The 429,647-nt window shown below is 61.2% G+C and overlaps 36 protein-coding genes, 1 long non-coding RNA gene and 2 other non-coding genes across 72 annotated transcripts; 26 read left to right on the top strand and 13 right to left on the bottom strand.

Annotated features, from left to right (window-relative positions):
- Positions 1-12,411: 12,411 nt before the first annotated feature.
- On the bottom strand, positions 12,412-14,036 carry LOC136372721 (inhibin beta E chain-like). The gene is given in 7 exon segments (XM_066337461.1): positions 12,412-12,437; positions 12,440-12,542; positions 12,544-12,623; positions 12,626-12,646; positions 12,649-12,749; positions 12,751-13,159; positions 13,733-14,036. Coding segments are annotated over 7 exon segments (1,044 nt in total).
- A 5,578-nt stretch (positions 14,037-19,614) lies between these two features.
- On the bottom strand, positions 19,615-22,577 carry LOC136372730 (inhibin beta C chain-like). Its single transcript, XM_066337470.1, is given in 5 exon segments — positions 19,615-20,695; positions 21,922-21,988; positions 21,990-22,271; positions 22,273-22,359; positions 22,362-22,577. Coding segments are annotated over 5 exon segments (1,395 nt in total). The 3' UTR covers positions 19,615-19,952.
- Positions 22,578-23,672: 1,095 nt separating this feature from the next.
- Positions 23,673-62,785, top strand: R3HDM2 (R3H domain containing 2). 5 transcript variants are annotated; one of them, XM_066337439.1, is made up of 24 exons: positions 23,673-23,771; positions 41,551-41,749; positions 42,530-42,571; positions 43,015-43,101; positions 43,324-43,450; positions 44,896-44,974; positions 45,632-45,691; positions 45,855-45,995; positions 46,911-47,019; positions 48,083-48,160; positions 49,057-49,088; positions 50,971-51,203; positions 53,949-54,118; positions 55,990-56,079; positions 56,653-56,895; positions 57,459-57,585; positions 58,015-58,250; positions 58,580-58,734; positions 59,130-59,230; positions 59,919-60,088; positions 60,223-60,367; positions 60,457-60,557; positions 60,660-60,744; positions 62,322-62,785. In XM_066337439.1, exons 2-24 carry the CDS (start codon positions 41,582-41,584, stop codon positions 62,669-62,671), a joined length of 3,129 nt encoding a protein of 1,042 aa, XP_066193536.1. In that variant the 5' UTR covers positions 23,673-23,771; positions 41,551-41,581; the 3' UTR covers positions 62,672-62,785. The 5 variants fall into 5 exon arrangements, with proteins under 5 accessions (XP_066193536.1, XP_066193538.1, XP_066193534.1 ...); XM_066337441.1 differs by having other exon boundaries at positions 48,065-48,160; positions 56,653-56,856; XM_066337437.1 differs by having other exon boundaries at positions 48,065-48,160.
- A 1,268-nt stretch (positions 62,786-64,053) lies between these two features.
- On the top strand, positions 64,054-67,829 carry STAC3 (SH3 and cysteine rich domain 3). The gene is made up of 12 exons (XM_066337460.1): positions 64,054-64,177; positions 64,895-64,961; positions 65,332-65,590; positions 65,731-65,828; positions 66,015-66,089; positions 66,203-66,295; positions 66,398-66,464; positions 66,671-66,720; positions 66,838-66,932; positions 67,174-67,225; positions 67,391-67,528; positions 67,704-67,829. Exons 2-12 carry the CDS (start codon positions 64,896-64,898, stop codon positions 67,800-67,802), a joined length of 1,092 nt encoding a protein of 363 aa, XP_066193557.1. The 5' UTR covers positions 64,054-64,177; position 64,895; the 3' UTR covers positions 67,803-67,829.
- A 14,220-nt stretch (positions 67,830-82,049) lies between these two features.
- On the top strand, positions 82,050-86,641 carry NDUFA4L2 (NDUFA4 mitochondrial complex associated like 2). Its single transcript, XM_066337466.1, has 4 exons — positions 82,050-82,188; positions 84,991-85,079; positions 86,248-86,308; positions 86,553-86,641. Exons 1-4 carry the CDS (start codon positions 82,132-82,134, stop codon positions 86,607-86,609), a joined length of 264 nt encoding a protein of 87 aa, XP_066193563.1. The 5' UTR covers positions 82,050-82,131; the 3' UTR covers positions 86,610-86,641.
- A 663-nt stretch (positions 86,642-87,304) lies between these two features.
- SHMT2 (serine hydroxymethyltransferase 2) lies at positions 87,305-92,821 on the bottom strand. Of its 3 annotated transcripts, XM_066337448.1 has the most exons (12): positions 92,695-92,821; positions 91,388-91,588; positions 91,225-91,304; positions 90,900-91,100; positions 90,738-90,819; positions 89,276-89,398; positions 89,067-89,206; positions 88,797-88,962; positions 88,620-88,719; positions 88,265-88,420; positions 87,879-87,986; positions 87,305-87,708 (listed from the first exon to the last, which is right to left on the bottom strand). In XM_066337448.1, exons 1-12 carry the CDS (start codon positions 92,716-92,718, stop codon positions 87,581-87,583), a joined length of 1,509 nt encoding a protein of 502 aa, XP_066193545.1. In that variant the 5' UTR covers positions 92,719-92,821; the 3' UTR covers positions 87,305-87,580. The 3 variants fall into 3 exon arrangements, with proteins under 3 accessions (XP_066193545.1, XP_066193547.1, XP_066193546.1); XM_066337450.1 differs by lacking the exon at positions 90,900-91,100; XM_066337449.1 differs by lacking the exon at positions 91,388-91,588 and having other exon boundaries at positions 92,695-92,782.
- Positions 92,822-94,926: 2,105 nt separating this feature from the next.
- On the bottom strand, positions 94,927-107,295 carry NXPH4 (neurexophilin 4). The gene is made up of 2 exons (XM_066337417.1): positions 107,245-107,295; positions 94,927-95,706 (listed from the first exon to the last, which is right to left on the bottom strand). Exons 1-2 carry the CDS (start codon positions 107,293-107,295, stop codon positions 94,933-94,935), a joined length of 825 nt encoding a protein of 274 aa, XP_066193514.1. The 3' UTR covers positions 94,927-94,932.
- A 3,740-nt stretch (positions 107,296-111,035) lies between these two features.
- LRP1 (LDL receptor related protein 1) lies at positions 111,036-189,832 on the bottom strand. Its single transcript, XM_066337468.1, has 89 exons — positions 189,728-189,832; positions 173,609-173,731; positions 168,904-169,041; positions 167,309-167,428; positions 166,324-166,452; positions 165,918-166,181; positions 154,058-154,220; positions 152,949-153,171; positions 152,488-152,677; positions 151,341-151,484; positions 150,957-151,193; positions 150,626-150,806; positions 150,287-150,509; positions 149,594-149,783; positions 148,744-148,869; positions 148,505-148,645; positions 148,105-148,230; positions 147,839-147,955; positions 147,633-147,713; positions 145,239-145,406; positions 144,790-144,972; positions 144,188-144,388; positions 143,861-144,106; positions 143,469-143,666; positions 142,739-142,943; positions 142,468-142,632; positions 141,949-142,193; positions 141,580-141,711; positions 141,270-141,497; positions 140,960-141,134; positions 140,469-140,563; positions 140,101-140,250; positions 139,835-139,975; positions 139,464-139,592; positions 138,532-138,663; positions 138,168-138,302; positions 137,959-138,088; positions 137,390-137,516; positions 137,049-137,200; positions 136,810-136,934; positions 136,243-136,614; positions 135,020-135,209; positions 134,448-134,652; positions 133,731-133,923; positions 132,637-132,762; positions 132,423-132,551; positions 131,532-131,651; positions 130,798-130,911; positions 130,288-130,437; positions 129,908-130,042; positions 129,314-129,430; positions 128,997-129,125; positions 128,798-128,920; positions 128,149-128,289; positions 127,884-128,071; positions 127,210-127,393; positions 126,930-127,015; positions 126,555-126,674; positions 125,843-126,030; positions 125,225-125,430; positions 124,850-125,038; positions 124,533-124,681; positions 124,024-124,117; positions 123,641-123,757; positions 123,431-123,550; positions 122,864-122,986; positions 122,205-122,330; positions 121,101-121,217; positions 119,392-119,498; positions 119,120-119,252; positions 118,720-118,839; positions 118,168-118,290; positions 117,771-117,914; positions 117,549-117,683; positions 117,259-117,378; positions 116,659-116,930; positions 116,389-116,567; positions 116,058-116,164; positions 115,749-115,865; positions 115,490-115,666; positions 115,005-115,145; positions 114,730-114,903; positions 114,497-114,658; positions 113,824-113,998; positions 113,400-113,504; positions 113,150-113,214; positions 112,883-112,970; positions 112,623-112,767; positions 111,036-111,979 (listed from the first exon to the last, which is right to left on the bottom strand). Exons 1-89 carry the CDS (start codon positions 189,798-189,800, stop codon positions 111,842-111,844), a joined length of 13,629 nt encoding a protein of 4,542 aa, XP_066193565.1. The 5' UTR covers positions 189,801-189,832; the 3' UTR covers positions 111,036-111,841.
- Positions 189,833-192,605: 2,773 nt separating this feature from the next.
- STAT6 (signal transducer and activator of transcription 6) lies at positions 192,606-202,620 on the top strand. Of its 2 annotated transcripts, none has more exons than XM_066337444.1 (20): positions 192,606-192,684; positions 195,908-196,037; positions 196,142-196,280; positions 197,838-197,921; positions 198,007-198,311; positions 198,426-198,557; positions 198,657-198,845; positions 198,917-199,004; positions 199,102-199,224; positions 199,351-199,443; positions 199,589-199,795; positions 199,878-199,972; positions 200,070-200,206; positions 200,306-200,452; positions 200,635-200,704; positions 200,977-201,102; positions 201,186-201,287; positions 201,387-201,452; positions 201,676-201,822; positions 201,897-202,620. In XM_066337444.1, exons 2-20 carry the CDS (start codon positions 195,922-195,924, stop codon positions 202,078-202,080), a joined length of 2,550 nt encoding a protein of 849 aa, XP_066193541.1. In that variant the 5' UTR covers positions 192,606-192,684; positions 195,908-195,921; the 3' UTR covers positions 202,081-202,620. The 2 variants fall into 2 exon arrangements, with proteins under 2 accessions (XP_066193541.1, XP_066193540.1); XM_066337443.1 differs by lacking the exon at positions 192,606-192,684 and adding an exon at positions 194,906-195,129.
- NAB2 (NGFI-A binding protein 2) lies at positions 202,556-207,077 on the bottom strand. 3 transcript variants are annotated; one of them, XM_066337451.1, is made up of 7 exons: positions 206,877-207,077; positions 205,080-205,881; positions 204,727-204,860; positions 204,209-204,260; positions 203,914-204,046; positions 203,626-203,826; positions 202,556-203,513 (listed from the first exon to the last, which is right to left on the bottom strand). In XM_066337451.1, exons 2-7 carry the CDS (start codon positions 205,872-205,874, stop codon positions 203,419-203,421), a joined length of 1,410 nt encoding a protein of 469 aa, XP_066193548.1. In that variant the 5' UTR covers positions 205,875-205,881; positions 206,877-207,077; the 3' UTR covers positions 202,556-203,418. The 3 variants fall into 3 exon arrangements, with proteins under 3 accessions (XP_066193548.1, XP_066193549.1, XP_066193550.1); XM_066337452.1 differs by lacking the exon at positions 203,626-203,826 and having other exon boundaries at positions 206,877-207,076; XM_066337453.1 differs by lacking the exon at positions 206,877-207,077 and having other exon boundaries at positions 205,080-206,098.
- Positions 207,078-208,748: 1,671 nt separating this feature from the next.
- Positions 208,749-213,378, top strand: NEMP1 (nuclear envelope integral membrane protein 1). Its single transcript, XM_066337455.1, has 10 exons — positions 208,749-208,952; positions 209,524-209,645; positions 209,730-209,940; positions 210,164-210,236; positions 210,365-210,458; positions 210,602-210,716; positions 210,899-211,124; positions 211,597-211,770; positions 211,992-212,206; positions 212,651-213,378. Exons 1-9 carry the CDS (start codon positions 208,832-208,834, stop codon positions 212,203-212,205), a joined length of 1,350 nt encoding a protein of 449 aa, XP_066193552.1. The 5' UTR covers positions 208,749-208,831; the 3' UTR covers position 212,206; positions 212,651-213,378.
- Positions 213,379-214,831: 1,453 nt separating this feature from the next.
- Positions 214,832-223,544, top strand: MYO1A (myosin IA). The gene is made up of 28 exons (XM_066337469.1): positions 214,832-214,954; positions 216,231-216,346; positions 216,538-216,632; positions 216,747-216,851; positions 216,953-216,999; positions 217,145-217,208; positions 217,280-217,378; positions 217,473-217,576; positions 217,658-217,805; positions 217,893-218,011; positions 218,095-218,181; positions 218,265-218,330; positions 218,443-218,547; positions 218,803-218,865; positions 218,973-219,173; positions 219,956-220,182; positions 220,263-220,463; positions 220,543-220,636; positions 220,758-220,907; positions 221,007-221,075; positions 221,330-221,416; positions 221,705-221,779; positions 221,886-222,020; positions 222,122-222,228; positions 222,297-222,429; positions 222,520-222,672; positions 222,743-222,870; positions 223,277-223,544. The coding sequence occupies exons 1-28, from the start codon at positions 214,832-214,834 to the stop codon at positions 223,398-223,400; spliced, it is 3,225 nt and encodes a 1,074-aa protein (XP_066193566.1). The 3' UTR covers positions 223,401-223,544.
- Positions 223,545-225,599: 2,055 nt separating this feature from the next.
- TAC3 (tachykinin precursor 3) lies at positions 225,600-227,080 on the top strand. Its single transcript, XM_066337471.1, has 5 exons — positions 225,600-225,718; positions 226,305-226,515; positions 226,610-226,706; positions 226,783-226,806; positions 226,879-227,080. The coding sequence occupies exons 2-5, from the start codon at positions 226,420-226,422 to the stop codon at positions 227,022-227,024; spliced, it is 363 nt and encodes a 120-aa protein (XP_066193568.1). The 5' UTR covers positions 225,600-225,718; positions 226,305-226,419; the 3' UTR covers positions 227,025-227,080.
- Positions 227,081-228,169: 1,089 nt separating this feature from the next.
- On the top strand, positions 228,170-232,198 carry ZBTB39 (zinc finger and BTB domain containing 39). 2 transcript variants are annotated; one of them, XM_066337445.1, is made up of 2 exons: positions 228,170-228,237; positions 229,537-232,198. In XM_066337445.1, the coding sequence occupies exon 2, from the start codon at positions 229,629-229,631 to the stop codon at positions 231,756-231,758; it is 2,130 nt and encodes a 709-aa protein (XP_066193542.1). In that variant the 5' UTR covers positions 228,170-228,237; positions 229,537-229,628; the 3' UTR covers positions 231,759-232,198. The 2 variants fall into 2 exon arrangements, with proteins under 2 accessions (XP_066193542.1, XP_066193543.1); XM_066337446.1 differs by lacking the exon at positions 228,170-228,237 and adding an exon at positions 228,830-228,888.
- A 3,740-nt stretch (positions 232,199-235,938) lies between these two features.
- GPR182 (G protein-coupled receptor 182) lies at positions 235,939-239,674 on the bottom strand. Its single transcript, XM_066337457.1, has 2 exons — positions 239,600-239,674; positions 235,939-238,571 (listed from the first exon to the last, which is right to left on the bottom strand). The coding sequence occupies exon 2, from the start codon at positions 238,561-238,563 to the stop codon at positions 237,469-237,471; it is 1,095 nt and encodes a 364-aa protein (XP_066193554.1). The 5' UTR covers positions 238,564-238,571; positions 239,600-239,674; the 3' UTR covers positions 235,939-237,468.
- Positions 239,675-241,717: 2,043 nt separating this feature from the next.
- Positions 241,718-243,935, bottom strand: LOC136372722 (retinol dehydrogenase 16-like). The gene is made up of 4 exons (XM_066337462.1): positions 243,124-243,935; positions 242,724-242,982; positions 242,047-242,210; positions 241,718-241,966 (listed from the first exon to the last, which is right to left on the bottom strand). The coding sequence occupies exons 1-4, from the start codon at positions 243,482-243,484 to the stop codon at positions 241,746-241,748; spliced, it is 1,005 nt and encodes a 334-aa protein (XP_066193559.1). The 5' UTR covers positions 243,485-243,935; the 3' UTR covers positions 241,718-241,745.
- Positions 243,936-244,031: 96 nt separating this feature from the next.
- On the bottom strand, positions 244,032-246,077 carry LOC136372723 (retinol dehydrogenase 16-like). Its single transcript, XM_066337463.1, has 4 exons — positions 245,565-246,077; positions 245,162-245,420; positions 244,594-244,757; positions 244,032-244,429 (listed from the first exon to the last, which is right to left on the bottom strand). Exons 1-4 carry the CDS (start codon positions 245,878-245,880, stop codon positions 244,212-244,214), a joined length of 957 nt encoding a protein of 318 aa, XP_066193560.1. The 5' UTR covers positions 245,881-246,077; the 3' UTR covers positions 244,032-244,211.
- Positions 246,078-246,831: 754 nt separating this feature from the next.
- Positions 246,832-254,642, top strand: PRIM1 (DNA primase subunit 1). The gene is made up of 12 exons (XM_066337456.1): positions 246,832-246,945; positions 247,434-247,591; positions 247,667-247,773; positions 247,853-247,926; positions 248,201-248,337; positions 249,177-249,235; positions 249,305-249,419; positions 250,199-250,430; positions 253,143-253,212; positions 253,291-253,376; positions 254,089-254,187; positions 254,444-254,642. Exons 1-12 carry the CDS (start codon positions 246,843-246,845, stop codon positions 254,461-254,463), a joined length of 1,260 nt encoding a protein of 419 aa, XP_066193553.1. The 5' UTR covers positions 246,832-246,842; the 3' UTR covers positions 254,464-254,642.
- A 1,011-nt stretch (positions 254,643-255,653) lies between these two features.
- NACA (nascent polypeptide associated complex subunit alpha) lies at positions 255,654-265,149 on the top strand. Its single transcript, XM_066337464.1, has 8 exons — positions 255,654-255,791; positions 256,172-256,243; positions 263,709-263,794; positions 263,891-263,968; positions 264,184-264,330; positions 264,460-264,588; positions 264,810-264,932; positions 265,021-265,149. The coding sequence occupies exons 2-8, from the start codon at positions 256,174-256,176 to the stop codon at positions 265,033-265,035; spliced, it is 648 nt and encodes a 215-aa protein (XP_066193561.1). The 5' UTR covers positions 255,654-255,791; positions 256,172-256,173; the 3' UTR covers positions 265,036-265,149.
- LOC136372713 (proteoglycan 4-like) lies at positions 260,358-262,576 on the top strand. Its single transcript, XM_066337447.1, has 2 exons — positions 260,358-261,529; positions 261,635-262,576. The coding sequence occupies exons 1-2, from the start codon at positions 260,358-260,360 to the stop codon at positions 262,452-262,454; spliced, it is 1,992 nt and encodes a 663-aa protein (XP_066193544.1). The 3' UTR covers positions 262,455-262,576.
- A 1,129-nt stretch (positions 265,150-266,278) lies between the features above and the next one.
- PTGES3 (prostaglandin E synthase 3) lies at positions 266,279-274,315 on the top strand. Of its 2 annotated transcripts, none has more exons than XM_066337498.1 (8): positions 266,279-266,551; positions 271,256-271,369; positions 271,463-271,532; positions 271,943-272,041; positions 272,247-272,336; positions 272,536-272,598; positions 272,970-272,994; positions 273,443-274,315. In XM_066337498.1, coding segments are annotated over exons 1-8 (483 nt in total). In that variant the 5' UTR covers positions 266,279-266,549; the 3' UTR covers positions 273,463-274,315. The 2 variants fall into 2 exon arrangements, with proteins under 2 accessions (XP_066193595.1, XP_066193594.1); XM_066337497.1 differs by lacking the exon at positions 266,279-266,551 and adding an exon at positions 266,820-266,947.
- LOC136372752 (uncharacterized) lies at positions 269,893-270,568 on the bottom strand. Its single transcript, XR_010745527.1, has 2 exons — positions 270,284-270,568; positions 269,893-270,198 (listed from the first exon to the last, which is right to left on the bottom strand). It is a non-coding gene; the product is annotated as an uncharacterized lncRNA (long non-coding RNA).
- An 859-nt stretch (positions 274,316-275,174) lies between the features above and the next one.
- ATP5F1B (ATP synthase F1 subunit beta) lies at positions 275,175-278,613 on the top strand. Its single transcript, XM_066337496.1, has 10 exons — positions 275,175-275,332; positions 275,915-276,097; positions 276,407-276,581; positions 276,735-276,856; positions 277,102-277,286; positions 277,398-277,556; positions 277,642-277,764; positions 277,851-278,063; positions 278,151-278,352; positions 278,430-278,613. Exons 1-10 carry the CDS (start codon positions 275,191-275,193, stop codon positions 278,525-278,527), a joined length of 1,602 nt encoding a protein of 533 aa, XP_066193593.1. The 5' UTR covers positions 275,175-275,190; the 3' UTR covers positions 278,528-278,613.
- LOC136372863 (small nucleolar RNA SNORD59) lies at positions 276,140-276,213 on the top strand. The gene has a single exon (XR_010745536.1). It is a non-coding gene; the product is annotated as a small nucleolar RNA SNORD59 (small nucleolar RNA).
- LOC136372862 (small nucleolar RNA SNORD59) lies at positions 276,950-277,024 on the top strand. Its single transcript, XR_010745535.1, has one exon. It is a non-coding gene; the product is annotated as a small nucleolar RNA SNORD59 (small nucleolar RNA).
- Positions 278,614-279,367: 754 nt separating the features above from the next.
- Positions 279,368-297,484, top strand: BAZ2A (bromodomain adjacent to zinc finger domain 2A). 4 transcript variants are annotated; one of them, XM_066337600.1, is made up of 29 exons: positions 279,368-279,513; positions 283,103-283,240; positions 284,272-284,856; positions 285,157-285,342; positions 285,815-286,000; positions 286,189-286,422; positions 286,508-286,568; positions 286,918-287,026; positions 287,157-287,258; positions 287,340-287,550; positions 287,664-287,725; positions 287,817-287,882; positions 287,987-288,178; positions 288,264-288,518; positions 289,365-289,579; positions 289,688-289,762; positions 289,887-290,049; positions 290,136-290,195; positions 290,274-290,409; positions 290,501-291,078; positions 291,493-291,718; positions 291,802-291,957; positions 293,037-293,197; positions 293,278-293,561; positions 294,309-294,441; positions 294,523-294,669; positions 295,266-295,495; positions 295,587-295,730; positions 296,987-297,484. In XM_066337600.1, the coding sequence occupies exons 2-29, from the start codon at positions 283,105-283,107 to the stop codon at positions 297,153-297,155; spliced, it is 5,262 nt and encodes a 1,753-aa protein (XP_066193697.1). In that variant the 5' UTR covers positions 279,368-279,513; positions 283,103-283,104; the 3' UTR covers positions 297,156-297,484. The 4 variants fall into 4 exon arrangements, with proteins under 4 accessions (XP_066193697.1, XP_066193696.1, XP_066193699.1 ...); XM_066337599.1 differs by having other exon boundaries at positions 290,498-291,078; XM_066337602.1 differs by lacking the exon at positions 279,368-279,513 and adding an exon at positions 280,381-280,537 and having other exon boundaries at positions 290,498-291,078.
- Positions 297,485-303,709: 6,225 nt separating this feature from the next.
- On the bottom strand, positions 303,710-310,376 carry RBMS2 (RNA binding motif single stranded interacting protein 2). 3 transcript variants are annotated; one of them, XM_066337408.1, is made up of 13 exons: positions 310,206-310,365; positions 309,013-309,161; positions 308,850-308,908; positions 308,675-308,766; positions 308,444-308,601; positions 306,784-306,863; positions 306,599-306,708; positions 305,917-305,963; positions 305,745-305,838; positions 305,593-305,640; positions 304,146-304,253; positions 303,986-304,063; positions 303,713-303,895 (listed from the first exon to the last, which is right to left on the bottom strand). In XM_066337408.1, the coding sequence occupies exons 1-13, from the start codon at positions 310,269-310,271 to the stop codon at positions 303,815-303,817; spliced, it is 1,170 nt and encodes a 389-aa protein (XP_066193505.1). In that variant the 5' UTR covers positions 310,272-310,365; the 3' UTR covers positions 303,713-303,814. The 3 variants fall into 3 exon arrangements, with proteins under 3 accessions (XP_066193504.1, XP_066193503.1, XP_066193505.1); XM_066337407.1 differs by having other exon boundaries at positions 303,710-303,895; positions 306,599-306,863; positions 309,013-309,158; positions 310,206-310,376; XM_066337406.1 differs by having other exon boundaries at positions 303,712-303,895; positions 306,599-306,863; positions 310,206-310,371.
- A 3,475-nt stretch (positions 310,377-313,851) lies between these two features.
- LOC136372799 (aquaporin-2-like) lies at positions 313,852-315,808 on the top strand. Its single transcript, XM_066337604.1, is given in 6 exon segments — positions 313,852-313,918; positions 314,532-314,633; positions 314,636-314,857; positions 314,928-315,080; positions 315,156-315,236; positions 315,607-315,808. Coding segments are annotated over 6 exon segments (774 nt in total). The 5' UTR covers positions 313,852-313,903; the 3' UTR covers position 315,808.
- A 925-nt stretch (positions 315,809-316,733) lies between these two features.
- On the top strand, positions 316,734-318,566 carry MIP (major intrinsic protein of lens fiber). Its single transcript, XM_066337693.1, has 4 exons — positions 316,734-317,093; positions 317,591-317,755; positions 317,854-317,934; positions 318,303-318,566. The coding sequence occupies exons 1-4, from the start codon at positions 316,734-316,736 to the stop codon at positions 318,513-318,515; spliced, it is 819 nt and encodes a 272-aa protein (XP_066193790.1). The 3' UTR covers positions 318,516-318,566.
- A 1,166-nt stretch (positions 318,567-319,732) lies between these two features.
- TIMELESS (timeless circadian regulator) lies at positions 319,733-330,006 on the top strand. 4 transcript variants are annotated; one of them, XM_066337399.1, is made up of 29 exons: positions 319,733-320,008; positions 320,081-320,234; positions 320,316-320,430; positions 320,507-320,569; positions 320,889-320,990; positions 321,084-321,239; positions 321,313-321,446; positions 321,527-321,614; positions 322,468-322,644; positions 322,719-322,936; positions 323,306-323,409; positions 323,487-323,656; positions 323,733-323,855; positions 323,933-324,084; positions 324,159-324,256; positions 324,337-324,451; positions 324,521-324,722; positions 325,631-325,782; positions 325,853-325,938; positions 326,020-326,143; positions 326,489-326,571; positions 326,643-326,791; positions 326,907-327,078; positions 327,177-327,245; positions 327,858-327,976; positions 328,860-328,998; positions 329,077-329,113; positions 329,245-329,348; positions 329,478-330,006. In XM_066337399.1, exons 1-29 carry the CDS (start codon positions 319,912-319,914, stop codon positions 329,594-329,596), a joined length of 3,621 nt encoding a protein of 1,206 aa, XP_066193496.1. In that variant the 5' UTR covers positions 319,733-319,911; the 3' UTR covers positions 329,597-330,006. The 4 variants fall into 4 exon arrangements, with proteins under 4 accessions (XP_066193496.1, XP_066193494.1, XP_066193495.1 ...); XM_066337397.1 differs by having other exon boundaries at positions 329,074-329,113; XM_066337398.1 differs by having other exon boundaries at positions 321,081-321,239.
- An 88-nt stretch (positions 330,007-330,094) lies between these two features.
- Positions 330,095-331,190, top strand: APOF (apolipoprotein F). The gene is made up of 2 exons (XM_066337400.1): positions 330,095-330,189; positions 330,271-331,190. The coding sequence occupies exons 1-2, from the start codon at positions 330,096-330,098 to the stop codon at positions 331,164-331,166; spliced, it is 990 nt and encodes a 329-aa protein (XP_066193497.1). The 5' UTR covers position 330,095; the 3' UTR covers positions 331,167-331,190.
- Positions 331,191-332,904: 1,714 nt separating this feature from the next.
- Positions 332,905-348,981, top strand: STAT2 (signal transducer and activator of transcription 2). Of its 12 annotated transcripts, none has more exons than XM_066337560.1 (25): positions 332,905-333,139; positions 333,236-333,367; positions 333,454-333,604; positions 333,689-333,787; positions 334,615-334,707; positions 334,786-334,864; positions 334,947-335,032; positions 335,122-335,270; positions 335,344-335,502; positions 337,704-337,856; positions 337,938-337,958; positions 338,948-339,041; positions 339,130-339,186; positions 339,263-339,346; positions 339,428-339,526; positions 340,664-340,799; positions 341,737-341,786; positions 343,125-343,213; positions 343,281-343,417; positions 344,447-344,635; positions 344,742-344,799; positions 346,806-346,977; positions 347,008-347,037; positions 347,068-348,094; positions 348,724-348,981. In XM_066337560.1, exons 2-25 carry the CDS (start codon positions 333,237-333,239, stop codon positions 348,855-348,857), a joined length of 3,477 nt encoding a protein of 1,158 aa, XP_066193657.1. In that variant the 5' UTR covers positions 332,905-333,139; position 333,236; the 3' UTR covers positions 348,858-348,981. The 12 variants fall into 12 exon arrangements, with proteins under 12 accessions (XP_066193657.1, XP_066193658.1, XP_066193654.1 ...); XM_066337561.1 differs by having other exon boundaries at positions 347,008-347,067; positions 347,098-348,094; XM_066337557.1 differs by having other exon boundaries at positions 347,008-348,094.
- Positions 348,982-349,045: 64 nt separating this feature from the next.
- IL23A (interleukin 23 subunit alpha) lies at positions 349,046-351,135 on the bottom strand. The gene is made up of 4 exons (XM_066337550.1): positions 350,664-351,135; positions 350,062-350,157; positions 349,298-349,423; positions 349,046-349,200 (listed from the first exon to the last, which is right to left on the bottom strand). Exons 1-4 carry the CDS (start codon positions 350,841-350,843, stop codon positions 349,060-349,062), a joined length of 543 nt encoding a protein of 180 aa, XP_066193647.1. The 5' UTR covers positions 350,844-351,135; the 3' UTR covers positions 349,046-349,059.
- A 1,153-nt stretch (positions 351,136-352,288) lies between these two features.
- Positions 352,289-368,551, top strand: PAN2 (poly(A) specific ribonuclease subunit PAN2). Of its 2 annotated transcripts, none has more exons than XM_066337662.1 (26): positions 352,289-352,405; positions 353,828-354,113; positions 356,041-356,210; positions 356,286-356,406; positions 356,866-356,943; positions 357,048-357,315; positions 358,828-359,170; positions 360,825-360,921; positions 361,385-361,504; positions 361,585-361,704; positions 361,783-361,911; positions 362,028-362,227; positions 362,561-362,700; positions 362,963-363,069; positions 363,431-363,529; positions 363,937-364,013; positions 364,521-364,662; positions 364,840-364,977; positions 365,549-365,608; positions 365,689-365,779; positions 365,869-366,026; positions 366,112-366,255; positions 367,018-367,197; positions 367,312-367,405; positions 367,486-367,683; positions 368,299-368,551. In XM_066337662.1, the coding sequence occupies exons 2-26, from the start codon at positions 353,841-353,843 to the stop codon at positions 368,331-368,333; spliced, it is 3,582 nt and encodes a 1,193-aa protein (XP_066193759.1). In that variant the 5' UTR covers positions 352,289-352,405; positions 353,828-353,840; the 3' UTR covers positions 368,334-368,551. The 2 variants fall into 2 exon arrangements, with proteins under 2 accessions (XP_066193759.1, XP_066193758.1); XM_066337661.1 differs by having other exon boundaries at positions 362,558-362,700.
- Positions 368,552-369,696: 1,145 nt separating this feature from the next.
- On the top strand, positions 369,697-373,924 carry CNPY2 (canopy FGF signaling regulator 2). 2 transcript variants are annotated; one of them, XM_066337477.1, is made up of 6 exons: positions 369,697-369,978; positions 371,185-371,343; positions 371,769-371,884; positions 371,961-372,158; positions 372,269-372,365; positions 373,538-373,924. In XM_066337477.1, the coding sequence occupies exons 2-6, from the start codon at positions 371,205-371,207 to the stop codon at positions 373,579-373,581; spliced, it is 594 nt and encodes a 197-aa protein (XP_066193574.1). In that variant the 5' UTR covers positions 369,697-369,978; positions 371,185-371,204; the 3' UTR covers positions 373,582-373,924. The 2 variants fall into 2 exon arrangements, with proteins under 2 accessions (XP_066193574.1, XP_066193575.1); XM_066337478.1 differs by having other exon boundaries at positions 369,916-369,936.
- An 863-nt stretch (positions 373,925-374,787) lies between these two features.
- CS (citrate synthase) lies at positions 374,788-383,384 on the top strand. Of its 2 annotated transcripts, XM_066337682.1 has the most exons (11): positions 374,788-374,986; positions 376,759-376,806; positions 377,303-377,410; positions 377,577-377,642; positions 378,245-378,376; positions 378,462-378,650; positions 378,748-378,947; positions 379,210-379,339; positions 380,625-380,726; positions 381,961-382,170; positions 383,210-383,384. In XM_066337682.1, exons 1-11 carry the CDS (start codon positions 374,933-374,935, stop codon positions 383,378-383,380), a joined length of 1,410 nt encoding a protein of 469 aa, XP_066193779.1. In that variant the 5' UTR covers positions 374,788-374,932; the 3' UTR covers positions 383,381-383,384. The 2 variants fall into 2 exon arrangements, with proteins under 2 accessions (XP_066193779.1, XP_066193780.1); XM_066337683.1 differs by lacking the exon at positions 376,759-376,806.
- Positions 383,385-384,849: 1,465 nt separating this feature from the next.
- On the bottom strand, positions 384,850-389,964 carry COQ10A (coenzyme Q10A). Its single transcript, XM_066337565.1, has 5 exons — positions 389,815-389,964; positions 388,083-388,223; positions 386,185-386,377; positions 385,159-385,260; positions 384,850-385,071 (listed from the first exon to the last, which is right to left on the bottom strand). The coding sequence occupies exons 1-5, from the start codon at positions 389,892-389,894 to the stop codon at positions 384,904-384,906; spliced, it is 684 nt and encodes a 227-aa protein (XP_066193662.1). The 5' UTR covers positions 389,895-389,964; the 3' UTR covers positions 384,850-384,903.
- A 1,824-nt stretch (positions 389,965-391,788) lies between these two features.
- LOC136372780 (serine/threonine-protein phosphatase 6 regulatory ankyrin repeat subunit C) lies at positions 391,789-416,180 on the top strand. The gene is made up of 10 exons (XM_066337564.1): positions 391,789-391,889; positions 395,591-395,674; positions 397,999-398,077; positions 400,173-400,243; positions 403,503-403,703; positions 405,686-405,773; positions 407,402-407,544; positions 408,980-409,192; positions 415,062-415,140; positions 416,062-416,180. The coding sequence occupies exons 1-10, from the start codon at positions 391,863-391,865 to the stop codon at positions 416,178-416,180; spliced, it is 1,104 nt and encodes a 367-aa protein (XP_066193661.1). The 5' UTR covers positions 391,789-391,862.
- Positions 416,181-416,907: 727 nt separating this feature from the next.
- Positions 416,908-427,890, top strand: ANKRD52 (ankyrin repeat domain 52; the record flags this gene model as incomplete). The annotated part of the gene is made up of 9 exons (XM_066337416.1): positions 416,908-416,974; positions 417,708-417,825; positions 418,275-418,313; positions 419,397-419,465; positions 421,062-421,202; positions 422,494-422,562; positions 423,570-423,681; positions 425,733-425,804; positions 427,689-427,890. Coding segments are annotated over exons 1-9 (889 nt in total), but the record flags the coding sequence as incomplete, so codon positions are not given.
- Positions 427,891-429,647: the final 1,757 nt, after the last annotated feature.

Here is a 429,647-nt window from a genome sequence, read left to right as displayed (position 1 = left end):
GGACCAGAGCTGGCTCCCTACTCCTCCCTTCCCAGGGATTCTCCAGCATCTGCAGGTCCCACCCAGCCCTGCCTTGCCCGTGGGTCCCCACCCTGCCCGCGGGTCCCCACCCTGCCCTGTCCCACCCACGCATCGCGCCCCTGCCACGGGGCTCGGCCCAGCCCACCGTCGATCCCTGCCTGTGGGGTCCTGCCCTGAGCCTGATCCCGCCCCCATCCAGGGCCACCATTCTGCCCCGAATGTACCCCAACCCCCATGTCACCATCCTGTCCCCCCACTCACGGTCCTTGTCCTGCCCCCCAACTCCATCTCCATCCAGAGCCACCATTCTGCGCCCACCCATTCCCACCCCCCTGGTCCTTGTCCTGCCCCGAGACCCCCGAGCGCTGACGTGAAGGACACGAGCAGGAGAAGCCACCACAGGACGAGGCAGATGTGGGTGGCGCTGGGAACAAGGGCTCCTGCCCCCTCAGCTTGCCCCTTTGAGACGCGGGGAATCGCCCCAAACAAGGGGTCTGGGGGAGTGGGAGCCCCTCACCCTGCTGGGAAAAGCGCTGGGTTGCCTTTGGAGCCGGGGGGGCGAGGGGGGCAGCAATTCTTCCGCATGAGTTGCCCCTTTGAAAGCTCGTCTAGGGGCTTTGTGAGAGTGTCAGGCAGGAAGAATGGAGGGGGGGGACAGAGGGGCAGGCAGAGGGGACAGGGCTGCCCAGGAAGGTGGTGGAACTGGGGGGGAAAGGGGGAAAGGGATGAGGAGGAAACAGGGGGCAGAGAAGGAGGCTCTCACCTGAGCCCTGGGCTCTCACCTGAGCCCTGGGCCTTGCAGGAGAGTTTGGGGATTAACCCCGGTGAAACCTCCCACCTGCCCTCACCCTGCCAGGGCTAACCATGTTTTCAAGCCCCCTCCCTTAAAGTTTGTGGGGTTATGGGATGACCCCAGCCCCCTGTGCACGCTGCTGCTCAGGTGTGTGCACACACAGGGATCCATGGCGCCACTCACCTGAGAGCTGCGTGTGCACCTGGGAGGTGAGGGGGGGTTGGGGCTCAGCAAACCTCCCCCTCCCCACAACCATCCACCTGAGAGCCCTGGTGACCATCAGCCCTGTCCTCCTGGAGCACAGGGTCACACACCTGCACAGCGACCACCTCGTGCAGCACCTGTGTGACACCAGCACAGGTACAGCCAAAGGAACACACACGGAGCTCTGCATGCACAGGTAAACACACTGAACACACGGAGAATCACAGGATGGGCTGGGAGAGCTGAAAGCTCATCCTGTTCCACCACCAGGGACACCTTCCACCAGCCCAAGGTGCTCCAAGCCCCGTCTAAAGTGGCCTGGAACATTTCCAGGCTTCCACACATGTGCCCAGCGTGTCACTGCACATGGGGAACACACAGGTACAGCACAGGTCACAGTGTCCCCACCTTGGCACCCCCGTGGTTTTCAGCCCACCGCCCCGTGTTCCAGCTCTGGGGGGCTCTGGCCCCCAGCTCCACCGAGGTGCAGCAGGTCCTGCTGTGCTGACCAGGGCTGGGTACAGCTGGGGAGGGCTTCCATGAGCAGAGCCCGCCTGGCAAAGTGGGCGCCAGGTGAGTGCCAGGTGAGTGCCAGGTGAGTGCCAGGTGGCATTTCCCCAATCCCCCCACATCCTTCTGAGCACCAGCACGCGCCAAGGAGCGACTACACAACACCAAAACCACCCCAAAACCACCGGTCCCAGCCACAGGATGCTCCCCCTTCCAACCCACGGGGTCCACAGCGGCTCCCCAGACCCCGGCGGCCCCCGGAGCCCGGGAGGCTGGATGGGGCCGGCGACGCTGGGAGCCAATGGGAAGCAACGGGAAGCGAAGGGAAGCAATGGGAACCATCCGGCGGCTCGCCCACCGCCGCGCTCGCCTCCCCCGCCGGCCGCACACCGCCGCGGCCCACCCAAGTCGCAGCCTTTGGGCATAAATTTGAGAGCCAGGCGCAGGCGGGATGAGGGGAATCTTCCCTCGCTCTCCTCCTGCCAAGAAACTCAAACTGAAACACATTCCTGCTTCTCTCTGCCAAGAAAACCAGGAGCGCAGCCAGCGGCGGGAGCTCTCGGAGCAGGGCTGGCTCCAGACGCCGAAAGGCGGCGCGGGAGGGGGGTCAGGGCTGGGCGCCCCCCTTCCCCCCCAGCTCCTCGCCTTTTATTTCCTGCAAACACATCTAAAATCTGTCATCTGGCTCCAGTTTCCTGAGGACACTGGGGAACGGGGCCGGGGGGAAGAGGGAAGGAGATGGAGGGGAAAGGCAGAGAGAGAAAGGGGACCGAGGGGAGTTTATGGGGGTAGGACGTCGGGATGGTGACACCGAGGAGTGGTGGGGGCAGAGAGGCCCAGCACCCATGGGTGCTGGGGCAGAGATGGTGGGAAAAGGTGGGAGACAGACGTGAGCCCTGACGGCTCCAGGAGACCAGAAGAGGAAGAGAAGGCGGCTGTAATTCCCCCCTTCAGCACCCCACGATGGGGCAGACCCCCACCGCACCTTGGAGGGGACAGACCCCCACCGCAGCACCCCAAAAGGGCGCAGACCCCCACTCCTGCTCCCCCGTTCCCCCCAGCCCGCGGCGGTGGGTGCAGCAGGGCGGCTCCCACCCAGCGCAGCCCCTGGGGGTGACAGGGGGGGTCTCTGTCCCCCCAGCCCCGGCAGGGTTAACCGGCCCGGAGCCCCACTGCGGAGGAATGCGATGTCAGGGCTGGATTAGCCCCCGCCATCCCTCGGGCCGGCCGCTCTGAGCTGTGTGTGGCACAATCCATCACCCGCCGGCACAGCCCCCGGCGTGGGGGGCCGGGGGGGTCGGGGAGGGGGGCTGCGTGCGTTGGGCAGCCGCGCTGCTGTGAACACACGTGTTTCCTGCGTGTTCGCGTGTGTGCGTGGGGATTTGGGGTTTATGTGGGAGTGGTTCTTTTGGGGAAGACGTCAGGCTGGTGACACCGGTGGGTGCTGGGAGCAGGGACATCCCAAAATCGAGGAGTGGTGGGAGCAGAGACACCCCAAAAGTGGTGGATGGTGGAGCTAGGATGGTGGGAAGGAGGGAGAGAGGCAGATGTGGGGCCACAGGGATGTGTGTCCGTGTGCTCGTGTCTGCACAAGTGTGGGATGTGCACAACGTGGCGAGCTACAACACCTGATGGGGGCCCGGGCATCCCAAATCCTCCCTCAGGGAGGAGCGAGGGAGGGCCAGAGCAGGGAGAGCAAGCAGAGGGAAGGGTGGGGTGACGGGGGCCGTGGTGGGGACACACCCCAGAAGAGAGCCAGGGTCTGTGTTGGGGCAGACAAACCCCTGAGCCCACCCCAACAGCCCCAAACCCACCCAACCTTAACCCCGACCCTAAACCAACCTGCTGGCTGGCCTAGATCTGCCAGGGGCCAATGCTCCCGTGTGCCACCAACAGTCGGGGACCACGGGGACATATCCCAGCTGCTGGCCGGGACAAGGAGGATGGCAGGGTCACTCCGATCCTCCCCTGTGCTGCACACACCTGGAGATTCCCCACGGAACAAAGCACCCGGAGATTCCCCATGGAACAAACACGTTTTCCCTGCCCTAGGAGCTCAGCCCGAGCTGGGAGCTGCTTCCCCCGACCCCACATCTTTCTGGACTCTGCCTGCAGCAGAAGGGACGTGCAGAAGGCCGCCTGCCGGCCCCGAGCCCTCCGTCAGGCCGGGCTTTAGGACCAGCCTCAGCCCCTCGGCATGGGGCAGCTAATCTGCCCAGGACCGCGGCTCCACAAAGCGCATCGCTTCAGGTTCAGGGGGTCTGAAAGGGGACGACTCAGGGTCATGATCCCGTGCTGGTGGGGGCTGCCAAGCTCGTTCCAAGGTGGTCCCCGGCCTGGAAAAGCTGAGGAAAGGAAAGAACCGGTTTAACGCTGGGGACAGGGGACGTTTATGCTGGTGTGGAGGGAAAGGTGCAGACACAACACTGCCAAGACAGATTTGGGACATCCCAGCCTCCATCTTCCCTCTCCCAGGCCTGTCACGCATCGTCATTCCTCAGCCAATCCCCAAACCCTTCTCGGCCATTTGCACCACTCCCGGGGAGGATCAGAAATCCCTCCGAGCCCCCCCACGCCTCCAGGTGTCCCCTAGCACCCCAGTGCCGCCATCTCAGGGGGCAAAGCCATCTACCCCTCTCTCCACGTGCACTCACACCCACCCAGGGCCGTGCACTGACACGTCTCTGGACATGTTAACACACGCTGACACACGTGTGCTCCGGGGAAGGGAAGGCAGGCAGCCGGGTCCCACGTACCCAGAGCAGGGATAACCCACAGCAAGGGGCTGCAGACTCCCTGAGAAGAAGGGATTCCCAGCCCTCCACCACAGCAGCGCTGCTCAGGAAGCTGTGGCAGGCCAGGCAGGGGCGGGGGGGCTCCATAGGTGGTCCCCAGGCAGGCGGGCGACCCTCGCTGTGCCTTGTTTGCTTTGGCCCCCAGCACATGCTACCCCCCAAATCACTCCCCTGAAGCCACTTCCCCGGGCTGTACCTTCACCAGGCTGGAGGCGGGGTGGGGGGCAAGGTTTTGGGGTGGAGGTGTGAGAGGGGGGGCATGGGAGCAGCTGGTGTAAGGAATTTTTATGCTTCCCTCTTCCTCCCTGGCGCTGGAGGGAAGCAACAACATGGAACATGTGGGACCCATAAAAGCCCAGCTCTGAGTCACTGCTGTGGGGGCCCCTGGCAGGCACCACTCCCTCCCATGGCATCAAGCATCGTCCCATGCCACCATGGGGCGGGCTGGGGACATCCTGGATGTGCTGCCATCCCGAGGGATCAAAGGTCAGAGATGGCAAATGGCAAAACCCACCCTCTCGCCACAGTCAGGGGACTGACACTGAGCCTGTTCCCACCCCAACAACTCCATCCTTCAGGATTCCTCTGAGGGTGGCAGCAGGAGGATGTGTAGGACACAGAAGGGGCTCTGGCACTCGCTGAAGGATGGGATATACAACAGGAATCCTGTTAATCTGTGGAATTGCCTTCGGCTTGACGTGCTGAGCACGGAGCACCCTTGGGGATTTAGGGAGCTTCCTGGGGCACGAGACCCCTCTGTCTGCTGAGAGGTGGAGGTGTGAGTGTCCTCAGGCTGTTCCCAAAATCCCCAGCAGTGCTTTCCCTGCTGGGATACATTTGTCTCTCCTGGAGTATCTGCCGCCAGTGGTGGTGGTGGCGTGTTCCTTCACTGGAGACTTGCTCTGTCCCCACACAGCAACTCCATCCGCCCTAGGACATGCTCTGCCACCCCAGGGCCACCAGCCACAGCTCTGCTCCCCTAAATACTGGCCAGGAGTTGGACAGTAGGGTTCTAACATCTGAAAACATCCCCCCAACCTCACTCTGGATGCAGTGGAGCTGAAACCCGACTCTGTTTTGCCACTTGTTCCCACTCCGAGACAGCTCTTTCATTTTATTTTATCAGCTGTTCACCTTGCTGTCCTGTGGCTTCCCGAGGGTTTGGATGTGCCAAAAGGATTGGGGTGAGCTCACTGTGCTCCTGTGGGAACTCTCAGCCTCATCACGGACCAGGCCATCAAACCCCTGGCCCAGAACAGGGGACAACCAAAATCCCACCTGGAATTTGTTGGGATCCCACCCAACAAAAATCCTGCCTGGGAGTGGCATCCAAACACTTCTTGAAGCGTTCACACTTGAACAACGTGCCCAGTGTGTACAGGAGGGGTACCTGTGCAGGTGTGAGGACACGTGTGCAGCAGCTTGGAAGGGTGGGAAGAGCACTGCTGCCCCAGGATGATGGGCTGGCACCGTGGCTGGAGCTCTGGGATGTCCCCAACAGCATCCCAGGGGCACTGGGTGAAAGGCAGGATGTCCCCAACAGCATCCCAGGGGCACTGGGTGAAAGGTCCTCACGTCTTCCAGCCCACCCACCCTTGGAATCATGGAATCATTTGGGTTGGAAAAGCTCTCCAAGATCCTCAAACCCGACCATTAACCCAGCTTTGACACAGCAACCACTAACCCACATCCCCAAGCGCCACATCCACGTGAGTTTTGAACAATTCCAGGGATGGTCACTCCACCACTGCTTTGGGCAGCCTCTGCCAGTGCGTGATCATCCTTCCAGTGAAGGAATTTTCCTTAATCTCCGTTCTAAACCTGCCGTAGTGCAGTTTCTCAGGTTGTGGACAGCGAGGCACGGCTCCCACCCGGAGCCTGCGCTCCACGCCCGCCTCTCCACAGCGTGTCCCGCCCGGGCCGCGCGTCACAAGGTGTCCGTGCTGACTCACTCCGGGATGGAAACTTCCCTACTCCAGGGAGATCCTCGCAGCTCAGCCAGCTCCAGCACGGAGTTTATTCCACCAGACCAGCCCTGGGGGCCCGGAGACGCTCGGCTCCCAACCTGCCCTTGGTTTTGTCATAGTAAAGAACTTGGAATAAGAGGGAGACGAGGATCTCCCCTTCAAGCAATCATACCCTGTCCCGTGCAGAGGCAGCCTCTGCCTCAGCTGGACGCAGCAGGAAAATTGGAAAGCTTTCCTAAGGTCTGAATTTCTCAAGGAGAAATTTCATCCAGCTCCTTCCTTTTCCCTTCCCCCAAAACTCAGTGCCCACCCGCATCCATCAGCTCAGGTTTGGCACATGCAGGAGAGTGGGAGGAAACTCATGGAATCAGGGTGTTCAGCAGCATCTGCCAGGTCCCCAAATCGCTTCCAGGGCGGGAGCAGGACCCCAGCTGTGGCTGGAGTATCCAGTAGTTTCCCAGTCCCCAAACATAACATTGGAATGCCACAGCCATTCCTCAGCCGCCTTCTCTCTGTCTTCACCATCTTCCCAGGAGAGGCTGGAGCCCTCAGACCGCCAGCACACTGCTGAGAGTCCCCCAAATTCCACAGCCATCGCTCAGCTCCCGTCCTCTCCATCCTCTCCAACCCCATCCTCTCGGGAGAGGCGCAGCCCCCACGCCGTTACCGCAGCGCCGAGTGCCATCACACGGCCTTGGCAGGACATCAGGGGGCTGGGAGCACCCATTATCCCCGCGCCAAGCCCTCGGAGCCGTGCCAGGGCCCCGGGACACAGCGGGTGCTGCCCGTGGGGTCCCTCCGGCCGCTCCGGCCCTGCCGAAGCTCCTGGGTGCGGAGGCCCACGAGGCCGGGTGCTGGAGCGCTGTGGCCGGTGGGATACGAGGCTCAGGGTGGCCAGGGGCTGGCAGGGTGGGTGGCACAGCTGGCACAGCCCCCCGGGACCGTCCTGCGGCTGCTGCGTCACCGCGGCCGGGACAGCAACTTTCGCTTGGTTGCTGCTCCCAGTCCCAACATCCCCGGTCCAGGCAGAGCCGGCAGCACTGGGCAGAACCCAGGAGCACCAGGAGCACCAGTAGCACCCAGTAGGACCCAGTAGGACCAGGTAGCACTGAGCAGTCCTCAGTAGCCCCCAGCCCCGAATCAGCCGCCTTCCCGCGGGCTGCGAGCGGCTCCACCGGCCCGGAGCGGCCGTCCCAGCCCACCCACACACCGACCCGATCTCCCACCCACCGGGCGCTCAAAGCGCGGCGGGAGCGTGCGGACGTGGGCGGGAGCACGAGGGGACGTGACGGGGCACGCGTGGGGCCGATCCCCTCTGCCCGCCCCGCGTGGCCGGTCCCCCCACGCCGGGAGTCCCGGTGGAAGTGGCGGTCCCCCCGCGGAGCCCACGGGACGGCCCGCACAGGGATCGGCGCCATCCCGGGAGCGAGGATCCCGCGGCCCGGACCCGCCCGACGGCTCCTACCTCCGGGGGGGACTCCGAGCGGCCCCGCGTGGGCCGGCGGCTCCGGCGGCTCCGTGTCCCCCGTTCCCCCGGCGGCGGCCGCGGCAGTCGGCTCCGGGAGAGAAGCGGAACATCCAAGGGGGGGGACGGCGGCGGCCGGGATGGGGCGGGACGGGACGGGACGGGACGGCGCCCCCCGCACTCCCCCGGCCCGCCCCGGGCGCTCGGAGTAAGTTCCCGGAGCCCCGCGGGGGCGGCGGATCCCGGCGGGTCCCGTTCCGCCGACTGCGGCGGCGGCGGCGCCGATCGCGCTCGGGACGGAGACCCCGGCCGGGAGCGGCGGCGCCGAAAACCCGGGCTGGATCCGGGACACGCACGGCCCCGCGCCCGCGCGCACCCCCCACGCGCGCACCGCTGCCTCTCGCTCACGGCCGGCAGAGCCCCACGCGTGTCCGTGGGGTGTCCGCCGCGTCCCGCGCGCTCGGGCGGCCGCGCGTGTCCGCGCACAGCCGCGGGTCCCGCACGCCGCGCGTTGCGTGGGCACACGGCGGCACACACGCACAGAGGTGGGGACACGCGTGGCCTCCCGCGCGCGGCGACACGGGGAGCAGGCAGCGGGTGCGTGTGTGGGGACCCCCGTGCGCACGCAGCGGTGCCCACTCGTGTGAGGGGTCACGCGTGCGCTTGTGAGCGCGCACACCGTGCACACGCGTGTGCAAACGTGGGCAGAGCCCTCGCACACCTACATGCGGGGGACACAGCCCACGCGCACATGGGGGTGACATTCTCCAGCCCACACACACGCACGCACAAGGGGCACAGCCCACGGACACGCGGGGGGACACAGCCACCAGCCTGTGCACACGCCGGGGACACAGCCCGGTGACACGCACACGTGGTGGGCACAGCCCACACACACACACGGACACGCGGGGGACATGGCCGCCACCCCACGCACAGGCAAGGGCTCCAGCACACGCCCACGGGGAGCACAGCCCACCCACAGGTGGGGTCACAGCGTCCAGCCCACGCACACGCGGGTGCCACAGGCGGTTTGCACGCCCAAACAGAGGACACAGCCCACACACGAACACACGCGGGTGGCAGAGCCCACGAACCAGTGGGGAGGACACTCCGCAGCCCACGGACACGCACACGCAGGAGACACTGCCCGTGTGCACACAGGGGAGACAACAACAATCCCACACAAACTCAAGGGCCAAAGACCACACACCCGCCGGGTGACACATCCCACGCCCACGCGGAGGGACACAACCCACGAACACGCGGGGTCACACTCCCAGCCCCTAACCCCAACCCTGACCTTGACCCCAAAATTATAACTATCTATTTGAAATAAGTATCGCCCGTTTTGTTCCGCACACGGGGGGAGCGCAGCACACACTCTCAGGGGGCACAGACACGTACCGGGGGGTGGTGGTTTTCACCCTCCAACCCACGCACGGTCGTGGACACATCCCACACCGGGGGGTCCCGGTCGGTCCCGTGCGGGGTCGGGGCTGGACCGGGGGGAGCGCACGGTGGGACAGCGCCCCCTGGTGGCGGCGGGTGGCGCCCGGTGCCGGTGCCGCCGTGACCGGGGAGAGCCCCGAAGGCGACGGGGACCGCGGAGCCGCTTACCGGGATTACCCCGCCAGGAACTCCGGTGTCCCCGGCATTAACCTGTCCCCTGTGCCCTGTCCCCTGGTGCCATCGCGCACCGGGGGCGGCTTCACATCTTGGCGGTGTCACAGCTCCGGGACCCCCGGGGCAGAGACGCGACACGGGGACAGCAATGACAGGATTTCAGGACTCCTCAGCTCCCAGACGTGGCCTGTAGAATCCATTCCCAGCCTCAGTTTCCCTCCCGAAATTATCCTCATCTGAGATCAGCTCCTTCCCTACCGCCCCTCTCACCACAGTGGCGGTGAGGAGGGTCTCTGCTGTCCCGGGAGCCCCCAGCACACAACGCACATGACAACGCCTGCAGGGTCAACCCCTTCCTCTGACAGGAGCGAGGAACAGCCAGCGGGGTGCTGGGGTGCCCCCAAACTCTGTCATGGATCGAGGCCCCCCACAGCAGCCCCAAAGCAGGGCCGAGGGGGTGGGCGCAGGTGAGGGGTGGTGCAGGTGAGGGACTGCCTCCATCCCTGTTTTGTAACAGCCGTAAGCGGCTCAGCGGCTTTACCCCTGGGATGAGTGTGACCCTGGATAAGCTGCTTGGGGTCCAGGGAGTTGTCCCAAGCCCACCCACCTCACGGAACCATCTTCATGGTGAGACTCTCCCAGGTCCCTTTGCCACCAGCCCCCAGCCCCTGGGTGTAACCAACACCTCGGAGCGGCTCTCAACCCTCACACCCCGACGCTGTCAGATCCCCCACCTCACCAATAATCCCGGTCTCCTCTTTGGGAAAGTCAAAGCAGCTCAGAGCAGGGCCAGATGATCCCCCAGATTAGGGATTTAGCGGTGCCATGATGGCCAGCTCAGCACCTCGGTGTGGGGGCAGCGTGTCAGTGTGTCAGTGAGTCAGCACATCGCTCACACGCGCGTGGACAGCCACCTCCACACGGGAACACACAGCCACGGGGATAACAAAGAAAAAAACTTCCCGTTGCTGGTAACAAAAAAACCTCATTTCTGCTCCACGTGGCTGGATGCATTCTGTACCGGAATGCTGATTCGGGAGGGGAACAAGGCGGCTCTGCAGACACCACACACATCCCCGTGCGCTCCCCGGACATCCAGCTCCCAGCGTGTGCACAGCAGCACGTGCCCCCAGGACACGGACTGGGGCTGTTGGGAGCGCCCAGGAGGCTGAGGCATCCTGCAGGTGCTGTTGGCTTTTGCTCGCAGCGGGGATATTTTGGGAGCGAGGTGATGGCCGCAGTGCCCTGGGTGCCGGGGGTTGCCCGCTGCACCGGCTGATGAAAGCTGCCCTTTGGTCGCTGGCAGGGCCGAGCTGGGAAATCAAGGAGGTTTGTCCCCAGATAAAAGAGCCCCAAACTGAGCTTTGAGCGGGTGCTTGCGCAACGGGACCCAGGCCAGCGTGTGGGATCTCAGCGGGATGAGAAGGGGGCATTGCCTCCTGCTCCAGGAGCATCCCACCCCAAATCCTGCAAGAGACTCGCCGTCGCCCACCAGACCCTCTGTCTGTGATGGGCCTGTGACTGGGGCCACCGGGTTGTGTTTAGGGGACAACAAGAGGGGGACTGGGGAGGTGGGACATGGTCAGGGGCTGTGCAGTGGGGCCCAGGATTTGGGGATGGGCTGTGGCTCAGCATTTGAAATCACCCCCCCGGAGCCAGAGTGATCAGAGCTCCATTTGGGATTCTGCAGGTGGAGAACAGCCCGTTGGGTGATACCTCCCAGCACCTGCCCTGCTGGGACACGGCTGTGATGCTCCCACTGCAGACCACTCCTCCCCAGTCCCCAGGGAGGTGGTAACTGGTTCTCAGCCCCTGTTTGATTCCTGGAAGCCCCATTTGCAGCAGGACCTCCCTGCAGAGGCTTTATGAGCACACCAGGAGCCCCTCAAACCCCACAGCTCCCCACATCTTCCAGTATGGCAGCGCTGTGCAGCTCCTGTGTTACTCCAGCCCCAGTGCCTGAGGGATCTGGGCCCTTCTGGCCGAGCAGGACCCATCTCCCACACCCCAACTGTGTGGGTGCTCCCAGGAAAAAGCAGCCGGAGCCTGGATCTTGCATTTCCACCCATTTATTTGGGAAGCCGCACCAAAATATTGTATAATAAATTAAAGCAGAGGCCACGTGGGTGCATGAGGGAGGGGAAGGCAGAGTAGGATCTTTGGTAGAGAGGATGGAGCACCGGGAGAGTCCCAACGGCTGCAGGAACTGAGGAACTAGGAGTAGCTGCAAAACCAGTGGCACAGACCAAATCTGTGCCTTGAACGTGGTCTTGAAGGCAAAGTTTGAGTGAGACCTCCCCTTCTGGAGGCACCAGGCTGGAGGGGACCTGGCTGGTGGATGGGAGCAGGGGAGGAAAGCACAAACCCAGGGAAAGGGGAGGCACACAGGACCTGTTTGGTCCTTACAGCTCCGTGCCCTCCAGGGAGCAAAGAGCTTTGTCCAGTCACTGCTTTTTCGGGGTTCTTGAGGAAGTTGTACCCTTCATCCTCCTCTCCCAGGCCTTTCATTTGTGCCCCATTCCATTGGTCCCCAATCCAGGCCTGACTTGGATGCAGGAAGGTTTGTTCCAGAAGGGAAACAACTGGGACTTGTTTCGCCTTGTCCTCCTGATTCCCGTGTGGAGGAAACAGCTCCGTTTCTGCATCCCACTCTGCCCCCAAGGAAGCCACGTCCCAGCCCCACTGTCGGACACTGAATGGGAACCAAACAGGGCCCCCACACCACCAGGAATGTGGGATCAGCTTGGGAACAAAGCCGGCAGGGATGTCCAGAGTCATCAACACCCGCAGCCCAGGTCTGGGCAGCGCAATGTGCCCTTGGCTCTGTCCCATATGTCCCCAGAGCCCCCTGCTCCAGGCGCTCTCTGGGATTCCCTGCTCCCCCTGACCGAGACCCTCTCCCTCCCAACCTCTCCAAAGGGGTCCATTGCACCGAGGGCTGACTCCATCCAGCTCATGGAGCTCTCCAGCTCCTCCTCTCCACCAGAGGGACTGTCCTGGAGAAGGGGATCCCAGCACAGCTCCCCAGCCCTAACTACAGCCGCAAGCATCAACATCATGTCGGGAATGTCAGTCTTGACAATATTGCTGTTGCGATCGAAGTAGAGGATGGAGAGCGGGCGGCGCCGCGTGGGCACGCAGCAGGAATGCCCACGACGCCTGCACGTTGTTGGCTTTGACGAGGTTGAAGACGGCTGTGTGGAAGGAAGAGGCCATGCCAGGGCTGCCTGCCACGTGCAGAGGCACTGGCCCATGCAGTAGTTATTTGGTAGCCCTCGGGCTTGATGATCCAGTCGTTCCACCCGATGTCACGGAAGTCCACGTAGTAATCCTTGCGGCAGCAGAGGTTGGAGTTCTGGCTCAGCGGAGGCTGCGCTTGCCACGTGGTGTTCAGGCTCCTTCACCTTCACTTTGGCCACCAGGAAGGGCTGGTGGGACCGGCTGGCATTGACCTGGGCCGTGACATCCCTCCCATCCCCGCGGCTCTCCAGTTCCAGCTGCAGGGTCCGGCTCTGCCCCCCGAGGAAGCTCTGTGGGGCGGACAGGAGGGAGAAGGAGCGCCAGCCGCTGCCCGTCGTGCTCAGCCGCCTCTCCCCCAGCAGCGTGCGGTTGCCCCCCGCCACTGCCCCGCCTTCACCGGCCAGGAACATCCTCAGGGTGAGGTTGGCCCGGGGCACTCGCAGGTAGAGCCAAAGCTGAGCCTGCAGGATGCGAATGTCCTGGTCCTGCGCTTGGCTGAACTGGAATTGCAGCCCCAGACTGGAGGGAGATGTGAGATCTGAGGGGAGAAAGGGATGAGGAGGTGAGCACTGAGGGATGCTCCCCGGGCATCCAGGGAATCAAAACTTCCAGCTTCTTCTGTCCTCCACCCTTCCCTGGGAATGCAGCCTCCGAAATGGGGGGCTGTCCCACGCTGCCTGGCAGAAGGAGTGCAGAAGAGGAGCTTGTTCTCACCTGGCTCTTTTTCACGGGATGAGGCTGGAAAATGTTTCCAGCCCCCTAAGCTAATCTTGCAGCTCCCAACTCTAAATACTCGGCAGTTCCAGGCCCCCTGGGGAGCCTCACGTTTTGGAGGGATGGAGGATCGGGATTGCAGCTCCTCGGGTGCTGGGTCTCCACAGGGAGGAGCGGGAGAGGGACCACCTCCCCCTTCCAGGCTGAGCCCTGGCGCAGCAGCGGCACCGGGATGTCACTGATGCGCGACAAGGTGCGGTGACTCCCGAGCTCCCCACGGCCCGAGGGGCTCCGGGTCCCCGCACCCCGCGGGGTCCCCAGGGCGCAGGACACCGACCCCTCGCCGCGGGGCTCCCGTCGTGAGCCTCGTGGACGCCCACGGGGATCGCTCACCCACCTGTCTCCGCGAAACTGATGATCTCGTAGCCTTGCTCCTCCTCCTCCTCCCCGGTCACACCGGGGCTCCGGTGAGCACCTCCCGCCTGCAGCCGCCGCAGGGCGCGGGCCACGGCGGCGCGGGGCACGGCGTGGGCGAGCCGCGGTCGATCGCGGAGCCGCAGTTTTTCCAGCAGCTGCTTCTTGGCCACCTCCTCCAGCAGCCGCCGCTCGGCGCCCGCCGGGCACGACGGACAGCGCGGCTCGGCCGCCGCGCACAGAACCATGGCCAGCAGCAGCCACGGGCCCGAGCCGCGCGCCGCCATCCGCGCCCACCGGACGGGACGGGAGGAGCACCGGCAGCGGCACTGACGGGGCGGGAGCGGCACCGGCACGGAGGGACCGGCACCGACAGGACGGGAGCGGCGTGACGGGACGGAGTAGACGGGACGGGAGCGGCACCGGGAGCAGAGCCGACGGGACGGGAGCGGCACCGGGAGCGGTGCGGCGTGGCCGGCTTTGGGCACCTGCGGCCGGGGGCGGTCCCGCCGCCCCCCCGCCCCCCGCCATTGGCCGCCGCACCTGCCTGGCCCGTCCCGTCGGGGATTACGGGGATTAGCACCCCACCCCCGCCTCCCCGCGGGGGGGTCGGGCCGCAGCCCCCCGTCCTCCCCCCGACCGTCGGGTCTCTGCGGGAGGAGTCCCGCGGGGGGTCGAGCACCGGCCCCCGCCGTGCCCGCGTGGGTTGAACACGAGTGAGGGGTCGTACAGAGAGAGGGAGGTGCATAGGGCTGCGGGCAAACAGTGGGATGTGCAGGGTTGTGTGGGCAAGGGGCTCCGTGTGCGCTGGGCTCTAACTGGCATTGCCCACGGGGAGGAAAAATCCTGGCCAGACCCCCAGATCGGGCAGCGGGATCCTCAAAAACCTTCAGGGAGTGAGGGCTGGGGCAAATCCCGGCTGGCGGAGGAGCCCCAGCACCGGAGCAGCCAGCCGGAGGGGTCCCAGCTCAGCTGCCCATCCATGGGTCCCACAGACCTGTCCCCAGCCTGGGCACTGCCCCCCGGCCACCCTCGAGCAGTGACAGTCCCGTTGGGTGCTGACAGAGGACCCAGCAGGGATCAAGGGGCTCCTGGGCTGACCCCGCAGCTCCTGGGGACTGTCACATCTCTGGGCTTTTGTCACTCCCAGCAGGTTTTGGGGTTTGGGGGTCTGAGCCCACCCCTTGGACCACCCGGTCCATCCTCAGCCTGAGGCAGAGCTGAGAAGGACCAGTGAATGCGTGCACCATGTTCCCTCCTCCTCAGATCATAAAAAGGGGATTCGTGAGTCCTGAGGACTTTAGGAGGTGACAGCCAGCATCATAAAAAGGGGATTTGTGAGTCCTGAGGACTTTAGGAGGTGACAGCCAGCATCGCATCAACCTGAAGATGTTTCACGGACTCTTTGGAGAGGGATGTGCAGGCTGAGGCAGGGCAGGGGCTGGCAGAAACCTCAAGGTGGTGATGCAAGATGCCACAGTGTCGGGGGATTGGCAGAGCCCAGCTGGAGCAGGAAGCCCAGGGAACTTGAAGCCCTGCCAGGCCAGTGCTCCGGCATGTCCTGTGCCCACCGTGCCGTGCACCGACTCCAAGGTCTTGACCACATGGAGCCCCTGGCCCTGGCCAAGCCAGAGGTGCCATGTAAACAGAGTCTGGGAAAAAGCACCCACCGGAGGTGATGCAACCACGGAGCAAGGGGCAAAGGGCTCAGCTGGCTGGGCCTGCTGGCAGCTCCCAGAATAGCCCAGGAATGTCAACAGAGAGGAAGGAGTGGGCACAGGCTGGCCTGGGAGCACGGATCCCACAGGGCTTGGGAGCCCTGGCTGCAGGCAGGAGCAGGATGGAGCAGGTGGCACTTCCAGCTGGGTTCAGGGCACACGTGCTCACGGGCAAAGCTGCTCCCACATGGAGGACGACTCCTTAAACCACCTGGAGTGACACCTGGGCGATGTCTTCCCACTGAGAGAGGACAGAGTTAGACGGGATGTGGGGAAGCAATTCCTCACTGTGAGGTTGGTGAGGCACTGGTGAAGATTGCTCAGAGAAGCCTCACCCCTGAAGTGTTCAAGGCCACGTTGGAGAGGGTTTGGAGCAGCCTGGGAGGGTGGAAGGTGTCCCTGCCCATGGCAAGGGCTGGAACTGGATGAGCTTTAAGGTCCCTTCCAACCCAAACCAGCCCGGATTCTATGATGCACACTCACATAGGTTCAGGCCCCCTCCCAGATATCTGGATACCTGCTCCATTTTGGACACCCTCCTTGTGCCCCACACACCCATTGCCCCATCCCTGCCAGATCCCAGAGCCACGGCTGGGGCTGTGGCACAGCAGGAAACAGGAGACAAAGACCAGCAAAATGGATGAGGCACTCTCCCCAACACCCACCCTCCATTCCAGGCTGGGAGCAGAGTGTCCCCAACAGGATTAACCCTGTCAAACCTGCCCAGATCCCTCAGCATGGGGCAGCATCCCATGAAGCTCCAGCTTTAGCAAGAGCATCCCATCCCCAGCCCCTCACACCGTATGCCCCCCAGCACGCTCCAGGCCCTGGATGTAGGGCAGGGGTCAGCGCGGAGCCGCGGCGGCTCTTGCACCCATTGCATAATGGTGTTGTTGATTAAACGGTTCCCAGAAAGCAAAGCCCAGGGACTGACCTGACCAAAATACCCCCCCAAGGTCCCCCTGGGCCCAGCATCTGGTGCAACATGGCTCCGGGGCCTTTGACCCCATGGCCGTTGGGGCGAACGTGGCACCTGGTGACCTGACCTGGAGGTGACAACCGGCTGGGCTGAGCCGGGACCCCCCAGGAGCTCGTGCAGCAGCACCTGAGCATGGCTCATGGAATCATGGTTCATGGCTCATGGAATCATGGAATCAATCATGGAACCATGGAATCAATCATGGAATCATGGAATCACGGAATCAATCATGGAACCATGGAATCAATCATGGAATCATGGCTCATGGACCATGGAATCATGGAACCAATCATGGAACCATGGAATCAATCATGGAATCATGGAATCATGGAATCAATCATGGAATCAATCATGGAATCATGGAATCATGGAATTGTGGAATCATTAAAGTTGGAAAAGCCTGCGCCATTGAGCCCAACCATTAACCCAGCACAGCCAAGGCCACCACTAAATCATGTCCCCAGCTGCCACATCCATACGTTTTTGAACACTTCCAGGGATGGTGACTCTGCCACTGCCCTTGGCAACCCATTCCAGGGCTTGGACACCCTTTCCATGAAGAATTTTTCCTTGATCTCCCATCTAAACCTCTCCTGACAGAACTTGAGGCCGTTTCCTCTTGCCCTGCTGCTCGTTCCTTGGGAGAAAAGCACCAGTCACCACAGCGGTGGCACTGGCTGGGAACGGGCCATGAGACTGGGAATTAAACATTAACTCTTTTCAAGGCAAGGGAAGGGACTGTCAGAAATTCTCACCCCCCTGGGAGCTGGACTTGCCCAGAGGGCATTTGGCACAATGTGCTTGGACCTTTGCTTCAGAAGCTGTTGATTCTGGCAGAGGGTCCTTCCAGCACATCTGTGCCCTCCTGGAGCGGAGACCAAGCACGTCTGTGCCCATCTGTGTCACATCTGCATCTGGGACTGATTCCTTGGATGCTGTGTCCCCGTGGCATGGATGTGCTGGGGGCTGCAGGGTGGGCTCCCCAGTGGCCTTACTGGTCCCAACAGGACGATCTCCCAGTACTGAGCCTGAGCAACCCCTTCCAAAGCCTCCTGAGAGAGCAGGGGACACCAGCAGAGTGCAGTGTCATGGCAGGGAGGAAGGATCCCTGGCTCTTGGAGGTCACTCTTCCCTGACTGGAACTTCCTCACCCTGCATGGGAAGTGCACTTTGGAATTCCTGAGCCTTGGCCACCCTGTGCTGTGGGTGAGGAAGGGGCTGTCAGCTGCATCCTGGGGCCTCTTTCTCCTGGGGGTGGGACAAGCTCAGCTCAGCATCTCAGGGTTGAGGGGTCTGTAGGGCCACAGGACCAGCCAACAGCTCTCTTGCCCGTTCCCTGGTCCCTGCATACCCACAGCTGCTGCATCCCAGGAAGCTTGGCACTGGCTCCAGGGAAGTTGTTTGTTCAATAAATATAGACAGTGAAATGAGGCGTTGGAAAAAGAAGGGAGAAAACAAACACCAAATCCTCTTTGGGTTTGCGCAAGTGGCCTTGGATCCCAGACAGGATCAATCCCTGAGCCTTCCTCCCTTCCTGTGTGGCAGGAACTCTTTGGGCCCAAGGCATCTGGACACCGGGGGCTGGGGAGATGGGGGGTCCCTGCTCCATCAGGGCTGATGGGAGGATGTGTGGGCTCTGTCACATGCCTGTGGCCTTTCCACCCCTTCTCCAGGTGTCACCGGTCCTCCAGGACAATGCATCCCTGCTCCAGCCAGAGCTGCTCATGGCTTGTGGCTTGCTAATCCTGGAGCAGGTAGAGGGTCTGAGAGCATCTCCTCACTCTTCTGACCCTTTCCCCACCTGGATCAGTTCTGTCCCAGCCTCTGGGGTTGGTTATCAACGTGTCCAGGTGGATCACAGGGCTGAGGTCACCCAGCTGGGGACGTGGGGCCCCTGTTCCCTTGGGGCTTCATAAGAGCACCTACTACAGGGTGTGCGCATGTGGCCAAGCACTGTCACCTGCTCTTGGCTCTTCTGTTTTTCGTTCTCCACACGGGACAATGTGCATCTGGCTCCAGGCAGAGCTGCTCATGCCTCATCATCCCAGAGTGGGCAGTGGACCCAAAGCAGGGTGGGGAGAGGGTCTGACACCATCTCCTCCCTCTGCTGACCCTCTCCTCACCTGGCCAGCTCTGCCCTGGCCTCTGTGCTTGGTTGTCAGCACTTGCAGGGTGGACCCTAAAGCTGGAGTCACCTCTCAGGGATCACAGCAGGACCCCCTCCCAAATGTCGCACCCCAGCACCTTCTCCCCTCTTTCCCAGTCCTTGCACATGGGGGACACGTGGGGAGCTGTGGAGAAACCCAAAGGCGCCGTTACGTAACGGGGCAGACGTGTCGGAGCCGCCCTTTGCCCCCCGCTCTCACGGCCCTGGCATGTCCCACTTTGCTGTCACCAGGCTGGCGAGGGACAGTGGGCCAGGGATGAGCCCAGGGGATGCTCTGCAGTGAGGAAGCTGGGGAAAAGGGGAGCTGGGGGAATCCTGGGTGCTGAGATTTCCTCAAAGTCCGTAAGCTTCAAAAGGCGGAAGAGTTTCTCAGTTCTCTCCTGATTTGGGCCAAATGCAGGTGGTTTTGGTGGAATGGGGAATTTGGCCCAAGAAAAGAATGGCACCTTACAGACCACCTGTGTCCAGGGGGTTCCCATGCTATGCCCTGGTTCTGGCTGGGATGAATTTGGGGTTTTGCATCCCCCTGGGAAAGGCAGCTGAGGGGCAGAGAGCACAGGAGGTTTGGGAGCAGTGTGGAGACGCCCAGTGCCACTGCCTGTGTTTTCAATGGCAGAATGGGTCTGTCCCGTGCCATCCCAGAGCTGCCCGTGCCAGGAGCACTGGAAGATGTGTTAGTGAATGACAGGGCTGCTTTGGTTTAGATAGAGACAGGTATTTGTTACGGAAGATTGGAGTTTCCCTCGGAATGCAAGCCTTTCTTTTCATTTTTTCTAAATTATTATAACTTTGCAATTAAAAGGCTGTCAGGCAAGATTGTTTTTTGGTTACAAAACCCAAGACAAGGGCACGCACCACGGCTGGGAGGCTTTATTGAACACCAGCTAGGATGCTTGGAGAGGGAGATAGATTTCCCTTTCCTCTCCCTGCTCAGCCGTGTGTCCAGCTCAGTGGGACCATGGGGATGACACCTCTGTCCTCTCCAGCCCCAGCAGCTCAGGGTGGGAATTGCTGGGTCCTGTCCTGATGTAGCTGCACCCAGGGTACACCAGGATGTGGCAGTGGGGCTGTCCTGATCCAGGCTCTGTAGCATCCAGCAGGAGAAAGCTCTGGAATCCATCAGGAGCCGGTCTGAGGGGCTGTGAGAGGAATCCATGGGCAGATCCAAAGGGGGGAAAGAGCCGTGTGGGAGGTGAGAGAGGAGGAGACTTGCACATTCAGCATCACCCTTGATGCTTCACCCACAGGAGGATAAACCCCTTCTGCAGAGCTCCTGCCTCCCAGCCAGGAGCAAGGAACAGGGAGCCCTGGGGAGCCCTCCCACCCTCTCCTGCACCGCTCAGGTGCAGCCGCAGGAGTCCACGATCATGTCGGGAATGTCGGTCTTGACGATGTTGCTGTCCCGGTCGTAGTAGAGCAGGGAGAGGGGCCGGCGCTGGGTGGGAATGCAGCAGGAGTCCACGGCCGCCGCCGCGCTCGCCGCCTTGATGCGGTTGAGGACGGCGGTGTGGAAGGAGGCGGCGAGGCCGGGAACGCCGGCCATGTGCAGCGGGCACAGCCCCGTGCAGTAGTTCATGTGGTACCCCTCAGGCTGGATGATCCAATCCTCCCAGCCGATCTCCTTGAAGTCCACAAAGAATTCCTGGCGGCAGCACATCCGCGAGTCCGCGCCGCAATCGACGCCGCGACGGTGGACGCGGTGAGGTTTCCTGGCCTGGGCTTGGGCCACCACAAATGGCCAGTGGGAATCACTGTGGTTGGATGGGAGAGGGGATCCCCAGTCCTCTGACACCTCCAGTTCCACTGTAAGCCGCGGGGTGTCTTGTGTGAAGAGGCTCCGGACAGCTGCTCCAACGTCCAGTGTGGTCCAGCCGGATCTCCGCACCTCCAGCCGTGTCTCGCTGGCCACCGTCGTGTTCGGTCCCACCGGGTCTGGCTGCAGGAGCCTGATGGTGACAGGCTGTGCCCCGTGCCCAGGGGCTGCCCAGAACAGGTAGAGGGTGGCCTGCAGGATCTCAGTGCTCCCAGCCACCTCCTGGGAGAAGCGAAAATGCAGATGGACGCTGTGGGGAGTGGAGGATCCTGCACACAGAACCAAGAGCAGGGTCAGGAGTGAAGCAAAGAGTGGACTCGTCTCCTCTCACTCCTTGCTGTGAGCAGGGACACCTTCCACTATCCCAGGTTGCTCCAAGCCTCATCCAGCCTGGCCTTGGACACTTCCAGGGACGGGGCAACTTCTCTGGCCAATCTGTGCCCACCCTTACAGGGAAGAATTTTTTTCCCCAAATCCCAACTAAATCTCCTCTTTTCAATGTGAAGCCGTTCCCCCTTGTCCTGGCACTCCAAGACCTTATCCAAAGTCTTTCTCCAGCTCTCTTGGAGCCCGATGTAGGTACTGGAAGGAGGTCTGAGGTCTCCCAAGAGCCTTCCCCTGTTCCCTGGCTGCGGAGCTGCTGCTCCTGCTGGCTGGGAAAGGGCTGGTGGGGCCACGAGAGCACTCGGGGCTCCTGGCACAGCTCTGCCCATGAGGACACAACCCCCTCCCCGTGCTCCAAGCCTGGGTTCACCCCCCGGCTCGATTCCAGCCAACGCTCCACCAAGCCAGGAGACAACTCCCCATTGTCCTGGCTGGAGTGTGGGAACACGATGTGCCACGGAGCAGCATTGTCCCTGGAGGGCTTTGAGGACACGGCGCCTGCGAGGGGAGCAGAGTCCCCCCCTCACCTCACCACGAGGAATTTGGTCTGGGATAGTGAGGGTGCAGGATGCTCTGGGGAAAGGCGTGGTGAGTCTCTCCGAGGGAAGTTTTCTGTGAGAAGTGGGATATTCTTTTTCCAGTGGTACTTTTCAGGAGCCCTGAGTGTGTTTTGGGGAGTTCTCTTCCTCCCAGAAGCAGCAGATTCTGGAGTGGAATAAGGCACCCACTGTTTTGGGTGGGATGTGGGGGCACAGTGGGCTGTGGGGCTCCATCCACACACTATGGGCTGGCAGGAAATCGAAGCTAAAAATCCTATTTTGGAAAACATGGCCATGTGACCCTTCACCTCCAGCTCAAGGGGGAGGGTTCAGCCAAAGTGGGCAACAGGTGACACGATAGAGCAGCACATCTGCACTCTGTGCCACCCTCTCACCCCTGCACATCCCATGTGTCCGTGATACACTTGGGATCCGTTTGAGAGGTTCAGGAGCCTCTCACGTCTTCCAGCAGCAGTGTTCCCTCCATCCCGATGCACCTCCTTGCTCCTTTCCTTCCCTCCCCTCCTTTCCCTCCATGCCCCCCACTCTCAGGATCGCGGATCCGTACGCACCTGCCTCAGCAAAGCTCAGGATCTCGTATTCCTGCAGCCCCATCCCGGGCCGGGGGGGGGACGCGGCCGTCCCGGAGCATCCCCGGGAAGGCGGCGGCCGTGTCGGAGCGCTGCGCCCGCATCCTGCGGAGCGCGGTCAGCAGAGCCCCTCGGGACGGCGGCTGCGGGACGCTGGGTCTGGCTGGCAAGCGGAGTTTGGCCAGGATGTTCTGCTTGGCCAGCGCCAGGAGCGCGTCCCGCTGCGTCCCGGGGGCCAGCGCGGCCACTCCGCACGCCGGGCACCTCGAGCCCTTGGCAGCCGCCATCCGTAGGAGGCTCAGGAGCAGGAGAACCACGGTGACCGTCATCTCCGGTGGCGAGAGGTGACAGCGTGGGAATTCCAGTGGCAGTGTCCGAGAAGCCGAGTGGGATGAGCCAGCGGCAGCGCCGGGGCCAGAGAGCGGAGCAGGGTGGCACAACTGGAGTAAGAGGGAGCACGGAGCGAGGATGGGCTCGTTCTCCTGACGTGGCCACAAATATTGGCTGATCCCGGGCGAGATAAACGCCCCTGCGCTCCCCCGGAGCCGCCCGGGCGCGGGCAGCGCGGCGCCGCCGCTCCGGTTAAGGTGGAGCCGCGCCGATGGTGCTGCTGCTCGGGGGGCGCAGAGAGGGGACATCGAGGTCACCCCGGTGCCACCTCGGTGCCACCTCGGCCGTGCTCGGGCAGAGACGTGGTGGGGACTCCCAGGGACATGGCAGAGGCCCCCGGTGCGGTGTGGGGACCGCGGAGGTGGGGGATCCCCGGGGGATGTGGGATCCCCGAGCGCGGGGGGATCTCTGGAGGTCGGAGATCCTCAGGGAAAGGGGATTCTGGGGGTCGAGGGGCCGTTGGAGATGGGCGATACCTGGTGATGGGAGATCCTGACCAATGAGGGATCCCCGGGGGATGGAGGATCCCGGGATACGGGGGATCCTCAGAGAAAGGGAATCCCACTTGGGTGGGGATTCCCGGCGGGATGAGGGACCTTTGGGGATAGGGGATGCATGAGAGATGAGAGATCCCTGGGAATGAGGGATCTCCAGAGATGTGGGATTCCCGGGGATGGAGAATCCCTGGGGAACTTGGGATCCCCGTGGAGATGTGGGACTCCTGGGGAATTTGGGGTCCCCGAAGACAGAGGATCTTGGAGACTGTGGGATCCCTGGTGATGTGGGATCCCCGAGGAGATGCGGGATCCCTGGGAAATTTAGGATCCCCAGAGGGCTGTGGGACCCCCGGAGATATGCGGGCTCCCTGGGGAAATCAGGATAACCGGGAACGGAGGATCCTGGGGGTTATGGGCTCCCTGGCGATGTAGGACCCCGGGAGAGATGTGGGAACCCTGGGGAATTTGAGATCACCGGGGACAGACGATCCCGGGACATGCGGGACCCCCGAAGGGGCCGAGCCGGAGCCTCGCGCGGGGGGCGGAGTCACGGCGAATGGGCGGAGCCTGTGTTAACCCCGCCCCTTTCCCCAAAAGGCGCCTCCGCCGCGCCAGGGGGCGCCTCACGCCCCCTCACCTTCCCCGGCGCGCGGCGTTCCTCCGGTTGCCGTAGCAACGCGGGCGCGCGGGCGCGGAATGATGACGCAACGCGCACGGCGCGTTGACGCAGCGCGCACGCCGCGGGGGAGGGGCCGCCTCCTCTTTCCTTTTTTTTTTTTCCCCCGTTTCTTTCCCCATTTTTCCCCGTTCCGGTCACCCTCCCCTTCCCCCCCCGTCCTGTCCCCCCCGCCGCCCCGCCCGGGCGGCCTGCGCTGGCCCAGGCCCGGCCCGGCCCGGGGTGGCGGCGGCGGCCCCGCGGCGCAGGGCCCGGCCCGGCGCGGCCCGGTAAGTGCGGCGGGGGCGGCCGGGGAGCAGAGCTGGGGGGAACGAGGCGATCGCGGTACACCGGGCACGGCTTCGGGGAGCCTCTCACTGTGTCCCCGGCTCCTTCCCCCGCGGGGGTGGCTCGGCCCGGGGCTGCTCCCTCCGGGGCGATCCCGGCGGCGGTTCCCGGCCCGGGGCTGCCGCTCTCGGGGCTCGGTTCTGGGGTCGCTCCTTGCGGTTCCCGGGCTGCTCCTCTCGGGGAGCGCTCGGTGCGGGCTCCTGCGCTGCCCCTCTCGGGGTCCGGCTCTGGCTTTGCCCTTCTCGGGGCTCTGTCGGTGCGGCTCCCGGAGGAGTCTCCGGGCCTGGCGGTGCCGCTGCTCGGGGCGGTCTCATGGGGCCGCTTCCCCGGGCACGTTGGCGGAGCACGTGGAGCTCCGGGCACCGGGGACACGGGACATCCCGCGGAGAGGCGGCAGTGCCCGGCCTCGGCTCGCAGGGAGCTGAGCAGAGCCACAGGTGGGAGAGGAGCCCCGGGAGCTTCAGGGGCTGGGAAGCGCCGTGCCATGTTCTGCTGTCCTCATGGACAAATGTCTTTGCTTTGAAAATGCTTTTCCTGGAAATGATTCCCGGTTCTGGGATCTCTCAACAGGTGGGAAGGTGCTGGTTTGCAGGGATCCAGAGGGTTTGTGCTGATGGGATACATGGAAAGTTGGCTTTGTTTGGTTTGGTTTTTTTCTGTTTTTCCAGCCCTGGAACTTTAAATCCTCCCAGGGATTTTGGTTTTGGTACCTTTAGGAATTTGGGCTGAGGGTCAGAGTTTCTTCTGTCCTCTGGCAGGAGGTGTCATGGGTGAGTTAAAGTTCATTAAAGTGTTAATTAAAACATTCTCAGGTCTGTTTGAAATGTGCTGGTAGAAGTTTATAATTCTGAGCTTCTGCTGGAGCTGGTGGCTTGTGGGAAGGAACATCACCAGAATCCTCTTTGCTCATTCCTGAATGCTTCAGCTCTTGAAAACTTTAAAATCCCTGGCTTCCAGTTTAGTGTCCTGCCTCAAACCTGACGTGGGCTCCACTTCTCTCCCCTCATCCAAGATCTCCCTGTGGTGGTTCCTAATCCTGGGAGCTGCTTTACCTCTGCCTAATCCCACTGACCTGTTGCTGTAGGCATCCTCTTAATGCCAGCGTGGATCAGCTCAGGGACACAGGAGCTTTTCCATGAGCTCTGTTCCTGGAATACTTTGGTGATTCTGCAGTGTGGACAAAAAGGTGTTGGGAAGAACAAGGTGGATTTTTGACCAGTGTGCAGCAGGTCCAGAGTGGGAATTCCACACAGCTGTAATCCCTGGGAAACTGGGGACTAAGGATTTGGGATTTTGCTGATTTCTGAGGTGGGGAGTGCTCAGTCTCACAGGAATTGTTTGTTCCTGGTGGTTGCCCTGGCTGGAAGAGGGATTGGAAGAAATTCCAGCTCCCTGAAAGTGGCCAAGGCCAGGTTGGACAGACCTTGGAGCTGGAATGGTGGAAGGTGGAACTGAATAAACTTTAAAATCCCTTCCAACCCAAACCATTCCAGGATTCCCTGACTGGAGGGGTCTGCTGAACTGACCTGAATGGGAAAGAAACTGCTTTTCATGATGAATGAATTCCCCAGGGAGAAGCAGCCCCTCAGGCTCGTGCTGCCTGGGAACAGTGGAGAATACCCACGTCCAATCCTCCTTCCAGCTGTTCCCCAGGACCCCTGGTGCTGCCTGTGACACCGGATCCCCCGTTGGAATCGAGTTCCCCTTTTAGCAGCGCTGCCATTTGTGTTGCTAAATTTAAGGTCGTGGCAGTGCTGCTATTCCAAACCCCTGGTTTTTTGGGGGGGAAGGTGCCTAAATCACCCCTTTGAGGTGCCTAAATCACTGCTCCCAGCCCAGCTCTCTGTCCACCTGTGCATTTAATATTCAATTAGAGTCAGATCAGCGCTCATTTGAATAATTTGATTGATTTTTAATTGTTTTCAACGGGGAGGTGGCTGCCTCAGGTGCACCATAGAGGGATCTGTGTCCAGACTTTCAGAGCAGCTTTGGGAGCTCTTCTCCCGCCTCAGTCACTCCAGTGCAGCAGGTTTGGGTCACTCAGTGACCCTAATTATTATTAATAATAATAATTATTAATTATTATTCCCTAATAATTTGGGGCAGGAGGTGCAGCCAGAGGCAGGGAACACAGCTTGGCACCTTGAAGCTTTTTCAAAGGGCTTTTTTTTTTTTTTTTTTTTGGCTAAAGAGAAACTTAATAAACTGATCTTGCCAATATTTGGTGGTGCTTCCCCCTGCATTCCTGTGCCAAAGTGCTTTTCTTGCCTTAAAATCTTCCCAAATATCCATTTGTGGCTGGATCCAAAGGCTCCAGCAGAGGTTGAAAGCCGTGTTAAAATGCTTTAATGGCTGTTGGGATGATCCTGAGCCTCTCACCGCGGCTGCAGAGGCAGAGCTCACAGCAGACTCATTGCCCAAGGGAATGAACAGCAGGAGATGGTGTCTGTGGTTGTGGCAGCCCTGGCAGGGAGGGGGATATTGGGAGGAAACAAACGTGTGGGACAGATGGATTCAGCTCCTACCTTGATCTGAATCCTTTAAGGATGGATTTTGGAAGTGCCTGTTGGTGTTTGGTGAAGACTTAGAGAGGTCAGAGGCCTCCAGGAGCGTATCTGGAGAAGGACACTGGAGCCTGGGAAGGGCTGGAGCAGCAGGAAGAGGCTCTGGAGAACTTCAGAGGGCTCAGCCTGGAAAAAAGGAGGCTCAGGGGGGATCTTCTGCCTGTCCACAACTCCCTGACAGGAGGGGAGAGCCAGGTGGGGCCTGGCTCTGCTCCAGGTCACAAGGACAGGACAAGGGGAAACAGCCTCAAGTTGCACCAGGGGAGGTTTGTGTTAGACATCAGGAGGAAGTTTTCCATGGAAAGGGTGGTCAGATATGGGAAGGGGCTGCCCAGGGGGGTTTGGAGTCCCCATCCCTGGAGGTGTCTAAGGAAGGATTGACGTGGTGCTCAGGTGGGAATTTGGCACAGCTCGGACTCGATGGGCTTTGCCAACATCAGTGATTCCAAGATTGTGTGCAACAAGTGACAGACCTGATGGTGCTTGACAACCTGAGGAGGCTTAACCACTCTTTGCATGAACAAATCCCTGCTGATGTCCATCCTGCACCTCCCCTGGCACAGCTTTAGGCTGTTTCCTCTTGTTCTGGTATTCCCTGGGAGCAGAGCCCGACCCCACCCGGCTCCACTCTCCCGTCAGGGAGTTGGGGGGTGAAAAGGTCCCTCCTGAGGCTCCTTTTCTCCAGGCTGAGCCCCTTTCCCAGCTCCCTCAGGACTCCTCCAGACCCTTCTCCTGCTGCTCCAGCCCTGCCCCAGCTCTGGCCACGCTCCAGCCCCTCTGTGACCCCTCAATGTCTCAGCACTGCACCCAGCACTGGAGGGGCCTCAGCAGTGCCAGCACAGGGGGACAATCCCTGTCCCCATGGCTGGGACAGCCCAGGTGCCACCTGGGCACATCTGGCCACACCTGGACTCACATCCAGCTGCTGGCATCAGCACCCTCAGGGCCTTTCCCAGTTTTCCAGCCCCTCTTCCCCCAACCTAGAGTGTTCCAGGGTGTTTTTGGGACCCAAATGCAGGACCCCAACACTTGGCCTGTTGAACTCAAGGACCTGAGTGAATCTGAGTGAATTTTCCACCCCTCCAACCCTCCTCCATCTTCCCTCGCATCCCACGAGCTGGGAGCCATCCCTGCCTGGGCTGCAGTTCAGGTGAGGGATGTGGGCACAGGTTGAGGCCTCCCTCGTGCCTGTCAGCCCTGGGATTCCCCGAGGTTGTGGATCCAGGGCTTCCTGGGAAGGGCAGCTCCATCCCAGGCCGGGAGCACGAGCTGTCTGTGTGCCGCAGGCTGAGTCACCGCCGCTTCCCGGAGAATTTCGGGGATGATTGAGTGTGGGCAGGCCCAGCCCACTCTGACAGCAGCTCTCCCTGAAGGTTTCCTAACCAAGTTTTTCAATTTTTGCTCTTGCTTTGACATGGTTTTTCTTTGAGGAATTAATTTCTGCCGAGCTGAGTTTAGACACAAAATCCGCTTCGTTTGGGAAGGTGTTATCCTGGAGGCTGCCCTCTCTTGGGGAGGCTTCAGGCAGGAAATTCCATGAGCAAATGGCATCTTGTGCTGCCTGCTTCCCTGTGTTTGAAGGACCAGGAGCTTTGAGCCCAATCCTGTTGTTTTGACCCTGGATGAGGAAAAAGTGGGGAGCATTGAAAAGGAAGATCCAGAGTGTGGGGAATGCTGAGGTGTTTGTGTCCTGCCTCTGGGACTGGCTTGGTTTCTCCAGCCTCAGCCTGCTGCCTCCATTTAAATATGTCTGTAGCCCAGATTTTGGGGGTTTTCTTTTCCCAGCTCTCCCCCAGGTTGGCTTCAGACAGGATTTGTGGAGGCACTTTTTCCCTTTGGCACTGCCTGGATGGACAGGAACCCCTCACGCTGAGGGTGTTCAAGGCATGCACAGAGCTTCCCAGAACAAGCAAAAATCCTAAATTCCCCCTGGGATGTGACTGGGAGGGTTTTTGCTGGGCTCATGAGAGAAACTCCCTTTTACCAGGGAATTTTGGAATCCTGGGATGTTTTGGCTTGGGAGGAACCTTAAAGCTCATCTCATTCCAACCCCTGTCATCCTTATGGATATTCCTGGCTTCTGAGCAGTCTGGGGATGGATTCTGGGTGGATTCTGAGTTGCAGGAGTCTTGTCTTGCCACTAGTGGGAGCGTTGGGAGCTTCTCCTCAATCTCCTCACTGACCAGCAGCTTTTTGGGGACTTTTAGTGTCCTGTCAGAGTCTCCTCACAGCAGCTGCTGCCACGTCCTCCCTGTATTTATTTTCATGTTTGTTGGCAAAACTCAAAAATATTTATGGAAAGCCTCTAAGTCCAGAGTTATTAGGTTTTTTAATTACCTAACCATGGTACAATTTTATTTTTCATTATAAAAACTCACTCTGTGTCTTCTTATTAGTGGCAGTTTCCCATCTCACGAGCCCTTGGGAAGTCAGGACCGTTGCTCACGAGGAAGCAGGAAAAATCCGTGTCTTTCTGGAGCTATTTTTGAAGCTGAGAGAGGAGGGGAGAAGGCAGCCATCTGGCAAAGTATTCCTGCAAAACCTGGAAAGCCCATTTTTTTTCCTTCAGAGCATCCCAGTGGCAAACTGGGATAAAGGGGCTGTGCTTTTGACCGAGGCTAATTAATAATTAAGAGAGAATGAGAAATGTTTGGTACAGGTGGAAGGAGCTGGTAATGATCTTCCCACATCCTTTCTGTGATCTAATTCCCACCCTGAAAATACAGGTGACACCTACACTGCTCAGAGAGTCGGGTATTTTAGGGTAGCACAAAGTTGGGTTGGTTTGGGGTTTTTTTTTAGGATGCAGGAAGGATGATGGAATCCTGAGACAAGAGTTTTCCGCCTGTTGCCTGACTGGGAGTGTGTTTGTGTGATGCTATTTGAATGGTTTTGATAGCTATATTGTCTCTTTATAGATTTTTGTACATTCTCTATATTTAGATATAATTTGGGCTGGAAGTGTTGGGACACATGGGTGATGAATGGGAGTGCCTGCCTTACTGGCAGCTGGGTTTGGGGTGGTACCCACCTCCATCCTTCCTCCTGCTGGGGCTCATTTTTTTGGGACTCTGCCTCCTTGCAGGGCTCCAATCCAGGGCAGGATCCAGCCAGGAATTCTGCTGCTGTGTTAACAATAATTAGCTTAAATTTCCAGTTAAAAGGGAATGTGAACACCTGTGTTGGGGTTGGGGTGTGGAGCAATCCCAAGCTGCTGGCACCCCTCTCCTTCCCTCCGTGCCTCTGGAGCGGCGCATGGTCTATTTTTAAATCTTGCTGGGCTCTGTATTGCGGCATTTCTCTTCCTGAATTATTTATCAGGGATTGGAGCTGAATGGAGCGTGCTACGTTCTCCCTGCTCACTGCTGCCCACGTGTCTGTCTTGAGCCATTGACAGATTTGGTTCATGTCAAACCACAGCAGGTCTGCCTTGGAGAGGGGCTGGAGGGGTCAAGGGGGTCTCAGGCCAGACCTGGACCCTCTGGACCTGCAGGGGTTTGATGTTGGGACAGACAGGGAGGGAGTGGTTGCCATGCTAATGAATCCACAGCTGAGCCAGGTTTGAATGGAAAGGCCCTTTTTTTAAAATAGAAAGTGGAATTAAAATCCTTTGTGCTGCCTGGAGAGCGGTTCCAGGGAAGTGTCACCTCGGTGCACGTGCCGAGGAAAACACAAAATCAGAGTGTGGGTGTGGAGGACTTGGGAAGGTCCTTGACTCTCTGTGTGGCTCTGTGGTGTCTGTCCTGGCTGGTACCTGGCAGCACCTGACGTTGAGTCACACCAGGCAGCCTCTCCAGCTCCTCCCTGCGTGCTCCTCGTGTCCTTGGAAGCAGATGCTGTCTGGAGCGTGGTTCTACCTGTGCATCCCAGTGATTACTGCTGGCAATGGCAGCTGCTGGGTCCTGAGCCAAGGTCAGGTCCATCCCAAAGAATATGTGACATCCAGCTCCTTGAGGATTTTCCTCTCCCTCGTCCCCGTGGTGCTGTGGGGGCTCAGACGTGAGGCTGTCCCAGATTTGGGGCTTTCTCCCTTTTCAAGGGGACAGGGAATTCTCTGCTCTGGGTGGGTCCATGGATGCATGGAATTCCTTTGGCAAAGCTCTTCTCCCTTTCCAGCCACTGTGTGTCTGTGGGAGATCCCAATCCTGGCTGCTGCTGGGGACTTGCACCAGTGCCACCCCCCTGGTTTAGTGTCACTGGTTTAGTGTCACTGGTTTAGTGTCACGAGTCCCGACTTTTCCCTCTTCCAATGGAATTTATCCACTTCCTAATTGCCACATTTCCTCTCCGTGGGAGCTGGGCTGGCAGACAGAGCCTGGGCACATCCATATGTGTCTGCCAGGGAAGGAGGGAATGTCTCCTTGCCTTTTCCCTTTGTTTCCTCCTGGCTGGGACTGTTGGGCACCGGCAGCACCTGGAACTGCTGCAGCTTCCCCGTCCTCGCATTCCCTGACCCAGTTTCACCGTGTGGCTGCAATTCCAGAGCTGAAGGCTCTCAATCTGAGAGGCAGGAACTGCTCCATGGGGTTTTCTCCACATTGCTGGGGCTGATTCACTCTTCATCCTCATCCTCCTCCTGCCCAGGATTTGCTGTCTCCCGTGCAGGAGAGGGATGCAGCTCAGGAAATCCTCTCGCACACACTGTGCTCCGTGGGGATGAAACTGCCAGCTCAGTGATGGACATGGATTTTTGGGAAGAGCTGGATGAGCCTGCAGGAGGCTGCACCTGTGCTGTCTGGGGCAGGTGCTCCTCATGTCCTAGAGGCTTTCACATTCCAAAATCTGCTGCTCCACCTGCCCAAAAGCCAGAGATCAGGTCTGCAGACTTTCACTAAGCTTCTCTTCCTCCTTTCACTGCAGACAGTGGGGCTTCCACAGAGGGTCTGAAGCTGATGCTTCTTTGAAAACAGGGAGATCTGGAAGAAGAGGAGGGCAGCATTCTGAGTTTTCTCCTTGTACAGCCACTGCAGGACTCCAGCACCCATCCTTAATGATCCTGAGGCTGCCTCTGACCACAGGATGCTCCTTAGCAAAATAAAACTGCGGCTTCACTGGGTTTGGGTCAGTTTGAAGGCTCTGTGTGGAGCAGTGATCCTTGTCCTGGGAATGCTTCCTCTGCCTGTCACTTCTTCACTTGAAAAATATCTCCTGGAGCTGCTTCAGAGCTCAGGTTTAACACTCCTGGGTGCCAGGAATAACCAACCCCCAAAGAGATGGATTAAGAAGGGGGTAAAAGCTGGTGCTGAACTGCTGGGCTGCCACAGGGAGCCACTCTGAGCACGCAGTGCCAGCCATGGCTCCAGCCCAGCTCCTGCTGAGCAACCCCAGGGCTGCTGCAGCCGCAGCCACTGCCTCTGGAGCTCCTGTGCAGCAGCAGAACCTGAGCTCAATTGAAGCCCCTCATCCTCCTTAGACTGAGCTCAGATGAAACCCTTCATCCACCTCCCCTTGAGCTCAGCTGAGGCTCTTCTTCCTCCTTAGACTGAGCCCAATTGAAGCCCTCCTCCTCCTCACCCTGCTCAGACTCTGGTGCCTATTTCTCAAAGAGCCTGTGAGGCCATGGTTTGGTTTTCTTGTCCAGGTACCTTCAAGTTCTTTGCAGAATTGGTAAAAAAAAGTTCTTTGCAGAATTGAAAGGAAAAAACTTGAAGTGGCAGACATAAAAGGAACTTGGGTCCTTTGGATCTGTCTTTCTTGCACCTTTTGATTGGAAAATCTTGTATAACATCCCTGAAGCCTTTGCATTCTAAGGTGGGGATTAGTCGAGACCTTTGACAGCACTGCAATAGCATTTTTGTCTTCTTATCCCTCGTAATTCCTTTCTTTCCCATTTTCCATCCATGGGATGTGGAGAGGAGACTTCATTATGGTCTCTGTGCCTGCAGAATCACCAGGTCTGGGGTGGAAAACCCCTTTCTGGGGAAAATTTAAACAAGTGAAAGGTTTCAAACTTCTCTGGGGCCATTTGCATTTCTTGTTTTCTGTCTCTCCGTGTTTAATCGCCAATAAATGAGCAAGAAAAAGAAATAACTGACTCGAAATGAAACCATTAACAAAGCAGCCCCTCAGAAAAGTTATGGCAGCAGTGACAGGAGTGGAGCAAGGCTGGCTGTGACCTACCCAGGCAGGTGTGAGGTGTTTTCCGTGTGTGTGGATCCTTCTGGAAGCCGCTGATGCCTTGGGCAGTATTTGCTGTCCTTTTTTATTTTTATGGACTCATGGAATATTCTGAGTTGGAAGGGATCCTGGAGGATCATTGATCCCAACTCCTGCCCCTGCACAGACACCCCAATAATCCTTTCCTGGGAGCAGTGTCCAAAGGCTCCTGGAGCTGTGGCAGCCTCAGGGCTGTGCCAGTTCCCTGGGGCAGTGCCTGAACCCTCTGGGGGAAGAACCTTTTTCCTGATATCCAACCTGACACGGCTCTGGGGTCCTGTTCCTGGTCCCAGGGAGCAGAAATTGGAGCTGCCCCTCATGTGAAGCTACAGCCCCTGAGGAGTCTCCCCTGTGTCTCCTCCAGCTGAACAAGCCAAGTGCCTTCAACTGCTCCTTGTGTGACTCCTCCAGACCTTTCCCCACTGCGGTGTCCCCGCTTTGAACGCTCTCCACTGCCTTTAGACCTTTCTCACGTTGTGCTGCCCAGACTGGAGCAGAGTGGGACAATCCCCTCCCTCACTGGCCAGGGATGATTCCCCCAGGAGCTGGTGACCCTCCTGGCTGCAGGACACGCTGCTGGCTCACCCCCAGCTCCCCATCCAGCAGCACCTCGTGTCCCTCCCGGGGCTGGCAGGGGCCGGATGCTGCGTCTTTAACGGGCTGCGCGGAGGCAGCTCCATTGAAGATTTGCAGGAGAAGCAGCAGGGGGGTGTGGATGTGGCTATTGGCAGAGCTGTGCTGACATCCCTGGGAACAGCTGGGAGCTGCTCCGCTGCCGAGGCGCTTGTCAGAGCCCCTGAGCTCACCAGAGCAGCCGCAAAGATCTCGAGCTTTTTTTTTTTTTTTTTAATTTAATTTGTCATTCGGGAGAACTGGCGGGGGCTTCCCGGGAGCGAGATTATCCTGGCACAATTCCTCTGGAGCTGGTCATGGCCATGGAGTCTCCGTTGAAATCGGGGAACAGCTGACGTGCTCAGAACCACCACGGTGAGTTTATTTTTAGAATGAGCTTGTAATTATTTGAGAAAAGAAAGATTGAGCAGAGTTTTCTTTTCCCCTTCCCCGGTGCGAAATGCAGCGTAAATGCGGGCGAATGTTTCAGGGCTGGGGACCTGGCAGTGTCCCTCTCCCGTTGGGAAATGCCAGGATTTCTACTGCTGGATGGGGGTTAATTGAAAATGGAGCTGGATTAAATGAATAGATGTAGCTCTGAGATCTCAGTCAGGACTTGGGAGTGTGAGATGAGCTCTCCTCTTCCTCTTTTTGTGCTGCTGGGGCTGCACCTACGGAGAGGAGAGAGGGAATCCCCGGTCGGCATCCTGTGCTCTGCCATGTCATTAAGGAGTTCCCCTGACAGCATCATGGAATCTCCTTGTGCTCCAAGCGTCTGCAGCTTGCTCCTGGGTAGTTCCCGTTGTTCAGCCAAGGCAGAGCCTTCCCAGCTCTTTTGTTGGGTTATATTTTAATGGATTTACCTGGTTGGAGCTGGTTAGTTCATAGGGAATGTTGGCTGCTCAGCTGGCTTCGTGCCATGAGATGTTTTTGAGGTGGCTTACGCAATTTGGTGCTCTGTAGGATGGTGCTTGTGTTCACTGATACATTAACCCGGTTTTTAAAGGAATTTAAACCCCTCGCTGAGGTTGGTTTAGTGGAATCAGGAGGTTGGATTGACTTTTCGCCCTCCTCACACATGTCCGTGGTCCAGTTTTGCCCAACAGCCAGGAAGTTATGCTCTCTTCATTCCAGATTTAGTGCTGGGAGCTGGTTTTTGGGGGGATTGAGATGTGATTATTGTACTTTGAGATCTCCTCAGGCTTCACACTCAATCCCAACTTCTGCTGGCAGCCAGCAAATAAAGTTGAGTGTTTTCTTCAAATCATTATTCCCCCCCCCCCCCTTTTATTTTTTTTCTATGTTCAAATATATTTCTGGCTCCCACCTGGAGAGCACCCAGTGTCTGCCATGTGATGAGGGGCTCTATGTCATGGGGAAAAGCAGGAGCAGCACCTGGAGAGCAGGAGGAAGGATAATGTTCCTTCCTTGTGCCTTCCTCCCGTGGAGTTTTTTTGGGAGTTGGGATGCTTTTGGGCTGATAAACAAAGTTTAGGGATGTGCTTTGCCAGGTCAGCTCGGGAAGGTGAGGGAATTCCTCGTTCCTTCATCCACATTTTTAATGCTGCTGCTCCTGCCTGCCACAGGCTCAGCACCAGGAGCAGGTGCCAGCAGGAGAAGAGTTTTTCCATGTTCTCCTGGTTGGTACCTCTGGTGCAGGTGCCTCCTTATGGATGAGCTCAGGGGAAAGGAATTCAGCTCAGGGTTCTCCAAAAAAAGAAAAAAAAAAAAAAAAATCAGGAGCTGTCCCAGGGATTTCTGCTGAACCAATGGAGGGGTTAACAGAAATCCCTGCTCAGTGCTGTCCTATTGCATCCTGACACTGTGGAAAGTAGGTGGATAATTCCTTGCTCGCTTTTCAGGAAACCCCTGTGGTGGACAGCCCTCATTAATTGTTGCTGGGAAACTGCTTTGACGTCACCGGAGCAGTTCCCTGCTCTTGGGATGAATACAGGAATAGCTCGTGATGAGGCAGTGGGAAGTGGTGTGAAATGGAGCAGGGAGCTCTGACAGGGGATTCTCATCCTGCATTTCTTGCCTCTCTCTCATAGTTCTGCTCAGGAGCCCTCAGGAACTGTCCACAAACCTTCAGTGCTGCATTGGGAGCGGCATTTCCTTCTCCAGGAAACCCTTTCGTTCTCCAGGGCTGTGGCACTGATGATCCTTCACTTTTTAATGGAGTTTTAGAGGTCTTTGGGTGCTGGGTTTGATGTTTTTTTCCTCCCCCAGATTTTAGAAAAGAGGGGTGAGAAGGTTATTGCTCAGCCTAAAGCAGCTCCCAAAAATCAAAGGAAAAGGGAGCAGCAGGATCACTGATTCCTTTCTTTCTAATATCAAATCAGTGATGTCCCTTTTCCTACCTGAGGGCCCCTTGATGCTGGGAGCTCCAGGTTCAGACAACTTGAAATTAAAACTGTTGAATCCCACTTTCCTTAGGGAAATATTCCTTAGGACCATTTAACTCTTTGGGTTTTGTGCACTTGGTTCCTTTCTCCCAGTGTTAACCTCTCAGTGTAACTGCAGCAGGAATTCTCTGTTTGCTTTTCCACACATGGAAATTAGATTTAAGCAAAGTTTTCTCATCCAGGTCAGAGTATTTAAGAGATTTTTTTGTACCCAGAAGTGCTGAAGAGCAGCAGAGAACAGCTGAGGCTGTGGCTCAGGTGAGACCAGGTGAGACCAGACAGGGCTTGAAAGGGGAGGAAAGTGAAAGAAAGGATCTGAGTATGGAATCCTGGAATGGTTTGAGTGGGAAAAGGACCTTAAAGCTCATCTCATTCCACCTTCTTGCCATAGAGGGAAACTCCCACTAAACCAGGCTGCTCCAGCCTGGCCTTGGACACTTCCAAGGATCCAGGGGCAGCCCCAGTTTCTGTGGGCCTCCCCACCCTCACAGCGAGGAATTTCTTCCTAAAAGAAGATACACTGATGTTTATTAAACTTTTATCCACCTCTGTGTGATTCCTGGGTATCACATGGAAATTATTTTGGCAGTCCTGGTCACACTCCTGGAACAGGCTGAGAACAAGTTGATGCCTCTCCTGAGTTAATCCTTGATGATGATGAGGGAAGTAACAAGATATAAGAATATTTTATTCCTCTTGAAATGATGTTGTGCTTTGAGATGTTTTCCACCAGAAAACCTCCGGATTCTCCAGAATCCACTTCAGCTCACCTGCATTTCCTGTCTCCTTGTTCATTAAAGGTTATCTCCCCCCTTTTCACCTGGAGTCAAACCCTTCCATCTGCATCATAATTTCCGAATTTGATGTCATGTGGGGGTGGAGATTAGGATTTAAAGCAGTGACTAAGCAGGGGACTGTGCGGGCAGAGACGTCCGGCCTCCTGTGGGGACTCCTGCTGGGTTTTGTAAGAGCTGTAAGGGAGGGAGGAATTCAATCCTTCTCCAACTGATAACAAGGCATAAGGAGAGAATTCAGGAGAGGTGGTTTTGAAGTTGATGAGTGTTTCTGGTTTGGGGGTTTCTCACTGAACCAGGTGCTTGTCCTAGTGGGAGCTGGTACCTAACTGGGAGCAGGATGGAAGGAGAGTGAGCTCCAAAGGTTCTTTACCTGTTGGAATTCCAGCCCAAGGTGCTAGAGCTGCCCCAGGCAGTGCAGTGATATTCTGCCTGAGCAGAGCTCAGGATGAAGCTGTTTCAGGAGCTTTTGTCCTATTAACAAATCCTTCCATCGCAGCCTCTTGTTGCACCAGGATTGTCCCAGCCGCTCTCCCCCGGCCGAGGAGGGGTCTCTGGGACAACCCCTGGGCACAAAGAGAGCCCGGGCAGAGCCCGAGGGGTTTCGTGGCTGGAATGGCAGCCCCTTCCCCACCCCACCGCCTCCACTTTCCCCTGTGCCGAGCCTTTTCCGCAGGGAGGGGGACCTGAGTCACCCCCGCCCCGTTGCTCCTGGCGACAGGAGCTCCCGTTGCCATGGAGCTCGGCTCCCCATTGGCTGCCGGGCAGCCAATCAGCGGACGGCTCGCCAGAGCATCACTGGTACCCGGCGGGAGGGCGGCGATGGGTGGTGGGCGGTGGGTGCTGCTGCCCCCCGGCACGGCAGAGGGGAGCGCTGGGGTGGGATTTGGGCTGGGAGGGGTGATAAAGGCCGTTCTGTGCCACCCCCGCCGGGGACGTGGCCCTGTCACATGCCCCTGTCACATGTCCCTGTTGGATGTCCCATGGAGTGATCTGGGAAAGCCAAGCCAGAGCTGGTTGATAACCAAGGGAGATGGATGGAAGGGAGGCAGGAGTCTTGTCTTGGTGGGAATGCTGCAGCACTGACACTGCTTCCCGTGGCCATGGCTTTGGGCAGGTGCTGGGAAGGTGAAGCCCACCTGGAGTCCTGGAATATCCTGATTTGCAAGGGATCCCAGGGATCACTGAGTCCCAGCCCTGCACAGGACACCCCAACAATCCCACTCTGTCCCTGGGAGTGGTGTCCAAATACTTCCTGGAGCTCTGGCAGCCTCAGAGCCATGCCCATTCCCTGGGGAACCTGGTCAGTGCCCCACCACCCTCCAGGGGAAAACCTTTTTCTGATATCCAACCTAAACCTCCCTTGACACAGATCCAGCCTTTCCCTCGAGTCCTGGGTCACCAGAGAGCAGAAATTGGTGCTCATGAGGAAGCTGCAGATTGGGATGAACAGGTCAGGTGTCCTCAGCTCCTCCTTCCAGACCCTTCTCTATCTCCATGTCCTCCTTTTGGATGCTCTCCAATAGCTTTAGATCCTCTTGTACTGTGGCACCCAAAACTGCCCCCATAGGACTGGAGGTAAGGCTGTGCCAGAGCAGAGCAGGACAATCCCCTCCTTCAGCACCTGTTTCCTTAGGCCTGAAACCTGAAAGGAAGAGGCTGAGGCACCCCAGACCCCTCTATCCCCACCCCAGACCCCTCCATCTCCACCCCAGACCCCTCCATCCCCACCTCAGACCCCTCCATCCCCACCTCAGACCCCTCCATCCCCACCTCAGACCCCTCCATCCCCACCTCAGACCCCTCCATCCCTACCCCAGACCCCTCCATCCCCACCCTAGACCCCTCCATCCCTACCCCAGACCCCTCCATCCCTACCCCAGACCCCTCCATCCCCACCTCAGACCCCTCCATCCCTACCCCAGACCCCTCCATCCCCACCTCAGACCCCTCCATCCCCACCCCAGACCCCTCCATCCCCACCTCAGACCCCTCCATCCCCACCTCAGACCCCTCCATCCCCACCCCAGATCCCTCCATCCCTCTGCAGCACCCGAGCCGTGTGTGGGCAGCTGCACCCAGCAGCCATATGTCTCCTTTGCATCCTCATTTAGCTCAGGAGCAGGTCTGTTCCCTGAGAAACAAGGCCAGGAAGAGAGTTTATTTAGCAGGAGCTTCCTGCCTTTTCCAGATCTGCTGCTGGCTCCATCTGAACTGGAAATGCAGAACTTTCTTGCCTTTATTCCCTCTCCAACCACGAGCTGCTGCTGCATTTCTGGGGCTCGGCAGCTGCAAACTGCAGGTGGCAAAGAGGCAGCAGAGGTGGAATTCCATGTTCCTTTCTGGAGTGAGGAGGAGGATTTCAATGTGTCCCGACTCCCTGGCCCTTGGCCAGCATTCCCAGTGTGCCCAGTCACTGCTGTCACTGACCCAGTTGCTTTGCCAATCCCCATCCCCAAACCAAAACAGGAACAACACCTCTCCCACCTCCTCCCTTCCACCTTCTCCCACCTTTTGCTCCAATCCTCTTCCCTGACACAGATTTTCTGTTGCATCCGTGGTAATTTTTTTAATTTTTTTTTTTCTCTCTCTGCCAAGGCCCAGCTCAATCCCACCCACCCCCCCTGAGTCCCCTGAACTTGCACACTCTCTGCAAAGCCCCGTCTGTCACCGTCACTGGTGTCTGCCACCCCCTCTCTGCGTCCCACGGCTGCCCCAGGGAGCGGCGCTGATTCATTCATCCCCCAAGGAATCCTCCTCTGGAATAAGCAGCAGTGCCCAGACCTTCCCCGGCTTCTGCAGGCAGGGAAATGTCCTGGAGGCTGCCTGGCGGGGATGGAAGCTGTGACAGGAGGGGGGCAGCTGATAAATGTCACTTGTGTGGCTCTGAGTTGTCTTTTCTGGGAAATCTGATCGTAATCCCCGTGTGATGCTGAAGTTACATCGCAGCACGATGGGAAAAGATCCTGTTATCCTTCTTAAATTTGGCCGAGGTGTTTGGCTTGGGGGGAGAAGCTTGTTTTAGAGGGTGGGTGGTGCAAAGGGAATGAGCTGTACAAAACCTGCTCCTTTAGTTGAGTGTCGTGTGTGCAGTTCCGGTGCTGCCTCCTCCCTCCCTTCCCGAAATCTGCTCCAGATCCTCTTGGAATGTTTAAACCCCTGACCTGGGCATGAGCCTGGAGCAGTTTCCTACAGTGTGGAGTGTTTTGGGGTGGGGAGAGGCAGAATTTACCACCTTCACCCCCTGCATAATCCTCCCACGAAGGAGGCACACCAGGCAAAGTGTTCCCTTTTCCCTTCCTGACCTAATTCCTGTCAGAACAGCGTGGGATTCCCTCGTGTGGGGCTCGTCACACTGTGCAGCAGCTTTGGGAACACCACTGCTGGAGCTCAGCCTGCTGAGGACAGGCCCCTGCAGCTGGAGGGTGGATTCTATCCCTGCACCTTTTTCCCACGGAGTTTTGGGGATAATTCCCACCCACTTATGGTGCTGCTTTAGCCTTGAATTCAGTAACTTTTCCCTTTCCTGGCTGTCCCGTGGGTGGCTCTGGACTGGCAGCAGCCTCACTCGTGGCCAGCTTGGAGCAGGGGGTGATGGAATACAGGAAGCTGCCTCCTTGTGTCAGTCCTGTCCCACTGTCCCACTGGATCTGGTGTTTCCCAGCCACCCCAGGGCACCTGCCTTCCATGTCTTAACAAATTTGTTAAAACTCCTGTAAGAATCCATGGAATGGAGGCAGTTCACTCAATTCCCCTCCTTTCTGTGTCTGGAACCAATTCCAGTAACTGCATAAATGTCAAATGCACGTTTTGTGTTCAACAGCTCCACAAATGAAAGGGGAATAGTCCAGGAATATCCACTGTTCCAGTGCAGAGTCAGGAATCAATAAATCTCCCTGAGTTCTGACTCTGTTTCAGCCACATTCTGCCAAAGGAATTGAAAAGGAGTTGTTAAACAGATGTGTTTTCTGGTACAAGGAGTTTTTGTTGAGCCTCGTTCTGATTTAGGCTCCCCTTTCCTGTTTGGAAATTTGTCTCTCCAAAGGTGTTTCCTGGTGCCACATCCCTCCACGGCCACGTGGAGCTGGTTGAGTCCCTGCTCAGACTCTGAGCGACTGGAATCATAAAATCATGGAGTGGTTTGGGTTGGGAGGGACCTTAAAACTCATCCCATTCCACCCCTGCCATGAGCAGGGACAGTTCCCACTCTCCCAGGCTGCTCCAAGCCCTGTCCAGCCTGGCTTTGGACACTTCCAGGGATCCAGGGGCAGCCACAGCTTCTCTGGGAAATCCATTCCAGGCCCTCAGCATCCTCACAGGGAAGAATTCCTTCCCAACATCCCACCTCTCCCTGCCCCCTGGCAGTGGGAAGCCATTCCCTGTGTCCTGGCACTCCAGTCTCCTGAGGAGCTGCAGGGGCAGGGTTGATGTTTTCATCGCAGATGTTCAATTTGGAATTAACACTTAATTTGATGAGCAGGTCCTGGTTGAGGCTCTCAGCACACCAAAGCACAGACACTGCCCTGTCCAGGCCCCACTCTAATCCAGAGGTGCTTTCAGGGGCTGCCTGCTTCTTGCTGATCAAAGGGAAGCATTTAAATGCAACTTTATCAGGAATTTTTGTCTTAATGTGTAATTTGAGTCCCTCTTGTCCTGAAGTATCTGACCAGAAGGAGATATCAGGGTTACCTTATCTCACAGAGCATGTCTGGAGCACAAGGCTATTTTCTCACTCAAGATTTGACTGATGACAAAAAGAACTGGGCTGGGATTTGGGGAAATGCAGATTTTTGGGGGTGGTTTGCCCTGGGGCAGAACACAGCTTTGGTTGCTGGGATTTATTTCACCCGTGTGATGTTTGCTGGTTTAGAGCTGCCTTCAGTCTCTCTTTCTCCATCACTCACCTGCCTTAGGATCTCTGTTCTACCTCAGGGACTTTTTTCCAGCCCTGGTGGCTCCAAAATCCTGGTGAGAACCACGGAGCTCCAGGTTCTGCTCAAGTTGGGGCTGCACCCAGGGCTTCAGTGGGTGGCCTTGATTCGAGTGCTTGGTTTGAGATCTGTGCACGAGGTGGATTCCAAGAAACTTCCAACACCTCTGTGTGTGTGTGTGTGCAAGAGTTTGTGTCCAGAGAGAATCTCTGTGCACCCCTGACCTGTCCTGTCCCCTGTCCTGTCCCCTGTCCTGCAGGTGCCCCTCGCTGCATCGGAGGGCTCTGAAGATGTCCAACAGCAACACGGCACAAGAGTCCCTAGAAATTATGAAGGAATCAGAAAAGAAGGTGGTCGAGGAATCTGTGAACAAAACCAAATATGTCTCCAGGTCACCGAGCAAGGAGGAGGTGGAGAAAGATGGTGGGGAGGAGGTCAGTGTGCGCCAGGAATCTCAGGTGAGTGTGGACAGGGAGAGCTGGGCCCTCATCTGCAGCTTGCTGTCCCTGCCCAAAGGATCCAGTGCCTGTGTCTCCTTTTCCACCACACTCTGCAGGCTGCTCCCTTCCTCTTTAGCTGAACCTGTCCTGGCCAGAGTGATTGAAATATGATTGAAATATTCCCTGTGCCTGGGAGTGGAATAACTGGAATATTCCCTGGGGGACACTCGTGCTCCGTCCCCAGGTTCTGGTGCCAGGGCTGTCACCTCCCTCTTACTCCTTTCTTTGATCTAAGGATGAGTTAATGACTTCATGTCAAGTGAAGGCATCCAGGGAGAGCTTGGTTTCAGGAATGCTGCTTGCCTATTGCTTCGCTTCAGTTAAAAATAGGATGGGAATGTTTTGGGATTTCATTTCGATAAATGAAGAAAAGCTCAGTGCAAGCATCATTTGTGGGTGCTGGGGGACTCATTCCTGCTGCTCTGCTCTCCTGCCACCTGTGCTTGTGGCTCCTGCTGGAGCTTGAAGCAATTCCCACCCTCAGCTGCCTGCTGGATGCTGCTGCCATTCCAGCTGTGGGCTGGCACATCTGCCAGATGTGCTCACAGCTGCACAGGCAGACCCAGAGCTGTGCAGGGAGAGCCTGACTTGGAACTTTGGAATGGAGTGGGGGAGATTTCTGAGCTTGGTGGCTCTCCAGAGAGAGCAGCAGCATCTCTGTCCTGATCCCCTTTTGTGTCCCAGGAATGGCAGAAAACTTCCAGGTTAAACTCTTCCCTTTTCTCTCTCTCTCCACAGAAGCGAACGTCAGGTCATGGACACGCCAGGAAAAGAGCCAAGGTAGGAGCTCTGCTGCCATCCCAATTCCCTTTGGGCTGATCCCAGCCTTAGGGTGCTGCCCCTGAGCCTTTCCTGTCCCTGGAAGCCACATGCAGCAGATGATGGTTCAGGACAGGGATTTCCATGTGCTGGAGCACCAGGAAAACTGGTTTATCTAACAGGATAAAAGCTGGAATTGCTCTGACTGGCAGTGAGGGAAGGCAGGAATTAAGGCAGGGAATTTCCCACCTGAAATTTGGTTCAAAGGCCGAAGGAAATTAAATAATTCATTGTTCAGGGATTCCAGGTCATTGTACATCTCTGTATATGAGGGGAATATCCCTTTATTGAGCAGTTTAATTGGGAATGGCTGCATAAGTGCCTTGGGAATGCAGCTGCAGGAATTCAAGTGTGAGTTTTGGCTGAGGTGTTGTAACCACACCTTTTTTTTTAACCTTTTTCAGTCTAACTCAAAGCTTAAACTGGTCAGGAGCTTGGCTGTGTGTGAGGAATCCTCTGGCCCCTTCGTGGATGGGCTGCTGGAGTCTCAGGTAGGTCCAGAATGAGACAAATTTGGGGGTGTGGAAGCCCAGGAAATCCATGTTTTGCTAGAAATGATCCATGTCTTGCTCTCCTGTGCCTTGGGGAGCCAACAAAATTCCCACAAAGGCTGGCTGAGACCTTCCTGTGGTGCTTTTCTCAGCCACTGGCATCTCCAGCCATGGCTCAGGAAATGTCTGAGGGACTCCATCCTCCTTTTTGTTTCACCCCAGGACATCATCCAGCTGCACGTGAGCTGCCCCTCTGACAAGGAAGAGGAGAAATCCACCAAAGATGGGGTGGAAAAAGAAGAAAAAGACAAGAATAAAGAGAAAACACCGAGGAAGATGCTCTCTCGAGGTCAGGTGCTGGTTTGAACTGGTCAGGTGCTGCTCACCTGCTCTGGGAACCCTGTGGAAGTGGGGCAGGTGTTGAGCAGGTGGTTGGGTTGTCTCTGGTGCTGCTGTGCAGGACTGTGGTGTGGATAACATCAGGGAATCTTGGAATGGTTTGAGTGGGAAGTGAGCTTAAAGCTTATCCCATGCCATCCCACTCTCCCAGGCTGCTCCAAGCCCTGTCCAGCCTGGCTTTGGACACTTCCAGGGATCCAGGGGCAGCCACAGCTTCTCTGGGAAATCCATTCCAGGCCCTCATCACCCTCACAGGGAGGAATTCCTTCCCAACATCCCACCTCTCCCTGCCCCCTGGCAGTGGGAAGCCATTCCCTGTGTCCTGGCACTCCCGTCTCCTGAGGAGCTGCAGGGGCAGGGCTGATGTTTTCATTGCAGATGATCAAATTGGAATTAACACTTAATTTAATGAGCAGGTCCTGGTTCTCTGGGCACCCTGTGCCTGGGCCTCCCCACCCTCACAGGGAGGAATTTCTCTCCAGTCTCCCATCCATCCCTGTCCTCTGGCAGTGGGAAGCCATTCCCTGTGTTCTGTCCCTCCATCCCTTGTCCCAAGTCTCTCTCCAGCTCTCTTGGAGCCCTGTTAGGCACTGGAGGGGTCTCCAAGGTCTCCCTGGATTCTTCTCTTCTCCAGGGTGACCCACCCTCATCCCCCTGCCAGGGGCAGGGACACCTTCCACTCTCCCAGGCTGCTCCAAGCCCTGTGCAGCATGGCCTTGGACACTCCCAGGGATGGTTCATCCACCTCCTTCCAGAGCAGAGCATGGAGAAAGGGAGGGATTCTCCAGGCTGACACATTCCCAACAGCCTGACTGGTTCCTGGGGTATAAAAATGGCTACAAGAGACACATTGGATCTGAGGAATAAATTCCACCCCAAATCCCTGTAGGGCAGCTACTCACCAGTGCTGATTTGGTTTCATTGGTATATTCTGCAATTATTTCTAAATTAAAAAGACTGTGGGAAGAGGGGAAACACATACCAGCAGAGGTTCCCAGAGCCTGCAGGTTGTAAGGATTGTAAGGCAGAAATGGTTTGTATGGAATATACACCTTCAAAGACCTGCTGTGACAGCAGGGAGTGTCCAGAGTCCAAGGAGTGGTCTTGGCACCAAGGTGTCCTTCCACAAACCCATCCCACCTCCCTCTCTCTGTCATCCTCCTCACATGGCCTTGGAGTGCCTTGTACTGGCTGTGCTGGTCCTGCTGTCCTGGGAAAAGGAGGATCAACCCCTGGGTTAGACTGGGAAATGTGGGAACATCATCCTCATGCACACAGACACACATTGGAGGCCTCAACTCTCCCCTCCTCTCCCCTCCCCTCCCCTCTCCCCTCACCTTCCCTTTCCTGTCTCAGTGGTTTATTAATTTGTTCTGCTGCTGTTGTTTTTTTCAGATTCCAGCCAGGAATATACAGACTCCACTGGAATAGATTTGCATGAATTTTTAGTAAATACACTGAAAAAAAACCCACGGTAGGTTTTGGTCAGTAAAACAACTCCCTGAGGGGTCTGTGTGTCCCTTTCTGGGCATTCCTGTATCCTGGAGGATTGCAGCAGCCCAGACAGTATCTGCAATTATTTTTGTGTTTTCCTCTTTGGAATTCCAAGACTTACCAGAGCTGGGACAATGTAGAAACTAAAAGCATAACTGTAATTTTATATCCTGCTTAATTCCAAATGTGGAATTGTGTGTGATGAAGAGAGAGAAGGACAAATAGTTTGTTTGCATGCAAAGAAATAATTTTGATTGCTTTAAACCCTTTTCTATAAATGGTTGCCAAATGTCAGCCTGTAAAGGAGCTGCTGTGGGAATAATCAGTGGGATTGAGGGAAAGACTGGCAAGGGTATAGCAAAGTTGGAGTCTCCAGCAGTGGAGCTTCCAGCAGAGCAGGGATTCAGGCTTTCCAAAGCCAAGCACTGTTAGCAAAACAACCTTAAACTGGAAAAAATCTGGTGTTCAATTGAATACCTTTGAAAAGCAGGGAGTTCTTTAGCCCATTCTGTTAACGTGTAAAATCAGGTGTCACCTGCTCCTGTGACTTTTTCTGCTGCCAGAGAGGGGTTGGGAGCAGGGAAAGCTGTTCCACTGTCCCTAAAATGGCCTTTTTCTTTCTTTTTTTTCCTGACAGGGATAGAATGATGCTGCTCAAGTTGGAACAGGAGATTCTGGAGTTCATTAGTGATAACAAGTAAGTGACCGTCGAGTTTGTGTCGAGCAAAAGATGTTTGTAATGGAGAGTTTAAGAACTTGGGCTCCAAGGGGAGAAGGGAGACACTGGTGAGGAGATGTTCTCTTGTACCTCCTGACATGACCAGCTGCTTGGAATTCCAACCCTGTCTCCCTCTTCCCAGCAATCAGTTCAAGAAGTTCCCCCAGATGACCTCGTACCATCGGATGCTGCTCCACCGAGTCGCGGCCTATTTCGGGATGGATCACAACGTGGATCAGACTGGGAAGGCTGTGATCATCAACAAGACCAGTAACACACGAATGTGAGCTCCCTTCCCTTCCCAAACCTTCCCTTCCCTTCCCTTCCCTTCCCTTCCCTTCCCTTCCCTTCCCTTCCCTTCCCTTCCCTTCCCTTCCCTTCCCTTCCTTCCCTTCCCTTCCCTTCCCTTCCCTTCCCTTCCCTTCCCTTCCCTTCCCTTCCCTTCCCTTCCCTTCCCTTCCCTTCCCTTCCCTTCCCTTCCCTTCCCTTCCCTTCCCTTCCCTTCCCAAACCTTCCCTTCCCTTCCCTTCCCTTCCCTTCCCTTCCCTTCCCTTCCCTTCCCTTCCCTTCCCTTCCCTTCCCTTCCCTTCCCTTCCCTTCCCAAACCTTCCCTTCCCTTCCCTTCCCTTCCCTTCCCAAACCTTCCCTTCCCAAACCTTCCCTTCCCTTCCCAAACCTTCCCTTCCCTAACCTTCCCAAACCTTCCCTTCCCAAACCTTCCCAAACCTTCCCAAACCTTCCCTTTCCAAACCTTCCCTTCCCAAACCTTCCCTTCCCAAACCTTCCCTTCCCAAACCTTCCCTTCCCAAACCTTCCCTTCCCAAACCTTCCCTTCCCAAACCTTCCCTAACCTTCCCCTTTTTTCCCCCCTTTTTTTTTCCTCTTTTTCCCTTCTCTGTTTTTTTTTTTCCCCTTTCCCACAGCCCAGGAATGCTCTGTAGCAGGGGGTGGGTTCCAATCACATTTTATTTTTTGCCTCATGAGAAAGGGAAATCCCTTTCTAGCAGAGTCAGAGTCACCAAATGAAGGAATAGGGAAGAATCTTTTCCTTCCAGCCCTGCCCAGCTCTCCACAGTTCCTGGAGAAGGGACAGGAGCTGTTGTTGCCATCACCCAGAGCTGAAATTTCACACAACAAACATCTTGGCATGTTCTGGGCCTGTTTTTCCCCCTCCTAACAGGGTCTGGTTTTCTTGCAGCCCTGAGCAGAGGTTCTCTGAGCACATCAAGGATGAGAAGAACGCAGAGTTCCCACAGAGGTTTATCCTGAAAAGGGATGACACCAGCATGGATCGGGATGATAACCAGGTGAGGGGTGGCAGTAGGGCATCTGCAGCCTTTGGGAAAGTCAGGTGTGACTGGTCACAAGACAAGGACAGCTCTAAAATTCTCTTGGGTTTCTTGAAGTAACATTGAATAGAAGCTCCCACCCCACCCAAGCAGCAGCATCTGAATTACATAAAAACTTATCCAAATATTACGGAAATGGAGGAAAAATTGGTGTGGGATCTATAGGTGTACTTCTCCATACCCTAAAATCAGCTGGGGGTTAGGCCAGGTTTTAAGGTGAGCTTTTTGCCAAGGTTTCTTTGGAAGTAGCCCTCAGCTGAGTGTTGCTTTCCCCTCTATTCCCAGGGCTTGCAGCTAGTCACGCCCTTCCCCAGGGATCTCTGGGTCTTGCAGCTCCCATCTTCATAGAAACATGGAATGGTTTGGGTTCAAAAAGACCTTAAAGCTCATCCCATTCCACCCCCTGCCATGGGCAGGGACACCTTCCACTCTCCCAGGCTGCTCCAAGCTCCAATGTCCAGCCTGGCTTTGGACACTTCCAGGGGCAGTCACAGCTGCTCTGGGCACCCTGTGCCAGGGCCTGCCCACCCTCACAGGCAGGAATTTTTTCCCATCTAAACCCAGAGTCACATCACCCCAGTGCTGTCCTGTGCTGTGGGACCTGTTCCTGGGTTTAAGTCAGGATGAGAAGCTGATCACTGCAGTTCAGTTTGTGGTTTCCCTGTGCTGGCACTCGGGTGCATACGGAGCACAGGATCCACGAGGGAGCAGGAGCATTGGCACATGCTCCAAAGAGTGACCTTTAGCTTCTCCCCCTGGGTGACTGGTGGTGATATTCCTGATCTCAGGCAGGGTGGTTGTGCTGGGGAATGTCCAAGGATGAACATCCTGGCACCTCTGGGATGTTCATCCCTGGACTCAGGTGTCCCGAAGGCAGGTTCAAAAGGCAGAGGCTGGATCACTGCATCCAGACACCACATAATCCACATCCTCCCCAAAATTCCCAGCAGCTGACTGCTCCCGCTGGCAACTGCTGACCCCTGAGCTGTGTTTGTCCCTTCAGATCAGACTCCCCTTGCAGGATGGGAGAAGGAGCAAATCCATAGAAGAGCGAGAGGAGGAGTATCAGCGGGTCAGGGAGCGGATATTTGCACGAGAGGTAAGTTTGGATCCTTCACCTGCCAGGATCCTCCTGGAGCTTTGGGGCAGAAGGTGGCTTTGAATATGCCAAGAGGTCAGATCTCCTCGTTGCTTTTTCTACCAATTCCCCAGAATTTTGGGGATTTGCCAGTGAATTCCAGCTCCCAATAAAGATGTCTGAGCTGCTGGAGTGGAGGAGCCACATGTGCACCCTCCAATCTGCTCCTTCCTAAAATTTCAGGGAGGAATGGATGCAGTCCTGTTCCTTGCTGCACAAAAGATTAAAAGTTTCTGCAGTGGCATTTTTGGGGTGATCAGAAAACCATCTCCTGCCCCAAAGGGAGCAGCAGCTGCGTCTCCTAGTTTCTTCCCAGTGCTGCAGCTTCCACCTTCTGACCCAGCAGAGCTCTGCCTTTCCAGGAGGAATTTAGGCCTTCTTAGGAGGAATTTGAGCATTCCCAGGAGGAACTGGGCAGAGTGTTTATTGTCTGGCCCATCAAGTGTCCAACCTGGTTATTGCTTCCTGCAATCCCTGCTCTGTGCTTGGAGCAGTGCCCCACGCTCACATCTGGCTCAGAGGTGGCTCCAGGGGCACTGAGTCAGCTCCAAATGCTGCATTTAGGACATAAAACCCCTTTGTATGCCTGGCCTTGATTGTCACATGAGCCAAGATACCATCAAAGCTGCCCCAATGGAGGAGGGAGCTGAGGACTCAGATTTGAGCGATCTCAGGGTTGCAGGGATCAGGAAGGAGCCTGGAATGAGATCCACAGGGAGCTGGTGTGCAGGAGGCTCAACACCACACCTCAACACTCTGTGTCCCAGCCCCACCCTTTGGAATCACCTGCCTTTGTTCTTTCAGAGTTACTAAGTGTCTCTTTTCTCTCCTCCCCATCTCCATGTTCCTGCTCCCAGTCTGGCCAGAACGGATACCTCACGGAGAGCAGGTGAGTGCTGCCCTGCAGCCCCTGGAGGGGTCTCCAGAGCCCTGCATGACTCTAAAATGATGCTTTTCCCTCATCAGACTCTCCACAGAATGCTTTGCTTGTAGCTCTCACAGACAGAGGCAGATTTGTAGGGATCTCTGTGTGATTTATTTTATGCCATGTCCTGCTGAATCCCCCCGTGCACAGTTGCTCGTGGAATTACTGGAGGTGTTTTCTTTGCAACATCAATTTTTAGACCTTTTTTGGCTGATTCATCAATTAAAAAGGAGGGTGGGAAGGGTAGGGAAGAATTCCAGCAGTTTTCAAACCTCTTGTTCCCCAAAGGGATAGGAAATCCCTGCCCTTACAGGATAACAGTAGGATCAGGCAGGGTTGTCCCTAATCCCTGATTATCCAGGATGACTTAATGGTGACAGTGAAGTGTCTCAGGCTCCATCTCAGCCCCAGGAGCTGCTGAGGGCACAGGGAGCACGTTTGAGCAGCATTTTCTCCTTAAGCAGTTTTCTCATGGATGAAAGGGCTGGAGTGAGGCTGATGAGTCACCTGGCACAGCCTCAGCTGCCGAGGTGTGGGGACAAAAAAAAGGGATGAAAAAGGACAGAGCCTCATCCCTGCTGTGCTCTGCTCTTCCAGCCAAAGCTCTGGAGATGGGGCAGCTCTGTGTGGGACAGGACAGGAGGATCTGAGCCAGGCAGGAGCAGCTTTGTCCCTCTCCTTGGCCCATCACCTGCCTCCCCAGGCTGTCTTGGACAATGCAGTGTCCTCAGCACAGTCACGGGGGCTGTGTCCTGGGGTCTGCCTGTGTCACTCAGGGCTGGTCAGGACAGCAAGGACAGTTCTCACATCTATGGGGTTGGAGTAAAACTCATGCAGAATGGAGCAAAAACCCTGCTGCTGATGCAGCTGCAGGTTTGGGAGCTGAGCTGCAGCCAGGGCTGTGCCAAGGCTGTGGTGCCCAGGCCCTGAGGAACTCTGTTCATCTGCTTTGGGGCTCCCCTGGATGAGAGAGGGGAGAGGGCCTCAGGACCATTTTGAGCTCTCTAGGGACATAACCATTGTTCTGCTTTCCAAGAGATGCATTTTTGGCTCTCACATGCTCCCAGCATCCCAGGACATCACCTCAGGAGTTCCTTCCAAGCCTCTTTTTTTCTGAGCCAGACTCTTCCTCACCATCCCTCCCCAGGGAAAGCCCGGGTGCCCATTCCCAGCTGGGCTGATGGACCAGGCTCACTCCCTGGGGTGATGTGCTGATACCCCACCAAGTCCTGCTGTGGCCACAGCTGGCCTGGGCTAAGGGAGGGTGGTCAGTGAGGGCACAGTTCTGGGGATGGTCATAGCCCAGAATCCTGGAATGGTTTGGGTTGCAAGAGACTTTAAAACTCATCCTTTTCCACCTCCCTGCCTTGAGCAGAGACACCTTGAGCTATCCCAGATTGCTCCAAGCCCCATCCAACCTGGCCTTGGACACTTCCAGGGATGGGGCAGCTTTGGGCAGACAGGCCCAGCTGAGCAGAAATCCTCAGGAGGGCTGGATTGGGAGGTGGTCTCCATGATCTCCATGAGCCTTGTCTCCAGGCCTTTAAAAGCTCCCTGTTCTGAAACAGGGAGTTCTTTAGCACAGGATCTTTTTTTAACCCTGTTGAGGTCTCTTCCTGGCTGGGGAAGGGGCCAGGAGCTGCCTGTCACCACATCTGTCACCACAGATCAGCACAAAAAGCTGCTGTGCCTTAGGAAGGTTTTTGCCATCAGACTCTCCCAAAAAGGATCTAAACCCAGCTGCTGCCTGTCCCCACCACCCTGCACTGGCTGTACTGGTGCAGCACCAGCAGCTCTGCCCCTGTCCTTTCACTGGAGCCCAGTTTGACTCCTCTGCTCTCTGCAGGGGCACCCGGGACGGGCTGAGCCGGGCCTCGGGCAGCCGCCAGAGCAGCACCGAGAGCGAGATCAAATCCCTGGAGCCGCGGCCCTGGAGCAGCACGGACTCAGACGGCTCCATCCGCAGCCTGCGGCCACCCGTCACCAAAGCCAGCAGCTTCAGTGGCATCTCCATCCTGACCCGGGGGGACAGCATCGGGAGCAGCAAGGGCAGCACTGCCAGCAGGACGTCACGGGCAGGTACGGTGCTGCTGCTGCCAGGAGCCAAAAGGACATTGGGCTGGCTGGTTTGGGGCTGAGGAACCTTTTTTCCCTGCCTTATGGGCACCTGGGGGATTTTGGGTTAAAGAGCTGGAGCTCCTTCCCTGTCAAAGGGCACCTGATAGATTTTGGGCTAAAGAACTGGAGCTCTTTCCCTGCTAAAGGGTACCTGGTAAAAAGATTTTGGGCTAAAGAACTGGAGCTTTTTCCCTGCCAAAGGGCACCTGGTAAAAAGATTTCAGGCTAAAGAACTGCAGCTTTTTCCCTGCTAAAGGGCACCTGCCAGATTTTGGGCTAAAGAACTGGAGCTTTTTTCCTGCCAAAGGGCACCTGGTAAAAAGATTTCAGGCTAAAGAACTGCAGCTTTTTCCCTGCTAAAGGGCACCTGGCAGATTTTGGACTAAAGAACTGCAGCTTTTTCCCTACCAAAGGGCACCTGGCAGATTTTTGGGCTGAAGAACTGCAGCTTTTTCCCTGCCAAAGGGCACTGGTAGACAGGTTTTGGGTTGGGGAACTGATGCTCTGATTAAAACAGGACATGGGTGGCACCAGGATATCCTGGCATGGATGTGCCATCTGGTTGTGGTACCTGGTTGTGCCACTCTGGTTCTTCACCCACTTCATCAGAACTCACCATCACCTCTCCCATCCCTTCAGCAGAATTACCTGGGGTAAAGGACAGAGTTTGCTCCCAGCCCCTGCAGCTCAAACTCCCAGTTAGTGTTGTTTTCTCTCCTCTGCTGTTGTGTTGTTGTTCCCTTCTGCTCCCAAAATCTCCCAACCCTCAGGATCCACAGGATGAACCTCCTGGCACTCTGTCTTGCTTTCCGAGGAGGAGGGCCAGGAAAAGTGTCACCCATTAGTCTCATCAGACACGCAGTTACCTTGTCAAGGACTCTGTAATTGTGATCTGCCCACGGTGTTCTCTCTCAGCGATTCACTGAACTCCTCCTGAACTTAAACTCCAGGCTGGAGCTGCAGAGCTGCTGGGAGCCAAGGGGAATTTGGCTGAAGCCAAAGGGATTTAGGATCCCAAGTGTTTCTGCTGCTTCAGCTCAGCCCTTCTCCATCCAGGTCCCAGAGCACAGCCCATGCGTGGGGGATGTTCCTTTGGGGTGTCACAGGTGGCCTGTTCTGGCAGCAGCTTCCCAAGGGATGTGTGTGCTGGTTGGGCATGTCCAGGACACCTCCCCTCAGTCAGGGAGGAGCAGAATCCTTTCTTTTCAACCAGCTGCTTGGTTGAAACACCTGAAAGGTGTTTGTGGAGGAGGCAGCCCAGGTTTTGCTCCCATTTAATCCCGGGGCAGCTGAGGAGCCATGGGGTAGTTGTGTGGTGTCAGTGAGCAGAACCTGGTGTTATCCCACTTTCCTCTGTTCCCACTGGTCAGCAGCAGGTCCCAAACCTTTGGGACCATTATTTTTGTGGTCAGGAGATGCAGATTGGTGCTTGTAGGCAATAACAAGAATCCTTTCAGCACCCAGCCTGGCTTTGAAACCACATCTTCATCTCCCAGTTTAGAGGTGCCCACGGTGCCTCCCAGGATCCTGTTCCCATCCCCAGCCCTGTGCTCACTCTGGGAGCTGCAGCCACCTCCAGGACTGATTCATGGAGTGTTGGGAGCACTTGAAGATCTGTCCCAGCGTGTGCTGAGCAGAGTGAGAGAGAAGCTGCTTTTTGGCTCTTCCTGTAATTTTCCCTCCAGGTCCCCCCAGGGATCAGAACAGTTGCTTTTCAGGCTTTATGTAATGGCAAGTGATTAGAAACATCTTGGGAGAAAGGGGAAAAAAATGCTAAGGAGTTGTCACTTGAGGGGAAAAAACACCAAACCCACCTTCTTCCATATCCTCATGTTTATTCCATGGGGGTGGAAGTGCTTGGGACTCAGGGACTCTTTTCCCATCCAGTCCTTGAGCAGCTGGCAGTGGAATATTCCCTCCTTTGCAGCATGTGGCTGCTGACAGAGCTCCTCAGCAGAATCCCTGGAGATCTGCTGTGGAAATGTGGGAGATCAGAGGCAGAATTGGTTAAACAGCAGCTACTGGGCATTGAGCAATACTTGCACAACCCTTTTATTTCTGCAAGTAAGACTGGAATACTGAGACACTTCACAGCTGGGTGCCAGCAGTGTGCATCTTGCTCTTTCCCAGCTTTTTCTGGGAAAGGATTGCTTTCAGCCTGCCATTTCCCAGCCTTTTCCTGGGAGAAGAGGGGCTCTGTGAGGCTGTGGAATAGGATCCTGCCATTCCCCTGTGTTCCAGGCAGGTCATGACAGTGTTGGTGTCCAGGTGGGGCCGTGCCCAGACCTGAGCTGGGACTGGGAACAGCTCTGCAGCTCCTTCCCACAGACTGAGCTGAGTCAGGTGTACCTGGCAGCTCCCTGGTTTTGGGATCCCTGGTGAAGAGCCCCCCATTTGGCAGATGCTGCTGTTGGCAGCCAGATTCCTCTTTCCCTGTGTGTGGGGCAGAGGAGACCCAGGATCAGCTTTGAAGTTCGGAGCCAGGAGCTGCAGAGGGATTTGGATGCCACTGGGCAGGACAATGTGTGCACCTGGCCATGGAGAGGAGGGAGGTACAACCCACTGGAGTGTCTGCACCTTGCTTTGCTCTGAGCAGAGCCCAAACTGTGCCTGTTTATCACCATGGAAGTTCCAGTGGGGACAGGATCCCACCGTGCCTTCCCCTTTCCTCCTGGATCCATGCCTCCGTGCCTCTCTCTGTTGCAGGTTTGGTGCTAGGTGCCCCTGAGGCCTGCAGCCAGTCCCCATCCTCGCAGCCCAGCCGTGGCCTCCTGCCCTGCACAGCCCCACAGCCGCCCCCACAGCCGCCCCCACAGGCCCCTGGCCTCCCCCCAGCCCAGCAGCAGCCGGCCATGAGCAGCCCCATGATGTCCCAGGTGAGTCCCACGGGGCACACAGGTCGGGGGGGAGGCAGGGCCAGAGGAATCTGGGCTCACATCTGGGTTTGGGGGTCCCCACACTCATTGTCCCACCGTGGCAGAGCAGGAGAAGTTGGGCTTTGCTGTGCCTGGATGATTCTGGGAGATTCCTGCCTTGGCAGCTCTGCTGGGCCAGCAGCCCTCCTGGAAAAGGGTCCACTTGGATGAGTGGCAAACTGGAACCAGTTCCCAACAGGATCATCCCGAATGGGTGTTGGGTTTGAGCTCCCCAGGACTGGTCTTCTGAAGTCCTGGAGCAAGTCTGGGTGTGTTCTCCAGACCATCCCTCTCTGAGTTAAAGCCAAGGGAAGTTCCGTGTCCCACAACCTGCTGGGCTGTTTCCAGGGCTGGCACCCTCCAGGAGGCACCCATGGGTGACATTCCTGTGTACTTATTGTGCTCCTGAGGCTGTGACCAACCACAGCCCAGCCCTGTCCTGCTGCAGGAGTGGGGATGGGGTGAGAACCATCCCAGTACAGGGTTTAGGGGAGCAAATTCATGTGGTGTGGGGGTATCCATGGCACCTTCCTGTCCCATGTTGGTGCTGGATCTCAACCTGCTCCATAGGGATCCTTTAGCATCACCTTGGACTCACTCTACAGCAAAGAGCTACTGGAGTTACACTGGAAGGGCTCAAGATGCAACAGGGCAGGGAGATTGCTGGATAATCACACCAAGGCTCCCTTTCCCTTGAAAAGTTGGACCAGGTGTTTTTCTGAGGTCCCTTCCAACCTGGGCTGTTCCAGGATTCTCAGTGTTTTCACTGGACTGGACTGACAGGAGGGAAGAACCTCCTGGTCAAGCTTTTATTGCAGGTAACAGGAGCAGCTCCTTGCTGGCTCTTCCCAGCTGTAGGAGAGGAGGCAGCTGGTAGTTCTTGGGCCCTGGAGTGACTCCAGGGTTGTGGATCTGTTTGTGGACCCCCAAGGAATGAGCTGTCTCCCTGGAGCTGGAATAGCAGAGTCCCTGAGTGGGATCTCATGCAGGATCACTGGATTGTGCTGAGGTTTCAGTTTGTATCTTCTATTGTCTCATCCAAGGATTAAGATCCTGGAAAAAAACTGATTTCAGGTGTTTGACTGTTGGTGAAGGGTCTGGAAATGCACCATCCCTATGTCCATGTCCCTCTTTGTCACCAAATCAAAGGATCAACCCCCATCCAGCTCTGACCATCACTGGGTCAGTGCCCAAAGCACCGTGTGTGGGTTTTAGTGAGGGGTTGTCATAAAGCAGCTGCTGCAGGTGACAAACTGTGGGTCCCTGTGGAAGGTGAGTGTACTGGAATGGCCAAGGAACACTGTAGGGAATGCTGGGAACAGGAGAGACACGAGGGTTGTGCTGGGACACGTGGCTCTCCTGCTGCTGCTGGCCCTGGTGAACTCATGTCACTCCTCCTGCCAGGCAAGAGCTGCTTTGGGGCAGGTCACCCCTCCTCAGCTCCGCAGAGCCTCCGGCTGGGCTGTGTCTGATGGGATGGATGATGCCCTGGAATGGTTTCTGTGCTTCCCAACCCCCTGCAATGCCCCTCTGTGTTTGCAGTTGGCTCACTTGACTAACCTTGTTGTTCCTTCTTTCTCTCCTTTCCTTCCTTTTTCCTTCCTTTTTCCTTCCTTTTTCCTTCCTTTTTCCTTCCTTTTTCCTTCCTTTTTCCTTCCTTTTTCCTTCCTTTTTCCTTCCTTTTCCCTTCCTTTTCCCTTCCTTTTCCCTTCCTTTTCCCTTCCTTTTCCCTTCCTTTCCTTCCTTTTTCCTTCCTTTTTCCTTCTTTCCCTCCTTTCCCTCCTTTCCCTCCCCTCCCAATCTCTCTCCATTCCCTTCTCTGCTGGTCGTAGCCGGTCCCGGCGCTGCAGCCTGTTCCGTACTCTCCAAGCTCCTGCCCCCAAGTCCTCTTGCCAGTCTCTCCACCCCAGCAGTACAACCTGGTATAAACCCCAGTTCCTCTTCTGCACTGTCTGTTGTGCTCTGTGCTGTGTTTGTGTTGTGTGAGCTTTGTGCTGATCAGGTATGTCCCGGACACCGACCCCCTGGGGTTGGGATTCACGGAGCTCTGCGATGCCCGAGGCCACGAGACCACCGCTGCTGGAGTTGGTGGTCTTGGAAAGAGTTTGGGAAGAGCAAATTCCCAGCCCAGAGCTCCCCAGCGATGCTTGTGCTCAGTGCTGGGGTCTGGGGGCCGTGGCTCAGCCAAGCCCCAATGTTGTCTCCACGGGGATCTTTTGGGAACAGTGTCCCCCATGGGATGTGGCTGCTGGGCTGGAGTCACCCCTGCCTGCATGGGACCCCACGTGTCCCCAACATCCTGCTGAGCATTTGGCCCCCTCAGCTCGCATGTCCCCCCGTCCTGCTCTGGGTCTGTGGCTCATGTGTGGGGGCCTTTTTGGGGCAGCTTCTCTCAGAACAGGGAGAAGGGGTCTGCATTCACCAGCAGAGCTGTGTCCTACCTGCTCTTGTCCCACGTGCCATCCTCCTCCATCCTTGCCCTTATCCCCCTCCAGGCCGACGAGCTCAGCAGCCCCTTTGGGCAGATCAGCCTCAGCCGACAGGGCTCCACGGAAGCCCCGGATCCTTCCTCGGCGATGTTCCAGTCATCCCTCATCTCCCAGCACCCTCAGCAGACAGGATTCATCATGGCAACCCCTGGGCAGCCCATTCCCACCTCCAGCTACTCGGCCTCGGGGCACACGGCCCCCACTCAGCAGGTGCTGCAGCCCCAGGGCTACATTCAGCCTCCCCAGCAAGTAAGGACACAAGGGGACATCCTCCGAGCTGGCAGGCCAGGGGCTGCTGGGGAATGGGTCCCTCTTTTTTCTGCTGCTAGTTGGTGATGGATACATCCACAGGGGTCCAGGCTCCGGGTCTCACTCTCCCCTGTTAGGCACAGGATGATCCCCGTGTCCCTCTGAGCCCACGAGGCTCTTTCCTGGGATCCCCCCAGGCCACTCCTGGCTCTCAGCAGTGGGGGAGGGACAGTGGCCGGACTCAGGGCTGACACCTCTAAGCTCTCTTTGGGGTCCTGCAGGGCTTTATGACCTCTAGGATTGTCCCCTGAGCTGTGAGGAGAGTTGTGCCTACTGTGCTCTTGCACTACTGTGCTGGGAAAGGCTTGGATGAGGAGGCTGGGAGGCGCGGGAAGGGGCTGCGGTTCCCCGAGGAGCCATCAGCTGGCCAGAGCCAAAGCCCTGGGTGGTTCCCTTCGGCAGAAGCCAGGCCAGGTGAGAGAGAAAACTGGTCCTGGGGGACCAGCTTTCTTGGTCTTGCTCCCTCCTGTGTCCTCACCACTGTGTTTTCTTGCTCCTGATAGATTCAGGTTTCTTACTACCCCCCCGGGCAGTACCCCAACTCCAGCCAGCAATACCGACCCCTCAGTCACCCAGTGGCCTACAGCTCCCAGCGCCCGCAGCAGCTCCCCCAGCAGTCCCAGCAGCCAGGTAAGGGGCTGTAAAGGGGGGGAAGGGGGCAGCTTTCCCTTTCCTGCTGCTTTTGTTGGCTCCAAAGATCTCCCATGCGCTGTCTGGGGCCGGATTGCTCTTCCCCGTCTCCCACTCTTTGCTGGACCTGCTTCTTGGCTGGGAAGTTGGGATGCCTCTATCTGCTGAGGCTGTGGTGTCCTTCCCTCTCCTCTGAGCTTGCTGGGGGAGGGGATGAGGTGGATTTAAGCCTCACTGAAGGGCCACCAGGAGAATTTAAAGCCAGCAGCGTCCCTTGGGTGTGTTTACATCTGCTCCAAGGGAAGCCCTTGCCCCACTCTTTAGCAGAAAGTGGTGGCAGAGGCAGGATTTATTTCCCTAAATCCTAAATCTGGGGCTGTTTCCTGTGTCCAGCTGGGAAGCTGCTCCATTGAAACCCTGTTCTGGCAGGTTTACAGCCAATGATGTCCAACCAGCAGCAAACATACCAAGGTGTGGTGGGGGTACAGCAGGCGCAGCCCCCCGGGCTCCTCAACAGCCAGAGGAACAACATGGGGGGCCAGATGCAGAGCGTGATGGGGGTGCAGCAGGCACAGCCCCCCGGGCTCCTCAGCAGCCAGAGGAGTGGGATGGGCAACCAGATGCAAGGTCTGATGGTCCAGTACACGCCGCTGCCTTCGTACCAGGTGAGCATCTGCTGCTCCCCAGGGCGGGGTGCTGGGAGGGGGCCCTGGCTGGGCAGGATGTGCCCTGTGCCTGAGGGATGCAGCCAAAGGCAGGGATTTGCTCACAGGGCATGCCTGGAATCTTAGGGAGGGCACATCCATGTGGAGATCTGTGGGGGACATCTCGAGGAGGAGGACTAGGGGGATGTCTGGGAGGGGCTCTCTGTGCCTGGGTGGGGTTGCTCTGGGCTGTAAGAAAAAAACATGAATCTCTTCACCCTGCTGGCGTGTCCTTGGGCCAGTTCCCTCTGCTCTGTTACCTGTCACCTGCTGCTTTCCTCCCTGCCCAGGTTCCCATGGCCAGTGAGTCCCAGAACGTGGTCCAGCAGCCCTTCCAGCAGCCAGTGCTTGTGCCAGCCAGCCAGTCTGTGCAGGGGGGGCTCCAGGCTGGAGGGGTCCCCATCTACTACAGTGTCATCCCCACTGCCCAGCAGAATGGCACCAGGTAAAGCTCTGGCCTCCCTGGGGGAGAAAGGGGTGCTGTGCCCACAGTGGGGGTTTTGGGGGGTGTCCTACCAGGCCACGAGTCAGCCTTGATGATCCTTGTGGGTCCTTTCCAACTCGGGAGATTCCATGATTCTGTTTGGTGGTTCCATGATGATCCTGCTGTGAGCACGGAGCACATGCTCCTGGGGCTGGAGGTGGGTGGGTACCACAAATGCTGCTCCTCCCTGAGCTGGTCCATTCCTGGCCACCAGCATGTCAAGCTCCTGTGTGCCCAGCCCTCTCCAGAGGCTCCTGTGTGTTCAGCCATCCCAGTAAAGAGGGAACTGGGAATAACCTGTGCAGATGCCCTGGCTCTTGCTCCCCATCCTCACCTGAGCCCCCCCTGCTCCACAGCCCATCCGTGGGGTTCCTGCAGCCTCCTGGCTCTGAGCAGTACCAGATGCCACAGTCCCCGGCGCCCTGCAGCCCTCCCCAGATGCAGCAGCAGTATTCAGGTACGAGGGGCCACGGGCAGGGCTGGCATCCACTCCACAGGTGGGATCAGCCTTTGGGTCATGGGCTGCAGAGCTGCCACTTCACAGCCAAGTCTGGCACCTTCTGTGCAAGGGGATTCCTTAGTCTGGGAATGCCACAGGGAATGAGCAGGATGTGGCACTGGTTCTTGCCTGGCATCTGCCTGCCCTGGTGGGCAGTGGGGTGCAGGAAGCTGGGTGGGCTGGTGAGAGTGGGAAGAACTGCAGATGAGGAGGCTCTGGATTCCTGCTGCATGTCACAGCTACTGAGGGTGAGCTGGTGCAGAAGCTGAACTGGGATGATGGAGGTCTGGACCTGGTGAGCTGCAGGATCTGAGCCAAGATGCTGGAGTTCTGCACCTGGATTTATGCTTGGAGCCTTTGCCTGGAGTGTTGTGGAGATGCTCAGAGCGGTCACTGTGCTGCCATCCGTCAGCTTGGCCCCTGTGCTCCCATTTCTCCTGGATTAAACATCACCCCCAGGAGTAACCTTTGCTCTTAGAGAGGAATCCCCAGAGGGTCCTGGTGGGGTTTTACCTGCCCGAGAAAGTCATGAGTGGCAGAGGAGAGAGTGTGGAGTGGGGAAAGGTGTGCAGTGGCGTGGACAGGCAGGGGCTCTGTGTCCCACAGCAGCAGAGCCTGGGCCATACGCGCCTGTGTCTGTCCCCAGGGGTGTCCCCGTCAGGCCCTGGTGTGGTGGTGATGCAGCTGAATGTCCCCAACGGCCCCCAGGCACCCCAAAACCCCCCTGTGGTGCAGTGGAGCCACTGTAAGTACTACAGCCTGGAGCAGCGGGGGCAGAAGCCAGGAGACCTCTACAACCCCGACACCAGTGCCCAGGTACTGGGGGGACTGGGAGAGACAGGGAGGAGGCAGCTCAGCCTTTGGGGTGGGCTGGGTGATGGGTGGGGGGTCGAGGTGGGTGTAGGAGCAGTCACAAGCACTGGAGGTGTGTGACACTGTCCCTTCTCCAGGCCAGCACCCAGCTGAACAGCCCCATCACGTCCCCAACCCAGTCCCCGACGCCGTCGCCCGTCACCAACCTCAACAGTGTGTGCACGGGGCTGAGCCCCCTCCCCGTCCTCACACAGTTCCCCCGGCCCATGGGCCCAGCACAAGGTAAGGGGAAGGAGTGTGGGGACAGCAGAGGGCTGGGAATGCTGTGGGGTTTTCCCTGGGATCCCCACAAACTCGGGCTCCTTGTGCAGGTGATGGGAGGTACTCGCTGCTGGGCCAACCCCTGCAGTACAACCTGTCCCTGTGTCCCCCGCCACTGCTCCACAACCAGCCCAGCTACACAGGACACCAGGTACAGCCGGGCCCTGTGTCCCTTCCCTGGCCCCTCTGTGGGCACCGTGAAGCCACAATGCCCCCTGAGGTGACACAGTGCCTGCCCTTTTTCTCCTTCAAGGGGCAGACTGGAATGAAGCACGGAAACCGGAGCAAGAGACAGGCCCTTAAATCAGCGTCCACTGACCTGGGGACGAGTGACGTAGGCAAGTGACCCCCTCGAGCCCCTTTGCCCCACAAAGGGCTGTTGGAGACTCCAGGTGCCATCCCTGCCCACACCAGCATCCCACAGAACCCCGTGCTGGTTTTGGAGAGTGGTTCCTGCCAGTGCCTCCTCCCCACACCCACAAACACCCCCCAGCCCAGGTGAGTCCAGGCTGGGGGTGCAGCAGATCCAGCCCACTGTGCCCTCAGGGACATGGGTGAACAGGGAGTAAAAACCTCTGAGAAGGACTCCTGGATGCTGTTCCTGCCTCCCAGAGGGTGGAAATGTAGGAGCAGGTGGAGCTGGCAGAACTGGGATTTTATTCCTTGATCAGGAGAAAGTGAGTGTCCAGACTCTGAGATCTTATTCCCACCACTGCTTGCCCAAGTCACTCTTCCCACCCATGTTTCCCTTTCCCCTGGGGCCTGCAGCTTCAGAGCCTCATCTTTGAGATTTGGGAATCTCCCAGGGTGGCTGTGAGGGCTGAGGGTTCCAGTGAATCATTTCTCTCCACCCTTGTCCAGCGTTTCTCCACTGGGTCCTTGGCAAGGGAGGGACCCACAACTTGGATGGAGCAGCCCTCACTGACCCTCTGGAGACCTCAGGCTTGTCCCCCATGTCACCTCAGTGCCACCACCAGCAGCTGGTTGCAGGGGCCCTTTAAGAGCTGCCTCCCCCCCTCCTGCCCCTGGCACGGTCCCTACGTGCCACGTTAATATTAGCAAAGAATCCCTCCAGCAGCTCTGCTAAGCCCAGAGCCAGGGCTGGAGCCAGGAGCTGCAGCGGGATTCGGGTACCACAGGGCAGGGGCAGAGGTCAGAGCCAGGAGCTGCAGAGGGATTGGGAGACCACTGGGCTGGAACTGGAGCTGCAGAGGGATTTGGGGACCACTGGGCAAAGGCTGGAGCTGGGAGCTGCAGAGGGGTTTGAGGACCGCTGGGCAGGGACAAAAGCTGGAGCCAGGAGCTGCAGAAAGATTTGGGGGCTACAGGGCAGGGATAGAGGAGAGAGCCAGGAGCTGCAGAGGAGTTTGAGGACCACTGAGCAGGGACAAAGGTCAGAGCCAGGAGCTGCAGAAGGATTTGGGGACCACTGGGCTGGAACTGGAGCCAGGAGCTGCAGACAGATTTGGGTAGCACCAGGCAGGACACACCCAGTGCCACCATCCTCCATGGGTGCAGCCATTCTCCCTCCCGGGGCCAGGGTGGGAGCACGGGGTTGGCTCCCAGTACTGGTACCTGAGGTTTGGGGTGGGAAAACAGGGCAGAGCCCCTGGGAAAGCCTGAACTGCCCAGCTCTCCAAAGGAGGACTTGGTGAGACACTGGGAAATAACCCACGTTGCCTCCTGAAGCCAAACCAGCACTGTGGGCACAGAAAGGGATTGAGATGGGGTACTCCAGGGAGCATCTAGGGGTGCTTTGGAGGGCGAGTGTGTGGCTTAAAAGAATAAATTCCTGCTGTGGGGGCAGCTGCACGGTGTTCCTGTGCCCAGGAGAGGTGGGTGTTCCAACCCAGAGCCAGGGTGGCTCCTGGGGACACCGGGACCTGGCCGGTGACACTCGGCTCCTTCCCTGCAGTGCTGGGCCGGGTGCTGGAGGTGACAGACCTGCCCGAGGGCATCACACGGACAGAGGCCGACAAACTCTTCACGCAGCTCGCCATGGCCGGTGCCAAAATCCAGTGGCTCAAAGAGACTCAGGGGCGCCGCGGGGACGGAGGCGGCGGCGGCGGGGATAACAGCGGGACTCCGGAGAACGGCAGGCACAGTGACCTCGCTGCCTTATACACCATCGTGGCCGTGTTCCCCAGCCCGCTGGCTGCCCAAAACGCCTCCCTCCGCCTCAACAACTCCCTCAGCCGCTTCAAACTGCGCGTGGCCAAAAAGAACTACGACCTGCGGGTGCTGGAGCGGGCCAGCTCCCAGTAGGGCTCCCGTGGGCACCGGGCACTCCCCTGGGCCTCTTCTCCTCCTGCCCTCCCTTCCTCTCGCCCTCCTTCCTTGATATATTTATATGAACATAATTAAGAGACAAGAAGTTGATTTTTTTTTTCTTTTTTTGTTTTTTTTTTTTAATTATTATTTTTTGGAGTGATGCCCGTGCCCGCCCCCCTCTCCCCTGTGTCTATGGTTTTGTTTAAGCACTGTGTTGGACCGCACATACAGGTGTTGATTGGTATGTTCACTGCACATTTTATTTAATCGGATTATTATTTTGCGGGGGGAGGGAGGGGGGGGAGGAATTTTTGGTTTTATTTTATTTGGGGAGGGTTGTTTTTAAATAAAAAAAAAAAAAAAAAAAAGGAAAATTGTTCAGCACTTGAATGGAACTTCTAGTTCTCTGCCAGTGCCAGGGCTGGGGGCTCTGTGCTGCCTCAGTGGGGTGAGGGGACAGCACAAGGGACACTGGCAGGGGGAAAATCCTGCCCAGTCCTGCCCACAAGCTTGGCATATCCAAGGGCTGCAAGCCCATGGTGTGCCAAAGTGGGGAGCCCAGGCTGGGATCAGAGCATTTGGACTGGGGCTGGACTCCCCTGACAGATGTTCAGATTCTCCCAGGTGCTGGCCCCATCCAGCTGTGGAATTCCAAGGTAGGAATGAGGGTGTGGAGTGGCCCCAGCTGGATGCTCTGCCAGGAACCATCATATTCCTGCTGACAGGAGCAGCACCTGGAGCTGGCAGGTGCAACTGGGGACAGGATTTGGGGTGGCACAGCCAGAGCCTCTGGCTGTAGCAGGATGCTCCCTCCTGAGCAGGTGCAGCTGGACAGGTAAGAGCTGCCAGGAAGGAGAGATCCAACCCCAGGCTGGTGCCAACACCCACCTCACTGCCACCACAGCCAGGCAGGGACCTAAGGGACACCTGGGTGCCCATTAACTCCAGGGCCGTGTCCCTGGGCGCAGGCAGATCCCAGCTCCCGCCATCCCAGCAGAGCCTGCACCAGCAGGATTTGGTTCCAGCGTTTGATGCAGCCACTCCACCCCATGAGAGACCCCAGTGCTGCCCCTCTGCCCACCGAACCCGCAGCAGCCTCCAGTGCACAATCCACTGAAGCTGGAGCCTTTGGCGTGCCCAGCTCCAGGAACGCTCAGTGTGCCCAATTCCTGGAGCTCTCGCTGTGCCCGGTTCCTTCTTTGTCCCGGGCCAGGCTGGGGGGGCCCCTGGCACGCCCAGCAACCCACCAACGCAAATAGCCGGTGGCTCCTCCACCCGCTCCCTCCCGGCGCACGCTGGGGCTCCAATTTCCCGGCGTCAGCCCCCGCCACCGCTCAGCTGTCGTCCCCCTGTGCCCTGTCACTCCGCTGGCCACGGCACCGGGCCGGCTGCCGCCCTCCCCTCGCACCGGCCACGGAGGGCTGGGGGCTCTGCACCGGCCCCGGCACCGGCTGCCCTTCGGGGGCTTCTTCAGCGCACGACGAGACCTCCAAGCGCAGGGTAAGTGTCCCGTGTGTGCCCCCCTTGCAGTGGCTGTGCCCACCCTGAGCCCCCCCGGAGCTGCAGGGCCTCGGGGTGCCCCATTCCTGCAGCGCCCCTCACCCCAGCGCTCCCCGCTCCCCATCGCTGCTTCCTGCTGCTTTTCCTGGCTGGTTTTGGGCTGGAGGGGCTTTGGGGGGTGGGTATCACCCAAAATAGCGAGCTCTGGGTGGAAGCGCGGGCAGGGCTTTGTGCGGGATGGTTTGGGGGATGCGGGAGCAGCTCCTGTCCCGGTGGCAGCCGAAAGCCGGATGATGTGTGGCCCGTGTGCTCACCTGAGGGTGGCACCGTCTGCAGTTTCTCGGGGAGATGGAGATGTCCAGGCTGAGGTGGGCACGTGCAGATAGCCCAGGGGCTGGCTCGCAGCACTTGGCACCGCGTCCCTGAGTCAGCGGATGTGCCGCGCTCTGAGCTGGGCACCGACCTCCTCCGGCCTGGCCCCGGGGCTCTCGGACACAGAACCAGCCCTGGCTGGAGCAGGGGCTGCGAGATGGGCGGTGGGAGTGACCCCGGGGCTCCCCTGGCAGAACCAGCCCTCGCCAGGCCAGGAGCTGCAGGATGGGCAGGGGAAGGAGAGGCGCTGCCCACCCAGCAGAGTTCTGACCACTTCAGCCCTCGCTGGGCTCCTGCAGCTGGAACTGCCCCAGCCAAAGCCATCTCTGTCTCTTCCCCTTGCAGCATGACGGAGAAGGAAGTGCCAGAGCCACCAGCTTCACCTGCTTCAGGTGGGAAACCTAAGAGCCGGGTAAGTGGGTGCCCACAGGGCAGTCTGGGTGGGTGGGGGAAGCCCCCTCTCTATCACCATCCTGCCGCAGCCCCGGGAGGCTTTGGGAGGCCTGGGGGGACCCTGATCCAGCCGGGTGTTGGGTGGGCATTTCCCAGCTTGGCATTTCCCTGGAGCACCCACATCCATGAGGTGCTCAGGAAGCACAGCTTCCTCTTTTGTGGAGACTTCACGGGACTGGGAGGAGGGTCCTCATCTTCGGAGCGTTCCTGGAGTCTCCTCCCGCTTGTGGAGGGGCTCTGTGGGTCGAGGCACTGGGGCAAGGAGCCGGGAACAGGGGCTCTGCTCTCCTGTGTCCCTCACACACCATCCGTCCTCTCTCGCCCAGCAGCTGCAGAAGCTGAAGCAACTTTTCCAGCGGAAACCCAAGGAGGAGCCGGCGCCGGAGCCACAGCCCAACGGGGAGCTGGTCAGCCCCTCGGGGGGACCCATCTTCTACATCTATGAGGATGACGAAGAGGAGGAAGAGGAAGAGGAGCCCGAGCCACCTCCCGAACCCGAGAAACTTGTTAATGACAAACCTCACAAGTTCAAAGATCATTACTTCAAAAAGCCCAAATTCTGTGACGTTTGTGCCCGCATGATCGTCCGTGAGTCCGGAGGGGGCTGGGGGCCGTGGGCAGGGCTGGGGACCACGGGTTCGGCTGGGGCTGGGGGCCAGGGCTCTGTCCCGCCTGTTTCACAGCTGCAGTGTCACATTCCCTCTCCTTTCCACCCTCCCCACTGCCAGTCAACAACAAATTTGGCCTGAGGTGCAAGAACTGCAAAACCAACATCCACCACCACTGCCAGACCTACGTGGAGATGCAGCGTTGCTTCGGCAAGATCGTGAGTGCCACCTCCAGCCCTCCTCACCTCCGGGAGTGGCCACAACGAAGTTGTCACCACCTTTGTCATTTCTTGGCTCTGAGGAGGACCTCGGAATTCCCTTCTCGGGGTGCCCCCAGCTCTGAGAGGTGGCCCGTGGGTTCGGGGGGTGGCTGATGCTCTGACCCCCGTTCTGTCTCCTCCCAGCCGCCCGGGTTCCGCCGAGCGTACAGCTCTCCCCTCTACAGTGACCAGCAGTACGCCGGCACCAAGGACCAGCTCCTTGGTAAGTCCCCGCACTGGGGCGCCCTGTCCCCTTGGTCCCCACCCCGGGGTGTCCCAACCCCTCGTGTCCCATCCTCGACCCCCCTTCTCATCATCCCCCTGCCCCAGCAGCAAACAGGAGCGACCCCGTGTTCGAGACGCTGCGGACGGGCGTCATCATGGCCAACAAGGAGCGCAAAAAGGGGCAGGACGACAAGAAGAACGTGAGTGTGGGGTCGGGCTCTCACCAAATTCCTGCCGGTGCGGTGCCAACACCCCACCAAACCCCTACTCTGCACCCTCTGAGAGGTCTCTCTGCCCTCCAGCCCTTGGCGGCGATGATGGACGAGGAGCCAGAGGCCACGAAGCCGGTGGGGAGCAAAGCTGAGGGTGGTGAGCGCGGGGCTGAGGGTTGGGGGGCTGAGCCCATGGGGCAGGGAGGGAGCCCCTGGCTGTGTCTGGGGGGGTCACCCGGGTGGGTTTGCCCTGCAGAAATAGGGCCCCCAGGTCTTTGGGGCTCTCACTGCATCTCCACGTTGGCTGAGGAGACCCTCGAGAGGCACCACCGGGAGAGGTGTGACCCCTCCTCCCGTTCCCAGGTGCCTCTGAAGGGGACAAGAAGGCTGAGAAGAGCCCAACAGACGACAAGGTACCCCTCACCCTCACCCTGCACCCCAAAGCCTTGAGCAGAGCGTGTGGGATCTCCCTGCTGGGATCCCCAGGGCTGTCTGCCGCCTGCGGGACTGCAAACTCCGTGTCTCCTCAGAGCAAGAAGCCGCAGCCGGGGGGGTTCCTGCAGTCTCACTATTTCGTGGCACTTTATCGCTTCAAAGCCCTGGAGAAGGACGACCTGGACTTCCCGTGAGTTCCCAGCCTTGTCCTGGGCTCTTTCCCCAAGGCTTTCGGGGTTTGGATTGAGGCGGTTCCGTGGATTTCCCTGCTCTGTGCAGGACCTGCCTCCCCCTGAGCCCACGGGCTGCGCGTGTCCCGTGCCAGATGGAGGGTTCCAGGGGCTGATTCTGAAGGAAAAGAGATTTTCCTTGGGGTCTCCCGTGGCTGGGGGTCCTGCCCCTCACTCAGAGATCCCTTCCTTCCCTTGCAGACCGGGGGAGAAGATCACGGTGGTCGATGACTCCAATGAGGAGTGGTGGCGGGTAAGGGCAGAGGGCGGCAGGAGGGAGAGCTCGGCTGGGAAAGTTTGTGGCACTGCAAGAGGGGTACCCAAACCTCCTACCAACACCCAGCCTGGCACGGGCGGGATGTGGGACCCCCAGATCGGCTCCAATCCCTCCTTGCACTCCCCCACTGCCTCCTTCCAGGGGAAAATCGGTGAGAAAATCGGGTATTTCCCTCCCAACTTCATCATCCGGGTGCGGGCAGGAGAGCGGGTGCATAAAGTGACACGTTCCTTCGTGGGCAACCGGGAGATCGGGCAGATCACGCTCAAGAAGGATCAGGTGAGACGGGACCCCCCCCAAATCACCACCCAGCCCCCCAAATCACCATCCCCCACTCCCCACCTCCCCCAGCCCCTTGGATGAGACCTGCTCTGCCCCGACCCCTCCACACTTGGGGTTCCCCCTGCTCTGGGGGGGTCCCGGGGGGTCTCACCCCGTCCCCTCTCGCCCGCAGATCGTGGTGCAGAAAGGGGAGGAGGTGAACGGTTATGTCAAAGTCTTCACCGGCCGCAAAGTGGGGCTCTTCCCTGTGGACTTCCTGGAGGAGATCTGAGGGGGGCTGCGGGGGGGGGACCCCCGGGATGGGGCGGAGAGACTCTGGCTGCGGGGTGGGGATGGGGACAGGGACAGAGAGAACGGCTGCAGGGCAGGGATGGGGACAGGGACACCCACGGGATGGGGACAGGGGACCCTCGGGATGGGGAATGGAAGGACCCCGGGATGGGGATGGCGGGGCCCTGGCTGCAGGACAGGTATGGGGTCAGGGAAGGGCACGCCCATTCCTGCTGCCTGCAGCAATGGGATCCCTGGGGTGTCCCTGGGGGACTGTTGTCCCCCCCCAGGACCGGGGCAGGACGGGGGGACAGGAGGTGCTCCAAGGGCTCTTCCCCCGTGGGAGGTTTTGGTGCCTCCAGACACACTGGATGCAAGCAGGGGGCACCCCCAGACTCGCTGTGGAGCCCCCCCCGACCGAGTGGGGGGACACCGGGTGCCACGGGGAGGGTCAGGGGGGGTCCTGCCCCGCTGCTCCCGGTGCTCCCGGGTTTTGGCAATACACGGCTGTGCCCAGCCCCGCTCTCCGGTGTGGATTTTCTGGGGTGGGGCGCTCTGGGGGTGCCGCTGGTCCCCGCTTTGGGGGGTCACTGTGGGGGGGGCATCGATGGCTCCTTGGGAGGTGCCAGTGTTGGGGGGCCGGTGCCCGCCGCTGGGGGGGCCACTGGGAGGGTGGCAGTGGGGGGGTTGTCAGTGGTCACTGTGGGGGGACCGGTGGCCCCCGATAGAGGGGGTGGGTCACTGGTCACTGTGGGGGTGCCGGTGGTCCCCGATGGAGAGGTCACTGATAACTGTGACAGTGGCGGTGGCCCCATTGTGGGGGAAGGTGTCACTGGTCACTGTGGGTGCCGTTGCCCCCATTGTGGGGGGAGATTGCCACTGGTCACTGTGGGGGGGCCAGTAGCCCTATTGTGGAGGGGGGATTGTCACTGGTCACTGTGGGGGTGCCGGTGGCCCCCGATGGAGGTGTCTCTGGTCACTGTGGGGGTGCTGCTGGCCCCATTGTGTGGGGGGATTGTCACTGGTCACTGTGGGGGTGCTGGTGGCCCCCGATAGAGGGGGTGGGTCAATGGTCACTGTGGCAGTGGCCCCATTGTGGGGGGGGGGATTGTCACTGGTCACTGTGGGGGTGCCGGTGGCCCCCGATGGACGGCTCTCTGGTCACTGTGACAGTGGCGGTGGCCCCATTTTTGGGGGGAGAATGTCACTGGTCACTGTGGGGGTGCCGGTGGCCCCATTGCGGGGGAAGGTGTCACTGGTCACTGTGGGGGTGCCGGTGGCCCCATTGCGGGGGAAGGTGTCACTGGTCACTGTGGGGGTGCTGGTGGCCCCCGATAGAGCGGGTGGGTCACTGGTCACTGTGGCAGTGGCCCCATTGTGTGGGGGGATTGTCACTGGTCACTGTGGGGGTGCCGGTGGCCCCCGATGGAGGTGTCACTGGTCACTGTGGGGGTGCCGGTGGCCCCCGGTGGGTTTCACCGGCCACGGGCGGTGGGAGGCGATGGGGCGGGGCCAGGACCCCCCCGGGCCGGCCCTCGGGGGGGCGGCGCTGGCGCGGGGCCCGGCGAGGCCCCAAAAGGGGCGACGGGCGACAGGTGACAGCGCCGGGGACAGGACGAGACCTTGGAGCGCGGCGGGGGCGGGCGCCGAGCCAGGAACAGGTGCCTGTGCCCCGTGACGTCACGCCCCCGTGACGTCAGCGGTAACCACGGCGACGGACGGGGCGGGGTGGGCGGGGCTTTGCGAGGTGGGTGTGGCCCGGCTTCTCCCGCTCCGCCGCCAGGGGGCGCTGCTGACCCGCCGCGCGCCAGCGCCGTATGCAAATATATGCAAAAATATGCAAATTAGGAGAGGAGGCGGCGGCGCCCCCTGGCGGACGGCTTTTGTGGCGGCCCCCACCCCGATACCGGCACCGGGACCGGAATTGGGGGGACGGGGAACCGGGGGCAGTGCGGAGGGGTCCCCGTGTTCTCCTCCACTGCGTATGCCCGAGCCGGGGCTGCTGAGGGGGTTTTGGGGGTACAGGGAACCCCCGGGGGGTGTCACCCCCACACTGGGGTCTCCCCCCATTCCCAGCAGCCCAAAGACTTCGATGCTGCTCCGGGAATGATGGAAAATGAGGGGGTGAGAAGTGGGGGTGAGGGAGGGGCAGTTTTCGGGACTGACCTTCCTCCTCCTCCTCCTCCTCCTCCTCCCCTCCTGTCACACAGCTTTAAATGCCGAACCATTAAAATTTTCCAGCTCATTTGCGGCTCCTCACACGGTTAATTTTCCCGGGATTGTCTATTTATTTATTTGCGGAGCCCTGCGGGAGGGGGGAGAGGCGGAGAGGGGGGGAGCAGCTGATTTGCTGCATCTGGGCGCTGAGGAGGGAAAGGGGGGGAACCACCCAGGGAAAGGGGGGGGCAGAGCTCCGGCTAATTTAACAGCTGAAGAGAACAACTTAATTAGAGTCAGCTGGAAAATTGGGTAAAACACCTTCTATCAGCCTCCCACCCCCCAGCCCCTTTCCCTGCCGCCTCCTGGTGGGATGCCAGGGTGCGATGCTGTTTGGGATGCGGTTTGGGATGTGTTTTGGGATGTGTTTTGGGAGGGAGACAGAGCTGGCCCCAGCCAAGCAGCTGCCCTTCATTAGAGCCAGGAGCTAATTGGATTGATCAGCAGTTAATAGGGAATTAAAAGGTGCATCCCCCCTCCTCACATCGCAGCTCCCGCTGCTTCCCGGATGGATGTGAGGGGTACGCAGAGGTGGATGAGGAGAGGAGAGGGATGGGATTTTCCACCCCCCATATTATGGCTGCTGAGCACTTTAGGGTTTGTGGTTTTTTTCCTGTTTTCCCGTGGTTTTCCCGTTCCTGGCGCTCCCAGCCTGCTGTGACCTGGCTGTCCCCTCCCGGCGTGGGGACACTCGGCATCTCCCCGCTCCTCCTTAGGCCAAGGGGTTGCTCCCCACTCACCCCACCCTATGGAACACACAAGGATTCAGCTGGAGGAGCCCCCCCTGACCTCCAGATTAATCACCTCCATTTCTCTCGGCATCCCATGAAAGGTCAGGAGTCTGCGAGGCCCAGGAATTAATTGAAATCCCACCGGTCTCGTGCCAGATCCATACATCATCCCAGGGTAGCGGCTCCGGGATGCGAGGGTGGGGGCACCCCCTCCTGCACCCCCTTTCTGGGGCGCACGGAGGCCAGGGAGCAGCAGATGCAGCGCTTGGAGCTTGTTCTCCATCTCCAGGCAGGGAAATAAATGGATTAAAGTAAACTAAAGCGTCTGCGCTCCCCACCTTCCCCCCTCCCGGCCATAAATCAGCATAAATGCAATTTCCATATTCATGGTATTTATCCAATAAGTGTCCTGGCCCAGATTAAAAGCGCCCCGGGGAGCACCGGGGCTCCTTATCTGTGCTCGGAGCTCCCGGGGAGGGGCGGCTCTGCCCAGGGGCTGGGGCGAGGGGGAGGTTCTGCTCCTCATCCTCTTCCCGAGGGACTGGAGAGGGGTGCGATCCTCTCCTCATCCTCTTCCCGAGGGACTGGAGGGGGTTTTGTCCCTCATCCTCCTCCACCGGGTCCTGGGAAAGGAGCTCAGAGCCCAACGCTCCTGTCCCGCTCCTTTTCCCTTTTTTCCCCTGTATTTTTTATTCCTTCCTCCCCTCTCCTTCCTCTTCCCCTCCTCCAGGTGCCTCGGGATCCCCGCAGACCCCCGGTGTCCCCCAACGCGGGCAGGGAGAGGGTCCCATGGTGCTCCGGCCCCCGGTGGGGACCCCCCCATCCACCTCCGAGGGCGGGGGTCGGGGGCCAGGTGTCCCTCCCTGGGGTCCCCACTGCCTGTGCCGTGGCTGGGGACACACACACGCCACGTCTCCCACTGTGACAGCTCCTTGTCAGCCCTAATGACCCGAGTCCGGCAGGGCCCCGGGGCTCGGAGCTCGTTAGGGGGGATTTAATGAGGGCAGGAGCAGCCACCGCCGCTGGCTGTTTGCCACCGGGCTCGCGGGGACCACGGGCTGTCCCCTCCCTGGCACGGCAACGAGGCCCTCCGAAAAGTGCTACAGCTCTCCTCAGAGCCCCTCACAACCCCCTGAAACCCCTCACCGTCCCCACAATCCCCCCCAGAGCCCCTTCCCTCTGCCCCCGGCTGGTTTCGGGAGATGGGGCAGTGCCCCTCTCAGGCTGCCCCGGTGCCTGGGGGGGAGGCAGAGGACTTTGGGGGCTCTTGGGCGGTGGGTTAGGGGTGAGGAGCACCAAGAAAGGCAAATTTGGGGGGGGGGGGGGTGACATCCAGAGCCGAGGGGGGGGGGTTCTGGGGTCCCCCACCAGGCACAGCCCCTCAGGACCCCCCCTCAGCGCTGAGGGGTGCCGGTGTTGGGTCTGGCCGTACCCCAAATCCTCTGGAGGGTCTCAGCCGCGGGGAGGCTCCAGCTGCGCCAGCTGGGTTTATTTTTTTGGGGGGGGTCCAGTTCTGAGCCTGGGGGGTCCCGTCTGCGCCTCTGCGCTGAGGCAGCCGCGTCCTTCTTGGCTCCACAACAACCTGCGCAAGCAGCAGCCTGCGGGCAGCGGGGATTAGTTAAATATTTGGCAAAGGAGGAGGCGAAAGCAGAATCTGAAAGAACCGGGGGGGGGGGGGGGGGGAAATGCGCTGTCACCCCACCCCGCTGCAGAGAGGGGCACACCCACCCCGGGCACCCAGGGGTGCTGGCCTCCTGGCGGGACCCCCGCGGAGGGCAGCACAGACCCCAGCCCTGCATTCCAGGAGCTCCCGAGGACCCCCGGTCCCTGCTGCGCTTCCAGCGGAGCAAAGCAGCCCCGGATTCCTGATCCCGAGGTTTTTGGGTGGTGAGACCCACCCCTTGGTCTCGCTGGTACCTCTCTGTGCCTGCAGTGGGCCGGTGACACCCCCTGGGGCACTCATCGAGGCGGGGACGAGCTTTGGGGCAGCTCTGGGCTCCTGGGGTGCGGGGAGAAGACCTGGGACGGTCCTGGGGATGGACAGAGCATCTGGATTAATCCTTGCCTTCCTGCTGTCCCCCCAGTGACTCCTGGGGACCAGGGAGAAGACCTGCAGGGTTTTGGGGGAGCACAGAGCATCTGCATCAATCCCTGCCCTCCTGCTGCCCCCGCTCCTGGCTCTTGACCCCCCCCAAATCTATCGGGAGCCATCCTCCCAAATCCTTGACGGAGGATGAACCCCCCCCAAAGCCTGGCTGGGGCGCACGGCCGCCGCAGCCTCTGTCCCCACAGCCCCTGTGAGGTGAACTAAATCCATCCTAATTAGCGCTGATTTGCATGGGGAAATGAAAATTAATCTAGCTTGGCTTTATTGGAATTAGTGATTCCAGTTGGGCACATCAGGCAGCGGCAGACGTCTGGAGGCGCTGCCTCCCCCTCCTCTCTGGCTTGGGGTCCCTCGGTGGTGACACGAGGATGCTGAGGAGCCTCCATGGGGTGGGCTCAGGGCACCCCACACCCCCTCCCTGTACCCCCAGTTGTGCCAAAAGGCCCCTTTTCTCCCAGATGTCCCATCCCACAGGTGGCTCTGGGGGGTGGGAGAAGAGCCAAGAGCAGGGATGACACCCGTGTGGGCGCTGCTGGGGTGGGGGGGACACTGCAGGGACACGAAGTGTCACATTTAGGGTGGGGGGTGTCACGTTGATCCCTGGATTTCCACACCTGTACATCTCTGCCCTATCCCTGAGCATCCCCACGGGTGTGTTGGCACGCGTGTGCCCACTCAGTGCCCTGTGCCCGCCGTGGAGCAGCACATTCCCGTTCCCGTTCCCGTTCCGGGGGTGGTGGCCGCAGCGGGGGGAGCCCCGGCCGTGCCCCTTTCGGAGCCCTCGGGCCCCGGGGGTGGCCCCGCTGCTCATTGTGACGGGCTCATGATGAGGCGGCGTGCGGAATTCTCATCCCGCTCATCAAAAATTAACTAGGAGAAAACAGCTCGGTCCGCCGGGGGGGTGGAGGTGACACGGGGTGACAGATTGAGGGGGGGACATGGGGTGGGGTTCTGTGTGCCTGGGTGTGCACAGATCGCCCCGGGTGTGGCCCGCCAGCCCCAAACCGGCCACGTCCCGCTGGGATGGGGGCTCCACACCGCAGGAGGACCCCAGTCCTTGGGCAGGTTGTCCCCATGCCCCACCACCACCTCAGGGGGACATCTGGGTTTGTCCCCGTGCCCCATCACCACCTCAGGGGGACATCTGGGTGTGTCCCCGTGCCCCACCTTCACATCAGGAGCACATCTGGGCGTGTGTCTGTCCCCCACCACCACCTCAGGGGGACATCTGAGTGTGTGCCTGTCCCCCATCCCCACCTCCGGGGGACATCTGGCTGTGTCCCCGTGCTCCACCTTCACATCAGGGGCACATCTGGCTGTGTCCCCATGCCCCGTCACCACCTCGGGGCGACATCTGGGCACGTCCCCGTGCCCCATCACCACCTCGGGGACGCCTCCGCCCGCCTGACCCCCCGAGCCGCCCCTCGGGATTTCATCTCGGCTGACAGGAGCGAGACCTGCAGCTCCTGCGGCTGCATTTGCAAGTCAACCAGGAGCTGAAGGACCGCTGGCAGCGCTGGCAGGGGCCACCTGTCCTGTCCACCGGGGGACAGGGACGGGGACAGCCAGGGGAGGGGTACGAGGATGAGGCCAGCCCCGATGTGGGGGGATGGGGCTATTTTTCCCCCCCCAATGTTTTCCCAGCCTGAGGAGGAGGGGTTTGCTTGTCTGGGGGGCTGTTTCCCCCATCGGCGCAGGCTGTAAACACTCAATTAAACGAGAGCCTCGGTCCTGCCTTCCCTGTCGCTGCGGGTAATTATGTCGGTTTTTCGGTGTCAGGCGCGGCGGGGAAGCACGATTCCAGCTAATTGGAGCAGCAATCCCAGCCCAGACCGCTGGTGCTGCCGCTTGACAGCGGCCCGAGGCCCCCCCGGATCGGCGCCCGGAGGATGCGTGGAGCCACCGGGCCCCCGGATCCAACCCCGGATCCAACCCTCGGATCCAACCCCCGGATCCAACCCCCGGATCCGACCCTCGCCCTGCTTTCCACGTGTTCCCTGGATCCCATCTTCCCGGTGGGTCCCACTTGTACCCCCGGATCCAACCCATCCCCTGGATCCCACCCGGGGCCTGGATTCCACCCACCTCCTGGAGCCCAGCTGGATCTCACCCTTCCCTGGGATCCACTTGTCCCTTGGATTCCCTCGAGCCCACTCTCCCCCCTTCCGTGGCTGAAATACCTGCTGGGCGCTGTCCTCTGCTCCGCTCCGTGGTGGGTTTGGATCCCCTTCCCCAGGAGGGTTTTTCAGGGATCCTTTTGGGTTCCCCCCCTCCCCGATACCGCTGGGGGCTGAAGGCGCCTGGCAGCTGAGGTGTGCAGGACTGGAGAGCCTTTGGGATCCAGGGAAGGATCTGCGGGGAGAAGGGGGCTGCCGTCAGGGTGGGCCCTGCCACAACTGGGGGGCTGTGGGGGAACCCGGGGTTCGGGGGTGGGGGAGGACCCGCTGCCGCCCATCCCGGGGGAGCCGCACCGGGAGCTCAGCGTCTGCCATTGATTTCTTATTATGGAGTTCAGGAAGAAAAATGAGGCGCTGGGGCTGCGGAGCCGCCACTGTGATTTGTTGCCTTCTTGGCGTGTCCTGGCGGGGATGGGAATTGATTTTGGAGGCTCTGGAATCAGTCAGCAGGGCTGAAATGGGGGGGGCTGGAGAGGGGACAGGGGTTGGGGACTCAGCACGGCCCCCAAAATGTGCGAGACGGGACCTCCCGGACCTGCTGGTGGTGGTCCCCACTCTGTGCTGGGGTGACAGCTCCCTAACTGGTCCCTTTGTTGTGGGGGTCCCTGCCCCGGTCCTGGGGGTCCTGGGGCTGCTCTGGGACCAGAATGGTTCATGGAGGGGCTGAAGCTGCAGGAAGTTTCCTCTCCCGGCGCCAGCTGCGGGAGCAGGAGGAGAATAAAAAGAAGGACTGAAGGAGATGGAGCAGCAGGAGAATGAGAAGGAGCAGAAGGGAAAAAAGGAGAAGGAGAAGGAGAAGGAGAAGGAGAAGGAGAAGGAGAAGGAGAAGGAGAAGGAGAAGGAGAAGGAGAAGGAGAAGGAGAAGGAGAAGGAGAAGGAAAGAAGACATGTCCCACGCTGCCAAGTGCCCCTCAGCCCCTTCCCGGGCCCTGTCCGGTGCCGGTGCCCCGGGGCCGAGCCCCGCCGCCGCCACCAGAGGGCACCACAGGCCTCCCGCAGGCACCGGGCGGCACCGGGCCGAGACCCCGCGGGAGCGGCCCCGCCCCGTGCACGGCTGTCCCCTCCGTGTGTGTGTCCCCTCCGTGTGTGTGTCACCACGGTGCGTGTGTCTCCTCCGTGTGTGTGTCCCCTCCGTGCCTGTGTCCCCTCCGTGTGTGTGTCCCCGCGGTACGTGTGTCCCCTCCGTGCGTGTGTCCCCGCCGTGTGTGTGTCCCCTCCGTGCGTGTGTCCCCGCGGTACGTGTGTCCCCTCCGTGCGTGTGTCCCCTCCGTGTGTGTGTCCCCGCGGTGCGTGTGTCCCCGCCGTGTGTGTGTCTCCTCCGTGTGTGTGTCCCCTCCGCGCGTGTGTCCCCTCCGTGCGTGTGTCCCCTCCGTGTGTGTGTCCCCTCCGTGCCTGTGTCCCCTCCGTGCCTGTGTCCCCTCCGTGCGTGTGTCCCCTCCGTGTGTGTGTCCCCTCCGTGCGTGTGTCCCCGCCGTGTGTGTGTCCCCGCGGTACGTGTGTCCCCTCCGTGTGTGTGTCCCCTCCGTGCGTGTGTCCCCGCGGTGCGTGTGTCCCCTCCGTGCGTGTGTGTGTCTGAGGCAGGTGTGCGTGTCCCCGCCTGTGCACGCATGTCTCAACGTGTGCACGTGCCTGACCTCTGTGCAGGTGTGTCTGGTGTGTTCACGCGTGTCCCAGGTGTGTGTGCGTGTCCCAGGTGTGTGTGCGTGTCCCAGGTGTGTGCGTGTCCCATCCCTGTGTGTCCGTGTCTGTTGCGTGTTCATGTCCCAGCTGTTCGTGTTCAGTGTGTGTGTGTGTGTCCCAGCCATGTGTGTGTGTCCCAGCCATGTGTCCGTGTCCCAGCCGTGTGAGTCTGTGCCCCAGCCATGTCCTTGCTGCTGTATGTCCATGTCTCATCCATGTGTCCATATCCCTGCTGTGTGTCCATGTCTGTGTCCCTGCCATGTGTGTCCATGTCCCAGCTATGTATCCATATCCCTGTTCTGTGTCCATGTCCCTGCCACGTGTCTCCATGTCCCAGCCATGTGTCCATGTCCCTGCCGTGTGTCCATATCCCTGCCGTGTGTCCATTTCTGTGTCCCTGCCATGTGTGTCCATGTCCCTGCTGTGTCCGTGTCCCTGCTGTGTGTCCATATCCCTGCCATGTGTATCCGTATTCCTGCTCTGTGTCCATGTCCCTGCCATATGTGTCCCCATGTCTCTGCCATGTATCCACATGTGTGTCCACGTCTGTGTCCCTGCCGTGTGTATCCATATCCCTGCGGTGTGTCCATATCCATTTGTGTGTCCATGTCCCTGCTGTGTGTCCATTTCTGTGTCCCTGCCATGTGTGTCCCCATGTCCCTGCCATGTGTGTCCATATCCCTGTTGTGTCTCCAGGTCTATGTCCCTGCCATGTGTGTCCCCATGTCCCAGCCATGTGAGTCCGTGCCCCAGCCGTGTCCCAGCCATGTGCAGCCGTGTGCTGCTCCGCGGCCCCACCGGTGTCTTTGTCACGATGAAGGACGAGGCCATTCTGTTTATTAAATTGTAGCGCGGCGCGGCGCAGCCCTCGGAGCCGCTGACCCCGGTTATTTATAACGCGGGCGGGGAAATCGTAGCTCCGGGCTGGGGCTTTTCTGTGGAGAATTATGGAGGAGAGAATCGATAGTGCAGCCTGGGGCCGAGGTGGTGGGGAATCGGGGGGTCAGTTCCAGGAATCGTTTCGCTGCCACAGCTGAGCTGGACAGCTCGTGGCTCCCCAGGACCAGCCCCAGCTGCCCGGGTTCTCCCCCAAAAACCCCCTCGGCAGCTGGGGAGAGGCTTTTGCAGCAACGCTGGGGGATGTCACTGGGGTCTGGGGGTGTCAAGGGTCTGGGGGTGTTAAGGGTTTGGGGGAACAATGGTCTGTGCATGTCAGGGGTATCAAAGGCTGGGGGAGTGTCAGGATCTGGGGGTGTTGCTGCTTGGGGGTATCAAGATCCGGGGAAGACAAAGTCTGAGGGTTTCAGGGTCTGGGGGTTTCAGGGTCTGGAGGTGTTTGGGTTTGGGGGTATCAAGGTTTGGAAGAGGGAAAGTCTGAGGATTTCAGGGTCTGGGGGTGTCCGGATCTGGAAGTGTTGGGATTTGGGGGTATCAAGGTGTGGGGGAAGCAAAGTGTGAGGGTTTCAGGGTCTGGGGTTGTTGGTGTTTGGGGGTATCAAGGTCTGGAGGAGGCAAAGTCTGAGGGTTTCAGGGTCTGGGGGTGTCCGGATCTGGGGGTGTTGGGGTTTGGGGGTATCAAGGTCCGGGGGAGGCAAAGTCTGAGGGTTTCAGGGTCTGGAGGGGTCCGGATCTGGGGGTGATCCTCGCACCCCATCGCGGCCGCGGGTCGGAGCTGGGCTCTGCCGGTGCTCCTCCTGCCGGCTCCCGTGATTAATGTGGGGAATTAGGTCGATAATGGCTCTTAAATGACGGTGCCAGTTGCAGGCGCCGCGCCCCGATGGGTGATGGATGGTGCCGGGCCCTGGGTGGGCGCAGTCAGGGTGGGAGCTGTGGAGGGGGCTGTGATGTCATGGGGATCGCTGACGTCACGGGGCAGGTGTGACATCACAGCGCCGCCAACTCCAGGCACGCGGGTCTGGCAGGGCCGGGGCTGCTCCTCCCCCCACTATCGGGCTGTGCAAATCATCACGACATGTCGCGATAGCGCTGCTGTGTGACGCCCGTTCGTGTCCCCTCGGGGCTCCCAGGAAGCAGCGTGGGATGGCCGAGATCCAGCCCCTGCTCCAGGGCTGATCCCAGAGAGCAGCTCGGTTATGGAATGGGGTTATGGACTCCATCCCCTTAATTCTCCATTTAATTACCGGCTGTTTGTTTATTGTTTGTTTGCTTTACTCGGGATGAATTTTTTATGCCGGTTTCCATCGCGCCAAGCCAAAATCCCGTGGGATCGATGGCTCGGGAGGGAGTGGAACCAGATCAAGGGAAAGGGCCCGTGAGAGGCGAGTGTCACCCTGTGTCACATGGGGACTCCTCCAAAGGTTGGGGGTACAACCACTGGGTACCACTGGGGGGGCTGGGGATTGTCCCCAGGGGGTTTAGGGATTGGGAGAGGTCTGGGATATTTGTGACCTTGTCCCATGGGATGTGTGGGGCTGGGATAGGGACAGGAGGGGCTTGGACTCGTTCCGTGTGGCTCAGGAGGGATCTGGAAGGGCAGGAACTTGACCCGAGGATTGGATGGGATCTTGACTGTGTGGATTGGGAGGAATCTGGGAGAGCTGGAACTTCACCCGAGGGTTGTGTGGCTCAGGAAGGGTCCGGGGCGGCTGTGACCCTGTCCCATGGGGAGCTGGGATGGGAACAGGGCGGCTGTGGATTTATCCCATGGGATGTGCGGATCAGGAAGGGTCTGGGAGAGCTCTGTGAACTTCATCCATGGATTGTGCCTGGGAGGGGTTTAGGGAGAGGCTGCGGATTTCGTGTGATCCATGAAACGTGTGGATCGGGGTCCGGGTCTGGTGGGGCTGTGGATTTGATCCGTGAAATGTGCCGATCAGGAGCGGTCTGGTGGAGCTTTGGATTTGATCCATGAAATGTGCGGATTGGGAGGGGTCTGGGGAGGGCTGTGAGCTTTTCCCATTGGATGTGTGGATCTGGAGGGAGCCGGGGGGGGGCTCCGTGGGCCGGTGGGAAGCTCAGCAGCGAGGCCGGGAGCCGAAGGAAGCGTGTGCTCAGGTGCAGGCACGTTCATCCCGAGCCGCAGCATCTCCCATTAATGAAGCACTTCATCACAGCGCCGTGCCAGGGGGGGCACCCAATTCCAGGTGATAAATTCCCGGCGACGGCCCTCGCTCGCTCGCAGCAGCCGTGATTCTCCTTCATCTTGAATAATATTTTTGGAGCGGTTGTAAAATAACCCAACGCAGCAGCTGCCAGCGGAGCCGCGGGCTCCAAACCCCTCCACCCCCAGCCCCTCCTCGGACCCCCCCCTGGCCCCCCCCAGTCCTGCAGTGGCGTTCGTGCGATGTCACCTCCGTGTGTGTCTCACGTGTGCGACCATATGGACGCCGAGCAGGTGTGTCTGTGGCCGTGCACGTGTGTGTGTGTGCAGGGCCGTGGCCGTGCACGTGTGTGTGTGTGCAGCTGCACTGCAGGGCCCCGGGGTGCCCCCCACCCCACACACCCCACCCCAGGCTCCTGCTTGCTCCCTGGATCCCTGGGCTCCTTTGTCTCACCCAGATCTCTTGAGTCCTCCCGTGAGTCTCTGAATTTTGAGGTGAGGAGCCCCCCAGACCTTTGGGTGCTTTGCTGGATCCTTGAATTTTGTAGTGAAAGTCTGCCCAGAACCCTAGATCCTCTCCTGAACTCCTGAATTTGGGGCTGAGGGTCCCACCCACAGCCCTGTGTGCCCCATCCCGGACAGCTGGGTTCCCTTGGACCCCAGAATTTTGGGGTAAGGCTCATCCCCAGACCCCTGGGCCTACCTTAGGACAACGGTGTGCCCCCATCCCGGACACCTGAGTTCCTCCCAGACCACGGAATTTCGGGGTGAGGGTTCTCTCCCGGACCCCTGGGTGCCCTGGTTGGGTTCCCTTGCATTGGAAGGGTGGACCAGAGCTCCCTGATGTGGGTGGTGGAGCTGCCCAGATGTGCACATCTGTATAGCACACACATGTTCCCACATGTTCCCACGTCCCAGGCTTGGCTGCTGTGATTCCTTTCTTTCTGGGAAGGATTTGTGTGTTCTTCGCCCAAAATGCTGACCCCCAACTCCACGTGTGACAGGCTGGAGCAGCTCTGGTGGCACCTCTGTGCTGGTGGTGATGGAGTCACCCTCGGGGGTGGGACCCACCTTGGAGCCCCCCCAGCTCCTCCTCACGGCTGCTCCCGAAGGCTCCTGACATCCCAACGGAACAGGGAAGCACGGCACGGAATTAAACTCTTAATTACAGTCATTAATGAGCGTGGAGGCAGCTGGGCTCCGTGGGCAGGGAATCCCATAGCGTGTCAGGGGAGCTCCTGCAGGGAATGTCCCAAAACTAGGGGTGCAGGGGTCCCAAAACAGAGCTGGGGGTGACGGGACCGGGCTTCCCCAGACCCTCCGGACCCGGTGCTGGGTCATCCCACCACTTACACGTGTTCCATGGATCCCTCATGCCCCCACCTCTCTGTGCCCACCCCATGCCCCTCTGGCCGCCCCGGGCAGAGGAAGGTGATGAAGGACTCATGGGCCGTGCCCAGGGCAGGATGCTCCATCTCGGGGAGTGGCATTTAATCGATCAGATCTCAAATCTCTTAATTGTATCACCCCGGGGCCTTGGATGTGCCTCAACCTTCTCCTGTATCCATGGACTCCCGAGAAATCCCTCCCCTTTGTCCCTTAGGCTTGGCTGGGAGTGGAAAGGATGGGTGGGCACCGTGGTGGGGGGGACCCCACGCGTGGGGAACATTCCAAGGACCCCCAAAGTGGGGGCTCACGGGCATGGCTGTGCTGGCACTCTGCTGCCACAGCGTGACCAGCGCCGCCCTCCCCGAGGCTGTGGGTGCCCATCCCTGCCGGGTCCATCCCTCTCGCCGTCCTTTGTTGGGTACTAATAGCCGGTTTCCATATGCACGGCAGCATCTGTTCCTGCCAGGGAGATTTGCATCGCTAAATGTAAATTGGGTGTTCTATCATTTATCATAAACGGGAGGGCGGAGGGGGTGCGGAGGGGGGGGAGCGGCGAACCCGGGCCAAGTTGTCATGGGGAATCACACGGCTCATCCTTCGCCCCGGCACCGAAGTGCGGAGCCACTTGTGATGGGGCTGCGCGTGGAGGGACGGGGCTGGTCCCGCGTGGGGAAGGACCCCGAGGCAGTGCGGGGACATCGGGGTCAGCACCCAGCGCTCCCCAGTCCCCCAGACATCAGGGTCGCCCCTGAGGTGAGGCTGGAAGGAGCAGAGGACACCAGGGCTGAGGATCTGGTCTCCAGCCTCCCTCTCCTTCCCCCCCGGTCATGTCCCCGGGCCGGGATGTCCCGACCCGCCCCGTCCCTCCCAGCCCGGCCGCAGACACCTCCCTCGCCTCCTGCCCACCCCTCCATCCTCGGTCGGACCTCGGAACCCGCCGCCACCGCCGGACCGATCCCACCCTGGCCATGAAGGGTGCTCTGCGTGGAGGAATGTTCTCCCGGCATGTCAAACGGCACCCCGGAGTGAGTCACTCAGCCCCCCCTTCCTCCAGGGACCCCCCCCAACCCTCCCCTGCCCTCTCCCCCTCCTCACAGGGTCCCCGCGCAGCCCCATCCCTCAGGCTTGTCCTTGCCCATCTCTCACCACTTGCCTGGAGCCCCTTTGACTTCCTCACATCCTTCTCCCTCCATCCCATCATCCCGCTCCCCATTCCTCCTGGTCTGTGTCCTTCATCATCCTCCTCTTCCTCCCCCTCCCCAAAACCCTTCTCAGCCCCCCCCAGCCCTGCGTTATTCTGGCTTCTCCTTCCCGCTGTCGTCCCGCTCTCACAGCACCCTCTGGGTGAGCCTTCACCGAGGGAAGGTGGGACCACCCTGTGCTTCCCAGCCCACCCCCTCCATCCATCGAGGGGCCGGAGCTCCTTCACCGAGCCTGGCTGGGGCACCTCAACTCTTACCCACACCCCAAGAGGCACCCAGTGTCCTCCTGTCTGGGGACATCTTTGTCAGGGCGGGTGGAAACGAAGCCCCAGCCCCAGTGACCTCAGCAGCCCCAGATCTGTCCCTGTCACCCCTCAAAATGTCAAGCTGAGGGATTTGGGTAAAAAAAATGCCTCCACCCCGCGGCTGGGCACTGCCAGGGGGATGCCAGCACCGTGGGCACAGGCAGTTGGGATCCCCAGGGTGCTTCCCACGTCCTTGGGTGGGCAGCACAGGCCGAGGCTCCCGCGTGATCCTCACTGCAGAATTGGGAGATTTGGGGTGTTTCTGTTCCTGCCGCGATTTCCCCAGCTGAGGAAAGAGAAACACAGAAGCCCCCAACCTGGAGGTGTAAAGGCGGGGGGTGGTCCTGGGTGCTTGAACACAGCAGGAATTGCCGCCGGCAGAGGTTGTTGGAACAATTTTTGTGGTGTCACCGTGTCCATGCAGCCAGGCTGCCAGCCCGTGCGCTCAGCCGGGCAGGTGTCGCCACGATTTCACCCGGGGATGGATCCGGCTGCCTGGCAGTGATGGATGTCCCAGGCACACCGCGGCCGTGAGGCACAGCAGCGCTGGCACGACCAGACCCCGCCGGCACGGCTCGGTGGGCACCGAGCGGGCACAGCCTGGCACGGAGCCCCCATCGCCCACGCACCCAGCGCCTGGGGGGAAACCGGCCTCCACCTCTGGCACCTGCGCCTTGGCAGCCTTCTCCTGCCCCTAATTCTTCCCAGCCATTAATTACCCAGACGGTGTCGGCAGCAGATGGTGAGACGGCCTCGCTGCCCCCAAATCCTCTCCAGCAGCCACAGCAATTCCCGGCGCTGCGGCGGGTTCTTGATTCGCCAGCGTTTGGGCAGCGGCTGCTGCCAGCTCCTGCTGCCTCTCGGTGCCAAGGACCATCATCCGCTGATGGCCCCGACCTCCCGGATGGGCGCTGGCGTCTGCCGGCCGCTCCATCATTCCAGCCTGGCCGAGCAGGAGCTGGGCTGTACTGGGAGCACTGGGAGAGGACTGGGGGTGGATCCGGTGGGGAGCAAAGGCTGGGCAGGGGGGACACATCTGCGTTTCCCCCTTTTCCCCGTGCACGGATGTGCTTGGCAGCGAACTGGGAAAAGGGTTGGACTGACCCTTTCCATGGTATTTTCCAGTCGTTAGCCGCCGCTGCCCAGTGTCATCTCAGCGGGGAAACTGAGTCACGGAGCCCCCCCATAGTTCGGGGGCGCTTTCTCTGAGCTGCGGCTGCCGAGCAGAGCTGCTGGTGGAGCCCGGTGCTGGCGATGCAGCTCGGCGCCGATCCCGTTAATGGGCAGGACTCGGCGCCCTCCCAGGGGCACGGGTTGTCGCCGCTCTCATTACGCTCCCCGCGTCCTCCTCGGCGCGGGGGCCGCGGTAATTTGGGGGAGGTCAAAGCCGCCTCGGCTCGGCTCCGATTGAGGCCGCGTCGCTCCGGGCGCTGGGGGATTGGCAGCGAGAGCGGAGATGAGGAGATGGAGCCAAGGTGCGATGGGAGCCGCCGTGGGCACGGAGAGGGGGGTGAGGGGACACGCTCGCAGGATGGATGTGGTGAGGCTGGGGTCACTGAGTGCCCCCCCCTCCCTCCAGGAGCTGCTCTGGACCCCCCGGCTGCTCAGCACCAGTGTGTCCCAGTCAATCCCAGTAAGATGAACAGAGCCTCCTTGGCTCGTGCTCGGTCAGGAGATGGTGCAGGAGGTGGTGCGGAGCCTGGGGGGCTGTGAGGGGTCAGGGACGCTGTCTGGAATCACAGCATGGCTTGGGGACAAACCTTGCCCAGGACCTCAGGGAGGACCCATGAGCCAAGGCTCAGCCCTGAGCAGAGTCACTGGGAGCACTGGGAATGCTGGAAATGCTCAGCACCAAATCCTTCCATAAGAACCATAAGCTGAGTTTCGCTCTGACCAGGGGCACTGGGAACACTGAGAAGGCCGGGAATGGGGTGCCCAGGACCAAATCCTTCAGGGAGGAGCCCTAAACTGAGGCTCAGCCCTTAGCGGAGGCACTGGGAGCACTGGGAAATGCCGGGAATGGGGTCCCCAGCTCCTCAGCAGCGCCAGCACTGGGCAGCCACAGGCAGAGGGGAAGCGATTTCTCATTCCAAATCCAATTCCTCTCCAACACGAGCCGATTTTTCTCTCCCTCTTTTAATTCAGTCACTCAAGCTGACAGCTACACTGTGTACCGCAGCCCGGCTACAGGATTGCTCTGCCATATTCCCCCTGTAAATCTCCCGGCGTGTCAGCTCTCCCTTTCACTCTCCAGTCCGCCTGATAAATATTCATTTTATTGGGGTATTTTTCATTTCTCTCTCTCTCTCTCTCTCTGCAGCTCGTTCCCCTCATTGGCTTCATCAGTGTGGGCCTGGGCAGTGCAGTCCTGTACCTGCTGCGGCTGGCACTGTACAGCCCAGACGTCAGGTATGGCTTGAGGTGCCCTGGGGGTGCTCAGGGCTCTCCCCCCACACCCCCAGAGCACGGGGGGGCTCAGCCCGGCTGTGGTGGCAGGTGCTGGGGTGCCCAGACACACCCCTTCATGGTGAATGATGGGGGGAAATGTGGGTCCGGAGGTGCCCAGAGGACAGGAGGGAAGTTGGGGGGTTGTCTCCCCTCTCCTGGATTTGGGGGGGGATGGGAGAAGGGCCCCCTCTTAGCCAGGTAAGAGCTGAATGTGGCTGACGGGCGAGGGTGTGGGGAGGGTGGGATGGAGGGGAATGGGAAATGGTGGGAGGGATGGTTGGAGAAGGGAGAGGGACAGACAAAACCAGCAGGGAGGGATGAGCAGAGAGAGGGGTGTGAGGATGGACGGGGGTGGGATGGTCAGAGAAGGGGTGGGGAGGGAGGAACGGACAAAACCAGTGGGGAAGAATGAGCAAAGAGCGAGGTGTGAGGATGGAGGGATGGATGGATGGATGGATGGATGGATGGATGGATGGATGGATGGATGGATGGATGGATGGATGGGTGGAAGGAAAAAGGGCTGTGAAATCACAAAGGATGTACGGGCAGGACAGCTCCATGTGCTGGGGTGACCAGGCTGGTTTTCCCATGTCCCCACAGCCCCCCACTGCCCTTCACCTCATTTGTAATTGTTTGCTCCTGGTAAAACCGCTCATGGATTTAATCTGGCTCCAGACGAGCTCCACAATTAGCAGACCCAGACACCTTGGCTCGGAGGGTGGGAGTGCAGGGAGGGGGGTGTTTGGGAGGGAATAACAGCCCCCTCCAATCTCCCAACCACATAAAACAGCACCAGGGGGGTTGTGTTTACAGCACGGCCCCCCCTCCATCCCCCAGCACACACACAAACATCTTCCCAGATGGAAAATTCTGCTCTTGGCCAGCGCCAGCGGATGGAGGGGACGGAAGAAGGGGGGGACAACACGAGCTGCTCTCTCCAGGGACCCCATCCCACGGCTCCACTGGCCTCCCACAGCCCCTCCCGAGACAGGACGGGACGTGTCCAGTTTGGGAAGGCTCCAAGGAGAACTGGGGATGGTGGTGCTGGGGCTGGGGGGGTTACAGTGGGGTGGGGAGGGGTCTCTCCCCCACTCCTTACAGGTGCTGATGTCCCTGTCACCCCTCGCAGCTGGGACCGGAAGAATAATCCTGAACCCTGGAATAAGCTGAGCCCCACAGACCAGTATAAAGTGAGCACTGGGTGAACTGGGAGGGCTGGCAGCGTACGTGTGTGTGGGAGGCAGTCACATTTAGAGCAAAACACTGCGTTTTTCTCAGGGAGGGGGAAAAGGGGGGATCAGCCCTCTAGCAGAGTCCCCTAAATCCTTGTGCTTGAATTTGGGGTGGGGACACTGTGTGACACCAAGGCCAGGCTGCAGTGACACCGGACAGGGAGGCCACAACCCACCCCCCTGACCTCCATCCCTTCTCCAGTTTCTGGCAGTTTCCACTGACTACAAGAACCTCAAGAAAGACCGTCCCAGCTTCTGAGCCACTTCTGGGATGCACTGGGGTGAAGGAGGAGCACCCCCAGCCCCCTCACAGCCCCCCCAGTTCCGCCACAGCCCCACACACAGATCCCACTGCTTCCCCAGCACCCCCAAACTGCGTGGTCATGTCCCACCCCCCAATAAACCCCATCCCCGAGGGTGCCCTCACCTCGTGCCTGCATTAAACTCGTAGCACGGGAATAAATTATGGGGGACCCCCCAGCAAACTGGATTCTTTATGGTTTTTCCCATTAAAGCAGGAGATGTTATCACTCCCCCAAGGAGGACTGGGGCAGGGGGGGCTCACATCCCGCTGGATGCAGGACAAGCCCTTGGGTGCTGTGTTTCCACTCTCTCACGCTCCAGGGGCCCCTCTGGAGAGGGAAAGAGCTGGGTGGGGTGGAGGGGTCACACCCACACGTGTGAGCCACGTCCTGGCTGTGTGGGCACCCTCTGGAATACGTGACATGGGGCAGGGTCTGGCTGGTGCTGGGCATGAAGAGGGTGGGAAAGGATCCCAGGCTAAACTCCCCACGTTTTCTGCTGCTCAGCATCACCCCTGCCTTCAGAGCCCACTGGGGGAAGCACCAGGACGGGGACACTGAGGCATGAGAGGTCCTGGCATGGTGCTGAGGGGCTCCAGGGACCTGTCCCTAATGTCCCTCTGTCCCCCCCAGGCCAGCACCCACACACCTCCAGGCTTTGCCCCTACTTTTATTAGCAACCCCTCCCCATAGAAAAGTGCAAGATGAGGCTGGAAGAAGCAGTGCTCCCCCAGCCCAAGCAGGGTCTGGGGGTTCTCTGTACCCTAACACTGATAGCGAGGATGGGCGTGCGCCGCCCCCACCCCGGGGACGAAGCACCCCAAGGTGGTAACGGGGCAGAAGGGGAAGGAGGAAAGGCAGAGGGTGGGTCTCAGCCTCTCCTTGCCCCTCCCAGTGACCCCAGCCTGGCAGGAGGGGTGCCCACCCCTCAGTGGTCGCTGAAGCCGGGCATGGGGAAGGCACGAGCGAAGGTCTCGACGCGCTGGCGAAGGTCCCCCAGGCGTCGCTGAGTCTCTTGGTCCTTGAGCAGGAAGGTTTTGAAGTCCTGGAGCTTACCTGGGGGTGGGGACAGCAGGTGAGGAGGGCAGAGCCCCACGGCGGCTCCATCCCTCCTTCCCAGCTTCTTGCAGCAGGGGTTGGCACCTTGTGCGGCACCACAAGGGGAGAAGAGCTGAGGGGCACCCAGGAAGGGGAGAACATGGGGAGAGGGGTCCCCCAACGCTCACTGGTCTTGCTCTTGACGTCCAAGGCCAGCATGATGCCCTCGTCGATGAACTCCACGACCTTCTGGAAATCCTCCTCGCGGAAGTGGCGGGAGGTCAGCGCGGGGGCTCCTGTGGATGGAGCCCATCAGGGACAGGGCCACTGTGGAGGCAGCAGCCCCTCTCAAGAGGCTCCCTGGGTCCCAAGGAGCTCCTCGAGTCTCAGCCCCTCCCTGAGACTCCCCAAGTCCTGGTCCCCATGGGGTCCTGCCCCATTTCCCGGCCAAAACAAGCTCCGAATTCCCACTTGGAGACCTCAGGGAAGGGTGAAACAGAGCGGGGCTGCTGTGGGGTGAGAACCTGGGGACCCCCAGCCCAGGGATGGACCCTTGCCACGGCCTGTCCCTCACCGAGGCGCAGCCCCCCCGGTGTCAGAGCGCTCTTGTCCCCCGGGCACGTGTTCTTGTTGGCAGTGATGGAGACGAGCTCCAGCACCCGCTCTGCCCGCGCCCCGTCGATGCCCTTGGGCCGCAGGTCCACCAGCACCAGGTGGTTGTCGGTGCCACCTGGGGAAGAAAGGAGAAGGGTGAGGATCCCTGAGCACCCCCAGACTCCTCTGCTGCCCCTTTCCTGCTCTGCAGTGCTGCCCCTGTTCTGCCTCCCTCCCCTGCACACCCCACTGCTGCCCTGAGATGGAGTGATGCCACTCGTCCCCACCACAGCTCACCCCTCCCTGTCCCCACAACAGCGGGGACACAGCATTACCTGACACCAGGGTGTACCCACGCTGCAGCAGCGCCTGTGCCATGGCCTTGGCATTCCTCAGCACCTGCTGGCAGTACTCTCGGAAAGCTGGGGAGCTGGCCTGGGAAATGGGGACACCCCATCAGCACAGGGGGGACAGGCCACCCCCTGCCCCAAGCCCGCCACGCTGGCACAGACCTGTTTGAGGGCCACAGCCACGGCAGCAATGGCGTGGTTGTGGGGTCCCCCTTGCAGCGAGGGGAACACGGAGAAGTTGATCCTGTCCTCCAGGTCGTAGAGGATCTCCTTGCCCGTCTTCTTATCCACGGAGCGCACGCCCTTGCGGTAGAAGATCAATCCTGACCTGGTGGCAAGAGACACTGTCACCTCTCCTTCCCAGGGGACAATGGGACACACTGGCCATGTGTCCCCCCACGGAGACACAACCCCCATTCCAGGGGGCCTCACCTGGCGCCACGCAGGGTCTTGTGCGTGGTGCTGGTGACCACGTCCGCGTGCTCGAAGGGTGACGGGATGGCCTTGGCCGCCACCAGCCCGCTGATGTGGGCCATGTCTGCCAGCAGGTACGCCTTCACCTCCTCGCACACCTGGGGACACCGTGGTCACCTGCTGGCCCCAGACCCCCGTCCCCAGGCCCCAGGCCCCTCCCCACGTACCCTCCTGATGCGGGCGTAGTCGATGAGGCGGGCGTAGGCGCTGGTGCCCGCGATGATCAGCCGCGGACGGAAGAGCCGCGCTGTCTTCTCCAGCTGGGCGTAGTCAATCAGTCCTGTGGCGGGCTGGGAGGGACAGACAGACAGGAGGGTCAGCCCAGGGACAGACAGACAGGAGAGTCAGCCCAGGGACAGACAGACAGGAGGGTCAGCCCAGGGACAGACAGACAGGTCAGTCAGTGCAGGGACAGACAGACAGGTCAGTCAGTGCAGAGACAGACAGGAGAGTCAGCCCAGGGACAGATAGATTGGTCAGTCAGTGCAGGGATAGACAGACAGGCCGACAGGTCAATCCAGGGACAGACAGACAGACAGACAGATTGGTCGGTCAGTCCAGGGATAGACAGACAGGCAAACCACCCTAGGGACAGACAGACAGGTCAGTCAGCCCAGGAACAGACAGACAGGTCAGTCAGTGCAGGGACAGAAAGATTGGTCAGTCAGTGCAGGGACAGACAGACAGGTTGGCAGGTCAGTGCAGGGACAGACAGACAGACAGGTCAGTCAGTGCAGGGACAGACAGACAGGTTGGCAGGTCAGTGCAGGGACAGACAGACAGACAGGTCAGTCAGTGCAGGGACAGACAGGGCAGTCAGCCTAGGGACACACAGATTGATCAGTCCAGGGACAGACAGATTGGTCAGTCCAGGGACAGCCAGACAGGCAGACTGGTCAGTCAGTCTGAGGATAGACAGACAGACTCATCAGCCTAAGGACAGACAGGCAGACAGACAGCCTGGTCCGTCAGCCCAGAGTCAGACAGATGGACAGACAGCCAGCGCCATCAGCCAGCCCAGGGATGGACAGACAGACAGATCATGGTCAGTCATGGCTGCCTGTGAGGGATGGACACAGCCCAGCCAGTCAGCCCAGGAACAGAGAGAAAACCAGAGCCTGGTCAGTCAGCCCTGGGGACAGATGGCTGGACAGACAGCTCAGTCAGTCAGGCCAGGCTCAGGCAGATGGATAGACAGCCCTGTGGCCAGCTGTGAGGGATGGCTGAACAGTCAAACAGAGCTCATTCAGCCAGCCTGGGGATGGACAGACAGAGCTCTATCAGTCAGCCTGGGGATGGACAGACAGACAGATCAGTCACCCCCGGGGATGGACAGACAAGAGAGCTTGGTCAGTTAGTCCAGAAACGGACAGCCAGCTTGGTCATCCTGGGAATGGACAAACTGATGGACAGCCAGCCTGTGGAGGAACCCCTGTGCCCCCTGCCCTGAGCACAGCACATCCACCTCAGCATCTCCCTTGGCACTGAGACATGTTGGGACACAGAGAGGAGGGAGGACAAGGGTTTAACAGAGCAGCTTGGACACCTCAGGGACACCTCAGGGACACCTCAGGGCTCATCCCTCACCCACAGACCCTCCCTTCCCCCAGACCCTGCCCCTCAGCTCACATCAAGCTTGTAGGGCATCGACTCGAAGAAGATGGAGGTGGCCGAGATCCTCTTGACGTCGGTCATGTAGCCGTGCGTGAGGCTGCGGGGAGGACACGGGGTGAGGCCGGGACCCCCGGGGGGCAGCGGGCCCCACGTCCCACCCCCCAGCTCCCCACATACTGGCCCCCATCGGGCAGGTCCAGCCCCATCAGGCGGTCGTGGGGCTGCAGCAGGGCCGTGTAGGCAGCGAAGTTGGCCGGGGAGCCCGAGTAGGGCTGGACGTTGACGCCCCAACGCGCGGGGTCCAGGTCGAACGCTTCCAGCGCCCGCCGCTCGCACAGCAGCTCGATCTGATCCACCACCTCGGCCCCCCCGTAGTACCTGGGGACACAGGATGGGGTCCCCCATTGTCATCCCCCTGGGAGACTCGCTGCACTGGGGAGCATCCCTGGATGTCTCCTGCAGCTGAATCCCCAGCTGAACCCCAGCCCACTGCCCACTTTACCTCTTCCCAGGATACCCCTCCGAGTATTTGTTGTTGAGGCAGGAGCCCAGAGCTTCCAGTGCTGCCCGGCTGCAGAAATTCTGGGGGGGGAAAAGGTGGGTGAGAATCGGAACAGCCAAACCCCACCTAAGCAGGGCCAACCCTGACCCCACTCCTGCCCCACCTCAGAGGCGATGAGCTCCAGCCCCCGGCACTGCCGATCCTTCTCCTTCTGCACCAGGCTCCACATTTCGGGGTCGCTGTCAGCCAGGCTCTCCTGCCCCGTCCAGCCGGGGCTGTGCCCGGTGGCGGCGGCGGCGGCAGCGGGGCCGTGCTGTGCCCGCTGGCTGCCGGTGCCCAGCCGGCCCCCCCATCGCTGCAGGGTCTGCACAGAGAGGGGGGGACAGGCTGTGACCCCTGCAGCTCCTCAAACCCGTCCCGGGACCGGTGGGTGACGGTGGGAGGCGCAACACACCGGTGTTCTGTCTCCAGCCACCGGTGTCACCCCACAAGGTGGGCGCATGGGGACCCCAAGGACCCCACAGGGCTCATGGGGACTCCTCCAAAGAACATGGGGATCCCCTCAAGTTCCACACAAGGCACATGGGGACCCCTCCAAGGTTCCCAGAGGGGGACCCCCCAAGACACATGGGTACCCCCAAAGCTCTCCCCAGGGTACAAGGGGACCCCAGAAGCCACACGGGGATCCTCCCAAGCACGCCACAGGGTACGTGAGGACCCCCTCAAAGTCCTCACAAGGCACACAGGGACCCCCCCAAGACACTCGGGGATCCTCCCCAAGCGCCCCACAAGGCACATGGGGATTCCCCCCCCATAAGCTCTGCTGGATTCTCACCCATGGGACCCCCCCTCGTTGTACGCGGTGGTTTTGGGGGGACCCTCGCGGAGTCGCCCCCGCTGCCCCGGGCACAAGCAGAGGGGGCCCCCAGTGTCCCCCTCACTCCGGTGGCCGGTGATGTAACCGCGGCCGCCCCATTGCATCACTCGCGGGGCCGCGGGCACCGGGCAGGGGCCAAGGCCGGTGGCGGTGACTGTCCCGACCCGGGGACTTTGGGACGGACGCCAAGTCCGCGGGGGTGGGGGAGGAGCTGGACCGGGACGGCGGCGGGAACACACGACACCGGGATGGGGGGTCCCGGTGCCCAGCCGAGGGCGAGGAGAAGAAGCGGGATGGAATTGAGACCCCCGGGAGCGATGGGGGTTAGAGGATGGGGCACCGGGACACCGGGACACCGGGACACCGGGACAGGGACACCCCACTGGGGACCGGAGACCGAGACCCCTGCGCGCACCGGGGCCCCAGTGAGTGTCACCCCGCCGGGTACCGGGACTGTCCCCGCGGGGCTCCGGGACCTCTGTGCGCACCGGGGGATGCGGGAACCGGGGATCCTTACCGGGGATCCTTACCGGGGATCCTTACCGGGGACCCCCCCCCGGGCACCGGGCCCCTCTCCCAGCCCCGAGGCTCACCCTGCCCAGGCGGAGCGGCCACATCTCGGTCAGCGCTGCACGTGGGTCCCGGCCGGGTGCCGGTCCCGGTCCCGGTTCTGGTCCCCAGCTGGCCCCGCCCCCACGCGCGTGCTGCCGGGAGGGCGGAGCCACCGGAGCCGCGGGGGCCGACGGGAAACTGGAGGTCCGACACCTCCCCCCACCCCCCCCGACAGGGTTAGCCCCATCCCTGCACCCCCCATCCCCAATCCTGGGGTCCCCTAATCCTGGAGTCCTTTATCCCTGCACCCCTAATCCTGGGGTTCCCTAATCCTGGGGTTCCCTAATTCTGCGGTGTCCCATCCCTGCACCCTCCCATCCCTAATCCTGGGGTTCCCTAATCCTGCGTACCCCATCCCTAATCCTGGGGTTCCCTAATCCTGGGGTCCCCTAATCCTGGGGTTCCCTAATCCTGCGTACCCCATCCCTAATCCTGGGGTCCCCCATCCCTGAACCCCCCATCTCTAATCCTGGGGTCCCCTAATCCTGGGGTCCTCTATCCATACATCCTCCCATCCCTAATCCTGTGATCCCCCATCCCTGCATCCTCCCATCTCTAATCCTGGGGTCCCCTAATCCCTCGTACCCCATCCCTAATCCTGGGGTGTCCCATCCCTGCACCCCCCGTCCCTAATCCTGGGGTCCCCCATCCCTGATCCCCCACCTCCAGATCTTGGGTCCCCTGTCTCTGCAACCCCCTCACCTCAACCCAACGTCCCCCATTCCTCTCCCCACGCCTCAGCCTAGAGTCCCCATCCCTGCTCACCCCCAAACCGGGGTCTCTCATCCTTGCATCCCCTCCATCCCTAATTCCGCCAGCTCCCTCCTTCCTGCACCCCCCATTCCTAATCCCGGGGGTCCCGCCTCCTCGCTCTCCCCCCATCCCCGTGCGGGGCGGGATCAATACACTCTTTTTTATTTATTTTTTTTCCCAGGCTTTTCTTTATTTTCCGCTTTTTTTCCATTTTAATTTTCTTTAAAAAAAAATAAAATAAATGAAGAAGCTCCTCCCTTAGAGGAGGGGACAGCCCCCCGGGTACCCCCTTCATCGCCACCTGGAACGTCTCCACGGCGTTGGGTGGAGGGGCTGCACACCCGGGAGGGGTCTCACACGGAGGTTGGGGGGTCCAGAGGGGGCACCGGGGGCTCGGTGGGTGGGTGGGGCTCCAGAATACGCATGGGACATGTGTGTGTCACACACACACACACACACACGTGTGCACGGCTGGGAGGCTGCAGAGAGACTAAAAGCTCCCCAGAGGATGGGGTGAGGACTGAACCCCCCCTCTCCAGCACCCTGACGTGCCCCCCATGCTGTCTGTGACACCTCAGAGGTGACATCACACGGGGCTGTGCCCCCCAGTGCACCCCCACACTGGCAGCGACCCCAGCCCAGCCCCCAGTTGGGGTGGGGGGGGCGCCGTGCCTGCACCCCCCCAGCTGCAGTAGGGGGTCTCAGTGGGTGGGGGGGTCTCAGTGGGGGGGGGCGGGGGCCGGGACCCCCAGCACCAGTTGTACCTGATGTGGCACCGGGTGGGACGTGGTGGAGTTTTCAGTGGGTGAGGGGGGGTCTCAATGGGTGGGGGTCCGGGATTCCCAGCGCAGTCGGTGCTGCAGTGATGGGGTGTCAGTGGGTGAGGGGGCTGGGACCCCCAGGGACAGGGGTACCCCAGGATGGAGTACTCAGTGATGGGGTCTCAGTGGGTGGGGGTCCAGGACCCCCAGGAAGAGGTGTACCCCAGTGATGGGTCTCAGTGGGTGCAGGGGACCCCCAGGAAGAGGTGTACCCCAGTGATGGGTCTCAGTGGGTGGGGTCCAGGACCCCCAGCACCGGCTCTACCCCAGTGATGGGATGTCACTGGGGGGGAACGGGGACCCCCAGCACCAGCTCTACCTCAGTATGGGGTACTCAGTGATGGGCTCTCAGTGGGTGGGTGGGAGCCCCAGAACTGGCTGTACCCCACTGTGGTGCAGGGATGCTGCAGGGATGGGATGTCATTTTGGGGGGGGGGAACCTGCAACCCCCAGAGCCAACTGAATCCCAGGAATGGGATGTCATTGGGTGGGGCCCAGGACCCCCAGCACCGGCTGTCCCACAGCCCAGCACAGAGATGCTCCAGTGATGAAGAGGGGAGCTGGTGCAAGGGTGACAGAGGACCTCGAGTGACAACAGGGCACTGCATTCCCCCCATCCCCCACCCAACCCCTGCTCCAGTGCCGTCAGCCGAAATAAGGGTTGTCGTGCTGGAAGTTGTAGTCGGGACAGACCTTCTGCACCAGCTTGTAATCGATGCTGAGGAAGGAGATAAAGATGCAGATGACCTTGAAGGGCTTGGCGCAGAGCCAGGCCGCGTGGCTCTGCGTGTGCTCCGTGAAGCAAACCTTGGACGGGTCGTAGAGGCACGGTTTGTTCTTCCTCGCCCTGTTCGTCTTCTCGTACTCCACGTGGCAGTTGAGCGCCTTGGCCGGGCGCCCCTCGGGCAGGGTGCTCTGCTGGGGAGGAGGAGGCGGCCGTGTCAGCGATGGAGGACCAGGCACCAACACCTCGAAACCCACCGCCTTGGAAGGGGGCACGATGCTGACGGAGACGTTGCCCAGGCTGGAGGAGTTGTGTCGGAAGTAGACGCTGAAGGTGCCGTTGATGTGGTCGACGATCTTCCCCGTCACCAAGAGGCTGAACTTGAGCGTCTTGATGTTGAAGTAGAAGTCGCCCCAACCAAAAATCTTCTTGGTTCGGCTCGATTTGAGGGTGGGCTTGCGGTGGGCGCGGGGGCTCAGCAGCTCCCCGGCTGTCTGGTTCTTCTGCCAGTCCCAGGGGCTCCGTCCGGTGCCCGCCGGTGTCCCCGCGTCCCGAGGGGGCTCTGCGGGGATCAGCCGCCCGGGGTCGAGCACTGGGGACTTCAGGGTGCCATAGGGGACATCCTTGAGGAGGCCAGAGGTGCCCATCTCCAGGTAGCCCAAGGTCTTGGCGATGTGACCGCCAGCACACACCGTCTGCGGGAGAGAGGGCAGAGACTGCACGAGCTGTGCCTGTGCCGTTTCTCATCCCTTTGCCTGCACCTTCCTCGTCCTCCTACCTACTTCTCCCTCCTCATCCTCTGCCTTCTCCCCCCTCCTCATCCTCCTGCTGGCAGCAGCAGGGCCGGGACCACACCAGCCCCTTCCCGAGGTTCCCCCAGTCACCAGAGAGCAGAGCCAGATGCCAGCCCTAGCCTGGGACCCCAACTCTGACATGTCCCCTGTCCCTCATCCCCCTGCCCACCTGCCCCTTGTGCCTCCATCCCTCATCCCGTGCTCCCGGGGTGCCCGCTGTGCCCTGCCAGCTGCTCCGGCACGCGGGATGCTGCTCCAGCAGCCCTGGCCTCGTCAATCACTGTCGCCCTGAGCTGCCAGGTGCTTGGCTGCTCTGGCAGTTTCTGCTCTGGATGACCTGAATCCCGGGGGGAAGGAGAGAGGGGGAGTGGGGAGGGGGTGGTGAGCAGAGGCACCAGCTGGAGGGGTTGGGGAGAGTATGGGGGGCTGTGCTCTCATGGGAAGTTGAGGCAGGTCCAGGGAATGGCTCCTGTCATTGCTGGGGGCTCATCCTGGCATCACTCTCCCTTACAGAATGGCTGGATGCCATTTCCTGCCTGGGAGTGGTCCCCACCAGGAATGATTGGGGTCCCATGAGCACCATCAGACAGGAGTGAGCCCCCCATGCCCACTCCTCCATGGCTGAGCGGGTCTCAGTGCAGGGTCTCCCTGCAGGGATGGAGCAGCACCACGGGGGGAGCCCAGCCAGGGACCCCCCCACATCCCCTGCTGAGCCAGAGGCTCCGTCTGATCCAGCCCTGGGACCCCCCTGAGCTGTGCCGGGCTGAGCTCCTAAATCTGCTCTGGTTGTGCTGCACCAGAGACAGGAACCCTGGGCAGGGCATACAGCCCCACCGTGTCTCTGAGAAAGGGATTTGGGGTGTCGCAGCCCGTCAGAGGGGGCCAGGGTGTGCAGTGCAGAGCTGCAGCTCAGCACCCATCCCTGCACCCCCAGCCCGGCCAGCCCCCCGCTCCCCCCGGCTCCTCCCGAGCTCAGCTGCTGCCTTCGCCCTTATCTATATTTCAACGCAGCTTCAAAGCCGGGCGTCTTCGCCAGCCAGAGAGGGGGGGGGCAGGACCGGGATGGCGAGATAACGAGGGGAGAGGGAGAGGGGCACCCCCCAGCTGAGAGAGCTGCATTTTTTTGGGAGAGGAGTGGTGTCTGCATGCCAACTCCGCTCCGTCTCTCCACCCGTCAGGCCTGGGATGCCTCACGCCCCACTGTGGGGAAGTCGAGGGGCACCCCTCAGCTAGGAGCCCCCCAAATCCTTCTGCAGCCACGGCGAGGGGCTGGGGGCTGCAGCCCGCAGGGAACACGCACAGCAGCGCGTCCTGCTGAGCCCCCACCACCGGGAAGGATTTCTGGAGGTTTCTGAGCTCTGCGTTGGATTTTCATCTCAGCCAGGGCTGGGAGCCAAGGCCGGTCCCCAGCAGTGCCGCAGGTGCCTGTGCTCTCCTCCCCTGCCTCAGTTTCCCTTTCCAATCCCCTCTCGCCGTGATCCCGTGCAGCGGTGAGGGGGGTACGATGTGATTGGGTTGGAGCCGGCTGTGATGGGAATCGCTGGAGGTGGCAACGCAGGAAGGACAGGGAAGGGACAGGGATGGGCAGTGGGGAGGGGACGCAGCGGGAGCAGCCGGGGACAGACACTGCCAGCACCCGCTGAGCCACTGCGGATCCCCGGGCCAGAACGGTGCGGGACAGATCCAGGGGCTGGGGGGCACAAACCGGGCACGGACAGAGCAAACATCCCCCATCCCCGCAGGAATAAAGGTGCCCCAACCTCTGCGGGCGAGAGGCCAGATTGGCAGCCCCCCAACCCCTCCAGTCCCTCGGCAGGAGCTGCTGGGGGAGCGGGGGATGAAAGGGAATTGCAGAGCAGGGCAGAGGCTGCGATGCAGCCAGGGCGATCGATTGCGGCACCGACGCAACCCGGGAGCTCGGGGGGACCCCTGGCTGCCCGCAGCCCCCGCTGAGCCCAGGCCGGCCGGGGGGCTCGGAGCCGGGGGGCTCGGGGCAGGGATGAGCAGGGTCAGGAACGCTTCAGCCACGGCAACGCCGAGGGGAGCCAAGGTCACCCCCCTGCGCCCTGGCAGCGCTGTCGGCATTCAGGGCAGGTCCCGTACACCTCGCGTTAAATATTAATGCTCCCGCTGTGCCGTCGGGGCGCAGCCACACGCACGTGGCCCTGAACCTCGTGGACGTGCGTTGTGGGAGCACGGGGGGGTCTCAGTGCCGCCCCCTCCCACCCTGTTCTCCCCAAGACCTGTGGCCGGTGGCAGGCACGGCGTGAGGGGCTCTGCCACCACGCGCAGGTTACCTGAGATGGTCGTTTTTCACTGTCACACTCACTGCTCTATCTACACATCACTGCTGCTCCCCTCCTCATCCTCTTGCTAGTGACCCCCTCCTCATCCACCTGCCTGTGCTCCTCCTCATCTTCATCATGATCCCCACAGCATCAGCCCACGGTTCAGCCGCTCTCAAGCCCCTCGTGTGCCCTTCTGTAGCAGTGTGGGGCTGCCGCGTGTCCGCAGGCACCGTGTGCCGCCCCCCGCGAGCACACGGAGCCAGGCGAGGATGCGGGAAGGGCTGGAGGCAGCTGCAGAGGGACCGAGGAGGCTCTCGGTGCCGGCATCAATTTGGTTTGTCAGGCCCGGCAGTGATGGCCACTCACATCCCATTTGCTGTCGGGGCCAAGCGCCGTCAGCTGCTCCCCCGAGACCCACGGTCACCTTGGTGGAGGGGAGTGGAGCAGCGGGAGGGGGACAGTGGGGGACAGGGGCCTGGCAGTCCTGGTGTGGGCTGGGCTGAGCTCCATCAGCACCCCAAGAGCAGGGCTGAGAACGATGGGGTACAGGCTCAAGGCAGAACAGCCCCCCCAGCACTGAGGGGGAGCAGAGCACCACAACAGCCCCCAACAAAGGCCTCATCTCTGCCACCAGCCTGTCCCTGTCCCAGGCTTGTCCCCATCTCTACTGCCAACCTGTTTTCATTACCACAGCCAGCCGGTCCCTGTCCCCATGGCCAGTCTGTCTCCATGCCCACCATCAGCCTATTCCTGTCCCTGTCCCCATTAGTACCACCACCCTGTCCCTGTCCCCACCACCACCCTGTCCCCACTAATATCACCACCCTGTCCCTTCCACCACCCTGTCCCCATTAGTACCACCACTCTGTCCCCACCACCATCCTGCCCCTGTCGCTACCACCACCCTGTCCTCATCCCTGTGGCCAGCCTGTTCCCATCCCCACCCCCTGTCCCCATCCTGTCCCCACCCTTTGCTGGGGTCCGCCAGCAGCACGGACACTGCTCCACTGCTCGGGGGTCTCCTGCTCTCCCCATGGGCTCAGGGTCAACCCAGCCTCTCCCCTGTCACCCCGACGCCTTCGTTAGCGCCAGGAGATTAATTGGAGGTGGTGAGCGACAATCCCCGCGGGCCCGCTCCCCCCGGCACGCGCAGCCCGGGGCGCCGTGGCATTTCCAAAGGTTAGCAGCAAACAAGGTGCCTCTGACAGCTCCCATTTATCTCCCGGCGCCGCGCGGGTGCTAATGCGGTGCCGCGGTGCCGCGCCGGGCTCCGCGGGGCTGCGGGAGGGACCCGGAGTGCCCAGGCGTGTCTGAGCAGCTGCTCGTGGGCGAGAGAGCACGGAGAGCTCCGGGATGGCTGTTCCCGAGTCTCTAGGTGAGAGTGTGCACCCATGGGTGCCGCAGGTGTGCGCCCGAGGCCACCTGTGCGCCCGAGGAATGCGAGGAATGCCAGCGGGTGCTCTCGAGCCTTGCTGCACATGCACCTGGGTGTGCACAGGCACCTCCACGTGTCTCCTGCGGGGACATCCGTGTGTGCACATGCACGGTGACACACACACCGTGACACAGCGGTGACACGCACATGCATGGAGCGGGGGGCTTGGTGTGGCTGCGCGTCCCGGGTGACGCGTTCCCGTGCTCCCTGTGTGCCCGCCCCCGTCGCCGCCACCATCCTGTCCCCATCTCTGCCATGTGGGCCCGCCCCCATCCCCACTGCCAGCCTGTCCCCATCAACACCGTCAGTCTGCCCCCATCCCTACGCCCAGCCTGTCCCCATCCCCACTGCCAGCCTGTCCCCATCCCCACTGCCAGCCTGTCCCCATCCCTACCCCCAGCCTGTCCCCATCCCTACCCTCAGCCTGTCCCCATCCTCACTGCCAGCCTGTCCCCATCCCTACATCCAGCCTGTCCCCATCCTCACTGCCAGCCTGTCCCCATCCCTACATCCAGCCTGTCCCCATCCTCACTGCCAGCCTGTCCCCATCAACACCGTCAGTCTGCCCCCATCCCTACGCCCAGCCTGTCCCCATCCCCACTGCCAGCCTGTCCCCATCCTCACTGCCAGCCTGTCCCCATCCCTACCCCCAGCCTGTCCCCATCCCCACTGCCAGCCTGTCCCCATCACTACCAACAACTTGTCCCCATCCCCACTGCCAGGCTGACCCTGTCCCTACAGTCAGCCTGCCCCCATTCCTACCACAAGCCTGTCCCAATCCCTGTCCCCATCCCAGTGCCACCATGTTCCTATCCCCATCGCTATCCCCATCCTTCCAGCCAAGCTGTCCCCGTCCCTACCAGGCAGGCAGGGGATGGCCCTGAGCTGCAGATGACCACCCTGGGGAGCTCTTGGTGCCGGGGCAAAGGACTGATGTGCTGCTGGGCAGCCCTGGGCTGACAGCGGGGGACTGGGCCACCAGGGAGGTGACACCTGGTTCCTCCCAGTCGAGGATGCTGGCAAGGGATCAAGGGCAAAAGGACAGGTGAACAGGTGACACACAGGGACAAGTCAGGACACACAGGCTGGACACACATGTCCAATCACAGAGATGGCAGGATGGATCCTGCCTGGAGAGGGGCTCAGCGAGGCCACCACAGGGCTTCTTCTGTCCTTCCTCTGCCCCCTCTGTGCTGCTGCAGCCACAACCCCTGACAGGGTGGTGGGAGGTGAGCATGACACCCCCTGCACCATGATGGGCATCTCCAGCACAGGGATGGGCACCCCAACACCAGGAAGGGGCACCCCAACACTGGGATGGGCACCTCAGCATTGGGATGGGCACCCCAACACCAGGAAGGGGCACCCCAACACTGGGATGGGGACCCCCAGCATCAGGACAGGTGAATCTGACACGAGCATCTCCTCAGCCAGAGGAGAGTCTGGATGAGCTCACCAAAGCTAAACCCACCAAATCCACCGAATTCACCAAATCCAACCAAACCCACCAAACAACCCACCAAAGCCACCATCAGGTCCTTGCAGCCGTGTGCCCGTGGTCCTGCTCCCGGTGACACTGACGTGCTGCCCCAAAGGCCGGTGTCACCTCCGGCAGAACCGTGACCCGCGCAGGGCCAGAGGGATTGGCTCTGGATCAGCTGTGCCTTCATCCCCCAAACAGACACCTCGCTCCTCGCTGACAGAAAAAAATATGCAAATGCCGCAGCTTTATTAACGCGCTCGGCACGCGCTGGCTAATAAATATTTCATAGCCCGAGTAGGACTTTTTTTCTCCCTCCTCCTTCTTTCTTTCGTTTTGGTTCCTTTTCCCTGTCACTCGTTTCCTGCCTTTTCTTTCCTCAGCCGTTGTTTTATTTATTTATTACTTTTAAGGGCTTCACGGTGAGGCAGGAGCTGGGAGGTAGCTGGGGGGGAGCCGGGAAAAATGTACATCCCGAGCCTCTCCCCCCACGGGTGAAAAAGGAAAGTGCTGTTAAGAGCAAAGGAAAAAAATATAATAGAAGGGAGGAGACGGCAGCAGGCAAAGGATTCGGGGCTTGTGTGACTCATTGGGCTGGAGGAGAAAAGGGAATGAATGGGAAAACAGGAGATAAACGGAGCGGGAGGGGGAGAAGGGGTGCGGGCGGGTGGGCAGCAGCCAGCAGAGAGGGGACATGGGGGTGGCGGGGGACAGGCACATGTGGCTGTTTGGCATCTGTCACCCAGCACCTCCCTGAGCTGACCAGAGGCCAACAGGCCTGGAATCGCCTTGCCTGACTTCGGAGGGACCCAGCTCCTTGTGGGAGTCACTGAGGTGGGGGGGTTGCTCCTGGGCACCCCCAGTCACACTGTGCAGGACGTGGGGACACGGGCAGCTCACGGGGATGGGGTGTGGGGACAAGGAAGTACAGCCGGCAGGGATGGTCCCAGGTCATTCCCACACCTCCAGTGCCAGGGATGTCCCCCAGGATCCTCCCCCACCTCGGCCCTGCCTCAGTTTCCCCCCAGCAGTGGGGTTCCCTCTATGTCCCTTCCAGTTCTGCAGCAGGTGAGGGCAGAGAGGCAGCAGCTTCCCCTGAGTCCCCCCAAAATAGGGGGACCCCAGACCCTCAGCAGTGCAGCCCCCACCTTCTGCCCGGCTGCTCCCCCCCCCCCCACCCCTCGCCTCACCATTTCACTTTATTATTGCAATAAATGTAGCCATAAAAGTGGCAGGTATTGGCGCGCACGGAGATCGCTGCTCCTGAGCTATGGAAATGTAATTTCGAGTGTGCCCGGGAAATTTTATAAGATCGTATCAGGCGGGATCATAAATCCCATTCCCAGCACCCTCCCACCCCCCCTACCACCCTGGATGAGACAGGGCCAGTGCGAAGGTCACCAGAGAGGGGGTAAAAACCGGACTGTCCCCTCGGTGACACCCCACCCCTGGGGTCCCCACACTGCACATCTCCCCCCAACATTCCCGGCGCCAGCTGGGATCTGTTCCTCCCAGGAGGTGGGGGACAGCAGCAAAGACACTGCTGTCCCCACACTCCCCCGGTGGCGGACTTTGATTAGAACCCTCCAAGAGACCCCCCAGGAGCTCTGGGGACCCTCAAGGCCATCTCTGGGACCGCAGCTCCTCTGGGGTCACAAGGACCATGACCCACAGCGGTCAGGAGCTCGCTCCCACCAGGAGCAGGGGACAGCGTGTCACTGCAGCCCAGGGTCCCCTGGGACCCCCCCAGGGCTGGATTCAGCTCCTCTTTTCACCCATCACCCAGCCCAGGCTCCGGCCCCTGGCAGGTGCCAGGTGAAGCATTGCTCTGCCTGCTGCAGGCCGAGGCTCCGCTGCCCTGTTCCCGAGGGGACAACGAGAGGGTCTCCCCACTGTGACATCAGCCCAGCAGCGGGGACGGTCACGGGGGTCACACGGGATCTGCGCTCAGCGAGGTGCGGTGGGAATTGATTTGGGATTGATTCGCGTCCCTGCTCTGTTCCTCCACAATGACTTTCCTTTTGCAACAGGGAGAAAAAAAAAAAAAAAAAAAAAAAAAAAAGCGAGGGGAGCTGAAAGGGAGCGGAGAGGAGGGAGGGGGGGGCACGGGCACGGGGACGTGATTATTCCTTCAGCAGCAATCCAAGCGGCGGGAGAGGAAGCTTCATCTTTCCTGGGCCATTTACCTCCAGCGCCAGAGCGCGAAGGCTGAGCCAGGCACCGCGGCGAGGCTGGAGCTCGGCCAGGGCACGGGCTGGGGGGGCTCCAGCTGCGGGGTCTCAGCGCGGTGTCACCCCGCGCTTGGGCCACCGGCTGCAGGGACCATGAGTCCCTGAGAGGAGGAGCTGTGGATGCAGAAAGAGCGGGCAAAGTCATTAATCCAGGAGTGTTAATTGGCAAGGGTGTGATTAGCGGTGGGGGCTCAGCTTGGGGGGCTGCTGGCGCAGGGGGGAGCACCCGCCTTAGCCCCCATCCGGCTCGGCCACCTCCGCCAGTCCCCAGCGGAAAACCGGCAATTAAAAACAGGAGTGAGCGGGGGAAAAAAAAGCAATAAAACCGGACCCGGCTTGGAGCCAGAACGGCACCGGGAAGCGCAAGGGTGGGAGGGTCTGGCTGGGGGGCACCCCTGGGTGCCCCCCCTTCCCCAGCCACTGCTCCCCCTCCTCGGTGAGGCTGCGCCAGCCACGCTCCAGGCTCCAGCCTTATTGAATCTCCCAGCTTAGGGTGCAAAGGGCACCAGAGGGAAGAGTTATTAAAAAAAGGGAAATGAGTCGCTTGGAAACCTTCTTTCGGAATAACAGTGTGTGTTTGTTTGGCGATAGATTAGCTCAGCCATGCTGAGCACACAGCACCCGCCGCAACGGCGGGCGGCTTCAGGGAGCCGCAGGAACGGCACCGGGGGATGCACGGAGCCGATCCCGGCCCCGCGGGCACCGGCCGGGCACCGGCCCGCTGCAGTCGGGCCCTGGAGCTCAGCACCCCCAGGGACCTCCGGCCAGACAGGGCTGCAGGGCGGCACCACCACCCAAACCCCATATCCTCTCCTCTGGCCCCAAATAATGCACACCTCTGAGCCAAGAACCGGGTAAATTCCCCCTAAAAATGCGAGCTGGGGAGGTGGGAATTGAGGGGGTCTTTGCGTGGAAAGGGTTGGCAGCATCTGCTAAGAGCAAAGCCGTCTGTCAGCCAGCAGCCCAGGAGACAGCTCCTGGGTGACAGCGAGGCGAAGGAAGGGACGAAGTGGATGAGTTTGGCATCCTGGGCCACCAGGCTCCGGCTGGCATGGCCACCGGCAGAGGCAGGCAGCATTCTCCTGCAAAGGGTTAATCCGAGAAGGAAAACCTGCCAGCAGCACTCAGGTGCTTCACAGACAGCCGCTGTCTCGCCCGCCTGTGCCAGCAAGGAGGGAAACCGAGGCACGGGGGCAGGGGGTGTGGAGGGGGGCACGTTCTGGCAAAGGCAGCAGAGATGGAGCAGGGGGAGGGAAGACCCCGTTGTCCCTGTCCTGGTCCTGCTGCGGCACTCAGCCCACCATGGGATCATCGTGGCTTCATCCCGGTGTTCCTGCCTGTTCCAGCCTGTTCCTGTCCAATCCAGGGCCAGCATCACCCATCCCCTCCACTGCTGCATCTTGCTCGGTACTGGGTGGGGGTCACCCCATCACCAGGCCATGGGGCACCCAGGGCGAGGGTGGCATCTGCCTTTCAGGAGCCCTGGGGGATGCGGATAGAATCGCCCTTCATCCATCCCTGGCCGGCTGTGCCCACCCAAGGGTCCTGGGTGTGCCTGGGGGACTGGCTGGGACCCTCAGCACTGGGGAGCCAGGCCAGCCCCACCCGGGAGTGGTCCCCCAAGATTTAATGCTCAATGAAAAGAAAATAATGGAATGCATAAAAATAACGCAGGAGCCTGGGAAAGGCTGGGGAGGGGCGGCGGGGGGGTGTCACTTGCAATCAGAGGTGGGCTCGTCCCCCTGCCTATTCCAGCCCTGCCAGCGCAGCAAAGCTCGAGAAGCAGCAGCCACGAAGGGTAGGGGGCCGAGGAGGGTCGGTCTGCAGCCCCACGGTGGGAACAGGCACCCGCTGGGCTGGGAGAGTTTGTCCATCCCAGTAGGGATGATCCCAACACACCAGTGTCACCCATTAAACACCACCAGCAAACCCACGGCACGGGGGTGACACGCTGGGGGTCCCACACGCTGGGGGTCCCACTCTCCTGCACAGCAGGGACAAGGCTGTCACTGCTGCCCTGCGAGGTGCAGCCCCACCAGCCTCTTCTCCCAGTGCTCCCAGCGCGGTGCTGGTGGGATGCAGCACTAGGAGCTCCAGTCCAAGATGCCCACTGGAGCCGAGAGAAAACCAGTGGGACCCCCCACCCATCCAGCTGCCTCCTGACCCCCCCAAAGACACAGGGAAAGTTTATCTCCAACAGGCCCAAAGAGCCGAGGTGCAGGAATGGCTCCGTTTCCCTTCCCCACACCCGGTGGGCGCACGGCCCGGCCCCTCCTGGAGCCCTGGGTGGGGAGGAGGGTTCTGGACCCCCACGGCAGAGGGGTCGGGGCTCAGGGCATCTCCCGGGGTTATCCTTGTGCAGGAGGTTCCTGGACGCCCACCCCATGCCCCAGGCCGTGTGTGTGCCCCCCAGCTCTGATCCCCCCCGTGTTTCCCCTCAGCACCGCCGCCTGCGTGGGCAGGGTGGGGGGGCCAGGGCAGCGCCCTGCTCCGGATTTCATCAAAACAAACCCATTTGTCTTGAAGCAGCTCCAGCACCGACAGATGCTCTGCAATGGATGGACACGGGGAGGGGGGGTCACGCCGAGCCACCCCCACACGCGGGCACGCGTCTCCCCCTCCCCACGCGGGGAGCAGCAACCAGGGAGAGACAAGTTACAGGAGCCTTTGCCTTGGGGGGGTCGGGTGGTGCGGGGGGAGGGGGGTGGAAATGGGGGGTCCCTGATGTGCATCCAATTCCCGAGAGGGAATTGACTCGTTTGATTTTATTCATGAAACACAGAAAGTAAAAATGGAGTGTCAGGAAATCAGATCGGCTGGGTGATGAGCCCGGCCCCCCCGGGCTGGGCTGGGGGGGCTCCATCTCCTCCCCCCCTGCTCCTGACCACCGCGGCGTCGGATGCAGCTGTAGCACCCCGAGGGGCTGCAAGAGGAGGTGGCGGAGGGGGGACACGCGGGGGTGAGTGGCCTTGAGAAGCTTTCAGAGTATCTGGGACTGGGGGACACTGTGGGGGGGACTCTGCAGGCGGGGGGCTCTCTGCGGCTGCAGCAGCTCCCACAGACAGGAGAAGGGGGGGAAGAGGCAAAGCCCCCTGCACCTCCCAGCCCTGTCCCGGGGGTCGAGACCCCCGCGCGTCCTCCCCATGAGTGGAGACCACTCGGTGAGATGAGGATGGGGCAGGTGGGAGAAGCTCCTCGGCAGGGCTGAGCCCCCCCGTGCAGAGGCTGAGGCCGAACAGAATCGGGACAGGAATGAGGCGTCTCCTCTGCAGGTGGTTTTGGGGCTCACGCCCTTGGCAGAAGCAGGGAAAAGCTGCCCCCCCCAAGTCCTGCGTGGGCCCCCCCCTCGCTCCCCGACACGGCCGCCGTGGGGAAGTCACGCTGCTCCCCCGTCCCCAGGTGTGCTGCAGGTGCGGGACGAGGGTTCCCCCGATCCCCCCGCGGAGCCCGCAGCAGAGGGTCCGACCCACCCACGCGTGGCCGCCCCCACGCTCACGCTGGGCTCCGTCTCTCTGCTCCCCCCATCCGCACCTGCCAGACGGCGCCGGGGGGATGTCGGAGGGGCTTCACCGGCCACGGGACCCCCTGAGGCTCCCCCCGACACCACAACTCCTCCCGAGCTCCGGGACAGCCCCGTGCCCCTCCAACTTGGGGGATGGGGGCAGGACCCCCATATGCCACCCCTGTCAGCCTCCCCCCCCATACAACTCTCCGGTTCACCCCCCCTCTCCGTGTCTGCTTGACCCCCCCACAACAGTCCGCTCTTTCCGTGACTGCCACAGCCCCCCCCCCCAATGCGCGAGACCCCCCCCCCCCCGAACCACATCAGGACCCCACACCTTCTCTCCCGGATTTATCCTACGCCCCCCAAAAACTGCACGACTCCCCCTTCCTGAATGCCCCTCACCACCCCCCCGGCCCGGTAATGCCCCCCCCGTGCCCGGTAACGGCGCAGCCCCGCGGCAGCGGCGCCTCTCCCGGCCGGGCATCCCCAGTGCCCCGTACCTGCAGCAGCAGCAGCCCGGGCCCGAGCAGGGGCAGGCGGCGGCGGAGCATCGCGGGGCTCCGGGAGCGGCGGCGGCGGCGGCGGCGGCGGTGAGGGGCGGCGGGAAGAAAGTTGGAGACTTGCGGGGCCGGGCGGTGCCTCGGCGGCCCCGCCAATCCCGGTCGGCGGGGGGGCACCGGGGGGGCGGCTCCGGGGGCGCCAGGACCCCGCACCGAGCACCGGCGGTTCCGCCACACACCGGGGAGAGGGGGAGAGGGGAGAGCTCCGCACCTCGGGGTGCTTCCGAGGCTGTTCCTCCTCTCCCCACGCATTTTGGGGTGCCCCTGGTTCTAGTCTCCCTCCGCTTCTTTCAGCATCCCGCGGTGTCCCCGATCCTGCCCCTCGCCTTCTCCATCAACCCGAAGTGTCCCTGGTTCTACCCCCCCGCAACTTCCCTCCCACCCCGGGTATCCCCTGCTGTTCCCCGCTTCTTCTCCATCACCTCGGGGTGCCCCTGGTCCCGCTCCACCTCTTCCCCAGCAGCGAGGGTGCCCCGGGTCCTGCCCCCCCTTCCCTCTCCTGGAGACCGCCGCACCCCGGGACATCCCGGTCCTGCCCCTCTCCCCCGAGACCCTGCATTCCCCGGCCCTCGATCCTCCAGCACCCCGGGGTGCCCTCCCTCCTGCTCCATCTTCCTGCTCCCCCAGATGCTCCCGGATTTGTCCCCCTCGTCCCTCGGGATGCTCCCGGTCCTGCAACCCCCTCGTCCCGTCTCCCGGAGTCCCCACAGCCCGCTGGAGGCACCAGGGGGACGGTGACAGTGCTGTCCTTCCTGGGGAGGGCAGAGGGTCACCCCCCCTGCTCAGCCCCCCAAAACTTCAGCAGGAAGGGATGGGGGGCACCCTACGGAGCGTTCTGGGGGGCACCCCAGACCCTGCCACACCCGAGGGGGTCTTTTTCTCCTGCATCCCCACCCGCGTGGGGCTGGACACGCCACCTGCGTCACCTGCACGGACACGTGTGTGCACATGGACACGCGTGTGCTCAGCGCGGTGCCGGGCCCCTCTCCCAGGGGTTCTCACCCCCCGAGGGGTTGTCACCACCCACCACCTCCCCACAGCCCCCTCTGCACCCCATCAATTTATCATTATTCCTATTCTTGCCGTTACAACTGTGATTATCCTGGGAAGCCGCCGGCGGGGACTCGGAATCGGCGAGGCTGGGGACATTCGGGGGGGGACCTGGGGGAAACTCGGGGGGCCTGGGGGCACGCGGGGGTGGTGGGGACACGCGGGGGGGCACTGCGGAACCCCGCGGACATGCGGAGACGGAATGATAAAGAGTAAGGGAGAAATGGGAAAAGGGAAAGGGCGAGGAATGAGGAAGACGGAGCCGGTGAGGAGAGAGGAGAGAGCAGAGCCACCGAGAGCGGGGCGCCCAGAGGTGCTGGCATCAGCGGGGTCCCAACCAGCCCCAGGCCAGCCCCGTGGGGACCCTGGGCGTGCGGCCACCTGGCCGCTTTCTGCCCGAGGTCCTCAGCTGGGGTTCACAGGAGCCTCCCCCACTTCAGGAAGAATCCCCCAACCTCCCCTCCTTTACTGCTGCCCCAGTGGGTGTGAGACCCTCTGCTAACCCCAGAGCCCCCCGTTCCTCCCTGGCCCCCCACTTCTCGCACCGCAGGAGACTCTGGACCCCTCTCCCCTCCCAGCGGGGGTCCCCCAGCGCTGCTCCCCCCGGGGCCACATTCACCCTGCGGAGGGTTGGGACGGCTGAAGCTTGGGGAGGGGCTGTGGGGGTACAAAGACCCCTCGGGACCTCCGCTACATCGCCAAAATACTCCCCGAGTGGGTCCCCGTGTCCCTGATGGTCTCACAGGGGAGCAAACGCACCCCGGGGTCTGAGAGGGGTTCGGGGGGGGCTCTGGAAGAGTTCCCCCCCTCCCACCTTAAGAGCCCACGGGGCTGAAATGGGAGGAGGAGAAGCAAGCGGGGGAAGGGTGGGGATGAATGGGGAAGAGAGTGAAAAATAGAAAATATCGAAGGAAAAAGATAAAAAGGGTTTGGTGCGGGGGGGCCGAGGGGGGGAAGAAGAGGGGAAAGGGAGGAAAAACCTCGGGAGGAGATTTAAGGACCGATAAGTGAACAAAGAGCCGGTATTGAAATAGATCTGAGGCCGCCGGCGCCCGGCGCGGGGTTGGGGGGGCTCAAAGGCAGCGGCTGCGGGGGGCCGGGGGCTGCCGAAGCCGATGGTGATGGGGAAGGGGCGAGGGGCGACCCGCTCTGCTGAGCCACCGGCCGGGGGCCACCAGGACCTGCCATGGCCCTGGGGGGGTCCCTGACAGTCACCTGGCACGTGGCGAGGCTGCCCCGATGCCACCAAGGCTCGATGCCCTGAGGGTTCCGTGCCACGAGGGAGCCCGGCCATGAGCCCCCGCAGCACGACCCCCGCACCCCGGGGCGGCCTCTGGCGGGGTCCTGCCCATGGGCGTAAGGGGGGTGCCAAGTGAGCCCCCCACCCGCAGCACCCGGTGCTGTCCTTGTCACCCCTGTGGTTGTGGCAGGGCAGGAGGATGAGAGGGGCGGCCCCACGGGACGCGTGTCTGTGGGGGGGACACGGAGTGGGGGACACACGGGGGGTATATGAGGGGGACACACGGGAGGGGGAAAAGGGAAACTGGGGGGACGTGGAGGATGCTCAGGGGATATGAGGGACACAAGGGGGGGACATGGGGGATATGAGGGTGGGTTTAAGGGGGGGTCCATAGGGGCGTGCAGGTGGGACACACGGGGGACACGCGAGGGGACCGTGGAGCAAATACAGAAGGGATACAAGGGGGAGGCTCACGGTGGGGAGAGATACACGTGAGGGTTCCGGGGGGGACACACGGGACGATTAGGGGGGACACGGGACGGGATACGGGGGGACAGGAGGGCCACATGGGGGGACACGGGGGGGTGCCATGGAGAGGGTCACAAGGAGGGGGTCACAGGGGGGCGTTACACAGAGGGGGTCACACAGGAGGGGTCACACAGGGGGCCACAGGGGGGGGTCACACGGAGGGGAACACATGGGGGGGCGACACGGAGGGGGTGACACGGGGGGGTGACACGGGGGGGTGACACGGGGGGGGTCACGGGGGCGCGCGCGCTGCGCCCCCGCTCAGTTCTCGATGGCGGTGTCGCCACCTGGTGGCGGCTCCTGGAACTGCGGGTGCCGGTTCCCGGTGCCGGTTCCCGGTGCCGGTTCCCGGTGCCGGTTCCCGGCGGTCGATGACGGTGCCGGTACTCGGTGCCCGTGCTCGGAAATCCCTGTGCCCCCTCACCCCACCGGTGCTCCCCCCTGCACCACGCGGTGGAACGAGACCCTGGTGGGATTCTCCTGTCTTTACAGCAACCACCTGTGACCCCCCCTCCCCATGACCCCCGTACACGTGAGCCCCCCGAGGCCCCTCATCTTCCCACCCCATAAACCCACGACCTCCCCTTCTCAATCCCCGGGGCCAGGACTGGCACCTCTGGGCTTTGGGGGCATCACAGCCACGACCCCTGGTGCCCGGGCTCCCCCCAAAGCTGCCCCCACCCACTCCCACCCCTCCTCTCCAACCAGCAGCCTGCGCTTCAGTTTTTAAAAATTTTATTTATAACAATATCTGTTTTGTTTAGTTGTAAAGTAATCCAGCAAAAATTATTAAAACATTTCCCCCCAATAAAAGGATGGGGTCCCCCCCCGCCCCCCCCCACATGCGTTTATTTATTTCTACTAAAAAAGCTAGGTCATTTCCAGGGTTGGGTTTTTTTTTTTTTTTTGTGGGTTTGTTTTTTTGTTTTTTTTTTTTCTTTTTCTTTTTTCCTGTTAAAAAATGTGCATGTTGGAGAGCGGGTGAGGGGCAGGTGAGAGGTTGGAGCGGGGGGGGTTAAGGGGCTGGGGACCCCCCCGCACCGCAGCGGGGCTGGGGGCTTCATCCTGGCCCCTGTAACAGTCGGGCAGAGAATGGGGGAGAGGGAGGCACAGAGAGGGAGGGGAAAATAAGGGAAAGAGGGGAAAAGGGAAGGAGGGAGGGAGAGGGAGAATGGGGGGGAAAACAGGGGAGGAAGGGGAATGAGGGGCTGGGGGGGATTTGCAGAGGCCAAGCTGCAGGAGAAGGGGGAAGGCAGGGAGCAGCAGGGGGGAAGGAAACGGGGTCCCTGGGGAGGGGAGCTGCTGCAGTTGGAGATGGTTTGGGAGAATGTGGGACCCCCCTTCTGCCTCCCCCCGACCTGTGCCCCCCGGAGCAGTGACCCCACGTCTCCCGTCAGCCCCAGCCCCGATGTGCTCACCCCGGTACCACCACACTCCAGCCTGTCCTGGGGGCGAGAGGGGCTGAGAAAGGGAAAGGGAAAGGGGGGGGGCCCAATGTAAAGAGATTTAAAATAAACCAAAAGCCGGGTCTGGCAATGAAGACGCCGAGGCCTGGGACCGGGGAATATACAGGTAATAATACTGCTCACATAGAAAAGTAATAATCCTTCATTTGTACATTTATACAGCGGCTCGTGGCCCTCCCCCCGGCCCCCCCACCCGGCGGGGGCTGTGCCAGGCCCGGGCACCGCGGCCCCGCAGCCCCTCGTCCCCATGCCCCTATGCCAGGGGGTCTGCCAGGTCATCGTCCCCCCGTGCCAGCAGCTCCCGTTTCTCGTCCGTGCTGGCCAGGGAGTTACGGCTGTTGTGGGCGCCCATGTACAGCGTGGCATAAACCGGGTTGGTGAAGTTGGTGGGCTGCAGAGAAGGGGGAGCAGGTGAGAGGGGGCACAGACAGCCCCCCTCTGCCCAGAAGGGTCAACCCCAGGGGTGTTCTCAGCGCTGGGGTGACTCGGTGAGAGCTGCCACCAGCTGTGAGCTCCTCCTGGGACATGGGACAGTTCCACTGGCCCTGGCTGCAGCCCCCAGCCCCAAAGCCTTTGTGACCTCTCAGAGCCCTCCAAAGCCTTTGTGACCCCTCAGAGCCCCCACCCCCAAAGCCTTTGTGATCTCTCAGAGCCCTCCAAAGCCTTTGTGACCCCTCAGAGACCCCAGCCCCAAAACCTTTGTGAACCCCCATAGTCTCCACCAGCCCCAAAGCCTTTGTGACCCCTCAGAGTTCTCCTAGTCCCAAAAAGTTCGCAAACCCTTAGAGCCCACCCAGCCCCAAAGGCTTTGTGATCCCTCAAAGCCTTTGCAACCTCTCAGAGCTCCTGGAACTGAAGCCTTTGAGATCCTCAGAGCCCCATCAGCCCCAAAGCCTGTTCAGCCCTGCAGAGGCCCCCCAGGACTGCTGCACAGAGAGCCCTGACAGCCACAGCAATGTGTCCCCCACCCTGGCACGTGTCCCCCCTACACGTCCCAGTTCGGACAGGACCCTGCAGAGCTGACAGCCCCTCACCTTGTCAGGGTCCAGGGCAAAGTCGGCGTCCAGCAGCTCCCCCACGTCATCATCGGGCTCCCCCTCGTACATTTTGTAGGTGGGATTCCCGATCTCCACGTTCATGGCACCGTTTGTCATCCTCTGGTGCTGGAAGCCCTTGGCACTGAGGTGAGGGAGGCACATGGTCAGTGCCAGTGACATCCCTGGCTGTCCCCCACTCTCGAGGTTTTCACAGCCAGCAGGGGCAGGTCCTGCCCCTCCACCCCACTGGAACTCACCCTTTAATTCTCCACTTGTACCAGACAAAAGCCACCACGGTGAGGAGGATGAGGAGCAGCAGGATGGGGATGACGATGGAGGCTGTTCCTGTGGGAGTAAGGCATAGAACAGTCAGAACCTGGGGACGGGGACAGTGCTCACAGGAGGCTGGCCATGTCCCCCTTCCACCACAGAAGAGTCACACAGGGACACTGCGCAGCCCTGGATCACCAACAACCCCCCAACACCGTGGAAGGAGGGGGTCACACGCTGCTCCCCCCACTTACGGCTGCTCTGCTGCTCGCCCACGATGAAATCCTCGCAGCGTGGGCCCGTCATCCCCGTGGGACACCTGGGAGGGCAGGGAGAGCACCGGGATTAGCGGGGCAGGGCCATGCAGGGAGGGAGAGAGGGAGAGGTGGGCACAGACCTGGGGCAGGGTGGGGTGGGGGCACACAGATCGGGGTGTGTCAGTGATGTCTCGGGGGGGCAAAGAGCCCGCCTGTCCCCCCCCTCCCATGTCCCCTCCTCTCTTACAGGCATTCGGGCAGCTGTGTCTTGTCGCTGATGGAGCAGGTCCCGCCGTGGAGGCAGTAATTGTCACACGTCAGGCAGCTCGGGGCTATCTTCCCATCAGGGCAGCTGTGGGGGCACAGAGGATCAGCCCCATGGGTACCACCAGATATCCTGTGTCCTCCTGGGTGTTCTGTGCTCCCCTCCAGCCCCTCGGGACTCATCTGTTGGCTCGTCCCACCCACTCATGGTTGGGACACCAGGATGGGCTTTGGGGAGACACTGAGACACCTCCACCTCCTCCTCCCATGACGGTCAGCTCCCCTGGATTTATCTGCCCTGAATTACCGACCCAACTGTGGCTGATCCTGCCTGACCCAGGTTTCTTGGGGGTCTCTGTGCCCACCACCCCTTGTCCTCCCTCCAGCTTGACACTCCCAGCACCTACATGCAGGAGACCTCCCCGCTCTGCTTGTTGATGCTGCACTTGCCCTCCTGGCACCGGGAGCACTTGTTCTCCTGGCACTGGGCACCCTCGAATTGAGGGGGGCAGCGGCACTGCTTGGCACCACTGGCTGTCATCTGGCACACGCCGTCGTTCTCACAATAGTCAAAGCACTGCCCTGTGGGGGGACAAGGGGGTCAAGGGTGGGCAGCCCCTCTGCCACCCCTCCAGAGGGCAGCTGGTGGCCCTGGTCCCCCATGGAGCACCACCCCACATAGCATCACACCAGAGGGGGATGTGGAAATCCAATCCCACCAGTGCTGTCCCCAGGGATTCCCCCCAAAGAGGGGGACATGGGAGCCCAACCCCTGATGCTGTCCCCAGGTATTCCCACACAGCATCCCCCAAAAGAGGGTTGGGATACCAAGCCTCTGGCACTGTCCCCAGAGGTCGCCCCCAGTCATCCCCAAAAGAGGGACACCCATCCTCCCGATGTCCCCACTGCTGTCCCTAGATGAGAGACACCCACCCTCCCAATGTCCCCACTGCTGTCCCCAGGTGTGAGAGACACCCACCCTCCCGATGTCCCCACTGCTGTCCCCAGGTGTGAGGGACACCCACCCTCCCGATGTCCCCACTGCTGTCCCCACCCCGCGGCACAGCGTGTGGCACTCACGGTACTGGCAGCGGTCCCCGATGAAGGTGGGTGGGCAGCGGCAGCTGGGCTGGTTGCCCTGGTTCACCGTGCAGCTGCCGTTGTGCTGGCAGTAGTCCGTGCACACCTGCTGGTTGCACCGGGGCCCGGTGAAGCCGGTGGGGCAGCGGCAGGTCGGCATTCCTGCGGGTAAAACCCGTTAGCTCTGTGCCCACCCGTCCGTCCATCCATCCATCACCGACCCCTCGGCTCACCTGAGGGGGAGGCGGCGCAGGTGCCCCCGTTCTGGCAGTAGTCCCAGCACTGGTCGATCTGGCACTTGTCCCCGTTGTAGCGCGGCTGGCAGCGGCACTTGGCCTGTTTGCGGGCGTTCAGGAAGCAGCTGCCGCCGTTCAGGCACACCAGGTCACACGTGTCGGTGGTGGGCACTGGGAGGGAGGGATGGAGGGGATGGAAGTGAGCAGGGCTGGGCTGGCAGGACCCAACCTTCCTCCTCATCCTCCTCCTCTCCTCCTCTGGCGTCACCTACCGACAGGGGAGACGGTGGGCGAGGGAATGACCACGCAGGTGCCGTTGTCCAGGCGTTTGCCGTTGGGGCAGGTGCACACGGGGCCGCTGGGGCTGAGCAGGCAGAGCCACTCACACTTCTTGCGGTCACAAGGGTTGGTCACTGCGGGGGGAGAGGGCTCAGGTGGTGAGGACAACACGGAGAGGACAGCAGGGTGGTGACAGCATGGTGACCCACAGCTCTTCTTGCTCCACAGCACCTTTAGGACATTCCTCTCTACAGCCCAGTGCTGTCCCTCCCATGCCCTGAGGTGACCATGTGACACCACTCACCACTGCAGCTGGACTCCCCCAGTCCACCTCACCAAACCCAGACACCCCCACTTTGGGCAGGGAGCTGGGAGTCTGAGTCCCCTCTTCCCAAGCCGGCACCTCACATCAGGTATCAGTCCCTGGCACCTCCCTACTATCCCAGGAGCAGGGTGGGGGTCCCTGGCTGACACACACCCTCTGGCTGCTTGTACTGGTGGTAGAGCACGACGTCGGTGGCGTGGTTGAGCCCGGATGTCAGGTTGGTGACAGGCTTGTGCCCAAACTTGTGAATCTTGAAGATGCGGTTGTTGATGTAGGTGACGCCGTAGATGTAGTCCTCAAAGATGTCGATGCTGAACGGGTGGCTCAGCCCTGGGGAAACCAGCAGGGGACATGTGGAGGCAGGAATTTGGGGTAGGTCCAAGGCCAGGGACCCCCATGGGGCGTCCCTTACCCTTCTTGTTGTCGATGGCCACGACGGGGTCGGTGCCGTTGAGCCGGATGCTGCCGATGACAGAGAGCTTGGCGTCGGCCCAGTACAGCCTCTCGTTGTGGTAGTCCACGGCCAGGCCTGAAGGGACACAGCCCCCAGTGAGCCCCCAGTCCACCCCAAGCCCCTCCTGACCAACTGACCCACAGAGCAGTCCCCCCATTGCCCCTACTGCCACGGGGCTCCAAGCCCCCAGAACAACCCTCCCCAACACAATTGGTTGAGCATATCCCCATCATGGTTTTGTCCCCTCCTGTCACCTCTCTCTCTCACCTGTTGGCCACTGGATGTTGTCCTGCACCAGGGTCTCCCGCAGCGTCCCGTCCATGGCAGCCGTCTCGATCTTGGGGTGATTGCCCCAGTCTGACCAGTACATCGTTCTGTAAGGACACAGACAGGTCGTTCCCAGGGAACAGGGCAGCCCAATGAGCAAGGTGGAGAAACCCTCCCACACTGTCCCCATGGCATCCTGGAGTCACCAGGTAACTCTGGGGCAACTCGAGAAGACACAGAGAGTGACACTGGGACACATGGGTGGGCTTGTGGTGACGGGAGTGTAGTGAAGGCTGGGAAGAAGGATGGGATGAAGACTCAAGCCCCTCACCCCCGTAGAGGATCAACCACAATGGCATGAGGCTCATCGATCATCCCCGAAATCAGCGTCTTGCGGTTCTCGCCCTTCATCTGTGCCACTTCGATGACGTCCCGCCCCGAGTCCGTCCAGTAGATGTTCCCAGCCACCCAATCGATGGCGATTCCCCGCGGCATCTTCAGCCCTGAGATCTGCGTGGGGCAGAGCAGGGACAGGTGAGGGGGGAGGACACCGTCAGCCCATCCCCGTCGCTCCCACCGTGCCCTGGAGGAGCTCGCTCACGTTCAGGTGGGTGACGCCGCCGTCGATCTGGCGCCGGTTGCGGTTGGAGGCGGTGGAGGCGGAGGAAGAGGCGGGCAGCTCCCGGTACGAGATCCGGCCCGTGTGCCAGTTGGTCCAGTAGATCTTGTTGCCCTTGACATAGATGTCCATGGCGTCGATGCGCACGTTCTCATCACCCTGGAAGGCTGGCTCGTAGGCGGAGTTGGGGTTGAAGGGGTACATGCTCCTGATCTTGTTGTCGTCCGCAATGTAGAGGATTTGGTGCTCGGAGCCTGCAGAGGAGGAGGAGGAGGAGGAGAGGTTGGCATGGGCTGCACTGGGAACAGGGGCTCAAGCAGGAGTGGCGATTCAGCTGGGAATGGGGGCTCAGCCCAGCTCTCTGCTGGGACAGGGACAGAGTCACTGGGAGCTCGTCACTGCCTTGGGGCTCACTCTGCCAGCGATGGACAGACTGATGGCACCAGCCGTACCAGAAAGGTGGGTGGGGCAGCAGAGGGTTGGAGGGAAGAGTAAAGGATTCCCACAGGAGTGCATGGGGGGCTCCTGGCACACAAATAGAGACACACACAAAACCCGTGTGGGTCTCTGTTCCCTCCTGACCTTCCGCCTTGCACATGTTGTCTGTCTTCATGAAGTTCTTGGAGCAGCTGCAGACGTGGGAGCCCTTGGTGTTGTTGCAGAGCTGGGAGCAGGTCCCAAAGCGCAGGCACTCGTTGATGTCTGGGCAGCAGGAGATGGGATCAGACCCGGAGGGTGACCTTGCAGACCCCAACTCTGCCCCAAGGACACCATCCCTGCCACCCCAGCTGTGAAATCATCTCACTGGCAAAAAAACAATGCCAAACCCCACAGGCTGATCCCAAGCTCTCTCCAGCAGCAGCAGGAAGTACCTTGGCAATAATTCTTGTCTGGCACCTTCTGGAAGCCTCTGCGGCAGGTGCAGTATGAGGTGGACTGGGACTGGACGCACTGGGCTTCATCCCCACACATGGTGGTGTTGGTCGTGCAGTCGTATGACTTGTGCTCTGCGGTGGGACGCGTGTCATACACGTGTCACATGCGTGTCACAGCGAGTTCCCCAGCCCCCACCAAGCCCCTGGCTCCCAGCCCACCGTGGGAGCAGGATTCCTCATCGGAGCCGTCTCCGCAGTCATCGAAGAAGTTGCAGCGGAGGTTGGCACTGATGCACTTCTTGTTCCCACACAGGAACTCGTTCTTGTCCTGGCTGCAGCTCTTGGGCTTGGCCGTGGGTGACTCTGCGGGTGAGGGGCAGCAGCTGTGACCCCCATGTCCTGGGCACCCATCCCCGTGGGACCCTCTAGGGGCAGGCAGCAACTTGGGACGCTGCATCCACACCCTGATTTTGGGAGGAAAGACTGGGCAAAGCCAACCCCAACACTTGGGCTGAACCCTGGGGCTGTGGGAGGACCATCCCAAGGGCCACAGTGACCACGCAGGCACCTTTGGCCAGGCAGGCTCAGGGCTGTGCCCACGGGCAGCCCCACTCACCGCAGTCCTTCTCATCCGTGTTATCTCCACAGTTGTCAATGCCGTCGCACTGTCGACCGATCCACAGACATACCCGGTCGTTCTTGCAGCGGAACGGTCTGTTGGGGGGACACTGGAATTTCACTGCACCAGCAAACAGAAACAAACGGTGACGGTGAAAGGAGACGCCGTAGCCAGGCTGTCACACATGTCACGAGCTGCTGCTCGGCCTCTGCCCGCTCTCCAGGGAGGGCTGTCCCACGCGGGCGAGCGGGCTCCGGAGGCTGAAGCAAAGAGACTGAAGCAAAGACAATCGCCTGGCTGCTGTGAGCCCTCTCCTCGCCCAGCCCTGGCCTCCCCGAGCCCCCTCCCCACCGCCAGCCCCTCACCCCACTCAGCCCCTCAACTGGAGCCGCCTCCAGACCCTCGGCCCCACCGGCCATTCCCAAGAGGAGCTGCCAAAAGTCTCCCCCCAGACCCTCAGGTCCCCGCGGTGGTGCCTGAGCTCCAGGACTGCCACCCCATCCTGGGGTATGGGAGGGCTCAGGGCAGAGGCACGGCAGTGTCACTCACAGCACTCCTCAGGATTCTCGTCGGAGTTGTCCCCACAATCGTCCTCCCCGTCGCACTTCCAGGCCAGGGGCTTGCACAGGGTGTTGTTGCACTGGAACTCGTCCAGGGGACACGTGCGAACTGTGATGGCGCAAGAGGGGACACGTCAGCTCGTGCTGCCCTGCTGCCAAAACCCCAGCCTGGGGCTGCAATTCCAATTTCCAGCACGGACAGGGGGTCTCCGGGGCTGCAGGGTTTCCAGGGCTCGGATACGTGTCCGTGCATGCTCCAGGGCGGGGCAGAGAGGGGTGGACACACACACGGGGGAGCGCTCCTACCCACAGCAGGGACACAGGTGACACGAGGGCAGGGAAGGGGAGGGACACAACCATCCCCGGGGGACACACAGCTCTGCCATTACCCCCGGTGCCACAGTTCTCCTCATCGGAGCCATCCATGCAGTCAGCGTCGGCGTCGCAGCGCCAGCGCATGGGGATGCAGTGCCCGTTCTTGCACTTGAACTGGTCAAACTCACAGCGAGGGGTGCAGTCTTTCTGCAGGGGACAGGCGAGGGACAAGGTCAGCAGGGACAGGCCCCTGTCCTATTGCCACACCCAGGCTTTGAGCGCCAGGGCCACCGGCAGGGACAGAGGCAGGGCTGTGTCCCCCTCCCGCTGCCTCATCAGGCCGTACCTCGTCGGAGCCATCGGCACAGTCGTGGTCCCCGTCACACTTCCACCTGCCCGCGATGCAGCGGCCGTTGGCACACGAGAACTCGCTCTCAGAGCAGGGCCGAGGCGCTGGGGACAGAGAACACAGGATGTGCCCTGAGCCTGGGGACAGGCTGTGGGGGCATGGAGTGTCCCCTGCCAACAGCTGAGGGGGCACAGGCTGACACGGACACACGGCTGGTGGCACTGGGGACAAGAGGGTACAGGCAGAGCTGTGGGAGCTGCCAGAGGGGCACAGCTGGTCCCACCTCCCAGCCCCTTCCCACCCCACTCCAGGGCTCCCAGCTCCTTGTGGGGGTTTTGGGGGGCACTGTGGCCACATAGGCTGGCTGTCCCCCAGGTCACTCACTCTCCATAGGGCAGCCTCACTGCTGCCCACCCTGGCTGCTCCCCAGGAAGGAGGAACTGCAGCGGTGCCTTAGAAGAGCCTCATCCCCATCTCCCCTCACAGGGCATGGGGACAGACATCCGCTCACAGCTCAGTGGCACAGCCAGTGCCAAATCCAGGAGGACGGCACGGGGCCCAGCCACCCACCTGGGATGGCATTTGGGACCCTTCCCCTCCCCATGGCCCCAGTTGGGGTACAGGGACTCTGGTCACAGCACAGGACTGTGGGGGAACAGGGAGTGTCCAGGTGGAGCAGGGAGAGTCACGGTGGGGATGGGGTTTGGAGCCAAGTCCAAGCCATGCACGGGCTCTGCAGAGCAGCAGGGTCAGACCCTCCCTGGCTGTAGCTCCACAGAGGGAGAAGCTGGTGCTGATGCTCAGTAAATCCACCTGGATTGTCCAGTCCCGACCCCTCTGCCCTCACCTAGAAATTATTGTCTTCATTGATTTTAGAGAGACTGTACATGGAATTAAAAGATTTTGGCAGGAACCTACCTCTGAGCGCCCCATAACGACAGTGTGAAAATGGAGAAAAACATAAGATGAAGTGAAATGGCACAAACTCAAAAACACAACGGGAAATCAACAGAAAAGAAAACAAAAGCTGCACCCTAAAGAGCTGCAGGAAGACAGAGGGACCCAGTGGGCACTGCAGGGTAGGAGAGGGTCTGGCAGCAGACCCTGGTGCCGTCCCACAGGCAGCCTGAACCCCTCTGGAGGGACAGAGCCACAGTGGAGCCCTGGGAATGGCCTTGTCCTTGAGGACACTCCTGCTCCTTGGCTGCTCAGTGGAGTAGGTGCTGGCACACAAGCAGGAGCTCCTGAAGGGGCACCACTGAACTCTCTGTCCCAGCTCTGGGGATCAGCCACCTCCCCACGCACTGGCCCAGGCCTGAGGTTGTGACACGGGTCCCTCCTGACAGCTCTATGTGTCCCCACCGCCACCTCAGGTGCCACTGCCAGGCAGGGGGTGACACAGGGCGTGATGCTTGGTGGCAAAGCAGGACGAGGTGTCTCCCCTGCTGCTGCAGGGAGGATGTTGGGGTCACCCCTTCCCTGTCACCCATCACCCCTGGGGTGTCTCCTTGGCACAGCCTCCCCTCTGTGGGGCCAGGCTCTCGAGAACCCTGGAGTCAGGGGTGTCCTGGCTGGGGGACACGGTGACACTCACAGCCACCAGCCTGACACTCCCCAGCAGCAGAAGAGGGGCTGGGGAGGCCCAAACCTCTCCCCTCTCCACTGCTCCACCCCAGGGACAGCAAAGGCTCGGGGGTGGCACGTACTGCAGCTCTCCTCATCCGAGTTGTCCCCGCAGTCGTTGTCATAGTCACACTGCCAGCGGCCGGGCACACAGCGGTTGTTCTTGCAGCGGAACTGGTACGGCTCACAGGTGCGCTCGTCTGGGAGGGACAGGGGACAGGGACAACGGTCAGCAAGGCCACAAATCAGGGGAGGGATGGGACAGGGGTCAGCAGTGCCCCAAATCAGGGCATGGATGGGACAGGGGTCAGCAGTGCCCCAAATGAGGACAAGGATGGGACAGTGACAGGGGTCAATGCTGCTCTGCATGAAGGCGTGGATGGGACAGGGACAGGTGCCAGCACTGCCCCAAATCAGGGGAGGGACAGGTCAGGGACAGGGGTCAGCACTGCCCCAAATACGGTGAGGGATGTGACAGGGACAAGGGTCAGCACTGCCCCAAATACAGTGAGGGATGTGACAGGGACAGGTGTCAGCACCGCCCTACAGAAAGGGACAGGATGAGGATAGGGACAGGGGTCAGCACGGCCCCAAATGAGGCAAGAGACTGACAGAGACAGGGACAGGTGTCAGCACTGTCCTGAATGAGGGGAAATATGGGACAGGGACAAGTGAGAGCGCTCTGCTGCATGAGGGGAAGGACAGCACAGGGACAGGGAGAGGTATCAGCACTGCCCAAAACAAGGGGAAGGAAGGGACAGGGGGCACCAATGTCCCAAAGGGTTGGACAGGACAGGGCACAGAAACAGTAAGAGGGGTCAGTGCTGCCCTGCACAGTGGGAGATACGGGACAGGGATGGGATCAGCACTGCTCCAAATGAGGGAAGGAATGGGACAAGGACAGAGGTCAGCACTGCCCTGTATGATGGGAGGATGAGACAGGGACAGGTGCCAGCACTGCCCTGAACGTGAGGAGGGACAGGACAGGGTCAGAGGTTAGCACTGCTCCACACGATGGATAGGACCAGGACAAGGGTCACCACTGCCCTCTGACCCATGCTACTCAGAAAAGGAGCAGCTGGAACTCTTGGGGCACCCCAGAGGAGACAGCCAATGCCAGGCCAGCCTGTCCCTTGGGGAACAGGGACACAGGATGACACTGGCTCGTCCCCACAGCCCCTGCTCACCGCATTCCTCCTTGGGCTCATCGGATCCATCCCCACAGTCATCCTCCCCGTCACACTTCCAGCGCGCTGGGATGCACCGGCCCGAGTCCTTGCACCGGAATTCATCCACACCACAGGTCATTTGGGCTGGAGGGGACAAAGTGACACAGGGGAAGGGATCAGCACTGGTCAGGCACATGTTGTTCTCTGCAGGGCTGATGAGCAGCCTGGAGCTGGGTGAGATCCCCCTCCCTTCCAAGCAGTTCTCCAGGGAGAAGTCAGGGGGAGGAGGATCCCGGCAGGACAGATCCAGGCAGAGCCACCAACACCATCACCCACTGCCCAGAGGGACTGAGCAGAGACTGAGTGACTGGGCAGGGACTGAGGAGAGGGCGAGGTAGAACTGAGCAGAGACTGAGCAAGGACTGAGCAGGGACTGAGCAGGGATTGAGGAGGGACCGAGGTAGAACTGAGCAGGAACTGAGTGAGAACTGAGCAAGCTCAAGAGATTGAGGAGAGACCAAGGTAGAACTGAGCAGGGACTGAGCAGGGACCAAAAAAGGACTGAGCAGGGACAAAAAGGGACTGAGCAGGGACCTGCCACCCCACCAGCACACAGAGGTGCCCGGTGTGGATATTTTACCCATGGCCAGAATCCCCTCCCCACACAGGTCCCTTACTGCAGTTGGCAGGTTCATCGGAGCCATCCACGCAGTCGTTGTCACGGTCACAGACCCAGACACGGGGGATGCAGCGTTTGGTGATGGCACACTGGAACTGGTTGGGGGCACAGGTGACCTCCGCTGCAGGAGGGAGAAGGGGTGTCAGGAAGGACAGCAGGGCAGGCAGGGACCAGCCACCCCTTTCCCCAGAAAACAGCTGTGAGGTTGAGAGGTGTGTGGATGTTCCAGGGATCACAAGGGGCTGGTGTGTTGGGTGGATGGATGAGACGGAGCAGAACCACAAAAAGGCCTCAGAAGACTCCAAGCTATGGGGGGACAGGACAGAGGCCACCAGATCCCTCAGCTGGGCAACAGCCTCAGCCCAAATCACTTCAAGAGATTTAAGGATGTCATTTCCACTAGGAAACAGCAGCGTCTGCGATGGGGACAGAGGGTCTGCGGAGACCCGGGGTATGGAGAAACCCCTGAGACAACCCAAGGAGCCAAACACCCCAAGACATGGACCTGAGCCCCTCAGTCTGGCCCATGCTTGCTCCCACCCGACACCCTGAGCCCCCCACTCACGACAATCCTTCTCGTCCTCGCCGTCCCCGCAGTTGTCCTGCCCGTTGCAGCGGAAGATGCCGGGGATGCAGCGGTTGGTGTTGGTGCACTTGAACTGGCTGGGCAGGCAGACGTGGATGTCTGGGGAAGAGGTGACACAGTCAGGGGGTGACAGGCTGCAGCTCCACACTGTGGGGGCCTGGGGGTAACGAGGGGATGCAGGGAACCTACCACAGTTGGCCTCATCCGAGTTGTCCTGGCAGTCGTTGTCACCGTCGCAGATGAAGGCGGGGTTGGTGCAGATCCCTGTGGAGCACTGGAACTGCCCTGGCCTGCACTTGAACTCAGCTGTGGGGTAACACAGGGCCACAGGTTTGCTCTGAGGAACATTTCTAGGGCACACCTCAACCTCAAACCACTGCTCCACCCCTCTGCAGTCCTTTGCAGGGATCCAGCATCCAATTCTGGGCTCCATGGGACAATCCTGACACAGGGACAAGTGTGTCCCACTGCTCCCTGAACCCTGTTATTGGACTGACCCTCCCTTCCATGAGGCTGTCCCAGCAGCCCGGGGTGCTGGGACCTGGGGACCTGTGTCACCCCCTGGCACTCACGGCAATCCTCCGGCTCGTCCGACCGGTCCCCGCAGTCGTCCTCGGTGTCGCATTTCCACCAGAAAGGGATGCACTTGTCGTTCTTGCAGACAAACTGATGGAGGGAGGAGCTTGTGGGGTGGTTCAGGATGGGGAGGGGGGATCCCAAAAGATTTCATCCCCAGCAAGCTCAGCCAAGGGCATTGATCCTGTGCTGTCCCCTCCAGGTGTTCCCAAATCCTGACCCAAAGCAAAGCCTTAACCCCACCCAGGCCCTGGGGTTTGAGGAGAGGAGTTGAAGAACATTCCAGAACTGGAGGGTCTCTGGCTCCGCTGGACACCCCTAAATATAAAGTGCCACAGGAGAGAAGTGCTGCCTGCACCCACAGAATACTGTGCTACATCCCAGCACCCTTGGAGAGACCATGGCAGGAGGGACACAGGCGTGGGGAATTTCCAGGCAGGCAGGGACAGGCAGGGACAGGCAGGGACAGGCAGGGACAGGCAGGGACAGGCAGGCAGGGCCTTACCTGGCTGGCTGTGCAGTTGGACACGCAGGTTTTGCCATCGCTGCCCAGGTAGAAGTTGGTGGGACAGGCACACTTGTGCCCCCCGCCCGGCGAGAGCAGGCAGAGGTTGCTGCAGCCACCATTGTTGGTCTTGCAGGGATGGTTGGGAACTGGGGAGAGCAGGGTGACAACAGCCAGTCAGACCAAGCTGGGGACCCTCAAGGTGGAATGGGAGCACCTTGTCACCCTGCTCCTGCTCCCCCTGCCCAACCTGGTGTCCCCCCCTGTCCCTTCCCCAGGGTGGGTCCCCAGCACTGGCACCCCCAGGCCGTGCTCACCGTCAGGCTGGCGGTAGGGGTGGTAGATGTGGATGTCCATGGGCCGGTGCAAGGTGCTGATCAGCAGCGTCTTGTTGGCTCCTGTTGTCTTGTGGGCCCTGTTGATGGACTTGGTCTCCCAGTCGGTCCAGTAGATGAAATCCTCGAAGAGGGTGAGCGCGAAGATGTGTGGGATGTCCTGGCTCAGCACTGCGAGGGGAGCGGGCGCTCAGCGAGGGGCTGTGCCACCTTCCCCTCCCGCAAGGACGCAGCCACTTCCTTGGACACAGAGAACTGGGACTGGCCCCAGCAGCCCAGCCTCCCACTCCAACGCCTGACCCACAGCCTGGAGCCTCCCCAAGGCCCACTGGCACAGCAGAGCCCTGGTGCTCTCACCCGTGTGCCGGTTGGAGCCATCCAGGCTGGCAAACTCGATGTAATCCTCACGGGCATCAGCCCAGTAGATCCGGCTGTTGATGTAGTCAAGGGTGAGCCCGTTGGGCCACGTGATCTTGGTGTCCACGATGACGCTGCGGTTGGTGCCGTCCATGCCGATCTTCCCAATCAGAGAGTGGTCCCCCCAGTCTGTCCAGTAGAGGTAACTGGGGATGAAACAGAAGAGCACAGAGAGGCTGAGTTGGAAACCAGAGAAATTTCTCTCAGTGAAGGTGCTGAGACCCTGGCACAGGCTGCCCAGAAAAGCTGTGGCTGCCCCATCCCTGGACATGTCCAAGGTTGGACAGGGCTTGGAGCAACCTGGGATAGTGGAAGGTGACAGCAGTGGGGTGGAACAAGATGCTTTAAGGTCCCTTCCATCCCAAACCACCCCACGACTCGGTGACAAATGAAGCGCATGTGCACAGGGTAGGGAAAAGGTAGGGACACCACACATCCTGGAGTCCTAGAGGCCAAGAGCGAAGGCTTCATCCCATCTCCCACCCTCTGCGACTACAGCAAGGTGAGCACAGCCCCCTCCCCAGCAGGGAGGCAGGTCCTTGTCCCCCAGGCTCTCACCCATTCTGCACATCCACCACGAGCGCGCGGGGCTCGCGCAGACCCGAGTTGACCAGCACGGTGCGGTACGCGCCGTTCAGCTTCGACACTTCGATGGTGTCCCGACCCTTGTCACACCAGTACAGGTTTCCTCCCACCCAGTCCACAGCCAGCCCATCGGGGTTGCTGAGCCCCGTGCGGTGAAGGACCTGCCAGGAGGAATCAGAGGTGACAGGGCTGAGCAGAGAGAACCACAGGCTGATCTCTAAGGGGTGACAGCATTCTCCTTCCCAGCCCAGATCTTCTTCCTCATTCCTCTCTTAGGTTTAGATGGCATGTGGGGAAAAAATTCCTTCCTGTGAGGGTGGGGAGGGCACAGGTTGGGCAGAGAAGCTATGGCTGCCCCATCCCTGGAATTGTCTAAGGCCAGGTTGGATGGGGCTTGGAGCAACCTGGGATAGTGGAAGGTGTCCCTGCCCATGGCAGGGGAGTGAAACTGGATGAACTTTAAGATCTCTGCTGACCCAAATCATTCCACGACTCCATGACTCTTCCCGCAACCTTCCTTGTCACTCATTTCAGGGCACTGTGGAGCCCACCCCTGCTTGGGGTGGGGCTGCAAAACATCCCACAGCAACTGGGGCTGATTCCCAAAGCCCAGGGATGTCCCCACAGCGGGGTAGGAGGTGGGTGAGGCCTGGCTGCCTGCCCCAGGGACTGCCCCCATCCTCACCTGGACGTTGCTGCCGTTGATGTGCATGCGGCGGATCATGCTGCCCTGCGTGGTGACATCTGTCCAGTAGATCATCTGCTCCCGGTAGTCAAAATCCAGAGCCACGGCGTTGTTCAGCCCCTGGAGAGGAGGGAAGGAGAAGGGTCACAGCAGCCTCAGTGGCTGGCATGGGCTCTGGGGGGTTTTGTAGAGCCCATGGCCTCCCTGCCTGCGCCTCGCTCACAGTGACCTCCTGACATTTAGATGGAGCTACCACTCCTCTGGGAAGCCGAGAATCCAAACTCCTCAGCTGGCAGCTCCCTTCAGGGCCCACTCCATCCCCAAATCCCAGCCACACGGGGCTGGTGTCCCTCCTGCTCCCAGCTCACCCCGCACCTGCTTGAGCAGAGTGTAGTTGGAGCCATCCAGGTTGAGCTTCCTCAGATAGTAGCGGTTGGCGAAGATGAGGAAAGGCTCTTCATCTGCATGGGGAAAGAGGGGAAAAGTAGCAGGGGAGCACTGCTGGGCTGTGGGCAGAGCCCAACAGACCTGCAACCCTCTTAGTCCCACTCCCTCATGAGTTAGGGGCAGCCACTTCACCCTCCAACTCCATGACCAGCTGCATCCCATGGTCACCAGGAACACCCTGGGCTCTGTGCCCACACCTGGCTCTCACCTGTGACAGCCTTGCAGCTGGTGGGGTTGTCAGGTCTGAGCTTGTAGCCCTCCGTGCAGAGGCACTTGAAGCTGCCCAGGGTGTTGATGCATTTCTGGCTGCAGGGGTAGGTGGTGGAGCACTCGTCGATGTCGATGCACGTCTTCCCGTCGTCCTTCAGCCGGAACCCGGGACGGCATCTGCACTGCAGGAGCAACCCGGAGCTGTCAGACACCTCCAAGGCCCGCACACCAGGAGGTGGCAGGTGCTGGGAGGTGACAAGTGTCACCGTGGGACATGTGGACTCAGCAAGGACAGCTGAGATGCACAAACAGTGCCTGAAGCGCTCGTGTCAAATCCCTGGCCCAGCTGGCACAGGACAGACACAACCCTCACGTCTGCGGAGGAGGAATGGGAGGGAACAGCAGGAGCTGTGCCAAAGGAGGTTTAGGCTGGATATCAGGAAAAGGTTCTTCCCCCAGAGGGTGGTCAGGCACTGTTGGTTGGCTCAGCCCCAAGGCTAACAGAGCTCCAGGAGCATTTAGACAACACTCTCAGGCACAGGGTGGGATTGCTGAGGTCTCCTGTGCAGGGGCAGCAGTTGGACTTCAACAATCATTGTAGGTCCCTTCCAATTCAGGGCATTCTGCAATTCTATGATCTCTGCAGCCAGCCCCCACCCCGAGGCCCCCTACCTTGTATCCAATCTTGAGGTCCTCACACTCCTGGGAGCAGCCACTCAGCTTCTTGTTGAGGCACTCGTTGATGAAGCAGTTGAGCTCGTCGGAGCCGTCGGCGCAGTCGTTGTTGTTGTCGCAGAGCAGCGCCTCAGAGATGCAATTCCCGTTCTTGCAGAGGAAGAAGGAGTCGTTGCACTTGTTTTCTGCAGAGAGGAGGTGGCAGTGGTCAGTGGGGGCTCTGCTATCCCCCCCCGGACCCCACCATGACCCCAGCAGGTACCTGGGCTGCTGCAGCGCGGGTTTTTGGGCGCCTCGTCGGAGTGGTCGTGGCAGTCGAACTCCCCATCACATTCCCACTGACGGTTGGCGAGGCAGCGGCCGTTCTGACAGCGGAACTCATGGGGGCCACAGGTGGGATACTCTGAGGGAGGGTGAGGGGCTCAGCTGGCATCCCACCGTCCTGAGCCCTCCAGAGGCACCGTGGAGCCACTCAGAGAGAGAGAGGCACCATGGAGCCAAACCTTCCCGAGCTACCGGGAGTGACAGGGACACCACAGAGCAGCTGGGCTGGGACAGGGCTGCTCTGCACACACATGGATCTCTCTGTGAGTTTGGATCTCTCTGTGGGTTTGGATCTCTCTGTGAGTTTGGATCTCTCTGTGGGTTTGGATCCCCTTGTGGGTTTGGATCTCTCTGTGGGTTTGGATCTCTCTGTGAGTTTGGATCTCTCTGTGGGTTTGGATGCTGAGCTGGGGTGCTGCTCTCCACAAACAATCCCCTTCTGCTGCCTCTCTGTGTTCTCTCTCACCACACTCACACCAAACCCCTCCAGGGTGAAAAAGACCCTCCCAAAGCTCAGGAGCACCCAGCGTGGCTGCTGGGTCAGTCCCCCTGGGTCCCACAGACACCCAGGTCCCACAGACACCCACCACACTCCGGGGACTCGTCGGAGCCGTCGCCGCAGTCGTCGTCGTGGTCACAGACAAAGTGCTTGGGGATGCACTGCCGGTTCCCACACATGAACTCCCGCTCGTCACAGGTGTTGTTGTACACTGCAACGGGGCACCATCACCATTAGCCCCCCACCAGTCCCCAGCCTTCCCCAGCCCCCCAGCCTCGGGCACTCACAGCAGCCGGCAGCGAGGGTCTCATCGGCCCCGTCAGCGCAGTCCTTGTCCCCGTCACAGAGCCAGCGCTCCGGGACGCACACGTAGGTGCCTGGGCACTGGAAGGATCCTGAGCTGCACGTGGTCAGCCCTGGGGAAGGGAGGAGCAGGATGGAATCTGGTCACTCCACTGCTGGGGAGCCCCAAGACACGGAGCCCAGGAGAGTGCAAAGACCACGAGTGGGAGAAGGGATGGGGAGAGGCAGGAACACGGGTGCAGGAACATGGTGATGGAGCAGGCAGGGATTGAGATGGGGAGAAGGGCTGGAGCAGACTCACGGCAGCGACTGTCCTCATCAGAGCCATCCCCGCAGTCGTCGGCCCCATCACACACCCAGAGCTTGGAGATGCAGCGGTGATTGTTGCACTCAAACTGCACAGGGTAGCAGAACTTGTCTGGGAGAGGAGAAGAGGAGGAGATGGGGGTCAGAGCGAGGTGATAAGGGGAGGAGACACCAGCAGAGCATGGGCAGGCTGGGCCAGCTGGACTCCAGGAGCCAGGGGGATGTTGGGGGTACTGCTCGTGGTCACACAGGGCTGGTGTGGGACTCCCTGCTCCTGGACGTGGGGAAGATCCCCAGCTCCTGAGCACTGTCTGGGACTTGTTCCAGGAGGTTAGAACTAAAAATGGAACTGAAGGAAGCCATAACTGGTCCTGTTCAAAAGGGCCACAGACACTTGTGCATGTGCTGAGCAAACCAGCACACGAGGACATTTATACTGGTCACAGCTAAAAGCCCAAGAGCGTGGAGTAAAACCAGAGGGGGAAGAATCTGGGATCTGTCCTTGGCAAATGATGTCACGGAGAAAAGAGGGTCCTGCCAACCCTCCAGCACAGCCCCATGCCCCAGACCAAATCCTGAGTGTCCTCACCCTGCCGCTCACTGCACTGGGCCTCATCTTCGCCGTTCTCGCAGTCATCCTCCTTGTCACAGGTCCAGGTCATGGGGATGCACCTCCCACTCGGGCAGGCAAAGTAGTTGGATGGACATTTGGGCTTCCTCCCACCTACTTTGTGATGGAAACACCAGTGAGGATAACGGCACGGCCACGTCCTGCCTCCTCCCAGCCCAGAACTGAAGGATTCCTCCCCAAAAATCCCCCTGAGGTGCAGCATCCTAGATCCCTGCAGCACCATCTGTGCAGGAGCCACGTGGGCAGAGGACAACAGCCCCAATGGGCAAAAAAACCCCTCCACAGCCCAAGCAGACCCCAAAAGGCCCCCAGAGCCCCCTCTGCCCTCCCGCTCTCACCGGGGCAGTTGCGCTCGTCCGAGTAATCGCCGCAGTCGTTGGCGCCGTCGCACACCCAGCTGGGAGCGTAGCACAGGGACGTGTGCTCACACTTCTGGAACGTGGTGCCCTTCACCCCCAGCCTGAAGTAGCTGCTGCAGTCGGTGGCAGCTGAGAGGAATCACAGCAGGAGCCTTGGTGACACAGCAGGAACCACGGCAGAAGGCCCCTGGTCTGGCTGCACCACGTGGCACCAGCCCCTGTCCTGCTGCTGGAGCCCACCACACGCCCCCAGATGTGCCCCAGATGTGCCCCACACGTGCCATGAGCTGCAAGTATCCATTGGGTGGTGGGGTGCTGAGCATGGCACTGGTGGGGCTGCCTCATCCTGAGGCTGCAGGACAGGACCAGGACCCTCCTCCCTCCCTGATCCAGCCCAAATCCCAAAGATCCGGGTCCCTGCTGCCGGCACCGAGAGCAGGAGCATCTCCAGAGCTGAGGAGGTGCCAGGGGCAGTAGCTGAGCACTCACTGCAGTTCATTTCATCCGATGCATCCTCGCAGTCGATGAACTGGTTGCAGCGGCTGGAATTCCCGATGCAGGTCCCGTCCCGGCAGCGGAACTCGGTGGCAGCACAGCTGGTTTCTGCCAGGGGGAAGAAGCCCCCACAGTTGATGAGGCAGAGTCCACACCCACCTCATGGTACCCGCTGGTGCTGTGGAGGGGCACTCACAGCCCCACACTGCCCATGCAGCTCTGGGATGCCCAGAGTGCTCCCAGACCTGATCTCCTTCTGTCTAAGACCTGGTGCCTCCTGGCTCACACTCTGCCTGGCAGCCTGAGCCCCTCTCCCTGGCACAAGCAGACATGGACAGGACTCTGAGAAGCTCCCGACTGCCCCTGTCACTTTGAAACCCAGCAGACTCATCCTGCAGCCCTAAGGGGATGCTGCCTTTGGTAATTCCTGGGAGCCACTTAAGCCATGAGGAGCAGTAACACTACACCCCGTGCCCCTCCTGGCTGTCAAACCACTCTCACTGGGATGCTCTGGGTGCTGTGAGCCCATGCCCAGGAGTTTTTCCTCTCAGCTGTCACTCGGTAAGCTTTACAAAGCAGCACAAGCTTGACCTTGACTCTCTGTTAAGCCCTGGCTCTGCTCTGCTCCTGTCAAGCTGATGGTAACTCCCTCCTGAAGCCGCTGTCCCTGTCCCAGGCAGCTGACGGAGCTCTGGCAGGGGCTGGCTGGGTGCCAGGCAGACACTCACTGTTACAGGGCACCTCGTCCGAGTTGTCCCCACAGTTGTCCACGCCGTCACACCAGTAGCGACTGGCGACGCAGCGCCCGTTCATGCAGTGCAGGTACCCCTTCTTGCACTTGCGGCTGCCTGCCAGGGAGGAAGAGGAGGAAGAGGAAGAGGAGAAGGTGAGTAGAAGGAGGGCAAGCACCCCAGAGGGTCTCAGATCCTTGGGAACCTTTCAGTAGGGGAAGGAATCACAGAGCAGGATCAGGGAAGCCGCTCCCTCATGCAAAGGGGTGAGGGATGGTGTTTGAGGGTGCTGCAGACCCCATTGGCTCAGCTCCAGGTGTCCTGCTCTCCAGCCTGTCCCCAACACTGGGAAAGGTCTGGAGACCTTAAAGCCTGGCTGGGTGTAGCTCTGGGAGGGCAGGAGGGACTGCAAGCACCTGAGGGATGGAAGGACACCCCAGAGTCCTGGTTCTCTTTGTTGAGCAACCCTGGCAATGTCCAAGGCCAGGCTGGATGAGGTTTAGAGCAACCTGCGTTAGTGGAAGGTGTCCCTGCCCACAGCAAGGGGTGAAATGAGATGATCCCTCCCAACCCAAACAGTTCCATAATTCTGTGACCATGAACATAGAAAAAAAGATTAATTTACTGGAGCGCTGTGAATCCTGCCTTTGTCATCTTCCATTCTCTCTAAATGTTAATGGCAAATTTGAAGATGTTCTAAGACTCATTAATGAGAGACAGACCTTGCAAGGCTGTGTGGAGGTACCTGCCTCATGCGTTGGGTTGCCCCTGATTTTGGTGCCTTCCAACCCAAACCATTCCACAATTCTCTGAGTGGAGCTGGCAGCTGGGGCAGGGTGTCTGGGGGTGCTGCGTGGATGAGCAAAGCAGCAAGAGGAGGAACCTTACTGCAGTAGGACTGCTTCTCGTCCGACTTGTCCTTGCAGTGCACGACGCCATCGCAGGTGCGGCTGAAGTCGATGCAGTCGCCGTTCCCGCACTCAAACTCGTAGTGCATGTTGCAGGTGGAATTCACAGCTGGACAGAGCGAGGGAATGTCAGCTCTGCCAGGCTGACATCAGCCTCACCCTTTCCTTTCCTCAGCCCCTCCCGCCCCGCTCACCTTTGCAGGTGAGATCCTCCTGCAGGACCCGCTCCCCGCGGCAGGAGCAGTTGACGTGGCCCTTGGGGGTGAGCAGGCACAGGTCCTGGCAGCCACCATTGTTCACTCGGCACAGGGACAGCTCGCCTAGGACAGAGGGACAATGGTCACATCAGGAATGGACCCAGCAGCCCCTGCTCTTTGTCCTCCCTGCTGGGTCAAAAAGTAGGGATCCCTCCCCAGGCTCCTCCCATGGAGCTATAGAGCGTGTAGGGGGCTGGACGCACCTGGTCTCCTAGATTTTACAAGGAGATGCCCTGGGAAGAGCAGGGATAGGGAAAATCCTCTCTGACTTCAGTCTGCACTTAGTTTGGGGATGGACAACTCTGGCATGAGGGCCATGAGGGGGCAACAACAAGCTGGGAAGAACAATGGGATGATTCCCAAAGGAATAGGAATGGGGGATGAATTGGATGAATTCCCAAAGGGCCAGAATGGACAGAGAGATGGCTTCCCAAAGAGCCTTGAAAGGACAGTGGGACAGGCTCCAAAAGAGCAGGAACGACAATGGGAAGGATTCCCAAAGAACTGTCAAGGACAGAGAGATGGATTCCCAAAAGGCCAAGAAAGACAGTGGGATGGATTCCCAAAGGACCATGAAGGACGGTGGAATAGATTCCGAAACAACCATGAAGGACAGTGGGATGGATTCCCAAAGGACCATGAAGGAAAATGGGATGGATTCTCAAAAGGCCAGAAAGGACAGTGGGATGGATTCCCAAAGGACCACGAAGGACACTGGAATAGATTCCGCAAAGGACCATGATGGACAGTGGGATAATTCCCCAAAGGACCACGAAAGATGGTGGAATAGATTCTGAAACAACCATGAAGGACAGTGGGATGGATTCTCCAAAGGCCAGAAAGGAGAGTGGGATGGATCCCCAAAAGGCCCAGTAGAACGGTGGGACAGATGTCCAAAGGACCAAGATGGACAGCAGGATGGATTCCCCAAAGGCCAGGAAGGACAGTGGGATGGGCTCCCCTTCCCCACGCCTGCTGCCAGGGCGAGGGGCAGAGGCAGGGACACTGCAGTGACACCAGAGGGTCCTCACAGCTGTCGGTGTCGTTGGCCACAGCGATGATGCCCATGGGCTGCTGGGGGATGTCCACACGCAGCAGCTTCATGTCGGTGCCCACGTATTTGTTGGCACGTTGCACGGCCCGGCGCACCCAGTCCGTCCAGAAGATGTAATCGCCATACACAGCCAGGCCAAAGGGGTGCACGGGCTCTGACTTCAGGATCACCTGCCGGGCACAGAATCACGGAATGGGTTAGGTTGGAAAGGATCTTAAAACTCATCCGGTTCCCACATCCCTGCCATGGGTGGATATGCCTTCCAGGGTTGCTCTGAGCCCCATCCAATCTGTCCTTGGACAGATCAGACTTCACAGAATCCAAGATCTCCAAGATCAAGGCCAATCTGTGACCAACCCCCTCCAGAGCACTCAGTGCCAGGTCCAGCAGTTCCAGGGATGGCGACTCCACCACCAACCAGGGAAGTCCCTTCCAATGTTTAACAACCCTTTCCATAAAGGAATTCCTTCTCATGTCCAACCTGAATCTCCTCTGATGCCATGTCCTCACTTCTCAGGGACACAGCCAAACTGGAAGCTGAAGGAACCTGCTGTGGGATGCAGCTCCACAGCCTCCCAAACACAGAGTGAGGTGCCTGACCTCTGCAGCCCCAGAAACAGCTCTGCTTCCCTCTGGCCACAGTCCAGTCCCAGTTTGGACACCCTCCTCCCCATCTCCCTGGCCTCAGACCCACATGGCGATTGGAGCCGTCGTATTCGCAGCGCTCGATCTTGTCCAGGGTGGCATCAGAGAAATAAATCTTCTCAGCCTTGTGGTCAATGGCCAACCCGTTGGGGGTCCGTATGTCCTGGTCGATGATGATGAGGACGTTGGCACCGGATAGGGTGGCTCGCATGATGCTGGGGTGCTGCTCATTCCAGTTGGTCCAGAACATCAGGCTGGGAGGGGAGGGACACACAGCACCTTTGGAGCCCCAGCTCAGCCACATCCAGGCTGGCTCAGCCCATCCCTCCACGGCTGAGAGGCTTCCCGAGACTGGGGGATGCATGGGACATCATTCCCACGTAAAAACAGTGGGAAGGGGGTGAATGAGGCTGCAGCAGCCAGCCAGGGAATGTGACACCCCATGAACGAGGATGGGACGGGGGGTCTGGAGCTGCTTTGGGGTGCTGAAGGATTTGTGGGGATTTCCTCCCTGGGGGTCTAATCCTCTCTGTGCTGGGATCCAGAGCTTCCTCCCCACAATGTCCACGGGAACCATGTGGATCCCTGAGGGGACTGGCTGGACCCTCAATGGCCACTCACTTCTGGCACTCGTCCAGCACGAAGGCCCGGGGGTGGTCATCCCCTGACATGGTGATCACGGTCTCCCTCTCAAAGGCCCCAATCCGGCTCTGGTTCACGGTGTGCCGGGTGATGGTGGAGGTGGTGTAGCTCGTCCAGTACAGTGTGTCCCAGCCACGGTGGTACGCCAGCCCCTCCACCGAGCCCACGTCTGTGGGGACAGCAGAGGTCACACCCAGCCAGAACTTCTGCAAGGCTGTGGCTCACCCTGCATGGCTGGCGCTGACCCTGACACTGGGATGTTGAAGTTTGTGCTTTTAATTACAACCCAAAAATCTCTCGGAGGCTTTGGCTGCTGGGTGGGGACTCAGCAGGGCTGGGGGCTGTGCTCAGGGGGGAGCAGAGACCCCTGAGACTCTGGAGTCTCGTGGGTAGAGCTCTGTTGGAATGACCCTCCCTTGCAGAGAGGCTGAGGGATGCAAACCTACAACGCACCAAGGACTTGAATTTGGCTCTCAAACTCCACAACAGCCAGACCTCGCTCTGGGTCCACAGCAGCAGCACTGGGAAGGGGAGGGTTTCCCTCTGGCAGGGGACAGCTGAGCCCCTGAGGCACAAAGTGACAAGGCAAAGCCTGGTGGGGACAAGGGAGGCATTCCCAGCTGGGAACTTGAACTGTGCACCCATCCTCCCCCCATCATTAACGCTCGGCAAAGGGTTTAATGAGGCGGCTGTGAGAGCTGGGCCGTGCTCTCCCCTCCCAGGGATAAAGCACTACAAGCTCCACTATGAATTCCTCATTAGCAGCACGTCCAAGGCCCTGGCTCAGGGAGCTCCTGGAGCAGCAAAAGCGGTTCTTGGTTGCCAATAAACCCAACCAAGTGCAAGGTGAGGCCTGGAGGTGAGGCCAGGTCTGAGCACCCTAAGGGTCAGGGCTTAGGGCGCTGCCTCAGGAGGTGAGTGTGAGCACAGAGCCAACCTCAGCTTTGCTGCAATGCCTGTTTTTAGAGCCCAAGCCTCGTGACATGCTCTCCATGCCAGAATGAGCTCTGCAGACTGCTCTCAAGTGCCTGTGTTGACTTCCAGAGGCTCTTCAGAAACCTCACAGCTCAGCCTGTACCCACTGCCCCTCCAAAACACCTCCAAAACCCCTTGGGCAAGAACGGAGGGAGCTCAGGAGGAGGTGGGGGAGAGAGAGACGGGTCTGAGGGCAGGCACAGGCGGGAGAACCCCACGCCACTCACTCTCCACAATGGTCTTGCGCCCCGTGCCGTCGTCATTGATCTGCTGGATGTTGCCGAAGTGGATGTCGCTGTAGAAGATGCGGTTGCTGCCCTTGGAGCCGTAGCGATAATCAAAGGCCAGGGCGATGACATTCTTCATGTGCTCCGCGTCCTCGAAGGGCTTGATGGGTGCGTTGAGGTTGTTCTCATCCGAGAGGTGGATGCTCTTGAGGATGGTGCGCTCGGAGTAGAGCAGGTACCCGTCGTAGTCCCGGCAGCTCACACCATCCTCCGACAGCATCCCGTGGGCGCAGGCGCACGTCCTCTGCCCGCCGCCACGGAACAGGCACAGCTGCTGGCAGCCCCCGTTGTTCTGGGCACAGATGTTGGTGCCTGGTGGGGCGACAGGGGGACTGGGTGAGGGATTGGGCAGGATGCACCCACTCGGCCACTTTCAGCACTCAGCACTCCCGGAGGAAGGAACAGGCTCGAACCACGGCACAACACGGCTCCAATGGGGACAGAGTGATCCATTTGTTTCCATTCCTGTTCCCTACACGAGGAGCTGCTCCTCATGCTCAGACCTACCCTTCTGCCGGGCCCGGTTGAAGACTTTGATGTCCTTGAGCTGCACACCAATCCCAGTCCGCAGTGACACAGACTCGGTGGCGTTGTCCTTGTTGCCTCTTTTGATGGAGCCATTGGCATGAGTCCTGAAGGTGGACAGAGCCACTGAGTGACCAGCACAGGATCCTTCCCCACCATGCCATAGCACCCACCTGCTCCCCCCACCCTCCACACCCTCTCCAGCCCCCTTGGCACCGCACCTGTCGCTCCAGTAAATGTATTCCTCGAAGACTGACACAGAGAACATGTCCATGTTGTTGCTGGACAGGACAACCTCACGGTTCTCGCCCGTCTCCAGGTCGATCCGTTCAATCTTGTCTGTCCGGGCATCACACCAGTACAGCTTCCCATCCTGTGGGGATGGGAGAACATCCCAGTTGATGTGGGGGCAGCACTACCCTCTGCACCTCTGGCACGATGTGCTGGGGTTCAGACCACCCTGGACAATCCTCCTGAGACTCTGGAGCCCCAAGGAGGGCAACAGGGACATGGCCACAGGGACCCTTGGGACTGGTACCACTCTCCCAGGTGCCAACCGTACCTCGTAGTCCACGGAAATCCCGTTGGGCCAACTGATGCTGACGTTGACCAGCACCATCCGCTCGGTGCCGTCCAGGCGCGAGCGCTCGATGCGGGGGTACTGCCCCCACTCCGTCCAGAACAGGTACCTGAGGGGACAGCAGGGATGTCACCACAGCAACGTCACCAGAAGCAGCATTGGCCATTGGAGTGAAGGACAAACACCACTCCCTTTATCCCCCAACACTGGGGCCTCAGTCCAGACCCTGCCCACTTACAGCGTCACATCCCCCACATCTCCATCTCTCCTCAGTAGCAAATGTCTCTAAAGTCCCTGGGGCTCTGCCCACAGCTGGAGCCAGTCTGAGGAGGCTCCACATGGATTTTCTGAGATGCTGGCACCCACCAGCTCCCAGGGACTTCAGCCCATCAGTGAAAGGAGAGTTAAATCCAGGGTTTGGACTCCTTGGTGTGGCAGGAGACCTGCGAGTCCTTGCCTGCTGTATGCACACATAGCTCTGCCAGGAGGTGAGGGGGTCTCACCCTGTGCCCACCCCGCAGGTGATGGCCCTCTCTGGGGCGCTGTCTCACCCCTTCTCTGGATGGACCGTGATGGCCCGTGGCTTGTCCAGCCCCTGCGAGATGACCACGTAGCGGAAGGACCCGTTCAGCCTGGCCACCTCGATGACATCGAAGCCCTGGTCCGTCCAGTAGATGTTTCCTGCAAGAGGGGACGGTGAACCAACCCCCACACAAGCCTCATTCCCCCCGCTGCCCCCAGCCCCAGAGCCCTGTCCCACCAGCAATCCAGTCCACAGCGATGCCCTCCACACGGCCAATGCCATTGGTCACCACGTCCTCACGCCACGTCTGGTCCCGCTTGGCTCGACTGATGGTGCTCAGGCCCATGTCCACCCAGTAAATCGTGTCATTCTCTGGGAGGGACAAGGAGGCAGGAGGGGATGAGTCAGTGACCACCTCTGGTCGCTCCAGAATGGTAAAAACCCGCACCCCAGGGTCCCAAAATCCTCCCTCACCCAGCACTGCTGAGGGGGCGTTCAAGGGCAAAGCGCTGCCAAAGGGGGGGTCTGGTGATGGTCCCCTCACACTCCCTGTCCCCTGTCCTGTTCCAAGCCTCCCATCCTGCTCCCAGCCCCTCATCACCTGCATGGAAGTCGATTCCCACAGCCAGAGAGGTCCCCGACACAGGCACGAGAGCATCTGACTTGTCGTTGGGGTCCAGGGGAATGCCCCGGATCCCCTCGTGCACCGAGTACAGGAGGAAGGAGCCAACACCTGTCATACAGGTGCAGAGACAGTCAGACACAGCCCAAAACCCACAGGCTGTCCCTCCACCATGGAAAAGTGTGATGGGGAGGAGCACGGGCCTGGCAGGGTTCTGCAGGGCCAGCACAGACCTCCCTGGGGGCTGCAACCCCTGGCACAACCCGTTCCAGAGTCCTGCCCTTCTCCAGGGGGGCACAAGCAAAGCCCCTTCCCACCACCCACCACCCCCACCCCGTGCTGGCAAAGACTCCACGGCGCATCTGGGTCAGGGCAGCACTTGTTATTCAGCCCCTGCCCTGACCCAGATGGTGCAGAGCTCTGCCAACCCCCCCCAAAACCACCCGGAACACTTTGCACACAAACAGCCTTTGAGAGGCCCTGGCAGTGCCCGGGGGGACGGCAGTGAACACGGTGGGGACGGGGGATCTGCAGAGCAAGGGCTGTGCCTGGCCCTGCTCCCCGTGAGCCAAACCCACTGCCCACTCCCCACAGGGGTCCCACTGTGCTGTCCCACTCCTCTCCTCCGGTGACACCTTCGGTGGGTGGGCAGTGCCCCCACGCTCATCAGGGACAGCCCATGCAAGGGTCTTGCTGCCACCTGAGCCCACAACCCCTCCAAGCCCCACAGTGTCCCTCTGGTCACCAGCATTCCCCTGCAGTGATGCAGGACACAGAGCAGTGGGGAAGAGCCCATGTGCAGCCAGAGTGAGGGATCACCTGCTGGGGTGACCAGAGGCATGGCCAGGGTGGCCACAGGGTCTCGCTGTGCCGAGGGGTGGTTCAAGGAGGGGACAGGGACAAGCACACACCTTCACAGGACTGCTGCCCACTCTTGAGGCTGTAGCCCGCAGTGCACATGCAGGAGCGTGTGGTCTCTGAGGTGGGGAGGCACAGCTGCGAGCAGTCCCCGTTGTTCTGGCTGCAGGGGTTGGTCCCACCTGTGGCAGAGAAAAGGGGGTGAGGGGTTACAAGGGGCCAGGGTACAAGGGGCCAGGGTGCACCCACCAGGGCTAGGGCTCAGAGGCAGCACCCACATGAGATGTGGGTGGCCTGCACCAGCCAGCACAGACCAAGATCCAGGCTTGGGCCAGCTGTCAGGGATGGAGCCACCTGGCCACCAAGGAGGGGTCGAGCAGCTGCCCAGCCCCACAGGGTGTCTGCCCCAGGAGCCCACACTGGCCTTGCTGGATGCTCTCATCGTACACCTTCATGTGCATCACCAACGTGGTGCTGTTGCGGAGCACCGTCACCTCCGTCCCGTCTTTCTTGTTGCAGGTGCCCATCCTCTCGGAGGCCTGGTCAGCCCACCACAGCTTGTCCCCTGTGGGGAGAAGGCAGGAGCATGTGGCAGCATTCCCCATCCCCCCCTGCCCCAGCTGAGGTGGGCAGAAGAGTTTGGGAAGGCCCAAGAGACAGGGAGAGGTGTCCCCCTTTGGCAGCCCTCACCCATGATGGCCAGGGCGGTGGCCTTGCTCAGCTGGCTCCGCACAGACTCGATCACCTCCAGGTTGCTGCCATCCAGGTCACACCTGTTGATGGTGCCATTGCCAGAGCTGATCCAGTACAGTTTGCTCTCCGGGTAGTCGATGGCCAGGCCTGGAAAGGACGGGAATGTCACCACGCTGGTGGCACGCAGGGACCATCACAGAGCGGGAGGTGAGATGGGATGGGATGGAGAGAGTGGGTAGGTAAGGTCATGGTGACCCAGCACAGGACAGCTGCCACCCCCCCGAGGAGCCAGAGTGGGGACTTGAGGCTCTGCAGGACAGCAAGGTGAGGTGGGGGATCCTGGGGGGCCATGGAGGGGTCCATACCAACAGGTCCCTTCTGGTTGGTGAAGAGGAGCGTGCGGTTGCTGCCGTCCATGTTGGCCACACTGATGTTGTCCCCATCTGTCCAGTACAGCTTCCTGCAAGGTGAGGGGACAGTAGGTGAGTGGCCATGGTGCCAGCAGCCCCCTGCACCCTGCCAGCCTTGCAGAGCTCCTCACTGCTTGTAGCACAACCTGGGAGCCCCACAGCCCCTTGTCCCACCCCCAGGAGGCGGCTTGGGGGTTGCCAAAGCCCTGTGCACACCTGGATTGGCACACACTGGTGGGTGCACACTTACCACAGCCCGCTCCACTCTGCACACACATGTACAGATATAGAGCACACCCTTATCTCCCGTGACACTGCTCCTAGACGCTGACACACAGGGACAGCCCTCGTTCTCTCCCCCATCACATATGTGCACCGTGACACACACACACCTGTGCCTGCACACACACTTCCTTCCCATCAGCACCACGTCCCATCAGACTCACCCCCGGAGCGGGTGCACCACCAGGCAGTGGGGCTTGTCCAGCCCCTGGATCACAGCGTTCTTGAAGGAACCATCCAGCCTGGCCACGTTGATCTGCTTCTTGTTGGCGTCGTAGCTGGTCCAGAAGAGGTTTCTGGAAACCCAATCCACGGAGAGGCCATGAGCGTTAGGCAGGTCTGCAAGGGAACGGAGATGGGAGCTTGTCAGTCTGGGATAATGCTCAGATGAAGAGGAAGGGCTGATCTCAGGCAGCTGAAGGCTCTGGAGGGATGAAGGTCTCAGCTGTGGGAGCGATGATCCCTCACACTAACCTGCAGAGACGACGGTCTCCACGCCGGTGCCGTTGATGAAGGCTCTCTTGATGGTCTGGGTGCGGACATCTGACCAGTAAATGCGCTGCTCCAAAGCGTCGTAGTCCACCACAGTGACATTGTCGATGTCAGGCACGGTGAAGGAGATGATGTAGTTGTAGTAGGGGTTGTCGATGTCCACGCCCCGGATCTCCATCTGCCGCGCGTACAGCAGGAACTTCTTAAACTCTGGGAGAAGAAGAAGGGCAGCGGTGGGATCTCGGCTCCGGAGCACCTGCTCATCCTCCCGGCTCCCCAGGCAGATCCCTACCATAGCAGGTGGTGTTGTCCTTGTCCAGCTTCATGAGGTGGGGGCAGGCACAGGACAAGGTGCGGTTGTAGTTGATGAGGCACAGGTGGGAACACGGCCCTTTGCCCCCGTTGGCTTCACAGGGGTTAGGAGCTGTAAAGGGGACAGGACTCAGCGACATCCCAGCTCTTGGGGACACCCATCCAGGAGGCCCCAAGAGCTGCAGCCCCCCCAGATCCTGCCTACCCCATCAAGCATCACCCTCATCACCTTATGGGGCAAAGGAGCAGCCACAGGGATGACAGCAGAATCCACCTGCTGCTCCATGAGCCAGTGCCACCTCCTGTGGCCCCCCACCCCGTCCCCCCACCTGCACTCCCCCAGCCTCACCCAGGGGCTGCCGGGAGGGGTGATACACCTGCAGGTCAAAAGGCTGCGTGTTGGTCCTCTGCACCACGGTCACGTTGTGCCCCGTCCACTTGTTGGCCTTGGCCAAGGTGTTGGTGCGCCAGTCGGTCCAGTACACCTCCCCCCCGTACAGGGTGACAGCAAAGGGGTGGGACAGGTACTCGTGGCCCCGCAGCACCTCAATGTGCCCCGTCCCATCATACAGGGCTGAGTAGATGGCGTCCGACCTGTGCCGGGGCGAGATGAGGGTGAGGGAGGTGGGCAGGGAGATGGGGAGGGGACACCACGGGGTCTTTAACCCAACAGGGTCTAAGCAGCCGTGGGACAGCAGCTGATTTACACCAGGGGAGAAAACCCAGAGCAAGGGCTGGCACGTGTTGGAGACACAAACAGACCCCACAGCGCCAAGGCTGCTCGCTCCCAGCCCAACGCTGGAGCAAGGGGAAGATCCAGACTGGGAAGGACAAAGAGGGGAGACAGAGAGAGGTGTCCTGGCCCTACCTGGCATCGATCCAGAGGATCCGCTTCTCCAGGTAGTCGACAGTGAGCCCATTGGGCCATCCCCCCGAGCCCGTCTCCTTGTGGATGGTGCGTCGGCCCTCGCCGCTCATGGAGGCGGCCTCGATGCGGGGCAGGCTGGCGTCCCAGTCCGTCCAGAACAGGATCCTGCCAGGAGGGACTGTGAGCAAGGACAGGAGCCCGTGGCCTCGTCCCCCTGCAAGATCCCACAGGTGATGGAGTGCCCCCGTAAGTGCTGTCCCCTGTGCCTCACCCATAGCGAGGGTCCAGGGCGATGGCACGGGGGTGCTCGATGTCCCCGGCCAGCAGCGTGGTCCTCATGGTGCCATCCAGCTTGGCCACCTCGATCTGGTCCAGGTTGCTCTCCACCCAGTAGATGTTGCCAGCGATCCAGTCCACAGCCAGTCCCTCAGGGGTGGCCAGGCCGTACTGTATCACCACCTCAAAGCTGGTCAGAGCTGTGGGGCACAAGGTGAGGGCTCAGGCTGGAGCCCCTTCCCCAGGCCACCCAGCACCACCACCCCTGTATCTTCAACAGCTCCACCCAGCTCAGCTGGGGTTGATCGTGGGGAGATGGGGCCCAAAATAGGGCCTGAACCACCTCTGTCCATGGTCCCAGAGGGCTCAGCATCCCCTATTCATTTTCAGACCCCAAAGGGCTCAGCATCCATCCACGGTCAGACCACAAAGGGCTCAGCCCCCCATCCATGAGCCCCCCCATCCCTAGTCCTGGCACTGGGCTCCTGTGGGAGCAGCACTGATGGGGAGGGTGTCCTCTCTGTGCCCAGCTGCTGGGCTGCAATTACCAGCAGGGAAGCGCTGGGAATGCTAATTAACTACTGCATAATGAGAGCAGAACAGGATCACTGTCAGGGCTGTGGGCTTCAGCTGCCACATCACTGTGGGGTGCCACGGAATCACTAACCCCAGACCTGCACCCCTGCTTTCCCTCCAACCAGCCCCTCCATCCCCAGGCTCCGCACCCCCGTTCTCCAGCAGCTTTCCCCTGTAGATCTTGTCCTCCACCACATCAGTCCAGTACAGGGAGCTCTGGTTGAGGTGGAAGTCCAGGGCGATGGTGTTGCGCAGCCCGGGCACCAGGACGCTGTAGTCCCCTCGGTGCAGGTCAATGCGTCGGATCTCGTGGCGGTTGGAGAAGATGATGAACGGCTTGAAGGGGTCTGGGACAAGCAGGGCAGGGTCAGAGGGGCAGGGACAAGGCAGAGGACAGTGCACCCAGCCCCAGTTACACTGTCAGCACACAGATCCCACCAGCCCATGTCCATCAGCACAACTCCCAGCTCCACGAGAGGACAAACCCCCTTTGAGGCAGCTGGGGGGCTGCTACCAGTTCCTGATGCCCCCCAAAACACACCCAGGCTGCGGCAGCTCTCGCCATCGGGCTCCAGCATCCAGCCCTCGTAGCAGGAGCACTTGACATTGTACTTGTCCTGCTCGCACTTCTGGCTGCACTTGAGGTGCTTGGCACAGTAGCTCTGGATCTGGCAGGTCTTGTTGTCAGCACCCAGCTCCATGCCCAGGGGACAGGAGCACACGATGCCCTCGCCAGGGGCCACTGTGCAGTTGTGGCTGCAGCCGCCGTTGTTGAGGGAACACTGGTCTGTGGGGACAGGACATGCTTGTCAGCTCCTTGTCCCACTCCTGGGTCACCCCGTGTCCCCACGCCCGGCCCCACGCTCACCGCAGAGCTCGCCCTCATCGGAGCCATCACCACAGTCATCGGAGCCGTCACAGAGCTTCTCAGGGGGCAGGCAGATGGAGGTGTTGTTGGCACAGGTGTGTGAGGGGGGTTTGCACACCAGGGACTCGCAGTTCTCCTCGTCAGAGTTGTCCTCGCAGTCGCTGTCCCCGTCACAGACCCAGGCCTTGCTGATGCACCGAGCTGACCGGGAGGGGGTGGGAAGGGAGCAGAGCAGAACCAGAAAGGACCTTATTCCAGGCATTTCCAGATGTTATCCCACGCACAGGGGGTATGGGGGTGTTTGAGTAGTTCAGGGCTCCCCAAAAGTTGGACCAGAGCTGGCCCAGATGGAACAGGTCAGAGAGGGGGGAAGCACATGGGGGCAACTGGGGAATTAGAGGGTCAGCCCCAGAACTGGTGTCCCTCTACCCTTGTCCCCAACCCACCAAAGTGTGTCCCAGCCCATTCCTGAAAGAAGGGAATAAAGTCATCTGAGGATGACACCATCCATCAGGATTATGGTTCACAGGTTGGCCGCTTGTGTTTCCCCATTATCCTGGCACCGAGGACAGTCCAGCACCCTACCCTGCCCCTGCTCTCACCCGAGTCCTTGCAGCCGAATTTGACGTTGGGGTCGCAGACATGGGTGACCCCCTCGCAGTTCTTCTCGTCGCTGGAGTCCATGCAGTCGGTGTCACCGTCACAGCGCCAGCGCATGGGGATGCACAGCCCGTCCAGCCGGCACTGGAACTCGTCCGTGTGGCAGCCCCCGGGTGGGCGTGTGGCTGTGGGGAGGGCACTGCTCACTGCCTGCCCCCCACGGAGCTGGGGGGCTCCGGGATTGGGTGGGGAGCAAGGGGACAAGGCACTCAGCCAGCAGGGAAACAGCTGGAGGCACCCAGAGGTGCAGGAGCGGGATCTGGGCACCGAGTGTGGGCAGAGAAGGCTGCAGAATTCCCTGCATTGAACCAGGACGGCTCTGCCTGGGGCAGGGTTTGGCTCTTCGGGCAATGCCTGTGATTGGGAGTCCCTCCTGCATGCTGAAGCTCACCCTGGTTGGTGCAGTTGGCGTGGGTCTCATCACTGTAGTCGCCACAGTCATTATCCCCATCACAGGTCCAGTGCACGGGGATGCAGCGCCCGCTGTTGCACTTGAATTGATTGCTGGAGCAGGAGTGGCTGCAGCCAGCCTCGTCACTGTTGTCCCCGCAGTCATTGTCTGCAGAGGGAAGGGGGTGGGCAGGGGGTCAGCAGGTGCCTGGCCAGGAGGGGGCTGGCAGGAGGGAGGACAGCAGAGACCCCTCGCCGGGGGAAGAGGGGAACAACAGACCACGCCGGCAGACGGGACGTGGGGTGACAGCAGCCCCTCCGAGCCCCACCATGGGCTGCAGACCCCCGGCCCTCCCACCCCATAGCACCAGCAGCACACAGAGAAAATGAAACACAGAAACTGCATAGATCAGCCATGAACCTGGGGGGGGCCTGGGCGCCTGGCGCCACGGGGGGCTCCACTCTGGGGGGAGTGGGGCTGGGCGCTCCTTTGGGGGTGCACCTATGGGGAGATGGGTTGGGGCAGCCAATTGGGAGGGTCAGATTGCCTGGAGGAAACCCCCATGCCCGCTGTGGGTAGGGGGAGGTTTGGTCTGAGGGTGCCTGGACACTGGCAATGCAGCCCCTCTGCCTGCCTGGCACAGGGGGTCTCGCCTGGGGACCACCACAGGGCTCCACTGTGGATGCCCCACCTGAGACTGGTTAAGGGGATTCGCTTCCTGGTGCCTCGGGATGGGCATAAGGATGGTGGCACTGATGGGGATGATGGCACTGATTGGAAAGATGGCACTGATAGAGATGGTGGTACTGATGGGGACAATGGCACTGATGAGGATCATAGCACTGATGGGGATGATGGCACTGATGGAGATGGTGGTGCTGATGGGGACAATGGCACTGATGGAGATGATGGCACTGATGGGGAAGATGGCACTGATGGGGAAGATGGCACTGATAGAGACGGTGGTACTGATGGGGACAATGGCACTGATGAGGATCATAGCACTGATGGGGATGATGGCACTGCCAGCTGCCACATGGCCTCGCCAGCAGCTCAGCTCCTGCACCTGCAACCCTTGACTTCTCCAGGCTCCCGCCAAGAGGAGCCTCCCAAGTGGCTCGGTGAACTAGAGAGGAACAGTGGCTCCCTGGCACCTGGCACATCCTTCCTGCTGCTGGGGAGCGTGGGGGCCACTGCTGGAGAGCTGGGAGACACTGCCAGAGGCACAGGGGGCATTGCTGGAGAGGAGTAGGGCATCACCAGAGGCACCAGGGGCATTGCCAGAGGCACAGGGGGCATTGCCAGCATCCAGAGCAGCAGCCCCCGGGGCTCACAGCCCTCTGGAGGGGGCAGGTTTGGGGGCTCAGGGGGCCAGGTGGGGGTCTGGTGCATGTTGATCTATGCACTAACCGGTAGGCTTTGGACAGTTCTTTTCGTCAGAGCCATCCCCACAATCTTTTTCTGAAACACAGAACCACCAGACAGGAGCGTGGGCACGGTGACAAACACAACACAGCACAGTGACAAACACGGCACACGCACAGCGGGCGGCACAGAGACACCGGGACGTGGACACGGACACGGACACGGACACACAGAGGCACCAGGCAGCCTGGGAGGCGAGACCAGAAGCAGTGGAGGGTGCTGGGGGAACAGGGGGCAGCCAGGATGGGGTGGTGCTGCTGCTCCTGCCCCAGGCACCTGGCGAGGCTCAGGGCTGCACAAGGGGCTCCACGCCACAGCCTGGCTGTCACGGGGGGGGATCCCTGGAGAAGGGACCATCCCTTGGCAGGGCTGGCTCCAAGGGAGCTCAGGAAGACTCCGGGGAGAGTCCTTCACCCACAGCTCTGCTCAGCCAGGCACCAGTGTCTCGCCTGCTCCAAAGACACTAATTATTCCTAACAGGGCAGAGAGGCTCAAAGACTGATATAAACTTGTGGGAAAGGAAAGCAACCTTGGGGCAAACCCTCTGTCCCAGTTCTGGCCCTGGAAAGATCCAAGGGCAGATGGGAGCTGGCTGGGAGAGCTCTCCTGCCTTCCCTGTGGCTGCAGGACCTGGCTCAGCCCCGCCAGCAGCTCTGGCCATGACACACTTGGTTCCGGCACCAAGGCGGAGTTTGGAAACCATGCAAAGTATGCCAAGGTCTGGAATAATCCCTGCCAGGTTATTCCTGCAGCTCTCCCTGCCCCAGCACAGCCAAGGGAAATACAGGGCTGGGGGCTGCAGGACGGGCTCAGCTTTGGCTCACGCCCACTCCCCTTGGAGGCCTGGGCTCTGCCCTTCAGCACATGCTGAGAACTGGCCCAAATTGCCAAAATGAGGTCCCTGCCAGGCTGCACCCCCGCCTCGGGTCTCGCCATCCCCTCGGGAGCACCACGGGGCCGGGTCCTCACCGTTGTCACAGCGCCAGTTGATGTTGATGCAGCGCCCGTTGTTGCAGGTGAACTGCGTCAGGGGGAAGCAGGTCGGGTAGGCTGCAGAGGAGGCAGAGACACTGTCAGCACGGGGGACACGTGTGCACTCCAACCCTCACAGCCCCAGGGAGTGCTCCACGCTCCCAGTGCCCCCAGTGCCCCCAGTGCTCCCAGTCCCAGCTCACCACACGAGGCAGACTCATCAGAGCGGTCCCCGCAGTCATCATCCAGGTCACACGTCCAGGAGATGGGGATGCAGCGGCCGCTGGCACAGGAGAACTGGTTGGGGGAGCAGGTCCGGGCTGGCCAGGAGGGACAGATGGAGTGTTAATGGCCCACAGTACCTTGTTTTGCCAAGGGGAAGGTGGGAAACAACCCCCTGGGCTCCTGTGAGGCTGTCACTCAGCACTGCCTCTCCTGCAACTCCCTGGAGACAAGGCAGGGTCCTCACCTGAGCAGGTGGAGTTGGACTCGTCCTCGTTGTTCCCACAGTCGTTGTCCCCATCGCAGAGCCAGCGGTTGGGGATGCAGCGGTTGTTCTTGCACTTAAAGCGGTCCGAAGGGCAGGTGTGCTGGTCTGTGGGGGGAAACCACGCTCAAGACCTGCCCCTCACCCCACCCCAGCCCTCCTCTATGTCCAATGAAGAGAAAAACTGAGACAGAAAAGGGCTCAAAAGTAGCCTCAAACTTGGGATCAGAATCTCAATCAACATTTTCCCCCTATAGCTCCTCCTCTCCTCAAGTTGGAGAGGGGACAGAGGCGTCCTGGCTACCTGACCCTGCCCCAGCCACCACCTCCACATCTGGGGGAGCCTTGGCCCAAATCCCACCACGCAGGAGGGGTCACTCACGGCAGAGCTCGGGGGCTTCATCGCTGTTGTCCAGGCAGTCGTTGTCCCCGTCGCATTTCCAGCGCTCTTGGATGCAGCGGTTGTTCTTGCAGGCAAACTCCCCGGGCTGGCACTGCGGTGGGGGGATGTAGGATGGATTGGCTGCCAAGGGGAAAGCACAGGCAGGATTTTAACCAGGTGACCAAGTGCAGCTTCCCGTGGGGAAAGAGAGTCCCCACAAGGGTCCCAGGGCAGCCTACCCTGGCAGGTGACAGAGTCTGATCCCAGGATCTGGTCCTCGGCACAGGCACACTGACGGCCCCGGGGGGTGGCCAGGCACAGGCTGCTGCAGCCCCCGTTGTTGACACGGCATTTGTTGGAGCCCACTGTGGAGGCAAAGGGGTGAGGAGATGGCACCTAAGTGCCCAGGGACACCCGCAGACCCATGGGAGTGCTGGTGACCCCCTAGGCTCCCTCAACAGTTGGAAGTGAACTGGAGATCCCCAGGTGAGGCCACCCCTCAGGGGACACAGAGCCTGATGGAATTAGGGGGGGAAAAACAGGAGAGACTGGAAGGGCAGGGCACGAGTGTTGCCTCAAGTTTACCTGTTTTTCACTTTTTGCATTTTGTTCTCATGCAGCTTCAAGTAAACTATGTATGGTTTTTTTGTTTGGTTGGTTGGTTTTTTGTGGGGTTTTTTTGGGGTTTTTTGTGGGGTTTTTTGTTTGTTTTTTTTTTCAAGCAGGAAAGCTTCTACTTTATTTTTCTGACTCCATATATATACAAATTTACAGACAGGCCAAGATTGGCTACATAGGTAGCCACCTCCTCGACCTCGTTGGTGAACATCACCATCAATCATCCTTCTCCTCCCAGAGGAGAAGAATATAAACATGAGATTATTTTCTAAAAACATACACAGTCTACTTGAAGCTGCGTGAAAGTGAAAAACAGGTAAACTTGAAGCAACACACGAGCAACACAAAAAAACAAAACAAGGAGCACGGGGACAGCTAAAAGGAAGCAAAAAGAGGTGGGTGGCTGCTTAGGCAGCTCAGACTCACCCCCCAGCCCCATCCCTCCAAGCCCAGCACCTGGTGTCCTCGCACCTTGCTGCTGCTGAGCGTCGTACATGCGGATCTCGAAGATGGGCGGGCGCTCGTTGCGGAGCAGGCTGACGGCCTTGGAGCTCTGCTCCAGACGGTAGATGCTGCCGCTGCGGTACTCGGTCCAGAACAGAAAGTTGCTGTAGTGGCACAGCCCAAAGGCGTGGTTCAGCTCCGGGCCCTCGTACACGATCTGTGGGTGTGGGGAGGAGGAGAGGATCCATTAGCTGGGATAGAAACTCAAGGATAGGGACAGGGTGATGGAAAGGGAGAGGAGAGGAGAGGAGAGGAGAGGAGAGGAGAGGAGAGGAGAGGAGAGGAGAGGAGAGGAGGAGGAGAGGAGAGGAGAGGAGAGGAGAGGAGAGGAGAGGAGAGGAGAGGAGAGGAGAGGAGAGGAGAGGAGAGGAGAGGAGAGGAGAGGAGAGGAGAGGAGAGGAGAGGAGAGGAGAGGAGAGGAGAGGAGAGGAGAGGAGAGGAGAGGAGAGGAGAGGAGAGGAGAGGAGAGGAGAGGAGAGGAGAGGAGAGGAGAGGAGAGGAGAGGAGAGGAGAGGAGAGGAGAGGAGAGGAGAGGAGAGGAGAGGAGAGGAGAGGAGAGGAGAGGAGAGGAGAGGAGAGGAGAGGAGAGGAGAGGAGAGGAGAGGTTTCCCAGTGCTCCAGTGCTGTGGTTGATCCCAGGGCCATGGAACCCTCATTCACCTTCCGCTCAGTGCCATTGAGATAAACCATCTCGATGCGGTCATAGAAAGCATCTACCCAGTACAGGATCTTGGCCGGGATGTCTAGGCTCAGCCCGTTGGGCCACAGGACAGTCTTGGAGGTGATGAAGATGTTGCGGTTGGAACCATCCATCCAGGCTCTCTCAATCTTGCCCCTCTTGCTGTCCTTGGGATCCTCTTCCCAGTCCGTCCAGTACATCCACCTGCCACGGACACTAAGCTGAGCCCTGGCCTGGCCACCCCAGCTTGTGACAAGACCCAACCATGTCCCCATGGCCGTGGCCCTGCCAGCCAACCCTGCCCACCCAGGCACCCGCACCCATTCAGAGGGTCCACCACGATGGCACGGGGGTGTGTCATCTTCCCCTCGATCAGCGTCTTCCGTGTCTGGGCGGCCTTTTCCAGCCGTGCCACACTGATGGTCTTCTTGGGGCCGTCATCTGTCCAGTACAGGTTGTTCCCCATCCAGTCCACGGCGATCCCCTCCACATTGTGGATGCCTTTGGGGGAAAAGCGGAGTGGGTTTGTCACCAGCCAGGAGGTGAAAAGTGGAAGCAACAGCCCCAAACGGTGCCTGAGTGTGACCCAAACCAATGGGGATGATGGACACCCAGCCCCACGGGCACAGGCCAGGCCCCACGGCCACGCACCGTCCTTCAGGATGGTCTCCCTCTCCGTGCCATCAATCTTCTGGCGCCCGATGAGGTAGCTGGTGGTGTCGGCAAAGTAGATGAAGCCAGTCTCAGCATGGAAGTCCAGGGCCCGGGGGTTCATGAGGTTCTCGATGGGGATCATGTGCTCATCCGGCACCTTGGCGCCCATGTCCATCCCACGGATGATGCCAGGACGCCCCTTCCCGTACACCAGGAACAGCTCGTGCTCGGGCTCTGTGGAGAGACAGGGGCAGCCGTGGCCACCAGAATGGCAGTGCCACGAGGGTGGCACGTGGCACTGAGGCTGTTGTGGGGTCACAGAGCCCCATGGCTCCAGCCCCTCACCCCCCAGATTCCCCCAGGAATCAGGCCAGCACTCACTTTTGCAGGATTTCCCATCGCTGCCCAGGCTGAACCCGGAGCGGCACCGGCAGGTCCGGCTCTTGTGGCTGTTCCCCAGCAGGCAGATGTCCGAGCAGCCTCCCGGCTTCCCAAACTGATCTGGCTCACAGGCGTGGCTCCGAACTGCAACACAGAGCACAGCTGCAGCAGCTGGGAGCACGAGGGGACGGGGGGACAGGGACATGGGGCTGCAACAGCAAGGGACATGGGGATGTCTCATGGGTCCTCCCTGAGCTTTAGCGGGGCTTATTCCTCCCAGGAGCTCCCGGCTGGTCAGGGAAGGGCTGAGCACAGGACAGCACAGGACTTTCCCATGGAAAGGATCCTTGGGGAGAAGCCAGCATGTCCCAGCACTCCACCAAAGCCACATGGCCACACTGCCCCATCCTGCTGCACCAGCAGGACAAGCCCCGGGAGCGGGGACAGCCAGCACCACCCGGAGAGCCCCTTAATCACATTCCTTCCCTGCTCTGAAATCTCCTGATTAATTTTATATTCTGGAAAATGCCGAGCAGGCTGCCGACACTAAGAGGATTTTAAAGGAGTAAATTGATTAACTGCAGGAAGGTGCTGGGCGCGGAGTGGGCAGGCAGGGATGGATGCAGGGAGGGGCCGGCACAGCACCGAAGCCTTTCAACTCCCTGGAAATCCCTCAGTGTTTGGGAGCACCAGGGTGAACGTGCTGGCACTGGGGACAGAGAGTAAGAGAGATCATCAATATTTTAAGATGCCACATCTGCTCCCACATCTCTGTACTCTCCATGATCCATCAGCCACGTGGGGCAGCTCTCACAGGAAGAGACACAGCGCCAGCAGGAAAAGGGGGCACCCCAGGATGTTCAGCAGCCCCCAAGGGCCTGGGGAGCAGGAATCCCAGAATCCTTGAGGTCAGAAAAGACCTCCAAGATCCCTCAGTCCAACCTGTGACCAATTGTCACCTTGCCAACCCGACCAGAGAACTGAGTGCTACATCCAGTCATTTCTTGGACACCTCCAGGGATGGGGACTCCACCACCTCCCTAAGCAATGCCTGACCACCCTTTCCACGGGAAAATTCCTCCTGAAATCCCATCCAAGCCCCTGGCTGAGGAACCAGGGAGCTGTTACTCCCCGCTCAGGGTCCCACCTGTGGGCTGGCGCCGCTGGTGGTAGATGTGCAACGCTCCACCCTTGTCCACCCGTGTCACCACCTGGTACTCGGTGCTGTTGAAGCGGTTGACGCGGATGACGCTGGTTTTCTGCTGGGCGTTGGCGTTGTCCGAGTTGGTGGCGTACAGGTAGTTCTCAAAGACCGTCAGCCCGTACAGGTGCTCGATCTGGAAGGAACCAGGTGGGCGTCCACAAGAGATTTAGGAGTTGTGAGAGCCAGGCTCTGAGATGCACAAAACCCCTGATCCCACCCGATGGCTCTTGTGCATTTCTGGCCATCAGTGTGGTGTTGTTCACTGATGGCACAAGATCACCCTCATCAGGGCCATGCTCAGTGCTCAGCACATTCTTTGCTGCATTGCTCAAGTCACAACTGCAGACCAGTGGCACCCAGGACACCGAGCCCCAGTACCAACCCTCACCCCCAAACCCACTCACCAGGATGCCCTGGATGATGGTGTGCCTGTTCTTGCCCTCGTAGTCCACCACCTCGATGTAGTCCAGGTAGGCATCAGCCCAGTACACCAGGCGGTTCACCAGGTCCAAGGTGATGCCGTGAGGGAAGACAATCTTGCTGTCCACCAGCTTGGTGCGGTTCTGCCCGTCCATGTCACAGCGCTCCACCTTGGGGATCTGCCCGTAGTCGGTGAAGAACACCTTGCTGTGAGAGAAGAGCAGAGGAGGGAGCTCAGAGCCAGGATGAGCTCGGGGAGAGGGAGGACATGGATGTGTGGATCCCCACGGGGATGGTTGGGGTCCGGCACAGAGCTCCTGGGAGCTTCAAATGTGTTGGTGTCACTCAAGGAGACCCACACGCACACACGTGGGGTTCTACAGGTTAAAACACAACCTGAGGCAGCCCCTGTGCATCTCAGAGCTTCAGCAGCAGCTCCCGGCACGGCGCTTCCCAACACAGCACAGCAGAGTCAGGGCTCAGCACTGCCATCACAGAGCCCAAGGGACTTAACTCAGTCACCTGTGGGGCTTTGTCTGCACCAGCCTGGCTCGAGCCTGGAGTCTCTCTCCAGGATCCTCTGCGATATTTTTTTGTTTATATGAAATATTCCCGATTTTCTGCTCAATAACACCAGCTTTTTCCGTCCGAGCCAGGAGGGAAGTGCCCGTCAGGAAAGCAGCTGGTGAGGGGGGAATTTTCCTCTTTACTCTGCCCACTGTGGCCTTGGCTACACCAGCTCCTGGGGGCTGGCAGCTGCCGTGTGTGCCCTGAGCTGCTCCCATGATTCAGCATCCTGGCATCCAATGGCTGGACACACGGACACAAGGGAGCTGCTCCGGCCGTGCAGGAGCCACTTCAGCTCCCAAAAGATGAAGCAAAGCTGTGACCACACCGTGTGGCACGAGCTGGAAGCAGCAGCTTATCCTGAGCTGGGCCAAGTGTGTCCTGCAGGACTGAGCCCTGCACGGCTGCTGCTAGGTGGGAAGTGGTCCTGCAGAGAGAGCTCACAGAGGTACAGGAAATCTCCCACCTGAGAAGGACAGGCCACCCTTGCCAACTGCCCCCAAAGCAGAGAATTCCCAGGACTCACCCCATGGCTGGGTCCAGCGCAATTCCCTTGGGATTGTACAGCTCCAGGTCCAGCAGCGTGACACAAGTGTCCCCGTTTTTGTTACAGACAAAGATCCTGTCATCAATGTCATCCACGAAGTAGAAGTTGCCCGTGAGCCAGTCGATGGCCATCTGCTCCACATCTGGGCAGGGAGAAGGAGGGATGGGGGTGAGGCAGGGAGGGACAGAGCCAGGAGCCCCCCAGGATCACAAAAACCAACACAGCCGAGGAATGAGGCCATGGGAGACATGAAAACACCGGGACCTGTACCAAGGATCTGCCCTGGTCACCCAGCGAGGAGCCACAGGGAACCCACAGCACCCACAGCACCCATGGCCACCCATCCTCTGCTCTCCAGGGAGATGGGACCTGCTGCCCCCAGACAAGCCAGAGACATCACACACAACCAGAGAGCATCCAGGTGTGAATACTGAGAGAATCCTGCAGAAACCCTGGGAATTCATCCCGCAGAATCACTGGGAATCCATCCCACAGAAACACTGGGAATTCATCCCACAGGAGTACCAGCAGAGCAGGGGGAAGCTCTGCAAGGTGGGTGCTGGAGAAGGGAGAGGGCAGCAGGAAAGGGGCTCCAACAGCAGCATGTGACACGTGGCAGCACGGGGAGCCAAGAGCAGATCCCGCTGGGCAAGGTGGGAGCAGAGCTAATCTGGAGCTGCAGGGACACCCCGGGGCCCAGAGCAGGTGAGAGACAGCACCTGGCACGCAGCATGTGAGTATTTAATTAAACCAGTGAAAGCCTGTTAAATCGGATAAACCCAACGTGCCTGAATTCCTGCCTCACCACCAGGTCAGTGCTCAGCCCCTCCTGCACCCACCAGGCACCAGGGGCTGGGCTGAGGGGCTGCAGCTCCTGCAGATCCCGAGTGTTTCTTTGGAGGGCTGTCCTTTGGATTAGTGCCCTGTATCCCAAACACTGCAGCACCACAGCCAGCACGGACAGGGCAGAGCAGGGACAGGGGCACTGCAGCCCTGGTCAGAAGGACCCAGGAGTCAGAGGGACTCAGAGAGCCCTGGAGGAATGAGCAGGCCTGGGGCACAGCAGCCTCCCAGCCCCAGCAGCCCAAAGCCAGCAGGACCTGGACAGCTCTGGAGGAGCACGGGTGAGGCACAGTAACCTCCCAGCCCCATCATCCTGAGGCCAGCAGGATGCAGAGAACCCCGGAGGAGCACGGATGGGACACAGCAGCCCCCCAGTCCTAACACCCTGAGGTCAGAGGGACCTGGACAAGTCTTGGAGGAACAGGGATAGAGCAGGGCAGCCACCCAGCCCCAGCACTCCAAGGCCAGCAGGACCTGGACAGCTCTGGAGGAGCAGGGATGATGCACAGCAGCCCCCAGCCCCAGGACCCAAAGGTCAGTGAGACCCAGACAGCCCCAGTGGAGCAAGGCCAGACACCACTGAATTATTAACCAACGCAGGAGCTCGGGAGGGAAAACATGAATCAAGCCAGGAGGTTTTGCAATGCCCCCAGCTCCCTGCTGTCAGCAATGCCGAGTCCATCCACGCCGCCGCGCTGGGATGAGGCCACGCAGAGAGTTTGGGGTGCACAAACCCCAGCTCCCATCCATCCCTGAGTTATCCAGGCCAGCTCACTCGGCCCTTCGTGTCTCAGCTGTGGCCCTGGAGACGGGGATGGGGACATGCAGCCAGCAGTGATGCCGACAGTGACCCCCCTCCGGAAGGGTGAGGCCGCGGCGCCCGCAGCCACCACCCGGCGTGAGGCAGCTCGTAAAAACAAGTGGAAACAGCCCGAGCCAAGGAATGAGCATCAACCCCAAACCGAGGCCGGCGCAGGGCTCCCAATGAGCTGCCCAACGTGCCAGGGCTGGCACAGGGCTCTTGCTCCAGCCAGGACCCCCCACCCCAGCTCCTGGGGCACGGGGGGTTTATGACAAGCAAAAACCACCTAAAAATGTACACTGGGGTGCCAAGGGCTATGTTCTGCCCCTGAGACGACGTCCTGCTGTCACAACCAGCACCCACCGCCCTCCCCTGTTCCCCAGCCAGCATCCCTAAACCCCCCTGTGACGTGGGGAGGGGGCGGCAGGGCCCTGCCGGGGCGAGAAACACTTCAGCAAAGGGATGTGCAAGAATTCCCCAAAAAAAGCAGGTCTTGGCTGGCGCCTGCGTGGCTGAGTCAGAGTCACAGGACCGGGGGAGCAGATCCAAGCAGGGGCGGATGGGGAGCGTTGGCAGAACGGCTCAGGGGCCCTCGCCCCCCACCCACAGCTGCAGACCCCCGGATTCTCCTCCTCGAGGGGGTCCAAGCATCTCTGTCCCATCGCCGGCTCCCCCTTCCCGTCGCTCTCCCGCCGCATCCCTCTGAGCCGCAGCTGAGTCCAGCCCAACACTCCAAGAGGAATCCAAAGGGAGAACAGCCAAAATAAGCCTTTGGATTAGGCTTTCAGCCCCACACTCCCCTCACACCCATCCTGCCACAGCCTCCTCGTCCCGGGGGAGCAGAGGGTCCTGGTGCACCCGGGGGTCTCCGGACGGGCCCCAGCTCCGAGCAGGGCAGCACAGGGCCGGGGGGCTGCGGGTGACGCCAGCACTTGCTCCTCTCCCAGGCTGTATTTTTGCAGCTGGAAAGCATTACCCTCCTCAAAGGCTTTTGTTTTCCAGCTTTGCTCCTTCTCTCCCTGCTCACCATCCTCCTTTTCTCCTTCGCAGGAATCACTTTTAACTTTTTAATTATTGTCGTTATTGTTATTTTCATCATCGTCGTTATTGTTACTATTATTTTCGGGCTCTTTCTTGTAGCCTCAGCTAAACCTGGATTTCCTCTTGAACTTTTGGTGGAGGCTAATTTAGAAAATGTCTATTTTTAACCCCTGGTGTTGGCCTGCAGAAACTCTATCCCCCCTCCTTCTCAGTCTTTGGAGAGGGGAAGGGTGGGGGGCACAAAGTCCCCTCCTGCATCCCCCCAACACTGGATGCCCAGGGATGCTCCCACAGCCACCCACGGCCATGAAAACACACCCTGGACCCATCTGAGGGGACCAGCAGGGATGAACCTGTCCCCTGGAAGGGTGGTACATGATTTCCATGGAGAATTCAGAGGGCAGAGACCACCCCCTCTTCCCTCCTGCAGCCCCCCGCGGGTGCCTCTCCCACCAATTCCCATCCTGGAATCAATCCTCCTCCTTGCTCAACCTCGGCGGGGCGTTGCGGGCGATTGCGACACGCCGAGCTCATTTCCCAAGATTTATTTATTTGAGAGCGTTTGGAAGGGAGCTGGTGGGGGCAGAGAGCGGGGAATGTCGGCTTCCCAAGGCTCTTCCTGGGAGAGGCGGCCAAAAAAACCTCACAGGGACGGGGTCCAGGCCCCGCTCCGGGGGGAGGTGGCCTTGCCAGCAGGGAGGGCAGATGGAGGGAGGATGGAGGACGAGGGAGCACTGAGAACTTCATCAAAGTTGCTCAACACGGGCGGGTTGGCAACTTCAGCAAACCCCAAAACCCACCCGCACAGATGTTTCCTGGTTTCACACCCGCCAGAGCCCCAGTGATCCCAAGCGAGCTGTCCCTGATGTCCCTGCCACAAAATCCTGTGTGTCACACTGTGCCTGGATTTTCCCTTTTCATAGAATCCCGGAATGGTCTGGGTCAGAAGGGATTTAAGGATCATTTGAGTCCCACCCCCTGCCACGGGCAGGGACACCTTCCACTATCCCAGGTTGCTCCAAGCCCCATCCAGCCTGGCCTTGGACACTTCCAGGGATGGGGCAGCCTCATCTTCTCTGCACAGCCTGTGCCAGGGCCTCCCCAGCCTCACAGGCAGGAATTTTTTCACAAAATCTCACCTAACCCTGCTCTGTGTCAGTGGGAAGCCATTCCCTGTGTCCTGTCACTCCTGTCCCAAGTCCCTCTCCTGATCTCCTGGAGCCTCTTCAGGCACTGGAAGAGACTCTAAGATCTCCCTGGAGTCTTCTCAGCTCCAGGTGAACACCCCCAGCTCTCCCAGCCTGGCTCCATGGCAGAGCTGCTCCAACCCTCAGACCATCTCCGTGGCCTCCTCTGGCCACATCCTTCTTCTGCAGGGATCCCAGAGCTCCAGGTGGGACAGTCCCACTCAAAGAACTCCTCGACACAAGTGGGTCATGGATCCCACATTTCCCACTGGAGCCACAGCCCGAGGCTCTCCCTCCCTTAACTGGGGCCACCCGATTTTACCCCACTCCCAGCGAGGCACCGCAGGGCTGTGGGTTTTTTGGGGAAGGAGCTTTGCTGACCCAGCACATAACTTTGCTCTGCATGAATCAGTTGCTGTGCAGTCTGCAAACACATCAATTGTGGCCTGACAGGAGGAGGAAGGAAACACACAATCTTCCCTCGGATTAAACCAGGGATTTCGACAGTCCCCAAACAGCTGCGAGGGGGACGCAGCCACTCGGCAGCTCATCCAGACTCCTGCACAGTCCAGAGAGGAAAAGGAGAAACCCCTGTATCCACAGAGGTTCAACAAGCTCAGGAACCAACACAGCAAAAAAAAATCCCTGAATTTCAGAATCCCTAAGGTTGGAAAAACCCTCCAGGACCATCGGGTCCAACCTGTGACTGATCCCTGCCAGAGCCCTGAGTGCCACGTCCAGTTGTTCCTCGGACACCTCCAGGGATGAACACTTCACCACCTCCCTAAGCAGCCCTTTCCAATGCCTGACAACCCTTTCCATGAAGAAATTCCTTCTCAAACGTGTGGATGTGGCACTTGGGGACATGTTTCAGCGATGACCTGGCAGCACTGGTTAATGCTTGGACTCCAGGGTCTTAGAGGGCTTTTCCAGCCTTAGTAATTCCATGATTCTAGGTCTGGGAGAAACTCCACTTCCCAGCTACCCCTCAAGGGAGCACTCCCAGAACAGCAGGACAGGGATGGTGGGCAGGAGAGGTCCCAGCTCTGCTTGAAGCAGCCAGAAACGTCACTGGGCATGGAGCTCTGACACCAAATCCTCATTCCCATTCTGCTGAGGAGCATTTTCCCCCCTGCCCCAGCACATGGGACAGAGAAGAGAGATGGACCGACCCCGCTGCCAACATCTGGCTTTAAATAAAGAATACCAAAGAAACAAAGAATAAATAAAGAATCTTGATGTCTGATAAACACACATCTACGGCAACAGCCAGTTCCTGCTTCCCCAGGGTGAACCAGCCCTGACACAAACCCCAAGTGCCTCAGGAGGCACCGGGAGAACCGTGGAGTCCGTGGCTCACATCAGAGCTGCTCATCCACACCACATCTCACGGAGATCCCGCCCGGAGAGCAGCGGACACTGCTCCAGACACAACCCACCCCATGGGGCAAGCAGGGGCCATGGCCAACTTGCCACCCAGTGAGACACCAGGGCGGGCTGCCCCACGAGCCCCCGGGCGCCCGGAGCCGCCGGCACGCGGCCTCGGCGGAAAAAACATTGGAAAAGTTGCCGAATGTTTCGGCTCAGGAGCGGAGGCTCGTCAGGAATGCGGTCCCCAGGGCTGCTCAAATACATCGGTTTCCTACTTTCCTTTTTATAGGGAATGATCCGTTTGATACATTTACATAATACCATAATCTGGAGGAATTTCTGTCTCTTTCCTCCACAGACATCCTCTCCCCGGGAGAACAAGACCGTCTCTGTGACGGCACCGCGCTCCGTGGATAAACACTGCTCCTGGGGACAATTTTCCTTAATTAGAAGTATGTTAACAGGACAAGCACAAAGACAAACTCCCGCCCCGAAGGGCGCCGGACGGCCGGACAGACACCCCGTGCCCTCGAGGGTCCAGCACAAGCCCCCCCTGCTCCCAGGAACAGCCAACTCCTTGTGTCCGAGCAGGGCAGGAGGGGACGGCCACCACCACACACGGCCACAGCCGTCACGTCAGCCTCGTTCCCTCAGCAAACCAGGCTCAAAAATAAATAAATTCACCCCCCCTTTCTCTGCTAAGATGTTTCGCGGCGAGGAGGAACCGCTGGGTGGAAGCCGGTGGCCCGCGGCCAGGATGTCTGACTCGGCGCTGGGATGGATCCCTGGGGCTCTGCGCACACTCACGCCCGCCCTGCGCAAGCCAAACGTTCCTCGGGGGTGACACGGCATCCCTGGGCTGTGCAGCACCCACAGAGGGACATCCCAGCCTGGGGACAGGCTGGGGAATGGCAGATGCTGGAGCACTGCCCTTCTCCAAGGAGCCCTGGGGGAAGGATCCGGTCCATGTGCTCTCCGTGCCCTCGGACCTCCAGCGCAGCACCACGGCCGCATCTGAAGGGGAACCATGTCCAAGGGACCACCAGCACCTCTCCAGCCTCTCAGTCACACCAGCTCCCCAAGTTGGGGACACCCCAAATTTACCTCCTCTTCAAAGCCATGTTCTGCCCCAGTGCAGCACGACGGCTGCATCTGAAGGGGAACTGTGTCCAGGCAGTCACTGGCAGCTCTCCCACCCCTCACTGACACCATCTGCAGCTCCCCAGGGCGGGGACACCCCAAACTTTCACTCCTCCCCATGTCCTGGCTCAACCCCGCAGCATCCCTGCAGAGCCTGGCCGAGGCACCGGAGGTGGGAAGAGCAGGAACAGGGATGGAATGAGCTCCAGGCTGCGTGGAGGGCAGCCAAGGGACCGCTAATTACTCTGCCTTAATGAGACCATTCCATGGGCACAAATATTCCACAGAGGCCGAGGGAGGGACGGGGCACTTGGCTTCCTTCTGGGTGAGAGGAGCGAGACACAGGCTCGACAGGAACCCGGGGAGTGTCACCGGGGTGATATGGGGGGAGGGAGGGCAAGAAAGCAGAAATGGGGCCAGCCTGGGCAGGAAGGGTCCTGAGGGGCTCCTGCAGTGACCCTGGCACAAGGCAGGGCAGGAGGGACACACAGATGTGTGCTGGGACACACAGATGTGTGCTGGGACAGACACGCTCCAGCCCATGTGAAATCAAACCCATCCCTGGGCATGAGCATCCTGATGACTCAGGACATTCATGTCACCCTTTTGTCTCCAGCAACAGTGGGGATGCAGCTCATCCCTGCCACCACGGCCTAGGGGACAGGGAGGGGTGGGTCTCAGTCCCCTCAGGGGATTTATTTTTGTTCCCTATGAGGGGAAATACCAGGTAAGGGGAGTCAGAAGTGCTGGGGCAGAGCCACAGCAGGGTCCTGAGTGTCGGATCTTCGTTAACTGATTAAAATCACCATCATAATGTTGTCCCCTGCAACACAATGAGCTGGGGTGTGTGCGTGGCTCCAGACATGGCCCCCAGTCCCTGTTCCCTCCATCCTCTGCTGCCTCCAGCTCCTGCTCTCCTTCATCCCCTGCTGCCACCCAATCCCTGCTTTCCCTTTTGGTCCCTGCTCCCCCCTGTCCCCTTCTCCCATCCATTCCCTGCTCCCCCCATTCCCTGCTCTCCCCATCCCCTTCTTTCCCCCATTCCCTGCTCCCCTCCAGTTCCTGCTCTCCCCATTCCCTGCTCCATCCAACTCCTGCTCCCATCCATCCTGATCACTGCTCTCCTCTTATCCCCTGTTCCCCTCCATGTCCTGTTCCCATTTATCCTCTGCTCCCATTTATCCCCTGCTCCCATTTATCCCCTGCTCTCCCCCAGCTCCCAATTTCCTTCGTCGCTGCAACAAGAACAGCCATAAACAGTTAAAAAAAACCCAACAGAAAGGAACCACGAGATGAAGTTACCAATCATCCCGCTCTCCTGCCAAGTGAGTTCACGTCGGAGCCTCTTTCTTGGCCAGGATGAGGCAGCAAGGAAGAAAAATAGCTTTCCATGCAAAGTGGGGGAAGAAATGTACTTGGATTCCTCTGCAGAGCAACATTGCCCTGAAATCAATCTGTCCCAGCGCCCACAGCTCCTCTGCCCGCTGGCACTGGGACAGGCCATTCCCAGTGACAGGGCTGAAATGGAGTCAATGAAAACACCCTCCGAGCCGGGCCGGTTGGGATTGATGCTGCCCAGGAAGGTTATTTTAATGGTGGCCAGATTGCCAGCGTTTAAGGTTTATAATGCACTCGGGATCAAATGTCCTGATATTTCAAACCCCTTCCCGGGGGCTTGTTTTATAAAGGAAAACAACAAACCTTAAACCAAGAAATAATAAATCATGGCACCTCCGCAGCCTTTTCCCAGCAGCCTCACATAGATCCTGCTGAGCTGCAGAATTCCTGCCTGCTCTGCCTGGGAAGGAGCAGTGCTGCACTGGGAAAGAGCAGTGCTGGGACTGGGAAAACAGTACCGCACTGGGAAAACAGTGTTGGGACTGGGAAGGAGCAGTGCTGGACTGGGAAGGAGCAGTGGTGGAACTGGGAAAGCAATGCTGGGACTGGGAAGGAGCAATAATGTTGGAACTGGGAAGGAGCAGCTGGGAAGAAGCAGTGGTGGGACTGGGAGACCGGTGCTGGGACTGGGAAAGGGCAGTCCTGGACTGGGAGAGCAGTTCTGGAGTGGAAGAAGCAGCACCAGAGCTGGGATGAAGCAGTGCTGGCTCCAGGCACCTGCTAGCACAGTAAATGCATCCCCTGGCATCACCAAGCTCCCAGTTCTGACCATGGCAAAAAAGCCACAGAAAAGGGGAAAAAGAAAGCGAAAGAGCGTGAGAAGGGGAGGGGAAGGGGAAAGGGGAAGGAAAGGGAGAGGGGAGCCACCCCAAGAGCCACGGAGAAGCCCAGTGCTCTGGCTCCTGACACGTGTTCCCCAGTATTTTTCCACAGTCCAGGCAGAGGACTCCTGCCTTCCCCTGAAAGCCGAGCGTCACCCGATCACAGCGCACCGGAGGTGGGGATTTAACACCGCTGTCAACGCCGGCGTGGAGAGACCCAGGGGTGACCCGCACCATCTTGGGCTGCTGCCAGCTAAAGGTGGCCTCCTAAGGACAGTCCTGGCCTCTGTGCACGCTCTAGGGAGGTGTCCCCAGCTCCTGGCATCACCTCTAGGGGACGAGGACGTGAATTCGATGGAAGGAGGCACAAATCCCCCAGCACAGCTGCTTCCCTCGCTGTCCCAGCCCTGAGTCCATGGCTGAGCAATGAGGATTGCTCAAGGTTGTGATCCCTGACAAACGGTCCCAGGATGGAGAGACAAGGCCAGCAGGATGAACTTGGAGAGCTGGGGGAGCAGAGGGCTCCGGCTGGGACACAGGAATTGCAGCACAAGAGCCCAGCAACAGATTTTAATTATTATTTTTTACTGCTCTGTTTGGCTCTGAAATTCCTTGGAAGCCCAACTCCAAACAAACAAGGACATTGTCTGGGGAAACACGTGGAGGCTGGAATCTGGTTGAGAAAACCCACGGGATCACAAAGTCCCCGGAGGTCAAGGATCTGCCACGGAGCACAGAGGGTCCAAGAAGAGCTGTGACAGCCCTGTCCCGGTCTCCAGCTGTCCCCTGCCCCACACCAGAGGGGCTCAGGGCTGACAGGGGGTTCACAGTGAAGACCCCTGTGCCATCCTGATGCTCCAAGGGGTCGGAGCAGCCTCAGCACGGGCACGTGCCCCTGTCCTTGAGCACGAGAGGACGTGCAATGCCTCTGCCAGGATCCTCCCGGACAGGAACACTGTGGGATTGTCACACGGAGCTGAGGAGAGGGACAGCAGGATGGGAGGAAGGATAAGACAAGCTCCTCTTGTTACAATTCAGTGCTGGCAGGAAGGACAAACCCTTCCCGTGCCATCACTTGTGCCTCATCCTCATCACGGGGGTGAGCACGGAGGGACACTGCGCTCCCGGGGCTGGCAGGACAGTGCCACTTCCAATGTCCCTCTGCAGATGGGGACACACTGGACCCCTGCCCAGTGAGGGACCACATCATCCCACCTTGTCCTGGCCATTGGCACCAAGCCTCACACGTCCCCCTGAGGTGCCCAGAGCCCTCCCACCAGCCCACTCCGACTGATGGCAGAGAGAAATTATCCAATTCCAACACGAAGCAGGAATTTCTGTGAGAGAAATGAACGGAAGGTTTCAGCAGCCTCTGATTTTTAGTGTGTCCCCAGAAAAAGACCTGGGGGTAGGGAACCAGCCAGCTCAGATCAACTGAGAAAATCAGTGCCTGTGACAAATCTCCACGGGCAGCGAGGTGGGAGCCGAGGGGGCGGCGCTGCGGGAAACGCCGTGGCTCCAGAGCCTGCGGAGAGGCAAAAAGCTTTGAGAGTGTAAGGACCAGGGGAAGAGCAAAGCTCTGAGGCCAGCGGGTCGTGCCAAGGGCTGTTAACAGCCTTCATTTAACACATCTCCCACAGCACAAGTGACAGTAATCTCCGCAGGAGCCGAGCAGGACAGGGAGGCAGGGAGCGATCAGAGCCAGGCTGTGGCACTGTGCATCCCAGGTCTCCCCTGGCAGCTGGAGCTGCTGTTTTCCAGCCCCTCGGCATCAATCTCCCCCCATCAGATGCCAGCTCAAGCCCCATTAGCAGCAGGCACCAGGGAGGCCCCATTCCTGCTGGGAGCAGATAATGCCATAAAGAAGCAAATAAAGAGGGAAACCACTAATTGGATTCATGGGTCTCGCCAGTGTCCTGCCTGAGAGTGACATTATCTCTTCATCCCGACCCCCAGGACCCGACTCAGCGCAGGGGGAATTCACTCCTCCACTTCCTTTGTGCTGATGAACCAGCCTCACTCTGAGGGAGCCTTCAGAGACAGGCACTGAAAACAGAGACCCCCTTAAATCCCAGAAACCCCCCTAAATCCCAGAAACCCCCCTAAATCCCAGGAGGGGAGTGGGAAGCCGAGCCCTTGTCCTGCTCGACTCTACGCTATCGCCTGCGAGAGCAAAGGGTGAGGCCTCTCCCTAAAAATACACCCTGCCCTAAAAATACACAGAGTGAGCTTAAATTAACCGTGCACACACACCCTCGGCAGCGCCCACAGCCTGCCCAGCCCAGCCACACGCAGAGCCTGGGACCCCTGGGACCCCTGGGACCCCCAGGACCCTGCTGAATCGCTCTGAGATCCACCCAGGATCTTCTCTGCTCTCTGCTTTGCAGGGATCTGTTCATACGAGTTCATCCCGATTTGCTGGATGAGCCATTGCACAGTGGGGTGGAGGAAGGGGATCCCTCCGGCTTCAGGCCCCTCTGGAAGCATCCCCAATTTCAGGAGGCAAAAGACACTCTCGGGGGGATGACACCAGGGAAGCAAAAACCTGATAGAGACTCACTGCAAATCCCAGATCCCCTAATTCCACCCCGACTGACTGTCCAAGGATAAAAGCAGTGACAGGAATGGTGTCCCACGTCAGGGCTCTCCAGCTGTGGCACCCACATGCTTTTCCCCACCAGACCCACTCCTCTGCACAGGCAGGGAAGGTTCTGGAAGCCCACAGGGACCCCTCTTGGGCTCTCTGACTCAGAGAGCACCAAAATCCCAACCAGTAACTCTCCCTCCCATACTGACTGCAGACCTGGCACCAGCAAGCCCAAACAGGACACGGAGCTGTAACCACATTTGTTCTGGTCACAGAGCCACCAGCAGAAAGAAACCACCACCAGTCCCTCACATTGTGACTCAGTGGCACCCACAGAGGCACCTTTGGGTTGGGAGTTTGTTCTTGGTCACTTTTTGGGGTGGGACTCGGTCATTTTTTTGGGGGGTGGGACCAAAAGAAGCAAGAACATCCCAAAACCTGCTGCACAGGCAGCAGCTCCACTCCTGCCTGTATCCCTTCTCCTCATATCTGCACACCAAGAAACTACTAAACTTGATAGAAATAATAATAAAAACGAAGGGAATGACCTGCAGGAAGCTGCTTCCTTCCCACTTTCACCCAGCACGGCCTGGTGAGGGGCAGTTGCAGGGAACTGGGGATGGGGGTCCCGAGGGGAGTGGGCACTCACGGTGCAGGCTCAGGGAGATGTTGATGGACCGCTCTTCCACAAAGCCCTTCAGGTTGGGGATCTTGGCACACTTGAGGATGGTCTGGGAGGCACTGTCACCCACGTGGACCCAGCACACCGTGTCCTCCACGTAGTTGAAGTCCATGGCTGTGGTCTGCTTGGCGCTGGTGGGGGTGATGTTGGGCACGGGGGCTCCGCTCAGGTACGTGGCCAGGATGTTCTGGGAGTTGGCAATGAGCAGCACAGGAGGGCGATCCACAGGCTCTGGGGACAAAGGAGGGGACAAAGGGGTCAGGGCACACCTCATTCCTGCGGCTGTAACCTCAGGGAAAAGCCTGATGTGGAGAGCCCAGGGCAGGGCCGTGGTCTGCAGAGGTGCCCTGAAGCACCACGCTGAGGCTCTCACCGTTCTTGGCTTTGCAGGATCTGTTGTCTGGCTGCAGGAGATACCCTTCGACACAGCTGCACGTGTAGGAACCCTCTGTGTTGGTGCATGTCTGGCTGCAGGTCCCATACACAGTGCATTCATCGAAGTCTGGGAAAGACAGGAAAAACCCAAGGTTTGGACCAGAAACAACCCCCCCTTCACTGCCTGAAGAGGGAATGAAGCTCCCCAGTTTCTCCAAGGTGGAGCTGGAGAGGAGGGAATGATCCCTGAGCCAAAGGGACCCTCACATCAGCCTGCCAAGGAATCCAAGGGAGCCTCACATCAGCCTCCAGGGGAATTGAAGAGACCCTCATATTGACCTCCCAAGGAATCAAACTTTCACTTCCAAGGTCACCTCATGACTGGGCAGGCAGCCCCTGGTTCCCTGCTCCAGCTGCAGCAGAAAAACCCCTGCCTGGCCACTGAGCCTCCCCCCAGCTCTGCACCTCCATTCCCACTCCAAATCCCTCCAACCTCCAGCTCCCAAACCCTCGGCTTGGCTGCTCTTTCTTCTGGCAGATGAAAGTGCTGTATCCCCCAGAGCTCTGCACTAGAGCCAGGAATGGCTCCTTCCACCACATGAAAGGGATGGAGCCATCACCATCTCTCACATCCAGATTTGTTTCCATCACACTGATGCCATCAATCCTTGCTGTGACCCTCTCCCATCATTCCCACCCTCTCTGAGGCAGGGATGCCAGGAGCATGTGGCAGCCCCTGACTCCTTACACTGAGCCTTTTCCTTATTCCCAGTATTCCTCACTCAGACTTTTGGGAGCAGAGGGAGTTCCATCCCTCCCCTTCCCATCCCACCCCATCCCACCTGCCCTGTCTTGAGTCTGCCCAGCCCCTTCCCCACACGGCCAAGCCTCAGTGCTGCTGCCAGACGGTGGCATTGGCCACATCCCCGAGGAGCCAAGGTCACCAGCACGGAGTGAGGGCCCTGCCCAGCCCCCAGACCCACCTCTGCAGCTCCTCCTGTCCTCAGCCAGCTGGAAGGAGTGGTTGCAGTAGCAGACGGGGCCCGACAGCGTCGGTGCACAGTGGTGCTGGCAGCCCAGCGCCGAGCAGTTGGCCAGTTGTTCTGTGGGAACAGGGAAGACGGAGGAGAGAGGATGTCACCCAGGCAGGAACAGGATGGACACCAAGGACTCAAGGGTTGGGTAAGCAGGACCATCAGACACCCCACCAGGATTTGCTTGGAAGCTTTACACTGCTCCCATCTCCCCAGAGAGAAGGACTGAGCCCCTGAGCAGAGGGAGGGAGGGCATGTAGGATTCATGGCTGCTCCAGGGAAGGAGGTCTGAGCAGCCCCTGCCATCCACAGTGCTGCTCACTCCATGCCACTTCCAGTGGTGGCTGAGACCTTGTGCATGGGATGCATTTCCAGGGCATCCTGAGGGATGTGGATGCACCAGAGAGCCCAGAGCTCCCCTCCTGTCCAACCCTGGAGTGCTCAGAGATGACAATGTGAGGGTTCAGCACAGGCGCTCCACTGGCATTACAACCCCTAGGATGTCTGCAAGGTGGGGAGCAGGATGGGGGCAGCAATGCTCCAGCAGCCAGAGCAGGAACAGGGCTTGGAGTGACAATTTGGGGCGATGGCTCAAGGTGGAAGCTCAGGGTGATCACTTGGGGTGACAGCTGGAGTTTATAGCTGGAGGTGACAGCTCGAGGTGACAGCTCGGGGTGACAGCTCACCTGCCCAAGCCTGGGGCAGTGGCAGGCTGGGACTTGCAAGCAGCTGTGAGAAAATGAGGAAATGCCTCCCTGGGGCGGCACCGGCTGCAGGCAGGGGGAATTCAGCATCCGGCTCAAGCACCACCAGCGTGCCCAAACCTGTGAGTGCCAGGTGCCCAAAGCCCTGAGCACCAGGTGCCCAAAGCCCTGAGCAGCTGCCCCAACACTGCTCACGTGGCTCACGTGCTGCCCGGCCGTGAAAACTCAGATCCCACTTAAGTAACAAGAGCTCTTACTGAAATATTCATTCTGAGCTCAGGCACAGCTGCAGGAGCTGCCCCGGGCTGCTCCCATGGGATCCAGGCAGTGCAGGAGCTGGGTCCCAGCAGGGAGCCCTTTGGGGTCAGGGGTCCTGGTGGAGTGGGACAGGAGCCCCCCACCCCAGGCAGGGAAGGGTTGGGGAGCACAGAGGCCCCAGAGCTCAGGGTCAGCCCAGGACACACGTTTCTGAGCGATTAATCTGCGCAGCAGCACGCTCCTTTAGGGAGTTTTCCAGCAGGATTAGCCACGGGAACAGGCCAGGAGGGGGGACAAAGCTCCTGGAAATTAGGAAAAAACCACAGCGGTATCTCTTATCTGGACCAGAACCCCAGGCTTGGAGCTTTTAAACCCAGGAGACAATGCAGCTATTTCATGGCTGCAGGCTCAGGAATGATGGGCATTTCACTTCCAAGCGGCTCTGGATAATCTCTGGATCTGTGACTGTGCTGAGCTGAGCGTGGCGGGGCTCACACTCAACAGGAGAGACCAGGGACCTCATCACTCCTGTTCTATGGGGCAGCCCCCCCTTTCTGGGACTCTGTGTCCCCCCAAACCTACCCCGGCAGTGCGGCCCCTCGTCGGAGCCGTCGAAGCAGTCGTGGAGCCCGTTGCAGAGTTTGCTCATGTGGATGCAGAGCTCGGTGCCCAGGCAGTTGTGCTCGTTGGGTTGGCAGCGGGACACTTTGCTCTGGGGACCTGCAATGGGCACAAGGGTCAGCACAGGGATTGTGACCCCCCCCAGGTGCCAACACCCTCCTTGTCCCGAGGCCGTGGCACAGGCAGGTTCATGGGGGGCCCCTCTGAGCCCAGCACAAGGAGACTTAATCCCCATTATTAACTGGAAAAATTACAGAGGAAGCCAGGCTTTATTTTTAAGCTCCCCTGAAAAGAAGCAAGGCATGGAGACAAACAACAAACACACCATAAATCCATTAATGGCCTGAAACTCCAGGAAAAACTCCTGCGACGTCCAGCAGGGCTTCACCCCAGGCTGGAGGTGGCTGCAGGGGTGACAATGAGCCTTGGCACAGCCTCTGCAAATCCTGACCCCCTTCATGGGGTCTCCTCCTCTCCCTGCCCCAAATCCACGTTTCAGGGCTGAACACACAGCGTTCCACCAGAGCTACCAACACGTCTCTGCCCAGGGAAAACAGTAAAATCCCATTTTCCAGGGGCTGCTCATGCCTCCCCCTCCCCTCAGCAGGGCTGGCAGAAATAGCTCCGTGGATCCCCCCAGTGAGCAGTGAGAAGGGCACAGCACACACCGTGTCCAGACACGGTCCCATTTTAGCCCAGTCACCTTCACTGGAGACTCCAACAGCCGAGTTTGCCCTAAATAGGCTCCAGCTCTCCTTGGAGAGGAGTGTTACATCACACACAGAGCTCTGTGTGCTGGTACATCCTCATCTCACACAGCTCCAGACACTTCTGAGGGACACTGGATATGATCCCAGCGTGACCCTTGGGCTCCCAGGAGGGGATAAAAGGCTTTGGAAGCACATGGTGCTGTGGGAAGGGGACCACGATGCCCAGGGTTTGTGACACCCCTGACCCCAAGCACAGGAGCCCCAAACTGAGCAGAATCCTCAATCCATCACAGCCAAAACTTCCCTCTGTCCATCCTGGGCAGTGACACCCATTCCCTGCTCAAGGGATGCCTGAAAAATGGGAATCCAACAGGCTCCAGATGCCAGATCGCTCCCCTGTGTCTCAAACACATCCCAGTATGCTCCCAGTGAGCCAACTGGACTGGCACTGGGGTGATGGGATCCCCCAGGGTGCTCAGGACACCCAGCCTCTGTCACAGCCAGCAGGGATTTGAGCTTCCCTCTTTCCCAGCAGATGATTCTGGGAGAATTTTGTACCGGGTGCCACTGCACAGATTTATTTTTTGTAGAGGGTGGGCCCCCGGTAATTGCAAATTATGGGTTAATTAAGTAACATCAATATATGGACCAGAAGAATGGAGGGGCTGAAGTGAAGCGCCCAATTCATCAGTCAGAACTGCTCTGCCATGTCCATTATTCCCTGCAAAGAGCCTGGATCAAACCACTTATCCCAAACTGGGCAGGATTAATCCACAAGCCACTTTGTTTGCTTTTGACCATGTTGGCGCTAATAAATGAGCCAATTTATTACATGTGACAAGCTTGTGGTACACCCCAAGGAGCCGAATTAGATAGGAATGTTTAACCTCAAAAAACCACTCGGAAAAAAAAAAAAAAAAAAAAGGATAGAAGAAAAGCAATTCTTCCTCCTGCAGTTGATTTGGCAACAGCCCAGGGAGATGCAGATGGGAGGAACACAATGAGGGAAGAGGCTGGAGAAGCAGGGGAAGGATGGTCCCACTTGTCCCATCAGGATGGACACGGATGGCAACCCTGAGGGTCCTGGTGCTGCCTCTGGGTCACTTCTGAACTCTTCAGGACCATGCCAACAGCAGATCCAGCAAGGCAAGATGAGGGATCCCAGGCCTCCTGAGCCCTTGGATCAAAGGATGGACCAACCAGGCACCGGCCACAGCTGAGCCACGGCAAATTCCTTCCTCAGAGCTCCTCCTCTTTGATCTCCATCAGCATGGAGGCTCTTGTCCAAGTGTTTTCCTCTCAGGAAAGCTCCGTGGAGCAAAAAAACTGACTGTGCAAGAACCACGCGTGAGCCACTCGCATCAAATGAGCAGTTTGGGGACGGGAAGGGACCAGCCTGAACATCTGAGCAAAGCCAGGGAATACTCCAAAGGATTCCCCCAGAGTGGAAAACCTGGCACGTGCCTGACAGCATTTCAAGAGGCTCTGGCAGGAGAACGTCAGTGCCACGGCACCGAAGGACTCCGGAGCCTCCTCCAGCCCGGCTCAAACACGGATTAAATGAGAGTAATAAAAGTCATTCTCTCCCTGCCAGAGAGATAAGGAGGATGAGAGGCTGCTGGAAGCCCCGGTGCCGGAGTGGCGTGAGAAAAGCTGTCCTGGCAATCCTGGAGATACCGGGGGCCCGTGCTGACAGGTCAGGCTCCATGGGAACGAGCCTGGGCAGGAGCAAACAGGAGGCTCCACTCATCCCCCGGCCCATGGCAATGGCACAGATGTGCCCCAGCATCCCAATCTCCATGTCCTGGGGGGCACAGCATCCCCCTGACTTCCCTTCCAGTGTCTAGGGGTGCAAAGTGGGAACTGGGCGAGGTGGACAGAGCTACTCAGGAAGGTCCAGCCCCTCCAGGTCTCCAGAGGTTAGCTGAAAAGGGAACTGCTCCCAAGGAACTGAGAGATTACAACGTTTGGGGTCTGTGGTGATGATGGAAACACACGGACTCAGTCCCACACGTGGTGGTGAGGAGAGAGGAGATGCTTTGGTCTGTGTCTCACTTCCCCATCCTGGAAGTGCCAAGAGTGTTCCGAGGGGCACAGGAGCAGCGGGGGTCCCGTGTCCTCCAGGGATGAGCCCTCAGGGGGCTTGGAGCAGACCCAAGAATCTTCCAGCATCCATGACCTCCAGACAGAGGGACACGAGGTGCATCCACAGCACCAGAGGCTGCTCCAGGCCCCTCACCAGCCCCAGGGAAGAGAGAGGAAGAAGGTGGAGAGGGAAGAACATCCAAGGGGTCCGTGCTCTGGTCACCTGTCCACGTGGATGGAGCACAGATGCACGCAGCAAGCGGAACATGCCAATCACAACGGATTTCTTCCAGCCTCTGAGTCCTCCTGCTGTAATTTTCCAGGGCTGCTGATTGACTGGAGCCAGCCAGCCCATCCCAGCCCCCCATCCCTCCCACGGAGGGGCCATTGCATCATTTTGCCTTAAGGAATAAACAAACCCGGAGCCGAACCAGAAACTGCTCTGGAGGAGATGGTTCTGCCAAGCACAGCACGAAGTGGGAATCTGGGAGGGAGAGTTGGGACAGGAGATTCTGCTGGGCCCCGTGGTGGCTGTCCTGTGGCCCAGAATCCTGGGACATGGGGACAGGTGGTTCCTTGCTCCAGCCTGGCCAGAGCAGAGCTCGCAGCACAGGGGGACAGGCACAGCCACCACTCTCTGGTGTCACCACAGCTCTGACCCCTCTGCAGACACCCCCCACATTCCCATCCCTACTCCTCACCTAACCCATCCCAGTTCTCTGTTCCCTTCCAGAGAGATCCACCACCCCATCTGAGGTGGGAGCACCTCCAGAGCTGTGCCCACCAGTGCTGTCCAGACCAGTGAACCCAACCCAGCATCCTAATCCCAAAACACATCTGAGACAGTCGCCCTTCCAGCTGCTCCCTGGGACTGCCAGAGATCTCCTTCCCTCACTCCCCGTGCCCAGGAATGCCAAGGTGCTGGGGACAGGGGTGACACTGCTGCTGACTCTTCCTTCCTCGAGCACATCCATTTTGATGGGAACAAACACAAATGAGTGATTCCTTGTTCCCAGGAGGCTGGTTTGGAAAAATGGACAGATGGAGGGAGGGATGGAGGGATGGAGGGAAGGATGGAGGGATGGATGGACGGATGGAGGGATGGATGGATGGATGGATGGGGGATGGACGGATGGATGGAGGGATGGATGGACGGATGGAGGGATGGATGGATGGAGGGATGGATGGACGGACGGAGGGATGGAGGGACAGAGGGATGGACGGAGGGATGGATGGAGGGATGTAGGGATGGAGGGATGGAGGGAGGGATGGATGGATGGATGGATGGATGGATGGATGGATGGAGGGATGGATGGATGTAGGGATGGAGGGATGGAGGGATGGATGGATGGATGGATGGATGGATGGAGGGATGGAGGGATGGAGGGATGGATGGACGGATGGAGGGATGGATGGAGGGAAGGATGGATGGACGGAGGGATGGAGGGATGGAGGGATGGATGGAGGGATGGATGGATGGAGGGAGGGATGGATGGAGGGAGGGATGGAGGGATGGATGGATGGATGGATGGATGGATGGATGGATGGATGGATGGATGGATGGATGGATGGAGGGAGGGCAGGATGGATGGAGGGATGGAGGGATGGATGGAGGGAGGGAGGGAGGGATGGATGGAGGGAGGGATGGATGGATGGAGGGAGGGATGGAGGAATGGATGGATGGATGGACGGACAGACGGATGGACAGACGGATGGACAGAATGGACGGAATGGACACCCCCCACCCCAAGGGGCTGCAAAGGGAGCTGAGGTAGAACGTTGTGCAAAGGCCACTCGGGGCCCTGGAACGCCCGTGGAGCGATGGAGCAAACGCAGAAAAAGAGGATTAGGAAGGAAAGGCATATACATACATATCTCAGGAGATTCATCCGAGCCATCAGGACAATCCTTCTCCCCGTCACAGCGCCAGCCCTTAGATATGCACGTAATCTGATCTTTGCATGCAAACTGTTTCGGGCTACAAGTCTTCGGTGCTAGATGAGAAAAGAAATAACGATAATAAACAACATCAGTTTCTTCCCAAGGACAAGTTGTTTCAAAAGAAAAATCAAATTTCAATTAAAGGCCGACATTGGTTTGGGGGTTTTTTTTGGGGAGGGGGGATGATTTCTTTCCTATGGCTTGGCAGAAGTTCGAGCCCGGCACCGGATCCATCAAGCCTGCCCCTAAGGAAAGGAGGAAATTTAAGCTGGAGCATTAATTACACCGGGAGAAAACAGGAGTCGAGCGCTGTGATGCACTCGCAGATTTTAAAGATCATTTAACTTGGATGAATTAGCTCCTGGGAGCCAGAGGCGCTTCGTTTTCTGTGCTAGGCAAGAGAAAAACAGGAAAAAAACCCAACAAAACCCAAATGAGAACAAATTAAAAAGTAATGCTTTTTTAAATCATGAAGACAACAGTGGGATGGGGATCCACCCATCCTATGTCCAGGACCTCAGGGCAGTCCAGGGAAGGATGATCCCACATCCCTCATGGACACATGGGGAGGGAAAATGGACAGAGTGAAAACCAGCAGGAAAAGCCAAAATCCAGAGTCTGGGGAGGGAGAAAGGTTGAGAAGAGCCTCCTGCCCATGCCTTGAGGGGGGCCACTGAAATGGGAGGGGACATTGCACCCCTTCAAAAGGAGAGGCTGCAATGGGGGGTCACTGAAATGGAGGTCACTAAAATGAGGGGGTCACTGAAATGAGGGGGTCACAGCCATGGGAGGTCACTTGGAGTCCCCTCAAAACACAGGCTGCAGTGGGGGTCAGGGGGGGGTCACTGCAATGAGGAGTCACTGCAGCCCCCCCAGAGATGAGACTGCAATGGGGGCATCATTGTAATAGGGGAGTCACTTCCCTCCCCCAAACCCAGCCTGCAATGGGGGGGTCACTGCAATGGGGGTAATTGAAATGGAAGAGTCACTGAAAATGGCAGCCACTGCTCCCCCCAGAGCTGAGACTGAAATGGGGTGGGGTCACTACAATGGGGGGGTGGCTACTCCACCCCTCAAGTGGAGAGGTCACAACCATGAGGGGGTCACAGCTATGGGGGTGTCACAGCTATGGAGGGGTCACAGCTATGGGGGAACACTGCCACTGGGGGGTCACAGCTATGGGAGGACACTGCCATTGCAGGGGGGGAGTCACAGCTATGGGGGGTCACAGCCATGGAGGGGTCACAGCTATGGGGGAACACTGCCACTGGGGGGTCACAGCTATGGGGGAACACTGCCATGGAGAGGTCACAGCCATGGGGGGACACAGCCATGGAAGGGTGTCACAGCTATGGGGGGGGTCACAGCCATTGGGGGACACAGCCATGGAAGGGTCACAGCCATGGAGGGGGGTCAGAGCCATGGAGGGGGTCACAGCCATGAAGGGACACTGCCATGGGGGGACACTGCCATGGAGGGTGTCACAGCTATGGGGGTGTCACAGCCATGGAGGAGGGACACTGCTACTGGGGGGTCACAGCCATAGAGGGACACTGCCATGGGGGGGTCACAGCCATGGAGAGGTCACAGACATGGGGGGACACTGCCACTGGGGGGTCACAGCGATGGAGGGGTCACAGCCATGGGGGGGGACACTGCTACTGGGGGGTCACAGCCATGGAGGGGTGGTCACAACTATCGGGGGACACTGCCATGGGGGGGACGACACTGCCATGGGGGGGGGGACACACAGCCATCGGGGGGGTCACAGCTATGGGAGAACACTGCCATGGAGAGGTCACAGCCATGGGGGGACACTGCCACTGGGGGGTCACAGCCATGGAGGGGGGTCACAGCTACGGGGGGACACAGTCGTGGAGAGGTCACAGCCATGGGAGGACACTGCCATTGCAGGGGGGGAGTCACAGCTATGGGGGGACACAGCCATGGAGGGGTCACAGGTATGGGGGAACACTGCCATGGAGAGGTCACAGCCATGGGGGGACACAGGCATGGAAGGGTGTGACAGCTATGGGGGGGTCACAGCCATTGGGGGACACAGCCATGGAAGGGTCACAGCCATGGAGGGGGGTCACAGCTATGGGGGGGTCACAGCCATGGAGAGGTCACAGACATGGGGGGACACTGCCACTGGGGGGTCACAGCCATGGAGGGGTCACAGCCATGGAGGGGTGGTCACAACTATCGGGGGACACTGCCATGGGGAGGGGGGACACAGCCATGGAGGGGGGTCACAGCTATGGGAGAACACTGCCATGGAGAGGTCACAGCCATGGGAGGACACTGCCATTGCAGGGGGTGGGTCACAGCCATGGGGGGGACACTGCCACTGGGGAGTCACAGGCATGGAGAGGTCACAGCTATGGGGGAACACTGCCATGGAGAAATCACAGCCATGGGGGGGGTCACAGCGATGGAGGGGACACTGCCATGGGGGGACACAGCCATGGGGGGGACACTGCCATGGGGGGACGCTGCCATTTGGGGGGGAGTTACAGCCATGGGGGGACACTGCCCAGCCCCAGCGGTGGCCGGAGCTCTTGCAAACCCCACTCAGCTGTAAGCCCTTGTTCAAGCAAAGGCAGCCACACACGCAATTCCCAAAACATTCATCTCGTGGCATCCCTGCTCTGCTGCCAAATTCCCCGCTCCCAGGATCCACTTCACTTCCTGCTCAGCCCAGGAAAGGGGGGTCTCTGTCTGCATCTTCCTCCTGCCGTGGGGCTGCTCCACAGCAGGGGAGGCTGCGAGAGGAGAGCAAGGGGATGATGCCATCCCTAATCCCCATCCCTCAAAAGTGGGAGGAAAACTTCCCACCCTGTCACAACCCTGATTACTCCTCGGAGCTGCACAGGGTTTTTTGCCTGATGCTGTTTGCTCTGAAGGAAGTGCAGCTCCTCCTGCCAACCTGCTTCCCTGCCTCCCTTCCTTCCCTGCTCACGGGCAGCACAGGAGCTGCTGCTCGGCACCACGGCGGGAGCTCAGCACAGCCAAGATGGAGACTGGACGGATCAAAATGGATGGAGCATCCCTGTCCTTCCCCTCCACCTTCCCTAGGCCAGCCTGAGCCTGTCCCCTTCCTCCCACCGGGCTCAGGGACAGGATCCTCCAGGTCCAGCTCTGCTCCAAACCCAGCCCTTCCACCTCCTCTTCCCAGCAGAACTCATCTGACGCCTCCATCCCCCGGCCACAGGCACATCCAAGGCAGGACTCATTAAGAAAAACCACAGCAAAGAACTGACACTCTCTTGGATTTCCTGCTCCCCCTCATCCTCCCAGGTCTCCAGCAACCACAGCATGACCTACAGATTCACCCACAGGTTTCACTTCCCCAAGGAGCAGGCAGAGCTACAAGGAGGGCGAATCCTGGGAATCCATTCCCAAACGGCTGTTTGTGGGATGGGAAACCAGGAGCCTGTTTTGCACTGGAGACTCTAATCCTGGAGCAGAGATGCTCGAAGGAGCCACCACTCAGCACCAGCATCTCCGTGCTGAGCATTCCCAGCTCCAGGACCAGAGCAGAGCAGGAACACGTGGGATTCCCTCCAAGCATTGGAAGGACAACTGTCCTGAGGACACCTGCCCTTCCAGACAGGTGCTGACCCAAGCAGGACGATCCCAGAGAGTTCCTCATCACCACAGGGCACCCAAACCCACCCAAACCCATCCCCTTTGCCATTCCAACCGCGGGAAGAGCCAGAGGCACCGCGGCTCAGGGCAGGGAGAGGACGGAAGGCGATGACTCCACGGCGCATTCCCTGTCCTCGCACAGCGTGTTCCCGGCGGGTTCAACGCCCTCCACTCGGTGCCTCGGTGCCAGGTGGACAATTAGAGAAGGTGTCTCTGTTCATGCATCCCTCACACGGAGCCAAATTCCCTTCCCGAGCCGGGCGCTCGCCCCAGCGGCGGCGATGGCAGCGGAGCTCCGGGATCGGGAATAAAGGCGCCTTCATCGGCGCACAATGGGCGGCTCAGAGCGGGGCCGGGGCAGCTGCAGGGACACGTCCCCGCCTTGGCAGCCAGAGGAGAGACCCCGGCTCGAAAAGGGACTCAAAGGGGACAAAACTGTGCTAAAAACACGGCAGAAGTTCATCAAAATAGCCAAAAGATGCGGAGGAATTGTGGAAAAACAAACACGCCCGAAGGAGGGTCAAAAATTGGGGAAAAATGGGCAGAAGAAGGGGCACTAAAATGTGGCAAAAAAAAGAGAAAAACAATAAAAGGGATGAGAAAAGTGGTGAAATGAAAGGGCCTCAAAAAAGGCACGTAAGAAGAGGGCCCCCAAAAAGGCACAAAAAAAGAGAGGTGCCCCAAAAAAGGCCCTACCCCAATGTAAGGGCATCCGTGGATGGCAGGGACAAAGGAACTCTGCAGACCTGAGATATTCTAGAAACCCTTCCTGTCCCACCTTTCCCAACACCCCAAAAAAAGAGCATCCCAAAAATGCGATTTAAAAAGGCCAAAAAAAAGACTGTCCAAAAAAAACGGCCTCCCAGAAAGTCAGAAAAATAGAAAAGCCCAAAAAAACTAAAAGGCCCAAATCCAAAAAAGGCTCAAAACCAAAGTGGTCCAAATAAAAGGTCCAACCAAAAAAGCCATTTGGGTGCAAGAAAGGGGATTGCTCTGCAGGACAGGGTGGGAACAGAAACCCCAGTAGCATCTCTCCAGGTGGGAAGGAGACCAAGATCCTGACACCAGAATTCCAGGTATACCTGGAGGCTTTCTGTTGGAGCGTGATGGGTTTGGTTAGCAAACACAAACACCAAAAAACATCTGATATTTTGCCTAAAATAAGAAACAAACACCAAAACGAGCTGTTGGAGAGGTGGAGAAGCAGATCCTGGAGCAGAGGCCACGTGACCTTCAGTCCACGGATGAGGACAACATAAAAACCTGGACAGACTGGAAGCAAAGTAGAAAAATATGAACGAACTCCTGCCATGCTTCCTCCTCAGCCCAGCTCCTCCTCCTCTCCTCAGGAGGAGGCGTCTGGCCAGGAAACTGTGCTGGCCATAAATACGGGCTGGGACGGGCGGATTCGCAAACCAGATGTTCTGGGGGAGAAGGGAGCACAAAAGGGAGGGAATAAACCCACTCCAGAGGGAAATATTCCCACTGTGTGCTCCTCAAGGTCTCCATCCCCAGCTCATTTAGCCGCAGCATCCCCAAAACAGGGCAGGCTGTTGTGTTTTGGGGCAATTTTGGCCTTTCTTTGGCAGAGCCTGTTCCATCAGCCAGACAAACACCGCATCTTCATCCCAGCGTTCCTCCTCTTCCTCCTTCCCTGTGGATCAAGGCTGAAATTCATGGCAACTCTTCCCATTCAGAGCCGAGCCCACAGCCCCTACGGGACCCCCCAGTGCCAGCTTGGAATCTGTGACACGGAGCTGCCGGAGCCTTCGAGTCACCCAAGACACAAACTCAACCACATTCAACACACAAAAACCACCAAAACCACATCTGGTATCTGAGGCTTCATTTCTCTCCCCCACAACAGCCATCCTTTGTCCCCAACTACAGGAAAAAAACAGGATTTGTTCCTTTTTTGTGTTTTCAAAACTTCCAGTGTCCTGGAGTTTCTCTGCAGCCTCAGGACAGGCATTGGGCAGGCCAAAGCCTGGAGCCCATCCTGCTCCCTCCTCTCTGGGCTGGGGCTCAAGACTGATCCTCAAACCTTAAATCCAGTCAATTTTCCGGCTCCCAGAAGCTGAACCGGGTAATAGAGACATTTAAAATACCAAACCCTCAGGTTTGAGGCACATTTTTCCAGGGGCGAAAAGGGAAAGGAAGGCTCAGCTGTTTGTTTTGCATTTAAACCCACGATCCCAAAAACAGTTCAAATGCATTTTTGCAATTCTTCCATCCGGCCCCCCTCCGAACAGGGAAGATTCAAACCAGATCCCTGCTCCAGAGCTTCCAGGACAGACGGGGCTCCCGGCCATTCCCGCTGGAGAAGCCACAGGTATGTGGCCGGGCTGGGGGAGGGGGACGGCCCATTGCTAAGTAAATATTGACTTTAAAATACGGTTTTCCCTCCTCTTCCCTTCAAGTCAGACCATGGCATTGGAATGACGAGGCGTTCACCTTCCTCAAACAACAACAACAACAAAAAAAAGATGATTCGGAGAAGGCAAGCCTGGGTCTGCTGTGTCAGAGGTGTTGGAATGGCAGCTCCGTGTCACTCCTGGGACAGGCTCTGGGGTGGATGTGGGGGCTCAGATGGGCCCCAGAGAGGGTTCACTTCAGTTCTCCCTCTTTTTGGAACCACCCAAGAAGGCAACAACAAATCCAACCAAAACCAAACCCCACCATCACCTCAGCCCCAGCACTCTGCTGTTTCTCTGGTTTTCCATCTCTAGTTTCTACCCGTGTTTTCAGCCCTGACCAAAGGATGAGGCTGGTGGGAAGCAGCTGGAAGATCCCACCTGCCCCCAGACCCATCCTGAGGCACAGGCAGGGCTGTCACCTCCTGTGACATCCCAGAGGGACAGACAGGATGGGCCCTCTGCTCATCCATCCCCAGATCCCACCAGCACACCCCGACCCTTTTCCACTGGTCATGTTCCACACATTCTCCCATTATTGGCCACCTGGACGCTCCCCATGGCAAGGGACACCCATCCCTCCCCATGGGACATGGACTGGGAGCCACTGGATCCCTGGGTACTCCATGGGCTGGAAGATGCCATCCCAATGTCCCCCTTTGGGGTCAAGTCCAGCTCCCAGCTTACTCTGGGCAGTGACAACTCCAGGGTCCCCAGCAGCCCCCCAGTACCCCCAGCACGTGCACTGGGATGGAATCCCCAGCAGCCAGGACCTGCCTCCAAACCCAGACAAAGGAGCAGAGCGAGGGTGGGGGGGATGGAGAGGAGGAGGATGGACGGGTGAGAGCATCCCAAGAGAGGCAGGAGACAGAGGCAGGAGCTGGGAGCTGCCCACAGCGGAGGGGGAAGGGGGATAAAAAAAAAAAAATCATATTGCGGCTCCCAGGGCTGCGTCCATCCCGCAGCTCCGCGGCGTCACCTGACTTCAAACGCATCCGGGGGGGGGAGACGATTTCCATGCAAACACGCATCAGAAAATCTGCGAGGAATGCGATTTCCCCCCACCTCAATCCCGCCCAGCCCCTTCCCCTCCCGCTCCCCAGGCTCCAGCAGCTCCGCCGCCTTCAGATGAAATCCATTAAAAAGGAAAAAAAAAAAAAAAGAAAAAAAAAAAAGGGGGAATAAAGGAAAGATTTGCATTTTAAACCAAATTCAGGAGCCGGGAGAGCCGTGCTGGAGCGCGATCCCCCGCGTCCCCTCCTGCCTCCAGCCCCACGGAGAGTCCGCAGCAGAACGAGCTGAAAAATGGCAGGAGATGGAGCCAGATGAAACGAAAGCTCCGGCATTGTCAGAACGGGGGATAATAATAATAAAAGGGAAAAAAAAAAAAAAAAGAGCTGGATCATCCAGACTGTGGTGGGGAGGGGCAAAAGGGGCAGCTCCAGCCCCACAGCCGAGAGGGATTCAAGGGAGAATCCCGCTTTTTAGGTATCTTTCTTTTTGCAGCTTATCAGCAATTTAAATGGAAAAAAAAAAAAAAAAAAAAAAAGGCGGGGGGGGGGGGGGGGTGGTGGTGGTGGAGGGGAGAGGGAAAAAAAAAAGAGAAAGAAAAAAGCATTTGCAGCCAGGAGAAAGGGGCTTAAGTCCTCTGGGTGCAGTTGGATGGGCTGCAGCCGGCCCTGGCCTGTGGCCATCCCTGCCAGGGTGCCCCATGTCCCCTTTTTCCTTCCTCAGAGGAGGGATGGGGAGGGGGCAGAGGGCCTGCAGTGCCCCCCTACCTCCCCTACCTGCCCGGGTTTTATTCCCTGTATTTATCCCAGCCATAGGAGCGGGATGTTTATACCCTGGGCAGTTGAGAACCCAAACAGGATCCGGCGCTCTGCGCCGCGGTGGTTATTTATGGCCTGTGGCTGGAGCTGATAACGCTCCCTCCAGAGCCCTGCCTGCGCCGGGAATAAAGCAATTCCACAGGATAGATTAATAGGCATTTCATCCCGGCAGCTGGGAGGGAAGGAGGGGAGGCTGCCGGGGGCTCCGTGGGGCAGGAGGGTCCGTGCTTCCTCCCGCAGGGCTGGGCATCAGCTCGCCAAGGCTTTCAAAGGGCTGGAGCCCGGCCAGAACCATTGGCCTTAATTCATTAGTCAACTCAATTTCGCTGCCTCCGCAAATAAGGACTTTGTCTGGGATGGGGAAACGGAGCAGAGCAGCTATTGTGCCCTGGGAGCGGGCAGAAAGGGCCCTTTGAGAGGACACTCTGCTGGAATAAAAGTCACTTTTATCCCAGAATAATTAGCATGCTCTGAGTACACTAATTATTCCGGCATAAAGGGACTTTTATTCCTGAGCAGCGCGGCCGCGCGGGGAGTTGCTCTGGATTCGGCTCCACCTGCCCGTGTGAACGCAGCCAGGGATGATCCAGCTGGGGTTTGGGATCCTCGGGGTGGGGACACCTGTGGGTCCTCACTGGAGAGCACATGGGGGTCCCACCCCAGCCAGGGCAGGGAACTGTCACCCCCCAGGAGATGCTGGATGCTCCAAGAGGCTGGAGAGCAGCAAAAGGGGCATGAGAACATGGAAACCCACACCTGTCCCAAGCCTCCAAGTCACCTCCTGAGGTCCCCCTGGGGACCTGGGTCTCCTGGGGGACCTCAGAGCATCTCCCAGCTCTGGGGAGCACAAGGTCGTGGAGCCACTGTCACAGGGTGCAATCTCCTGTGACTTCAAGGTCTCTCTGGAGGTAAGAACCCCCAACAACACCACGGCCCTGCCCTGCTCCTGCAACAGTTTTTGGCTGTCACCAATTCCTGTCCCAGTCCCCAAAACCAAGCCCAACCAGCCTGTGGAGACACAGCTCCAGTCACCCACTGCCTCCTCAGCACAGCGAGCACGTGCTGCCGGTGAGGGCAAAGGTCTGGGGATTCCTTGACAGCATATTCTGGAAAAGCAGGTCCTGCACGGCTTCCAGGTGGCAGCTGCTCCACTGGAAAAACATCCCTGGCATGGTGAAATGTCCCATCTGTCTGTAACTGGTACAAATGTTGAAAGAGGAATTGGCACAGTCATCCCTGAGCTGATGCTGCGTCCCAGATGCCTCCTGACCCCTTGGCATCTCCACCGGATGCTCCTGTGGGTCAGGAATCCTGCTTTCACCAGTTTTAACTTCTATAAGTCGCAGGAAAAGAAAATTTAGGATTTCATGCAGCCAAAAGGGCGTAGGGCTAGGCAAAGGCCGACGGCATCAGAGCCGCTGCGGAGGAGAACACGGCGCTGGTGAGTAAGCAGCGCCGGGCTCCAAATCCTCTCCTCCCGAGGGAAAACACGCTCCAGGGCCGGCAGAGGCTGAGCAAACCCATCTGGAAGGGCCGGGGGCTGCGGCAGGAAGCGGGGCCGTGGCGTGGGCACGGACCCAGGGATGCAGAGCCAGCCCTGGGGCGGAGGCGCCGGCACAGCCTCGCTCCACGCGGCGCTGGCCCCGGTGCCCCGCAGCATCCGCCCCGGCGCTGGGAAGGCGGCTGCTGCAGCGGGAAGTATTAAACCCAAGTGCTTCCTTTTCCAAACAATAAAAAAAGCACCACGACATCCCGCCGGGAGGAAATCTTTCACAGCTTTTCCCTGCGCTAGAGGCCGGAGGGGTGCAGCTCCCAGTGCCTGGAGAGGATGGGACCACCGTAAGCACCGTGGTTTGAAGTGTCTGTGGCCCCCCAGTCAGGGACCCTCAAGTGTCATAAATCATCTGGAGCCGCTCTCCCGGCAGTGACAGAGCCAGGGACAGTCACGGGGTGTCGACATCGGCAGCAGAGGATGGGCAAGACGCGTGGCAGAGGCTCCAGCAGAGGCTGGAGTGGGTGGGTACACACTGGCAGCCCACCAGCAGCATGCCAGAGGGCAGGGTGGGCAGAGGAGCATCCTGCTGCTCCTCAGGGCCGGAGGGTTTGTGTCCCTGTGCCATCCTTTAGGCCACAACATTCTAATTGTGAGAAAATCACCAGGTGCCAGCATCAAGGGCACAGGGAAGCAGAGGGAGGGGACACCAGGAGGGACTCAGTGCTGAGGAGCCCAGTGCAGAGCCAGCGGGTGCAGACACTCCTGCACATCTATGGCCACACTGTTGGCCAGCCGTGACTTTTGGTGGCCTGAATGAGCCATGTGTGACCCAAGAACAAAGAGCTGCAGGTAAATGGGTGAGATTGATGCAATTCCGAGCTTTCAGCGCACTCCAGTTACCTGGCAGCCCCCAGTAAACTAACCCAGCCACCCCCAGAGAGGCTGGGGCATGGGGGCAGCAGCAGGATGGCTCCCAAAGCCTCCCCCAGCTGGAATCCTCCTGGATTCAGTCCCCAAGGGATGGATGGCAGAGCCCTGAGCCCAAGAGCAGTGACTCCTCTCCACCTCCTGTAACTGCAGCCCCCCTCAATTCAACAGCAACCCCCACACCTGCCCCCCACCTGCCCAGCTCTGGCACATCCAGGATGTGACCCCCAGCACCTGCCCATTCTCAGGACAGACCTCCCCAAAACCTGCCTGTCCCCAGGATGTGACCCCCAACACCTGCCCGTGGTCTCATTTGGAGAAACAGCATCTGGCACGGGGCTAATTAGTCCACTCAATTAAAGATGCAACTTCCAACTCAATTAGACTCCCTCCCAGACATCCACAATTCCCACTGCTGCCCCAGTCCATGTGTTTTGGACATCACAGACCTGCTCTCACCTTCCTGACACTCCCTGGAGCCCGGGATGCTCTTCCCATCCCTCCCCTCGGTGTCACTGCGAGCATGGTCCCACCGGAGAAGCTCAGAGCTGCCAGCAAGGTCATTATCCAACAATTCTGCTGCCAACCCCACGAGCGGTGCTGGGACTGTCTGTGATCCTGCACAGCATCTGCATGACTGCAGCTCCAGCCTACTCCGTTCCCTGGCTCAGGAAGGACACTGGAGTCTATATTTAGCCCTAGAAATGGCCGGACCACGTTGGAGAACCTCTCACGATGGAATAACATCCAGACCAGCCCTCACGGCCCACCCTGTGCTTTTTCCTTCAGAAATAAGAGTCACACAGCAAAGAAAACAACGAGTTTGAGCCGAATTAGAAAATGTTGAAAACATTTGGTGCGGCCGCAGCCGGAGTCTCTGCCCAGGAGCAGTGCGTGGAAAGGGCTGGAAAGTTAAGTCAACAGCAAAACCTGGGCTGTAAATAGCTCGAGGTGGCCTTGGATTGCAAAATCCCAAGGAGAAGGGAAAAGCATCCCCTGGAAAACAAGCTGCAGCTGGGGCAGATGCTCCTTTTGAGAGAGCCTGAGGATGGCAGAGCTGGATGCAAAACGTCCCCAGGCGCTCGGCAAGGCCACTGGCCACCAAGGCCGAGTCCCTGGGGAGGGATGTCCATGGGAACACAGCTGGACACGCTCTCTGGGAGATGATGGAGATAAAATTCATCCCAAGCACAAGGAGAGTCCTGTCTGCTTGGCAAAGGCAGGACTGTGGGAAGGAAACAGGCTGATGCATCCACTGCTCACAGTCCAAGGCAGATGCCACTCCTGGGATCAGCACCCACTCCAAGGAGCCCATTCCCAACCCTGAGGCTGCTGGATTCACCCCAGGCACTTCAGTGGAGCCCCATGGTTTGTTGGGGTGAGTTGGGAGAGGACTCTGGGCTTGGCAGGCAGCTCTCACCAGGCTGGGAAAGGATTTATCTGCACCAGGAGGGCGCTTGGATCTGGGAACTGAAATCATCCCCACGCCTGGAAGAGGAACCTCTTGCCCCATGACAAAGCTGTGGGCTCACAGTGGTGCTGACTCAGCGGGATGTGGCACATCCTGTGTGTCCCCCCCTCCCCAGGCACTCCAGAGCTCCCGAGGGCCCAGCCCTGGCTGTGATTTCGGGAAGCGCCTCCCCTCCACCCTCTTGCTGGGCAAAGGACACACGCAGAACCACGTGCTGCCTGCACTGTTCTCCATCCAAAAGACCATCCAAGGGTTTGGGAAAGCTCCCCAATGGCACAGCCAACCCCCCTGGAGTGTTGTTTGGGTCACAGACACGGGCACAGCTCCTGCTGCCTCCCAGCACAGCGAAACCCCAGTGTGGATACCATCCCCAGGGACCCCACAAGCTGTCCCATTCCTTGCAGAGCATCCCAGTGCTCACCAGATGGTGGCAAGTCCTCAGCAACAGGATCCATCTGATAGAGCAGAACCCTCCTCAGCAGTGCTGCTGCACCAGGATGAGCCTCACAGGAGGCACCAGGCAGCCACAGGGCAGGCGAGTGCTGGCACAGACCCCAGTGCCCAATGAACTCACCCTGCCACCACCATCACCTCTACAGATGCTACCAGTACGCCCAGTTTCTGCCCAAAGGGCTCCTGGTCCTCACCCTGCCCATCCTCCATCCCCCTCCCCACCTCAGTGAGCACTGGGAGGTGACCTGGACATTGTCACAACCTTGGGAGGGCAGCCAGGATCCCCAGACCCTCCTGGAGAGGGAAGGAGTCGTGGTCCTTCCCCCAGCACCCTCATCCCAGGCAGTGGGAGAATAGATTTTGGGAGCCAACCCTCCCTCCTCAAAGCTTCTCGTGCCGCCACCCCGTCCCCTTGGCCGACTCCAGGGCTGCTTTCAGGACCCCACCCAGCAGCTGGTTTACACAGCTTTTCCCTTAATTTGTCTCTGATTTTCTGCTCCAATCCTGCTGTTCCTGTGAGGAGAGGGGAATGCCTGTGCAGCAGAGCAGAGCCTGGACAGCCCCAGTGGGCATCCACAGGTCAGGCACAGGCTGGGGGCAAAGAGGAACCACAGAACACCAGCTGGAGTCAGCTCCTCCAGAGGAGGATGCTCCAGGAAGCAGGGCCTTGGAGGCACAGGCAAGACCTGGGTGGTTTTACTCCCCACCATCCTAATTGGTACCTAACACTGGAGGAAAAGCATCACCAGCTGGAGCAGCCCCCGCTCCTTCCCGGTTCTCAGGCTCCCCCGGAGCACATGGAACCAGCACGGAGAGAACACGAGGAGCGAGTGGTGGGGCTGAGACACCGAAGGCGAGGGGGCTGCCACAGCTGCTGCCACCCCCACGCCGCCCACCGCACCTCAGGAGCTTCGGAAGCGGCGAGGAGGAACGCCTCGGCTTCACCCCAAACCTGGCACCGCTGCCAGGGATGCTCCAGCGCTGCCCCATGCTCCCTACGTCAGTGCCTGTCATGGACAGGGAGCATGTGGGAGGGAGGCAGAGCCCAGCCCTCTCATCAGACACCACAGTGGCAGCAGGTACCTCTCAGGGCAGGACAATCCGCGGGGCTGCTGGGGCAACCCTAACCTAACCCAAGCATCCCGCTGGGATGCTCCATATAGCAATGCCAAACACCCATCCAGACACTGCACGGAGGAATCCTCAGCCATTGCCCAGGGGCAGCCCCTCCAGCAGCTCCTTCTCCTCCCAGCACCCCAAACCTCCACTCTTCACCTCCACTGAACCCGGCGCAGCTCCGGGCGTGTCTGTGCACGCTTCGGGAAGCGGTGTGTGCACACCCACACGTGTGCACACGCATGGGAACACCCGGAAAAACACATGGGAAAACACCTGGGAACACACAGGGAACACCCGGGAACACACATGGGAACGCAATGGGACACGGCAGACCACCAAGGTGGCAAGAGGGAAGTGCTGCATCAAAACACCCCAGCCACCCTTAACCACAAGTATTGCCAGAACAGGAACAGCGTGACCTCTGCCTGCCCTCACTCCATTCCTGGGGTTCTGCCACCACAGGGTCCAGGGATGCCCCGCACTATGCTGGGAAGTGGCAGAGGACTGGGCAGACAGGAGCTGCACACCGGTGCCCTTTGCTCCCCATGCAAGAGCTTCCTCCCACCCCACGGCTGGACTTTGTCCTCTTCTTCTCCAGGAACACGCAAAGAGCTTCCAGAGCTGCAAACAGAGGCAGTGAGTGTGAGGAATTGGCCCTCCAGACAAGGATGGGGACCTGCACCCTGCTCCCAATGACATCCTGGCCTCTCCCAGACCCCACTGTACCCAGCTGGGGCAGTGGGAGACTTTCATCAGGGAAACCAGAGCCCAGCCAGGACCGCCAGGGTTGAGGTACCAGCTCAGGTGGCACCTTGGTGGCACATTCTGCCTCCTAACCAGGCAAACCACGTGCTTACGGTGCCTCCACATCCGCCACATACCTTCACATCCTCCCACCCACAGGCTCACACAGCTCCCAGCACACTGAGGTGATGGAGCAGCACTTTGTCCCCATCACAAGCCCCAAAGGGAAGCCCTTCAAGAGGGGGACATGCACCAGGAGGAAGGGATGCCTCTGCCCCACTCCAGCTCCTGGGGTGTGGAGAAGAGGATGGAGGAACTTCCCTCCAGCTCATCATATTTCCGCAGCCTCGTTTCCAAAGGCAACGCAGCTTATGCAATGAGTGATGCCTCCCTTCCGCCCCCACCAACTTCTGGATCCGCCGGCTGCTCCGAGCCACCTCCGAGCGGGGATGATGCCTCCAAGACCTCAGATCCCTGGAGGGGTGACCCCAGAGGGCTCAGCTGCTGGCCACCTGCACTGCTGAGCTCACCGGGCGGGTGCCAGCGGCTCCATCAGCCCTGCAGGTGCCACCGAGGGGGAGCTGCAGGGTGACCTGAGCTGCTCTGCTCCTGTCACCTCCCTTGGAGGGACACAGATCAAGTGTCTGCACCCCCAGTAGGGCGAGGAGGGGTTGGAGGATGGAAACCACAGGCTCCGGCCTCCTGCAGCCCCAGACATGAATCTGGGGCAGGAATCTGGCATTTGCCCAAACCTCCTCCTCCTCCTCCATCCCTCCGACCCAGCGACGGGTCAGATGCTGCCACTGCCACGACACCAAATCCCTTCTCCCACCTTGCTCCAAGGTGGGCAAAGAAATGGGACAGAAAAACCTCCCTCAAAAAAAAAACCCCAAAAAACCCTCTGGTTCATCCATCCTTCTAGCCTCCCATTTCACCAGGCGGTTCCCATGCGGACAGAGGGGAATCCGTCACAGGAAAGCCGAGACCCTTTCATTTCCCTGCTTTTGAAGGGGAAAAAACAGCCCTGCGCGTCCATCCAAGCGTTGCGAAGAAGTTCGCCGCGGCCGCCGGTTCCCGGCTGGATCTGCTGCCAGCGCGGAGCACGGGCGCTGCCAAGAGCGGCCCCTCGCACATTCCCAGCCCGGCCATGGAGCTGACGAGCTCAAGCATTTACTGAATAGATCAATAAGAGCCGGGAACGCGACGTGCACGGCTTGGGAACGAGCGGCTGGCAAAGGAGCTGGATGAACCGATGGGGGGGAAGCTGGACAAACGGACACACGGACGGGGGGATGGACAGTCCGCTCGCTGGATAAACACATTCCCAGTGCCACCAGGCCCGGTCACAGCCAAACTCCACAGCCGGGCGCCGCGGCTTCGGGAGAAGTAGCCCCGATTATGCAAGAGCGGGAGCCTGGGGCGAGGCCGGGCTGTCACGGCCACCCCTGGGACCGGTGGGACCCCGGCGCCGGCCACCCCCGGGACACCGGGACCCCGGGCCCCGGTTCCCGCAGTGGTGCTGAGCTCCAACTTTCCTGCTTGGCTGCGGGGAAAACTTTGGATTCCAGAGGAAAATGGGATGGAGGGCGGGTGGATGAAACGGGAACGGGCAAAGAGGAGAAAACGGGGAGCGCCAGCGAGCGGCCCCCGCGGCTGCGGGGGAACGGGGCGGGGGGCGCACGGTGCGCTGCGGGGAGGACGCGCCTCCCCAGTCCGGCCCGCTGCCCCCCGCTGCCCCCCGCTGTCCCCCGGTCCCTCCGGTGCCCCCACGGCGCGGCGGGGCCGCTCTGCTTTGTCACGGAGGCGGCGGGAGGGGGGGACGCGCGGCGCCCCCCGCCCCCTCCCCGGCCCGGCCGAGCCCCGCACCCCCGACAGCGGCTGCGGCGCCTCCCCCTCCCCGCCGGTATCGCCCCGCGGGCTCCGGCCCCCGCCGCCCCCCGACTCACCTTCGAGGGCGCGGGCGGCGGGCGCGGCCAGCAGGGCCAGGAGGCTCCCGGCGAGGGCCAGCAGCGGCCCCATGCCGGCGGCTCGGCGGCGGCGGCGGCGGCGGCGGCTCCTCACGCCGTGCTGCCCGTGGGGCGGCGCGTCCCGGGCCCGCGCACCGACATCCGCGGGGGGCGGGCGGGGGCGGGCCGGCGGCCGGGCCGGGCCGGGCCGGGGGGCGGGCGGACCCTCCGGGCTGGGCGGCGGCGGCGGCGGCGGCGGCGGGGCCGGGGGGCGGCGGGGGATGGGGGGGGTCTGCGCGCGCCGCCGCCGCGGCGGAGGGAGGGCGGTGATGGGGAGGGGGGGGCGATGGAGCGCGCGCCGCCGCCCGCCTGACGTCACCGGGCTCGAGCCGCCGCCGCCGCGGACGGGAACGGGGAGGGGGGGGACACGCGCGTGGCGGTGGGGGGGGTCCTAGGCGCATGCGCGTGCGGTGCCGGGGCTGCGCCCCCCGGTGGGTGTGGGCGGGGACAGGGTCCGGGCAGGGGTCCCGTGTCGGTACCGGTATCTGTCTCGGTATGGTGCGGGCAGGGGTCCGGTGTCGGTGTCAATAATGTACAGGCAGAGGTGCGGTGTCGGTGCCGGTGTCGGTATCGGTGTCAGTATGGTACGGGCAGAGGTCCGGTGCCGGTATTGGTGTCAGTATGGTACGAGCAGGGGGCCGAGGCCGGGGCCGGTGTGGTGCCGGTACAGCGCTGCGTGTCCTGCCCCCACACCCGGTACCGGCCCGCGATGCCACTCCAGCCCCCGGCCCGCCCCTGCTGTGGTGGCCTCCGTTCCCCCCAGGTGCGGGGACGGCCCAGTTCCCCTCTACCGGCACACGGTACCGGCTGCGGGTCAGAGACGGACGAGGCAGCAGGACCCTCATCATCCCCAAGGGCAGCCCTCCTGACCCCCGCACTGGAGCTCCCATCTTCGCTGTCCCCCGGGGCAGTGAGCCCTTCACCATCCCCAAAGGCAACAGGAGCCTTCCAATTCTCCCAGGACAGCAAAAACATCACCACCCCCAAGGGCGCTGGGACCCTGACAGTTCCCCCAGGGCAGCAGGACCCCCACTATGTCCGAGGCTAGTGGGACCCTCACTGTGTCCCCAAGGCAGGGGGTCCCTCGTCACCCCCCAGGGCACGGGACACTCGCCGTCCCCGCAGCCGTCCCGTCGGGGCTATGGAAGCAGGGCTCAGGGCCGGGGGGCCAGAACAGCGGACACCCAACATTGGGGTCCCGTCATCCGCAAGGCCGGCCATCACTCACCCAACTCCGGCTTTGACTGAGAACCGTGACGTCAGAGCCAGAGTCGTGACGTCATCCACTGGCCACTCCACTGCCTGCGAGGGCCCAGGGCCGGGGCTGGGCAGCGGTGCCGGCACCGTCATCAGGCACCATGCGACCCCTCCGCGTGATGTCATATGTTTTTTTAATTATGTCACACGCCTGCTCCGCCCCACCCCGGTCAGGCAGCTGCGGGGGGGGGAGGGTGATTCAGGCTGCTGTGGCGCCAGATGTTCGGGAGAAGGTCCAGATGTTCCCGGGACGCCGCCCCTGCAGAAGCGCCGGGGTGGCAAAAAGCGCAGTGGAACCTGGTGAGCTGGAGAGGTTCTGGGGGCCGGCTCTGTACCCCCATTCCCCCAGAGCCCCCAAACGTCGCACACGACCCCGGGAGAGAGTGCGATTCTGATTCCTTCCACGCGTGGGTCCCGGTCAGCGCTCCACAGCCCCCTCCCCACTAGGTAGCACCCTAGAGGGGGGCGTGGGGAGCCGGGAAGTCCTTTCCCAGTCCCGAACTGCCCCGCCGGGTGTCCACCCCCTCGAGGTGTCCCGGTACGCAGTGAGCGAGCCGCGCTCCCGGGGCCCGCGGCCGCGTTTGATGCTTGCGTGAAATGGCAGCACGGAGAATTCACTGGCGCCACGGCGGGAAGAGCCGGGGGGAATGCGGGAACCGCGCGGCCCTACCCCAGCCCCGGTACCGCACCCCCAGCCCTGGCAGCACCGGTCCCGCATCCCCCGGTTCGCCCCGGTGGCACCGGCGGTGCGGCAGCGCCCCCTGGCGGTCCTGAGGCAGCCGTGCCCGGTGCTGCCCCTCCGCTCCGGGGACGCGGGGGTCTCAGCGGCCGAAGGAGAGTCCCGGGGCAGGGCGGGTATCCCTGTATAGCAGCAAGGACTCCCCAAGCAACGAGCACTCCTTTTCCGTGCCCCCGCTCCCGTCCTCGGCTCGGTATACCGGAGGGCGCAGGCAGAGGCGGGCACAGCCCGGGACCAGTCACGGGCTCGGACCTCAGGACAGGACCGGGGTTCAAACCGAGCGGTGAAGGAGCAGCCCAGGACCAAAGACCCGGCCCGGTACACCCGGGAATGGCGGGGCCACGGAGCCGGGGCTGCCCCGGTGCGAGAGCGCCCGCGGTAACGGGCGGGGGGCACCCACGGGGATGGGCGGGGGCCTTGGAAGGGCAACAAAGAGGGACCTGATTAAAGCAGGAGTAAGGGACAGGAGTGGGTGTCACAGATGGGGCGGAGGGGATACGCGTGGGTGCTAGCAGTGGGTGGGTGGGGGCTGAATGGGGCAGAAGTGTGGTCACGAGTGGAATATGAGGTAAAAGTGCAGTCATGATGGGAAACAGGAATGGGGAGATACGGGGCAAGAGTGGAGTCACGAGTGGGTGTGGGCTGATATGGGGCGAACGCGGAGCCGGTAGGTGCCGCAGCCCCTCGGTGGGGACGTCCGGGAGTCCCCGGTTCTGCCGAGGTTGGTCCCGTTCCCGGTGTTCTCCCATCCCTCCGCTCGCACGTCTCCTCCCCCTTCCTGCGCTCGGCGCTTCCCGGCGGAGCGGGGCCGCCGCGGGGACCGGCCGCGCCCGCCGCCGCTAGCGAGTGAACGAGGGGCCGCAGGGACCGGCCGCCCCCTGCCCGCGGCTGCTCTCGCCAGGTAACGAGGGGACGGGACCGGGGACTCTGCCGCTGCTTGACACCTCTCGCCCCGGCCGGAACTCGTGCAGGGGCACCGAGCTGGGAGCTGGGAGAGAACGGGGCTCTGCGGGGTATTCCAGGGGCGGAGGCTGCCCGGGGCCGGACGGCTGTCCATGGGCACCTCCCTGCTCCGGGGGTGGGCAGTGCGACATGTGACAGGCTGAGCGGGACCTCTGAGGGGGAGCGAAGCGACTGTCAGTCCCCTCGCTGGGGTGTTTGGGGATGGGATGGGGTGGGGAAGGGGCTCCGGGAGCGGTGGCGCCGAGGCTGCATCGGCCGCCCAGGTGGAAACGCAGCCCAGCTCGACCCGAAGTCCAGAGCACCCGCTGCTGGGTGGGTGCAGAGGATGGCACGCAGCTCTCCTGGCACCCCGCTCTCCTGGCATGGCGATGTTTGGGGATGGGGGGCGCGTGGGGCAAAGGAAGACCCCTTCCCCCGTCCAACCGGTGGACCCGGACAGCGAGTTCCTCGGGACGGGAGCGGAATCGAATCCAGCCCGGACTCCCCGAGCCGTGAGTCATCCTGGGCTGGGTCGGCTGGGAAGGCCCGCTCCTCTTCCTACGCACCGGAGGAACTTTCTCTCCCCGAGTGGTCAGCAGTGGGCATCTCCGCCTCCAGCATGTGGGTGACCTCCCCATGGCACTGTCACCAGTGTCCCACCGTGTCCTGTGTTCTGGCCTCGGCTGGAGAACGCTGGCAGCAGTGGCGTCCCCAGCACGCCGGGGAAACTGAGGCACGCTGAGGGACAGCGATGTCCCTCGGGCTCTTCGCGGCTAGGGCAGAGTCAGAGAGAAGTCCGGGTGTCCAAAGCATTTGGAAAACCTCGGAACATCTGTCATTGCGAAAGCCGCGGGGAATCTGCTGGCAGGACAGGGAAGGTGCCCCGCAGGATGAGGAGGGTGCAGAGGGACCCACCAGCGCCAGGTTAGGAGATCGCAGAGGGCAGCGGGGACATGGCCAGGGGTGGGGTCCCTCCCCGTCCCCCCGACACAGCTGCCCCGAGGGTGGGGGGCTGCGGTTAGCTGCCAGGAAGGGCTGGTAGTTAATGAGTAACATCCGTGGGATGTACGGCACCTCGGGACAGGGAAGGAGACGGGGAGTGTACAACTTGGGGACAGGGTTTCCTGTTGAGTGAGAAAGCACAAAGGCCCTACTGAGAGTGTGGGGGTCCCTGAGCCCTCTCCCGTGTCTGGGCTCCTCCTGAGCCACCTCCTCGCCCAGGACACCCCAGCCCCACAAGGGCACAAAGCCCCTCGGTTGGAGGAGGAAGTGAAAGTGGCTGTGTCAAGGGGGTTTGGGGTTGCGGAGCGGGTGCTGGGTGGTGCTCCCTCTCCCCGAGTGCCATAACCTGCCCCGTGTCCAGCCAGTTTCCCCGGCCACAACTCAGCTGCGTCCCTGCAACCTCCCGGGGTGACCTGGAGGAGGGTCCCCATGGGATGTTGATCCCAGGAGGGAACTGGGAAAAGCTCTTCTGCAGAAGGAGAAGAAGAAGGAAACATGGAAATTCGGATGGGAAGGATTCACGGCACAGCTGTGACTGATTCCAGGAGGGGACAGGCACGTCCCTGCCCCGAGCTCCTCCTGGGCTGTGGGAGGAGGGAGCAGCGCAGCTTCTCCTGCAGCTTCTCAGCAGATCCAGGCATGCCTGGCTTAAGGCTTACGCTCCAGGTTGGCGCTTCCAGCCAGCAGCTGCCTCCCAGGGCTGAGCAGAAATACAGGTTTAATAGGGCAGGAGGAAGGGAGGTATTAGCCTGGAAGGTGGCAAAAGCTGTTTTTCCTCTCCTGCCAACGTCCCACTGGGACAGTGGGGAAAAAGCCCAGCAGCATTCCCAGAACTGTCGTGTGCGTTTCGCACCGGGCATTGACCCCTCGGAACAACCTCATCCCCTTGGATCTGTTTGCTGCGGGCAGCACGAAGTCGAAAGCAAAAGCATTTCTGGAAAGCGTCAGCCTCCAGCCACCACGGTTTGGTCCTTTACAGGGGCGGCACACGGAGCTCCGTGAGGGCTGGCGAGCCCAGCGCTGGTCACCCCGCCGCCACCCCGGGGTGCTCCCGCTGCACCCAGCGCTCGGGGCAGGCCGCAGGCGTTTGTTTGCTCCGGCTGCGACGTTGCCCAGTGACGCTGGCTTCCTTCCCCTCGCAGGGTTCTCGGAGTCTCTCAGCTCCACCTCCGCCCTGCGCCTTGGGCGGCTCGGCGCGGCCCAGGCCCGTGGGGAGCGCTGCCCGCGGGGACTCGGGGCGTGAGGCGGCTCCGCGCTCCCCTGTTCGCCCTGAGGGCAGGGGCCAGGCCTGCGCCGGCCGGGGCTCCCCGCCGCTCCCCCGCTTCCCCGTGAGATCCGCCGCGGGATCCGCCGCGGGATCGGGCCTTGGCCCCGGGCGGGGCCCGGCGGAACCGGCAGCGAGGTGTGTGTGTGTGTGCCCGGGGACCCCCCTGGCCGGCCGGGCCCGCGGGGCGGCGGACGGGCCGCAGGGTGCGAGAGAACGGGAGGAAGGGCGGGAGCTGTCGGGAAGAGGTGCGGGCAACGCCGAGGGAACGGGGTGGGAATTGTCGGAGTTCCAACGCCCACCTCCGGGTGAGGTGGGGCCGTGAGGCCCCAGTCTGGGTGTACCAGGTGGAGTTGCCTGTCTGGCGCCTCATTCCAGGCCTCTTCTTGCTTTCCCTGGTCTCTGAAGCCCACCGAGTGTAAGGGGCAGGTGGGGAGGGGTCCTCCTTGCTGGGACACCTGAGGAGGTTGTGAGGGGCAGCCAGGACGCCTCACTGGGATCGCCCCGGTGGAACGGCGTCGCCAAGCTTGGAGGAGTTCACACTTCTCCCACTCGCAGAGGGTTCCACACTCTTCCTGCTCTCACAGCTCTCCTATGCCAAGTCCAGCAGCGCTTGCCCGTCCCTGCTCCCTTTGGGCAGAAGGAGCAGGGATTCTCCAGAGATGTGGGAAACTGAGGCATAAGTGGGCTGCCAGCCTGCCCAGGATTGCCCAACAGGATGATCCTGGATCACGTTTCTCACTCCTCCTCCTTCTCCTCTCCAGCAGCCACAGCCCAGTGAAGCAGGAGGTTCACACCTGGAAGGACAAGCAGCAGCTCTTACCCCGTCCCTGAGGGGCTCTCAGCTCTCAACCCCCCCAGGGCTCGGGGCTGCTTGAGTGGCCCTGCTCCTATCCCCTCTCCTTTTTGTCCACAGGTGACTGTTCCAAGATGTCCCTCTGGAACCTCGTGTCCCACATGCCACCGGAGGAGTTCAGCAGCCTCTCCACAGAGTTTCCACGGAGCCTGCGCTGTCTCCTGGCCGAGTGGCTGGAGAACCAGCCCTGGTGAGTCTCCCAGGACCCTTCCTCCCCAGAACACCTAAGGGCTGGGGGGTCACACGGGAGAGTGGGGGACCCATACCCATTCTCCCAACTTTTCTCCTCTCCAGGGAGTTCATCAATGGTTCAGACGCCTTCTGCAGCAGCGTGGCCAACGGGATGCTCTCAGCCATGCTGGAGAAACTCCGCAGCGCTGCCGGCAGCGAGGGGCAGCAGTGCCAAATCCTGCAGCAAGTCAACAGCATTGAGGTGTGCAGAGATCCCTGGGGCTGGGATTGCAGCCATCACCCAGGAAAACTTGATTATTTTATGCTGGAAGGGCTCAATGCCTTAGGATGGCCTCTGTGTGACACCCTTTTCCAGGCTTGTGAGCAATGAGTGGACTCAGCGATTGGGTTTTTGGGGTGTTCCAGAGGACAAGAGGGGATTTGTTTGCAGCCCGGGGCTGACCCGGGTTCTGCAGCCCAGTGGCCCACAGGGAGCTGCCACTTCTTCCCTGAAATGATCCTGTGGGGACCCTGCTGAGTCCCTCAGCCCCCATGGCCCCACTCGCCCCCAGCTGTTGGCACCTGAGGGCTGTCTCACCAGATGTTCCCCATTTTCTGCTCGAGTGTTTGATTTCTCCTTCCTCCAGGCCGTGTGAGGCTGCGTTTCCTCCTGCCGTGAGCTCTGGGTTTCATTTTTTGTGTGCTTTCTTTTATCAAGGCTGTTGGAATTGCTCTGTCCCTTTCCCAACCCTCTGATTTATCCCCTCTGGCCAGCAGAGCTCAGAGAACCGGAGCTGAGCAGGGCTCACTCCCAGGGCCCCATTCTGGTTGAAAACTCTGCTTTTTTGATAACAGACCTTTTTAATATGCAGCATTTGGGAAGGGATCAGCTTTAGTCACAACTTCTGGGGAGCAGGGTGACTTTCCAAAACAAGACTGTTGCTTTTTGCTGTAGGAAACAAGCAAATGTTTCAGCTTAGGGAATTTTTATTATTTAAAATGTTGAACCGGAGCAGCCCTACTGTGTTCCCTCCTCCCTCCATCCCCTCATCCCAGAACACCAAATCCTCATTTCTCCATGCCTGGCCAGGCTGTTCCCTGCTCTCAGTGCTGCTGTGGGCAGTGGGAGCCTGGTGGCCCCCAGGATGGGCAACCACAGGGCTGAGGGTGTGGGTGGGAACCAAACCTGGGCTTCTCATCCCCTGAATCCCACATTTTCCCTGGAAGAGCCCACGGGGTTCCAGTGCTGCATCCAGACCCCCACACTGGAGCTCCCACCGGCACAGAAACCCACCAAGCACGTCATCAGCCATTCCCCCCATCGTGGTTCTGCTGCTGTTTTGGGAAGTAGCTAATTTGGGAAATGCGTGAAGGCCGGAGGAGCTGGCATGGGACACGGGAGCTGGAGCCAGCAGGGGAATTCCTCTCCCTGCTTTCAGTAGAAAGCATTGATCCACCCAGGGCAGCTGGGAGAGTCTCCCCCAGGTGTCAGGCTGGAGGCTGGAGAAAATGCTCACAGGAATGGAGAATTCCTTTTGGTTTGGATTTTTTTTTTTTTCAAATGGGAGTTGATTATTCTTCTACTTTTTATACAAAAAAAGACAAGAGTTGGAGCCGATGATCCTGATGTTCCCTCCAACTCCAGATATTCCATGATTTGTGCACCATTTGAAGTGGTTTTAAAGCTGGAAATCAGGCTGTGGAACCCCTGAATTGCGTTGGCCGGGTGTTGTGGGAAGGGTCTGGGGTGGGACAGGGGCCAGGAGCAGGGAACCCGTGAACTGTCCCCCCTGACACCCCCCATTTGTGTCCCCCCCAGAACACCTTCCGTCGGGACCCGCTGCGGCTGGTAGCCGTCATCAGAGCCATCCTGGAGGGCGAGAAAGCAGCCGTGCTCAAACGGGTGGGTGCTCCCTGCCTCCCTCCCGGGCACCCCGAGGTGCAGGGCCGGCCCCAGCCCCTGCTGACCCCGCTGTGCTCTGCCCCAGGACCACCACCTGCCCCTCAGCTTCCACCGGCGGCAGGAGGAGCTGAAGTTCAGCCTGGGGCTGCAGCGGCTGCAGCACCGAGTCCGTGAGATCAAGGCGCTCCAGGAGGAGGGGCCAGGGCGGGACGGCGCCGTGCAGAGCCCCGTGGCCCCCAGGGAGCTGCCCACCCTCATCCTGGAGGCTGTGAAGGAGCTGGAGGCAGCCAAGCAGCAAGTCCTGAAGAGGATCCAGATCTGGAAGAGACAACAGCAGCTGGCAGGGAATGGGGCCATCTTTGAGGAGAATCTGGCACCGCTGCAGAAGAGGTGAGGTGGCACAAGGCAGGACTGGGGGACTCTGGGCAGCCTCCTGCTTCTCCTGCCGGCCCAAGGGGCTCTGGGTGAGTGAGGGTGCAGTACTGAGGGTCCTCCTTCCCCCAGGTGCGAGAGCCTAGTCGAGGTTTACTTCCAGCTGCAGCAGCAGGTGATGGCGGCGAGCACAGAGCTGGGGGCTGAGCTGCTGCCCCGGCTCCTGGAGCGCCTCAACGAGGTGTTGTCCAGCCTGGTCAAGAGGTAACTGTGGTGGCCAGGGGTTGAGATGGGTCTGCAGGGGCTGGTGGCAGAGCTGGCAGGGCATTGTGCCAAGTGCTGTGGTGTCCCTTTGTCCCTCAGCTCCTTCCTGGTGGAGAAGCAGCCCCCACAGGTGCTGAAGACCCAGACCAAGTTCCAGGCAAGCATCCGGTTCCTGCTGGGCCCACAGCTGCTGAAGGCAGCACCCAAGCCCTACATGGTGAGGGCTGACATGGTGACAGAGAAGCAGGCACGGGAGCTGGAGCTCAGCAACTACAGCAACACCCTCAGGTGAGCAGTGAGTGCGGGACCAGTGGGGTTTCTCCACTGCTGTTTCCACCCTGACCCTCTCCTCCACCCAGTGAGAGCACGGGGGAGATCTTGCACAACACGGTGGCCTTGGAGACCAACCCCACCAGCGGGACCTGCTGTGCCAACTTCAAGAACGTGGTAAGTGCCACCAGTGAGGGGCTGGGGGCCTGTGCTGGGGGGCTCTGTCAGGTTTTTGGGGGTCCCGAGGCAGGGATGCTCAGCTCTCCATCCCCAGCTGCTGAAGAAGATCAAGCGCTGTGAGCGGAAGGGCTCTGAGTCAGTGACAGAGGAGAAATGCGCTGTCCTGTTCAGCACTAACGTCACCCTGACCCCCAGCAACATCTCCATCCACCTCCAGGTACCAGCTCCTCTCCCATGGGATGGGGCTGGGTGTGCTGAGCCTTCCCCTGGGGGACACCCGTGCTGCACTGGGACAGTCCCAGGGCAACACCACACTTGGCTCAGGGCCACTCTCTGCCCCCAGGTCCTGTCTCTGCCCATCGTTGTCATCGTCCATGGGAACCAGGACAACAATGCCAAAGCCACTGTGCTGTGGGATAACGCCTTCTCCGACATTGTGAGTGCCACAGGCTGGAGGGAGGGAGCTGGAACCTGGGGCTGGCTGGGCTCTGGAGGTGGGGGAAACAGTGCAGGTGGGAGTGGGAGCCCAGGGGTGGGACATGGTGAGTGTCCCATCCTGATGACCCCCTGCCCGGCCACAGGAGCGGGTGCCCTTCGTGGTGGCCGAGCGAGTGCCCTGGGAAAAGATGTGTGACACCCTGAACCTGAAGTTCATGGCAGAAGTGCAGACCACCAAGGGGCTTCTCAAGGAGCATTACTTCTTCCTGGCCCAGAAGATCTTCAATGACCACAGCGCCAGCCCCGAGGACTTCCAGAACCGCCACGTCTCCTGGGCCCAGTTCAACAAGGTGACTGGGAGGGCTGGCCAGGGTGGGCAGGGGCCAGTGTGGCCATGGCCATGGGGAACCTCATGGCCTTTCTCTGCCTCAGGAGATCCTCCCTGGACGGGGATTCACCTTCTGGCAGTGGTTTGATGGAGTCCTAGACCTCACCAAGAGATGCCTCAAAAGTTACTGGTCAGACAGGTGGGTGCCCTGGCGCTGGGCTTTGGGGGTCCTGATCCCACCCTACCGCCCTGGGTAGTCCTGATCCCTGTTCCCCACCTGTCCACCTGTCCTCCAGGCTCATCATGGGCTTCATCAGCAAGCAGTATGTGTGCAAACTGCTGAGCATGCAGCCGGATGGGACCTTCCTGCTCCGCTTCAGCGACTCCGAGATCGGGGGCGTCACCATCGCTTACGTCATGTGGGGCAAGGACGGTGAGGCTGTGCAGTGCAGGGGGAATCCTCACTGCCAGCAGCTGTGGGCTGTTAGGGGAACCAGCACTGGAATCCACTGACGTGTTTCCCCTCACTCAGGCTCCAGCCAGGTGGAAAACATCCAGCCCTTTTCTGCCAAGGACCTGTCCATCCGCTCCCTCGGCGACCGGATCCGGGACCTGGTGCAGCTCCGTAACCTCTACCCCAACACCCCCAAGGACCAGGCGTTTGGGAGTCACTACAACAGTGAGTGGGGAGGGCTGGGACGGGCCCTGGGCTGCCCCTCTGTGCCCCAGCAATGCTGCAGGGGGGATCATGGGTCTGACCCAGGTGGCCCCAGGGCTTGCAGGGGCAGCTGGGGCTGGCAGAGATGGTGGGCAGGGCACAGTGGGGGTGACGGCTCATGAGTGCTTCTCCTCCCTGAGCAGAAGAGCAGACAGGCAAGGACGGCCGGGGTTACGTCTCCGCTGCCATCAAGATGACTGTGGAAAGTGAAAGGTGGGTGCGAGGCCATGTCTGTGCTGGAGGCGTGTGCACATGGGCCAGGGTTTGCACAGACCCCCGGCCAGCCTGAGCATCCCCCTGGGCAGGGAAACCCCTGACTGGGAAGGACGGAGCTGTGCTGGAGAGCAAAGAGCCCCCTGTGGGCCCCCAAGCTGCACTGGGGCACGTCTGTGCCCTTCCCCACCTGCCCCTGAGCACCCACGGGTACAAGGCCCCCTTCAGAGCCTGGACTTGGCAGTGCTGATGGAGACCATGTGCTTTTGCAGAGACCAGCAGCCTCCAAGCACCATGGGAGCCCCCCCTGAGGCCCCCCAGACATCAATGTTCAACCTGCCCATGCTGCAGCACGAGCTGCGCCCTGAGAGCCTGCAGCCACTGCTGCCCCCCGTCTGGTGAGTGCCCTGCTGTGGGGCATGGGGTGGGGGCTGTGGCCGAGCCCCCCCTCAATCTAAACCTCTCTGTGTGTGCACTGCAGCCCCACCACTCCGTTCTGCCCCCAGCCCATGCCCACGGGCTACCCCGCAGTTGAGAGCAACATGATGATGGTCCCTGAGAGGCTCACCTCCCCCTTCCACAGGTAGGAGTGGGGCAGGGTGGGGGGCACGGTGGACACCCCTCCACACCCCAACAGGTTTGGGGCTGTTCCTCCCTCTCTGAGTGCTCCTGCTCCCCACAGCCCATCACAGATGCTCTCGCCTCCCTCGCTGTCCCACTGCCAGGACCCTGCCTTCAGGCCCCCTGGGTAAGACCTGGCACACAGGTGAAAGGGGGGCACCCTGCCCTGCACCCCTTTCCCCCCCAGCCCCGGGCTGGCTGAGCTGGAGTGGCCATCCCCAGCTGACCAGTGCTCCCAGAAGGAGGAGCCCTGCACCAGCCCCCCACAAACCAAGCAGTAACCCCCCAATACCTTGGGGCTGGTGAGTGCCCTGGAGGACAGGGTCTACACCATTCTTTGTCCCTCCCAGACCCTTCATGCCCAACCAGTACATGTCTGGGGAAGTCTCGCAGCTGCTGCCCGCGGGTCCCTCTGCGGAGCCGCAGGACGAGGAGATGCCCGAGCTTCCCCCGTTCCCGGCCGTGGAGGATGCGTCGCTGCAGAGCTCCCCGCGGTGGTAAGCACGGGGAGAGGTCAGCAGGGGGAAGCCCCTCCCAGTCCCCCCGGTCACCCCGCTGCCTCTGTCCCCAGGATGTCGCCCAGCATGGAGCAGTCATCAGCCTCGGATTTGGACCAGCTCCTACAAGAGGTGCCCCTGATGCCCACCTTCGCGCCTCTCCCGCAGCCCAGCGGGTACCCCAATTCCAGCCTGGCCTCCTGGGGCGTGGGCCAGGAGGCACGGTGGGATGACAGCATCCGGCCAAGACACGCATGAGGGGGCTACTGGGGGGAGCGGCAACGGACTGGGACCCCTCCCCAATTCCTCCCAGCCTTGCCTGGGTTCATGGACTTGATACGACTCCTGCAAGGGGTGGAAAACTCCAGCTGGGAAAGGCGGGGTTGGGGGGATTTGGGGTAACCCCCGCCCCCCCCCCTTCCTCCGTGCATTGCTGCCCGCCCCCGCCGCTGCCGGGGGTCCGCGGGTGAGGGGGTGCAGGGGCCCCGTCCTGCGTGGGGGGCACCGGCAGCCGCACGCGGTGCCCCCAGCCCACGCCGCCGGGATGAGTCACCGCGGGGGCGGGAGGCGGCAGCGCGAACGGCGCCGGGGCGGAGGTGCCAGCCCGGTGCCCGGCGGGGGGAACACCGGGACCCCCGTGGAGGGGAACACGGTCCCCGTGCACCCCCGCAGTCAGCGCTTGCTTTGGGGTTTTGAGCTGTTCCCCACCGGGCTGGAGCAGGGGGCAGGAAGATAAGCCATAAAATAAAGTTTTATTCCAAAATAACAAAATAAATAATCTACTGTACACGGTACAAAGGAAGAGTCGCTAATGCTCTAAAAAGACACCACACAGTCCTAACGGGGGGGTGGGAACCCCGGGGCTGGGCACGGCTTTTAGGGATGAGGAAGGAGGAGGAACCCCGAGGATTTTGGGGCGGGGGGGGGGGGGAAAAACAGCACCTCCCCAGTGCCCGTCAAACGCCGCCTGCGTCGTGCTGGGAGGAGGTGACACCCCACGGCACGTGTGACACCCCCCGGCACAGGGACCATGCTTGAAGCACACGCAGGTATGGGGGTGCGGGCGGGGGGGGCGCGTGCGGGGGGGGTATTTACAGCCGATGCGGGGCTGGGGAGGGGTCTCAGGGTGGTGGGGGGCGCACAGTGAGCTGGCACGTGCTGCGGGGAGGGGGCTGGCGGCTGGTGCGTGGGCGCTGCGGGTGGGGGGGGGACCGTGTGCCCGGCGTGGGCGGCAGCGCTGACGTGGGAGCGCACAGTGCGACGCGTCTGTCCCCGCTCGGTGACGGGGCCGGGGGTGGGGGGATGGTCAGGACGAAGGGGGGTGGGCTGTACAGGGGGCTCCAGTCCATCGAGGGCTCCCCAGCCCCGGCGGGCGGCGGGGGAGCGGAGCCGGGCGGGATGAGGGTATTGCTGCTGCGGGGAGTCGCATCCCGCCGCGGCTGAGGTAACCAGAGCGTCGGTGTGGGACGGGAGGGGGCCGGGGGGCTGTGGCTGAGACCCTCCCCCCCCAAAAGCTCCCCGGGCCCGGAGCTCCGCCGCACCCGTCCCCCAGCACGTTATTGCTTCGTTAATGGTGGCGGGGGCGCTACAGGGGCCTCACTGCCTGCTGGTCTCCTGCTCCACCTTGATGCTGCCCCGAGGGGGGTCTGGGGGGGCCGGAGGACCCCGTTCTGCCAGCCCGTCCTCGAACTCTGCGGGGGAGAACACGGAGATAGCGTCAGGACAGGACTCCACGGGAGAAAGCAGCGGTGCCGCCCTGACCCCTGCCCACGGCAGAGCCCCCCCGGCCCCGCGGGGGCTCACCTGGTCCCGGGGGTTTCCCCGGCAGACAGGGGCTGAGCCGCCCCACGCGCTCGTGCGAGACCAGCCGGGCCAGGCGCAGCCCCTCGTCCATCAGCGTCTGCTGGAGGATGTGGCGGCTCCAGAGCCCGTGGGGCGCGAGGCCGAGGGGCACGTCCGGGGCCGCAGCGGGCGGAGGGGTCAGTCGGGGACAAGCCCCCGCCGCTGCCGAGAGAGGGGCGACAGTCAGCGCGAGGCGCCGGGGATCGGCCACCACCGGCCTCCCCGGGAAGAGGAGGGACCCCCACTCACCCTGCAAGTGGCCGTCGAGGCTCTCCCCCGAGATGCTGCCCGTATCCTCCTCCAAGCTGGCTCGGTACCCGGCCCCGGGGGGCTCCAGCCCCACGGGCAGTGCCAGGAGCTCAGGGCGGCTCTGCTCTCCCGCCTGCCAGGAGCACACAGGTGAGCAGGTCCCCTGCGCCACCCACCCCCGAACACCCACGGCCATCACCCCGGGCTGGCATGGGCAGCCCTGGGCACGTTGTGCCGTCACACCCACGCTCACAGGTGTGCACACCTGCACACGCTCTCCTGCACCTGCACCCACCTCCTGCTTGAGCCGCTTAGCCACAATGGCACCGCCGTCCTCGGGATGGGCCCTGGGGGTGGAAAGGGGCTGTGTCAGGCCCTGTGGGGGTGGCCACGGCAAAGCCCCACGCTGTGAGCCAAGCCACCAGGCAGGGCGCTGCCAGAGAAGCTGGGGTTCTGCCACACATGGAATTGGGGGTGGAAAAAGAGGGAAGCAGCTGGAAAGCAAAGGGAAAAGGCAGCCCTGGCACGGTGGGCAGGGGGCTTTGGGGATGCAGGCAAGAGATGGGGCATCCCCAGCGGCATCCCTTTGCTGCCTGGCATCCCCCCCCCACGCCTGGCATCCCCGTCATTCCCATCCTCCCCACCTCCCACGCTCCGAGGTCAGGCAGAAACCATTCACACTGGCAAAGGGGAACTGGGGGCCGCAGGGTCCTGGCCCCATCCAGAGGTGCTGGATCATGGTGCAGCTCCCAGGGTGTGACATCCAGACCCCCCCAGACCTACGAGGTGGGCATTTCCCAGGTCTGGGCTCACCTGGCGACCTTGAGTGAAGACAGGTAGGTGCTCTCCCGTGCGACCTGTCGTGACAGCGAGAAGAGCTCGACGCGCCGCAGCAGCAGCGAGTTGTCCCGCAGGCAGAACTGGGCGGCCGCCTCATTGATGATGAGCTGGGGGCAGAGATGATGCGTGAGCGGGGACAGGGATGGCAGCGCCCACGGGACAGCAGCGCCCACACGACCCTCGGCTAAGGCAACGCCACATCCAGGCTTGGCAGATGCCACCTGCGTGGGAGCAGACCTCGAATCCCAACCCATGCACACCCTCAGAGCTGCCCCGGTCCCTGTCCCAACCCAGCACATGCCAGGAACTTGAAGCACGGAGCCCACCTCGTGCAGGGTGAGCTGCTTGCCCTCACGGCGCCGAGCCTCGCCGCGGCCGTAGATCGCGCTGTGCCGGCGGATCTCCTCCTCCTTCTGCCGGTCACCATCCTCCAGCTGGAAGATGTGCCCCACAGCCTTGGCCAGCTTCTTGTTGAGCTTCATCAGCGCCCGCAGCTCGGCCTCGCCGCCCCGGGGGCAGCTCTGCAGCAGCCGCTCCACGCTCTCCACCACCGTCCGTGCCAACTCCGGCTCCAGCTCCGTGCCCACCGCCTGCTCCCCGCTGCTCCCGCCCGGGGAGAAGGGAGGAACCCCCGGCTCCTCATCCCCACCACCCTCCGACTCGGGGGTGCTCCTTCCCGGCCACGGTGGAGCCGCTGACGGTGACAGCTTCTCCCCTGGCTCCGTGGGGCTGCGGGCCGGGGGTGTCCCGGCGCTGCCACTCCCCTTGCCCGCGGCCTCGCCGGGACTGGCGTGCCCATTGCTGAGCGCCTTGCGCCCGCCGGTCTCAGAGAGCTTGAAGAGCGGGATGCTGCTGACCGGGACAGCCGAGACAGGCTGGCTGAAGAGCCCCGGGTTGGAGGCCCACTCACGCAGGGCCTTCTGGAGGCGGCGGACGTGGAGGGGCTTGGTGGCCATGCCCACCAGCGCCATGATCTCCAGGAACTCCTCCTCGCCCGCCTCGCAGAGCTGCTGCACGTCGTCCCCCCCTTGCTGGATGAAGGTCTCATAGTAGCCCAGCAGGTTGGCGCGTTGCAGCACCCGGTACAGCTGCAGCTCCCCCAGCGTGCGGGGCAGGGCCATGGCGAGCCTGGGGTGGACAGAGGACAGACGGACTCACCACCGGGATGGACGGACACGCAGGAGAAACCCCCTCCCCGCCCTGGGGCCTGGGGGTAAAGGGCAGACGGAGAACTCCCATGTGTGGGTGTTCTAGTGTCCCTAAACCCCACGGGGGCACTCAGTCCCACCCATGTGCTCCGGGCTGGGACGGTCCCTGCAGCCACAGCCCCTGGACATGACACAGACACGAGTGGGGTCACCTCCATCCCAGCCCCTACGCCCTACCCTGGGCTGTGCTCAGCCTCTGTCCACCCCTCCACACCAGGTCCTCACACGGGGCAGGACACACGTGGGGCTTCCCCCAGCCCTCCCAGCCCCAGGGATAATGTGCCAGTGCCGATCTCACCATTGGCAAACATCCCCCAGGCCCCCCGCCCTGCCGTGCCTTGTTCACCTGCGGTCCCCTGGATCCCATCACGGCCATCCTTCCCTGGTGACCCCGCCCCGCTCGGTGCCCCCATCTCCACCCCGGTCCCACCAGGGCCATCCTCCCCCAGCCTCCCTGCACCTGCTTCGTGCCCTCCAGTGCCCCGAACCCACCCTGTGCTCCATCCACCCCCTATTCCTCCCAGACCCACCAGGGTCATCCCTTCCCCGGGCTCTCTGCCCTGCCCGGTGACCCCCGGTGTCCCATCCCCCCGCCGTCCCCACGGTCCCTTTGTGCTCCCACGGTCCCATCGAGGCCATCCCCCCACGAACCCCCCTACCCCGCCCTGTACCCCCTGGTGCCGCGGTGCCCCCGGTCCCATCGGGACCATCCTCTCCCCGTGCATCTCGGCGCCCCGGACCCGCCCGGAGCCCCGTGGCCAACACCCCGTGGGCCCCCCGCCCTGCCCGGTGTCCCCCGCTGCTCCCTCCCGCTACGATCCCCCCAGTGCCACCATGGCCACGTTCCCCGGGACTCCCGCCCTGCCCGGTGCCCCCCGGTGCCCCGTCCCCTCCCGCCGTCCGCCGCTTGCTCACCGCCGCCTGGAACCGCCTCCGTCCGCTCCGCCCGCCCCGCCGGGCGGCCGGGGAGGGGCGGGGGGGCTCCGGGGCCGGCTCTAGCCGGGGGTCCGGGGGGTGCCGGGGCTCGGGGGGTCCCGCGGCCGGGGCCGGGCGCGCTCCCTCCGCCGCGCCGCGCCGCTCTGCGCGCCGCCCACACGGGCGGGACCGTGAAATAGCAGCGGCCCCGGCTGCGCCGCGCGTGGGAGGCCCCGGGGGCGGATCCCGCGGCTGCCGCCCCCGCCGAGCGCGGGGGGGGGACAGCGGCGGGGGCGGCAGCGCCGGCCCCCCTTCTTTCCCCCCCCGGTACCGGAGCAGCGGGACGGGAGCGGCGCCCCGCACAGCGGCATCGGGGGTCCTGCAGCCCCGGCAGGGACCGGGGAGGACACGCGTGGCACGGGGGAAGGGGGGTCCGTGGGAGAAGCAGAACCCCCCGAAGAGGGGACACGGTGCTCGGTGTTGGACACCCTGAATCCCGCAGGTCCCGCGGGCAGCGCTCGCAGCATCCCCCGTTTGGGTGACAACCTGACGGGGCGCGGAGATGCTCCGGGTACCGGCACCGCTGTCCCGGCAGTCCCCACCGGTGCCGGGAGCCCTTGCGAAGGGCGGGCACTTGGTGTCACCGGCACGCACACGCTGCCATCGATAGGCTTTGGGGTGAGCACCCCAGCGGCGCCCTGGAGCAGCGAGAACGGGAGCGGACGGAGGTTTCTCGGATGGGCTGGGGGGATGCTGAAGCCCCTCGCCCGCAGCACAGGGGTCCCTTCCTTGGGAGGGAGGCGGCGGGGTGTCACGGCCCACGCCCGGGTCCGGCCCTGCGTGGCTCGGCGCTATTTATACCGCGACCGGCGCCTGGCGTGGGGCCAGAGCCGCCCACGCGCGATCCTGGCCGGGGGGGCCGTGCCGGTGTCCGGGGCACATCCCCGGAGCTGCCGGGGGAACAGCCGGGGGATCCCGCACGGGCACGGTCCCCATGGCGGGGGTCCTGCCCCAGCTCTCCCGGTTCACCCCCCTCCCCACCGGCCCTGTCACGCCCCCCTCCCCCTCCACGACCAAGCGTCCGGCGCGGCGGGGCCGTTCCCAGCCCCGGCGCTGCCCCCGGCTGACGCACATCCTCCGCCCACGGCCCCGCCGCTTCCCGGCTCCGCCGCCCACGGCCCGCGGAGGGGGAGCGGGGGGGCCTCCCGAGCCCGCTCCCCGCTGCCCGCCCACGGGCGGCCACCGCCCCACGGGGAGGGACCCCCGCGGAGGGCGGCACCCACTTCCCGCGGCTGGGGGAAGGGACGGTGCCGGCAGCGGGGCGAACCGGAGCCCCCCGGCCGAGGCGAGAGGCGAACCGCTCTTTCTCCCGTGGGATGCGGACACCCGCGGCGCGCCGCGGGTCACCAGTGACCCTCGTGCCGTGTCCGCCCTGGCAGAGCCCCGGCGGGGCCGTGGGGTCGCGGAGCCCGGGACAGCTTCGGCTGCCGGGGGAGGGGCGGGGGGGGCGAGGGGCGGGAGCTGCGCGCCCCCCACGCGTGACCCATTCACACAAACAACGCGAGGCCGCGCCCTGATAGGCGGGGGCGGTTGTCAATCATATGGATACACGAGGGCGTGGAGGGTGTGGCCGGTCGGGCCTGCGCTCTGATTGGTCGAGGGGCGTGTCCGTCAGAGCTGTTACCGGAGCGGGGCGTGGCTGTTGAGTGACTGGCGGGGACGGGCATGCTGGTCACCGTGGTAACCGGGGGCGGGAATACGGCTGCTTCCTGCAAGCGCACTGTTGATAGGTTAAATCCACTGTCAATCAAAGTGGCAGGCAGCAGGGGGCGGGCGCGAGATAGGAGGGGATGTTTGATAGGGTAAATCAGCTGTCAATCAACGACAAAGCCCGGCGAGGTCCTCTCCTATTGGCTGTGGGTGCTTCTCGGCGGCCGAGCCAGACGGAAGCGGAAATGGCCGGCGCAGCCGCGGCGGGAGGGATGAAACCGGCTCCGGGGCGGCGGCGGCTCCTGGAGCAGCCCGTGCTGCTGTTGCTGTTGGTGTTTCTGTCCTTCCTTCTCCTGGAGGCTGCAGGTGCGGGGGGCAGCGGCGTCCATGGGCGGGGACCGGAGGGAGTCATGGTGGGGAGCGGGACGGCGATAGCCGCCGGGCCAACATGGCGGGAGAATGGGACCAGCGGCCTGGACCACGGGGAACTGCCCGGTGCCCGCTGAGAGGCCCCCAGAGCACCCTCGGAACCCTTCCCGGGGCCTCCACGTTCAGAGGGTCGGTGCGGCCCGGCGGGACCGCGATTTCATGTCCCGCTGTTCCGATCCCCTAGTATGATCGGGCCTCCCGTGTGATTCGGGAACCTCTTCACCTCGAGGGGCGAGTGCATGCCAGAGACACCCTCGGATTTACGTCCCTGAGGTCGGGTTTTGGAACTAGGAGTCGATCTAGAAGGGACGCAGGGATGGGCCTGTGCTGATCCCCTCAGCCCAGGGCATGGGGTTATCCCAAAAAGGAACCAGAGGGTGTTTTCCAAGGAAAACAGCAGAAGGACTGTGGGCAGTATGCCTAAGTGGAGGATCCTCAGGGAGGGAAAGGGTTTGGTAGGTGAAGCAGAGGGCAGCAGGGCTTGAATCCCTCCCTCTGTGCTTCCCAGGCATCAAGGATCCCATCATCCCGCTCCAGGACGGTCACACGTCCCACTACAAGGAATCCCAACGCTTCTGCTACACCAACACACGTGTCCCACAATGGAACGACATCTGGACCAGGACACAGGTGACAGCAGGAGGAGGACAAGGAGGAGGCAGCAGATCCTCCCTGCCCCACCCCTTCCATCCATTTCCCCCTGGCTTCCCGCAGATCCGCGTCACCAGCAGCCGGATGATCCGCGTCACCCAGGTGGACAGCGAAGAGGAGCTGGAGAAGTTCAGCGTGTGGAACGTGGTGTTCTCCTTCCTGCGGGGGAAGCTCAACGACACCAGCATCGACGTGGATCTCTACAGCAACAAAACCTGCCTCAAGGTCGAGCTGCTGGAGCCCGGCACCATCTACTCCGTCATCCTCTTCCGACGTACGTCCCCTCCCCTGTGGGGCAAAGGGGGCCTGGGGCTGCCTAGGGGACAGCAGGACGTGGCAGCTCATCATCCAAAGACCTGTTCCTTCCTCAGGAAGGGAATTTGGTCTGCAGAAGGAATTTGGGGTGCTTGGAAGTTCACCTGGATGCTGTCCCATCTCTTGTCCTTGTGACCCTGTCCCGCCGTGCCCCTCTCCACTGGGATTCGTTTTCTTTCCAGGCTTTGATCCTAAGCTGTTCCTTGTTTCCTTCCTGGGCCTGCTGTTGTTTTTCTGTGGGGACACACTGAGCAGGTGAGCCCCCTCCTTTCCCGGGGGGCTGGGGCAGGTGGGCAGTGCCCATTGGCTCCTGGGTGGGGGTGTTTGTGCACAGGTATCCATAAAACACCTGCTGGGATTGATTCCCTGTGTGATCATTGCAGGAGCCAAATCTTCTACTACTCAGCTGGGATCAGTGTTGGCTTGTTGGCCTCGCTGCTTGTCCTCGTCTACATGATGTCCAAGGTCATGCCCAAGGTAGGTGTCATGTCTTGAGGGGCTCAGAGGCCTTGTAGCCCTTTCCATACCTGGACTGGGATGGACTGGGTTTGGTACAGAGCAGCTCAGCACCTGGGGAAGGTATCCATGACCTGCCTGCAACCCGTCCTGTGCTCCCCCAGAAAAGCCCTGTGTACTTCCTGCTGGTCGGAGGTTGGTCCTTTTCCCTGTACCTGCTCCAGCTGATCTTCAAGAACCTGCAGGAGATCTGCAAGTTCTACTGGCAGTACCTGTTAGGTAGGTGGGAGCTCTGGGATTCACCACTTCGCCAGGTGAAAGTCTCCCAGCGGAGCTGGAACGTGCTGGGGAGCAATGCTGAGGCTTCCTATCCCTGCTGCTGCTCCCAGGGGATGGTATCAGCTTCTCCCTCATCCTCAAAGAGCCCTCAATTTCTGCCCCATCCCTGACCTGTCCCACAGGTTACCTGCTGTTCGTGGGCCTCCTGAGCTTCGCCGTGTGCTACAGGTACGGCCCCTTGGAGAACGAGCGGAGCATCAACCTCCTCTCCTGGGCCCTGCAGCTCCTGGGGCTGCTGATGATGTACTCGGGCATCCAGATCCACCCCATCGCCCTGGCCCTGGTGCTCATCGCTGTCTGCACCAAGAACCTGGACTACCCCCTGCAATGGGCCTTCGCTGCCTACCGGTGAGGCCTGTGGGATTCCAGCTTGCTCACACATCTCAGCTGGGTTGGGATGAGCTGCTGGATGGAGCCTGTGGCACGGAACGGGGTTGTTTTCACTGGGGTTTGGGAGTGGGATGGGTAACTCTGCCCTTTTTCCCCTGGGACTGGTGCAGGAGAGGGCCCTTGGGAGCAAGGAGCAGAGGGTAGAGGGGTGTGTTCCACTTTCCTCACTGCCAGCTGGCTCAGGAGCTGGGCCTGTCCTGGGAGCTCGGGCTGCCCTAGGGATTCATGTCTCAGAAACTGGTTCTGCCCCAGAGATTCATGTTCCAGGAGCTGGTCCTGCCCCAGATTTCCTGTTCTGGGAGGTGATCCTGCCTCAGGATCTGGTCTTGCCTTAGAGTTCCTGCTCCAGGGATCCTCCTCTGGGGTCCTGCCCTGGGAGCTGCTCCCACCCCATCCAGGCAGGCATTAACTGGTGTTGCCCCCCCTGCAGGAGGGTGCAGAGTTCCAGGTTGGGCCCGACCCCCCCTCGGCTGCTGTCAGAGGAGGAATATCGGCTCCAGGGCGAGGTGGAGACCCAAAAGGCCCTGGCAGAGCTGCGGAGCGTCTGCCAGAGCCCCGAATTCTCTGCCTGGAGCACAGTGTCCCGCATCCAGTCTCCCAAAAGGTAACATCCCTGTCAGCAAGCTTGGGGTGGCCACCCTGTGTCCCTCTGTGCTGTCACCTCTGTCCTTAGAGACAGAGACACGCATCTGTGGTGTGTGGGAGCACAGAGTGCTGTAAAAGAAGGATGGATAACACCAGGTCCCAGCACCAAAATGCTTTACCTGTGTGTGTCAGGGCCTGTCCAGAGGCCAACCCAACCTGCTGCTCCACGTCTTCTCCCAGATTTGCTGACTTTGTGGCTGGTGCTTCCCATGTCACCCCCAACGAGGTGTCAGCCCACGAGAGGGAGTTCGGCCTGGCAAGTCTCTCCATTGACGAGCAGCTCTTTGAGGAGGATGATGATGATGAAGAAGAGGAGGAGGAAAATATCAATTACTCCTATGCTGGGAATCACAGGAGTGATTCCCTGCCCCACAACCACCTGGATGTCCAGTGAGGTCAGCTGCCCTGGGGCCAAGGAGCAGAACAACAACTGGGGCTGCTCCAGTCATGGTGGGGATGGTCCTTGTGGGGATGGACCCCCTCTGACAGGGAGAAAAGGGGGTTTCACCTCCCTTCCCCTGCAGCTCCTCCCTGAGGTGTGAATGCTGTTGTCAGCACAGCTCTGGGTGTTTGGGGGGTGGGAGACATGGGAGCCCCCCAAGGCTGGGAGACCACCTGGTCCTGGATGCAGCCTGGACCCACCCCAACTTTTGCAGTGGGTGTTTGTGAGCTCCCAGGGTGGCACCCCCAGGGCAGGGACCCTCTCTTAAACCTGGGTGCTTATCCTGCTCCATCCTTCAGTGCCACAGCTGTGGGCTGCAGACAGGAGCCCCTTTCCCCTCGCTGGACACTGGACAGCCTGGGGTGGGGATGGACCTTCCCCTCCATCTCCTGTGCAGGTGCCTGAGGGTGACACACATGAGAAGAACTTTGGACTCATCCCGCTGGTACCTGTGTGCTCAGCACCTGGCTGGAGCCTTGATGAGTGAGCTGCCAGTGACCTGCTCCTCCTCCTCCTGTTACAAATAAGTTAGAGGGCTCCAGCTGGTCGGGCCACTCCTCTGCCTTGGCTTCAATCCTGTCTGGATACCAAAATCTTCAGGGCTTCCCTGATGGAGCTGTGGAGCCTCAGGGTCTGCTGGTTGTCCCTGGGTGGGATGTTGGGGTAGAGGCTGTGCTCAGCCCCCTCTCCCCATGCTGGAGCTCAGGATGAGTGTGGATGTGCTTCCTCTCTGCCTCACTGCCCTTCTGCTGTTACTCCCAGTGGGTGTGGGCAGGGACCGAGGGTGACCCCACCGATGTTCCAGCCCCCAGTGCTGGCTGGAGAGCTCTGCCAAAGCACAGAGCTGGAGGGGACATCCCAATCTATGCAATTTGCTAAGCAATAGTGCTGCCCTCACCTCCTCGCAGTGTCTCAGCTGCCCTGGGGACCCCCCAGCCCAGCCCCTACCTCACCTGGAGCTTCTGCCATCAGTTTGTCCCAATCCCAGGTCTGTCCCTTTGCTCCCCAGCCCTCACTGCACTTTCCTCCCCGCTCGTGTGTGAGCAGATTCTGTTACTCTGACCCCCCCGCCTGCAGCGTGGTGAATGACTGATTATATTTTTAATAAAGATGTATTTTTCAGGTCTTGAGCCTCATTTGTTCGTCCCGCTGTGACCCCAGGGCTCAGCCACCTGTGGGAGATCTTTCTGCTGGGGATGGTGTGTGGGGACACAACAGCCTCTGGGTGACACAATCCCTGTAGCAGGACCTACCGTGGCCTCAGGCTGGGCTGGGACCAGGTGTCCTCTTTGGGGACACATGCTTCCCTGGGGACAGGTGTCCTCCATCGAGCACCCCTGGGCAGTCCCCGTTCTCCTGCCCTGTACCTTGCCCGTTTCCCGCAGCTCAGCAGAGGAAGCTCCCTTTGTTTGCTCGGCTCCAGGATTTTCCCTCCTTGTTCCTGCTCTGAGCTGCCGGGTGGGGAAGGCACACAGCGGCCGAGCAGGGGCTGTAGCCGGCAGCACTCGGCGTCCATCCCCACCGGCTGCTCCTTCGTGCCTCAGTTTCCCCATCTGGGAGCTCTGGGGGAGGGCCCTGCGGCCCCCCGCCCCTCCGTGGGCCGGACAGGGCCAGTACTGGGGGCTGGGTTGGGCTGAGCCCCGCCGGTTCCGGGGCAGCTCCAGCTGAAGCCGCTCCAGCTGAAGCCGCTCCAGCATCTGCTGCTCTGCCACCGGGAGGTGAGTCGGGGACCCCTCTGCTTCCAGACAGCGCCTGAAGCGCCCGAGCCCCCCAGTCCTCAGCTGGATGGGGGTACCCTGTCCCCATAACCCCCATCCCAGGGCACCTGCACCCCACGGGCCATGGGGAAACGGGGTGTGGGGACCGGGGTGAGCCCAGCGCTGCCCTGGAGCTGTGGGAGGCTCGTACTGTGGCTCCCACCCATGGCTGCTGACCCTGGGGTCTCAACCCAGCAGCACGGGGGACTCAAACCCCTGAGGGTCACTGCCATCTCTACAGGCTGCATCACCTTTTTTGCCCCATCCTTCCCCACCTTCTACCCGCTCTTGAACTTTCCCCGGGGCACAGATAAGTGGGGCTGGGTTTACAGCCCTGCGCCCCAGCTGTAAAGCGGGGGTGAAGGTCACCTCCGGGAACGTGACTGTGCTGTCACAGGCAGGTGAGGGATGAGGGACAGCGGGGAGAAGCAGCACACGGGTTCCTGAGGCTGACCTGTCGAGGAGCTTGGGCTCCCTTCCCCGCCCCGGCTTCCCACTGCCAGGAAGGAGGGAGGAAGTGGAAGCTGAATTAATCCCTGCCCCAAGAATAGGATCCAGGTGTCCGCATTTCCTGGCCGGGTTCCCGCTTCCCCCCAGCGTCCTGCTGTCCCCAGCTCCACCACGGGGTCCTGGGCACCGAGATACCCTGGGAAGGAGCCCGCTGTGTGTGGCTGCCTTGTCCCCTGTCCCCAGGGTTGGGGGGAGCTGCCAAGATCCCAGAGACTGCTGAGGACCTGGTGGGGTGTTTTGGGGAAGGGGCCGTGTGTCCTTGGCTGAAGCCGCCCCTTTCTGTGTCGCAGCTGCCCCGGAGCTGCCCGGCCATGGAAGGCACCTCGTCGCCGCTGGACGCCGAGGCCGTCGCAGATCTGGTGCTGCTGGACCCGCTGACGGAGGAGTCGCTGGTCCAGACGCTGCAGGAGCGATTCCGCCGCCACGACATTTATGTGAGCAGTGGGGACAGGGAGGCTTGGGTGCGAGTGGGATATGGGGTCTGGGATGGGGAATGGGAAGGCAGCAGGGTCTGGGATGGGAATGGGATACAGGGTATGGGATGGGGAACGGGAGGGCAGCAGGGTCTGGGATGAGGAGTGGGATATGGGGTCTGGGATGGGGATTGGGAAGGCAGCAGGGTCTGGGATGGGAATGGGATACAGGGTATGGGATGGGGAACGGGAGGGCAGCAGGGTCTGGGATGGGAATGGGATATGGGGTCTGGGATGGGGATTGGGAAGGTTGCAGGCTCTGGGATGGAGAGTGGGATATGGGGTCTGGGATGGGGATTGGGAAGGTTGCAGGGTCTGGGATGAGGAGTGGGTTATGGGGTCTGGGATGGGGAACAGGATACGGGGTATGGGACGGGGAACGGGAAGGCTGCACAGTCTGGGATGGGGAGTGGGATACGGAGTCTGAGATGGGGAACGGGAGGGCAGCAGAGTCTGGGATGGGAATGGGATACAGGGTATGGGATGGGGAACGGGAAGGCTGCAGGGTCTGGGATGAGGAGTGGGTTATGGGGTCTGGGATGGGGAACAGGATACGGGGTCTGGGATGGGAATGGGAAGGCTGCAGGGTCTGGGATGGGGAGTGGGATGTGGGGTATGGGATGGGTATTGGGAAGGTTGCAGGGTCTGGGATGGGGAATGGGATACGGGGTCTGGGATGGGGATTGGGAAATCTGTAGGGTTTGGGATGGGGAATGGGGTCTGGGATGGAAAGAGGATATGAGGTCTGAGATGGGTATTGGGAAGGTTGCGGGGTCTGGGATGGGGAATGGGATACAGGGTCTGGGATGAGGATTGGGAAGGCTGCAGGGTTTGGGATGGGGAATGGGAGAGCTTCAAGGTGAGCAGGATATGGGGTCTGGGATTGGGAGCAGGAGAATTTTGGGGTCCAGGGTAGGAACAGGGTATAGGGCCTGGGATGCAAAGCAAGAGGGCTGCAAGGTCGAGGGTGAGGAATGGGATTTGGGGTCTGGGATGAGGAGAAGGATCTGAGAAGCAGGAGGGCTACAGGGTCTGGGATGGGGAGCAGAGTAGAGTTCTGGGATGGGGAGCAGTATATGAGGTCTTGGATGGGGAGTAGAAGGTCTACATTTTCTGAGATGGGGAGCAGGATCTGGCATCTGGGATGAGGTCAAGGATCTGGGATGGGGGTGGGGAGCACTGGGACGTGGTCTGAGCCCTCCCAGCCCCTCACCCCTGCTGTCCTGCTGTCCTGCAGACATACATTGGGAATGTGGTGATCTCCGTGAACCCATACCAGTCCCTGCCCATCTACACCCCAGAGAAGGTGGAGGAGTATCACAACTGCAGCTTCTTTGCTGTGAAGCCCCACATGTGAGCACGGGGAGGCTGGTGGTGCCCTTGGTCCCCTGGATTGTGCCGAGGGCATCACTCCCAGGCAATCCCAGGGTGTCAGGGTCCAAGGGAATCCACTTGAGGCAACGCCACAGCCACAAGGGGGAGGTCTTGACATTTCCCGGAGCGCCTAGATGACTCCAGCCCCTTCCAACCCCATCTGCCCCCAGCTATGCCATCGCTGATGATGCCTATCGCTCGCTGCGGGACCGGGACAGGGACCAGTGCATCCTCATCACCGGCGAGAGCGGCGCCGGCAAGACAGGTACAGCCAGGGCTGCGAGGGGGGCTCAGGGCACTGCGAGGGGCTGGTGGGGTGAGGGGCACAGCCCCAGCACCCACAGCCCCACATCAGTGACCCCCAGCCCCTCCCTGACAGAGGCCAGCAAGCTGGTGATGTCCTACGTGGCAGCCGTGAGTAGCAAAGGGGAGGAGGTGAACAAGGTGAAGGAGCAGCTCCTGCAGTCCAACCCCGTGCTGGAGGGTGAGTGTCCCACATCCTGAGCCCTGGCTCCTGCATCCCAGACCTGCCAGGGTTCAGCACCGGCCCCCTGACCGCACCATGACCTCCATCCTCTCCCGCAGCCTTTGGAAATGCCAAGACTGTCCGTAATGACAACTCTTCCCGATTCGTGAGTGACCTGCAGAGGGGGCTTGGACCCTGCTGGGGCCACGTGGGCCTTGATGGGGCTGGGAGCACAGAGGCGATGGGGATGTGGGGAGTGGAGCTGCCAGTCCCACCAGGACCCGCTTCCCTGACCCAACCCCTTCCCCCAGGGCAAATACATGGACATTGAGTTCGACTTCAAGGGGGAGCCCCTGGGAGGGGTCATCAGCAACTGTGAGTATCCACCACCCATCCCGGAGGGGTTCCACTCCACAGTCCCCGGTGACACTGACCCCTCCTCGCAGACCTGCTGGAGAAATCCCGCATTGTCCGGCACGTGAAGGGCGAGAGGAACTTCCACATCTTCTACCAGCTCCTGGCTGGGGCTTCACCACAGCTGCTCCGTAGGTCTAGACCCCACAGTGTGGGGGATTGGGAGGTGGAATAGGAGCTGGAGGGGATCATGGCTGAACTGCCGCATCTTCTCCCCTCACCCAGAGCAGCTGAAGCTCCGCCAGGACTGTGGGCACTATGGATACCTGAACCGGGAGAGCTCCAGCCTGCCTGGCATGGATGATGCTGCCAACTTCCAAGCTATGCAGGTACCCATGGGAAGACAGGACTCCCCCCAAAAAAAATCCTGGAGCCCACCCCATCCCCTGAGCTGTAGTGTCCATCCCCAGGATGCCATGAGGATCATCGGCTTCTTGCCCGCCGAGGTGACAGAGCTTCTGGAGGTGACGGCCGTGGTGCTCAAACTGGGCAACATCCAGCTGAGCAGCAGCTTCCAGGCCAGTGGGATGGAGGCCTGCAGCATCACCGAGCCCCAGGGTAGGATGGGGATAGGGATGGGTTAAGAGGGGTGTGGGGACCCCCTCAGCCCCTCCTCAGCTCTGGCATTGCCGTCTTCCCACTCAGAGCTGCGGGAGATCTGCCAGCTGATCGGGCTGGACCCCAGCACGCTGGAGCAGGCGCTGTGCTCCCGCACGGTGAAGGCACGGGATGAGACGGTGCTCACCACCCTCACTGTCCCCCAGGTGAGCAGGACCACCCTCAGCTATGGGGCTGGGGCCCAGCAGCCCCCCATGAGCCAGTCCCAGCCCCTCTCTCCTCTCCGCAGGGCTACTACGGCCGGGACGCGCTGGCCAAGAACATCTACAGCCGCCTCTTTGACTGGCTGGTGAAACGCATCAACACCAGCATCCAGGTGAGCTCCAGGGGGTCCTGGAGTCCCAGCAGGACCCTGGACCCCCACCCCACACAGGGCTCAACACCCCTTTATCTCCCCAGGTAAAGTCAGATGAGCAGAGGAAGGTGATGGGCGTCCTGGACATCTACGGCTTTGAGATCTTCCAGGTGAGGGAAGGAACCACCCGGCCCCGTTCAGGGGGTCAGGAACAGCACTTGAGACATGAGGCAGGGCTGGGGGCTCGGGAAGCACCTGCCATACAGGACCCTTCTCTCGCAGGACAACGGCTTTGAGCAGTTCATCATCAACTACTGCAACGAGAAGCTGCAGCAGATCTTCATCCTGATGACGCTGAAGGAGGAACAGGAGGAATATGTCCGAGAGGTACCTCCAGCCCCTGCCAGAGCACAGCCCCAAGGAGCTTCGGCCCCTCTGGGATGGGGAAGTGCTGGAGACGGCTCAGCCACATGCCCCTCCCCTGCCCTGCTCCCTGCCGAGAGCAGATTCAATGGCAGGAAGGGATTTGGGATCCTCATCCCCGTGGCCGGATGTCCGGTTCCTGCCCCACATCAGCTGGGGGTGTCCATGGGGCAGGATCTGGTTTGTTATCTGTGTGTCTGACCCACATCTACTCCTCAGGGCATCCAGTGGACCCCAGTGGAGTTTTTTGACAACAGCATCATCTGCAACTTGATTGAGAATGTGAGTTGCCCACCCTGTGCTGGGATCTTGGGGTTCCAGCTCCCCCCACAGCCCAAACTGGGATTCTGTGGGGCTGGTTTGGGGTGACACCATCCATCATGACACAGAGCACCAGCGGGATCCTGGCCATGCTGGATGAGGAGTGCCTGCGGCCCGGCGTGGTCAACGAGGACACCTTCCTCACCAAACTCAACCAGCTCTTGGCCACACACAAGCACTATGAGAGCAAGGAGACACAGAATGCCCGGCACGTCACCGACACCACCCTGCCAGCACGCTGCTTCCGCATCCACCACTACGCCGGCAAGGTCTGGCAGTGCCTGCTACTCTTCCCCGTGCCACGCTCCTCTTCCCACAACCCTGATCCTCTTCCCAGTGCCCCAGTCCTCTTCCCAGAACCCTGATCCTCTTCCCAGTGCCATGCTCCTCTTACCAACACTCTGATCCTGTTTCCTGCACCCTGATCCTGTTCCCTGTGCCACACCCCTCTTCCCAGAGCCCCGATCCTCTTCCCAGAGCCCCAATCCTCTTCCCAGAACCCCAATCCTTTTCACAGCACCCTAGTTCTCTTTGCAGCACTCTGGTCCTTTTCACAATGTCCCAGTTCTCCTTGCAGCATCCCAATCCTCTTCTCAGTGCCCTGGTCTTTTCCCCAGCACTCTGGTTCTCTTACCAGTATCCCAGACCTCTTCCCAGCACTTTGGTTCTTTTCCCATCACCCCAGACCTCTTTTCAGCACCCCAGGCTTCTTCCCTGAATCTCAGACCTCCTCCTAGCTCTCTGGACCTCTTCATAGCATCCTGGTCCTTCTCCCGGTGCCCTGGTCCTCTTCTCAGCACCCCAGACCTCTTGCCAGTGCCCTAATCCTCTTCCTCTGGGATGCTCTTCCCAGCATCCCAGTCCTTTTCTCAGCACACCAGTTCTCTTCCCAGCATCCTGGTCCTCCTCCCAGTGCCTCAGTTCTCTTCCCAGAGCCCTGGTTCTCTTCCCAGCTTTGCACAGGAGCTGTGGGGCTGGACTGGGAACAGGCATGGAGATGTTGAACTGTGCCCCACTCCCTGCCCCGGCGCTGACCCCACTGCCCCCTCAGGTGACCTACAACGTGACGGGCTTCATCGAGAAGAACAACGACCTGCTCTTCCGTGACCTGTCGCAGGCCATGTGGGCGGCCCGGCACGAGCTGCTGCGCTCCCTTTTCCCCGAGGGAGACCCCCAGAAAGTCTCCCTCAAGCTGCCACCCACCGCAGGCTTCCAGTTCAAGTCGTCCGTGGCAATGCTGATGAAGAATCTCTACTCCAAGAACCCCAACTACATCAGGTAGAGGCAGAGACCCCCGGCGCAGGGGGCTTTGGTGCCTGTGAGACCCGCTCCCCCCAAACCACCGCTGCGCTCTGCAGGTGCATCAAACCCAACGACACCAAGTCGGCGATGGTGTTCACGCCGGAGCTGGTGCTGGCACAGGTCCGGTACCTGGGGCTGATGGAGAACGTGCGGGTGCGGCGGGCGGGCTACGCCTTCCGCCAGCCCTACGGCCCCTTCCTGCAGCGCTACAAGATGCTCAACCGCCGCACCTGGCCTCGCTGGGATGGTGCGGACAGGTACGGGGCTGGCACGGACCGTGAGGGTCAGGGGGCTGCCAGAGGGTCTCTGACCAGCCTCGTCTCTGCCACGCTGCAGGGAGGGGACCGAGGTGCTGCTGGCAGGTCTGGCGTTCCCCGAGGAGGAGCTGGCGTTTGGCCACACCAAGGTCTTCATCCGCTCGCCACGCACTGTGAGTCTGGGAACGGGGGGGTCTCAGATTGGGGATCCAGACTCGTCCTGGGAGTTCCTGGGTGATGCTACAGCCCTTGGAGCTGCTCGGTGACCCAGCACTTGCCATGGTTGTTCCCCAGCTCTTCGACCTGGAGCGGCAGCGCCAGGAGCGCGTGGCCGAGCTCGCCACCCTCATCCAGAAGGTGTTCCGGGGCTGGCGGTGCCGGACCCAGTACCAGCTGATGCGCAAGAGCCAGATCCTCATCTCTGCCTGGTTCCGTGGCCACAGGGTGAGGACAGGGCAGGTCCTGGCCGTGCTTCCCCTGCCCATCCCTCTGCCCGTGGCTCTTCAAACCCACCCAACTCACCACCCCCTTGTTGCCCCGCAGCAAATGAACCGGTACAAGCAGATGAAGCGGTCGGCACTGATCCTGCAGGCGTATGCACGGGGCTGGAAGGTGAGGGCTGGGCACCTCCAGGGCCACCAACGGGACTGGCCTGGTGTGAGGGAGGAGGGTAGGTGGGGACAGGGGCTCTGTGTGCCCCACGGTGGCACCAGGAGCTCTGTGTGCCCCACAGTGGGACCAGATTCACCCTCATCTCCTCTCCCCGTCTTTCCTCCTTCTCTCCTGCCTCTCCCCTGCCTCTCCCTCTCTCTCCATGTCTGTGTTGGTGTCTCTCCCTCGGGCCCCCTGGGCTCTCACCCCGGCAGTCTCGCCGGCTCCTGCGGGAGCTGAAGTGCCAATGCCGACGTCATGCGGCCGCCACCACCATCGCCGCTCACTGGAGAGGGTACCAGGTAACAGGGCCACACGCCCTCAGGCCACCTCTGTCCTGCTGTCCGTGCCACCGTCTGTGGCACTGTGTCCGTGTATCCCTCCCAGTGTCCGTGTCTGTTATTGTGTCCATGTGTCCGGGCTGTCTGTCTGTCTGCCCACCCCACTCCTGCCCACCCTGTCGGGCTGGAGCCTCTGTCCTCTCCACTGGGGCCAAATAGGGATGGGGACATGTGGGGGATGAGACACCCTTGTCTTTGTGGGGCTGCTGGTGATGTCCAGTGTCCTCACCACCGGTGCTGTCCCCACAGGCACGCAGGACCTACAGGAAGTATTTCCGTTCCAGCGCCAGCATCTGCTTGGCCAACTTCATCTACCGGCGGCTGGTGAGTGGGGCTGGGGGAGAGGGGCCCACGGTGCCTTCCCAACCCCCTGCCCTGGGGCTGGATGCTCCTGTCCTCTCCTGACCCCCTGCTGCACTGTCACCCCCAGGTGCAGAAGTACCTGGTGGGGCTGGCAAAGAACCTCCCGCCGCTGTCGGTGATGGACCGGACCTGGCCCCCGGCGCCATACAGGTTCCTGAATGACACCAACCAGGAGCTGAAGAACATCTTCTACCACTGGAAGGTGGGAGCAGGGGGAGGTGGGGAGAATTCCGGTTGGGATCTTGGTGCGCCAGCTCACCCCAGAGGTCTTTGGCAGCACCAAATCGCCTCCTCCCTCGGCAGTGCAAGAAGTACCGGGACCAGCTGCCGGCGTCGCGCCGGACCCAGCTGCAGGCCAAGCTCTGCGCCAGCGAGCTCTTCAAGGACAAGAAGACCCTCTACCCCAAAAGGTGCCAGGGCAGGGGGCTGGGGGTGCAGGGGAGCTCAGAACAGCAGTGGCTAATGGCCTCGTCCCCAGCCTGCCGCAGCCCTTCCGTGGAGACTACCTGGGGCTGAAGCAGAACCCCAAGTACCAGAAGCTCAATGCCGTGGCCAAGGACAAGCTGGTAATGGCCGACACCGTGAGGAAGGTGAACAGAGCCAATGGAAAGGTGAGCTCCTGCCTCAGCACCGTGCCCTGAACAGTAGGAGGGCACACAGGGCCACTGTGACCCCCTGCCCTCGCTGACCCCCACCCACAGACAGTCCCACGCCTGCTGCTCCTCACCACCGAGCACCTGGTCCTGGCTGACCCCAAGGCCGCCCTGCCCAAGACTGTGCTCACCCTCAGTGACATCCGTGGCGTCTCAGTCACCCGTTTCTCTGACGGCTTCCTGGCCCTGCACCTCAAGGAGGTACCTGGAGAGGGGGGTCCTGGGGACTCAGGGGGTCCCCAGCAGGGCTGACCCCCCGCTTGCCCCACAGGTCTCCACAGTGGGGGCCAAGGGCGACTTCCTGCTCGTCAGTGACCACCTCATCGAGCTGGTCACTCGTCTGCACCAGACCTTCGAGGCTGCCACCGGGCAGGCCCTGCCCCTGCACATCACTGACAGGTGTGGGTGGGGCTTTGGTGGGTGTGGTTATTGGGGGTGTGGCTACACTGGGTGGAGTTGGAAGGGCAGGACTACAATAGGTGGGGCTGTGTGAATGGGGGCACAGAGGGCGTGGCTTCTGTAGGTGGGGCCAGGAGGGTGGGTGTGGGCACTGGAGGGTGGGGCTACAGTGGGTGGGGTTATTGTGGGTGGGACAGGGCGGTGCCCAGGGTGGGGTTGAGATGGGGGTGGAGCCTCCAAGGACAGGGCACCATGTGAGTGCCCTGATTGGCTGCAGCGGAAAAACGCTGAGGAGTGTAGCCAAGGCAGCTCACTGGGCAATGAGGGGATGGGGCGTGTCCCCTTCCCACCTCTCCATCCTGACCCCTCTCCATCCAAACCCCTCCCCTCCATCCTGCCACCACAGGTTCTCCACCCACTTCCCAAAGGGCGACGTGTCCGTCACTGTGGTGGAGTCACCCAAGGCCAGCACTAACGGCCCTGTCTGCAAGAAAAGGGGCAGCAACAAGATGGAGGTCCTGGTGCAATGAGTGGCCCCTCACCCATCACCAGGACCCCCACCTTCACACTGGCACCCCTGACCCCCCCTTGTGTCATCCTTCACCCCTGTGGGTGCTGGCAGCACCCAGGAATCGCTCCAAACCCATTAAAAGGATGCTGAGGTGTCGGTACCAGGGCGGTGTCACCCTGTTACAGGTGGGGTGGGACCTCAGGACACAGCGCCCAAGCTGGGGGGCACAGCCCAGCCCGGTGATCCTGGCCCCTCATCCTGGCCTCCCGCTTTTCCTGACTTTTCCTGGTGCCTGATTGCAGCCAGCGCTCAGCTTGCGGTGATTGGAAAGGCTCCAAATTGTGGCCACTTTTCTCATCAAAGTGGCTCCGAGCTCATGCTGCTACAGAGGCAATTTCTTGGTGGCCGTGGGTGGATCCATGGGAGGTCCCTGTCATCCTTCTGCCTGCACTGGATGTCCTTGTCCCCCTACCCAGGGTCCTCCCACCCTGCTGCAGGATACACATGCAGGGGCTCCTTGCCCGGGCTGGTGCTGCAGCTGCACTTAGGGACAAAGGACACAGAAAATGGGATAGAGGGAAGTCGCTGCACAGCCCCAGTGACACTGCTGCAGCCCAGGACCAGCGGGAGCTCCATCAATCCTGCACCCCCCAGGTGCTTCAGGACCTCCATCAGTCCTACAGTGCCCAGGACTCGGTGGGATGCTGCCAGTCCTCCAGCCCCAAGAATCCTCAGGACCACCATCAGCCCTGCACCCCGCAGGTCCTTCAGGAACTCCATCAGTCCTTCAACCCACAGGGATCCATGGGACCCCTGCCAGACCTGCAGAACCCCTACCAGTCCCCCACAGCCCCCCAGCCCCCTGAACCCTCAGGACTCCCACCAGTCCTGCAGCCTCCACGACCCCACAGCTGCCATGACAGGGTCTCCCCCCTTTTGCTGCCTTTCCCCCCTGCACTCATCGAGCTCTTGGAGAGGGTTTTTATCCTGTCCCCACACATCACTCGCATTACCCTCTGGAGCTGCCAACTCTCCGTCACGTCACCATCAGCACCAGCTCCCAGGTGGGCCCCGGAGCGCAGTTCCTCGTGCGGGGGGAGCGTGTGCGGGCAGCTCCCGCACGTGGGGGGAGCACGTGCGTGTGCACGGTGGCACTTTGGTGGCCTGGCCACGTCTCAGCACCGAGGGCTCCCCGCTCTCCGCCGCGGACTCCGCCACGTCCCACCCATTGCAGGGACCTTCCCCCAGCGAGGGGCGAGAGCCATAAACAAGCCCGGGGCACCGGGGCTCTTCACAGCTGCGTCGCACTTGGCATTGCACAAGTAGGTGTTATTAATTAATTAGACCGTCTCTGGCCAGGCTCCGATTTAATTAACGTTCCCGGCACTGCAGATGCTGCCCTGCCCCGGGCTGTGTTGCCACGTGAGCCGCCGCTGCCGGCCGCCTTCCCGAGGGGCTGCTGCAGCCAGCGGAGCAGTCACCACCGCCTGTTGCTTGGGATGGAGTGGCTGGCTCTCATTTGTTGGCCCAGTCGTTCCCTTTTTCCTTGTGTCCCTCTGCTTTGCCCCAAATTTTCCTCCCCGTCTTCCGCCTTGGCACATCCTGGCGCGGGAGCGTGCAGGCCAGGAGCGCTGCAATGGGGCAGGGTGTGAGAAATGTGTGTGTGTGTGTGTGTGGGCACACCTGGGCTCGTGTGTGCAGGTGAACCCGTGCGTGCATCGCGTGTGCACGGTGAAAGCCTGGCCGATCCCCTCTCCCCGTTGAGACCCCCCAAATCCTGGCTGCAAGAGCCCAGCATCCAGCCAAGACCATCCCTCCATGCGTGTCCCCACACGTGCCAACAGACACGTCGTGATGTCCCCACGATGAGGGGCTTGGGGGCTGCGTGGGCACAGTGCCCGTGTGCTGACCCCCCACCCCGGGTGCCTGCGTGGGCACGCGTGTGTCGCTGTGTGACTCCGCGTGTGCTGTCGGTGTCACGGTGCCTGCGTGGGCGTGAAGCTGCAGGGTGGGGGTGCCACCCTCCCGGCCCCCATTGGCAGCTCTCCTCTTGCCCACCCACGCCGTGCCATGGGCAGAGCCCCTTATTTAGCGCCGTGCAGCAGCCGCTGCCCCGGTACTTCTCCTCCCGGCTGAGCCCGGGCCGGGGGAGCTGCCCACCGCTGCTGCCCACCACCACTGCTGTCCATCATCACTGCCCACCACCGCTGCCCACTGCCGCTGACCACCACCGCTGCCGTCCATCACCAGTGCCCACCACGCCTCGAGGATTCCCTGCTCCACAGCCACCGGCGACGAGGGTCCCTCAGGCCTCGACTCCACCGGAGGGCTGGGCAGGTCTGTGTCCCTGTGTCCTACGGCCCCGGGGGCTTCTCAGGGTGCCGGGGAACTGCTGTGCCCTGTCCTCACCCTGGTTAAAGGACGGGAGAAGGAGGAAGCGGAGGTTGGGACAGCACTGGGGAGGGCACAGGCAGGAGGAGAGATGGGGTGAGGGTGTTGCTTGAGTTTGGGGAGGGTTTGGTGGGGGGCTCTGGAAGCAATTCCGGCTGTGGGCAAGCATATGCGTGCCAGGGAGTGTGTCCGAGGACACGGGTGTGCTGAGATGGGTGAAGGTGCAGGACAGAGCCTGAGCCGTGTCCGTGCCCCACACTCGTGAGTGTTTGCACGGCTCGTGTGTGAGCACACAACCGAGGCACCAGGGGCACGAGTGGGGACACGGCACCTTCGGGGCCACAGCAGGGCCGTGTCCCTCTGCACACCTCGTAACGGGCCTCCCACTCCTGTAATGCACCCCCGGGACACAGCCCCGTCCGAGGGACACCGGCAGCCCGGGAAGCGGCGCGGTCCCTCCTCCGCACAGCCGAGAGGGGGTTCCGCCGCCTCCGGCTCCCCCGGCTCCCGTCTCGCTGATTTCCCTCCCCAGAGCCCGGTTCGGTCCCAGACTCACCCCGAGCCACCTCATCGAGGGCTCGCCAGCTCGGGACAGCCCCGGGCCCCGCCGCTCCGTCGCTGATCACCGTCCTCAGCTCTCCCTGAGGATGAAGAACCGACGGGTGCTGGCGGTGCTGCTCCTCCTGGCGCTGCCGCTCGCCCTCGCTCGTCGCGTCCCCGCCGCGCCACCGGGCCCGGCACAGGTACGACCGTCGTGGGGGAAGCTGCGGGCGGATCCTGGATCCCCGGGAGCTCCTGGACCCCTTCCCACCCGGCTCATCCTCTTCGCTCCCGCAGGGGATGCCCGTCCCGGAGCCGCTGCCGTGGAGCGCCCGCGGCAGCCCCGGGGCCGCCGCCGCCGCCGCGCTGGAGCTGCTGCGGGAGGAGGGCGCCGGTGAGGGGCGGGGGGGACTCGGGTGGGAGGGTGGCTGTCCCCCCGGTCTCCGCTCACCCGCTTCGGTCTCTTCCAGGTCCCCCCGCGGCGCCGCAGAAGAGTAAGTCCCGCCCGGTACCGGCGCCGGTGCCGCCGCCGGTGCCGGTGCCGCTGACCGTCGGTCTCTCCGCAGGAGACATGCACGATTTCTTCGTGGGGCTCATGGGGAAGCGAGCAGCGGAGCCCGGGCGAGCGGCGGGGCGGGGAGGCGGCGGCTCGTCCCCTCGGTGCTCCCCGGGACCCCCGGTTCCCGGCGAGGCTCCGCTGAGGGCGGCCTGAGCCGAGGAACGAGCCCCCCACGCGCGGAGGGGCCCCGGCCGGGTTGTGCCCGGTGTCCCGGGAATGTGCCCGGCGTCCCGGGGACGGTGGGACCGACTGCGGGAACGTCCCGGGAGCCGGCGCCCACCGTGCCGTCGTGGGACCCGCCGGGGACGCGGCCGTTCTGCCCCACGCGCGCGTGTCCGTGCACCCGTGTACACCTGGACGTGCCCCGCTAAACACCCACCCGTGTCTGCGCGGGACACGCGCAAACGGCGTCTCTGTGTCTTGGCTGCGCCTCCGGGACCCGCTCGGGACAGCCCACGGGGGTGGAGCTGCGGGAAAGAGCCCACGGGGGTGGGGATGCGGGGATGAGCCCACGGGACCTGCGGGGCCGGGACTCGTGTGATCTTGGGCTACAGTGACCGTTCCCTTCCCCACAGCAGCCCCCGTAACTGGGGAAGTCCCCGTGCCCCTTCCCGTGTCCGTGTCCCTTCCCGTGTCCGTGCCCCTTCCCGTGTCCGTGTCCCTTCTTGTGTCCATGTGTCTCTGCTCGTCCCCGTGTCCGTGACCGGGTCGGTGTTTGTGCTCCTGCCCATGCCCACGTTCATGTGTCCCTTCCCGTATCTGCGTGCCCTTTTCCCTGCCCCTTCCAGCGTCCCTGTGTCCCATCCCTTGTCCCTTATTGTGTCCGTGTGTCCCGCCCCGTGTCCATGCATCTGTGTCCGTGTCCGTGTGTCCCGCCCCGTGTCTATGTGCTCGTGTCCCTGTGTCCCGCCCCATGTCCCTGTGTCCGTATGTCTGGTCCCATATCCGTGTGTCCCGACCAGTGTCTGGTCCCGAGTCCGTGTGTCCGTATGTCCTTGTGTCCGTGTCCGTGTGTCCCGACCCATGTCCGTGTTTCCATGTGTCCGTATGTCCCTGTGTCCATGTGTCCATGTGTCCCACCCCGTGTCCGTGTGTCCGTGTGTCCATGTGTCCATGTGTCCCACCCCGTGTCCGTGTGTCCCTGTGTCCATGTGTCCATGTGTCCGTGTGTCCATGTGTCCATGTGTCCCTGTGTCCCCGTGTCCGTGTGTCCGGCCCCGGGCCGGTGCCCCCGCTCTGGGTCCTCCACGCCGCTTGGGGGCGCTGCGGGCGGCGGGTCCCGGAAGGCGGCGCGGGCCGGGGCGGGCGCGGGGCGGGTCGGCGCCTTTGTGTGAGCCGGGCCGGGATGGTGCGGGGCGCCGGGCGGGTAAGGAGCGACCCCCGCCCGCGACCCCCGGCCCCCGCAGGGCCCCCGCGCCGCGCCCCCGCCGCCAGCCCCGCGCCGACCTTCTCCTACCTCCCCCCGGGGCGTCCCGCCGCCTTTCGTGGCTGCCCCGGGGCCCGTTCCTGCCCCCCCTCCCCGGGCCCCACGGGGGGACCCCGCCGTTCCCCCGTATCTCCTCCCGTTTCTCCCGGAGCAGCTTCGGGACCCCGCGTCCTCCGGCGGCGCGGAGCCTCCTGCCCGCCCGCGCCCCCCATTCCCGGTGCCCCCCCGGTCCCCCATCCTCTCTGCCGCTCTTTTCCCTCCTGCCCCATCCCCTCCACAGGATCCCCACCCCGCAGGAATTGCCCAGGTGCTTTTCGGGTTGGGGAGCGTTTGCCTTCCAGAGCTTTCCCCGCGGCGTCTCCGTGCTCCACCTCGCCCTCCCCAGCCGCCGGTGGTGTTTCCCCCATCCCTCCGCATCCCGGGGCAGAACAGCCCGTCCTTTGGTTGTCCCCAAAGCCCCGGGGCAGGGGCAGCTCCAGCCTCCTCCAAACTCCCGCTCTTTGCTGCCTTCTTCTGGGCTCGCTCTTCCCTGCCTCAAGGAGGGAAAGGCAGTGAATTAGGAATAGGGGAATTAAGGATAGAGCTCCCTGGGTAAGTTCGTGAAATCCCAAGAACTTTTGGGGCATCCGTGAGCAGGACAGGGGGACAAAGGCAGTGGGACAAGCTGGGAGGACACTGGGGGGAATGGCCAGTGCTGAGGGACAAGTGTGGTGGCAGCTAGGGAATCTGAGAGGTGCCATGGGCTCCATTAGAGCAAACAAGAAATCCCAGGGGAATCCACAAGGCTGGAATGCAGAGAATCCCACCTGGGAGCCTGAAGTCTCCTTGTGGGTACAGGTGGAACCTGAAGCAAAGGAATGAAGTGGCTGCAGCTGGAAGAGACCTAGAGGCGAATTCAACTGGCATGTCCAGCCTGAGTGACATCTCTTTGGAGAGGAGCCTCATCCCCAGCTCAGGAAGAAGGCAGATGTCTGGAACAGGCTCCGGTTGGGTTTCAGAGTCAGCAGGATCTCTGTCCATGCCCCAATAGCAGTGGGACCTTCAGGTTGCCTCTGAGAGTCAGCATCTTTTTGTTTCGACTTTGCTGCTTCGCAAAAGTCGGTCTGTGAGGTGACAAGACAGGTTTAGTCCATCTCCAGCTGAGCTGCTGCTCCATGGCTCCTGAAAAAGGTGGAAAATGACCAGAAATGGTGTTGCTTTGGTGGTTAAATAATATTTTTTTGCGTTTCCCCTCTGCAGAGCCCCTTGCCCTGCCAGTTCCTGCTCCCGCCGCGGATGAAAGCGTGAAGGCCGAGCTGACCAGGAGAAGGGACTCTTAAGCAGCTGCTAAGATGGGCATGAGGATCAAGCTGCACAGCACCAACCACCCCAACAACCTGCTGAAGGAACTCAACAAGTGCCGGCTGTCCGAGACCATGTGTGACGTCACCATCCTGGTGGGCTCCCGCTCCTTTGCCGCGCACAAGGCCGTGCTGGCCTGTGCTGCTGGCTACTTCCAGAACCTCTTCCTCAACACGGGGCTGGACGCTGCCAGGACCTACGTGGTGGATTTCATCACGCCGGCCAACTTCGAGAAGATCCTGAGCTTCGTGTACACCTCGGAGCTCTTCACTGACCTCATCAACGTGGGTGTCATCTACGAGGTGGCGGAGCGGCTGGGCATGGAGGATCTGCTGCAGGCCTGTCACTCCACCTTCCCCGACCTGGAGAGCTCGGCCATCACTAAGCAGCCTGCCCTGTCTGTGGGGGAAGGCCGGGCTGGGCCGCTGAGCAGCGCCTCCTCGGAGCAGAGCCACTCTTTGGGGGACATCCGGAGCGGCGCGGAGCACTTCGGTCCCGAGCGGAATTACCTCCTGCACGGGGACGTGGCGGGCAGCTACAAAGAGGATGACAGGAATCCCGTGGGTGAGGTCAGCCAGGCTCTTCCCCTGATGCACCCACAGCAGCCTCCCAAGACAGAGCAGGAGTCGGATCCGGGGCAGTTCGCTCCAGTCACGGGTTTGGGGGCCCAGCCCGGTGGGAATGTCATGGCACAGACCACCGGCAACTCCTGCCCTCAGTACAAGGCCCAGAGCAATGGTGATTACAGCAAGGGTGGCTTCTTCCCCACTGACCCCTCCCTGGATGTCTCCACGGGGAGCAATTCCTGCCCCAGCAACAGCGACCACTCCAAAGAGCAGGGATTCGAGCAGATGGATGAGCTCCAGCTGGAGGATTTGGGAGAGGCCGAGCTGCATTTTGAGGATGCTGGAGAAGAGTTGGTCCCATCCGAGGAAGTGATTGAGCTCAGCGATGACAGCGAGGAGGAACTGGCCTTTGAGAGTGACAGCCGGGACAGCAAAGCCATGCCCTGCCAGGTGTGCAAGAAGGTGCTGGAGCCCAACATCCAGCTGATCCGCCAGCATGCCAGGGACCATGTCGACCTGCTCACCGGGAACTGCAAAGTCTGCGAGACCCACTTCCAGGACCGCAACTCCAGGGTCACTCACGTGCTGTCCCACATCGGCATCTTCCTCTTCTCCTGCGACATGTGCGAGACCAAGTTCTTCACCCAGTGGCAGCTGACTCTGCACCGGCGGGACGGTGTCTTCGACAACAATGTCATTGTCCACCCCAGTGACCCCCTGCCGGGGAAAGTGGCCGTGTTTGGGGGAGGGCCCGGCCCCGAGCTGGCCTGTGCCGCCTGCGGGAAACCTTTGGCCAAAGATTTCCACACGGTCCGGAACCACCTGCTGGAGCACGTGAACCTGAAGAGCCAGACGTGCGGCGTGTGCGACCAGCGGCACCTGAGCCTCTGCAGCCTGATGTGGCACACCCTGTCCCACCTGGGCATCTCCGTCTTCTCCTGCTCCGTGTGCGCCAGCAGCTTCGTGGACCGGCAGCTCCTGGAGAAGCACCTGGCCGTGCACCAGCACGTGGAGGAGGCTCTTTTCCAGTGCCACTTCTGCAGCCAGAGCTTCAAGCTGGAAGCCGCCTATCGCTACCACGTCAGCCAGCACAAATGCGGGGGCAGCCTGGACATCCGGGCGGGATTTGGGGAGCGCCTGCAGCCTCAGGGGCTGCCCAAGAGGAAGCTGCCCGAGGAGTTCCTGAGCGAAGAGCTGGCTCTGCAGAACCAACCGGGCAACAGCAAGTACAGCTGCAAGGTGTGCGGCAAGAGGTTCGCCCACACCAGCGAGTTCAACTACCACCGGCGCATCCACACCGGGGAGAAGCCGTACCAGTGCAAGGTGTGCCACAAGTTCTTCCGCGGGCGCTCCACCATCAAGTGCCACCTGCGGACGCACTCGGGGGCCCTGATGTACCGCTGCACGGTGTGCGGCCACTACAGCTCCACGCTCAACCTCATGAGCAAGCACATAGGGGTGCACAAGGGCAGCCTGCCGCCGGACTTCACCATCGAACAGACTTTCATGTACATCATCCATTCCAAAGAGGCCGAGAAAAACACGGATAGCTGATGGGGCACGGGCCGGCGGAGGAGGGAGCGAGTGTTAGTGGCGGAAGCCGTGGAGGGAAAGGAAAAAAAGAAAAAAAAAAAAGAAGAAGAAAAAAGAAGTTGTTTCGTTTTATTTAATGGTCAGGCATCATGGATGGAGTTCTTTTTTTTTGGTTTTGGTTTAATTTGGTTTGGTTTTTTTGGGTTTTTTTTGAGGAAGCCTTGCTAGGGCTTTTTAGATTGGTGGCGTTGTACAAATTAACAGCACGTGAGGTACATCACTGTTTCAAGGAGTCTGTCGTGTTTACTTACCTCTGGTCCTGTTAGAGGCCATCGAGTTCTGTGCTTTTAGCATTTCTCACTAGTTTTTGAGTCTAGATTCTATTTTATTTTGTTTTGTACCTTTTAGCCCACTTGACCAGGCTAACCCTGAGCTTGTCCACAAACTGATGCTGCTAAGATTTTCACACCTGACCTCAGTGGAGAGGGACAGAGCCAGAGCAGGTGCTGGACTCGAAGGAAAGGAAGCAAAAAGGAAAAAAAAAAAAGAAAAAAGACATTCTGGGCATCCCTGGTGTCCTGCTGCTACTGCCAGGAGATGGGCAAAGTGCGCTCTGGGATTGGCCATTGCTGTGTTGCTGAGGAGAGGAGCAGGAAGCACCTGAGTGTGTAAACAAGGAGGAATCCCAGCAGGAAACCAGGAGCAGGGGATTCACAGATTCCCAGGTCGTGTTTTCTCTGCTGTGGCTGGGACTCGCTCATGCCCTGAGACCTGGAGGAGGAGATGAAGAAAGAGCCACACGACCTCCCTGCAGAGCCTGTGGCCGTGTGAGCACAGAGATCTCCAGTAGCGGACTGGAGAGGGAGGGGAGGCAGGTCCATGCTCCCTGGGAGGTGATTTGTGGTGGCCACGGAGAGCCTGGAGTCTCCTGGCTCTGCTCTGCCCCAGCCTCACGCTGTGCCCCAGGCAGACGAGTCAGGAGGAAGCTTTTGCCTTAACTCCCTGGAAGGAGGAGGGACCTTTCTCCTGCCGAAGGGATCCCCCTTCCCACACCTGGATCGCCACATCCCGGACACGTTCCGGTGGCAAATGTGTGTGTGGTTGGAGTGATGGGAGTTTGTTCATGGAGTGAGAGCCACGGTGATGGTTTGGCCTCTCTGGCTGCGTGCTGGGCACTTCTGACCACTCCCCTGGGTGTGGGGGACCCTCCTGGGCACGGGTGGCTCTCCCCCTCTATGTTTCGGTGCCCCTTGGTGCAGGAGGCTCTTCTGGGCATGGGGAATTCTCCTGGACACGTGTTGGGCTCTCCTTGGCACAGGGAGCTCTCCTGGGCACAGGAAGGTCTCTTGACCCTGTGTCAGGTCCACCTCAGCATGGGGGACTCTCCTGGTCACTCCTGGGGGTCTCTCCTGGCCACCCCAGGCCAGGTCAGCTGGTGCCAACAGCATTAACACTGGGAAAGGCACGGATAAGCTTCTCCCCATGTTACCCTGCTGTGGGGCAAGAGGTGGGGAGGAACAGCCATTTCCAAGCTGGGACTGCCCTCGGGTAACTCATTCTACCTCACAAACATGGAAGTGCCCGGGGCTCTCCAGCCTCGGTGGTCGTGGATCGGCTCCTGCGCTTCTGTCAAGTTTTACTGTTACTAAAACTAAACTAAACTAAACTTAAACTAGTGATTTGCAAACCCTGGAAATTCACCCCGCTGCCCCCTCCCTGCGAAGGGACACCCAGGAAGGGACCCCCCACCCAGGAAGGGACACCCAGGAAGGGCCATCCTGCAGTGGGGGCTGGATTTGGAGTGCTCAGAGTGCTCGTGGGTCTCTCTTCTGGCTCCGTCGTGGCCTTGGGCAAGTCGCTTCACCTCTTTGCCTCAGTTTCCTCATCTGTAAAATGAGGGTGGTACCTCCCGTGGTACCGACCTACCTCCAGGAGCAGGGAGAGTGTCTGGAGCCTGGCTTTGGAGGAGGGGAGGCACCAGAGCCAAGGTCAGCTCTGGGTTGGCCTGGCTGCTGCATCTCTGAGTTCTGAACCTTGTGGCCTCGTGGTCCTGAGATCACTGTGGAGCTGTGTCGAGCCGTGTTAGGTTTTACAAGAGCAAGGGTGATTTTGGGAATGGTGTGGTGCTCTGGGAAGTGTGGGAGCTTCTCTGTGGGCTCCTCTGAGCTGCTCTCTGTGTTCCGAGGTTTCTGTCGTGGAATCGTGGGATGGATGAGGCTGGAAGGGACCATCAGGGGTCACCCAGTCCCACCCTCTGCTCGTGCAGGGTCCCCTCGAGTGCAGAACTCAGGGCTGTGCCCAGCTGATGACAGGTTGGGGCCAGGGCTAGGGATGGACACGACCTGCACTGCTCTGGAGGTGGCTGTGAAGGGGGTGAGGGATAGACAAGGCTAGGAGAGCCTTGAGACCCTCCTGGAATGTTGCAGAAGCTGTGGTGAGCTTCAGGGAGGGTCTGCAGCCCTGGATCTCGCTAAGCTGAAAAGCAAAAGCCTTTTGTGCGCATGAACCAAAAAAGAGAAGCTTTTACACCGAAACACCAACAAGGCTCAGCCAGCCCTTGCTCCTGGCCCTGGGAGGGGGAAAGCAGGAGCCCTCTGCTTGCTGCTGGCTCTGATCCAGGGAATTTCTGTTTGCCTGAGTTTAAATGGATCATTCCCACATGGAACATCCCTAAATCAGCAGTGGAGGGGCTGCAGGGATGGGTCTGAACCTGCTGCTGCTAACTCCTGGGGGATGTTTCCCAGAGCGTCAGAGACCTGAGTGCTCCCCCCAGGAGGGTCCTGGGTGTTCCCGAGCCTTCAGGAGTTGGCAAGGTCATCATCCCTGTCCCTGTGTCTGGACAACCTGGCTGGGAGCTCCAGTTCAGCACTGGGAGAGTCAGAGCAGTGGCTCCATACTGGATTTCGTTCCTTCTCTACCACAGTGGGCAAACCTGGCTCTCTCCTGTCCCCACTGCTCTTGGTGACTGTGGGGACACCCACCTACCTCTCCTGGGGCAGCCTGAGGTGTTTGCAAAGTGCTTTGGGATCCTGGGGTAGGAGAGGGAGTTGCAGAGGGGAAATTCTGGCAGTGTCCAGGTCACGGAGCCTCCTGGGGAGCCCGGACAGGGAATTCCCTCTGAGGGCTGTGCTTCGAGCCCAGGCTCACTCCCATCCCCAACACAAAATTCACTTCCCCTGTTCTCAGTGGATCCAGGTCTCTCATCAGAGTAACTGATCAGAAGAAGAAAGAACAAGAGTTGAACTTGCTGTCTAACCTTTTTGTTAAGTTAATCGTAGGTACTGACCTCCTGCTATTTAAGTGTTTACTATCTATTTGCTGTAAAGTTTTGTATATTTTGTAAACTTTTTTTCCCCCTCTCCCCTCCAAATGGTAGATGTCTAAAATCGTTGTACATCGGGTTCTTTTCTACTCCATTGTTCAGCACAAAGTGTGTTTTTTATTTAGAATAATAAAATGGAAAACATTGCCCTCTTGTAGCTGCTTCTTTATGAAACACCTTTGTCCCAGGAACGCCTGGGAAGCAGGTGAGGCCATCCCTGTGTCATGCTGGATTTGTGGTGTGGCCCCAGGATTGGGAATGGCTCAGAGGAACAGGGTGGGACATTCCTGTGGGATACAGGAACAGGAGAGAGCGAGAGGTGCAGCAGCAGGGTGGGAGCAGAGCCCATCCGTTGGGGAATCCCAGGGTTTGTGTGCCTGGATGAGCTTTTCCTGTGCTGCCAGCGCTGTGTTTGCCAGGAACTGGAGCTCCACGGGCTGGGAACTGAGTTCAGCAAAGACAAAGATTTACTGGAGCAGGTCCAGCAGAGGCCAGGCTGGTGTTGAGAGGTCTGAAGTATCTCAGTGATGAGAGACTGTGGGAGCTGCGCTTGATTAGTCTGGAGGAGACAGAGGAGATTCTATCAGTCCATAAAAATATCTCAGTTATCAATATAAATGTCTCATTTGAGAGAGGGGAGTCTCATCAATCCATAATAATACCTCAAAGAGGACTTTTCCTCTTGTGTGACAGGACAAGGAGCAATAAATGGCCATAAATAAAACCACAAGGAGTTCCACCCAGACACGAGGAAGAACTTCCCATAGAGGTGGCAGAACAGAAAAAAAGGGTACCCCAGCCCAGGTCACCTCATGGGTGACAGTTTATTTGAGGCCACTCTGGCCCTGATGTGCATGGACAGAAGTGCAGAGAAATTAAGACAATTAAAAATTAGGTTTATTAGGTGAAATACCAAATTTTACATGATTAAGGATCTTGAATATATTTTTGCCCTGGTGAGTGACTGGTTGTGTATTTATCATCCATTTCTTCACTGGAAATGGGAGGGAATTAGCAAAGGGAAGCTCGGGGAGGATTTGGGATCAGGGAATGAAGGTAGTGGGGTCCTGTGGGTGCAGATCTCAGCCCGGGGGTCTCACAGCCCCTGGGGTTCTGCACTCACAAGTGTGAGGAACAGAGGAAGGGGAACAGCTGAAAAGGGAATTCTGGTGGGGGGGCTGGAGCCTTGCCAGAGTTTCTGTGTAGGATGTGGATTTGGATTGTTCCCTCAGTGCTGTGTCCCGAGATATAGAGGAACGTCCCTGCAGAAGGAACTCTGAGGTATTTAGGGTTTTACCCCATCAAGGACCCCTGGCACTTTCCCAGCCAGCCCCATGATAACCCCGTATCCCTCTTAACCTCTGCTCATGGGTTTCTCCCGAGACATCCTGCTCCCACCCCTTCTGACAGCATCCTGTCCCCAGAACTGCTTATGCTTTGCTTTTCTCACGACGTGCTCCTCGAGCAGCTCAAGGCCTCTGGTAGATTTATGGGCTCCGGTCGCTCTGTCACCTTCGCCCAGCGAGGGCTCGACCTGCTGAGATCAGCATCCAGACAAGGATGGACTTTCTCCGGATGCTGCAGTTCCTTGCACAGCACAAGCCCAGCCCGTGCTCCAGCTGTGAGGTTTTCCACACGTGCCCGTGCTCCCACAGGGACTTTGGTGGAAGGGGAAGGGCTTTTGGAGCCTGATGGAGTTGAGAAATGCACCCAGTGGCCATAAAAACCTGGAGTTAACGGGACGGGGGACCCAAAGTCAGTCTGGATCTGTCCTTCCTGGTCAAACCCAGTTTAGCCACTGCTAATTTACCACTGGGTTTGCAAAATTGCTCTGATCAAATCCAAATGATTCCTCCCCTCAGATCTGTGCCCTGCTCAGCCCCTTGGGCTGCTTTGCCTTCATCTCTCAGAAATCAGGCTGTGGACATGGTGAGGGGAGGTTTGTGTTCCGAAGGGATGATTCCTTCTCTCTCACTCGGGATGGGACTCTCCAGGCAGTGCCGTGCCCGGGGCTGGGGGTCAGGGGCAGTCTGGGGATACAGAAATACCCGTGATGGGGCAGATTGTGCACTCCAACCCCACAGCTTGGGGCAGGATGGGGATCTGATCTTGGGGCTGGGTTGTGTCAGACACTGAGTGGAGTAACAGGCTTTATTATTGCAAGGGTTTCGCTTGTCAAACAGGGAATAAAATTTTCTTTTTATCCTTCCTTTAGGTTGGACACAGCAGCACTTTAGAGGCAAGATGTCCGCAGCTCCCAACTCTCCTCAAACCTGGCACCTCATCCTGCCACGGGAGGTGCCCAGCCAAGAAGGGCTGTGCCCAAACAAACTGTGTCCTCAGCAACGGGAAAACCGACCCCACTGTCCCCAGGGAGCCACCACAACTGGTGGGAGAGTCCAACCCCCCTTAGACCGGGGGGCTGTTGTCCTTTGCGATGACTATGGAGTGCTGCGTGCTGGAGGAGGAGTTTCCAGCACCCTTCTGGCCACTCTGGTCCTTTGGGATGTACTTGACCACGGCCGAGATGAGTTTGCTGCGGAAGTTCTTGCTGAGGAAGTTGTAGAGGATGGGGTTGACGACGCAGTGGAGCAGCGTGAAGCAGTCTATGATGTCGTAGAAGAAGTAGAGGAAGTGGCTGAAGGTGCAGTGCAGGATGATGTGGTTGCCGTCGAGGGTGAGCAGCGTCAACACGACGTGGAAAGGCAGCCAGCTGAGCAGGAAGACGCCGATGTAGGCGTAGATGAGCAGGCAGTGCTTGCGGCTCTCCGGCTTGGTGCGCCGCACGAACCGCGCCGTCAGCACGTTGAACACCGCGAGGATGGGGAAGGGGATGAGGAAGCCCACGATGGTGGTGGCCAAGCTGACCGCCAGCGCCCACTCATCGTAGGTCTCAAAAGGAGCCATGAAGATGCAGATGGGGTCCCCGGTGTTGACCAGCTGCATGTGAGCCACCTCCAGGATGGGGATGGTGGCGGCCAGCACCCAGCTGCAGGCGCAGACCGCCCGGCGCACGCGGTGCTGGTGCCGGTGCCAGAAGTTGGAGGAGCTGGTCAAGGTCACGTAGCGATCCACGCTCAGGCAGGTGAGGAAAAAGATGCTGGCGTACATGTTGGCGAAGTAGAAGTAGTGGGTGAAGCGGCAGAGGAAGCTGCCCCAGAGCCAGGTGTAATCCAGCATCACCTCCAGCATCCAGATGGGCAGCGAGAGCAGCACCCCGAGGTCGGCGATGGCCATGTTGATGATGTAGAGGTTGACCAAGCTCTTGTGGCCCCGTGTCTGCCAGTTGACCCAGATGACGAGGAGGTTCTCCACTAAGCCCACCACGAAGATGACCAGGTAGAGGATGAAGAGAAACACCCGCTTGACGTTCTCATCCAGGCTGAACTCGCAGTAGGTGTAGGTGTGGTTCAGGAGGTAGAACAGCTCGGACAAATTGTGGTAGTCCCCAGACTCGCTCGGGACAGTGTGTGTCTCCGTGGGGACAGTGGTCACCTCAGCCATCCTGGTGGCTGCAGGGAAAGAGAGAGCACTGAGCTGAGCAGCCTGAAACACAGAGTGCTTGTGTGGGGCTCGAAAAGATCCTTCTAGGGGTTTCTAACCCGATTTTTACTCCCATGGTGACTGCCTACATCAACCCTCAAAAGATGCTGTGTCCACCCAGGCGATCCCCTCACATCCCAGGACAAATGCCAGCCACAAACAGCAGTCACATATGTGGTGGCTGTTCCCTGTCCCAGGGCCTGCGACTGGGACACACGCGGGTGCCGGTGACTGTCCCAGAGACTCAGCTCCGGCGGGAAAGGCACCGCTCCCACCGAGCCCTCGGGGTGTGGTCACTCGCCAGCCTCCCTCGCTCTGCCGGAAGCCGTCAGGACGTCCAAGTAGGTGACAAAATTACAAATATCAGGAAAATGCAGTTGACCTGAACATCCTCTTATTGCTCCAAGTGAGAGCTCGGATCCCAGCACAGCTGCGTCCACACAGCGAAGACGCTGCAGACCCCGTCCAGCCTCGTGCCGCTGGAATTATTCAGGAGCAGCCGTCCCCTTGGGAATGCTGTGGGAGTGTGCCCTTCCAGAGGGATCTTCCCGCTTCACTTGGAGCCTGGCAAGCTGGGACTGAGCCACAGCCGAGTGTCCTCCGTGAGAGTGTCATCGCTGTGGCACCCATCCAGGCTGCCACCCACCCGCCCCAAAACCAGGGAGAGGCTGGAGCTGCCACCCCCAGGGATCCTGAACCTCCCGTCCTCCCTGTGCTGCAGGTCCTGAGAGACCGCTGGGACTGAGGACAGACAGACGGAAGACGGGACAGGTGGACGGGAGGGAGGAGAGGTGGACAGGAGAAGGGACAGAGAGATGGCAGAGGGGACAGATGGATGGTAAAGGGGATAGGTGGACAGGAGAAGGGACAGGCAGACAGCACCAGGGACAGACAAACGGGAGTAAGGACAGACGGGTGGGAGAGGGGACACTGGATGGTAAAGGGAACAGAGGGACAGGAGAAGGGACACGAGGGAGGAGGGACGGCGCCGGCTCACCGGAGGGCTGCGCAGGGGCTGCTCGGGAGCGGGGGGATCCTCTCGGCTTGGCAGCTCACGCTCCTGTGGGCGCGGAGCTCGGGTGGGCTTGGTGGCCGCTCGCTGGGCAGGAAATGACCGTCATGGTGCAACATCCTGAGACAGCCCAGGGCGGGTGACATTTCACTGGATTTCCAGCCCTGGGACTTGCCTCCCGTTTGATTTTTGCCGCAGGATGGGGACGGGCACAGGGAGGGCCCGGGCAGGTGTCGGTGTGGAAGCCGCAGGTGCCTGGGGATGGATGGGTGTCCCTGAGTGTCCCCTCCACTGTCACCCCGCTGGGCTCAGAGGCTGGATCCTTCCTGGATCCTTCTGTGGGGAAAATACTTCCCGGGTCTGGGAATCCTGAGGGGTTGGGGTGGGTTATAACAAAGGTGCCCAAACTGTGCCTGATGCCACCTCGATACCAGGATGAGCTCAGGGCACTTTTCAGAGGAAAAGAGCTGAACGCTGAACTCTGCCGGGGCGGCGCTCCCACAGGAGCCGATGGCAGATGGATGTCGCCAGAGAAGCACCTCTGGCCAGGCAGCAATTAATCACAGAGCCGTGATTGCCCCGCGGTCTGGCAGGGGAAGCGAAGGGGCTCAAGCCTTGCCCTGGTGTTCGGGAGGGGGGCTGATAGGCAGAAAAATTTGCCTTGGGTTGCAAGTCCTGCGAAACAATTGCAGGAAATCTCCTTTTTTCCAGCGCAGACAAGACTGCGGGATCAACAATTGGCTCGGAAGGAAGGCATGGGGAGCGGGGAAGCACCAGGGCGCTGATAAGTCGGGGCTCACAACAAACAAGCCCAGAGCTGGTGACCCCGTGTGCAGGTACCAACCCCGGCAGGATCGGCTTCCAAACAGGAACTCGGCAGCTTCGTGCTGGCCCCCGGGCACATTTTGGATCAGCTGGGGCCTTGGGGGTGGTGAGGGGCCGCTCAGCCACTGAGGGGCTGGGCAGCTTCACCTCACCCAAGGGGGAAGCAATGCTCTGCTGGTTCTATTTAACAGGTCAGGGAATTTCCACACCGAGCTCTGGGGCTGAGCAGGATCTGGGAGCCGTCAAAAATTGTCCGGGGGCTACTGAATCTGGTGGGAATAGCGAAGTCTGGGAGCCGGTTTTATTTCCAAACCAGCTGGGTTGAGACAGACGGGGTTGGGACAGACGGCTCAGCCCATCCCTACCGCAACGCCTGGGGCGTCCCAAGGCTCTCAGCACCCCAAATGTGTGCCCAGGAGCCCCCTCAGGGTCTGGAGAGGTGGGCTCCAGGCAGAGGCAGCCCCAAGGATCTGTCGTTCTCCCACTTCTCTCCCCGGCAGCGTCATGAGCCCGATGCTGCCGGAGGGATGCGGGCACAGATGTCCCTCGGCAGGTAGAGCCAAGGCAGGAGCTCCCGGGGACTTGGCACACCGCATCCCGACCCCTGGGGGGACACGCGGGCCCCGAACGCGACCTGCGGGGGCTGCCGCCGACGTTGTGCTTTCTAAGCCAAAGAAAACACTTGGGAGAAGCCTTCCCCTTGGCTGGGGAAGCAGCTCGGCGAGCTGAAGGCAGCTTGTGCAAGGTGCCGGGTTCTCCTCACCCCTCTCGCCCTCCCCATCTCGGGGGTCCCGGTCCAGGGTGGGCTGGCCTCTGCCAGAGCTGGGGGAGAGGGACTGTGTTGGCGCTGCTCTGGTCCCGCAGGCAAACGCACAATCTGAGAAGCCTGCCCCTCAGCTACTGATCGTTAATCAGCTCTTAATTAGCTCGATGAGTGACGCAGGGATCACCGCCCACGAGGCCAGGGGATGGATAAACACCACTTGGCTTTTCCAAGCCGGTTCCCTGGCAGCTCAGCCGAGGCATCCCTGGATGCACCATGCCCAGAGGATGGATAAAACACCGCTCTGCCTTTCCCAGCTCGTTCCCTGACAGCCAAACTGGAGTATCCCGGGATAGGTGGCTGCTCTGGGCACAGGCAGCAGCCAGGATCCTGCCACAAGGACCCTGGGGTGGGACAGGTCACCAGCACCACGGCCAAATGGCCATCAGACACCTCCAAGGCCGCAGTCCCAGCATTACACCAACTTTATTGAACACATTTTCGAGGGCGTGAGACACCCACGGGCCGCTCTGGTGGCCATTGTCAGGGGATGCCGCTGGCCGGGATGGGCAGGAAGAGGCCAAAGATGGTGTCAGACAGCCAGGCCGGGCAGTAGCTGAGGGGCAGGAAGATGAGCCGGGCATCCCAGCCGGCGGCGTAGCGGCTGCGGGGACAGCGGGACAGCAGCGCGTGTGCCATGGCATCGGTGACATGCGACAGGCGGGAGCTGCTCAGGCGGTGCATCAGTGTGGTGCTCTTGGCATCTGGGTGGGCAGAAAGGGGGTCAGCCCGATGGAGGTGGGGTCACCGGGGGGGTGTTGGTGCAGTTTGGGGATGGACTCACATTTATCCAAGTAGTGGCGGCCGTAGGCAGCCTGGGCTTCTGCCGGGAGCCGCTCCCAGAGGCGGAGGAAGCTCTTCACCAGCGGTGCGGGGTCGATCATTCCCGTCCGGAAGCCTCCAGGTTCGATGATGGAGACCTGCACGCCGAAGGGACGGAGCTCCCGCCTGCAAGAGGAGGGCAGAGACCGGGAGAGGGGGAGAGGGAAGGAGGGGAGCAAGGGAGAGCTTGTGACCTCCCGAGGCATCCCATCATGGGCACAGGGAAGCTCCAGGGACTCTCTTGGATCCCAACACATCCCCGGAACTCAGCGTCCCGTGAACCCTTGGGATCCTCCTGAACCTCAGTGCTTCGGCACCACCCCAGACCCCAAAGCATTCCAGGATCCTGGGACCTCCCCAAATCTCAGTACCTCGGGACTCCCCTGAACTCCAGAACCCCAGACCCTGGGACACCCTGAGACCTACCAGACAGGTCCATCACCCCCACCCCAAGATCCCTTTAGTGCTTCGCTCCAGAGCTCCTCAAATCCCTTCCCCTGGTTGCACACCCACGGCTCCAGCCCTGCCCACACTCCCAGCCCACTTGTGGTCAGCGTTTCACAAGTTCTCTGGGGAACGGGGCAAGGCGGAGGCTGCTGGACAAGGACAGGAGAACTCCAGGAGCTGCCACAGCCATACCTGAGGCTGTCAGAGAAGGCCTCCACACCGTACTTGGAGATGCAGTACCCGCCTCCAAAACAGGACACACGGCCCATCACACTGGACACATTGACCACTCGGCCCCGCGCCCGCCGCACCAGCGGCAGGAGGCTCAGTGTCACCTCCACCATCCCCACCAGGTTGACATCCAGCACCTTGACAAAGTCTTCCTTGGTCAGCCACTCGTTGGGGGCACTGGGGGTGGCGATCCCTGCGTTGTTCACCAGTCCCCAGAGCCCTGGAGAGGAGATGGGATGAGCTGAGGCTGTTCCCCAGTCCACGTACCGGTGCCAGCCTCACCTGTGTTGAGTGAGCAAGGTGGAATAAGGGCCCATGAGGTGACAATGGGGTGACAACAGGAGGGGCCACCCCATCCTACCTTGATCACCCACACGCTCCCGGACCCAGACGGTGACATCGGCGATGCTCTTGCTGGAGGTGACGTCCAGCAGGACGGTCTGGAGCCGGTTGGAGGTGGCCGCCCGCAGCTGCGCGGCCCCGGCGTCGGTCAGGCAGGCGGCCAGCACCCGCAGCCCGTGCGCGTCCAGCTGCCGCGCCAGCAGGTTCCCGAAGCCGCTGTCACATCCTGTGATCAGCACGTGCTTCTCCGAGAGCCTCGGCACCGTCTGCCGCTCCCGGTGCCAGCGCCGCAGCAGGAACAGCCCCAGCAGCACCGCGGCCGCGTACAGCCACATCCTCGGCAGCAGGGACAGCCCGTGACAGCCGCACTCAGCCCGCATTTATAGGGCCAGGATTGCGGCAGCACCTGGGTGAATTTTGTCTCCTCTTGGTCTGTAATTTTTGCAACTCCCGGCTTTGCCTTGCACCATTCCGTGTGCCTGGGGCTCTGCTGTGCCCTTAGCAGGTGGATCCCAATGCCTCACGGAGCTGGATTTGGTGGAATCATCCAGATACAGCCAGCAGCACCAACCCTGGACCTTTCCAGACCTTTCCCTCTTACTCAGTGTTGCCAGGGGATAATGTCCCCAAATGTGGTGATGGAGCAGGACAGACCCCCACAAGCAGCTCTGCAGGAGAAGGAGGAAGCAGAGGAGGAGGATTCTATAAGAGGCTGCTTGGCTCTTTGCCTAGAGGGAAATCTGCTCAGGTTGGAACAGGTCTGAGTTTTACTTTATGTGTGTCAATACTTGGGGTGCCAGTCTGGGCAAGTCCCTCAGCAACTTGTCAGGGGCTGGATCCTGCATGCAGCAGGTGCTCAGGGGAGTAGTTAGAGCCTCTACGCACAGCCTTGGTGCCACAGCCTAAGAGTGACACCACGGTCTGCTATGAGGGGATAGGGAGTCTTTATTCAGGACAAACCCATCCGTGAGGAGGGGACAGAGGGTCAGATGTACGTGCAGTTACAAATTCAGAGACCGCAGTGTGGTCCTGGCAGCAGCTGATTCTGGATCCCACCGTGTGTCATCGGATCCCACTCTGGTCCTGGCTGGCTGCTGTATCCCCACCTTAGGCTTTCCCAACGGATTTGGGGTAGAATAAGGTGAACAGGGCGTCGGTGAGGGCTGAGGGCAGGTAGCTGATGGGGAGGTAGAGCAGCTTGGCATCCCAGCCAGCCGAGTAGCGGGTGCGGGGGTGGAGGCTGGTCAGTGCGTGCTCCATGCAGTTAGTGACCAGTGACAGGTTGGAGTTGTTGTACTTATCCATCATCTTGAGCATCTCCACAACTGCAGAGGCAGAAAATGCTGCTGAGACTCTGGAGCCGAGCAGAGCCAAGTGGCTCCATGGGGTGTTGGGGCAGTGGGATCCCCATGGGACCCTCGTGGTCCAAGGGATGTGCCTTGTGTCAGGAGAGAAAGAGGATCACACAGCCTTTGGGAGAGGTACTTACACTGCCTCAAGTAACTCTCCCCATAACTGGCTTTGATTTCCTCTGGAAGCTTCTGCCAGCTGCAATGAAAGTTCTTCTCCAGGTTATCAGTGTTGGTGATCATTGTTTTGAAGTAGCCCGGCTCGATCACACAGACCTTCACCCCAAAGTTGTGCATCTCAAGCCTGGAAGGGATTGAGTCCTGTGGGACATGGGAGCAGCACCAGAGCATCTCTCATGGGATGCAGCCTCATGCCACAGGTGTGGAGCAGAGCCTGAGCACGCCAGCGGACCCTGTGCCAGCCCGGCACACGGCCGAGACAGTGTGTCAGCAAGCATTTGCCAAATCTGGACGGGTTGGGAACAAAGCAAAGCTCAGGACAGCAGGGCCATGTCCAGGAGGATCTTGGACAGGGACAATGTCCATAGGGGAGGCTCCATGCCAGTACAGGAGCTGTTCACACTTCAGCAGAAGAGTCTGACCTGTGCTCACTCACGTTTGCATGAGGATGGAGGTTCACAACTGTGACAGACAAAGTCCAGGAAAACAAACTGGGAAATCAGGATGGAGCCAGTTGAGCAGACTTACCTGAGGCTGTCAGAGAAGGCCTCCACACCGTACTTGGAGATGCAGTACCCACCACCAAAGAAGGACACACGGCCCATCACACTGGACACATTGACCACTCGGCCCCGCGCCCGCCGCACCAGCGGCAGGAGGCTCAGTGTCACCTCCACCATCCCCACCAGGTTGACATCCAGCACCTTGACAAAGTCTTCCTTGGTCAGCCACTCGTTGGGGGCGGTGGGGATGGCGATCCCTGCGTTGTTCACCAGTCCCCAGAGCCCTGGGGGAGACGAGAAAGGATCAGCTGAGGCTGTTCCCCAGTCCACATACCTGTGCCAGCCTCACCTGTGTTGAGTGGGAAAAGTGGAAGAAAGACCCATGAGATGACAATGGGGTGACAACAGGAGGGGCCACCCCATCTTACCTTGATCACCCACACGCTCGCGGACCCAGGCGGTGACATCGGCGATGCTCTTGCTGGAGGTGACGTCCAGCAGGACGGTCTGGAGCCGGTTGGAGGTGGCCGCCCGCAGCTGCGCGGCCCCGGCGTCGGTCAGGCAGGCGGCCAGCACCCGCAGCCCACGCGTGTCCAGCTGCCGCGCCAGCAGGTTCCCGAAGCCGCTGTCACATCCTGTGATCAGCACGTGCTTCTCCGAGAGCCTCGGCACCGTCTGCCGCTCCCGGTGCCAGCGCCGCAGCAGGAACAGCCCCAGCAGCACCGCGGCCGCGTACAGCCACATCCCCGGCACCGGGATGGGGACTGGAAAACCACCAGGACCGGCTTGTCCCGACCTTGGCCTTGCTGTTAATAATTAATTAGCGGACTCCGGGACAACCACCCCGGAGATGCTGCTGGTCTTCCCGGCACTACCGGGATCTGGGATCGGCTCCGCCCCGACTTCTTACGGGACTTGTCCCGCTGCTGCCGCCTGGAGCCCGCTGGGCTGCGGGCAGTGCCCCGGGATGTGTCCCGGGGCTTTGCTCCCGCCGCTCTTGCGGGGAATAGTTAACGGGAGCGAGGCAGCGCCCGGGGGTTCCCGCACTGCTGCGCTGCCCTCCCGGGAAGCCTCCGGACTCTGCGACCACCCAGAAACGCGGGACCCCTCCGGACCTTAGCACCTCAGGGTCTACCGGACCCCGCTCCAGGGACCCGCCCGGACTCCGGGACAGTCCCAGACAGACCCTCCTGGGACCCTCTTGGGTGTCTGGACATACCCTGGACCCCCACGCCCCCGCACTTCTCCGGACCCCCGGCCACCGGGACATCCCGGGACCTCCGCGCTCCCGGACTCCCCCGGGACATTGCAGCACGCCGAAATCCCCTCTAACCTCAGCACCCCGGCTCCCACCCGCCTCGGGACCCCCTCGGATCCCGGCACATCCCCGGATCTCAGCACCCCGCAACCCTCCCGGATCCGAGAACCTCCCCGGATCCCGGGACCGCTCGGACCTCCGCGCTCCAGGACCACCCCCGGACCCCAGACCCCGGCACTCCGCACACCCCGGGGCATCTCCTCCCCTCCATCCCGGCACCGCTCCTGTGCTTTGCTCTCCTCTCACTCTCCCCGAGCCGCGCACTCCCGCTCTCGGTGCCCCCCGTTCCCCGCTGCCCGGGGCCGGACTACAACTCCCGGCGGCCCCCGGGGCCGGACTACAACTCCCGGCGGCCCCCGGGGCCCGGCACCGCCGCTCCGTTCCCGCCATGGCGCCGTTTGATCCGGCGGCGCTGCCCGAGCTGCTGCCGGTCTTCTACCGCCGCCTCTTCCCGCACGGCCCCTACGGCCGCTGGCTCACCTACGGCGGCGGTGAGCGGGCTGGGGGAACCGGTACCGGGCGGGGAGGCGCCGTCGGGGATGCGGTGATACCGGGCAGGGGCATCCCTACGGGGCGGCGGGGCTCCGGCGGTGATACCGGGGGGAGGACACCGATATCGGGCGGGAGGTGTCCATACGGGCCGGGGGACGCGGTCGGGGATGCGGTACTGGGCAGAGGCACGGCTACCGGGATGGGGACATCGATACTGGGCCGGGGGCACCATCGGGGACCACGATACCGGAGGAGAGGGACCGATGCTGGGCTGGGGGTGGCGATACCGGGCGGAGGGCACCCACACCGGACGGGAACACCGCGATCCCGGGTCCCACGTTGAGGTGCAGGGGCAGGCGGTGGGTGGATGCGCTCAGCGGGACATCGGGAGGAGCAGGGAAGGAATAGCCTGGGGTTGACTGTAACGGGGGGATTTAGGAGGGCATTGACCACCCCCGCCCTGCCCGACCCTCCCGCGTCCCTGCAGTGGTGAAGAACTACTTCCAGCAGCGGGAGTTCTCCTTCACCCTGCGGGATGATGTGTACCTGCGGTTCCAGTCCTTCGGCAGCCCCCAGGAGCTGGAGCGGGAGCTGCAGAAGATCAACCCCTACAAGATCGACATCGGCGCCGTCTATTCGCACCGGGTGAGTCCCGGCCGCCGTGACCGGGGGTCTGCAGGGGTCCCTGGCCGCGCTGAACCCATCCCATCCCTCCTGCAGCCCAACCAGCACAACACGGTGCACCTGGGAGCCTTCCAGCCTCAGGAGAAGGAGCTGGTCTTTGACATTGACATGACAGATTACGACGACGTCCGGATGTGCTGCAGGTTCCACGGGGGGCTCTGAGCTGGGAGGGGGGTTTGGGGATGTGGGGTGTCGGGCTGACACCCCTCACTCTGCCCCCAGCTCGGCCGATATCTGCTCCAAGTGCTGGACGCTGATGACCATCGCTGTCCGCATCATTGACCGCGCGCTCGTGGGTGAGGGGCTTGGGGACACCCGTGGGTCCTGGCTGTGCACGTGCAGACCACCCTCAGCCCCACAGCTGTGCCCAGACCCCAAAGAGGGGCCAGGCCAATGCTCTCACCGAGCTGGGGGACACGCTGGTGCCCGGCAGGTTTGTGGCACCATCATTTTGGGTGGTCGCCACAGCCTGTCCTGATGTGGCCCAAAACCCATCTGTGCCCCCTAAAACCCATCTGTGCCCCCCAAACCCATCTGTGCCCCCTAAAACCCATCTGTGCCTCCCCACAGAGGACCTGGGCGTGCGGCACCGCCTGTGGGTGTACTCTGGCAGGAGAGGTGTCCACTGCTGGGTGTGTGACGATGCGGTGAGGAAATGGTCCCCAGCGCTGCGGTCGGCTGCTGTGGAGTACCTGAGCCTGGTGAAGGTGGGTGCAAGGGGGGCCAGGAACCCCCTGCCCACCCCTAACCCTGATGGAGGTGGGTTTATGGGGGGTTTGGGCATTCTCTCACCCTGATGAAGGTGGGTTTACGGGGGGTTTGGGCACCCCTTGCCCACCCTGGCCCTGGAGAAGGTGGGGTTTTGGGCATCCCGTGACACTGGAGAAGGTGGGTTTATGGGGCTTTGAGTACCTCTTGAGCTAGGAGAAGATGGGCTTATGTGGGGTTAGGCACCCCCTGACCCTGGAGGAGGTGGGTTTATGGGGGTCTGGGCACCCTCTCACCCTGGTGAAGGTGGGTTTGTGGGGCTTTGGGCACCCCGTGATGCTGTGGAAGGTGGATTTATAGGGGTTTGGACACCCTGTGACACTGGTGAAGGTGAGTTTATGGGAGTTTGGGCATCCCCTTAGCCTGGAGAAGGTGGGCTAATGGGACTTAGGCACCCCTTGCCCATCCTGACCCTAGTGAAGGTGGGTGCACGTGGGTCTGGGCACCCCTGACTTTGGAGTAGATGGATTTATGGGGTGTTAGGCACCCCCTGACCCTGGAGAAGATGGATTTATGGGGGGCTAGGCACCCCATGACCCTGGAGAAGATGGATTTATGGGGGATTAGGCACCCCCTGACCCTGGAGAAGATGGATTTATGGGGGGTTAGGCACCCCCTGACCCTGGAGAAGATGGATTTATGGGGGATTAGGCACCCCCTGACCCTGGAGAAGATGGATTTATGGGAGGTTAGGCACCCCATGACCCTGCAGCAGATGAGTTCAGGTGGCCAAGCCCCCCCTGCCCACCCCCCCACACTGACCACTGCTGTCCCCCAGGGCGGTGCGGACATGGTGAAGAAGGTGACCCTCTCCCACCCCATCCACCCCTTCATCAGGTGGGTGAGGACCCTTTTTTCCATCCCCACGGGCTCCGGTGGGTGCTGAGCCCACCCTGCTCCCCACAGGCGCTCGGTTGACGTGGTGGAGAAATACTTTGAGGAGTATGCACTGGTGGGGCAGGACATCCTGGGCAGCCCCGAGAAGTGGGACAAGGTGCTGGCTCTCATCCCAGAGGATATCCTTCCTTCCCAGAGCTGCTCCGTGTCGGGAGGGAGGGCACACAAGGGGTTAAAACGTGGAGAAAAAAATTAAAAAACGTGGGGTTAAAATGGGGTTAAAACATGGTGTCAGAATTAAAACGTTGGGTTAAAAGGTGGGGTTAAAATGAGGAGTTCAAATGTAGGGTTAAAATTAAAACATTGGGTTAAAACGTGGGGTTAAAATTAAAACGTGGGGTTGAAATGGGGTTAAAATATGAGGTTAAAATTAAAACGTGGGGTTGAAATGGGGTGTAAACATGGGGTTAAAATTAAAACACTAGGTTAAAACATGGGGTTTAAATGGGATTAAAATTCGGGGTTAAGATTAAAACATGGGGTTAAAAATGGGGTTTAAATTAAAACATGGGGTTAAAGTGGGATTAAAATGGGATGAAAACATGGGGTTAAAATTAAAACATGGGGTTAAAACATGGGGTTAAAATGGGATTAAAATGTGGGGTTAAAACATGGGGCCCTGAGGGGTAAGTGGGATTCTGGAAAGGGTAAAAGTGCTCCTAGAAGGGTAAATGGGGTCCTGGAAGGATAAAAGTGCTCCTAGAAGGGTAAATGGTGTTCTGGAAGGGTAAATAAAATCCTGGAAGGTCAGGGATGGGGTTTGGAAAGGCAAGTGGGATCCTGGAAGGGGTGAATGGGGTTCTGGAAGGGTGAATGGTGTCCTGGAAGGGTAAGTGGTGCCCTGTAAAAATGAAACACGGCTAGGAGTTTGTGCTGAGCCTTGACCCAGCCCCAGCACAGCACCGGGAGGCGCTGCAGGCCGAGTTCCCCAAGAAGAAGGACTCGGTGCAGCGCTGGGAGCTGCTGAGGACCCGCATGGAGCGGAGCAGGGCGGGCGGGCGGGCGGCGACCACGGGGCCCTGCTACGCCGACTGGGAGGTGATGCTCCAGTTCTGCTTCCCTCGCCTCGACATCAACGTCAGCAAAGGCCTGGGCCACCTCCTCAAGAGCCCCTTCAGTGTCCACCCCAAGACAGGTGGGTTGTGGTTGGCTTGGTGTCAAGGGGGTTTCCTCACCCGAGATTTAGGTGGTTTAAAGTCCTTGGCCCTCTAAAAGCCCCGAGTCGCGTCGGTGAAAAAAAGCAGAGTCCTCAAGATCTGTTTTCTGGTTTCTTGTGGTGTTTATTATTTGATATCTCAGGATTTTCTCTGCTCCCAGCTGAGGTCTGGACAGCAGCTGGGACACGAGGCGACTGCCTCAGGGGATGTCCCCTAACATTTGTACAGATAACTACGTATTGGTTATTTACTATTTTGTGCCAATGCTCAGTGCCCACACTAAAAGTGACATTTCTACCTTGCTCCAATCCACTCTTAACTACTTTGTGCCATCACCACCCCAAAAGATGGAGGACGAGGAAGAAGGAGAAGTACATGAGGTACCACCCAAATTCCACCATCTTGTCCCCATTTACTTCTTTTCGATAAACTCTAAAACTACTGAATTCTGTATCGTCTACTGTACAAAACTACTATTTTCACATCCCGGTGGTTTGTAATTCCTTTTGCAGTGTTGGAAGCTTTTCCCATGGATTAAAATCAAACCCGGTGTTTTCCTGGGCTCTGTGCCAAGGTCTCCGAGCCCCTGGACCAGCTCCAAACCCCCCTGTCCAGGGCTCAAATTCCCTTCCTCGGGTCCCAGGCCATCCAAGGGGATGTCCTGGACTCTGACAGCTTGGTGTCTTGGTTTGGGGAGACAGGCTGGGAGCTGGAGCTTTGTAGGTGAATCTGGCTGGGACAAGGAATTCTGCCGACCTGTATATTGTAGAACATGTGGTTTTATTGCAAGGGTCATGGGTAAAAAGGGCCTTGCCTTCAGCCACCAGCCTGGGCTCATGGGAAGTCCCAAAGAGAAAGGGAGAGAGAACAGCAGAGTGAGAGCTGAGAGAGAAGGGAGTGAGAGAGCAAGAGAGAGCGAGAATAGGGGGAAGAGGAAGGGGAAGAGTTAAGAGTTAAGAGAAGAGGTATGAGTAAGAGTTAAGAGCTAAGAGAGCTAAGAGCAGCGAGAAGGAGAGGACGAAGAGGTAAGAGTTAGGAGAGTTAAGGGAGTTAAGAGAGCGAGGTCCTTGTTACAATCCATTGTATCTCCTTTATGTGATGAATATTCTAACTTTCAGTGACCAACCAACACAAGAGACAAAATCCTATAGAATCTACATCCAGCCTATAAGAACTACTATATCACCATACTGTGTTATATTTTAAAGTCTAAAAACTACTCTTTAGACTTCTGGTTTGCTATATTGACTTTTGGATCCCTTAGCCAGCAGAAAGGGATTGTTCAATCCAAAGGGATTCTCCTTCAGCTAGATCATTGTTTTCAGGTTATAGAGTAACTAAGACTCAGTATCCTACAACTCAGAGTCAGCTTTCATTTCTATTTCGATTATAGGTTTCATATTTTCAGAATCTTTTGCTAAGCAATCATATTTATAAGGTTTCCCTGATTCATCTTCCCCAACAGAGCTTCCCTTGGAATGGAGAAGGTAAACCCTCCTCCCTCCAAATTGTTGTAATTTTGCAGTTAAGGGGGATTTCGGGCAAAGGTATGGGAATAGGGGTAACAGCTCTTCAGTAGGAATATTAAAAATAAAAATGTAGTAGTACAAAAAAAAAAAAATCCTAGAAACACTGACAGGGTCAGAACACACCCTGTAGGTCGGGGTGTTGGTAGCAGTCTAATAAATCTTCTTGAAGTGACAGATGTGGTTCTGCTGGAGCAGAGATGATCCTGTAGAAGGTTCCAGTGGTGGTGAGATGGGTCTGGTCTTCCTCTGGGAAATCTAGTGGAAAACAGGGTGTCCTGCAGTTCTGAATTGCAGGTTTTATTGGGTAAGAACGCTTGGCTCTTCTCACTGGGTGGAGCACCTCACCATGGGATGATGTAATTTTATCAGTCTTGTGGTGAGCTTTAATGGCCCATTAACAGAAGATATCCTCCCGGTTGTAGGACAGGGAGGATGGGTCACAGAGGAGATAAAGAACACTGCTCCACCTGGCTTTAACAGCTGGCCTCTTGAGGTGTTAGCTCTAGCCAGGGCTGGACAGAAGAGCCTAGACACCATTGTATCTTGTTTATTATATCTTACCTAAGATATAATAAATAAATATAATAATAATAAATGTATCACCAGGTGTGAGCTCTGTCTTACAGGGCGAGAAAATGGCCCCTTCTAATGTGTTTCAAGGACTTTTAAACAATAAGCAAAACCAATTAAAACCCGACACCTAAGTTATTTTTATTTATTAAGATTTATTTTAATTAATATTAAAGATCACTTAGTGTCCTCAATGTGGGCTTTCACCAACCAGTTAGAAAAGATCACCCAAAGCCGAGAAGAAAAAGGAAGAAGAAAGTGAAGAAGAACTCAGGCAACACCCAAATCCCTCCATATTGTCTCTTTTATATATATATATATAACTATTCTATATCCTAAAACCCCAAACCTTAAATATTTCACCCTGTGACATTACACACTGCTGTACAACTACACACACACACACGCTCCCAGTGCCATCACTCAACTTTACTCACAGCTTTTATATTTTCAGAATCTCTTGCCAGGCAATGATATCTGTAAGCTTTTCCTGCATCACCTTTCCCAACATCCAGCTGGCCAATAGAATACACATTTTTGGTTCCATATTTTGGTTAGATAAAAACACCTGGGGACATTGTTCTGTCACAGGTCGAGTTTCGGTGCCGCTGGACCTGCAGAGACTGGACCAGTTTGACCCGTTTGCTGTCCCCACCATCAGGTATGTGAGGTGGCAGCAAAGGGAGGGGGGGTCCTGGTGGTGCCAGAGCCCCCCCAGCACGTCCCGTTTGTCTGGCAGCTCCCTGTGCCAGGAGCTGGACACGGCCGGCAGCGATGGGGAGAGGGAGGACACCGGGGAGACGGAGCCAAAGCGCCGCATGAGGGGTGAGAGGGGCTGGGGTTTGGGGGTCAGGGATGGGGTTTGGGGGTCGGGGTTTGGGGTCAGGGTTGGGGTTTGGGGGTCAGGGATGGGATCAGGGATGGACTTTGGGGGTTGGGGTTTGGGAGTCAGGGTTTGGGGGTCAGGGATGGAGTTTGGGAGTCAGGGCTGGGGTTTGGGGGTCAGGGATGGAATCAGGGATGGGGTTTGGAGGTCAAGGTTGGGGTTTAGGGGTTGAGGTTTGGGGGTCAGGGATGGGGTTTGGGGGTCGGGGTTTGGGGTCAGGGTTGTGGTTTAGGCGTCAGGGATGGGGTTTGGGGATCAGGGTTGGGGTTTGGGGGTCAGGGATGGAGTTTGGGGGTCAGGGATGGAGTTTGGGAGTCAGGGTTGGGGTTTGGGGGTCAGGGATGGGATCAGGGATGGGGTTTGGGGGCCGGGGTTTGGGGGTCAGGGTTTGGGGTTTGGGGGTCAGGGTTGGGGTTTGGGGGTCAGGGATGGGGTTTGGGGGTCGGGGATGGGGTTTGGGGGTTAAGATTGGAGTTTGAGGGACAAGGCTGGGGTTTTGGGAAGTAGGACCAGAGTTGGGGATTCGAGGACAAGGTGTGGGGGTCAAGGCTGAAATTTGGGGGTCAGGAGTGGGGTTTTGGGGGTCAAGGCTGGGGTTTTGGGGATCCCCAGCACCCACTCCTGCCCCTGTCCACTCCCCAAACCCTCCAGACTATAAGAAGACGAGCCTGGCCCCTTATGTGAGGGTCTTTGAGCAGTTCGTGGAGGGGATGGAAAATGCCCGGCGGGGAGAGAAAATCCGTCAGAGCGGTGAGTGCCCCCAAAAAGGACCCCAAGTGGGGCCTTCTGGCTCTGATAACAGATTTGGGGGTCTCCTGTTGGATTTGAGGGTCCGACCTGTTGGATTTTGGGTCTGTATCATTGGATTTTGGGTCTGTCCCATTGGATTTGGGCCCACGAGGGTTGGTGACAAAGAGGGGACACCAAGAGGGAGCTGAGTGATGGCTGTTGGCTGTGACAGCTTTCCTTTGCCTGGAAAAAAACTTCCCATTTCTCCTCTTCACAGATCTGCAAGGAGATTTCTGAGGCCTTGACGCTGAGGGACCAACTGCCAGTGTCACATCTTGTCACTGTCACCTCCCCTGGCCATGGGGGTCCCAGTGCCTTGGAGCAGCCAAACCACACGGGCTCCCTGCCCTTTCCCCAGTTTTTGTACCTTTTGTACTGTTTTCTACTCAAAGACCATTAAATGTTTCTGGTCACCCCTGTGCTGTGACCGGGATGTGCTGAGATGGGTGGGGGTCCCCTCCCTGTGGGGGGGAGTCAGGGGAGGGAGACGCTGCTCTGCACTGTGGGGTCACTGCCCCCAGTCCCCTGGACCCCTGTCCTGACCCCCTAACCCTGCCCTGACCCTCTGACCCTGCCTGGACACCCTTCTCTGATCCCCTAACCCTGCCTGGACTCCTTCTCTGAGTCCTGCTTGGACCCCCTGCCCTGACCCCCCAATCCTGCCCTGACCCCCTAACCCTGCCTGGACCCTGCCCTGACCCCCTAACCAACCCTAGACCCTCTGTTCGGACCCCCCTAATCCTGCCTAGACCCCCTGCCCTGATCCCCTAACCCTGCCTGGACCCCTGCTCTGAGCCCTGCCTGGACCCCCTGCCCTGACCCCTGCCCTGACCCCCTAACCCTGCCTGGATCTGCCCTGACACCCTAACTCTGCGTGGACCCTGCTCTGACCCCTTAACCCTGCCTGGACACCCTGCTCTGAGCCCTGCCTGAACTCCCTGCCCTGCCCCCCAGATCTTGCCTGGACCTGCCCTGACCCTCTAACCCTACACCCCCTGCACTGATCCCCTAATCCTGCCTGGATCCCTGACCCCCTAACCCTGTCTGGACCCCCTGCCCTGACCCCCTAACCCTGCCCTGACCCCCTAGCCCTGCCCTGACCCCCTAACCCTGCCTGGACCCTGCCCTGACCCCCTAACCCTGCCTGGACCCTGCCCTGACCCCCTAGCCCTGCCCTGACCCCCTAACCCTGCCTGGACCGCTGACCCCCTAACTCTTCTGGAACCCCTGCCTTTGGAGTCTCTGCCAGCCCCAGGAATCCCTGCCCCACCGGTTGAAACCAGGCTCGGCATTCACAGCATCTCATCCCTCACCCGGAGGTCTCCTCGCCACGTTCCCACGGGGGTCCCACCCCAGCCCGGGGGATCCCAACCCGCACCCCGGGGCGCCCCCCGCACCCACGGTGGGGGCCCGAACAGACCCCGGAACGCCGGAGCGCGGCCATAGTGGCCGGGCCGGACCGTGTTGCTGGACTCTCCCCCTGCCCCGGAAGTCTCGTGCTCCCGGAAGTCGCGCTGCCCTCTCGGTCTCTTTCCGCCGCCATCTTGGAACCCGCTCCCCGCACAGTGAGTCCCGCGCCGCCATCCGCTGGCATCCACCGCCATCCGCCGCTTAGGGCGCCGCTCGCCGATAGCGGGACGAGCGGGTGGCCGGGAGGACCCGGTTGAGGCCATCGATGGAGTCGTGGGCCCGCCGGGCAGGGCAGAGGGGGCGGCCCCGCGTACCGGCGGTGGGGGGGAGGAGGCGGCCTAGGCCCCTGACCGGGACCGGGACTGGACTCGAGCTCTGCCTGTGTCGTGCGGCCGAGTTGTCTTGGTAGATTTTCGCGGTAGTGGGAGGCGCGCGGTGTCCGAGCGGGGTGGGAAGGACGAGTTCTCGGTGGTCGCCCCCGGGTTGTCCTGGAGCCCCGGCGAGCCCGGGCCTGTTGGTTTGTCCATTCCCTTAGAAATGCCCGGCGAAGCCACAGAAACCGTCCCGGCCACGGAGCAGGAGCTGCCGCAGCCGCAGGCAGAGACAGGTGAGACCGAGGGGTGCTGTGGGGCGGTTTTGGGGGTGATTCCCGGGATCCCCTCACCGGGAGGGAGAGACGGGGCTCGCCCGGTGGGCCAGGACCCGGTGTCGGCGGGGGTTGTGTGACCCCGGTTCCAGTTTTGTCACCTCCGCCGCGGGGGTTTTGAGGTGTCCATTCCGTGGTTTCTCCGTGTCCTCGTGCTGTGGCCAAAACAAACCGGGCCGGTTTTGTGTTTTCCCACCCAAAACTCGCGGGCTATCCCATAGGGAACGTGACTGGAGTCATGGGAGTGGGGACGCCTCGTGTCCCGAAATCACGGGGACAGCTCAGAGACTGGTTTGGGTGGTCCCTGGTTACGGGTGGGAGTGGGAGGGAAGCAGCCATAGCCAGGCCGGGGTGTTGGATTTGGGGGTCTGTCCCGTGTGATTTTGGGGGTTTTTCCTGCTGGGTTCGGCGGTCTCCCATTGGATTTTGGGTCTGCTCCATGAGTGGATGTTGTCACCTGATCTGAGAGGGCTGGTCAGGGCACGAGGGTTGAACAGGGTTCTGCTGTTGGATTTGGGGGTCTTCCAGTAGATTGGGGGTCTGCCTTGTTGGATTTGGGGTCTGTCCCTTTGGATTTGGGGGTCTTTTACTGATTTTTGAAGGTCTGCCCTGTTAGATTGGGGGTTTCTCATTGGGTTTGAGCACTGTCCCATTGGGGGACCACGAAGGTTGGTGACAGAGAGGGGACACAAGCAGGGAGCTGAGTGATGGCTGTTGCTGTGACAGCTGCACTGATGATTCCCAGGGAGCTGCTGAGCTCCTTATCCCTCCCAGCGTAGCTGGAATTCTTGTTGGGGGCCCCTTCTCTGGAATGGCTCTTCTGTCCCTCTCAGCTGACAACTACCAAAGTTCTGCTGCTCTCAAGTCTCTGATGGTGTCACGGGATTCCTCAGGCAACTCCTTGGATTTTCCTCTTGTTCCATGGAGGTCAGCTGGTCCCTGGAAAAACCCTGGAGATGGGGCTGGTGCACGCAGATCCAGAGGGGCTTTGGGCAGGCTCTGCCACCCAGGTGGTTTGAGCATCCGTTAAAAGTCCCGTGGGTTTGGGGAATCCTTTGGCTTGGTGATGTTTGAGAAGGGACCAAGGAAAGGTGGGGCTGTGGGGGAGAAGCAACAAGCAGGAATGATTGTGTTTATCAGGAATGTGGTCAGATGGTGCCAGCGAAGGAACAGGGAGAGCAGGCAGGGATAAAGAATTGTTCTGGAGAGGGTGGCTGTGCACAGCCTGTTCTGTGACGGGCCCAGGCCCAGCGCAGCCCTTGGCAGGACTTGTTGCTCCTTTCAGAGGCACCAGGACGTTCCCTGGAGCAGGAAGTGTCCTGCCACCCGCTGGCACTGATGTCCAGCTCCAGGCCTCCCCGTGCTTCCCACAGTGCCGTGGTTCAGGATAAACCATGGCATTAAAAGCATCTTTCAGGACCTCATTCCTGGAGCAGAGACAGGGATGTCATTCCCTGCGTGACAGCGAGACCTGGGCACGAGCGTGACCCTGATCCCGGGGTGGGACAGGGACACAGCACCTGGCAGGGACAGGATCCATGGCGTGGGGCTGGATTTGGGCTCTGCAGCTCCCGGGGCTGTGCCGGGAGGTGCTGCCCAGGGGCGGCACCGCGGCCGGGCCGGTTCTGCTCTCCCATCCAGCAGCACCGGTTGGACCAGCACTGCCCTCCCTGCTCTTCCCTCAGTGCTGCCCTTGGAGCTCCAGCGAGTGCTGGGAATGATTTTGGCAATGTCAGGGCTCTCTCCAGGCTCTCAGCTCTGCCTCAGGGGCTGGAAGCTGTGTCCTCATGGTTTGTTCCCTAAATGTGTCCTCATGGTTTCTTCTTCAACCTTTGACTGGTGGTTGGCATTGGGGATTTCATTGGCAATGTCAGGGCTCTCTCCAGGCTCTCAGCTCTGCCTCAGGAGCTGGAAGCTCAGCCCTGTCATGGTCTGAGCAGTGCCCTTGGATCACCAGCTGGGCATGATGTTGGGAATGCCTTTGGGAATGGCCAGACCCTCTCCAGGCTCTCTGGACCTGGCTGGGGAGCTGGAAGCTGCTCCTGGTCAGAGGGATTTGCCTTAATAAACTGTTGTTCTCCCCGTTCAGCTCCAGCTGCCCCAGTTCCTGCTCCCATCCCTGCTCCAGGTACTCGGGACCCTCCTGTAACCCCTCGTGTGCCGCATTAACCAGCGTGTGCCATTCTGGGGGTTGCAGTTCCATTAACCCTAACAGCTTCCAGGGAAGTGGGGGGCACTGGTGGGCCTGGCCTCACCACCCCCATATTGTGCCTTCAGGGCACCTGCCCATGTCACCCATGGCTGGAGGGAGGGGACTCCTAGGGCACTCCAGGAGTAATTCCATGTGCCAGTGGGTTATATTTGACTTTTCCATCCTCTTGTCAGGTGGGTCTTTGTTCCCCCATGCTCCCAGCAGCCCTGAGGGTGACCCCAGGCCCTGGGGGTCCTGCCAGACCTCTGGGGCTCAACAGAGGTTGTGACAGCCACTTTGGTAGGGCAGAGCTGGATCTCTGGGCCTGCTGGGCCTTCCTGATGGTTCAGGGAGTGCCTCCTGCCGTTCCAGGGCTCTTGGGAAAATCTGTGTTTTAGAAGGGGATGAACGTCCTGGTCCGTGCTGACCCTGGCAGGCCAGGCAGTGCTTGCTGGGCCAGAAGCCAGGCACAGAGGCCAGGGGAAGGCCAAGGCTGGCTGCCTGTCCCCTCCCTGTCTCTCCTCCTCTCCTTTTCTCCCTCCCTCCTCTCATGGCTCACTCTGTTTCTCTCCTTTAGCTGTTCTTCATGCTGCTCATTCCCCACCTCTGACTCCATCTCCATCCGCCCAGGCTGTCCCAGCGCAGCCACCCAGCGCTGCCACGGCTCTGCCGGGGCCCCCAGGCCCCGTGTCCCCTCCCGTGGTCCCAGCTGCAGCCATCCCCGTGTTCTCTGTGCCCCCCCAGCCCCCTGCCCCGGCTTTGCCAGGCCCAGTCACCACTGCCCCTCCTGCAGCTCCGCAGGCCCCGGTGGGTTTTGCAGCCCCAGGATCTCCAGGGCCTGCCCCAGTTAGCCCAGTGTCTCCAGGATTCCCAGCTCCAGTGTCACCCGGCCTGGCTGCTGCTTCTGCTGCAGTGACAGTGGCCCCTTCTGCCTCCCCAGTGAGCCCCAGTTCTCTCCCAGCTGCTCTCACCTCTCCCATGAAAACTGCTCCTGCTGCTGCCTCTGTGGGAGCTGCACCCCTGGCCCCACTTCCCACCTCTGGAGCAGCCCCAGCCCCAGCTCCTCTCCTACCTCCCCCATCCCGTCCCCTTCTGGCATCTCCCCCACCAGTGTCTCCCAGTTTGCTGCCTGCTCCCACCGTGGCAGTGTGTCCCCAGAGCCCGGGGTCACCCCCACTTCCCACAGTCCCGGTGTCTCCTGGAATTCCTGCTTCTGTTCCAGCCTCTCCCCGAGCCCCAGCTCCAACTCCAGCCCTGGTCGGTGCCATCTCTCCCCCTGTCTTCCTGGCTGCCCCCAAAGCTCCCTTGTCACCCCCTATCCCTCTGCTGCCAGCTGGGATGTCCCCTGGGCATCCTGCTGCTGCCCCACCGTGCCCAGCCCCTGGTGCCCCAGTCTCACCACTGGTCCCAGTTGCTCCTTCTGTTTCCAAGGCCTGTCCCATGGGCCCTGCCCCGGTGGTCCCAGCTGTGGGACACCCTGTCCCTCCCTCAGTAGCCAGGACCCCTCCTGGGAGCCCAGCCCCTCGGGCAGCACCTGTGGCTGCAGCAGCCCCGGTGGCTCCTGCCTTGTCCACACCTGCACTGGGAGCTGCCATCTCTGTCCCAGGGCCTCCAGCCAGCCCTGTGTTCCCAGCAGCAACTGCTGTGCCTGTTGTCCCCTCTGCCAGCTGCCTCCCTGTCACAGCACCTGTGGCACCTCTGACCACTCCTCCTGCACCTAAAACACCTCCTGCTGCCGCTGTCACACCAGCCATGGCAGCTCCAGCCATCTCACCTGTGGCCACACCAGCCATGGCAGCTCCAGCCACCCCTCCTGTGGCCAAAGCAGCTCCTGGGAGCCCGGTCACTGCCCCAGCTGCCCCCTCTGTCCCTGTCACACCGCCCATGGCACCTCTGGCCACCCCTCCTGCACCTAAAACACCTCCTGCCTCCCCTGTCACACCGACCGTGGCAGCTCCAGCCACCCCTCCTGCAGCCAAAGCAGCTCCTGGGAGCCCTGTCACTGCCCCCTCTGTCCCTGTCACACTGCCGGTGGCAGCTCCACCCTCTCCAGCTGCCCCTCCCTCAGCCAAAGCTGCTCCCAAGGGTTCTGTTGCTGCCTCAGCTGCAGCTCCAACTCCCCCCATCCCAGCTCCAGCCACCCCACCTGCAGCCAAAACTGCTCCAAAGAGCCCTGTTGCTGCTCCCCCAGCTCCTGCCACCCCAGCTCCAGCTGCCCCCCCAGCAGCCAAAACACCCCCAAAGAGCCCTGTCAAAGCCAGCCCCACTGAGGACAAAGCACCCCCAAAAAGCCCTGTGAAAGCCAGCCCCACTGAGGACAAGGCACCCCCAAAGAGCCCTGTCAAAGCCAGCCCCACTGAGGACAAGACACCCCCAAAAAGCCCTGTCAAAGCCAGCCCCACTGAGGACAAAGCACCCCCAAAAAGCCCTGTCAAAGCCAGCCCCACTGAGGACAAGGCACCCCCAAAAAGTCCTGTCAAAGCCAGCCCCACTGAGGACAAGGCACCCCCAAAAAGTCCTGTCAAAGCCAGCCCCACTGAGGACAAGGCACCCCCAAAAGTCCTGTCAAAGCCAGCCCCACTGAGGACAAGGCACCCCCAAAAAGTCCTGTCAAAGCCAGCCCCACTGAGGACAAGGCACCCCCAAAAAGTCCTGTCAAAGCCAGCCCCACTGAGGACAAGGCACCCCCAAAAAGTCCTGTCAAAGCCAGCCCCACTGAGGACAAGGCACCCCCAAAAAGCCCTGTCAAAGCCAGCCCCACTGAGGACAAGGCACCCCCAAAAAGCCCTGTCAAAGCCAGCCCCACTGAGGACAAGGCACCCCCAAAGAGCCCTGTCAAAGCCAGCCCCACTGAGGACAAGGCACCCCCAAAGAGCCCTGTCAAAGCCAGCCCCACTGAGGACAAGGCACCCCCAAAGAGCCCTGTCAAAGCCGCCCCAGCTCCAGCTTCCCCTGGAGGAGCTAAAAAGTCTCCCAAGGGCAGCCCTGTCACCTCCCCTTCTGCTCCTGTGGCTCCAGCAGCACCTTCAGCTCCAGCTGCCCCTGCTGAGGCCAAGGCACCGCCAAAGAGCCCTGCCAAATCTACCCCAAGTCCAGCAGCCCCTGCTGAGGCTAAAGCACCCCCAAAGAGCCCTGCCAAAGCTGCCCCTGCTGAGGCCAAGGCACCCCCAAAGAGTCCTGTCAAGGCTGCTCCTGCTGAGGCCAAAGCCACCCCTGAAAGCCCTGTCAAAGCAGCCCCCCCAGTCCCTGCAGCTGAGGCCAAAACACCCCCAAAGAGCCCTGCCCAAACCACCCCAAGTCCAGCAGCCCCTGCAGAGCCCAAAGCACCCCCAAAGAGCCCTGCCAAAGCTGCCCCTGCTGAGGCCAAGGCACCCCCAAAGAGCCCTGCCAAAGCCACCCCAGCTCCAGCAGCCCCTGGTGAGGCCAAAACTCCTCTGGCTCCTGCCCAAGTGCCTCCCAAGAGCCCTGTTACAGCCACCCCAGCTCCTGGTGCCCCCTCAGCAGCCAAAACACCCCCAAAGAGCCCTGTCAAAGCCACCCCAGCTCCAGTGGCCCCTGCTGCAGCCAAAGGACCTTCAAAAAGCCCTACTGAGGCCAAGGCACCCCCAAAGAGCCCTGTTAAAGCCACCCCAGCTCCATCTACCCCTGCTGAGGCCAAGGCACCCTCAAAAAGCCCTGTCAAAGCCACTCCCTCTCCAGCCACCCCTGCTGCAGCCAAAGGACCCTCAAAAAGCCCTGCTGAGGCCAAGGCACCTCCAAAGAGCCCCGTTAAGGCCACTCCAACCCCTGCAGCTCCAGCCACAGCTCCTGCTCCAGCCACGGGTGTTTCTGGTGCCCCTCCAAAGCCCCCAACTCCTGCAAAAGCCGACACCACCCGTCCCGTCTCTGCTCCCTCTCCCAAAAAGCAGCAACCCCTCACCAATAACAAGGCGGCCAAGCCTTGCCCTCCCCAGCCCAAACCTCCCTCGAAGGCCCCGCTGAGCGCTGAGGACGAGGACCTGCCACCTCTGCTCCCCCCCGAGCCGCCCGTGCTGCTGGAGCTGTCCCCGCCCGCGGCGGTCCCGGCCCCGCTGGCGCCGCAGCCCGTCCTCAAGAATGACAAGGGTATTTGCGGCCGCGGTTTGCCGTGTGCATGGAGTGTCACTGGCTGCCCACGGGATACTAACCCCTGCCCTGGGCTCCCCTGGTGTGTGGGGATAGAGCGAGCCGAGCAGGCGGTGAGCTCGGGCCGCAGGGAGGAGGGACGGGGCTCGGCACGGTCCCCAAGTCACTAACGCGTGTCCTCGGGCACGGAGCACGGTGTGGTTTGTGGCATGGGCACTGCGAGCTGAGCTGGCTTCACACTGGAGGAGCTGCCACACGTGCCTGTCCCTGCTGTGTGTGGTGTCCACGTGGTGTCCCCGTGTCCGGTTGGCGGTGGAAGGAGGGCTGTGGGCAACGCTGGTGACAAACTGCGTTGTCCCCACACTCTGCCTGAAGTGTTGGGAACGCTGGGCACGCCCTGACACCTGCAGAGAGCTTTGCCAGGGCTCCTGTGGGCCATGGGCACAGAGGCCCTTCCCAGAGCAGGAAGCAAGAAAGAATCCAGGTAATGGCTGCACGGGAGCATCACAGTCACCTCCAGGTGACCTCCGGCCTCTGAGGTTGGGGATACCTGACTCTGCTTTGATAACTGGCATGGTCGGTGCTGTGGGTCACAAGTGGTGGTGGCATTCCAGCTGGTGGCCCTTCAGGCACCCAGAGGTGCTGTTCCCTGAGCGGGGTTCAGGATTATCCCAGATCATCCTTGTAGTGAAGCCACGGATGTGCAGCAGCCCTGAGGGCTCAGTGAGTAGGGGCTCAGTGCTGTGTGTCAGCTCTGGGTTTGAGGAGAGTCAAAAGGAGCTGTGTCACACTTGGCTGCTGCCACTTCAGCACCCTGGGAGTGCCACCTACCTCCTCCTCGAGCTAGTGCCCCAGGCTGGAGGTGCCTTGGGATTCATTCCAGAGCCTCTGAGCACCTGTGGGGCTCTGGCACCCAGCTCCCACCATGGGGAGAGGCTGAGGACCCATTGTACCACCCTGCTGATGGCATTTGGGGTACAGTGCCAGCTTCTGATGGCATTCAGAGTGCAGGGAATGCTTCATCCACCACCTAACTGGGCTGACTGGTGGCTGCACTGGGAACCAGCAGCAAAGGCTGTGTCCTCTGGACCTACCTGAGATGAGAAGAGTGAGGGGTGTGTGTCTCTGCAGGGTCTGGCACAGAGTCCGACAGCGATGAATCCGTACCAGAGCTCGAAGAGCAGGACTCCACACAGGCCACGACGCAGCAGGCACAGGTAGGGCAGGTGGCACACGCCATCCGTGGTGGATCAGAGTCCCTGTGGTGTCACCTCAGGATTGTCATGGGTCTCTCTGGTTTTCCCTCCCTGCAGCTCGCGGCAGCAGCCGAAATAGATGAAGAACCCGTCAGCAAAGCAAAACAGAGCCGGAGCGAGAAGAAAGCTCGGAAGGTGAGGCTTCACCTGTCCCTGCTGAACAGCCCCAGGGCTCAGAGTCATGCTGGGGATCTCACCAGTCCTGAGATTGGAGTGTTCCCTCCAGGTGACACCCAGGAGCGCTGCTCTGTGGCAGCAGATGAACATTTCCATGTGTATCCATGCAGCAAATGTTGGATCTGGAACTTCGGAGAGAGGAGTGGCACTGACCTTTCCCTGGTGTTTTTCAGGCAATGTCCAAACTGGGCCTTCGCCAGGTGACAGGAGTCACCAGAGTCACCATCCGGAAATCCAAGAACATCCTCTTTGTCATCACAAAGCCAGACGTGTACAAGAGCCCAGCATCAGACACCTACATCGTCTTCGGCGAGGCCAAGGTGAGCCCACCCTGGAGCCAGCAGGACACTGTGCCAGGGTTCCTTCCTGTCACCTGTGTGGCTCCTGCCAGGGAATGTGCTGGCACTGCCCAGGACTGGCCTCACTGCTCCTTTCCTTCCCTCCTGCAGATCGAAGACCTGTCCCAGCAGGCTCAGCTGGCGGCCGCCGAAAAGTTCAAAGTACAAGGAGAACCTGTTTCCAACATCCAGGAAAACACACAGACCCCCACCGTGCAGGAGGAGAGCGAGGAAGAGGAGGTAACGCCTTCCCCAGCCTCTCTGTGGGGCCGTGGTTTGGGTTAATCCCTGGATTCTTCTCCTTCATCTGCGTTTCTGCCGTGATGGCAAAGGGAGAGCACAGGGTCCTACCCTGGGGGTGTTTAGAGTGCAGACCTGGCCTCCTGGCTTCCAATCCAGACAATCCCAGCCCGTGCCAGGCCTGGAACTGGCACCAATCCCGGGCTCTGTTTCTCCTTCAGGTTGACGAAACCGGTGTGGAGGTGAAAGACATTGAGCTGGTGATGTCGCAGGCGAACGTGTCGCGGGCAAAGGCTGTGCGAGCCCTCAAGAACAACAGTAACGACATTGTAAACGCGATAATGGTGAGTGTTGGGGGGCAGCAGGTTTGGGGGGGTCCCTGGGGAGAGCTGCTAGCTCTGGGCTGCCTCCTGACTCCTGTTCTCCCCACAGGAGCTGACGATGTAGCCGCCGAAGGGAGGAGCCTTTTTTGGTGTTTCAGAGAAGAGTAAAATACAACCAAATTTAAAATTTGTACTATTTCTATCGGTTAATAAAAGTTGTGGCTTATTGTTGGTGAAACTGCTGCTCTGGTGGTGCTTTGCTGCCTGCCCTTCCCTGAGAGTCGTGGCCCCAGGGTGGAGCCTTCCTCCCAGGAAGATCCCGGCGCCGATACCCCGTCCTGGAACACCACCTGCCCGTTCCCTCCTTTCCTTCCTGTCCCAGAGCCTGGCTGGACAGGAGCCCGGGCCAGCCTCAGTCAGCCGCAGAGTCACCCCTTCATCCCCTCAGGGTCCGCTTCAGGGGGGCTCCTCACTTCCCTGCATCAGGCAGTAATGGGGAATCATGGATGAGGGAAAGGCTGTGGACTCCAGTACAGACCTTGGGACAGGTGCACTCTTTGGGGTTCAAACCTGGCTGGTGGCTGGGCCCACAGGGTGGTGGGGAACTGGGCTGTGTCCTGGTGGTGGCCACGTCAGGGACAGCCCTGTGTAATGTCTTTATCCATGATCTGGCTGAGGGGAGGATTAAAGGGTTCGTTTGTGGATGACACCAGCTTGGATGGGATATTGATCTGCTGGAAGGCACGAAGCTCTGCAGCGCCACCTGGACAGGATGGATCCATGGGCTGAGGCCAGTGGGTCAGCAAGGCACCACCAACCCCATGGAACACTCCAGCTTCAGGGAAGAGGGACTCGGAAAGACCCTGGGGTTGCTGGTGCCAGCGGCTGGACACGAGCCCAGATGTGCCCAGGATGGCACCTGGGCTGTCCCAGCCATGGGGACAGGGATTGTCCCCCTGTGCTGGCACTGCTGAGGCCCCTCCAGTGCTGGGTGCAGTGCTGAGACATTGAGGGGTCACAGAGGGGCTGGAGCGTGGCCAGAGCTGGGGCAGGGCTGGAGCAGCAGGAGCAGGGTCTGGAGGAGTCCTGAGGGAGCTGGGAAAGGGGCTCAGCCTGGAGAAAAGGAGCCTCAGGAGGGACCTTTTCACCCCCCAACTCCCTGACGGGAGAGTGGAGCCGGGTGGGGTCGGGCTCTGCTCCCAGGGAACAGCAGCACAAGGACAGTGGCGGTGGTCGCGGGGGTCCCCTTCCCTCTCCGCAGCTCCCCCAGTCACCGGGCCGCAGTGCGCATGCGCGGCGAGAAGCTGCTGGAAGGGCGGCGGGCGGGGGCGCGCGTGGGGCGGGGGCGCGCGCCGGGGGGAGCCGCGCACGCGCAGTGGCGGCGGCGGGAGGAGGCGGCGCGCGCGGGGCGCGGGGATTTTGCTGCGTCACCACGGGCCGAGCGCGCGCGGGGCATTGTGGGAGCGAGGCCGCGCCGAGCCCCGAGCCCGCCCGGAGCCACCGGAGCCTCCGCCGGAACCCCCGGAGCCCTCCCGGCACCGCCCGACCGCGACCGCGCCGCCCGCACGGCCCGCGACAACCGCCGGGAGCCCGACCCGCAGCCCGCAGGAGCGCCCGCCACAGCCGTCGCCATCCGCCATGTGAGGCCCGGGGGTGGGAGCGGCGCGGGCAGGCCCCGCCAGGCCCCGCCGGGCCGCGGGCGCTACCGCGGGAACCGCCCGGGCACCGCCGAGCGCGGCCTCCCCACGCGTGCTGACCTTGGGCGGGCCGCGCCGGTGCGCCCGGCCCCGCTTATCGGCTGAGCCCGGCCCCGGTTACCGGCTGAGGGCGGAGCGCCCCGGTTCGGCCGCCGGCCCCGGTTACTGGCTCGGCACCGCGATGCGGGCGGGATCTGCCGTGCCCGCTCCGGGCTCCGTGGAATGAATGGGGCTGCGCGGGTGGTGGGGGGTGTTGGCGGGGTGTTGCGCGTTTCTCGGTGTGTCCGTGGTCACCGGCGCCCGCCGAGGTGTGGCGGCTGAAACCGCGGAAAGCTCCCGGTAAGTAACGCGTGGAAGCATCCAGAGCGTGCAGGCGAGCGAATCTCTTTGTAAACTTCTAATTTTCCACGTAAAAATCCATCCCTGGGTTTGGCGCTGTCCCTGAAAGTGTCCAAGGCCGGGCTGGACAGGGCTCGGAACAGCCTGGTCTGGTGGAAGGTGGTGTGGAACGAGATGGACTTTAAGGTCCTTTCCAACCCAAACCATTCCAGAATCCCATGAAAAACCGAGGAATAGCGAAAAGGCCCCTCAGGAGGGGGCGGAAGCACATGGAAAGCCCCGGGGCAGCCGTGGTGCTGCTCTGCCCGGTGCAGGTGAGCTGCTGGATCTCCTCTCCACGTGCATCCCGAGCGGAATCCCGCGCTCCCAGATGCTCGGGCTGCCGTGTCAGGGAGCCCTAATTAACCTCCTTCCTTGGAATTCTCTCGGGATCGCTTCAGTGACCCGAAACCAGCTCGTGGAAGAGCTCTGCTCGACGTGAGTGTTCCCTCGTGGTGCTCAGGAAAGAAAAGCCCGAGTTTTCCGAGTGAAGGGTGATACTCAGGAGGGAAAAACTGGTTAGGAAAGAAGAAATGCACTGCCCTGGGAGCTGCAGGCAGCATTCCCACATCTCCAGTGGCAGGACAAGGGAAAATAGCTTCCAACTGCCAGAGAGAAGGGTTAAGTGGGATATTGGCGAAACAATCTCCTCCCTCTAAGGGAAGTGAGGCACTGGAATGGGTTTTCCAGGGGATGCCTCATCCCTGGAGGTGTCCAAGGCCAGGTTGGACAGGGCTTGGAGCAGCCTGGGCTAGCTGGAGGTGTCCCTGTGCATGGCAGGGGGAAGGATGAATGAGCTTCAAGGTCCCTTCCAACCCAAACCATTCCATGGTTCAGTGACCTCCACATGTCTGGCTGGAAGGACTGCAGGCAGTAGCACTTCCTGAGGTTTGGTTTTGTCAGGAATTCAGTCTGAGGACAGCATTAACCATTAGGGACTGGTGCTTTTTGGTCCCTTGCCTGTAGCCAGGCTTTTACTTTCATTCTGAAATCCTGAACAGTGCAGGTGCTTCATCTTAACGTGAGTGAAAGTGAGACAACTGTGATCAAGTTGGAGGGTTTTTTTGTGTAATTTCTGTAGATTTCATCATCCTGAAAGTGCAGCGCTGCTGCATCTGCACAGAATCACCTAAAATCTAAAATGAGGGGTTTTTTAAGGGGAAAAAAAGTACCTTTCCAGGGTGTATAAATGAAAGGAAAAGTCATTTTGTAAAACAGGTTTTATTACTGTCTGGGAGGCAAAAATCTTGTTGAGGATCTGGCTCCTGCAGCATCCTCGAGCTGTAGGAACTGTCAGGATACTTGCAGGAGACAAAGATGGGATTCCATAGGCACGGGATACAGACAGAGAACACAAGAACAGGTTTGGAAACTTCCTCAGTGCCACAAATGGGGAGATTTGAGATTCCACTGGTGAGTTCAGCGTGTCAGAAGCTGCTGCTGTGCCAGAGACCAGGATATATCCAGGGATATCCAACAGAGCCCCCGTGGATCAGGCAGAGCCTTGAGGCCTCCACGTTGCCCATCAGTGCTGCTGGGAAGCTTCTAGAACCTGTTCCACAGCGCTGGAATAACCATTTCCATCAGAATGTGGGGACTGGAAGAGCCACAGGAGCTGTGGGGGTGGCAGTGGCTGCTCAGGAAGTCCCCAAAACACAGGTGGATGGGACAGAGGAAATCCTCACCACAGTGGAGCGCATTTAAATTCCCTTTTCCAAATCCCAGGGGAGTGCTGGAGAACCAAAATGCCCTCAGCAGGAGGCTGAGCTCCCTCAGGATTTGGGTGAGCAGTTTGGAGCTGTGTAACAGGTGGTGGGTCAGTGCCTGGGAGAGGAGATTTTCCGTGGGTGTGTGGGAACACTGGGAGCACGTGCACGGCTCCCCACGGGCTGCTGCCGCCTGTGGTTGTCTCCTGGGAATCTCCGTGTGGGCAGGAGACACAAAGCAACTGCAGCTTCCGCCTCATCCCAACTCTCCGGCGGGTCCTGTGTTACTGGTTGGAACGGGTGAGTCCTGACTGAAGCTCACAGGGAGGTTTCCCTCCTCCCCCTGGGAGGTTGAGATTGGAAAAGCTGATAAAAGGAGGAGAGGCAGCTCCAGCTCAGGGTGAATTCCCGGGAAAGCAGCGCAGGTTTAGGTTCAGAAACGTGAATTATAGCCCAGTAAAACTTCTCTGGGATCTCGCTGCTCTGCAGCTCAGATGTGTGTGTGTGTGTTGCCTTGAGCTGAGTGGCGTTTCTGGGAGTGCTCTGTGTTTTGTTGGTGCCTCAAATCCTGGTGGAGATGCCGAGGTCACGGCCGACGCCTGCAGCTCCCTGGGAAGGCTGGAGATGTCTCCATTGACATTGAGAACTGGGAAGTGTTAACACCATTCAGCCCCTGCGTCATCAGGGCAGGGACACTGAGATTTCTGTTGGATAACGGGGCTGGAGCAACGTTCAGAGTGCCCCACGCTGGGGGTTTTGTCTCCCAGCACAGAGCAGGGCCTTTCTCATCCTCCTTTCCTCTTGAGAGTCTTTCATTCCCCGTTAAAAGAGGAAGTCTGTGTCCAAGAAAGGTTTAAAAATACCACAGTAAGAAAATTGCTGCTCTGCTGCTGAGCTTCACCTGAATCAGGTGAGAATTAACATTCCTTGAAATGCTGCTGTGAGGGGAAGCATCACCCCTGGAACAGCTGAAACTCAAGGCTCAATTCAGAATCCACGTGGTTTTATGCTCTTGGAAATTAAATCCTTGGACATTGATCTCTGCCCAGGTGTTGTGGCACCTACCAAAGGTGTTGAGGCTGCCCAAGGCATTGTGGCCGTTCTGCAGCTTTTCCCTGAGCTGGCACCAGAGTGTCCAGGACCTGTGGCACTGGGGGAACTCAGAGGTGGCTGGTTTGGTGTTCAGTTGGAGCTGAGCTGTGCTGTGGTTGGGTTCATGCCTAGGAAATGTGGATGGGAGCAGTAGGAGCAACAATTAGTTGATGAAAGATGAGTCAGAATCTTGATCTGGAAGTTTAGCAAAGGTCACCTTAATAAGCAGTCCGAAAAGGTTTTTTTTAATCAGATACTGGCTTAAAGAGCAGCACAAAGGGTCTCGGCTTGGTGAGGTGGCAGCTGCTGTCACAGGCCGTGTCACTCCAGCTTTCTTGGTTTAGATCCTTGTCCAGCTCAGAGCCTTCTGTCTCATCCCACTGCAGGTCCCTGGCATCAGCTGGGAAAAAATCCCTCCCTGTGAGGCTGGTGGGGCACAGGAATGGCAGAAAAAGGGGGAATGGAGAGGAGATTAAGACGGGATACTGGGGTGAAATACCTTCCTGCGAGGCTGGTGAGGCCCTGGAATGGATTTCCCAAAGGATTCCTCATCCCTGGAAGTGCCCAAGGCCAGGTTGGACAGGGTTTAGAACAACTTGAACTAGTGAAAAGTGTCCCTGCCACGGCACGAGCTGCACTTTAAAGGTCCCTCCCAACCATTCCACAATTCCCTGATGTTGGGAAGACAAACGAGTGTGAGGAACACCCGTGGCCTCTGTGCCTTAGCAACAGCCCTGCTGGGAGGCCTTTTGGTTCTCCTGGAATGCAGGCGTTCCCTGGGCTCGGCCTCAGTTGCCAGGGAAGGACTGGAAGGAGGGGAGGAGGTGTCTGAGCCCAGCCAGGTGGTTTTCCCCGCTCCAGGGAGCACGGAACGTTGCTCCAGGTGAGTTCTGCAGGGTGGAACTGCAAACACAGGGCATGGTCCAGAGCTCTGTGGCTTTTTTCCGTTGCTTCTCGAGGTGGTTGTGCAAAGGCACAAGAATTCCAAAAGTGCATGGGAGTCCCAGTGTGAATACTTGGTGGTTGTAAGGAGGTTGGAGCAGTGATTCTTCAACCTGTGCTGGCTTAACTGGGTCTTAATCATAGCAAATCCATTTTTATAGTATCCATACGCCCCAAAGAAGGGAGGTTTTGGTAGTTTTACTTCAGGTTTTAACTCTTAGCATGACAAAAACCACTCTGAAGTCTGCATTAGGAGGTGGTGGAGCCTCTGCCACAGTCTGTAGTAGCTCATCTTGAAGTTTATCAGAATTTTGATCTGCTGAAACGTTTATTTCGGTCTCAGATTTCGGTGGCTCCTCCCCACACCGAATGCATCGTTTCTTTTTATTCCTGCTCTCTCTTTTCAGCTTTAAGCACCTTTAAAGAATAACAGTAAGCTCAAAAGGCAGGTTTTAAGCACAGGAAGAAGTTCTTTTGGTTGAATTTCTGGGTGAAAATCAGTGCCCTTGTGTTCCTGCTGTGCCCACAGGCAGCCTGCCTCTGCAAAGTGGTACGACCGGAGGGACTACGTCTTTATTGAGTTCTGTGTTGAAGACAGCAAAGACGTAAATGTAAATTTTGAAAAGTCCAAACTCACGTTCAGGTGAGTATCTCAAGCCTAAGGAGGACTGAGGAGAAGCAGATTTGTTCTACGAGATGTTTTTGGGCTAAATCCTGATTTATTTTTCTCTTTCAGTTGTCTTGGAGGAAGTGATAACTTTAAACATTTAAATGAAATCGATCTTTTTAATAATATCGATCCAAATGTGAGTATATTCCTGAGTCTTCCTGAATTCTTGATGCTGATGTGGGGCTGGCACAGGTTGAGCAGAGAAATTGCAGATGTTCCATCCCTGGAAATGTTCAAGACCATGTTTGGAGCAACCTGGGCTAGTGGAAGATGTTTGGAACTTGGTTTTTAATGTCTTTTCCAACCCAAACCATCCTGTAGTTCTGTGATCCTAAAAAATACCATCTGTTCTTTAGGTTGCTCCCCAGATTTTGGGAAAATTACTCCTTAGAACATAAAAGCTCAAAGTCAGATCCACCAAAGCTTCTCTGGGTGGTATTTTCCAGGACAAGGAGTAAGGGGAAGAGGTGAAGATAAAGGAGGGGTGTCAGCAGCTCCTGGTGGAGGTCACCTTGATGGTACTAGTGGACATTTGGTCTTTTTCAGGAATCAAAGCATAAAAGAACAGACAGATCCATCTTGTGTTGTTTACGAAAAGGAGAGTCTGGTCAGGCATGGCCAAGGTTAACAAAAGAGAGGGCAAAGGTGAGTCTGGGCATCTGCTGCCTCCCCTGGCTTTTAATTTAGTGAATATTTGGGTCATGTTCAAATTCTGGAGCAGTTTTGGGTCACTTTGCTGCTCCTGATCCCACGGCAGCTCTCGTTAACCTGCCTGTTCTAACTGACAGCCAGTTACTTCCTTGTCCTTAAATAATTCCCTGTCCTTAAATAACTCCTGGTGTTGGTGCAGCTCAACTGGCTCAGTGTGGACTTCAACAACTGGAAAGACTGGGAGGATGACTCAGATGAAGACATGTCCAATTTTGATCGCTTTTCTGAGGTAGGGAGCAACGAATTCCTGGAGTTTTTTGGGAGTTGCCAGGGAATGAATCCGGGTTTTCTTTACACTGTCACCTTGTAATTCCTGCATGGGGGCAACTGATCTGTTAAAGCAAGGGGGGGCTGTTGGTTTAGGACTGTTTTGGGTGGAGAGTGGGGTTGGATTCACCCCAGAGTGTGGCTGTTCTGTCTCTGAGCAGATGATGAACAACATGGGAGGAGACGACGACGTAGACTTGCCAGAAGTAGATGGGGCAGATGATGTGAGTATGTGGGTGTAGTAAACACCTGCAGGGCTGGCTCAGAAGTCCTGCACTCACCCCTCAGCACTGAAAAAGGCTGTAATAGCCCCAACCTTTGTTTGCACAGGTGATGTCACCTGGACAAGCCAATTCCCTGTCGTTTCAGTGGTGCTGAGGGTGCTGGAGACACCAGTTTGGTGTCTGTGTCTCTCTGCAGTCACTGGGGGTCGTTGTGAGTCTGCAGTGAGGCCAAACTGAGCTCGATGAGTCCTCTGGAACCTGGAGTTCCTCAAAATCCAGATTTGGGAACTGCAGCTCTTTTCTGGTGGCGGGGTGGGGGGTGGTAGAGGACCTGTCTGCTCCACTTAAAGGTTGTTTGTTCTCCTTTCCAGGACTCACCAGACAGTGATGATGAAAGTAAGTTGTTGTTGTAGTTGTTGTTCTCCCCTCACACACCTGCTGAAGGCTCTGAGCCAGCCTCAGGCAAGGCCAGCAGATGTTCGTCCTGGCCGCCAGCTAAAGCCAGCCCTGGGAGACAAATCTAATCTGGGAAAGCCTCTCCATGCAAGCCCCAAATACCAGTTTGACCTTCCCAGGCAGCTGCAGTCCCAGGGAGGCTTTGGCTTTAGGAGCAGCACGTGCTCAGGGTGGTTCTGGCACGGCTTTCCCTTGGGAAGAGCCAGGGGGAAGGGCAGAGGCTCCAAAATGCCCCGTGACCTCCTTGGTTGGAGGCCAGGTCGTCTTGCTTGTGTCCTTTGTGACATAATAGTGCCCTGGGAGCTTTTTAAAACCATCCAAGCAAAATAGAAAACCCACAAACCAGCCCTAAACCCACTAATTCTCTTCTCTCTTTTCCCCCTTCTAGAAATGCCGGATCTGGAGTAAGGCAAACTGTCGTCTTCAGGGTTTTGGGGAAAGAAGTTCATCACAACATTTCATAATTGAGATAAGAATTCCTGAGTTGATAGCCCTAAAGGGAGATCCTGCATCCTTTTAACCCATTTTCAGTCCATTTTAAATGGCTTCACTGATGGTAGGTGTGTCCCATGGCACGGGGCGGTCTTAAAGCCAGGAGAGGCAATAACGTTATGCATGAACCGTTTTCCAGACTTCCAAAAACAACAACAACAACAAAATAAAACCCAAACCAACCCAATTGAGGTGTAGGCAATCCGTTCAGAACAGTTGCAATAAAGTTTACACAGCCTCCTTGCCTCGTAGCAGATAAAATTACAATGGGAGAACCCTGAATTAACACTGAGTGGTAAACGAGCATTTTCCCCCCCCCTCTTCCATGGCCTGAAATTGTCCATTTGTACCGGGAACAAAAACTGCTGTCATTGGCTCCCCAAATTCAGCAGGCGAGGCGCATCCCTCTGTGGTGTCTTCAGGTCTGTTCCACTAAAAGTTTGTATTGAAAAGGAAACTTCAAAAAATTCTCCTCGTTTTGATGTTGGCCCCAGAGCTCCGACCGGTGCCGGTGGCCGGAGCCTGCCCCTGGTCCCGTGTGACCCCAAACCTTTCCACCTCCTCGCCCGGGGTGCGAGTGGCTGTACATTGTTGCTTGTCAATCTGTACATTTAGACCAAATCGTATTTGCACTGTGGGTTTGGCAGCAAGTGACAGACCGTGGGGCGCGCGGGCGCCTGCGAACCGGGCTGAAAAACCTCAATTTATGTTCAGAGCAGCTGGGATTTTTTTAATGTCTGCATTCTTTCTAATAAACTGTTGAAGACTCCCTGGCTCTCCTTCGGCCTGGGCCCTGTGCATTCCTCACCTCCGCGGGGGCAGGAGGGGTTAGTGGGGTGGGATCCTCTTCTATGGGGGGGCACTTGGGGTGGGATTCCCCTCCCCTGGGGAGGTACTAGGGAGTGAAATCCCCTCCTGGGAGGGGTCAGTAGGGTGGGATTCCTTCCCGGGATGTGTGCATGGGATGTGATTCACTTCCATTAGGGACAAGAGTAGTCAGTGGGGCAGGTTCCCCTCCCCTGGGTAGGCAGGAGAGTGGGATCCCTTCCCTTGGGGAGTAGGGGAGAAATGGTGCAGTGGTCCCCAGTCCCCGTAGGGGAGTGGTGCGGTGGCGTTTTGGTCTCTGGAAGACAGCAGGAACCGGTACCGCGGGGACAGCCCAGTGCGGGGCGTTCCCTGGGGGTACTACAGTCAGACACGGGGCGTGAGGCGAACACGGTGTCTGGGCGGGGCGGTGCTGGCCCAGTGAGGGGCGGCCCCGCGGGTAGAGCGAAAACGCAAACGAGGCGGAGACGGGCCCGGTGCGGCCGACGCGGCCTCGGCCGCGGTCACGGCGCCCGCCCAAGGACAAGCGCGGGACACGTGCGCCGCCACTTCCGCTGACCTTCGCCCAGAACACGCCCCTTCCCACAACGCTGCCCTATCAGCCCGCAGCGCGTTTTGACGGATGGATCCAAAACCCAATCGCGAGGCGGTATAGAGCGAGCGCCGCATGGGTGTGACCAATGGGAGCGCGAATTCGCCCGGCGCCTCTCGGCGGAACAGCCAATGGGAGCTCGGTGCGGCGGTGACGCGCGGCTCGGCGGCCCCGCCCCGCGGGGGCCGTGAGGGGCGGGCGAGACGCGGGGCTCAGTCGGCGCCGCCATGTTGGGGCTCGCGGGTCGTTCCGCCGCCGCCGCCGCCGCCGCGGCCCGGCCGCTGCTGCCCCGCGGGGCCACCGCGGGCCGGGACCTCCTCCCGCTGCTCCTCGGCCGCGGGGCCGCCCCGGCCGTCGCCGTCGGGGCGCGTGAGTGCGGGGCGGGCCGGGGTCACCTTGGGGCCCGTGCGGGCGGAGGACGCGGGGTAGCGGTGGTCAGGCCCCGGTTACCGGGATGGGGTGGGCTGTGCCAAGCGTGCAGGGCGAGGGGATGGGCTGCGGCAGAGGAGCAGCGACCCTGGGGGATGGGCGTGGGGGGCACTGAGGCTGCAGAGACTGCGGATGTACCGGAGGAGGGGGTTCGGGGGGCCTGAGTGAGCCCAGGGAAGGGGGTTCAGAGGGTCCTGGGTGAGCCCAGGGAAGGGGGTTCGGGGGTCCTGGGTGCGCTGAGGGGGTGCAGGGGCTGCGGGTGCACCCAAAATGGGGTGCAGCGGTCCTGTGTGCATTGCGGAAGGGCCAAGGGGTGCTGGGCGCATCAAGGGTGCTCCGAGCGGGGTGTGGGGATCCAGAGTGCGCTGAGGAAGGGAGTTCAGGGGGTACACCGAAGGAGGTTCAGGGGTCTCGGGCACACCCCAAGGCCAGCAGGGGAGCCCCGTCTCCGCACCTCCAAGACCCACGGAGCTCGGAGCTGCCATGCCCCGGCCGACCTTGACTCGTCCCTCTCCCCCGCAGGACGGGACTATGCCGCCCAGGCTGCCCCTGCCGCCAAGGCCGGCTCCACCACCGGCCGCATCGTGGCCGTCATCGGGGCCGTGGTGGATGTGCAGTTCGACGAGGGGCTGCCCCCCATCCTGAACGCCCTTGAGGTGCAGGGCAGGGAGACGCGGCTGGTGTTGGAGGTGGCTCAGCACCTGGGTGAGCAGCTGGCACGGGGAAGGAGGGGACGGGGAGGGGGGTCCTCCTGTGATGATGTTTCCAATGACTTTCGTTCTCCTGAGCTTGCTGAAGCCACGGATTTCAATCTGAGGAGGAGGAAAATGGCTGCTCGAGGGCGGTGGCTTGCAGGGCTCAATTTTCCTCGGGGCTATTTTATTCCTGCTGCTACTCTCGGTCCTTCTGCCAGCAGAATGTCCCCTTGGCAGGGCCTGGGGCAGCCACCAGCAGCTGTCCCCAGAGTCACCCTGAGGACACTGTGGTGACTGTGCTGTCCTTGGGCCTCGGCAGGGGAGAACACCGTGCGCACCATTGCCATGGACGGCACAGAAGGGCTGGTGAGGGGACAGAAGGTGCTGGACTCTGGTGCTCCCATCCGCATTCCCGTGGGCCCTGAGACCCTGGGCAGAATCATGAATGTAATTGGGGAACCCATCGACGAGAGGGGCCCCATCAAGACCAAACAGTGAGTGATGAGGGGCTGGAGAACACACCAGGTGTGAGCAGGGAGGTGGCTCTGGCTCTCCTGGGTCACAGTGGGGACTGTCCCTTGCCAGGCCTTGGCCTGGGGGGGGTCAGAGCAGCTGCCCACCCCCTTCCTCTTCTCTTCCTGCTCCAGGTTTGCTGCTATCCACGCCGAGGCCCCTGAGTTTGTGGAGATGAGTGTCGAGCAGGAGATCCTGGTGACAGGGATCAAGGTCGTGGATCTGCTGGCTCCCTATGCCAAGGGGGGCAAAATCGGTATGTGACCCCCCCCCAGAGCAGGGGTGGGCCTGGGGAGTGGGCACCTGATTGTCCCTCTTGGATTTCCAAGAGTTCCTCTGGGGAATTTTTCCTTCACTGATGATTCACTCCATGACTTTCGTTCTCCTGAGCTTGCTGAAGCAACGCTTTTTGTATCTGAGGAGGAAAGAGCTGAAGGGAGACCGTGGGGGCAGCCAGGCTGGCTTGGGGCTGAGCAGAACCCTTATTTCCCCTCCTCCCAGGTTTGTTTGGAGGTGCTGGTGTCGGCAAGACTGTGCTGATCATGGAGCTGATCAACAACGTGGCCAAGGCCCATGGTGGTTACTCAGTGTTCGCCGGCGTGGGCGAGAGGACCCGTGAGGGCAACGACTTGTACCACGAGATGATTGAGTCTGGGGTCATCAACCTGAAAGATGCCACTTCCAAGGTGTGCAGAGACCTTGAGGGGGTGCTGAATCCCTTGGGGAGGTTCTGGGTCCCTTGACGTTGTGCCAGGCGTGGCAGTGACACCGTGCTCACCCCAGGGTCCCACCCGCAGGTCGCCCTGGTCTATGGGCAGATGAACGAGCCCCCGGGTGCCCGTGCCAGGGTGGCCCTGACGGGGCTGACGGTGGCCGAGTACTTCAGGGACCAGGAGGGTCAGGACGTGCTGCTCTTCATCGACAACATCTTCCGCTTCACCCAGGCCGGCTCCGAGGTCTGTGCTGGGCACGGGGGGCTGCACCTGTCCCCCACCTGCACAGCCCCTCGCGCTCTGTGCCTCACGCTCTGTCCCCTCACAGGTGTCAGCCCTGCTGGGCAGAATCCCCTCGGCTGTGGGCTACCAGCCCACGCTGGCCACTGACATGGGCACCATGCAGGAGCGCATCACCACCACACGCAAGGGCTCCATCACCTCCGTGCAGGTGAGGGCAGGACCAGTGCCAGGGTCCTGCAGGGGGGCTGTGGCACCTGCCTGGGACCGACTGTGCCCTCCCCTCTGTGTCCCCAGGCTATTTATGTGCCGGCTGATGACTTGACTGACCCTGCACCTGCCACCACCTTCGCCCACTTGGATGCCACCACGGTGTTGTCCCGTGCCATCGCTGAGCTGGGCATCTACCCGGCCGTGGACCCCCTGGACTCCACCTCCCGTATCATGGACCCCAACATCGTGGGGCCTGAGCACTACGACGTGGCTCGTGGTGTGCAGAAGATCCTGCAGGTGAGGGGGCTGGGACAGCCCCTCTCTGTGGGCTGCTGGGGTGGGGGATCAGCACTGACCACTCACCTCCTGTGTCCCCCGCCCCAGGACTACAAGTCACTGCAGGACATCATCGCCATCCTGGGTATGGATGAGTTGTCCGAGGAGGACAAACTGACCGTGGCCCGTGCCCGCAAGATCCAGCGGTTCCTGTCCCAGCCCTTCCAGGTGGCCGAGGTCTTCACTGGCCACATGGGCAAGTTGGTGCCACTCAAAGAGACCATCAAGGGCTTCAAGCAGATCCTGGCAGGTGAGGTAGCCCCCTGGGGGTCCTGGGGGAGCCCAGCTGGGCCTCCCACTGCCCCCTGACACCGTGTGTCCCCCCAGGTGAATATGACCACCTGCCTGAGCAGGCTTTCTACATGGTGGGGCCCATCGAGGAGGCAGTGGCCAAGGCAGAGAAGCTGGCAGAGGAACACGCCTGAGCCCCCCTGAACACCCCCACCCCCGGCTCCGCTGGGGCCGGACCCCCAGTATTTAACATTTCCAATAAAACATCGGTGAAAACGTTCACGGGCTTTGTGTGCTGTGCCTCATGCTCTCAGGGGGCTGGAGGGATCCAAGTCCTGTGAGCCCCCCAGCTCTTGGGGATCCCCCTGGCCCCAGGATCCCCTCCACGGGGGGATTGTGCTGGGTTCTGTCTCAGCTGCTTCAGCAGTGCAGGGACCCCCCAGCCCGGGGGCTCCCCAGGTGAGGGAAGAGTCCTGCTTTGTCCCATGGAGCCTTCAGGAGCAGGGGAGGCCCCTCCTCCCTCCCCGGAACACCGTGGGCTCTCCGCTGCCGGCGCAGCCCGGGGGCTGACAGCTGCTGTTCCTGTGTCGCTGCCCAGCCCTGTCTGTGTCCGTCTGTCTGTCCCAGCCTCTGTCGTTCCCCCCGTCCCCCCCCCCGCGCAGTTCCAGCTCCACCATTTCGCAGCACAAAGAGCCGCCCCGGCCAGGCCCCGGCAGCTGCTACTTTGTCCCCGGGGTCCCGCGGGGCCGCTCGGGCCCGGCCTCGCCCAGTGCGGGGCTGGGGGACATCCCCCGAGGGTACCGGGACCACCCCCAACTCCCGACCCCCCGCTCACTGCTCTGCCAGCGACCCCTCCGGTGACGGGCTCTGCTCAGCGCCCCGGAGGAGCGGGATCCCGGGGGTGTCCCCGCGGGGGCGGCAGCCGGGGGTCCCGCGGCGCGGCCCCGGTTTGGGGGGGTGTTCCGGTGTTCCCCGCTATCCCCCCCCCACCACGGAGGGCGGCGGTCCCTTTAAATGGCGGCGCGGCCCCGGTGGCGGAGGGGGCGGCGGCGATCGCTGACATCACGCGGGGCCGGGAGCACCTGCGCCCCGCCCGGCTCCGCCACCGGCACCGGCACCGCAGCGCACCGGGCCGGGCGGGCACCGGGGCTGGTGCGGGCCGCCCCCGCCGCCCCCCCAGGTACGCACCGCGCAGGACGGGACCCGCGGACGGGGTTACCGGGACCCACGGGGACTCCCTATGGGGATGGGATGGCTGTACAGGGACCCCCGGATCTGTACCGGGACCCCCTGAGAGCGGACTAGCTGCACCGGGACCCCCGGCTCTGTACCGGGACCTCCCCAACCCGCCGGGAGCCTCCACCGGGCGGGGAACCCCCGCACCGGGCTCCGCTGCTCCGCACCGGGAAGGGACACCCGTCCCCCCCCACCCCCCAGTTCCATTGCGGCCGCACCGGGACGAGCCCCCCGCACCGGGACCCCCTTCTCCCCCCGCCGCCCCCGGAGCCGGTGTCGCCCCCGGGCCCTGCGCAGCGCGGCCCGGCCGGTGCCGCGTGACGTCACCGGGGATCCCGGGGGCCGGGGGGAGCTGCGGGGGACCGGTGTCCCCGCGGCCGAACCGAGGAGCGCCGCTGTCCGCCGGGGTCCCGGTCCCGGTGCGCCGCCGTTCTCGGGGGTCGAGCCGGGGCTGCGGAGAGCGAGGAGAGAACGGAGCGAGCGCCGGAGCGCGGGGGGGGGAAACCGGGAGGGACGTTCCCGGGAGGTGCCGGTGCGCGGTGGGGGAGCCCCGGGGGGAGCCGAGGGGTCCCGGAGCCGGGGGTAGGGGGGCGTCCCCGCGTGGGGATTCCCCCCGCCCTGACCCCGCCGGGGGCGGGGATCCCCCTCCCACGTGGGCGCGCGCCCGCCCCCGGTGACGCCACGGCGGCGCCGCTCCCGGTGACGCCACTGCGGCCGCCGTGACGTGCGGGGGGACGGGGGGGGGGGGGGGGAAGGACGGGACGGGACGGGGGCGGTCCCGGGACCGCCCGGCGGCGCGAGGCGCTTCCTGCCGCGGCCGCGGGTTCGGCTCCGCGGCCCGGCCCGGTACCGGAGCGCATCGGAGCGGAGGGGCCCCGGGCCGGCCCGGTGCGGCGGAGGGGCCGCGCCATGCCGAGCCGCCCCCCGCCCCGCGCCGCCTGAGCCGGCCCCGCGCCGCCGCCTGCCAGGTGCGGGGTCGCGGCGGAGGAGGAGGGGGAACGGGCGGTAACGGGCCGTTAACGGCCCCGGCGGGGGGAGGGCGGCGGGGAGGTCGGTAGCGGCGGTTTGGGCCTGGCGGCGGCGGAACCCCGCTCCGCTTTGCCGACCTCGGTGAGACGCTGTCCTTTTCCCCGCTTCCCCCTGCGCATCCCGGCTCCATGACGTGACCCCCCTCCTCCTCCTCCTCCTCCTCCTCCGTTACCGGCTCCCAGCGACCCACCGGCTCGTCTCCCGGTGCAGCGGCCAAGGGCCCAGACCCGCGGGGAGCCCGAGCCCCGTTCCCGGTGCTGTTCCCCCGCACCCTTATCCCTGAGCTCGGGGGGAGCCGCTCCCGCACCGCCCGTCCGTGTCCCCCCCATCCCAACGACTCTCCGGAACCGGGACCCCCCTGCGGCGGCGGGGGGACGCGGACAGCGATCCCCGGAGACCCGGCGGGGGGGCTGCCAGAGGGGCCTGGGGGTGTCCTTGCCGCAGGAACCGGGGGGTCCCCGCCGGCTGCGGCGCTGCGGGGCCGGGGGACCCCGGTGCCGTGTCCCCCCGTGTGTCCGTCCCCGCAGGAAGTGGCCGGGAAATGGCAGCCGGTTGTTGCGTCTCGTTGTTTTTGAAACGTCCTTTTTAATCAGGTCGCGTCACGCTCCCGGGGCCTCCCGGTGATACCGGGCCGGTGGGGCCGCAGAACCGGGGGAGCCGAGCTCTGTGCCCGAGGAGCGGCACCGGCTCCCGGCACCGATAATTCCCCCCCATCCCGGAGCTCCGGCCCTCCCAGCTCAGCTCCCGGGGACAGTCCTGGCCCCAGTGTCCCCGCGGGGATCCCAGGGCCCAGTGGGTGCCGCTGCCACCGGCTTTGACACCCAGGGCAGTGTCGCTGCCACGTTGGCTGTGCCCGGGGTGACAGGAGCCGGGGTCAGCCGCGGGCTCAGAGCCCGCCGTGTCACCCACCACCGCTGAGGTCCCCGCAGTGCTGCCATCCCCAGGCTCCTGCCCCTCGCCCTCCTCACCTCGCCCGGCTCCGGTTTCTCGCCGTGGCCCAGTTTCAGCTCTGCGCTCGGTGGCTCAGGGCGGGGGGAGCGGGAGCCCCGGTGCCGGTGGGAGGTGATGGGTGACCGTGGGTGGCTGTGGATGGCCAGAGTCCACGATGCACCTGGCACTGGCTGAGCTCCCAGCGATGCCAAGGGCGGCTCTGGCCTCTGCAGGGCCTGGGGTGTCCCTGGGAGCAAGGGTGACATTCCCACCTTGCTGGCTTTTATTTCCTCCCCACCCTGGCACCTGCCCAGACCATCCCAGTCCACCTCAGCCTGCGACCTGCAGCCGCCACCTGCCCGGCTCTGGCACGTCCCTTGGCCGCCTCCTCTGACCTCCAAAGCCGGCAGCGCGTTCCTGCCGGCACATCACACACGGGCTGGGACCGGAAAAGCTTTTCCTTATCCAGCCCTGCCTCTGCCGGTGTCCCCATGTCCCCACACCCGGGGGTCCCGCCTGGGTCAGGGTAGAGGCCAGTTCACGGCTCGGGGGAGGCGGCTGCGGGTCCATCCTGGGGTGTCCGGGAGCCACACGCGTGTGGCAGCTGCGTCACCGCCCATACGGGTTTCTCCGGTGGATGAATCACCGGTGGCCCTGGCCAGGCTCAGTGGCCCCTCTGGCCCCTGCCAGGGCACCAGCTGAGGCGGGTGAGGGTGTGATGAAATCCGCGTTTCGACACGGGCCGTGCCACTGCTGAAGTGCCGAGTGCGGCAGCCCTGGCCCTTCCGGAGAGGTCGGTGCCACCCTGGCCCGTGGTGGCTTTGGCAAGCGTGGCACAACCAGGAGTTGCCAGCAGAGGAAGCTCTGCGGGGTGTCCCTGTGGGTCCCCACCAGCACTGGGGCTCCCACTTCATCTGCTGGGTTTGCAGGGCTCAGCTTCCCCGTGCCCCATCCTGGGGCTGCAGCCACCGGGGTCCTTCCTTGTGGCCTCGGGTTTGAGGGAACATTTGGGGTTCCTGGGGATGAAGGTCACCAGGCTCCTGCCCAAGCCACTGCTGGAGCTTCAGCTCCTGCTTGCTCCCAACACAAACCCTGGAGCTGTGCCTAGGGGATGGGGTGTGGGGTCCCCTCCACCTTGGGTGGATGGCAGGGACGCTGTCACCACATGGTCATTCCTGTGCCAGCAGCGTCGGGTTGTGGTGGGTCCTCATGGGGTCACAGAGCTGCTTTGGGGGGATCCATGTGGGTCCCTGGCTGGGAGCCCCCACGGTCTCACCCCGGGTTGGTGGCACACAGTGATCACACCTTGGCCGTGGCTGTCCCTGGGGATGCTGGTGACAGGCTGTGCTCAAGCAGGTGGCAACTTGTCCAGCTGGGGTGGCTGGGCCTGGGCCAGAGCGCAGCACAGGTGGCATCTCAGTCCCGGGGGACTTCACTGTCACTCTTCAGCCTCCCCAGCCCTCAAGCCCCAGGCTGGGAGAGGGAACAGGAGGGTCAGCGGTGGGTGGGTCACCACACTGGGAGCCCCAGTCCATGCCGGTGACTGACCCCGGTGCATCTTCTCCCTCACGCAGAAATGGAAACAAACAACCATTTTAACTTCACTGGCCTTTCCTCTGCACCCGCTGCCTCAGGACCGAAACCCACGCCTGCCTCAGGGGACTCCCCCTTCACCCACAGCTCCCCGCTCGGCTTCCCCCCGCAAGGGAAAAGTAAGTGACCCCGCAGGGACAGGGATGGAGGGGCTGCAGGGATGGGAGGGCCGTGGGGCCAGAGGGGACACAGGGATGGGGTGGCCATGGGGCCAGAGGGGACACAGGGATGAGGTGACCGTGGGGCCAGAGGGGTCACAGGGATGGAGGGGCTGCAGGGATGGGAGGGCCGTGGGGCCAGAGGGGACAAGGGGATGGAGGGGCTGTGGAGGCAAAGGGGACACAGGGATGGGGTGGCTGTGGGGCCAGAGGGGACACAGGGATGGAGGGGCTGCAGGGATGGGGTGGCCGTGGGGCCAGAGGGGACACAGGGATGAGGTGGCCGTGGGGCCAGAGGGGACACGGGGATGAGGTGGCCGTGGGGCCAGAGGGGACACGGGGATGAGGTGACCATGGGGCCAGAGGGGACACAGGGATGGAGGGGCTGCAGGGATGGGGTGGCCGTGGGGCCAGAGGGGACACAGGGATGAGGTGGCCGTGGGACCAGAGGGGACACAGGGATGGAGGGGCTGCAGGGACAGAGGGGACACAGGGATGGGGTGGCCGTGGGGCCAGAGGGGACACAGGGATGAGGTGGCCGTGGGACCAGAGGGGACACAGGGATGGAGGGGCTGCAGGGACAGAGGGGACACGGGGATGGAGGGGCCATGGCCGGCAGCAGCTCCAGCGCGTGGGGCCAGGGCCGGGGTCTGCACATTCCTGCCGCCGCCTTGGCCTAGAAAAGCCGCGGCGCCGGCACAGGGGCCGTGCGTGGATTTGGCCGGTCAGCTGATCCGGCACGGCCCTGCCAAGCACTCGGCTAATCCCCGGCGTCCTGCGGTGCTCGGCCCGGTGCCGGCGGAGCCCGTGGCACAGCCGGTTTGGCAAACGGGGCCCGTGCAAACCACCACCATCCCGCCTGCTTCTATCCGGAGATGGAGGGGGGACACGAGCAGGGCTTTGGCAGCTGCCCAGCCCGGTCATTGATCCATCTCAAACCCACTGGAGGGACCCCGCGGCGCTGACCTCGCCGTCCCTCCGTTCCCTCACAGGTCTGAACGGGGGCATGAATGTCAATGGCTTCTCTACTGTATCCCACCCCGGTACTTCAGGGACGTTCTCGCCCGGCTCCGCGCCCGCCGGGGCCCAGCCCCTCCGCGCCTACGACTGCCTGTGGGACTACGCGCCCTACGCGCCCGCCGGCGGCCTCAAGGACGGGGCCCCACCCGCCCTCGGACAGTTCCCCCTCAACGGCGTGGCCGGAGGGTCCCGGCCGGCGTCACCGGGACACGGCACCAACCTGCGGGCGGCCGGGCAGGAGTTCTGGGGCAATGGCACCGCCGCGCCCATGGGGCTGAACTTCGACTCGCAGGAGCTCTACGACTCCTTCCACGACCAGAGCTTTGAGCTGATGCAGAACGGACCCGACGGCTTCTACGCGGCGGGTCAGTCCTCGCCCATCCTGAGCTCGGACACGCAGCCCTTCCCGCTGGCTCCGGACGAGCCGGACCCCGGCCAGGGAGACGCTGATGGCACAGCCAAAGAGATGCCCACCACCAGCACCAGCAGCAGCAGCACCATTGCAGAGAATGGGGGTGGGCTGGTGGGCAGCCAGGAGCTGGAGGAGGCACAGCCAGGTAGGAGCCCGGGTGGGCTGGCAGAGCTCTGGGATGCGGCACTGGGGCCCTGGCAGGCGGGTGCTGGATCCTGGTCGAGTTGGGCATTGCGTTCCTTGGGAATCCCAGCTGCTCTGACCTGCCTGCCCAGTGTCCTGGATGGGGTTTGGCTGGTCACAGCTTGCAGTAGGCGTTGGGATCTCGGAAACCCAGGCTGGGCACAGCCCGAGGTGTCCCTGCCCGGTGCCGTGGAGGGCTGGGTGTCCCAGCTCTGTCACCATCACATCTCAGGGTCTGTTTTCGGTCCATTGTTCCCTTCAGACCTGAAGATCTGTAACTACAACGGGGCTGCAGCTGCCGCCACGGGCTCGCTGGGGTCGGAGGGGCCCGTCCTGACCCCCAGGGACGGCGGGTGCCTGGGGGACGCATCGCCCATCGCCCCGCGGCTGGAGGACACCCACATCCTCAGCGAGGACCCCCTGGAGCCCTTCGAGTCGCTGGCCAGAGGTAGGGGGGATGCCGGGGCTGTGGTGGGGCAGGACGCGGGTGGGGCACAATTCCCCGGCCGCGGTGCCCCGGGCAGCAGCAGCCAGCCCTTATCGGTCCCCGTGCAGAGATGCAGCGATGCAGGAGGCGGCGGCCGCGGCGTTCTCCGGGGCCAGGGGCGGGCCCGCGTCCCCGCCGCGCTGCCGGCCTTCCCTGCCTTCCTTCCCGTCCTTCCCAGCTCCGTGACGAGGCGCTTACTCAGCGCCTGAACTTCCGCGCTGCTGAGCATCGCCACGGCCATTTTGGGCTCCGCTTCCCAAAGGAGGAGGCGGGGCTGGGAATGGGGGGTGCCCAAACCCCTTTTAACCCCGCTGCTGCCGGAGCCTTTTCGGCCACTCCCCCCCCCCCCCCTCAACACTCCCCAAAACGCACTCCTCGGGGCGGAGATGTGGGTCCGTGTGCCCCCAGCCCTGGTGCTCACCCCCCTCCCCAGACCCCCGCACCGGCGACCTGTACGCCATGGACGACTCGCAGTTGGTGAGCGACAAGTCCTCCTTGGAGGAACCCCCCGACCTGGCCGCCAGCCCCCCACTCCACGCCGGCTCCTTCAGCCTGCTGCCCGCCAGCCCCTCGCCCGCCCCGCTGCTCGATGGCCCCGGCTCGCCGCCCGCCCTGCACGGTACGTGCGGCCCCGGGATGCACCGGTGTCCCCTACGCCGGGGGAGGGTCACCGCTCCTTGTTCCCCCCGAGGGATGGACCGTGTGCCAGCCCCATCTCTGGCACCCCCGAGGCCCCCGGGCAGCGCAGGGAGGGGACGCGCAGCCCCCGTGACGTGTCCGGTGACGTCCCCGACCTTGGCTCTTCAGGCGACAACGCCGAGCTGAACAGCGGCGACCACGCGGGGCTGCGGGACTCGGGGTCCCTGGAGCTCGACCCTCGGCTGGAGCCGGAGTCTCCGGCCGCGTCTGCGGAGGAGGAGGAGGAGGAGGAGGAAGAGGAAGAAGAGGAGGAGGCTGCCGACAGCTGCCCGGAGACTTCGGCCGCGCCAGAAGGAGAGGGGGAGAGCGAAGAGACCGCCCCGCTGAGTGCCTCGGGGGCAGGTATGGCCGCGACCTTACCCGGCCCGGCCTCACCCACCGGGGCCCCCGGCCGCTGAGCATCGTCCCATCTGTCCCCTTCCCGCAGGTGATGTCCCTCGGCGGCGCATCGCCACGCAAGAGGAGGTGCGCTTCCCGCTGCAGCACGGGTACGTGGGATGTCCTGGCCCTCGACCCTGTTCCCCTTAATACCGTCTTGTTTCTGGTCCCTTCCCACCGTCCCCTCCCCATCCTGCCTCAAAAACCACTGTCCCCTTCCCGCCATCGTGCTCCTGAGACTATCGCGGGGGATAGTCCTGTCGCCGTTCCCATCCCCTTCCCATGCTGCCTCCATCCCGGCTCCTCCCACCGCTCCCTCCCCGACTCCATCGCCTCCCCGCCTTGTCCCTGCTGCTGTCCCCTGTCCCCGTGCCCTCCCCGTCCCCGCCCCTGTCCCCTCCCCACCGTGCCCTGTCCCCATCCTGCCCCGCGGCCCCGGCCTGACGCTGCCGTGCCCAGGTGGAGGCGGGAGGTTCGGATCAAGAAGGGGAACCATCGGTGGCAGGGCGAGACCTGGTACTACGGGCCGTGCGGCAAGAGGATGAAGCAGTTCCCGGAGGTGATCAAGGTACGGCCCCGGGGGTTCTGCTCCACCGCAGCCCCGCAAAGCCCGCGATTGATGGAGGCTGCGGCGAACCTGGAGCGCTGAGCCCCTCTCACAGCCTTCCTCCTCCTCCTCCTCCTCGCTGTCCCCGCAGTACCTGAGCAGGAACATGGTGCAGGATGTCCGGCGGGAGCACTTCAGCTTCAGCCCCCGCATGCCCGTGGGGGACTTCTATGAGGAGCGGGACACGCCGGAGGTGAGTCTGGGGGCTGCTGAGCCTCCCTGTCCCCTCCAGCCCCGCTCTGTGCCGGGGGGTGACCCCACCTCGTGCCCCCAGGGTGTGCAGTGGGTGAAGCTGAGCCCCGAGGAGATCCCGGGGCGCATCCAGGCCATCACGGGCAAACGCGGCCGGCCCCGCAACGCCGAGAAAGTCAAGCCCAAGGAGCCCCCGGCCACCAAACGGGGCCGGGGCCGCCCGCCCAAGGTCAGGATGGTGGATTTGCTGAGCAAGACGGACGCACGGCTGCTGAAGAGGCTGGAAGCACAAGGTACCCCCCTTCGCAGCCCTGGGGTAGGGGGGCTGGAGAAGCCCCTCACAGCCTGGCCCTGGTGGGATCCCCGGCGCCTGGTTCATGTCCGCTCTCCCTCTGTGTCCCCTCAGAGGTGCTGAGCGAGGAGGATAAGTTGAAAATGAGCAAGATCAAGAAGAAAATGAGGCGGAAGGTGCGGGTATGGGGCTCGGGGGCTGCTCAGGTTTGGGTGGGGGGTTTCCCTGGTGCAGGGGGTCCCTGAGCGGGTTGTGTCCTCCCCTCAGGCCAAGAACAAGCAGAAGCAGGAGGCCAAAGCCCCCAGGGCCAAGGAGGCCAAGAAGAAATCCAAGGTGAGTCTGTGGACACAAGTAGGCCGGGGAGAGGGAGGAAATGAAAAATGAAGATGGATTCCCCCATTACCTTTTTTCCCCTACACATCGGGGCGCTGACCCAGGCCAAGGAGAAGAAGGGGAAGCCAGAGAAGGGCAAAGACAAGGCCCGGCCCAAGGAGAAGAAGGGCAAGGGGGCTCGGAAGGCAGACAAGGGGCTGCTGGCCCAGCGGCGCCTGGAGGAGCGGCAGCGGCAGCAGCTCATCCTGGAGGAGATGAAGAAGCCCACGGAGGACATGTGCCTGGGCGACCACCAGGTGGGTTGTGCTGGGGGGGCTCAGCCCACCATGGGGAGCTGCCGACCGGCTCTGACCCCTCACCTCTCTTCTCCCTGATCCACAGCCCCTTCCAGCCTTCTCCCGCATCCCTGGGCTCGTCCTGCCCAGCCGAGCCTTCTCCGACTGCCTGACGGTGGTGGAGTTCCTGCAGAGCTACGGGAAGGTGCTGGGGCTGGAGCCGGCGCGGGACGTGCCCACGCTGGGCGCGCTGCAGGAGGGGCTGCTGGGGGTGGCCCCTGGCGCGGGGCAGCTGCAGGACCTGCTGGTGCAACTGCTGCAGGCAGCGCTCTGCGACCCCGGGCTGCCGCCCTACTGCCAGGTGAGACCCCCTGTTAGGTGAGATTCCTCCCACCAGGTCAGGCAAGTCCTTCCCTTCCCTTCCCTTCCCTTCCCTTCCTTCCCTTCCCTTCCCTTCCTTCCCTTCCCTTCCCTTCCCTTCCCTTCCCTTCCCTTCCCTTCCCTTCCCTTCCCTTCCCTTCCCTTCCCTTCCCTTCCCTTCCCTTCCCTTCCCTTCCCTTCCCTTCCCTTCCTTCCCTTCCCTTCCCTTCCCTTCCCTTCCCTTCCCTTCCCTTCCCTTCCCTTCCCTTCCCTTCCCTTCCCTTCCCTTCCCTTCCCTTCCCTTCCCTTCCCTTCCCTTCCCTTCCCTTCCCTTCCCTTCCTTCCACTTTTCCGTTTCCTTCTCTCCCTTTCCCTATTCTCCTCCCCTCCCCTTTTCTTTTTTCAATTCTCTTTCCACCTTCCCCTTTCTTTTCTGTCTCTTCTTCCCCCCATTTTCTCTTCCTCCTTTCTGTTACTTCTCTTTTCTTCCCACCACCTTTTTTTTTTTTTTTAACCTCTGCTTTCACTTTCCTTCCCTCTCTTTTCCTTTTCCTCCTCTTTCTCTCCTTTTGGCTATTGTCTCCCCTTTTTCCCCTTCCGTGGCTGGGGATGTCAGTGCCTGCAGAGCTCAGGACAGGGAATCCTATATTTGGGATGTGCTGCTCTCTTTCTCTATGGCCAGCCCCCTCCTCACCCCCAGCAGCTTTTGGGATGTCCCCACATCTGTCCTTGTGCTGGGAGCACGCAGAACACCCCTGGACCACCTCTGTGCACAAACCCCCTCCTATCAAAGCCCCATGGAGGCAAAAGAGGAGACTCCCCAAATCTCTCCCTCCCTTCTGCCCAGTCCCTGAAGATCCTGGGGGAGAAAGTGTCGGAGATCAGCCTGAACCGTGACACCGTGTCCGAGGTGCTGCGCTGCTTCCTGACGGCGCACGGGGCGGGCGCGGAGCTGTGCGAGGGGCTGCGCACCAAACCCTTCCAGGCGCTGCCCCCCGAGCGCAAAGCCGCCATCCTGGTCTTCCTGGTCAACGAGCTCAACAGCAGCGCCCTCATCATCAGGTAGGGGCTGGGCTGGGGCAGGAAACCCTCTGGTTCTGGGTGGTGGAGTGGGTGCTGCTTCACTCCTGGGGCTGCCAGCTGCAGCCACCCCTGTCCTGTGTTCTGCAGCGAGATCGACAAGACCCTGGAGAACATGTCCAACTACAGGAAGAACAAGTGGATCATCGAGGGCCGACTCCGGAGGTTGGTGGAGAAGGGGCTTCACTTGCAGCCTCAGCACCTTCACCTCTGGTGCTTGAGGAGTGACCACAGGGCATGGGGTGGGCAGGGGGGCAGGTACCCAACACCTCCAACTGTGTCCTGGCAGGCTGAAGGTGGCTCTGGCCAAGAAGACGGGCCGTCCCGAGTCGGAGATCACGGGGCTGGAGGACGGGCGGCGCCGGCGCAGCTCCCGCCTGACTGAGGACACGGGGCTGGAGATGGAGGAGGAGGAGGAGACCCGGGGGCGGAAATCCCGCCGGGAGGAGGAGGTGGGTTGCTCCGGGCTCTGCTGGGGGACACGGGTGGGGGTGTCACCTCGGGGGTCTCTTCCCTGACTGATCCATCCCTTCCCCAGGCCGACACATCCGCGTCCAGCGTCCCGGAGCTGGAACGGCAGATCGAGAAGCTGGCCAAGGTGAGTGGATGCCAGAGGCCTGACGTTCAGCCCTCTGGGGGGCTGCAGCCCCCTCACCACCTCCCCCTCTCCCCACAGAGGCAGATGTTCTTCCGCAAGAAGCTGCTCCATTCCTCCCAGACCCTGCGTGCAGCCTCCCTGGGCCAGGACCGGTTCCGGCGGCGTTACTGGGTCCTGCCCCACCTGGGCGGCATCTTCGTGGAGGGCGCGGAGGGTGAGCGAGGAAGGGCCCTTTTGGGGGGGTTGTTGCAGCTCAGGGAGAGGACCCCACATCTCACCTGTTCCTCCTCCTGCTGTCGCAGCAGCCGAGCCGCTGGCTCAGGAGCCCCCGGAGGAGAAGGTGTCCCCACACGTGTCCCTGGTGAAGGAGGAGCCGGCGGCCGTGCCCGTGGCCAGCCGGACCAGCTGCCCAGCCTCGGCGTCGCGCGCCCGCGGGCGGCCCCGCAAGAGCAAAGAGGAGCTGGCACAGCACTGCGGGCCCTGCCCCACGCCGGTCAACGGGGTCCTGGAGGAGCCGGAGAGCCTGGGGCAGAGCCAGCACGACCTCAGCCAGTCGGCCTTCCTGTCCTGGCTGAGCCAGACCCAGTCGTCCCTGCTCAAAGACTCCGTCCTCACCCCGGCCAGCAGCCCCGGCAAGGGGGACACGGGGCTCCCGCCACCCGAGGCCACCTCGGACCCCATGGAGGAGGAAGAGGAGGAGGAGGAGGAGGAGAGAGCCCCGGAGGCTGTGGCAAAACGGGGGCCCTGGTTTAACCTGCTGCCCCGCACACCCTGCGACGACAGAGCCCCGCTTGCTGCCTCCTCAGCCGAGCCCTCGCCGCGAGCCCCCGCAGCCCCCCGCAGCCAGAGCCGTGGGGAGCCCCCCAAGGGCTCAGCACGGCAGGTACAGCACTGGGGGGCTGCACCCAGCGCTCGGCACCCCGACCCAAAGGGTTGTGTGGGGAGGGGGATTCTCCCTGGGCAGCTGCAGGACCCTCTGTCTGACCCTGGGGAGTGTTGGTGGCACAGGGGCCTCAGTCCTGCTACTCTTGACAGGGTGGTGAGAGGGGAAACAGCTCCAGGGGTGGGGAGGCTGTGGGTTTGAGAAGCTGTGGGAGTGGGGAACCGGAGAATTTGGGGTTGTGGGATTGGGGGGCTGAAGAATTGGGGGTTGTGGGATTAAAGGGCTGCAGGACTGGGGGAGCTGCGGAATTCAGGGTCCGGCCATCCAGGTGATCACACTTTGTGGATCCCTTCCAAATCAGAATATTTTATCATTTCCCATCTGCCTTCTCTGACATTCCCCCTGTCCTTCCAGCTGAACGGACTCCCCGCCGACGACCCCACGGCTCCCCTGCTCGCCTCCACGCCGGTGCACGCCGGCCCCAGGGCCCACGGCGCCTGCCCCCGCAGCCAGGGCAGCCTGGAAAAGCTCCAGGACGTGCCGGGACAACCCAAACGCCGAGGGAGACCCCCCACCAAATTCTTCAAGCAGATCGAGCAGAAATACCTGACGCAGCTGACGGAGCAGCCGGTGCCCACCGGTGAGAGCCGGGACCCCCGGGAGCCCCGTGGCGGTGGCACCGGTGTCCCGGCACGGGGCTGAGCTGTGGCACTGCCCTTGCAGAGATGCAGAGCGGGTGGTGGTGGCTGCGGGAGCCCGAGGAGCTGGAGGCCGTGGCGCGGGCGCTGCACCCGCGTGGCATCAGGGAGAAAGCTCTGCACAAGCACCTCACCAAGCACAAGGAGTTCCTGCGTGAGGTTTGCCTCCGTACCACCACCGGTGAGCCCACCCTGTGCCCCCAGACTCACCTTCCAGCTGGGATGGGGGGCTCTTGTCCATCCCCCTGTGAGCACCCAGGTCCTATTTTCTGCCCAAATCCCTGAGGCAGGGGATTGTTTCCTGTTCCCTCCCTGAGCCCACGCTTTACCCCGGCCAGACCTCACCTTCCACCCCTGCCCTGGGGCTCCCTGTTGGCCCCTGAGCCTCTCCTCTGGTTCCCCAGGCTGCATCTTCCAGCTGCTCTCTAGGCTGAGGGGCTGCTGCTCATGTTTGCCCTCCACACCCCACTTTCCATCCACACCACCAGCCCAGGGGGCTGCAGCCCGTCCTCTGATCCTCCCCTGTGCCCTTCCAGACCCCTCATCTTCTCCCTGCACCTCCAGATTTGGGAGCTGCTCCCTGTCCTCCGTCCCTGACCCATCTTCTCCTTCCCAGACCCCATCTTCCCCTTGTGTCCCAGATGGCGCTCTGCTGCCTGTCCCCTGTCCCTGACCTTCCGTTTTGCCCCCAGACCCCATCTTCCCTCTGTATCTGGGGATGGGGCTCTGCTGCCTGTCCCTGCTCCCTGACCCCTTTTTCTCCTTCCCAGACCCTGTCTTCCCCTTGTATCCCAGGATGGGGCTCTGCTGCCTGTCCCCTGTCCCTGACCTTCCGTTTTCCCCCCATCTTCCATCTGTATCCTGGGATGGAGCTCTGCTGCCTGTCCCCCCTCCCTTACCCCTTGTCTCCTCTCCAGACCCCATCTTCCCCCTGTGTTCTGGGATGGAGCTCTGCTGCCTGTCCCCCCTCCCTTACCCTCTTTCTCTCCTTCCCAGACCCCATCTTCCCCTTGTATCCCAGAATGGAGCTCTGGTGCCTGTTCCCCATCCCTGATTCCCTTTTCTCCCCACCAGACCCCATCTTCCCTCTGTGTCCTGGGATGTCTGTCCTGGGATGTCTGTGTCTGCTGCCTGTCCCCTGTCCCCTGACTCCCTTTTCTCCCCCCAGACCCCATCTTCCCTCTGTGTCCTGGGATGTCTGTCCTGGCATGTCTGTGTCTGCTGCCTGTCCCCTGTCCCTGACCCCTTTTCTCCCCCCAGACCCCATCTTCCACCCACGCCCGGAGTCGGCCGCGGCGGCGTCTCGGGAAGCGCTGGCGCAGTGGTCAGTGCCGGACAGAGCCTACGAGACCGACCTGGGCGTCCTGCAGTGGGTGGAGGAGCTGGAGCAGCGCGTCCTCATGGCCGACCTGCAGATCCGGGTGGGTGATCCCAGCGCTGAGTGACCCCCTCCTCACCCCCTGACCCAACTGACCAACTGACCCCACTGTCCTCCTCACAGGGCTGGACGTGCCCCAGCCCGGACTCGACGCGGGACGACCTGAGGTACTGCGAGCACAAAGTGGAGCCCCTGGAGGACATCACGGTGCGGAGCCGGCGGGACGGGCTCCCTCTGCGCCGGGAGCTCACCAACCCCCTGGACCTGGCCGTGCTGCGGCTGGCGGCGCTGGAGCAGAACCTGGAGCGTCGCTACCTGAAGGAGCCGCTGTGGCCTCTGCACGAGGTGGTGGTGGAGAAAGCCGTGCTGAGCGGCCCCGAGGAGCTGAACGTGGGCCCCACTGAGATGTGAGCATCCCACATCTCACCTGCTGGGCCTCCTCCTGTCACTGCAGCTGAGCTGGTGGCTCAGGAGTCCCCGGAGGAGATGTCCCCATATGTGTCCCCAGTGAAGGAGGAGCTGGTGGCTGTGCCTGTTGCCAGCCCCGTCCTGAGCCCTGCACTGGGTCAGGAGCCCGCCGGGAATGTGGGAGGCCAGCAGGATCTCTCCTGGGGGTGGGGGTCTCAGAGGCCATCAGGAATTCTCCCAGGGATGAGGGTCCCTTGTGGGTGACTGGTGTTCTTCCTGAGATAGGGATCTTCCCAGGAACGTGAGAATCCCTTAGAAGTCCTTGGGGGTCTCTCTTGGAGATGAGTCTTTTCTGGGGGTTCCTCATAAGAATGGGGGGACCTCGGGGTTCCTCTTGGGGATGAGAGTCTCTTCTAGGGATCAGGACCTTCCTGGGGATGTAGGTGGTCAGCAGGGTTTGTCCTGGGGGTGAGGGTCTCAGAGGCCATCATGGTCCCTCCTGGGAATGAAAGACTTTGGTGGGAATGAGGATCCCTCCCATGGGTGTGGGGCTCCTTCAGAGGCCTTTAGGGTCTTTTTGAGGGATGGGGTCTCTTCCTAGGGATGCCCAGAAGGGAGATGTGGGTTTTTCCAGGGGTTCAGCAGGGTCTGGGATCACCCTGGTGGGGTGTGTGGGGATTCCTACCTGGGAGCCTGAACCAGAGCAGGACCCCCAGCCCGGGCTGAGCCCCTCCCTGTCCCCGCAGCTCCTACGAGATCACGCCGCGGGTGCGGACGTGGCGGCAGACGCTGGAGCGGTGCCGCAGCGCGGCCCAGGTGTCTCTGTGCATCTTCCAGCTGGAGAAATCCATCGCCTGGGAGAAATCCGTCAACAGAGTGGTGAGAGCCGGCGCCGGGAGGGGACGGTGGGGTGGTGCAGGGGGTTGTGAGGCAGCTCTGAGCCCCCCCGTGCCCCCCCAGACCTGCCTGGTTTGCCGGCGAGGGGACGACGACGAGCACCTGCTGCTGTGTGACGGCTGCGACCGCGGCTGTCACCTCTACTGCCACCGGCCCCGCATGACCGAGGTGCCCGAGGGCGACTGGTTCTGCTCCATCTGCGTGGCCCGGGTAGGTTGTGGGGCAGCCCTTGTCACCAGGGTGATGCGGAGGGGATCCCAAGTGCTGCTGGGCCAGATGTCCCCAGGAGAGGTCTTGATGTCTGGAAAAAACTCTGAGTCCCAAGAGGGATCCTGATGTCCCCCAGGGGAGAGCCCCGTTCTTGGGAGAGACCCCGATGGTTCCTGAGGGACCCTCATGCCCCTGGGAGGGATCCCCTTTCCCAGAAAACTCTAAATCTCCAGGAGGGACCCTCGTGGCCTCTGAAAGACTCTCATATCTCTGGGAGAGACCCCCGTATCAGTGGGGGGAATCCCCATCCCAGGAGGAACACTGGTGACCGCAGAGAGACTCCCACCCCTGGGAGAGAGGGCTTGGTCCCCTGGTGGTGTCTGAGAGACCCCCAGCCCTGGGAGAGACCCTTCCATTGCTATGAGAGCTCCTGATTCCTGCAAGAGCCTCTCATCCCCATGAAAGCCCCAATGGCCTCTGAGGCACCAACACGCCCGGGGAGGACCCCAGGGAGTAACCTCAGGGAGTGTAGAAACAGGCACAACATCTGGAGGCACAGAGGCTGACCCCCCTTTTTCCCGTCCCTCCATCCCCAGGCAGGGCACTACCGGGACCCCGTCTCTCCCCGGCGAGGCAAGAAGCGGAAACGGGGCCGTGCTGTCCCGGGGAGCCCCGGCGAGGAGGAGCCGAGCCCGCGGCGCCGCCCGGCCCCACGGCGCCGGGAGGGGCTGCCCGTGTCCCCCCGGTACCCGCGGGAGGGGCTGGGACCCCCCCGCCGCAGGAGCTCGGCCCTGCGGGGTCAGCCCAGCGACCTGACCTACTGCGAGTGAGTGTGGGCCGTGGGGAGGGGGCTGCGGCCGTGTCACCCCCTCGCTGGGGGCTCCCCCTCATCTCCTACCCCCTCACCCTGCTCCCAGGATCATCCTGATGGAGATGGAGTCGCACGAGGACGCGTGGCCCTTCCTGGAGCCTGTGAACCCCCGGCTGGTGCCCGGCTACCGCAAGATCATCAAGAACCCCATGGACTTCGCCACCATGCGCACCAGGCTGCTGCGGGGCGGGTGAGCTGGGCTGGGGGGCCTCAGTGGGGCTGGGGGGCCTTATTGGGGCTGGGGGGCCCTCCTGAGGCTGGGGGACCCTCCTGGGGCTGACAGGGTCCCTCCTGGGGCTGGGGGTTCCTCCAGGGCTGACAGGGGCCCTCCTGGAGCTCAGGGGTCCATTCTGGGGCTGAGTGTTCCTCCTGGGGCTGAGGGTCCTTCTAGGGCTGACAGGGTCCCTCCTGGGGCTGGGGGTCCCTCCAGGACTGACAGGGTCCCTCCTGGGGCTCAGGGGTCCCTCCTGGGGCTGGGGGTCCCTCCAGGGCTGACAGGATCCCTCCTGTGTTGACAGGGTCCCTCCTGGGGCTCAGGGGTCCATCCTGGGGCTGGGGGACCCTCCTGGTTGGACAGGGGCCCTCCTGGGGCTGGGGGTCTCTCCTGGGGCTAGGGGGCCCTATTGGGACTGGGGGTCCCTCCAGGGCTGACAGGGTCCATCCTGGGACTCAGGGGTCCCTCCTGGGGCTGGGGGTTCCTCCTGGGGTTGAGGATCCCTCCTGGGGCTGGGGGTCCCTCCTGGGCTGACAGGGGCCCTCCTGGAGCTCAGGGGTCCATCCTGGGGGTGGGGGTCCCTCCTGGGGCTCAGGGGTCCATCCTGGGGTTGAGGGTCCCTCCAGGGCTGGCAGGGTCCCTATTGTGTGTTTGTGGGTCCCTCCCAGGGGCTGGATGTCCCTCCCAGAGGTCAAATGTCCCTCAAAGGAATGACTTTTACGAGTTTGGGGGTCCATGCAGAGGTGGCAGGGTCCCTCCCAGGGGCTGGATGTCCCTCCCAGAGGTCAAATGTCCCTCAAAGGAATGACTGTTATGAGTTTTGGGGGTCCATGTAGGGCTGGCAGGGTCCCTCCTGAGCGTGAGGGTCCCTCAAAGGCCATCTGGGATGGGGTTTTTTTCGGTGCTGACATGGATCCCTCCCAGGTTTGGGATCTCTGTGGGTGATCAGGTCCCTTCCCAGTGGTGAGGATTTTGTGGCCTTTTTCCTCCCAAGGCCAGGGGCATCCCGGGGATGGAGGTTTCTGTTGGGGATGGGTGTCCCTCCAGGGCTGTCAGGGTCCTTCTGGAGATCCCATCCCCTCCTGGGAATGCGCTTCCTTCGGGATGAAGTTCTCTCCTGACCATGGGAAAGGATCAGTTCCCCTCCCAAAGTCCCCGTTATGAGGATGATGTTCCTCCCAAGGATGTGGTGGTCCCAACCTCCCCTTACCCACCCCGTGCTGTCCCCTCAGGTACTCGAGCTCGGCGGAATTTGCTGCCGACGCCCTTTTGGTGTTTGACAACTGCCAGACCTTCAACGAGGACGACTCGGCCGTGGGCCGCGCCGGCCACGCCATGCGCCGCTTCTTCCAGAGCCGCTGGGAGGAATTTTATCAGGGAAAACATGCTCCAAACCCGTGAGCAGAGGGGGGCTGGTGGCCCCCTTCCCCCCCAAAAAAAAAAACCCGGGGTTAGGGGGTGTCCCCAAAGCCCCCATGAACTGCCTCCTCTGGAGCTGCTCTCGCTGCCTGCTGATCCCACACTTGGGGGGTTTTGCCTCCCACCACCCCATAAAATCTCCAGCAGCGTGAATGGGCCTTCCCCTAAAAGCCCTTCCCCAAATTTTGGCCCCTTCCCGCTGCCTGGATCACCCCCACTCCCCAAAATCCTGCCCCAGTTCCCAGCCCAAATCCCCCTCCCCCTTTTTTTTTTTTTTTTTTTTTTTTGTCCAGCACCACAAACTCACAGACTCGTGTAAGCCAAAAAAAAAACAAAAAAAAAAAACAACAAAAAAAAAAGAGGTGGGTTTTTTTTTTTTTTCTTGCTTTCTTTTTCAAATTTCATTTTCCAATTAAGAGCAGAAAAACAGCCCCCCTCCCCCTTTTCTAAACCCCACCCCCCCCTTCTCCCAAAAAAAGGGGAGGAGCTCGACACAACCCACCCCTAACCTTGGGAATATATTTAACGATAGCAATAGTTTAGTGAATGTCCGAGCACTCCTGTGCATCGTCTCATGCATTAACGGCCAGTAAAGTGGACTTAGCCCCCCCACCCCACCCCCACCCCCGCCGGGACCCTCCCCCCGCCCACACAGACACTTTACGGGGAGGGGGACCCCCGGTGTAGCCCCCCCCAAACCTCCCCCATCCCCGCCCTCGGACCCCTCCCCACCCAGCTCCGGGGACCAAACTGGGGAAGGGGCTGAGCTGGGGGGGTCCCGGCGCCCCCTTTTCCCTGCCCCCACTTCTCAGGAAGAGCCCTGCCCCTCCCCCTCCTCCCTGGCATGAGGACCCCCCCCCCTTAGAGGTGGGGGGGGGTTTTGGGGAGGGGGTCCTGGCTCCCCTCCCCCACACTGACACCCCTCAGGGATGCTACTGCAGGCCCCAGGGATGGGGGAGGGGAGGGGTCCAAGCCCCCCCCCCTTGCCCCTCCCCCACCATGGACTTGAAGCCTCAGGTGGGTGTTGCCCCCTCCCCCCACCCAAACCCCACCCTGGGGGGGGGCTGCACTGGGTGGGGAGGGGTCCTAAATGATACCCCTCCCCCACCCTGGGGTCTCCCCCTGTTGTGGGGGAGGGGCCAGGACCCCCCCTCTCGGCCCCTCCCCCCGGCCAGGATATTACGGGTACTCGCTCTGGGGGTTTACGGCCGGAGGGGCTTTTATTTTTTTTTTTTTTGGGGGGGGGTCCCGGCTCATTCTCCCCTCCCCCAGCCCCACAGAGCACTGAAAACAACTCACCTACCTGGGCACGGGGGGGTCCGGCCGTGCCCCCCCCCCCCCAAAAAAAACCCCCTCCCCCACCCCGTCTCAAAGTAGCCTTTTTCTATCAGATAAACCTCAGAAAAAAAAAAAAAAAACTTTTTATTTTATTTTATTTTTTGCTTTGAAACTTAAGAGGTGATTTGAAGTCTATTTGAACTGACTTTATATTACGCATAAATATTTATATTTTATCTAAATGACTGCGCTGTAAACGGACTTTTTTTGTGGATTTTAAGTCACGTTTTCGGATCCGTCAGGTTTTGTTTTTTTTTTGTTGTCGTTGTTGTTTTTTTCTCGGGTTGGTTTTTTTTTTTTCTTTTTTTCTTCTTTTTTTTTTTTTTTGGTTTCTAATTTTTTTGTTTGGTTTTTTTTCCGTCGTGGGAAAGTTTTTTCGGGAGTCTCTCGTTCTCGTGTTCGTTCAGTTCAAAGTTGACCCCCTCCTTTCTCCTTTTCCCTCTTTTTCCCACCCCAAGTTTGACACCCCCAAAATTCCCCTCCCCCACCCCGGCTGGCACCCACCCCCTCGGGGGGGGGAGGGGCTGAGGTGGGGGAGGGTCTCTTTTTGTCCCCCCCTCCCCATCCCCTTTTCTATAACCAGCCGTGTCGTTTTAGTGACTTTTTTGATAATTGTACAGGTTTTTTGTGAATTTAAATTTATTTCTTTCTATATTTTTAGGACCAATCTCGTTTTTAATAAGGTTTAGAGGAGGGGGGCGGTCCGTTCCTCCCCTCCCCCACCCGCCCTCCTCGCTGTTGCCTGTTGATGTCCCCCCCCCCCCAAACCCCAAACCCCCTCCCCAAAATTAAAAATAAAAAAAAAAGAGTTGTAGGACCCCGCCCCAGCCGCGTGTTGCGTTCGAGAATAAAAATCTCACGTTTGATAAACACATCGTGGGCCCAGCCTTGGTTTTGGGGAGGGGGCGTTTTGTGGGACCCCTGAGTTTGGGGTTTTATTTGTGGGACCCCTGAGTTTGGGGTGGGTTTTTTTTTGTAGGATCCCTGAAATTTGGGTGGGGTTATTTTGTATGGGACCCCTGAGTTTGGGGGTTTTTTTGTGGGACCCCTGAGTTTGGTTTTTTATTTGTGGGACCCCTGAGTTTGGGTGGGGGGGTTTTGTGGGACCCCTGAGGTTTTGTTTTTTGTTTTTTTGTGGGACCCCTGAGTTTGGGTGGGTTTTTTTTTTTGTAGGACCCCTGAATTTGGGTGGGGGAGTTTTTTGTGGGACCCCTGAGTTTGGTTTTTTATTTGTGGGACCCTTGAGTTTGGGTGACTTTTTGTGGGACCCCTGAGTTTGGTTTTTTATTTGTGGGACCCCTGAGTTTGGGTGGGGGTTTTTTTGTGGAGTTTGGGTGGGGGGGTTGTATTTGTGGGACCCCTGAGTTTGGGTGTTGTTTTTTTTTGTGGGACCCCTGAGTTTGAGGGTTTTTTTTTGTGGGACCCCTCAATTTGGGTGGGGGGATTTTTTGTGGGACCCCTGAGTTTGTTTTTTTATTTGTGGGACCCCTGAGTTTGGGTGTTGTTTTTTTTGTGGGACCCCTGAGTTTGAGGTTTTTTTTGTGGGACCCCTCAATTTGGGTGGGGGGATTTTTTGTGGGACCCCTGAGTTTGGTTTTTTATTTGTGGGACCCCTGAGTTTGGGGTTTTTTTGGGGGGGACCCCTTAGTTTGGGTGGGGGGTTTTTGTGCGACCCCTGAGGTTTTTTTTTTTTTTTTTGTGGGACCCCTGAGTTTGGGTGGGGGTTTTTTTTGTAGGACCCCTGAATTTTGGGGGGGGGGGGTGTTTTGTGGGACCCCTGAGTTTGGGGTTTTTTGGGGGGTTGACCCCTGAGTTTGGTTTTTTATTTGTGGGACCCCTGAGTTTGGGTTTTTGGGTTTTTTTTGTGGGACCCCTGAGTTTGGGTGTTGGTTTTTTTTGTGGGACCCCTGAGTTTGAGGGGTTTTTTTGTGGGACCCCTGAGTTTGGGTGGGTTTTTCTCTTTTTTGTGGGATCCCTGAGTTTGGTTGTGGGATTTTTGTGGGACCCTTGAGTTTGGGTGGGGTTTTTTTTATGGGACCCCTGAGTTTGGGGTTTTATTTGTGGGACCCCTGAGTTTGGGGTGGGGTTTTTTTTGTAGGATCCCTGAAATTTGGGTGGGTTTTTTTTTGTAGGACCCCTGAATTTGGGTGGGGTTATTTTGTATGGGACCCCTGAGTTTGGGGGTTTTTTTGTAGGACCCTTGAGTTTGGGTCGGTTTTTTTGTGGGACCCCTGAGTTTGGTTTTTTATTTGTGGGACCCCTGAGTTTGGGTGGGGGATTTTTACCCCTGAATTTGGGTGGGGGTTTTTTGTGGGACCTCTGAGTTTGGCGTTTTGGATTTTTTTTTTTCTGTGGGACCCCTGAGTTTTGGGTGGGGGATTTTTTTGTAGGACCCCTGAATTTGGGTGGGTTGTTTTTTTGTTGTTTTTTTTTTTTTTTGTGGGAACCCTGAATTTGGGTGGGGGAGTTTTTTGTGGGACCCCTGAGTTTGGGTGGGGTTTTCTCTTTTTTGTGGGACCCCTGAGTTTGGGGTTTTTTGTAGGACCCCTGAGTTTGCGTGGGGGTTTTTTTGTGGAGTTTGGGTGGGGGGTTGTATTTGTGGGACCCCTGAGTTTGGTTTTTTTGTGGGACCCCTAAGTTTGGGTGGGTTTGGTTTTCTTTTGTGGGACCCCCGAGTTTGGTTTTGTTTCTGGGACCCCTGAGTTTGGGGGAGTTTTTGTGGGACCCCTGAGTTTGGGTTGGGGGTTTTTTTTGGAACCCCTGAGTTTGGGTGGGGTTTTTTGTGTGACCCCTCAATTTGGGAGGGGGCGTTTTGTGGGACACCTGAATTTGGGGTTTTTTTTTTGTGGGACACCTGAATTTGGGTTGGTTTTGTTTTTTTTTTGTGGGATCCCTGAATTTGGGGTGGGGGGGGTGTGGGACCCCTGAGTTTGGTGGGGTTTTTTTGTGGGACACCTGAATTTGGGTGGGTGGGTTTTTTGTGGGACACCTGAATTTGGGTGGTTTTTTTTTTGTGGGACCCCTGAGTTTTGAGGTTTTTCTTTGTGGGACCCCTGAGTTAGGGTGGGTTATTTGTTGTTGGTTTGTTGTTTTTTTTTTTGTGGGACCCTTGTTTTTGGGGAGGGGGGAGTTTGTGGGACCCCTGAGTTTTGAGGGGTTTTTTTGTGGGACCCCTGAGTTTGGATTTTTATTTGTAGGACCCCTGACTTTGGGTGGGTTTTTTTTTTTATGGGACCCCTTCCCCCACCCATTTGTCACAACAGCAACATTGAAAACACTTTTTCCTTTTCTCGCCATTTTTTATTTAAAAAAAAAACCAAAACAAAAAAAAAAACAAAAAAAACCAACCTCGAAGGGGGGTGTTGGGGGAGGGGTCGCGGGGGGTGTATTTTTTTTTGGGGGGGGGTCGCGGTGGGGGGCGGGGCGGGGGCGAGCGCGGAAGCAGGAGGAAGAAAATACAAAACTAGAAACCTCTCGAGATTTTCCTTAAAAAAAAGCAACTTAAAAACCTGTACAAAATGCGCTACGTATAAATTAAAGGGGGGGGCCTGGGGGGGGGGGTGGGGGAGGGGCTAATGGGGGGAGGGGTGTCTCAACTTCTCCTTGAGCTCCCCCCCCACCCCACCCCCACCCCAAGACCGATGGGACCCCCCCCAAAAAATCTCACCCCCCCTCCAAACCAGCAGCGGGGGAGGGGCTCAGCACAGGGGGGGGGGTGTCCCAGCGCCCCTCCCCCACCCCCAAGGGGGGGTCCAGGGGGGGGGTTTCTCCCTCTTTGGTTCCTTCCTTGGGGGGGTCACAACCCCCCGACCAAAGGGGTCGTGCCGGGGGTGGGGGAGGGGCCCGGCAGTAGCAGCAACGGGGGGGGGTGGGGGAGGGGAGGTGGGTGATGGCTGGAAACCGGGGGGGGGGGCGTCACCCCTGGGGGGGGGGGGAGGGGAGGGGAGGGGGGGCACAAAGAGCTGAAGCCCCTCCCCCTCCCGACCCCCCCCCCGGAGAGGGGGCTGGGCGCCCACCCAGCTGTGGGGTGAGGTAGATGTGTGGTGGTGGGGGAGGGGAGGGGGGGTCCTGGGGACCCCTTTGGAGACCCCCCCCCTACATTGAGGTGGGGGGAGGGGCTGGAAGAACCGGGAGGCCCCTGGGCAGAGCTGGGGGGGGGGGTCGGAAGCAATTTGGGGAGGGGGATACTTGGGGGGGGGGGACACGGACGGACAGACCCCCCGGGGAGGGGGTGCCAAGCCTTATGGGGGGGGAGGGGAGGGGCTGTTCAGCTTCCCATCCCCCCCCTCCCCAGCGACCCCCCCCCCAAATCTTTGGTTGCAAGAGCCGCCCCCACGGGACCCCCTGATTGTCGCTGGGTGGGGGGGGGGGAGGGGGACAGCGAGGGGGGGGAGGGGTCCCCCGGGGGGTGGGGGGGAGGGGCGCGGGGGCTCTAAAGTGCCTGATTGACCCTCGGGGCGCCCATCGAAGCTGGGGAGGTGTTTTTTTTTTTGGGGGGGGGGGGGGGGGCGTTATTGCACTTGAGCGACCCCCCCGGGGCAGGAAGGGCTTTGGGGGGGGGAGGGGAGCACCCCCGGCCCTGCGGGGGGCTGGAGCCCGGAGATTGGGGGGAAGGGGGGGTGGGGTTCTCTATGGCCCCCCCCCCAGCACCCCGCACCCCGGGCCGGGGGCACCGGGCAGCAGAAGGCACGGGGGGCACCGGGCGGGGCCGCGGGCCCTGGAAGCACGAGGGGGGGGGAACCGGGACCCCCGGCCCCCCCCGGGGCGGCGGCAGCGGCTTTTGCCTTTTTTTTTTTTTTTTTTTTTTTTTCTTTTTTTTTCCTCCTTTTTTTTTTATCCTTTTTTTTTATCCTTTTTTTTTTTTTTTTCTCCTTTTTCTTTTTTTCGCCTTTTTTTCCTTTTTTTTCTTTTTTTTAGTATCACCTTTTTTTTTTTTTGTTTGTGGTGCCTTTTTTCGCCATTTTTTTTTTGGCCTTTTTTTTTTTCTTTTTTCCTTTTTTTTTTTTTTTTTTCTGTATGTGTCTGTATTTTTTTTTTTTATCCTTTTTTTTTTGTTCGTTTTTTTAGAAAACGCGGGAGGAAGAAAAACCCTCCGAGCGGGAGGAGGGTGAGGGGACGAGGACAGAGCAGAGGGACCCCTCCCCACCAACACAGGGACCACCCCTGAGCCCACCCCGGGCTCAGCGACCCCCGGCTGGGGCGGGCACCGGGTGGGGGGTCCCTGGGGCCGGTCGGGGGTCCCAGCGCAGCCCCTCCGGGGGGTTTGTGAGGGGAGGGGTCCCTCGGGCCGCGCCCCCCCGCCGCTACTTGGGGTAGGGGTAGGGGAAGGCGCCGGGCTCCGACGGCGACTCGATGGGGCCGTGGCTCGGGGCGGCTCCGCCGTCCTGCGGGGAGGGGGTTAATGCACCCCCAAACCCTGCACCCCCAAATCCTGACCCCCCCCCAAAGCCCCTCCAGGATCCCCCCACACTCACCTCCAGCGGGAGGGCGGGTGGCACCGGTGGGTACGGCGGGATGAAGGCTCCGGGGACGGCGGTGGCAGCGGGGACGTACTGGGGACAGCGGCAAGGGGAGGTCACTTGGGGCAGGGAAAGGGTCAGGGAGGTTTGAGGAGGGGTCTCGGGGGGTTCTTACCGTGCCAGCGCTGCTCAGAGAGAGGTGGCCGAGCTGCTGGGCCAAGGGGGCCACCACAGAAGGCTGGAGGGGGACAGCGTGGTCCACGGCGGGGGCCAGCACCGCGCCCTGCACGGCACCGTCAGCGCGGGGACACGGGGGGACACGGCAGGGACATGGCAGGGACATGGCAGGGACAGGGACTGAGGCCATGGAGACACGGCGGGGACATGGGGGGACACGGGGGAACACGGTGGGGACATGGCAGGGACAGGGACTGAGGCCATGGGGACACGGGGGGGACATGGCTGGGACACGGTAGGGACAGGGACTGAGGCCATGGGGGCACGGGGGGGACATGGGGGGACACGGCAGGGACATGGCAGGGACAGGGACTGAGGCCATGGGGACATGGTGGGGACATGGCAGGGACAGGGACTGAGGCCATGGGGACATGGTGGGGACACGTGGACCGGGGCCATGGGGACACAGAAGGACACACGGACATGGAAGGGCCATGGGGACACTGGAGGGACACAGGGACCGGGGCCATGGTGGCACGGGGGAGGTCAGAAGGGGCCACGGGGATATGAGGGGACACGGGTAGGATCAGGAGGGGCCATGGGGAGACAGCAGGGCCATGGGGACACTGGGGGGACATGGTGGGGGCACAGGGACCAGGGCCATGGGGACACTGGGGGACATGAGAGAGACACAGGGACAGGTGGGGACACACAGGGGACATGAGGGGATTGGAGTTGTGGGGACACACCAGGGATTCAGGGCTTGGGGACACAAGTGACACAGGGAGGGGGGACATGGGGCACGGGCTGTAGGGACACACAGGGGACACAAGGGGATAGGGCAGTGGCAGGGGAACAATACAGAGAAAATGGGGTCACAGGGGGAAATGGGGACACACACAGGGACATACAAAGACAGCAGCTATGGGGACACGCTGGGGACACAGGCAGGGGGGCCGTGGTGACACATGTGGGACACAGAGTGGGACAATGGGACACACAGAGGACACGAGGGTGGGGACACTGTCACCAGAGCTGTAGGGACACACGAACACGGGGAGGAGGGACATGGGGACAGAGGCCATGGGGACACAGAGGGGACACAATGGAGGAGAGCACATAGGGACAGGGGCTGTGGGGACACACAGGGCACGGGACATGGGGGACACAGGGAGGACACACGAGACAGGGACCCCCAGAGTGACACCAAAATGGGCGGAGCCTGACAGAGGTGGGTGTGGCTTTCTGGCCAAGTGGGAGGGGCTTGGTTGCAGAGGGCGGGGCAAAGGTGGGTGGGGCAAAGGTGGGTGGGGCAAAGGTGGGTGGGGCAAAGGTGGGTGGGGCTCCAGCACACCCTCCCCTATCCGGGCAGGGCAGGTGTGGGTGGGGCAGATCCCAGGCGGGTTCCCACCACCCCTCAGGGCGTGGCACCGGGCGTGGCTCACCGTGGGCTGCACGAGGTAGGACTGGTGCATCCAGGTGGGGCCGTGGACCTGTGAGGGACACCAGGTGGGAACAGGTGGGTGCTCCCCAGAACACCCCACCCCTTCCCCAGGTGGGGACCCCTCCCAGGACCCCCCCAAACCCGCTGCCATACCTGGTAGGAGGACACTGGGGAGGGCAGGTACGGGGCCAGGGCGGCGGGGGGCAGCATGCGGCCGGGGGTCAGCCCGTAGGGCGCCGGGTAGAACCTGTGGGGCGGGGGGTCAGGGCTGGGGGGGCCACGGCCGGCAGCCCCCACCCCACCGGGGGGTCCCCGGGGCACCCACCCGTTCTGCAGCGCCGTCGCGGGGTCGTAGGCCAAGGTCACGGTGCCCTGGTTGGGGGAGGGGAAAGGTCAGTGCTGCTCTGCAGCCCCCCCAAAATCCCTGTGTGTCCCCGAAATCCATGTGTGCCCCCTAAATCCCTGTGTGCCCCTAAATCCCTATCCCCCCAAATCCCTGTGTGTCCCCAAAATCCATGTGTGCCCCCTAAATCCCTGAGTGCCCCCAAATCCCTGTGTGCCCCCAAATCACTGTGTCCCCCCAAATCCCTGTGTCCCCGAATTCCTGTGTCCCCAAAATCCCTGTGTCCCCAAATCCCTGTGTCCCCCCAAATCCGTGTCTTCCCCAAATCCCTGTGTGCCCCCCAAATCCCTGTGTGCCCCTGAAATCCCTGTCCCCCCCCAAATCCCTGTGTGCCCCAAAATCCCTATCCACCCCAAATCCCTGTGTCCCCCCCAAATCCCTGTTCTCCCCCAAATCACTGTGTGCCCCCCAAATCCCTGTGTGCCCCTAAATCTGTGTCCCCCCTAAATCCCTGTGTTCCCCCCAAATCCCTGTGTTCCCCCCAAATCCCTGTCCCCCCCAAATCCCTGTGTCCGACCCCTGTCTCCCCCAAATCCCTGTGTCCCCCCCCAAATCCCTGTGTGCCCCCAAACCCCTGTGTCCCCCCAAACCCGTGTCCCCTCACCGTGTCACTGTCCCGGGCCCAGGCTCTGCCGTTGGACACGAACTTTCCTTGGCTCTGCCTCTTCTTCTGCCCCCCATCGGCGAACTTGCAGAGCAGGGGGTCTGGGGGGGCTGAGGGGGGGGTGTCAGTGCTGCCAGCAGCCCCCAGCCCCCCCAGAATCCCCTCTGGGAGCCCCCCTAACCCACCTGGGACCCCCGGGGGGGTCTTGATGAACTTCCCGTTGAAGTGGGTGATGACGGCCTCGCACTTCTCCGTGGATTCCATCCTGGGGGGAGCGGGGCTGGGCCGGGGGGCACAGGCGGGGCCCCCCCAGCTCTGTGTGCCCCTCCCCCAGCCCCACGCAGCCCCCCAATACCCTTCATCCTGTTAGGTACCCCCATGTGCCCCCCCAAATCCACAGCCCTCCAGCACTCCTCATCCTCCCAAGCCCCCCCAGCCCCGTGTAGCCCCCCAAGTTCTGTGACCCCCCACATTCTCCTGGGTCCCCCAGCCCCATGTGCCCCCCCATCCCCTGCTCTGTGCATCTCCCATCCTCCCAGGGCCCCCCCCAGCTCCACGTGTCCCCCCAGTCCCCCCATCCTCCTGAGCCCCCCAGCCCCATATATCCCCATCCCCTGCAGCCCCCCAGCTCTCTGCAGCCCCCCCAAAGTCCCTGTCCCCCCAGCTCTACCAATCCTCCTGAGCACCCCCAGCCCCTTGTACCCTCAGCCCCCCAACCTTCCCTATCCTCATAACCCCCCCCAGCCCCATTTACCCCCAGCCCCTGCCACCCCTCCCCCAGCTCCTGCAGCCCCCCCAAATCCCTGTCCCCCCAGCTCTCCTCATCCTCCTGAGCCCTCACAGCCCCATGTACCCCCCCAGCTCCTGCAGCCCCCCCAAATCCCTGTCCCCCCAGCCCTCCTCATTCTCCTGAGCCCCCCCCAGCCTCATACACCCCCATTCCCTGCAGGACCCCCAGCTCTGTGCAGCCCCCCCAAGTCGCTGTCCCCCCAACCCTCCTCATCCTCCTGAGCCCCCCACCCCATGTACCCCCCCAGCTCCTGCAGCCCCCCCAAATCCCTGTCCCCCCCAGCCCTCCTCATTCTCCTGAGCCCCCCCCAGCCTCATACACCCCCATCCCCTGCAGGACCCCCATTCTGTTCAGCCCTCCCAAGTCCCTGTCCCCCCAACCCTCCTCATTCTCCTGAGCCCCCCCCAGCCTCATACACCCCCATTCCCTGCAGGACCCCCAGCTCTGTGCAGCCCCCCCAAGTCGCTGTCCCCCCAACCCTCCTCATCCTCCTGAGCCCCCCACCCCATGTACCCCCCCAGCTCCTGCAGCCCCCCCAAATCTCTGTCCCCCCAGCCCTCCTCATCCTCCTGAGCCCTCACAGCCCCATGTACCCCCCCAAATCCTGCAGCCCCCCCAAATCCCTGTCCCCCCAGCCCTCCTCATTCTCCTGAGCACCCCCAGCCCCATACACTCCCATTCCCTGCAGGACCCCCAGTTCTGTGCAGCCCCCCAAATCCCTGTCCCCCCAGCCCTCCTCATCCTCCTGAGCCCCCCACCCCACGTACCCCCCCAGCTCCTGCAGCCCCCCCAAATCCCTGTCCCCCCAGCCCTCCTCATCCTCCTGAGCCCCCCACCCCATGTACCCCCCCAACTCCTGCAGCCCCCCCAAATCTCTGTCCCCCCAGCCCTCCTCATTCTCCTGAGCACCCCCAGCCCCATACACTCCCATTCCCTGCAGGACCCCCAGTTCTGTGCAGCCCCCCAAATCCCTGTCCCCCCAGCCCTCCCCATCCTCCTGAGCCCCCCAACCCCCCTCCCCTGCAGCCCCCCAGCTCTGTGCAGCCCCCCCGTACCGTGCGAAGCCCACCCCCCGGCTGGCTCCGTGGGGGTCCCGCAGGATGCGGGTGGAGACCACCTGCCCAAAGGGCTTCAGCAGCGCCTCCAGCTCCTGCTCGTCCACGCCCAGCGGCAGGTTCGAGATGTACAGGTTGGTGGGGTCCTGCTCCTGTTGCTGTGGGGAGGGGGTCAAAGGGCTGCCTGGGCTCTTTGGGGGGTCCCGGGGGGGGGTTTCGGGGGGTCCATACCTTGGCCATCTGCGCCTGCACCCCGCTGGCCTTCAGCGCTGTGACGGCCTTTTGAGCGGCTGTGGGGCTGTCAAAGTCCACGAATCCATAACCTGGGGAGGGGTAAGGTGTCAGGGAGACCCTCCAGAGCCCCCCCCTCCCTGGACTCCCCATTTCAACCCCGCTGCCCCCCAACCTTTGCACTTGTTGGTTGTCTTGTCCAGGATGGCTTTGGTGGAGACGATCTTCCCATAGCTGCGGGGGCAAAAAAAAAAAAAAAAAGGGGGAGTCAGAACTTAATGAGACCCCCAACCCTCGCTGAGGGGTTCTGGGGACAGCAGGAGCCCAGCCCCACTCACGGCTGGCAGAGCTTGACCAGGTCCTGGTCTGTGGTGCCGGGGTGCAGCCCCCTGATGTAGAGGTTGGTTTTGCTGAGCTGGTCCGGGGTCCCCCCGGCAGGGCTGGGGCTGGGGGGGCCCAGGGGCTGTGCGGGGGGCACATAGGGCTGCTGTTGGGGACAAGGAGGAGGTGGCAGAGGGGTCAGTACCCACCGCAGCCCCCCAAAATCCTCCCCATCTAAAACAGACAGTGAGGATGTGGGGCAGGGCTGCCAGAGCCCCCCCCAGTGGGGTTCTGCCCATCCCATCCTGGGGGGCTGCGGGGAACCCCCCCACCACTCCCAGGGACTCTGGAGGCAGCTGGAAATCTCCAGGCAAATGTGGATCACCCGTGGGCACCCTCGGGCCCCCCCAGAGCCCCGGGAACGCCGTCACCTCTCCTGGGACCCCTGGATGCCATCATTTCCCCCCGACCCCATCATCTCAGCCCTAGACCCCATTATCTCCCCCCAGACCCCCCATCATCTCCCCTGGGGGTCCCCACCCTCCTCCCCCGGGGGTCCCCACCCTCCCCTCCCCTGGGACCCTCTCCCTCTCCCCCGGGGGTCCCCATCCTCCTCCTCTGGGGGTCCCCATCCTCCTATAGCCCAGGGTTATCATCAACCCTCTCAGGGGGTCCCCATCTTTGCCCCCACCCCTGGGACGCCTCTACCCCGTCACCCCCCGCCCAGGGGCCCTGTCATCCCCCTGTCATCCCCATGCCCCTCACAGGGGTGTCCCTGTCGCCTGTCCCCCACCCCAAGTGCCACCTCGTGTCCCCAGCTCCCCATTATCCCCCCAAATCCCGCCCCTGCTGCAGCTCGGGGTGTCCCCCTGGGGGGACATGGGGACGGAGGTGACCTCCCTCCTTCCTGACCCCCCCTCCCCCAGCACCACTGACCGATGCGGGGAAACTGAGGCACGAACGGGGTGGGGGGGGCAGAGAGGGCGGCCACCCGGGACACCCCGGGAGGAGCGGCGACGAACCGGAGCTCGGGGCGCTGCCGCTCGCAGGGGTGTCCCCGAGGCGGGGGTGGCTCTCGGGAGTGTCCCCCCCATTTCCGAGAAGCCCCTCCCCCCCCCCGGGCCTGTGTCCCGCCGGGACAGCCCCGGAGCCGCCCCCGCCGGTCCTGTCCCCCCCGGTCCCCCCGGCCGCCGCCCGCCGGGGCCGGTACCTTCTTGCCGCCCTTGTTGTAGGCGAAGGCGGGGAGCCCCGAGCGCGGCGGCACCGAGAGCAGCATTTTCCCGAGCGCGAGGGGCCGGGACCGGGCGTGACGTCACACCGGGAGCCAGCCTGGAATCCGGGCGGGCCCCGCCACGCCGGGTCCTAGCGCCGATCCCCGCCCGGTGCTGCCGCGTGCTGCCCCGGTTCTTGGTTCTCACCCCCTCCGGTCGTGTCCCGGTGTCACCCACGGTGCCGCCTGGCACCCCCCGGTGTCACCCCTCGGTGTCACCCCCCCCCCCGCTCTGCCCCGTCACCCCCCCCGGTATTGCCCCGCCACCCCCCCGGTGTTGCCCCGTCACATTCCGGTGTCACCCGTCACCCCCCGGCGCTGCCCCAAACCTCCCCCCGGTGTCACCCCCGCGCTGGCGCCTGTCCCCCCCCCAATGACCCCTGTGACCCCCGTCAGCCCCTGGGGGGGGTCTCACCCCCACCCCGGAGGTTGTCCTGTGCCCCCCAACAAATAGGGCGACCCCCAGTGAGAACCCCCCCCAGACCACGCGGGACACCGGGGGAACACCGGGGCAACACGGGGGGGACACGAGGCGGGGGGGGGGAGTCCCGCACCCATCCTCTGCCACATCCGTGTCAAACCGGGGGGTCTCTCTCACGAACCCCCGGGGGGTCTGCACCCACCGAGCCCCCCCTCTCCTCCGGGGGGATGTCACAGACCCCCATCCCGGGACGGCAGGGCCCCTTTAAGAGAAGCCACACCCACCGCCGCCATTACCGCTGGGCCCCGCCTCCCCGCCCGCACCGTGGGCGCGGCCATTTTGAAGGCGCTGGTCACGTGGTTTGACACCACACCCCGCCCGCCGCCATATTGGGCGCCTTTCTCTCCGTCACGTGACTGCGACAGGCCCCGCCCTTCGCTGAGGCAGGGCTGGGGGCCGCCATCTTGGAGATGGGAAAGGGGGGATTTGGGGGGCACCTGAGGGGTCTGTGGGATGAGATTTGAGTTTCTAGCGGGCTCTGGGGCCTGCGGGACAGGATTGAGGGGTGCTGGGAGTTCTGTAGAGGAGGATGGGAGGATTCCGGCAGCACCTGGGGGGGTCTCTGGGGCATCCTGAGGGCATCTGAGTGTCTGTAGGGCAGGATTGGGGGGACCCTGAGGAGGGTCTTTGGGGCAGGTTCTGGCATCTTGGGGTCTATAGGGTGGGACTGGGGGTTCTGGGGCACCTCGGGGCAGATCTGTGAGGCAGAAGGGAGCCCCTGGGAGCTCCTGAGGGAGTGTGGGCAGGGTTGGGTTCATAGGACACCTCAGGGGACTCTGTGGGGCATTTTGGGGACACCCGAGCATCTGTAGAACAGGCCTGGGAGTCCTGGGTGGGCTGTGGGGCAGGGTGGGGCATGTGGAGGCACATGGAGGGTCTATAGGGCAGGATTGGGGAGGTCTTGGGGACACCTGGGGGGTCTGTAGGTCTTGGTGGTCCCCAGAGGGTCTGTGAGGTGACACAGAATCCCAGGAATATTCTGTCAGGGGCTGTCGCAGCCCAGCTGTGCCCACCCTGGCAGGAGCTCCGCCAGGGGGCTGGGACAGCACAGGGGGGACACAGGGTCTCCATTTCTCCCATCCTCTGCGGGGCCCCTTGTCCTGCTCAATGTCCCCCTAAATGTCCCCTCCCTGTGTCCCCCCCGTAACTGGCCACATATCCCACCACAGTGTCCCCCGGGGTGTCCCCCAGTTGTCCCCCCTCATATCCCCCCGCGTGTCCCCCACATATCCCGCCCCCGTGTTCCCCCCTCAGTGCTGTCCCCCCGGTGTCCCCCCGCGTGTCCCGGCGCTGTCCCAGCCCTTTGTGGCCGCGGATTGTTCTGGCTTTGCCGGGCTCAGCAGCGCCGGGGCCCCCCCGTGCTGAGCCAGGGCTTCGCCCGCTGACTCACCCCACGTGCGGGGCCGGTGCTGAGGCGGCAGAGCCACGGCCCGGGGGGGCACCGGGGCTGTCACCCCCCGGACCCCTCCTGCCGCCCCCACGGGGACCTGCACGGCGGGGTCAGCCCCGGCCCCGAGCTCGTCCCGGGTGTGTGACCCCCATGGGGCAGCCCTGTCCCTGAATTGTGCCAGGTGTGTGACCCCCACGGGATACCCCTGTCCCTGAATTGTGTCAGGTGTGTGACCCCCATGGGACACCCCTGTCCCCGAATTGTGTCAGCTATGTGACCCCCATGGGATACCCCTGTCCCTGAATTGTGCCAGGTGTGTGACCCCCACGGGATACCCCTGTCCCTGAATTGTGTCGGTTGTGTGACACCCCTGGATACCCTTGTCCCCATTCTTGTCCCAGGTGTGTGACCCCCATGGGATACCCTTGTCCCTGAATTGTGTCAGGTGTGACCCCCATGGGGCACCCCTGTCCCTGAATTGTCCCAGCTGTGTGACCCCCCTGGGATACCTTTGTCCCCATTCTTGTCCCATCTGTGTGACCCCTCCCCGGGACAGCCTTGTCCCTGAATTGTGCCAGATGTGTGACCCCCCAGGATACCTCTGTCCCCATTCTTGTCCCAGCTATGTGACCCCCCCTGGGTTATCCCTGTCCCTGAATTGTGCCAGATGTGTGACCCCCCTGGGGACAGCCCCATTCCCCAGCTCGTCCCAGGTGTGTGACCCTTTCAAGGACCCTGTCCCCACTCTTGTCACATGTGTGAGACCCCCTCTGCTGCTGCCCCCTCTGTGACCCGATACAGCAGGGACAGCTGTCCCCAATTCTTGACCCCCCGGGATCAGCCCTATCCCTGTTCTTGTCCCAGCTGTACAACCTGGTTCCCCTGCCAGGGACAGCCCTGTCCCCATCTCTGTCCACGTGTGTCACCCCTCCCGTTGTCCCACTAGGGACCCCGTCCCCACTCTTGTCCCATGTGTGTGACATCGCCACCCCCCCGCTAAGGGATAGCCGCATATCCCGTGCTCATCCCAGGTGTGTCACCCTGTCCCCTGTGACCCCTCTGCCCCCCCGGGACCCTGTCCCTGTGCTCATCCCAGATGTGTCACCCTGTCCCCTGTGACCCCTCTGCCCCCCCGGGACCCTGTCCCTGTGCTCATCCCAGATGTGTCACCCTGTCCCCTGTGACCCCTCTGCCCCCCCGGGACCCTGTCCCTGTGCTCATCCCAGGTGTGTCACCCTGTCCCCTGTGACCCCTCTGCCCCTCCGGGACCCTGTCCCTGTGCTCATCCCAGATGTGTCACCCTGTCCCCTGTGACCCCTCTGCCCCCCCGGGACCCTGTCCCTGTGCTCATCCCAGGTGTGTCACCTTGTCCCCTGTGACCCCTCTGCCCCCCCGGGACCCTGTCCCTGTGCTCATTTCAGGTGTTGGACCCCCCAGGGACAGCCCTGTCCCCACTCTCATCCCAGATGTGTGACACCCTCCCCCTCATCCCCCTCAGCCTTTCATCGTGGCCTTTCATCTCTGGTCGTCCTGGCAACTCCCCAAAGGGTCCCAGGGGTTGCCATGGCACCCAGGGATGCTCCAAGCCCAAGGCAAGGACCCCCACAGCCCCCTCCCAAAATCCTGCCCCAACCTCAGCACCTCAGGGGTGCCGTGTGCCAAGGGGGTGGCAGTGCTGGGGGGTGACAGGGACAGGGGTTGCAGTGCCAGGGGGTAGGAGGTGCTCCCCCCGGGTGTGCTCTGCGCTCCTTCTCCCACAGCTGCGCCATGGCCATCGGGGAGGTAAGACCCTGCGAGCGGCGCCCACCCCAAAGCCACAGCCCCGGAGCCCCTCCCTGCCGGGGGGTGGCTGAGCAGCCCCTAACTCACGGGGACATCCCCAAGCCTGTCACTTCAATGCCCAGCCCGTAGGCCTGGCACAGGGGTCTCTGTGTGCCCCTCACCACGGCCCCTGGCCCTGTCATGGCTGCTGCCCCCACCTCCATCCCTGTGACCCTCTGTGGCCCCACTGCCAGCACATCCTGTCACCATCGTGCCCAGGGTCTGAGGGGTCCCATCCCCAAGGTACCCCATCTCTGAGGTACCCCATCCCCCTGGGTACCCAAAAACTGGGGCATCCCATCACCAGGGCACCCCGTCACCAAGGGACACCCCTCCCCATTGTGGTACCCAGGTTCTGGGGGGTCCTCTCATGAAAGCACCCCATCCCCCTGGGTACCCAAAAACTGGGGCATCCTGTTGCCATGGCACCCCACCCCTGAGATACCCAACCTTGGGCATCCCACCCCTGAGATACCCCATCCCCAAGGTCCCCTGCCCCCATGTCATCCCCTCTCTGTGCCCCCCGCTCCTGGCAGTGCCTGTGGGGTGACCCCCAGCCCCGCTGTCCCCCCAGGAGCTGCGCAGCGGCCGCTTCTGGCGAGGAGTGCTGGCGGAGCTGGCGGCGACCCTCATCTTCGTGGGGGTGGTCCTGGGGGCTTCGGCAGCCCCGGGGCCAGGCCACTGGCGCCGGCGCTGGCCGGGGGCTTGGTGGCCGGGGGGCTCGTCTGCAGCCTCGGGGGGCCCCAGGCCAACCCCGCGCTGACGCTGGCCCTGCTGTGCACCCGCAAGCTGAGCACCCTGCGTGGGGCCGCGGGGGTCCTGGCCCAGTGCACGGGGGCCACGCTGGCCTCTGCTGCTGCCCGTGCAGCGCTGCCGGACGACACCGGCCTCGTCACCAGGGTGAGTGTCCCCATCCCTGTCCCCGTCCCTGTCCCCATCGCGTGGCACTGGACAGGTGTCCCTCCCGCAGGTGAGCTCCACGGGGACAGCGGGGACAGCGCTGGCATGGGAGACCTTTGCCACCTTCCAGCTGGCACTGGCCGCGTTCGCCGTCGCTGAGCACACGGCCCCGCAGGCCGGGCTGGCCCTGGGCAGCGCCGTGGCCGCCGGTGCCCTGGCCGCAGTAAGGACCCCCCCATGTTCCACCCAGCCAGGGGGTCCCCACCCGACCAGCCCCTGAGCCCCTCGTCTCCCACAGGGGCCGTTCTCGGGGGGCAGCATGAACCCTGCGCGCTCGCTGGGGCCGGCCATCGTCACCGGTGTCTGGGATGATCACTGGGTGAGCTGGGGGCACCCCCGGAGTCCCCAAGGAAGGGTGGGTCCCCCGGCTGCAGTGTGTGACCGCTGCGGTCGCATCCCCACCCTAGCACAGCAGTTCCTGGGTGCACCTTCCCTTGGGTGAGTCCCCCTGGGATAGGTCACTCTCTCACCTTGGGCGTCACGGTGTCACCATCGCAGGACAGGTGTGTGTCCCCTATTGCCATCCTTGGGACAGCTCCCATCCTTGCCATGAGCCCCCTCCCCCAAACGTGTGACACCCCCTCCTCACAGCTCCCGATCCCTGGTTCCTCCACTCAGTCCCCATCACTGGGGTGGGGTCCCCTGTCCCCCCCACCCCTGGGACCCCCCAACACTCTGTGCCCCCCCAGGTGTACTGGCTGGGGCCGGTGCTGGGCGCGGTGCTGGCCGGGCTCTCCTACGAGTTCCTCCTGGCGCCCGGAGCCTCCCGGGAGAAGCTGGGCGCCTGCCTCGCCTGCCGGGACGTGGCTCTGGTGGAGACCCCCAGCCTGTCCCCGTCCTCGGTGGCCCACGGTCCCCCGGCCGAGCAGCGGGAGCAGGGTACTGCCTGAGCCCCCCGATCCTCCCCACCGGATCCTCGCCGCCGCCAGCACCTTCCGTGGGGCACCCACAGCACGGGGGGGCTCCGTGCCCCCTCCCCTTTTACTGTCCTGTCCCCCGTGGGGGGATTAAAGGTGTGTCGGGGCAGCAGGTGGGTGCGGAGTGATGCTCTGAGGAGACTGGGGGGGGTCTCGACCACCGCCCTGAGCCCTTTGGAACGAGGTGGCACCGCGACACCGGCGCTGCGGGCGGGTGGGTGCCCCCTCCCCGCGGCCCCCCGGCGAGGGCGGGGGCCGGGACCCCCCGTCAGCCCGTCCCGTGCCGGGGAGCTGAGCGCAGCAAAGCGCTTTGTGGTGGCCTCTGCAGCCCCGGCAGATTCCGGCGGGCGCCAATGGCCGGGCCGAGCCCTAATCCCCCCGGCCGGGGACTCAACCCCCGCTAAGCCCGGCTGAATAAACCCTCCCGCAGACAACAGCACCGGGGGGGGGACACCCCGCGGCCCCCACCCAGGGCCCCTCCCGCGGGGCTGGGGGCGGCTCCCAGCGGGGGGTAGCCCCAAAGTGTCCCCAAAACATTTGGAGGGGTGGGAGGTGTGTCAGTGCTGGCCCCGAGCAAGGGGGTCCCCCAAACCTCACAGAGAGCGACAATGGGTGACACCCCCCTTCCCCTCCCCATGCACCCCCCAGGGGTGGGGGCGGCTCAGTTCTGGGGGGGTCCCCACTATCGGGGGGTGCGGAGTTGCCCCGGGGGGCTCGAGGAGGGGGGGTTCCTCACCGCGTGTCACCTGTCCCGTGCCCCGGGGCAGCGAAGCGGTTAACGGGGGGTGGCGGAGGTGCGATCCCACCCCCGGGGCCGGCCCGGGGGGGCCTTATAAAGGTGGGCTCGGGCGGCCCCCGGGGGAGGGGAGCGGGGCCGTGGAGGGCAGCGGGGTCAGGCCATGCGGGAGCTGCGCTCGTCCGCTTTCTGGAGGGCCGTCCTGGCCGAGTTCCTGGGCAGCCTCCTCTATGCCCTGCTGGGGCTGGGGGCCTCCCTGCGCTGGGCCCCGGGCCCCCCCAGCGTCGTGGGGGCCGCCCTGGCCTTCGGGCTGGCCCAGACCACCTTGGTGCAGGCTTTGGGTCATGTCAGCGGGGGCCACGTCAACCCGGCCATCACGCTGGCCTTCCTGATGGCCTCGCAGCTCTCCCTGCCCCGTGCCCTGGGCTACCTGCTGGCCCAGGTGCTGGGCATGCTGGCCGGAGCCGGGGTGCTCTATGGGGTCACCCCGGGGCCCGTCCGTGGCACCCTCGGCCTCAGCGCGGTGAGCAGGGGCACGGGGGGCATCGGGGGGCTGTGGGATGGGGGCTGTAATGAGGGTTTGGGGGCTCCAGGAGGTGTTTTGGGGGGTCTGAGGTGGTTTGGGGCTGTCATGGGGGATTGGAAGGATTGGGAGAGTCCAGGGGTTGTTCTGGGATCTGGGGTACCGTGGGGTTGTAATGGGGGGGATAAGGGCTTCAGAGAGGTTTGGGGGAATTGGGGGGTTCCAGGCGGTGTTTTGGGGTACCATGGGGCTGTAATGGGGCTTTCTGGGGTTCAGAGATGTGTTGAGGGGTGTGATGGTGAATTGGGGGGCTCCAGAAGATGTTTTGAGGTTTGGATTGACGTGGGGGCTGGGCAGCCGGGAGGAGTTTGGGGATGAGGAGGCGTTTGTGGTACAGTGCGATTTTAGGGTGTGAAAGGATAACGAGAGGTGATTTGGGGTGCTGGGAGGGAATGGGGGAGCAGCTCTGTGGGGTGCTGAGCCCTCTCCCCGCGCAGCTGCATCCCGGCGTGGGACCGGGCCAGGGCACGGTGGTGGAGCTGCTCCTGACCGCCCAGTTCATCCTCTGCGTCTTCGCCAGCTTCGACGACCGTCACGACGGGCGCCCGGCCATGGCTGCCGTGCCCGTCGGCTTCTCCCTCGCCCTCGGCCACCTCTTCGGGGTAAGGGCGGCCGCGGGGACCCCCGTGCTGGGACCCCGGGGGCTGGGAAGGGGCTGGGGGGCAGCTGTCCAGCCTCCCACTGCCCTGTCCCCCCGCAGATCCACTACACGGGCGCCAGCATGAACCCCGCTCGCTCCTTCGCCCCCGCCGTCATCACCCGCAACTTCGCCAACCACTGGGTAAGTGGGGGGGGACGGGGACCCCCAAACCCGCCCCGGGCCCCCCCAGGCCCTCCCCGCTTGTCCCTGCCCTGCCCCAGCCGCTGTGTCCCCACTGAAGGCGGGTGGCTGCCGGTATCACCACGGTGACAGCGGCACCCCAAGGTGCGGGGTATCCCCCCGCTATCCCGGGCGGCGAGAAGCGGCCGCTCACCGGGAGACGGGTCCTGCCCGCCGGTATCCCGGGGAAGGGGACACGCGGCCGCTCACCGGGAGACGGGTGGCTCTGACTGGGCCGGTTCCCGGGTATCAGCGGGGAGGGTGCCGTGCCCCGTGGGGCGGGGGGCCGGGGGTCCCCCGGTGCCGGTGCCCACGCCGCCCCCCCGCAGGTGTACTGGGCGGGCCCGCTGCTGGGCGCGGCGCTGGGCGCGGTGCTGTACGAGTTCGCGCTGTGCCCGCGGCCGCGCAGCCTGGCCGAGCGCCTGGCCGCCCTGAAGGGAGAGCCGCCCGCCCCCACCGCCGTCACCGCCGCCGCCGCCGCCGCCGAGCCGCCGCCCGAGCCGCCGGCAGAGCCGCTGGAGCTGAAGACGCAGGGGCTGTAACGGGGCCCGTCCCGGGGCGCGGCCCCGCGCCCGCCGCTGCTTTGCTGTGACGGGGCCGCCGCGGTGCGTGTGGTGCGTGTGTGTGCGGCGCGGCGCGGCGGGCGGGCGGCGGCGGGGCCCCGCTGCCGGGAACCGGCCACCGACCTGCCCGTACCGGGCCGGGGCCGCCCCGCCCCGCCGCGGCGGGACTTCTGTGTTCGGTGAATTAAACCTGCTCTTTTATTTTGGTAACCGCTCGCGGCCGTGCCCGGCGCTGGGAACCGGGAGGGACTCAGATTGGGGTGGGGGGGGACACCGGAGCCCCCTCGGGGAGGTGCCGCCCGTTCCCGCGCCCGGGGTAGGCCCCGCCCAGCCAGCGCCGGTCTTAAAAGGGCAACGCCGCCACCGCGTCCCGTCCCCACAATGAGCCCCTCTTGTCTTTCACTCCTCGGTGCCGCGGGGTGGGTGGAGAGGGCACGGGGATTTGGGGCACCCCTGGGCACCGAGCCGCCGGTTTGTGCCCGTGCTGGGCGGCCGAGGGTAATGGGGAGGGGCGGCACTATGGGGACCACCGCGCTGCTCGGTGGGAGTTGCCGCTTGAAGGATCCGGGCGGGGCGGGGCCTCGGCCCGCGGGAACTGGGGCAGTTGTATAACGCCGCCCCCGCGCCGGGACCCGGAGCGCGGCCGTGAGAGCGGCGGGGACGGGGCGGCGGTGAGCGGGCCGGGGGCCGCGATCGGGGGGTCTGGGGGCGGGGGGCACCGGGATCGGGGGGCACCGGGATCGGGGGGTCCGGGGGCGGGGAATGTCCCGGGACCGGCGGGGACCGGGGGCTGGGGGTGATCCGGGGTCACCGAAACCAGGGACGTGATCCGGGATCGGAACGGGGGGTTTGATACGGGATCGGGGGAACCGGGACCTCCGGCTGCTCCGGGCTCTGGAGGGGGTCTCGGGGAGTGCTCCGGGATCAGGGGGGCCCCACGGGGGGAACTCGGGGCGGGGTCCTGGGATCGGGTCCGGGGGGGTCGGGAATGCAACGGGAGCGAGAAAGTAGAGGGGCTCCTGGGATCGGGGCGTACCGTGATTGGGGGGATGGGTGACACAGAATCGGAGGAATCGGGGCTTGGGGTGCGCCGGTATTGGGGTGGACCGGGACCGGGAGGTGCGCTGAGATCGAGGTGGTACCGGGACCTGGGGGTTACTGTGGGATCGGTGGGCTCCGGTACCGAGAGAGACCGTGCCTGGGAGGTTCGTCGGTGTTGGGTAGACTGGGCCCGGAGGGTGCCCTGGGATCTGGGGGACCGGAACCGGCAGGTTGGCCTGAAGGGGTGACAGAACCCCAGCCCGGGGGTCCCCAGTGCTGACAGCGGCCCGCAGGTGACCCCCGGTGCCGGTCCACGTGCGCAGCCCCGCGCTGCATGGACTGGTACATGATGAACTGCGAGCTCCTGGCCACCTGCAGCGCCCTGGGCTACCTGGAGGGAGACGTGTACCACCGGGAGCCCGACTGCCTGGGTAGGTGGGCACCGGGGTGGGGGGGCGGCAGGGACGGGGGACGGCGGGGACTTGACGGCCCCGTGTCCCCAGAGAGCGTCAAGGACCTGATCCGGTACCTGCGCCACGAGGATGAGACCCGGGACGTGCGGCAGCAGCTGGGGGCTGCCCAGATCCTGCAGAACGACCTCCTGCCCATCCTGGTGCAGTACCACGAGGACAAAGTGCTCTTCGACGCTGTCATCAGGTATCGGGGGGCAGGTTTGTGGCCAGGGGTGGGGGCTCCTTGCTGAGCAGGGCTTCCTCACACCTCTCCACCCCCTCACAGGTTGATGGTGAACCTGACTCAGCCGGCCCTGCTCTGCTTTGGGAAGGTGCCAGCAGATGCCACCTCCCGGCACCACTTTCTGCAGGTGCTGTCCTACCTGCAGGCCTACAAGGAGGTGAGTCTGCCCGGGGATGTGCCACGGGCTGGGGGCTTTGCCCACATCCCCCTGCTCACGCGGGGTCTCTCTGCAGGCTTTTGCCAGTGAGAAGGTGTTTGTGGTGCTCAGTGAGAAGCTCTACAACCTCCTGCAGCTGGTGAGTCCCCTGTCCTCAGGGGGCTGGTGTCCCTGCTGGGGATCCCCAGGGAGCTGCAGGGTCTGTCCTTGCCAGGAATCCCTGGGGGCTGTGGGGGTCTGTCCTTGCTGGGGATATTTCAGGGGCTGCAGGGTTTGTCCTTGAAAGAATCTCTGGTGGGCTGCGGGGTCTGTCCCTGCCTCAGTGGCTGCAGGGTCTGTTCCTGCTGGGGATCCCTCAGGGAATGTGGGGTCTGTCCCTGTCAGGGCTCCCCAGGGGTCTCTCCTTGCCAGATGTCCCCGGTGGGCTGTGGGGGGCTCTGACAGCGCTGTCCCCCCAGGACTGGGAGCAGCGGCAGGAGGAGGACACGCTGCTGATCGAGAGGATTCTGCTGCTGGTGCGCAACGTGCTGCACGTGCCCCCGGACCCCACGGAGGAGCAGGTACCAGGACAGGGCCTTCCCCTGGCTCCCCGACAGCTCTGGGACCACAGTGGCTCCACGGGGACCTTGACGCTCTGCCACCATCCCCAGCAGGGCGTGGACGGTGACGCCAGCGTGCACGACCGGGTGCTGTGGGCGCTGCACATCAGTGGCATGGACGACCTGCTCAAATTCCTGGCCAGCGCCCAGGTGGAGCAGCAATGGGCCCTGCACGTCCTGGAGATCATCTCCCTCATGTTCCGTGACCAGGTGAGCTGGGGTGGGAGTGGCAGGGGCAGGGAGCCCCCCAGAGCCCCCGCGGTGCTGACGGAGCTGCTGGCAGAGCCCTGAGGAGCTGGCGGCGCTGGGACAGGGGACAGCAGGGGCAGAGCACGGGGAGGACACGCGGGAGCTGGAGGCCTTGCGGCAGCGGGAGCTGGCGGAGAAAAGAGCCCGGGCACTGCAGCGCCCGTCCAGGTGAGGAGGGGGGACTCCTGAGGCAGGGATGGGACCCCCGTGGTGGGCACGGCGTCGCTCAGCTCCTCTCCCCTGCCCAGGCATTCCCGCTTTGGTGGCTCCTACGTCCTGCAGGGCCTTAAATCCATCGGGGACCGGGATCTGGTGTTCCACAAAGGGCTGCACAATGTGAGTGTGGGACCGGGGAGGTGACAAGGGCACAGGGCTGGGGATGTGGCAGGGAGAATGGGGACAGGGATGCGTGTGGAACACGGTGGTGGGGATGCTGGGATGTGGCACAGGGTAGAGGGATGAGGATGTGGTGGGAAGTGTAGGAATGTGGTGAGGGGTATGGTGCTGGGGACACGGGGCTGGGGACATGGTAAAGGGTAGGGAAACAAAACTGTGGGTAGGACACAAGGGTAAAGATGTGGTGTAGGGCATGGGGTCAAGGATGGGGCAGTTGGCACTGGGATGTGGACGTGGGTGGGGGGCACACGTATGGGGACATGGTGGGAGTCACATAACTGAGGAGGTGACAGTGGGCACAGGGACAAGGACATCGTGGGGGCTGCAGGGACAGGGATGTGGTTGGGGGCAGGGGGCGGGGTAGGTGGCACAGGGACACAGTATGGGGACAAGGCCAGGGAAGTAGAAGGGGCTTTTGGGACAGGGACACAGTGTGGGGCATGGAGCCAGGTACATGGTGGGGGGCATTGGGGCGAGGATGTGGCAGAGGTCATTGAGATGGGAATGTGGGTGGGGGGCACAGGGACAGCAAACATAGGTGGGACACAGGACTGGAGGTGGGCTGTGGAGCACAGAACCAGGTATGTGATGGGGTTGCAGGAACAGGGACATGGTGTGGGACACAGGGAGGTGATGTGGGGCACCAGGACAGGGACACGGTGGGTGGCACAGAGCCAGGGAGGCAGCAGGGGGCAGTGGGACGAGATGTGGTGGGGAACACCAGAATGGGACAACACCAGGGGACACCAGGACAACACCACAGGGATAAACCTGGCCGCTCCATCCCCTGCAGCTGAAGAGCTACACCCACGACCTGGGCAAGGAGCCCCGGCGGGTGCCCCGGCACCGCCAGGCCACCCCCGAGTCCGAGCCCTGGCGCCGCTCCGCCCGCAACGTCCGCCTCTTCCTGCGCCACTTCTGCCAGGACTTCCTGGAGGGCTGCTACAACCGCCTGATGCTGCTGGTCAAGGTGAGGGCCAGGAGGGCCCAGATCCCCTCTCCAGGCTGTGGGACTCTGCTGAGACCCCCTCTGGTCGCCCCCAGGACCAGCTGGTGCGGGAGAAGGCTCAGCAGCACGATGAGACCTATTACCTGTGGGCCACTGCCTTCTTCATGGCCTTCAACCGGTGCCATGGCTTCCGCCCCGAGCTGGTGTCCGAGACCGTGGGGGTCCGAGCCTTCCACTTCATCGAGCAGAACCTCACCACCTATTACGAGATGGCACTGATGGACAAGAAGGAGGCAACGACCTGGGCCCGCAGGTGAGCACCTGGGACACCCCTTGGTGTCTGGGATTCCCATTACCTGGGATTCTCCTTTACCTGAGGCTCCCCATGGTGTCTGGGACCTTCTGGGCACCTGGGTCCCTCACAGTACCTGGGATACCCCCGGTGCCTGGGAGATCTCAGGAGTCTGGGACTCCAAAGTACCTGGGATCCCCTGGTGCCCTGGATATTTGGGACACCTCATGATGTCACCTGTGACTTCCGTAGTGCCTGGAACACCCTTTGAACCCAGGAATACACCCCTGGGACCCTCTTGGGCATTTGGGACTCTTGGAGTGGCTGGAACCCTCCCAGGTACCTGGGAACCCCCCGGGGCACCTGTGACCCCCCCACTGCCATCCCCAGGATGCACTTGGCCCTGAAGGCGTACCAGGAGCTGCTGCGGACAGTGCAGGAGATGGACCGGTCCCCGGAGCAGGCGGTGCGGGACAGCAGCCAGGTCATCAAGAGTGAGTCCTTGTGTCCCTCTGCCTGTTCCCTGGGGTGTCCCCGACCCGCCCCTTCCCACTGCCGCCCTCCTCCCTAGGCAACATCTTCTACCTGATGGAATACCGGGAGCTCTTCCTGGCGCTCTTCCGCAAGTTCGACGAGACCAAGCAGCCGCGCAGCTTCCTGCGGGACCTGGTGGAGACGGCCCACCTCTTCCTCCGCATGCTGGAGCGCTTCTGCCGCGGCCGTGCCAACCTCGTGGTGCAGGTGGGATGTCCCTGCCCTGCCCTGGGGGGTCCCTGCGGGTCGGCCAGCCCCTCCTGACCCCATCCTTGCCCCGCAGAGCAAACGTGTGCGGAGGAAGAAGAAGAAACCTCGTGTGGCCGCGGTCCCCCCTCCGCCCAGCGCCGCGGAGCTGGAGCAGCTGTGGGAAGGATTGGCCCCGCAGCTCCAGGCCTGCCTGGAGGTACCAGGGGAGGGTCCAGCCCCACGGGGGGCTCTGGGGCTGTTGGTGGGGCAGGGGGTGACTCTGTCCTGCCCCAGGGCGAGGTGCCTCTCCCCGAGGACGTGGTGCCTTTCGACGCCGCCTCGGAGACGCCGGTGGAGGAGCAGCGGGCGGAGGCTCTGCTGAGGATCCAGGAGTGCCTACGGGATTCCCACGTGCCTCAGGCTCTGCGGCTGCTCCGCTCAGCCAGGTACCTGCACCGTGACGCCCATCTCGTGCCCAGGGCGTGGGGACACAGTGACAGCCTGTCCTCACTGTCCCCAGGGAGGTGTGGCCCGAAGGGGATGTGTTTGGAGCTGCGGATGCGGGGCCGCCCGAGGAGACCCGGTTGCTGCGGGAGATCCTCGTCGCTCCCCTGCCCAGTGAGTCCCCATCTGTGACACTGGCAAGTGGGAAAATGCTGGGCCGGGGCGCTGCAGACCCTCAGCACATCCCACCACAGGGCAGGCCCCCGCCGAGCCCGAGGAGCTGGAGGAAGAGGAAGAGGAGGACGAGGAAGAGGAGCAGACCGTGCAAGTGTCGGAGAAAGAATTCAACTTCCTCGACTACCTGAAGCGGTGAGAAGGGTTTGGGCAGGGCTGGGGGTGTCCCGCTGCGGGGCAGGGGCTGACAGAGCCGCTGGACAGGTTTGCCTGTGCCCCCGTGGTGCGGGCGCTGGTGCTGCTGCTGCGAGGGTACGCGCGGAACAGCCCCCGCACCAACCACTGCGCGGCGCGCCTGCTGCACCGCCTGGCCCGCGACCTGCACATGGAGCCGCTGCTCTTCCAGCTCTCCCTCTTCGCCCTCTTCCACCGCCTGCTCAGCGACCCCGCCGCCGCCGCCCACCAGGTCAGCCAGGGGGCCCTGAGCGCCCCGGGAAGGGGCTGGCCCTGCAGCCCCCAGCCCCACTCTGCCTCTGCAGCACCCAGCCCCAATCTGGCCCTGCAGCCCCCAGCCCTGTTCTGTGCCTGCAGCCCCCAGCCCCAATCTGTCCCTGCAGCCCCCAGCCCCAATCTGTCCCTGCAGCCCTCAGCCCCTCTCAATGCAGTGCCCTGCAGCCCCCAGCCCTGTTCAGTCCCTGCAGCCCCCAGCCCCACTCTGTCCCTGCAGCCCCCAGCCCCAATCTGTCCCTGCAGCCCCCGGCCCCACTCTGTCCCTGCAGCCCCCAGCCCCACTCTGGCCCTGCAGCCCCCAGCCCTGCTCAGTGCAGTGCCCTGCAGCCCCCAGCCCTGTTCAGTCCCTGCAGCCCCCAGCCCCAATCTGTCCCTGCAGCCCCCCAGCCCCACTCTGTCCCTGCAGCCCCCAGCCCCACTCTGTCCCTGCAGCCCCCGGCCCCACTCTGTCCCTGCAGCCCCCAGCCCCAATCTGGCCCTGCAGCCCCCAGCCCCACTCTGGCCCTGCAGCCCCCAGCCCTGCTCAGTGCCCTGCAGCCCCCAGCCCCAATCTGGCCCTGCATCCCACAGCCTTACTGAGTCCCCAGCATCTCCCAGCCCCACCAAGGCCCCAGCATCTCCCAGCCCTGCTCTGCAGGCCCCAGCCCCACTCTCCAGCCCTTGTGTCTTCCAGCCCTGTTCAGTCTCTGGTGTCTCCCAGCCCCAGTCTCTGTGCCCACATCTCCCAGCCCCTCTGTCCACCCCTGGTGTCCCCAGCTTTGCTCTGTATTCCAAATTTCCCTCAGCCCCACACTCTGTCCCCAGTGTCCCCCACTCTTTGTCCTCGGTGTCCCCCAGCTCCTCTGTCCCTCCTGCTGTCCCCAGGAGCTGGTGGCCTTGGCCAAGTTCATCCTGGGCAAGTTCTTTGCGCTGGCAGCCACCAACAAAAAGGCCTTTGTGGAGCTGCTCTTCTGGAAGAGCCCGGCCGCCGTCTGTGAGATGACCAAGGGCTACAGCTCCCTGCAGGAGGGAGAGGGGTGAGTGGGGTCAGGGAGGGGGCTGCCACCCCCTCTCCCCTCCCCTCACCTCCCTTCTGCCCCTCCCCAGGACCACCCGGAGCCGGGTGCCCCCCTGGAGCCCCCAGGAGGAGCAGGAGCTGCGGGAGCTGTACTGGAAATACAAGGAGGTGGAAGGTACTGAGGGGTCTCTGGGGTGTCAGTGGGACCCCCGGGGGGTGGCAGGGGCTGTGTCCCTGCATCCTCCCTGTCCCACAGGTGGGGACATCATCGCTGCCATCCTGGCCCATCTCCCCACGGCCGGGCGCACGCGGAAGCAGGTGGTGAAGCAGCTGGTGAGGATGGGGCTGGCCAGCAGTGCCAAGGACTTCCCGCGGGAGAGGTGGGTCAGGGACCCCCGGGGACAGGGCAGGGACCCTCAGGGACAGGGCAGGGATTCACCTTCCGCCAGGACAGGGACCCTTGGGGACAGGGCAGGGACCCTTGGGGACAGGGCAGGGATTCACCTTCCACCGGGATAGGGACCCCGGGGACAGGGCAGGGACCCTTGGGGACAGGGCAGGGACTCACCTCCTCCTGGGGACAGGGCAGGGACTCCCTGGGACAGTGAAGGGGCTCACCTCCTCCCAGGGCAGGGACCCTTGGGGACAGGGCAGGGACCCCCAGGGACAGGGCAGGGACCCACCTTCCCCCAGGGCAGGGACCCACGGCTGTTTCCCACCCCCAGGAAGGGCACCCGCATCGTGCTGTGGACAGAGGAGCAGGAGGAGGAGCTGACACGGCTCTTCGAGGAGTTCCAGGACTCGGACGGTGAGCTAGACACGAGGGGTGGACCCCTAAAAACCCCCTGGAGCCCCCCACACTGATCCCCCTCCCCACAGACGTCCTGGGGAACATCATGAAGCACCTGACGGCGCGGCGCTCGCGGGCTCGGGTGGTGGAGAAGCTGCTGGGGCTGGGGCTGGTGGCCGAACGCAAGGAGCTGTACAAGAAACGCCGGAGGAAGAGCCATGGCCCCGGCCCTGGGCAGGTACCGGGGGCTGGAGGGTCCTGGGCTGTGCCCTGGGGATGCTGTCCCACCCTTGGGACCACCCAAACGTGGCCTGTCCCCATTCTGGGCACCCAAACACTGCTGGTTCCCACAGGCTGCCAAAGGTGTCCCTGCCATGCCAGCCCAAGGCAGCTCAGGAGAGGATGAGGACAGCGAGGAGGAGGAAGAGGAGGAGGAGGATGAAGCAGAGGAAGGCCCCATGGAGGAGCACTGGGTGCCCGAGGAAGGGGCTGGGCAGGAGCTGGCGCAGCGCCTGCAGCAGGAAGGTGGGCGAGGGCTCCAGACCCCCCTTGGGCTTGGCTGTGGGGCCAGATCCTGTTGTCACCTTTGCTGTCACCTTTGCTGTCACCTTTGCTGTCCCCAGGCCTGGCCGGGCCCCTGCGGTGGCTGGAGAACTGTCTGAGGAGGGTGGCAGGGGACCGTGAGGAGGACGGTGAGTGGGGTGGGGTCAGGTGGGGGGTCTGAGGTTGGGGTCAGGTGAGGGGTCTGGGGTTGGGGGCTCTGGGGCTGGGGTCAGGTGGGGACTGTGGGGTGGGGGGTTCTGGGGTTGGGGTCAGATGGGGGACTCTGGGGTTGGGGGCTCTGGGGTTGGGGGTCAGGTGAAGAGTCTAGGGCTGGGGTCAGGTGGGGGGCTCTGGGGTTGGGGTCAGGTGAGGGGTCTGGGGTTGGGGTCGGGGGGGGCTGTGGGGTGGGGGTCAGGTGGAGGGCTCTGGAGTGGGGTCAGGTGGGGGGCTCTGGGGTTGGGGGCTCTGGGGTTGGGGTCAGGTGAGGGGCTCTGGGGTCAGGTGAGGGGCTCTGGGGTTGGGGTCAGGTGAGGGGCTCTGGGGTCAGGTGAGGGGCTCTGGGGTCAGGTGAGGGGCTCTGGGGTCAGGTGGGGGGCTCTGGGGTTGGGGTCAGGTGAGGGCTCTGGGGTTGGGGTCAGGTGAAGAGTCTAGGGCTGGGGTCAGGTGAGGGCTCTGGGGTTGGGGTCAGGTGAGGGGCTCTGGGGTGGGGGTCAGGTGAGGAGTCTGGGGCTGGGGTCCCACTGACAGCACTCCCGGCCCAGGTGTGTCCCACCCGGTGCCGCTGGTGCCGCTGACGGAGGAGAACGAGGATGCCATGGAGGACCGGCGCTTCCAGACCCTGCTGAGGCAGCTGGGGCTGCGGCCCCCTGCCAGCGAGCAGGTGAGGTCCCTGTCCCCAGCCCTGTCCCCAGCCCTGTCCCCAACCCTGTCCCTGTCTGTAGGTGAATCCACAGATGGCTGGCACAAGGTACTCTGCTGACCTGAGATATTCTAGAACACGTCTATATTCTAGATATTCTGGTTTTATTGCAAGGCTCGTGGGTAAAAAGGGCCTTGCCTTCAGTCACCAGCCTGGGCTGGAGGGAAATCCCAAAGAGAGAGGGAGAGAGAACAGCAGAGTGAGAGCTGAGAGAGAAGGGAGAGAGAGAGCAAGGTGGCAGGGGTCAGAGCACAGGAGGAAGGAAGAGAGCAGGGGTAAAAGAGCAGGGATAAGAGAGCCAGAGTAGGGGGAAGAGGAAGAGTAAGAGCTAAGAGGTAAGAGTTAAGAGAAGAGTTAAGAGAGCGAGGTCCTTGTTACAATCCATTATATCTCCTTTATGTGATGAATATTCTAATTTACAGTGACCAACCAACACAAGACACAAAATCCTATAGAATCTACTTACAGCCCATAACAACTACTATATCACCATACTGTGTTATGTTTTAAAGTCTAAAAACTACTCTTTAAACTTCTGTTTTACTACATTGACTTTTGGATCCCTCAGCCAGCAGAAAGGTATTGTTCAATCAAAAGGGATTCTCCTTCAGCTAGGCCATTGTTTTCAGGTTATAGAGTAACTAAGACTCGGTATCCTACAACTCAAAGTCAGCTTTCATTCCTATTTCGATTATAGGTTTCATATTTTCAGAATCTTTTGCTAAGCGATCATATTTATAAGGTTTCCCTGATTCATCTTCCCCAACATCTGTCCCCATCCCTGTCCCTGTCCCGATGCCCCTGCCCCCAGCACAGCCCTGCAATGTCCCCTCTCCCTGCCCAGGAATCCTTCTGGCGCATCCCGGCCGCCCTCACCCCGCAGCAGCTCCGGCGTGTGGCCGCCTCCATCGCCCACCGTGGCCCCTCAGGGTCCTCCCAGGACCTGCCAGAGCCACTCAGGTGCCCCCAGGAACCGGCTCCAGGTGAGGGGTGGGGCTGGGAGTGCAGGACCCCCAGGTGTGGGGCTGGCTCTGAGCCCCTCTCCTTGTGCCCCTCAGCAGAGCCGCTGCCCGCAGGGCTGGGATCAGACTCGGAGAGGTGAGACCAGAGCTCCCTTCTCAGCCTGGGGCTCCTCTCTCCCTGGTTTGGGGGTCTTCTCCCTGCCTGGGGAGGGGATCCAGCCCCCTGCGTTCTCCCCGTGTGGGGCTGAGCTGTGCCAACCCCTGCAGCGAGGAGCCTGTCCCTGTCCCTGTGCCCAGCCCAGTGCAGCCACGCTCCAAGAGGCGCCGGGAGCTGGCCAGCGAGGATGAGGATGAGGATGGTGAGGGCTCAGGTGGGTTCAGCCCCTCTGCGAGCTCCTGGATGTCACCAGGGGCACTGCTGAGTCGGGGTTGTCCTGTCCCTGTCCCCTTTGCCACATCCCTGGGGGGCTCAGCCCTCTCCCCACTGCCTCCATCCACAGGCACTGAGGCAGCCCCTGCAGCTCCCTGCTCCGAGGAGGATGAGGAGGATGAAGATCCGCAGCTCCGGGGCAGGCGGAAGCGCGTCCGCTGCCTGGAGGAGGAGGAGGAGGAGGATTGAGTGGTTCCCCATTCCCTGCCTGGGCCCAGGCCCTGTGTTGTTTCCTGGGCTTTTTTTGCCAATTTTATTGGATTTCTGCAGGTTTTCTGCAGTTTTTTTCTGGGGTTTTTACAGGTTTTCTGGGGTTTCTGCAGATTTTCTTCTGTGGGTTTTTCATGCCGTTTTTAAATGCTGCACAAGCAACCAATTTCTCCACCTTCCCCTGTTTTACCCCAAAATCTCTTTTTCCCTCCACCATCTCCCTGTTTTACCCCAAATTCTCTTTTCCCCTCCACCATCTCCCTATTTTACCCCAAATTCTCTCTTTTTCCTCAGCTCTTAGGTTTGTTGTTTTTATTTTTTTGTTGTTTTCTGAAAACATTTTAAATCTGGACAGGGCCTAAATAAATAAAGGTGACTTTTGGCCTTCTTGAGGGTGTGTGTGTGGGTCTGCAGGGGGGCTGGAGGCCGGAGCCGCCCTGGCCTCGGGGAGTGCCCGATTCCCGTCCCCACTCCGGACATGTCGCAATTCCCTGATAACAACGGCTATAAAGCGGTCACGGGGCCGGCGGCGGCCGCAGCGGCCGGACAGGGGCAGGGACAGCGGCGAGCGGGTGAGCCAAGGCACGGGGGGATCGCGGGGGGCTTCACCCACGGGGGTCTGACAGAGCTCTGCCCTTCTCCCACCTCCACAGACCCTCCCAGAGCCGCCACCACCATGCCCCGAGTTCTGCTCTTCCTCCCGCTGCTCATCCTCAGCCGCGCCACCGCTGTGTCCATCGTCACCCCGGGGCCGGCTGCCGGTGACCGGGAGCTGCTGGTGCCTCCAGAACCCATCCCACCGCGGGCACTGGGGGTCCCGTGCCCGACCCTCCGGCCCGACACCCTGCCCGGTTTCTCCCGGTTGCCGCCGCTGCCCCGTGGGCTGGCCCGTGCCGCGCTGGCGCTGGCGCTGCGTGGGGCCGGTTGTGTCCCCCAGGCCGAAGCCGAGGCGCTGGAGCTGGCCAAGGAGCTGGGGACCCCCACGGCCACGGCGCTGCTGGAGGGGCTGGCGAGGCTCCCGGGGGCTCCGGCCCCACGGCCGCTGGCTCTGCTGCTGCTCAGCCTGGCACGGCCGAGGGGCTCCTCCTGCGTGGATCCCATCCAGCTCCGGCCCAGCGCGGAGCCCACGCCGCCTTTGGAGCAGAGGATGCGGGAATTCTCCAGGATCCGCTTCTGCCGCGGTGCCGCCCGACGCCGGCGGGAGGATGAGGATGCCTGCAGCCCGGCGGGGGAGAGGGAAGCCCACCGAGTGCTGGACTGGGTACCGGGAGTCAGCATCTTCTACAACTTGGGCACCAGCGTCTACTTCGCCTTCCAGGGCTGCGAGGCCAAGGCGTCCACGCGGGCGCTGGAGGCCGCCGAGGATTTGGGTTACGCCGGGCTGGCCGCGCTCACCGGGGGCCTGGGGGGGCCCGTGGCCATGGGGGTGCAGCTGGGGCTGCAGCCGGGGCTCAAAGCCGGCGTGCGGGCGCTCATCGGCTACTTCACCTCTGCCGGGGAGCCGTCGCCGGTGCCCACCGCCCACAGCGGCCCCGTGGTCATCGTCTGAATAAAAGGCACGTGTGACAGCTGGCGCCGGGTCCCCGTTGGGGGCGGCTGGGGACGGATCGATGCGAGGTCACCTCGCTCTGGGGCACCGCGACCTTGGCCACGTGGTGGCTTGAGCCATGTGGTGGCAGCTGGGCTGGGTTTGTCCCTGTCTGTTTGTGGCTCTGTCCTGTCCCCATGGCCTGTCCCTATAGCCCCAGCCCGGTCCCCACAGCCAGTCCATGCCAGTGGCCACACTGCCTTGTCCCTGTCGCCATGGGTCTTTCCCTCTCTCCCTCCAGCCTGTTCCTGTTCCTGTCCTCAGGGCTCTGTGTCCCTCTCCCCATGGCCCTGACCCTGTCCCCCTCCCTGCAGTTTCTCCCTGACTCCATGCCCCTGTCCCCACGGCTTGTCATTCTCCCCACAGCTTTGCCCTATCCCCATAGCTGGGTTGTCCCTGTCCCCATGGCTTGTTCCCATCCCCATGGCCTGTCCCCATAGCTCATCCTGCTGTCCCCATGGCTCTGTCCGTGTCCCCACGGCCTGTCCCTGTCCCCACGGCTCTCTTCCCTGTTCCTACAACCTGTCCCTATAGCTCTGTCCGTGTCCCCACGGCTGTCCCTGTCCCCCTGGCTCTGTCCCCCTGTCCCAATGGCTCTATCCCTGTCCTTACAGCCTGCCCTTGTCACCCTGGCCTGTCCCTGTCCCTCTGTCCCTGCCCTTGTGGCCCCGCCCATCCCGCCGCCGTTCCCTCCCCGCCTCCCACTGACCCCGCCCCCCGGCCACGCCCAGCATTAACCCCGCCCCCGTGGCCTTGCCCCTCCCCCCGTGTGACGTCAACTTGGGGAAATGAACCGAACCCGCTGAACGCCACTGCTCGCGGGGGCGTGACCTCGGCGCCGCTCTCCACCAATCACCGAGCAGAGCGGAAGAGGGGGTGTGGCATCGGCCCTGAGCTCCGCCAATCACCGCGCAGAGCGGAGCAGGGGGCGTGGCCAGCCCGCCTTCCTGCTCCGGTGGCGGCGGAGGTGGGTCCGGGGCGCCGGGGGCAGACCGGGGGTCCCGGGGAGGACGTGGGCGGTTCTGGAGCGCGGGGGGCCCCGGGGGAGGAGCGCACAGGCCGCGGATCCCGGCTGGGGTACACAAAGCGTCCCCTGGAGGGCTGTCCCGCTGGGGCGGGGGGTGTTTAGGGGGCACCCAGCCCTGCGGGAAGGACACTTGGGGTGCCCGAGGGCTTCAATGGGGGTCCGCTATCGGGACACCTCTGAGGAGGGGCTGGGGGTTCCGTGGTGGGCGTTGTGTGTGTGCGCCCCGGGCCCTGGCTCAGCCCCTGCTCCCCCCCGCAGGACGCGGCTGCCGGCCCGCGGCCACCCCAGCGGCAGCGAGGGGACCCCCGGGACCACCCAGAACCGAGCAGGAACGAGGGGACCCCCGGGAACTGCCGGGGCTGAGGCAGAGCAGAGGGACCCCCGGGACCACCCAGGACCGAGCAGGAACGAGGGGACACCCGGGACCACCCAGAACCGAGCAGGATCAAAGGGACCCCCCAGAACCGAGCAGGAACGAGGGGACCCCGGGACCACCCAGAACCGAGCAGGATCAAAGGGACCCCCCAGAACCGAGCAGGAACGAGGGGACCCCGGGACCACCCAGAACCGAGCGGGATCAAAGGGATCCCCCAGAACCGAGCAGGAGCGAGAGGACCCCCGGGACCACCCAGAACCGAGCAGGATCAAAGGGACCCCCAGGACCGGACAGAAGCAGAGGGACCCTCGGGACCACCCAGCACTGAGCAGGAACAGAAGGACCCCCGTAACCAAGCAGGAGCGAGGGGACCCCAAGCAGGAGCAGTCAGGGTTAAGCAGAAGCAGAAGGACCCCTGAGACCACCCAGGACCGAGCAGGAGCAGAGGGACCCCCGGGAGCGGAGGGACCCCCGGGAGCGGAGGGACCCCCGGGAGCAGAGGGACCCCCGGGCCGCCTGTGCTGCAGGCAGGTACGTGCGGTGCAGCGGTGCCCAGCTGCGACACGCGTGTTTTTCTCGTGCTCCTGCCGTGGCCGCGGGCCCGGCCCTGACCCGCTGTCCACGCAGCATGGCGCAGTGGCAGGAGGTGCAGAACTTGGCCAACACTTACCTGGAGCAGGTGCATCAGCTGTACGCGCGCTCGGCGCTGCCCATGGCCGTGCGCCAGTGCTTGGCCGCCTGGATCGAGGGCCAGAACTGGTAACGGGGCTGGGCTCCGGGGCTGGGGGCGGCACCGGGGGGGACACGGGCAGGGCCCTGCCGGCGCTGAAGTCCCGTTACCGCAGGCGCCAGGCGGCGGAGCCGCTCTCCTCGCACGCCCCGATGCTGTTCCACTCCTTACTGGTGCTACTGGGAGAGAGCCTGGGCAGCCTGGGCTCGGGCTACGAGGATTTCATGCTGAAGCACAACCTGCGCAAGGCTCACCGCGACCTCCAGGTGCGCCTCGGGGCTGGGGGAGCGCCGTGAGGGCTGCGGGGGGCTGCGTCTCTGCGCTCCCCTGACCCCCCGGCCCCTCTGCAGGCGGAATTCGGGAAGAAACCGGAGCGATTCGCCAACCTGGTGGCCAACCTGCTGCAGGAGGAGCGGCGGATCCTGCGCCTGGGGCAGGCGGGGGGACAGGTAAGGCAGGGCTGTGTGCCCCACCCTGCGGCACGGGGGTCCCGCTGTCACACACACACCTCTCGTGTGTCACACCCACACCTCTCGTGTGTCACACCCACACCTGCCGTGTGTCACACCCACACCTGCCGTGTGTCCCACACTCACCTGCCGTGTGTCACACCCACATCTCCCGTGTGTCACACCCACACCTGCCGTGTGTCCCCCCCACACCTCCCGTGTGTCACACCCACACCTGCCGTGTGTCACACCCACACCTCTCGTGTGTCACACTCACACCTGCCGTGTGTCACACCCTCACCTGCCGTGTGTCACACCCTCACCTGCCGTGTGTCACACCCACACCTGCCGTGTGTCCCACCCACACCTGCCGTGTGTCACACCCACACCTGCCGTGTGTCACACCCTCACCTGCCGTGTGTCCCACCCACACCTGCCGTGTGTCACACCCACACCTGCCGTGTGTCACACCCTCACCTCCCGTGTGTCACACCCACACCTCCCGTGTGTCCCACACTCACCTGCCCTGTGTCCCACACTCACCTGCCGTGTGTCACACCCACATCTCCCGTGTGTCACACCCACACCTGCCGTGTGTCACACCCACACCTGCCGTGTGTCCCCCGCACACCTCTCGTGTGTCACACCCACACCTGCCGTGTGTCACACCCACACTCACCTGCCGTGTGTCACACCCTCACCTGCCGTGTGTCACACCACACCTGCCGTGTGTCACACCCACACCTCCCGTGTGTCCCACACTCACCTGCCGTGTGTCACACCCACACCTGCCGTGTGTCCCCCCCACACCTCCCGTGTGTCCCCAGGGCGGTTCTGTCCCCCCGCCCAGCCCAGCCCCGGAGAGCAGCCGGGAGCAGCAGATCCAGCGACGTTTGGCCGAGTTCCAGACGGCTCTGCAGGTAACATCACCCCCCCGCGACCCCCGGTGAGCCCCCCGGCGGCTGCCCGGCCCCTCCTGACCCCCTCTGTGCCCGCAGGAAGCCAAACGAGCCTTCAGGCACCTGGAGGATCTGCAGGATGCTTTTGATTTCTGCTACAAGGTGCACTACCAGCCAGGTGAGCCGCACGCCGTGGGCGTGGCGGGTGACACTGCCCCCCTGAACCCCCCAAAACCCCGATCTCTCCCCGCTGCCCGCAGGTCAGGAGAGGAACAGAGACCCCGAGTACATCCAGGAGCTCCAAACCCTCCAGGCCAAACTGCAGAACCTGGACCGGCAGCGGCGGGTGAGGAGGGGTCACGGTGACCAGGGTTTGGAGAGGAGGGGTTCAGGACCACCCTGAGCACCCCGCTGAGACCCCCCATCTCCCCCCAGGGGGTGCTGGCTCAGATGCAGCAGCTCTTGGGGCGCAGCGAGACCCTGCAGGAGCTGCTGCAGCAGGAGCTGGGCGACTGGCGGCTGCGGCAGCAGCACGTGTGCCTTGGAGCCCCCGGTGACACCAACCTGCGTCACCTGGAGACCTGGTAGGGCTTGGGGGGCTCGGGGAGGAGCTGGGGGGCTGCAGCCACACCCCTCTGAGCTCCCCGTCCCCTGCAGGTTCACGGAGCTGGGGCAGGGGCTGTTCCAGCTGCGGCAGCTGCTGCGGGAGCTGAACGACCTGCGACAAAAGGTGACCTACGAGAGGGACCCGCTGGTGGCAGAGACGCCCCTGTTGGAGCAGCGGCTGCAGGAGCAGCTCACGCACCTGCTGAAGAGGTGTGGGGCGGGCTGTGGGGCTGGAGCCGTGCCGGGGGCGGGTTTGGGGTGGGGATCAGGGAAAGGTTCTTCCCCCGAGGGTTGGAGCAGCTCTGCAGGGAATTATTGTCACTCTTGATTAGGGACAGCGGTGGGGACGACACACAGGGGAGAGAAAACACTTTATTCTTCACCACTTTTTATATAGACAGTTCCACTATTGGACACTCAGAACAAACACCCTTTGGCCGTTTTTTCCAAGTGAACAAAAAGCTGGAAATCATCAGCTGCCATAGCGATTTTCACCCAAACCATTTTCCACCTTAAGGGTTTGTCGCCTCCCAAAGACGGTTTTGATTTTTCCTCCTCACAGCTTCTGAGGCCGGTGTGAGGGAATTATGTGACTTGATTTCACACAGATTTCACTCTGCCCTCGCTGCCTGACCTCTCGCTTTCAGTATCCACAGTTGGTGACATTCCCAGAGGGTTGGGACACGGCTCCCAGGCACAGGGTGTGGTTTTGGGGTGTCTGTGCACGGCCTGGGGCTGGCATCAATGATCCTGATGGGCCCTTTGCAGCTCTGGATGTTCTGTAATTCAGAGAGGTCGGGGAGGGTTCTGGCAGCGCTCTCAGGGGTTTGGGGGAAACTTTTGTGGTTCCTTGGACTTTGATCCTGATGGATCCCTTCCAGGTCTGTAATTCAAGAGGTCAGGGAGTGTTTGGACAACACTTTTGGGTGCTGGGAGATTGGGGAGGAGTTTTGGGGTGTCCATGCAGGGCCAGGAGTTGTACTTGATCCTTGTGGGTCCCTTCCAGCTCAGGATATTCCAGAATTCCAGGGGTCAGAGGCTGTTTGGACAATGTTGTCAGGTCCTCAATGATCTCAAATGTCAGGATTTGGGGACTGGGAGGACTTTTGGGGTTGTCCTTTGCCAGGAGAGGAGCTGGACTCCATGATCCTGGTGGGTCCCTTCCAACTCTGGTTATTCCATAGTTCTATAACTCAGGAACTGTTTTGGCCAACACTCTGTCTTGGTTTGGGAAGATAAATCTGCCAGGGAAAGTTGGAGCTTCCCTTGGAATGGAGAATCACCACCACCACCACCCCCCTTTTTTCCAATTATAATTTGCAGTTAAAAGCTTTTAGGCAAAAGATTTTGGAAATAGAAATAGCAGGTCTTTACTAGTACGTATAACAAAGAAAACAAAAACAAAAACAAACACCCAAAAAAAAACAAAAAAACACACAAAAAAAAAAAAAAAAACAAAAAACCCCAAAAACCTACAGCATTTATAACAAAAAACAGCACCAAGAACTTCGAGGACTTTGCTTCACAAAAACCCAGGGCAGTTTGGTCTCGGTGCCTTTGTAGGATCCTCAGAGCACCGAGCTGGGAACAGTGGAGAACTCCCCTAAACCCCACCACACTCAAAAAATCCCCCAGGGGCTGGGATTTAGGATTGGGCAGGTTTGGGAGTTAAACTCTGACTGGGCAGGAGTTAAATCTGGATAATCCTGCTGGGATCCCTCCAACTCGGGATATTCTGTGGTTTTAAGAAGTGAGGGCAGCAGAGAGAGGACAGGGGGTCTGGGGACACCAGAGAGGGGACAGGGGGGTCTGGGGACAGCAGAGAGAGGACAGGGGGGTCTGGGGACAGCACAGACAGGACAGGGGGTCTGGGGACACAAAAAAGAGAGGACAGGGAGGTCTGGGGACACCAGAGAGGGGACAGGGGGTTTGGGGACAGCACGGGGAGGACAGGGGGTCTGGGGACACAAAAAAGAGAGGACAAGGGGTCTGGGGACACCAGAGAGGGGACAGGGGATCTGGGGACAGCAGAGAGAGGACAGGTCTGGGGACAGCAGAGAGAGGACAGGGAGGTCTCGGGACAGCACAGAGAGGGGACAGGGGGTCTGGGGACAGCAGAGAGAGGACAGGTCTGGGGACAGCATAGAAAGGACAGGGAGGTCTCGGGACAGCACAGAAAGGACAGGGGGGTCTGGGGACAGCACAGAGAGGACAGGTCTGGGGACACCAGGGAGAGGACAGGGGATCTGGGGACAGCACAGGGGGGTCTGGGGACAGCACAGAGAGGGGACAGGGGGTCTGGGGACAGCAGAGAGAGGACAGGGAGGTCTCGGGGCAGCACAGGGAGGTCTCGGGGCAGCACAGAAAGGACACGGGGCTCTGGGGACAGCCCTGACCCCCCGTTTCCCCAGCGCCTTCGTGGTGGAGCAGCAGCCCAGCACCCCGAACGCCGGCCGGCGCCCGCTCGTGCTCCGCACCGGCAGCAAGTTCTCGGCCCGCGCCCGGCTGCTGGTGCGGCTGCACGACCGCAACCACCGCATGGAGGCCAAGATCCACATCGACAGGTGGGAGCCGCCCCCCAGAGACCCCCCCCCGACCGCCCGAGGGGGTCCCGCTGCCCCTCACCCCGCTTCTGTCTCTTGTAGGGACCCGCCCAACATCAAAGGGTGAGAGCGGGGAGAGCGCTGCAGGCGGAGGTGGGGCTGAGACATCACCGCGGGGGTCTCTGAGGGGTGTTCTGAAAGCCCCCTGCCATTCCTGGGGGGTCCTGACACCTCTGTTGTACCCCCCAGGGGTCTGGATCCTCCTCACAGCCCCTTTGGGGGTCCTGACACCCCCCCTGCCATCTCTGGGGGGTCCCCCACCCCTCTGTTGTACCCTCCAGGGGTCTCTATCACCCCACAGCCCCTCTGGGGGTCCCGACCCCCACACCCTGCCCTTGAGGGGTGTCCTGAACCCCCCCTGCCATCCCTGGGGGGTCCTGACACCTCTGTTGTACCCCCAAGGGGTCTGGATCCTCCTCACAGCCCCTTTGGGGGTCCCGACCCTCCACCCCCAGCTCATGAGGGAGGATCCTGAACCCCCCCTGCCATCCCCGGGGGGGGGGTCCTGACACCTCTGCTGTCCCTCCCAGGGGTCCCGATCCTCCTCACAGCCCCTCTGGGGGTCCCGACCCCCACATCCACCCCCTGAGGGGTGTCCTGAACCCCCCCTGCCATCCCTGGGGGGGTCCCCCAACCCTCTGTTGTACCCTCCAGGGGTCCCGATCCCCCTACAGCCTGTCTGGGGGTCCCGACCCCCACATCCACCCCCTGAGGGGTGTCTTGAACCCCTCCTTGCCATCCCTGGGGGGGTCCTGACACCTCTGTTGTACCCCCAAGGGGTCTTGATCCCTCCCCACAGCCCCTCTGGGGGTCCTGACCCCCCCCACCCATAGCTGGGCTATGCCCCCTCCCGGGAGGGGGGTCGTGACCCCCACCCACACCCTCCCCAGGGGTCCTGCCCCCCCACCCACACCCCCCCCAGGGGTCCTGACCCCCCACCCACACCCCCCCAGGGGTCCTGCCCCCCACCCACACCCCCCCAGGGGTCCTGTCCCCCATGTCCCCTCCCGGGGGTCCTGACCCCCATCCCACCTCCTGCCTCTGCCCCGCAGGTTCCGCAGGTTCAACATCCTCACGTCGAGCAGCAAAACGCTCCTGGCCGGGGACAGTCCCCAGGAGGGGCTGATCTGCGACTTCCAGTACCTCGTAGGGACCCCCCCAGACCCCCCAAATCCCCCCCGGGGCGGGGAGCAGGGTGGGGACCCCGCCCCGGGCTGACTCTCGGTCCCCACAGACGCTGAAGGAGCAGAAGGACAGCAGAGCTGGCAAGGGCAAAGGCGCCAGCGGCGAGGTGGGTGTGGGGTGGGGGCTCTGGGGGTCGCAGGGGGACAAGGATGGGCGGTGACAGCGGTGTCACCTCTCGGCAGGGTCCCCTGGTGGTGACAGAGGAGCTGCACCTCATCACCTTCACGCTGGCCTACGCCTACTGCGGGCTGGAGCTGGAGCTGGAGGTGAGGGCTGGGGGTTCTGGGGGGTTTTTTGGGGGGGTTGGGGACAGCCAGCCTGAGCGCTGTCCCCTGTCCCCTCCCCAGACCACCACGCTGCCCTTCGTCATCATCTCCAACAACAACCAGCTCTCCAGTGCCTGGGCCTCCATCCTCTGGTTCAACATGCTCAGCTCTGACCCCAAGGTGACCCCCCGGGGACCCCCGGCCCTGTGCCACCCCCTGCCTCGTGTCCCCCCCCTTGGGATGCTGCTTGTCCCGTCCCTGCCCTTTGACCTCTGTCCTGGTGTCCTGTCCCTGTTCCTGGTGGTCCCCCTGGTTCTGGGCCCAGCCCCTACCTCAGGGGCACATCTCTGTCCCCTTGTCCCAGTCCCCTGCTTCATGACCTTGTCTTTGGTCCCTGTCCCACCCCTGTCCCCTGCCCTGGTGCCTGTCCCCATCCCTTGGACCCCATCCTCTGTCACTTGTCCCAGCCCCTGGTCCCTGTCCTGTCCCTTGATCCCTGTCCCCTGCCCTGGTCGCTGTCCCCTGCCATGTGTCTGTGGTCCCTGCCTTGTCCCCATGTCCCCATCCTCTGGTCCCTGTCTGATCTCTGTCCCCTGCTCCAGTGCGTGTCCCTGTCCCTCCCCATGTCCCCTCCTGTCCTCTCCCAGTGTCCCTGTCCCCCCATGTCCCCCTCCCCTGCTCCAGTACGTCCCCCACCTCCCCTTGCCCTGTCCCCATTCCCTCCTCATGTCCCTGTCCCCTCCTCATGTCCCTGTCCCCACTCACCTCGTGTCCCCCGTGTCCCCCCGTGTCCTTGTCCCCACTCACCCCGTGTTCCCCTGTGTCCCCCGTGAACCTGTCCCCACTCACCCCGTGTCACTCTGTGTCCCCCATGTCCCCCCATGTCCCCCATGTTCCTGTCCCCAGTCCCCCTGTGTCCCCCCGTGTCCCTGTCCCCACTCACCCCGTGTCCCCCCGTGTCCCCCGTGTCCCAGTCCCCGCTCACCCCATGTCCCCCATGTCCCTGTTCCCACTCACCCCGTGTCCCCCGTGTCCCCCTGTGTCCCCCTGTGTCCCCCTGTGTCCCCCGTGTCCCAGTCCTCACTCACCCCGTGTCCCCCGTGTCCCCCGTGTCCCCTGTGTCCCCGGTGTCCCAGTCCCCGCTCACCCCGTGTCCCCCGTGTCCCCCGTGTCCCCCGTGTCCCAGTCCCCACTCACTCCGTGTCCCCCGTGTCCCCCGTGTCCCCGGTGTCCCTGTCCCCACTCACCCCCTGTCCCCCGTGTCCCCGGTGTCCCTGTCCCCCCTCACCCCGTGTCCCCGTGTCCCCGTGTCCCCAGGCGCAGCAGTTCTTCTCGTCCCCCCCGGCAGCGCCGTGGCCGCGGCTGGCCGAGGTGCTGAGTTGGCAGTTCCAGAGCGCGGCCGAGCGCGGCCTGAGCCGGGAAAACCTCCTGATGCTGGCCAGGAAACTGCTGGGTGAGGCCGGGGACACGGGGACACGGGGGGACACGGGGGGACACGGGAGTCATGGGGACACGGGGGACATGGGGGATACGAGGGACACAGAGGGACATGAGGGACATGGGGGGACACAGAGGGACACAGGGGGACACGGGGACATGGGGGGACACAGGGGACATGGGGGACATGGGGGACATGGGGGGACATGAGGGGACATGGGGGACATGGGGGGGACACGGGGGACACGGGGGGACATGGAGGGATATTGGGGACATGTAGAGACACAGAGGAACATGAGGGACACGGGGGACATGAGGGACACGGCGGGGTACGAGGGGACATGGGGGGACATGGGGGACATGGGGGGGACACGGGGGACACGAGGGACACGGGGGGACATGGAGGGACATTGGGGACATGTAGAGACACAGAGGAACATGAGGGACACGGGGGACATGAGGGACACGGCGGGGTACGAGGGGACATGGGGGGACATGGGGGACATGGGGGGACACGGGGGACACGAGGGACACGGGGGGACATGGAGGGACATTGGGGACATGTAGAGACACAGAGGAACATGAGGGACACGGGGGACATGAGGGACACGGCGGGGTACGAGGGGACATGGGGGGACATGGGGGGGACACGGGGGACATGAGGGACACGGGAGGGACACGGGGGACATGGGAGACACAGAGGGACACGGACACGGGGGGACACAGGGGGGAGATGGGGGGACATGAGGGACACAGGGGGGACATGGGGACACGGGGCGACATGGGGAACACGGGGGCCAGAGGGGACATGAGGGACACGGGGGGACATGGGGGGACACAGAGGGACATGGGGGGACACGGGGGCACGGAGGCACACGGGGGACACAGGGGACACAGGGGGACACGGGGGGACAAGGCTGCACTGCCCTCCCTCACTCTGCTGTCACCTCAAGGCTCGAAGCCGTCCCCGGACAGCACCGTGCCCTGGCCCAAGTTCTCAAAGGTGAGTGAGGCCTGTCCCCTCTGTCCCCTCTGTCCCCTCTGTCCCCATGCCTCCATGGCCCTGTTTCCCTTGTGGCCCTGTCCCTCTTGTCCCCTCATGGCCCTGTCCCTTCATGGCCCCATCACACCCTAGCCCTGTCCCAGCTGTTCCCCATGGCCTTGTCCCAGCTGTCCCCTCATGGCCCTGTCCCCTCACGGCCGTGTCCCTCTGTGGCCTTGTCCCCTCATGGCCGTGTCCCCCAGTCACCCTGTGCCCTGTCCTGTCACTCCCCATGTCCTTCTGTGGCTCTGTCCTGTCGTTCCCCCAGGACCCTGTCCCTCTTGTCCCTCCGTGTCCCTGTCCCTCTGTCCCTGTTGTACCTCTGTGTCCCTGTCCCTCCATGTCCCTGTCCCTCTGTGGCCCTGTCCCTCTCATCCATCCTTGGTCCTGTCCCTCTGTGTCCCTGTCACTGTTGTCCCTCTGTGTCCCTATCCCTCTGTGTCCCTGTCCCATGATGTCCCCATGATGTCCCCATGTCCCCATGTCCCCATGATGTCCCCATGATGTCCCTGTGATGTCCCCGTGATGTCCCCATGTCCCCATGATGTCCCTGTGATGTCCCCATGTCTCCATGATGTCCCCATGTCCCTATGTCCCCATGATGTCCCCATGATGTCCCCATGCTGTCCCCATGATGTCCCCATGTCTCCATGATGTCCCCATGATATCCCCATGATATTCCCATGATGTCCCCATGTCCCCATGATGTCCCCACCATGTCCTCATGTTGTCCCCATGTCCCTGTGATGTCCCCATGCTGTCCCCATGCTGTCCCCATGATGTCCCCACATCCCCATGTCCCCATGTCCCTATGATGACCCCATGTCCCCATGATGTCCTCATGATGTCCTCATGATGTCCCCATGATGTCCCTATGATGTCCCCATGTCCCCATGCTGTCCCCATGCTGTCCCCATGATGTCCCCACATCCCCATGTCCCCATGTCCCTATGATGACCCCATGTCCCCATGATGTCCTCATGATGTCCTCATGATGTCCCCATGATGTCCCTATGATGTCCCCATGTCCCCATGATGTCCCCATGATGTCCCCATGATGTCCCCATATCCCCATTATGTCCCCATGTCCCCATGATGTCCCCATGATGTCCCCACCATGTCCCCATGATGTCCCCATGTCCCCATGATGTCCCCATGATGTCCCCATGATGTCCCCATGTCCCCATGATGTCCCCATGTCCCTGTGATGTCCCCATGTCCCCATGTCCCTATGATGTCCCCATGTCCCCATGCTGTCCCCATGATGTCCCCATGATGTCCCCGTGTCCCCTCCCTCAGGACGGAGCCGCCGGTTTCTCCTTCTGGGCCTGGCTGGACGGGATCCTGTCGCTGCTGCAGGAGCACCTCAAGCAGCTGTGGAAGGACGGGTAGGAGCGGGGCTGGGGCCTGGGGAGGGTCCTGGGGGTCCCCAGGGGCTGACTCTGTCCCCCCCAGCCTCATCCTGGGCTTCGTGAGCCGCAAGCAGGAGGAGAAGCTGCTCAAGTCCAAGATGACGGGGACGTTCCTGCTGCGCTTCAGCGAGAGCGTCCTCGGCGGGGTCACCTTCACCTGGGTGGAGCACCACGAGAGGGGTGAGTGGCACCACAAAACGGCCCCAAAGCAGCCTCTAAAACAGCCCCAAAAACAGGCTCCGAAACGCCCCCCAAAACAGCCCCAAAACGCCCTCCAAAACAGCCTCTAAAAGAGCTCCCAAAATACTCCCGAAACACTCCCCAAAACAGTCCCCAAAACACCCCCAAAACAGCCCCAAAGCAGCCTCTAAAACAGCTCCCAAAATACCCTCGAAACACCCCCAAAACAGCCCCCAAAACATCCCCAAAATGCCCCCTGAAACACCCCCCAAACACCCCCAAATCACTCCCCAAACACCCTCAAAACACACCTCAAACACCCCGAAAAACGTCTCCCAAAATGCCCCCCAAAACACCACCAAAACCCCAAACACCCCCAAAACACCCTCCAAAACACCCCGAAAACACCCCCTAAAACACACCCCAAACACCCCGAAAAACGTCTCCCAAAACAGCCTACAAAACACCCCCAAAACGGCACCAAAACACACCCCAGAACACACCCCAAAACACCCCCCAAAACAGCCCACAAAACGTCCCCCAAAACACCCCCAAAACACTCCCCAAAACATCCCCAAAACACCCTCCAAAACGGCACCAAAACGCCCTCCAAAACACCTCCCAAAACAGTCCCCAAAACAACCTCCGAAACAGCCTCCAAAACACCCCCAAAACACTCCCAGAACACCCCCCAAAACAACCCCCAAACCACCCCCAAACAGCCCCCAAAACACACCCCAAAATACCCCCCAAAACATCCCCAGAACATCCCCCAAAATACCCCCAAAACGCCTCCCAAAACAGCCCCAAAACACCCTCAAAAACACCCCCAAAACACCCTCAAAAACACCCCCAAAACACTCTCTGTGCAGAGAGCTGAGTGAGGCTCAGAACTGAGTATTTCAGTATCTGCAATACAAGAAAAAAAAACCCAATAAACCCATCTGTGCAGCCCAGAACCTGAAAAACCCCAACATTTAAAAACCTAAAGCGTCACCCTCACCCCTCCTGCTGTTCCCCCCCAAACAGGATCGCCCTCTTTCCACGCCGTGGAGCCCTACAAAGCCTCGGAGCTGGTGTCACTGGCGCTGCCCGACATCATCCACAACTACCAGATGATGATGGAGGAGAACCCCCCAGAAAACCCCCTCAAGTTCCTGTACCCCAACATCCCCCGGGACGAGGCTTTCGGGCGTTACTACAGCGAGAAGCAGGAGGGTACGGCCTGGCACGGCCTGGCACGGCTTGGCACGGCTTGGCACGGCTTGGCACGGGTTGGGCTTGAGCCAGGACATCCCCCTGACCCCTCTTTTTGTCCCCTCAGGGAACCTGGATGAGTCCAAGAAATACCTGAACCGGCGCCTCATCCGCGTGTCCTCCAGGTGAGGGGCTGTGGGGACACCTGGTCGTGGGGACACCTGGCTATGGGGACACCTGGCCGTGGGGACACCTGGCCGTGGGGACACCTGGCTGTGGGGACACCTGGCCATGGGGACACCTGGCTGTGGGGACACCTGGTCATAGGGACACCTGGCCGTGGGGACACCTGGTTGTGGGGACACCTGGCCGTGGGGACACCTGGTCATGGGGACACCTGGCTGTGGGGACACCTGGTCATGGGGACACCTGGCCGTGGGGACACCTGGCCAAGGGGACACCTGGCCGTGGGGACACCTGGCCGTGGGGACACCCGGTCATAGGGACACCCGGCCGTGGGGACACCTGGCCGTGGGGACACCTGGTCATGGGACACCTGGCCGTGGGGACACCTGGCCGTGGGGTTCTGGTCTTTTGTCTGGGTTAGAGCTGGTGTTAGTCCTCAGGAGTCTCAGTTTTGTGTTCAGACTCCGTGTTTTATTATAGATATGTATAATTACATGTATATAATTGTATGTGTAATTATATATATGTAATTATATATTATATATATTTTATTATATAGATTATATATATTTTATTATATAGATGTATAATTACACATATATATAATTGTATATGTAATCATATATATGTAATTATATATATATTATATATTTTTATTATATAGATGTATAATTACATGTATATAATTATATATGTAATTATATATATTATATATGTTTATTATATATATGTTTAATTACATATATATAATTGTATCATACAATAATACAATTATAATATAATGATATATAATATCATTATATCATGATATTTCTTATCTTTATATAATATAATGATATAAATATATCATTATATCAATTTATTTATCAATTAAAGAGAAGTATAATATAATGATAATTCTTATCTGTGTTACAGCCTCACGAGTGGTGAGCTGTAACAAGGTAGAAAATGGAGGTGCCTCTAATTCTTTCCAAGGTTATTTAAGCCTAAACTCTCCAATAACGAGATGACACCTCTATGATTTATACTTTTGACCCGCTAATTAACCACCCAAGGCCCCAGTTTGGACCTTTTTCACCTAATTAGGAAAAAAAACACCCAAAATCAGGAAGAAGAAGGACTTTGGTAATGCCTCAAATCCTTTATCTTGCTCCATTTATATATTACCCTACACCAAAACCTTAAATTCTATATTTGTCACCCTGTGAGGTGAGACACCACTGTTCAGACCCCCATAACCCCGGGGCCATCACTCGGCTTTGGAAGCCGGATTTTGGAAGTCAGGTTCCAGATGAGGAATGTTCAGGTCAAAGGCAGTGCCCACTTCAGGGGCAGAGCCTTTTACAACAGAGAGCAAGAAATTCTCAGCCTCAGGGGTCCAGCACCTTGAAGGGTCCCCCTGGTGGGATCCCTGACCCCTGACCCCACACCCTGACCTTGACCCCAACCATGACCTCTGACCCAAACCCCTGGCCCCAACCCTTGATCCCAACTCCTGACCCCGCCCCCTGACCCCAATCCCGGACCCTGACCCCTGAGCCCAACCCCTGACCCCAATCCCTGACCCGACACCTGACCCCAATCCCTGACCTCTGACCCCATCCCCTGATCCCTGACCCCAACCCCTGACCCCAATCCCTGACCCCGAGCCCAATCCCTGATCCCAACTCCTGACCCCAACCCCTGACCCTGACCCTTGACCCCAACCCCTGACCCCAATCCCGGACCCCTTCCCCTGACCCCTGACCCCAACCCTTGATCCTGACCCCAACCACTGACCCCAACCCTTGATCCTGACCCCAACCCCTGACCCTGACCCCTGACCCCAACCCCTGACCTTGACCGCAACCCTGACCCTGACCCCTTGACCCCAACCCTTGATCCCAACCCTTGACCCCAATCCCTGACCCTGACCCCAACCCTTGACCCTAATACCTGACTCCGCCCCCTGACCCCAATCCGTGACCCCTGACCCTGACCCCTGTCCCGCTGTCTCTCCCTGCAGACAGCCCAAGTGGCAGACAGAAGAGGAGCTGGTGGTGGCCACGGAGAACCTGGAGATGCTGCAGCTGCAGCCCGAGGGGCAGGGGACACAGCAGCCTGGTGGCCTGCCACTGCCACCGTCCCAGGGCTCGGGGACAGCACAGGTCACCCCTGGGAACTTGGGGACACCGCAGGTCACCCCTGGGAACTTGGGGACAGCACAGGTGGTGGCCACAATCCCAGGGACAGCACAGGTCACCCCTGGGAACTTGGGGACAGCACAGGTCACCCCTGGGAACTTGGGGACAGCGCAGGTGGTGGCCACAGTCCCAGGGACAGCACAGGTCACCCCTGGGAACTTGGGGACAGCACAGGTCACGCCTGGGAACTTGGGGACAGCACAGGTGGTGGCCACAGTCCCAGGGACAGCACAGGTCACCCCTGGGAACTTGGGGACACCTCAAGGTGTGACCACGAGCCGGGGGACACTGCAAGTGATGGCCACAAGCCCAGGGACACTTCAGGTCACCCCTGGGAGCCTGGGGACCCCTCAGGGCGTGGCCGTGAGCCCAGGGACACCGCCGGTGGTGGCCACAGGCCCAGGGGTGCCACAGGTCACCCCTGGGAACTTGGGGACAGCACAGGTGGTGGCCACAGGCCCAGGGGTGCCACATGTCACCCCTGGGAACTTGGGGACAGCACAGGTGGTGGCCAGTAGGATGGGGATGACACAGGTGATGGCCACGAGCCCAGGGACACTGCAGGTCACCCCTGGGAGCCTGGGGACACCACAGGGGATGGCCACGAGCCCAGGGACACTGCAGCCCAGGGGCTTGGGGACACTGCAACCACAGCCCCAACAGGTGCCACAGGTGGTGGCATCAGGGGTCCCCGACATCCAGGGGACGCTGCAGGTGGCACCAGGGGCTGTGGGGTCCCTGCAGGTGCTGCCTGGGGGGCTGGGGGTGCTGCAGGTGGCATCAGGGGATTTGGGGACACTGCTGGGACAGCAGGGGACAGTGGCCGTGGACACGGGGATGCTGCAGGCGGCGCCGGGGGCTGTGGAGCCACAGCAGGTCCCCGAGGAGCAGGGGACACTGCCACCGGAGCTGAGGGACCTGGAGCTGCTGCCGGGGAGCCAGGACATGCAGGAGCTGCTGCAGGCGCTGGAGGGGCTGGAGCCGGGCCCGGGGACACTGGGGACACTGGAGGGGCTGGAGCCGGGCCCGGGGACACTGGGGACACTGGAGGAGGCGGAGCTGATGCCGGACATGGGGGAAACCTTCGAGGAGAGATTCCAGCTGAGCCCAGGTGAGTGTCGGGGCTGGGGCGGGGACAGAGGTGTCCCCTGGGCGCTTCTTTGTCCCTTGGGCGTTGATCTGTCCCCCGGGGCACTGAGCTGTCCCCTTTGCCCTGTCCCCTGAGCCCTGCCCTGTCCCCCAGGCACTGATCTGTCCCCTGAGCCCTGTCCCCCGGGCACTGAGCTGTCCCCTCTGCCCTGTCCCCCCAGCCCTGCCCTGTCCCCGGGCACTGAGCTGTCCCCCGGGCACTGATCTGTCCCCTCTGCCCTGTCCCCCGGGAACTGAGCTGTCCCCTGGACCCTGTCCCCGGGCACTGATCTGTCCCCTCTGCCCTGTCCCCCGGGCTCTGATCTGTCCCCTGAGCCCTGTCCCCGGGCACTGATCTGTCCCCTCTGCCCTGTCCCCTGGGCACTGCCCTGTCCCCCAGGCACTGATCTGTCCCCTGAGTCCTGTCCCCCGGGCACTGAGCTGTCCCCTGAGCCCTGCCCTGTCCCCCGGGCTCTGATCTGTCCCCTCTGCCCTGTCCCCCGGGCACTGCCCTGTCCCCCGATCACTGAGCTGTCCCCTCTGCCCTGTCCCCCGGGCACTGAGCTGTCCCCCGATCACTGAGCTGTCCCCTCTGCCCTGTCCCCCCCGCAGCCAGCGCCGCTCTCCTGGACCACCACGACCCGTTCCTGCCGCAGCCCGAGGACTGTGCCCTGCCCGCCGTGCCTTCCCTCTTCTCCTCCAGCGATTTCCTCCCGCTCCACATCGACGCCAGCGACTTCCAGTGACCCTTCCCCTGTCCCCTGTCCCTTGTCCCCTGTCCCCTGTAAATGCCCCCCTGCCCCGCACGCCGGAGCCGCTGCCTCGTGTCCGTGGGACGTTTATTAGAAACTCATAAATACCCGAGATAAATAGAGGAATCTCATAAATAAGATTCGGGGCGGGGGAATAAATAGGCGGAGAGGACCGGGGGGTCGGTGTCCCCAGGGCTCAGCGGGCGCTGTGGTTAAAAACTCGGCTCATGACGGCGGCGAAGGAGCGGAGCCGCTTCAGCGCCTGGTGCCGCTGGAGCTGCTGCTGCCACACCTCGGTGGGCGGCAGGTGGTGACGAGGAGGGTGGCCGTGTCCTTCCTGCGGGGACAGCGCGGTCAGGGCGGGGAGCCGAGGGTCGCCGGTGTCCCCGGGGCCGCGGGGATGCGGCTCCCCGGTAAAGCCGCCGGTTCCTCACCTGGACGTGGCGCAGCAGCTGCTCCATGGTGGTCTCCAGCTGAGGCTGCGGCTGGTCTCGGAAGATGTCGGAGCCCAGCAGGTCTCGGTAGTGCTGGAGCGCCTGGTGGATTCGGTGCAGGCAGCGCTGCGGGGAGCGGGGGGGGGTGAACCGGGGGTCCGGGATCTCCCCATGTCCCCACCGGACACCCCCGGGCACTGGTGGGAACCGCGGGTGCATCCCTCGGCATCGCTGGGACCCCTCGGGGAGCTCCAAACGCGTCCTCAGCATCCCTGGGACCTCCAGACAGCCCTGGGACCCCCAGGTTCATCCTCAGCATCTCTGGGAACTCCTGGAACCCCCAGACAGCCCTGGGAGCCCATTCTCAGCGTCCCTGGGACCTCTCTAGGACCCCCAGGTTCATCCTTGGGACCCCCAGACAGCCCTGGGACCCTCTGGTTCATCCTCAGCATCTCTGGGAATTCCTGGGACCCCCAGGTGCCTCCCTTAGCCTTCCTGGGACCCCCAGACATCCCCAGAGCCCCCAAACACATCCCCAGCCTCCCTGGGAACTCCAGACACTCCTGGGACCCCAAAACACCCTTGGGACCCCCGGGCACACCCCTCAGCTTTCCCTGAACCCCGGACACTCCTGGGACTCCCCAGGCACCCTCAGCATCTCCGTCACCCCCGAGCACCCCTGGGGGCCCAAGGGAGCGCCCCGCACCCCGGAGCCCCCCGCAGCCCCCCGCAGCCCCCCGGAGCCCCCCGGAGCCCCCCGGTACCGTGTTGTTGGTCTCCAGCGCCAGGGGGTCGCAGGCGTCGCTACAGCGGATCCGGGGGGGCCAATTCTGGGGCTCCTCCAGCAGCTGCATCCCGTCCTGGAGCAGGGAGCGGTGGGTTCCCCACGGGCCCCAGGACCCCCGGGGGGATCCCCAATCCCCGGTCCGATCCCCGCCGTCATGGCCCCGCGCCCCCCGGTGCTTCCCGAGCCCCCCACCGTGTCCCCGGCTGACCCCTCGGTGTCCCCGGCTGACCCCTCGGTGTCCCCGGCTGACCCCCACGGTATTCCCGAGCTCCCCAGTGTTCTCGGTCGAGCTCCCCGGTGTTCCCGAGCCTCCCGGTGCTTCCTGAGCCCCCGGTGCTTCAGGAGCCCCCCGATGTCCCCCGGCCGAGCCCCCCGGTGTCCCCGGCCGAGCCCCCCGATGTCCCCGGCCGAGCCCCTCAGTGTCCCCGGCCGAGCCCCTCAGTGTCCCCGGCCGAGCCTCCCGGTGTCCCCGGCCGAGCCCCCCAGTGTCCCCGGCCGAGCCCCCCGGTGTCCCCGGCCGAGTCCCCCGATGTCCCCCGGCCGAGCCCCCGGTGTCCCCGGCCGAGCCCCCGCACTCACCAGCGCCGAGGGCGGCTCTTTGACGGCCGCCAGCAGCCGCGACAGCTCCCGGGAGAGGATCCTGCAGGCGGCCAGGTCCGGGCGGCGGAGCGGGGCCGGGGCCGGTGCCGCGGGAGGCGGCAGCAGCACACCGAGGAGGAGGAGGAGGAGGAGGAGGAGGAGGCGGCGGAGCGGAGCCATCGAAGGTCTGTCGCTCTGTCCCGCCACCGGCGAGGCTTTTTATGGGGCGGCGGCAGGTGGGGAATCCCGGGGGCAGGTAACTCCCGCCCCCTGCGAAATCATCGCCGCTGCCTTCCCCTGGAAAGCAGAACCGATACGGGGCCGGGGTCCCCGGGCTGCGCCCCGCCGCACCGGGACGGGACGGGACAGGCAGGAAAACCCGGGGCAGTTCCTGGCGGGATGGGAGGCACCGGCACCGGCACCGGCACCGCCACCGGCACCGGGACGCCCCCTCGGCTCCACCTGGATCACGGCGGGGAGTCCGCGGCGCTGTCAGCCCGGTGGATCCCCGGCGTGTCCCCTCCCGTGTGCCCGCCGTGTCCCACCCGCTGCGTCCCCTCGGTGTCGCCTCGGTGTCGCCGGGCCGGAGCGAGCCGTGCTGCCGCAATCTCGGCGGCCCCGACGGGGCGGCTCCGGAGCTTCCGCCCGCCGGGGCTGCCCCCGGTCTTCCCCGGGCACCGGGCGCGTCCCGGGCACCGGCGCCGGGGCTGGACCAGGGCGGGGACACTCTGCCGGGCGGTGGGGACACTCGGGGATGTCGTGGGGTGCTGGGGGACACTGTGTGATGCCAGGGGACACTGAGGGACATCCGGGACGCGTTGGGACATGAGGGGAACCGCCGCGCATTGTGAGGTGCCAGGGGACCCCGTGGGACATTGTGACACTCTGTGGGCCACCAGCGGGCACGGTGCCATACCGTGGGGCATTTGGGGACACGTTAGGATCCTGTGGGGTGACAAGGACACTTTGGGAGCTCATCGGGCATCGTGGGACCCCTTGGGGGGCGGTGGGATTCCGTGGGGTGCTCGGGGACCCCGCGGGACATTGATGTACCCCGTGGGACACTGTGGGATGTCAGAGGAGAACAAGGGACACTGAAGGGCGTCTGGGGACATTTTGGGACCCCGTGGGCTGCCAGGGGGACACGGTAGGACGGCGTGGGGTACCGGGGGACACCCATGGGACATTGTGGGACCCCAGTGCACGCTGTGGAACGCCAAGGGACCGCGTGGGACACCGCGGGACACCGTGGGACACTCGGGGTTGACACCCGAGGGCTGCCAGAGGACGCTGCGCTACCCCCGCGGGATGCCACGGGCGACTCTGTGACATCCGTTAGACACCGTAGGCTCTCGTGGGGTGTCCGGGAACACTGCGTGACACCCGTGGGACCCCCACAGGCCGCAGGGGTCGGCAGCGCCGGGGGCTCCGAGAGGTGCCTGGGGGTCCCGAGGCTCTGCGCGGGGACCCGCCGCGAACCAGCCCACCTCCTCAAGTTTGTCCCATGCGCCGCCCCGTCCTGCCGCGCCGCGTAGTCCCGCCCCCCTCGGGCGCTGATTGGTCGGCGCCCGGCGCTCGGCGCTGCCATTGGTCGGCGGCCCGGGGCGGGCCCGGTGCACCGGGCAGGGGGCGCGGTTGCCGTAGCGACGGCGGGAGCGGCCCCGGCCCTGGCCCGGTCACGGTGGCGCAGCGGGACGAGGCCGGGAGCGCGGTCCCGGCGCGGCTGTGCCCGCGGCGGCTCGGTAACGGCGCTCACGGCGGGTTGTGGGGGCGGCTCCGTGCTCGGTGAGAGCGGCCGCTCGGGCCGGGCCCTCCGTACCCCGCCCGGCCCCGCCTGCGACTGCGGCCGCTGATACCGCCGATCCCGCCGGCGGGTTCGGTGTGGGCCCGCGGTGATAAAGGCGGCGGGTGCGGAGCTGGCCTGAAGGCCCGGGGGTGGGGCGGGACGGGGCCCGGTTTGGCTCCCCGGGAGGCTGCCCGGTGCCCAGCCTGGATGCTGAGGGTTGGGACACTGCCCGGTGCTCAGGGACCACTGCCCGGTATCCTTGGGCTGCTTCCCGGTGCCTTGGGACACTGTCCGGTGCCTTGGGACGCTGCCCGTTTCCTCTGAAGATTGCTTCGTGCTCTGGGACCAGTGCCTGGTATCCCCGGGAGGCTGCTTGGCATCTTGGGCTGCTTCCCGGTTCCCCTGGAACCCCTCCCGGTGCTCAGGGACCCCTGCCCGGTGCTCAGAGACCCCTGGTCGGTCCCTTGGGCCACTGCCCGGTGCTTAAGGACCCCTGCCCGGTGCTCAGAGACCCCTGCCTGGTGCTCAGAGACCCCTGCCCGGTGCTCAGGGACCCCTGCCCGGTGCTCAGACCCCTGCCCGGTGCTCAGGGACCCCTGCCCGGTGCTCAGAGACCCCTGCCCGGTGCTCAGGGACCCCTGCCCGGTGCTCAGGGACCCCTGCCCGGTGCTCAGACCCCTGCCCGGTGCTCAGAGACCCCTGCCCGGTGCCTTGGGACACTTCCCGGTGCTCAGACCCCCCTGCCCGGTGCTCAGACCCCTGCCCGGTGCCTTGGGACACTTTCCGGTGCTTTGGGACACTTCCCGGTGCTCAGACCCCTGCCCAGTGCTCAGGGACCCCTGCCTGGTGCTCAGAGACCCCTGCCCGGTGCTTTGGGACACTTCCCGGTGCCCTGGGCCCCCTGCCCGGTGCTTTGGGGCACTTCCCGGTGCTCAGAGACCCCTGCCTGGTGCTCAGAGACCCCTGCCTGGTGCTCAGAGACCCCTGCCTGGTGCTCAGAGACCCCTGCCTGGTGCTCAGAGACCCCTGCCTGGTGCTCAGACCCCTGCCTGGTGCTCAGAGACCCCTGCCCGGTGCTCAGGGACCCCTGCCCGGTGCTCAGACCCCTGCCCGCTGCTCAGAGACCCCTCCCCGGTGCTTTGGGACAATTCCCGGTGCTCAGACCCCTGCCCGGTGCCCAGACCCCTTCCCTCAGCTGTGCAGGGCTCTGAGCACACTCTGGGTAAAGAAGGGACTTTACATCCCCGACCCTGCCGAGCCCTGACCCACCCCACCCTGGAGATTCCAGCTGCCGTCCCCATCCCCACCATCCCCCGTTTCCAGGAACTCCATGGTGTGTCCCTGAGCAGCCACCCTCGGTTCCTTTCCCCTCCCCAAGGCCGGGATCCACCATGAATTTCGAGGGGCTCAACCCCTCCCTGGCCGAGTTCGCGCCGCCGCTTCACCCGTCGCTGGAGCCGGTGCTGGACCCGCACCTGAACCCCAACCTGGTGGAGCTGGACCCCGAGGGCGTGTCCCTGGAGGGGCTCCCGGTGCCCGAGTCCGTGCACCTGATGGAGGGGATGTACAGCGAGCTGCACACCGCCGTCTCCGAGGTCGGCGTGCCCGTGGCCGTGTCCCACTTCGACCTGCACGAGGAGATGCTGTGGGTTGGCAACCACGGGGTACGTGGAGCATGGAGCTCTGGGGAGGCTTTGGGGAGCTCTGGGGAGGTTTTGGGGGACCAGAGCAGAGACCAGAGCTCTAGAGAGGTTTTGGGAATGTTTTGAGGAGCTCTGGGAAGGTTTTGGGAAGCTGTTTGGAGGTTTTGGGAAGGCTTTGGAAGCTTTGGGGAGCTCTTTGGAGGTTTTGGGGACCAGAGCAGAGACCAGAGCTCCAAAGAGGTTTTGGGAAGGCTTTGGGGAGCTTTGGGGAGGTTTAGGGACCAGAGCAGAGACCAGAGCTCTGGAGAGGTTTTGGGAAGGTTTTGGAGAAGCTCTGGGGAGGCTTTAGGGAGCTCTTGGGAGGCTTTGGGGAGCTCTTTGGAGGTTTTGGGGACCAGAGCAGAGACCAGAGCTCCGGAGAGGTTTTGGGAAGGTTTTGGGGAGTTCTTAGGAGGTTTTGGGGAGCTCTGGAGAGGTTTTGGGAGGCTTTGGGAAGCCCTGGGGAGCTCTTTGTAGGATTTGGGAAGCTCTTTGTAGGATTTGGGATGCTTGGGGGAGGTTTTTGGAAGCTCTGGGGAGATTTTGGGAAGGTTTTGGGAGGCTCTTTGGAGGTTTTGGGAAGCTCTTGAGAGGCCTTGGGAAGCTCTTTGGAGGTTTGGAGAAGCTCTTTGGAGGTTTGGAGAAGCTCTGAGGAGGTTTTGGGGAGCTCTGGGGAGGTTTTGGGCAGCTCTGGGAAGGTTTTGGGCAGCTCTGGGAAGGTTTTGGGGAGCTCTGGGGAGGTTTTGGGATTGGATGGGATGGGGTGTGAGGGAGAGGAAACTCATCAGGTGATGCCTGGAGAGGTTCTCTAGAGCAGAGGCTGGCCAGGGTTAAAGGGTAAAGGCAGGTATTTATGGAAAAACCTTCAAAAGGTGCACCTTGGGCAGTGCAGGAGTCTCACAGAGGCTACACCCAGCTGAGACAACAGCCACGAGTTTTTCAGACAGATGAAAGTTTGGTCTATTTGCATATCAGAGTTTAATTGTCCAATTACAGCTTCGGGTAATGCAATCACATTCCCCCAGTTTGCTCCCCGCAGTTCACCTTTTGTTTGTGTTTTTCATGGCCTGAGGCAGTCAGGTGTCCTTGAGCTTGAGGCCAAAGAGGAATTGTTTTGTTTGAATAAAATGGGAGAACAGCAGCTGACAGTCTGTGGGGTTTTAGAGTTACTAAAGCACTTACAGGATCTGGAAAATATAAAAGCCAAATCCTAAAGTTCCACCACCCTGCCGTGGCCTCCCACCAGCCCAGCTTGCTCCATCCAACTGGCCTCAGACACTTCCAAGCACTGGGAATCCTCTGGGAAATCCATTTCTTCCCCAAATCCCGTCTAACCCCACGCTGTGGCACTGTGAAGCCACTCCTCCTTGTCCTGGTGCTCCTTACCCGTGTCCCAAATCCCTCTCCAGTTCCCTTGGAGCCCCTTTAGCCACTGCAGGGGACTCCAAGGTCTCCCTGGAGCCTTCTCTTCTCCAGGCTGACCCACACTCATCCCATTCCATGTCCTTCCTCTATCCCAGGGTGCTCCAAGCCTCGTCCAACCCCAGGGGCAACCACAACTTCTCTGAGAAATCCATTCCAACGCCTCACCAGGGGGAGGAATTTCACCCCTCTGTCCCATCTAAGGGTTTAAAACCTTTCCTTTATTTGTCTGTGGAAATTCTTGGAGCACGAACCTCTCACTGTTTTCCCTGTCACTGCTGTAGGGTTGTGTTGAGATTTGTTTTTTTTTTAATTTGTGTCTGCTGCATCCAGGGAAAAGCCTGAGCTGCCTTGCCAGGAGTGCCAGGAATTCCCCCTCCATAACCTGGGAAATCTGGGATCTGGCAGAGGACAAAGCCACGCTGAGCTGTGCCACACCCACGGGGACACGGGGGTTGTGACATCCCCGTGTCCCCTCTGCTCCCAGGGCCACGCCACCTCCTTCTTCGGGCCGACGCTGGAGCGTTACTCCTCCTTCCAGGTGAACAGCAGCGATGACATCCGCCAGATCCAGAGCCTGGAGAACGGCGTCCTCTTCCTCACCAAAACCAACCTCAAATACATGTCCCGTGGTGGCCTCATCATCTTCGACTACCTGTGAGTGCTGCCCAGCCCTTCCCTGCTCCCTCCCGGGGCCGGGCAGGAGCCTGAGGGGTCCTGCCTGTCCCCCAGCATGGATGAATCCGAGGACATGCACAGCCTGCTGCTGACGGACAACAACACGCTGCTGGTGGCCGGGCTGCAGAACCACGTCCTCGAGATGGACCTCAACACGGTCCAGGAGACACAGAAGGTGCTTTGGTCTGGGGTGCCTCCCTGCTGGGCCCTGATCATCCCTGCTTTCCCTCTCTGCTCTTCTTCCCTTCCCTTCCCTTCCCTTCCCTTCCCTTCCCTTCCCTTCCCTTCCCTTCCCTTCCCTTCCCTTCCCTTCCCTTCCCTTCCCTTCCCTTCCCAAACCTGCCCAAACCTGCCCAAACCTGCCCAAACCTGCCCAAACCTGCCCAAACCTGCCCAAACCTTCCCTTCTCTTCTCTCCTTGTCCCTCCTTGTCTCTCCTTCTCTCCCCTTCTCTTCCCTGTTCTTCCTTTCTCTTCCCTTCTCTGCTCTTCCTCTTCCTTCCTCTTCCTTTTGCTTCCCTTCACTTTCCTTCTCTTTCCTTCCCTACCCCGCTGTTCCCTGCTGTTCCCTGCTGTTCCCTGCTGTTCCCTGCTCATCCCTGCTCATCCCTGCTCTCCCCTGCTCTCCCCACCAGTACACCGTGGAGGTGCCCGGCATCACCATCATGAGGCAATCCAACCGCTTCTTCTTCTGCGGGCACACCTCGGGCAAGGTAACGCCTGCACAGGGGCAGAACCCCAGGAATTTGGGATATCTGGGCTCTTCCCAGAGCCCCAGAGGCCGGGTGGCCACGGGCAGGACGTTGTCCCCTCACAGGTGTCCCTGCGTGACCTGCGCACCTTCGCGGCGGAGCACGAGTTCGACGCGCACTCCGGGAGCCTGTCGGACTTCGACGTGCACGGGAACCTGCTGGTGACCTGCGGCTTCTCCAGCCGCATGAACGGGCTGGCCTGCGACCGCTTCCTCAAGGTCTACGACCTGCGCATGATGAGGGCCACCACACCCCTGCAGGTCCACATCGACCCCTTCTTCCTGCGCTTCATCCCCACCTACACCTCCCGCCTGGCCATCATCTCCCAGACAGGTACGGGGCAGTCCCAGGTGTCACCAAGATCGAGGTGGAGCCCGTGGGGTTCACCCTGGAGGGGAGGAGGATGAGGGGAGACCTCACAATGTCCTCACTTTGGTCTCTGGGGCGGTGACAGGACCCGAGGGAATGGCTCAGGAGCTCAGAGCTGGAGCTCTGTTGGGAGGGGTTTAGATGGGGTTTCTGGCCATCATCTCCCAGACAGGTATGGGGCAGTCCCAGGTGTCACCAAGGTCAGGGGTGGAGCCCGTGGGGTTCAGCCTGGAGGGGAGGAGGATGAGGGGAGACCTCACAATGTCCTCACTTTGGTCTCTGGGGCGGTGACAGGACCCGAGGGAATGGCTCAGGAGCTCTGTAGGGTGGGGTTTGGATGGGGTTTTTGGGAAAAGGTTTTTCCTCCACAGGGTGGTTGGGCACTGAACAGGCTCTTGGGTGTGGGGTCTGAGGAGCTCCAGGAGTGTTTGGGCAGCGCTCTCAGGCACAAGGTGGGATTTTGGAGTGTCCTGTGCAAGGACAAAAGTTGGACTTTCATCCCTGTGGGTCTCTTGCAGCTCAGGGTATTCCATGATTCTGGAGGTCAGGGAGGTTTTGGACAATACTCTCAAGTCCTTAGCGTTCTTAGATGTTAGGATTTGAGGAATTTTTGGGGTTGTCCTCTGCAAGGACAGGAATTGGACTCCAACCTTTGTGGGTTCCTTTCAGCTCAGGATATTCCATGATTCCAGAGACCAGAGAGTCTTTGGACAACGCTCTCAGGTGTTGGGATTTGGGGATTTGAGGAACTTTTGGGGTTGTCCTGTGCTGGGCCAGGAGCTGGACTCTGACCCTTGTGAGTTCTTTTCAGCTCAGGATATCCCATGACTGTGGAGGTCAGGGGATGTTTGAATAACACTCTCAGGTGTTGGGATTTGGGGATTTGGGGATTTGAGGAACTTTTGGGGTTGTCCTCTGCAAGGACAGGAATTGGACTCCAACCTTAGTGGGTTCCTTTCAGCTCAGGATATTCCATGATTCCAGAGAGTCTTTGGACAACACTCTCAGGTGTTGGGATTTGGAGATTTGAGGAACTTTTGGGGTTGTCCTCTGCAAGGACAGGAATTGGACTCCAACCTTAGTGGGTTCCTTTCAGCTCAGGATATTCCATGATTCCAGAGAGTCTTTGGACAACACTCTCAGGTGTTGGGATTTGGAGATTTGAGGAACTTTTGGGGTTGTCCTCTGCAAGGACAGGAATTGGACTCCAACCTTTGTGGGTTCCTTTCAGCTCAGGATATTCCATGATTCCAGAGACCAGAGAGTCTTTGGACAACGCTCTCAGGTGTTGGGATTTGGGGATTTGAGGAACTTTTGGGGTTGTCCTATGCTGGGCCAGGAGCTGGACTCTGACCCTCACAAGTCCCTTCCCACTGAGGACATTCCACGGTGGTCATCCCAGTGCTGCCACCCCACTCCCAGCGTGTCACCACGCCCTGATTCCCACCCAGTTATCCCACTTCTCCCTCTCCCCAGGCCAGTGCCAGTTCTGTGAGCCCACGGGGCTGGCCAACCCCGCTGACATCTTCCACGTCAACACCGTGGGGCCTCTCATCATGACCTTCGACGTGTCTGCCAGCAAACAGGCGCTGGCCTTCGGCGACTCCGAGGGCTGTGTCCACCTCTGGGCCGACTCCCCGGAGGCCACCTTCAACGCCTACTCACGGGAGACCGACTTTGCCCTGCCCTGCATGGTGGACACGCTGCCACACCTGGACTGGAACCAGGACCTGGTGCCGCTGTCGCTGATCCCGGTGCCGCTGACCAGTGACACGCTGCTCTCGGACTGGCCCGCTGCCAACTCGGCCCCGGCGCCGCGGTAATGCCTCTGCTGGTGAAATGGCACGGGGAGGGCCAGCTCTGGCAGAATCCCTCTCTTTCCTGGTGCCTCGGGGTGGTTCCCTAAAGCCCTGGAGAAAAGGAAGTGGGTGTTTATTGGAGATCTTCGCTAGGTGCACCTCAGTCAGAAGTTTCTGAGGTCACACATGGGTGATGGGCACGAGTTACCCTAAATTCACTGTTCTTATGTCTTGTCCCTCTCTTTCCTGATGCCTCGGAGTGGTTCCCTAAAGCCCTAGAGAAAATGAAGTGGGTGTTTATTGGAGGTCTTTGCTAGGTGCACCTCAGTCAGAAGTTTCTGAGGTTACACCTGGGTGATGATCACAAGTGGTGAACCACTGTGATGATCAGTGATGAACCAATTCACTGTTCTTATGTCTTGTCCCACTCTTTCCTGGTGCCTCGGGGTGGTTCCCTAAAGCCCTGGAGAAAAGGAAGTGGGTGTTTATTGGAGGCCTTCACTAGGTGCACCTTAGATGGTCAAAAGCTTCCAAGGTCACACATGGGTGATGGGCACGAGTTACCCTAAATTCACTGTTCTTATGTCTTGTCCCACTCTTTCCTGATGCTTTGGAGTGGTTCCCTAAAGCCCTGGAGGAAATTAAGTGGGTGTTTATTGGAGGTCTTCACTAGGTGCACCTCAGACAGTCAAAAGCTAACCAAAAGCTTGAGTTACCCCCAATTCACTGTTCTTATGTCCCTCTCTTTCTTGATGCTTTGGAGTGGTTCCCTAAAGCCCTGGAGAAAATGAAGTGGGTGTTTATTGTAGGTCTTCACTCGGTGCACCTCAGTCAGAAGCTTCTGAGGTCACACCTGGGTGATGGGCACAAGTTACCCTAAATTCACTGTTCTTTATGTCTTGACCCTCTCTTTCCTGATGCTTTGGAGTGGCTCCCTAAAGCAGAGGCTAGAGAGAATTAAGATAATCGAAGTGGGTATTTAATGAAGGCCTTCACTAGATGCACCTTGGGCAGTCAGAAGTCTCTGAGGTTGCACGTGGGTGATGGGCACGAGTTTTTCCTTTAATTATAAGTTGAGTCCATTTATGTATCAGGGGTTAATCCCCCAATTAGAGCTTCAGGTAATGGAGTCATTTACTCCAAGTTTTCCCCTCACCATTCACTGTTGCTCATATCTCTGGGAGCCTGAGATCATCAGATACCCTGGAGTTTCAGGGCTTAGAGAAAATCCTTTTGTCTAAATAAGATGGGAGAGCAGCAGCTGACAGGCTGTGGAGTTTTAGAATTATACACTAAAGCACTACAAGCTCTGAAAAAAATATAAAAACTACATCCTAAGGCATCATTCCTGCTTGCCACTGAGACACCAGCTGAGTTCCCTGCAGTGGAGGTGTGACTGGGCAGGTGTGAGGACGGTGGGATGTGGTCCAGCCTCTCTCCCTCTCACTCCCAGTGGGATCCAGATCTCTGCTCTGCCCACGTGGAATCTCCTTTTCCCTCTTCCTACCCCCGAGAGCCCCGTGCTCAGCGCTGCTGCTGCCCTGGCACATCCCTCCTTGGGATGGAAAATGAACCTGGGGAAGGGCTGAGGAGGGGGAAAACGCTCAGGAGCAGCCTCGGGGTGGGTCCCTGAGCACAGCCAGGTGCTGCTCTGAGCCAGGGGGGTGTTTCCAGGCGAGCCCCTCCCGTGGACCCCGAGATTCTGCGCACCATGAAGAAAGTGGGGTTCATTGGCTACGCCCCAAACCCCAGGACCAAGCTCCGAAACCAGGTACTCACTCCCAGGAGGGGATTTTGGGAGGGTGGGGAAGGGACAGAGCTCTCTGCGTGCTGAGGGATCCCCTGAGGTTTCAGGGACAGGGACAAGAGGTGGGATTCCCTTGGGATGGTGTAGTTTGGAGGTAACAGCTTCTCCAGAGCAGGGAAAGGGATGGAGTTTTCCCAGTTCCATCCCTCTGTGGCTCTGTGGGCAGGGAAGGTCTGAGCTGCTCTGTTGGGAGGTTGATGGTGTGTCTCACAGCCTTGGGAAAACACTGCCCTGTGCTTTCCCACTGTGACAAATCCCTGCCAGCAGGAAGGTGTGGACGCCTCGTGCAGGTCCAGGGAGGGCCCCACTCCTTTCTGGTGGATCCCTTTGCTCATTCAGGGAGGCAGGAAAACCCAGGGGTTGCTTTGTGGGGCTTCTCCCCACCTCAAGGTTCAGCTGCTCAGCCTTTCTCTCTCCCTGCTCCGAGATTCCTTACCGGTTAAAGGAGATGGACAACGAGTTTGACAACTTCAGCCAAGTCCCCGAGTCCCCGATCGGGCGTGAGGAGGAACCACACCTCTACAGAGTGGCCAAGAAGTACAGGAAGGTGGTGGCCTTGGGGGGCTGCTCTGGGGCTCCCGTGGCGTGGGGAGGTGTTTGTCTCACCTGTCACATCCCTCTGCTCAGGTCACCATCAAATACTCCAAGCTGGGGCTGGAGGATTTCGACTTCAAGCATTACAACAAGACTCTGTTTGCGGGGCTGGAGCCCCACATTCCCAACGCCTACTGCAACTGCATGATCCAGGTGGGAGCTGCTCCAATCCCACCCAGAGCTCCCGTGGGTGCCCCCCAGAGCTCCCCATGACTGCTGGGGCTTTGCCAGGTGCTGTATTTCCTGGAGCCAGTCCGCTGCCTGGTCCAGAACCACTTGTGCCAGAAGGAATTCTGCCTGGGCTGCGAGTTGGGCTTGCTCTTCCACATGCTGGACCTGTCCCGAGGAGACCCCTGCCAGGTCTGTGCTGGGCTGGGCTGCCCAGGAGGGTCACAGGGGTGACAGAGGAACGGGAGTGATGCTGGAAATTCCTGTCACTTGAGCTGGGTGACGTGTTGCTCTTGCCCCATCCTCAGGGAAGCAACTTCCTGCGGGCTTTCCGCACCATCCCGGAGGCTTCGGCGCTGGGCTTGATCCTGGCAGACTCAGACGAAGCCACGGGGAAGGTGAACCTGGGGAGGCTGATCCAGAGCTGGAATCGTTTCATCCTGACTCAGCTGCACCAGGAAACGCAGGAGCAGGAGGGACCCCAGGCCTACCGAGGGGCTGGCGGCAGGTGAGGCCCTGGCGTGGGGAGGGGACAGGGAATGAGCCAGCTGGGGAAGGGGGACAGGTCCTCAGAGACCCCACCCATCCCTCGGGAGCGGCTTTCTTGCCCCTCATGCCCTGGGGGATCCATGGGAACTGCAGCTCCCCCCATGTTTGAACCCTGTGCTGAAACCTGTTTGGAGGATTGAGGCTTTACAGAGGACACCAGCTGAGCTTCCAGAGAGGCTTGGGACTGCTCAGATGGCTGATTCCTCCAAATCTGCTGGAATCTGGGAGCAGCCTGAGCTGTGGGTGGCCAGCTTAGGGATCTCTGCTGATCCCAGTGCTGGTTTTCCAGCAGCTTTGGCTCCTCAGGGGACTCTGTCATCGGGCAGCTGTTCAGCTGTGAGATGGAGAACTGCAGCATGTGTCGCTGTGGGAAGGAGACTGTCCGTGTGTCCTCCACGCTGCTCTTCACCCTCTCCTACCCCGACAGCACCGGTAAGAGCAGGGCCCAGCACTCTCAGCTGGCTGGGGTTTGTTATCCATGCTTTTTCCAGCTGGAACACACCCGCAGCCAGGAGCTACCTCAGCTCCAGGGGTGGGTTTCCAACCAGCCGAGGCTTTTGGCTTCAGAAAGACACATTTGGGGCTTGACCTTCTGGCTGGTGGTTACGAGGAAAACCCCAGAGGTTTGGCTGAGCTCAGCCGGTCAAGGTTTGGTGTGTTTGGGAGGTGACGTTATTCTCCTTTCTCCCTCCAGAAAAACCAGCCAAGGATTACGAGTTCGCCCAAATTTTGAAGCGCAGCATCTGCTTGGAGCAGAACACACAAGCCTGGTGTGAGAACTGTGAGAAGTACCAGCCCACGGTGAGCCTGGGAGGGGGACACAGACACGAGGGGCCGTGGCACAGGGGCGAGAGGGGGACACTTTCTCTTTGAGTCACTGGGGAACCTCCTGAGCCGATGCCAGAGATTCGGTTCCTGGCCCGACTGGCAGCCCTGGGGTATTTCCTGGGCTCTGTGAATTCCTCTCGCAGGGATGAGGATTCAGCAAGGAGAAAACAACTCCTCAGGAGCTGCTGGAGCAGCCCTGTTGTCCTGGCAGTGCCCCCAGGAATGCAGCCAGGGAAAGGAGGAGGCTCTGCAGGCCGAGGCGTTGGCAGATGTCCCAAATCCTGCTCGGAGCCTCTCCAAGGGCTTTAATTTCCATCTCCTCCTCTCCCTGCAGGTGCAGACCCGGAACATCCGCTGCCTGCCGGACGTGCTGGTCATTAACTGTGAGGTGAACAGCTCCAAGGAGGCAGATTTCTGGAAGACACAGGCTGAGGTGGGGGACACACTCCGGGGCCGGTTCTCCCGGCACACGGGGCTCGCGGTGCCCGGCCCCGCTGAGGTTTTCACTCTGCTCTCGCTGTCTCTGGCCTCTCTCCCTCCACTCGAGCACCTGGTGCAGTTGGGTCATGCCTGAAGCATGGTCTGCACCTTTGGAGTTGGACAAAGACGAGTTCTCCTGGCGTGGCAGAGCTGAAGGGACTGCAGGAGTCACTTTGTCCTTCCCCAGCCACCCGGGAGCACCAAGGCAGTGACCTTGGGACATTTGGTTTCCCTTGCTTTTTCCCTGTCACCAACCTCAATATCCCTGTCTTTTCCCTGCTCCTGGCCTGGCTGTCACCCACATGTCCCCAGGGCCAGGCTGTCACCGTGTGCTGACACTTGCCTGTGTTTCGTTGCCAGTATTCCTTTCAGAAAGCCATGATGAAGAGAGGAGGCTTTGACATCACCAAGGGAAAGGAGATCTCTCTTGGAGAGTGGTAGGTGGGAATTCAGGAGGAATTTCTTAATGGAATGAGTTTGGACCTGCTCAGGGAGGTGGTGGAGTCACCATCCTTGGAGGTGTCCAAGGATGTGGCACTCTGATCTAGGAGTGGCCAGATGGTTTTGGAAAGCTTTTCTAACCTCAGGGATTCTGGGATTCTCTTCCTGGGATTCTGTTCCAGCAGTGACACCTCCTGGGTGATCCTCTGGGCTGTTTCTCACTGAAGTTATGTTGATTTGATCCCCTGCCTGTCTGAGGCTGCACCACATCCCCTTTGTCACCCACTTTGTGACCCCTTTTTGAGCCTACCAACTTCGTGTCCCTTTTCTAACTGACAAAAGCCCCAAAACCACACTGGCTGAGCACCTCTCCCAAAGTCCTGCTCCAGGCAGCTCCAGCTTCCCACAGAAATTTCAGGAATCAGCTGGAGAGCGGCTGGGTGGGAGTCCTGGCCTGGGGTGACATCTCCCTCCAACTCAGCCTTCCATGATTCCCCGTGCAGGAAGGATCTGGGGAGCCCTGACACGGGCCATTCGTATCCTTCTGTGGAGGAACTGAAGAACATTTGGATCCCTCACGCCATCAAGATGAGGTTGACCAAGAGCAAAGAGCTCGACGTGAGCAACTGGAGCGAGAGCGATGAGGTAAAGGGACAGAGTCACCGTGGGTGAAGTGACGGGAGGCACGTGGGGCTGTGGGAGCAGAGTTGCCTCAGAACCACTTTCTGCTGAGAGAGAGATGATGAGGAGACAGCTCAGGGGAGCACGGAAATATCCAGGCTGGTGGTTTGGGGGCTCGGACATTCCCGGTTCCTCCCACAGCTGAGCCCCATGGATGACCCCGAGTCCGTGTACATCTACGACCTCATGGCCACCGTTGTCCACATCCTGGACTCGCGCACTGGGGGCAGCCTGGTGGGCCACATCAAGGTGGGAGAGACCTACCACCAGAGGAAGGAGGTGAGGCTCTGCAGGACCCCCATGGTGCCTCCCCGAGGGGTCTCACCCATGGGATCTGTCACTCCCGGGTCTCTCAGCCAAGCAGTGAGTGTGGCTGAACGTGCCAAGAGCTGCTGGGGCCCCTCACGGGGAAGGAAGGGTTGAAGAAACCCTCTTCCCACACCCGCTCAGGCTGGTTCCTCCTGCCACGGGCACGGTGCCAGCTTGTTCCGTGTACTTCCAGGTAAGGGCAGGGACGTCATCTCCCTTCCCGATGAAAGGGCTGGTCTGGGCAGTCCTGGTTTGTACTGGAGATGCCCAAGCCAGGAGTTCCCAGAGTGTGTCAAGGCTCCATCCCTGTCCCTTATCTCTTGCAGCTCCCTGGAGTTTTGCTCAGATCTGGGCGGAGCCCGGAGCCCTGTCCACCTCAGTCCCTTGTCACCACCCAGGGCAGCAGGGATTTCCCCACGGTGTCCCAGGAAGGGCGGGGGTTCCCACATGGCAGGACCACACTCTCCCTTCTCTGGTAACTGGGCAGAGGAGTCACTGCTCTGGCCTGGGGGGGCCCCTAAGGCTGTGCTTTCCCCCTCAGGGAGTCACACACCAGCAGTGGTATCTCTTCAACGACTTCCTCATCGAGCCCGTGGACAAGGTGAGAGCGCCGAGGTGACACCGCGGCCACCCCGTGGAGCCACCCAGGCTCGCCCCTGACTGTCCCCCTTCCCCTGGCAGTGCGAGGCCGTGCAGTTTGACATGAGCTGGAAGGTGCCAGCCATCCTCTACTACGCCCGGAGGAACCTCAACGCCAAGTACAACCTCGTCAGTGAGTGGCCGGCGTGGAAGTGGCGGCGGGGCCGGCGCCGCCGCCGCACCGCTGACTTCCTTCCCCTTTCCCTCTTGCCTTTTTCACAGTCAAGAACCCCATCGAGGCCAGCGTCCTGCTGGCCGAGGCCTCGTTGGCCCGCAAGCAGCGCAAGTGCCACGCCACCTTCATCCCCCTCATGCTGAACGAGATGCCCCAGGCCGGAGATCTGGTGGGGCTGGACGCCGAGTTCGTCACTCTGAACGAGGTGTGGGGCAGCTGGGGACACAGCAGGGACACAGGGTGGCCCCTCTGGGGCTGTCGGTCACCATTTGTCCCCTCCCTGGTGGCAGGAGGAGGCTGAGCTGCGCAGTGATGGCACCAAGTCCACCATCAAGCCCAGCCAGATGTCGGTGGCCCGGATCACCTGTGTGCGTGGGCAGGGCCCCAACGAGGGCGTCCCCTTCATCGATGACTACATCTCCACCCAGGAGCAGGTATGGGGTGCTCACCTGGCCCCACGGAGCTCCCCAGCAAGGACACTGTCACCTCTCCACTGGTGACAGTGAGCTCAGCTTGGCACCTGTGTTCTCCATGGTGACCTCACCTGGGCACCTGAGTGTTCTCCATGGTGACCTCACCTGGGCACCTGTGTGTTTTCCATGGTGACTTCACTTAGACACTTGTGTCTCATCCAAGGTGACCTCACTTAGACACCTGAGTGTTCTCTATGGTGACCTCACCTGGGCACCTGTGTGTTTTCCATGGTGACTTCACTTAGACACTTGTGTCTCATCCAAGGTGACCTCACTTAGACACCTGGGTGTTCTTCGTGGTGACCTCACCTGGGCACCTGTGTGTTCTCCATAGTGACTTCACTTATACACTTGTGTGCCCTCTGTGGTGATCTCACCTGGGTGTTCTTCATGGTGACTTCACCTGGACACCTGGGTGCTCCCCATGAACTCCCCTGTCCTTTATGGTTACCCTGTGTGGACACCTGGCTGCGCCCCACGGACAGCTGGGTGCACTTGGGTGCTCTCCAGGGACTCTTGTCCCCTTTGGTGACCTTACCTGGACTCCTGTGTCCTCTGTGGTGACCTCACCTGGACACCTCTGTGCTCCGTGGTCACCTGGGGCTGTTGTTCTGCATCACCAGCCCCCTCCCCAGGGTGCTGACAGGGGAATTGGGGAGGGGGCAGAACCCCTGGGCCCTGCCAGCCCCCTCCAGGTGCTCTGGTCTCTTCTGGTCTCTGCAGGTGGTGGATTACCTGACCCAATACTCCGGGATCAAGCCAGGAGACCTGGATGCCAAGATCTCCTCCAAGCACCTGACCACCCTCAAATCCACTTACCTGAAGCTGCGTTTCCTCATCGACGTGGGCGTCAAATTCGTGGGCCACGGGTTGCAGAAGGACTTCCGTGTCATCAACCTGATGGTGACAGCCTGAGCCCCCTCCCTGCCCACGGTGGGGGGCTGGGGTGGGGCCGGGAGGGGCCAGGCCGGCTCCGCAGCCCCCCGCCCCGGCAGCAGCAGCCTGTCCCCTCCCCAGGTGCCCAAGGACCAGGTGATCGACACCGTGTACCTGTTCCACATCCCGAGGAAGAGGATGATCTCCCTGCGCTTCCTCGCCTGGTATTTCCTGGGTCAGTGGCCGAGCTCTTGGCTCCGGGAAGGGGCGGAACCGGCCCGAGGTCCCCGCGCTGAGCGAGGGCTGTCCCCGCAGACCTGAAGATCCAGGGCGAGACCCACGACAGCATCGAGGACGCGCGGACGGCGCTGCAGCTCTACCGCAAGTACCTGGAGCTGAGCCCGCAGGGTTCGGAGCCCGAGGAGTTCCGGAAGGTGCTCAAGGGGCTCTACGAGAAGGGCCGCAAGTTGGACTGGAAGGTGCCCGAGCCCGACAGCCAGAGCAGCCCCAAGCGTAAGATGTCACCGCCGCCCCTCCGTGTGTCCCCTCTCCCCCTGCTGTGTCCCCTCTCCCCCTGCTGTGTCCCCGCAGATGGAAGCTGTGTTCACCCTTGTTTGCTGCCGCCCCCTCCTGTTCCATTCCCGTGTCCCCTCTCCCCGTGTCCTCTGTCCCCCCCGTGTCTCCTCTCCTCTCCCCGTGTCCCTTCTTCCCCCGTGTCCCCTCTCCTCTCCCCGTGTCCCCTCTCCTCACCCCGTGTCCCCTCTCCTCCCCCCGTGTCCTCTGTCCCCCCCGTGTCTCCTCTCCCCGTGTCCCTTCTTCCCCCGTGTCCCCCCTCCCCGTGTCCCCTCTCCTCTCCCCGTGTCCCCTCTCCTCCCCCCGTGTCTCCTCTCCCCGTGTCCCCTCTCCCCGTGTCCCCTCTCCCCGTGTCCCCCCATACCCCGTGTCCCCTCTCCTCTCCCCGTGTCCCCTCTCCTCTCCCCGTGTCCCCTCTCCCCGTGTCCCCCCTCCCCGTGTCCCCTCTCCTCTCCCCGTGTCCCCCCTCTCCTCTCCCCGTGTCTCCTCTCCCTGTGTCCCCTCTCCCCGTGTCCCCTCTCCCCGTGTCCCCTCTCACCCGTCGTGTCCCCGCAGACGGGGCCGTGTTCCCCCCGGTGCTGGCCCTGTGACCGGAGCCCCCGCGAGGAGCAGCGCCGGGAGAGGCGGACACGCGTGGAACTGGAACCAGCAGCGGGACCGGGGCTGTCCCCGACCCGCCCGACCCCCGCCCCGGGCCCGGCGCCCCGGGGCTCCCCTTTCCCTGCCGGTACCGGGAATCACTGCCTGACCCCCGCCCCGCTCGCCCGCCGGCCCGGGCGCCCTCATAAAGCAGCCTCGGACCCCCGTGCGACCGTGTCCTCCTTGGCTCCGGGGGGCGGGACCGGGACCGGGACCGGGGGCCGGCGTGGGGCCGGGAATGGGACCGGGAACGCGGAACGGAGAAGCCACACCGGGGCTGGGAGCGGGGACATGGTGCAGAGCGGCCAGTCCGGGGCTGGCACCGGCCACACGGCAGCAAAGACCGGGACCGGGTTCGGAACGGGACCAATACCGGGGCAGGACGGACCCGGAGCCGGGCACAGAGGAGGCTGGCACCGGGAGCACGGCAGGAGGGACCAAGGCTCGGCTCGGTGCTCAGACCGGAGGCACGGCAAGACGGTCCGGCGGTCCGGGGCTCAGAGCGAGGGCACGGCAGGACAGAGCGGGACCGGACCCGGGAAACGGCGGGACAGACTCGGACCCGGGCTCAGACCGGGGAAACGGCGGGACAGACTCGGACCCGGGCTCAGATCGGGGAAACGGCGGGACAGACTCGGACCCAGGCTCAGACCGGGGAAACGGCGGGACGGACTCGGACCCGGGCTCAGACCGGGGCTCAGATCGGGGAAACGGCGGGACGGACTCGGTCCGGGGCTCAGACCGGGGGCACGGCGGGACAGACTCGGTCCGGGGCTCAGACCGGGAGCACAGCGGGACGGACCCGGCTCAGACCGGGGGCACGGCAGGACGGACTCGGTCCGGGGACTCAGACCGGGGACACGGCAGCACGGACTCGGTCCGGGGCTCAGACCGGGGACACGGCGGGACCGTCTCGGTCCGAGGCTCAGACTGGGGGCACAGCAGCACGGACTCGGTCCCGGGACTCAGACCGGGGACACGGCCGGACGGACCCGGGGATCAGACCGGGGACACGGCAGCACGGACTCGGTCCCGGGACTCAGACCGGGGACACGGCAGGACGGACTCGGTCCCGGGGCTCAGACCGGGGACACGGCAGCACGGACTCGGTCCCGGGACTCAGACCGGGGACACGGCAGCACGGACTCGGTCCCGGGGCTCACACCGGGGGCACAGCAGGACGGACCCGGCTCACACCGGGGGCACGGCGGGACGGACCCGGGTCGCGGCTGAGCCGTGGAGGGGCGTGGCCAGGCCGGACTGGTGGGCGGAGCCACACCAGGCCCCGCCCACCCGGGGCCGAGCGCCACGCGGCCGGGGCCTGGCAGCGCCGGGGTCCTCGGTGCCCGTCCCGGGCTGCCCGCGGCGCCGCCTGCTCGCGGGTCGGCCCCGCCGCGGCCCCAGGAGCCGCCCCTGCTGGTCTGACCGGTCCGACCGGCTTCACCGCCCGGCCCGGCTCTGCCGCCGCCCGCTCTGAGCCGCCGTGCCCGCGGCGGTGCGGGCCGGGGTGCCGCGCCGGGACCGGCGGTGCCGAGGGCAGTCCCGGGGCAGCCGGTCGGTGCGGGGGGCTGAGGGCGCGGGACGGGAGAGCGGCCGGTACGGGGGGCGCAGGGCTCGGGGGGCTCGGGATGGGGAGCGGGGCACGGGGCAGCCCGGCCGGGCCCGGGACCGGGAGGCGATGAGCCCGGCCTTGGAGGAGAAGCGCTGCCCCGGGGCTGTGGGGGGATCCCTGGGGGAAGGGGGATCCATAGCGCCGTCTGAGGGCTGCCCTATAGGGGAGGGAGCGCTGTAGGTGCTCCGGGCTCTGGTCTGTGGAGGAGGAGGATCTGTGGGGCTCTGCGCTGTAGTGAAGGAACCTCTGTGGGGCTCTGGGCTCTGCCCTATAGGGGAGGGAGTTCTGTAGGGGCTCTGCCCTATAGGGGAATGGGCTCTGTACGGGCTCTGGGCTCTGCCCTATAGGGGAATGGGCTCTGTAGGGGTTCTGGACTCTGCCCTATAGGGGAATGGGCTCTGTAGGGGCTCTGGGCTCTGCCCTATAGGGGAATGGGCTCTGTAGGGGCTCTGGGCTCTGCCCTATAGGGGAATGGGCTCTGTAGGGGCTCTGGGCTCTGCCCTATAGGGGAATGGGCTCTGTAGGGGCTCTGGGCTCTGCCCTATAGGGGAATGGGCTCTGTAGGGGCTCTGCCCTATAGGGGAAGGGGCTCTGTAGGGGCTCAGGACTCTGGTCCATGGAGGAGGAGGATCTATGGGACTTCTGGGCTCTGCCCTATAGGGGAAGGGAGTTCTGTAGGGGCTCTAGACTCTGCCCTATAGGGGAAGGGACTGTGTAGGGCCTCTGGAGTCTGGTCCATGGAGGAGGATCTATAGGACTTCTGGGCTCTGCCCTATAGGGGAAGGGAGTTCTGTAGGGGCTCTAGACTCTGCCCTATAGGGGAAGGGACTGTGTAGGGGCTCAGGACTCTGGTCCATGGAGGAGGAGGATCTATAGGACTTCTGGGCTCTGCCCTATAGGGGAAGGGGCTCTGGGCTCTGCCCTATAGGGGAAGGGGCTCTGTAGGGGCTCTGCCCTATAGGGGAAGGGGCTCTGTAGGGGCTCTGGGCTCTGCCCCATAGGGGAGGGGTCCCTGTGGGGTCCAGGGGCGCTGATGGGGCTCGGAGCAGACACGGGAACGCCGTGGCTGCAGCGCTGTGTAGAGCCGGGCTCTGTAGGGAACAGGAGTCCCTGAACAGGGATGACCCTTGGGTGAGACGAGGTGCGGGGACAGCAGAGCCACCAGCGCTGGAGCTGCCCCGTGTCTGCAGGTGACAGCGGAGCCCTGAGGATGCGGGGCCGGATCCCGGGAATCTGCGGAGCCCTGAGGATGAGGGGCTGGATCCCGGCCCTGCTCGGCCTGGCCCTGGCCTTGGCATCGCTGCTGCCCACGGCTGGAGCCCGCCGCAGCCAGGACCTGCACTGCGGAGGTGCAGGGGGACACGGGGGACAGGGAGGGGACAGTGTGGGACACGGGGGGACCACATGGGATGGGACAGGGTGGGGCAGAGGGGACCGGACAGGACATTGGGAACAGTGGGGACAGGGCAGGACAGGCTGGGGAAAGAGGGAAAAGGGAGGACAGGGACAATGGGGACAGCATAGGACAGGGGAACAGAGTGAAATGGGGGGACAGGGACAGAGGAGACAGCAAGACCAGGGTGGCACAGGCCAGGGTGGTGGCACAGGGCTTGGGGTTGTCCACTGACACCAGCTCACCCTGCTCGGGGACAGGCTGAGTGTCCCCAGGCCATGGGGACCTGCACACCCTCCATCCCAGTCTGCCCCAGTCACACCAGTCCGGCTCTAGGCAGCCACAGGAGTGCCCGTGCCATGTCACCGTGTCCCCCCACAGCCTGCAGGGCGCTGGTGGACGAGCTGGAGTGGGAAATCGCCCAGGTGGATCCCAGAAAAACCATCCAGATGGGCTCATTCCGCATCAACCCCGACGGCAGCCAGTCAGTGGTGGAGGTGAGGCCTTGTCCCGGTGTCCCCACCGCCCAGGCCGCTTTTGGGGACACCTGTGACCCCTCCCCGGGGCCTGCAGGTGCCCTACGCACGGTCAGAGGCGCACCTGACGGAGCTGCTGGAGCGGGTGTGCGAGAAGATGAAGGAGTACGGCGAGAAGCTGGACCCGGCCACGCACCGCAAGAGCTACGTCCGCGTCATCTCCCACGACGGCACCAAGATGGACCTTTCCGGCGTCAAATTCGACGGCGACGTCACCTCCAGCCTCAAATTCGCGGTGTGTGAGGGGACAGGGGGGTCCTGGGAGGGGTGTGGGTGGCGCAGGGGCTCCTGTGGGCTGGCGGTGTCACCGGTGCCGTGTCACCCGTGTCCCGTGTCTCGCCGCAGTGCGAGAGCATCGCCGAGGAGTACGAGGACGAGCTGATCGAGTTTCTGTCACACGAGGCTGAGAACGTCAAGGACCGGCTCTGCAGCAAGAGGACGGGTGAGTCGGGGGCTCAGGGGGCTCTGCTGCTGCTGCAGGGGTCGTGGCTGCTCCCTTGGGGTGGGATGGGATGGGATGGGGTGGGATGGGATGGGATGGGATGGGGTGGGATGAAGTCCCAGGGCCGTCTCTCCTGCTGCTCTGGTGGTCTCCTGCTCTGTCAGTGCTGACATGAGAGCAGATACCAGCCCAGAGCAGGGTCTGTCCCTGGAGATCTTTGCTGCTGTCCCAGAGGGGTTTCTCCTGCTCTTGCAGGGGTCTCCCTGCTCTGTCAGTGCTGGTGTGGTAGAAGATACTGACCCAGAGCAGGGTCTGTCTCTGGAGATCTTTCCTGCAGTTCCAGAGAGTTTCTCCTGCTCTTCCAGGAGCTGTATCTGCTCCATTGGCGTTGGAATGGGATTTGCTGTCAGCCCAGAGCTGGGGCTGTCCCAGGAGGTCCCTCCTGCTGTCCCAGGGGGTCCCTCCTGCTGTCCCAGGAGGTCCCTCCTGCTGTCCCAGGGGGTCTCTCCTGCTGTCTGAGGGTTGTGGCTGCTCCGTTGGTGCTTGGATGGAATTTTCTGCCAGCCCAAGGCAGGGAGGAGCTGCAAGCTCTTCCCCAAATCGCAGCAGCCCATGGCAGCCCGGGCTCTGCTGGCACTGGGCTTTTTTTGGGATGCTGGGGCTGAGCCAGGGCAGCTGCTGTGCTGACTCTGTGACCTCTCCTGGCTCATCCCATGGCCCTGTCCCCGTCCTGGGGCTATTTCCAGCTTGCAAACACCCAGGTCAGGCCACGGCGTGACCTTTGGGCCACTTCAGTCCTGGACAGGGGCCCTGGACGGGGCCAGGGCAGGTCCCTTTGGAGCTGGCACAGCCATCGGAGCACTGCTCAGCCCCAGAGCATCCTGAGGGGCTCCACAGCTGCTCCTGGGGCTCCTCCTGCATCCAGCAGTGACAGGGAGCAGGGACAGGCTGTGGCTGTGTCACTAACCAGGGGACAAAGCCAGGGACAGGCTCGGGTCACAGCAGGGATCAGTGCTGGCGTGGGGACAGGAGGGGACAGGGCAGTGCCGAGGTGATGTGACCCTAAGGTCCCACAGGGCTCTCACAGCCTGGGGGTCTCGTGGGGGTTTGGTACATCCTGAGGGTCCCCCAGGGCTCCAGCACGCCCTGATTGTCCCCCGTTGTCCCCGCAGACCTGTGTGACCACGCGCTCCACATCCCTCACGACGAGCTGTGACTGCCTCGGGAGCAGGGACAGCGCCTGGGATGTCCCCAGCACCTGCTGGGATGTCCCCAGGACCTGCTGGGATGTCCCCAGGCCCCACCAGGATGTCCAGATGGATCTGCCAGTGCTCCAGAGCTGCTGCCTCAGCCCGTGTGGAGCTCCTGCCCTATTTATTCCCCGTCGGGGGGCACCGGGACGGCCACCACGGGGCCGGGACATTTCAGGGACATACATTCCTGCCCCGCTGCCGGGGGACACGGGGGGGACACCGGGGCTCAGCCCCCCCGGGGTGGGGGTTTGGGGACCCCCCTCCCTGCTGCAGGCAATAAAGGGGCCGTGGGCCCACCTGAGGGCAGCTCTGGTGTGGTGTGCGAGCGGGGTGGGGGACAGCAGTGTCCCCACGTGTCCCCAGAGGCTCCAGCTCTATCTCGAGGGCAGTGTTCCCATGGCTTTGTGTCACTCTGTGTCACCCCAAGTCACCCAGCCCTGCCGCTGCGGGGACACCGTGGGGCTCCGGCCCCTCGGCTGTGGCTGGTCACCTCGTGTCACACTGTGTCACCTCATGTCACCTCAGCACGGGGGTTCTGCCTCTCAGCTCCCACCCTGTGTCATCGCACCGGGCACTGAGAGGGCTCTGTGAGGGTTCTGGCCTCTCTGCCACGGCCTGTGTCACCCCATGTCACCTGGCCAGGGTGCAGGAGCTGCCGGGGCTCTGCCCCTCCGCTGGCACCCGCTTCCCCCTGTCACTCCATTGTGTCACCCGTTGCACCGGGGCCAGTAGGACAATGTCCTCAGCGGGGACGGTGACACGCCACTCCCTGATGCCACCACTGAGCCAGGGCCGCGCCGCAGCCCCATCGCCTCAAGGCGCCGCGGCCGCATGCAGAATGACGTCATGGGCTCCGGTGAGCTCATACCGCCCGGCCGAGTGCCTGGTGACGTCACGGGGCTGCCCCCCGCCCCCGACCCCCACCGAGACGCCGGCGCCGCCGCGGGGACGACACCGAGCCGTGACGTCACGCGCTGCGGCCAGTGACGTCACGAGACGGGGCGGGCACCCCCTCACCCCACCCCTGCTCCTGATCAGGCGAACGCAGCGGCCACCTATAGCCCGCGCCCCCCGCCTCTTCATTAGCGTAGCCCCGCCCCACGGCGCGCCACTTGGCCAATAGCAGCCGGCTCTGCCCCGACTGGGGGCGGGGTTATGCTAATGAGCAGCGCCGCGCTCCGTCCCGCCCTCCCGTTGAGGACCCCCGGCCGCCGCCGCTCCGGCCCCGCTCCCGCCCCGGCCCCGCTCCCGCTCCCAGCCCCGCTCCCGCTCCCGCTCCCGTTCGGTCCCGGCCTGTCCCGTCCCGGTGCCGCCATGACGCTCCTCGCCGCCGGCAGCCGGGCGGCCGCGCGCCTCCGCGGGCCCAAGGTGAGCGCGCCCGGCCCGGCCTCGCCGCGCCTTAAAGGGGCGACGCCGCGGGGGGAAGGGAGAGCGGGGGGGTCCGCTTCTTAAAGGGGCGACGCGGGGGGCGCTGCCTTAAAGGGGCCGCGCGGAGGAAAGGGAAGGGGGGGGGATGGGACCGGGGAGATCGGGATCGCCACCGGGATCGCCACCGGGATCGGGACCGGGATCGGGACCGCGGTGGGCGCGGGGCCGAGGCGGCAGCACGTGGTGGGAACCCGAGCCGGGCGCTCCCGCCGTGGCCTTTTCAGAGCCGAGGGCACCGGGAGGGGCTCGGGGGGCTCCGGGTTCGGTTCGCTCGGTTCGGGCGGCTCCGGTGCTGCCACAGCCCCGTGCGGGGGTCCCCGCCCCGGGACAGCCGTCGCTGCGGGCTCCGGTGCCGCCGTTGTGCAGCGCTGGGCTTGGGGGGTCCCGGGAGCCCCGAACCGGCCCCGGGAGCCCCGAACCGACCCCGGGAGCCCCGAACCGACCCCGGGAACCCGCGCCCGGCGGCACAGGCGGTGGGGAGATGGAGGCGGGGACCTTCCCCTCCGCCGCCGCCGCCGCCCTTCTCGGGCGTCCCGGTGCCGTAGAGGACAACGGGGTCACAGCCAGGGGACCCCCGTGGGGGCCGAGCGCCGGTACCGGGCCGGAGCGCCCCCGGCCCCTCGGCTCTGTTTGCCTTGGCCGCGGCCGCGGCGTTTCGTAACGGGCCTCGCGGGGTCTTTATCGACCGGGCGATATTTTGGGATATCCGTGATGCCCCGCTTGGCCCCGCTCACCCCTCCGACCGGCCACACCGGGGCCGCCCCCCCCGAGCTGAGCCGTGATCCCGACCCTCCTCCTCCTCCTGCCCCGGGCCCGAACCGGGAACCCCCGAGCCCCCCGAGGGTCCCGGTGTTCCCCCGGCCGCTGCCCGCTGTCACCGCCAACACGTGTGACCTTGAGCCTGTGGCACCTCGGTGACAACCCTGACGAGCCCCTGGGGACCCCCAAACCGGGGTGACACGGGGGTGACCCTGGGGGTGACACTGCGGGCGGGGGGGTGACGGGGCGGCGGCGGCGGCGACAGCGACAGCGGCCGCCTTGACCTTGGGCTTCCTGCCGCCGCCTCCATTGTTCCGCCGGCGTTTTCCCCTCCCGGAGCCGCCTGTTGCGGGGGGACACGGCCACAGCCGGTCTTACCGGGGACCCCCGGGGTGGGTGGGCTGTGTACAGCGCGGCCCCCCCCGCGTCCTGCCGGCAGCCGGGGGAAAAACCGAGTCATGGTGTGGCTCTGCCGCAGGCGCTGCCGCAGCTCCCGGCCCCGGGGGATCTCCGGGTGTCGGTGTGTCCCGGTGTGTCCCGGTGTGTCCCGGTGTGTCCCGGTGTCCCTGTCCCTGTGCTCGCTGCCAGGCCCGCGGTGTTCCCCGGGTGTCCCCGCGGTTCCCCGCTTCCCACGCGTGGGCGAGGAACAAAGTTGGGATTCCCCGGCTCAGGAAAACCGCGGCCGTGCCCGGCCGGGCTGGGCTCCAGGAGGGAGAAGGAGATGTTCCCTGTGCCAGGCGTGGCCGCGAGGGGCTGGCCCGGCTCATCCCGGCTCATCCCGGCTCAGACCCGCGTGGGCGTGGGCGAGGACAGCGGCTCCAGCGCGGAGTCCTCGGGAAACGCGGTCTCGGTTCCTGCCACGGGGCTGGGGGGGCTCTGATCTGGCTGAACTCCCCCCAAAAAAAAGGCTGTGCCCCGGTGACAGGGGGGTCTCTGTGTCACTTGTCCCACAGAATGCGCCGTGTGTCCTCTTGGCTGCTCGCCACGCCAGCGCCGCCACGGTAAGTGTGGTCACCTGTGACCCCTTGTCCTGTCACCTGGCACCTGAGACACTTCTCCGAGCAGAAGCCCTTCACTTGTCACCCTTTTCCTGTCCCCATTTCTCTGTCACCCCCTCTCCCATGACCCCTTCCTCTGTCACCTCATCCTGTCACTCTTCTCCAACGGGAGTTCCCTTTCCTGCCACGTCCTTTCCTGTCACCTCTTTCCTGTGGCTTCCTCTCCTGTCACCCCTCCTCAAGGGGGAGACCCTCTCCCATCCCCCCCTCTCCTGTCACCCCCTTTCCTGTCCCTTTTCCCCGAGGGGAGGCCCCTGTTCTGTTGTCCCCTCTCTGTCACCCCCTTTCCTGTCCCCACCTCTTCAGTCACCCCCTTTCCCACCGCTCTCCAAAGGGTGTCCCCTCTCCTCTTGTCACTCCATCTCCTGCCACCCTCTTGGTTGTCTTGTCACACATTTTTCTTGTCTCCCCCTCTCATGTCACCCTCCCTCGTCCCCAGAACCTCAAAGACGTCCTGGCCACCATGATCCCCAAGGAGCAGGCCAAGATCAAGAGCTTCCGGCAGCAGCACGGCAGCACGGCCATCGGGCAGATCACGGTGGACATGGTGAGTGTGCGGCCACGCCAGGGCCACCAGGGCCACGCCAGGGCCACCAGGGCCACGCCAGGGCCACCATGGCCATGGGGCAGGTCACAGTGGACACGAGTGGACATGAGTGTGCGGCCACCAGGCCCTGCCCCTGTCCCTCACCCGCCCTCCCGGCCCCTTCCAGGTGTACGGCGGCATGAGGGGCATGAAAGGGCTGATCTACGAGACCTCTGTGCTGGATCCTGATGAGGTAAGGTCCCATCCCATCCCACTGATCCCATCCCGTGGGTCCCATCCCATTGATCTCATCCTGTCAATCCCATCCCACTGATCCCGTCCCATCTCACTCCATCTCAAATCCCATCTCATCAATCCAATCCCAAACCTCTATCCCATCCCGTAAATCCCACCCCATCCCAGTGATCCCATCCTAATGATCCCACCCCATCCTAATGATCCCACCTCATCCCAGTGATCCCATCCCGTAAATCCCACCCCATCCCAGTGATCCCATCCCGTAAATCCCACCCCATCCCATTCCAGTGATCCCATCTCATACCAGTGATCCCACCCCAGTGATCCCATCCCAATGATCCCATCCCATCCTAATGATTCCATCTCATCCCATTCTAATGATCCCATCCCAGTGATCCCATCCCAAGGATCCCACCCCAGTGATCCCATCCTAATGATCCCACCCCAGTGATCCCATCCTAATGATCCCACCCCATCCCAATGATCCCACCCCATCCCATTCCAGTGATCCCATCCCATCCCAGTGATCCCATCCCACCCCAATGATCCCACCCCAATAATCCCCCCCCGGCCCCGCTGACGCTCCTGTCCCCGCAGGGTATCCGCTTCCGTGGCTACAGCATTCCCGAGTGCCAGAAGAAGCTGCCCAAAGCCGCGGGGGGAGAGGAGCCGCTGCCCGAGGGTCTCTTCTGGCTGCTGGTGACCGGAGAAATCCCCACCCAGGAGCAGGTACCGCCGTGAGGGGGCTGACAAACACCTCAGGGGTGTCCCGAGCCCCCCGGCCGCGCTGCTCAGCCCAGGTGTGTCCCCGCAGGTGACCTGGCTGTCCCGGGAGTGGGCCAAGCGTGCTGCTCTGCCTTCACACGTGGTGACGATGCTGGACAACTTCCCCACCAACCTGCACCCCATGTCCCAGCTGAGCGCCGCCGTCACCGCCCTCAACAGCGAGAGCAAATTCGCCCGCGCCTACGCCGAGGGCATCCACCGCGCCAAGTACTGGGAGGTACGGGGGGCACCCGCTGCCCCAGCGCCCGTTTTGGGGCCGGGTTTGGGGTGTGGGGGGCCGGGGGAGTGTGGCCTCACCCCACCGTGCCCCCCAGTTTGTGTATGAGGACGCCATGGACCTCATCGCCAAGCTGCCGTGCGTGGCCGCCAAGATCTACCGCAACCTGTACCGCGAGGGCAGCGGCATCGGGGCCATCGACCCCAACCTCGACTGGTCCCACAACTTCACCAACATGCTGGGCTACACCGACCCCCAGTTCATCGAGCTGATGCGCCTCTACCTCACCATCCACAGGTGAGGAGGTGGGGGCTGCACCTGCAGCGGCTGGGGGATGTGGGTGGGCGGGGGTTTGGCTCCGTTCCCAACCCCCGGCGCCAGGGACCTGCTCCGGGAGTGTCCCCGGGAGTGTCCCCGGGAGTGTCACCGCAACGGGGCAGGGCCGGGGAGGGGCTGAACCGGGCTGGCAACATTGTACTCTGTCCTCGGCTACTTGGGAATGCCGTGGGAGGCGTGAGGTGGGGCTGGGGCGGTCCTGACGGTGTCCTGGTCCCCGCAGTGACCACGAGGGAGGGAACGTGAGTGCCCACACCAGCCACCTGGTGGGCAGCGCCTTGTCTGACCCGTACCTGGCCTTCGCCGCCGCCATGAACGGGCTGGCAGGGCCCCTGCACGGCCTCGCCAACCAGGTGGGCACTGCTCCCTGTCTGTGTGGCCCTGGCGCTGTCCTGTGTGTCTGTCTGCCTGTCCTGTGTGCCCCCTTCATTGTCTGTGTGTCCCTGTCTGTGTGGCCCTGGCCCTGGCCTGCATGTCCCTCTCCCTGTCTGCCCCTCTGCCTGTGTGTCCCTGTCCCTGTGTGTGTGTCCCTTTCACTGTCTATGTGTCCCTTCCTGTCCTTTGTGTCCCTCTCCCTGTCCTGTGTGTCTCTCTGCCTGTCCTGTGTGTCCCTGTCTGTGTGTCCCTGTCCCTTTCCTGTGTGACCCTGTCTCTGTCCTGTGTGCCCCCTTCATTGTCTGTGTCTCCCTGTCTGTGTGGCCCTGTCCCTGTGTGTGTGTCCCTTTCACTGTCTATGTGTCCCTTCCTGTCCTTTGTGTCCCTCTCCCTGTCCTGTGTGTCTCTGTCCCTTTCCTGTGTGACCCTGTCCCTGTCCTATGTGTCCCTCTCCCTGTCTGTGTGTCCCTGTCTGTGTCCCTCTCCCTGTCAGTCTGTCCGTCTTGTCCATGTGTCCCTCGTCCTGTCCTGTCTCTCTCCCTGTCCATGTCCCTCTTCCCGTCTGTCTGTCCCCACCTCCTGTCCGTCCCTCCTCCTGTCCGTGTGTCCCTCTCCCTGTCTGTCACTCCTGTTCATGCATCCCTCGTGCCTGTCCCTCTTCCTGTTGGTTTGTCCCTCCCCATCCGTGTGTCCCTCTGTCCCTCCCCATCTATGTGTCTGTCCCCCACCTATGTGTCCTCTGTTCTCATGTCCCCCTGTCCCTGTGTCTCCCTGTCCCCATGTCTCTCTGTCCTTCTGTCTCTGTGTCACTCTGTCCCCCTGTCCCCGTGTCCCCCTGTCCCTCTGTCCCTGTGTCTCCATGGCCCCCTGTCCCTCTGTCCCCCGTCCCTCTGTCCCATGTCCCCCTGTCCCCATCCCTGTCCATGTGTCCCCCATCCCTCTGTCCGTGTCCCCCATCCCTCTGTCCCTGTGTCCCTGTCCCCGTCCCTGTCCCTTTGTCCCCCTGTCCCTCTGTCCCTGTCCATGTGTCCCATGTCCCTGTGTCCCCCTGTCCCTGTCCATGTGTCCCCTGTCCCTCTGTCCGTGTCCCCCATCCCTCTGTCCCCCATCCCTCTGTCCCCCGTCCCCGTGTCCCCCTGTCCCCGTGTCCCCCTGTCCCCGTGTCCCCCTGTCCCTGTCCATGTGTCCCGTGTCCCCCTGTCCCTGTGTCCCCCTGTGTCCCTGCCGCTGTCCCCGTGCCCTGCCTCACCCCGGTCCCCGCAGGAGGTGCTGCTGTGGCTCACGGACCTGCAGAAGGAGCTGGGCAAGGAGGTGTCTGACGAGAAGCTGCGGGATTTCATCTGGAACACGCTCAACTCGGGCAGGGTGAGGCCCAGGGCCCTGCCGGGGCTGGGGACAGGCCCTGAGAGCCCCGGGCCTGCAGGGGGAGGGCTGGGATTGGGGTCAGGATTGGGGCTGGGGCTGGGACTGGGTCAGGGCTGGGGCTGGGTCAGGGTTGGGGCTGGGTCAGGACTGGGACTGGGGCTGGGATTGGGGCTGGGTCAGGGTTGGGGCTGGGATTGGGGCTGGGATTGGGGCTGGGATTGGGACTGGGGCTGGGTCAGGGCTGGGGCTGGGACTGGGTCAGGATTGGGGCTGGGTCAGGGCTGGGTCAGGGCTGGGGCTGGGACTGGGTCAGGATTGGGGCTGGGGCTGGGTCAGGATTGGGGCTGGGTCAGGGCTGGGGCTGGGTCAGGGCTGGGGCTGGGTCAGGGCTGGGTCAGGGCTGGGGCTGGGTCAGGGCTGGGTCAGGGCTGGGGCTGGGATTGGGATTGGGGCTGGGGCTGGGACTGGGTCAGGATTGGGGCTGGGTCAGGGCTGGGGCTGGGATTGGGATTGGGGCTGGGGCTGGGTCAGGATTGGGGCTGGGTCAAGACTGGGGCTGGGGCTGGGACTGGGTCAGGATTGGGGCTGGGTCAGGGCTGGGTCAGGGCTGGGGCTGGAGCTGGAGCTGGAGCTGGGGGGTTGTTCCAGAGCCCAGAGCAGGCTCTGAGCCCCCAGCCCTGCAGGTGCTGCAGGTGGAAGGCTGGGGCTGGGATTAGGGTTGGGGATGGAGCTGAGATTGGGGCTGGGGTCAGGATTGGGGCTGGGGCTGGCTGTTCCAGGCCCAGGCTCTGAGCCCCCATCCTGCAGGTGGAAGAGTGGGGTCGGGACTGGGGCTGGTGTCAGGAGTGGGTCTGGGATTGGGGCTGGAGCTGGGATTGGGGTCAGGATCAGGGCTGCGATTGGGGCTGGGGCTGGCTCTGGCTGTCCAGGCTCTCAGCCCCCGTCCCTCAGGTGGTGCAGGTGGAAGACTGGGGCTGGGGTCAGGATTGGGGTCAGGATTTGGGCTGGGGTCAGGATTTGGGCTGGGGTCAGGATTGGGATTGGGGCTGGGGCTGGGGTTGGTTATCCCAGGCTCTGAGCCCCCGTCCCTCAGGTGGTGCAGGTGAAAGACTGGGGCTGGGGTCAGGATTGGGGTCAGGATTTGGGCTGGAGTCAGGATTTGGGCTGGGGTCAGGATTGGGATTGGGGCTGGGGCTGGCTCTGGCTGTCCAGGCTCTGAGCCCCCGTCCCTCAGGTGGTGCCGGGCTATGGCCACGCCGTGCTGCGGAAGACGGACCCACGTTACACCTGCCAGCGGGAGTTTGCCCTCAAGCACCTGCCCAAGGACCCCCTGTTCAAGCTCGTGGCCCAGCTCTACAAGATCGTCCCCAACGTGCTGCTGGAGCAGGGCAAGGCCAAGAACCCCTGGCCCAACGTGGACGCCCACAGCGGGGTCCTGCTGCAGGTGAGCCCAGGGCCTCGGTCCCTGTCCCTGCCTGTGTCCCTCTGTCCGTCCTGTCTGTCCTTTACCCTGTCTGGGTGTCCCCTGTCAATGCCCACCTCCCTCTCCCTGTCCTGTCTGTCCCTTCCCTGGCTGTGTGTCCCTTTCCATGTCCCTCTCCCTGTCCTGTCTGTCCCTTTCCCTGTTAGACTGTCCCTTTCCCTGGCTGTGTGTCCCTTTCCATGTCCCTCTCCCTTGCCCTGTCTGTCCCTCCTCCTGTCCGTGTGTCCTTTTCCCTGTCTGTCCCATGTGTCCCTCTCTCTGTTCTCCTTCCTGTGTGTGCCTCTGTCCATTTGTCCCTGTCCCATCCCTCCCTCTCCCCATCCCTCCCTCTCCCTGTCCCATTTGTCCCTTTCCCTGTTGGACTGTCCCTTTCCCTGTCCATGTGTCCCTCTCCCTGTCCATCCATCCCTCTCCCTGTCTGTCTGTCCCTTTCCCTGTCCTGTCTGTCCCTCTCCCCGTCGATGTGTCCCTGTCCCTGTCCCATCCCTCTCCCTGTCCCATTTGTCTGTCTCCCTGGCTGTGTGTCCCTCTCCCTGTCCATGTGTCCCTTTCCCTGTCCGTCTGTCCCTGTCCCTCCATCCCTCCCCTTGTCCATCCCTCCCTGTCCTGTCTGTCCCTCTCCCTGTCTGTCTGTCCCTGTCCCTGTCCCATCTGTCCCTCTCCCCATCCATCTGTCCCTCTCCCTGTCCATCTGTCCCTTTCCCTGTCCATCCCTCCCTCTCCCTGTCCATGTGTCCCTCTGTCTGTCCCTGTCCATCTGTCCCTGTCCCATCCCTCCCTCTCCCTGTCCCCGTCCCTCCCTCCCTGTCCCCGTGCCCCGGGGGCTGTCCCTGTCTGTCCCTGTCCCTGTCCCATCCCTCCCTCTCCCTGTCCCTGTCTGTCCCTCTCCCTGTCCATCTGTCCCTCTCCCCGTCCGTGTCTCCCTTTCCCTGTTGGACTGTCCCTGTCCCCGTGCCCCGGGGGCTGTCCCTGCCGTCCCCTGACCGCCGTGTCCCCGCAGTACTACGGCATGAAGGAGATGAACTATTACACGGTGCTGTTCGGGGTGTCGCGGGCCCTGGGCGTCCTGTCGCAGCTCATCTGGAGCCGGGCGCTGGGATTCCCGCTGGAGAGGCCCAAATCCATGAGCACCAAGGGCCTCATGCAGCTGGTGGGCTACAAATCGGGCTAAAGAAGGGACGAGGGGGGACAGGGGACCCCCAAGGGAACGCCCCCGGCGCTGAACCCCCCCCTCACCCCTGCCCCGGTGGGGGTTTGGGGGGCTCCATCGCCCCCTCCCCACCCCGGCAGCTCTCACTGCGCACACTGGGAGCCCCCCCAGGCTCCCCACACTGCTGGGATGGGGTTGGGGAGGGGGTCCCGGTGGGGTGGGTTATTTTTTTTTTTTGGGGGGGTGGGGGGTCACAGCTCTCCCCCTCTGCAGCCCCCCCAGAGGGGTTCAGTCCAGCCCCGTGTGCAGCCCCCCGCAGGGACTCGATACACTCCTCCCCGGCCGTGCCCCCCGTGTTTGTGTGACCCCCCGGTGCCCCCCACCCTCCTGAAGCCCCCGGGAGCCAGAGCTGGGACCCCTCCTCACCCCAAACCCCCTCTCCCCCGGCTCCTCGCAGCTCTCGGGCGCTTCTGTACAAAACAACGAGAAAAATGCAAAATAAATGTTTTTATTAACAAACCCCTCCCCTTGGCTTCCCCCTCTCCTCCCTTCCCTGGGCAGCGTTTAGGGGGTCAGGGGATGGTGCCCCCACCCCACTCGGGGGGTCCTGCTGGCACCTTTTGTCCCCTCGGCGGTGGTGTGGCTCTGGGGGTCCCAGCAGTGAGCCCCCCGCCCAAAACCCGCCGTCCCAGGGCGGAATGAGGAGCAGGAGGCCGCTGACCCTTGGAAAATCTCTTTATTGCCCTGTCCGAGCCCCTGACACCCCCCGGGCCCCCCACCCCAGCTGAGGAACGGGAGGGGGGTGTGGGGACCGTGGGGGTGGGGGGCGGTGGGGGAGGGGCAGTGGGGGTAGCCCCTCCCCCACCCTGTGCGTGTGGCTTGTGCAAAGTGTGCGACGTCATGGGGGGGTTTGGGGGGGCTCCTTCCCTTTTTTGTTCCTGATGGGGGTAGGGGGGGGTCCCAGCAGCTTCCTTCCCAATGAGAAACCCCCTCCCCAAATTCCTCCCGGAGCACGGTGAGGTCCAGGTACTGGAGCTGCCCCCACCGGGGCCCTCCGGCCTGGCTGAGGAGTTCAAAAAGGAATAAAACACACAAAAAAAGGGTTAAAAAAACCTAAAACAAAGAAACAAACAAAAAAAAAAAAAAAAAAAACCAAAAAAAAAAAGAAAACTAAAAAAAAAAAAAGGAGGAAAAAAAAAAACTAAAAAAAAAACCCAAAAAAACCCAAAAAAACCCAAAACAAACAAAAAAAACCAACAAAAAAACCAACAAAAAAAACCCCCCAAAAAACCAAAACAAAAAAAAAAAAACCAAAAACCAACCCAAACCAACCAACCAAGAATTAAAACTTTTCAAACCCCCGATTCATCAGCTGCAAACCCAAGGAGAGTCCAGCGCCGGGGCCGCAGCTCCTGACCCCGGGAGCGGCTCCCAGGGGACAGCCGCCGGCAGGGCGCTGAGGCAACAGCAGCGCTTTCAAAAACGCACTCGAATAAATATCATCTCGGGGCTGGGGATGGGCTGGGCACAGCCCGGGGCCGCCCTCACGTCTGGTGCACCTCGTGGAACATCAGCTCCCTCGGGATGCGCGTCTCGGGCCCGAAATTTTTGGCCGCTCGACGCTCGAAAGCGGCCACCATCTGTTTGACCACCTCGTCGAAGAAGACGGTGGCCAGCTGGGAGTGCAGCAGCGAGCGGAACTCGAAGGAGATCTGCGCAGGAAAAAGAGGAGGAGGACAGGTGAGGAGCGGCAGGTGAGCCCCGCCCTGCCCGGGGAGGAGCTCGGCGCGGGTTCGTACCGAGAAATCCACGGTGCTGGTGCGGGGGTAGCCCGGGATGCCGGGGCTGAAGCGCCAGTTGGTCTCCAGGTGGTTGAAGAGGCGCCCGTCGGTGCAGACGGCCTGCGGAGGGGCAGAGCAGGGAATTCCTGAGGCTGGAAAAGCCTCCAGGGTGGAGCCCAGCTCGGGAGTCCCCCGAGTGTCACAGCCCGTCCTTTCCTCCAGGGATGGGGAGTCCAAACTTTCCCGAGGCAGTTCTGATGTCTCACAGCCCGCTCCAGGAGGGAATTGCAGCCTGAGCCTTCCCTGGAACGACTTGAGGCTAGAACAGCCTCTTTTCTGCTGTTCCCTGGGAGCAGAGCCTGACCCCACCCAGCTCCACAATGGGGTGAAAATTCCCCTCTGAGCATCCTCATCCAGGCACTTCCAAAGCCTGACCATTTTTCCATGAGGAAATTCCTCCTGTTGTCCATCCTGAGCCTCTCCTGGAGGGATTTGGGGTTGTTTCATCTCATCCTGTTGTTCCCTGGGAGCAGATCCTGACCCTGCTCTGCCATCAGGGAGTTGTGGGGTGAAAATTCCCCCTGAGCCCCCTTAATCCAGGCACTTCCACGGCCTGAACACCTTTTCCATGAAAAATTCCCCGATGTCCATCCTGAGCCTCTCCTGGAGGGATTTGGGGCCATTTCTCTCACCCTGCTGTTCCCCTGGGAGCAGATTCCAATCCCACTCTCCCGTCAGAGAGTTGTGGGGTGAAAATTCCCCTCTGAGCCTCCTTAATCCAGGCACTTCCACAGCCTGAACACCTTTTCCATGGAAATAACCCTCCTGCTGTCCATCCTGAGCCTCTCCTGGAGGGATTTGGGGCTGTTCCCTGGGAGCAGAGCCCGACCCCACCCGGCTCCACTCTCCCGTCAGGGAGTTGGGGGGTGAAAAGGTCCCTCCTGAGGCTCCTTTTCTCCAGGCTGAGCCCCTTTCCCAGCTCCCTCAGGACTCCTCCAGACCCTGCTCCTGCTGCTCCAGCCCTGCCCCGATGTCCCCGCTCACCTTGACGAGGTGTGGCCGCACCAGGGTGACGATGGACGTGTACCTCTCCAGCACAGGTGGGAAGCCCACCTCCAGCTGGGCCTTGATGTGCCCCGAGCGCCGCGACACCACCACGGACTTCTTACACCAGGGCACGAAGTTCTTGTAGTCCTCCACGTTGGCCACCACGTCGTACATCTCCTGCATGGAGTACCTGAGGGCACACAGCGGGCTGGGTCAGGATTGGGGCTGGGGTCAGGATTGGGGTCGGGATTTGGGCTGGGGCTGGGGTCAGGATTGGGGTCAGGAGTGGGGTTGGGACTGGGATTGGGGCTGAGGTCAGGATTGGGGTTGGGGTCAGGAGTGGGGCTGTGGTAGGGGCCAGGACTGGGGCTGGGGTCAGGGTTGAGGTTGGGGTCAGGAGTGGGATTGGGACTGGGGTTGGGGCCAGGATTGGGGCTGGAATTGGGGACAGGAGTGAAACTGGGGTCCAGATTGGGGCTGGGGTCCAGATTGGGGCTGGGGTCAGGATTGGATTGGGGCTGTGGTAGGGGTCAGGAGTGGGGCTGGGGTCAGGAGTGGATTTGGGCTGGGGTCAGGAGTGGGCCTGGGGTTGAAGCAGCACTTAGGGGCAGGGTTGGAGCCAGGGCTGGGGTTAGAACCAGGTTTGGGGCTGGGGTTGGAGCGGGGGTTAAGGTCAAGGTTGAAGCCAGGGTTGGGGCTGGAACTGGGATTTTGGCTGGGTTGGAATGGGTTGGAGCTGGGGCTGGGGCTGTGGCCAGGGCTGGAACTGGGGCTAAGGTCAAAGCTGGGGCTGGGGTCAAGGTGAAGGTTGAAGCCAGGGACAGGGTCAGGGTTGGAACTGGGGTTAAGGTCAAAGCTGGGGCTGGGGTTGGATCTGGGGCTGGGCTCAGGTCAGGGTCAGGGCTGGGGCTGAAGGGCAGAGCTGGGACTGGGGTCAGGGCTGGGCTTGGAGCTGGGACTGAGATTGGGACCAGGGTGAGGGCTGGGGCTCTGGTCAGGATCAAGGCTCAGCGTGGGCTCAGGGCTGGAGTTGAGCTCAGGGCTGGGCTCAGGGTCAGGCTCAGGGCTGGATTCAGGCTTAAGGCTGGGTTCAGGCTCAGGCTCAGGGCTGAGGTTAGGCTCAGGCTGGACTCAGGCTCAGGTTCAGGGCTGGCTCAGGTTAAGCTCAGGGCTGGATTCAGGCTTAGGGCTGGGTTCAGGCTGAGCTCAGGGCTGGGCTCAGGGCTGGCATTGGGCTCAGGCTCAGGGCTGGTTTCAGGCTCAGGTTCAGGGCTGGATTCAGGCTCAGGGCTGGCTCAGGGCTGGAGCTGAGCTCAGGGCTAGGGTCGGGCTCAGGCTCAGGCCTGGCATTGGGCTCAGGCTCAGGGCTGGGCACAGGCTCAGGTTCAGGGCTGGATTCAGGCTCAGGGCTGGGTTCATGCTCAGGGCTGGGTTCAGGCTCAGGGCTAGGGTCGGGCTCAGGCTCAGGGCTGGCATTGGGCTCAGGGCTGGGTTCAGGCTCAGGCTGAGCTCAGGGCTGGGCTCAGGGCTGGTGTTGGGGTCATGGTCAGGTTGGGCTCAGGCTCAGGCTCAGGGCTGGAGCTGAGCTCAGGGCTGGGTTCAGGGCTGGCTCAGGCTCAGGGCTGGTTTCAGGCTCAGGCTCAGGGCTGGCTCAGGGCTAGGGTCGGGCTCAGGCTCAGGCTCAGGGCTGGTTTCAGGCTCAGGCTCAGGGCTGGATTCAGGCTCAGGGCTGGAGCTGAGCTCAGGGCTGGGTTCAGGCTCAGGCTGAGCTCAGGGCTGGCTCAGGCTCAGGGCTGGGCTCAGGGCTGGCGTTGGGGTCACGGTCAGGTTGGGCTCAGGCTCAGGCTCAGGCTCAGGCTCAGGCTCAGGCCCATCCCGGCTCCAGCCGCACACACCCGATGATGCGGCGCTCCGAGTACTCCTTGCGCTTGTTGGTGAGGTTGAGGAAGCCGCGGCTGGGCTGGGCTCGGGGCTCCCAGGCCGCGGGGCCCGGCCGGCCCAGGCGGGAGAGCCGCAGCCCGCACGGGGCCGTGTGCCTGCGGAGAGCGGGCGGCACCGGGTCAGGCCGGCACCACCGGGACGTGTCCCCGCGCTTTCGGGGCCCTTCCCGAGCTTCCCAAACTTCTCCAGAGCTTCCCAACCCCTCCAGAGCTTCCCAAACCCGTCCAGAGCTTCCCAAACCCCTGCAGAGCTTCCCAACCCCTCCAGACTATCCCAAACCTCTCCAGAAGCTTCCCAAACCCGTCCAGAGCTTCCCAAACCCCTCCAGAGCTTCCCAACCCCTCCAGAGCTTCCCAACCCCTCCAGAGCTTCCCAAACCCATCCAGAGCTTCCCAACCCCTGCAGAGCTTCCCAAACCCCTCCAGAGCTTCCCAAACCTCTCCAGAGCTTCCCAACCCCTCCAGAGCTTCCCAAACCCCTCCAGAGCTTCCCAAACTGCTCCAGAGCTTCCCAAACCCCTCCTGAGCTTCCCAAACCCCTCCAGAGCTTCCCAAACCCCTCCAGAGCTTCCCAAACTCCTGCAGACTATCCCAACACCCTGCAGAGCTTCCCAAACCCGTCCAGAGCTTCCCAAACCCCTCCAGACTATCCCAAACCCCTCCTGAGCTTCCCAACCCCTCCAGACTATCCCAAACCCCTGCAGAGCTTCCCAAACTGCTCCAGAGCTTCCCAACCCCATCCAGAGCTTCCCAAACCTCTCCAGAGCTTCCCAAACCCCTCCAGACTACCCCAAACCCGTTCCCAGCCTGGATCCCCTCCTGATCAACTCAGATCCCTTCCAGTCCTTCCCTGCACCTCTCTGGACTGGCCCAGGTCCCTTCCAGCCCTTCCCAGGTCCCTCCCAGGCAGCCCTGGGTCCCTGTGTGACAATTCCCCGCGATGGGAATGTCCCCCGGGGGCTCTGGGCCGGTGCCCACGGCCGGGGAGGTGCCAGCGCTGATGCCAGGGCTGCTGCTGGCAGGAGGAGGAGGAAGGCCGGGAAACCCGACCTTGGGGACACCTAATCCCGGCGGGGACAAGTGCTCGGTGCCCCCGGGCTCGGTGTCGCTCCGGAGGGGACAACAGCGGGGACATCGCACCTTCCCCCGGGAATTGTCACCCCCGGAGTCACCGCGGGCGCTCGGTGCCGGTTGTGTCCCTGTCCCCACGTCACTGTCGCTGTGTGGCTGGCCCCGAGCAGAGGTCATTGCCGCGGGGACAGGGCCGGGTGGCCTGGGGACTGTCCCCTGGCCCAGGGCACGGTGACACCGGTGACACAGCCCGGCGGGGCTCTGCTCCCCCCCGACACCGGCCCGGCGCCGCCGTCCCCACGCGGGGTTTGCTCCAAGGTCAGACCCCTCCACCGAGTGCTCCCCACCCAGGGGCCTTCTCCGGAACCGGCACAGCGGCACCGCCGCGACCCCCGACCCCGCGGCCCCGGGATCCCGGGCCCGGCCCCGCCAGGATTCCCCCGGGCTCCCCAAGGTGCCCCCGGCCCGCCCCACCCCGCGGGGCCCGGGCAGGCCCGGAGGAGTCCCCGCAGCACCATCGCCTCCCGGAGCCCGCCCCGCTGCCCCCGGGGCCGGTGTGACCTCCGGGCCCCGCCCGCCGGGAGCCGCCGCCCGCGGGGCCGCCGCCGCCGCTCACCTGCCGGGCGGGGCCGCCGCGGCCCGTAGGCGTTGCCGCGCCCCGAGCTGCAGGGCGCCGCGGAGCCGCCGGGCCGCCATGAGCGGGCCGGGACCGGGGCCGGGCCGGAACCGGGACCGGGCCGGGACGCGGCGCCGCCGCCGCCCTGACCTCTCACCCCGTGACGTCACCGCGTCGCCATAGCGCCGGGCACGTCACGGGGCGGGGCGAGGCGACGCCCCCCGAGCGAGGAACCACGGGAGTTGTAGTCGGAGGGCGCGCGGGGCACCATGGGAAATGTAGTCCCGGCCGGGGCTGCGGTTCCTCCGGCATCCAACCGGGATCAACCGGGATCAACCGGGACTGCCCCGCCCGGCGCTGCCGGGGGTGGGATCAGGCCAAGGGGAATCCCGCTCCGCCTCCCACGTCTGCTCCCGGTCGGTCGGTCCGGAGAGGGATGGGGAGCTGCCTGTGCTGTGTCCCGGTAACGGCCCCGCTCCGAACTGAGCAGAGGAGCCGAGAGACCGGGAATTCACCGTGGGCTGCCGGAACTGTGTGACCCAGTACAGCCCAACACACCGCAGGGCCTCCCAGTGTCTCCCAGTACAGCCCAGTGCCACCCAGCACAGCCCGGTCCAGTCCATCCCAGTTCAGCCCAGCACAACCCAGTTCAGCCAACACAGGCCAGGGAATCACCAGTTGGCAGCTCGAACATCATTCCCGAGCTGGGAATGCCGGCCCGGAGCTGCAGCCGGGCCCGGGACCCCCCCGAGCCCCGGGACCCCCGCCCGGAGATCCCGGGATGGGTTTGGACCAGGGCAGTCACTGCTCCGGGACCCCCGGGAGCACCGAGGGGATGGGATCCCTCTGCAGAGACCCCCCGGAGAGGGATGGAGGTGACACACAGGTGACCCCCGGGACCCTCTCGCACCCCCCCAGCTGTCGGTGGGCCCGGGGGTCCCAGGTCCCAGCAGCTCCCCCAGCCCAAAGGGCGCTGGGACAGGGGCACAAGGTCCCGGGGGTCTCCATGTGCTGTTCTATGGGATCTGTCAGACGGGAATCCTGTCCTTGGGCGGCTGCCGGTGGTCCCGGGGGTCACTCCTCCATCCCAAAAAGTGCTGGAATGGTGGGAGAGGGTCCCGGGGGTCACCCGTGTGTCACTTCCATCCCTCTCTGTGGGGTCTGCCCGGTGGGAATCCCATCCCCGGGTGGTCCCCCTGTGCCACCTCCATCCCTCCCGGTGGCAATTCCAGCGGCAATGCCATCCCCGGGTGGTCCCGGGGGTCACATCTGTGCCACCTCCATCCCTCCCGGTGGCAATTCCAATGGCAATCCCATCCCCGGGTGGTCCCGGTGGTCCCCTCTGTGGCACCTCCATCCCTCCCGGTGGCAATTCCAATGGCAATCCCATCCCTGGGTGGTCCCGGGGGGTCCAGGGACACCAGCCCTGTACGGTGGGATGGCGAGAGAGGGTCCCGGTGGTCCCCCTGTGCCACCTCCATCCCTCCCGGTGGGTATTCCAGTGGCACTCCCGACCCGGGTGGTCCCGGTGGTCCCCTCTGTGCCACCTCCATCCCTCCCGGTGGCAATTCCCAGGGCAATCCCATCCCTGGGTGGTCCCGGGACACCAGCCCTGTACGGTGGGATGGCGAGAGAGGGTCCCGGGTGTCCCCCTGTGCCACCTCCATCCCTCCCGGTGGCAATTCCAGCGGCAATCCCATCCCTGGGTGGTCCCGGTGGTCCCCTCTGTGCCACCTCCATCCCTCCCGGTGGCAATTCCAGCGGCACTCCCGACCCGGGGCAGCCGCTGCCCGCCGCCCCGGGCCCGCTCGGAGCCCCGTTTCCCGGGGGCCGTTCCCCGTGCCCGTGCCCGGGGGCGATGCCGCTGCCCCGGGGCCGCCCCTCGCCGTCGGCGGCGGCGCTCCGGGGCTGTGGGCGGCGCATCCCCGGCGCTCCGTCCCCGGCGCTCCGTCCGTCCCCGGCGCTCCGTCCCCGCCCCGCAGCCGCCCGAGCGGAGCCGCCGCGGCCCGACCCGATGCCGGGAGCTGGGCGCTGAGGGCGGCCCCGACATGGGGGTTCTCAGCATCACGGACCAGGTACGGCCGCCGCTTCCCCGCGCTTCCTTTCCCCCCGCCTCCCCGCCTCCCCGCCCGGGCCGCGCCGCTACGGCAGCCCGGGGATGTGCGGCCTAGCGCGGCTCCGCCACCGGGCCCGGCCCGCCGCCGCCCCGGGCCACGGGCCCCGCTCCCCGGGCTGTCCCCGCCGCCACCGGCCCCGCCACGGCCCCGCCACGGGCCGGGATCGCTGCTGGCTGCCGCTCCGCCCGTGCCCGCCGGGCCCAGCGCGGCCGGGAGCGCCCGGGCCGGGAACGGGAGAGCGCCGGGGATGGGAACGGGAACGGGAACGGGAATGTTCCGGGATGGGAACCCCGGGAACGGGAACGGGAACGGGAGAGCGCCGGGGGTGGGAACGGGAACGGGAACGGGATGGGAACCCCGGGAACGGGAACGGGAGAGCGCCGGGGGTGGCACCGGGAACGGGAACGGGAACGGGAGAGCTCCGGGACGGGAATCCCGGGAACGGGAACGGGAGAGCGCCGGGGGTGGCACCGGGAACGGGAACGGGAATGTTCCGGGACGGGAATCCCGGGCCGGGAACGGGATGGGACCCCCGGGCCGGGAACGGGAACGGGGTGGAACCCCCGGGAACGGGAACGGGAATGCTCCGGGATGGGACCCCCGGGCCGGGAACAGGAACGGGAATGGGAGAGCGCCGGGGATGGCACCGGGAACGGGAACGGGAATGCTCCGGGATGGGAATCCCGGGCCGGGAACGGGAACAGGAATAGGAACGGGAGAGCACCGGGATGGGACCCTCGGGCCGGGAACAGGAACGGGATGGGACCCTCGGGAGCGGGAATAGGAACCGGAGAGCCCCGGGGATGGGACCCTCGGGCCGGGAACGGGAGAACGCTGGGGTTTGGACATCCTGGATGGGGAACGGCAGAAACCCGGGGATGGGACCCCCGGCCCCGGGAACGGGACCCTCGGGAGAGATCTCCCTGCGACCCTCCGGCCCGGGAACGGCGGAGCCCGCAGGGTTGGGACATCCTGGATCGGGAACGGGAGAGTCCCGGGAATGGGACCCCCGGCGCCGGGATCGGGACCCCCGGGAGGGACCTCCCTGCCCGGGACACCGAGGGGGGATCCCGGTCCTGAGACCCTCCGGAGCCGCTCCAGGAGCAGGACCCCGGGCTGCATCCCCCAGGGATGGGATATCCTGGGTTGGGAACGGGACAACTCCGGGGATGGGACCCGCTGGATCAGGACCAGGAGAACCCCTGGGGATGGGAGATCCCTGGGGTTGGGACAGCTGGATGGGGAGCGGGAGAACCCCGGGAACGGGAAAATCCCGGGAACGGGAAAACCCCGGGAATGGGAGAATCCTGGGAACATCAGAATCCCGGGAATGGCAGAACCCTGGGAATGGGAGAACCCTGGGAACGGGAGAACCCCTGGAATGGGAGAACCCTGGGAACATCAGAATCCTGGGAATGGCAGAATCCTGGGAATGGCAGAATCCTGGGGATGGCAGAACCCTGGAAATGGGAGAACCCCGGGAACGGGAGAATCTCGGGAATGGGAGAACCTCTGGAATGGGAGAACCCTGAGAACATCAGAATCCTGGGAATGGCAGAATCCTGAGGATGGCAGAATCCTGGGAATGGCAGAACCCTGGGAATGGGAGAACCCTGGGAATGGGACCCCTGGATTGGGAACGATGGAGCTCATAGGGATGGGACATCCTGGATCAGGAACAGGAGATTCCTGGTGTTGGGACACCTGAATCGGGAGTGGGAGAACCCTGGGAATGGGATCCCCTGGCCTTGGAACAGGAGAATCCCAGGAATGGCAGAACCCTGGGGATGGGAGAACCCCAGGGATGGGAGAACCCCGGGAACATCAGAATCCCGGGAATGGCAGAATCCTGGGAATGGGAGAACCCCTGGAATGGGAGAACCCCGGGAACATCAGAATCCTGGGATCGAGGCCTGGATCAGGGATTTGGGAGCATCAAGGACCCCCAGGATGGGACCTTGGCCCCGCATCCTTCTGCCTCCCCAGCAGATCCTGGATTTTAGGGCGGCCTCAGAGGGGGTTTGGGGACACCTGTGGGGTGCAGGGTGTTCTCATCGAGATTTTGGGGCACCCTCGGGGTGCAGAGTGTCCCCACGGAGTTTTGGGGGTATCCCAGTCAGGTTTTGGGGGTGGCCCTGGCTCACAGAGTGTCCCCGTTGAGTTTTGGGGGTACCCCTGAGGTGCAGAGTGTCCCTGTCAGGTTTTGGGGAGCACCTCTGGCTTTGCAAGGTGTCCCCATCAGTTTTTGGGACACTCCTGGGCTGCAGGGTGTCCCCGTAAAGTTTTGGGGACACCTCTGAGGAGCAGAGTGTCCCTGTCGGGTTTTGGGGACACCCCTGGCACTGCAGGGTGTCCCATGGGGTTTTGGGGATACCCTTGGGGTGCAGGATGTCCCCTGTTGGGTTTTGGGGACATTTCTGGGGTGCAGAGTGTCCCTGTTACCTTTTGGGGATGTCTTTGGGGTGCAGGATGTCCCCATCAGGTTTTGGGACACTCCTGGGGTGCAGGGTGTCCCCATAAAGTTTTGGGGACACTTCTGAGGAGCAGAGTGTCCCTGTCAGGTTTTGGAGACATCCCTGGCACTGCAGGGTGTCCCATGGGGTTTTGGGGATACCCTTGGGGTGCAGGGAGCCCCTGTCGGGTTTTGGGGACATTTCTGGGGTGCAGAGTGTCCCTGTCGTGTTTTAGGGACAAATGTGGGATTCAGGATGTCCCCATCAGGTTTTGGGGACACTCTTGGGGTGCAGAGTGTCTCTGTCGTGTTTTAGGGATAAGGAAGTTTGGTTTTTGGGAGGGGGATGAAGGGAGGGGGAGATCTGAGGGATCAGCCTCAGCTTTAGACACAAGTTTTATTTTTTGGGGTACCCCGAGCACGTGCCGGAGCCTTTTGGGGCACCGTTGGTGCCGTGCTTGTGACACTTTTTATTTAAAAAACACAACTTTTTAAATTTAAAAGTGTCTGAAGTGGGGCCGAGGCGGCGTTCCAGGGGGCTGAGGCTGAAAAAAACCCCAAATTTGGTGATTTTGGGGTTTAAACGTGACCCTGGGGGAGTCACGGCACCCAAATCCCTCCGCGCCAAAAACTCCGTGGGGATCTGTGGGGTGTGGAGTGACCAGGGGCTTGTCACTGTCACTGTCACTGTCACTGTCACTGTCACTGTCACTGTCACTGTCACCCCTGTTCTGGCTGTGTCACTGTCACTGTCACCTCTGTTCCAGCTGTATCACTGTCACTTGTTGTTCCAGCTGTGTCTCTGTCACTGTCACCTCTGTTCTGGCTGTGTCACCTGTGCTCCAGCTGTGTCACTGTCACTGTCACCCCGTTCCAGCTGTGTCACTATCACTGTCACCTGTCGTTCCAGCTGCGTCACCTCTGTTCCAGCTGTGTCATTGTCAGCACCTGTTACAACTGTGTCACTGTCACCTGTCGTTCCAGCTGTGTCACTGTCACCTCTGTTCCTGCTGTGTCACCTCTGTTCCAGCTGTGTCACTGTCACTGCTCATTCCAGCTGTGTCACTGTCACCCCGTTCCAGCTGTGTCACTGTCACCTGTTGTTCCAGCTGTCCCCTGTCCCTGTGTCCCCTGTCCCCGTGTCCCCTGTCCCCGTGTCCTCGTTCAGCTGTCCCCTGTCCCTGTCACTCACCCCTGTCCCTTGCAGCCCCCTCTGGTCCAAGCCATCTTCAACCGGGATGTGGAGGAGGTTCGGTCGCTGCTCAATCAGAAGGAGAACATCAATGTGCTGGTGAGGGTCCCCCAAATCCTCCTGTCCCTCATTTGGGCCCCCCAAATCCTCCTGTCCCTCACCTGTGGCCCCCCAAATCCTCCTGTCCCTCATTTGGGGTCACCAAATCCTCCTGTCCTCACCCAGAGCCCCCCAAATCCTCCTGTCCCTCACCAGGGCTCCCCAAATCCTCCTGTCCCTCATTTGGGGTCACCAAATCCTGTCCCTCATTTGGGGGTCCCCCAAATCCTCCTGTCCCTCATTTGGGCCCCCCAAATCCTCCTGTTCCTCACCTGTGGCCCCCCAAATCCTCCTGTCCCTCACCTGGGGGTCCCCAAATCCCCCTGTCCCTCATTTGGGCCCCCCAAATCCTCCTGTTCCTCACCTGTGGCCCCCCAAATCCTCCTGTCCTCACCCAGGGCCCCCCAAATCGCCCTGTCCCTCATTTGGGGCCCCCCAAATCCCCCTGTCCCTCACCTTGGCTCCCCAAATCCTCCTGTCCCTCATTTGGGGCCCCCAAATCCTCCTGTCCTCAGCCAGAGCCCCCCAAATCCCCCTGTCCCTCATTTGGGGTCCCCAAATCCCCCTGTCCCTCATTTGGGGTCCCCAAATCCTTCCAGTTTCTCACCCGGGGCTCCCCAAATCCTCCTGTCCTCACCTAGGGCCCCCAAATCCTGTCCCTCACCCAGAGCCCCCCAGATCCTCCTGTCCCTCATTTGGGGTCCCCAAATCCTCCTGTCCTCACCCAGAGACCCCCAAAACCTCCTGTCTTCACTTGGGGCTCCCCAAACCCTCCCCATCCCTCCGTTCTGGCTCCTCCAAAATCCTTCCTCGGGCACCTCCAGGGATGGGGATTCCAAACCTCCCCGGGCACTTCCACAGCCTGAACACCTTTTCCATGGAAAAATTCCCCCTAAATTGTCCTAAAAATCCCTCACTTGGTGCTCCCCAAACCCTCCCCATCCCCATCCCTCCGTTCTGGCTCCTCCAAAATCCTTCCTCAGCACCTCCAGGGATGGGGATTCCAAACCTCCCTGGGCATTTCCAAAGCCTGAACACCTTTTCCATGGAAAAATCCCCCTGCTGTCCATCCTGAGCCTCTCCTGGAGGGATTTGGGGCTGTTCCCTGGGAGCAGATTCCAGTCCCACTCTCCCATCAGGGAGTTGTGGGGTGAAAATTCCCCTCTGAGCCTCCTTAATCCAGGCACTTCCACAGCCTGAACACATTTTCCATGGAAAAATTCCCCCTAAATTGTCCTAAAAATCCCTCACTTGGTGCTCCCCAAACCCTCCCCATCCCCATCCCTCCGTTCTGGCTCCTCCAAAATCCTTCCTCGGGCACCTCCAGGGATGGGGATTCCAAACCTCCCCGGGCATTTCCAAAGCCTGAACACCTTTTCCATGGAAATAACCCTCCTGCTGTCCATCCTGAGCCTCTCCTGGAGGGATTTGGGGCTGTTCCCTGGGAGCAGAGCCCGACCCCACCCGGCTCCACTCTCCCGTCAGGGAGTTGGGGGGTGAAAAGGTCCCTCCTGAGGCTCCTTTTCTCCAGGCTGAGCCCCTTTCCCAGCTCCCTCAGGACTCCTCCGGACCCTGCTCCTGCTGCTCCAGCTCCATTCCCATCTCCAGCCCCTCACAGCTCCCACCTGAAGGAGGAAGAGGAGGAAGAACCTTTCCCATCCTTCCCCATCCTTTCCCATCCTTTCCCAGCCTTTCCCATCCTTTCCCATCCTCTCCCATCCTTTCCCAGCCTTTCCCATCCTTTCCCAGCCTCTCCCATCCTTTCCCAACCTTTCCCAACCTTTCCCATCCTTTCCCAACCTTTCCCAGCCTTTCCCATCCTTTCCCATCCTTTCCCAGCCTTTCCCATCCTTTCCCAGCCCTTCCCATCCTTTCCCATCCTTTCCCATCCTTTCCCATCCTTTCCCATCCTTTCCCAGCCTTTCCCATCCTTTCCCAGCCTTTCCCATCCTTTCCCATCCTTTCCCATCCTTTCCCAGCCTTTCCCATCCTTTCCCAGCCTTTCCCATCCTTTCCCATCCTCTCCCAGCCTTTCCCATCCTTTCCCAGCCTTTCCCATCCTTTCCCAGCCTTTCCCATCCTTTCCCAGCCTTTCCCATCCTTTCCCAGCCTTTCCCATCCTTTCCCGTCCTCTCCCAGCCTTTCCCAGCCTTTCCCAGCCTTTCCCATCCCTTTCCCATCCTTTCCCAGCCTTTCCCAGCCTTTCCCATCCTTTCCCATCCTTTCCCAACCCTTTCCCGTCCTCTCCCAGCCTTTCCCAGCCTTTCCCAGCCTTTCCCAGCCTTTCCCAGCTCACGGGTGGGTTTTCTCTCTGCCCCTCCCAGGACCAAGAACGCCGGACCCCGCTCCATGCTGCTGCCTACATCGGAGATGTTGCAATCCTCGAGCTGCTCATCCTGTCAGGTGAGCCCCAGGGAGCTGCCCCTGCTCCTTTGCCACGTCCCTGAGCCCTCTCCGGGTCCCCAATTCCCTCTCCAGGCCCCAATTCCCTCTCCAGACCCCCCAATTCTCTCTCCAGGTCCCCAATTCCCTCTCCACTCCCTTGATCCTTTTCCAGACCCCCCAATTCCCTCTCCAGATCCCCCAGGTCCCTCTCCAGGCCCCAAATTCCCTCTCCAGTCCCTTGATCCTTTTCCAGACCCCCCAGTTCCTCTCCAGTTCCCCAATTCCTCTCCAGCCCTCTCAATTCCCTCTCCAGGCCCCTAGATCCCTCTCTAAGCCCCCAGTTCCCTCTCCAGTTCCCCAGTTCTTTCTCCAGGCCCCAAATTTCCCCTCCAGGCCTCAAATTCCCTCTCCAGTTCCCAATTTCCCTCTCCAGGTCCCAAATTCCCTCTCCAGTTCCCCAATCCCCTCTCCAGGCCCCAAATTCCCTCTCCAGTTCCCCAATTCTCTCTCCAGTTCCCAGTTTCCCTCTCCAGTTCCCAAATTCCTTCTCCAGTCCCTTGATCCTTTTCCAGACCCCCCAATTCCTCTCCAGGTTCCCCAATTCCCTCTCCAGGCCCCTAGATCCCTCTCTAAGCCCCCAGTTCCCTCTCCAGTTCCCCCAATTCCCTCTCCAGGCCCCTAATTCCCTCTCCAGCCCCCCCAAATCCCTCTCCAGGTTCCCCAATTCCCTCTCCAGTTCTCCAATTCCCTCTCCAGTTCCCCCAATTCCCTCTCCAGGCCCCTAATTCCCTCTCCAGCCCCCCCAAATCCCTCTCCAGGTTCCCCAATTCCCTCTCCAGTTCCCCAATTCCCTCTCCAGTTCCCCCAATTCCCTCTCCAGGCCCCTAATTCCCTCTCCAGGCCCCCAATTCCCTCTCCAGGCCCCCAATTCCCTCTCCAATTCCTTGACCCTTTTCCAGACCCCCAAATTCCCTTTCCAGACCCCCCAATTCTCTCTCCAGTTCCCCAATTCCCTCTCCAGTTCCCCCAATTCCCTCTCCAGTTCCCCAATTCCCTCTCCAGGCCCCAAATTCTCTCTCCAGGCCCCCCATTCCCTCTCCAGTTCCCAAATTCTCTCTCCAGGTCCCCAATTCCCTCTCTAAGCCCAATATCCCTCTCCAGCTCCCCCAAATCTCTCTCCAGATCCCCCAATTCCCTCTCCAGGTCCCCAGTTCCCTTTCCAGACCCCCCAGTTCCCTCTCCAGTTCCCCAATTCCCTCTCCAGGCCCCAAATTCTCTCTCCAGGCCCCCCATTCCCTCTCCAGTTCCCAAATTCTCTCTCCAGGTCCCCAATTCCCTCTCTAAGCCCAATATCCCTCTCCAGCTCCCCCAAATCTCTCTCCAGATCCCCCAATTCCCTCTCCAGGTCCCCAGTTCCCTTTCCAGACCCCCCAGTTCCCTCTCCACACCCCCAATTCTCTCTCCAGTTCCCCAATTCCCTCTCCACACCCCCAATTCCCTCTCCAGGTCCCCAATTCCCTCTCCAGTCCCTTGATCCTTTTCCAGACCCCCAAATTCCCTCTCCAGGTCCCCCAATTCCCTCTCCAGGTCCCCAGGGCCACCAGGACGGGCTTTGGGCTGCCCTGAGCCCGTGGGGTGGCAGCCAGGGGAGGATTAGGGAACTGTGCCATAATCCTAAGAGGTTTTCCACGTCTTGGAGCTGAAATAGGCGCGGTGGAGGCAGAGGCAGGAGGGGGATGTGAGGTGCTGGAGGACGGGGACACTCAGAGGAGCAGCTCCACTTGATCCCAGAAAAAATTCCCCTAAAATCTGGGAAGTGTTTTGCTCAGTTTTGGGTCGTGTCACGGAAAAACTCCGTGTTTGAGCCTCGTGTGTTGAGTTTTGAGTGTCCTGCTCTGCTCCTCCTCACCCTCTGAAGCCTCAGGGAGCAGAGAGAGAACCCAAAGGGGAGAAACAAAACTCCCCAGAAAATCCCCAATCGCCTTAAACAAGATTTGGGCCGTTCAGCTGAGGCTGCAGAGCCCCGTGGGGATTATCCCTGCCTGGTTTGGGGTTCTGGGCAGCGGGGAGAGGCAGCTGAGGGGGTTTTGGGGTTCCCTGTGTGTCCCCACAGGTGCTAATGTGAACGCCAAGGACACGGTGTGGCTGACGCCGCTGCACCGCGCCGCCGCCTCCCGCCACGAGGTGGGTGATCCCCTGGGGATGGTGGGGGGAAAAATGGGAATTTCTCCTCGTCTTTCCCTGATTTGGGCTCTGGGGGAAGGCACAGTTCTGGGGGTTCACCCTCGTTTTTCCACCTGGGAAGTTGTGGCCTGCCCAGCTCCTCAAAGGAACCTTCCCAAAATGTTTTCTGTGCCTGGAGCTCTCTCTGTGGGGTTGGTTTTTTGGGGTGAAGGTCCCTGGAAGCTCTGCCTCGATGTTAGAGGGACTTTTCATCCTTTTTCCCTGATTTGGGCTCTGGAAGACTGCAGAGTTCTGGGGGTTCACCCTCGTTTTTCCACCTGGGAAGTTCTGCCCTGCCCAGCTCCAGAGAAACCTTCCCAAAATGTTTTCTGTGCCTGGAGCTCTCTCTGTGGGGTTGGTTTTTTGCGGTGAAGATCCCTGGAAGCTCTGCCTCGATGGCACAGGGACTTTCCATCCTTTTTCCCTGATTTGGGCTTTGGGAGAGTACAGAATTTTGAGAGTCCACCCTCATTTTTCCACCTGGGAAGTTGTGGCCTGCCCAGCTCCTCAGAGGAACCTTCCCAAAATGCTTTCCCTGCTCTGTGGGGTGGCTGGGTTGGTTTTTTGGGGGATTTGGGAGTGAAGAGCAGAGCAGCAGATCCATGGGGTTGGGATCCCTGGAAGCTCTGCCCCGATGGCAGAGGGGGGGGAAGCCAAAGCCTGGAAAGAAAAAGTCAGATGTGGGTCAGTGGGTCGGGTTTGTCATCCCCTGGGCCCTGCTGAGTCACCAGGGAATGGTCACTCCCCGTTCCTCACGTGGTTCTTCTTCCTGTGGGGTTTTCCTTTCCCTGACTGGGATGGACTGGGATGGACTGGGGTGGGACAGGGATGGGCTGGGATGGGACTGGGATGGGATGGGGTGGACTGGGATGGACTGGGATGGGACTGGGATGGACTGGGATGGGACTGGGATGGGCTGGGATGGAGTGGGATGGACTGGGATGGGACTGGGATGGGCTGGGATGGACTGGGATGGGCTGGGATGGGCTGGGATGGGACTGAGATGGGCTGGGATGAGCTGGGATGGGACTGGGATGGGACTGGGATGGACTGAGGTGGGACTGGTATGGGGCTGGGATGGGACTGGGATGGGGCTGGGATGGACTGGGATGGGCTGGGATGGGACTGGGATGGGCTGGGATGGGCTGGGATGGGACTGGGATGGACTGGGATGGACTGGGATGGACTGGGATGGGACTGGGATGGGACTGGGATGGGCTGGGATGGGACTGGGATGGGACTGGGATGGGCTGGGATGAGCCCACCTGGCTCAGATCCCACCTGGGGGCGGGGCTGGGGGGATCTGCAGCATCCCAGGAGGTTGGAGGGTGGGGAAGATCCAAACCCAGGCTGGGCTGGATCCCCACCAGGGCCCTGGGGACTGCAGACCTCCCTGGGCAGCTCCTTCCAGAGCCTGAGAGCCCTTTCCATGGAAAAATCCTCCTGCTGTCCATCCTGAGCCTCTCCTGGGGGGATTTGGGGCCATTTCTCTCATCCTGCTGTTCCCTGGGAGCAGATCCTGACCCTGCTCTGCCCTCGGGGAGTTGTGGGGTGAAAATTCCCCTCTGAGCCTCCTCAATCCAGGCACTTCCACAGCCTGAACACCTTTTCCATGGAAAATTCCCCGATGTCCATCCTGAGCCTCTCCTGGCACAGCCTGGGGATGTTTCCTCTCATCCTGTTGTTCCCTGGGAGAAGAGGCCAATCCCCACCCGGCCACAACTACGATTTTCCTCCCAAAAAAACTACAAATTCCCCCCCAAATCAGGGCAGGGCTCTGCCTCAGGGCCTCTTCCCTTTCACCCTGGGAGCAGATTTTGGCCATCAGGGAGTTGGGGGGTGAAAAGGTCCCTCCTGAGGCTCCTTTTCTCCAGGCTGAGCCCCTTTCCCAGCTCCCTCAGGACTCCTCCAGACCCTGCTCCTGCTGCTCCAGCCCTGCCCCAGCTCTGGCCACGCTCCAGCCCCTCTGTGACCCCTCAATGTCTCAGCACTGCACCCAGCACTGGAGGGGCCTCAGCAGTGCCAGCAGCGGGGGACAATCCCTGTCCCCATGGCTGGGACAGCCCAGGTGCCACCTGGGCACATCTGGCCACACCTGGACCTTTCCCAGTGGGAATAATCCCTTCTCCCAGGCTTTGGGACAAACCCCACAGCCACAGCTCCTTCCCTTGTCTGGGATCCTGAAGGGGTTGGATCTGGGGGGTTCCTGGGGCTGTCCCCTGCCGCTCTGATTTTCCAATTTTTCAATTTATTTTTTTTTTCAAGAATGCAAAACAGCCCTCTGGTTGTTTTGGGTTCTTGTGTTAAAAGTTCTCACCATTTTAACACAAACAAAGCAGATTGTTCTCACATTCCTGGGGCCGCTGGTTTGACCACTGGGGGTCAGAGGGGTGTTCATCTCCTCCCCCAATCCACTTCCAAAATGTGAAAAACGAATTCCACTTTCCTTTTTTTAAAAAAAAAACTTATAATTTTTTGATAAAAAATTGTAATTTTGAAATTTTGAAAAAAAAAATATTTTTTTTATAAAAAATTAAGAAAACAGATAAATTAAGAGACAAAAAGTGAAGCCTCTCAGCCAAGGGGGCTTGGCACAAGGTCTGCCCATAACCCACCTCACCTTTTAGGATTTCTGTCTTTAAGGAGTGCTGTGTTGAATATTTAATAGATGTTAATCAAACATTCTCCTTTTGATCAGTTTTAAGTATTCTCCATCATCTCACCTAATGGATTTATTTTGTGGGTGGCTCCACTCAGCCTGGTGACACTGGGTGTAAATTTTCTTCGGAGGTTTTCTAATTCTTTCCATTTGGATGAGAAAACAGAAAGTGAACAGGTATTTTTCTGAAGGGTCACAAGGTGACTTCCCCCTGCCATAATTTCTGGCTTGGTGGTTTAGACGTCACAAAGAAAAGATAAAAAACCTGTTAACCTTTCAGTCTTAACCCTTTTGGTACAATCAAAAAATACACATTCATTACTTTTATACATTCATACACTTTTAAATTGTTATTAGTATATATAAATTAATATAAATAAAACAATATGATTATACATACAGTAGCCACGTTAATAAAAGCCAACCCTATAATGCACATTTTTACCAAAAACCTGCACAAACCCCGAATCAGAACAAGAAACGAGGAGCTCCTGGCGGTGACCGCGGTCCTCCTTTGGTGTCCTGGTTTGTCACAGCCTCTTGTGCCCTGTCCCCTCGCAGAAAGCCCTCCACCTGCTCCTGAAGCACTCTGCCGATGTCAACGCCCGGGACAAGCACTGGCAGACGCCGCTGCACGTGGCCGCCGCCAACCGGGCCACCAAGTGCGTGGAGGCGCTGGTGCCACTGCTCAGCACCGTCAACGTGGCCGACCGCACCGGGCGCACGGCGCTGCACCACGCCGTGCACAGCGGCCACCTGGAGGTGAGGGGACACTGGGGACATTGGGGACATTGGGGATAGCAGGGACATTGGGGGGACAGGGACTGCACCACGCCGTGCACAGCGGCCACCTGGAGGTGAGGGGACACTGGGGACACCGGGGACAGCGGGGTGACAGGGACTGCACCACGCCGTGCACAGCGGCCACCTGGAGGTGAGGGGACACTGGGGACATTGGGGACATTGGGGATAGCGGGGACATTGGGGACATTGGGGTGACAGGGACCGCACCGGGCGCACAGCGCTGCACCACGCCGTGCACAGCGGCCACCTGGAGGTGAGGGGACACTGGGGACATTGGGGACAGCAGGGACGTTGGGGACATTGGGGACATTGGGGACATTGGGGTGTCAGGGGCATTGGGGGGACAGGGACAGGGAACAGGGACATTGGGGTGACAGGGACAGGGACCGCACCAGGCACATGGCGCTGCACCACGCCGTGCACAGCGGCCACCTGGAGGTGAGGGGACACTGGGGACAGCGGGGATAGCAGGGATAGCGGGGACATTGGGGTGACAGGGACCGCACCGGGCGCACGGCGCTGCACCACGCCGTGCACAGCGGCCACCTGGAGGTGAGGGGACACTGGGGACATTGGGGATAGCAGGGATAGCGGGGACATTGGGGTGACAGGGACTGCACCACGCCGTGCACAGCGGCCACCTGGAGGTGAGGGGACACTGGGGACAGCGGGGATAGCAGGGATAGCGGGGACATTGGGGACATTGGGGTGACAGGGACCGCACCGGGCGCACAGCGCTGCACCACGCCGTGCACAGCGGCCACCTGGAGGTGAGGGGACACTGGGGACAGCAGGGACAGCGGGGACATTGGGGACATTGGGGACAGGGACCGCACCGGGCGCACGGCGCTGCACCACGCCGTGCACAGCGGCCACCTGGAGGTGAGGGGACACTGGGGACATTGGGGATAGCAGGGATAGCGGGGACATTGGGGTGACAGGGACTGCACCACGCCGTGCACAGCGGCCACCTGGAGGTCAGCACAGAGGGGACATTGGGGACAGAGGGGTGACAGGGACAGGGAACAGGGACCGCACCACGCCGTGCACAGCGGCCACCTGGAGGTGAGGGGACACTGGGGACATTGGGGACAGCGGGGACATTGGGGACATTGGGGACAGGGACTGCACCACGCCGTGCACAGCGGCCACCTGGAGGTGAGGGGACACTGGGGACATTGGGGACATTGGGGATAGCGGGGACATTGGGGACATTGGGGTGACAGGGACATTGGGGACATTGGGGACAGGGACCGCACTGGGCGCACGGCGCTGCACCACGCTGTGCACAGCGGCCACCTGGAGGTGAGGGGACATTGGGGACATTGGGGTGACAGGGACATTGGGGACACTGGGGTGACAGCGACATTGGGGACATTGGGGTGACAGCGACATTGGGGTGGGCAGGGACATTGGGACATTGGGGCAGGCAGGGGTGTCAGGGTGACAGGGACATCAGGGTGGGTCTGGGGGCACTGGGGTGGGCAGGGACACGGTGGGCAGGGATATCAGGGTGGGCAAGGACAGGGGTGGGGCAGCGGGGACAGGGGTGGACAGGGACATCGGGTGGGCAGGGACATTGGGGTGTTCCCAGATGTCATTGTGGGCAGGGACATCGAGGTGGACAGGGACATTGGGGTGGCTCTGGGACATTGGGGTGAGCAGCAGGGACATCGGGGTGTGCTGGGGCATCGGGGTGGCCGCAGATGTCAGGATGGGCAGGGACATTGGTGTGGGCAGGGACAGGGGTGGGCAGCAGGGACAGGGGTGGCTCTGGGGACATCAGGATGGACAGGGACATTGGGGTGTTCCCAGATGTCATGGGCAGGGACATCGGGGTGTGCTGGGGCATCGGGGTGGGCAGGGACAGGGACAGACAAGGACAGAGATGGGCAGGGACATGGTGGTGGCCCCGCTGACGCTGTCCCCACACCCCACAGATGGTGAACCTGCTGCTCAACAAAGGTGCCAGTCCCAGCACGTGTGACAAGAAGGACCGACAGCCCCTGCACTGGGCGGCCTTCCTGGGTGGGTGTTCCCGGCTGGCTCCGCCTCCCGTTCCTCTCCTGCTCTCCCATTCCTGTTTCCTGCTCTCCCATTCCTGTTTCCTGCTCTCCATTCCAGTTTCCTGCTCTCCCATTCCAGTTTCCTGCTCTCCCATTCCAGTTTCCTTCTCTCCCATTCCAGTTTCCTGCTCTCCATTCCTGTTTCCTGCTCTCCCATTCCTGTTTCCTGCTCTCCATTCCAGTTTCCTGCTCTCCCATTCCAGTTTCCTTCTCTCCCATTCCAGTTTCCTGCTCTCCCATTCCAGTTTCCTGCTCTCCATTCCAGTTTCCTGCTCTCCATTCCAGTTTCCTTCTCTCCCATTCCAGTTTCCTCCTCTCCCATTCCAGTTTCCTGCTCTCCATTCCAGTTTCCTGCTCTCCATTCCAGTTTCCTGCTCTCCCATTCCAGTTTCCTTCTCTCCCATTCCAGTTTCCTGCTCTCCCATTCCAGTTTCCTGCTCTCCATTCCAGTTTCCTGCTCTCCATTCCAGTTTCCTTCTCTCCCATTCCAGTTTCCTCCTCTCCCATTCCAGTTTCCTGCTCTCCATTCCAGTTTCCTGCTCTCCATTCCAGTTTCCTCCTCTCCCATTCCTGTTTCCTGCTCTCCCATTCCTGTTTCCTGCTCTCCCATTCCTGTTTCCTGCTCTCCATTCCAGTTTCCTGCTCTCCATTCCTGTTTCCTGCTCTCCATTCCAGTTTCCTGCTCTCCCATTCCAGTTTCCTGCTCTCCATTCCTGTTTCCTGCTCTCCCATTCCCTGTCACTGAGACATTGTCACAGCTGTCCCATTCCCTGTCTGTCCCACTCCCCGTCACTCAGACATTGTCCCCCTGTCCCCACAGGTCACTGAGGTGCTGAAGCTGCTGGTGGTGTCACATCTGTCCCATTCCCTCCCTGTCCCCATTCCCTGTCTGTCCCACTCCATGTCACTCAGGCACTGTCACACCTGTCCCATTTCCTGTCACTCAGATGTTGTCACGGCTGTCCCATTCCCTGTCTGTCCCACTCCCCGTCACTCAGATGTTGTCCCCTGTGTCCCCACAGGTCACCTGGAGGTGCTGAAGCTGCTGGTGGTGTCAGACCTGTCCCATTCCCTGTCACTCAGACATTGTCACACCTGTCCCACTCCCTGTTTGTCCCATTCCCTATCACTCAGACATTGTCACACCTGTCCCACTCCCTGTTTGTCCCACTCCCCATCACTCAGACATTGTCCCACGTGTCCCACTCTCTGTCACTCAGACATTGTCACACCTGTCCCACTCCCCGTCACTCAGACATTGTCACACCTGTCCCATTCCCCTGTCACTCAGACATTGTCACACCTGTCCCATTCCCTGTCACTCAGACATTGTCCCCATTGTCCCTGCAGGTCATCTGGAGGTGCTGAAGCTGCTGGTGGTGTCACACCTGTCCCATTTCCCATCACTCAGACATTGTCACACCTGTCCCACTCCCCGTCACTCAGACATTGTCACACCTGTCCCCGCAGGTCACCTGGAGGTGCTGAAGCTGCTGGTGGTGTCAGACCTGTCCCATTCCCCGTCACTCAGACATTGTCACACCTGTCCCATTCCCTGTCACTCAGACGTTGTCCCCCCTGTCCCCACAGGTCACCTGGAGGTGCTGAAGCTGCTGGTGGCCCGCGGGGCCGATGTCATGTGCAAGGACAGGAAGGGGTACACGCTGCTGCACACGGCGGCCGCCAGCGGCCAGATCGAGGTGGTGCGTCACCTCCTCAGGCTGGGGGTCGAGGTGAGAGCCCCGGGACCCCCCGGGCTGGGGACAGGTGGGGACAGGTGGGGACAGGAGCTTTGAGTGGCAACACAAACCTTGGCTGGTTCTCAGCTGCCTTTTCTGTCCTAAATCCCAAATCCTCTGGACTTTGTTGCTTCCACAGATCCATGAACAAAATTCTGTCACCCTGAGCGGTGACAGGAGCCCTGGGTGGTTCTCAGCTGCCTTTTTTCCTTCCCAAATCCTCTGGATTTTGTTGATCCTGAGATCAAGGAACCAAAGTCCTTCCCCCTGGGTGATTTTCAGTTGCCTTTTTCCTTCCTGAACTCCCAAATCCGCTGGACTTCGCGCACAAAGTTCAAGGAACCAAATTCCTTCCCTGTGGGTGGTGACAGGAGCCCTGGGTGGTTCTCAGTTGCCTTTTTCCCTCCTAAATCCCAAATCTGGATTTTGTTGCTCCCACATACCCATGAGCCACATTCCTTCACTCTGGGTGATGACAGGATCCTGGGATGGTGACAGGATCCCTGGATGGTGACAGGATCCTGGGGCAGTGACAGGATCCCTGGATGGTGACAGGATCCTGGGGCAGTGACAGGAGGGACAGTGACACGATCCTGGGGTGGTGACAAGATCCCTGCATAGTGACAGGATCTCTGGGTGGTGACAGAAACCTTGGGTGGTGACAGGAGGGACGGTGACAGGGTCCCGGGGCAGTGACAGAACCTTTGGCTTCTCCTCTTCTCCTTTGCCCACCCCAAACCCCAAATCCCAAATCTCGTGGGTCCCATGGGTGGATCATGTGGGTCCCATGGATGGACCCCATGGGTCCCATGGGTGGATCCCATGGATGGATCCAGTGGATCCCATGGGTGGATCCCATGGATGGACCCCATGGATGGCTCATGTGGATCCCATGGATGGATCCCACGGGTCCCATGGATGGACCCCATGGATGGATCATGTGAATCCCATGGATGGATCCCACAGGTGGATCATGTGGATCCCATAGGTGGATCCCATGGGTGGATCATGTGGATCCCACGGATGGATCCCATGGGTCCCATGGGTGGATACCATGGGTGGGTATCATGGGTGGATCCCACTGATCCCATGGATGGATCCCATGGATGGATCCCATGGATGGATCATGTAGATCCCATGGATGGATCCCATGGATGGACCCCATGGGTGGATCATGTGGATCCCATGGATGGATCATGTGGATCCCATGGGTGGATCCCATAGATGGATCCCATGGGTGGATCCCATGGGTGGATCATATGGATCCCGTGGATGGATCCCATGAGTGGATCCCATGGGTGGGTCCCATGGGTGGGTCCCACGGGTGGATCCCATGGATGGATCCCATGGATGGATCCCATGGATCCCTTGGGTGGATCCCACGGGTGGATCCCATGTACAGATCCCACGGGCGCCGTCTCTCCCGCAGATCGACGAGCCCAACTCCTTTGGGAACACGGCGCTGCACATCGCCTGTTACATGGGCCAGGACGCCGTGGCCAACGAGCTGGTCAACGTGGGGGCCAACGTCAACCAGCCCAACGACAAGGGCTTCACCCCCCTGCACTTCGCCGCCGTCTCCACCAACGGCGCGCTGTGCCTGGAGATCCTGGTCAACAACGGCGCCGACGTCAACTTCCAGGTGTGTCACCTGGGTTTGGGGACATGGGGACACGGGGGGGACCTGGGACAGGATCCTGGTCAACAATGGCGCCGACGTCAACTTCCAGGTGTGTCACCTGGGTTTGGGGACATGGGGACACGGGGGGGACCTGGGACAGGATCCTGGTCAACAACGGCGCCGACGTCAACTTCCAGGTGTGTCACCTGGGTTTGGGGACATGGGGACACGGGGGGGACCTGGGACAGGATCCTGGTCAACAATGGCGCCGACATCAACTTCCAGGTGTGTCACTGTCACCGGGGTTTGGGGACACGGGGACATGGGGACATGGGGGTGACCTGAGACAGGATCCTGGTCAACAACGGCGCCGACGTCAACTTCCAGGTGTGTCACTGGGGTTTGGGGACATGGGGACACGGGGGGGACCTGGGACAGGATCCTGGTCAACAACGGCGCCGACGTCAACTTCCAGGTGTGGCACTGTCACTGTCACCGGGGTTTGGGGACATGGGGACACAGGGGTGACGGCGCTGATGTCAACTTCCAGGTCTGGGGTCCTCAGGAATTTGGGGTTTGAGGACATGGGGACACGGGGGTGAGCTAGGACAGGATCCTGGTCAACAACGGCGCCGATGTCAACTTCCAGGTGTGGGGTCATTGGGGTTTGGGGACACGGGGACATGGGGACACGGGGGTGATGGTGCTGATGTCAACTTCCAGGTCTGGGGTCCTCAGGAATTTGGGGTTTGGGGACATGGGGACATGGGGGTTAGCTAGGACAGGATCCTGGTCAACAACGGAGCTGACGTCAACTTCCAGGTGTGTCACCGGGGTTTGGGGACATGGGGACACGGGGGTGACCTGGGACAGGATCAACAATGGAGCTGATGTCAGCTTCCAGGTGTGGGGTCATTGGGGTTTGGGGACATGGGGACATGGGGACATGGAGGTGACCTGGGACTGGTCAACAACAGCACAGATGTCAACTTCCAGGTGTGGGGCACCGGGGTCGCTGGGGTTTGGGGACATGGGGACACGGGGGTGACCTGGGACAGGATCAACAATGGCACCAACATCAACTTCCAGGTGTGGGTCATTGGGGTTTGGGGACATGGGGACACGGGGGGGACCTGGGACAGGATCCTGGTCAACAACGGCGCCGACGTCAACTTCCAGGTGTGGCACTGTCACCGGGGTTTGGGGACATGGGGACACAGGGGTGACGGCGCTGATGTCAACTTCCAGGTCTGGGGTCCTCAGGAATTTGGGGTTTGGGGACATGGGGACACGGGGGTGAGCTAGGACAGGATCCTGGTCAACAACGGCGCCGACGTCAACTTCCAGGTGTGTCACCTGGGTTTGGGGACATGGGGACACGGGGGGGACCTGGGACAGGATCAACAATGGAGCTGATGTCAGCTTCCAGGTGTGGGGTCATTGGGGTTTGGGGACATGGGGACATGGGGACATGGAGGTGACCTGGGACTGGTCAACAACAGCACAGATGTCAACTTCCAGGTGTGGGGCACCGGGGTCGCTGGGGTTTGGGGACATGGGGACACGGGGGTGACCTGGGACAGGATCAACAATGGCACCAACATCAACTTCCAGGTGTGGGTCATTGGGGTTTGGGGACACGGGGACACGGGGGTGACCTGGGACAGGATCCTGGTCAACAACGGCGCCGACGTCAACTTCCAGGTGTGTCACCGGGGTTTGGGGACATGGGGACATGGGGACACAGGGGTGACCTGCGATAGGATCAACAGCAGCACCTATGTCAACTTCCAGGTGTGGGGCCCTGGGGTTTGGGGTGTGGGTGTTAAAAGGGTGACCTGGACACAGTTAAAGGATTTATATTAAAAATCAATCAAAGGATTTATATTAAAAATCAGTCAAAGGATGCACCTTGGGCAGTGCAAGAGCCTGGCCAGGGCTGCACTCAAAAATGACCCCAAAATGACCCTGAGTCAGGAGTTTTCACTCATTTTTATAAGTTTTGGGCCATTTAAATATTGGGGTCAATTGTCCAATTGCAGCTTCAGGTGTCCTCCCAGTTTGTTCTCCTCAATTCCCTGGTTTTTACCCTTTTTGGGGCCTGAAGCTGCAACAGTGTCCTTGTTTTTGGGGCTGGAAAAGGATTGTTTTGTCTGACTGAGCTGTGAGCAGAACTCACAAACAATCTGTGAAGTTCAGAGTTCTGTACCAGCGCAGAATCTGGAAAATATAAAAGCTAAAGAGGGCAGGGCAGAGTGAAAGGAATAATTTATTAAAAATCAATCAAAGGATGCACCTTGGGCAATGCAAAAACCAGGGTTACACCCAAAACTGACCCTGAGTCAGGAATTTTCACTCATTTTTATAAGTTTTGGTCCATTTAAATATTTGGGGTCAATTGTCCCGTGGCAGCTTGAGGTGATGAAATCCCACCCTGGCAGTTTGCTCTCCTCACTTCCCCGTGGTTGAGATTTTGGGAGGAGGATTGTTTTGGGGGACTTGGGGGCTGTGAGGAGAGCTGGCTGAGGGTTTAGGTGAACGTCAGGTTTCTGTGCCAGTGCAGAAAGTGGAAAACACGAAAGTTAAAACTGAAGGCAGCAGGGGAAAGGTTTGGGGTGTGACAGCCTCACCCAGGTGTTTTTGGGGAAGGTTTTGGGGTGTGGCTGAGCCCCACCTGGGTTTTTTTTGAGGGAGGTTTTGGGATGTGACTGAGCCTCAGGTGGGGTTGAGTTTTGGGGTGTTTTTGGGGAAGGTTTGGGGGTGTGGCTGGTCCCCACCCAGGTGTTTCTGGGGGAAGGTTTTGGGGTGTGACTGAGCCCCAGGTGAGTTGGGTTTTGGGTGTTTTTGGGGAAGGTTTTGGAGTGTGACTGAGCCCCACCTGGGGGTTTTTGGGGGAAGGTTTTGGGGTGTGACTGAGCCTCAGGTGAGTTGGGTTTTGGGTGTTTTTGGGGAAGGTTTTGGGATGTGACTGAGCCCCACCTGGGGGTTTTTGGGGGAAGGTTTTGGGGAGGGTTTTGGGGTGTGACTGAGCCTCAGGTGGGTTGGGTTTTGTGTGTTTTTGGGGAAGGTTTTGGAGTGTGACTGAGCCCTATGTGGATGTTTTTGGGTGTTTTTGGAGAAGGTTTTGGGGTGTGACAGAGCCCCACCTGGGGGTTTTTGGGGGAAGGTTTTGGGGAGGGTTTTGGGGTATGACTGAGCCTCAGGTGGGGTTGAGTTTTTGGGTGTTTTTGGGGTGTTACTGAGCCCCACCTGGGGGTTTTGGGGAAGGTTTTGGGGTGTGGCTGGTCCCCAATCAGGTGTTTCTGGGGGAAGGTTTTGGGGTGTGACTGAGCCTCAGGTGAGTTGGGTTTTGGGTGTTTTTGGGGAAGGTTTTGGGATGTGACTGAGCCCCACCTGGGGGTTTTTGGGGGAAGGTTTTTGGGGAGGGTTTTGAGGTGTGACTGAGCCTCAGGTGGGTTGGGTTTTGTGTGTTTTTGGGGAAGGTTTTGGGGTGTGACAGAGCCCCACGTGGGGGTTTTTGGGGGAAGGTTTTTGGAGAGGGTTTTGGGGTGTGATTGAGCCTCAGGTGAGTTGGGTTTTGGGTGTTTTTGGGGAAGGTTTTTGAGGAAAGTTTTGGGATGTTGCTGATCCCCACCCCGGGTGTTTTTGGGGAAGGTTTTGGGGGGAAAGTTTTGGGATGTTGTTGATCTGCCCCTGGGTGTTTTTGGGGCTGTTTTGGGGTGTGTCTGACCCCACCCCGGGTGTTTTTGGGGATATTTTGGGGCCTGGCTGACCCCACCCCGGGTATTTTTGAGACAGTTCTTGGGGAAAGTTTTGGGATGTTGCTGATCCCCACCTGGGGTTTTTTGGGGCAGGTTTTGGGGAAGGTTTTGGGGCCTGTCTGACCCCACCCCGGGTGTTTTTGGGGGAGATTTTAGGGTGTGACTGAGGTTTTTGGGGTAAGTTCTGGGGTGTGTCTGATCCCCACCCCGGGTATTTTTGGGGCAGTTTTTGGGGAAAGTTTTGGGATGTTGCTGATCCCCACCTGGGGTTTTTTGGGGCAGGTTTAGGGGAAAGTTTTGGGGTATGTCTGACCACACCCCGGGTGTTTTTGGGGCAGTTTTTGGGGATGTTTTGGGGCCTGTCTGACCCCACCCCACGTGGTTTTGGGGGAAAGTTTTGGGATGTTGCTGATCCCCACCCCGGGTATTTTTGAGACAGTTCTTGGGGAAAGTTTTGGGATGTTGCTGATCCCCACCTGGGGTTTTTTGGGGCAGGTTTTGGGGAAGGTTTTGGGGTGTGTCTGACCCCACCCCGGGTGTTTTTGGGGGAGATTTTAGGGTGTGACTGAGGTTTTTGGGGGAAGGTTTTGGGGCCTGTCTGACCCCACCCCAGGTATTTTTGGGGCAGGTTGTGGGGTAAGTTTTGGGATATTGCTACCCCCACCTGGGGGTTTTTGGGGCAGTTTTTGGGGAAGGTTTTGGGGTATGTCTGACCCCACCCCGGGTGTTTTTGGGGCAGTTTTTGGGGCTGTTTTGGGGCCTGTCTGACCCCACCCCGGGTGTTTTTGGGGGAAGGTTTAGGATGTTGCTGATCCCCACCCGGGTGTTTTTGGGGATATTTTGGGGTCTGTCTGATCCCCACCCCGGGGGTTTTTGGGGACGATTTAGGGTGTGACCTGAGGTTTTTGGGGTAAGTTCTGGGGTGTGTCTGATCCCCACCCGGGTATTTTTGGGGCAGTTTTTGGGGAAAGTTTTGGGATGTTGCTGATCCCCACCTGGGGTTTTTGGGGAAGGTTTAGGGGAAAGTTTTGGGGCCTGTCTGACCCCACCCCGGGTGTTTTTGGGGAAGATTTTGGGGAAAGTTTTGGGATGTTGCTGATCCCCACTCCGGGTGTTTTTGGGGCAGTTTTTGGGGTAAGTTTTGGGATATTGCTACCCCCACCTGGGGGTTTTTTGGGGCAGTTTTTGGGGAAGGTTTTGGGGTATGTCTGACCCCACCCCGGGTATTTTTGGGGCAGTTTTTTGGGGCTGTTTTGGGGCCTGTCTGACCCCACCCTGGTGTTTTTGGGGAAGATTTTGAGGAAAGTTTTGGGATGTTGCTGATCCCCACCTGGGGTTTTTTGGGGCAAGTTTAGGGGATGTTTTGGGGCCTGTCTGACCCCCACCCCGGGTGTTTTTGGGGGAGATTTTAGGGTGTGACTGAGGTTTTTGGGGGAAGGTTTTGGGGCCTGTCTGACCCCACCCCGGGTATTTTTGGGGCAGGTTGTGGGGTAAGTTTTGGGATATTGCTACCCCCACCTGGGGGTTTTTGGGGCAGTTTTTGGGGAAGGTTTTGGGGTATGTCTGACCCCACCCCGGGTGTTTTTGGGGGCAGTTTTTGGGGCTGTTTTGGGGCCTGTCTGACCCCACCCCGGGTGTTTTTGGGGAAGGTTTTAGGATGTTGCTGATCCCCACCCGGGTGTTTTTGGGGATATTTTGGGGTCTGTCTGATCCCCACCCCGGGGGTTTTTGGGGACGATTTTAGGGTGTGACTGAGGTTTTTGGGGTAAGTTCTGGGGTGTGTCTGACCCCCACCCCGGGTATTTTTGGGGCAGTTTTTGGGGAAAGTTTTGGGATGTTGCTGATCCCCACCTGGAGTTTTTGGGGAAGGTTTAGGGGAAAGTTTTGGGGCCTGTCTGACCCCACCCCGGGTATTTTTGGGGAAGATTTTGGGGAAAGTTTTGGGGAAGATTTTGGGGAAAGTTTTGGGATGTTGCTGACCCCACCCCGGGTGTTTTTGGGGAAGGTTTTGGGGGGAAAGTTTTGGGATGTTGTTGATCTGCCCCTGGGTGTTTTTGGGGCAGGTTTTGGGGTAAGTTTTGGGATATTGCTGACCCCTCCCCGGGTGTTTTTGGGGTTGTTTCCCGCAGAGCAAGGAAGGGAAGAGCCCCCTGCACATGGCGGCGATCCACGGCCGGTTCACGCGCTCCCAGATCCTCATCCAGAACGGTCAGTGCCTTGTTCCCACCCCATCCCGGATTTGAGGACTCAGGGAGCTGGAATTCCCACAGGGACGTTCCCAGAGCCGCAGCCCGAGGGACAAAATTCCCATCAGATCCTCCAATATTCCAATATTTTCCCCAAATTTTTCAATATTTGCCCCAATATTCCCATCAGATTTTCCAATGTTTTCACCAGTTTTCCTGTCAGATCCTCCAATATTCCGATATTTTTCCCAAGCCTTTTGTCAGATTCTCCAATATTCCCATTTTTTCCCCCCAATATTCCCATTTTTCCCCCCAATATTCCCATTTTTCCGGGAATTCCAGACCTGGAATGTTGGGGAATCAATCCCCGGGCTGTTCCCTGGGGTGGAAATTCTGGGAATTCTGGATTAGGAATGTCAGGGTTCCCTGGGAATTCTGGGAACTGGCTCTCAGGAATGTTTGGAATTCCTGGGGATCCTGGGAATGTGGCTCAGGGATGTTTGGGATCCTGGGGATCCCAGGAATGTGGCTCAGGGGTGTTGGGATCCCGGGAATGTGACTCAGGAGGGTTTGGGATTCCGGGAATGTGGCTCAGGGATATTTGGGATCCTGGGAATCCCGGGAAATCCCGGGAATGTGGCTCAGGGATATTTGGGATCCCGGGAATGTGCCTCAGGGGTGTTTGGGATCCCGGGAATGTGGCTCAGGGGTATTTGGGATCCCAGGAATGTGGCTCAGGGGTATTTGGGATCCCAGGAATGTGGCTCAGGGGTGTTTGGGATCCCTGGGAATCCCGGGAATTGGGCTCAGGGATATTTGGGATCCCGGGAATGTGGCTCAGGGATATTTGGGATCCCGGGAATGTGGCTCAGAGATGTTTGGGATCCCTGGGAATCCCAGGAAATCCCAGGGAAGTGGCTCAGGGGTGTTTGGGCTCCCGCAGGCAGCGAGATCGACTGCGCCGACCGCTTTGGGAACACGCCGCTGCACGTGGCCGCCCGCTACGGGCACGAGCTGCTCATTAGTACCTTAATGACCAACGGTGCTGACACGGCCAGGTGAGCACTGCCACACCTGCCGGGACCTGCCGCCACCTGCCGGGACCTGCCCCTCCTGGGGCGGCCGGGAGGGGGTTTGGGGGGTCCTGGGAGGGTCCTAAAAGGGGTTTTGGGGGGTCCCAGGTGGGTTTTCCAGAAGGTTCTGTGTTCTGGGAGGGGTTTTGGGGTGTTCTGGGAAGATCCTAAAAGGGGTTTTGGGTGTCTTGGGAGGGGTTTTTGGGGTGTCCTGGGCTCCTAAAGGTCCTGGAAGGGTTTTGGGGTGTCCTGGGAAGGTTTCTAGAATGTTCTGCGTTCTGGGAGGGTCCTGGGAGGGGTTTTGGGGTGTCCTGGGAAGATCCTAAAAGGGGTTTTGGGGTGTCTTGGGAGGGTTTTTGGGGTGTCCTGGGCTCCTAAAGGTCCTGGGAAGGTTTTGAGGGGGGTCCTGGAAGGGTTTTGGGGTGTCCTGGGAGAGTTTCCAGAATGTTCTGGGTCCTGGAAGAGTTTCCAGGGTGTCCTGGAAGGGTCCTGGAAGGGTTCTGTGGTGTCCTGGGCTGGTCCTGGGGCGGTCTTGAGTATCCGGGGCAGGTTTTGGGGTGTCCCGGGGCAGTTTTGGGGTGTTTGGGGCAGGTTTTGGGTTGTTTGGGGTGTCCCTGGTGGGATTTGGGGTGTCCCAGGAGGTTTTGGGGTGTCCCGGGGGAGTTTTGGGCTCCCATCCCCTGACCCCACACTCCCCCAGGCGCGGGATCCACGACATGTTCCCGCTGCACTTGGCCGTTCTCTTCGGGTTCTCCGACTGCTGCCGCAAGCTGCTTTCCTCAGGTGACTGTCCCCAGTGTCCCCAGTGTCCCCTGCTGTCCTCTCCTGTCCCCACTGTCCCCAGTGTCTCCACTGTCCCCTCCTGTCCCCACTGTCCCCTCCTGTCCCCTGTCCCCACTGTTCTCTCCTATCCCCAGTGTCCCCAGTGACCCCAATGTCCCCTCCTGTCCCCACTGTCCCCTCCTGTCTCCTGCCTGTCCCCAGCCTGTCCCTACCCTTGTCCCCACCTTGTCCCCATCTGTCCTGTCCCTGTCCCTGCCCTGTCCCCAATGTCCCCTCCCTGTCCCCAGGCTGTCCCCATCCTGTCCCCGTGCCAGCCACACCCAGGTGACCTTGGGGATACTGAGGTGACCCTTGGGGACACCCAGGTGATCCTGGGGACCCCAAGGTGACCCTCACTGTCCCCTGTACCCCAACCCTCTGTGCCCCTCCAGGTCAGTTGTACAGCATCGTGTCCTCATGACACATGACAAACCCCATAAAACGCCATAAAATCCCCATAAAAACCCCAAATCTCTGGTTTCTAACCCAAATCTGTGTCCCAGGTCAGCTGTACAGCGTCGTGTCCTCTTGACACATACCAAACCCCATAAAAGCCCCATAAAAACCCCAAATCTGTGGTTTCTAACCCAAGTCTGTGGTCCCCAGGTCAGTTGTACAGCATCGTGTCCTCACTGACACATACCAAACCCCATAAAACCCCAAATCTGTGGTTTCTAACCCAAATCCGTTGCAGGTCAGTTGTACAGCATCGTGTCCTCGCTGAGCAATGAGCACGTGCTCTCGGCCGGCTTCGACATCAACACCCCGGACAGCCTGGGCAGGACCTGTCTGCACGCCGCTGCCTCGGGGGGGTATGGACACCTGGGGACACACCTGGGGACACCTGGGGACATGGGGACACACCTGGGGACACACCTGGGGACATAGGGACAGCCTGGGCAGGACCTGTCTGCACGCCGCTGCCTCGGGGGGGTATGGACACCTGGGGACACCTGGGACACCTGGGGACATGGGGACACACCTGGGCACACACCTGGGGACACACCTGGGGACAGCCTGGGCAGGACCTGTCTGCACGCCGCTGCCTCGGGGGGGTATGGCACCTGGGGACACCTGGGGACATGGGGACACACCTGGGGACATGGGGACACACATGGGGACAGCCTGGGCAGGACCTGTCTGCACGCCGCTGCCTCGGGGGGGTATGGACACCTGGGGACACCTGGGGACACAGCTGGGGACATGGGGACACACCTGGAGACACACACCTGGGGACACCTGGGGACACACCTGGGGGCAGCCTGGGCAGAACCTGTCTGCACGCCGCTGCCTCGGGCGGGTACGGCACCTGGGGACACCTGGGACACACCTGGGGACACACACCTGGGGACACACACCTGGGGACACCTGGGGACATGGGGACACACCTGGGGACACACCTAGGGACACCTGGGGACACGGGGCCAGCGCTGCTCCCAGCTCTGAGAGAGGGCAGGCACCTGGGGACATGGGGACACCTGGGAAGGTGGGAGGGTCCTGGAAGGGCTCAGGGTGTCCTGGGGGACATTTGGGGGTCCCTGAGGTGACACTTTGGGTCCCAGAGGTGATATTTCAGGTCCTTGAGGTGACATATCTGTGTCCCCAGGGTGACTTTTGGGGACCCTGAGGTGACACTTTGGGTCCCTGAGGTGACATTTCTGTGTCCCAGAGGGGACACTTTGGGTCCCAGAGGTGACATTTGGGGTCCCTGAGGTGACCTCAGTGTCCCCAAGGTGACATTTCTGGGTCCCTGAAGGACATTTCTGTGTCCCCAAGGTGACATTCTGTGTCCCCGTGGTGACGTCAGTGTCCCCGAGGTGACATTTCTGTGTCCCTGAGGTGACACTTTGGGTCCTAGAGGTGACATTTGGGATCCTTGAGGTGACATTTCTGTGTCCCTGAGGTGACACTTTGGGTCCCAGAGGTGACATTTGGGGTCCCTGAGGTGACATCAGTGTCCCCGAGGTGACATTTCTGTGTCCCTGAGGTGACACTTTGGGTCCCCTTGGTGACCTCGGTGTCCCCTTGGTGACCTCAGTGTCTCCAAGGTGACATTTCTGGGTCCCTGAAGGACATTTCTGTGTCCCTGAGGTGACACTTTGGGTCGCTGAGGTGACACTTTGGGTCCTCTCGGTGACCTCAGTGTGTCCCCTTGGTGACCTCAGTGTCCCCTCGGTGACCTCAGTGTTCCCGCGGTGACCTCAGTGTCCCTCAGTGACCTCAGTGTCCCCTCGGTGACCTCGGTGTCCCCTCGGTGACCTCAGTGTCCCCTTGGTGACCTCGGTGTCCCCTCGGTGACCTCAGTGTCCCCGCGGTGACCTCGGTGTCCCTGAGGTGACATTTCTGTGTCCCCTCGGTGACCTCGGTGTCCCTGTCCCCGCAGGAACGTGGAGTGTCTGAACCTGCTGTTGAGCAGCGGCGCCGACCTGCGCCGGAGGGACAAATTCGGGAGGTGAGAGGGGACACGTGTCCCCAAGGCCTGGGGGTCAGCGCCTCGTGGGACACCCGCGGGTCCTGGGAGGGGTCCCAAAGGACTCTGGGAGGGTCCTGGAAGGGTTCCAGAATGTTCTGAGCTCCTGGGAAGGTCCTGGAAGGGTTCCTGGGATGTTCTGGGAAGGTCCTGGAAGGTTTCCAGAATGTTCTGAGCTCCTGGGAGGGTCCTGGAAGGGTTCCCAGAGGGTCCTGGGTTACTGCAGGTCCTGGAAGGGTTCCTGACATGTTCTGGGAGGGTCCTGGAAGGGTTTTGAGAATGTTCTGAGGTCCAGCTGGGTCCTGGAAGGGTTCCCATTGGGTCCTGGAAGGATCCTGGAAGGGTTCTCATTGGGTCCTGGAAGGGTTTCCAAAATGTTCTAAGCTCCTCGTGGGTCCTGGAAGGGGATTTGGGTTGTTCTGAGCTCCAGCTGGGTCCTGGAAGGGCTCATGAAGGGTCCTGGAAGGGTTCCCAGGGTGGTCTGAGCTCCTGGGAGGGTCCTGGAAGGGTTCCCAAAGTGTGCTGGGATGGTCCTGGGAGGGTTCCTGAGGTGTTCTGGGCTACTGCAGGTCCTGGGAGGGTTCCTGAGGTGTTCTGGGCTACTGCAGGTCCTGGAAGGGTTCCCATTGGTCTCTGGGAGGGTCCTGGAAGGGTTTCCAGAATGTTCTAAGGTCCAGCTGGGTCCTGAAAGGGTTCCCATTGGGTCCTGGAAGTTCTAAGCTCCTCGTGGGTCCTGGAAGGGGATTTGGGTTGTTCTGAGCTCCAGCTGGGTCCTGGAAGGGCTCATGAGGGATCCTGGAAGGGTTCCAGAATGTTCTGAGCTCCTGGGAGGGTCCTGGAAGGGTTCCCATTGGGCTCTGGGAGGGTCCTGGAAGGTTTCCAGAATGTTCTAAGGTCCAGTTGGGTCCTGAAAGGGTTTCCAAGATGCCCTTGGAGGGTCCTGGAAGGTTTCCAGAATGTTCTGAGCTCCTGGGAAGGTCCTGGATGGGTTTCCAGAGGGTTCTGGGCTACTGCAGGTCCTGGAAGGGTTCCTGGGGTGTTCTGGGAAGGTCCTGGAAGGGTTTCTAGAATGTTCTGAGCTCCTGGGAGGGTTCCTGAGGTGTTCTGGGCTATTGCAGGTCCTGGAAGGGTTCCTGAGGTGTTCTGGGAGAGGTTCTTGGGGTGTCCTGGGAAGGTCCTGGAAGGGTTCTTGAGATGTCCTGGGCTTCTACAGGTCCTGGAAGGGTTCCCATTGGGCTCTGGGAGGGTCCTGGAAGGTTTCCAGAATGTTCTAAGGTCCAGCTGGGTCCTGGAAGGGTTCCCATTGGGTCCTGGAAGGGTTTCCAGGGTGTTCTGAGCTCCTGGGAGGGTCCTGGAAGGGTTCCTGAGGTGTTCTGGGCGGGTCCTGGAAGGTTTCCAGGATGTTCTGAGCTCCAGCTGGGTCCTGGAAGGGCTCATGAAGGGTCCTGGGGGGTCCTGGCCGGGTTTCCAGAATGTTCTGAGCCCCTGGTAGGTCGTGGCCGGTTCCCGGGGTGTCCCCCGGTTCCAGGAGGGCTCCTCAGGCCGAGCTGTCCCCGTTTGTCCCCTGTGTGTCCCCAGGACCCCCCTGCACTACGCGGCGGCCAACGGCAGCTACCAGTGCACGGTGACACTGGTGACAGCCGGGGCCAGCGCCAACGAGCCCGACGGCAAAGGCTGCACTGCCCTGCACTACGCCGCCGCCTCGGACACCTACCGGAGGTGAGGGGACGCTGGGGACACTGGGGACATCACTGGGGACAGTGGGGACACCTGGGGGCATCAATGGGGGCATTGGGGAGACTGGGGACACCTGGGGACAGTGGGGACAATGAGCCCGATGGCAAAGGCTGCACTGCCCTGCACTACGCCGCCGCCTCGGACACCTACCGGAGGTGAGGGGACACTGGGGACATCACTGGGGGCATTGGGGAGACTGGGGACACCTGGGGACAGTGGGGACAGTGGGGACAGTGGGGACACCTGGGGGCTTTGGGGACATTGGGGACACTGGGGACAGTGGGGACATTGGGGACAACGAGCCCGACAACAAAGGCTGCACTGCCCTGCACTACGCCGCCACCTCGGACACCAACCGGAGGTGAGGGGACACTGGGGACACTGGGGACACCTGGGGGCTTTGGGGACATTGGGGACATTGGGGACAACGAGCCCAACGGCAAAGGCTGCACTGCCCTGCACTATGCCACCGCCTCGGACACCTACCGGAGGTGAGGGGACACTGGGGACATTGGGGACATTGGGGACATAGGGGACATCAATGGGCGCTGGGGACATTGGGGACACTGGAGGTGTCCCCGTGGACTCTGTCACCAACCCAAGGTGACACCAGTGACATTGGAGGTGTCCCTGTGGGCTCTGTCACCCCCCCGAGGTGACACTGGTGGCACTGTGGGTGCTGTCACCCCCCCGAGGTGACAGCAGTGACACTGGGGGTGTCCCCGTGGGCTGTGTCACCGCCCTGAGGTGACAGCAGTGACACTGGTGTCCCCGTGGGCTGTGTCACCAGCCTGAGGTGACACTGGTGTCCCCGTGGGCACTGTCACCGCCCCGAGGTGACACTGGTGTCCCCGTGGGCTGTGTCACCACCCCGAGGTGACAGCGGTGACACTGGTGTCCCCGTGGGCACTGTCACCGCCCCGAGGTGACACTGGTGTCCCTGTGGGCTGTGTCACCACCCCGAGGTGACAGCGGTGACACTGGTGTCCCCGTGGGCACTGTCACCGCCCCGAGGTGACACTGGTGTTCCCGTGGGCACTGTCACCACCCCGAGGTGACAGCGGTGACACTGGTGTCCCTGTGGGCTCTGTCACCACCCCGAGGTGACACTGGTGACACTGGTGTCCCCGTGGGCTGTGTCACCACCCCGAGGTGACACTGGTGACATTGGGGGTGTCCCTATGGGCACTGTCACCGCCCCGAGGTGACAGCGGTGACACTGGTGTCCCCGTGGGCACTGTCACCACCCGAGGTGACAGCGGTGACATTCCAGGGCGGAGCCTCCCCCCGGCAGCAGTGACGAGGAGCCGCTGAAGGAGTCGCGGCTGAAGGAGGCGTTTTTGTGAGTGCTGGGGATGGCATGGGGAATTAATGGGGAATTATTGGGGTTTTATTGGGATTTTATTGGGAATTTATTGGGAATTTATTGAGTTTTTATTGGGAATTTACTGGGAATTTGATGGAGATTTAATGAGAATTTAATGGGAATTTACTGGGAATTTGATGGGATTTACTGGAAATTTAAGGGGAATTTATTGGGAATTTAATGGTAATTTAATGGGAATTTATTGGGAATTTAATGGGAATTTAGTGGGAATTTGATGGGAATTTAATGGGAATTTAATGGGAATTTGAGGAATTTTACTGGGAATTAACTGAGAATTTTGCTGGGAATATTGCTGACAATTTCCTGGGATTTTGCTGGGGTTTTACTGGGAATTTTGCTGGGAATATTGCTGACAATTTCCTGGGATTTTACTGGGAATTTTGATGAGATTTTACTGGGAATTTTGCTGGGAATTTGCTAAAATTTACTGGGCATTTTTACTGGGAATTTCCTGGGATTTTACTGGGAATTTTACTGGGAATTTTGCTGGGAATTTGCTAAAATTTACTGGGAATTTTACTGGGATTTTACTGAGAATTTCACTGGGATTTTACTGAGAATTTTACTGGGATTTTACTGGGAATTTGCTGGGAATTTTCTGGGAATATTGAAGAGAATTTCCTGGAATTTTACTGAGAATTTTACTGAGAATTTTACTGGGATTTTACTGGGATTTTACTGGGAATTTACTGGGAATTTGCTGGGAATATTGAAGAGAATTTCCTGGAATTTAACTGGGATTTTACTGGGAATTTTACTGGAATTTTACTGTGAATTCCCTGGGCTTTTCCTGGCATTTTCCTGGCAATTCCTCCCTCTCTCAAAACCTCCAACTCCTGCCCAAACCTTCCCCTCATTTCCCATCGCGAGACCCCTCCACCCACCCACAGGGATTTCAGAACTTTCCCTAGAGGATGTTTTCCCCCTTTTTTCCATCCTTTCCCCTCCGTGTGCCGTTCCAGCTGTCTGGAATTCCTGCTGGACAACGGTGCTGACCCCTCCCTGCGGGACAAGCAGGGTTACACCGCCGTCCACTACGCCGCCGCCTACGGCAACCGGCAGAACCTGGAGCTGGTCAGAGCAACCCCGGGCTGGGAATGGGGGGAAAGAGGGCAGGGAAACAGGGAAAATCCGGCAGGGAAATAGGGAAAATACACCCCAGGAAATTGGGAAAATCCAGCAGGGAAATAGGGAAAATCCGCCCCAGGAAATAGGGAAAATCTGCCCCAGGAAATAGGGAAAATCCAGCAGGGAAATAGGGAAAATCTGCCCCAGGAAATAGGGAATATGCCCCAGGAAATAGGGAAAATCTAGCAGGGAAATAGGGAAAATCCAGTAGGGAAATAGGGAAAATCCGCCCCAGGAAATAGGGAAATTACACCCCAGGAAATAGGGAAAATACACCCCAGGAAATTGGGAAAATCTGCCCCAGGAAATAGGGAAAATCTGCCCCAGGAAATAGGGAAAATCTGCCCCAGGAAATAGGGAAAATCCGCCCCAGGAAATAGGGAAATTACACCCCAGGAAATAGGGAAAATCCGCCCCAGGAAATAGGGAATATGCCCCAGGAAATAGGGAAAATCCAGCAGGGAAATAGGGAAAATCTGCCCCAGGAAATAGGGAATATGCCCCAGGAAATAGGGAAAATCTAGCAGGGAAATAGGGAAAATCCAGTAGGGAAATAGGGAAAATCCGCCCCAGGAAATAGGGAAATTACACCCCAGGAAATAGGGAAAATACACCCCAGGAAATTGGGAAAATCTGCCCCAGGAAATAGGGAAAATCTGCCCCAGGAAATAGGGAAAATCTGCCCCAGGAAATAGGGAAAATCCGCCCCAGGAAATAGGGAAATTACACCCCAGGAAATAGGGAAAATCCGCCCCAGGAAATAGGGAATATGCCCCAGGAAATAGGGAAAATCCAGCAGGGAAATAGGGAAAATCCGGCAGGGAAACAGGGAAAATACACCCCAGGAAATAGGGAAAATCCGGCAGGGAAATAGGGAAAATCCGGCAGGGAAATAGGGAAAATCTGCCCCAGGAAATAGGGAAAATACACCCCAGGAAATAGGGAAATCTGCCCCAGGAAATAGGGAAAATCTGCCCCAGGAAATAGGGAGAATCTGCCCCAGGAAATAGGGAAAATCTGCCCCAGGAAATAGGGAAAATACACCCCAGGAAATAGGGAAAATCCGCCCCAGGAAATAGGGAGAATCTGCCCCAGGAAATAGGGAGAATCTGCCCCAGGAAATAGGGAGAATCTGCCCCAGGAAATAGGGAGAATCTGCCCCAGGAAATAGGGAAAATACACCCCAGGAAATAGGGAAAATCCGCCCCAGGAAATAGGGAAAAATCCGCCCCAGGAAATAGGGAAAATACACCCCAGGAAATAGGGAAAATCTGCCCCAGGAAATAGGGAAAATCTGCCCCAGGAAATAGGGAAAATCCAGCAGGGAAATAGGGAAAATACACCCCAGGAAATGGGGAAAATACACCCCAGGAAATAGGGAAAATCCAGCAGGGAAATAGGGAAAATACACCCCAGGAAATAGGGAAAATCCAGCAGGGAAATAGGGAAAATCTGCCCCAGGAAATAGGGAAAATCTGCCCCAGGAAATAGGGAAAATCTGCCCCAGGAAATAGGGAAAATCCGCCCCAGGAAATAGGGAAAATCCGGCAGGGAAATAGGGAAAAATACACCCCGGGAAATAGGGAAAATACACCCCAGGAAATAGGGAAAATCTGCCCCAGGAAATAGGGAAAATACACCCCAGGAAATAGGGAAAATCCGGCAGGGAATGAGGGGAAATAGGGTAGGGAATGGGGGGGAAATCCAGCAGGGAATGGGGGGGAAATACACCCCAGGAAATAGGGAAAATCCAGAAGGAAATAGGGGAAAATCCAGCAGGGAAAGGGGGAAAATCCCCCAGGAAAAGAGGGAAAATCCCCCAGGAAAAGAAGGAAAACCTAATCAGGAGAGCAAATCTGAGCTGGAACCTCGGAGCGAGAGCAAGGAGGGGAAGACAAGTCCGGGAAAATTTGGGATTTGGGAGCAGCAGCAGCTTTGGCCCCAGTTGGGATGTTGGGGAACGTCCCAGCCCCAAGTTTTGGATTTTGCCTTGGCAGCTCCTGGAAATGTCCTTTAACTGCCTGGAGGACGTGGAAAGCACCGTCCCAGTCAGCCCTTTGCACTTAGCTGTGAGTGCTGCGGGTCCTGCGAGGGTCCTGGCAGGGTTCTGGAATGCTCTGGGTCCTGGCAGGGTTCTGGAATGTTCTGGGTCCTGGAAGGGTTCCAAAGGGAACTGGGAAGGTCCTGGAAGGATTCTGGAATGTTCTGGGTCCTGGAAAGGTTCTCAGGGTGTCCTGGGAGGGTCCTGGAAGGGTTCTGGAATGTTCTGGGTCCTGGAAGGGTTCTTGGGGTGTCCTAGGAGGGTCCTGGCAGGGTTCTGGAATGTTCTGGGTCCTGGCAGGGTTCTGGAATGTTCTGGGTCCTGGAAGGGTTCTTGGGGTGTCCTGGGTCCTGGAAGGGTTCTGGAATGTTCTGGGTCCTGGAACGGTTCCAAAGGGGACTGGGAGGGTCCTGGCAGGGTTCTGGAATGTTCTGGGTCCTGGAAGGGTTCTCAGGGTGTCCTGGGAGGGCTCAGGGGGGACTGGGAGGGTCCTGGAAGGGTTCTGGAATATTCTGGGTCCTGGAAGGGTTCTCAGGGTGTCCTGGGTCCTGGAAGGGTTCTGGGAGAGTCCTGGGCATGTCCTGGGTCCTGGAAGGGTTCTCAGGGTATCCTGAGAGGCTCTTGGGAGGGTCCTGGAAGGATTTTTGGGGTGTTCTGGGTCCTGGAAAGGTTCTCAGGGTGTCCTGGGAGGGTTCTGGAATGGTCTGGGCTCCTGCTGGCTCCTGGAAGGGTCCCCAAAGTGTCCTGGGAAGGTCCTGGAAGGGTTTTTGGGGGAGACATTTCTGGGAGGGACATTTCTGCCTGGGGACATTTCTGGGTCCCTGTGGGACATTTCTGGGTATCCAAGGGGACACTTTGGTTACCTGGGGGACACTTTGATTACCTGAGCCACACCCCAACGCCCTCAACACCTTTCCTCTCCCCTGCCCACCTCCAACCCCCTGTGTATCCTGTGTCCCCCGTGTGTCCTCCTGCATGTCCCCTGCGTGTCCCCTGCGTGTCCCCTGCGTGTCCCTCGTGTGTCCCCCTGTGTGTCCCCCCACCTGTCCCCTGCATGTCCCTGTGTCCCCCCATGTCCCCTGCGTGCCCCCCTGCATGTCCCCGTGTGTCCCCCATGTGTTCCCCGTGTCCCCCGTGTGTCCCTTGCGTGTCCCCCATGTCCCCCATGTGTTCCCTGCGTGTCCCCGCGTGTCCTCCCTGTGTTGTGTCCCCATGTGTCCCCCGTGTGTCCCATGTATCCCCCACGTGTCCCCCGCGTATTCCGTGTGTCCTGCTGCGTGTCCCTCGTGTGTCCCACTGTGTGTCCCCTCATGTGTCCTCCGAGTGCCCGTTTCCCTCCCTGTTCCCCCCCGCGTGTCTCTTGTGTGTCCCTCACCTGTCCCCCATGTATCCCCCATGTGTCCCCCCGTGTGTTCCCCATGTCCCCTGTGTGTCCCCCATGTCCTCCCTGTATCCCCTGTGTGACCCCCATGTCCCCTGTGTGTCCCCCGTGTCCCCTCATATGTCCTCCGTGTGCCCCCCTGTTCCCCCCCCGCATGTCCCTTGTGTGTCCCTCGCCTGTCCCCCATGTGTCCCCTGTGTGTCCCTCACCTGTCCCTCATGCCCCCCTGTGTCGTGTCCCTCCTATGTGTCCCCTGTGTGTCCCCCGTGTGTCCCTCATGTGTCCCTCGCCTGTCCCCCGTGTGTCCCCTGTGTGTCCCCTCATGTATCTCCTGTGTGTCCCCGTGTCCCTCACCTGTCCCCCGTGTGTCCCCTGTGTGTCCCCTCATGTATCTCCTGTGTGTCCCCCCGTGTGTCCCTCACCTGTCCCTCATGCCCCCGTGTCGTGTCCCCCCTGTGTGTCCCCCGTGTGTCCCTCACCTGTCCCCCATGTCCCCCCCGTGTGTCCCTCACCTGTCCCCCGTGTCCCCAGGCCTACAACGGTCACTGTGAAGCGCTGAAGGCGCTGGCCGAGACGCTGGTGAACCTGGACGTGCGGGACCACCGCGGCCGCACCGCGCTCTACCTGGCCACGGAGCGCGGCGCCAGCGACTGCGTGCAGGTGCTCACCAGCCACGGCGCCTCCGCCCTGCTCAAGGAGAGGAAGAGGAAGTGGACGCCTCTCCACGCTGCAGGTGAGGCCCGGGGAGGGCTGGGGGAGGAGGGTTTGGGGTGGAGGTTTTTTGGGTCCTTCTTCATCGTCTTCTTGTCTTCGTGCTTCTTCATCCTCTTCTTTCTCCTTCTTCTTCATCCTCTTCTCTTTGGCCCTCTTCCTCATCCTCTTCTTTTTGTCCCTCGTCATTCTTCTTTGTTCTTCTTCCTCATCCTCTTCTCATTGTCCTTCCTCATCCTCTTCTTTTTGTTCTTCTTCCTCATCCTCTTCTCTTGGTCCTTCCTCATCCTCTTCTCTTTGTCCTTCCTCATCTTCTTCTCATTGTTCTTCTTCCTCATCCTCTTCTCATTGTCCTTCCTCATCCTCTTCTTTTTGTCCCTCTTCCTCATCATTCTTCTTTGTCCTTCCTCCTCATCCTCTTCTCTTTTTCCCCCTTCCTCATCCTCTTGTCATTATCCCTCTTCCTCATCATTCTTCTTCATCCTTCTTCCTCATCTCACTATTCTTTGTCCTTCTTCCTCATCCTCTTCTTTTTGTCCTTCCTCGTCATTCTTCTTTGTTCTTCTTCCTCATCGTTCTTCTTCTTGTCCTTCCTCATCCTCTTCTCATTGTCCTTCTTCCTCGTCCTCTTTTTGTCCTTCCTCATCCTCTTCTCTTTGTCCTTCCTCATCTTCTCTTTGTTCTTCCTCATCATTCTTCTCTTTGTTCTTCCTCATCCTCTTCTTTCTCCTTCTTCATCTTGCTTTTCTTTGTCCTTCATCATCTTCTCTTTGTTCTTCCTCATCACTCTTCTCTTTGTTCTTTTTCCTCATCATTCTTCTGTCTTTATTCCTCATCGTCTTCTTTGTGTCCTTCTTCCTCATCCTCTTCTTTGTCCTTCTTCATCCTCTTCTTTCTCCTTCTTCTTCATCCTCTTCTCTTTGTCCTTCTTCCTCATCTCACTATTCTTCCTCATCCTCCTCTCTTTGTTCTTCCCCATCCTCTTCTTTTTGTTCTTTTTCCTCATCCTTTTCTTTGTCCTTCCTCATCCCTCTTTTTGTCATTTTTCCTCATTCTTCTTCTCTTCCTCTTTTCTCATCCCTCTCTTCCTCATCCCATTTTTCCTTCTCCTTCTTTCTCTTTTCCTCATCCCTCGTTTTCTCATCCCTCCTTTTCTCATCCCTCTTTTCCTTATTCTTCTTTTCCTCATCTCTCTTTTCCTTGTCCCTCTTCCTCATCCCTCTGTCTCATCTCTCTTTTCCTTGTTTCTCTTTTCCTCATCCATTTTTCCTCATCCCTCCTGTTTTCCTGATCCCGTTTTTTCCTGATCCCATTTTTCCTCATCCCTCTCTTCTCATCCCTTATTTTCTCACCCCATTTTTTCCTGATCCCTCCTGTTTTCCTCACCCCATTTTTTCCTTGATCCCATTTTCCCTGATCCCATTTCTCCTGATCCCATTTTCCCTGATCCCTTTTTTCCTCATCCCTCCTGTTTTCCTCACCCCATTTTTTTCCTCATCCTGTTTTTCCTCATCCCTCCCTTCTCATCCTTTATTTCCTCATCCCTTTTTCCTCATCCCTCCTGTTTTCCTGATCCCATTTTTCCTCGTCGCTCACTTCTCATCCCTTATTTCCTCACCCCCTTTTTTTTCCCTGATACCATTTTTTCCCTGACCCCATTTTCCCTAATCCCTTTTTCTTCATCCCTTTTTTCCACATCCCTTTTTTCCTGATCCCATTTCTCCTCATCCCTCTCTTCTCATCCCTTATTTCCTCACTCCATTTTCCCCTCATCCCTCC

The sequence above is a fragment of the Sylvia atricapilla genome, chromosome 29, assembly GCF_009819655.1.
Source record: "Sylvia atricapilla isolate bSylAtr1 chromosome 29, bSylAtr1.pri, whole genome shotgun sequence".
Lineage (NCBI taxonomy): Eukaryota > Metazoa > Chordata > Aves > Passeriformes > Sylviidae > Sylvia > Sylvia atricapilla.
The sequence above is the reverse complement of the archived record's forward strand: the minus strand, read 5'-3'. Positions and strand labels throughout refer to the sequence as shown.

Coding starts and splice junctions, on each gene's coding strand:
- R3HDM2 (XM_066337437.1), top strand. CDS start 41,582: ATGTCCAACAGCAACACGGCACAAGAGTCCCTAGAAATTATGAAGGAA. Junction 49,089..50,970: donor GGATACCTCACGGAGAGCAG/GTGAGTGCTGCC, acceptor TGCTCTCTGCAG/GGGCACCCGGGACGGGCTGA. Junction 60,089..60,222: donor ACCCCGACACCAGTGCCCAG/GTACTGGGGGGA, acceptor TCCCTTCTCCAG/GCCAGCACCCAGCTGAACAG.
- STAC3 (XM_066337460.1), top strand. CDS start 64,896: ATGACGGAGAAGGAAGTGCCAGAGCCACCAGCTTCACCTGCTTCAGGT. Junction 66,721..66,837: donor AGAGCCCAACAGACGACAAG/GTACCCCTCACC, acceptor GTGTCTCCTCAG/AGCAAGAAGCCGCAGCCGGG. Junction 66,933..67,173: donor AAGGACGACCTGGACTTCCC/GTGAGTTCCCAG, acceptor CTTCCCTTGCAG/ACCGGGGGAGAAGATCACGG.
- NDUFA4L2 (XM_066337466.1), top strand. CDS start 82,132: ATGAAGGGTGCTCTGCGTGGAGGAATGTTCTCCCGGCATGTCAAACGG. Junction 82,189..84,990: donor ATGTCAAACGGCACCCCGGA/GTGAGTCACTCA, acceptor CTCTCTCTGCAG/CTCGTTCCCCTCATTGGCTT. Junction 85,080..86,247: donor CTGTACAGCCCAGACGTCAG/GTATGGCTTGAG, acceptor CACCCCTCGCAG/CTGGGACCGGAAGAATAATC.
- SHMT2 (XM_066337448.1), bottom strand. CDS start 92,718: ATGTGGCCGCTCCGCCTGGGCAGG. Junction 88,720..88,796: donor TGGCTGTGGCCCTCAAACAG/GTCTGTGCCAGC, acceptor CCCATTTCCCAG/GCCAGCTCCCCAGCTTTCCG. Junction 87,709..87,878: donor GGACGTCAAGAGCAAGACCA/GTGAGCGTTGGG, acceptor CCCCACCCCCAG/GTAAGCTCCAGGACTTCAAA.
- NXPH4 (XM_066337417.1), bottom strand. CDS start 107,295: ATGCTCCGCCGCCGCCTGCCCCTGCTCGGGCCCGGGCTGCTGCTGCTG. Junction 95,707..107,244: donor CCGGGCTGCTGCTGCTGCAG/GTACGGGGCACT, acceptor TCTCTCCCGCAG/ACGGTGTGTGCTGGCGGTCA.
- LRP1 (XM_066337468.1), bottom strand. CDS start 189,800: ATGGGGCCGCTGCTGGCCCTCGCCGGGAGCCTCCTGGCCCTGCTGGCC. Junction 150,807..150,956: donor GGAGACCATCCTGAAGGACG/GTGCGTGGCCGT, acceptor TTTCCCCCAAAG/GCATCCACAATGTGGAGGGG. Junction 135,210..136,242: donor GCGCAAGACCATTGTGGAGA/GTGAGTGGCGTG, acceptor CTGTCCCCACAG/ACGTGGGCTCGGTGGAGGGG.
- STAT6 (XM_066337444.1), top strand. CDS start 195,922: ATGTCCCTCTGGAACCTCGTGTCCCACATGCCACCGGAGGAGTTCAGC. Junction 196,281..197,837: donor AGCAAGTCAACAGCATTGAG/GTGTGCAGAGAT, acceptor TGTCCCCCCCAG/AACACCTTCCGTCGGGACCC. Junction 201,453..201,675: donor CCTGCCTTCAGGCCCCCTGG/GTAAGACCTGGC, acceptor TGTCCCTCCCAG/ACCCTTCATGCCCAACCAGT.
- NAB2 (XM_066337451.1), bottom strand. CDS start 205,874: ATGGCCCTGCCCCGCACGCTGGGGGAGCTGCAGCTGTACCGGGTGCTG. Junction 203,827..203,913: donor CCTCGACGGCCACTTGCAGG/GTGAGTGGGGGT, acceptor CTCTCTCGGCAG/CGGCGGGGGCTTGTCCCCGA. Junction 203,514..203,625: donor GGGGAAACCCCCGGGACCAG/GTGAGCCCCCGC, acceptor TCTCCCCCGCAG/AGTTCGAGGACGGGCTGGCA.
- NEMP1 (XM_066337455.1), top strand. CDS start 208,832: ATGGCCGGCGCAGCCGCGGCGGGAGGGATGAAACCGGCTCCGGGGCGG. Junction 209,941..210,163: donor CTCCGTCATCCTCTTCCGAC/GTACGTCCCCTC, acceptor TTTTCTTTCCAG/GCTTTGATCCTAAGCTGTTC. Junction 211,771..211,991: donor CGCATCCAGTCTCCCAAAAG/GTAACATCCCTG, acceptor GTCTTCTCCCAG/ATTTGCTGACTTTGTGGCTG.
- MYO1A (XM_066337469.1), top strand. CDS start 214,832: ATGGAAGGCACCTCGTCGCCGCTGGACGCCGAGGCCGTCGCAGATCTG. Junction 217,577..217,657: donor CCAACTTCCAAGCTATGCAG/GTACCCATGGGA, acceptor GTCCATCCCCAG/GATGCCATGAGGATCATCGG. Junction 222,229..222,296: donor AAGACCCTCTACCCCAAAAG/GTGCCAGGGCAG, acceptor CCTCGTCCCCAG/CCTGCCGCAGCCCTTCCGTG.
- TAC3 (XM_066337471.1), top strand. CDS start 226,420: ATGAAGAACCGACGGGTGCTGGCGGTGCTGCTCCTCCTGGCGCTGCCG. Junction 226,707..226,782: donor GCTGCGGGAGGAGGGCGCCG/GTGAGGGGCGGG, acceptor GGTCTCTTCCAG/GTCCCCCCGCGGCGCCGCAG. Junction 226,807..226,878: donor CCCCGCGGCGCCGCAGAAGA/GTAAGTCCCGCC, acceptor GTCTCTCCGCAG/GAGACATGCACGATTTCTTC.
- ZBTB39 (XM_066337445.1), top strand. CDS start 229,629: ATGGGCATGAGGATCAAGCTGCACAGCACCAACCACCCCAACAACCTG.
- GPR182 (XM_066337457.1), bottom strand. CDS start 238,563: ATGGCTGAGGTGACCACTGTCCCCACGGAGACACACACTGTCCCGAGC.
- LOC136372722 (XM_066337462.1), bottom strand. CDS start 243,484: ATGCGGGCTGAGTGCGGCTGTCACGGGCTGTCCCTGCTGCCGAGGATG. Junction 242,983..243,123: donor GGAGCGTGTGGGTGATCAAG/GTAGGATGGGGT, acceptor TCTCCTCTCCAG/GGCTCTGGGGACTGGTGAAC. Junction 241,967..242,046: donor CCGCCACTACTTGGATAAAT/GTGAGTCCATCC, acceptor CTGCCCACCCAG/ATGCCAAGAGCACCACACTG.
- LOC136372723 (XM_066337463.1), bottom strand. CDS start 245,880: ATGTGGCTGTACGCGGCCGCGGTGCTGCTGGGGCTGTTCCTGCTGCGG. Junction 245,421..245,564: donor CGAGCGTGTGGGTGATCAAG/GTAAGATGGGGT, acceptor CGTCTCCCCCAG/GGCTCTGGGGACTGGTGAAC. Junction 244,758..245,161: donor GCCTTCTCTGACAGCCTCAG/GTAAGTCTGCTC, acceptor AATCCCTTCCAG/GCTTGAGATGCACAACTTTG.
- PRIM1 (XM_066337456.1), top strand. CDS start 246,843: ATGGCGCCGTTTGATCCGGCGGCGCTGCCCGAGCTGCTGCCGGTCTTC. Junction 247,774..247,852: donor GACGTCCGGATGTGCTGCAG/GTTCCACGGGGG, acceptor CTCTGCCCCCAG/CTCGGCCGATATCTGCTCCA. Junction 253,213..253,290: donor TTTGCTGTCCCCACCATCAG/GTATGTGAGGTG, acceptor TTTGTCTGGCAG/CTCCCTGTGCCAGGAGCTGG.
- NACA (XM_066337464.1), top strand. CDS start 256,174: ATGCCCGGCGAAGCCACAGAAACCGTCCCGGCCACGGAGCAGGAGCTG. Junction 256,244..263,708: donor GCAGCCGCAGGCAGAGACAG/GTGAGACCGAGG, acceptor GTGTCTCTGCAG/GGTCTGGCACAGAGTCCGAC. Junction 263,969..264,183: donor GCGAGAAGAAAGCTCGGAAG/GTGAGGCTTCAC, acceptor GGTGTTTTTCAG/GCAATGTCCAAACTGGGCCT.
- LOC136372713 (XM_066337447.1), top strand. CDS start 260,358: ATGGCACCTCTGGCCACCCCTCCTGCACCTAAAACACCTCCTGCCTCC. Junction 261,530..261,634: donor CTGCCCCTGCTGAGGCCAAG/GCACCGCCAAAG, acceptor GCTGAGGCCAAG/GCACCCCCAAAGAGTCCTGT.
- PTGES3 (XM_066337497.1), top strand. CDS start 266,835: ATGGGGCTGCGCGGGTGGTGGGGGGTGTTGGCGGGGTGTTGCGCGTTT. Junction 266,948..271,255: donor GAAACCGCGGAAAGCTCCCG/GTAAGTAACGCG, acceptor CTGTGCCCACAG/GCAGCCTGCCTCTGCAAAGT. Junction 272,995..273,442: donor ACCAGACAGTGATGATGAAA/GTAAGTTGTTGT, acceptor TCCCCCTTCTAG/AAATGCCGGATCTGGAGTAA.
- ATP5F1B (XM_066337496.1), top strand. CDS start 275,191: ATGTTGGGGCTCGCGGGTCGTTCCGCCGCCGCCGCCGCCGCCGCGGCC. Junction 276,098..276,406: donor GGAGGTGGCTCAGCACCTGG/GTGAGCAGCTGG, acceptor GGGCCTCGGCAG/GGGAGAACACCGTGCGCACC. Junction 277,765..277,850: donor GCTCCATCACCTCCGTGCAG/GTGAGGGCAGGA, acceptor CTGTGTCCCCAG/GCTATTTATGTGCCGGCTGA.
- BAZ2A (XM_066337599.1), top strand. CDS start 283,105: ATGGAAACAAACAACCATTTTAACTTCACTGGCCTTTCCTCTGCACCC. Junction 291,719..291,801: donor GGAGCAGCCGGTGCCCACCG/GTGAGAGCCGGG, acceptor CTGCCCTTGCAG/AGATGCAGAGCGGGTGGTGG. Junction 293,198..293,277: donor TGGCCGACCTGCAGATCCGG/GTGGGTGATCCC, acceptor TCCTCCTCACAG/GGCTGGACGTGCCCCAGCCC.
- RBMS2 (XM_066337406.1), bottom strand. CDS start 310,271: ATGCTGCTCTCGGTGCCGCCGCGCTCGGGGCTCCCCGCCTTCGCCTAC. Junction 304,254..305,592: donor CCTACCTCGTGCAGCCCACG/GTGAGCCACGCC, acceptor GGTGCCGTGCAG/GGCGCGGTGCTGGCCCCCGC. Junction 304,064..304,145: donor CTCTGAGCAGCGCTGGCACG/GTAAGAACCCCC, acceptor CGCTGTCCCCAG/TACGTCCCCGCTGCCACCGC.
- MIP (XM_066337693.1), top strand. CDS start 316,734: ATGCGGGAGCTGCGCTCGTCCGCTTTCTGGAGGGCCGTCCTGGCCGAG. Junction 317,094..317,590: donor GCACCCTCGGCCTCAGCGCG/GTGAGCAGGGGC, acceptor CTCCCCGCGCAG/CTGCATCCCGGCGTGGGACC. Junction 317,935..318,302: donor GCAACTTCGCCAACCACTGG/GTAAGTGGGGGG, acceptor GCCCCCCCGCAG/GTGTACTGGGCGGGCCCGCT.
- TIMELESS (XM_066337396.1), top strand. CDS start 319,912: ATGGACTGGTACATGATGAACTGCGAGCTCCTGGCCACCTGCAGCGCC. Junction 321,447..321,526: donor GCACTGCAGCGCCCGTCCAG/GTGAGGAGGGGG, acceptor TCCCCTGCCCAG/GCATTCCCGCTTTGGTGGCT. Junction 321,615..322,467: donor TCCACAAAGGGCTGCACAAT/GTGAGTGTGGGA, acceptor CATCCCCTGCAG/CTGAAGAGCTACACCCACGA.
- APOF (XM_066337400.1), top strand. CDS start 330,096: ATGTCGCAATTCCCTGATAACAACGGCTATAAAGCGGTCACGGGGCCG. Junction 330,190..330,270: donor GCAGGGACAGCGGCGAGCGG/GTGAGCCAAGGC, acceptor CCACCTCCACAG/ACCCTCCCAGAGCCGCCACC.
- STAT2 (XM_066337551.1), top strand. CDS start 333,237: ATGGCGCAGTGGCAGGAGGTGCAGAACTTGGCCAACACTTACCTGGAG. Junction 333,368..333,453: donor TGGATCGAGGGCCAGAACTG/GTAACGGGGCTG, acceptor CCGTTACCGCAG/GCGCCAGGCGGCGGAGCCGC. Junction 339,527..340,663: donor TGCTCAGCTCTGACCCCAAG/GTGACCCCCCGG, acceptor CCGTGTCCCCAG/GCGCAGCAGTTCTTCTCGTC.
- IL23A (XM_066337550.1), bottom strand. CDS start 350,843: ATGGCTCCGCTCCGCCGCCTCCTCCTCCTCCTCCTCCTCCTCCTCCTC. Junction 350,158..350,663: donor AAGAGCCGCCCTCGGCGCTG/GTGAGTGCGGGG, acceptor TCCCTGCTCCAG/GACGGGATGCAGCTGCTGGA. Junction 349,424..350,061: donor CGCTGGAGACCAACAACACG/GTACCGGGGGGC, acceptor CGCTCCCCGCAG/CGCTGCCTGCACCGAATCCA.
- PAN2 (XM_066337661.1), top strand. CDS start 353,841: ATGAATTTCGAGGGGCTCAACCCCTCCCTGGCCGAGTTCGCGCCGCCG. Junction 354,114..356,040: donor TGTGGGTTGGCAACCACGGG/GTACGTGGAGCA, acceptor CTCTGCTCCCAG/GGCCACGCCACCTCCTTCTT. Junction 363,530..363,936: donor TCTGGAAGACACAGGCTGAG/GTGGGGGACACA, acceptor TTTCGTTGCCAG/TATTCCTTTCAGAAAGCCAT.
- CNPY2 (XM_066337477.1), top strand. CDS start 371,205: ATGCGGGGCCGGATCCCGGGAATCTGCGGAGCCCTGAGGATGAGGGGC. Junction 371,885..371,960: donor GCAGCCAGTCAGTGGTGGAG/GTGAGGCCTTGT, acceptor CGGGGCCTGCAG/GTGCCCTACGCACGGTCAGA. Junction 372,366..373,537: donor GCTCTGCAGCAAGAGGACGG/GTGAGTCGGGGG, acceptor TTGTCCCCGCAG/ACCTGTGTGACCACGCGCTC.
- CS (XM_066337682.1), top strand. CDS start 374,933: ATGACGCTCCTCGCCGCCGGCAGCCGGGCGGCCGCGCGCCTCCGCGGG. Junction 378,651..378,747: donor ACCGCGCCAAGTACTGGGAG/GTACGGGGGGCA, acceptor CGTGCCCCCCAG/TTTGTGTATGAGGACGCCAT. Junction 378,948..379,209: donor CTCTACCTCACCATCCACAG/GTGAGGAGGTGG, acceptor TGGTCCCCGCAG/TGACCACGAGGGAGGGAACG.
- COQ10A (XM_066337565.1), bottom strand. CDS start 389,894: ATGGCGGCCCGGCGGCTCCGCGGCGCCCTGCAGCTCGGGGCGCGGCAA. Junction 386,378..388,082: donor TCGGAGCGCCGCATCATCGG/GTGTGTGCGGCT, acceptor GTGTGCCCTCAG/GTACTCCATGCAGGAGATGT. Junction 385,261..386,184: donor TGCGGCCACACCTCGTCAAG/GTGAGCGGGGAC, acceptor GCCCCTCCGCAG/GCCGTCTGCACCGACGGGCG.
- LOC136372780 (XM_066337564.1), top strand. CDS start 391,863: ATGGGGGTTCTCAGCATCACGGACCAG. Junction 400,244..403,502: donor CCGCCGCCTCCCGCCACGAG/GTGGGTGATCCC, acceptor GTCCCCTCGCAG/AAAGCCCTCCACCTGCTCCT. Junction 405,774..407,401: donor GCACTGGGCGGCCTTCCTGG/GTGGGTGTTCCC, acceptor CTGTCCCCACAG/GTCACCTGGAGGTGCTGAAG.